The following is a 576,716-nucleotide window of genomic DNA, read 5'->3' as shown; positions in this document are numbered from 1 at the left end:
TTGCATCTTCTCTGAGCAAACATCAATGCATGACTAAGCTGAACTCTGACTTTGTGTGGGCTTCTTACTGACTGTAACTTTTAACTGAATCAGTTCTGAAACACTGGAGTTTTATTTTCACAGCAAAGATCACACAAGATGCTTCACAAAATTAATCTGGTTAATCAGACTCTTTTAAGATGAATCATAGGAATCAGCAAATGATGAGCCGGCAGGGCTTTACTAATAGGCAATTTTCAAAAAATATTTTGATAGAATGTATGGTGAATGGATGAAAGGATGGCTATCTCAAAGGAATTTTAAAGATACCTTTTAGGACATAAGATGAATCCATCCCATTACGGGACCAGAGTCAACAAAGTTGTAATTTGTTGTAACTTGAGCTAAGACATACACTACCAAGGACAGACAGAAATGTTCAAATGATTTCAAAAACTAATTTGCTCTTATGTCAATTTACTGTAACTTAAATATTATCTTTAGAATATTCAGTGTTAACCTAATAGGTTTAGTAGATTCAGGGTTCATATCAAAAAAGTGGGTAAAGAGGGGGGAGGGTATAGCTCAAGTGGCAAAGCACATGCCTAGCATGCCTGAGGCCCTGCGTTCAATCCCCTAGCACCTCCAATGAAAAATCAAATAAGTAAGTAAACCTAATTACCTCCTCCCTGCCAAAAAAAAAAAAAAAAAGGAGATAAAGTGTTCATATTAAAAAATTCAATAGCTCAAGTCATTTAAATGAATATTTGTTAAGCACTTATGTCATATAAACCATTGTTTTTGTTGTTGTTCTGTAGCTAAACAAAGATGGAAAACTTGCTGTCCATGTTCTTAAGAAATTTACAATCTAATGATAGGGTTAGAACACACAGCTTATTGGAAGATAGGCAGAAAGTGGTAAGTAGCGTAAAAGAGCAAATAAAATACTATGGAATTACAAGCAGTAGCCAAAGTAGAAGTAGGAGAGGAATTGTGAAGAAAGGTAGGGAAGAAGAGTATTTCTGCTCTGGGTCAGGCTCTATACTAGACGTCATATGCACATTATTTCATTTAATCTTAAAACTTTTATGCCACAAGTACTGCTGTTACATCTCTTTTTTTTTTAAATGAAGGATCTGAAGCCTGATCAGTTTAAGTAACAAAATCCTACAGCTGGAAAGCTCACACACTCAGATGTTTTGACTTTCAAAGGTCCTCTTAAACACTGCACCATACTGCCTCCTAGGGGAAAGTTTCACGGAGATGGTAGAACTATTAAATTCAGTTACAGGAGGTGAAGATAAGGCCGTTTTTGAAAGACACAAATATGAAAGTGAATAGAACAGTATTTATCCAGGAAATACTAAGAGTATAACAAACTCAGAGTGTCAGGTGTTTAATACTGGGTAAGACATATAACGTACATGCTTTATATACAATCTTTCGTGTAAGAAAGACTAGACCAGCAGAGCCTTGACTCCCAGGGGAGAAGCTTGGACTTGACCAAGTGCATTGAGATTATTTCATATGGAAATAACAGTATCATGATCACTTTTTTGATGATATTAAGTAAGTCAGTATCTCCCCCTTTTCTAGATCTCATATCCACATTTCCTTACGGCAGTTACAGTATTTCTGAATGTCTTAAAACAACCAGTCTTTTCAAATTTTGCAATAATGGGTTTGACAAACAGAAAGAAATGAACAAAACAAAGAAATCACCATACTATTCAACTAAGAGTCCTCAGCCAGTGATTCATACATGAAATCTGCTGAACATAGTTCATTCTATGTTTTTTAAAAAAAATCTTTCTCATACTAGACTAAGAAAAAAACCCTCAGTGCCTTTCAAAGTAGCACGATTCATCTTTTGTTTGTGCAAATGTACAACTGATGTGCTTTTCCAAGCCTATAAAATGTGTTCCTCTTTCCAAATGTGGTGGTTGAATACATCAATCATCAAGTAACTTGTTAGTTCCTCTGTAGAAATTCTATCAGCACCAGGCACTCTACCAGATGTTAGGAGCAATAATTTAATGAGGTTGGTGATGCTCCAAGTTTGATATTTGCTTTTCTTTGAGGAACTATAATGGAGAACAGAAATGTCACAGGTTTCTGGCTGATTAAGCACCAAACAGTTTGCCCATTACCTGGGTTGTAGCATTTTCAAGCATCTTCCATGCTTGCTGATTACTTCTTAACATGTCTTTTATAGGACTGAATCTTTCCTATCAGTCTGCCTTTGAGAATCACTGAATCTGAATTATTTGCGACTTTTGAACTCATCTTGGTCCAGCTCCATCATGTGAGTGATGAGCAATCTGATGGCCAGAAAGATGAAATGACGGGCAGTAACCTTTCAGTTGGTCAGTTCTCACCTGGAAGGGGAACCTGGGCTCTCCGTCACACTGTGGTACACTTCTCTTTCCACCCACTTGCCCTTCTAGAAGCTCAGGTCAAGTTCTCACTATCAAGTATTCTATGCCGTAAAGATTTGTTGTTGTTATTGAATGTATGAATTAGGTGAACTAGAAAACATAATTTATTTTGCCTTCAAAAATTTTTTTAAATGTCAGCTTACAGTAAATTTGTAAGATGTGTACAATAAATATACATACACATTTCACCTAGGATCATCAATTCTCAATATTTTGTCACATTTTCTTTTTCCCTTCTTTCAACCCTTCCTTCCTTTCCACACACACACACACACATACACACATATGAAACATATATATACACACACAATGTATATATACACACACGTGTATATATATTCACAAGTGTATATATTATATAGTTTCTCTGACACTAAGAAAAAGTTTCAGACATCATGAAAATTCACGTCAGTTACTTTATTGTGTATCTCCTCCCCTCACTCCAAATTATCCCACGTTACATAATACAATCAATTATACTCATGAAATTTAAATTGATACAATACTATTATCTCATTTACAGTCTATATTCAAATATCCACTTTTATTCTAATAAAAATCTTATAGGTATTTCTTTTTCCTTCCAATTCAGGATCAAACCAAGGATCAAAATTGCTTCAGTTCTTATTTGCTTTAGTCCTCTTGCGCCTAGCAGAGTTCTAGGTGTTTTTCTTTTTTAAAACTACTTCATGACGTTGGCATCTTTGAAGACTCTAGCTAGACCGCTTGTTTGCTGTTTAGAGTTGCCTGACTTTTCTTTATGATTAGAATTAGGTTGAACCTTTTTGGCAGGAAAGTGCCAAAGCTCCATTGTACCTTTCTCAGTGCATTAATTCACTGAACATATGTTGTCAACCTAGCCCAGCACTGTTGATGTGAAATCAATCGCCTAGTTAAGGTGATGTCTAGGTGATAAAAACTGTTAAGCAGTGAAATATTATCAGGATTCTAGGTTTGTTGTGTAAGACCTACTGAATTGTCTATACATTTCAATTTTTACGTTCTGTAAATTTTTAAAAGTAAAAATACTGGTGAAATATTTTATTTTTAGCATCATACATTGTGCCTCAAGACTAATTTTTTTCTATTTTCACCTCATTTTTCTATACCAAGGTATAATATATTTTGAAGTTTGGAATTCGTTATTTGTATGTTTCTCCTTTCTGACAACAGATTTTCAGCATTTTAAATATAGTTTTACTTGCTATTATAGTAGAAAGCATGTCCTTTACACAGTTATTTGAGTAGCATTATCATTTCTACCAACCCAATAAATCAAACATCACTCAATGACTACTATCTTGACCATAGATGTAGTCATGACACATTAAGCTTTTCAGCCTACTAGTATCTTCATAAATTTAATATGCAGAATATGCACAGTGAAGTAAGTTATAGTTCTGTTAATGTTATATTAAACATCTAGCAATTAATTACATTATGTTAAACTGTGTGATTCCAATTAACAATTAGCACAAGTGTTGAAAACACCAGTAATGATTGACTTCTTTTTATAGAGCACAGATACAAAGCACTTTGACATCTTCTGAAGTATTTGCCATAGGAAGTTATGTCTCATCAGTGTTACATTTTGATCTCTACTTAGTCTAACTGAATTATGTTCACTTAAATCTGATAACTTGAAGTTATGTATTACTTATAACCTCAATCCACTACTATGTTGCCTTGGATAACCTTGTTTGCCAGTGTTGAATTAGGAGTACCCAGTACCATTTTGACAAAGGACAGTTATTCCAAAAAAGAAGGCATGCCTAAGAGCTTTGGTGTTTCTCCTGCATCTCACTAATTCTCTTGCCAAGATGGTTATCTTTCCTTCAGGCTGCTTGCCATTGTTCGTTCCATGTGTCAGCCTGAATCCAACTCGTCACCACTGACACATTTTTCACGCCCAGAGATTGATCAAGATTTTCACATAGGAAAAGAAATTGATATTTTTCCAGAGTTCTTTTTTCTTTTTTGATTTTTGAAAAAAAAATCTCTTTTTTGAGATTCTTTTTTTCAATTCACCTTTTTTTTTTTTGGTGGGGTAGATAATTAGGTTTGTTTGTTTGTTTGTTTGTTTATATTTTTTAAGGGAGGTACCAGGGCTTGACCCGGGACCTTGTACACACTAAGCATGCGCTCTACCACTGAGCTATACCCTCCCCTCTATTTTTTCTTTTTTAGTAAAGGCTGGGACTCTAAAAAGAATTTACTTGTCATCAAATTATAATAAACTCTGTCTTTATGCTTTGACAAGAAAAAAAAAATACTATACCTGGAAAACTTTAGCCTGAGGTTTCCAAGTAAACATTGTTAATCACCTTTTTGTTCTTTCTTTTCTTTCTTTTTTTTTTTTTTAATTTTTGCTAGCTTCCTTCATCCTACTTGCTAATATACCTCACTGAAGGAAAGGACATTAAGTAAGGACATATGGGAAAGCCATTCCCTACTCCGTGCTTCTTATAATGCACCCAGGTGTCACTGCAGGTAGTGCCATCCTTAATAGTGACATTTCAACGTGGCCACCAGGGATGCTCTTCCTAAGGAGGCATCATGGTGATAACTTCTTCTCAACAATCTGGTCAGTTTCTAAAATGTAATGTTCCCATGTGGTGTAACCCCATAACAGAATTAAAACAGGCTTAGGATAATTGAATTTCATGACTTGGAAAGGTTATTTATCAGGGTCATCTGGGGGAGCTCTTTTGAAATACAGATTGTCCTACTTCAGACCTACTGAATCAAAATCTCCAGAAACCCGTGTTTAGCTTGTAAAATTTGTTCAACCTTCTAAGTAAGTTAGGGATGACATAAAGTCTAGCTCACTGGGCACAACCTTTTTTTTCCCCACATCGTACCTCACCTGGAAAGCTATCGTATTAATACAGCACACTTAGATAAAGGGCTGGGACTTCTCCAGAAGACTCCAGAGTTCAAGGAGTTGCACCGAGACTGGAAGAAGCAGTATATCAGCACATCTATAGCACATCTTTGGCTCACTGATATAGTCTGACAAATCAGATTAGCTAGAAAAGCCTAGGAGCAGAAGACACTCCAGGGTCTGCTGACTCCCAGAACAGTGTGATGGTTCAACTCTTCTGTTGTTTCTGTTTTACTCCAAGAGAGAATGATATTCACAGGCTTCAAAGAGAAATTCATAGCTTATGAAGACTGTGAGGAAAGTGTACTCCTTAGAATTATTTCCTTTAACAATGATAGCAACACAGCTCATATTTGCAAAGATATATATATATATATATCTCCAATCTCCTTTTTCATATCTGGATTCTGCTTTCCACTGAAGAGCTTCTGTTTCAGTCTCTCACCACATAACCTCAAGAAGGCCACTAGCAGCTCTCAATGGAACTGGAGCAGGGTTGTGGGAGAGAGAACAGTGATGTCCATATTAAAGAGATGCTGGGTGCACCACTGTATGTTTGTACTGAATACAGAATAAGTTATTTCTCATTATTTGATACCAGCGTAAGCATGTGGCTGATAAGGAAACAGCAAAGCTTTCCTCAAGGTTCTAGGTGCAAAATGGATTGGGATCCTAAAGCAATGGTTGCCTCAGAAAGATTTCTTGCTCAGAAGATTTAGACTCTGTTGGCTTAGCAGAAACCTCAGGATATTGGCAAGATTAGGTTAAATCTGTCATAATATTACTTTAAGTTAATCTGTGCTTTAAATTTTCACTTATTTCATATAATAATCATTGCTTTTTAAACAGAGTATTTTTGTCTTACAAAATAGATAACAAGATAGAAAGCATGCTGTATTTTTCTCTGAAGAATCTGACTTTGTAGGACACAGGTCTGTCATCAAAGCATCAATATTTCCTTGTGGTTACTCACTCTAATTCAAGGTAATTTACCAAAAAAAAAAGAATACTGAGATTTATGAGGACTACTTTTGCATACATAAATGTAAAATGGCATTCAACATTACTTGACCTGACAGAGTCTTCCATGAATAAATAATCCAGCTGCTTTTAACTGAATCATCATCCCAGGTCACTGTGCCTGGAAAACCCCACCAGGAGGAACACTCTCAGTCTCACCAGGCCCCCTTCAAGGGCTCAGCCTGTAAAAATGAGTGAGAGCAAACACTGAGACTGTTAATGAATCAGAATGGTCTGAGTTTGTTGATTTTTGCCATGGTAATTAAGGACAGGACAGTACAGAACATAATTTGTATACATTTATCAAATAAAATAGAATGTCTAAGCTGACTCATGATAAACAAACAAATCATTTGATAGATATAGACATTGTGGAATGATTACAACAATATTTTAGTTAATATCCATCATCTCACAGAAGTACAATTTTTCTTATGATGAGAACTTTTAAGATCTACCCTCTTAGCAACTTCAAAATATACAATACATTATTGATAATTATAGTAGCTATACTCAATGTAAAATTACCCCAAACATTTATCTTATAGCTGGAAATTTATATTTTTTGACCACCCTCACACATTTTGTGTACCCACTACCCTTGGCTCTGGCAACCACCAATCTGTTTTATGTTTCTATGGGTTTTATTATTTTATTTTATTTCAAAAATGTTTTTGATGTTTTATTTTTATTTATTTAGTTTTTAATGGCGATACTGAAGACTGAACCCAGGACCATATGAATGCTAAGTATGCACTCTACCACTGAGCTATACTCACACCCCAAGTTTGGTTATTTTAGATTCTACATGTAAGTGAGATCATACAGTATTTGTCTTTTTCTGAATGACTTATCTTTATGACAGAAACATACTGTTTTCATTATATCTCTGTGATATAGTTTGAAATCCAGAGTGATGCCTCTAGATTTGCTCTTCTTCCTCAGCATTGCTTTTGCTAGTTCGGGTCTTTTGAAGTTCCAAAAATCCTTCCATATTGTTTTTTTTTTTCTATTTCTGTAAAAAATGCCATTGAATTTTCATAGCAAGTTTCACTGAATCTATAGATTGCTTTGTGTCGTAGAGACATTTTAACAATATCAATTTTTCTATTCCATGTTCCATGAATACAGGGTACCTTTTCATTTATTTTCATCAACTTCAGTTTCATTCATCAATGTCTTATAGTTTTCAGTATATAGATTTTTTACCTTCTTAGGTAAATTTATTCCTAAATTTTCATTGTTTTAATGCTATTATAAGTGTAACTCTTTTCTTTATTTCTTTTTCACACAGTTCTTTTTCACTGTTCATTGTTAGTGTATAGAAATGGAACTGGTTTTTTTCTTGTATTTTGTTTTATATCCTATAACTTTATACCCACTTTTTTTGGTGGAGTTTTTAGGGTTTTCTTTATATTAAATCATGTCATCTACAAACAGAGAAAATTTTACTTCTTTCTTTACAATTCAGATGCATTTGATTTATTTTTCTTGCTTGCTTTCTCTGGCTAGGGCTTCTACCCAAATGGAAACATTTGAGAAAGACTGCCATGAATTCTCCTTTAAACGTTTGATAAAATTCATCAGCGAAACCATTAGATGCTGGGCTTTTTCTGTTGGGAGGTTTTGATTACTGATTCAATTTCTTGCTTTGTTCTGTTTAGATTTCCTATTTCTTCATGATTTATTTTTGGTAAATTGTGTGTTTCTAGAAATCTATCCATTTCTTCTAGATTGTCCAGTCTGTTGGTGTATAGTTATTCATAGTAACTCATGACAAAAACTCAGCTTTTGTTTGTTCAAAAAAGTCTTTATTTTGCCTTTATTCCTGGAGGACAGCTTTGACAGGTAGAATATTCTTAGTTGACAGTTTTTTCTTTCAATATATTTGAATATATCACCTCAATCTCTCCTGGCCTGCAAAGCGTCCAGTGAGAAACCTGCCTGTAGTCTATTGGGGGTTTTCTTGTATGTGACAAGTCACTTTTCTCTAGCTGCTTTCAAAATTCTCTCTTTGTCTTTGACTTTTGACAATTTAATTATAATGTGTCTTAGTGTAACCCTTTTCAAATTCAACCTATTTGAGATCCTTTAGTCTTCATGAATTTGGATATCTATTTCTCTTCTCAAATTCAGGAAGTTTTCAGCCATTATTGCTTTAAATAAAGGTTCTGTCCTTTTCTGATGGGCTTGATTCCCTGCCCAATTTGACAATAGGATGGGCTCCATGGTTGTCTGCATGCTCTGGTCAGACTTCCTAGTCAGGCGGAACTGGATACTATATTCAGCAGTTGGATGGGGCTGCAAATTTGCTTCTCTGCCCAGGCAAGGGCATAAAATGGGCTCCATCAGTATTATGGCACAACGCCTAAGGTTCTGAATCAGGCAGAACCACCCAGTAAGCCCCCTGACCTGATGGGGCTACCACCTCGGCTCTGCAGATGAGCTGAGACCTGGCTGGGCTCTCAGGTGATGCTGTACGCGTGGCTGTAGGACGTGGTACACAGCATCCCGTGTGTTCTGGTTGGGCTTCCTATTTATGTGGGGAAGGAGGTTAAATCCAGCCATAAGCAGAGACTTGAATTTGCATCCCAGTCTAGAAAATACTGTTGAACAGACTCTGCAGGTTGTACAGTTCATTGGATGGAGAACTCAAATCAGCCAGAACTGCCCACTGAGTTTCCTGCCAGACACGACCACCAGCTTGGCTCTAAAACAGATGGAGCCACTGGCTGGGTTTTCTGCTGGGATGCCCCTGTAAGCAGAGCTGTAGGTAAGCTACACAGCTTCCTGGGTATCCTGACTAGGCTTCCTCTTGGGGAATTGGGGGCTGTATTTAGCAGTGGGTGGGGCTAGGAGTTTGCTTCTCCACCCAGAAGGGATTATAGAACAGACTCCAAGACCTGTATGGCTCACTGACTATGAACCTGAATCAAGCAGACATGTGCACTGATCTCCTTGGCTGCACAGAGCCCTGTACATGATAGAGCCACTGGCTGGGATGTCTACTTAGAAGCTGCTGTGGGAGGAATGCAGTCTGCCAAGATCCCAGGGCTGATTGCTGCAAGCCCCGCCTCCTTCTCCATCCCAATCCAGTCACCGGTGATCAAGCCCCGCAGTTTCCCCTATGATCCCGATGAGGTGAGGTCCATGAGGGCTTCCTGGGAAGTGACCCACAAAGTTGAGGGAGCTGGATGTCCACTTGGGCTCTCTTTTTACCCCTGTAGAATCCATAAGCGCAGGTGGTCCCTCTCCATTCAGTGCTGTGCTGGCCTGAGGAGTGGTGACGTGGTCAGAGTAAGACATTCCTCTTACCCTTCTAATGCAGTCTTCCTCAGTCTTGGCATTCCAGGGCATCCTTCAGTCTCACCCCCGTATTTTAGGATTTTTCACAATGGCCTATGGATCCTTGCTAGGTGGCCTTCTGTAAGGAGATTTGAGGTCAAGAATGACCTACTTTGCTATATTGATGATGTAACTCTTCTGGAAAGCTTTAAAAACTCTTTTGAGTAGGTACAGAGTCAAATACTTCAGAATCCTTGGAATGGAACCTATTTATCAATATTTATTTATTTATTTTCTCACCCAGAACACCTAAATCTCTATATTGATTATAAAGTCTGCTCGAGCTCAGTAAGGTAACAGAAACAATAAGAGGCCAGAAATTACTAGAAAGCATGATCCCATAGCGGTATTCAGTGTTAGAATCTAATTTTGCCTGAGGCACCAGCCAACCCCAGACACTAGCGTCTGGGTTTTAAATTATCATCTACAAAGAGGGCACATGAGACAAAAATCGTTGCCTCCAGGAAGATAGGAAGCTCCGATTCATGTCCCAAATTAAAAGCTTGTATTCCCAAGACTGTGGAGCAGTAGCAGCCTTCATACACTATTGAAGAGGGTATAAATTCACGCGATCATTTTGGAAACCTCCTTGGCATTAACTAAGAAGCTGGTCACGTTCACCCTGGTGATGGAGTATAACCCCCTGCTAAAGATTTACTCCAGGGAAAATCTTGTTTGTGTGCATCATGGGGACAATGTTCATAGCTACATTGCAGGTGACAGCCCCTCACTTAAAATACAAATGTCCACCAGTAGTAAAATGTATACATAGATTTTCCTACATTTAATGTTCTGATCCTTTTTTTTTTTTTTAACTGGTGTCAAATAACCCGATGTTACAGATGTCAGCAGCAATAGCAGTCTTCCACCATACAGAAAATCATTATGAACAAATTGGGTTTTATGAAATTAAAACAAAAAAGGTAGAAGCAATCAGTTAAGTGCTATCACACTCTTCAGGTAAGTGCATATAAGGTGCCAAAATTCTTGTTAAGTCCTCTGATTCTCTTTTCACCTTCATTAAGGGGTCCACATGTTGGAAAGTGAGAATCATTGAAATCTTTTCCACCATAATCATCAACTCTCCTATTTCTCACCGTAACAGCCCTGTGAAAGTATGTTCTTTTAGTAAAAAATGACAATGTAAGAACTTGGGAAAAATATTAAAGGGATGTAGATAATTAGTAATGTAATTTTTCAGCAGAGGGCTTCGACATTTTAAAGCTAATTACAAAAAATAAAGTGAGATCTGAATCTGAATCTGAACTTTACATCTTCCTAGAGCCAAAGAGAAAATAAATGTCTCCATGTAAAATGTATTTATTTATACTTGTGATCTAATTATGTCTCCTCTTTAAGTGACAAGTTCTGTACTGTCTTTGGATATAAAATCACATATTCTTAACAATAAAATATAGCTCATTTACATAGATATGAATGATTGGGTGGTTTTTTTTTTTCACCCCATAGCCTTCCTGCCCGTTCACTAAGTCTCTTTCTCTCTACCTGTTCTTTCCCCTCACAGGCTCTCTATCCCCTGCTTTTTTTCCCCTCTGGTTATTGGTATTTTCTTGGATTCATGTCCCTCTGTAAAGAACATAGATTCAATGGCCCATTGCTTCAAACACACTCTTGGGCCAAGATACTGGGCTTCACAAACTTACCTCTCTGTACATGTATGACATTTGTCTGGCAAAATCACAAACCTACTTCAATCCAGTTCTGTGAATTTGAACACTGCTAAGGAAATCACTCAACCTGGCACGTCTGAGCCACTGGAAATGGCTGGTCACCCACTTTGACTGGGCCTTCAGGGCTCTTCATCCGTGTTTCCCTAGTAGAGTCTTCCTGTTTTCCAAACTGGCAATTTCAGGTCTCCCATTTTTCTCCAGCCTCCAACCCCATCACTTCCACTTCACTCTTAGCAGATGACCTTGCCTCTTAATTGGCTGTGACAGTAGAGGACATCACAGTAGGATTCTCTCAACTTCTTTCAATTACAGCCACAAAACTACCTGTCTACCTTCTTTCCTTCTCTTCGGCCATTTTGCAAGGAAAGCAGCATGATTCCTCTTGTCCAAACTGAACTCCATGTGCCCTGGCTCCTGACTACTCCATTTATTTTGGCAAGTTAGTTAGTTCACTCCGTCACCAACTCTGCCATCACCACCCCTCTTTTTTTTATATCTCCAGATTCTTTGTTGTGATGTACCCTTCTGTTGAGTATTTAAGGATAATCATCTGTTTTAATCTCTCTCATTTTTTCATTCTTACATTCCTCCTCCAGCTGAGGTTAATTTGCTCATCTGTTGAGAGCTGCATCTCTTGAAATAGTCTCCTACCTTCTCCAAGTCCCCAACCCTCACTCTTCATCTGACCTTTGTCATCATTCTTTGGTCTTCTACTAAGCTTCTTGGACTGCGGCTCTGGTTACTTTTCTTTCTCTCCACTCTATACACTCTGCCTATATGATCTCTTCCTTCAATAATCATTTGAACAGAGATTATTCCCCAATCCTCAACCTAAATAAAACCTGTCTCTATCTAGAAGACTTCAGATTTAGTCTGTTCAAAACTTAATATCCACTCCAGCAAGGCTGGTTTTTCTCTTTTTCCTTGGGGAATGGTATCTCACTAACCATTTATCCAGGCAAGAACAGGCTCTTCATCTCCACAACCATTTACTAGTACAAGTCATTCCAATTTTCTGCCAGCACATTGATAAAGTTTTGTCTGGCCTTTATGTATTTAATATTGTTCTTCTTAAGATGTTCCCCAGAGTGATTCTCTAAAGAGCAAATCTACTCCTCTTACTTCCCCCACTGAAACCCTTACATGTCTCTCCACCAACCCCTGATATGAACCCAACTCTTCTTCAGAGTTTGCAAAGTCCTGAATGGTGTGATCCGGGCTGTAAGGTCAGCTTCCTCTTGCATTACTTTCTGTGTATAGTCCATAAAAAACTTTAAAATTTTCATTTCTAAGGTGTATAATGTGCCCTTCTGCCTCTGAAGCTTTATAAACTGTTCTTCTGGATGGAGTTAGTTTTCCTCAGTGACCCACAGAAGACTGGCTTTCTCCTCTAAAAGTGCATACTGCATTGTGGAATGGACTGTTTTCTTGCCTGTAGCCTCTGATAAAGTTCCTGGGACAGAGGTTGGGCAAAGCTTCTTTAACTTCATATCCCTGGCACCTGGCAGAGTACTTGGCACACAGAAGGCCACTAAATATATAAAATGAAATCCCACCTGTCCAGTTCATTCTACATCACCATATTCCTGAGTTTAAATGCAAAAATTAGGTGTTAAATAAATGATTATTGAATGATGCTTATTGAAAGTTCTTTTTCTAGTTCACCCATGATTGAAATAATTTACACTTCTCCTATTTTCTTTTTTGTTTCTATTTGCTAAGAACATTAGCCTCATTTTAGGTTAGGGTTATATGTTTCTCCAGCCCCAATTCAAACCCTGCCAGATGCCTTATCTCCTTTTCTTTCTCTGTGACCAGAAAGAAAATATATATACCTTGTTATGTCTAAAACTGTGTAATCAAGTGTATCTACTCTCTTTTTTCCTGGGGTCTTTCTTTCTTAATGATTTCCATTCATTCATTCAGACTCTTTCTTCCAATTGGTTTTTTTTATGCTATTGTTAATTTACCTATATCCAAGTTCCCTGAGTTAGATAATTAGAAAATATAGTACTTGGATTAATATGAAGAAGAGAAAAGAGATCAGAGACAATACAAACTAACAGCTTCTCTTTACAATACTGTGACTTTCTTGATAACAAAATCTATGCCATATTTATCTTTATATTTTCAAGACCCAAGCCTTTATCAGGCCTACAACAGTTGTTAAATACATGTTTGTTGAGTGAATATCAATTTAGCATCCCTGAATTCAGATCACATTTTGTTCCCAGCTAGTTGGGTGATCCTAGTCAAGTCACTTCCAAATGAAAGAAGACTGATCCAACTTTAAAGTCTTTCCAATTTCCAAAATCTAAAATTCCATTTTGTAAAATTCTCTATGGTAAGGGCTTCCCTGCTTTATAATTTAACATCTTCTCTCTTTGTAGACCACCCATGGAGGAATTGTTTGTCAAACAAGCATTGCAGTAAAATTAATCTATTACAATTTTAGCACAGATTAATTTAATAATATGTTTTTGACTAAAATTTAATCTTTGTGGGATGGCATTAGTGCTTTGGAAGATGATGATGATGATTTGCACTGACTTACTGATTGCAATGAGTTCATGTGATTTTGTGATATTTGGTGAACAATTCAACACACTTAGAAATGGAAAAATTGAATATTGAAGTTTTCATATACAGCATATGTGGAAGGTTGAAACCTTCAGTAAATAGTATAACTTTTAATTTGGAACAAACTTGTTTTCCCACATCCAATATAACAACACAAAGGGTTCCGAATTCTGGCATTTATTTTAGGTAGACTTTTGCTTTGTAGTTTATTCCAAGAGTAGAAGGATGTACCCATAGAAAGCACCTTCTCTTGTTGGCAGGGAAACAAAATCACCAAGGTGCTAGTTTACAACTGTGAGCTCGAAGAAATGTTGGGGACATTCATACTCTGAGGACTCCCCAGGGTAACCATGGATATACTGAATATACAGACATCCACAGAGTTGCTAGGTGTGTTTGGTGGAAAATGCACTTCATGTTGTTTCTATGGCAACCATAAATAAATCAAGTACTCAGAAATCAACACAGGAGCTGCACATACAAATAGATATGTTCAGCAAAATCTGGAGGGCTTTGGCATACATCAGCAGTTTGACTCTAAGCCTGCCTGTTTACAGTAACAGAGTAGGTTGTTGGGTAACACTTACTTCCTATGTCAACTCCCTAAGCTTCATTTTAGATTTGACTTTGTTCATGTTCAATAAATATTTTGAAGAGAGGAGTGGTGAGCTTAATTTTCCAAGCAAAAAAACTGGCTTAATAAGGTCTCCATTTATCAATCTAAGAAATAGTTTAAAAAAATGTGTTCTTTGGGAAAAAAAGGTAATTGGTTCAGTACTCATTCTATTCAACAACAACAAAACAACTTGTTATTATTATCTTGTTAGTATAAGTGAAACATGATGCTAAATACATTATTGCTATTAACTTATTTAGTTCTCACAACAACTCTATGAATTAAGTGATACTGTTACTCCTTTTCCCAGAGAAAGGAATAGGCCCAGAGCAATTACATTATTTGTCTAGATCACACAGCTAGTTAGAGGAAAAACTAGAATTTGAACCCGAGGAAGCTTTTATTTATTTATTTATTTATTTTATTGAAGTACAGTTGATTTACAATGTATTAGGTTCCAGTAATTCAGTTATACATATATTTATATTCTTTTTCTGTATAGGTTATTATAAGCTATTAAATACAGTTCCCTGTGCTATATCGTAGGACCTTGTTGTTTATCTAGTTTGTATATAGTAGTTTGTATCTAAGTGGTATACAAGAAGCTCATGCCAGAAAAGGAAAGATTATACATTTGTTAACATAAAATGTTTCTAAAAAGTTTGTGATAAAAAAACAAAGTTAACAGAGTTACAGAAAACAATAAATTGCAAACAAATATTTGCAGCTCGTAATGAAGAATTTATTTCCCTAAAACATAGAGAGTGCTTATTGGTCACTAAGAGAAAGATCAATGGAACACATTCAGTGGAAAATAAGCAATAGATATAAATAGAGTACGTAAAAAAGGATATCCAGTTAGCTTTTAAATATATGAAATGATGCAAAGATCATTCTCAATAGGAGAAATGTGAATTAAAACACAATGCCAAAATTTTGCTCACTTATCAGATTGGCAAAGAAAAAAAAGGGATAACAAGATGGACTGACAAAGGTGTGTGAACAAAGGCACTTGTATATTGTTGGTGAGTCTATAAATAGGCACAAACCATGTGGAGGATGAATTGGCAATAACTATCAAAATTACAAATTCGCTAACACTTTGACTCAGCAGTTCTTCTCTAGGAATTTATAGCAAACACATACACATCTGAAATGAAGAGTGTATAAGTTTCTTGTTACAGTAACAGAAAAATACTGGAAGCAGCCCAAATGTCTGTCAGCAGGGGACTGGTTAGGTGAATTGCTCTATAGCCGTACAATGAGATAGTATATTTGCTAATTTGTAACCCCTAGAGAATCCTTATTCCTGGTGGTTACTGGGACACTAAGGCTGGATACTGACTTGACCTCATTCCGTTGTTTCCTTGTTAACTACCTGGTTTCCTGCTTCTCATGGGGCAAGAGCCTCCACCCACCGGACCAGGCCTTCATACTCTGTCCATTTATTTTCCTCAGAAGATACATCTTCTCCTAAGTTAAAGACACCTCCCTAAATATGGAGAAAGAGTGCACACCATCTTGAAATTGTCTTCCAGGTGCAGCCCTGACCTCAGGATCATTACTTGACATACAGGACTATAGTGTCTTTTTAGGAGACTGGGCACCATAAATCTCCAAATATTCCACTTTAATTTTTTTCTCCTGGGATGCAAAGTTTCAGTCCCTTTACATATATTATTCAGTGCTAGATCTTTTTCCTGAGAGTATTATTTTAGCTCTCACTTTAAATGTGCAGGAAATGTTGATTTTATAATCATACATTTAATAAAACATTTATTGCCTACTTGAATTTAGCACTTATAAGGCATGGTGCTAAACTGGGGACTAGAAAGAATAATAGAGAAGTTCCCAACTCAGTGACCCAACAGTCCAACAGGGAGCAGGGAGAGCACAGTATGTACTATAATCGAGGTGTTTCTAAGACAGTGGAAAAGGTGCCTAATTTAGCTTAACAGGTGGGGTACTGAAGGTTTTGGAGAAAAAGTGAAAGTTGAGCAGGGATTGGGAGCAGAAAGGTAAGTGGATAGAAAAGAGAGATTAGAGAGGACTTTTTAAAGATAATTTCATATAAATTACTTACAGGATGTTTAAAGGTCTGAGAGAATTCTTGTTACTTAAAGTTCAGTAGCTGATGACATATAGTAAATGTTACCTGTTTAGTTACTTCAGACTCTCAGAACATTCCCATTGGAGCAAAATGAAACCTTTGTTCTTTTTTAGAGCATAATACAATGTTTGTTGATTTTGTGTCTCTGTGCTTTTTTTAAAAACTGATGACAACCATGAATAAGTTCTCTTGCTGAAACTACATTATCAATTTTATGTAGACAGAAATGAAATTACTGAAGATGGATTTTAGCCAGGCCACCTGAATTAATAACCAGCCCGAATCTTCTTGTTCTGAGAGAGGGTGGAACAGAGCTGATTATTGCCCACAAATGGTCGTGACCTTTGCTATCTTCCGCACTCAAAATACCACAAGAGGAAGTCATCTAAAACACCATGACATTTAAACCAAGTGAGAAATACGTGTATAAAATTTATGAGGACAAACTAACACTTTTCTCAATCTGCACCACTATGTTTTAGGCACCATGATTAAAATATGCCTATTTAATACCTTCAGAAAAATACTACATATTTTTCCCTTTTGCTATTATTACTACTCCTTTAGTCCATTTTGCCCTACATGAAAATTTACCTCCTTTTGGTTTTTGTGACTTTTTCTGCCTGGTGGATGTAAAAGAGAAAATACCCAAATTCTCACTTTGCAGTCGTCTATATTGACTATTCAGTCTTGGCTGGAGAAGTGCATTCTCAGTAGGCACATTCAGCCAACAGTCTATTCATAGCTTTGGTTATATTTGCTATAGCCAAAGCCAAAAAGCCAAGGTGACTATCCTCTAGGACTTTTAACTCTTTTTTGATTGCAACAATAGAAATATAATTCAAAGTAACTCAAGTAATTAATAAAGTAACTTATGATTCACTTCACCAAACCATTATGAGAATAAAGAGTAGCAGACCTTGGGGGAGTAAAAACCAGAAATTCAGATGTCAGTAGGACTTTTTCTCGGTTTCTCATTTCTATTTTCCTTTGTATTTCAGCTTTGTCATTCAGCTTGGCACCGCCAAGTGGCTGAGACTCGGTGCATGAAAAGAAAAATACCTACTCCTCAGCTTCATTTAGAAATATCCCAAGAAAGGGCATTGATAAGCCCAAATTGACTCATAACTGTGCTAACATTAGGTCAGAAAACTAGGGATGAAACAGACAGGGGGATATAATTTCCAAACAGAAGGAGATGCTGTTGCCATGAGAAGCAAGACTACCGGGCAGACAAAACTGTCAACAGTCTTTATGAGTGTTAGCACATCAAACTGCACTTGTTCAAGCTGCAAAAATAATTCCCCAGGATTATTATTTTTTTCATTTTTATACACAAAAAATCACTAAGGCAGCAGAGTTGCTTGAGGACAGATGTATCATTATGGACAAAATCTGTTGATCTGCTGTTTATTGAAGAATATTAAGTCCTCTGCGAAGCATAGTCAGTGAGTATTAGTGTGAACAACAAAACATTTTAGAAAACCAAAAGTTGTACTCACATTTTTAGCCTTCTGGTGGTTATTATCCTTGAAAGCAAACAAATTCAAAAATAAATATATAAGAAAGAATAAAATCATTGGAGAAAGAACTGATTTGAAAACAAAACTCACTATGATGAGTCATTCTTTGCAAAGTCTCTTTCTACCAAAAAAAAAAAAAAAGAGAGAGAAGTTTTATAAACAAGTAAGTCAATTTGCCGGCTTATTGAAAAATCAACATCCATTAATTTATAATTGAGTATTTGTTGAGTGCCTTATTCATAGTAAATTACTGTGTTAAAGGACAGTAGGTAAACTCAAATACCTCAAATTCTCACCCTTGAAGAATATATAGTAATTTAGGGGCAGTAGAACATACTCATAAAGAGAGGTAATTTTAACAAGTAAAAATTGTCGACAAAAAGGGCCTATGAAAGATACGGGCAACTGCAATTTGTAAGAGAATGAAACATATGTCCAGAAAAAAGGATAAAGAATGACTTTCATGGATGAAGACTATCACAATTTGTTGTCCATGGTAAGTTTTATTGTTATGTGTCTTCTTTTTATATTTAATCTTGAAGGACTAGCCCACCAAAGCAGAAGGCAGAATTGTGAGCATAATTTTGGCACCCAAGCCATCTTTGACAGTCTGGTTGTTCATCTTTCTCTTTCCATTTAACTTCCATTCTTGAAGAATTGTCATTTGATGGTGAGGAGTGTGGGTGGGAATATTTTTCTAGATATACTTGAATTACATTTTTTTTAACTTTTAGATTTAATGCACACAAGCACTCATAGGAATGTAAATATGCATGAAGTCATTATGAAGAAAGTACTGTATTTATTCATTCATTCATTCATTTATTCATTCAGTAAGTATTTCATGAAGGCTAAGGATATGCCAGTAAACCAGACAAGGTTCCTGCTCTCATGAAGCTTACATGAAGTGTTGTAGAGAAGACTGGCATTAATAGTCTCGTAGAGATGACAAACAGTAAGTAAATGCCACACAATAAATAAATACAATTGGAGATAGTTAAAAGTCTTCTGAAGCAAATAAAATGCAGCAAAGGGATATAGGGTAACAGAATAGGAAAAGACTCCAGGATGAGGTGTTAATGATGAAACAGAAAAGAGAGAACACTGAGTATGTGCGGGGAATTATCGTAAGACACTATAGTTTCTAAGGTGTGTAAAAATACGTTTGGCACAATTTTTAGCAACCAGAAGTTTTACATTTAATTGGAGAAACAGGGCATATGCATGGTAAAAAAATGTGAACCTGGATAGGAATGATCAGAGTGCATACAATTACGGAGTTATAAGGCTGTGAAACATAATTCATTATTTCATGAACATATTTGAATATAAGTGAATGAGTTACTAATTAGTATCCAAGCAAATATTCCTTCCAGTTGAAACCAATATCAGTATCTTTCCCAGTGTCTTGCATATCGTTGAAGCTATACTGATGCAAATGTATTCCTCCATGGTTGTCTATCTCAGAAATCACCCAGAAGCCCCAGCTAGCACAGCAAAGCTCACTCTTAACATGTCCTCCGCACTTGCCTCTCATATTTACAGCATCATCTGAGGCCTTATACTTGATGAATTTCCCCAAAATGTTATTCTTTGCATCTTCACAAGCTTTCCTAGCAACTTCTTGTATGACCTGTTATGAAGATTAATGCAATACCCTTCCTCTTGTTCTCCTTGCATCCTCTCGCGTGATTCCATCACTTCTTTCCTAGGCAGCCAACGCGAGCTTAAAAAGCTTAAATATAATCACATCTACACCCTTTCATCACTTCCCTTTGTCGGTCTTATTGAGAGCAAAGTTTTCATCATAGACCACGAGCCCCTCGATCTGACCCTTTCTTGCTCTCACCGTATGCCTGCTGTTCTCTGCAATCCAGCCACACTGGGTTCCTCTCAGGTCCTAGAATATGTGATGCTGCCTTTTGTTGTGCCAGGCAATGCTCTCTAGATTTTTCACCCACCTCTGCTGACCACATCTGCCTCACCTTGCATGCTTCTAATGCCTGCTCATCTTTCATGTCCCAGATTCTTTTCTTCGGGAAAATCTTCTTTGATGGCCCCAAGAGTTGCAGTGTACCTTTCTCCTAAGCTATCTTACAATTTTATTTTTCTTTTTTGTGATTGTTTGATTAATAGTTATTAGAAAGTAAAATCAAACGAGGATAGGGATTTTTTGTTTTGTTAACTTAGCACAATGCCTCTCATACTGTTTGTTGAATGATTGAAAGTTTTTGAAGGTGTTTGTTGAATGATGAAAAATGACACTTTAAAGCTCTGTTCAACTTGGCCATTTCCTGCATTATAAGGAATTATAATCTAATTAAAATATAATTTAATTAAATTATAAATTAAATTATAATTTAATAGGACTAAAATGTAATTCTATATAATTGTATAATTAAGTTATAATTTAATAGAATTAGCAGATAATCCTACATTATTTTATATTGAAATACAAAATAATAAACTTTTCAGAACAATTGGGATACTGAATTAATATGATTGAGAGATCTAGATTTATCAGGAATGGGAAAATGATAACTTCAGTGCTATGGTTCTCTAATGAAGACATTTTATTTCCTTCAATGTCTTTTCATTTACTTCGAAGGAAATTTAATAAGATGTCAGATCAAAACAACAGTTTGTATTTTACTTCAAAAACATACTTTTCTACTTGCTAGAATGAATCAAAATAAGTGTTTCTGAATGATTAGACTCAAATAATCATACTGCTTTGGTTTTTGTTTTTATTTTTGTTTTTTTAATCTATGGAAACAAATGATGCCTGACTTATTGCCAAAGATATGTCATTTATCTTTAAACCTCTCAGAAGCTGGAAAAGATTCTAGAAGTGCAATATATTTATATGATTCAGACAAGTAGAATGAATTCCAGTGATTCCAGCTATTTCCAACTCTAAGGTTTCTGTCCCCTAAATTGCTGTCCCTTCCCAGGTGCTCAGTTATTGTGTTTACACTCATAAATATATGACCTCAAGGACTTGACAAAGCCCTTCTTATAAGGACCCAAGTGCTTATAAATTCTATTTTTCCTAAAGTCATGTAGAACAACTACCCCACTGTAACCTGAACAGTACAGAATCAATGATTTTTTTCCCCAAATATATCTTTTTAAGAAGATGCATTAGCAACACAAATTGGAGGTCCTGGTAATTCTTCTTTGACCGTAATAATCTGGAGATTTCTTGTCTAGAGATACATTAAAATAAGCAAACATAACTAAAAAATCTGATAACTATTTTTGAAACGTACTGACTAAATGGGCAGAGGGGCTTCTAATTCCAAGAGGGTACTATTAATCAAAGGTAGTGTTTTTATTTAATTTTTAATATATTTATATCTCACTTGGTTTCACAAAAGATTTGGAGATGTTTATGTTCAAATTATTTATTAGTGCCTAAAAAAACCCCTAAAACTTTGTGGCTTAGAACAAACCAATCTTTGTTTTGCTCATGAATCTGCAGTTCACATAACAGGGGATGGCTTGTTTTCGCTTCTTGTGGCATCAGCTGGGGATTATGTGGCTCGATTAGGGACGAGAATATCTACTTCATGTGGTTGGAAAGCTGGTACTGGCTGCTGACTAGGAAGACTGGAGACTTGGGGCTGTAGTTCCTCTCTCCACAGGCTTTGCTCTGGGTTCCTCACAGTATTGCACCTGAATTCCAAGAATAAGTATCTTAAGAGAGCAAGTCAGAAGCACGTGGCATTTTTTATAACCTAGCATCAGATGTTACACAGAGTCATTTTTGTCATATTCTGCTGGCTAATCATTAAATCCCACCCACGTTCATGGAGTGGTGACATGGATCCCACTTTTTTTATGGGAGCAGTGTCAATGTCAAATTCTAAGAATGTATGAGATGGAAAAATGTTGTGTCTATCTTAAGAAAATACACAGTTTGCTCTTTGTCCACACACTTTATATCCTTCCCACATGAAAAATACAGTTGTCCCTCTCTCAAGAGTTTCAACACATCATCCCATTATGACCTCAACTAAAAGTCCAATATCTCATTATATAAATCAGAATTAGTTACAGATGAGAATTCTTAGGTACAGCTCTTTGGATAATGTTTTCTCAATCTAAAAAAATCTATAATCTAACAAGACAAGTTGTTTGGCCATCAGACACTCTATACAACGGTGTGAAAGGATTGAATAACAACTATATATGTGTCCATTCCAAAAAGACAAAAAAAAAATTGTGCATATACAGCAAGCATTGATCCATAGCAATTCTGAAACCCGTCTGGACATATGTTGCCACCTTCTTGAATATGGCTCAGTCTTCCTGAGGCTGTTTCTCCACAACCTTTGTTTCTGCCCATTGGGTTCTTGTTGCCATCCTGAGTCATCTTTCCTTTTCCATACACAGTAGGTCTTCTCTGTGTTTCTTTTGTATGAATTTATAATTCACTCCATTAGAAAAAAAATGGATTTCATCTATCCCTTAGCTTCCCTGTGAAATTGCTGTATAAAAACACTCTCAGGATTTAAAAAATCTTATTATTAAATAGAAAGAGTCTGTGATACACACTGAAGCTTCTTAGAGAGACTTATTTATATGTGTGGAAGTTTGTGTGAGGTATTCCTTTCAAAGTTTCTGATGTCTCAGTGGAGAATTTTATAATCCAATCCTGGATTTGATCTTTGCTCTGAAACCACTTCTTAATTTGAGAATTGATTGTCATATGGTCATATATAACGGTTGAGAATGAGAAACAGTTTTTGTTTTCAGTTCCCAGTACCTTTATATTTAGCAATTTATTATTTAGTTCATCTCTTTTGTGCTTTTACCATAGGTAGTAAGATGAAGCCAGATGTTACCTTTAATATTCTTCTGGGAATTCTCTTTAGCTAGATCACTGAGTTGGTTTCCTTCATTCCACTTTGTTGCCAAACTCTCTACTTCCACATAACAAGGCACCCTTTCTTGCTAATACTAAAAGCATGCCTCTTGCTTTTCCTTTTCTCACCACCAGCTTTCTCATCTTTTTAGGCCTTCATTAACACCCTCCTCAAAGACTTTTAGGCTTTTCTTAACAATCTCTTCAAAGTCCTCCCAGCTTTCATGACTCTCTTAATCTCAAAGCCAAGACTACAAGTTCTATCTTCATATAGACTAAAAGCATACTTAAACTGTACATCTTCAAATGAGGCTATTCTTTTCTAGACCAAAGCATTAACTCTTTCTGGCTGAACACCTAAAGCTTGGATGGGGCTGGTCTTTTCTTTCCCCCTACCTTATAATCTTTATTATAAAATCTAAATCTTTATTGCTTCTTAGAAGTAAGTTTTGCTACTCAATACCAAACTAGATCTCTCTTATCAGGATTCTTCTGCTTTCAATGATTCTACCAGAAAATGTGCCTTGAGGCTTTACTATATGCTAAGCATTGTCCTAGGTACTGGGAATAAACAGGTAAATAAAGAAAATATATTAGTCGTGACTCTCCATTTAGGGCTCTCCCTCTGAGCTTTCTACTTTCCTTAGTTTTTCTGCTCAATTTCCAGCCTCTCTAGCAGGCAACCTGAAACTCTGACCTCTAACTTCTCAACCAAATAAGACTACTGACTTCTGCTTGAGCTTTACCCTCCGTGAAGTACAGAAGATGACTATCATCAGGTCAAAGCTGTTTTCATGTGGATCCCACTCACAGTGTTTGCTTCTTTCAAGGACCTTATCCATTCAGATTCCATCTATTTTTGGACTTATCTGGTTGCTTCAAGCCACTGATTATATATTTTTTAACATTTACAATTGTATTAGTACCATCATCTGATACTAGGTACTCTGCCTTTACTTGAACTCCTATTGGTATTAATTGTTTAAAGTAAACTTTCATCAGTGACAATAACAGACCCATATTAATAAGCTTAAATTTCAACTGTTTCACTTGTAGATATGATAGTGAAAGAGTTGACAATCAGCAAGTTAGCCAATTTTCCAAATGTAGGAAGGAGTAAAAAGAATTAATACAGGAGATCCTTGACCAACAAGATAGTGGTATCAATCAGTGTAGATTAATGCATTAAAACACTGACTACGAACAGTTCTTCTTGTTTATTATCTCCATTAGGGATTCCTCTTTCTCCACACACACACAAAGTGTTTCTCTGACATTTGGCTCATATTTTGGTGAGACTGTTGACAATGACAATTTTTTTCAAGTACCAGGATTTTTCAAAATTCTTACAATTCTCTAGGAAAATTTTTATATAAGTTCTGTTTCCATAAGAATAGCATATGCTTACAAACATGAGTTTGGGGTAGACCCATAATTGATAAGAAATAAAAGAGTTCTTTTGCTAACTAGTTATTAAGTTATTAACATGTTTCTTGCAGTCTAAAGTAAATATCTACACCAGAATTCACCATTACACTTAAAGAAGATTTCTATTTTATCATCTGTTGAAGTAAAATTAGCTCCCAGGTGAGAAATCTGTTGTGAGACTTCCGTGTTCAAAACTGGAACCTTAGCCCTGTAATTTAATTTTCTCTTTATGAGAGGATTAGCAACTATAGTTCGAACGCTAAATCACTAGAAAGAGAGGCCCATGAGCTATGTCTAAATGGATATTGGTGCATGCATGCATAGGCCCAAGTGAGAGGTAGAGTTGGTGGCTAAAAAGTAGCCATTAACTAAAGATATTATTTTTTCATATTTTGCATAAGACTGATGAAACTTCAGCTGTTCATACAAACATATAGTCATATAATCATATGGATGAAGGTGAATGTGGTGGCTATAACCATGTGTATTTGCCACCTTTTGATGCTATCAGTGTTGATACAAAGATCATAGTCTATCAATACAAGAAACTATCCTCTCACGGGAGGATAGAGAACTGAAATCTTCCTGGAAAATAAATACAGCATAACCTGGAAGAAAGATTATTATGGTCAAACTTAGGGGCAGGGGTTATGTTTCAGTTATAGTTCTGTCACTAACTGGTAAATCGTTCACATGGCAAATTTGAACATCTTTCAGGATTTGAGGGGATTTTTGGTTTGTTTTGTTTTGTCTAAAAGAATGAGGAATTTAGAATGGAAAGCATCTAAAACCTACCTCACCTCTGTAATTTTATAAGTGGATAAACATATAAAAGATTAGGCAAAAAAAAAAAAAAAATGTCCCAGGAACTTTACCTTAGGTTGTGAGTACTGATAGTCATTGAAGAAGGATGAAACAAAACCTGAGGTGATGAAAAGTCAACTGAGGCTTTACAGGGCCAAGCATTGCTGTTAGAGGCTTTTTAACACTTTTAAGACTGAACTAATACCCTCTAACACCTCAAACATCTAAAAAGAGACACTAAAACCTAGTTATTTTATTTTAAAAATTTTTATTGATTTATAATCATTTTACAATGTTGTATCAAATTCCAGTGTAGAGCACAAATTTTCAGTTATACATGTACATATATTTTTTTTTGTGAGCTACCATATTTTTTTCTCTGTGAGCTACCATAAGATCTTGTATATATTTCCCTCTGCTATACAGTATAATCTTGTTTATCTATTCTACAATTTTGAAATCCCAGTCTATCCCTTCCCACCCTCCACCCCCTTGGCAACCACAAGTTTGTATTCTGTGTCTATGAGTCTGTTTCTATTTTATATTTATGCTTTGTTTGTGTTTTTATGTTTTTTTTAGATTCCACATATGAGTGAGCTCATATGGTATTTTTCTTTCTCTTTCTGGCTTACTTCACTTAGAATGACATTCTCCAGGAGCATCCATGTTGCTGCAAATGGCATTATGTTGTTGGTTTTTATGGCTGAATAGTATTCCATTGTATATATATACCACATCTTCTTTATGCAGTCATCCATTGATGGACATTTAGGCTGTCTCCATGTCTTGGCTCTTGTAAATAGTGCTGCTATGAACACTGGGGTGCAGGTGTCATTCTGAAGTGGAGTTCCTTCTGGATATATACCCAGGAGCAGGATTCCTGGATCATATGGTAAGTCTATTCCTAGTCTTTTGAGGACTCTCCATACTGTTTTCCATAGTGGCTGCACCGAACTGCATTCCCACCAGCAGTGTAGGAGGGTTCCCCTTTCTCCACAGCCACTCCAGCATTTGCCATTTGTGGATTTTTGAAAGATGGCCATTCTGACTGGTGTGAAGGTGATAGCTCATTGTAGTTTTGATTTGCATTTCTCTGATAAACATAGTTATTTTAAATACATATATTATCTGGTCTAATCTAATTTTTGTTAACAATGGTAAATCCTCTATTGAGAGACACATCCCCCCCCCCATTTTAACATCTCTGAAATCAAAATGGGCCAAACAATAAATGATGTCTTAACATTGTGTCATTGTTCATTTGATGGTGTTTCTTCTTTTCTTCATGGTGTTACATAAAATAATGATGCATCTTAAAATCAATGGTATCTTAGATTAGGTGAAGTGTAGCATATGCATCTACTTTGAAATTCATTAAAAAAATTAAAACAGTATAATCTACAAAATTCACAGTAAATTCTTATTTGCATATTGATTATGAAAAGCCTGGCAGGTGGGCTCAGAAATATACTATCTTCATCTTATGCATCACACATCACTAGCCAATGTCAAATGTCAGTGATTCCATGATTCCATGATTCTGTTTGTATCATTAGGTCCTTCTTGGAGTTTAATGCTCAATGATTTACCAGATGATGTCAGATAACCTTCATAATTGAAAAGCTAAAGTTAATATTTACAATAATTATGATGATTATTATGTATAAAATCAAATAAGTTAGTACTTTTTGAGAACCTAGTAAACTGGTCAATGTGCCAGGCACAACTACTATGATTTTTTTTTTTATATTGTGCAGTAACCTTATAAAAGAAGCATTACTGATACCCCTACTTTACAAATAAATACACTGAAGCTAAAAAGTTTGAGTAATTTATCCAAAGTCTCAGAGTGATTAGTGGGGAGAGCAGAATTCAAAGCCAGACTTCCGCCCCTTAACACTGCCTGGTATTTTCTCCCAGAAACACACAGGGGAAAACACATAAATACAAGCAATAAGGGAATGGAACCAACAGAAAATAATTAACTATTAGACTGTTTATTCCACAAGGGAATTTCTAACATATGCTATTCAGCCAATAACCCTTCTTGATTTAAAAACTAAATTTAGCAGTATGGAGATTAAGGACAGATCCAAGTGACACAGTAGGGTTAATCACTGGTAAAAAACTATTCAAGTGGAAAACTGATGAAAACAAACCTGTAATCAATGAAGAAGATACGTCCCTTAGAGATGCCCAGAATGATGTCCCAACTCTGAGTGCTCTAATAGAGAAAGTAAACAAAGGCCAAGGAGCCACCAACAAAGCTCATTGCCTTATGTATGTCCTTAAACACCCTTGTTTCCTGATCTTTCAGTGACTTGAGAGAAGGAATTTTCACTGAGATGGCATGAAATTGAAGGGATGGAACTCAAAATAGACCACGTTTTCTACCTGGCAGAATGTCAAAAACAGTTTCCAATAACTTGCTTGTCTTTGTTTAAGATAGACTTCTAAAAAATCTTAATACACTAAAAGGTACAATGAGGCATCTTACATTGCTATTGGTCAAATATATATGTTAGTTTTTATTTCTTTTAAAGGTATGTTACTGTTATTCTGATTTGAAAAGAAAACCATGAAGCTCTTGATATTTGAAACTGCTAAAAATAATCAGGCTCCTTCTGCCGGATGACAGAAAGGTCATATTTGTGACGCAAACCTTATAATTGCATGCATTCAAACTTTATAAATGGAAGGATCATTGTAATCAGTGATAAATTTTTGTTTCATGCAAAAATATAAACTAATATATCAGGTAGTTTTCCCCCAATCTTTTTCAAACAAGTTGTTAAATATACTGGACCTTAACATATAAATCCTTGGGATTTTGGCAAAAAGAATATTTTGCTGTTAGTATATTTAGCCACTTTCTAGTTTAAAATAAAAAGAAATTTGATTTAAGTATGTAAAAGTTGAATTTTCTTTTTTTACTCATGAAGCCATTACTTCTTCAGAAGGACTGTCCTTTAAAACTATTAATTTATTTGATTTCCAATTTAAGGAACCACAAAGGATTGCTAAAGATTTAAGAAAAATCTAGACTCCAGCTGGCTGAATGTATATGATTCTTAGGTTGCATTCAAATGCCTGAATTTTTTCTTAAACACTTGTCATGTGAGAAATGTATTATCTTTAACAGTATATCTATTTATTTCACTAGTTTACTCACTATACCTCCATATACACCCAGTGCCATCCATATAGTGTTCCATTACAGCATTCTGCAGAATGTCAAAACAAATGAATGAATAAATGTTCTGTCATTCCCATGTAAAAGTGAACTACTTCTGATTTTCCTTATTGATATATTCTTTGAGAATTCATTTTCCACATCAATAACTGCATACAAAGTTTCATAAACTGGAGATCATTCCAATAAAGATAACTTATCTAGTACGGCAATTGCAAGTAGGGCTAGCATTATGTAGGTTTATGGTAGTCTATCATCATTCACTAATCCATCTGGTTTTTGCATATTTCAAGAAATGGTGGAAATCATCCCCTCTGCATTCCTACATTCCTTAAGACTTTAATAAACCGTCCTGCAACTTTATTTTATCTTAATTGAGGGTTAGGAGAGATCATATGTATACATATATATAAAATAAATTTATACATATATGATACATATATAAATTCCTTATCCCTTCATTTGTCTATGGACACAAGTTGTTTCCATGTGTTGGTTATTGTAAATAATGCTACAATAATAATGAGAATACAGATATTTCTTCAATATGTTGATTTTATTCCCTTTGGTTACATATCCTGAAGTAGGACTGCTGGACCTATGGTAGCTTTATTTCTAATTTCTTGAAAAACCTCTGTACTATTTCCATAGTAGCTGTACCAATGTGCATTCTCACCCGCAGTGCACCAGGGTTCCCTTTTCTCTACATCTTCATTAGCACTTGTTAACACCTGTATTTTTGATCATAATCATTCTGATAGGTGTAAAACGACATCTCATTATGGCTTTGATTTGCATTTCCCTGATAATTAGTGATATTGAGCGTTGTTTCATGTACCTATTGGCCATTTGTATGTCTATTTAGATCCTCTGCCCATTTTTAATTGGATCATTTGTTTGTTTGTTTTTGCTATTAATTTGCATGAGTTCCTTATATGTTTTAAGTATTAACCCCTTATCTTATGTATGGTTTGCAAATATTTTCTTTCATTCCATAGTTTGCCTGTTTATTCAGTTGATTGTTTCTTTTGCTATATGGAAAGTTTTTAGTTCGATGCAGTCCCAAGTTTATTTTTGCTTTTGTTGTCATATCCAAAAAAAGCTTTTTTTCCCCTACATTTTCTTTTTGGAGTTTTATGACTTCACACTTTACATTTAAGTCTTTAATCATTTCGAAATAATTTTTGTGAGTGGTGTAAGATAGAGGTATAATTTCTTTCTTTTGCATATGACTACCCAGGTTCCCCAACATCATTTATTGAAAAGACTTTAATTTCCTCTTTGAATGTTCTTGGTTCCCCTGTCAAATATTAGTTGGTCTTATTTGCATGGGCTTATTTCTAGTCTTTCTATTCTGTTCTGTTGTTTCATGTGTCTGTTTTTATGCCAGTATCATACTGTTTTGATTGCAATAGCTTTGTAATATAGTTTGAAATCAAAGTATGATGCCTCAAGCTTGGTTCTTCTTCTTCAAGATTGATTAGCTATTTGGAGTCTTTTGTGGTTTTATATCAAATTGAGAATTTTTTAATCTATTTCTGTGAAAGATGCCATCATAATTTTGATAGGGATTGTGTTGAACCTATAAATGGTTTTGAGTGGCATGGGTATTTTAACAATATCAATTCTTCCAACCCACAAACATGGATCTTACCTATTTTTTTTCTTCTTCCATTTCTCTTGTCAGTATCATAGTTTTCCATGTACAAATCTTTCACCTAATTGGTTAAATTTATTTCTAAGTGTTTTATTGTTTTTGATGCTATTGTGAATGAAATTATTTTCTATTTTCTATTTTTTTGGATAGTTTGTTGTTAGTGTACAGAAATGCAACAGATTTTTGTATGTTGATTTTATATCCTGCAACTTTACTGGATTTATTTTAGTTCCTTTTTTTCCCCTCAATGGAGCTTTATGATTTTCTATATATAAGATTATGTCATCTGCAAACAGAGACATTTTACTTCTTTCTTTTCAATTTGGATACCTTTACTTTTTTCTTGTCTAATTTCTCTGCCTAGGACTTTTAGTACTAGGTTGAATAGGAGTGGTGAGAATGGGCACTCTTAGCTTATTTCTGATTTTAGAGCAAAAATTTCAGTTTTCACCATCGAGCATGATGTTAGCTGTGGATCTACCATATATGGCCTTTATTATGTTCAGGAATGTCCCTTCTCTACTCAATTTGTAGAGAGTAGATTTTATAGAAAAATGTCATGTATGACAACAATCTAAATATTCAAAACTTGTTGAATTTATGGGTGGCATTACAAGAAAAATAGTTATTAGGACATAATTCAAAATCACAAGTGGGTCTTGAAGATAAAACATTTTGCAGAGATCATTTCCTATATGACCTTTCACCCAGAGTCAATTTCATTTGGCCCTCCGAATTCTCATTTTGACTTCCAAGTTTGTTCCTTTGCCTCTGCCTCCAGTTAAAGGTTGCTTGTTATGGTTGATCTAATAGGAAAGTTCATAAGATGAGGATCTTCTTTTACTTCTGCAATACCAGAAATCATATGTAGGCAATTCCCTGAATACTTAGCACCAAGAACATTTTCTGGAACACCACATCATTAGATAGCAACAAGAAATGTCTATTTATTTGTCAATAATAAAATCTTTTCCCCAGCCTTACAGCATGAACATGATAGTAAGTTATCTTCAGAAATGATTCAGCCTTCAAACAAACCTACTACAGAATATCTAGACCATCAAAAAACAAACAAGAAAAACCTTGAAAGTAATTTTCTAACTTCAGAAATGATATAGAATCATCTCTTACTTTTAGTTAGGAAATTACTCTTATTTAAGTGATTGTACTTTTGTTCAGTGGAAACTTTTCAGAGTTGTAACTCTCATAATAAAGTTGATTTAATACCATTATAATTACATGATTTATAATGTGAATAATATTAAGAGAATTTTTTACATGAGACATTGTGGGGACTGTTCTGTTATTAATTCTGCTTCATAAAAAAATCGCAAGCCCCTATTCCCTTAGTTATAGGGAATTAAGATGCAAAACAGGACCAACATTGCAGAAAGACCAATACAAGGAATCACATTCTGGTTATAGATCTATTTGTTTCAGTTAGAGCAGAAAAAGGATGCTTTTGATAGTTTTATCAGATAGTTTAGACTTACATTTTGTTTTACATACGTGCAAACAACCAATTTACTAGGAGGATTACTGATTTTTTTCCCAACTATAAATCAGTTGTTCTTGAAAGTTGGAGCTCAATTAAATGCTAGTGACATTTCTTTTTAAAATGCTAACTTGAAATAATGTTTTCCTCAAAATATCCCTTTTGGTGAGATTCCATTTTCCCGTTATCTTGTTCTTTAGAAGATTAGTGATATTTGAAGGTCACATTTTCAGACCATGGAGCAGATCATGGATTAAATTTGCATTTGGAGTGGTGAACTAGTTGTCTATGCAGGTGATAAAAAGACAGCAGCTTGATAAAAACATCTTCACAAACCTAAGAAAGGTAAAGGAATGGAAAAGGAAATGTAAGATTGACATTTATGTCTTAATTTTGAATACTTTAATTATCCTTCACTTCTCATAAGTATGTCATTTCACATTTCGTATCATTATACCTTGGCACAAAAAGTATGAATCTGTTCTTCCACAGTATCATACACATTCATTTTCCTTCTGAAAGCAATTTGTTTGTAAATATCTGTGTAATAGCTCCAAACTCCTGCTCAAAGGACCTACTATTTTTTTTTTATTATTATTGAAGTACAGTCAGTTATAATGTGTCAGTTTCTGCTGTACAGCACACTGTCCCAGTCATGCATATACATACATATATCCGTTTTCATATTCTTTTTCAGTAAAGGTTATTACAAGATATTGAATATAGTTCCCTATGCTATACAGAAGAAACTTAAAAAATCTGTTTTTATATATAGTAGTTTACATTTGCAAATCTCAAACTCCCAAATTTCAAAAGATCTATTATTATATTTTCTTTTTAATATACAATACATCATTTCTAACAGAAAATTCTGAATTTTAAATGTATAAAGATATAAAGACTTTATAATAGAGAAAAATATTGCATTTCAGACTTTTATTTACTTACAAGATCACTTTAAGAAACTATATTTTCCTATTGTGTTTTTTAAAGTAACAAAAATATAAATTAAAAGTGCTATTTTGCAACTATAATAGCACAGCATTTACACACTGTTTATAAGAAGTATATAAGATCAAGGTGCTTTTAATTTTTTGATATATTTTAACATTTTAATAATTTGATGATAACTTTCATAATTAACTGATGTGAGGCAAAACTGATAGAATTGCAAGGAGAAGTAGACAAATCCACTAATATAGTTGGAGCTTTTAAAACCTCTCTGTTAGTGACTGATAGATGCAGCAGAGTGAAAATCAGTTAAGGATATGAGTGACCTGCACCATCAATTAACCTGATCTAATTGACATTTACAGAATACTTCCTTCAGCAACAGCATAGTACAGATTCTTGTCAAGCTCACATGGAGTATTTACCAAGAAAGACCACATACTGGACACAAAACATATCTTAAACATTTTTAAAGAATAGAAATCAATTGTGTTTTTGTATTTCAAGGGAGTTAAACTAAAAATCTATAATAGAAAAATAGCTAGAAAATCTCCAAAAACTTGGAAATTAAACAGTGCATTTCCAAATAATGCATAAGTAAAAGAAGCAATTACAGGAAGAAGTTGAAAAATGTTTTGAATTAAATAAAAATGAAAATATAAAATAAACATTTTTAAAAAATGAAAACATAACATCAAACCGTGTAGAATGCAGTGAAATAAATTCTTACAAGGAAATTTAGAGTATAGAGTTCATATATTAGAAAATAATAAGGTTGTAAAATCAGTAACCTAAGTTCCTACCTTAGGAAAATTGAGAATGAAGAGAAAATTAAGATTGAAGCAAGAAAAAACATAACAAAAAATATAGCGGAAAACAGGGAAATTAAAAACAGGAAAACAATAGATGGAAATAAATAAAACCAAAAGTTAGTTCTTTGAGAAGATCAATAACATTGATAAATCTCTAGGCAAGCTAACCCAGGAAAAAAGATAAGACACAACTTGCCAATATCAGAAATAAAAGGGGATCATTAACACTGAACCCGTGAGCATTAAAACAATAATAAAGGAGTACTACAAACCACACTTTGCCTACAAATTTGATAAAATGGATGACAATGAATCAATTCCTTGAAAGACATAATCTATCAAAATTCTGTAAGGATAGGTAGACAACTAGAATAGCTGGAAAATACAAGACATCATGGTGTTGATTAACGAACAGACACAAAAATTTATGGAATGGAATTGAAAGACTAGAAATGGACCCATACAAATGTAGTCAACTGATATTTTTGTTTTACAAAGGCACAAAGTGAAGTTCCCATCGTCCACTGACCATGAAAATGAAAGGAACACGAAAGAGTGAACTGTCCTCCATGGAGTGTGAATACCTTCATCATTTTTCATAGAGTTTCATGATTACAAGTCCAGGTATTGGTTAGCACATGCACACAGATGATCTCTGAAGTTCACTTCAGACTACTGTATGCTCTTCTTTAGTACAATCCCTACTTCCTCTGTTACGTCTATATATGGATACTTTGTCAATTTCTTCTATTTCTGTATTTCCAAGTTGATTATATTTTCTTTACAGTACACATAATTATCCGTGCCTCTGAACTTCAGAATTTTTGACTCCTCAAAATTATCACTTTTCATCTCCCAAAGTCATCAAAAAAGTAAACCTTGTAGTTTTATTCCCTCTTTTCTGTCCCTGTTAATTTTTTTACACTAAATTCTATTTATTTATATTTGCATATTTATTTATTTTGCTCAAACACAATAATTTGCCCCTCTTTTGTTATGTTTCTCTTTCTTTTTGTAAATTAAAGTATAATTGATTTACAATATTATATTAGTTTCAGTGTACAGCATAGTGGTTCAGTATTTTTGCAGGTTATATTCCATTATAGGCTATTACAAGATAATGGCTCTAATTCCCTGTGCTATACAGTATATCCTTGTTGCTTATCTATGTTATACATAATAGTTTGTATCTCTTAACCCCTGAGTTGTCCTTCCCCCTTTTCCTCTCTCCTATGGTAACCACAGATTTGTTTCCTGTATCTGTGAATCTGTTTCTTTTCGCATATACACTTATTTGTATATATTTTTAGATTCCACATGTAAGTGTTATCATCCAGTATTCGTCTTTCTCTGTCTGCTTTATTTCACAAAGCATAATGTTCTCTAGGTCCATGTTCCTGCAAATGGCAGAATTTCATTCTTTTTAATGGCTTTAATAGGCTGAGTAATATTGCATTATATATAATCTTCTTTAATCAACTGTCTGTTGATAGGCACTTGGATTGCTTTCATGTCTTGATCATTGTATATAGTGCTTCTATGAACATTGGGGTGCATATCTCTTTTTGAATTAGTGTTTTTGTTTTTTTCCAGATGTATAACCTTTTTATATCATATCAAAAGCACAACCCTTTTGTCATAGTTCTTTCTCTCCTTTTTTAAAACATGCCATGCCCTTTAAAAAACTCTCCCAGTATTTTTAACCTCTTAGTGAAACTTGATGATGACTCTATCTCATTATATTATTGATTCAGTGCAATGGAAGTGGTGTGCTCCCACATCAGATAAACCAGAGTTGAATGGAAATTACAGAAAAATGATCTGGTCTGATTTTTCTATTTTTCTATTCAATTGATCATGTATTACTTTCAAATGAATAAGCTCAGAATATTACTATGCTCAACAGAATTTTCTAAATGCAATAGAAAAAAATTAAGAGCAAGTATTTGGGGGAAAAGATAAATTGAGTAGAGGAATATCACCAGTACCTTTAAACTGGGTCCCTGAAGGCCAATGACTCAGAAGCACAGAAGAAACTGAGATATCATTGTAAATTCATTATGAAGACTCACTGTCCCTATACCCAGAGTCCAAGTTATGGTCTGCTCTATAGACCTTATTAACAAGGTCATTTCATCCTCCAGTAACTAAATTTCCTTAGGTGATACCAAGGAGAGATCCTTCTTATGCCAAATCCTCATCAATGATGTGCAATGCTGCAATAAAGTTCCAGGGTGTTACCAAAGCGCACTACAGAGATGTGTCACATGTGCTTTAAGCATTTCAGCCATTTAATTGCACTTTACCTTTACTAAGCTGCAAAAAAATTATAAAAAAAGTCTTGAAAACTGTAGCTGGATTTTTTTTTGAAAAGGGAAATAACAGTGTGGAATGAGCTCTTTCTTAAAAGTTCATTTATATTAGGATGATAATGACTACTCTAAAATTAAGCAAAAATGGTTCTCTTTGTTAGCTAATATGATCTCAATTATGACCAAAGAGATATCGAATGTTATTTGAAGCAAAATGAATTTCACATGAGTTGCAGAAATGAAGATAGGTTCTTTTGTTCCAGGCATATTAGGGTTTACCCTGTCAGTGTTAATTAGAAAAGAAGCTTACATCAACTCTGAAAAAAATCATAAACTCCACAAAACATGTTATTATATTTCTGAAAAGATTCCAAAATGAATGCAAGTGGTAAGTCTCCCAATGATTACAATGGAAAAAGGACGTTATTATTGTAAAAGACTATTCACAGTTGGTTGAGATTTAATTGTTAGTGTGGACAAAATCATTGTTTATGAAAAGCATTTAAAAATTATTTTCTTACAGACTCACAGACGTAGAAAACAAATTCATAATTACCAGAGGGGAAAGTAGGGGACGAGGGATAAATTAGGAGTTTGGGATTAGCAATAAGTTTTTTTTAAATTATTTTCTTCTAATGTGTCTTTGAAGCTGTAATAATATACTTGAGGGATTCATTTATATAATAGAAATCAGCTTTAATTTTTATTTAGATTTAATTTTTAAAAAATCTAATTTAATCTAGGCATCTAGGGTATCCTCTGAACAAAAATCAGGGCAAATTCCAAGAAGTGTTTACTTTCTCTTAGGCCATAAAATGTCCTTAAGTGCAAGATATGATTGGTTAAAAGTTCAGATGCTCAGTTCCACTGATAATCAAAACGTGAAAATTCACTTACATACATTCTTTCTATCTCCACACCTGAAGTGAAAGAGGGACTTATTTGGCCTCTTCTTGTTTTCCTTGCTTGGGTTTCTCCCTGTTTTCTCTTCATCTTTTTTTTTTTTTTTTTTTAACTGGATTTAAACATGGATTTAATTTAATACAGTTATAACAGCTTTCAGACCATATCCTGGAGCAAACACACATTCATCTCAATGCCCTAGCCTTCGATAGCTACAAAATATACAATGAGAATAGTTATAAACACATCAAAAGTGAGCTAGTACTCGATCCCTCCAGGACCACCACGCCATTATAACATAGGGCAGGATATTGGCCTTTGAACTCACTCTTCCCACTACCTCTAATTCCCTTTTCCTCAATACCAGAATGGCTCATTCCCTCACTACATTCCAGTGTCTGTTCCAATTGCGCCTTTTCAGAGAGGCATTCCCTGACAATTTTGTCTAAAATGAGTCACTTCCTTCCCCAAACATATTTTATTTCCTTTTCCTACTTTTAAAACACTTTTTAAACTAGGTTGAGGTACAATTGATCTCCCATGAACTGCACAAGTTTAAAGTGTACAGTTTGGTGTTTGACAATGAGATATACCTCTGAAACCATCACCCCAATTATTGTTTTCATCTTATTAACTGTGGGTGACTGGGTGGAGGAGGAATGGCATCAGGAGACTCCTTATTTGACCAGCACCATCCAAGATGGCGCTGGTTCACCCACCTAGCCCTTGGCAGCTGTCTAAAGCTGCTTCTTCTTCTCATGAGTAGCTCCATGTTCTCTGAAAAGGCTCACTCTTACTGGGCATCTTTTACCTGCAAGTCCTTCTTCTGATGTGGACAAATGACTCTTCTTCAGCTCGGTGTTTATAGCTCTGTTCTCAGCCTTTGGAAATACAGAGCTCTTCTTCCAACATTAGTGTCAGCATTTCCCTCCTGATATCCTCTGGATAGCATCTCAAAATAGCATATGCCAGCAGCTGTCACACGTAGACCATGAATAGACATTGGGAAATACTCAAATTTGTTCCAACAAATTCTAGAAGCCCCCTCAGTGCAGCAACCTTTCTGTGTTCACCATCAGGGGATCCAGTTAGCCAGTCTCTGGCCCTTTCAACTTGCTAAGTGAGTCAGACTGTCTGTGTTCACTGGGTCCATAAAATCATGAGGCTCTCTATTAAACTCTCCAGTTGTTTGTACTAAGTCCCATTGAAGCCCCTTTTCCTAGGCTGATGAGGAGAGCAGCATTTCCACCCATCAGGGTGGTCGAGGTGAATGGTAGGACTGGAAAACCCAACTGTCTCCAAAATCTCCTAACCTCCAAGTCTGTTTTCATAAGAGGCTGAAGGAGGTGGTCAGCCAACCGTCACATAACTGGTTGTCTTCATCTCTCTCTTCCCAAGTCTTGCGTGATGGTCTCCCCTTCCACTGTGGTATCTATTGTCACAGGGCCAGAACTGAAAATGAGGCAATCATAGTTCCATTTTTCATCCTGTCACCCTTGCTGAGCTTATGAGAACGTAAATCAAATGTACAGAGCTCTGATTTTGGTTCATGGCTGGAATTTCACAGGATAACCTTGAGAAGACAGTGTGTTCCACCATAATTTCAGATAGCCCTGGTATGTTTTATAGGAATATCTGTGTGATACATTTTTTACCTGCTGATAGTGAATTAATTATAAAATATTATAATGTGTAACTATTTTAACATAAAAGATAAATGGATATAGCAATATACAATGAAATAACACATTTTTAACTTTTGTAATTAGAAGAGCAATATAGGGAAGTAAGATAATGTGGCTTTTAAAGCCTTTATCTGAATTCCACTCAAGTTGTTTTAGTGGGATTTAGGTAGATCGCCTATCCTTAAGAGACAAATAAGTGTATTCTGAGCACAAGTGAGAGATTGGCTTCCTACCAGTCCTTCTCCTTGACTGACGCGGATGGGATGATAAAACCATCAGCATTGCCTGTTCTTCTACAGGACAGGATGCTACCGTCACGTTTGGGTCACAGTCACCTGGAGTTTTTAATCACTGTTTCCAATTCTAGGTAAAGATTCCTGGCAGCACCAGAGTAGCTCAAACATTTTAGATGTTCCTGCTGTGAGATAAAGGATCCATGTCAGGTAAGGATACTGTTTTACAGGTACCTTAGAGATTGGCAGTTGGATATGTTTTCCTTGTAAAAAGACTGAAGTTAGAAGTACTGTAATGAAAACCACTCGGGCAGATACTGGATTGAATGTCAGAATCAGGACTTCAAAGAAATGCAAATCAGTCAGGCCTGAATCTTCATTGTTAAAATCATTGCTCCCTGGGGGGGAAAGCACAGTCCTCTCAGGAGAAGAGAATGGAGAGGGCTGCAGCACAGACCCACCGCTTAGGTTTTTCCCTCTGCCCATCCTCTTCCTAGTCCCATTTCTTGTTGATCCTCCTTACTACTCAGTGCAAAATTTCTCTCAACTTTTATACATTTCTTTTTATGACTTTAACCACATTAATGTTTTCTCTAAGCCTACCCACAAGCATTCCTAAATTTCTTCTACAAATCATACCCTGAGATATGTCTCTGAAGCTTAATAGATATGGATATACGATCCTGTCCTTTGACCAGCTTTGTCACTTCCGCATTTTATGATATGGATAAACTTGGATGGGATTCTTTACCTCTGAAATCTCCAGTAAGGAATTTAGACTGGTAAGAGTTTTTGTATGACATGCTCAGGGTTGTGCTTCGTGATGAAAAATCCAGCGATAATATGTTTGGAGTGAAAAGAAGTTGGGCAGGAGAAATGAATTATGAGTCTTCAGGAAGAGTCATGTAGGAAGTAAATAAGGATGGATTTGAAAAGCTCTGGTGAAAATAGAGATTCAATGAGTGAAGCATCGTAGAATTCTCACCTACCCATCAAGGAAACAAAATGATGTACCTAAAACATATATGTAATTTTAGCAATGAATTGCTGTTTCACGGCTTTATCCAGGAATTGTTTATTTTTCTTTGATATATTATGTTTAATAATATATGGCAAATGGTTTAATATTATTTATTGCAAAAGAGATGTACCATGTATCTAACATTTTTTGTATAGTTGTCTTTCTTAGAGATGATTAGCCCTAACTCTTATGCACTTGGTATTTAATTTTTATATTGCTTTGAGACACACTGACATTATCATTTTTAATTTAACTTGATTTTTCTTTCATTTATTTACAATGCCTCGCTAATGATGTATAAACTTTAAAGGAATTTCTGTGTGACTTATAACACTTTAGACGTTAAGAACTTGATTTTCACATATGTGAAAAAGCTTGTGTTTAATTGTCTTAACACTCATTTTTATCGAATATCTCAATTAACACCAAATCTCATTTAGAGGAGATTACATAGAATCCTTTACTTTGTCAATCGGATGTGTGTTCTACTGGCAAAGAACATTAATTGATTGGCAGTGTTCAATGAGAGTTTTCTCCAACTAAAATATCTCATCTTCTTGCTAAAATTAAGGTAAAAATAACATGTTTTGAAATTTTAAAAGTGAAATTTTGCTCTCAGGTTTTACATATACATATGAATGATTCAGTAATGAGTATCTACATTTCAATTAAAAATGATAACCCTATGTTATATAACCCTTCTGAGTTTTTATTTTATTTTATTTTAGTGGCTTTATATTGATTCTTATATCCTATTATGTGTCTCGGATTTATCTTTCTTCCTGCTACAGTATATTTTCTAGTGGTATTTTGGACAAATTCTGCATGAAGTATGTCTTCTAAATATTTATATGTTGAAAAAATCTTTACCCTTGATCTTGAAGTGATAGTATAAATATATACATAATTATTGTGTTAGGTTTTTTCTCAGCATTTCAAATATATTGCTCTATTGCCTTCTTATGTTCAAAGTTTTTAATAAAAATACACTGAAGGTCATTCCTTTGTATATAATCTGTCCCTTCCTCTGGTAGCTTTTAGATTTCTTTTTTTATCTCTCATGTTAAAGAATTTATTCAGGGTGGTCTAAGTGTGGACCGCCTTTAATCCAGATGTGTTTGTGCATCATGTCAACTTGAAGAATTATGTCTTTCTTCAAATCTGAAGAATAGATATTTTAAATGATTATTTTTTAAAAGTTCCTCCTTTGCTAGTTATCCATCCTCACTTCTTGCCGCTACTGTTGATGAATGTTAGAATTCCTAGTTTTGTTCTCCACATCTCTTCACATTTCTTTTACAGTCTTCATCGCTTTGTCCATTTGAGCAGCAATCTGAGGGAAATAGAACACTTGACTTCAATGATCAGCACCATAAAATTTTCATTGGTATCATGCCAATTTGCAATTATATATACAAGTTTTACTTTAATATTTATTTCAATAATATTTTTATTCCCAATAATGCTATTTTTCATAACCAAATATTCTTGATTAATTGACAAATGAGTCTCTCTTATCTCTCTTCAAAGAATCATTATACTTATTTTAAATACCTGTCTCTATTGCCCAAGTGTCTCTATGTCTTGAATAATATATTTGTTATATCTCCTGAATTGAACTGAGTCACTTTAAATTTTTTTTTCCTGATTTCTGATCCCTGAAATGCCCACGTCTTGTTTAGGGGGGCAGTGGTGGTAGTAGTTATTATTATGTCTTTTCCATTATGCCTATGGATTTGCTCCATGAAGAAAATACTGCCCATACCTTACCCTTGTGAAAGTTATTTATTAATCCATTGAGCACACATTAAGGGTAAGGCATTATTTACAGTTGCTTACACTATAGATAGAATAAAATCACTAGTTTCAACTGGATGAAGTATTTTACAAAGATCCTGTTTACAAAGATGTTGTCATAAGCTGTAAGACACCAGTTTTCAGATTACGTACCAAAAAAGATGTAATTCTTTCTACCAAGATAGAATATCCAGTAGTTAAGCACATGGATTCTGGAGCCAGACTACCTGGGTTCAAAAGCAGGCTCTCCTCCACAATATCTGTGGTTTTGGCTGAGTTACTTTCCCTCCGCTTAAGTTTTCTTATCTGAATAAGTGTGTTAAATCTTACCTCATAGAATTTTTGCAAGAATTTAGTGAGTTAATAACCTTCTAGTTCTGTGTAAATGTTTCCTATTGCTATGCCCAGGCACAAGACAGTACTTCTAAATTTCAGACCATCAGGATTAAGAAAATAAGAAGGTATTTCAGGGATTTTCCAAGATGACAAGAATTTGGACACCAACCACTGCAGAATGTCTTTCCATGTTAAATGTATTTATTATAAATTTTACTTTGGTTGCATTGCTGTGGCTATGACCTAGATAGTTTGTACATGTGTTTTAGTATTTCACACCAAGTAAGTAAGTGCTAGTGTGGGAATATAGGATAATGATGAACAAGTCTAAGATGATTTGTATATTAAGTTAGTACTTCCTGGATTTGATGTAAAATCACTAATGTTAGCATGCATGCACAACCTTTATTAGTAGTTAATACATGTCATCATAGTATTCATTTAATTGGTATTAATAAGTACTGGTTTCTGGAATGAAACACTCAGTGACAAAATGATGAAGCCATCTTACAATAGTTTACTTCTGGCCTTGTAAGTCCCTATTAAGAGTAATTATTATAATCAGTTGTTATGAAGAAATCAAGAATCAGAAATCTGTGCAGCAAAAATTTTTAATTTCCTTATTTAAAAATCTTTATTTCCAAGTCTAACTACTGAAACTTAGAATATGTCTTTCTCTTAATGCAATAGTCTTAAGATTTTTTCAGGCTTTTCTAAGAAAGAGAGGGTAAGTTTCTTTTGTTTTCTATCTCATCACAGCAATTAGAGCAATTATCAGTGATAGAAAACATTTAAAATACTGTTTGTGATTTCAGTCCCTCATGATTTCATGTCAGGCTTCTGATCTTAATTCATTATCTGTCTCCAATCTTGCTTCAATAGTTGTGGTTCCTCTCTTATCCAAGTTACACCCAAGAATTAATCATTTGCCTGAGTCACACATGTCCACGTATATGCAATCATTCTTTATTCATGTCTTCCATGTTTTTATCCAATTCATTGCCAAGTTCTTTTGTTTCTACCTACTATGCATGTCTTAAAGTTATCTACAATTGAAAACATGCAAGATTGGCCTCTGATTTTTCCTATGTAACATCAAGGTAGGTAGAATAGAGTCAAATAACATCAACAGATTTCTGATAAAAAGAGCTATGCCCCAAGATAGTATGCAAAAACTGAACTAAAAAATTCAAGAAAATTACTTTTCACTTATTTAAGAAAATACGGTAATGTAATGCTAATCAGCCAGAACAGAGAATTTGAGATGGAGAAAGGCAGGGAGTAATGGTAGAAAGCTTAGTAGAATCCAGACTCCATGAGGGCAAAAATATTTGTTTTATTTATAGCCAGAGTCTAGTACCTAGAACAGTCACATATAATGAGCATCCATTACTAGCTGATGAGTGAACAGATGATTAATTATGTATAGCATATTTCATTCAGTCTGTGTAATATATAATTAAACATAGATGGATAGTGCTAGACTTTCCTCATGGTGTGTAACATGAGGAATCACTGCTACAGAACAGATAATATGTAAGAAAACTTTATTCCTTAGAGTTGGATAAAATGATACTTGTAAATGTGTTCCTAAATTCTATCTAATGGGTGAAAAGAGGGGAGGAGTTATACAATGAAGATTATTCTAAAGGTTTTATTTTATTAGGATGTGAAGGAAAGCAGGAAGAAAGCTTAGTGTTAAATGAAGCGAAACAGTGGTATTTTGTCTTGATATAAAATAGAGTAAGATATGATTCATTATAAATTCAGAGGAAGGGGAAGAAAATAAACTGCTAAATTTATAATGGAAAAAGTAGAATGATTGAGCAAGTAATGGTATAAAAATATATAAACATGAAGAAAGAAAAAAATCTAACTCAAATAAATATTCCTCATACTAAAAATAAATAGATTTTACCATTAGAAGATAGGAGATGGCAAGATTTGATTGAAAAACCAATTATTTGTGTTATTTACAGAAATTCTATACAAAAATATCATTAGATAGGTGAAAATAAAGGGGTGAGCAAAGAGAAATGAGGAAATGCTCATAAAATAGAAGCAGCAGCAGTCATATTAACACCAAACAAGGTAGAATTTAAACAAGATATTGTTACATAATGGTACAATTCTATGTGAAAATTATCACAGTAAAAAAATCTGTAAAATGAATTTGCAGCTAATTATAAAAAGTAAAAACTGATATAAATGCACAGAGAATGTGCAAAATATGCAATTACATAGAAAAATTTCAATTCTCCAAATTAGATACACCTAGAAGCTAAAATAAAGTGAGGCTATTCAATAATAGTGAATAATCATTCAAAATATGTGTATGTGTAAAACATTGCATCTTTCAAAAAGAAAGAATGTGTATTTTTCTTAGATCATGGAACATAGACACACATTCAATTAGCTACTTGGCTATGAAGAAAACATTAACAGATATTATTCAGTGGGTCTTGCAGACTGTATTTTCTGGTTATAATCTAATACAATGGGAAATAAATAAAATAGGGTTGACAAAATATATATGTGCAGCAATTAAGAAACACACCACTAAACAACCCTTGAATCAGTTGGGAAGTTAAGGGAGAAAATTATGCATACCATAGGAAGTAGTGGGGATGAAGACAATTTATGTTAAAACCTAATGACTTTCAACAACTTTATCAAAAAAAAAATGTAACTTTATATGCCTTAATTATTAGAAGGAAAATTTTTAAAAGGCACAAAGTTGGTAACTAAAAAAATCAAAAATAAGACAAACAAAATAGACCAGCAGATTAATTAGGGTTACAATCTAAAAGTAATGAAATAATAACTATACATACACACACACACACACACAAACACACGGTAGATGAGATAAATAAATCCAAAAGCTGATTCTTTAAGAAGACCAGTAAAGTTAACATCTCACAATCCTTATGATGGAAAATGAAGAACACAAAACTAAGTAAATATAAACTATAAAAAATTAGTATAAAGGAAGGAGATTTAAAGCCATAAGAAATCTTTCAAGATTTTTGAGATGACTCTTACGTACTAGTCCATAGCAACACATTTGAAAACCTTTGGGAAATATATGGCTTTTCTAGGAAATATAATTACTAAAAATTTCCAAGATTAAGTGGAAATTTGAACAGTTTAATAATTATAGAAGAGATTAAAAAATTGATTAAGATTCTGTAATCAAAAAGGGCAAAGGTTAGGTGAAGGTAACAGTGGAATTTTATCCAACGTTAAAAAAATTCAATACCATTTAAAGAATGCAGGCCATGGGAAGTGATGGGAAAATCTCCAGCTGATCGTATAATAGCCTGATAATTTGCATACTAAAATCCAATTAAAGTTATATAAATAAAGAAAACTATAGGGGAATTTCATTTATGTACATAGAATCAAAAACTTTAAAGTAACTTTTTACAGTAGTAAACTAATATTAGCTGCTACTTGCTTCTCCCAACCTTGTTGACATCTACTGGAAATTATCAAGATAAATATATAAAATTAATATGTATATATACATATATATATATTTTTGGATGATACCTTCTAGGGTTGTACAGTACAAAGGTTGTGCATATTCTTAAGGCACAAACCTGTCCCATTGATACCTTCCTTATTCAAAAATCTCTTCCAGATGAATCAAGACTTATAAGTCAACATTAAACAGTACATTGTTGCAAATGAATCTAGAGATCTCAAGTGAAAATGATGTGGCAGAATTTTTAACCAAGACTAGAAATTCAAAAAGCTTAAAAAATAAAAACAACTAGAATTGAATCATTTATTATAAATTAAAACTTTAATGGTAAAAAAAAATCTTATAAACAACTTCAACAGAATAAATTAAGTTTTGGGGCAAAAACACCTTGCAACTCAAATAAAATAAAACCAAATTTATATCTAGACTATGCAAAGAGTTTCTTAGAAATTAAAAAGAATAAATAGCCAGCCCAAATAAAAATTGACAGCAAATATGTTCATATAATGTATGGAAGAGTAAATCCAAAAGCTGAAAAAAAAGTTTAAAAAGTAAATCCAAATGGCAAAAAACCCCATGAACGCTGTTTTACGTTGCATATTTCTAATTTATAATAATAAAATTAAGTTGTGACACTCCATAGTCATCAAATTAGCAACAGCTGGGAAGAACTATAATACCTATTTCATGATGGAAAAGGGGAGGGCTTGTGAAGAAAGAGTGGTTTCACACAGGCCTGATGGAAATGTAAAGCGGTAGAGCCTTTTTTGGGAAGCAGTCTGACAATATTTCTTCCTATTAAAAATATATTAAGGTCTTTGACCCAGATATCCCACTTCCAAGGAATTCATTACATGGAAACAAAAGCATTAATAAGTAAAAACAAACAAACAAACTTTACATAAGTATGCTTACCTTGTAATTGATAAAGATAAATTAGAAAGAAGTGAATGCAAATCTATATAGAAATGGATAATAAATCAAGGCACAGCTACTCCATGACATGTTTTGCATTCATTAAAAAAACTAAACTTGAGCTGTATAAGCTAACTTGAAAGGGTTTTCACAATGTATTGCTAGGAGAAGATCAGATGAAGAAAACTGTATTAAACAATCCCAATTTGTTCTCAAAGAAAAACCTCTGTATATGCTAACTTGGATTCTGAATTTGGAGGAAAATATGGAAAGAGAAAAATGAATTGTAAACATGAGTTACCCGCCTTGTGTTGGAGTGCAGAGTGGTCTGATGTAGCAAACCACAGGAGCAGAAGAAGGAGGAAGACAGAGTAATGAAAGAGGAGAAAAGAAAACTAAAGTTGAACGTATTAAATAATTAAAACACAGAGAACATAATCTCTTGAGAGGAGAAATATGCTTGCAAAATAGGTCCTAATATCTTGTAATAACCTTTAATGAAAAAGAATATGAAAATGAATGTATGTATATCTATATTCATGACTGGGACATTATGCTGCACACCAGAGACTGACACATTGTAACTGACTATACTTATAAACACACATGCACACAAAACCAGGTCCTAAAAAATTGGTTAGCTTTATCAAATTTCATAATCACAGTATATTCTTGTGGAGTATATTTACATTTTCTCAACATATACCAGCTGTTTGACTAAATCAAACTGAAATTGTTGACAGCCTAGAACTTTTTGAATTAAAATCCATGGAGACTTATTCAAGTATTGGAGAAGAATCTTCACGTATAAATGTATCTTAGGGTATTATTGTAAGACAAATGTCATGAAGCTTGACCATAAAGTTCTTTCAGTATTCTCTCAAGACTGTCCTACTGAATGGACCCTCCGTGTGGTCTGAAATTTATGTGAAGATCAACTGAATTACAGATATTCTTTGCATTTGGGGTGATGAAAACAGCTTTGTGACTGTATTTTGGAGCCCTTTTATTCCAATTAAGACATTACCATATTTTAAAGTCCTTACTTTCAAGGCAGCATCTGCTGAATGCAGTGAGCTAATAAAAATTTCTTTCTTTCTCTGTAGAGGACCTCTTGTGTCACAACTGATCACATCAGTAAGTGAGTCAAGACTGTGATATTTTCCACTAATAAGATTTTCATAATCAAATGCCTCTGGAAATGAAATTAGGCTAGATGCTACTGAGATATTACAATACCTGAAATCGTCTCCTGGTGACAGTCAGTATACAGTAGCGATGCCTCTTAACGTGTTCCCTAGAATGAATTCATTCTACCAGGGTATTCGTGTCTCATACCACAATAAGAAAAAGTGTGTTCTCTTGGTAACTCCTGGTAGGAATTCCTTGGCGGCCATTCAAGATGGGGGCGAAATTGTGAAGACGCCCTATTCAGTGAAACAAGCATCCCCACTGGGACTTAGCTCATCAATAAATAACCAGAAGGAACATTTCCCTTCTGTCACTTGGAAGCCACATACGAATCCAGCTTCTCCTTACTGCTTGTTCATGGTCAGGCCCAGACTGATGGGGGAGTAGGGAAGGCCGGGCACAATGACTCATTCAGGCCTGAACACAAGGAAGGAAGTGCTCAATGGTCAAATGCTATGCGACGTTCCACTAAAAGCACCACACATTTCCCTGAAACTTGCTTAGGAAAACATTCTAATGCTGTTTTTAGTGTGTTCTATTTGTCATTCTGAAACACAACACATTAGCTGCTTTGAACTCCTGGGCTCTAAAAATATTTAAGTTACATAAGCAGATTGAGTGAAAGACTAAATGGAGCTTTTAACTCAACACACTCAAAAGCATCTCCTTATTGCCCTAACGAATAGTGAAGCTCTTGTAAGCGACGGTGGAAAGCCCTCCAGACAGCCAGCCCATGTTGGACAGTGCAAAGGAGCAGCAAAACCAAGATAAACAGCCGTGCATAGTTTCTCCTGCTGGAATGAAAAGCAATGTTTTGCAAAAACATATATGCTTTTTTCCTATTACCATTACAATTCTTGCATGACTTTCATGTCCAATTGTTGGCTCACCAAGACTTCCAAAATGTTTGAGGGTAGAAGGAAAACAGAAGGAAGAGACGTTGCTTCTGTGCCCTATTTTGTCCGGCATGCATTTGAAAAGCAGACACTATGTAAATATAAAAGGAAACTATTCAAATTTGCTAGTCCTCTTACTTCTTTTGCCTTCATCTTTGTTTTCTTTTATATTTCTGGAGCTTTAATTTATAATCTGGTCTCTTTTAGTGTGGGTCTTTATCTTTGATTCTCCTTTCTAAGGCACCCACTGCCTCGGATTAGGACTATACTATTATCAGTGAATCTGGGAAATTTTGAGCTGGATATTGTCTCTGTGTGTGACATTATATAGGGAACATATTATATAAGAGTGATGAGGGAATCTGTGCAGGGGCTCCTGTTCTAAACAAGCTTTATTTTGCACAGAAAAATAAATCGAATAGTGAGGAAAATCAGAATAAATAGCATCATAAATATTCATAATATAATTCTTATTTAAGCATTACTGAAAAGTGACACACTTCAATACACACACATACACATACACACATCAATTAAAGAGACGTTAATAACCTGGATGACTGATTTTTTGCAGTATCTGCTCAACTGCAGTTACTGGAAAAAAAGGGAAAGCCTTGCTGGTGTCATTATAAGACTCACAAAAAGTCAAAAAAACAAAAGAAACAATGTGAAAATTAAACTCTAGTCCTTGATTTTCGATTTAGCATTTGGGTCAAATGTGTGCAAGATTGAAAAGGAAGCTCACTCTAAATGTAAACACAACTTCACTTCATACTAGCTTCTGAAAGAAAGACCTCAAAATTTTCTTACTCTAGGGAAAAGAAAAAAAGCCAGACCAAAGCAGTCAAATTAACCTGCATAGAAAAAAAATTTGTGTAACAGGTATTTCTTAGGGGGAAATATTTCCTAAAGCCTCTATATTTGAATAATAATAATAAAAGAGATGGTATTAATTAGTGACAAACAGATGTGAAATAAATGAGGAGGGGCACAGGATATAGGAAACTATTTGAACTATTTTAGCACTTGAAAATGTCAGACAATTTATTGAGGATTTATTCACTCGGTTTGGACGGTCTTAGGGACTGGTTATAAAAACATCTAAGAACTGGTGCTGTTGTAACTGAGTTGAATAGCAGTGTGAGCACAGAGGACTTTTCAGGTTACTTTATTACGCTAGTGAATGAAAGGAACACATTAATTACTGTTCTTTTAACTCTAATTCCATAGGATAAAAGACAAATCATTAAGAAAGGGTGGCAAAAAGCTAAATCAGAAAAAAGGTTCATTATGGAAAAAAAATTAGACTTTCTTCTCTTTATATGTCAGTCCCAAAGGAAGATCATACTCCAGTTAACTTCTTTCCTATATCAATTTTAATTTCAGGGAAATTTTGCATTCATTTGTAATTCTTTCGTTTTCAAAAGTAAAGCTAATCTCATAAGTACTAGCTTACTTCACAGGAATATTTTCATAATAGATAAGATAATTTATATGTAACTATTTGGAGTTCTGAGGAAACAAGGAGTTAAGGAAAATTTTTAAATTGGTATAGACAGTTTAAATATAGCATCATTTATAGGAATTGTTATTCAACTAATTAAATATATTTACATTCAACCTCAAATCTAGGCTTTATGATATATATATATTTCTTCCTACATGAAGGCAAGACAGGAATCAAATTGTCAAGTAATGAATAATCTAAAGCCTGAGTCCGTTTCTGAATTCAAACTTATTACTACTGTTGTAACATCCTTGCCTTAATAGCATTACGTTAGCTCATCCACCCAAGTCAGTTTAAAGGAGGCATATTTTAAAACAAAGGCAATCTTTGCGTCAGAAAAAAGCCTATTTTCAATGAAAATGCCTGGATTTTCCAATTCCTTTAACACTGCAGCCAAGAAGTCATTTCACATAATTGGGCAGAGAGCGCAACGTAAGTCAATATTCTTTCTCTTGTAAAATCTTGCAAATGTTTGCACAAACTCTTTATAAAATTCATTAATTAATCTTGTGGTCCTCTCTGTAGACAATGATGTCTTTCTGCCCTCATCCAATGATGAGAGGGGAGACTCAGAGAAGGAAAGAGAACCCACACTTTGAAAAACAAAAATATTATTTTAGTTTCTTTCTCCCTCACCTTGGGTACTCTTGGCTCACCACCGGGAGTTACTTGCTGCCTTTGTGTTGAATGCTTCGTGTTCGCTCTGTGTGTAGAAAGTGAATCATCTCAGGTGTTGCATGTTTCTTTAGAGCTTCACATTCAGAGCAGTAATTGTGCACCACTCAACAGGGTGTACGCGGAAAGGCTTGTTAGAGGAGTGTTCAAACAGGATGTGTTTCAAATCCCACTTAGTCTTTTCTCTTATTAACAAAATAAAATAATGGTGTTAATAATCCTTTGAAAGCTAATACTGATCCCTTTTCTTAATGAATTTAAGTTTCATAGTATCTTCCAGGCCATGAGGCTTCTCCATCCCCTTATCTGCTTTTAAATTACTGTTTTTTCACTTGGCAGTGATTTAGAGGAAAATGAATTACTGTAATCGAGTAACTGTATCCAGGTCACCAGAGGACCCTCCCTTAACTTCTTTCCTCTCCTCTGCTCTCCCACCCGCCACACACAGACTGGAATGTAGCAGTGAGCATCATTTTCCTTGTTCTAAAGACATCGTAAAAGCAACTGGATAAGTGTGATCGGTGGCCAAGTTTTCTTTCTTTTCCTTTCGGTCAACACTGTGGTTCCCAAGTCTTCAGCTTCAGAAAACCTACAGTCAGTCTTGCTATAATCACAACAGGCTGCCAGGGCAAGTACACAATCAGAGAAAAAGTGAGAAGAAGAAAAGGGATAGCTGTGCCAGACTGGAGATATCTATGAAATTGATGAGATGATGCTTCTTTCAAAATAGTCTCTATTATCTGTTACTTTTACTAGGGTTTTGTAGGGTAAAATGAGGCAAAACATGATGAAATGATGCAAAATTGCATTTTTTTTTAGGATGGACTATGGCTAGTTTTTATCACATCTGGTGAACCGTCCGATGAACCAGCTGAATTAAATTTAATTCCTTGTGTGGAGGAGGGGAAATATAGCTCAGTGGTAGAGCACATGCAGAGTATGTGCAAGGTCCTGGGTTCAACTCCCAGTACCTCCATTAAAAATTCTTTTTAACTCAATGAGAAAAAGATAAAGCTCTTTTCCATTAGAGTAATGTGGATATCTACTGATTGCATTATTATTTGAAACAGATAATCTTTTCCAACTTCCAATAAATGAACTTAATGTGATTCAGTTTGAGGCTTTCAAAGTTTGCAATAGAAATTCACAGACCTCTGTATCTGCAAAGAATATTTGTGTAAAATATTCAAAAGCCCTGTTCAAATTTACCAATATCTTTCAGTACATTTTTTTAACTACAGCCACCACTGCTTGGAGCAAACTAAGGAAATAAATGCCATTTGAACTTATAATCAATATATTCAGACTTAATGTAAAAAAAAGGAATGTGAATGCAATCTCTAAAGACAGTGAGCTACAAAGAGAACTGAAAGAGGAAAAGTGCAGAAACTGAGGACATAAATGAAGAAGAATGAATATATAGATTGAAAAGAAATTATATTGTTATGGTTGTCTCCAGATTATCATCTCAGTGGGTAATTTACAAGTTACCTTCTAAACTCTATCTAATCTAACTTTATTTTTATACACTACTTCCTGACAAGGTTTTCCAGACATATATTTGAAGCAATTCAGTGTATTCATGTTTAAACATATCATATAAATAATGACACTGAATTATTCATTTTAAGAACTATCCAGGAGACAATTTAACATCTTTCCAAAAAAGCTTTACCTCTATAAAATTTCATTTACCCTTAAATATAACTTTCTGAGATATGCTTAATTCTATTTGATTTTTAGAATTAAAAAAGAAAAGTGGACTGAGTCCTTCACATGGCCCGAGAGGTCAGCCTGTCTGTGGACAGTGCTAAATCCGTGACAGAGAGCACAATAAAAATTAGTAAAATGTGGAGGTGGCCTGATTTATATTTTTGTCCCAGTAACAGAATTAGATCAGTTGAGAGAAAGATCATTGGTAGATAGTATATGTTCAAGAAAAATGAAAAAAAAAATCTTACCTTGAAAAAGAAGTGTTTTAAAAGAATAATGAAGTCTTTAAAGGATCATATACTTTATTTATCAGAATGAATCAGGGTCCCAAATGTCACAATGTGGGGCTTTTTGTTTTGCTTTAAGCTTTCGGAGAAGATAAAATCTTTATTCCATTTTAACTGCAGCACTGAGACACCTTATATCTATTCTCTATAAAGGCTAATCTTAGAAATGATCAGAGCATTTTAGGTATCGTTAATGAATTTAATATTTGAAATAGAGATCTTGCCAGTGTGACAAATGTAGATCAGCAGTTTCTAAAATTGTGTTCTGAGGATAAGTTCTAATGTAATGTAATATTTACATATAGTATTTTACATTTTTAATTGAACATTTTAATAGATAAGCTATCCAGTTATCAGTATATGTAAAAAGCCAACTAAAATTATGTAATGCTATTAATACTAATAAAGATGACTAATTACCACCCAGATTCTTTGTGTGTCCCTTGTACTTCATTCACACATTCATATATTCATTTATGTATGTATTCAGTAGATATAATGCAATAATTATTCCTACTTTATAGATGAAGATACTGATGCTCAGAGTTACTGAGGGACTCCCAAGTCACAGGGGCACTGACTATGAGGGCTGGAGTCAGGGCTGGTCTTGTTCTATTTTATGCTGTCTAAATGAAAAGGGTTTTGAAAACTTTTGGAGTTGCATTAAGTGCAGAATCAGGATCGTAAGTATTAACCAGTCTGATCATCTGAATAGTCATCTGAATCTGAATAAATACTCGAGTTCAGAGTAATTTACCTGATTTTTCTTCCACTTTCCCCTGCTTTCAATATACCATACAAATAAATTTCAACAGTATGTTCACTTTGCTGAAATACATTTATAAACCATCTCCAAGAGAAAAAGACATAAAACATTCAAGGTTTCTGCAACCTGTAAGATTAAAAGCCTGGTAGCAGCTTTCACCCCACTCTGTACTTGAACCTGTCTGTGCCGAGCTAGCAGACTGTTTAAAGTTCCTGTGGTTTGGGCGAAAGCCAGTCTTTACAGACACAGTTTCATAGAAGAGAGACTTTTTTCCCTTATGACGGGCCAAGTTTTAAATCCTTCCTTGGTTGAGTCTGATTAGGGTAAGGTAACACTGGGGGAAGGTGGGATGGAGTGCCAGAATTCGTTTATCCAGGAGAAGGTATGTTTGATTTAAAAAGTAATAATAATAGAAAGCTATTAAAGCTGCAAAAAAAAAAAAAAGGCATAGATATTTTCAGTTAATATCAGAAACGAAAAGTGGGGTTACTCTTAAGTCACCGCTGTCCGGACATAAATAAAGCCAGGCACCACCTCCCTACCTCAGTGTCATTGTCATTTTCCTTGGCTGACTCTGAAGGGTTTTCATTTCATTCACTCGCTCACTCATCCACTCATGCATTCCTTCATTTTTCACTTGTGCCTGCAGTAAACCATGTCATTGTTCTCCAATCCTAAATTTAGTTCTCTAGGTCTGTCTTGCTCTACTCTGTAATCATTTAGTCTCAAAACTACTGAAATTTCTTTCTCTTTAATCCAGCGTAGTCTAAAATGGGACAGTCTTTTAAAGATGTTGAACATGACATTTCTTTTTTTGGCAGAGAGAAGTGTGTCACACATTCACATATCTTCAATTCAAAAATTCAAATGTAAATATTTATACTTTATCTGTGGTGATAGAATGTTCATGGAAAGACAATAATCGCCAATAAATACGACAGAGATTCTTAACCAAGGGGACTTGTATTCCCTCATTAAATGAGCCTTGATGAGTTTGTGAACACCTGAAATGATATAATAGCATTCTATATGTGTGTGTGTATATGTATATAATATACATCAAATATCCAGTAAAGACATTTGATGTTTTTATCAGATTCTCAAAGTAGTCTGTGACACATGCATACATGTGAAACTGTACCCCTGATTTGTACCTACTTTTATTAAAATCATAGTGAAATACATTTTATTGTTATTTGGCAATGATTATGCCCATCAATTCAGGAAAATGTTCTACCAAAATCACTCTTCTAAGCCTTCTTTCCCTCATGAAACTACCAGTCACAAATCTTTAGATCTGATATTACACCCTAGTATACAGGAGACAAACTTCAAAAACCAACCAAAATTAAACAAACCCTAAAATACTTCACTTGATCCTATTTTCTTAAACATATCCTGTGCTTTGCTTTCCTTCTAAATTTAAAATTCTTTGGGAAAATTCTACATTCATCCTTATATAATTCATGAATCATTACATCTTAATCTCTGAGATCTGAGTTCTACCTAAATCTAACTAAAAAAAAAAAGAAAAAAACTTTTAAGGAATTTTGCATTTATGAGAAAGCTATGGAGGTCTAAAAGACAAAGAAAGCAAAGAAAGAGAAAGAAATTGGCTTGTTGAGGTCAGAGTTTGTAAGTAATAAAAGTGGGAATTAACCTCAAGTCTCATGAATCCATTCTTTTGCTCTTTCTCCTACTCTCTCATCTTTTCATCCTTTGCTAAAATCATATTTTTCTGTATTCTTTTAACTTCCTATTTATCTTTTGCTAAGTCCTGTTTTGTGCTTTACTTCTCGATGGTATTTAGTGTCACAATTATCCTTGAACCCATCAAGCCATGATATTTATCCACTTTTCATTCACGCATCCATCATTCATTCATGCAAGCATTCTCCTTTCTTATAATTCATTGAAAGAAAACCATTTAAAGAAGGATTTCTTCATTCACAAATTAACTGTTCTTTCTCTTCCTCCAAGATTGAATTAAAATAAAGATTTTTCAACACTAGATATTATTCCTTTGAAGCTCCAAATTTAAATTTTATCTTTATGCTCCTCTAGGATAGTGATCTAGAAAGAACAATCTATTGATATGGAGGAAGAAGAAGTTGTAATCCTTTTAGAGTTTAGATATAATGACTTTTCTTGGGGATATACACTAAGTCTGTTTTTGTTTACCACTCCCTGAACATATCTTTAAATTTTTCCACTCTTCACTTTTTAAAAGGAATACCCTATGTCTCCTGTCTACTTGTCTAAACCTTGTACATCATATAATATTTAGTACCAATTTTAATTCTTCTGTGAAGTCGTTCCTTAACATCAAAACCTAAAGGCAATTCATAGTCCCCTAAAAAATTGAACTTGGGCAGCAAAAAAAGAAAAAAATGTAATCTACCTGAGATAAATATTTGCAAATAATATATCTAATAAAGGGTTAATAACCAAAATGTATAAAGAACTCATACAACTCAATATCAAAAAAACCCAAACAATCCATGAAAGGATGCTCAACATCACTAATCATCAGGAAAATGCAAATAAAAACCAGAATGAGATATCACCTCACACCTGTCAGGATTACTATCATCAAAAAGATAAGAAATAACAAGCATTGGTGAGGATGTGGAGAAAAGGGAACCGTCTTGTGCTGTTGGTGGGAATGTAAATTGGTACAAACACTATGGAAAACTATGAGGATTCCTCAAAAAATTAATAATGTAAGTACCACACGACCCCACAATTCTACTTCTGGGTATTTTTCAAAGAAAACAAAAACATTAATTTAAGAAGATATATGCACCCTAATGTTGATTGCATCATTATTTACAATAGCCAAAATATGGAAACGACCTAAATGCCATTCAACAGATTGAATGGATAAAGAAGATGTAGTATATGTATATATACAATGAAATACTATTCAATCATAAAAAATAATGAAATCTTGCTATGTGCAGCAACATGGATGGACCTATAGGGTAATATACTAAGTGAAATAAATCAGAAAGAAAAAAACAAATACTGTGTGTTATCACTTATGTGTGGAATTTAAGAAACAAAACAAATAAATATAACAAAACAGAAACAGACTCAAAGATACAGTGAAGAAACTAGTTTTGCCGGAAGAGAGGGATGTGAGGAGACAGACCAAAAAAGTGAGGGGGATTAAGAGGTACAAACTACCAGTTATAAAATACGTAAGTCACAGGGATGTAATGTACAGCACATGGAATATAGTTAGTAATAGTATGACACTTTTGTAGTGTTCACAGTCTATAAAAATATCAAATCACTATGTTAAACGCCTAAAACTCATATAAAATGTAAGTCAATTATACATCAACTAAAAAAATAAATCTAGGGATGCTTCCAGGCAATGGAAACTTTATTTCATTTTACAAAACAAAAAACTTTCATTCTAAAAGAATTTACATGTTAGAAAAAATGAATTAGGCTTTTAACAATTTAATAAAAGACAGGTAACAATAAAGAGATACAATGGAAAATTTCAGTGTTTGATGTATTTGTCTTAAAATGCATTGCTAAAGAATAGCTTGAGGTTAAGAAACCTTAGGGTGGGAATACTGGATCCGCTATACTAAATTGCTTCACAAAACCTAATATGCAGAAATACCATTGTCATGGTCATTTTAAAGGCATAAAACTAAAATATTCAAGACAGAAACAAAAACATATTAGAAAATTTAATCTTCACTCAAATTGAATTTCATCAAATTTGACAAAATCGAATTTTTGGAATATTAAGAATAGAATGAAATTTCAGATTTTTTCAGGCCTTATTCCTTTTATTTATGAACATTCCTTGCTAACTACAGGGATATTCTAAATGTATAATTAGCAATACTACAAAAGCATATAATACAGAAGACAGAAGGAGTAGAATTGAAGGAAAGTGGATAACCCCCACCCCAAAGATGAAAAATATTTTGAGGCATTTTTAGTCAGTCCTTGTTGGTTAAGCATAGCACACAGAAAATATCTGTGTGCAGAAAACCACAAATGAGGATGCAATTTAATCTAACATGAGTTATTTTCACCCATTATTTTCTAAATTCTATGGAATAAGTCTAAAGACATCAATGAAAAGACAGAGATTGGTAGAGTGGTTTAGAAAACACAAGCCAGCTATATGTTGTCTACTAGAAACTCAATTAAAATACAGCAAAATAGGTAAATTAAAAATAAAGTGATGGAAAAGGGTATTTCATGCAACTATTACTTAAAGGAAAGCAGGACTGGCTATATTAACATGACATAAAGAAGATTTCAGAACAAAGAAAATCACCAGAGACAGAGAGAGACACTGTGTTTTGATAAAAGGATCAATCCACAAAGGAGACAAAGCAATTCTAAATACTGTAAGAGGGGAGTGATGTCAGCAACAGTGGAATCAGGAGCTGCAGACCATGTGACACAGAAACTGATAGAAATGAAAGAAGTAGGTGAATCCACAGTTATAGCTGGAAATTTCAACACCCATCTCTTCAACAACTGGTAGATTTTGGATTTTTGAAATTTTAGAAAATTCCTGGCCATTGTTAACTTAAAATATTTATTTTGTTCCCTTACACCTTTTTTCTCCTTTTTGTCCTCTAATAATGCTTATGTCACATGTTCTGAAATTGCCCCACAGCTCTTGAGTAGTCTGCTTTGTATGTGTATGTTTCTTCATCCTTTTATCTCTTTTCATTATAGTTTTGGAAGTTTATATTGACATATCTTCAAGCTTGCTGATTCTCCCCTCAGACATGTCCAGTCTCTTGTTGTGCTGAACAAAGGTAGTTTTTTTTTTTTTTTATTTCTGATACTTTGTTTTTGATTCCTAACATTTCCTTTGATTCTTTCTTAGAGGTTATCTTTTTTTTTTTCCTACTGGAAGCCTTAACATATTAATCCTAGCTACTTTAAATTCTTGAATTGATAATTTTCCAACATCTCTGCCATATTTGAATCTGATTCTGGTACTGGCTTTGTCTCTTCAGCCTCTGTGGTTTTTTTTTTTTTTTTTGCCTTTTATCACGGTTTGTCATTTTTGTTGAAAGACATACATGATGTATCAGATAAGACTAGAATTAAATAGGCTTACAGTGTGAGTTTTTCATGTTAATCTGACTGGGGGTCCAGATGTGCTTAATGTTTGCTGTAGCTCTAGGTGCCGGAGGCTTCAAATTCCTCTAGTTCTTGATTTTGTCTTTCTTGTTGCTTTGGGGTTTCCTTGAGAATTACTTCTTAAATAGAAACTGGTCTTCATAATTCTTTCAGCTGTAATTGAGCCCTGCTGAGGTGGTGGGAAGGTGTATGGTGGGAGGGGAAGCAGTCTATGTTTCTGATTAAGTCTCACTCCTTAGTGAGCCTGTCCCTGTGCTGTGATCTTTACAATTGCTTCTAAGCTTCTTTTCCCTTGTTAGATAAAACAGAAAGGCAGAAGGCAGCTTGAGATGGATAATTTCCTTTCTCTTGTCAGATGTATATAAGATAATGCTATAGTAAAGTTATTTCTTTTACAATATTGGCTTTTCTTATGGTAAATGTTCTGTGCATATTTCAAAGTGGTTAGTTTTTGCCTCCCCCTGCTAGAAACACAAAGATTTTTCTTGTTTCTTTACTGTGAGGTTTCTGGAGGTACAAGACTTCAGCCCCCAGGAGTTTCTTACTCTCACACTAACGTACACTCTGCTCTCAGCAATTCATTAAAATTATCACTTAAGAGTATTTACTGGTTCATGGCTCCCACAGCTTCTGCTCCTGATAAGCTAATCTTAGCTGTGAGTTTCCGTATCCATCTTTCTCTCCACATTTGGAGAGGTGGTTTGCCCCAAGATGTCAGGTTCTCTGATGGATCCAAGAGAAGTAATTCATTTTCAGTTTGTTCAGCATTTTTTAATAACATGGAAGTAATGATTCCAAGCTCTTTACATGTCAGAGATGACACTGTAAGTCGCCAACACCAATTTATAATAAGAAATCTTTCAGAATAATAGAAATAGAGGGGAGGACTCCCTCGATTTGATAAAGAGCACTACAAAAAACCCGTAAAGTTAACATTATATTTAATAGTAAAAGACTGAGTACTTCCTAAGGGAGGAACAAAACAAGGATCTCAGCTCTCACCACTCTTATTCACAGAGTGATAGATGTTCTGGTTAGTACAATAAACCAATAAAAGGAAATGGAATGTGAACGTATCTGAAAGGAAGAAATAAAACTGTCCCTACATGCAGATGTCATGATTGTCTATGTAGATAATCCCAAGGAATCTACAAAAAAATCCCTAGAATCAGTAAATGAGTACATCAAGGTCACAGGGTATAAGATAAATATACAAACATCAAATTGTATTTCTACAGACCAGCAATGAACATACAACTACCGAAACTGAAATGGCAAGACCAGTTACAATTGTTCAAAAAATAAAGAGAAATACCTAAATGAAAATGCAATAAAACAAGACATATGCTGGTAATAATATAATGCTGATGAAAGAAATGAAAGATTAAATAAATGGAGATGCATTAGAAGACACATCATAGTAAACATTTCAAAGACTAGTCTCTAGAACAAATGCACAAGCACTCTTAGGATACAAAAATTTTTTAAAAAATCCAAAATCCAAGTCAAAAATGGGCAGACATGACCAGACATTTCACCAAAGATATACAGATGACGAACACATCAAAAGCTGTTCTACATCATTAGACATTAGGGAAATGTAAGTATACCACAATGGGTTATCCATAGACACCTACTGGAATGGCTAAAATAAAAATAGTGACAACACTACATGCTGGCAAGGATGCAGGGAAACTGGATGATTCACACATTGCTGATGGGAATGCAAAATGCTACAGCCACTCTGGAAAACCACCTGGCAGTTCCTTAAGAAGCTAAACATGAATGACCTTACAAACCAGCAACTGCATTCCTGGGTATTTATCCCAGAGGAATGAGGACTTCATGTCCACATAAAAAACCTGTACATGAATATTAAGAGCAGCTTTATTTGCAATAGCCAAAACCTGGAAACACATGCTATTCAAAGAGTGAATGATTAAACAAACTGTGCTATATCCAGACCATGGAAAGCCAGCCAGCAATAAAAATGAACAAGTTATTGACACACACACAAGCTGGCGGGATCTCCAGAGAATTATGCTGTGAAAAAAAGTCAATCTCAAAAGGTCATATACTTTATTATTCCATTTACATATCATTCCTTAAATGATGAAGTGACAGAAATGAGTACTGGTTGTCTGGAGGAAGTGTGTGTGGCTCTAAATGGACAATGGGAAGAATCCCTGCGGTGATCAAAATGTTCTGTATCTTCATTGTATCAATGTCAATATACTGGTTGTAATGTTGTGCTCTAGGTTTTTGGGTGAAGGGAACACAAGACCTCTCTGTATTATTTCTTACAACTGCATGCGAGTCCACAATTATCTCAAAGCAAAACATTTAATTTAAAAATAAAGTTAAAAATAATTCAGGCTGTTGGATGGAGAATGGACTGTAGGACAAAAAGAATATCCATCAGAAGGTAAATATAGTAATCCAGGAGAGAGACAAAGTTAACATGGACTACGGGTAGTGATGGTAGAAATGAAGGATACTGAATGGACTCAAGAGATGGTTTATTGCTGAGCCAACAGACCTGCTATATATTTGTATAGGGGAGTGGAGTGGGTAAGACAGGAATAAAGGATAACCCTTAGAAATGCAAAATGAGATCAATGAGATAATAGATAGGAAATATAATTTGGGTGAAAATAAAGAAAATAATTGAAGGGAACATGAGACAAGGAGAATGTGTAGTGGTTACCTTGCATGCCTTGAAAGTCTACTGAAAATATAGTGTGGATATAAATAACTAATGAAGATGAGAGTTATATTAATGGTGTATTTGAATTAATTAACTAATAAATGGGGAATTTCTGGACATTCAGGAGTGGGTAGCTAAAATGGCATAGAAATGAAAGGATGAGGATACTAAAGATGAGAAGGTCAAGGACTGTGAAGCCAGAGGAAGGCTAACACTCATGGATATTGGGGTCACCCAGAATGGTGGCATGGCTTGAGGTGAAGAATGACATGACACAATTGCCAAACACAGAGTTTATGACTGGGAAGTAAGAAGTTGAGAGCAAAAATGAAGGCTACAATGTATTATAAACGAGGGTGCAGGAGTTGTTGAAGGAAGATGGGGGCACATAAGTCTGTAAATGGCATTGCGGATCTTCAGACTCTGACTTCCAAAGTAAGCTGGGGGTGATAGAGTCAATAGGAATGTCAATTAGCAGTAGAATCCTCAAGGGAGCCAGGTTTTAGGGAGGGCAAAGATGGATTGCTTGGTGTAGATGATAAGAATGTTAAGAAGTGTGTTTATCAGCAAGCAAGTATTTTATAGGATGTGTGTGAAGATTGGTGAGAAAAATTCGAATCGGGGAGAGGAATTATTTAAAGCTTCCTATGGTTATAAAAATTATAAGAAAAATGATTGGATATGTTTATGTACTGTGAAAGATATCAAAATGAATACAACAGATATCCAGTCCTTAGGTAACTAAAGGGAGATAAGACAAACAGCCATTCACTATAAAGGGGTCCAGTGAGATTCCTCCCCTGTCCCACGCAGGGCACATTCGTGCATGATATACTTACATGTTCTTCACTATTAGAAGGCTCCTTGCTGGTGGGTTTTACCTTCTTTATTATGTTAATATGGTTGAAGAGCCCTTGTGTTGTCATGGGAATGGTGGGATATTTTCATTTTGACAGAGAGGGAGGTCATACTGCTGGGTAATACCTTCAGTGTATCCACAGTGAACTCCTTCTGCGATGTGAAACTATCCTTGATACTCAGCCAGAAACCACCCTTGGCAGAGGTAGAATAGTGTTCTGAGTACTGAACTACCTCAAAGCCTTTTGGAAGTAGTCTGAGTATAAATTCTTTAAACAAATTAATTAATTGAATAGTAGATAGTTTATTTCAGTGCTCTTATTTTCATTCCCAAGTTTTACAAAAAAAGATCTGTCTCAAAAAGAAATTAAGATGTATTTCATTACCAGATTCAGAGTCTATGTCAACCAGGTCTAGGTTGGAACTCTTGGTAATAAGCTGTAAGTGGGGAGGGGAAACACACTTTTGCCAAAGTCAAACTCTGCAGTGGACAGATTTCATTTGTCATACAACTCATCTGCGGCTTGCCATAGGACAAAAAAACTCTTTTGAGATCAATTTCCAAAGGCTTTGTGTTTGACAACTGAAAGCTTTGACTTAGGTCAGAATCTTACATTCTTGGGAAAAAATATAAAGACAGATGCTTTTATATGAAGTTCAACTTTGTGGAATGATCTTGTGGTGTAGGGAGTTTACTAATCTATTTCTGATGACAGTATTTCTCCCATTGTAATTTTCCTAAGATAAATATTGCTCTGTATACAGCTATTCAGAATATAGTTGCTTGAAAACTGGGTTTGATAGCCTAAAGAGGGAGAGTAGGTTATGGTCAAATACAAAGATAGTAGCAAATTCCCGGTCAATACTGCGTGAACTAAAATCTAACTTGTGTATGAGGCATAATATATTTCTAGATATCTCATAATTAAGCTGTGTTTTCATATATGAGATACCAGATTCAGACTGATTCTTTCATTTATAATTGACAGCATATTTCCTTCCAAAATGATTACCTACCTACCTTGCAGTCTTGTGTGACCATGTGATTTGATTCTGGCCAATATGATGCATATTTGGTATATGCAATTTTTGGCAAGTGTCATTAAAGGATATCATTTTTCTATTTTCTCCCTTCTGCTCTCTGATCCCTCCTGTTGTCTATGTAGACCTATGAAGATTAAAAGCAGTCATCTTGAACCACAGGTTGCCTTAAGACCATACGATGTGGAACAAAAAGATGAAGCCTGGCTTGTTGACACTGCAGAGTACTATTCCATCCCTGGGATACTTATCTGCCAAATAAATAGAAAAATCAAATACATTGTTTAAACTAATATTGTCTTGGGTCTTGCCAAAGGTGAAATTACCCTAAGAGATATTCTAGCAGGAAGTTCTGTTTGTAGGGTTCTTACCCTCTGTGGTATCCATTTCATCTTGGCACCTTTGTCCTGCCAAATTTTAAAATGCAGGCACTTCCAGTGAAGCCCTCTCAACACTTTTTCCTCCCATAGAATCTTCCAGGAAAGTCAAGTATCCATTTTCATGAAGGTCACATTCCAGGAGTTACTGTGTACAGGTCCATGATGCATTTGAATCCATGGATTTCCATGTGATGGCTTGAGGCAGTGTGAGAAGGCAACTAGATCCACTAAGCACTCTCTTCTTGACTGACAAATCCAGTGAAGAAGACTCTCACTCTCATCCTCATCAATTTCTAGACATATCTGGTCAGAAGCTGAGTGAAAGACTAAGAAAGGCAGAACTCACATTCTTATCTCTTAGCAAGTGTTGCATGAACAACAGTCAACCACCTCTCTTTGGAAGGTGTGGGTCCTTACTGCCTGTTGTTCTCGTCTCTGAGGTCTCAGCTTAAACTCTGAGATCATATGGATAGACTCCTTGAATATTCTAATATATGAGTACATGCAAACATGGTGCTGGGGTCCTATAAATTGATAGATGTATCAGTGGAGATTCACTATTAAAGATTGATCACCTGATGCCTTGGAGTTTTAAGTGCTTTAGACTTATGATACTTCACAGATTCTACTGTGTTTGTTCCTCGTATCAATACCAGGGCTTAAGAAGCACCACATTTTTAAAGTTGAGAAAACTCAGTTTGAGTAATTAAGTAGGAAAAATAAGACCAAAATCAAGACCTTTTATTGCCAGATTTAGATGACTTCCCACTCTGTTTCTGATAACAGATGATTGTCACCGAGAAAGACATTAATAGAATGATCTACAGGAGGATTAGTGTTTGAAAACCAGGCAGTTGGAGATGGAAGGCAGGAAAGTTCACTTGGATATCCAAGGTCAACTGGAACATCCAAGGACAAGGGGAAGGATACAGGCAAGTTTTCCAAGCTAACTAAATGTACTGCAGGCTGGTTTTGCGTTTTCATAATATCTGAGGAAACTTAATGATAAAACATCCTGAAAGTATATGAAGGAATGGGATCGAGATGCATGTATCATTATGAAAGGCACTGTTTAGATTGTTTCCTGGGTTTCTTCTTCTGAGTATAGCATCTCACTGATGTTCCCACAGATCTGCCATACAAGCACTCTGGCAGTTTCTAACAAAGATATCCGAAGGATTCCTGGAATATTTTCAGGGCTTCTATGATGCCCAATGGTAATTTCTCCAACTTTACATCTATGTCATAGTGGTTCACATTTTTTATCTATAAAAAAAAAGTAAGTGTTTTAATTATTTAATAATAATACTTAATATATTTTAGGTAAAACACCTCAGAGTAACAAAAATCAGAAGTAGTTATTCAGTCACTTCTGAATCATGAAAATTTGACTGGACAGAATATTTTTATGAGACTATATTCAACTATTCTCATTTTATTTTACCTCAGTAAAACAAACTACTTAAAATTTTACATGTTCCCTTTATCAGACACCAGTATACAAATTTGAGCAGAACAGAAAAGGTTCGAATTTAGTTTATTTTTATATTGAAACCCTGTAGACCAATTTCACAGCCATATTATGATTTAAATGTGGAGTTGATGTTACTAAACTTCTAGAATGTTCTGAAAGTGAAAGTGAGGTTTTTCTGCAGGAAAGGGAAAACAAAAACTGAGAGTGGATTTAAACATCAAAATGCACAAGAAGAGGCTGTTTAAGAAGCATATACAATTACTGTCAGTTTTCTATATGAATTCTGTAATGATGGCATTATGGTCAGGAATCAACTAATGCAAATAGACAGTACGCATGAACTAGAGATTATACTGCATAAAGAATGGAAGCAGTGTCTGTCATCCTGCATCCAGCAGTGTTGGAACCCCAGGCACAGATTGCTCTCTTAGACTTTGTCTGGATTCTTGCACTTCAATAGAGGGGTGATGGAAGGAGAAAGGGGAGGCTCGGGTGGTCCCCAAGCAACAGGTAGAGAGCCCAAGGGTCCCTGGTAGCAGAGGACACAGCTGGATTAAGTGGTCCTATACAAAAGCGACACTATTACAATAAAGCTTGTACCTGTTTACACTTCAGTCCATTCCAAACCAGTTAACAGCCATGTGGCCACCAGCTCAGACTGGAAAAATTGTATTGACAATGGTTGCTTAAAATCATCTTAAAATCATGTTTAAAAACATTTGTTTCTGATCTGTTCTGTCCTCATCCCTGGTTCCCAGCCATACATTAAATTTTCTCTTAACCTCTGGATCTTCCCCAAAGAGTGATTTGACTTGCATTATGCCATGCTCCTTGTTGTCTCATGATGTCTTAAATAGGAACTTTTATTTTAGTCCTGACCACATGGACCTAAACATGGACATTGGCCATTTGATAGTGCCCTGGCTGGCTCAACTTAATCCTACCTCCAACTTCCACCCTCCCACACCATAACATGCTGTACAATGACTGTCCCTGAGGACAGTCACTATTGTGATTCAAAAATAACCCAATCTTCAACTGTTTGGCATACTTGTTCATTGTTTTCTAGTGCAAATTTTGTCTAAAGACACCTGTCTTCATGTTTCTGAGAATGTGTGTTGTAAACACATACCCTCACACACATATGAAAATACTTCATGCCTTGTAAATCCAAAGGAAAACAAATTAACTCACTATAATTATAAACAAATAATTCGGGGATGGTTTGTTATGTTATAATTAGGGCTTAGTGCATCATCCCAAACTGGGACAGTTATAACATCCTGCTCTAACAGATGTCAAAATTCCAAATTTGCATTTGAAATGGTTACATTAAAGTTAGAGTCATCCTTATATGAAACGTGTATTGTCATTCTCAACAGCAAGTTCAGCATTCTCATATAGTGAGCTACAGTGCTTGTTTCTGAATTCAGTTTTCTTTATACAAACAGTAGAAGGTTCATGGTGGGCATGGGTTTGGAAAGTAACTAGTTACTACTCTCTTCCCAATACTTGGGAGTAAAATAGAATATTAGGAAAAATATATTTTAGATCACTAAACACCATTTCTTTCAAAAATGATATGTAATATATTAACGTAGTATATTAACATTTTTAACTCATTTCCCAAATGGACAGACTAAATGAAAGAAATATCCCATTACTGTTATAAAATAGCTTACTATCAAGTGAAGAGAGTAGAATAGTGTGTATAAAAATCAAGAAACCAAGGGTAACCCAGCATTTTTACATGTGAATAAGCTTAACTAAATGCTGCAAAAAGTTATGAGCTGAGTTATGTTGGGAGATTCTCAGCTATTTCAAGCCCACAATTAAGGCTTTAGATCTATTTTGAAAGACATACATTTTCATTTACAGCATAATTTCATCGCCATGGAAAGACATAACTTTAAAAAAAATTTCTAATGAGGTTAAAAATTAAGAAGAAAATAATTAATTGTTGGTGGGTTTTTCTAATAGATACTCCTTCTGAGAAACTAAATAAAAATGAAAATACACCGGCAAGAGTTGAACAAACATGAATATGCATTCTTGAATCTCTGTGACCTTGGACAAATGAGATGGTCTCTTTGACACTTAGTCTTCTAATCTGTTAAGAGAAATTAACTCTGATCTAGGAAAATTATATAAAAACATAATTATGACTTAATGAAATAATATTTTAAAAGTCCCTACATCTGTAGCTAGATACCGTATATTTCTTTTTCTCCTCCCTGCATAACCCTGTTGTGTATGCAATTGTTTACGTGCTGGTCTTCTCTGATAGACTATATGTGCTGAGAGACCAGAAGCTCTGTATTGTGTAAATATCTGAAGAGTCTGCATAATTTCTGAAACATAAGAAAAACTTACTAAGTACTATTTGATAAGTTATTGATTCATATAGCACAAAAGTTGAAATTGCTTAAAAGATAATATATGTCTTACACAGAAAAAGCCATCATTCACATTATTAAGAGTAATAAAGAAAAATCTCTATTCAGTTGCATATATAATAATTTTATGAAACAAAAACTTTTTTTAAGTTAGCTAATATAAAGCTACAGTTAGATTCTATTTTATTTTGCAATTTTCTAAGAATTAGTTCAGGAGGAATATTTTCAGTAATGGGCACATAAAAATAATAGTCTTTGGGATCTCATAATAGTTTTTATATTGTTGATCTTGGCCAATTTTATATATAATAACAAAGTCAAATGACAATAGCATTAATTAAAGGTGTGTTAGACATCTAAGTACCTAACAAATGGCCCCCCAAATAAGAAGATGCTGTGAGAGTAAGAAATAATTCACATATTTAGATAAATAATTCTTAGTTTGATATATTGTTTATATAAGATTTAAAAATATTGTGAAGAAAATGACTTGAACATTCTTGTCATGGAAACAATTTGAGCAGAAAGTAAATAGGAAGAGATACATGCAGATCTCCTGTTATCTTAACCCCTAGGATTTGAGTTGGGATTCATACCTGCATGTCACATAAACTTGTTCATGTGCAAACCCAAGAAATCAGACATATAATTATAAAAATGAATACAGGATAACCAACTCTTTAAAAAGCATGTGGTTTAAAAGAAGACAATTTAACATTCAAGAAATATGAATTCATTGCTTATTTATTAAAACCTAAGTAAAGAACTAATTCCTCAGCATACAATAGTAAATGCAATAGCTTGTGTCCCTCCAATAATTTGCCTTAGATTGTGTTAACTAAGTGCTATATCGTTGAACAAAACTTTTTTTTTTTCTGTGAGTTACGTGCTATGAGAAAAGAACAATCACAGGTTTAAAAGAGTCAGGGAGAAAAAAAGGAATGCCCAGGATTAAAAGCACACAAGTTGAGTTTAAAGCTTTGATGGTGCAGTGTGATGACTAGGGGAAACCCAACAATTATCACCCTTCTTCTATCCCTGAGTTCAAAGCCAATGGAAAGTTAAGACAAACATGCACACAGACAAGGAACCATGATACTAGCTTCATTAGAGATAAAAGCTGATTTTCAAGAACATTGCTTATATTTTCCATTTAGTAAAGTATCTCACAATTAAAAACATTAATAATCTAATTGGAGCAATTTAACCAGGGCTTTGCCTGGGACCAAAGGAGTTCCTAGGGCATAGGACATTGAGTATTGCAACTAGCATTCAACTGAGGGGGTCCATACTTTCAGTTGCATTGTCATGGATGCCCCCATGACAACCTTAGGGTTGGGGTTTGAAGGTAGTACTATTCTTCATAACGTAGCTTCCCTTTGAAGAAGACTTTCAGCTCAGCACAACCTTCCAAGGCAGGATGCTCTGGGGAAAGAGTTTAGTCTCTGATCAACTCCTCTTATTAGGTAGCCTACCCTACATCCACCCTTTCTCTATGACAATTTGTTGTTTGTTTTTAATAGAATAACTTTATATTCAAATAATATAAATTTTTTCATTTACAGTAAAACATTTACTCTTTCAAACTCTTGTGTTTTTTCCCTTCTCCCCACCAGACTGAAGCTTCCACACGGAGAGGGATCATGACTGGTCACCACTGAGTACCAGGGAATCTAGTGTTGAGTAGGTACCTAATAACTATGTGTGAAGGAATGTGTGAATGAAGCAATATGTAAAACTAAATCATGCAGGGGAGCAGTGTGGATTAAATGCACCACTTCCTCAAGACAATTTTGAACAGGCCCTAGGCTCTGGTCAGCTGGTATGTTTCTGGTTCTTCCTCATTCTCAGCCCAAACCTGGGATCGCCAAAAAGGCTTTAGCATTACTACTACTTCTGTTCTACCATTCAGGCAGGGGCAGGGTCCAATTTCTACCAGCCTTGCTCACCATGCTCTAGAAAAAGAAGAAATGATATTTGGCTTGTTAATTGTCTTCTATAAGAGATAGCTCTTAGACTTAACATGGAAATAATATCTACTTCATTGAGTTCTTGAGGATATTAAATTAGATAATACAATTAAAGCAAGGAGCCCAGTGTTGGAAAAGATAAGTGCTTGATGTTATTAACAAAAGCAGCAAATAATTTGATTTGAATGGTTTTTGTTGATGTTTCTATGGCAAAATGTGAGAGTCTTCAAGTTCCTGAAAGCTGCTTTAAACTTTCTCAGAGATGCATTTATCGATGCATTTACTTATATATTCTTTACTGAATATTTATACATGACGACCTCTTTTATTCTTCCTTGGCACAGAAAACAATGATTGAAAAAGACTGAATTGTTGCCCTCCAAGAACTATTAGTCTAATGAGTCTTGAATTAATATAGATTTAACATCTTAAATAAGAAAGAGAAGATTGCAGGAAAAGCTACAGTAATAACTGTAAATGTAACACTTTGAAGTGAAGAGGAGGAGCTAGCTAAAGAAAGTAGGCAACAACTTTCAATGAAGTGATTGATAATATGATGGAAGTTCGAGGTTCACAAAAGGAGTAGAAATTACTGAAAGGTGAGGACAATTCTATTGAAATATGCATGCAAGGTAAATTCCTTTTATACCATGTGAATGCCCCCTCTCTATCATAATTAACCATTGTGCATTCACTTTTAAGTGCTCTGTTCAAGTAAAGGGTATGAGTTTTAAAAAAATGTCATCATTGTGGAAGGGGTCATCTGAGTCCTTTTGTAGTAAATCAGATGTGTGATCTTGGCCAAGCTTCCTGAGCATCATTTTTCTCTTTTATAAAAGGAGGGAACAGAAAGGCCCAATTAAGCTATAAAATTTGGTTCCCAGGTCAGGCAAATAACGTACAACTCGACATCACTGTAATCATCTCACAGAGGAAGAAAACACCTCTGTTTCCAAAACTTGGTTCAGGTGTCCAGACTAATGAAGCCACATGTGCACCAAGAAATATTTAAAGATTCTTACTTATATAATGGGAGATTTCTAGGGAGACTGCGGTTATCTTCCGAACAGGATTGAAAATGGCTGAAAGAAAGGAGCAATTGGCTTGAGGTTGTACGGTGGTGAGACAGAGGCTACAATGAACGTTTTCAAATGCACCAACATTACGAAGTTTGAACCCCCCACCGGGGCCAAAGGAGGGAGCACCTGGACTTCCTTACTGTGCCCAGATGCGGGGCAGTCGGGGAAGGTGGAAAGGAAGCACCTGAAAGCTCTCTGCAATCACACAGCAAAAATGGAGCCAGGCTCTGCCACAGACCTGCAGACCAGAGGCTTCTCTGCATCAGCACCAAACCCAGCCACCTTCTAGGCTGGTCTTCCTGAGATGATGGAAATGCATTCATAGAGCGGTGCTGAAACTTCAGGCTCTTTTGCAATCTAATAATGATTTGTTCACTTTATGTTTTCTACTGGAAAAAAAGTCAATGCAGCTAATTCACTAAGCTATATGTTTATGTGTCCTGCCTTCAAATTTATGTGTTACATTTGAAGGATTAAAACTATAAAATGTATATACAGTTGCTTAAAAATGGGTTAGTTCAGCTGGAAATTCAGCAACTTCTCACACTGTTTAACATTGCAAAAAATTTGCCTGCCTGATGGTTAGGTCTTTCTCTGACAAAATTTGTAATTTTCTTAAAGTTAAAAACATTTCTAAGGTTTTCAAGTAAAATTCCTTGGGCAGACAGGAATCAGGGCCACTTTTTATGCTGAGACTCTCCCTTGCATGTGGCATACTCAGAGGTACATGTCCTCTAGAAAAAAAATAATCATAAACATCTGTCTTTTCAGTGGTATTTTTTCAGCATAATCCATGAAGAGAGTATTCCATGGACTTCTATGGATATAGAAATACGAATTTTTACATGGACTATTGGAATCCCTGGTTTAATAAAAGCTTAGTGAAGTGTGGAAAATATGTAAAATATGTTGATTTACTATCTCTCAGAGAATTTCTAAGGAAGCATTTATAAACTTGAGTGCCTTTAAAAACAAAATGAAATCCTTCTATAGGTTTGATGTGTTCCCAAGTTAACCATTTTTTTTAAAAGCACACCATGGCTGTGAGCCTAACTCAGTGATTAAGAGGCCCATTGGAAAGAACCTGCGGGCACTCTGATATTTTTGTTTCAAGTTCTAAAGTCTCCCCGTACAGAGATTTTAGATTTTGACTGTCAGCCCACAGAGGTGGCCTGAGTACAATCCCACCCAAAGACAGAGAGTTGGACCAGAACTTGCAAAACCTGTGAGTGTGACCCGCACAGCAGAGCACTTATCAGAATCATAGATTCAGACTCAGCGGTGTTCATGGCAACAGGGCACATGTTTCTCTGAATGATTTACAAAATCTAGAAAATACATTTTTTTTCCTCATAGGAAATCAAAAAATTGAGTTCTCATAACAGTCTCGTCATCTACATTGCCTGATGTACTCCGACAATCCATAGAATATGCTGACTACAAGCTTTCTCTAAAAACAAAAAACACATCAGTATTTAAATAAAATGATTTCCAGCTGTCTTTTTAAAAAACTGCCCAGTACCTGATTTTCCCCTTAGAATTTCTTAAATCAGTACATTACATTCATTGTCTCAGGATAATTGAATGTCCTAAGTGAGACTTGAGTTACCATGAAGGTTAATACTATTTACAAGAATTTTCATCCTACTATGTTTAAGGGTTTGAGGTGACATAATAAAGGATATATTCAAGAAAATTGTCAATATAGGAAAAATAGTATACGAAACAGAAACATATTAAACACCTAGATCAATAGTTACTGCAACTGGCATCAAATGTGGCTTTAAATTATCTGGCAGTTACAACAAAGGTGAAAATATAAGTAATAGAATAATGATAATAGAGTAATATAAATAATATAATATGTAATAAAATCATATAATATCACATGATATATGATAGAAATTATATAAACAATATTTTGTTTTAATTACCAGATAAGAAAGTTTGTTTCAGCAATCAGCATAGAAGTTAATTTACTTGAAAATGAATTTTATAAGGAAATTATTCTATTGGTTTTCAGAGAGAACTACAGAACAACAGAAATGTATATGGAAAACCTGCAAAATGTTTTGTCATAAAGCCATTTCTTATTTTGATCCTTAAGAAGGTTATACCAAAAGTAGCATGAAAGCTTATTTCCGTGAAGGCATTTCTGTGAGGATGTGCAGAAAGCAGACGGGTTACTGTCCCATATCTATTCAGGACTAGAGATCACAGTTCCCATGTTAGAGCTTGCTCCCTTGGAACAGGATCTTCTGGATGCTTTAAAAATAGAGTTTGCTGAGCCCTAACCTAGACCCATTTATCCAGAATCTCTTATGGTAGAATCAATACTCGAATTGACATTTTTGGGTCTTTTTTTTTTAAATAAAGTATAATTTACAATAAAATTAACTTTTTTAGTGGAAAGTTCTGTGACTACTGACAAACATCCAAATCCACATGTTAATCAAATACTTCAGGTAATTTTTTTATCCACTGAATATCATCACCCTTGATTACATCAGTGGTTCTCAAAATATATTGTGCATCAGATTCACCCAGAGGACCTGTTAAAATATACCCTGCTGTTCTCTACCTACTGCATTTCTGATTTGTCAGGTCTGGGGCACTGGACTAGGGCAATAGCTCCCAGCCTTCACTATATATCACAATCACGTAGGGGATTTTTCAAAAGAATGTGAGCTGCTGGGCTCCACCTTCTTAGGCATACGGACTTTAGTGGCCCACAGTGGATCCCAGACATACAGTGTTTTGAGAACTACCCAGGTAATTTTAACATCCAGCCAAGGTTGAGAACTACTGCCATCATGGAAAGGATGAATATCATTCATTTTGGTCCTTATCTCCAAAGTGTACTTTGGCTGGACTTTTGATAGGAACCAAGGAGTCAAGAATACTGATACTCCTTTGCAATAGATTTTAGTACATTTTTTCTTGAAAACAAAAAAAATCTTACTGCCTCTATTATGCTGAGGAGGAAACTGAGGCACAAGGTTATTAATTAAAATTAAAAGAACACAAAGGAAACAAGAGGGGGGAGGCAGGAAACCAAAACATTTCTCTGATTCTATAACCCAGAGTTTGTGATTCATCATTTGAATATCAGATGGGGAAAAATGATGTTTGATTATAACTATTGAGGATTTGATTTGTCTTGTTCCCCACATGTTAGTTTTACAGGGTCATGGACCACTGAAGTACCGTGAGGAAAACTTTGGGTCTATTCAAACACCAAATAAAATAGTGCTAGTTTTCACCTCACAGATACTCACCATTAAGTATGGGAGAAATTTGAGTCCGGCAAAAATGGAAGGGTAGATGTTCTAATTTGACCATCTGGGCCATAGCATTGCTCCAGTGGGACATCTGATTTTGAGTAATATTGAATTCAGATGAACAGGCCAAGAGGTAATGAATCCCTAATAGCTAAGAGCAAAGTCTAAGCTTTTCTCTAGGGGCAGCTTTAGCAAAGGAAGAATATGCTCTGAGGATATATTCTTTTCCAACAGTGTTTTTGGTGACAAGATAAAAACATTAACATATGAAAAATTCACAACCTCTTTCCCTCTCCCCAAACAAAATAAGTTTATTTATTGTCCCCACTGATTATTCTTTTAATTCATACACCCACACAAATGTTACTCCTGCAGGTAATTATACGAACCAAAGTAGGCTAGAAGGGCAAAAGTGAGGTACCCTGAAGCTCTAGCTAAAGTTGTATTGGAACGTGGGAAGATTGCAAATAGGTAAAGAAAATACACACACACACACACACAGAGACAATGAGAAAAACAGAACTATCTTTGGTAGATTGCTTGTATTAAAGGCCCTGGTTCTTCTCTACTATCTACATTGCATCGAGGTCCATTGCATTTAACTGTACCTTCTACTCTGACTTTTGGTTCTGCCACAAGACATGTTTTGGCCCTGTGTTAGCACAGGGAATGAACGCAGACTTGAAAAACAGCATGTGTGCAATTGACTTGATGGTTCTTGCCCTCTGCCAACACCATGAAAAGAACGTGCCTGGGTGACACTGCTGAAAGATGAGACATATGTGACCAACCCAAGTACCCTCGGCTATCCTGCTCAAGATCACTCCATATCACTCAAAAGGCAGATGATTTTAGCTTGTGAACAAGGCCAGCTAAATGCAGCAGAGCTGCTTAGCTGACCAATAGCCAGCCATGGATGTTGTATGACCCTGGCCCAAATCAAATAAAGCCTTCAGTTTCGTGAGCTAAAAATATTTCTTTATATGCTAAATATTTGTTTTTATGTTTTTTTGCTTTGCAACATTATTATAACAGCAGATAATTGATACCCAGCTGGAGCGTTTAAGTTTAAGATAATTTTAGAAGAGACAGACAAGAGTTGGAGAAAGATTTTAGATCTAGCTGTCATTAGAGAGAGAACAGGCCAAGAGACAGTGATTTTGAAGAAGACTCAATGTGTGTTTTGAATAGAACACTCTTTTAGCATGATTTAAGAGACTTTAGGTAAATTTTACATTTTTTCCAGTTAATTTTGGTTGTCTTATTTGAATTTCATTGAATATAATCTAGGCTGAGTTTGGTCTCAACATTATAAAAAAGCAGACTCAAACTTTTATGGGTTATATTTAATACATATTTACAGAAAAAAAAATTCAGGAAACTGCAGCCCAGGGTAAGGTCATAGTCAAACGTGCTTGGAACGTCTTAGGAACTAGACATAAAATCATCATCTCTTGGTTTCAAAAGCTCGTATAAGGTTAATCCAGAAAGATAGGCAGGGTAATATGAAAATACACTTCAGGAAAATGTATTTGTGCTTAATGGACTGAATGAATAGAATTACAAATGGCTCATGGAATTTAAGTTAATAAAATGATCTAAAATGAGAATATATCTGCCAGATCCCCAGGTCTTTAAGCCAAAAAATTTTTTATAAAGTAGTTGGGAGTGGGTTGCTGTCAATAAAGCAGGCATAACTGTTGGAATTCTACAAGTATCTGAACTCTCATTTGAATTGAGACTTGTGGATAAAATTATGCAAAATCATCCCTATGATTTTGACAGATAGAAATACTTTTCTAGGAAAAAAATGTTTTCTAAAAGTTTTCTTGAAAAATAATTAAGGAAAAGCAAGCATTGCCATTTTCACCAATAGGTGAAAGTTTTTAACAAAGATGAACTTGGCTCTGAAAGATGTAATATAAGCACCACAGCCAAACACTGATGGTTGGGAGAATAATTTGTTAAACTATTTCTTAGAGATAGTTTGGTAACTATTACATTTTAACAAGAGCTGATTTAATAAATATAGTACATCCATATTATGTAACATGCTTTAGAATTTCAAATCATGGTTTAAATTTAGTGTATAGGAAACAAAGCTAACAATATAGAATTTAGGATAAAAGCAAAATTAAAAACCATATACAATATGAGTTGTATGCTATAAATACATATAAATTTGATGTTAAAAGGTTTTTTATTAATTAAATGTTTACTTCTAATTCTCATTTCCTGTGCAAGCAACCAGTTCTATATCATTGTTCCCCTTCCTTGGCTCAAGCTCCAACACCAAACACCTTAAAACTAACAGGAAAATAAGGAGAAAGAGCTTTTTGCTATCAAAACATATTGACCATTATCAGTAGTTTTGCTAAATAATGACTCTGTCAGTTGCTATATGTGCCAGTGCTGTTCGGACAGACTGTGTAGATGATCTACACCCACCTGACCACAGGTTAGCCTTCCAACCTTCACCGTTTCTGGCAAGGCCGTGGTTTTGGTAGTGAATTTGTAATGGCATTGCTGGAACCATCTTCTTACAAGGTCTTGCCAGCTCCATGTGCCAGGGACACTGAGTTACAAAACCACAGAGGGCACTTTCACTCTATAGTCTATGTAAACAGAAATCCCTGGATTGCAGGGCTATCCACGATACTCTGCGTGGATGGGTCAGGATCTCTACTTTCTAAGAATCCAGGAAACGCAGTCTCTCTCTCAATCTTGAGGTAGTTATCCTCCAGCAATGAGTCAGCCCCTCTTCTCTCTTGAAACAAGAGCATCTAACCTTCTCTTCTTTCAGGAAATCTGACCTAATCCTTTTGTGGACTAAAGGATTTCAGAACGAAGCCATGCTCTGGGTCTATCTGTGTGTGTGTGTGTGTGTGTGTGTGTGTGGGTGGGTGTGGGTGTGGGTGTGGGTGTGTGTAGGGGCTGTCCCTAGGGCAATCTTACCCAGCTTGGCCAGAACACACCCTTAAAAAGAAATGCTTTTAGTATTACACCTAAGCAAATGTAACCCCACAACTCAAGAATGCAAAGTCTAATTTGCTTTTCTTTTAAGGGTTTAGAGGAAATAGATTTTATCTGCAGAATTATTTGTTCTAACAATATTTAAAAAAAAAAACACCTTTCTAAAAAACAGTTTGACACTAAGTCAATGGTATAGCATAAGGGTCACACACATACATATTTTATATTCAGAAGAAAACCCAAATATTCAAAGGAAAAGGCAAATCACTATGAGGAAATCTAAATCTGTTTTTTTTTTTTTTTCACAGATAATAACAATGCAGGACAGAGCAGATATTTTAGACAGAAACAGAGAAGAAAAATTCTGGGAGTCAAAGTTATCTGTTAGTAAGTTTAGAATCAATTACAGCAAATTTATTGTGATTCTGCATGTCCAGTCCAGAAATATACCTGCATATATGTAGTCAATCAATTTCTAACAAAGGCACCAAAATCTACTGAGTGGGGAAAATCTTATCAACAAATGGTTCAGTGACAAATGGATAAAGGTATGGAAAATGAATCTCAACTCCTACCTCTCACTATGCACAAAAATTAATTTGGGATGGATCATAAAACACAAAACTTATAGAAAAATTTTAAATATATTTGTGATAGGAGAGAACAAGAAGTTCTTAGAACCAAAAGGCACTAATCACACACACACACACAAAATCGAAGATGTGATAGGCATAATAATGGTCCCCAAAGATGTCTATGCTTTAATCACCAGAATAAAAATGTATAACAGCTTTTGGAAGTAGTTTGGTATTTTCTTAAAAAGTTAAATATATACCTCCCCAAGAAAATCTTTACTAGATATTTACCCAAGATAAATAAAAATATATTTTAAAAAAATACTTGTACAAGAATGTTCATAGCAACTTCAAGTATCCAGAACTTAAAACAAACCAAATGTCCACCAACAGAAAATAGACAAACAAAATGTATTGTACTCATATAATGAAATATTTTTCAACAGTAGAAAAGAATGAACAGTAGTTCAACAAGAATTAATATGGATAAATTTCTAATTATATGTTGCATTAAAGAAGACACAAAAGTGTAGAAACTTTATGATTCCATTTATATGAATCTCAAGAACAGACAACTAATATAGGGTAATAGAAATCAGAAGATGAATTTGGAAATGACTAGACGATCACATGAGGGAACTTTCTGGGTGACAGAAATGTTTTATACCTTGTTTGGAGTTGTAGCTACATGATTATTTATGTATCAAAACTCCCTGAATTCTACTCTTAAGATATACTCTGTGCATTTCGTTGTATGTAATTTTAACTCAATATTCTTTTTGGTCATTCTTTGTTTTTGCTTTTTTTGTCATTCTGGAAAGTTTAATAAGTATGTGTGTATTAGAAGTTCAATAGTTCCAGACATTTTTAAGTTAGAATTGGGTAGGAGCAAATTGTTGAAAATTATTCATTCAAGAAACTTTTGCATTAAGAAGATGCTACTTGACTGGAACTGTGTTAATTCCAATAAAAGCAATGATGGATAACCTAACCATGAACCCTTCCAATTAAACAGTGCAAAAAACAAAACAAAACAGGCTAGGTTCACAATTATTTTCTAGATATACTTTAAGGGCAATAGTTACCAAACTTAACAACAATATGAACATTGAGACTAAACTTCCTCTGTCTCGTTTTATTACTAGTTCTTTAGAAAACAAAGTAAAAAAGAGGCTGATCAGTCTTATTTACAGAATATTGTTAGCACCTACTAAACGTGTTTCACATATGACATGTTCTGAAATGTCTAATAAATGAATATATAAACAAAATATTTTAATTTTTAAAAAATATACATTTGTGAGACAACAGTGAGGTTTCACAGTGTCCTAGGAGCTGTAGTACATTTTTTCCTATATTTTACTTGCTCAAATTTTGTTGTGGAGTTATTTTTTTTAAGTTAAATTATTTATTTTAAGTTAAATTTCACTTAAAATATTTTAATTTTCATATGTTTAACATAGTTTTCTTTTTATTATATAAGTAATATAGTTGCACAAAATTTAAACATATTGGAAAGTATAAAGGGGAAAGAAAAAAATCATCTTATAGTCAATCAAGAAATAAGTACTCAATACTTTTGTTATATATTTTGTAAGGTTTTTCCTATGCATAGAAATATATATAATCATAGTAAACAACCATATATATTGATATGTTTATAACTTTCAGCATACTGTGAAATTTCATGTTAAATAAATGATAGATAAGAATGGTGATTTAAGCATTTAAAAATACTTAATGGCTATATTGCATTACCTTGTAGGGAAGTATTATAATTTTTTTAACAATTCCTTAATTATATATTAAGTTGTCCTTTTTATTGTTATATTGCTAATGTAAATGACTCTGGGATGCATTAAATACTTGTTTATATTGAAAATAAATTTATTGAGCACCCACTATGTGCTAATGTAGAGCTTCCAGGGGAGGCAGCTGTTAAAAAATTAATTGCATAATTTAATTGCAGTTGTGATAAAAAGCCATGAAGGAAAAGCACTGGGGGTTACAAATGGGTACAAGGAAGATCTAGTATAGACTACTACATTTTTAAAGGCTGAGAATAATCAAGAAACTTTTTTTGGTCAAAAGTATAGTAATAATTAAGAACATGATCAGTTGACTTCAATTGTTGAAGGATCTTGGGTGATAACTGTGTACACGTGAGAGTGTGTGTGTGTATGTGTGTGTGTGTTTGGTGGGGAAGCGGTTCTGAGAACTTACAATAAGTGCCTCCTCTTTTTATAATTGTTGCCTGTTTTTTATACTGGTGAGATCTGTTAAAAATAAACATTATAGAGACCTTCATTGGGGAAAAAGATTAATTGCAACAATATCACATAACTTCAGATGTTTGTTCATGCAACAAAATACTGGCTGAAAACACGAAGCTACATAAAAAGTGTACTACATGCAAAAGCCCCTCAGTTATCACTAAGCACTGGTTAGTAGGGCTGCTTCCTCCCAGGCAAGGATGGCTTCCTGCAGCCACTGTCCAGCAGCAGTTTCCTGAGCCTTCACAACAGAGCAGAATCGGTGGGGATACTTGTGCTAGTCAGAAGAGAAGGCTTATTAATGTTGTCAAATATATGGAGTAGTGTCCTATGGGAAACGGTAAGGAAAAATAAACCATAACAATTGTGAGGTGTTTCCATTCCTAGAGACCTTGTAAAGTATAGAGACATCCTCTCCTTCCCGTTTCTCTCATCAACTGTACAGCAGCAAAGAGCTATAGCCGTGTATTGGTTGTAGCTCTATAGAAAACCAGCTCTCTAAAAGCCACTAAGATATTAACAATAGTATAGTTTTTCTTCATTATTCGCATATATTTCATACTGATGCAATTCTCAGGAGATTCAATAATTTAAAAGAGCACTGTATCTCCATTCCTGGCTTAGTCAATTATCATCATACTGTCTTGTTACCTCATCTTACCCTAATTCAAGAAACTTAATTAAACAAAAAAAATTGTATTTCTGATATCAGTCAAAATCCTTTTAACATATAAAAGCCAGATTTTTTTCTGAGATGACTTTTCTTAGAACTACAGTTAAATCAACTTTATCAAACCAAAGTGTACTTGTTTTACAACTGAATTGTTTCCATCCGTTAATATAGTTTGCCCAAAAACCACTTAACATACTAAATATTTCTCTATTTTTTATTTCATCAAAACACTTTTTTAATTATAGTCACTATTTCTGAAAATCCTCCAGATCTTATTAGACAATTTCTAAGAATAAATTATAGACTAATACAAATCTACATTTGTCCAAGAAAACAAGCAAAGAAAATAACTATCAAATGTGGCAATATTCAGAGAAAAAATAACATTTTTTAAAACAAAGGCAAGACAATCTGGTCCACAGAACGTGATTCAGTTTAACGTTGAATAATCATTTCTGTCAAAATATTTCCTGGTCTCTTCTTATAATTCTAGGATCTTCTCTGTGTCATCTTGTTCACATTCCCCATTCCACTCTGCTACACCAAATATTCAAATATAAATAATTAAGTTTGTCCCTCAATATCTAGAATAAATACAGCTTGAAAAATGGGGGATTATAGGCACTGACCTTCTGCACAGTTGAAAAATCTTCTTGTATCATTGAGAAAATTAAGGCTATCAAGTATGAACTCCCATTAAAATTCTTAAAATGGAATAAAAGAGTCTTCATGATCTGGTCTGACTTATCTCTCCAGGATTATTTCTTTTGAAACTCACACTCCATCCTCCTACTGCTGTTCATTCAACACAGTATCTCCATGTGTTGATTATACTGTTCTCTTGTCTTATCATCTCTCTAGTAAAAACCACATGTATTTAAGCCTCAGTCCCAGAGGTTTTCCTATGCAGCCTTTCTAATGATCGAGCCAGGATGACTTATTCTTATAATATGACCCCTTTGTAATATAGACAGTGAGATTCTACCACTGAATCTATACATTTTTATTTTTTCTGTTTCCTGCTGTTTCATGAGAGCAGAGGATAGATTATTTCATGCTTATCCCGTAACTTGAATGGTACCTGGTGTATTTTCAGAATTCCATCTATATTTTTCAAAGAAGTTAATGACCTTGGTATTTTAAATTTGATGAAACACTCCATGTTTATAATCAAACTTAATTCTCAAACAATCGTTTGAACTCTTCTCACTCAACTGGGAACCCAGGGCCCTGGACTCAAGCCAGGTTCAAAAGACCTAGGTATAAGATGGACTGGGATTAGTCTGTGGGCTATAGACAGTGGCAGAGGGAGTAGGGGTCTAAAAGAGTTTTCAGGAGCAGACATACCATCGTGAACCAGGCAGAACACACAGCTACTGAATCAGTCAGCAGAAGCAGCCCAGAGGCACAACACACCAGGTGGAACATAGGGGGAGGGCTATATCCCATGTGCCTTTGACACAGCAAAGTGGCCCTGACGATGGTGAGGTTGAAGCTATTATGTACTCTGTAAAAGCTTGAGTGGAAATTCTACAAGATAGCTAGTGCACATGAAGGACTTGCAAAATTGAATTACCCAAGTTATCACAAGTAAAAAGATACAGAGTTCATGATACCGAGTCTGTGCTTTTCCTCCCACTCATTAATCATGCCTGGTTCAAGGACAGAACCCCATGTACATCTTGTATTGAAAGCAAGAAGCAAAAATGGTCGAACAATAGAAGAAGATCCAGAAAAGCATGGTTTTATATAACTAAGAAAGTTCCATGGATGATTGGACAAGGGTCAAGTGGTACAAAGAAGATGAACACATCATTGGATTACATTTTCAGCAGAGTGATGAGTGATGAGAAATATATTTCTTACATCCATGTGAAAGTGTGATACTTCCCCAGGTGCAAGCATTCATAACTCAAGTCAAAAAATGTATTTTTGTCCTTGATACACCAAACTAAAGGAGCCTTGGCAACAAGGATCTTTCTCTCTCGAGGTCCCTTTAACATCCTTTATATTTTGGATGAAGACCTATTTGTCTCTTGGTTCCTTGTGTTTCCATTTATCTGCTGAGTCACATCTCCACTTCCATGGGCTACTCCTGTGACGAACATTGCTCCTAGTGACTTTGTAGCTTATTACTGTGGTGCCTCCTTTGGTTAAAGTAGTTGTCCTCATGTGATCCTTAACTGCAGAACTGGGCCTTCTCAAGGCAAATAAAGTTTGTCTGTGAGAATTGTCAGCCACCTCATATAATTCATTTCTCTTTCACTGCTCAAAGATTATATATTGAGTTACCAGGACTCTTTTCTGATTATTTTCTGATTCTTAAAATTTGGTTGTGTCTAGGATACCACCTATGGCACACTCAAGACATAAGAGGGCTATAGTATCTCTTCAAAGAGTGTTTTTTTTTTTTTTCACTTTAGGTGATTATTTTCTGTTGATTGTGTTGGGGCATGCCAATGTAATAGATTCCATATTTAGTTGACATGACTATGTTAGATTCTTCTACATCTCGTGGAACAAAGACTCTCACTGCCATATCAAATGGACTGTTAAAGTGTCATCTTTTGCTCTGTCTTGGATGAAAACACCAGATACAACCCAGTATCAGTGCTGGTGGTACCTTGGCAACTTCAGAAGCCATCTTCCCAGTAATTTCAACCACTACATTGATCCAACCACTTTCCAATTATAAGTAGTTTTCAAGATTAAATCACATAAAATCATTGCTATTTTACTGTTTTTGAACCATAAAACCAGACATTTCCCATATTTCAGCAGAATACCTTTCCTGCAGCTGGCAGCTTCCTGTTCTCTCCTCTCTGCTTTGTGATTTCTCTTTGTTATTCTTATTGTCTTCCAATGTTGAGTTCCTTACAGCTTCCGCTTGTTGATTTCTCTGCGTCTTGTGTGACACCTAAACCACTTGTCTCTATTCGTTAATTAATGACCCATCTCAATATGACAAGATAAGTGATCTGATTGGCTTGACCAGTCACCAATCAGAGCAGAGCACGCTCTTTGGGTAAAGTTCTCATACCTGGTCCTTCAGTATCCCCTAGTATTCCCTATCCAACCTGCAGTTGACTGCTTCTGGGGCTGGTACCACATCTGTTCACAAGGTATAAAGTTTGATTATCCATGAGCCAGAAGAATGTATGAAGGGAACATTGAAAGTAGTAGGCAATAGAGACAATCAATACAGTTTTTCCCGTTTTTCTTTTTTTAGCTCTTTTTCTAGCTGGAGAAAAATATATGCTCATTCCCAAGCACTCAAACCACGTTTCTCCAGAGGCAGTCATGTTACTTAGATTCTTTTTTCCCCTCTCTATGAATCAGTGGGGCACATATTCAAATGACCCCACTCAAAACAAATGAAATAAAGGTCCCCTGACAATCTGTTAGGCCATAGACTCAATTATGGTTCATCCTTAACCTCACAAATGTAATCTACTTAAAGATGACTTATACATTTCCCTGTCATTTTCTTCTTCCAAAAAAGGAGTTTCCTTATATTTAAACCCCACCCCAATTGGTCCTTGTATATTTAAATCAATAGCATATATGTAATATAACCTTTGAAAACTTTATCCAGACTGAAGTAGTTTAGAATGGCCCTCAACTTTTCTTTGCTTTAACACAAACAAGAGGTCAAGTCTTCTCCAACTGCACCATGTGTAAGAAAGAGTGGTTCTCACCCTTATTTTACTGCTTGGCAGGCTGAAGGCCCCAAGGTCAGCTCAAGGCCCCATCTTTCCAAAGTATGATGGAGCCTGAAGTCTGACCTCTTCTGCACTCCCTTCCAGACTTTTTAGTTTTAGGGTTTTTTTTTCCCCCAATGTGGCCAGATGGACTTTTTTATATCCTGTACACAGCACTAAGTTTGGATTCCGTTTTTCAAGATTGAATCCAAGTTTAACCTCTCAGTGTTACAGGATCTTTCCAAAGGAAAAATTTTCCAACCACTCTGGTGTATTTAAAATGTTTAAATAATTGCATTTTAAAAAAATGATTGCTCCATCCAAACTTCCTTCTAGCTTCATATCTATAGCTGGTGGACATTAATACAGCACACACAGAGTTAGAATTGTGCAGGGATTCAACTCATTCTTAGTTCAAATTATAAGAAAGGCCGATGCAAATAATTTACTTTATATTAGAAACATACAGAAGCAAATGGGGGAAATGGAACAAAAGATTATATTCTCAATTATGTTTCATTTTTCTCAATTATGGCACAAAAAAAGCCTTAGCACTTTCTTATTCACTCCTAAGCAAAGAGTGACCAGATCTCATCCTTTTTCTTCCTCAAACATAGACATAGGGTATCTGATCTGGGTGACATGCTATATTTGTAAAGTAGTTCACTGGGATTGTCTTATATATTTGATAGACTGCTAGATGTATGCAAGTTCAAATGTTAATTGTCAGTAGTCCCTGTTTTGTTTCACTGTTTGTGTGCATGAAAGCTGGAATCAGGATTCATTCTATAGGCAAGGAACATAAAGGTCTTACCAACTACCAAGGGTATTCAGGGGAAGAGACTGGAGCACTGAGTCTGGAATGCAGACTTTTTGACTCGCGGCTATTTTTTCCTCCATGTAAATTCATCAACATGGACCTTGGATGGAACTATATGGACTACCTTTATTTAGGGCACACAGAGAGTTTTCACTTATTTCGTGCCCAAACAGACACGTTTGAACAAATCTCAAGTTACATCTAAGAAGGAACCATCATGTATGTTTAGCATCCTGAAGGTATCTGTTAAATTTTGGATGCCCTTCTCTCACATTTTAAAATCTGAGCTGAAGGAAGGCATCAGCTTTGGTGATTTGTGATACTTACGTTGATAGTTCCAGGAAGATGTGAACTTTAAACTTTATTTCCAATCATGGATTGAAGGCTTTGTTCCTTAATAAAATAATGAATCAGAAGCTAGGTAGTAGAAGTATCTGAAGGCACAGGATTTCCTGCCAAACCACTAAGCCGGCTAGGATCTATGCTCTCCAGAAGGACAGAACCCCTTCAGTTTTGGATTGACACACATTCATTAAAAGTAAATTAGTGGTTCCATCTGGTCTGACTCATTTGATGGGAACAAGAAGTTCCTCAAAAATTACAAATAGGCAGGGGGAAAGGATTGAAAATGAAGGGACACATGGGATTGGCCTTTTGCAATTTTCCTAGGGCTCAGGACCACAAGCATAATGATGTATACTTAAAATATTCTGAGCAGACTATCAGCAAGCCCACCTATATGTGAAGATATTTATTGCCCTGCATTAACCCACAGATCAGTTGAATTTTCAGTCTTTAACAACTTTCTCTTAATTAAATTTCAAGACTAGTTTCTGTTCTAGTATCAAATGTTAGATTATTAAGGGGTGGAAATAAAGGTGTTCTGAATTTATTCTGATTTACTATTACAAGAACTCATAATAACTTAATTAAAACATAAATTCCTTTATGTCTTGAAAAAGTAGCTCTGAACTTCTATTTTCTAAGCCTTCCATAGGTTGCTTGTCCCAGTCTATAGTCAGGGAGGGGAGAAGGGCATAGAGAAAGTAAGAAAATGTAAATATATAAATACATAAATGTATATATATACACACACACACACATTGATATGTAAAAAATATATATACATTTGTACATATATATATGTATATATCTTGAAAGCTGTCAATCACCATTGAAGACTCAAAATACTGTAAATCAAGTTTATTTATTATAGTCCTTTTGGCAGGGCAAAGATTTTTTCAATTTTTTTGTGAGCCAATCAAAATTCACTTCTTGAGTTCTTAAATTCCATTCTATTCCCATCTTAATCTCTTCAGCCTTTATAGACTGATAAAATATACTTGTCTTGGGAGAATTAGTATAAATTATTTTGTTTTTTAAAGTGCTTAATGCAGAAATTAAACTTTCAAAAACATACATAAAGATGATGAATTCAATTGACACAGAAGTCTAGTGGATTTACCTCTATACATAAAACTTCCTTGGTTATTCTCATGGACAACCTTAAACTGGTATGTAAAGTAAGTGTTTCATTGAGTCAATGCTATTAATTCTCTCTGTCATCCGATTTCAAGGGAAAAAGTTCATGAATGATAAGCCAAAGAGATCTGCCAATTCTGACAATGTATTTTTCTTCTCTCATGGATGAACTGGAAAAAAATTGTTCACTTATATTGCTTATTTTTTGGAAACCTAATAATATATTTTTCAGAGAAAGATCATGTGTAGCAACTTTAAAGACATGTGTAAGAGGAAGTGAGGGTATGTTATCAAGAAAAAAACAGTGGAAAATACAGACAAATTATCTTTCAGATGTAATTTTATCCAAACACACTGATTTTTTTTTACCCTGTTCTGAATTTGGAAAATAGACTTCAACTTGGTTTGAATTAACAGTAATTCTTGGGTGGTGGAATAAGTAAGTTCAAGATGTCTAATAATTTTTCACTCTGAGGATCAAGCATTTTATCACAAGAAATCATTGCCAAGTTACAATCTATAAAGAAAATATTCTTATTTAATTTTGGCTCCAGGCTTTCTTCACTATAGAGAGCCAAAATTTCCTTCCAAGAGACTTCTAGGATACAACAGTCCTAATGTTTTATAACATGGCTACATGTCTATACATACAGTTTAGAATCCACAAAAACATTACTGTTGGTTATTACAAGGTATTGAATATAGTCCCCTGTAGTAGAAAAGAATCTGAAAAAATATATAAATATTTATATAACTGAATCACTTTGCTGTATACCTGAAACTAACATAGCATTGTAAGTTAACTACAATTTTAACTGTAATTTGGGGGGCTATGAGAATAACACCCACAAAATTACTGCTGATTTTAAGTCAGGGTTCCTGAAATGGGCTCCAAAAAAGAATGTGTTTACAGATATTTGGCTGGCTACTTAATCAGGGTCTTCTAGGGGTAATACTTTGAGTATTACCAACCAATGTCTAGTCCTCTGCTTAAGACATTTAGAAACTAAATATCATTATAAGTACATTCCGAGATAATCTATTTCCCCAGGGCTAGTTCATGTAAATCCACTTCATGAGAGATTTATGGTTTATATTTATGGGCTATATTTAGCCTCCCTCTCTGTGCTCCAGGCACTCTGGACATCTTCCTCCAAATATAATCCTTTCCTCATCTTCTAAACTAGATCCTCCCTATGTCTGAAACACTCTATTGTCAGATCTCTGCTTCATTCCATTTCAGCAGAAATATCACTGCCTCAGAGAAGCCCTCTCTGATTGCCTTGTCTAGAGTAACTTCCCCCTGGATTTCTTTGTTCTTCTAACTTACTTTACCTATTCATGTAGCTTTTATTGCTACCTGAAATACTATTCATTTAATTTTCTACCAAATTATCCTCTCTTCCCACAAGTACATGAATCCCATGAGGACAATCTTCATCCTTTTCACTGCTACCCCACCAATAAGAACAGCAGAGAGCTGGTGCTTAACATATTTGTAGGAAAGAGGGAGAAAGAGGGCAGCAGCAATGGTAGAACTTTTGAATTTGCCTGTACCCATCCATAAAAACAACACAGCAAAACATTAACTCACACATACCAAATAGCACCTGTAGGTTCAAAATATGAGCTGCCATCTGCTGCTACCAGATCTGTGTGCTATCAACAACTGTTGAAAAAAGCAGAGACTCCTGCAGTCCTGAAAACCAGAGAACCCAGAAATCACCAACAGATACTTCTTCCCATGTGGGAGACTACTCACTTTGTGTGCAGTCTGGTGGACCTATGTGAAAACAGCATGCAAAAGTGGGAGAGGGCATTGTAGGCACTGGTGCAAGGGGCATCTCAGGAAGGCTAGATTGTTCTGAGCCAAATGAACACCAGAAAATAAGCAAAGTCCCTGCCCTGTGCTGATTAATTTGATGTGTCAATTTGATTTGGCTATGGAGTGCCAAGATATTTGGTCAAATGTTGCTCTGATTGTTTCTGTGAAGGTGTTTGGGGATGAGATTAACATTTAAATTAGTTAGACTGAGCAAAGCAGATTGACCCTCTTAATGTGGGTGGGCCTCATCTGAACATTTGAAGGCTTACATAGAACAAAAAGACTGGTCTTTCCCTGAGGAAGAGGGTGTTCCTCCTGCTCAACTATCTTCCAACTAGGACACCAGTTTTTGGATGTGAACCAAAACGACAACTCTTCCTGAGTCTCTAGCCTACCAGCCTTCAGATCAGAACTACACCATCGACTCTCTTGGGTCTTCAGCTGGTCAATTCACCCTACAGATCTTGGGACTTCTTAGTCTCCATGGTAGCATGAGCCAATTCTTTATATTAAACATCAATAGATAGATAAATAGATTGAGAGATGATAGATAGATCTCTTACTAGTTCTATTTCTCTGGAAGACTGACTAATATACTTTTTCAGAACGAAGATTTACGGAGGAGAAACTGCTGGAAATAAAATCCAAATTGAGCCTTAAGAGACACGAGAGACAAGAGAAAGAGAAGTTCTAGCGGAAACTAAATGACTAGTAAAGGTAAAATTCAAAGAGGTAGGTCTAACAACAGGAAAGACAACCCTACAACCCTGTAACTAGAGAAGCTACTCTGGTCCAGTCTCTTTTTTGAAAACACAGAAAAACATATCTTAAATGTAAGCAACATAAGGCTATAACTTATATCCTATATGAAGCTTATATGATAATAAATGCTATTATAATTATTTTTAAAAATCTGTCTCTACATAAAAAGAAGGTTGGTTAGAAAAACATGCCCACAAAACAAGGAAAGCCATAATCATATTTTAAGAGAGGCTAGAAGACAATTAAGGTGATTGTACAAGATATGAAAGAAGAGCATACATCCAAGGCAGAAAAATTAGATATAAGACAATTGGACTAAATATAGATTTGAAAAAGGAGCTTTCAGTCTCAGGAAAAAATTAGAGAGAAAATTGTAAAAAAATCCTGTCAGAAATGAAAACTCAACTAGAGAAAATACGAGTAAATACATACCATGAAAAATATTATAAATAAAGAATGAAGGTTCTATTAAAAAGAAAGAAGAAGAAGAAGGAGGAGGAGGAGGAGAAGGAAAAAGAGGGGGAGGAGGAGAAGATCAATTTTAAAAATATACCTGTGGTGGAAGGGTAATAGCTCAGTGGCAGGGCACATGCTTAGCATGCAGGAGGTCCTGTGTTCAATTCCCATGACCTCTATTTAAAAAATACACCTATAAAATAACAATCTCCAGAGAGAAAATGTAATGTCAGAAAAAATGTAAAAACTATGTATTTTTTTAAAATGACCTGAAGTGGACAAATTCCTTGATAGATCAACTACAAAAGCAAACTCAAGAAGAAATAGATAATGTGAATGACTCTATATCTTTTAAATACATTGTGTTTGTAGTTAAAATCTTCTCACAAATAAATTTTGTTGAATTGTAGCAAACAATTAAGCAATAAACACTACCAATTCTAAAGAAAATCTTCCAGAAATTTCAAAAGGAGGGAATACTTCCCCACTCATTTAGTAATATCAGGATTACTCTGAAGCAAAAACCACACAAAGACATTAGGAGAAAGAAAAACTAAAGATCAACATCCCTCATGAACAAAGATGCAAAAATTCTAAACAAAACTTCAGTCAAATTACATCTAACAATACATAAAAAGGCTAAGAGTTTATTCCAGGAATGCAAGGTGTTTTTAACATTTGAAAATCAATCAATATAATTCACCATATTAAAAAATGAAGTAAGAGTACCATATGAGAAGTTCAAAGGATGTGGAAGAAGTATTTCCTAACACATTCTTGATCAAATTCTCAGCAAATTATGGATAAAAGGAACTTTTCTCAACCTCACAGAACTGATAAGAGGCAGCTATGAAAAACCTAGAGCTGTCAGTATACTTAATGATGAGAAAATGAAGTTTTTACTCCTAAGATCAATAATGGCAAGGATATCTGCTTTGACCATTCATATACAACATGGTCCAAGAGGTTAAAAAAAGGAAAATAAGAGATGTCCATATTAAAGAAAAAAAAGAGGTAAAGTGTATATATTTACAGATGACATGCTCACTTGTATAAAACACCTGATGCAATCCACAAAAAAGGCTACTAGAACTACTGGGGAAGTTTATCTAAACTGCAGAATTTATATATATACACAAATATCAAGTATAACAAGTTGGTTGTACAAAAACTAACAATCAGAAGTTAAAATAATTAAAACATTGTTATTTTCAATTACATCACAAATATGAAGTACTCAGGGATAAATCTGGCAAAAGAAGTACAAGACATTGGCATTGAAAACTACAAGATATTGAGAAAAAAATAAAGAACTAAATAAATAGAGAGAAATAACTTGTTTATGAGTTGGAAAACTCATATTGTTAAATTATAAATTCTTCCCAAATTGATCTATAGATTCAGAACATTTGTGATCAAAATCCAGCAAGGTATTCTTGTATTAACTGATATGCCATGTCTAAAATTTCTTTGGAAATGCAAAGGACTTAGAACAGCTAAAGTAATTTTGAAAAAAATAAGGAAGGCTAAAAGTCATCAAGACACTATAGTATTGGCATAAATATAGACAAATAGATCAAAAGAGTAAACAGCACAGAAGTATATTTTGATATATATGGATAATTGGCTTTTGACAATGGTGCAAAGGCAATTCAGTGGAGAAAAAGTAGCATTTTAAACAAATAATGCTGGAAAAATTGGATATCCACATGCAGAAAAATCTAAAATAATCATAGATCTAAACATAGAATTTAAAAAAATGAAAAATATAAAACTTCTAGAAAAAAACAGAAGATAAAATTTTTATGACCTTGAGTTAGGCAAAATTTCTTAATTGTGACACTAAAAAACACAATCCATAAAAAACAAATTGATAAACTGGACCTCATCAACATTAAAAGTTTTTCCTGTTTCAACTACAGTGTTACAAACATGAAAAGATAAGCCACAGACTATAAGAACAATTTTGTAAAGCATGTGTCTAATAAAGGATGTGTATCCAGAATATACAAAGAATTATCAAACTCTATAATAAAAAAGCAAATAACCCAACAAAAAATGGGCTAAAAATTTGAATAGACACTTCAACAAAGAAGATACATAGATGACAAACAAGCTCATAGAAAGATATTCAGCGATGGCCTCAAACTGAACACAACTCAAATGCCTATCAAAAGATAAATGGATAAACACACTGTGGCATAGCCATCCAGTGGACTAATCAGAAATAAATAGCAGTAAACTATTATTAATTACCGTGCAACAACATGGAAGAATCTCAAAATCATTATGCCAAATAATAAGAATAAAATAATTATGCTCTCATGGATGACTGGAGATTGAGAGCAGGGAGGAATGGGAAGGAATGATAAAGGGGCAGGAAGAACCTTTTAAGGTTAACAGATGTTCACTGTTGCCTGCAGTCTTGCTAATGCTTTTTGTATAGTTGCAGAGAGTGGAACATTTTGCTTGATTCTACATTATTTAAGAGTGGCTGTATTCAACAATGAGCTCATAAAATTCCTGGAAATTGAACAATATGTTATTGAAAACTGCTTTGGACAAGCTTCAGCACACCACTGTCTGACCCTCTTAAAAGACCTAGGCCCAGATGGTTTGATGGTAGAATTCTAACAAAACTTCAAAGGTCCCAACACTACATAAAATTTCCCAAAGCACAGAAAATCTTTCTATGAAGCAAATGTAATATGTTGTACATACATATATATATCACTATGGGGTATATTCTGGTCAGCTCTCTGCAAAAACAGTGGGCTGCAAGCTGCTAAAACATTGCGGTTTTCCTCTTAAATCTTCCTACATAGCAAACAATAAATTAAAAAAAATACTATGTGAAATAAAAGATTGGATGTGACATCAAGTAATTAAATTAAATTGAATATAACCACTTGCTATTAACCAGAATAATCTTTTCTATGCAATAATAAGTGATAATGGTAGGCTGACAAATAGAATGCACAAGTTTTTAAAAATTTAAACACATATATAATTGTGGAGTATAGTTCAGAAAAATAGTAACGGTTTTGGGACAATGGAATGAGAGGTTAACATAATATTCATTTATAATATCTGTAATTCTATTATATTATTTATTGTAGAAAACAAAAGAAGAAAATCAAAGAAAAAATGGAATACAATCTACCCCAGTGGAAATAAAGCCATACAACATTAGTATTAGAGAACAATTTCAGTCAGTTATAAAGTGATTTTTTTATTTTAATGGCTGTTGAAGTTTTTATATGATCAGTTATTAGCTGAGATTTACACTGACTTTTCTCATTTGGGGGATTTCCATTTAACTCATGCTACCTGAAAATACATTCTCTTTACAAGAGTTAACACACTTCTGTTTACAAATAATCCAGATAGTCTCTGGCTAAGAAGAGCAGAAAAGTTGGTTCTTTGTGGGCAAATGTGCCCCTGACCCCCTCTGCCCCAGGTAGGACATTTTGAATATCCTTCCAGCTGACCCCTAATAGAAATATGCACTAGATCTTAAAGATGGAAAAATGTATACATGAAAAGTGATACTTTATTATTGAACACAAAAGCAAGCTGTGAAGAGAGGAAAGGGCGGAGACTGTAAAATCAGAGGTCCTGTCTCTGTGTCTCCCTTCTGGCATGAAGTGGTGTGACCTTGGCCAAGTCATTCACCACCTAGGAGGGACTGTAAAGAACAAATGTGACAATACACTGGAGAGTATTTGTGGAACGTGAAGTTCTATACACATATTGACTGTAGAGCACATCGTTATGACAGAAACATAAAGAAAGTACAGTAAGATGGGTCAATAGTATTGACCTGCATTTAAATAAAAACTAAGAAACAATCTACATTTAATGATAAATAAGAGAGGAGAAAAGAAACTAAATGAGATTCTTTCAGAAAATGACAAAGTTTTCTTTGGAATTATTGAGCAGAGCGATGTACATTGGCTCCAATTAACCATGCAATTATAGAAAAGATTTTCATTCTTCCCTCTTCTGTAAATAAGAATGATATTTAGCACTTCTCTTTCCCACAGTACAGTAATGACATAATAGCTCTGTGCTTTAAAATATTTTGGATTGCTTCAAAAATGAAGTGCTAAAGATATTCGCTGCCTCGTAAATCTAACACAGAACATTCCTGCAGATTCCACTATGGTTGAAAAGGTGGTAATTATAAATGGAGAGAAAAAAAATTTCAAAATGACAAAAGAATTAAAATGACACCACAAGCATTGGATTAAAAAAGAAAGAACTGGAAAGTCAGGTTATCTAGTGGCAGGAATTCAGCCCTTATTTAAAATCAGATGTGACAGTTTCGATCACTCAACTTCATGCTACAGCTGGCGGGCTGCCTAGTCCGTGAAGGAGAAGTGAAACAGGAATTCAATGTGGTAATTAGATAAGGTGTAAATCCCTAAGATATTTTTCAAAGAGAAAATATTTTCAAATACTACTAAAGTCACTTTTAATTTAAGCTAGAGAACTTCAAAGTGCCTCATTTTCAAAATAAGCCTGAAGAAATGAACTCCAAGCACAAAGTGCTGTAGTTGACTCTCTGGATAAAACAGCTCAAGGCTCATTAAAAAGAATAAAGCAATCAGGACACTCAATGCATTTCTAGAAGTTGTCAACATTCCTATTATTCCAATTATCACTTTGACCCTTAGGGGCTATTAGTCTCACTTAAAAAAAAAAAAAAAAAAAAAAGTCAGCAACTGAATGGTCCTTCACCCAAACCCATGGCACAACATCAAGCCCCTTTGCTGAAAGATTTCACCTAAATGTGTGAAATTAATCCTTGTTCTGGAGCAGTGGGTTGGGTGTCTTAAAAGCCTGCTTGTTTCCTTGAGCCGAACCTTGCAACACAGATGAGTTTAATATTTCAGGAGCAGACACTAGGGGAAGCGGTGAGCCTGCCAATTCTGTAACAGACACCAGCGTGTCGTCATGGCTCACAAAGACCACCTTTGTGGGTTGCATTCTTTTCCCATCAGGCAGTGCTGCCCTGACCCGTGGTGTGTTTTTAGTTTCCAAAGAATGCTGATCCTCTCTAAATGATCTACTGAAAACTGAGTGTTGAAGCACAAATGAAAAGTGAAAAGTGCCATTGAGCGTGCCACATAATTATTTCATGGGCTACTGCAAGTTAGCAAAGGCACGTTTCAGCTTTTGAGATGGTAAAGCCAGCCCACGCTGTATCATAATATTTTGTGTGTTTTCTGGAAGCAGCTTTAAATCCCCCTGTTCCTGGGTTGGTGGCTGTAGAAAAGGAAGGGAGAAGGGAATGATATATTTATGTGGAATAACGTTTTAAACACTGAGTAGTAATAGACCTTGATTAAAAGTGAACAAATATTGAAGTCAATACCTGCATGACCAGACTTTTTCTAAAGGAACAAGCTTTACTCTCAGAAAATAGTATGAGCAATCATAGCTATTAAATTCACTTTGTACTGAAATTTAATCCAGCCAAGTATACCATTAAAGTCAATACCATGAATAGCCATACAGTGCGAACTTGTACACACATACTGGTTTTTAATACCACATAGGTTTAACTTTACACACGTTCTATATAGTACGTGTTAAGTGGAAGAAAAAAATGAATTTATGTGACTTCCAGTTCTCACCAATACTCCTTCAATAAATTAACCTTTATTATAGCCTATTACACGTCATTTTCCTATTAACACTCTACAGTTCTATAAACTAGTGTCTCTTGTCTGAATAACTGAGAATAACTTCTAATTAGAAAAAAAGAGAAAAAGGTAAAAAAATAATTACATCTTTTCTCAGAAAAAGTCTAAACGTTTGAAATGAGACCAACTGTTCTCCATTCTATAGGTCCCTGCCCAGAGCTCTACAAGAAAGGATTTTCCTTTAGCTCTCCACCACATACCAATACATCACAAGTAAATTTGGGATAAGGTCATTTTTTTTCCTGCCCAGACAGTAGATAATAGAAGAGAAAATACTCAGCTCAGTCGTACTTTCAGTGGACCAAAGATTTCAAATTTCAAATTTTAATGATAAACATATCATTAAAAAGTGGCACTCTTGTGATTGCCTGTTTTTCCACCTGTTTCTGCAGCAGCTCCACCAGAAGCGGACACTTGGTCTACTGAGCCCAGCACAATGACTGCTGTCTAGAACCTTCTCAAAGAACCTAATTGTTGTTTGAATGAATCACGACTTCGGTGAATGTCTCAATAGCCTATTAGCTTTTATCAGTGGGAAGTATGGAGACGACAATATGGTAGAAAGAGGAGAGTATTTGCGACATTATACTCCTCAACCCAGACTTTTGCCCTACTCCAGGCTTTTCTCAGCCCTGTTTTCTCCTTCACAATTAGTGCTAAGAGATTGTCGAAAAGACTTTCATTGGGAAATTGATGAACAACATCCCTAAATATATTTAACCTGTCATTCCTTATTAGGCGTCCACCATATGCCAAGCACTGTGTCTGGGAATATGACTAAAGACTTAAAGCTAATTCTTGACTGGTGTTTGACAAATTATCCCTTGTTTATTATAATATCATGGAAATATTTAAGGATCAATTATTTATTGATTTTTCTACCATGCGTTGGACATCAATTATAACAATAACTTCATGAATTAAGCATTATAATCATTTCTCACTTTCAAATGAGGAAACTAAGGCACAGACGAATTAAGAAAGTTGTCCAAAGTCATGCACATAGGTCTTCTGGATTTGAACCAAAGTAGCTTGGCTCTGGTGAAAAGCTCTAAACCACTACATTACATAGTAGAGACTTGCTTGGAGGTGATGAAAAAAATCATGCCATGTTATGCAATTCGTATGAGAAGTATGTTTTTAGACTGTAATATAGCTCTTTCTCTTTAGCCAGAACTCTATAGCCAAGAGTTTTATGCAAAACAATCACATATTTGCTTAAACCACCCAAAAGAAATGTATCCATTTGATAAAGACTTTTTCTCTGAATTATCAGTTGAACATTATTCACTTCAAACCTTCAACAAATTGTAGCACCCATACACAGTAATTAGTTTGCATTTCCCTTGGCCAGCCTAAAAGTAAGGTAATTGATATCCCAGGACTGAGAATTTCACTCTACCTAAAAGCAAGTTAGCACTTTAGTAAACTGAAAGAGTACTTGATAATTGTCAAGAATCTCAAAATTCTGATAGCCTTTGCCTGAAGGAGTTGTTTTATGAATTGAATTTCCTGTCATGTGTTTTACAAATAGATTTTGCCTCTTAGATTTTGATGATGCTTATTTCTGTTTGGCCTTAGTCTTCGGGTCCTAAGAAGGAGATTTTAAGATTATGAACACGAAGAGGTCCACAGCTGTCTTTACCTGGAAGTGAAATGACATCTGGCTTAGTGGATTTAATAGTTTCAGAAATGCCTCGCAGTCATCAACTCTCCTCTATGTCCTAATTTGGGCTTTGCTCTGTGCCAAAATACTTGATCATAATACACTATTTTGCACTCCTTTTCATATGTATTTTGAAGTCTTTCTCCCTCCATTGTACATATTTAAAATGTGTTTTTAATTGTTCACCCTTTGGTTTATTAAACATGTATGAAGGGTCTGTTATGTGCTGGTGCTGTTTATGGGTTAGAAATATGAAAGTCAGTTACACTTTGCATGATTTTTAGAGTATTTAAATTGCATAATAATACTCACTTTATACAAAGCAAAGTGTACTATACATGGATAAGTTATGAAGTTCACAACAAAATGAAAATCTATGAACCTAACCACCCAACCTAAGAACCAGAATATCATAAAAATTACCAAAATCTATATGTTTATTCCCTATTCCATTCCCTCTGCTACCTCTCGAGATGTAACGACCATTTGTATTTGACATTTTCATTCCCTTTCTTTTCTCCTGACTTTATTATTCTTCTCCTCTTCCTTCTTTATTAGTTTTAACCTTCTTATATCTACTTTCCCTGTTCTATCATATTTTACTCTTCAAAAAGACAGTTTTATTTATCCATCTCTATTGAGGGAACTCTGGACCATTTTCAGATTTTGCTATTGTGAACAATGATGCAGTGGACATTCCTGTACATGGTCCCTAATGCATCTTCTAAAATCTCTTGTACACACAACGTAGTGAAATTGCTGTAGATTATTGGAAGACCCATGTTTTTTTAAGATGGTATCAATCTATATTCAAAATTTCCTGTGTCTTTATTGATCCAATATTGGAAATTATCGGACTTCTTAAATTTTGCCCAACTAGTGTGTGCTAAACAGTATACAATGTTATCTTTATTATTTCATTGATTCCTAACCAAGTTTAATACCTTTCAGATGTATATGGATCATTTTTATTGCCTCTTCTAAAAAATTCTGTTTCATATCATTCACTCCCTTCTTTTTTATTTTCCATTTTAACATAAGCATCAAAGTTTTTTGCACATAAAAAATAATTTTGATGTATGATATGAGGTAGATAGTCCATCTCATTTATTTATTTTTAATAATGTAAAAAAATAAGCTCCATTTACTTACTGGTCCATTCATTCCCAAGTGCTCTTCAAGGTACCTTATGTGTCAAATTTGGGTTTGTTTCTGACACTTTATTCCATTCCATTAGTACTTGTCCATTCCTGTGCCAATGCCACAAGGCCTCAACTAGCTTTATAACTTATTCATATTTTTCAAGTGTATCTGAATTGCTATGAGTTCTCAAAAATCCCACTGAGATTACATTAATTCTATTGATCGATTTGAAAAGAATGGCCTCTTTATGACACAGCACTTCTTATCAATGAAGACATTATCTATAATGTTTTAAAATAAAATTTCATCTAGATTTTTTTACATCTACTTTACTATGTTTATTTATCAGTGCCATGTTTTTATTCCTTCTTGAATCAGCTTTGGTAGGTGATTTTTTAATAAAAATATAATCTCCAATAAATCAACTTTTTAATTAGGTATTTCAAATCTTTTTAAAACTTTGCTAATTTTCTTTGGACTATCAATAATTGTGAGATGTTTTATTAAAATCTCCCACTGCAATGGATATTTGCAAATTTTCTTCTAGAATTTATGTTAACTTTTGCTTTTAATATTTTGAAGCTTTATTATTTAGTGCATTCCAATTATCTTTTTGTAAAATGAAGCTTTTGATTTCAATAATGATTATAATTAGTATTAGAAGTTGTTAATATTTTCATCATGGTTATATTACTCAGCCAGTGACACCTGAACAAGTATTGATACATGGATAAACTAGCATTTGACCTGATATAATGTTTTTATTTTGATTTGCTTGCATTAAATATTTAGACCTAATTTTTTCCAAATATGATAATTTGTTTTAATTATTATTAGAAACATTTAGTAAATAGTAAGAATTAAAGTAGTTTTCAAGGATAGAGCCTAAAATTTAAAAATAGGTTTTGTCAATACTGTTCTTTAAATTAAAAGCCTAAATACGTAGGACCAAATTGATCATGTTCACATCATGCCACTACCATTGGCTCCTACGTGAATCTGTATATTCACCTTTATCTCTGGATCCATTTTATCTGCTTCTCCCAAAAGACACTAACTTTAGTAAATTTGATACACATGTTGCAATTTATCTTCCAATCATTTATTTTCATATTTGTGTATTCCATAACAAGTAACACATTTTTTGTGTGTCTTTGGAATTTTCATAATATGTATAGCACTACAAATAACATTCTCTTTCACATTTTATTTCAATATTCTTTTTTTTTATATTTAGTCATGTTGTTCTTATTTGCATAATTCTTTGCTTTTGATTGCTTTCTGCTAGTGTATATTGCAAATTTACAACACATTAAGTATAATTTTCTTTGGTGACACTTAAGCTGTCTCCAATTCTTTGCTTTCAGAAACTGCTAAGCTTAGAATAATCTCATTCATGTTTCTTTTGAGACCAGTGTGAACAATTCTCTGAGCTATATACCCAGGATAGAATTCCTCAATCATAATATGTATTTTATATATTATATACGTATATTTATATATCATATATATCATGCACAAATTATATATTTTATATTTATGTGTTTTATATATATCACTCACATATTATATATATACGTATCCCCATATCCTTACCAGCCCTTATTGCTATTTGACTTGTAACTTTTGTACACAGGAAGGAAAGTACTATTTCATTAAATTAACTTGTGGTCTCCTGATTATCAATTAAGTTAGGTATCTTTCCAATGTGCATATTTGCCAATTTGGCTTTTCCTTTTGTGAACTGATGTCCATATGCTTTGCTAATATTTATATTAATTTTATTTTAAAAATTTTTTAACAGATTAGCAAAAGATTTTTTTCCTGTTTTTAAACTATTAATCTTTTGTAATTATTGATGCTGCAAATATCCCCTGCCAATCTGACAATTTACTTTCTTTTCGTTCTTATAGATTGGCCCTTTGGGGTTATTAAGAATCATGATAATGTTCTCCTATATTTTCTTCTATTGCTTTATTGTTTTTAATATTTTACAGCTAGATATTAAATCACTTGGGGATTTTATTTTAATATATGCATATGCAACACAGAAGTTCTTCTTAAATTTCTCCTACATGGTGAATCAACTTTCTTAACACAATCAACTAAATACAGGCACACGTTGGAGATATTGCAGGTTAAGTTTCAGACAGCCATAATAGAGTGAATATCACAATAAAGTGAGCCACACAAAACAGAAAGAGACCCACAGACATAGAAAACAAACTTGTGGTTACCAAAGGGGAAAACAGGGAGGGATAAACTGGAAGTTTGGGATTAGCAGATACAAACTATTATATACAAACAGATAAATAACAAGGTCCTACTGTATAGCATAGGGAACTATATTCAATAGCTTGTAATAACCCATAATGAAAAAGAATATATACATGCATAACTGAATCACTGTGCTGTACACCAGAAGTTAACACAACACTGTAAATCAACTATACTTTAATTTTTAAAAATTAAAAAATAAAGTGAGTCACATGAATTTTTTGGTTTCCCAGTGCATATAGAATTATGTTTACACTATACTGTAGTCTATTAAGTGTGCAATAACATTATGTCTAAAAAGAAAACCAACGTGCATACCTTAATTTAAAATACTTTATTGCTAAAAAATGCTAACCTCAAATGCTAACATCATCTGAGCCTTCAGCAATTAGTAGTAGTAACACCAAAGATCATCACACCAAATACAATGATAATGAAAAAGTTTGAAATATTGTGAGAATTACCAAAATGTAACACAGAAACACAAAGTGAACAAATGTTATTAGAAAAATAGCTCCAATAGACTTGCTGGGTGCAGGGTTCCCCCTACGCTTCTACTTATAAAAAATGCAATGTCTGCAAAGCACAATAAGGTGAAGCATAATAAAATGAGGTATACCTGTAAGCTACTCTTTAATATAAATTTCTGGTGTTACCTCTGTTGTATACTAAGTATAGTCTCACTATTCTGCTCTATTTGTCTGTCAGAGTGCTTTAGTACCAATATCACACTTTTAATAACCGTGGCTTTGTAATATATCTTGCTACATGTAAAATGTTGGTGTTCTTTTTTAATTTCCTCAAAAGAAAATTTATGTCTTCCCATTCATGAAAAGATAAAGCTGTTTATATATTTTCATCTTATATGATATTCTTTAAAGAGTTTTAAACTTCTCTCCATTGCATTGGTGGCATTTCTTGGCAATCCTCAAGTATCAAACACATAATAGACTTATTTTTTATTATTGCAATAGTTATCTTCTGTTCCATCTCCAGTTGATTATTACTAGCATAAAGAAAACTTTTTACTTTCTTTTATAAATGTATATTATGATTTGTTAACTTTACCAAATACATTATTGATTTTAACAGTTTGTTTATTTTCCTGGGTTTTCAATATAAATGATCATATTATCTTCAAAATAAACTTTACAAGTGACATATACAGTAAATATAAATAAGGCAATTAGTTATTTAGAAAATTTATGACAGGGGCTACCAATGGTCAGTGTAGAAAAAGAATTCTTTAGAAAAAAAGACTTAAACAAATAAAAATAAAAAAGTAAATATTGCTATTAGATTGGGATTTGGGATTTCATAATGCCAAAATTATTATTATAATACCTTGCATTTTTCTTTGTATATTTTTCTTATTCATATCACAACAAAAATAATTATCATCGTACCACCAGTGAATTTTTGCACTGGTTGTTTACTGTTCCAGTCTATGAGGATCTTAATTAATGCATTAGCTCCCAGTGAAGATGAAAAAGCTCTTTGGTGAAACTATCCTTACACATGTGTAAAAAATTAAATTATCAGAACTTGTTTATCATTTTCAAACACACATGAAAACACTCCCCAAACCTAATCCCATTTGGACAAATACCACGACAATTCTTCAAGCTGTCATTGCCTTATTGGAATTTATTTTATGAACATATATTAGTCCCTTTCTAAGATAGAATTGGATATTTTTCAAAAATAAAGATTTTCTCTTACCTGTAAAAGGAAAATAAGTAATGTGAGTAATATATGTTTGAATCAGCCTATATAAAATCAAGTTACTCTAGCAAATTCATCAGAGAGAAAATATTTTTAACAAAGGGAAAAACCATAATCTTCAATAACTGGAACTTTGTGAAAGATTGCCAATTGACTAACTTCTTTCTTTGCTTATGATGTCATTGATAGTAAGACTGTCCCACCCAGTAAAACTTGATATGAAAAAAATGATCATGTTTGGAATAAATACAAGACATTGAGCAATATACCCTAAATTAAAAAAAGAAAAAAGAATATGTCATTATACTGAACTAGTTATCAATTATAAATGAGATTAAATAATGTTATTAGGACAATTTGATAAGATACCTGTTAGCATTTGTGTAATAAGCATTCATCTAGGTCTTAGATATGTATGTCAAATCATAATATCAAATTGATGTCATATTTAAATGTAATGTTTCTGAATCAATTTTAATTCATCAGATTTTGTTTAGAATTGAGAGCAAGTATCAGGATACATAAACAATTTCTTGCAAAACTGTTTATGATCACATTCAGGGCAAATTCACTATTCAACATTCAATGATTCGTATATTCAATAAATACTCACTAAGCACCTATATGTGGGCACTGTTCTAGGTAAGGCAGATATAGTATTAAGAAAAGATTGACAAAGTTTTGAATGGAGATTACTATCTAGTGGGATGGATATGTAATAAAATAATTAATTTTGCAAGCAACTAAAGAAGGAATTTCAGTAAAATATAATGTGTATTATGAGGAGAAAATGCAGTGTGCAATGGGAGCACATTGAACTGGTCCCTACCTGAACCTGAAAGGTAGGTATGAGGGAGGGAGGTATAGGAAGACTTTCAAAGAAATTGGCATACAGGCTGAGACGTATGTTTGATATGGAGTTAAGCCAGTGAATGGAAAGAAGGGAGAAGGAGGCTGAAAAATATTCTGGGCATACATGGGGACTGCCTGTTGGAAGATGTGGCAGTGAGACAGAACCTGGCACAGCTGAAGAGCTGCATGAGTTCCCTAGAGCTGAAGCCTGATGGAAGGGAGGGGACTACCTAGAGAATAATATAAAAAGGAAGCCACTGGCTGAGTGCTGAAAGGTCTCGTGAATCCTGTGAGGACATCTGCAATCTTAGGCAGCCTAGTGGATCTGAAACAAAGATGTGTATTGGCCATATTTTGATTTCAAGACCATGGTGGCAGCACTCAAAGAGTAAAGTAGAGAAAGCCAAAATGGTAGGCAGAGGATCCGATAAGAGACTATTGCAATCATCAAGGTCTAGAAGGTACAGTCAACAGACTCCATGATCAGTTAGATAGGGGGAGTGGTAAAGTAGAAGGAAAAGTCAAAATTAGCCCTTAGGTTCTTGGTCTTAGAACTGGGAGTGGGTGAGATATGATACCATTCACTGAAATGAGGAATAGAAAGGGGGACAAATGAGAAGGGTTTAGTTTTGGGCAGGCAAGTTTAATATATCTAGAAGACATCCATGTGAAAATTTCCACTAGGAAGCTGCAGTCTAAAACTTATGAGAGATTGCTGAGCAGAAAATAAAACTGAGTCATCCATATATATTTGACAATTGAAGATACTTGAGAAGACAAGATATTGTGAGAACTTGAGTGAGAAATGAAACTAGGGCAGGCCTAATAGTATTTAAATACTATAAGTGTTTGAATAGTTGGTTTTTTTTTTAATGTAGTAATATGCTATAAGACACTGATGAAGGCAACTGGAGATGACACAAAGAAATGGAAAGATATCCCATGCTCTTGGATTGGAATAATTAATATTGTTAAAATGGCCATATTACCAAAAGCAATCTACAGATTTAATGCAATCTCTATTAAAACATCCATGACATTTTTTAACTGGACTAGAACAAATCATCCTAAAATCCATATGGAAGCACAAGAGACCCAAAATTGCTGAAGCAATCTTGAGAAAAAAATAACAAGGCTGGAGGTATCACCCTCCTGGACTTCAGACTATGCTACAAAGCTACAGTAATCAAAATGCATGGTATTGCACAAAAACAGACACATAGATCAATGGAACAGGGTCCAGCACCCAGTAATAAATCCACACAGCTACGGTCAATAATTGATGATAAAGGAGGAAAGAATATACAATGGAGAAAAGACAGTTTCTTCAATAAGTGGTGCTGGGTAATCTGGACAGCTACATGTAAAAGAATGAGATTAGAACCTTTTATTCATACCATATACAAAAATAAACTCCAAGACCTAAATGTAATAATGGCTATCATCAAAAAGTCTACAGATAACAAATGTTGGAGAGAACATGGAGAAAAGGGAACACTTGTACACTGTTGATGGGAATGTAAATTGGTATAGCCACTATGGATAAAATTATGGAGGTTCCTCAAAAAACTGAAAACAGGACTATCGTATGACCTAGCAATTCCACTCTTGGGTGTATGCAGAAAAACCAAAAACACTAATTTGGAAAGATGCATGCACTTCAGTTTTCATAGCAACACTGTTTACAATAGCCAACATATGGAAGCATCACAAGTGTCCATCAACAAACAAGTGGATAAAGAAGATGTGGTATATGTATAGAATGGAATATTACTCAGCCATAAAAAGAATGAAATTCTGCCATTTGTGCAATGGAGGTGAGTCTAGATTATGCTTAATGAAATAAGTTAGACAGAGAAAGACAAATACTGCATATCACTTATATGTGGAATTTTAAAAATCAAAGAAATGAGAGTACATAGCAAAACCAAAACAGATTCACAGATATAGAAAATAAACTAGTGGTTACCAGTGGGCAGAGGGAAAGGGGAGGAGCAAGATAAGGGTAGGTGAGTAAGAGATGCAAACTACTATGTGTAAAATAGACAAGCAACAAGGATCTATTTACAGCACAGGGAATTACAACAAATAGTTTGTAATGACTTTTAATGGAATATAATCTATAAAAATACTGGATCACAATACTGTACATCTGAAAGTAAAATAATATTGTAAAATAACTATACTTCAATAAAAATGAGCTATCAATATAAAAGACAAGAGTAATGAATGAACATGGTACTGAAACATATTTCAACTCTGAAAATTTGTCTTTATATATTGAAAAACCATCCAAAGTGTTATGTAGACAATTTGTGATTTGACTTTGATTTCAAGATCTTAAAAAAGAATCATTGAAAACGAAGTCCTCCATTATCGTGTTGCCATTTTCAAGCCAATTTACGAGGCAGAGCAGCGTCTTTCAGATTTATGTTCAGCGACTTTCAGTTTTATGTTAAGCATAACTGCTATGATTTTTACTAACATTAAGTTTGCTAAACAAAGCAGAGTTGTTGAATATACAAGACCGCATTAAAAATGAATGCTCAATTTTCTTATGGTTAGATTGTTTAACCTTTTATAGTTGTTTCTTAATTTAACCAAATTATTAAATAATAATCATTATCACTTGACAGAAGCCTCGTTTACAAGTACAAAAGTAAAACAGTTCCCAAGATTTGAAGTAGAAAGTGATTTAGACACTTAGTTTTGGGAAAGAAACTTAGAAAATTGACCTCTGAGATACACTTTAACACATATTCATAAAACTGAAATGGGTTTACATGTCTGTAATAAAATTCTTAGCAATAATTCATCCTGAAATTCCTTGAGAGACAGCTTACTGGTGAACATATCTTACCTCCCTTAGTAGCCTGAGGATGGAGTTGTCCTAAGTTATAATAAAAAAGAAACTGTAAACGTGCACATTTTAATCTGTTCTGAAAGCAAATGGAAATGACAATGTATGTACACATATATTGTGATGGGCTTTGAGAAAAACAGACCTGTGCAGTGGCCCATGAATTATAGCTTACTGTGTGCCTGGTAAGACAATTATTATTTAAGTAATTATTATATATTTTAATATAAAGAAATAGTATAATATTTTGCACACTTTTCATTATACCATACATTCTACTCTGTCAATTATTTTTCTATTCTATCACCCAAGGAGAAATATGGGATGAGTTATAATTAATTTTCTGATATTCTCCCTAAGAACTTCCTCCATGAATTAAATACTTAACATTTTGTCATCATGGGACAATAGTTGTTCAACAAAAGTTAATTTACTTACTTCTTTCTTACCACGGTTTAGTTACGCAAATAAATACAAAAGACTTAACAAACTAATCATTCTTAAGGTTTAAGTCATAGGATTTTGATTCCTTGTTTTAATAAAAAGAACGTGTTGTGAAAAGATCAACTGAGTAAAATAAAAGACAGCAGGTTTTGGAGAAGTCACTGCAAGCCTTAAACTGAACCAGAGGACAAACTTTCCAAGCCCAGACAGCTACTTCCACTAAAACTCGCAAAGACAGACCATATTTATATTCTTAATTAATGCCTTTTGTGTTCCCCTATAGCTGTCTAAACAGCAAACCTTTGGGGACCACTCTGTTCTTTGGCGGAAATGTAGCCTTTGTAAAGAAAGTCAACTTTCCTCTCTCTACCCTGAAGACAACACAAAGGTCAACTTCACAGGGGAGGTGTTACCAACGGAATCAAAGGCCTTAAGGGAAACTTAATCCTGATACTGACTCAGCCAATCCTCTGCACCACTCCTGTCTCAGTGAGTGCATTGATTCTCCGCAGATTCTGCACTGCTGGCCTAAATAAGGAGCAGATGAGGGTAAGAACCTATGGTCCCTCCCAACAGCCCAGTATGACTTTCACAACCTGAGGGGATAAATCCAGCCTGTTTGGTCTCATAGAAACTTTTTCTACTTTTTTTTTTAACATTTTTTATTGATTTATAATCATTTTACAGCGTTGTGTCAAATTCCATGGTAGAGTACAATTTTTCAGTTATACATGAACATATATATATATTCATTGTCACCTTTTTTTCTGCATGAGCTACCATAAGATCTTGTATATATTTCTCTGTTCTATACAGTATAATTTTGTTTATGTATTCTACAATATTGAAATCCCAGTCTATCCCTTCCCACCCTCCGCCCCCTTGGCAACCACAAGTTTGTATTCTATGTCTATGAGTCTGTTTCTGTTTTGTATTTATGCTTTGCTTGTGTTTTTTTTTTTTTTTTAAGATTTCATGGTCTCATAGAACTTTTAAAAAATAAATTAAATTTTTTTTTATTGGAGTGTAGTCGATTTACAATTTTGTGTTAGTTTCTGGTATACAGCTTGGTGATTTAGTTATACATATATATTTATATATTCCTTTTCATGTTTTTTCATTGTAGGACATTACAAGGTATTAAATATAGTCCCCTATGCTATAAAGTAGGTCCTTGTGGCTTATCTATTTTATATATAGTACTTACTATCTGCAAATCTCAAACTCCCAATTTATCCCTTCCTACCCTCTTTCTCCCCTGGTAACCATAACTGGTCTCATATAACTTGATATGGGTGCTATGTTCTCTCTACTCAGAAGGGAATTATCAAAGAGGTAGGATATATTCCATGCTTAGTAAATATGAATGCATAATTAACCTTAGCTTTAAATTGTATTCTCTAAATATAGCATAGTTTTGTGGATTTCCTGATTGTGTAAAGTTATATAGAATACCAAAGTAATGTCAGTATGTCAACACAAAACTAAAATACTTCCCTGATAGTTATAAGAAATCCTCCTAGAAATTAAATATTAATTAAAAAAAGTGTTTTGTCACTAGTTTGGCCATAATAACCAGCATTTTGGAGGAGGATCCCAACAAGCATCTTTCCTATATTTTATTCCATATGACACTGTTTCCAAATCTCAGCACCAACTGCTGGAAAGGTAGAAATTCCTTTCTGCTGGATTATAAAAATGCTACCTCTTCATATAAAAATACATTTAAAAAACAAAGAAAAAAGTCTGATTGACACCTACAGTGAGATCTAACATTGTATCAATAAATTGTGCCCCCTCCCTGTCGATACTGTATTCATCCTATGTTTCAGCAATAAGCTCCACGTTGTATCCCACATCTGGGGCTTGGAAGTGGGTTGTAAACCTTTATTAACTCCTAGGGAGCATAATATCAGATCAAACATTTCATCTGTGTGATGTTTCTTTAACTTTATTTAGTGGTGTGTGGTGCATGACAAAGAAGAATAGAATTCGTCCCAGTGTGAGAGAAACTGTGTGAGCCTCTAAGATCTGACCTCTCACATCCAACTTTTTCTTTGATCTCTTTGCTTTATTTCAGCAGAAACAATGTCCTTGGGGAATGGAAGTTGGTTTTTTGCTTAGGATTTGATACTTACCTACTACAGAAGACTTAGAAAAGATGGTAAGTCAGAGCACCTAGATTCGTAATTTGGTTTAAGTATCAGAATATAAATAGAAAAAGTTACATTTAAAAATCTTTAGAATTAAGTATTTTATAAATTTTATTAAATATGAAACTACTCACTACCATGTATAAAAATTCAAAGGCATAAACAAAAACATAAAAAATTAGGATAATAATAAATTAGGCAATTAATAGATTTCAGGAGATCAAAAATATACATGCATATTTAAGTATTTAATTAAACACTTGATATTTCACTTATAGAAACAATAATTACTCAATAATTACTTTTTCCTTTTCTCTCTATTGTTTTTGTCATCTGGTAAAAATTCACAGATATTACTAATCTTATGTCTAAAATATTATTATTTTTATGTTTTTAATATTATTTTATACTTATATACATTATACTCACTGAATAGTAGTAGTTTTTGGTCTGAATTACTCTGATGGCTCCAAATTTTATTTCCAAAAATGTGTTAGTGAACCTTGGTCCTAATCTATTATAAAATCTGTTCATTAATGCTTAGAGTTAAAAAAAAATACTCTCTTAAAATAAGTTTACTTGAATTATCAATTCTATCTTTGTGTTTGATCCTATGCTTTATATTTTAAAAGCCTTTACTCAGAAGACTATGGGACATTTTATACACAAGATTATTACTTCTTAGAGCAATTTATAGTGACTGGAAGATACAGGGTTTTAAACTAGAAAACTGAAAATGTAATTTGATAGTCCTACTCAGCTGTCCTCATATTAAATACACACCAGAGACTGGCCATTGTAGCTACTCAATTAATATTCAATAGCAATGAAACATGCTTTCTGGGCTACATATTATGTGAACTACAACATCATTGTGGGAAAATCCTTGGACATAAGCAGCTTTATATCAAGGCTTTCAAAGATGCAAAAGAAATTATCTCATGCTATGAAGATTTCGAATAATGGCTTTAAATTATAGCAGGTTGGAACAACCCTGGTCCAAATACAGAAGGAATGGAAGACCTAAAACTGCATTCCTCCTTCTAAATAGAGCAATTACTACTTGCAGTCCCCTAAGGTTCTTGATACATGAGCTCTAATGTGTCTTGATTTTGAAAAACATGTAATGTAATGTGGCAGTCCAGATGTTACATAAATGCATAATTCCACCATGGGTTATTAAGGTGTGAGTGGGCAGAGGGGATTAGTTTAAAACATTTGCTGCTTTAGGCTTACAATGATCACTGATTGCTACTGATCTGAGTAGACAGTGACATCATAATATGCTTTACTTTTCTTTATATTATAGACCTCTTTAGTAAAGCATTTCTTTTGTCTATCTTGTGAATAATTACAAGATAACATCAGATGATTCTGTTTCAATTTAACAGATAGTGTTTACACACACACAGACACACACACACACACACACAGAGATTTCATGTATTAAAACAGTTATTATCCTTTGTCCAAAATTTACTAACTTCTGCTGATTAATATGACACTTGAGATGTTTTCATTTAGATTTCAGGAAGCATCAAATTTAACTGTGATTCTTATCCAAAGTATTTCTTCTTCTTTCAGCTAAAATAAAGCAAAATAGTAAAAAGAATATGAGTATGTGTTGACAAAGGTGTGATGAAGGGGAGGAGTAAGGGAAGGAAATTGGAAAAGTTCCTCAGTTCTTCTAACCTGAACTATTAGAGGAAATTTGTAAAGGAAAAGGTACAAGGAAAAAGTAGTCTATTATCCTTAGCATTTGAAAACCATCACCCCATCCTGCAACAACTAGTCTCACTTTTTTTCCTTCATACTTCTTCTACCATCTTGGATTTCTCCAAGGATTCCGGAACTAGAGAGGGAAGATAAGACGATAGGAATTTCCAGGAGGGAGGCAGATACTGTAGTAAGTGGTCTGGTCCTTTCTGTGTGCACAGTGATAGCCATGTTATTTTTTTAGTGTAATTGAATTTTCTTTAAATATTAATTAAAGAGTAATTTAGGGGTGTTAAATTACATAGTAAAGGGTTTGATATAACATAAAAGCTCAATCAGTATTAGTTTCAAAATTCTCAAATGGCACTTTTAAAATCATTTAGTTTATCATTTTTTTTACAAAGCAAATGGAGACTGGGTCATAAGAAGTTATGTTACTTACCTAAAAGTCTACATATGATGTATTTCAATCCATTTTTCTTTTTAAAAAATTCAGCTTCATGTTATTATATGACTTAGTCACTTAATCTATAATAATGTAGTTTATATATACCAAGTATATAAATTCAATTAGTATCTTTACATTCTATATCAAAGCTCTTTGCTTAATCATGTTAAGTATTTTAAATAGGTTGCCAAAATTTTGAATAAGGAACTTTTTAAAGGTACATGATATAATAATTTAGTTATATTCATAAATACCCTCACTTTCATATAAAGGTAGTTAATCATGAATACAGGTGTCATTTTTAAGAACTTAATATGTGTGTTTTTCTCTGTTTGTACTGAGATGGCATTTAAGCCCAAGAGAACATCAGTGGTTGACATTTGTCATAGTTTAAATTGAAATTATCTATGTTAAGTACCCAACAAACAAAAACCACTTATTAAAAGATATTTGTCAAACTCAATTTTATAAACCTTTAATAAATCTTGTATTAAATTCTTTAGACACATCTGGGGATCAATACTTAAGGGATTATATGTAGTAACATTTTGTTGAATAACAGCTCTTTTTAAAAAGTTTGGGTGAGGAATGTAACAGCTCCACCATAATAATTACCAGAAATATATGCCAAATTAAAATGTATCAGTAATCACAAGTAGGATATGTTGAAATCTTAATTTCTTGATTTCAACTAACTGAATTTACTTTCAACCGTCAGCCGTTTCAGCAGCCTGTAAAAGCTTAAAAAGAAATAATGATAAACAACTACCACTACTTGCTACTTAAATCATGAACTTTTCTAAGCCTGGAATATGGCCCACCTCATTTGCTGATGTGGGGCAGGCAGAAGAAATGGTTTTCTCCACTTTGCCCTCTTGCTGCCTCTCTGAAGATTCTTTATGTTCAGCCTGACGCCAGTGGGTTATGTTAATCTTAACGGATGATGACGAGTAAATAGGTAGCTATTATTAGCTGGTACAAATTGATAAAAATGACCATTTATGATGCAGACAATGAATCATGGAAAGTTTTTAAAGTGAACTTCATGACTAAGAAGGGAGTGTCTGAAGTCAAGATTCTAAGGATTCAGATATTAGTGTTGATGATGTTTCAAACTGAACGACAAGCTTGAACATCTGAGGGAAGGATGACTTTGAAAATTTGCGATGTAGGCTGTAATGCAACATCTTCTGGAAAAGTCTTTGAAAAAATGTACATTATTCACCCCTCACCCACTTTACCCAGAATGTCTGCTAAATACAGATATTCCCTCTACAATATTTCAACATGACCTAAAACCACCTGCAGCTGTAAATCTCTGTACTGTATAAGCCTTCCATTCTTGGACACTGAATTTTAGAATATATTTCTGTATCTTTGCCTCCCTGTAAATTGTGATTCACTGTCTATTTCTCAGCACTCTGCAAATTAAATGGAACAAGCCAAATTATTCTGTCTCTGTATTTTTTTCCCTCCCAGCAATATTCAGTCTCTCAACACATTTCAAATGATGCTTTTTTTGAGTATCTGGATCCTTTAGGTAACTGCGTTTAGAAAAGAGCCTCATCTTAATTTTTGACTAAAATTTGCTACCCCAAACTCCTGGTATGGCTTGACCTGACAAGAGCAAGAGCATCATTTTGTTCCAGAAAACATTTGGTTAGGTACCACAAGCATGGCAGGCTGAGTACTGGAATGTTACTCTACTAGGCATTAAGGGAAGACAAATACAGTTTGCAAATTACTAATTATTTTAAAAAGCAGAATGATACAAAAAGTAAAGAGGTTCAAATAATATATTAATCATATAGGGAAGGGCTAGCTTTTTTTTCTTTAAGGCTTTATTTTTTAGAACATTTTTAAGTCTTAGATTTCCACAAAATTGAGAAGGTACAGAGATTTCCTATATACTTGCTGCCCCCACACATGCATAGCCTCCCCCATTAGCAACATCCCCCACCAGGATGGTATATTCATTATAGTTGATGAACCTGCACTGACACATGATAATCATCCAAAGTCCATACTTTACACTATTATTAAACACCGGTTTAATCTCGGTGTCAGCCATCCTGTGAGTTCAGACAAATTTAGGATGACATATATCCATCATTATAGTATCAGAGTGTTTTCCGGTCCTAAAAAATTTTTGTGCTCTACCTGCTCATCCTTCCTCTCTCTCCAGTCCTATCCACCACTGATCCTTTTACTGTCTCCATAGTTTGTCCTTTACTAGAATGCCCTGTAGTTTGAATCATATAATATATAGATTCTCAAATTGGCTTCTTTCACATAGTAATATGCATATGCATATGCATTTCCTCCATGTCTTATCATTGCTTGATGGCTCATGTCTTTTTAGCACTGAATAATGTCCTATTGTCTGAATGTTCCATAGTTTATCCATTCACCTATGAAGGACATCTTGGCTGTTTCCAAGTTCTGGCAGTTAGGAATAAAGCTACTATTAACATTTGTGTGCGCTTCTGTATGTACATAAGTTTTCAGTTCCTTTCGGTAAATAACAAGGAATTCCATTGCTGGATTGTCTGGAAAGAGTATGTTCACTTTTGTAAGAAACTGCCCAAGAGTATTTCAAAGTGACTGTACCATTTTGCATTCCTGCCAGCAATGAATGAGAGTTTCTGTTGCTACACATCCTTGCCAGCATTTGGCATTATCAGTGTTCTCATTTTGGCCATTCTAACTGGTGTGTAGTGGTATCTTACTTTATTTTAATTCCATTTTCCTGATGATATAGAATGTGGAGCATATTTTCATATGCTTACTCGCCATCTGTATGTTTTCATTGGTGAGGTGTCTGTTAAGGTCTATGGCTCATTTTTTAGTCAGGTTATTTTCCTCCTGTTAAATTTTAAGAGAGCTTTTTGTTATATTTTGAATAACAGTCCATTATCAGTTGTGTCTTTTGCAAATATTTCAATGCAGTCTGTGGCTTATCTTCTCATTCTCCTAACATTGTCATTCACAGAGCAGAAGACAGATAGCTTTTGAGTCAGGCCTTGAAAAATGAGAAATATCTTAAAGCAGAGTTGGAGGAAACTACACCCTCTAGCTGAGGGATTAGCAAAAAGAAACAGAATAGGATGAAAATGTATAAGCTGGTTCAGAATTGGGGGAGTGGTGATGTTAACTTAGAATGGCTGGTGATACATGGAAAATAACGAGACGGTAAAGACAACTGAATTTAAATTGTGAAGAGCCCTGAGTGTCAAAATGAAAAGCAAACATGTTCAAGCAGTGAAAGCCACATTTTGGACGAGAGGAGTAGTCCAGGTTTTGGCTGGTGTGATACATAATTCACCTATATTGAATTTACTGTTAACACGTTTGTCAGTGAATGTTGGTTTTCCAATTCCTGATTTGTATGACTGCATAAGGACCACAGATCCTGATCTAGATCAGGAGAGCAACACAACTGTGGTAAGTTCCATCTTTTTAAGGAAACCCATCATTAAAGCCTGGCTGGAAATGTAGGGATCCTAAAGCTAATGCTGGAAGCTCTTTTCCCCACATTTGGTAAGCTCCTATCCTAAGAATGTTCATAATTGTTTTCCTCGTACTTTTTAAAATTAAAAATAAAAACAATGGCATTATGCCTTTTTTGCAAGCTACATAGAAGAGACCTCTGCTACACCCAGCAGAAGAAAGCAGTGACATTGAACTGAAGCCAGGCTCTCCTCCTGAGTGAGCTATTCCTTTTGCACTCTGTGAACCTCTTGGTCTGTATTTGTAAAATAGGTGGGGATATAAAATATATATAAAGATAAAAGTGATAAAACTGATAACATTAATTTGAGGATTGTAAACAATAGTATATGTTTTATTAACTCATATTGACATAGGACTGACATTCAGTACCTAATAGCTTTTATGTACACATATATTTTATATCTATTATTAATATGGGTTATAATTTTATTTCCTTTTGAAATATTTGTATTGAATATTATTAGCTCATAATCAAAGAATATATCCACGGGAACATCACTTTCATATTAAATACTGTGTTTGATTCTCTCAACACATTGTTGGGAAGGGACACTGTTAACTCTTTCGATCAAGAAAGCAAGTTTTGTAGTGAGTGTGGTAAAATCAATCAAGCCTTACGACTTCAAATTACACTTCTTTCTTAGAGGGGTCATTAATCTGCTGAGACTTGACTTCTCTGGAGTACTCAGTTTATTTGAAATAAAGCAAACATCACTATATTAGCATGCCACAGGCTTACCCATAACATTTTTCTTTTAGTGTCTTCTCGCTTGATCAGTTAACCGGGGTCATGGGACTATTACCTACTCTTAAATCTTTAAACCTATACCTAATAGACATTATCAATATTTCCACTCTTCTTTAGAAAAAAAATTTTAAAGTTCTTTGAAGAAAAAAGGTATTTGGATGCAAAATTGTATGAAAATTTGGCTGTTTATTTGTTTCATTTTTTAAATGTAAATCATTTATTCACAATTTTCAAAGGTTAACGATGTCTGTTATTTTTCCTTTCTTCCAGCTCTGCCAGAAATGACACTTTCTTGTATGAGAAAAGGAAGAGGGCATTTTTAGAAGTGTCTCTGTATATGTTGATTTTCTATATCAAGTTGCCTTAGGAACCCATCAATTAGATCTGTTGTTAGAACCACACGTCTGAAAAGACAGAATTGTGTTCAGTATTAGGATTAATCTTGCATTGACACTAATCTGGAAGTCAAAAATATTTCCTAGTAATGATACAGCTTTTTTATGTCATCCCTCTTTTCCAGAGCCCCCTTGTACCTAGTGATCCTCAGTGTGCACGGCTGAGTCAAGATGGGCTGTCTTCTCCCACTTGCAGGTAACGCTCTTCCTCCATCTTTATTCAGTGCTTGGAAGATTTACCAAAGTTTTGACAAGACTAAAATATAAGAATTCTCCTTTGATCTTTCATGCATGTTCAAGCCAATGTGATCTCTAGAGAACCCAATTTTGTTCAAGTTGCTTCCTCACTCTATTAAAAAAAAAGATTCATATCTCCCACAAAATAAAGTCAAAATTCCTTAGCCTCACATGTGAGGCTTTGACTATCAGTACAGAAACTTCTTTCCCACTTTTATTTCCAACACCACATGAACCCTACCCTTTGGACACACTGAACTGTGCTCCATTTTCCAAAGGCACTTTCCACTTTTCTGTCCTTGAGTTCTTGTTTGTGTGATTTCTTCTGTGAGGGGTGGAATCCCCCCCTTTTCTCTTCCAGTTAGTATCCTACCTTGACCCTGCTTGGAATGCTATTTCAGATCTTGAAGTGGGTGGTGATGTTTGAGAATTTGGGAAATGCATCATTTGGAGAAATATTAAGTTTTTGACTTCTTGTATTTCAGGTTGGCAACAAGGGTTTATTTTCCAACTTGCCAACAAGATAATTCAGTCTGAGTATTCTCATTTTAAAAATGACGCATTTTCATCTGAAAGAAAGACTCAATAGAGGTAAAATCTAATGGAAATGTATTGTTTTGTTTTAAGCATGATTTGTCACTATCACATCATTTCATCTCTAATATCTTGCTGGGCTGATTATCAGGTAAATCACAAATTTGCTGAAAACATTCCACTTTTGCTTCTGGAAAATCCAACACTGTGAGTGGTGCCAGCAAGTATTTACAATTCCCACTGAAACCTGGAGACAATTCTTGTTCAATCTTGCCACTCATCGTCATCAGCTCTGTATTTATGAACAGCATTCTTACCATGGGTATCATTTCATTTTCATTTTAGTTTAACTCAACAAATTGAACTTCTCAATAAAGTCAGCAATAGAATGAGCCATCTAATGAACAGTGAATAGAAGAACAGATGCCTGGAGGCATTTAAGTCATTGGACTATTAGAATCAAGAAGTGTTTCAGGAGATGCATATTTACCACATGTTACTCTAAAGTCCTTTGAGTACTGAAAGCAACAAGTTTTATCTGGTTTTACCTAGTGCTCTAACACACTGATTGATCAATCTGAAAATAAAAGGCTATGTGGTAAAAGTTTAAGTTGTGAAACAAATAAGACCACTGCGTCTCAAATTTCTTTTAACAGTTGGGTTTCAATGATGCTTCTTTAATCTTCAATACTTACAAATATTTATCAGTACCCACTGGTATCTCACACTGTTCTAAAGGCCACACTAATGGCCACATAATTATATTATAACATATGATATTATAGTATCATGGAAATAAGTCAAGCTAGAGGACTCAATTATTCCTTCAGTTAGGAATAACTGAAGTTAGCTTTGGGCTTGGGTTAGCAATACTGAATTTATCATTTTAAATTCTGTTGATCTTATAAATATTTTATCAACCATCCATTGAATAATCAATCAGATATTTAGGGCTGTAAGTCAAAATAATTTTCTAAATTATGTACCAAGTGAGCTAGCTTTGTAATAAAACAAAATGCATTCTAAACACATGAATGTTCTATTTATGTAGTACATTTGCAAGTGTAATTTCTCAGGGTCAAAGCAGTTTATTATGTTTTATGAGTCTTAGGAAACTATTAATAGTGTATGCTGACGTGCAAAAGCTTGGACACACTGCAGTATTGTGTGTATTCAAATGAGATTACTGTTTAACCCCATCATGAAAATAATGCAATTAGCTTGTAATTTCCTTTTCCTTTTCTGCTTAAAATATTTCACACGTGTTTCAAAGCCTACCACTCTAATCTTTAACTACTACCATATATTTGTTTCAACAAGGCCTACAAATTCTGCTAACTCAATAAAATTTCACTGGGGTTCAACTTTTTGTCTTTACTGTTTTTGTCTTATTTAATGTAGTAACGCTTCATAGAGCATTTTTGAAATTTTGTCCTTGTTAATAGCTGTGTCAGCAGGAGTGATACATAAAACATTTAATAAGGGATAAGGCAAGAGCACTAAACGGTCACCCTGGATTCTTAACTAGTCCCCAGGATGCCGCAGCTAATCAGAATCAATGCTAACATGGTTGACCAGTACTCTGGTTGCTATCGGCCCTGTTCTGAAAGGGATGCTCTGCTTTGTGATTTGGGTGCTTAGAAGCACAACAGCAATAGAATAAACCCCCTCGTGTCTCTCAAAGCATGCGAAATTCTTACGTCTTGGAACCAAAGTCTAAAGGAATCATTTGCTGATTTGTTGTTTACTTCTAGTTCTTGAGATGCATTTTCAGGGCTATTTTTAGTATGAAGATATTATGCGTAATTTGGAAGACACAATTTTCCATCAGCCTTTGCCATATTTAGTCTTCCACTCTATGGCCTATGAAACTATTGTCATGTGAGGAGTCAAAAAAAGCAGGATATCTGACCCAGCTTTGCCCCTAACAAATATTGTATCCTCAGATTTAGTCATATATGTTGAACTTCTGTTTCTTTTCTTGCAAAATCTAAGATTTCAAATTACCTATCTGTAATGATTCATGTGGCTTTTTAACTTTTTGATTGGAAATATGTCAAATAAAGTCAGATATTTACAGATGTGAAATAGAAATTTTATTTCATTATGAAAAAGGGAGCATTCATTTTTAATGTTATCTGAAGGTCGTACTTCTAGAGGAATTTTTCATTATGGGCTGAAATCTCAGGCCTTTAACTAACTTCAAACTCATATCCATCTAACTCCATGCACACTGGAGATTAGCAGGCCTTACCCTTTTCTGACAGTTTAGACATTAACTTTTCAATTCTGCCAGGCAATAAAAGGCAGTAGAATAATTAAAGATTTATTAAGCAGTGTGCAGAGAATTTCTCTTCATCTTTTAATAGAATTAAACTTTATTTTTAATTTGTGATCATTTCTCTTGTGTTGATTTAAAGTTTATCTTTGTTCTAACACTGAAGATAAAATCATTAAGCATTTTCATAATATTAATATGATTATAAGAGATATTCCTGAGGAAACACATATTTGAAAATAGTTCAGTGTATAGTTATATGAAAATGATACTACAAAGGGCAGATGAGTTTTATCCGATATTTTGTTGCATCTGCTCATTCAAGTCAGTTTGAAAGGTATTCACGAGCAGTTTGTTACCAATTTGGGCCGAAGTTACCACCTTTGAAAATAAGACTAATTTGGGAAACTGCAAAGTTATACTGGTATCTGGGCTCTGCCTGAGGACAATTCATTCAGAATTTCTCGAAACATTAAGCTGGAGTAACAATGTGTACCTAAAATAAATAAAATGCCATTTATTTGAACTATTACATGATAGAGACATTAAGGCAGTGATTTCCAAACCTTATTGCGTATTGGAATCACTTGGGGAATCTTTAGAGACTATTGATACCTATGTTGCCTCCCACATATTCTGATTTAATCTGTTTGAGGTGTAGCATGGGCACTGGATTTTTTAAATCTCTGCAGTTGATACAGTGTGACACAACACGCCCATGTGAAGCAAGGTCTGGAAACCACTACATTAAAGAATGCTTCTTCCTAATCAAAATATTTTGCAATTTGATAATAATTACATATTAAAAATGTGAAAATCTAGAAAAGTATTCAGAGATCTCTAAAAAGAAATAGAATTATAAGAAGCTCAGAATGGAGTATTCCAGGTTCATTGGACTCACGTATTGCTCCAGGAATGGTGCACAAAACCTATTTCTTCATAAATCTATTTTTCCACATATATGGCATCGGGTTTTGGTTTTTTTTTTTTTGGATTTTTTACTTTTTTCATACATTTGTAGTATAAACTATTTAGAAAATTGGAAATATTAGGAGCTGTCAATGCTAAAAACAGACATACTACCTAATTTTTTATTGCCAACTCATCTGGATTATTATTTTCACTAGCTTGATTTGAAATTTTCAGGGTAGATTCAGGTTAGCTCATGCCAATGGATATCCCTTTTCAAAAAAAATGTTTTGGCTTATTTTTTTTTAACAGCTCCAATACAATTCATTAATGGACAAAACACATTTTTTTCACTTGTCTCTGTTGGTAATTTTCAATAGATAGGTAGCATAAAGTCATGCTGTATATTTTTTGAAATTTTATTGGAAGATTATTTGTACACTCAGAGGTTTTGTTTTATTTTGTTTTGTTCAGGAAAATCTATATTGTGTGTGAAAGGAGTGTAGTGATTTGACTGAGCTACACTACTCTTGGTGAAAACAGATCTCTATTATTGACATTAAAACCAAATCTTTCCAGTGATTAACAGGATGGGTGAAATTGAGAAAGATGCAATCATTAGGTGATCATTGAAGGCTGTCTAGAAAAGTGCTTGGGCAGAGAGGGACTTCAGATGGCCGTGGGCATGGTTGAGAACACACAGCAAAAAAGCAGGCTCAAGTCATCAGCCTAACAGACCCTTACACGGGCCTGGATCTTTAATACCACCAGTACTTTTAAAATAACAGTTCCTCCTAATATTTGGTGAGAATCTGAATGCTATCCCTGATGTCTTAGGATACTCTAATGATTTATCTTTGGTAGGTTCTGTAGATTAGAAAGCAAAATAAGAGTTATAAATTTGTAAACTATGGGAAGATGGCAACCTCCACAAGAGCCTGGTACCCTGTACCTGCCGCTCATCCAATCATGGCTGATGGTTAGAGCCTTAAGGATGTAGCATCATATATCACATACAGCTGTATTGCATATAGCTGAGACCTTTAGAGTGACTTTGGTCAAAATCTTTATAGATGGAACGTAGAAAAGCCCCATAGAATGAGGTGTTCATTTAGGTGAATGTTATAATAAAGGAACTTTTTCTATTTTGATAGAAAAATTTAAAAATCACATTGCACTCTCCCCACGACAAATGGATTGTGGAACACTCTGCATATTTCTAAGTAGCAAAGTCATCATTAAAAACACATTCTTGCATATTTTAAGTAGCAATATCATCATTAAAAACATGTTCTTATTGTTTTTACTGAAATAGGACGACATCCAAAAGGACAAGTAAGTTTCTAGGACATTTGGCCACTACAGTTCTTAAATTTGCTTTGCATAATTTTCCCCTATTTTTTCTCACACTTACGCAATTAACAATCATTTCTTACTGCTCTGTGTGTATCCTGTACCTACTTTTAAAATTCTCTCATCTATTAGCACCTTTGTAATAGGCTTCTTCAGTTCTTCTGTGAGCTGGAAAAGGAGACAGCTAATTTTGCTAAACCTGTTGCCAAATAAAAGGGAATGCCTGTTGATTAAAAACAAAAGAGCTGCTTGTGAACAAAGCAAGTGAGATTCAGAGCTTGACGTGTATGACATTTTTCTTAACCATTCTGATGTCTCATTCTGTAGTTTGTTTCTCAGCAGTATTCCCTATAGTTGAAAATGTTCTATATATTCAACTCAGTTTGATTCAACAATCACTGAGACCAATTTCTTTTTAGCAAAACATAACTTAGGCCCTATGAATGATGGAAATGTGACAAAGCGATCACAAAAAGAGTTTGTAATAAGGAGAGAGATATGCTTTCTTTCCCATAGAAGTTATTGAACTATTACAATGTGTAATACCTCCTTCCAGAAGGTCACAAGAAAGAAATATTTCTTAACCACAATAGAGAAATACTATAATTAAATACATAAAATATTGCTAGTATAAGGAGGAGAGATAAGAGGGAAGATAAGTAAGGATTTAAGATATGCAGCCATTTTTAATTCAAAGTGAAAGGTTTTTATTCATAAGGATTAATTCCAAAATTCACAGAAAGTCTAGTCAATGTACAGTTGAGGGATCTCTCAATTAGATGTGGATATCCCACCAGTAAAGACTAGAACTTGGCCATGTTTCATTTTCAAATTCTAGAACATTTTAAAGTATTTGATTTTCTGTTAGGGAAACAAAGGCACTCATATTCATTATAATTTTCCCGTCAACTTAATATCATCTATTATAAATTTCTTTATATTGTATTTTATCTTTTTTATTTTGTTTGAGCATTTTTTTTAGTTACTCACACTTCCTTTCTACCACCCAACATAGATATTACAGCTCTATCTATAAGATTTGCCTCTGATTTAAGACTTTTAAAAAATATGCAAAGTGTTCCACAATCTGTTTGTCGTGGGGAGAGTACAATGTGATTTTTAAATTTTTCTATCAAAATAGAAAAATTTCCTTTATTATAACATTCACCTAAATGAACACCTCATTCTATGGCAAATCCTAAATGATGCTTCATTTTAGACTATTTTATGTTCTTTTAAATATAATATGATTTGTGTATATCTCCTTCATTCTTTGAACATCACTGAAAAATAGGCAAAGAAATGATTTCTGTTGCCTAGGTGGAGATATATAAGTTTGCAAATAACACAAACTCCTACCCAGAACCAAACTGGACAGTAATTTTGAAAAAAAAAATTCTAAATGTTTTGTCCTTATCCATTTAAAAAGTTAGATCTATTTTTTGTATACTCATAGTTTGGAATATTCCCTCAAAAATACACTGTTGTTCTTTTCTTTTTTTTAATTTAATTTACTCTGTTGTTATAGATGCACAATTATAAATCGCTAAAGTTGACTAGTCAATTGAGTGCAGCCATTTTTTCAAAGAATGTGTTTTGTTTGAGCTATAACACTGGCTAGGATGTCGTTAAACCTCCCTGCAGAATCAAAAGGAAAGAATCAAGTGATGAATAGAGGTAAAGACTATACCCGGGTGGACAGATAAAGCCTATGTTTTGTAGTGGTTGAATGCTCTGGACTTTGTTCAATACCTTCCAAGATATTATTTCCCCATAAAACGGTATTCTCAAAACAGGTTCTTCAGATGTCAGAAGGGGAGAGACAGGCCAATAGCCTAGAGCTTAGAAAAGCAGTAAAATATTTTAAAAGTAAGCCTGTTTGAAATGTCTTTTGATTGCATTTCCTGATATAATGTTTTTCTCCCCATGTGTTACATTATTTAGTGAAACTGTCTGCAAAAATAAAAATGTTTTCACCTGCTGATCTCCAAAGTAAATATAATCAAATTAAGGCTCAAAAGATGGCTTTGTAGATAGTATATAACAGCAGAGTTGTTTTAAATGTTCTTTTACTTTACAACCATTGCCAAGAGGTAAAACTAAGGCTGAAAATATTCTCATTATACTGAAGTTTATAAAGACTCATTAAGGAATTATTCCTTCTAAAATGTGTCTGTTCCATTCTCTTTCTCCTCAATGCCTTCTTGAGTGGTGTAAAATGCAAACTAGAACTCAGTAAGTTGTCTATGTAGATGGATTAATTTAATTACACAATAATCTCCTAATGGGATAGCTTATTTTTATGCTCCATTACATAAATACCACATGAGAGTGACGAATGAGGATTTATCGAGATAAATGCTTTTTGTTTTTTGGTTTTTGTTTTTTTTGACACTACCCGATGTTGAAGCAAAACACTGGAACTTCTGCTTTAAGCTTGGTAAAAACATTGGGGTTTTTTTTTTTCCCACAAGCATCACAAATGGATAAAGTAGGATAGAGATAAAAGTTATTTTCTAAATAAAGATACAGTCCAGGCACCCACATAAGAAACTCCAGGTCTAACTGAGGACTAGTCAATCTTTGCAAAATGTCATAAATAATTCAGATGCACAGCTGGGATTGAGGATTGATTTAGGATGTAGGCTGTTCAGGATTAGAGATGAGAGGGACATACTTCATGATGGCTGAATGGGTATTTCATTCATTCATGTTTGTCTATAGCATATCTGAAACATGTACCATCAAAGGAGCCTGGGTTCCAGTAACATCAGGCAGAGCAAGTATATCCTCCCAAAAAGGCGTTGAGTAAATGAATAATTCCTTTTCTATTTCTTCCTGGTCATATTTAAGTTTAGCTCTAAGTATTTAGTTCTAAATTTTAATTATCATTGGTTAGTCTAATAAAGGATATGAGAATTCTTCTGAAGAAAAAGTATTAAAAGGTTCCCTAGTAAATTAAAGAAGACTTTAAAAAATGGAAAGATATCCCATACTCTTGGATTGGAAGAATCAATATTGTTAAAATGGTGACACTGCCCAAGGCAATCTACAGATTTAATGCAATCCCTATCAAATTACCCAGGACATATTTCACAGAACTAGAACAAATCATAATAAAATTTATATGGAACCATCAAAGACCTAGAATTGCCAAAGCATTACTGAAGAGAAAGAAAGAGACTGGAGGAATAACTCTCCCACACTTCAGACAATTCTATAGAGCTACAATCATCAAGACAGCATGGTATTGGTACAAAAACAGACATATAGATCAATGGAACAGAATAGAGAGCCCAGAAATGAACCCACAAACTTTTGGTCAACTAATCTTTGACAAAGAAGGCAAGAATATACAATGGAATAAAGACAGTCTCTTCAGCAAATGGTGTTGGGAAAACTGGACAGCAGCATGTAAAACAATGAAGCTAGAACACTCCCTTACACCATACACAAAAATAAACTCAAAATGGATCAAAGACTTAAACATAAGACAAGATACAATAAACTTCCTAGAAGAAAATATAGGCAAAACATTATCTGACATACATCTCAAAAATGTTCTCCTAGAACAATCTACCCAAGCAATAGAAATAAAAGCAAGAATAAACAAATGGGACCTAACAAAAATTACAAGCTTCTGCACAGCAAAGGAAACCATAAGTAAAACAAAAAGACAACCTACAGAATGGGAGAAAATTTTTGCAAATGAAACCAACAAAAGCTTGATCTCCAGAATATATAAGCAGCTCATACAACTTAATAAGAAACAAACAAACAACCCAATCCAAAAATGGGCAGAAGACCTAAACAAGCAATTCTCCAAGGAAGACATACAAATGATCAATAGGCACATGAAAAAAATGCTCAATATCACCAATTATCAGAGAAATGCAAATCAAAACTACAATGAGGTATCACCTCACACCAGTCAGAATGGCCATCATTCAAAAATCCACAAATAACAAATGCTGGAGAGGCTGTGGAGAAAGGGGAACCCTCCTACACTGCTGGTGGGAATGCAGTTTGGTGCAGCCACTGTGTAAAACAGTATGGAGATTCCTCAAAAGACTAGGAATAGACGTACCATATGATCCAGGAATTCTACTCCTGGGCTTATATCCAGAAGGAACCCTACTTCAGGATGACACCTGCACCCCAATGTTCATAGCAGTACTATTTACAATAGCCAAGACATGGAAACAGCCGTAATGTCCATCAACAGATGACTGGATAAAGAAGATTTGGTATATTTATACAATGAAATTCTATTCAGCCATAAAAACTGACAACATAACACCATTTGCAGCAACATGGATGCTCCTGGAGAATGTCATTCTAAGTGAAGTAAGCCAGAAAAAGAAAGAAAAATACCATATGAGATCGCTAATATGTGGAATCTAAAAACAAACAAACAAACAAAGCATAAATATAAAACAGAAAGACTCACAGACATACAACACAAACTTGTGGTTGCCAAGGGGGCGGGGGGTGGGAAGGGATAGACTGGGATTTCAAAATTGTAGAATAGATAAACATGATTATACTCTATAGCACAGGGAAATATACACAAGATCTTATGGTAGCCCACAGAGAAAAAAATGTGACAATGAATATATATATGTTCATGTATAACTGAAAATTTGTGCTCTACACTGGAATTTGACACAACATTGTAAAATGATTATAAATCAATAAAAAATGTTTAAAAAAAAAAAAGAAGCCAAAAAAAAAAAAAAGGGTTCCCTAGTAAACAGTCACCCAACATTGTATGCTTTGGAACGCTGTTTACATTATGAAAGCAGTAGGTCAAAAACATCCAACAATGACAAAAATACAGCTCAGAAATAATAAAGCTTCCCTACCCTACAGCACGTGGAGGTTTACTATTTAAGTTAGTTTTCCACTCATTTTTTAATGACATCACAAGTGCTCAGAGCCAATATTATTGGTTAATTGTAGCACACATATTCAAGATGCTAATTACATCTTCATTTGTAGTAATGCTTTTTAATAATATGGGATTACTCAAGAGAGAGAAACAGATCACACAGGAAAGCAATTTCCTCTTTCAATCTTTTTTAAAAAAATATTCAATATATCAATTGTTTAGTAGTAACACTTCTAATGTGCAGACATCATTTTATTAGATGACCATATCTGAAGTATAAGAAAATGGTTAAAAAAATATGTTTTCATTCTTTTGTGAGATAATATTCCAAATAGTCTCCAATAGAATGATATTATATATCTTTCTAGTATCTTTTAGTTAAATTTTGGGGTAAACAAAATGTACTAATTCACATGCAGTCTTGAGAACAAGATAGTCTGGAGACTCATTCTGACTCTTCTCATCAGAGTTTCACTGCTCAGAATATGAAGGTGATGGTTGTGTAGGTTTCAGTCACCAAATTGTTCTCAAAACAGGGTTCTATAACAATTCTATTTTTCTGTGACTAAAGATTTATTTCCATGTTTTGATTATTTACATTATGTGTAGAGAGCTGTCATCTAGCTCCAATCTATAAAAAAGCAAATAAACAGTTAAACATGTTAAGGAAACGTAAATCCAAGATTACTGCTCGGAGTCATAATATAAGTGTTCTTCGTGTGTTTAGACGGGGAAAGTCTGAAGAGTGTGTTTAATAAAGGCTATTCAGGCATCAGCCATTATTTGAACTTCCAGGAACAATTAAGGGTTAACACGAACATTCAAAAACAAATAAGGCTATCAGGCTATGCAATTGAAAAATACAACTTCATCCTTAATCCTTTTCAGTATTTAAAAATAGTAACTACAGATTTTTAATTGGGCACAAGTACTGGTAAAACCTTAAAACCTAGACCAGTGTTTCTACTTTTTATAATATAAGCCTAGATTAAGTAAATTTAAATGATACTCTAGGGTATCACAAATTAAAAAATGAGCCATTTCCATTTAATGATAATATTGGAATAATAAAGAGAAAAATTTCATGTTAACCCTTCAAAGAAAACTTTCGTGTTAACCACATCCACAGAATTTTGGTGTGGGGGAGTGAATAACTTTTCCTTACCCTTCTAGGTTCTTGACTGAGACCCCCTATAATAAAAGACAAATTAACAGAATAAAAGCAAACAGAAATGTAATAACATGTATATCTCTTGTTTACAGGGGGGATACCCAGGAAAACTGAATAACTCCCTGAAATGCCCCAAACTGTCACCTTAAATACCATCTCCAGCTAAAGATAAAAGAAGATGTTGGGGGGTGGGGAGCCAGTTATTAGAGGTTTTTAGGCAAAACACACTAAACTAGAATATGATTGTTACATAGATTGAAGTCTGTGCCTTTTCCATTGGCAAAAGTTTCTAGAGACTTAGTCATCGCCCTCTTCTTAGTATAGGGTGGGAGACACCCTTATAAATGTAGATTTCCCTTATATACGCAGATATCTCTTACAAAAAGGTAACTTCTATTCAGTTTTCAGAGCTTCTCCTGGGTCTACTGTTTCTTAAAAATGATCTACTTAAAATAATCTTTATTTCAAAGAGGCATATTTTAGGGTGACAAATTCCACTCCTCTTCTGAATAGTTCTCATTTTCAGAGTTATTAGTGCCCTATTATTTTGGTCATCTTAACTGCATAAAAATGATTTTTCCTGCCTGTGTTATTTAAGAAACAATGACCTGAAAAAGTGTAAAGTTGTGAAACTATCAAATTGAAAGAACTCTCATCTCAGGACTTATAAATGAAATTTCTTAAGATTATTTATATTCCAAAATTTTACAGAGCATGTACGTTCCATCTCACATGTCTGTTTCTCTTCTTTTTTCCCATTTTCTCTTTTAAGGAAGTTTTAAAATAAAGGAAAAAATGTACATAAAATAGAAAATTATTCCCATTGTTTAGAATATCTACTGCAGATATTTTTTCATGTTTTTCTCATTCTTTTTATTTAAATAAAATAAAACTTTAGCAATTAACTAGTCTCCTGTAATGAATCCCTCAGTACTGTTCCTCTCCAAGCTCCCCAGAGGTAACTGCCATCTGACTTTCATAAGAATCTTTCCATCCTATCTACCTTAAGAGTATTATCTTGTATGTGTTTTTTAACAACATATGGTAATGTGGTTATGTGTATCTCCTCCATCTTTCCATTTTCATTCAACATTATTTTCAGTATCTCCCATGTTGATCTGTTTGGAACCAGTACCAACATTTTGAGTATCCCACTATTAATGAATATTTAGATTCATTCAAATTTTTCAAGATTACAATAATCTCTGCAAAGAAAATCCTGACTTTGGTGTACTTTTACCTCTGGAATGTGTTTTCAGAAATGATAAATGTTTCATCTGTTTATCTGATCCCAAATAAACTTTTTTCTTATACATAGTCTTCTACAGTTCTTGCTTGAAAGAGTATATATTTAAATATAAGTATATGATAATTAGATATAATAATTGCATTAATTAAAATGCAGAATAAGTGAAATAATGTTCTATTTTCCCCATAAGACTGAAAAAGATGAGCATATAACCATGTTTGTGGAGTTGTAAATGGCACAACTATTTTGAAAAACAGTGTGGCAGTACCTAGCAGACTTGCAAATGTGCATACCCCAAAATTCAACAATTTTATTTCTGAAAACACATTCCAGAGGTACAAGAAAAATGTGTAATATTGAAAAAAATAGGAAACTTAATAGGCTAGAAAAAAATAGTAACTTCTGGGCAGCTCTACAAACTCATTTGAGGTTTGTGGTCATGAATTAAAAGTTAACATGGTTTGTGTATTTTTCTCTGGTCATCTTTACTTTGCATGTGGGGAACAGGTGAAAAGACAGGTTAAGTTGGTCATGTATCTATTCATCAAATATATGGAGCAGGAAAGGGGCAAGGAAGGTGAGGAGTTACCATGAAATGATTATAATAATTGATTACGGACGTAAAGTTGAATAAGGAGAAGAGAGGGTATGTTAGCTTGGGCTGCCACTAACAAAATACCACGGACGGGTGACTTATACAACAGAAATTTATTTTCTTGCATATCTAGAGGCTTGAAGTTCAAGATCAAGTTGCCATCAGGGTTGATTTCTGGTGAGACTTCTCTTCCTGACTTGTTCAATGCGATTTTAAAAAGACAATGCATAGATGAAGAAGTAATGCTTCCAGGACAGAAGGTCTAAAACCATCCTGGCACAAATGAGTTCTTGTTTAAAAAGTGCTTTTCTTGCCACAGGCTTCGAATTACACTGTTGAGGACTTATGAGAAATAGTTCAAGTAACCTCTGGATATGAAATGGTTGCTTCACTTTATTATTTGTCAATTCAATGACAATGTGTAGTCAAAAGAAAAGAGCTCTATCCATATCCAACAAAATCAGAGAAATGTTGGGATACATATATAGCACTGTTAGCCTAAACAATTCTGGATTTCATCCTTGACATTTATGGGTAGTTTTACCCCTCACATCTGGAGTAAATCGATGTCCCAGTTGGTCTGGGTATCTCCCAGTGTACATTTGTTATCCTGTCATCCTCAGTTTAGTGTTTCCCTTTATTCTAAAAATTACTCCAGTTTGAATAATGAATTATATCCACCAGTCACCAAGATTTGGCGATATAGGCCAATTTTTAAATTTTTAAAAAAATTTTAGTTGAATTATAGACAGTTTACAATGTTATGTCAGTTTCTGGTGTACAGCATAATGTTTCAGTCATACATATAAAATACATATAATCTTTTTCATATTCTTTTTCATTATTGGTTACTACAAGATATTGAATATAGTTCCCTGTTCTATAAACTTGTTTATCTATTTTATATAGAGTAGCTAGTATCTGAAAATCTCGCACTCTCAGTTTATCTCTTTCCACCAGCTCTCCCTGCTGGTTTGTTTCCTATGTCTGTGAGTCTGCTTCTGTTTTGTACATAAGTTCATTTATGTCTTTTTTTTTTTTAGATTCCATGTATAAGTGATATTGTATAGTATTTGTTTTTCTCTTTCACTTCACTTAGAATGACAATCTCCAAGTAGATCCATGTTGCTGCGAATGGCATTATTTCATTCTTTTTATGGTTGAGTAGTATTCCATTATATAAATATATCACATCTTTATACACTCAATCTGTCAATGCACATTTAGGTTGTTTCCATGTCTTGGCTATTGTAAATAGTGCTGCTATGAACATTGGGGTGCATGTATCTTTTTGAATTAGAGTTCCCTCTGGATATATGCCCAGGAGTGGGATTGCTGGATCATATGGTAAGTCTATTTTTAGTTTTTTAAAGGAATCTCCATACTATTTTCCATAATGGTTGCACAAAACTGCATTCCCACCAACAGTGTAGGAGGGTTCTCTTTTCTCCACATCTTCTCCAGAATTTATTGTTTGTGGACTTTTTAATGAAGGCCATTCTGACTGGTGTGAGGTGATACCTCAATGTATCAGTGTTGGTCTGCATTTCTCTGATAATTAGCGATACTGAGCATTTTTTCATGTGCCTATTGGCCATTTGCATGTCCTTATTGGAGAATTGCTTGTTTAGGTCTTCTGCCCAAAATAAAGTACTTAGGAATATACCTGACCAAGGAGGTGAAAGACTTATATACAGAGAACTACAGGCCAATTTTTAACACTAAAATTTCCTCCAACATTTATCATTTGAAACTAAAGATACAGCAATGAATTTTACATTTATTTATGCTTTTCTCATAAGAACTGTTATTGGTTATACAAGTCAGTTTAAAAAAACTAACAAAGAGGAAATGAATGGAAAATTAAATAAAGAAAATATATCACCTTTACAATAAAAAGTCATCATGACTATGTATTATTTTCATATAAAACAAATATAAGGCCACTGGGTTTTGATATTATGAAAAAAAATCCATTTAAATGAAAAAGTCTCCTTGTTAAAACTTCTACATGAAAAGATTATAATCCTTTTGCAATAGATAAAGCATTCCTCAGTAAAGTGTTTTATTTTGGTTTGTTTTAATATGTGATATCTAGTAAGCTTCACTTTAAAAATATAAAAATAATAATACATAAATACATTCATTCTTGACTTGACAGATAAATATGATTCCCTTTGCTTGGCTCAGTTTTTCCCCAAATCCATTCAAATACATGAATCACAGATGTTCCCATGACAAGTCCTTGGAGATGTGAATACAGGGTAAAAACAAATATTTAAAAATAACTTGAGTAACAGACAGAAAAAATTAAATGTGAAAAATTTTATTACAGTTTTAAGATTAGCAGCAACCCTTGGGGAAGTAGAGTTAGCATCCCATTGAAATCATACACCCAAGAGCTTAGGAATGTACAAGGTCACAGTATGTCATTTCTGAATGTGGGAGAAGAGAAGCTGTAAGGACCTTACTTGGCAGATGACAAATGTCCTCTAGGCTTTCCTAGATTAAAGCCTGCCAAACATGAAATTTCTCGTAAAGCCATCAACTGGTCTGTGGCACCATTGTATTGCTACAGAGTTCAGGAGAGATCGCCAAAAGAATAAAGCTAAAACACATGCAAAAAAAATTAAAACAAGTCTTGAATGTTTGGGAGCAAAGAAAGGAATCTACAAATAGAACTTAAAATACGTCAAGGAAGAGGAGGTAAACTTGTATCAGACATGATAATTATTTGACTCCAAGTGACTAACAAAATTCAGCTCTCTTTGTGGTCCTTTATTCATGGAAATTCAAAAACTGTTAGAGCTGAAACGGATACTGAGTAACACAGAAAGGAGGCAGAGTAGGGTTAGGATCTCGACACTCTAAGTTTGACAAAAATCATGTGCTCAGGGTCTGCTCACGTTGTATTTATTTAGCTCTCATGTTAATAACCTTACCTGTAAAATTGGTATGATACCATCTACATAGTTTTATTATAAGTTTTAAATTAAGCAATTCATTTAAAAAACTTAATACAATGCCTGGCATATAGTAAACTCCAAACAAAAGTGCTTGTTACATGATTGTCCACTTGCTTAATTTGAAGACATGGATAGTAGGCATCATAAAAATAAATGACTTTTCCAAGGTCATAAAAAATGGCCTTTTGATTTCAAGTGCCCTATTATTTTCACTATCCTCAACTTCTTGGTTTGATACAGTTGAGGGAAACTAAAACGTAGATTTGAACTTTTTAAAATTCTTTTTTAAAAAGAAAATTCTTTTTTAAAAAAATTCTTTAAAAAAACTTTTTAAAATTTAAAAAGTTGGCTTTTTAAATTTTAGTTGATAAACTCGAATGAATCCTAAATGGTTTCAACTAAACTATGTTGAACTATATGAGTACAGATTTCAAATACATTTGTGTCCAAAATATAATAATCACCAAAAGGATCCACAACAGAGGAAAATCTTAATTATCTAAAGGTGGAGAAAATGACAGATTCTGTGACAGAAAGGATGTATCACTTTCTTTACCCAACCAATCCAGTTGTTTCTCAAAGAGCCCATGAGAAAAATAGTCATGGCAAAAACTTCACAATGAGGACAACTGGCAGACACAAGGTTGACCAAATGATCAAAACTACACATTATTACCAATGAAATAAACTGATATCTTGTACCATCTGATAGAATTCAGTGAGTTGAACACACTACCACCTCTGTGACAGTTGTGCCAAAATATTTAAATGAAACACTTATGAGGAAACTTCTGAGCAACCCACTGTGGGAGCAGACTAGATAAATGATTAACTTGAAATTACATCCTCTTAACATAGAGTGAGAACTGGTCAATAGGTGGTTGTTTTATTATTAACGATATGCCTTATCCTCTTTTCCTCCCAATTCTCCTACTCTCTTTCAGATAATATGAGGATGTGAGTCCAGAAATGGGAAACATCTATTAAAAATTTAATAAAAATTGTTAAATTGGATAACATTTAAAATGTAGATGTAATTGATTTTTTTTATTAAGGTATAGGTGGCTTACAATATAATGTTAGTTTCAGATATACACCATATTTATATATATTATACTTCATTTAAAGTTATAAAATATTGGCTATATTGCCTGTGGTGTACATTACGTCCTTGTAACTTATTTATTTTATACATGGTGGTTTGTACCTCCTTGTAATCCCTTACCCCTATCTTGCCCCATCCTTTCCTCTCCCCATTGGTAACTACTAGCTTATATCAGTGAGTCTGTTTCTGTTTTGGTTATATTCATTTGATTATTTTATTTTTAGATTCTACATATAAGTAGTAGCGTGCAGTGTTTGTCTTTGTCTGTTTTATTTTACTAAGCATAATACCCTCCAGCTTCATCCATGTTATTGCAGATGGCAGAATTTCATTCTTTTTATGGCTGAGTAGTTTCCATTGTATATATATAACTCATCTTCTTTATTCACTTGTCTATTGATGGACACTTGGATTGCTTCCATATCTTGGCTATTGTAAATAATGCTGCTGTGAACATGTGCATGTATCTTTTCAAATTAGAGCTTTTGTTTTCTTCAGAAATGTAACCAGGAGGGAATTACTGGATCATACAGTAGTTCTATTTTTAGTTTTTTGAGGAACTTCCATCCTGTTTTCCGAAGTGGCTACACCAGTTTCATTCCCACGAGCACTGTACAAAAGTTACACTGTACACCAACATTTGTTATTTCTGTTACTTTTAATAATGGCCAAACATTTCCCCACCATTTGTTATTTCTGTTATTTTTGATGATAGCCATTCTGATAGGTGTTAGATGATATCTCATTGTGGTTTTGATTCACGTTTCTTTGAGTATTAACGATGATGAACTTCTTTCAGGTGCCAGTTGGCTATCTGTATGCTTCTGTGGAAAAATGTCCGTTCAGGTCTTCTGCCCATTTTTTAGTGGAGTTGTTTCTTATTTTGATATTGACTTGTATGAGCTATTTATATATTTTGGATATCAATCACTCATTGGTCATGTCATTTGCAAATATTTTCTCTTATTCAGTAGGTTGTCTTTTCATTTTGTTGATGGTTTTCTTTGGCCAGAAAAGATGCTTGATATAATTTCAATTTTCTTAAATTTAATGACACTTACTTTGTGGTCTTGTCTGTGATCTTTCCTGAAAAATGTTCTATGTGCACTTGAAAAGAATGTGTATTTGGCTGCTTGTGGCTGGAAAGTTCTATAAGTCCATTTGGGCTAATGTGTCATAATAAGGCTAGTGCTTCCATATTGATAATCTGTCTGGATGATGTGTCCACTGATGTAAGTGAGGTATTAAAGTCCTCTACGATTATTGTGTTACTGTCCATTTTTTTCCTGTACATCTGTTAATATTTGTTTTTCATATTTAGGTGCTCATATGTTGGGTGCATATATATTTATAATCATTATATCTTCTTTTTATATTAATCCCTTGATCCTTATGTAATGTCCTTGCCTTTTTTAGAGTCTTTATTTTAATATCTATTTTGTGTGATAGAAGTATTGTTACCCCAGCTTTCTTCTGATTCCCTTTTGCAAGGAATACCTTTTTCCATCTTATTACTTTCAGTCTATGTCTTTAGATTTGAGTCTCTTATTGGCAGCATATAAATGAGTCTTGTTTTTGTATTCATTCAGCCACTCTGTGTCTTTTGGTTGGAGCTTTTAGTCCATTTACATTTAAAGTAGTTATTGATAGATATGTACTTATTGCCGTTTTGTTAATTGTTTTGTGGGTGTTTTGTAGGTTCTTTTTTGTTTCTTTCTTCTTTTGTTCTCTTCTGCTGTGATTTGATGACTATCTTTAGTGCTAAGTTTTGTTTCCTTTCTCTTTATTTTGTGTATATCTATTATTGATTTTTGGTGTATGATTACCATCTTGTTCTCACCATCACCTTACACTATTAACTTGAAATTTGGTTAAAAATGTTTCTATTACTACATGGACAGTTGTTGCCCTCTCCAAATCGTAATATGGTAATGGACAGTTTTCTTACAATAATTAGATAAAACTATGCCATAATTGTTAAATTTCTATTTGAACAAAACTCTGAAATCAGTAACAAATAGGTTTACAAGTTTTAAATGTAAAAAACCATCTTTAGTTGGAAACACTTTCCTATGTATACAATTGGAATAGTATAAAAACTATTTTTTCTGAAACATTTTTCTTTGTTGTGAAATGAGCTCTTTGATCAGGACCAGCATTATGAGGACTTCCATGACAATGATTAAGTTGTTCTGTGAGTCTATGGATGATAGTGTTTACAGAACTATTACAGGCAAGGAGGGTAAATTCATATCCAGAATATGTGTGCATTTCAGCAGGGATAAATCTCTGCCCTTCCATGATGGAAGAAAACCAATGCAATTAACTAGGTAGCTCGCTGGTCACTCTGAGGAACATTGCCATACAGGGGCTCAGCCTGGGCACTGAACAGCAGCATTAGCCAGGTCAGGCTTGGTAAGGAGAATCCCATGTTGTTGAACTGATGCATAGCCACCACTCCTGTCTGCACTGTTGAACATCTCTCACTCCATACAAAGTGGACAACCAAATGTTCAGTTGGAAGTTATGCCCATGGGTAGCATTTTCTTTCACTACTGTTCTTTAGGGTCACTCTTAAGTGAGGCTACAATTATGCTGTAGCTGTCTCCTTTTAGATTACAATAGCATATTGTACAGACTTAATTGTTCACCGGACTCAAATTTTCTTCTTCCACAGTCAACTAGTTGTAAGAAACACTGCAATAGGCCATAGGCACAGACTGAGGGAGAGGGGGTAGAGTAAGATGAATCCGTGTCAAAAGAATCTGAGTCTCCTACTCATTCAACTTTCTTACACTTTTTAGATGTGCCTGAGCTCAGTCTCTTCTATACCATTTCCACTTGATGATAGATTGTTGCTGCCTATACCAAAACTATAACTAAGTGAAATAGACAACACTTGGATAATAATGGTCATCTCAGAGCTCATGGTGACCTAATCTTTGCCAAGACCCAGTAGCAAACCAGAAACAGCTTCTCAAAATGAGGTTAGTTACTTGCAGGGAAACACATTTAATTGCTCCAAAATTACAGAAGTTTGTGCTGTGATTTTCCTTTTGGTGTTGACAGAGATTTCATTCAGCATTCCCACTTGCTATAAGCATTTTGAGCATCCTTGGAGATGCTGGATCAAAATACCCAAGTATTAGAGCAATTTTTACTAAAGCCTTAACTTGCTGCAAAGCCTTTTCTTGTTCTCTTGTCTCCAGTAGAAACTGGTAGTCTAACAGACTACTGTTGATTCAATGAAGTAACACTGTTTAATGTGGTGCATGATGCCTCCAAAATCCAGGAGAGCATACCAAGCACTAGGCCTCTTTTTTTCCACATAGACTGTGTGAAATGCACCAACTTGATTTTTCACTTTGGATGGATATTTCAAAATATTCCAGACATTTGTCCCTCCCCTCCCTAACACTAGAAATGTTATTGAGTTGGAGAGCTGCTAAATTTTGTGGGCTATCTTTCACTGTCTAGCTTGGATATATCTTACTAATGCACCTAAAGTACTTGCACTTCCTGCTCACAGGATCAGATCAGAATAATGTAATCAACAACAAGGATTTGTAAAATTTTGTGGAATGTCAAAGGATCAAGACTTCTAGGGTGTTATATTATGGCAGAGAGCAGGATAATAGATGTATCTCTGAACCAAGCTTATGGAGGTATACTCTTGTCTCTGCAAAATAAAGAGCAAGCTACTTCTGGTGGTCCCCTACAATAGGTATGGCAAACAGTCCTTATCCATGTCAACAGCCTTGTGCCAAATTGCCAGAGGCATACTGATTTTTTCCCGTATGGGCACTACATCTGGGACAGAGGCTGTAATTGGAGCCATCACCTGGTTAAGTTTATGACAGTCGAAGGATATTCTCCAAGATTCATCCAATTTCTACCCAGGCCAAGTGAGTACCCTTGTGAGTTAAATGGAGATGTGATAGATATCACCACCCCTGCTTCTTTCAAGATGTTATGGTGAAATTAATCTCTGCAATTCCTGCCAGGAGTTTCTTCTGCCATAAAACTGAAAACAATCTTGATAAGGAGGGCAAGTTCTAGGCGTTTCCACTTAATCATTCCTATCAAAATAGCCTTCAACTCATGGGCCAGAAAGCAAATATAAAGATTGTCTCAGTGGCCTATTCTGTCTATTCCAATTATACATTCAGGAACTGAAAGAACAATTGGGGCCATTATGAATCAAACTTGAGCTAAGACTCTATCAGCTGACTACCTTAATCCCTTGCTTTGATTTATGAGCCACAGTGGTACTTTTAGTCCTCAGGTTTTAGCACCAATTCAGAACTAGTGTCTAGTAATACCTAAAAGATATGGGTATTTTCTTTTTCTCAGTACACAATCACTCTAGTAAATGGTCTCAGGTCTCTTTGGAGAAGGCTTGGAATATTTACTATGTGTGCTGACAGCAATGGTGCAAGGTCTTCCCTCAAAGGGACTCACTTTCCCATTCAATCAAGGGGTTTTAGAACTAAAAATGTATATGGCTGTGAGTCTGCATTACGATGGATGGCTCAAGTCAGGTTCTTGGCTACCTGATACAGATTTATTGGCATGCAATGCTCTAGTTGACTGACCGTTTACTTTGTTTCCAGAGACACCAGGATTAATTAGTCACTGTCAAAGATCCCTGAAAACCAAAGAATTCTTATTGGCATGTCCTTTTTGCTCTACATAGTCAATATTTCAATCTTACCTTTGGCAATTAATTGCTGTCATTTGGTATCTAATACTATTGGTCTCCACTAGTGGTTTGTTGGTAAATACTTAATAACTAGATTGCCAGAAAAAGAAAGAAAAAAAATAGAGAGAAAGGAAGGAAGAAAGGAAGGAAGGAAGGAAGAGCCTTATTTGTGGCATTTGCTGAATTTTGTGGCATAAATACTACCACTGTGACTTCAAGTTACCAATGTGATATTGCTGAACACAAGGTTGGGGAGAGATGCTGTATGTAGTTTTTCTGCCATATATACATAATAGACACGAACAACCTCAAGGGCTTTTCCAATTTTGATAGAAATTACTGAAGAATAAGGAAACAACCAAGAATAAAAAAAATACATCATTCAAAACAACATGAATCAAAAGTTTCTTACAATCAGTTGTAATGCTAAATCCACGTTGATACTTATATTTGATACATTTATGTAATGGTAAGATTAGTAAACCAATTTGAACGTTCATATGGAGGCCTCTCAATACTGACAGAGGCTATCAGAATGAACATTTTATCTGAGTAATTTTGTGAAATAAAATAAATACTAATTGTTTACACAATACTTCTTAAAACTGAAGTTAAGTTAGGTCCAATTTTGACTCTTGAAGCTCCAAAATTATAATGCTTCAAATGCTTTTAAACGTTTATAGCAGGCATTACTTTCTGATTGTGGTATTTTGGAAAGAATGAATGAAGATACAGGACAGAACTACTATACGTTGGAATGCTGCCTGCCTGACGGGATCTTGTCATAATGTCTGTTATTACTATCTACCTTTGGAATCCTGCTCATTATTTAAAACATTCTTCTGAATTTATCCTTGTGATTCAAAAAGCCATGATTTTAAACACAGGTTATATATTAGTTTGCTGTAATGTTGTTGCATGTTGAATTGTTAATTTCCCTCCCTACTAAAACATGAACATTAAACAAATAGTAATTTTCCCTTGGGATTTTGGTGTGAAGCATCTTTTTTAACTTCCTCAAGTTACGACACATCTTTTTCTTCCATATTTTTGTGCTGACACATCCTAATAGTTGGCTATTACTTATTTTGCCCTCTTACGAAATGAAGCAGTCTTTATTTGCCTCTTGGACTAAGCCATTTCAGTGTAATACCACTGGATTCAAAAGGTTATGAAATAGGGAGGCAGCCAGTCATAGGAAGACTATAGTAAAACAGTCCAATAACCTGAATGACATGGCAGGTATTTTGGACTAAAAAGAATTCACAGATTAGCGACTTGCTTCGGTAGGGTCATTTGGGCAGTGCAGTTTGACATTCATCGATTATTTTCAGCATCCTGCCATTCCGTTTATAAGGTCCCACTATTTTAGGGCTCCATTTATTGTCCTCACATTACTTCTGGCTGTCCTTGATTTGCCAAGCTCATATCAGATTTCTGCCTTACTGCTTCTGACACGTAATTCAATTATACATCTTCTGTGTTATGTAGCATCTCCCAGTTTTTTCTCTGGAATTCTACATTTCTGGCCTCTGACACCATCCATCTCCTAAACCAGGATATTGCTCTGCTTTTTTGCTTAAAATTTTACAGCTTCTAATCTAATCTGGGCAGCCCTTTTCCAGAAGAGCTTTTAAACAAACAAACAAAAAAAAATTACATTTCAGTGTCAAACTATTTAATTGTATTGCATGGATTTTATGTTATTTTAAAATGTTTACTATTGTTCTATTTAAAAGTAATATGTGAAAGGCAGGGACGGTGGTAGCAGTAGCAATGACTTTGAATCTCCCCAATCCTTTCTCAAAAAGAGATAAGACAACTCGGACAGGAAAAATAACGTTTGCCACAGGAGTTGCTGACAAGGTATTTCTATGAGCCTCAGAGTTTGAGCAGACAAGACCAAGTCAAATATAGCTGCACAGGAAAGAGAGGCCGTGTGTAAACAGCAGAGGAAGGACAAAGGGGGCTTCTGACAGATTTAAGATCAAGGAAACAGAAATACCTAACAAGCCCTCACTTCGAGTGAAAGAATCAACTGACAAACTGGGGGCTGCTCTGAAGTCTCCAATTCTTAGGCAAGTGCAAACAGGACTGTAGGTCAGTCAGAGCTTTGCTGGGTGCCCTGGGCCCACAGGGCTCCCCATAATACTCAGTGAAGGGGAAGCACAAAGCTTCCTGAGATACATTTTTGTCAGAACCCCTCTGCCACTTGTTTCTGAAATTTCATTCTTCTTTACTTCCAAGTTCCAGGTTAAATAAATGTATGCCCCCTTCCCAGCAGTATCTCCTCACAGTGCTCTTCCCCTCCACTGAGTAATTCCAGCCCTTGTTCCCTCAGAAAAACAATGACTTACCAGCCATATAGGAGCCAGAATATCTTTATGAAAACCCCAGAATCCAGTTGAGAAGTTGCAATAACCGAGAAGAGGACAAGATCGAGAAAAAAAAACACACTGAAACAGGAGACATAAATCGACCTTTACCTGTGTCTCTCTCTCCTCCAAGCTGACAGTGATAAGCATCAAGAAAGATCCCAGCTGCCAAGTATTTTTCCTGCAGGGAAAAGAGAAAATAAGGGATGAATCTAACATACCCAGCCTTTTGGATTGCTGTCTGAGAAATCTTCTCCTGTCTTTTACCCAGTGTGCTGAGTAATTTGGCATAGCTGGAATGCTCCCGAGCAGCTAAGAACAAAGAAGAGGCATGGGTAGGTCTGTAGCAGCAAGTGTAGCCCCCAGCAGTCAGTTCATCACCTAGCAGCCAGATTAGCTCCCAGCTAATCCAGGAACTCAGCAGACAGTGCCCATCTCACAGATGATGCAGTTCTCAGTGGAAAGCATGAATCTCAGAAGACAGTGCAGTTCTCAGATCTGCGGGACCAGAATGAGGTGAATAACCGTGAGACTTTTTTAGAAGAGAGGGAGACGGGTGGGACTTGTTCCCAGTACCTAGCGTTGCACTGCTCTAAGGAGAAACGGAGGATGACTCTTAGTACCCAGCATGGCTCAGCAAAATTGGAAGAAGATGTACAGTTCTGAGACTTCTCTCCCAGTAAGGAGGAGAGGAGTGAAATGTACACATCCATAAAAAGGTTTGAGAGACTCCCAGAATCCCTAGGCTGATGGGTTAAGGTCTTGCTGAAGCGAGTTCTTAAAACTGGACGAGGTGGCTGATTCTTCAAATGTGCAAGCATAAACAATGCTAAAAGGAACACAAAGAATTGGGGATATATGGCAATAATAAATGAGAAAAATAATGAATTCCCATAACCAACACAAAAGAAATGGAGATCTATGAAGCATGTAACAAAGAATTCAAAATAATTGTCTTTAAAAAGCTCAGTGATCTCCACAGAACACAGACATAAAAGCAAGAAAAATGAGGAAAAGAATCCATGAACAAAATGAGAATATCAACAAAAAATGGAAACCATACAAAAGAACCAAAAAAATTTGTGAAGCTGGAAAGTACAATAGTTGCACTGAAAAACTCAACAGAGAGCTTCACGGAAGACTTGATAAAGGTTATTTGAAAATATCCAGTCAGAAGAACAAAAAGGAAAAATTGAAAAAAAGCCTAAATGACTCATGGAAAACCATCAATGAACTAAAATATACATTATGGGAGTCCCAGAAGGAGGAGAGAGAGAAAAGAGTCAGAAAGCTTATTCAAAGCAATGATAGCCAAAACCTCCCCAAAACTAGGGAAGAAAATGAACATCCAGATTCATGAAGCCCAAGAAATTTCAAACATGAGAAATCCAAAGCAGTCTACAGCAAGACACATAATAGAATTGTCAAAAGACAAAAAGGAGAATTTTGAAAGCAGCAAGAAAAAATAGATTCATCATGGATGGTGGAGCCTCCATAAAACTAGTAGCACATTTCTTAGCATAAACCTTGCAGTCCAAAAGGGAGGGGGGTGATATATTCAAGGTGCTGAAAGAAAAAGAAATACGAAATCAAGAATTCAAGGTGTTTTATGTAAAACTCATGGTAACCATTAAGTGTGTGTGTGTGTATATATATATATATAAAATACATGGCATCAGCTAGCATTTTATCTGAAAGAACCACACTTCAGAGGAAATGACAGTGTTTCTTCAATGAATATGCAATTTAACTTCATTTTGTTAAATAGTACAGTGAGTGTCATTTGTGTGTGTGAAAATAGCAGTTTCTCAACCAATAGGATAAATTTCTAGAAATAAGCTTTCATTGTGAAAAATAAAGATATTTAAAGTATGCAGGTAGGCTGATATGTTTCATAGGTATTCTTAGTGGCATACTGGAGTTAAATCAAACCAGCTTACAAGAAAGGATTGTTACATTCTCAGGAATTTTATGAGTCAGTTTTGAAACATAGCTACAATTAAAACTTACAAATATATTGCATTAAAAAGGCAATAAATATACAAATCTCATCATTTCTTAGTTATTTTACTTGACTTTATCATTCTCTATGCTTTGGAGGTTCTTTACATCTGTTGTAGCTGCTGGGTGGATATACTATATAATGATACAATATTCCACATTTTTTTTCCAACTCTGTGTTCAATGACACCATATTCATCCCTTTAAATCAGCCTGGTAGGTATATTTACACCCAAGAAATAAGCATACAGTAAAAATTAAAACTTTTTATTATCTGAGAGCTTTTAACTTTTATTTCTATTTATTAATTTTTACCAAAAAGACACTAGATGATGCTTCCTGCCTTTGCCTAATCACAGTAGAAGAAACTAGTGAGACCTCTAGCTCATCCTCACACATTGATCCCTGAGTATCCTATGTCCAGCCATCGATTGCCAGATGCACAGACTTTGCAACACCTAAAGAGACAAAGCTAGGACCTCATGGAGCTTGATGACTAACAATTAATACGTGTCTTCATAGCTGCTAAAGGGAGTAAAGAAATATAGGATTCACAGGGGAAAAAAAATCTAAGAAAATTAAAATTATTTACCATCATATTTCTTAAACTGAACTTTTTTTTTTTAACAGTTTGGCATTTGTATTTGCCTTTTGAGATTATTTCAAATAAACACTTTTGAAATAAGCTTATTGTAATTGTTAGCATTTTATGTAAGTTGGGTGCCAGGAACTTAACTACATCTTTACACATATAATCTCAGTGAACAACCACAGCAGCCCCATGAGGTCTGATTTGTAATTTTTCCCATTACACAAATACAGATGAAATTTTGCAAGGTTAAGCAACTTGTCAAAGGTTATCAAGCTAGTAAGTGATTAGACCCGAAACACAGACAATCTAGTTTTAAAGATCTTCTTTTCTAACTTTCTAACTTTACTTTATAAAAAAATATTTTTATCTTTCTTAAATATTCTTGAGAAACGTTATTTAAAAGGCTGCAAGGCACCTTGTAAGATGGATATGTTTTAGTTTATATATTTTTGCAAAATGTTATATGTACTAGGTGATATTTATTTATACAGTTGATTAAATGTGATATTTGTGGTTTTTTTAATTTGCTTAAGTATCTTTGGACAGAAATGTAATCTCCAATTATAACATTAACCTTCTGGGAAAAACAAAGTCAGTTTACATCATTTAAATTTTCTGTATCTATTTAGAAATATAATCCATAGTTCAACAAGTGCTTACATATTTTTAAAGGCTTCAAACTATTTATGACAATCTAAATCAAGATGAAATATGAATGTGGCCATAAAATTAAGCAAAAGTATTTAAGCTTCAAATTAACCCCCCATAAGCAAATCTCTATATAATGGAATAAATTACTTTAATTATATTTCACAATTTTAGGCAAGTTTTCAGATTGGAAGAAAGTATTCATCTGAGATATTTTGTGCTACATATTGACATAAATTTTCAGGATCAGTTAATGATTGCTATTCATAAATAGTTAATGAACTCAATTGGATTATTAAGACTAATAAAATAGCATTATAAATTTTAAAATTCTATGACCAATACTTTAAAGTTATAAAAAATATAGTAAGTATCTTTATAAAAGATACTTTTGTATAAACTAATGTATACAAATTGAAAGTGCATGCTTCTACACAAAGCTGCAGTGTCTCTTGTTGAAAATTGTCCAAATGGCCTAACAGACCTTCACTACTTTATTATTTACAGTTTCTTTTCAAAGCAGTAGAATGTAGAGACTTCATCAGATTCACAGAAAGGAAACGGAGGTGTGTTTCTCAACACTTTTCGTCTGAGTCAAGTTGCTACTGTGGCCCACACATGATGGAGATAAATAGTTAAACATTACCATGTCTGGCCTGTTTGATCATCTGTCCCATGATGTAACATGCATTCATGAATTCTAAGTTGCAAACGAGATTTTGCCAGATAGGAGAAAGTGTCACTCAACTTGGTGACAGCAATCAAAAGCTAAGACAGTTTGTATTATTTCCACCATTAAGACACTACAGAGAGAGAGAAGTCATCCCCAGAGAGTTGGCAGCTCCCCCAAAGGAGGTAAACCAAGGATATTGAATCTATCTCGGTACTAACATTGCATGATTCAGTTCAGCAGCAAAGTAGGAACTACAGGAATGCTCCCTTGGAAAACAGAGTTGAGAAAGGCCACAGTACATTGACTTGCCTTTCCTGGAAAAAGCCTACCCTTTGATAACAGCCACAAATCTTGGCTCCACTACTAACTAGTTGTGAAATTTGTGGTGATGGACATGAACTCTAAGTGCTTCTGGTTTTTTTTTTTGTATGTTTTTGACCTCAAGCAATAGACTGCCAGATATGTCTCCAGTGAAGATGAGTTCATTAAGAATCATCAGAGAATTGCAATTCAAGGTCTGCAGACATGACAACTTCCTGCACAGTAGGGAAGGAGAATGCTTTTATAAAGGGGAAAGGGAGTTGGGAGGGCTACAGGAAACAAAGAGTACATAGCTTTTCATTGGCTGAATCCTACCAGGAAAAATGAGTCTTTCTTCTTCCTGTTGGACACTGCTATCATTGCAGGGTGTGAGAGCCCCCCCTTTCGGGTCTCCCCACTCTATTTAATTGAGGTTTCTGTTTATTAACCTTTCTGCAATGTAAAGTTTAGATAATAAAACACAATTCATGAAGCTGTGTGAATGTCGAAGAACCTAATATGTGTAAAGTGCCTGAAAGTAACTGGCACGTGGTAGACATTTACATAGATACTTCCCTTTCCCTCCACCCCACCACTTAGAGCCAGTGTGAAAGCCAGGGCGTGAAAGAAATGGTCATTCAAATGACTTGGGTACTAGATACGGAGCACCAAAAATAAACAAGAATCAGCAAGTATTGCGCAATCAGAATAACCAAAATTTTTAAAAACCAGAGACAGTAGGGGAAGACACACCTCTCTAGACATTGCTGAGAAAATGTTTAGTTAGAGTAGCCAGGGTGAATGACGTATGTGCAACAAATTTGGCTTGAGACTTGTTGAAATTTAGGTGTCGATGAGTGACTGAGACAGAACAAAGAGTTCATTGGGCACATAGGACTGGAACTCAAAAAAAAAAAAAATCTATATAGAATGAAGTAAACTGAATCTCTAGTTTACAAAATCCAAATGAGGGTAGATTAAAGATTTAAATAGGAAAAGTAAAAGTTTAATCATTTTAATAATAACTTTTAATGAGAACAAACATTATAAACTCAGAGTCAGAATAAATTTCTGAACAATGGCAAAAAAACACAACCCAACAGGAAAAAAAATTGATACATTTTACTACATTTAATCTGAAATATCCATGCATCAAAAGTCAAACTGGAAAAGATGTTTGCAAACTATTTAGCATAAAGAATCAGCAAGCACGATAGTTAACAAATTCCTACTTCTCAGTAAGAAATACAAACAGCCTAATAGAAAAGTTCACAGTGGAGGAAATAAAGATAACTGATAAACATATGAAAAGCTGTTCAACCTCACCAGAAATGAGTAAAATGCAAATAAAAACTACTGGAGATGCCATTATATACCCATTGCCCTGGCCAAAATTTAAGTCCCACAATGTCATTGTAAATAAGGTCACAGAGCAAAGAAAATCCCTCTACATTGTTGAGAGCTTGTAAATTCGCACAACCATTTTGGAAAGTAATTTAATATTATCTAATAGTTTCATTACAACAATACACCCTAGAGAAAGTTGTGTGTATGTGTTCATAGAAAAATGTACAATAATGTTCATAGCAGCACTGATTGTAATAGAAAGTCTGAAAACATCTAAATTTGCCTAACAGAAGAACAAAAATCAATGGGGATTTACTGTACAATAAATGAGGAAATGTGAGTCAAAAGATACAAACTTCCAGTTATAAGATAAATAAGTTCTGGGGGTGTAATGTGTAAAATGGTGACTGGTTAACAGTACTGTATTGCGTATTTGAAAGTTGCTAAGAGAGTAGATCTTAAACAGTCTCATCACAAGGAAAGAAATTTGTAACTATGAGAGATAGATGTTAACTAAACTTACTATGGTAATCATTTCATAATAAGAATACAGAGATCAAACCATTATGTTGTACACCCTCAACTTATACAATGTTATATGTCAGGAATATCTTAATAAACTGAGAAAAAAAAGTCTAAAAGGTATTATACTAAGAGAAAGCACAAGTTAGAAGATAGATAGATATATATACACACACATAGTGAAGTCTAATAAAATGTAAAGTTTTAAAACATATAAAACAGTATTATTCATCAATGGAAATACATGTACATAGGAAAAAAATAAGAAGTTGCATGGTAATTATGCAACTAAATGCTGGTAATAGTTGCCCCTGGTATGATATTATTGAGTGAGAATAGTCTTGGGAAAGGAATATAAAGATTTTATTTAATTTGTATAATGATTCTAAATAGGTGCACATTACATACATCTTGATACTTTTCTGAATACATAATTTAATAGTTAATATGAAAAAAATAAAGAGGAAGTAGATAAGACTTTTAAGGTACACTACCTTTAAAAACTATTATAAATAATGAGTCCAGAAGTACATAGCAAAGAAATCTCCCTGATAATGAGCTCATCGTTTAAAAAAAGTCAAACTCGTAGTAACAGAGGAGAAAAGTGGTTACCAAGGGCTCGGGCAGGAGTGGAAACTAGGAAAGATTGGTAAATAGGTATAAACTTTCAGCTATAAGATGAAGAAGTTCTGAGGCTCTGATGGAAAACATGGTGATTATAGCTGATGACATTGTATTGTATCACTGAAATTTGCTAAGAGAGTAGAACATAAATATTTTTACCAAAAAAAGATAAATATGCGAGGTGATGTGTTAATTAACTAGATGCAAAGAATGTATACCCATATCAAATGACCACAGTGGACACTTTACATACCTTAGGATTTTATGTCAATTTTATCTCAATAAAGCTGAGATTAAAAATAAATGAATGAATAAAATGGTCTCCGCACCTACATATTTCATTACAAAGCGTTACTTGATGATTCAAATAAATTACTGAGACACAGATAAACAGAAATTCACACACCCAATATGTACGTTTTTACTTTTATTCAACAGAATTGAGTTGTTTACTTTTAACTCAGAAATAATTCAGAAGTCATACTTTTTAAAATTTATAATGATATAGCATATGTGTACATATACATCAAGATGTATTTAAAATTGGTTTCTACTTTTACCAGTTTATTAGAACATTCTAGAAAACTGCAAATGTTTGGTGATCTGCAGTCTAACCCACATGGATTAAAGAAAGCGGAACTACCCTAGTGGTTCCCTTCTGAAGAGAGTATAACATTTTTCTTTTGTTCTTGTTTGCAAGTTGGAATGCCTGAAAACTGTTTAACATAATATTCTTGCTCAAGTTTGTGGTGTAATTCTCAACCATTTTAAGTGTGGTGTTACTGTGCTGGGTCAAATCCTGTGGGAGAAACAGCACAACAGCAAAGTCCAAAGTTATGACCATAGTCTAAAGAGTGTTGGAGGAGCGATTCCCCTGGTATACTGAATTCATCTCCACAAGGAAAGAGAAGTCTATTTTTATTGGAAGTCAAAAGAAAAATATGGAGAGCAATTCATACAATAATCTTATCTACTTATCTAATTAAGGACTCCAGCTGGCTAGCTTTCCACCTCTACCAATTGTCATCCATAGTCTTATCCATCTAGGTTCCTGAAAGCCCTATATTTTTGTGGGATTTACAGGGTGAGTAATTTCCAAGGTTCATTTCTATGTCTCATCTTGAGTGTTTATAGCAAATTGAGGAGGGGAGAGTCAGAATATCTCTTCTTTTCTTTTTCTATATGCCATCATTGGAAATCTATTTATCTTTTATGCAAATGGCAAAGTACAAACAAAGCAGATGGTCATGGGCTTTTAAATCAATATTTTATCATTGTTTCTTTGATGGTACCCAGATTTTTTTCCTAGAATATTCTTCCCCCTAGGCTAGGTTCTTAGGAAACAATGCACCTGATTAAGAGGCTGTTGGGTCTAACCTCTTCTGAGTATAACCTGAAACTGTCCCCACCCCCTGACCCCCACGAGGAGGTCAGGGAGAGACCTAAGAAGGCCAGGCCACTTCAGATTGGTAGATGGAATTTTAATAAGCAAGGAAATTTACTTTATGAGGCTTGTCTTGGGTGGAGGCAAAATAAATAGATTTCCACATCCACCCTCAAATCTTTAAAGTTTATATAGAGAATTTAACTGGGTTCAGTCACATACACAGTCCAGATGGTCTCAATACCACATTATTATCTCAAGGCTGTGTCCTTGGGCAGCTTTTAGCTCAGGGAAGGCTTTTGGAGTGCACATTCTAAAGTCAGGGAGTGAGTGAGCAGCCTCCGAACGCCCAGGTTCAGCTTCAAGGTCAAACTAGTGGTCACATGTTCTCGATGTGAGAACATCAGAGGCAATATGATGTAATGGTTGAGCCAAAATATGATCTAAAGACAGAAGTGAGTTCTAGTCTCAGCTGGGTAAACACGAGCAATTTATTTAATCTCTCTTAATGCCTTAGTTGTGTTTTTTTTTTCCAAAGGAGATAATCACATTAACCACCCCAGAGAGTTATTGTGTGGGTTAAATAAGAAAACTGTGCAAGGCTTAGCACAGATCCAGGCACAAAACACATTGCAGTTAGTAAGTTCAATCCCAATAATGTGAACTATGTAAATTTAAATTCTCATTTTAAAAAGCATTATATAATGAATTCTTATCAATAAGTCTTTAAAACCAGTGCTTGTATAATCAAAACCTTTTCTCTGTGACTTTTCATAAATGGATGAGCTTATATCGAACCAAAACAGATGCGATACTGAAAGTATACTAGTACAAGTCCAAAGTGCTCAGAGGAAGTTTATTCTTCCAAGACTCATTTCATGAATCACTGGATAAAACACATGTCCCTGTTCCACGATTTCATAATAATTCTTGAAGAAATTCATTATGCTTTGAAGAATACTGATAATTCATTTTAAAACAGGCAAGAAAGATTAGGGAAAAGAAACATGAAACACTTCACATTCCCTAATTTCTTACATTTTACCAGTGTTATTTAAATTAAATTGGCTCTTTTTTAAAATTAAATTGGGTGTTTTCAGTATTTTCTTGTCCTCAGATAAGATTTGAATCCTAATGAAAAAGTCACTACATTTTAAAATGTAATTCATCTTTTTAATTTACAGAGTGTGTTAGAACTTTGAAGAGTTCTGATTGTTAGTCCAGTGATTTATACTATATGACACAGTTGCCTTCTCAAGGTGTGTAGCATATAATCAGTTAATCAGTTTTCTTCTGTTTGTTTGTTCAGTGAAACTTTAATAAGGATAAGGAAAAGTGAAGCAAAGGAGAGAAAGAGAAAAAAAAGAAAGAGGGAGAGAAGTGTGTGTTTGGGGGAGTTGGAAAATCATATTTTCTTGACCTTTCATTTTTTCAACTTGCTGATGGAAAATAGAATGAATTTGATTTATATCCTTGCAGGAGTGCTGATGGTTGTTTTATCTTGGTTTTTATGCACCACTGGACTGGGAGTATCTTGAAGTTAAAGAGGTATCTACACATCCTTGGATCCTTTAATGCCTATCTCAGTGTCTGACATGCCAAAGTCAATGCCAGTTTTTGCTGAACAAATGAATAAATATTGGGTTTTATTTTCTAAGCTTATATCTGTCTAGATACTCACCTGCAGTTAAATTCAACATGTTTTTTGTTTTTTTGCTTTGTTTTGTCTTTTTTTAGCTACAGTGCAAGAGGGGAAGAAGTCATATTTCAGTGAACAAACTGAAATAGGAAAAGCAATGTAGTGCGTAAATCATTATCAGAGAGTATGGGCAACTTTACTATTAGCCTTTTATGGATAATCGGATTTCTGCCCACTGAAGCAAAACCATCGTCAACAAGAAACAGTGAATTGATTAAAGCTTTGTGCTGCTCTGGCTGACTTTCAGCATTCTTGTGTTTTATACAGAACACAGATACATTCTGGAGTGTGTAATACAGGATTACATGATATACAAAGAGGATCAGTACCACAGTCCTTTGTCTCTAGACCAGCAAAGTAATCTACCCCAGATGGTGCTGGAGAAGCCTTCGGTTTTTAACATCCGCTAAAGAACCCATGGCTAAACTCAGGGTAAAACTGAGAAATAAAATTGCAAAATTTGTAGAATAACGTTGGATAATTCTCTGTAAGTTAAATAATATTTGTACTGTTGCTCTATATTTTTTAAAGTACTCTCCCATAGTAGAGTTGAACAGGATGATAAATAAACAGGATCAGAGGGAAAGTTCTGAAAATAAAAATAAAAAACTATCTTTGTGAGAATTTTTACTACACTACTGAAACAGTTTACAATGTATATGTGTGGGTATGCATATATTTTAATCAAAAATTGATTTGCTGTGGGATAGTGTCTTAAACGTTAGGCTTCTCCCAATTTCTAACTTATATATTATTAATAGTTGGGATATTACAACTGTTGTTACTCAGGATATGATTCTGAATATCCTGAATATACCATGGATGTGAGAATAGACTTAAATATTCTGTTATCAATATATACTTGGATATGAAGTTTTCAATTACTTGATATGCTAAGACTTCCAAAGAATCAGGTACTAAAAGTATGAGAAGATTATTCTAGCAGCACTGTGTTAAATAAACCCTGTTGGACTGCGGATGGAAGCATAAACTGTATACAATGTGTCTAGCGGTTTTAAAAATGATAAAAAGATTCTGCAACATTAAGTGTTTTCACCGCATACACACACACACACAAAGCTAAGGGACACAATAAAACTTTTGGAGGTGGTGGATGTATTTATTACCTTGATTATGGTGATGATGCACATATGCCCAAATTGTATACAATATGTGGGTTTTTTAATATATCAATTATATCTCAATAAAACTGAAAAAAGGAATAAAGGCATCCCACAACCCATAGCAAACACCATACTTAAGAGTGTAATATTGAAGACTTTCCTTCCTTTTCTAGTAGTGAAAGAATAAGAATGCTCATTGCTGGAACTTTTCTTTTAATTGAAAGTTCTAGTGAGTTCAGTAAGTCAAGAAAAAGAAATAATAGTATATGTTTTGGAAAATAATTATTGATCCAAATATATAATACTATATTACATAATATACATTATATACATGGTGAAGCAAAATATATGAATAAATTATGAGAATAAGAGATTCTTAGCATGTTGCTGAATACAAAACAAACATGACTGTTATTTTTCTGTTTTCTGTCCAATTCCCACGCTTCTCTGCCTTTCCCTGGCTAGAGGGGAATTGCATTTCCCAGATTTCCTTGTTCCCATTTCCAAACAGCTGTAGTCTATGCAGGTATAGCAAAAGACTGCAAGGCAGAAGGAAAGGGGAAGGCAGGCTATCCCCACTCACCGGCTTTAAGCAGTACCAACAAAAGCCATCCTTGCCACCCCCATTGGTGCATATCTGCTGAACAACCTTGTGCTCCGTAATCCCGGTTCTTGATAGACAGATCCATTATAATTCCAGCTATGGTGTGGTGGACGTGCTTCTGGGGTTCTGATCACACCATCTTTTCCCTTTATTGCCCTAGAGGTGTCAGGGAATTTCTGCTATTTTGTTTTTTTTGAGTTGCTTATTTCTGGGCTATTTCTCTGTTCTTCCATTATACATGTAACCCATTTCTTACATTCAATTATCTCTGTTTGAAATACATGTACTAGTTTCCATTTTCTGACCAGATTCTGACTGATACAGTTTCTGGTACCAACACTCTCAATGAGATTATGGTATTGAAGAATTGATATATTTTGATGATATATTTTCTTGTGAAAATAGGATACTTGTAATGTGTGGCTTTATGTAATTATGATCTATAAATGCTGGGGGTGGAGTGTTAGTTGCCTGCAAGGCTTTAAGATGTCAAGTAGCTGTTCTCCTTGACAGTAGAGATAAAATAATGACCACAAAGTCTGAGAGGGAGGCTGACTCCTTACGACTGCACTTGAGTTTACAGAAGAGGCACTGGATTTTCAGTGCTTAGATTAAGGCATTGTCAGCTGAAGCCCCAGACCTTCTACATAACCTTAAAAAAAAAACCAAAACACTCGTTTTCTCTCATTCACGGATCAGCAACTTTTTTTTTCTGTAAAGGACCAGATAATAAATATTTCAGGATTTGTGGGGACACACAGTCTATGTTACAAAATCTTTTCTCTTCTTTTTTTTTTTAACTCTTTAAACCATTCTTAGCATGGCCTATGGACTTTCAGTTTTCAGATCCCTGTTTTATTAACCTCAGAGAATATGTAGTTTAGGATTATACCAAAAAAATGCATATTTCACAATCAAAACTCAAGTTGAAAACATAGCCTCAACAAGTCACTTTTTTGTTTAATTTAGGACATTAATTTGGAATGAGAGAGACTCTGATCTTTTCCATGGGGTTGTTTTAGATAGGCACTGATGAAACTTAGACGTCTAAATACTTCTAAGCTCCCTTTGCTGGGAGAGATAGCTTCTCTTCTGTCTAAATAGATTAGCCCTTCTATTTTTAAAGCCGCTGTGATGGCTTCACCTAGGAGGGTTGCTTCACAAGGGGCATTCTATTCTCTTCATAATTCACCCAAATGCCCTTTTTATTACTCTCAAGTCCGTAAGTGGTTAAATACCAATATGCCCAAGGAGGAAACCTGCAGACATAGCTTACCAACCAAAGATATATTACAATATATTGCTACTTTATATCAGCTGGAACCAAGGGGCTATGTCTGGGATTGAATTCTAAGAATGTTATATGAGAGAGAGAACAGATTTATTAATATGGGTGTCTTTAATCAAGATTCTTGATTTACTGTGTTACTGTGAGCAGCTGGAAGTGACTCTAACAGGTTATTAGTTTGGTTGATTGATTGAATCATGATTTTAATGGTGGCTTTTATTCAATGAAATTTAGATGACAGAATTCCCCTGGTGTAATTTGTAGGAAGCAATCAAAACAGAGAGATGGGACAGCAGATTGAACTTATTATGTAGAAATGGAACACCCTTTCCTTGACCATAACCACCAGGAGGACCCAGTGGACACTCCATTCCCCAAAACATTTTAAAAATTAAAAAATAACAAGAGAAACAGCATCCATAATATCTCCATGACAGCTCTCCTTCATAGGCTAGGAATGATGGTGAGAGATGCTGCCTTTGAAATGAGCTCCCTGAATTCAATAAAGACGATGGAATTCTGGAGTAAAGGAGTTCTGGTAAGAGTAACTAATCAGGAGAGACAATGTCAGCACCAACATAGCTATAGGCATCATGGGTAAGGTGGAGATTAGAGGATTCTGACATAAAGGAATCCATAAGAGTGGTTTATTTTTTATGGTGAGTCCAGGAATGAAATAGATGGTGAGTTTACTAATGTGCTACTTCATCTACAGGAATATTTGATTTTATTGCCCTTTGCTTTATTGAGCTTCCCAGATAATTACATTTTTTTACAAATTGAAGTTTTGTGGAAATCCAGCAGGGAGAAATTCTATCAGCACCATTTTCCCAGCAGCATTTGCTCACTTCATGTCTCTGTGTCACATTTGGTAATTCTCACAATATTTCAAACTTTTAATTATTAGTATATTTTTATGGTGATCAGTAATCTCTGAATTGACTACCATATTGTGATTGTTTTGGGGCATTGTGAACCACATCCTTATAAGATGGTGAACTTAATCAATAACTGTTGTGTGTTCTGACTTCACCAACTGTCTTGTTTCCCCATCTCTCTCCCTCTCCTCAAGCCTCCCTATTCCCTGAGACACAGTAATATTGAAATCAGACCAATTAGTAACTCTACAATGGCCTCCAAGTGTCCAAGTGAAAAGAAGGCCTGCATGTCTCTCACTTTAAGTCAAAAGCTAGAAATGATTAAGCTTAGTAAGGAAGGCATGTCCAACGCTGAGACAGACCAAAAGCCGGGTCTCCTACGCCACACAGCCAAGTTGTGAACACAAAGGAAAAGTTCTTGAAGAAAGTTAAAAGTGCTGCTCCGGTGAATACATGATGATAAGAAAGTTAAACAGCCTTATTGCTGATACAAAGAAAGTTTTAGGGTCTGAATAGAAGATCAAACCAGCCACAACATCCCTTTAAGCCAAAGCCTAATTCAGAGCAAAGCCTTACCTCTCTTCAATTCTATGAAGGCTGAGAGAGGTGAGAAAATTGCAGAAGAAAAGTTTGAAGCGAGCAGAGGTTGATTAATGAGATTTAAGGAGAGAAGCCACCTCCATGACATTAAAGTGCCAGGTGACGCAGCAAGTGCTATTGCAGAAGATGTGGCAAGTTGTCCAGAAGATCTAGCTCAGATAATTAATAAAGGTGGCTACACTAAACAACAGGTTTTCAATGCAGACAAAACCCTCTATGGGAAGAATATGTCATATAAGACTTTCATAGCTAAAGAGGAGAAGTCAATGCCTGGCTTCAAATTTTCAAAGAACAAGTTGACTCTCTTATTAGGGTCTAATGCAGCTGGTGACTCTAAGTTCACTATCTATCACTTCAAAATCCTAAATCCCTTAAGAATTATATTAAATCTACTCTGCCTGTGCTCTATAAATGGACCAACAAAGTCTGGATGAGACAGCACATCTGCTGACAACATGGTTAACTGAATATTTTAAGCCCACGGTTGAGATCGACTGATCAGAAAAAAGATCTCTTACAAAATACTACTGCTCGTTGACAGTGACTTGGTCACCCAAGAGCTCTGATAGAGACGTAGAATGAGATTAATATTGTTTTCATGCCTTCTCACATAACATCCATTCTGTAGGCTCATGGATCAAGGAGTCATTTAGGCTCTCTAGTTTTACTATTTGAGAAAATACATTTTGTAAGGCTATAGCTGATGTAGATAGTGATTCTATGATGGATCTTGGCAAAGTCAATTGAAAATATTCTGGAAAGGAGTCACCATTGTAGATGCCATGGAGATTATTGATTCATAGCAAGAGGTCACAATACCAACATTAACAGGAGTTTGGAAGAAGTTGATTCCAATCCTCATGGATGACTTTGGAGGAAGTAACCACCGATGTGGTGGAAAGAACAAAAGAACAAGAATAGAAGTGGAGCCTGACTATGTGACTGAGTTGCTACAATCTCATGATAAAACTCGGGCAGATGAGGAGTTGCTTCTTATGGATGATCAAAAAGAGTAGTTTCTTGACATAGAATCTACTTCTGGTGAAGATACTATGAATATTTTTGAAATGACAACAAAGGATTTAGAATATTACATCAATTTTTTTGATAAAGCAGGGGCAGTGTTTGAGAAAACTGATTCCAATTTTGAAAGAAGTTCTTCTGTGGCTAAAATGTTATCAAAGGGCACTGTGTGCTACAGAGAAATTGTTAGTGAAAGGAAGAGTCAATCTATGTGGCAAACTTTACCATTGTTCTATTTTAAGAAATTACCACAGACACCCCAAACTTCAGCACCCACCATTCTGCTCAGTCAGCAGCTATGAACATCAAAGCAAGATCCTCCACCAGCAAAAAGATTGACTCATTGAAGGCTCAGATGATTAGCGTTTTTTAACAATAAAGTATTTTAAAATTAAAGTATGTAGGTTATCTTTTAGATATAATACTATTGAACACTGCATAGATTATAGTAGAGTGTAAACATCATTTTTATATCCACTGGGAAACTAAAACAAATTATGTGCCTCACTTGACTGTGGTATTTGCTTTATTGCAGTGGTCTGGATCTGAACCCACAATATCTCCAAGGTATGCCTGTGTATAATCAAAAATTCCCTAGGCATGGTGAGCAGAAAGCTTATTTGAACTGTCAACATAGGAAGTCATAGCCTCTCATCCAGTTAGTAGTCTTTCTAGAAGGAGAATCCGATGTCTTTGAGGAAGTACTCTTCAATAAGATCATAGAATTGTGATAGGCAGAATAATGTAGCTCCAAAGATGTCTTTGTCCTAATCCCTGAAACCTGTCACTATGTTAGATTATATGGCAAAGCGGAATTAAGACTGTATATGGAATTAAGATTGCTAATGAACTGACCCAAAAATAGGAGGATTTTTTCTACGTTATCCAGATTAATTCATTGCCATTATAAGAATCCTTAAAAGTGGAAAAGGGAGGCTGAAAAAGAGAGTCAGAGAGTCAAAGGGAGATGTAACTAGGAAGACTGGCCAGAGAGACTGAAATGCTGCTGCCTTTGAAGATGCAGGAAGGGAGCCAGGAGCCAAAGAATGTGGGCAGCCTCTGGAGCTGGAAAAGGCAAGGAAACATTTTCCCTTAAAGCTGCCAGAAAGGAACATAGCCCTACCTTGATTTCAGCCTAGTGAGAACTAAATCAGACTTTTAACCTACGGAAATGTAAGATAATAAATGTGTGCTGTTTCAAACCACTGAATTTGTGGGAATTTGTTACATCAACAAGATAGCACTAATATAAGTATATACTGCAACTGTTTCTCCAAGATTTTGCCAAGGGTCTATGAAGCTATTTACATAGAATGGCTACAAACTCAGAAAGAGTAGCAATCAGACTTTAGGGACACTGGCTGAATTATTGCTAATTTGGAGGAATAAAATAGTACTGTAGACCCGAAGGAAGTTAGGTCAGTGATAAATGGAGCTTCAACTTGAGTCCATCTTGTACTGGTCCCAGTTAATCGATGAACACATCCTGTGGTATTCTTGCATGTTAGTTCTATATTTACAGTTGAAATAGCTGGACACAGCACATGGAAAAAAAATCCACAAGCTGGCTTTCTGACTCATGGACTAAGGGCTAAAATGATAGAAAGACCAAGTGAAAGTCCCTAAATTTACTCACCAAAATACTAAACCAAAGGCAATACCACATTTCTGAGTCAATTACAGAGATTACTTTAACCATCAACAACTTGAAAGATGCAAGGGGGATGATTCATATCCTATCCTTGTTTAAATTGCCTGTTTGGCCAATGCAAAAGCTGGATGGATCTATGACTGTGGGTGATTGTTAATGTCATCAAAGAGTGATTCTAATTGCAGCTTTCCTCCAGATGTGTATATCTACTGGAGCAAGTCAACATAGCCAGTGACATGTGGCGTGCAGCTATTAAACTGGCAAATAAACTTTTTTCCATTGGCAAGGCATAGATGAAATAATTGGATTTTTACCTGGCAGGGACATCAATACACCTTTATTGTCTTCCCTCTGGGCTAAGTTAGTTCTCCCGCTTCATGTCATGATATAGTCCACAGGGACTTGAACTGTCTAATGTCCCAAAGCGTAACTTATTGATTCACAACAGTGATGACATTATGACTGAACCTGTGAATAGGAAGTACCAGATACCAGAGGTCAAGATGCCTTCTGTTAAGTATGTCAGAGGGTAGAAGATAAACTCTCTGAAAATTTAATCCTTGGTATATCAGCAAAATTTCTAGAGATTCAGTGGTCTGTGGTATCTATGGATATCTAAAGAAAAAGCAGGTTGCTGCACCCTGTAATTTCTACCAGTTGTTGAAAAGTGCAACATATGGTGGACCTCTGTATAATTAGAAAGCAACATAAACCACATTTATTTAACGCATAAATCAGCTAGTCATGAGCGGGACCCAGAGCAAGACACTGCTCTGCAGCCAATCCAAGCTGTGGTACAATTAGTTTTTCCACTTAAGCCTTGTAATCCAGTAGAATCAATGGTAAAGTATTTGTGGCAAATAAAGATGCTCTAATGGAGCTCCTAGAATCTGTGCAAACCTCAAAAGTTTTGGATAAAGACTATTTTCTCTTGTGTGGATAACTATTCTCTGTGGAGAAGCAGTTATTTTATTTCTACTTAACTCTGGTAAACAGTGAAAGAATGACCAAAGAAAACAGAGTGACTATTATAAATTGGCTTTTTTTTTTTCATAATCAACTAGGTATTAGCTGATCCAGTAAGACATGAGATTAAGTAAATACAGCATCATGTCATTCAGTGGAAGTGATGGGTACAACATTAAGTTTTAATAGGACAGAAAACAAGTATGTCGTTTAAGCAGACAGATCAGATCCCCCTGATGCCTGCAATACACGTGGTTGCCCATTCTTAATGGGAAAATAGATTACATGATTTAGAGTTCTACACTAATCAATAGGCAAAGCTAGTTGATTGTCAGGTTGGCCTGGGACATGGAAAGAACATGATAGGAAGACTGGTGACAAAAATGGCTAGAAATGGACCTCTCAGAGTGGGTATAGAATTTGAAGATAATGTGTTCACCGTGAAAGCCTATCCAACTATCAACAAATCAGGTGGAAAATAGGACTTGTCTTAAGGCCAGTAGTCACTTTTTTCTCTTCAGCTATCACACTTATTCAATGGGTCCATGGACAAACTAGCCATGGGAGTAGGGATGGAGATGAGGAACAGCCTAAAACATGGATGTCCTCTCACCAAGGCTGATCTAGATTCAGTCACTGCTGAAAGCTCAACAAGATAAATAAAGAATGTGAATCCCTGATATGGCTACATTCACTGGCGGGAATCAGCTAACAACACAGGAACATGTAGATTACATTGACTCATTTCTATCCAGGAGAGGGGGAAAAGGGGAGTAACTTTTCTTTACCAGTACTCACACTTTTGGTGGATATATATTTGTCTTCTACATGGATTAGATTCTAAGTTCATCAGTCATTAATTAGTGGAATGCCTTTTGCACCATCATTATAGTGCAAACATCATTGATTTGACCAGAGTTCCTTCCTCATTTCACAGGAAAATAAATCCAGCAATGTGATTAACTATGGAAAATGACGTTACTTAGAGATAGAAATCAAGATGGTGACTTTGAATCTTCCCTTTAGGAGGACAAGTAAAAGCCCCCGTTTGAACAAATGATAGCTTCTCTTTAGATGAAAACATGAACTTGTCTGTGAGTTAAGTTTGTGAAATTATAAGCAAAAATATAAAATATTTCTAAAATTCAGGTGGAAAAAGAGACATGCACTGACTGCCAAAGCAAGGTGGGAAAAGATTTGAATAGGTGCTCTGCCAAAGATGAAATCCAGCTGGCAATGTATATATTTCTATCCTTTAACTATGGGCTTGGACATATGATTTATTTTGGCAATGGAAGAAGATGGAAGACTTGTACATTTTTGCCTGACTTGATTTTTACCATTGTCATGAGAAAAACATACCTAGGTGAGTCCAGTGGTCCAAAGAGGATAAGTAAATACAGGAAGCAGAGATCTCCCCCCACCTATCCTACATCTACCCCGACTCAGGTCCACTCACAAACCTGCAGCAAGAAGCAAAGCCACTTAGCTGAAAATAATATAAATCATCTGACCCTCAGTGACTAACATTTCTGTAAAAATAAATGTTATGGCTACATGCTGCTAAGATATTTTGTTGTTGCTTATTATGCAGAAATAGCTGATTGATACAAATGAATAAATTCTATTGACTAGATAATCAGCAAGTATAAAGTCAGCCAGTGAAGGTCATAGGTAAAGTGATGGTTGAAATCAGTAATCTATCACCACAACAGCAAAGAACTTGCATGCATACTACCATGCACACACAGGTACAAAATAAATACTGACAGACACAAAAGTTGAAAGAAATATTTCCACCAGTAGGCTTTGGAATTCTAGAAGAGGGCTGAGAGACAGAAACAGATATAACTGTACTCTGGAGATTTAATGAACATCTGGACATAAATCAATAACTGCTTTACAGACCAGGTGACGAATGAGGTCATTTTCCCTTCCTTGTCTAGATTCTGAAAGGTCTATGGATTTGAAAGCAAATATGGAGAATGCAATTTTGGCTGGGACATCACTGTTCTCATGATGGGCACCATCAGCAGTGACTGCAGAATGACTTCTAAACTGATTTATGGGCTCTAGTCACCAGGACCCAAAGAAGCCAGATACTGAATAGTAACTATAGTTTATAAACTGTAGAATAAGAAGCCCTTAGGAACTGTCCTGTACAACTAGGGAATGAAGTAAGAGTGTTAGCTTTCTGCTGTAGGGTGTGATTAGGCACAGAAATATATTTTGGGCATACAGTCTTAGCCCATGTTATCATTACCAATGAGATTATTTATTCTTCTGTTGTTCTGACAAACAAGATTAAAGAAATAAATATTTTATAGGTAATTTTTCAATCTCATTTTCATTTATGACCTATTTCTTCCATCTCATAGAAAAAAAAAAAAAAACCAAGCAAAATATCACTCTAACTCCTCGACTTGAAGAGAAAGCTTTTTCCTATGATAAGGGCATGTGAGTGCTCATCAGCTTTACTCAATTAAGATACAACTGTAATAGAAAGCTTTAAATTCCAAGTTTAATACCCAAGCATAACTTATATTGCTAGTAGTTATTTTTTCCTGGTACACATTTCCCTTGTTTTCATGAAAAGGAAATTTGCATTGCAGAGAAGTAAAATAAATTGTCTTTGGAAAAAATGAATCACCCTTTGAAGAAATGTAGTTACTGGTGTGCTCAAAGCAAACTCCATCTGATACACTCCCTTTGTCTCAACCCACATCAGTTATAATTGTTCCCACCAAAGGGTGATGTTTTTTAAAAGTATTATAAAGAAAGGAACATGATCATACATTTTGAAAACCCAAATTAACTATTTAAAGATCTGCAGATTTTCTACATTTTTTTCTTGAAACTTTCACTAGATATAATGCAAATGCATTATTTACTTTCAAAGCAACATCAAAATAGACCACATATGTAATGGATGAACTTAGACGGGATAATTTATATATTGGCTATATGGACTGGAAAATCAAACCAGTGTACCATGTCAGACACAAACAAAAGTGGGCAACTTGATATATATGCCATGTGGTATGAAACAGAGAAGCTTTCTGAAGATGAAGGAAAACGATCATTCAGCTAAGAAATAAAATAAACAGTGAAGAAATGAACAGTTAAGCAACAAAGGGAAGTTCTCAAGTTCAAGCAACTATTCAAGATCTTAAAGTCTCACAAAACCAGGAAAACAAGCTTCCTTTTAAGACATAGAATACAACCCATTAATTACTTATTCTTAATCTTTTCTTGTTATTACTATTATTATTACTTCTTACTCTGTTCAAAGAATAATTTTAGGTTTGTGGGTGAAAAAAATGATGAATAAGGATGAAATATAATAGGAAGACAGGACAAGAACATAACTTTTTGCAATCTGCAGCCAACCATGCTAATAAAATTTGAGAAAGGCAAAGGATTCCAAGGCAGAGTGAAACCATATCTAGCTTAGTGTCAGGAGAGGCATCTTACTGAAAGTAGCATTTGTGGTCATCATGTGCTTGGTTGATGCTACCAAACCAAAATGTAACCCGATACCAATAAAAATTCCAATTCAGAATTATCAGCAAAATCCATTAACAGTAAATGTGTTGCAATCCTCAATTTTTTAAAGCTCTAAGTTATCTGAAGAAAAATAAAAATATCAAATACTTTCAGAGTTAGTTGAAATTTCAAAATTAGTTGCATACGAGGTCCACAAAAGAAATCAAGCCAAATATGCATTTGCAAGTCCTCCTGCCAAGGATTCTAATACACCTCTTCCGATTTCTGTTTTCTAGTTCTATTTCTTCCCATTTTGAATTGTAATGGGGTATGGGAGTTCATGATGAACTGTGTGTTACTATTATCTATCCATTAAATATTTACTGAACAGTTATATTGCCTTTTGTAAGGCAATATGAAATCAAGCCACACTCAGAATACATATATATGTATAAATATATGAAAAAGATACAGAGATATGAGTGTGATGAGTGCAAGTAAGCTATGGCATAGTAAATGAAGACAACATTTTCAAATGGAGTGTTATGAAGAATCTTGAGGATGTATTGCTATTTGAGCTGAACCTAAAAGTATGGATGTATGGATGTGATTTGGTGTACAGAAATCTGGGGAGATGTAGTTGAAAAGACATGTCCGAAAACTGTCTCAGAAATAAGAAAAATCTAGGTACATCATAGAGAACTCCATGGAGGACAGTTGCTGGAACATAAACTGTGTAATGAATAATGAGAATTATTTTTGGAAAATAATATTTGAGCCAAATTATAACGGTAAATGGAGCTTGGGTTAACTCTGGTTTTAGCAGGAATTTACCCTTGGTCTTATTTAGATTTTCTTATAGGAGAGTGACATGAATCTTATAGGAGATTTTGTATCAAGAATTTTCACCTGGAAGAAAGCTGTAAAATTTATTAGAATTGTGACAGACTGAAATTTAGAGACTGGCTGGATGGTTATTGCTATTGTCTGGGTGAGTGATTAAGGAAACAGCAGAAGTGGTGGGAATGAAGAGGAGCATGAAAGGGTCATTCCAGGCAGTTGGCCGGATACACAGTCAAGGACAAGGGAAGGAAGAATACAGTGATGACAGAGATTGCAAGACAAGTATAAAACATGAAGGAATGGCCAGTTCACCCCCTGTTTCTTAGAGCGCCACTTCAAAAGGACCCTGTTTTGATAGTTTGCTCCCCCAGTTCTGCTTTCACCACCAAATGAAGGCCTACAAAGCTTGTAAGCCGCTAAAGTTTTGATGGGAAATCATTGCTGTTTCTCTGCCATTTGTCAGTAGAATTACCGAACATCAGAGCTGAAAGGTGTCTCATCTGTCAATTAGGTGAGTCTCCTATTTTTAGATAACACGAAGGCTCCAAGAAATAATCTCATTCAAGATTACACAAGTAATTATCGTCAACTGTAATGAAAATCTGAGTCTCCAGCCCGGCCAGTTGAGTGTTCCTATTCATCTTTATGTGTCTTGCCTGTAGCCCGCCCCGTTCTGCATCTGGAATGATTGAGGGACCTGTGAAGAGGGAAACAGAAACAGTGTTTGGAAGGGTGATGCCAATGGAGAAAGTCCTTTTAACTACGACAGTCAAGATGCAGCTGATATGCAGATATTAATTTTAAGGATGATCGTCAGTTTCCACCCACTTGATGGAATTGATATAAACATTGATAAATCGACTCTATTTATAAGCTCATATTTTTGGAAGAGGTTATATGCAGGCACACACATTATGTTCATGAGGCGGCTATGTTTCACGGTCCTTTTAATTATCCCCCCAATCATTCTTTAACAAAACTAGGAGCACAGCAGCCATGAGGAGCAAGCCCGTACCACTTGGAAAGAGACGCCATATTTGCAGAGGATCCACAGACCCAGTAGACACGAGGACATGAGTTATAGGTAAGAACAGAACCCTGGAGCACATAAGCTTAAATTACATCCAACAAAGAAAAGTCTGTTTATATAAACTCAAACAATGGTTGGCTCTCATGCAAACTTAGTGGTCTCTGTGTTTGCCAGGATTATTTAGCTTTTTGGATTCTGCCATATCCAAGCTAAACAGAGTGTAGGCCATGGGTAACCCCCTCTCTACTTTGAACAGAAAGGCAGACAGGCTGCCAGAGCACCACATGTAAAGGGGCTAATTGAGGGGGAGGGCTGATTGAGTCATCCGTGCCTAGAGACTTTCTGTACTTAATGAGAGTGCAAACCTACTACATGACTATGCAGCTGAGTCAGAAAGACTTTGCGGTTCACGGTGTCTACAAATGCTACTTCACTCAGAATTCACAAAGGTGAAGTGTTTGTTGAAAGAGGACTCATGTACAAACCCCAAATTAGCTACTAGCAATCAATGAATGGTCTCTTTCGACTCATTCTCCCTTAACCCAGGCTGAGTGTACCTTTTGCAAGAATATGAAAGACCCAGACAAACCAAAATACCCCAGAATCTGACTGCCTTGAGTTTAAATTCTGGGCTTCTGTCATTTACAAGTTTTTTTTCTCTATGATGCCAGGAAAATTACTAAGTTTAGTTTCTTCTTCTGTAAAAGGGGCTACAAGTAAGTATCTTGCAGACTTGGTATAAACATTACATGTAAACCATCTAGCAAAGAGCCTCCTTCACATAGACACTCAGGAAACGGTAGTAAATTATAGCTGCTTTTATCACTCAGGATTTTTATTGCTGCATAGTCCCTAGGCTCTGAAATATTATTTGGTCTTCCATTCACATAATCTATATATAATTGATTAGAATAAATTGTATCCAGAAATGATAATAAATCATCTTATTTTATTTCCTTCTTTCTGGGAGGTAGACATTGTTAAATTACTGGAATTAGACCTACCTTCCTCAGTTATCACAATTTATTATTTTATAATTTGAGAGAAGGTGAATGAGTCCAGATATTGAGAAAGAAAAATAAAGCCACCTGTGGAACTGACAGTAAATTATTCAAATTCATAGATTCATTTAATCCACATTTTTTAAATTTTTTTTTTTATTGAAGTGTAGTTGATTTACAATGCTGTGTTATTTTCTGGTGTACAGCATAGTGATTCAGTTATAATACATATATATATTCTTTTTCATTATAGGTTATTACAGGATATTGAATTTAGTTCCCTGTGCTATACAGTAGGTCCTTGTTGTTTATCTATTTTATATATAGTAGTGTGTATCTGCTAATCTCAATCTTCTAATTTATCCCTCCACCCCTTTCCCCTTTTGTAACCATAAGTTTGTTTTCTATGTCTGTGAGTCTGTTTCTGTTTTGTAAATAAGTTCATTTGTATCATTTTTAGATTTTACATATAAGTGATATCATATGATATTGTCTTTCTCTGTCTGACTTACTTCATGATATGTATGATAATAACTAGGTCCATCCATAGTGCTGCAAATGACATTATTTAATTCTTTTTAATGGCTGAGTGGTATTCCATTGTAGATATATAATACATTTTTTGTTTAATTAAGAGAATTAGAGTTAAATAAAGAGGCCACAGCTCCTGCCTTCAGGAAATCGCACTTTAGCAGTGTAAGCAAAGTTAAACAAATAAACTCTGTGTGTGTGTATGCATGTGTGTGTAAGTGAGAGAGAGAGTGGTGTACAAACTTTTATGAAAATATTCAAAATGAAACAAGTCTCAGTACAGGCACCATTTCTGTAAACCACCCTTGTTAGTATACTATTTTTTAAAGAACTTTGCCTGATAGAATGTTACTATAGAATCTCCAAATAATTAACTGTGCTCACCCAAATTCAACTATTTCTGTTTTATAAAATCTCAGATTATTCATAACTGGGAAACTCAGTGAACAATTAAAGAACATAGTGGAAAATAATTCAAAAATATACAGGGTTAACTGCACACAGATTTACTCAGCAATCAACATAGATATATTACCAGCTTAGTAACCTTGTCTTGTACAACAAAAGATGCTCTTGTTATAACTGTCTTTTCAGGGCACTTGATAGATTTCATCTAATCAAATCCCTCTAGAATCAGTGTCATGGCCCTGCTTCTCTGATTCTCTGAGCCACTAGGAGACCTCGCCATGACTGAAGATTGTTTCTCTGGAATCACGCTGGCGATGCTGGCCACAGTGGCTGCACACTCTACCTCACTTCAGAGGTCTCTAAGGGATTTATTTCTCTGGCTCCTCTAAGCCCTCTAGAGGTCTATTTGTCTATTCCCGGAAGGAAGGATCCTTTTTCCAGTAAAACCTAAGAAAGTCTTTTAGAAAACATGTCTTCCCAAGAAAATCAGTTAACTGTCTGTCATTGGTCCTGTTCACCACTTCAAAACTTCCTGCCCACTGCCCAAAACTGGTAGCCTTAAGTTGTGTTTTACAACCATATACTGGTGGTTGGAATTAGAAATCTTCAAATGCTTTCCTGCCCACTAAAGGTGGGTTACAGATTCTGAAATATAGAAAGTCCTTATTATCTGAGGGTCATTTGTAGTGGGGAAAACTATGTAAATTATTTAAAATAAGGATAAATTAATACATTTTTAAGAATCAAGTGACAATATCTTTAACATGTAACCAAATTTAGATGATGTTTGATTTTATATTCAATAACATTCAAAATGTAACTGAAATTCTACCCAGTCCCTACAATGGAGAACATTTTTTAAAAAAATCAATCATATGTTCTATGAAAGCTCTCAATGACAACTTCATTCTTCATTTTATATTCGATCTTTACAATAGGATTATAAAGAGTACAAAAATATTTTAGACCTTTAACAATTTCCCCAAGGGCTTCTGTTAATCATTTGATAATCAAATCATTCTCTTTAGAAGCATCAATCTTATCATTATCCTTGCTATTTTCTCTTCATCAGTATTAAGTAGCCTAACTCTGCTAATTCTAATTTGTCAATGATTTGCCTGTGGTTTGATCAACTCTCTAACACAGTACTGGAAAATTAGCTTCTTCATCTTAACTGATGTTCATGCTATTTGCATTGTATTATTTAGTATTAACAACATCCAGAAATCAGTAGATGATAAGTAGCGCAGAGTGTTAGTTATCAATTGGGAAATTACTTTTATAAAGGGTCAGTTTGTTTGAAAATATGTTCCTATTATAAAGCCCTTTCACCTCATTAATTATAACTTTTCTAATTCATAGGACACAGATAATGAATATTCAGGTAATGTAGACCCTTATGCTATTTTTGCATTGTTCTTCACAATTATCAGCCCAACATTTTGTCCACAATTGGTCTAGGGGATTGTCTACATATCACCTCACAAAAACAAAAGTTGCTTAGGTGCTCAAATTCTTATTAAGGGAGTGTGCCAGCCATGAGAACTTGTCAAACCATTTCGTGACCCTCACAATTCTGACCCAAAGGCATGCAAATTATTGTTAATATTGTAATTGTTTCAGGAGTGGAGGTGCCCAGTTCAAACCTCTTGACTTTGAGGAACATCTAACTATGAAGAATTGAGTTTTAGGTATTGTTAACCAAGTAACCACCTGGTTTACCTGGGTAGAAATGTAATCAGAGTGGAAATACCCACTTGGCACAGACCAGTCCAAGGGACTCCATTTGGTTCAGAGAGAACTCTCTCTATCTAAGAGTCCAGAGCTCTGGTCCTAGCCCTAGCTCTTCCTCTATGGATAGAACTTCATAAAATCCTCTGTGACCCCCATTATTTCAGTTTCTGTATTTGTCAAATTGGATAATAATCTGTTCCCTCCTAATCCCTGTAATAGACTGAATAATGACCCCCTGCAGATGTCCATGCCTTAAATCCCCCAGAAACTGTGATTATGTGACATGCTGAAAGGGATGTTGTAGATGTGATTAAGGATTTGGGATCTGGAGATGATCCTGGATTATCCAACTGGGTCCAATGTGAGCACAAGGGTCCTTATAAGGGAGGCAGGGGCAGCAGAGTGATCAGCAGGAGATGAGAGCATGGAAGCAAGAGGTTGAAGTGATGTGAAAAAGGGGTCACAAGCCAAGGAAAGCAGGTGGCCTCTAGAAACTGAAAAGAGTAAAGAAACGGATGCACTCCTGAAGCTTCCAAATGGAACACAGCCCTGCTGATGTCTTGATTTTAGACTTCTAACCTCCAGAATTATGAGAAAAATAAATTTATATTGTTTTAAGCCATCAAGTTTTTGGTGATTTGCCTAGTAGCAATAGGAAATTAATACAATGTCTAAAGGACTCTGAAGATCAAAGAACAGTTAAGAATGAGATCCCTCAGTAAAGTCAAAAGAAGCGTTTCAAAGCAAGATGATATGGTAGGTCATTTACTCTGCCCACAGATAATTAGAAAAAATTCCATAAATTATAAGCACTTACGAACCAGGATTGGATTGTTGCTTGGGTTTTATGTGCATTAAAATAAGTGGAGAAAGTGTAATTTGAGGTGGCACTGTTGACTAAAATACACAACCTAAAAGCTGAGAATCATGTTTTATTTGGCCAACTTTCTGAGGACTTCAAGCCTGGGAGACAACCTCTCATATAGTTAGGAACTGCTCTGCACAGGTAAGGGAGGAGCCAGAATATATAGGAATTTTTGCAACAAAGACCAGGTAGTTGGAACATCAAAATATTACTGTTAGTTAGAGAAAACCAGATATCCCAAGTTAAGGAATTTAGCACTTTTCTAGGTATGAGAAGATGCACAAGTCAGGTCTTATTGAAATCATTCCTTTGATATGAATCTGTCTAGGATCAGTATCCTGTGTTTCCCATCCCAAGTTCCCTCGAGGTGCACTGTTGAGGGTGGCAGGCATCCTGTTTCCATCCTGGACATCCTATTCCATTCTGAGTTCCCTTCTGGTTCACTGTCTGGGGCGGCTGTAATGACTGATGGTTTAATGGCTGCAACATCCTTTGTTTACTGATTTGGCAGGCAATATTTTTCATTCACAGCATGAATGTCTCAGCTTTCTTGATTATGCCACAAGGGCCTCCAGGTTCAGTCTGTCTTATCCCTCTTCTGACCATCAATCATCAACTCTGCTGTCCCATTTGACCTTCTGCATTTTCCTCTTTTTGCTCTTCTACTCTCACACCTCTTCCTGCTTTATAAAAATGGAGGCTGTGGCACTTTGTCAGAGAGGAAAACAATCACTAAAAAGAACCTGAAATTGTAACATCAAGGTCAATTTTCTCAGCATTTAAGCAGCTAGTCCCAGGTGCAGAAAGAAAGAAAGAAAGAATAGAGTGAGAGTAAGGAAGGGGTAGCTGGAAACATACCATAAATATTCAGACTCCAACTTGGGAGTCAACAAAAGTCATCTCCCAGGTTATTCATTTGCTGGTTATCATTTCTTTGGTTACAAAGAAACTGCTTCTAAAGCCAACTCATCTAATGTTTGAAAGTTTAAATGCGATGTAGAAACATTTACAGGGACAGGAATTACTTTGAGTATTGTGTATAGTCCTTGGACTTACTAAGTGTGATACTGTGATTTATAATGAGAAATATGTATTTGGTCTTCATCCCATTCCTAGCACAGAACTCCTAAACTATTGGGATTTCCCGAGTGTTGAGAGCAATCAATTGTCTTTTGTTATGTTAATGAAGTGACTTTTGGAAAGCTTTCTGAGAGAACCTAAGGGTGAGGGCTGGTTACAAGTACAGCCAAAATTGTGATTAGAGTTTGGAAATTTCAGTCTCACTCCTCGCCTTCAATCTCTAGGGAGTGGAGTGAGACTGAAGATTATATTTAATCACCAAAGGCCAATGACTTAATCAACCATGCCTATGCAGTGAAGCCTCCATAAAACCCCAGAAGGACAGGGTCTGGATAACTTCCAGGCTGGTGAACATGTGGAGATTCAGGGAGAGTGGCAGTGCCCATAATGAGAATGGAAGCTTCAAGCCCCTTCCCTGTATTGCTTCTTCTGGCTGTTCATCTATATTCCTTATCATATCCTTTAACAAACCGATATGTGTATGTGTTTCCCTGAGTTCTATAAGCAGTTCCAGCAAATAAATCCCAGAGGGAGGAAGTTATGGGAACCTCCAGTTTGTTGTCAAGTCAGACAGAAGTTGTGGGTAATCTGGTGTCTACTGAAAAAAAAAAAAATGCACAACCTAAAAATTAAGTGTTATGTTTTATTTGGTGGACATTTCTGAGGACTTACAAGCCTAGGATTCTGACTCTCAGATTGCTCCAAGAGACAAGACTGCTCCAAAGAGGCAGGGCAGGAGTCAGGCTATATAAGAGTTTTCAACAAAGACCAGGTAGTTGGAACATCAGAAGATTACTATTAGCTAAAGGAAACCAGATATCTTAAGTTAAGGAATTTAGTGCTTTACTCTGTATGGGAAGGTGCAAGAGTCTGGGCTCACTGAGATTATTCCTTTGATGTGCACCTTAGCTCTCTAGGGCCAATAGCCTGTTCTTTACTATTCTGAGTTTCCTCGGGGGGTGGCTGCAGTGGCTGAGAGCTTGGCAGTGGCTGGTCTGCTGCTCTCCATCTTGAGTTCCTTCCAGCTCACCGCTGGGGGCAGTGGTAGTGGCTGATGGCTGATGGCTGATGGCTGTAGCATCCTTCATTTACAGACATGGCAGGCAATAGTTTTCATTTACACTGGTGACCTACTGCTTGTGATTGGCATCTGAAGTGGGGAACAGTCTTGTGGGACCCAAACCTTCACCTGTGGGATCTGATGCTGTCTCCAGGTAGAAACTGTCAAAACTGAGTTAGATCATAGTACACCCAGCCGGTTCCCAGAATTGCCTGGTTCAGGGAAAAAAACCCCACACATCTGGTGTCAGAAGTGTTGTGAGTCTGGTCATAGTGTAGGAGTAAAGGAGAAACACAGAAGAACTGGGTTTTCCACATCTTAAGTGAATGCTTCTTATTTAGAATCTTCACGTAGAAAACTCCACTCAACAGTGATCCCTTTAAATTCTTCATTTAGACTAGAAATAGATACGTACATTTCACTATAATTTAAACATGATAACAGTCAACAAATAAAACTGAATATTGATATTTATGTTTATATTCTTTTCTTAGTAGCTCCTAACTTTCTTAGAGATAACTCCAACATTTGCTGCTTGTGATAATGACTAAAGAATGTCATTAAACATGACTATCACCTTTACTGTCATATCACACATTTTAACACAATTCAAAGAAAGTCTGAGAAAGGAGTAGCTGATTAATATGTGATATAGCATTTTATGACTAATCAAGTATTATTGGAACCATTAATAATTATAATCAATTACCTGCACACCCTAAATGGTAAAATACTTAGGTAGCATGCAAGAAGGAAATAAAAATGCAATTCTAAATCTTATTGTTTTGAAATGGTTTTATATATATTATAGTAAAATGAGTGGAAGTTGATCAAGCAGTTATCTCAACTTTGTAGTGTATTGGTCTGAGGTTAGGCCAAAATGTAATGTCAGGCCTATTTTAAACGTATGTGAATAAACACACATGGACATACAGAAGTAAGTTGTTTTTTGAGCAAGTGGATTTGTCTCTTCATCAAATACCCTTCATTCAGCTATTCTTCTGTAGAGGCCATTTCATTTCACCATTTGATGGCCATCAGGGTTAATTTCACGTGTCAATTTGGCGAGGCTACAGCACCCAGATTTTGATCAAACACTAGTTGCTATGAAGGTTATCTCTTAGATGAGATTAACATTTAAATCAGTAGACTTTGATTAAAGCAGAGTACGTTCCATCATGGTGGAACTCATCCAATCAACTGAAGGCTTTCTCTGGGTAAAGACTGAGGTCTTCCAAGAATGAAGGAATTCCCTCTCCAGACTGCCTTCCAACTCAAGCTATAGCATCAACTCTTCCCTGGATCGCCAGCCTGCTGATCCATCCTGCAGATTTTGTACTTGCCACACTCCACCACAATCATGTAAAACAATTTCTTAAAATAAATAACTCTCTCCCCATTGATATATAGTGTATGTGTTACTTTTCTGTTAATTTTGTTTTTCTGGAGAACCCTAAAACACTGGCTAAACTAGAGTTCTTGAATTAACAGTTAAAAAAAAAAGCAAATCATAACATCATCATATTCTAATATTCCCAGGTTCTGTACCACTTTCTGAGCAATCTCAGATTTCTTTAAGACATCACTAATGATATCATGAAAGAAAAGGTAGTAAAACTAAAAGGTTTGGTCAGCTGCCTCACCATCCCCACGTGGTATTTTGAAGCCCAATGTATAAAATCAAACTCAGGAAAACTGCAAAAATGAGAGTGGTTCTACATTATTTTCTGTTGTAGTATTCTCTGATATTACAACTATCAACCCAGGATTACCCTACAACAATAATTATATACCTCACTGCTCTTAACAGGCAGCAATAATTGCTGGGTTGTAGCAGGTAAACTGAGATAGTAAAAAGAATTTAAGACTCCAACAGCCTCATTGCTCTAAGAAAAAGCTTTGCCAATCATTTCCAATGCATATCATTAATGTTAACTTTATAAACATCTAAAATGAATGAAACTGGAAGTATCTTGATAGTCCCCAAAGACGGACTTAACTTTCTCACTGTTAGAAAAAGAAAAAGTGAACCATATGTTTTCTCATTACAAAAATAACTACCACTTTTATGCTGAAGTCGGTTCCCTTTTCTGCTTATTACCTGAATTCAGTTACCTGATAAGCATGAATTCCAATGAAACATTTCTCCTGTCTCTTGGAACACTGGTCCCTGTGCTACCTTTGGGATGCTGTTTTATTTTGTTTTGTTTTTCATTCCTGAGGCAGGAAATGTTTATTCCTTCAGGTTTGAGTTTGATTTGGCCAAGTAAGCTCTCTTGTCCAACATCAAAGCATAACAACTTCCAGCAGTTACACAGCAAAACAAAACCTGCTTTTTCATTAAAATCCGCTATCATCACGATTAGAAAAAATGATTCAGGCTGACTCTTACATGCTTACCTCAAAACATGATTGTTTCAGTTAACATGCTGACTAAAATTTAAATTTATAAACAACACAGTTTCCTGGAAAACATCTGTAAAATGTAAGAGTTGCTTATGTTGTTTAAACAACCAAAAAGAGTAAGGGAAGTTTGTTCCAAATGACAAAGGATTGTCCCAAAAGTTCTTATCTCTAAATATTGTTGTTTTTCTTGTTTATCCATGTGCTAAAATTTATGGGTATGAACAATAGAATTTTTTGGAGAACGTCATGATAATGCAAAAGCTGCTATGTAATTTAAGCCGACAGACAGTACACAATGAGTTTGTTCCAAAGTCAAAGCACTATACTTGTTACAATATTACTGAATAGGAAAGGTGAAGAAAGAGAAAACAAAAGAGGTGTGAAAGAACTGGGGCCTGCTCTCCCTTCAAGAAACATGAAGATTGGGCATTTGGAAGTGAAAATTTTTGAGCATGTCAATAGGTGAAAATGTATAGCAGTGTGTTAAAAATATGATATAAGTTCTAAGTTTATTTTTTCTCACTTAATATAAGTATAGCCACAAGAGTGAGAGGTACAGTGAGTATTCCCATTTTATGGGTGATGCAACTGAGGTGGTTAAGTTGCTCAAGGACATTCAGCAACTTTGATTCAGACATTCTGTCCTCAGAGCCTCGCTCTAGATAAGACTCCTAACACTCAGTAATGCACAAACAGAGGAAAAGGTGAAGACACAAGCTTCTTTATTCAAATTCAGATGCATAATAGGTTTCTTATTTTCTTAAAACTAAGTGAGACAATAAATTAAGTAAGTTCTAGGCCTTCAAGTCATAAATGTTACCCTATCACCAACTAGACTGCACATAGTTAACAGCAGCCTCTGGGCAGCACCTCCGCGAACTGGGTTTTTCCTGGAAGCCACCTGCTTAGCAGCTGGAATAACTTCCACTGTTAAGAGACCTTTGGGGTTCAAGGCAGATACAACCGATACAACCTGCTGGGGATGATGGCAAAGGGGGTGTCATCTTAAAGGAAAATGGAAAACTTTTTAACAGAGATGTGTGGGTAGTTAATGGCAGAAGTCTTGCAGAAGTCTTGCAGAATTAAAACGTTTTCTTAAAGCATCACCCATGATTAACCTTTCTCTCAGTTGGCTGGCTTTCTCCACTGTCTCCTGTAAAAAGTATGCATATTCCTATTCTTCTTAGCCTTCTATCTTATTGTTGATTAATTCATTTCCAGGATCTATAACAGTCTTGATTTTTATAATGAAATGATGTTCTTTTGTTACCTCAATAATAAATTTCCTTGGCTAGAGTGGAAAATAAAAATCCAATGTTAAATAGGGAATATAGAATTCCATGCTAAAGTAGGCCACGTTAGAATAAAATTCTGGAAAAGAATTCCATATGGAATAAGTATGTATTAGCCTGAGTCATATTCTTTCTATCTTAATAATTGTTTTATCACACACTCCTTATGTAACTACACTCACACATTCATTGCATCTCATTCTTGTTCAAGATTTACAAATAACATATTTTTTTAAGAACTACCATGGCAGCACTCGAGTGATTTCCTACAATTTTTAGAAGTCTTTTCTCTTGAAAGGGCTGAACCACAAACTCAACACCTTCACTCCAAATAATGAAATGTGGTGAAAGTGATGAGAAAGGGATAAAAAAGAATATTTAAAGTGGAAACGAAATGTCTCCCTCCCTGTCGATGGCCTGCAATGGGCTGGGGCTTTTTGTGGGTTTGGATGTTTACTTACTATCTAGGTCCCCACTAGAGCATGATCCATCTGAGAGCCTGACCGCCCACTCTTCTGTGACTTCTGCATGGAGCACAAAGTCTGAAGCATAAAAGTTGCTCAGCAAAGTTTCATTAAATTAAGTGAATGATAATGTTTTTGCCTCAAATATAGGGCTTCACTTGAATTCACTGACAAAGTATGTAAATTTTACCCACATGGAAAGTGAGATCATAGCATCATAGAATTTTAGAAGTAAAAAGAAGCTCATGAGGTTTCTTTCTCGGTGCCTAAGATAATTTTAGGTTGTAGGAGAAAAGTACACACTGAGAGAATCTGAATCCAGTTCTCAAGTTGTTTTTTTTCCCCCCTAGTGATGTGCATTTTTCTGATATTTTGAAATTCAAAGTTTCCTTTCCATTCATATTGAAATGACTGCCCAGTCTGCTTACCAGATGCCTCTTAGACTAGCCCTTGTCAGGGCTCAGTGCAGAAGGATCATCCACTGGATCAGGCCACTTTCTGTTCCTCCCTTCCCACTTAAATTAAAAATTCAATGTCTCAATTATAAGGAAATTATAGCTCAGGCACAAAGAATAATACAAATTCAGAGAGTAATATTTAAATCACAGGTGGAAACTAATTTTCTAGAGTTTTTAAAATAGAGAATACACATCCAGAGAGCTAATCTAACTCAAAGATATACTACTGTTACCTTTAAATATAATAGACGTATATGTGAAATCTGAAAAAAAAAAAGACACAAATGAATTTATTTACAAAACAGAAATAGACTCACAGACATAGAGAACAAAATTATGGTTACCAGAGGGGAAAGAGGGTGGGAAAGGATAAATTGGGAGTTCTAGATTTGCAGATACTAACTACTATGTATAAAATAGATAAACAACAAGTTTCTACTGTACAGCACAGGGAACTATATTCAATATCTTGTAGTAACCTATAATGAGAAAGAATATATGTATGTGTATGCATGACAGAAACATTATGCTGTACACCAGAAGCTGATGAAACATTGTAAATGGACTATCCTTCAATTAAAAAAAAAAAAAAAGAAAGAAATAGTTGAACTGAAGTACGTTAGATGACAGTCAAGGGCTTACAGCAAATACACCAACCCTTCTGCATGTGATTATATTAAGCATTTCATTCCTCTGGATTCTTATAGCTTTAAAATGCACACACACTTGAAACAGGTCACATCTGCAAAGACCTTAATTATCATTTAAAACCTTATCAGGGTTACTAATCACTTGACACCAAGTCTGAGACTCAGTGCAGGCGCCCCAGGGTGTAAAGAAGAGACCAGTATCAGAAGTAGTTTAAGTACATCACAGATAAAGTCTATCAAGCTCAACTAGATTTAAGCTCTTTTTCGTCAGACTCCATAAACCTTCGGCACAATTTTATGAGACTTACGCGTCTTGCAGTTACATGGCTGTTTTATTCTTCCCTGTAGCCTGTGTCTTCTGTGTGGGTAGGAGCTGTGTGATGCTTCCATTTGTTTCCTCAGTTCCTATTCAGTGCTTCCCATGAAGAAAGTTTTTTTTTTATGTTTGCACATTAAATTTTGCTTTGAGCCGTCATTACATTTGGTAACTACACTCTCTGGTCATATTTAGGATATAAAAGGAGCAAGCAGCAGTCCATAGACTTGGGCTAATTAATTGCAGAAGCACTAATATTCTGAAATAAATCTGCTTCATGGTAGAGCAGCATCTATTTTGTTGCCTTTCTACTTCTAGACACAATTAAACAAGAAAAGGACAATTAAGTCTGGCTTTTGTGTGTGTGTGCTGCAGTTCTGACCTATGAAGCTCCACTCTTTCACCAGAAACCTTTGCAAACCACTAGTTTCTGGTTTTATTTAGTATGTCCAAATCAGATTTAACAGAACCAGACCCATTCCAGTACATCAGGCACAAGAAGTCCCTTTGATCTTTTTGCCACTTTTAAGAAACAGCTGCATCTTTGTCAAAGACCTAGCAGGAAGAGCCAAAAGTTTGAGAACAGATACAGCCACGTGCGAGAAGATAGAAAGAATTGTTAGAGGAATCGACTCCTTGTTAGAATCCCAGAGACCTGAAGGGAGGTCTAGGGCTTTAAACACGGAGTAATTTCCAAGAGTTGGGCCTCAGAGGTGACCCGTTCCATCATCCTATTGAATAAGACAGCCTGATATCACCATCAAAGAAGGACGGGATGGTAAGATTGGTTTTAAGGTTATCCAAACATTCGCTTCGTAATAAGGAAATTACAACCAAAAATAAGGAAATTACAACCCAAAAAGTTCATACTTGAACTTTGCCCTTCTCTAATTTTTTCAGATAAAATTGAAGCCTTTCTTTGTTAAAATTCCTCTGTTGTGTTTTCTTCCATCTGCGTTTCATTTCAGGGAGAAAAGAATATCCTGCATAAACACTCAACGTATATTTCCGTGCACGGGGTAAAAATGGCCATCTACTGCATCTGTATCTACTGCATATGTCTCCCCTGCGAGGCTCTAATCCCACTAAGGGCGTAGTACCCCTCAGCATAGCCCACAGCTCCTGTCACATGTTTGAACTGAACTGAACTTTATTTGTTGTTCCAGATAAATGCTGGAGTTTGCCATGCACAACGATGTCCAAACACTTCTTTTGAGCAGAGCGTTGCAAACGACAAAATGAAGATTCCGAAGCTAGCTCAGATATGCTGGGTGAGAGAGAGGCTCTGAGGGCTGGCTCCAAGACCTGGGAAGGGTTAACCTTTACCTCTGGTTCTGCCACTGCTCCAAGGTTTACTTTTCCACGCGGGTGGAAACGGACCACTGAGTGAAAGAAAAAGCAAAGCGGCAGATGACAGACAGCAGAAGTTTTCGATCATAGCCTCATCCAGGTTCCCAGCACATGTTGTAGATTGAGTGTTCTGTGAAGCCCAAGAGGCATGAACTGAACAGGAGGCTGAGCCAGAACTCCTCATGGTTTATTGAAAACATTTCCAGGTCTTGGAAATGTACCCTAATAGGAATTCCTAACATTTCTGGAAAAGCCAGGGAAACCAATATGTTCTGAGAACCCAGTGGCCTTCCCTCTCCTCTTTGGGAAGAAAGATGAAGTAGGCAGTCCAGGCAGTACATACTTGAGTGTAAGTTGCTTTCAGAATTTAAACAAGAAGATACAACATCTTATAAATATCTTATACTATTCTGAATGTTTGTTTATATATCCATACATATGCATATTTATGTAGTTAATACAACACACAATGGGAAGCAAAAAAATCTAGATTCTAAACCAAGCTCTCTTCTCAAGGAAGGACACCAAATGATCTCTGAGGTGTCTCCAAATTCTAACTTACATTATTTAATTTTTTATTGAAGTATAGTTGATTCACAATGTTGTGTTAGTTTCAGGTGTATAGCAAAATGTTTCAGTTATACATACATATATATATATATATATATAGCCTTTTTCAGATTCTTTTTCAGTATAGGTTATTATAAGATGCTGAGTATAATTCCCTGTGTATTTCATTTTATTTTTTATCAGATTTAAAGAAGTATATTTTAGGAACAGTAAACTGCATACATTTAAACTGTACCATTAAATCAATTTTGACAGATGTACACACCCATGAAACCACCAACACAATTGAAAAGCAGAATATTTCCATGATCCCCCCCAAAAGATTCCCTGTACCCCTGTACCCCTTCCTCTACCTCCAACTGAGCCAACCACTGATCTGTTTTCTGTCAATATAAAAGAGTTTGTATTTATGTAAATAGAATTATCTAGTAAGTACTCTTTTATGTCTGGCTCTGTTCACTCAGCAAATGATTTTTGAGAGTCACCGATGTGATTGCATGCACCAGTAATGTCTTCTTGACCATTTTGAAGATAGCTCATTGGTTATTTGTGTTTGTCTAATGTTATTTCATGATTTTAGATTGAAATTATGTATTTTGGGAAAAAATACACAGAAGCAATATTCTCTTCTCAGTACAATAATAAAGAGATACATGATGTCAATATGTCTTACTACTTTTGATGTTAACTATAATAATTTGATTAAAGTGGTGTCTGTTGTATTTCTCTACTGTAAAGTTACTCTTTTTGCATTTGTAGGTGATCAATACCTTGGGGCAGATACTCTGTGACTATGCAAATATCCAGTTTCTCCTCAAACTTCCATCCACTAATTTTGGCATCCATCAGTGATCTTTCTCGCAAAGATTATTACTGTGGCCTTCCAGTGGGGATCGTCTATTTCTTTTATTCCTTACACATTTATTAATTGAAATTCTTCTGTAAGGAAGAACTATTCCTTCTCCCCTAATTAATATTAATTTATATTCTATGGATTATACAACAATGCTATTATTATTTATTTTGTTGTCAGACTAGTCTAGATTTGGCCATTGGGAACTCTTTCTTTCCTTTTAACATGGTCCCATCTTTTTTAAAGCACTTCCTTACTTTCCAGCACCAAAATGTTGCTTATGCCTATCTTGTTTTTCTCCTGTTCCAGATGGAGAATCAGCCACATTCCCTTGGTTTTATTTATGCTAATCCTAAGAGGAGGGTCTCTGCTTCTATCCCTTCTGTTGAGAAAGCTAGGAGATACATGTATTTATACTAACCCAAGCATACACAGAAATTTACATTTATTACTGTAAATGTAATCCAGCTATTTCTGCAGACTTCTGACTCCAATCCAATATATGCCTATTTACCACCCTCTCCCTGTATTTATTTTATAGTTGTCATATGCATTCCAAAACAATGCATCCCAGAACCTCACAAGATAATGCTGTGATTTTTGCTTTAAACCGTTATGTTCATTTTTTGATTGAGTGTCTTTTATGCACACTTAACTATTTGCTATTTCTGATGCTTTCCATTCATTTCTTAAGCTTTGTGTCTCCCCCGGTATCACTTCCTTTTAGCTTGAAGAATTGCTTTTCTTGAAATACAGATCTGCTGGTAATCTTTTGTTGTTATAGTTTTTTGGATTTTTGTTTGTTTGTTAACCTGGAATGTCTGTATTTCACTTTCTTTCTTAAAACATATTTTTGTCTGGACTAGAATTTTGGCTTAGTAATTCTTCTCCTTTCCATACTTCAAAGATTTGACCCATGGTGTTCTGGACTTCTTTGCATCTGATGTGAAAACCATAATCTTTCAAATCATTTTTTTTTTCCTAACTACTTTCAAGATTATCACTTTCTCTTTGGTGCTCAAGCAGATTCACTTAGATGTGGCTAGGCATTTTATTAGTACTTATTCTACTCGTGGTGCATTAACCTTCTTAAAGTTGTAAAATTAAGTCTTTCACCAAATTTGGTATGGTTTTGACCATTTTTCTTGGTATGTTTATTTTAATAGACAGTTAAATTAATTAGAGCTAAACTGCACATTCTGTGTCACGTGCAGTGGGTGATATTGCAAATCTCAGTTCAATCCTTTTATCCTTAGGGTTAACAGCTAACTTTGATTATGCTCCATGAAAGAATGGTCCTAGGTCAATCAGAGATTTGGGGAGAGTTGATACAGAATTTAAGGCTCCACTTCTTTGGCTTCTTCCTCTTCAGGACTTCTTCTCCACTCTCTAGAGGCCGTGGTCACCCTGGGCGCTATCTTCTGGTTCTGTAGATGCTCTTCACAGCTTTGTACTGTGACTGTGGCTAGTCTCAAGCTCGGGTTATCAAAATAAGCTCAACCCATGACAGCCCTTTCTTCCAAATTTCACCTCACCTCCAACAGATGTCTGCTTTTATTCACTCTTCAGGAGCCATTAAGTAAAATTGTCTACGTGTGTATGTATCTGTATGATTATGCATTTTCTCCAGAGTATGTAGTTGTTATCTGCCAAAGGGTCAATCTATTGTGTTCTTATTCTACCATACTAAAGGCAGAAATGCCTCAAATTCTATTATTTAATAAAGCAATAAATGTGTGTGTGTACTTTTGACTAAACTATTGCAAATGCTACTTATTGCTTCCCTTTATTCATTTTTCCCATGTTGCTATTTAATTACTAAAAGTTATTCTTTTAATTGCTAATATGTAGAGTACTCACAACCTATCAGGTATTTTCACCTACACCATTTTTGCTGTTTTCAAAGAACCTACGAAAAAAGAGTAGATATTATTTTCAACAAGCTAGAGAAAAGGAAATTGGAATTCCAAAGATTAGAAGATAACAGAAGATCACACATGGTATGGATTCATATGTGTGTGGAGAGAGAAAACTGTCCATTTCTAGAGCAGAGACAGCCTAAAGAAAACTTAAGGATAACCGAATCCAAGCATTTCCTATGAAAGACTGGAGTTGGATCATTTAGGTGACTTTCAAAGCTTGCACTAACTAGTTAATGACTGAGCCAGAATATCTTCTCTGGGAAAAGACTTAAGTGGTCATAAAAAAAGCCAATGTTCGTTCTATAGAAGGAAGGACTTCTAGCAAAAGGGCTGTATAAAAATGACAAACTAAAAAATTGTACATTGTCTACTAATTTAGAGGCATTTAAGCAGAAATAGAACTTGTCAGGGAAGCAGAAGAATATGTTTAAGCATTTGATGGTTTATTGAACTAGGTGACCATTAAGGTTCCTTCCAGACCAGAGCATTCATGACTTGACAATTCAGTGGCCATTACGTTGCATCTAAAAGTGACATTCTTTCCTTGTGACTCTATCACCTTGACACGTTTGTGTGTATGCCCCGAAGAAATAATTTTTTAAACTGTGGAATTAATGTTCTTAACATGTGGTGCTTGTAGAGCTATTGGTGCTGCCTAGGAAAATACTTTAGAATTCCAAACAGTAGCAGACATAGATTTCACATGATGAAATCACTTCCATAATATTGTCATTTAATCTTCTCTATAAAAACATAAAGTGATGTTCTTATTATAGTTGAAATCAATTGTTATGTTTAAAAATCAGAACAATTTTTTTCTTATAAATCAAACACAGAGACATACACTTGTATATAGAAATAGAGATATATGGAATGACATTTTTCCTTGGAAAAATATTTCTACGAATGTAGTTTGACTTTAAAATTTTTAGGTCAAAGAGGAAATGTGACAATTGTAACTTTTTTATATTATTCTGTAATTCAGATTAATGTACTCATGAGCCTCTCCTTTTTTTCCAGTAGGACAATGGTTATCAAATGTGGTCGAGGGACCCCTAGAAGTTCCCAAAACCAATTCAAGGATTCTGACAGGTAGGCCCAACTACTTCCATAATAATAGGAAGACATTTTTGCCCTTTCTGCTTTAATTCTTGTACAAGTATACAGTATAATTTTCCAGAAACTATATGCCATACAGGACATCATTACTTTTACCACTAATGGAATATGTGCTTGTGTATTCTTACATTTTCTATAATCTAATAATAGCATATAATTATGTGCATTTTTGTATATAGTAACTCAATTTTTAATTAGGACTTACATTATTCTATTACTATCACCAATAATACCTCTTTTAATCTTTGTAAACTCATTATCATCCAATAAATCCTACTATGAAATCCTGAAATTCTCCTTGTACCTACGTGGAAGCAAAAAAAGAAGTAGAATTTGTCTGGATTTGGATAATTTTAAATTGTGAAACATGTTCTAAACCTTTAAGCATTATCCAAAGATAAACTGTTATTATTTTATATGTAAGAATTTACTTTGAAATAGAGGAAATACATATTTCTTATATTTGATGAATGATTATTGGGCTTACAATAAGATAAGAAGATTTTCTTTTCTCAATCCACAGATGTATCATCTACATCTAAAAATGCTGAAAAAATGAAGCTGATTAATATGAGGGTTTTTTTCATAATATAGAGGGTTATTTGACTAACGGAAGAGAGGAAAATCTCTAAAGAACCTGGGTGAAACTGTAATCAAAAAACAAAACTATGACAAAATGCTAATTTCTTCACCTTGTAAACGCTAATGATATTTTTTATTGTGTCTTTTGAAACAGAATATTTTAAAATAGTTTTCTAGTGCCATTTCAGCTGCAATGTCATTTGGAGACCAAACATTTGAAATTAAAAATAAATAATTAAATATTTAAAACACAGTTAGGCTGAAGTCTTTAACAGACAAAACTGTTTGTTAACAGCTTTTCAACCTAGACTTGTGGAAGCCACTGAAACTGTCTTACAGGGGATGTTATCATATTCCATTGACTGGAGAAGAACACAGAATACCTGGGCCGTTTGGACCACTGACATCGCTCAATGCTTGCTGCTGAAAAATACGTAAAAGCATTCACATCTGTGCCAATCTTCAGTGTTATAGTATCTTGTCAAATTGAAAAATTTCCTTGCAAACATGGAGATGAGATAATATCTGCAGAACTGTACTTTGTCCTTACAAATGGATACATCTACAACATGGCTGGACTTGCTCATTTGCTTGTAGTCATCTGTTATGGGTACCAAATAAGCAGCCAGGGAGAGCTTGTTTTATGTGAATTTTTGGCACCAAGCACAAGTGGCACTGAAATATTCACAGTGTTGAGTAATATTTCTTAATTGTATCATTTGAGGGGCCTCTTGTTGACCGTGTTGACTTTTGCAATGGTGGTACAAAAGCTGTAATAGGTAAAACTGCTAGTGCCTTACCATAAATCAAGGTAGTGACACCCAACTGGACTACTGGTCATTGTATTCTTCGCTGATAAGCACTTGCATGTAAAAAATAATAATAATAATGTCAGTTTTAATTAGGAATATCTGGTTCCTTGGCTCTCCCTGAGCACTTAGGATAATGGAATCTGGTGCTTTCTTTCTCCCCTGGAACATGCAGGGAGGCTTGAGAGATTTCACTTGACAGTGGTTTTAAGTTAGGAAGGAGAAGGATTCAGGAGTGAGACAACATGCTCCCATCTTTCCAGAATTCCTCTTCATAGTTAACTGGTAAAAATATGAATAAAAATATGAATGACTAAATCCATTCTTCTTTTCTTGAATTTATTAAATAATTTTGACACAAAAGTTCATTTTTCTTCGCAAGTACAGTTCTAGGTTCTTGTTTGTTGTTTTATTGATTTTAAATTAATTTACTGTCAAAAATATTTTATCTATTGTTGTCTCTGTTCTGTTATAATGTAAGGCCCATAAGGATGGAGCTGGTGTTTATGTTCTATTTGTTACCCAGTATCTAGAACGATGACAGGTACATAGTAGGTACTCAACAGAAAAGTGTAAAATGAATTCTTTTTATTTTTATGTTCAACTTAACTTGCCTGAATTTTGTGTGTGTGTGTGTGTGAACTATGCTTCAAATGAATCACCCTTAACAACAACAACAGAAAAGTCTATCCAATTATGTTTACCATTATTTACAAAATAAACAAAAGTTCTTTTCTATATATAGCAGGGATCTTTTTACCTTTTTTGCTGCTTTATCATTCTCTTTTCTGACTTGAAATTAATTGCATTTAATTTGTGATAGCCCATTGCTTCTTCTCTTCAGATTGCTCTTTAATATTTTTGCTTTTTTAAGTCTTCCAGACTTATTTAATAATACATATGTTTTTATTTTTATTTTATTTTTTAAATTTAATTTTATTTTTTAATAGCAGTACTGGGGATTGAACCCAGGACCTTGTGCATGCTAAGTATGCACTCTACCACTGAGCTATACCCTCCCTCCAATATATGTTTTTAAATATAGCTCCATCTAATGGGTTATAATCATGTAAATCCATGTTTATAGGATACATGAATAACCCAAAGAATTAGCAACTGGAAATGTCACTATATTTGCTAATCACTGATATTTTCTAGTGGCTAATGCCTTGCTCCCTTCTACTCAAGATTTTAAAACTAGATCCAGCCTCACCCTGATGAGTCTACACAACTGTGAGTCAGAGAGTCAGCCTGTACTTAATTAAAAGCTCTTTCCCTTTTAGTTGAAGACTTTGAAAAGTCTCCCAGTTCACAATTAGTTATCCTTGTCTTCACATACATCTTCTCCTCGCTGAAGCACATCCACAGGAACATCAGACAAGAGTTAATCTGCTCCCTGTTGTGTCTGACTAGCCACCTTACCAGCCTTCTGGCTGTCTTGCTGATTCCTAGTTAACAGAATCTCTTGATGGGTTTGAAGACTGGTTTAAAATAACTTCATTATCGATGGAAAATCATTCCTCTCCTTGTCTTGTTTCAACTGACTCTTCCTGCCTTGTTTTATATATACACCCCGCTGGTCCGCAGTTTGGAGAAGTATTATATATACACCATATATATATATATAAATATATAAATATACTAACATTCACCTGTGCTTGCACAGTCATACAAATACTGAATGATACCACCGCTACAATCACCAAGATCAATCATGAGTGCTCAGGTTAGCTTCTTGTAGAGTGATGCCAGTTTAGATGGCACTGGAGAGGACAAATTTGGCTAGATGGCTATGATTCTGAAGGGGACAGATGAGGCATAAATATGGCTACACTGTCTGATGTAATTGCCTACATAGTTGTTTATTTTTTACTACTATCATCATCCCACCATCATCATCACTATTTACAATGATATCTATTTGCTATTTCTTTGCCTTATAAGCACAGCATGAATTTCATTAAATCTCATTAAATTGAATGCTCTAGAATATTAAGTGTACCTATATTTACCAAATCCAACATATTCTCCTAGCCACCAAATTTATTTCTATTTTAAAGAAGGGAATTCTGATGTTCAGAACAGAAAAGGCCATTTTTTCCTAATGGCCCATATATGTCAGTGATGGAGCTGGTAATAAAACTCTAGTTGTCTGACTCTCCAATTCAGTGCTCATTTGAAACTGCATTCTTCATTCAATGAAAGCTAAATGAGAAAATAAAAGTTACATGCTGATTCCACAGGATATGTCCTGCCAGACTAATGTTACCCATTTCACTCTTTGTGACCCAAGCATACTTCAAGCACTATTTGCTAAATGACCTGTGAAGGTCATTTCATGCAACAGTGCAATATTTGATGTTTCTGAGTCACCCATATTTTGAAATATTAACAAAATATAATTTGTGAGCCTTCTTCTCTTTTCATAAAATTAATAGACTACTTACCCACGCCAGTCTCCTAGTAAGGTTATGAGGACTTATTCATTCAAACTAATAGTAATAATGATAAGTACTGCAATAAGTAGTAAAAAAAAGTTTTTTAAAAGGTTCCCTGCCATTTGCCAAGCAACACCGTAATAATTTAACATATACTATTTCTCTGGAACTCTCTTAAAAACACCTGAGATTGGTATTATTATCATTATTATTATTATTACTTTACTATAAATAAAGATAAAGCTTTGAGCATTCAATTAACAGACTAATGTTTCAAATTCCATTCTTCAGATCCACATCTCTTACACTGAGAATAAGGTATTATTCTAAAGCCTCTCAATTTCAAATCTAAAAATAAATATGAAGCTGAATTGAAGAAAGAGAAACTGTTATCATCAATGTCTTCTGTGTGATCCAGAATACTTTACTAGATATGCAATAAAGCACGCATAAGTTGTAGTCTACATTCTAAACAGGTCTATTTATCATCACAATAAAAAGGCATATATATTTTTTATTATTTAAGAGAAGCATAACCACTTTCAAAGAGCTTAATAGATGCTTTTTAAAATTTGTGTTTATTTTTAGACATAATATTTAACTACCAAAAAATAAAAGGTGCCTTATGAATTGCCACATAAAACAGATATTAAACTAGGCAGATAATTGCCTTGGTTTATTACTTTTCTTTCATTAAATATTTATGAAGACAGTCTATCTATAGAAAGTGTCATAAAAAAGAGTAAGAGTAACACTACTATTGAAATATTTAAAAGTAACTCAAAAAGCTTTCATGCTCAGGGGTCAGGAATCTTAAGAACAGAGAAGAAGACATATCAAATAAAACTCAAAATGAGATATTCTAAAAGAAAACGGGTAGGAAATGAACATGAAAAATGTATCCCGGTAATTCCCAGACTAAAGTAGCAGGGAAAGAGGTCTACTACTAATGTACACGGTTTGAAACCACTCACACTAAGTACACACAGTGGTTCTCGTCCTTGGATCTTTTTGAGACTCTGCTGCAGAACTTTTAAAAATCACCTACAGCGGGACCTCTCCATTTAATATTCTGATTCAGTGAGCAACTCTGAAGTAGAACTCTTGCATCTATACTTTTAAAACAAACAGTAAAGCAAACAAACAGCCTCCTCAAAAGCTTTTGCTGGGTATTCAGCAGTGGAGAACCACAAATGCATCAACTAGATAACTACTCAATCTTAATTCCAGGCGGTAGATTTTTTTTTTCATATTCTATCATACTTTGGGGTATCGGGGTTATAAATGGTGCTACCCAGTTCAAAAGGAATAGATAATTAAAAGAGGAAACAGGAGAAAAAATATGGCAAGAACCTATTTACCTGATGGGGAAAAAACACAAAATAAATAAATGATAGGATTACACATATAATGGTGACATCTCATGTATTTTTTAACCTAAAGATCCTAGTATTGTGTCTCATATTTGGCATAAGCATATAATAACTACTTAATGAATCAATTAATTATAATAGAAAACATTTGGCTATAATAAAAGAATTTTATTAAAAAAAGAATAAAAGTTTGGTGAAGGAAAGTATGTATAATTGCTATGTTAAACATTACTAATATGGAAATCTTTCGACTGAAGTGTACCAAAGATAAATACACAGAGAAACCCATCCTGTTGACATTATCCTTCATAATGTTGAATTAAAATTTGGGATATCAAGCATAAAATTTAGACTCTAGTAATATAGATGTAAATTTGTATTTGTATTCCAAGTTTTGAAAATTGAGATGTAAATATAAATACGATCGAACCCTCAGGACTATGGGAAAGAAAGTGATATTATGAAGTTCTTCCTTCATTCCTAGTACAATGTTTTGCAAATAAAGAGCTTTTAATATTATCTCAGATGGCCTTAGAGAAATGTGAGCTTCTAAAAAATAAAAAACTTTGACTAGTGACAAGATTATACTGCATAGTACAGGGAAAATATATACAAGATCTTGTGGTAGCTCACAGCAAAACAGAACGCAACAATGAATATAAGTATGTTCATGTATAACTGAAAAATTGTGCTCTACACTGGAAATTGACACAACATTGTAAACTGACTATAACTCAAAAAAATGTTAAAAAAAAAACTTTGACTAGTGAACTGGAGGTATTAAAAAAAAACAAAGATGCACAAACTACAGAGAATAACATGGCTGCTAAGGAAACTGTTTTAGGAGTTTTGGCTTTTAAAGAAACAAGATTATGTTCAAAATATTAAACAATCAACATTGTAGGGACACTTACCAATTGGAGCAGAAGCTGTAACCAACCAATCCAGCTGACCATCGTGCTACAGTTTCACATCAGCCCTACAAGTAGAAATGCCCTGATCAATAAAAACACACAAAAATTCCTTTATGGACTACTGCATTCTGTTGATTCTTATTTTGTGGTTGGCTTTATTCCTTTGACAACTATATAAGTTTAAAAAGCTAAAGCTCTAATCTGTTCTTAGAAACAATGATCAGGACATATATGTAAACTAAAAAAAATGTACAGTATATTGTATATATGTATTGACATGCAATATAATGTATATGTGCAGTTATGCTGTAATAATTCTACCTAATAAAACTGGAAAAGGGAAAAAAGCTTGTAAAAATTCCCTAGTGTATTAGGAAAGTTAGGACTCAGGATAAGTTGAATTTCATAAGCAAATTAGGATCATCATGAAGTCTCACAGAACTTCCTAGAGCATAAGAACAACAAGCAAGAAGCAGTGTCAGTGTCTGAAACGCTCATTGTAGTGGTCACAGGAGAGAGTGTTCTTCAACTTCTCGTTGGCTTCTCATCCTAGACAAGAAGAGACAGAGCTAAAAGAGTGAAGAGGAACTTGAAATTTTATAGAGAAACAAGTCACTTTAGTAAGCTCAGTTGTTAGGGTCCAGATCAATTATCTCCTTGTAAAAAATTACTGTGAACGTGATTGTAAATTCTAATTTTCAACAAAGGATGAAGATTTGGAGAGGATCCTGGAACTCCAGAGACTGGCATCCATAAAAACGTCTTGTTAAGCCTTTCAAAAAACATCATTAAGGATAACTCATGACACTCAAACTAATATCCATATCCACTCAATCAGTAAACATACACTGAGCACTTATTAAATGTAAAGCCTTGGGCTCTAGAGTGGGGAGAAAGATGAATTTCGGCTCTCTACGAAATTCTCTGGCAGGGATTGTAATATTACATAGGCTGGCAGTTAAGGAAATACTATATACATGGTGGGATTTAAGTTCTAAAAGTTCGTCATATTAATTTGGAGAGACTTGAGTGATACAAGTTTGATGAGCCTAAATTCAATAGGCTGATATTCCAAATCCAAAAACGATAGTAAAAGTGAATAGAGGTTAACCTAGAACATGGTGTGTATGGATATTCCACACAGGGATTGGTCCTTCATTCTTTCCTATAAAAGATTTTTATATAACAACATAGATGACAAATATATATATCTATGTAAAGCTGAAATGAATAGCTAAAATATTAAATGACAAAATTGAGACTCAGGTGTACTCTGATAGTTGATGAGTTCAAATAACATAACAGAATAAGAAGAAAGGTAAAGTCTTGATTTGGGAGCAAAATAAACCAATCGTGCAAGGATGACACAGAGTAGACCTGGCTTGACAACAGTTTCAGTGAAGAGATTCAGATTTATCTGGCCATAATTCTATATAAATTAAAAAAATGATCTGCAATTAAAAATGTTCTATTTACATGTATTATCTGATGTTTATTTTAGCATTCTTCACAACAAAAAATGAATGCAACATGAAAGCAGAAGTTTAGGGGAAAAATTATTATACATCAAGAGCCAGTGGACATATAACACAGCCCAAAAAAAGACTTTTTAATCACAAGAAAATGTTATATAAACAGAAGGATATGTGTTTGATATTCAGCATAATTTTACCTTATGTAGAAACTTTTATAGAAATCATACTGAAATGATATACGTCAAACATTTAAAAGAGGTCTCTCCACAGTATCTGAGCTCAAGGAGATTTTTTTTAAATTTCTTTTTAATTTTTTAACTTTCGTAAGGGTTTCCAAAAGCCATACTTTTGGAATCAAAATATTGTTTTAAATAAACTAACCAATTAGCCTCCTCACTGACAACTTTGAACTGGTTTTGTCTTATTACTATTTAATAGAATCTATCGATGATTGTGGGAAGATAAATTAGATTTAAAATCTCTGCAGAAAAAACTCATTATGCAAATAATTTGCCCTGAGATAAGAAGCAACTCTCTGCATTATTGTAAAATGCCTGTGCACACTGCACTCTTTTTCTCTCATCTTCTTTTATCATCTATCCATTTTCAAATCACTCAGATCTTTTTTGCAAACAATATCTAGACAATAGTTTGCTAACTGTCCATCCCTCCTTTTGTGGGAGTGATCCATTATCAGCCAGGCAGTGGGAGAGTCCCCACTGGGCCTGCTGAGTGAAAGGTGCAGAGGACAGGCTGCACTGCCTCTGGGGTGGGGACTAGGTCCAGCTGAGATGGTCAAGAGGGAACTTTGAGCAGCCTGCAGTAACACTGAAACTTTGGATGTCAGAATTAGACACTAAGGAGAATCCAAAATAAAAATGAAGGAAGAGGATCAAAGACATGTCTCTTTTATATCATAATTTTGTCTTAGGTCAGCTTTTGAAGTGCTGAATATGTGCACTAAGATGGGGCCAACATATAAACAAACTTTGACTATTACTTCCAGTCCTCAGATCGATAAAACAGTGTTTATTGACTGATAGTACAATAGTTGCAGAGCAGAAAAACATTTCTGAGGAGTGGTAGGTAAGCTCAAGGGACAAAGGAGCATTATATATTGCATTTGTGGACATATGGATGCTATCAATAAATTAGATTAAATGTATTTTTGGAATTATATAAATGAGGAAGAATTTCAGTTGATTTGATGCCATGGATATTTCTAAGACTCACACAAATTTAAAATTAATATAAAATTACAATAGCAGGAAATTTTAACTTTATGGGGTTTAGAAGTTATGAAGTATGGAATAAATCCAACCATCTGGCAACATTAAGGACGAAATTTAATTTTTTGAATTATCAACATACAGCTTAAAGATTTATGTCCAGACATAAAATAAAATCCCAAAACTTTTGAAGTATGCCTGTTAAACCAAGTAGACATTTAGAATTGGAGGAAAGAAATCATCATTTAAATAATTACATTTTAAAATGATAGCTTATTTTATCATATGCTAAAAATTAGTTTCTGAATTATTTAAAAGTATGCTCAGCAGATTTTTATATATCCCTTAAGTATTTTCCACATCTAATAGAAATGGCTGTTTTTCATAAAATCATGAGGCTCAGAGCTTTTCTATATACATTCAGTCTTTCTTTCTAAACCCAAATAAATTTGTTCAAGTTCTTTAAATGTTTCCTAGTATAAAATTTCTATATGTATACACATATATATGGAAAAGTCTAAATAGCATATAGTATAGGCTAATTTATTTCTACTTTTTTCTATGGGGCCTATGTCAGTTACATTTTAATAACTATTGAAAGATTTATTCTATTAATTTCTTGCTTATTTCAAAAAAAAATTATCAACCACGACTTAGGTGTTCATTATAGAACAATAAACAGAGCCTCTAGCGAGACTCATAGAAATGATATAAAAATGACAGGAGATTGGGGTAAAAGGATCTGAAATCCATGACATTCTCAAACTCACTGATCCCATTTTAGCTTTCACATATGAAGTATGACATAACAGCTAGACAATATGCCCTAGAATTATCATAGAAGTAAATGAAAGTCTCAGATTCTCTCGGCATAGACTTGTTCTGGGTCTTAATCTAGAAGAAAAAGAAAAATAAATAAATAAAAACATCTTTCTGGCCTTCTATTTCATCATGTCATCTAAGCCACTTTTTTGGCTGGTGACCAACTCAGAAAGGTTAATCACCCATGGTAGTGTCATATTAGAAGTAAAAAAGTGGATTCTGAAGTCAAACTGGCCAGGTTCACAACTCAGCTCTGCCATCTCTTAGTTACATCCCTTGGGTAAGTTGCTTGGCTACTCTGTGATATAGTTCTCTTTAAAATGTAGGTAATAATATTACTCACCTCATAGGGCTAATGTGAGAATAATCAAAAAATTACTACAGGTTTAAACATTGCCTGATACAGAGTAGATGGCTAGATGTGTGTTTGCTATTATTACTATCATTTTGCCCTTTGATTAACTTATCTGAAAATAGAAAAACTGGGTAGAGTTAGCATAAACTTATAACTCACAGCCTTCCCTTCTCTCTTCATCTCTCCTCACTAAAGATAGACCTTTAGTAGTATTATAACAGAATGTAAACGTTAAACTAAAGTTAATCTCACCTACTTCTTTTAGCATTTTAAGGACTCGTTCTGCTGATTTTGATGAAAAGGGCATAGTTTTCCAGTACTGAGTAAAAATAAATTTCCTCTTTTCCAAGAAGAAAAGATTAGACAATTGTGGTTTACAAAAACTGGTTCCTGTCTCTTTCAGAAAAGGAAAACAGAGTTTTCTTTACATAATGGTGTGGAGTCCAGTTTATAGTGTGTCACTGAGATTATACCTGATAGACCACCAAATGCTTCAGTGTGGGTAAATAAAAGAATACAGGTTTGATGTACATCTTAAAGTGGGTAGAGGCTGGGAGTCTGGAGAGGCTGTGTAGACATAGGAAGTAGCAGATTGAAGAGAAGGAATACGGAAAACTCAGGTGGATAATAGAAGAAGCCTTTCTGGGAAGCACCATGCAAGTAGGCAAGAGAGAGAACATTACAAGGACATTACAAGAACATTACAAAATGATTTCACTGTCCACGAGACATGTTGGAAGAGACTATTTGACAGCTAAACTGTCTTTGTATAAATTGCATGGGAACTTTTAGTGGTTGCCTCTAGATTTAGAATGTGAAATATGTATTTCCTCCTTCTTCAGTCAAAAGTAGCCTGATTTACCCTTGGAGAGTGAGTTTACTTCTCCCAAAAGTATAGTGGCAAGGCTGTTCAAGCGGACCTGAACAGATTTAATCCGGTTAATTCATCTCATTACTGTGGCCTTGGAATTTAATTTAAGGTTGATCCATAACACGGTTCAAGCCAGGGAGACCACAGGGAAGTACATTTTTCTTCCTTTGCATGAATCTGTGAGATAACATGAGGTATAGGACTGTAGTCATCATAAACAAAGATCCAGAGGCCACCACACAGAACTGAAAAAGTACACTAGTACCATGGAGGATGGAGCAAAAAGACAAGAACAAAAATTAGATGACCGATGACTTATTCACTGTGCCAAGTCACATTAGCATCCTTTATCTAGACTGCTGAGTTATAAAAGTCAAGTAAATTCATTTGTGCTTGTTTGTTATACCAGTTCATGTTGAGTCTTGTTATTTGCAATTAAAATAGACCTAACCAATACAAAGTTCACATCTATATCCCTGGTTTACATCACTTGACTAACAAGTGTTTAAGCATGCAGGAATTTTGTTTATTGTGAACCATGAATCTAGTTAGTTGACACCTCTGCTGAAGTATATCACAAAAGTTCAATCTAACCCTCTCTGGTGACCCTCAAGAATCTCTATGAGGTTAAAGGATGCTCAATTAACCAACACTGGGCTAGGAGAACTGAAAAACATTACTAAAAAACATTTTTTCAGTCATTTGTAAGCATTGTAAGTTCCACCCTAATAGTCATGGGAAGAACATAACAGCTCTAACTGTATATAATCACTTAAAGATAGCACTCTACAGGTCAAATGCACACACACACACACACACACACACACACACACACACACACACGGAGGCACATTAAACTATTCTATTGTGTCAAAAGAAAGGCATAGAAGTGGCATATGCTCCAATCACCATCCACAAATCTTAGATGTGGCCATATCAGCTTTTCTCCTGTATTACTTGGAATAGGAATCACTTTTTGTTTCCCAGAATGATAGGAAAAACTGATGTCAGTACAAAAATTCCATCTGCATTGCCATGTGAGGGCTATTAGCTCACAAGATAAGGTCTCCCAAAAGACTCATCTTCGTATTCTAAAATATGAATTTGAAATTCACTATCTAATTTTGTAAAATACTCTTTGAAATTCAGAATAACAAAAATGGCTTCCTAAAATGCCAAATTGTTTTTATAGTAGCTAGTATAAGAGCCTTGTAGATATACATGCTCTTTCCTTCTTAACAGCTTGAGTATATTGAAATAATAGATTAGACCACTTCATAACATTTGAAACAATATTTTCACAACCATGATAAAAAAAATCTCAAGTCTTTAAAGAGTTTTAGGACTTTTAAAAGATGGTAAAGAGCAAAAATAGTAATTACAGTCTACACCTACTTTACATTCTTTAATATCACACAAGACTTTCCACAGTTTAAATTGTGTGTGTTGTTGTCATTGCTTTTGTTGTTTTTTTGGTTCATTGCTATTTCTTCCTCTAGTCTATAAACTACTAAAGGGCAGGGACAAAGTCTGTTAGGCTGACAAATGGGAAGTTCTCAATATCTATTTGTTGAATGTATAGGTGAATAAATTAATGAATCATAAGTGAATGGGTAAGTGAACAAGGGTCATCCTAGACTGTGCATTGATCTGACAATGAAGGCAAATGCCTCAGTGGCATTAGTGTGTTCATATCCTTGTTGAGTAATCTCCATTTACTTACTGGACAAATATTTATTGAGCACATACTCTGACCAGCAGAATAACGACGTGTAGACCACCACACAGAGCAGCATGGTAGTTGGCAACTCATGCTCTTCTGAGAGAATATCAGCTTCAGAACCATCTATAAGTGGACTTAAGGGTCCTGCTAAAAACAAGCAAGCCTAACTGTTCCAGTTTGCCTGTGTCTGAGATGGTTCTTGGGCCTTGGATTTTTAATATACTAATTCTGGGAAAGTCCTGTCAAAGGAAAAAATGCATCAAATGGTGTTAAACAAGCAAAGGACATTTTATTCAAGACTACTGCAATAGGAGAGAGAAACTGAACTCAACTCCACTGAAACAAAGGTGAAAATGGTTTTAAGTTCTGGGGAGAGCTAGTGGGAAAAGTACTGGAGGATACTGGGAGGACTGATTAATAGGATTAGACCATTTGTGCTTGCTAATTGTTGTTTATTAAAATTAAACTCCTGCCCTTCCACAGAAACTGGGAAATAGCATGCCATCTTTCTTGATAATTACATATCAAAGGATGACTACCAGGCCCCTCAGAAAGACATCCCTGGGCTGTGAAGCCTGGCAAGCGGCTACAAGAAGATGTACATCTCAAAGGGGCAGAAAAAAGTTACAATTGAAAACTTCCTAAAGTAAATGCTCTAAGGAAAGGGAGCTCAGAGGCCTACAGTCAGGGAAAAAAATTCTGAAGTTCAGGCAAGCTGAGGAGAATGTTAAGGCCCTCATGACCAGTCTCGAGCAGACTGGGAGAGCTGATCACCTGCTAGATGTTAGGTGTTGCACAGAACTTCACCAAAATTTTTCTATAGCTGAAATTTGGAATATTCACATTTAGCAAATTCTCATATAAATCTATAACTTCATCAGCTTTTGCAGGCCTATCAAGAAAGTGACCCCCCCCCCACCTTGGAAGATAACTATCTCAAAATGCAACAATGATTTTTGTTTTCATGAAATAGTTCATGAATAGTTGAAATAGTTTTTCATTTTCATGAAATAGTTTTTAGAAACACATATTTTTGGATCTTTTGCTAGACTGTACTAAAATGAAGATTTCATATGCAGTAAAAAGCTTTAAACAAATCACACACAAAAAAGCATTCAAAGAATGAATCTCTATTTCATGATGCTTCTGCTGTACCAGAATCCCTAGAACATCCCATAAAGGACTTTAATTTATATTCACATATCCCACCAACTTATCTTAAGACTTATGATTATTTTCGACACTGAGTAAAATCAAAGACTTGAGATCTGCTTCTTTTGAAACCTTGAATTATAAGAATTCTGCCATATGGTCAACTTTGATCATTTAAACTCTGATGATAAGGACATGATAATTTGTATGTGGCTTGAAATAGCAGATCTGTTGAAATAAGTATTTTTGCCGTAATGAAAAATAAATCTCACAAGTTTCCAAGTTAAAGTGAGTTCGGGTTTTATGTAATAATACACTGTATGGTTGAACTGTATTGTTCATTTCCTGTAGTTTTAGTTTTTAGGAAAGTTCTGAGCCCAAACAGTGAAGGTGTTAGACTCTAGAAACTGCACTGAATCAAACACAGTATTAGAGACAAAAAGGACATCTTTTTCCAATGCCTGGGGCCAATTCATTGTTGGCTTGAGCAAAAAAAAAGAGTGAAATGAGAAAGTCTAGATATTTTTGTAAAGAAACAAATAAATTATTGAAGTCAAAATGAGGTCAACAATTTTCAATGTTTATCATATTAAAAGAAAGAACATCACTTCATCAGTAGCCTAACACTACATTAATTTTCTTCAGTGGGCAGAAAAGTGAATTGGTAATTCCAGGAGAGTTTTTATTTTTCTGCTAGTTTCAGGAATTCTGCTTCTCTGTGATGTGTGTGTGTGTGTGTTTGTGTTGTGTGTGTGTGTGTGTGTGTGTGTGTGTGTGTGTCGGTGAGAAACACTTCTGAGAAACTATCCAGACTAAATAAAATTAGGAAAATGTCATAACTTAGGTTTATGATTTAGTAGGTTTATTAAAAACTTAGGTTTTTGGGATTTGAGAGAAAAACATAAACCCAACTGAGCATACATAACAATTAAAAAATGTTTGGGTGGGTAAGAATACACCTAAATTGTGAATCAACTTTGGTAAAATTTTAGGAATGGAAATGTTGTGTTGAAGGTCAAGACTAAAATGAGAGCTTGTTTTTTTTTTTTAATTATGTTTTATTTTACTCATTCTAAAATTATTTACTGACCATCTTCTATGTAATCAGGCATTAAGATAGGTATTATATGGATGGGAATGGTCTCTGAGGAAGTAATATTTAAGAAATAGACTCACATGTATATCACTCCAATACAGTAGAAACCTAGTTCTTCTTGCAACATGGGATAGGTGAGTTTGTCAGCAGAACAGCCCTCTTCCATATTATCTTTCTGAAGCAAATTGCAAAAGACTATGTCATCTTCAATATGTGGATTCTAAGATTATCCTGGGAGTTGCTTCCATTATAGCTAACTGAAATGGAGAAATACTAGTGGTAGGGGTGAGGGACAAGTGCAGGGATATTTAACAGTCCAGGGTTGGAAGTGACCCAATTCTCATCTGTTCACCTTACATTGAATACAACTGGTCACAGGATTTCAGCTCAATGCAAGAGAGCCTGTAAAATTTTGTCTTATGCTTCCCATATAAACTTCACAATATGAAAAAGGAAACATGTGTTCTTGGTGGACAGTTTGCCATTTCTTCCACAATCTATTTCTCTCACCACTAAATATTGCTCTGTACTCCATCACCAAGAAGGCAACTCAAAATCCAATCCACTTGTTGCATACAGTACAAAGTCCAGGGTGTATAGATGCTGCACTGTCTTCTCCATCATTTCCAGAGGTGGCTTCTCATAATTTAATGACCCACACATCAAAAAGGCCAATTATTTGCATTTTCCAACCTCATATGCCCATTTTATACACAGGAGAAAGAGAGCAATAAAAACTACCATTTCAAAAATTTTTGTTGTTGTTTCTATTTACTTTTCTTTTTTTAAATTGAAGTATAGTCAGTTACAATGTGTCAATTTCTGGTGTACAGCATAATGTTCCAGTCATGCATATATATACCTATACTCATTTTCATATTCTTTTTCATTAAAGGTTAATATAAGATATTGAATATAGTTCCCTGTGCTATACAGAAGAAATTTATTTTTTATCTATTTTTATATATAGTGGTTAACATTTGCAAATCTCAAACTCCCAAAATTAATCCCTTCTCACCCCCTTATGCCCAGTAAGCATAAATTTGTTTCTTATGTCTGAGAGTCTGTTTCTGTCTTGCAGATGAGTTCATTAGTGTCTTTTTTTTTTTCCTTTTTTTTCTTTTTTAGATTCCATGTATAAGTGATATCATATGGTATTTTTCTTTCTCTTTCTGGCTTACTTCACTTAGAATGACAGTCTCCAGGTCCATCCATGTTGCTGCAAATGGCATTATTTTATTCTTTTTATGGCTGAGTAGTATTCCAATATATAAATATACTACAACTTCTTTATTCAGTCATTGTCAATGGACATTTAGGTTGCTTCCATGTCTTGGCTATTAAATATAGTGCTGCTATAAACATTGGGGTGCTTATATCTTTTTGAATTAGCGCTCCCCCTGTATATATGCCCAGGAATGGGATTGCTGGATCATATGGTTAGTCTATTTTTAGGTTTTTTAGGAGTCTCCATACTGTTTTCCATAACAGCTGCACCAAACTACATTTCCACTAGCTGTGTAGGAGAGTTCCCTTTTCTCCACACCCTCTCCAGCATTAACTATTTGTGGACTTTTTAACTGATGGCTATTCTAACTCATTGTAGTTTTGATTTGCATTTCTTTGATAATTAGTGATATTGAGGATTTTTTCATGTGCCTATTGACCATTTGTATGTGTTCATTGGAGAACTGCTTGTTTAGGTCTTCTCATTTTTGGATTGGGTTGTTTGTTCAAAATGTTGAAGAATACAATATATACAGCAGTCACTCATCTATAACAATCATAGCTTCTTAATTGGCAATGATCACGGAAGTCTCCACCCTGACAGTAAGGGAAAGTCTTTAGTTGACCTAGATACTATTACCTGGAAGAAATTATTATTCTTCTGTTGTTCATCTATTATTGTCCAGAGCCACATCTAAAGGGGGTTGTTGGAGAGTACGTCCTCCTTGAGGGCTGCACAGATTTCACCACTCCCTACTTGTTACATACAGAAATTTGATGGCTAAGAAGCTGCTACAAGGCTTGAATAGTCAAAGGCTCCTTCAGTGCAGGCTCACATTTCTTTGGAATTACAAGCTTTCAAAAACAGTACACTTCTGATATACTTGCTTACAGTCAGTACCAGGTGCCAGTAACCACAACTTAAATTTTCTCCTAGGCATAATTCTCAAATCTGATTTATTTCCTTTCTTCCATGCCCCTAGGTCTCTCTCGATAGCAGCTACCTTGAGGCCATGTGAAGTGACACACTTGAGTGGAAAGGAAGAACTTTTAATTTAAACCTTTCAAAGCTGAGTTCTTCTGTTTAATGAGAATGGGGATGAACCTTTGTTACTTATGTTCTTTTAAAATCTTGGTTTCTCTTGTTTAAGTTTCAAAACTCTTAACCCTTTTGTTTCTGCTCCCGAATCAGTAAATTCTAGACCAACATGCTTGCTTTTGTGTAACATCTTCCTACCCACAGTAAGTAACAAGCTATCCAAGCTACGAACATTCTGCTCTCCAACCTCTTCCAGGGCTACAAATTTTGTAGGCAGTTACTCTACTTTCTTCGCTGTTGAAGGCAACACTTCTCCTTATCAGCAAGGTTAGACTAACTGCTATAAAAGCTAGAAGCCAAAATGTACATTGGTGTAAATATAATAGAGGATTACTTTTATTCATGTAAAAGTATTGGGTAGGTGAACAAATTAATGCGATCGTACTTTGTCCACACAATTGTTCAAGAACCTATTTTGATGGAGCCACTGACATTGTCAATATGTGTTCAAGGGCATCTGAGAGTTACCTCTAATACAAGTCATACCAAAGTTCATAAAAATGGGGGAATGCGGGGAAGATTTTAGCAGCTAAACCTCAATGTATCACATGGCATGTCGGCTTATATTCCCTTGGTCAGAACTAGTCGCATGGCTCTAACTAGCTGTAAGGGAAGTGGGAAAGGCACTGTTTCCCTTTGAAATCTATGTTTTGGAAGGGGGAATACATTTTTTTCTTGGTGGATAATTAATCAAATTTGCTACAAGCTGTGATTTAATAAATGAGAAGTAAAAGACATTTTGGGGTGGTTGGATTGGCCTGGCTTTTCCAAACTAAGTGATATAAGATGTCTTAAAGTGGAAAGATCTTGTTCTGCTGTTGTTTTAAACGTCTCAGTGTAGGCCACTGTGACTAAAGTACAGTGAAGAAAGTGGAAAAGGTGATGCTAAAAAGTGGAAAGGTACTAGGGAAGAACAAATCTGACTCCATATTAGATCTGTTTATTTGGCTCTAAACCTATGCTTTGCTCCCTGTGCTTAGGCATGCTGGCTCTGCACCTTTTGTAAAAGAAAGTTGCCTATAGCCTGAAATATACAGGATAGCACTGACCTTTAACAGTGTAACACTTTTCCATGCATACAAAGATAAAAAGCTGTAGAATCGAAAATAACATTGTCTTGTTAGAGGTTTACAGGGACACCATGACCTGACCTATGTGGACAGTTGCAAGAACAAAAGATTCTGACACCAAAAAGTTTGCAACAACCAATCACAGTGCTCCCTCAATTTAGCATAAAATAAGCCTGAATTCTGACTTGGGTAAGATGGTTCTCCAGGACATGCCATCTTCTCTGTCTGCTGGCTTTCCAAATAAAGTCAGTCTTCCTTGCCCCAACACCCCGTCTCCCAATTCACTGGCCTGTCATGTGTCAAGCAGAATGAGTTTAGACTTGGTAACACTAAAGGGGTAGGCTGGAGACAAATCAAGCAAGGAGAATTAACACATTTAAATTGCATTCTAGATGCAATCATTTACAATGTCTTTTAAGTAAACAAAAATGAATTAGTAAATATTTCAAAGGCCACATCATAGTTAAAAAAAAATTCTCTGCTTGCTGTATGGAGAACAGTGGGAGATGTAATGGTAGAATGAAAAGACAGTCACAGTAATCTTGATAAGACACTAAGGGATGCCCAGTAGAGACCTAGAGAAGGGCCCTATGCAATATATATCACTAAGCCATTAACTAGGCCCAACATGGATCACTGGGATGGTCATATCTCCGGGAAATGTGGGAAGCTGCTATCTAAAAACACAGGATCTTCACTAACATCAGTGAAAAACTTGGAAGCAAGGATCTCATTCGGACTATAACTAGTGTGCTTTCTTACCCTTTCCACATATGGCCAAGATATTTATTCCCTTCAATTATCCTTCATGTCTTCACCCTAATGATTTAAACATTTTACAATGAAAAGGGATATGTATATATATTTTTTCCACTGGAACTTCCCTCCACAAGGATTAGAGTTCTCATGCAGAGTGGAGAGAAACAAATATTTTTAGGTTTCTGCATGGTTAGAGTGTTCAGAAATAAGAAAACTGGAAGCTAGATTAAAGGATAAGCCTTAAAAGTTAAAAGATGGCTGAAAAGTGAGAGATCGCAGAGAGACTGAAAGGATTTCCCTCTTTGGTGTTTGTTTACATTTCAAAGGATGAAACCCAGAGCTATCCTTTCAACATTCCGGAGGTTTTTAAGCCATTAGGGAGCAAAGATTTCTCTCCCTCTCTCAGGAAAAGAGAAGTATTGTGTAGGCCACTCCTGCATTCAAAGCTTTGAGCTTCCTCTCCTATAGTACAAAAATATCCTTTGCCTGTGTATGGTCCATCTGGCCCTGACTTCATCATCCCGAAGAGAGAATAATAGGACATAGAGAAGTGATGTTGTTATTGCTATCAGTGATAATACACTGTCTCTGATCCAGAATCCTGGTATTGGCTTTCAGGATAATATAAATAAATATAGATATTGAAAATGTATCGGCTTGATCAAAGGTAATCCTTTCAAAGAGTGTGTACCACAGATGGATGGAAAAATCACTGAAGAAGAAATAAGCACACAAGAGCGGCATGAACCTCTAAGAACAGTAGCCAGGAGAATAAAGCTCAGAACAAACAGAGACTTGTAAAAAAATAACAGGAGCACTATAAAAGGATTTGTAGATATTTCTTAAGCAAGAAGATGAGCAGTGAAGGGGAAGAAGCTGTAATATTAAGACAGAAAGAGAGTAGTCTGTTAATAAGGAAAATAATTTTTTTTTCACTAAAACAAATCATAGTAAACCAAATTCATTCACTACTTGATTAGGGCAATAAATCAGCTATAATGGAATTTATTAAAGCCAGGCATTTTAACTATTAGTTATAATACCTTTGTAGAATTATTTGAAGAGGCTAGAATTATGGAGTTAGTACCAGATTCTAAAACTTTGCATTGTGTTCATGATTAATTTAACAGTGTCTTATAGATCAGGAGAATATTAGCCACTGACCTGCCACAAGATTTGATCCTGTTTCACATTTTAATCAGTCTTGGCTAAAAGGCACATGCACTCCTTTGAACAATGGAATTATAGTTCAAAATTAACTTAGCTAGGGAAGCCAAAAAGCAGAAAATTAAGTGGAACTGGTACGTTCACATTTTGATTCAGACTGCTAGTTATAGATTGGGAACCCCTGAATTAGCAGCAATTTAATTTGAATCTATTTTTGGAATTGGAACCCCACATTTGTCATGAAATCTAGACTCTTAGTTAAATCACTGGGCCATAGGTTTTCGTCCTGGCATCATCACTCCACAGCTGACAGAAGTGGAGGAAGCCACATCGTTGCCTAAGCCTGTAAATTTGCCATTCCCTGAAAGGTATCAGATTTAGGAGAATTTCAGAAGTGTGTTCTGTTATTATCATTCCAGCTTTACGACACTGCATCTGGTTCCAGAAGGTTCACTTTGGGAGAGACACTGACCAACATGAGCATATCCTGAGAACAGGAGCCAGAAGGCGGCCGAACCCAAAAGCTAAGTAATAGGACCCATTTCAGAACTAAGGACTTTTGGTTCAGAACGCAGAACACTGGGAAGGGGGATCATCTACAGAGAGCAGTATTACATTGACATGAAAAGGGCATGTGTGCGGGGAAACCTAAAAATGAAACGCAAAATTCTAATAATATGTACTCGTTAATTGAATTAATGGAATATTTACAAAAATAGCATAGATTAGAAAAAAACAGTGACAAACACTTCAAATCCATTATTTGAATTGCTTGAATAATTAAAAAAATTAAAAGTATTGCCTATGGACAGCCAGTTTTTGCTACAGGAGAAAATTCTAGATGTTAGGACATCTAGATATTAGTAACACAGAAGCACATTTTGGAATAATAAGAGAACAGCCTTTTCAATTCTGAAAAGAATTTCCTTAGATAACAGAGTGCCAAGTCCCTGAAAGTGTTCAAGCTAAGGCTGGAAAGTCATGTAACTAGAGATGGGCTTGTTCTAAGATAACCCCCAAGACCTTTTCCAGACACAATTCATTATTCTATTAAGTCAGGCGAGCCCATGTGAAGAAGAGATCAGAAATACAGAAATATCCAAATATTATGAAAATATCTAGTAAAATTTGCAAAGAATAATTTTAGAGTAGAATCTGGAAATCGTGTCCCTGGGAAGATTTTCAGGAATGCAAGAATCAATGGATACTAAATAAATTTGCAAGAAAAGCACTGGAGCTTGAAAAAGAAAAACTATTTGAAAAAGAAAGTAAAATTCCAACTTTAGTGCTTTCCCAGCGTTACTGTTGATTTATGCATTGAAATTTTCAAATCACTAATATACTCAAAATTTTTTGGATCTTATATCACTGTGAATATGACATAATACACAGAAATGAAACAGATTGTGTATATCTGTCCATACAAAGGTTTCTATGCCCACTTAGAGGTAAACAAAATAGAATTTTCCCAGTTGCAGAGAGCTTTATAGATTTTAACATTTAGGATCATTCAGAATCACTTCAGTGGTGACCTACAATCTGAATTAAATAAAATTCTCACCCTGTTTATCTGAAGGCCACATTTATTTACTATTAGCCTTTTTTTCCTCAGCCTTTTTGCATGTTACATATCATTTGTCTTCATAAGAGATTTCCACTGGGACAAGGTGGACATTACTGTAATTTCTAATTTACAGATCCAGAGGGTTTCATTTATTTATTCATTTGGTTAATATTTAGTAGTCACCCAGAATAATCATTCAGGTCAAGTACTGGCAAAATCATGGTGAGTTACTACTGACGGCAAATGATTAAAATAACTGGTGGAAAGTGTGAAGTGTACAATAAGGGATGTACTGAATGTCACTGGGGTAGGTAGCAGAGGAACTCGTCCTGGTATAGCCAGCGCTGGGGCAGGAGGCGGTCAATTAAAGAGATGTGGTCTCAGTTAGACCTGAGGTTTGAGGAGGAATTACGGAGGATAAGGAAGGAACGGTATTCCAGGCAAAAGAAAAAGCCCTTATGAAAGGAGAGGTGAGTAAGAATTGGCAGGCACTAGGACCCGACAGAACAATAGACTCATGCGGGAGCATACAATGCGTGGGGGCAAAGAGGGTGTGGGAAAGCCAAGACTACCGACAGCCCTCCCCATCGCAAGCTCCAGACGCGGGGTTCACCCAACCTGATCGTGGTGGGCTGAATCCACGGATGGGGAACCGGGATAGGGACAGCCTACTGTAATTTGCCATTTTACATAAGGGAATTGAGCACTTGCAGAGTCTGGTATCTGCTGGGGTCTTGGAACCAATCCCCTACAGATTCCAAGGGGCGACTGTACATAGTTGAGCAGGGACTAGACTTTTTAAGGCATGTCAATAAATTTGATCTTTATCCTGAAAGCAGTGGGAAGCTGTGGAAGACTCTTGCCTTCCTAAAGGTAGTATCAGAACTTGCCCTTTTGTGAAGAATGGATTTGCCTGGCTGAGACTGGATCAAAGAGACCATCTGGGGGTTAACTACAGCCAGTTATATAAATGATGGTGTCTTCCATGCGCATGAAGATCATGGGAATGAAGGTAAGTACATGGTCTCCAAACATATGTTTTACACACATATATGCATGTGTGAGTGTGTGGTGGGGGGGTAATGGAATATTATTCTGCCATGAGAAAGTAAGAAATTTTGCCATGTGTGACAACATGAATGGACCTTGAGGCATTATACTGAGTAAAATAAGCCAGACATAGAAAGACAAATATTGCATGATATCACTTATATGTGGTGTCTAAAAATAGTCAAACTCATAGAAACAGAGTAGAAAAGTGGTTGCCAGGGGTAGAGGGTGGAGAAATATAAGGAGAGATTAGTCAAAGGGTACAAACTTTCAGCTATAAGGAGAATGAGGTCTGAGGGTCTAATAAATAACATGGTGGCTATAGTCGATAACACCATATTATACAATTGAAATTTGCTAAAGAAAAAAAAGCAGAGCTGAAATGTTCTCAAAAACAGAAAAAGATAAATACATGAGTTGATGGATGTGTTAATTAACTAAGTGGGGGAATCCTTTCACAATGTATATGTGTATCAGACTGCCACATTTTAAATTTCTTACAATTTCGTATGCCAATTATCCCTTAATGAAGCTGACATTTAAAAGAAAAAAAGAAAATTCTAGGCTAGAAACCTGGGTATAGAGAGCTATCAGCCGATGGAATGGTTACTTACTAAAGCCACAGGAGGGTGCAAGGTCCTCCAAGACCATATAAAGACTGAAGAGAGAAGAGCTGGAGCCGATCCCTGCCTGCCTCCAGCAATTTAAGAGGCAGGCAGAGGAAACGTTGCCTGGAAAATAGGTCAAGAGAAAATGACCAAGAATTCTCAGAGCATATGAAGACAGAGTGTTTCAGGCGGTGGCTGTGGTTGAAAAGTCTAAATGATTTGCTTAAAGGCCCTGTGCTAGTTCTCTAGGACTGCCAGAACACACTACTACAGATCAGACGCCTTAGACAAGGAGAGTTTACCTTTGCACGGTTCTGGAGGCTGGGAGCTCAAGATCATGGTGCCGGCAGGGCTGTTTGTCCTGAGACCTCTCCCTCCTCGTCTTGCAGGTGGCTGCCTTGCTGCTGTGTCTTCACATGGTCTTTCTTTTGTGCACATGTAGTCCCGTCGCTTCTTCCTGTCAGGACGTAAGTCATATTGGATTAGGGGCCCATCTCTATGACTTCTTTTAACCTTCATTAACTCTTTTTTAAAAAAGTTTTTATACATTCTTTTTATTGAAATATAGTCAGTTTACAATGCTGTGTCAATTTCTGGTGTACAGCATCCTGTTTCAGTTGCATATATACATACATATATTCCTTTTTGTATTCTTTTTCATTATAGGTTAATACAAGATATTGACTTCATTAACTCTTCAAAGACCCCACCTCCACATACAGTTACATCGGGGGTTAAGGCTTCAACATACCAATTTGTGAGGAGCCCAGTTCAATCCACAACAGGTCCCTGTTGGGAAATGGTGACATTGGGGTTTGATCTGACTGGTCACCTTGTCCAGTGTTCTTTCCATTACAACACACTACTCCCCTGTATATTTGAATTGGAATTTATTATTAAGTCCATCTAGAAAACTGTAAGCTCTTTGGGTAACATGTCCTTTTTATGTTTATATCTCAGAGTAATTACCACAGCATCTAGTAAATTGATGTATGGAAGGATATAAATGAAGAAAAATCTGTGTCCATCCATTTCAATCTAAGTTAGCATTTCAACGAGTTATGAATGGCCCTCGCTAGTTATCGTCACTGCAGTGCATACCCTTTATAAACTATAAGTGGATACAAACTAGGAGTTTCCTAGGAAAAATAAAGCTAAAGTGTTTAAGAGGAGAGAAGTCAAATACTAAAAACACAGCTGGTAAAGGAAAGAGGGAGAGAGAAGATATAGCTCAGGTATCATCTCTGTTTTATCCATTCTCCTCTCCTTTATTCAATTTCTCAGTCTCTTAATGTTACAGAAAAGCAATGCTGGAAATTTTATGGAGAAATGGTAGGCTAACCTATAAAAGACTTTTGGCAGGAAAAGGAGGAGTGGTCCCACTGTGGGATGCTACAGACTGTAAACTAAAAAGCATTGACAGTTGACACCTTCTGAGCACAGAGACTGACGTCAGAACCCCGAGCAAAATTAAAGTCTTACAGATGTCTTTCAGTTTCCTTAGGGGAAATTTCCTTTCTCATTAGCTCTCCCATTTCCTACATCCTCCATTCCCTTTCAACAATCATTTTGATCAAAAATGGGAGAAACGAACTGAATTCATTGATGGAGGAAAGAGGTTAAGTGATGGTTTCTAATGCAGATGGAGACACAGAGACAAAGGCCAGAGGTATCAATGCAGTCAGTGTATCAGATAATAATAGAAAGCCACGTATAAGGCACGGCCAGGAAATGGCTTGATGTGTTACAGTGTTCAAACAGTCATCTTCTTATTAAGAAACATGGTCTTTACTAGCCACAGGAAAAGCTCCTTGCTACTTTGGCCTGCTGGAATGTAGGCTACACATTTCACTGGTCTCTGTTCCTGAAATCTGTGGCTTGAAACTTGGAGAGCAGAAAGGTCATTAGATTTAGCTGGCCTAAAATAATACTCCGTGAACCAATTTCAATTGTCAAGTAAAAGCACTGGCGTGGGATCTAAAAACCTGTAATTCATTGGAAGGAATTAATTGACATCTCTTCAAATGTTAAATTTATCTGCCACATTTAGGAAAATGTGTAGTCTGCATGAACACAGGACTGTTTTAAGGGAAAGATTTTATTTTCAGCCTGACATGGAATGTTCAAAGACACTTTGCGTTTTGTGTTATTTGATAAATGTGACATATTTATCAGAAATTATACCTCACCCTTTACTTTTGTCAAGGCATGAGATTTTAATTTCTGATTCACCAAGCAAAGTTTTCACAAATGGAATTGTTGAAACTTTAAAATTTCCCAACCCCAATGCGGGGGTGCTTCTGCCTGCTTCCTTATTTCTGGTGTGTTCCTGGATATGTATGGCTGTAACTCCTCCACTTTACCAGTCAACTGAAGAGATCAGTACTTATTTTACAATTCTAAATTGAAGGGTAGTTGATTTACAGTGTTGTGTTAACATCTGGTGTACAGCATAGTGATTCAGTTATACATAGATGCATATATATTCCTTTTCATATTCTTTTTCATTATAGGTTATTACAAGATATTGAATATAGTTCCCTGTGCTATACAGTAGGATCTTGTTGTTTATCTATTTTATGTATAGTAGTATCTGCAAATCCTGAACTCCCAATTTGTCCCTCCCCACCCCCTTTCCCCCTGGTAACCACAACTTTGTTTTCCATGTCTGTGAGTCTGTTTCTGTTCTGTAAATAAGTTCATTTGTGTGTTTGTTTGTTTTTTTTTAAGATCCCACACATGAGTGATATCATACAGTACTGTTCTTTCTCTTTCTGGCTAACTTCACTTAGAATTACGATCTCCAGTTCCATCCATGTTGCAGCAAATGGCATCATTTCATTCTTTTTTATGACTGAACAGTATTTCACTATATGTATATACCACATGGATTGTTAATGATGTTCAGGACAGATTTTTTTTTTTTTATATGTGATCTCTTGTATATGTGTTTGAACTTTTTTCTCAAGCTTATGTAACCTGTGTCTCTGAGCCACGTGCTGAGGAAAGGTACTGGGATGGCCTGGTGGGAAGTTCCGTGTTCGTTTAAAGGCCCCTCTGCTGGTCTTAGGTCTTCCCTTCCCCATATTCCAAATGAAGTGGTCATTCATTCTACTTAATAAACAATATTTTCAATAACTTATAGATACAACATGGAGTACAGATGTAAAAATTTCTGTCAGACAGACTTGGGGCAAGGAAGACATAGATCTTTTGAATTCTTGGAGCACTTGGGTGAAGGTCCTAATTTGTTTAAATGGTGTAGACTTTGCCTCCTGTAGGACAATTCATAGCAGCCAGGGCTGTGAGATTTCTCAGGGCAGATTTCAGCTCTCAGAATGTACTCATGGATGTATATATGAATTCTGAGCTTAACTATAAAAGTTACATATATTATATAATGTAATTATTATATTATAATATATGTTTATTTGTTTTTAGGATATTTGTTTTTCTCCTCTGCTTAGGCAGAGACCTAAGATTTGTTCTCGAGCCTGGCTGGCTGTAGGATCACCTGGGGAGCCTTTAGAAATTCTGATGGCTGAGATTCACCCCTAAAAATTTCGATTATATTGGATTAAAATAATGGTATTTTTAAGCTCCTCGGGTATTTTTAATGTGCACAAGAGGTTCAGAACCATTGCCTTTGGCCATCGTGCAAAGCCAGACCTCCATGGCAATACCTACTTCTTAAATTTTGATTTTAGACTTAGAGTTGCCTGAGTGTGAGTTCACGCTCAGCTACCTACTACCTGGGAAGGGCCTTGCTAGTTTCTAAGGCTCAGATTGCTTTATGTGAAAATCATAGTAGCTCATGGGACTGTCTCATGGGATTGTCGGGAAGATTCAATGAGATTCTGCAATTTAAAATTGTTAACTAAGGGCTCGACATAGAGTAAGTCCTGAATGCCTAGTGGCTGTTACTCCTGCTACTGCGGCCGCTGTTCTGCTTTTCTGAACACCTGACCATGTTATTCAGACACTTCCAGTGGGGAGACAGCCACGGCTGCTGGCTTTTTGCATACTCTTCCTCACAGAATGACGCCACATCTCTACCCAAGTCCTTACATGGTTTCTCCACCTGCCAGCACAGTGGATTAAAATCTCTTTTCTCATACAGCACACGTGGCTTTGCATTGTTCTCTTAGGTTGCTTCCTGAAATGTAAGCCAGGTAAAAACGGAGCAGTCATTTTCTACTTTGCACTATATATTTTCAGTATACTTGTCTACACTAGATGGAAATCTTGAAGTCAGGGTCCAAGTCCAATTCTTCTTTATATTTACATAAATATCTAGCCTAACTTTTTGCCACAGAGGGATCACTTAAGACAAATAAATGATTCAATGAATCAACAAGCTATCAGTCTAACAGCCTAGGCAGATTACATCTGGCTTTGCTGACTTTCAGTATCAGGAGAAGCATCCCAGAATGAAAAATTTTAGTAGCTCCTGTCATACTCTATCGTGATTCTTTATTTCTTGTCAGCTGAAAGCTTGGTGATAATATGAGCTCTGTCTGTTACTCTCTTCCCTAGAAGAATTTCACATACAAGCGATGCTCATTAAATACCCGTAACAGGATTGTATGAATTTATGAATAAATGCTTGGGATATAAGCTCTTCCTCGGCTGCCAAATCTTTTCTGAACTTTATGATCCACATGGATATTCTTCACTTTCCGGAAAATTCCATCCTGCATTTCACAAGTGTATCTATGTATAGTGTCACTGCTTCAGAAGTGTATGTGCATATATTTGTATGTGTGGATGATTTCTTTTCTAAACTAGATTATATCTTCCTCAGGGGAGGGAACCAAGATCTGCCCCCCTTTACATCCTCACGCTACTTAGCCAAGATCTGGACATGTGTTGAGTTGTTACCAAGTCCAAGCTCATACTGCTCACTGCACAACAGGCCCATAAATCGAGAGACAACTTGGGCAAGGAATAACAACTATTCAGAAAGCCAGCAGACCGAAAAAATGGTGGACTGGTTTCCCAAAGAACCATCTGGCTGGAGTTTGGATGCCAGTTTCTTTTATAGAGCGAAGAGGGGGAGGTAAGGAGGTAATGTAAAACAGGCACTAAGCTGTTGCAAGTATTTCCTGGTTGCGGCAGACTCGGAGGGGATGTGTCAATTTCTTCCCTGCAGCCATTCACAGGTGGGGGCCTGATCAGGATGTCTCTGGTGAGCTTAAACAAAAGCATTTTAGCTTAACACTCAGGCCTGGGAGGCAGAGTTCCCAGAGATGGGCCATTATCTATACTTTAAGCTATAGGCAACATCCCTTTAGTGATTTACTTGTAGCAAAAGCACCAGAATACAAAGGGTGAAGTGAAAGAAACAGATCCAATATGGAGTCAGATCTGTTCTTCCCTATTACAGAACGATGGTTAATAAAAAAAGAGTGTTGATTGCACTTTTCCCAGGCAACAAAGGCAAACACGTTGTTATTATCCTTCTCATTTTCCACTTGTTTTGTGTTATATGGAAGCCTAAGAGAGCCCCTTCCACAGGGGAATCTTGTAGCAGATTAAATCCTCCTTTCTGTGGGCCGCTGTGGGTGGATGTGATGAGGGCTGCGTGGAGGAGACAGAGGGCACACACTGCCTCCAGCCTGGTCCTGCTCTGCAGCTCAGAGACCTCAGCAAGGAAGTAAACAGGGTCTAAATGAATTCTGCAGATGATACTAAAATGGGAAATGTTGGACTAATAAAATGGGCCCTAGCAAGGAAAATAAAATAAGGTTCAACTTGGAAAAAAGAACTAACACATCTAGGGGAAAAATAATTCAAAACACAGATTCAGCAGGAGGGATGAAATTGGAAAGCAGTGCCCACAGCAGGCTCTCCTTACACGGTCCAAAGTCAGGGTCGACATTTCGTGCACTCACTCCTCTTCCTCCCCGCCCCCTCATCACTGAAAGAGTGACACTTTCCCCGGTTCCAATCAAATTTGAGGCTGAAATTTTCATATCCTAAGCTGAACCCTTCTGACATAGACAGGCAAGTGTAACCAAAAGAGTTCAGACATAAATCATGAAATGGACAAAGGAAAAAAATTCAAGTATTTATTCACAACGATAGTTTCTCAGAGCAGAACAGGACACATCAGCAGAACAGAAACCGTGTGGCAAAACACACTCTGCAAAATAAAATATTTATGTTAACACTCCACCACATCTTCTACTACATTTGTTTTATGACCATAGCACAGGGACACTTCAGAAAGCAGTGATTTTAGGATGCCGTTCAGTGGTTCAGATGTGTTACCATTTTGATTTCTTCCCCGTCTCCACAGTGTATCTTATTTGTAGCATCATTACTGGCCTCTTGATGGCCTTCTGCCCTCGAAAGCCAGCCACATCACTTTTACTTCTACCAAGGCAGCGAGAGAACCGGCATTTGCAGTGCTGGGACATGATGGTCTTATTGTTGCCGGTGATTCAGTTCTTGTCTTGTGCCAGAAAGAATTCAGAGATAAGACATGGAGGTTAAGAAAGTAAAGTGGGGATTTATTAAGGGATGGATGGTACACTCTCAAGGCGAGAGCAGGCAGGCTTGGGTGGGGTGAGCGGCAAGCTGGTGACATAGGGTGTAAAAATGAGTGGCTGGAATATTCATCAGGGAGGGAAGGGTTTGGGGTAGTATTTGATTTTCATCTCGGTTCCACTTTCCCGAGGGGAGGAGGGGTTTTTGTCCTTATTTAGTCTGAATCAGAAGTGTCATCATGGCCTCAGGACTCGATGGGTACTTCTAATACGCAAGGCTAACTTAACTGAAATGAGGGCACAATGAGCAAAAGGGTACATCTGGACACTGAAGATTCCTGCCTTTTCCCACTTTACTTTGTTGGCCTCCAGGCCACTTGTCATCCCAAAGTGTGTGATCTCTTATCAGTCTGGATGTTCCTGCTTTTCTCTGTCTGCCCAAGGACCTTCGTTGTTCACATGGTATTTGGGTTTCCTGCCATTTGGCCCGTGCCCCTCCTTTTTGCCCAATTCCTGCCATTTGATGTGTGTCCCCTTTCTCTGCTCATACCTAGCTATCTGCTTGCTCTAATATTATTAATAATTAAAACATTCTGTAGCATCTAGTTGTTTTAATGCAATCTCAAAAATAATTCTCAAAAAAACTGATTATGGCTTGAAGCAGTCTATTTGAGCCATGTCATTTTTTTATCATTTCAGGTCATCTTTATGAGATTTCCCTACTCTAGATCTCATCTATAGCAAGAGTTAAAAGGAGCAGAGGAATCTCTCTCTCCCAAATAGATTTGGAATCTTGCATAAGTTCAGATTAGCATGAAAACCAGACAAAAAGAAGAGACAGACTAAATATATTAAGATTTTCATCATTAGCCTGTTCCCTGACTCTCATTTGCTCCACCCTGATTTCTTTTAGGCCAAGGATTTGAGACTGCAATTATTTTTAAGGTTTCTAGGAAATAAAATTGTTTACCATCATTATTTTAATAAGCAAGAACCCTGGTATTTTTGAGGTGTGAGTAAATTTCAGACAGAACGATAACAATGCATATTTTCATTCTTGTAAAGGATATTTAGACAGGAACTTATGTGCCAATTAAAAAGCTATCTGGACTTCGACTTCTCACCAAGATGAAGTAAAAGAGACGAAATTTGCCCCATTGCCAGAAACCACCAAAAATAGACAAAATATGTGAGAAAAGGGTTATAAGACACTACACACCAGGCAATGAAGAACACCAGTCTCTGAGAGACGGGGAAAAACAAATGAAGCCTACAATTGCCCCAGCATTTTAATTTGGGAGACTTTCCAGGTCACAATGCAGGGAGAAAGAACCCTTAACAGAGATTGGCAAACTACTTAAAATGAGAAGGCAGCTGAAATTCAGCAGAGAACAAGGCAGCTAGAATTCACAGGAAACGGCACCCCCGATGAGAGAGTCAGAGATCTCTAGTTTTCGAGAAAGTCTACCTTGAGTATCCTTTGGGTACTGACCAGCAAATCTGTCTGACGAAACTACCCAAGCCAGGGGAGAAACTACCTGAAAAAAACAGAGATAACATTGTTCAGCCTCACATGAAGGTGGGAATCGTATCTGTTCCCACTAAGAAGATTGGAAAGACCTCCGTATCCGTGGGGCATTGGGTAGAATTCACAAAATGATCTTGTCTTAGTGGGGAATAATTAGCCACAGGCTGACAACTGCTCCAGTCCTGCCTAGCAGATCGTAAAAGCAAAGCAAGAAAATCAACTTTTTTCATGTAACTTAACTTCATTCTAGAACCAAGTTCAACGTTTGTGGCAATACAAAAAAATTCAGCACCCAGCAGAGTACAAATTGCCATGTTTCACATCTAATAAAAAAGTTGCCAGGTAATGACAAAGCAGTAACATATGACCCATCATGAGGGCTGATTCATCAAAACTAACCCAGAACTGACACAGATGTTAAATAGCAAATAAGAATATTAAGCAGGTTTTATAAATGTATTGTACATATTCAAAAGTTAAATAGAGATATGGAATATATAAAAAAATTAAACTGCTAGAGATGAAAACTACATGTATGAGAAAAAATATACTGGCTAGGATTGTTACCGAGTCCAAACTTGTTCTGCTCACACCACATGACAGGCCAATAAATCGGGTAATGAGGTGCTGGGGCAAGGAATAATGACTTTATTCAGAAAGCCAGCAGACTGAGAAGATGGGGCACTAATGTCCTAGAGAACGATCTTCCCCACGTCAGAATTCAGGCTCCTCTTATACTGAAAAAGGGGAGGGTGTGTGGCTGGTTGCTGCAGACGTCTTGGTGTCCGGAATCCTTCGCTCTTGCAGCCGTCCACTGAAGTCAGGTCATCCTGTCTCTGTAAACCTCCAAAGAGACAAATAATATTCTCTGTTCTGAAACTTTTTATCTCTATATGAACAGAAAAGTGTTAAACCCTTAAAGGTCAGAGCCTTGAGAATGGGCTACCCTGTATAGTTCAGGCTATAGGCAATAGTCTCTTACAAAAGGTGCAGAACCAGCATGACTGAGCACAGGAAACAGGGCACAGGGTTAGAGCCAAATGAACAGACCTAATATGAAGTCAGATTTATCCTTCCTATTACAGGATTAATGGCAGATTATACATTAGATGTTGCAGAAGAAAAGATAAGTGTATTTGGTAGCATAGCAACAGAACTACCTAAGATGAAAGACAGAGAGATGAAGAAAGCATCAGTGAACTGAGGGAAAAATTCAAATAGATTGACATGTATGTAACTTGCATTTTGCAAGGAGAGAGCGGATGGAGGGGGGGCAAAAAAATTGAAAAACCAATGGACCCAGTTTTTTCAATTTGGAAAAAAATCTACAAATACACAAATCCAAGAAGCTGAATAAACCCCACACACAAGAAATCTGCAGAAAACTATACCAGAGCACATCATAACTAAATTACTTAAAACCAGTGAGAAGCAGAAAGTCTTAAATTCAGTGAGTGAATAAAGACAAACAATATACATAAGAATAAAGATAAGGATGAAAGCACGCTTCCTGGTGTAAACAACAGAACTGCGAAGACAGTGAAGCAACATTTTTAAAATACTGAACAACAAAACTGCCACCCAGAACCAGAGGGAAATCAGTGAAAATTGTTATCAAAAGAAAAATAATGGAGAAACTAAATAAAAACCTAAATCTAGTTCTTTCAGAAAATCAATGAAATTAATAAACCTTTAGCTCAAAATATCAGGAAAAAAGAAAGAAGATACTAATCAGCCATACCAGGAATGAGAAAGGTGACATCAGTACAGGTTACACAGAAGGTAAAGTAGGAGACTAAGGACAACTTTATGCCAATAACTACAACAAGTTACATGAAATGGACAGATTCCTTGAAAGACACAAACTTAACTGAGTTCACTTAAGCTAACTGAGGAAGAAATAGATAACCTTAATTATATCTATTAGATAATCTGAAATTTAGTTTAAAAAAAATTTATAAAAAGAAACTTCAAGAGTGCATGCTTCACTGGTACATCCTATAAAACAATTAAGGAAATTGGAATATTAATTTTACACAAACTCTTCCAGAAAACTGAAGAACAAGTAATAATTTTTAACTGATTCTATGAGATCAGAATTACCCTGAAACCCAAACCAGAAAACTACAGAACAACGTTCCTCATAAATATAGGTGCAAAATTTCTAAACAAAATTTTAGCAGATCAAATACAATAATATATAAAAAGCATGACCAGGTGGTGTTTATCCTAGGAATACAATGTTGATTTAAGATTTGGAGATCTATCAATGTAATTTACCATATTAACAAACTAAACAAATTTTTTAAATCGAAGATATAATCACCTCAACAAGTGCAGAAAATTATTTGACAAAATCTAAAAACTATTTCAGATAAAAACTTGCAGCAAAGCAGAAACAGAAAGGAACTTTTCAACCTAAAAAAGGACACCTATGAGGACACTTTACAGCTTACAATATACTTCATGGTGAAAGACTGAATGTTTTCTCAGTTTAGGAATAAGACAGGGATGTTCACTCTCTTCTACATAATGTGTTTATAATGTGGTACTGGAGTGTCTAACAAGTGAAAGAAAGCAAGAAAAAGAAATAAAAATACATCCATATGGGGAAGGAAGAAATACAACTGTCCCATTCACAGATAACATGAATGCCTGTGTAGAATATCCAAAGCAATCTATAAAATGCCTTAGACTAACATGCGAGTTTATCCAGGTTTATCAAGTAAGGCACAAGATCAATAAGCAAAAATCAATTGTATTTCTTTACACTAGCCACAAACAATTTTAAATTGAAATTAATAACTAATGCCACTTACAATAGGATCAAAAATATGAAAGTAGGGATGATTTTTGACAAAGACATGAAAAATTTGTCCAGTGAAAATTACAAAACATTGCTGAGAGAAATTAGTCAGGTCATAAATAAAGAAATATATGAGGCTCAGGGATCAGAAGACTCAATATTATTAAAATATCAATTCTCCTGAAATTGGTCTATAGATTTAATACAATCTCAGTCAAAATCCCAGCTTTTTTTTTTTTAATATATGTTGACAAACTCTTTCTAAAATTCATATCGAAGTACAAAGGAAGAGTCAAGACAACCTTGAGAAATAGGAACAAAATTAAAGGACCCAAACTAGCTGACTTCAATGGTTATTTAAGCTACTATAATCTAAGTAGAGTGGTATTTACCAAGATATACAGATTAATGAAATAAAATATAGAGTCCAAAAGTAGATACACACTTTTATAGGAAGCTAATTTTCAACAAAGATGCCAAGTAGTTTAGTGAAGAAAGAATAGTCTTATAAATAAATTGTATTGGAAAAATTAGACATTAAGGTGAAAAAAAATAAGCTTCAGTTTTAACAGCAAATTTACCTCAAAATGAATTATAAAACTAAAAGTAAAATCAAGGAAACAATGGGAGAAATATTTGTGATGTTTGGTCAGGCACAAATTTCTAAGATAAGAGAAATATCTTAGAAATATTTCTAAGAGAAAATGTGACAATGAGTGTGTATATGTCCATGAATGAATGAAAAATTGTGCTGAACACTGCAGTTTGACACAACATCGTAAAATGATTATAAATCAATAAAAAAAAGTTAAAAAAAAAGAAAAAAAAAGACACCGAGAAACATGATTCATTAAAAAAGTTGATTATTCAGATTCTATCAGTTAAGACACAAACTTAACTGAGTTCACTTAAGCTAACTGAGGAAGAAATAGATAACCTTAATTATATCTATTAGATAATCTGAAAATTATCTAATTTAAATTAAATTAGAATTAAATTAGAATTAAAAATTTCTCCTCAAAAAACCTTGTTCAGAGACTAAAAATAAATCATTCTATAATTTATTGTTTTTAAAGTAGTATTTGTAGCATACATAGTCACCATCATGAACTGACAGTGTAAAGAGAGAAAAATTGAATATATTCTAAGATGCAAAATAGTATTAGGAAGATTGATAAATATTAAATTATATAAGAAATAAATGTTATTAATTCTGAATGGGAAGAGAAAATTTTGAACTGTGTTGAGCACAAAAGAATTTCAGAGAAGATGAGATGTGAGCTGGCCCTTGAATAATTACAAAATTAAAATTTTTTAAATGCTGTCTGCTTACTTAGGTAAGAAGGAAGCTGAAGAAGTGCACTACTAAGAGATCATTCAAGACGTTGAATGCCAGGGTTAATTTTTTTTTCAATGGAGGAACTGAGGATTGAACCTAGGACCTCATTCATGCTAAGCACATGCTATACCACTGGGCTATACTCACCCCCTGGATGAATTGTCTAGGTTTTATTCTATGTCCATTGGAGAACCAGTGGAGAGCTCAGGCTGCATGTGGTTAAATCAGTTAGAAGAAAAATTATTTAGACTGTGGTATGGTTTGGAAGGTTTCATAACGATAGATATGGAGACTTGAAGGACTTTTGCAAGAATGGTAACCAACATTGTCCTGCCACTACTCAGGAATTGGGTAAATTATACAGTGTAATTTTATTCAGCTAGTTTATTTAGCTAGTACATTTCATACCAAAACTATCTTCAGAGTTAAGAAAGTTTAAACTGTGAGGAAGTCTCCTCATCTCTTAAGAAATATAAATGCCTTCCACTGTTATTTCTGCCAGAATTAAGTATTATATAAAACCCATGCTACAGCATCTATATCCTAAGAAGTGTTCAAAAAGTGTAAGTGGAATCTGGTTATTTTTTAAAATTTAGGCTACTTTAGGGGTTGGTCTAATTTCATAGTTCTGGTATAAATTCCCTAAAAATCCAAGTCTCAGTGATAGTATTGAGTGGGTCCTTAATCAAAATTAAGATAAAATGTCCATCAACAGATGACTAGATAAAGGAGATGTGGTATATTTATACAATGGAATACTATTCAGCCATAAAACCGACAACATAACGCCATTTGCAGCAACATGGATGCTCCTGGAGAATGTCATTCTAAGTGAAGTAAGCCAGAAAGAGAAAGAAAAATACCATATGAGATCGCTCATATGTGGAATCTAAAAAAGAAAAAAACAAACAAAGCATAAATACAAAACAGAAATTGACTCATAGACATAGAATACAAACTTGTGGTTGCCAAGAGGGCGGAGGGTGGGAAGGGATAGACGGGATTTCAAAATCGTAGAATAGATAAACAAGATTATACTGTATAGCACAGGGAAATATACACAAGGCCTTATGGTAGCTCACAGAGAAAAAAATGTGACAATGCATATATATATGTTCATGTATAACTGAAAAATTGTGCTCTACACTGGAATTTGACACAACGTTGTAAAATGATTATAAATCAATAAAAAATGTTAAAAAAATTAAGATAAGTGAAAAAACCCCGCACTCCTTCACTTACCTTCTCAGTAGACATCTGGGACCAGCTATACTTTGTTAATGCAGCCTCCCTTTTGTTACAGAGGCATAGACAGCACTAAAAATGCTTACCCAGTACAAACTCATATTCTTTTTCTGTTAAACAGAGTCACTTGACGATAAACTGTAGACTCTTTTTTTTGTTTAGAATACTTCAGCTTCACCTTTATTGTAGTTTTTAATGTAGGATTTTTGTGTTCCTAATATTTGGGAACTGTTTACCAAGAGAAGATACGTTTTCAAAGAACAAAAATTGAGAGAGAAGATAAGATGTTAAAAAATAACTCATATTTTCTACTGAAGAGGTTTAGTAAGAATAAACGTGTGATACAAAGGCCAGAGAATTAGCTGTAGATATACACATACATGTCACATATTTATATATATTTAAGAAGACCTGGAGGATAGACTTTCAAAGTGCAGGTAGGGGGGTGGACAGGAATTGTATCCTTTGTCTTCACAAATATAGGAACCAAGACTAAACTAAAGGGACAAAGACTAGAGGAAAATGTAAGTAAGAATGTTTTAAAACATTTATTGAAAGAAATGGTAAAGAGAAAGTGAAGATGGAAGTAACGTTTATTGAGGGCCTATTATGTCTGAACAATGTGCTGAACCTTGTGCTACAGAATGATTATTAATGAGAGGATGTTTCTTCCAAGAATAACCCCAGGGGCAACAGAACCATCCTAAACTGACTCAGAAGAGATATTAGTGGAGAAACTGGCTCAAGATGGAAGAGCCAATTTTTCACTACAGGTGAGAATGTCCAAAGTCCAATTACTACAGACCATAAAATATTTCATCCAAGTTCTTAGGTTTATTTAAAACAGTGAATGAAAGTAACAAGCCATCATAACTTACTAGTAGAGTTTTGAGGCAGAATGATTTCATGGCAACATGCAAGAAATGTGCATTGAATTCTAGATCAGAGTTCAAAGTCCATCTCCACTGCTTACAACTCTGGACTACCATGATCAGTTCTCTGAGTTTCAGTTTATTCTTATAAAAACATGAGACTTATGATAGAAAGTAGCTATATTATATTTTTTATGATCATGACATTGAATAACTTTACAAAATGGAACACAGAAATCAACCTAAAGTTAAAGCTTGAAAACAATGAACTTGAAGCAAATCGTGTCATACAGACCAAAGCACATCATGTTATGTCATATAGGACAGCAGTTAGCCCCAAATTAAGTCATTATTTTCACATATAAATGCTTCCTACAAGCCTTTGAACTGACAGATAAGACCTGGTGATGTTAAACACATACCTTGGAGGTTTTATCATCAAAGTTCAAGCACATTCAAGTGACATAATAGAATGACTTCCATAATGGGAGACCAAAAACAATGTCCTAAATTAAATAAGGCACTAGGCACAGTTGTCACTCATAAGGTAAAAACGAATACATCACAATTTGACTACATTCCACTGGAGACATTAAGCTAAGGGTGGCAGTTGAACAAGGTTATCAAAGTCTGCAGGGGCAATGAGTAGCATTAGGATTTTGCTTTTTACAGTGGCTCATTTTATAAAAAGAAATTGCACGTTGGTAGAATTCCACTTGAGGATACAAAATTGAGACAGTTAACGCCTTACGTCAAAACGAAAAGAAAAGATTCAAACTGGCAACTGTAAAGCTAACGATGAGAGGTTTACTCTCGAGTTTGATCTCTGCCTTGTGTACTCTGGCCTCACAAACATTACAGTAGCACCTCCTGGGTAAAATAAAGAAACTTGATTTAGAGTCCACACATTCTTTTCCCACTTAGCCGCACATTCAATTGCTCCTAGGAGGATATTGCATGACATCGAGTGTTCGTTGCCGTATAATAAATGGGAGAAAAGCGAAAGAGAGGAAAAGCGAACTAAAACAAGAAATTTTATCTGTGCTTAAAGTTCAGATTTAGTGCCTCAGTAACCATAGTTCTAGCTCTGAAAACAAATCTTCAAAGGTCTTTTAAGAAGCATAGCTAAACGACTTTAGGTATTTTTGTCCTAGACTTTAACAATCTGCACACACACACACACACACACACACACACACACACACACACACACATTGAATTAACCGGGAACCGCTAGAATAAAAACCCGAGAAACCATTGTTCTATGGAACGCACACAGGCACTAAATTATAAAGACCACAGCTATTACTACGTATTCACAAAGAGACACGCACTTGCTGTGCCACGCGTTCTTTCCCCTTCTGGTGTCCAAAGGCTAGGCATATATCTAAATTTAGTTATATGCTAAATCCACTGAAAAATCCACTGACAGTACGAAATCTTCCACTGTCAGCAAAAGACATTTATATTTCCAAGTAGTTTGTGGAGGAGCAATGAATCTATGCCGACCACCGACGCACCAAGGAGGGAAAAAAATGCATGTTTTCTCCACATGTAAACTTCAGGCACAAAGTTTCACAGATTAATTTGCAAAATGTAATGTGCTAGACAGTTGGCTCTAAGAAACCCCTATGAAGATTATATTTTTACTAACCTAGCCATATAGGTTGTTTAAGAGTTTTATGATTTAATACCATCTGTTTGGGCAACTTCTTATGAGGCTGAGGTAGGCTATCTCAGATTATGCCTGGTACTACAAGACTTCCTCATAAAGTGCTGGAAATGTAAATAATTTCTAATGAGGTTGAAAATGAATATAAGATTAAAACGTGTGATGACCTGTGTTTGTTCTCTAGGGCTGCCATAACAAAGCACCACAAACTGAGTGGCTTAAACAATAGAAATGTACTGTTTCACAGTTCTAGAGGCTGGAAGTCCAAGACGGAGCTATTGGCAGGAGAGGATGCTTCGGAGGGCAGTAGCCACAGGCATCCTTTGACTTGTAAATGATGTTCTCTTGTGTCTTCACTCTGCCCGTGTCCCCGTGTCTAAATTCCCTCTGCTAATATGGACACCAGCCATATTGGATGAGAGGCTCACCCTAGTCCATGCTGACCTCATCTTAACTAATTACATCTGCAAGGGTTCTATTTCCAAATAAAACTATATTTTGAGGTACTGAGGATGAGGACTTTGAGATACCAGTTTTGAGGAAGACACAATTCAACCCAACATACAACCATCACCATGAAGTTAAAGAGCACTGGAAACTAGGCAGCATTTCTCATTACCCAATTCTTCTAGGCCGACCACAATCATAATTTGTAGGTTCCTAGATTTATATGTTGTCTGTGGAAATTATTAAATCCACAGAAAGATTTTTAATGTTAAAAAGAACAGAACAAGAGCAGGAGAACTCATCAAAGATATTAAAAACAAACTGCCAGGATAAGATGTGTTAGGGTGAGTTTTTATTTCATGGCTCCCAAAGGCATGTTAACAATTACTCATGGAAAGCCTTTACCAACATTTGGGAAGTCTGTAGATAACTAATGGGTGTGTAGACCTGGGTTTGGCTCAGACTTGAAACAAGACATGATCATCACTTTTCAGCTCTCGATAGCACTAGCTAACTTCACTGAGGCTTAGCAAATACCAAAAATTAGTATAACTCCTTTACATGGACTTGTTTCTCACTTAATACAACTCTACAAAAGATGTTGCCACTTCCCCTATCTCCATGTAAGGAAACATGTCTTGGGGAGGTTAAATAATTCAGCCAGGGACACATAGCCTGTTCAGAGGCACTTAAAACTGAAATGCTTCAGATGTTAGAGATGACAGTATTTTTGAGAAAACTAGGAATGTACATATCTTCTTCTAACTATCTCTTGATTGAGAAAATGAGGCATGTAATTTTTCGGATTACAGTATTTCATAAACTTTCCAAATGTAACAGGCAAAAAATAGGGCAGATCAATTTCCCCAAAGTGGTCAATTTCATTTCCCTTTCAAAGTAAATTACTAAGCAACTCAAACCTACGCAGTCATCTAGGTGGTAAATCAGATTATGTAATCTGCAACGTCAAAAAGACTAGACTATTGGGAGATAAATCTTTTGAATTATGAGGGTTGGCAGCTGTGGTAGAGGTTACCGGTGCTCTCCAGTATCCAGTTATTCTCTCTCACTCTGTGTTTCCTGCTTTCCTATATTAAGTGGGACCTTGTGACCAATTTTTTTTTTAATTGAAGTATGGTCAGTTTACAATGTTGCATTAATTTCTGGTGTACAGCATGTTTCAGTCATATGTATACAAAGATATATTTGTTTTCATATTCTTTTTCATTATAGACTACTATAAGATAGTTCCCTGCGCTATATGGAAGAAATTTGTTTTTTATCCATTTTATATATAGTATTTAATGTTTGCAAATCTCGAACTCCCTTGTGACCAATTTTAATCGGAGGACTGTGAGGAGAAATGGCCTACATCACTCCTGGACTAAGGCATGAAAAGCTCCTGCTTAACCCTCTGGAGTTCACATTCCCTGGGAGTTCTATGCTCTGTTATTCTGGACTGTGAGGTGATGTTTGAAAGAAGCTGCCCTGGTGTGGCACCTGTAACAGAACTTGTATGTCCAAGCATCTAGGGTGTATTCCTCACCAGAGCAATACAGAAAACCCCAACTAATACAAAAGACCAGAATTTAGATTTTACTTACTTATGTGTCTGTCTTAAAATTGTAAGTTTCCTGAAGATAGGTCAAAAAAATTTAACAGTTCCACCTGGGCAGACACAGAAGCCCAACACAGGTGACTTCTTAGAGAAATCAGATTGGCAACACAAAAAAGGAAAGGCCTGCTTGCATGGGATGAAATCCATTCTTCACTTCACAACTGCTCTAAATGTATGGGACAGATGGAGAAACCAAGTACCATCAAAAGGTTGCCAGCTTTGACATTCCTGGGACAAAAATGCTTCCAAAAGGGCATAACTCCATAAGCCTTCAAAATCTGGAGGACTAATTCACTTCATCACTCTCATCAAGTCGTTAGGAATAGTACAATGTTCACTGGGATAAAACTAACGGAGAAAACAGGGAATGTGCTGGTGCTTTTGTGCAAATTAGGCATTTTATTTGAACTTCAGAATTTTGTGCAAAGCCATGACAAAAAAAAAAAATCTTTTGAATTTAAGGAACTGATAGTTGACCAATCCAATTGCTCTAAAACACCATTGTGTCTAAATTACATAATCTTCTATTCAGACTATAAAAGTTCAGACATTATAATCTTGGAAAGAATACATTTGTTGCAACCTAGATATTTGCTGAAATAGTTGAACTGAATTCTCAACTAATATGGCAGGGTCTGGAGGCTGACTGCCTTTAACTCCTAGCTATTTTGCTTAATAGGAATGTGACTTTGGACAAATGAAAATGTTTTGCTTCTTATAAAATGAGGATTATTTCCACAGTATAGTGTAGTGAGGCTTAAAGGAGGCTTACATATGACAACCCATTTACCACAGGGCCTGACACATAAAAATGTACATGATGCCTTTTAATTAATAGTATTATTGTGAGAAATATACATAAATAGAATTAAATTAAAATCCATTTACAAATGACCTGTAGTCTTTAATTTGAGCAGGAGTAGGTAGACTGTATTGGGGTTTGTCTACTGGGCTCCAATCTCTGTAATATAACTTTCTCATCATTGTGTGAGAAATTGAGTCAACTTGGGTAAATTATTTAATTGCCCAATTCTTCAGTTTCTTCTTCTGTAAACTGAGGTAAACAATATGGCCCAACTTAGTGGAATGTGAGAAATAAATGTGAAAAACCGGAAAAAAATATCCTTTTGTCACCAAATTACTATTTCCAAAAGTCAAGAGGGATATTGCACATATATATCATTTATATTTAGAAAATTGCTATTGAAAAAGAATCACTTTGCTGTACACCAGAAACCAGCACATTGTAAATCAACTATACTTCAATAAAAAAGAAAATTGTTATTAAATCTAAGTACAAGAATGTTTATTTGGTATTACATTATACTTATTCTCCCAAATAATTAAGATTTAGCATTTGAAATATGTGAAGCCAGTACTCAAAACAGCAATATTTAGAACTATTATGGAAAATTCCTAGATGCTTCAAGAAATACTTAAAGATAAAATATAAAAAGAAAGTTAATACTTTATATCCAACAGCTGCAATATTTTGCATGGCTCCTAATTGGATGTAGTGAAATCTGTTCACAATACAAGCCTTATTGAATACATTACACAAAAGCCATGAAATAACAATAAAAAGCAATTTTGCATTGTTCAGCATGCCAGATAGTTCCAGAATGGTGTTGCAACAATACATACAGCTAAAATAAACTACATTTTATTTGGGGAAGGAATTTAAAAAACACCAAAACGGAGTAGAGTGGAGAACACAGAGCAGGAGTGAATGCAACACAGCTTGCCATGAGTTTTTCTTTGCTCAGGCAAGGTACTGTTAAAGAAGCGATATATGTATATATATGCATGACTGATATTTTATGCTGTACACCAGAAATTGACAAATTGTAACTGTACTTCAATTAAAAAAAAAGTGGGAAATCACATTTCTACTTTGTTACTCATCTTTTTACTAATACTCTTACAGTGCCCAGGAGAATGTGTACATGCCACATGTGCCCCTACTGCTTCCATTCAACACAAAGTTCATAAACATAGAGCTGTCTTTGTCCGTGACCTCAGCTAAGTATCCCTCCACAGCCTCAGCCCAGGAAGAAAGAAGCATCACCAGGGCTCAAAGTTTCCGAAGTGTCCTCCTGTTCACTGTGATCCCCAAAGTGTCTCCCTTCCACGCATCTTAAATAAAACAGTAGGTTTTTTGAATTGTGGATACCAAGAAAATTAATGGACTTCTTAAAAGAGGTTTCATAGCTGACTTAATTAACAACAATAGGCCAAGAATAAACATGCATGTGCTAAGATCAAGCCTCCCTTGCCTTTCCACACTCAGTGCCAAGTGCCCACCTATGAGTAACAACTGGTTTTCCCAGGAGTCCACAGCTGCACCTTGGGGAAAACATGGGAGTTCAGTAGCTGTCGGTGAACTTGACCCCACCCCAAAGGAGGAAACAAGTGCCGTCCTTTCTAGATTTCTTAACTTTTCTCACCTTCAGGCAGAAGCAGGTCAACCCATGGGACTAACTGCAAATCCATCTCCCTCAACTTCTTCAACTCCATCACCAGGAATAACAGAGGCATCTCATATGTACTTTTTTAAAAATTGAAGTATAGTCAGTTACAATGTGTCAATTTCTGGTGTGCAGCATAATGTCCCAGTCATGCATATATATACATATTCATTTTCACATTCTTTTTCATTAAAGGTTATTACAAGATATTGAATATAGTTCCCTGTGATATACAAAATAAATTTGTTCCCAAATTTATCCCTTTCCACCCCTTTTCCCCCAGTAACCATAAAATTGTTTACTATCTGTGAGTCTGTTTCTGTTTTGTAGATGAGTTCATTAGTGTCCTCTTTTTTCTTTTTTAGATTCCACATATAAGTGATATCATATGGTATTTTTCTTTCTCTTTCCGGCTTACTTCACTTAGAATGACAGTCTCCATGTCCATCCATGTTGCTGTAAATGGCATTATTTTATTCTTTTTTATGGCTCAGTAGTATTCCATTGTAGAAATATACCACAACTTCTTTATCCAGTCATCTATTGATGGACATTTAGGTTGCTTCCATGTCTTGGCTATTGTATATAGTGCTGCTATGAACACTGGGGTGCATGTGTCTTTTTGAATTAGAGTTCCCTCCAGATATATGCTCAGGAGTGAGATTGCCAGATCATATGGTAAGTCTGTTTTCGGACTTATCACATGTATTTTTCATTCTTTTTTATCTATGGGCCAACCCCACCCAAATCATGGCCTGGCCAATACCAGCACTAATCCATTCAAACTTTTAGGCCTTTTGTAAGCTCAGTCCAGGGGCCAGGCAGCTCTCATTCTCTGCATGCTAGCCTCTCCTTCCCCTTCTCCTACCCCTTGGGTCCCCTAAATCCCTTCTACTGCCTCCTCTGGAACACACAGTGCAGCATCACAGGAATCCTCTTTATCCTCCACTTCTTCCCAGAATGTTCTCTGCACATTCTGGCTCTAATATAAATCTAGCTATTCCTTTAAGCTCCTAGTTCCCCTACAGCTTCCTCCAGTGGGGTCTTTTGTTACTCCCTCAGTGCTTGTCTCATGAGGCCTGGAAGCGGGTTGACATCCTTGCCCTTCAGTGCTGCTCTTAGACCATCCTGCCTCCTTTCTCCCTAAAAATGAAGCCTGCTTTCAATCCATTTATATCACCCATATACCTTAATTATTGCTGCTTGTGGTTTTCCCACATTTTTATTAGTTTCTCCTTTATGTTTTTCTACAGTTGTATCTTGCAGCTCATTCTTACTCTCTCCAACATTGCTCTTGTGTATATTTTTATGGGATCAAGATTTAATCTGTTGTTCCTTCTAACACCTAGCCTCTCGTTTCCATGAATGCCTCTCCTACAATGATCATGTCTTCTACATTTTCACAATGACCAATTTCCAAGGCTATGTTACTGGAGAGTAGGTTCTTGTCTCGTCACAGAAAGAATTCAGAGATGAAACACGAGGTCAAGAAAGTAAAGTGAGGATTTATTATTAGGTGATAGTACACTCTCAAGGGGAGAATGGGCAGATTCAGGTGAGTAGCTGCACTGAGTTTCTTTGGCAAACTGATTATATGGGGTGTAAAAATGAATGGGTGGAATATTCATTGGAGAGAGAGGGGTTTGGTGTCTTATTTCCTAATTTTCATCCCAGCTCCACCTTCCTGAGGGGAGGAGAGATTTTTGTCCTTATTCAGTCTTGATTGGAAGTGTCAATGGCACTGGTGCATGATGGATACTTCTAATCTGCGAAGCTAATTTTACCGTAATGAAGGCATAATGAGCAAAAGCTTACTTTTGGAGGCCAGAGATTCCTGCCTTATCCCATCTTTCATCTTTCTTTGTCTGCCTCTTGGACAGTTGTCAACCCAAAATGTGTGGATTCTTACCAGTCTGGAAGTTCCTGCTTTTCTCTGTCTGCCCAAGGACCCCTGTTGTTTGCAAGAAGTGTGGTTTCCTGCCATTTGACCCTTGATCTCCTTTCTCAGCCATCTTCCTGACCTAACAGTCACACTCTAGTTCTTGTCATGCCAATACCTGTAATTCCTTTATCATCTCAGTTGTATGGTTCCCATTCACTGACCACCAATTTCTATCATTTGATCTCATTTTCTCTAATACACTGACTCCAAAATAATTAGAACACACTAGGATCTTCAGCCCATCAATTCTACTGCTTTTTCAATATCCCTCATCTTGATTTCTTCTCTCTCCTTTTCATTCAGCCCAAATTCTATGGTTTAACATGATCATCACCTTGCTGATGCCTTTGACTTCCTCCTCCTCTTTCTCTCACTTCATTGTACTTGATTAGCATAAGCACAACCCTTGTTACATCCAAGTCTCTACCTATTCTCACACTACATCCATGGTTAGGAGACAATCTCCCAACTGTGCTGACTGATCTCATTTTAATGTGGTGACTGTGAATCTCATGTGCACACTTCCTGCTGCAGGTTAACTTACGATATGATATGTCCCTAATCAATTCATGCTATCACATTCTGCTTAATTAGCCTGTTTGCTCTTGCTCTCCCCTAGATGACTGTATCATACCTTATTTTTCCCCTCAAGTCTCCAATAACCCCATCCAAAAACTCACTCTGAGCCAGTGACATTCCTTCATATCTCTTTGACAAAAATGTAAGCATTGGAAGAGAACTTCCATAGACTTTAACATGCACCCACCTACCTCCCCTACCATCTATCTGCACTTACATAATCTACCTTTCCACCTGGTACCACAGGTAAAGTATCTGGTCATCTCTCAAAAATCCCTTTCCTTTCCTCCACTTGTTCTTCAGATCTATTCTTTCCTGCCTACTTAAGGATATCACTGTGGTAATTTCAGACTTTTTTCTACTATACTTTATATTATTCTTTCTCTCTCTGTCTCTGTCTCTCTCTTTCCTCCTTTCCTTCTCTCTCCTCATGAATATAAAATCATACTGATATTTCTACCATTTTAAAATAAACTTCATGACCCACCAGTTTGCCAGCACTTATAGTTCCATTTCGTTTTTTCCCCCTTGCAGCAAAACTCCTCACAAATGCCTATATTTCCTTTCCCCCATTCCTCCCTTCCATTCTGCCTTAGGCCTGCTCCAGTTTCAGTTTTGCCCCAACTGTTGCATCAAATCTGTTTTTTCATCAGATCGTAAATGACGTATCTATCACTAAATGATTAATTCTTCGTCTTCATCTCACTTGATCTATCAGCAGCAGTTCACAAAATTGATTGCTATCTACATCTGGACTTCTCAGACACCATGCTCACTAGCTTTATGTCCTTTCTCATTGTTCATTCCTTCTCAGTGTCCTCTGCTTGCTCCTCCCTTATCTTGGATCTCTGATTTTAGAAGTGTAAATTCAGTAGACATTTTACCTGGAGCTAACCATTGTATAACCATTCAAATGATCTGTGTAAATTTCTCTCATCTTCAATGATAATACTTTCCATCTGAAATCCTGGATCAAATTTTATAGCACTGTGTTCCAAGTAAGCCTTAATTAAACACATGTATTAAAAATGACCAAAAGAAATAAGTGCAAATTCTATATACAAGGTACTGAATCTCTAATCATATATTACCTAAACATGAGAGGCTACATCACTACCAACTGACATTAAAATTGATATTCTCTCCCTTTTGCAAAAAGCTTCTGGTGCCTTGTCAAAATTATTAACTCATGAGTTTTAAAGGCTAATCTCAATTATGATAAAGATATAATTCCTAACAAGTTAGAATCTTCTAATACATAAAAAATAAAATGCATAACTAATTTGAATTGAACTCTGCAATGCAAAGTTAGTTTAACATTAGAAAATTAATTATCAAGCCATACATATTAGCACATTTAATGAGACAAAAACTTATGATTATCTCAATAGATACAGATAAAAGGTGCAACAAACACTCGTGAGCTTTTTAAAGTGCTTTTCAAACAAGGAATAAAAAGGAACCAACTTAGGCTGATAAAAGATCACTGTATAAAAACATGTTAAAATAATGTTCTTTATATAAAAAACAAATTAGTGGCACCCGCTACCAGCATGTCTACTCAACATTGTACTAGAATTCTTAGCCATTCAATAAGATGATAAAATGGAATAAAAGGTATAAAGATGAAAAAATAAAACTATCATAATTTGCACGTTTGTTAACATGAGAACCCCAAAGAATCTAAAAAGTAATTATAAAAATTAATACAAGTGAGAAAGGTAGTTGAGTATAGAATAAACATATAAAAGTTTTTGTCAGCAATAAACAGAAAGATTCATATTTAAAGGTATTAATAAAAGGAACAAGAGTTTAATGTATCTGAGAATAAAATAAATATAATTATAAAATATCAAATATCTAAAATATTAAGTTATTGAGTAAAACTTAACTAAATGGAGAGATATACATAATCACTTATAGAAAGATTCAATATGTTAAGGCATCAGTTCTCTTCTGAATAATCAACAGATTTAATACAATTTCAATTAATATCTCACAGATAATGTATATATTTGTGTGTGAGTATATAACTTAACAAGCTAATTCTAATATTTTTATGATAAAATAAAGGGCCAAATCACAGTGAAAGAAGAGAAAGTTGGAGTGACTTTTCCTTCCAGATAATAAGATTTTTTTTTTATAAAAGTCTGGTATTTGCAAGAGACTAGAACTAGTACCTTATTTTGTAGTCAACAAATCAAACAGTTAGGACAGAATAGAAAGTTCAGATATAGGCAAACACATCTTTGCAAGTGTGATTTCTCACATAGTTTACATTACAGATCATCTGGAAAAGAATGGACACAATTAAATAGTGAGGTAATCATTTGCTATCCACAAATATGCAAGATATACAAAATCCAATACCAGCTGGGTTAAACCAATACATGAAAAATTCAAGTATTTAAAATTATTAGATGAAATAAGAGAAATATTTTTATCATGAGGAGAAGATTTCTTATAAGATGTAAAAGTACAAACCATAAGGAAAGTTTTGATAAAATCAGCTACATTAAAATTTAAAACTCTTTCTTATTAAATAAATTGCATGGAAAATTAAAAGACAAGCTCTAAGCTAGAAGACATTTGTAACACAAGGATTATTATCTACAATACATAAAGAATACTCACAAAGCAACAAAAATAGAAAAAGGACCAAGTTTATTTCACAGAAGAAGGCTAAATGGCCAAAAAAATATAAAAGTATCATCTTCGGCATTGGCAGCTAGCAAAATGTAAATTGATTCTCAACCTCATTGATATTTATCAAGATGTAAATTAAAACCACGATATAGTACCATTTTGCCTAGTAGTTTGGAAATTTTTTAAAAATCACCATAGCATGTCTGGATGAAGACATGGCACAAGGTCAACTCAGGACATGAATAGGAACCAATCCTTGGAAAACAATGTAACAGTGTTTGGTAAATGGAAAATGTGAATCTTAATGACCCAGAAATTATATTCCTACAGTTCTTGACTGACGTGTATAACAACATGCAAGCAATATTGTTTTAATAAGGGAAGAAAACTAGAAACAATGTAAGTATATATCAAGAAGAAAATGGCTTACTCTACAATAGGAAAATAAATGAGCCATAACCACTCACATCAATACCACTTGCACTTATTTAGTAGAATAAGCAAGTTCATAGAATAATAAGTACACAGTGATTATTTGGACATAAAATTCAAAACAAGAACAGTAAATACAATAGGAAAGCAAGAATGTAATAAATCCCAGACTTTGGTTATTGGATGACTCAGTAGAGCAGAAAAGGAATAGGATCAGGGAACACTCACAAGGGGACATCAAAAGTATTCATAGAGTTTTCCTTTTTCAGTCTAAGCCATGTGTTCATAGCTTTCACATTATGTCATTATTTACATACATGTATATAAATATTATTTTATATAAAATAAATATTTAGTTTAAACATATATGAATAATGTTATTGTGATTTCCAATCAAGGTACTGCAGTAAACTCACCTTCAAACACTATCTTTATTTGAAATACACAGGTGTCAGTTTAACGACAAAAAGCAAAAATCTAAAGGCCGTATCAGTGCTCAAAATCAAAAGGCAGAGATAAATGAGGCATAAAAAGGGTGAGCGAGGATGAGATACTGTGCCTATTGTATTTCCCACTTCTGAAAGCTTTGACCCCAACGGAAGTGGGAGGATATGACATTGCCTCTTGACCAATTTCTAGATCAAGCTCACAGGTTGCCTGGAATTGCAATAGACATGATACTATTGTGAAAAAGGAACACTGGACCATCTCTGCAAAGCCTAATGAGTAGTGTAAAGAGAGAGGAACACTACAACTTAAAACTTCCCACTGCAATTAAGGTTGGAACTTAAAAATCACAATACAAATGAATAATTCAAATATTAAGACAATCCAAACAGAGGAAAAACATTAAAGTAATTGTGTAAGATATTCAAAGAGATAAATAAAAAGAATTATTTTCATGGAAAATGAACAATAAACTGAAAGTGAAATGTGTGAAAAGGGGAGAAATAAGATAAGAACAAGTGGAAATACTCACTAAATTTCTTTTTTTAAAAGAATATTCAACAGAGGGAGATGTTAAATCAATAATTGGAAGAAATTCTCCCACAAGGTAGCATAGAGGGAAAAACAGATTTTTTAAAAATCAAAAATCAAAAAACATTTATCATCTAATAAGAGTTCCAGAAGAAAATTGAGGGAAAAATCATAAAAGAGGATTTGCTTGAAATTCCCAGAATTGAAAAAGCATCTTGATTCAAGAGATTGAGAAGGTACTGTGAGTAATAAGCAGGTTTCTTTAAAATTAACCCATACCTAAACTTCTTCCATTATAGTAAAACTTCAGCACATCAAGAATAAAAAGATAGCCTTTAGTTATCAAACTACACAAACCAACTACAGTAATTCCATAGTATATTTATCTATAAATACCAGAAAACAATGGAGAAGTATCTTCAAAGGCCTTTAGACAAATATCCATCAATTTAGAATTCAAAAGTGACATCCAGATATATTGTTGGACATGCATAGACTGAGTTATTTCATGACGAGAGAACTCATAAAAGCAGCCTAGAGTCGTGATTGCCAGGGGCTAGGCAGTAGAGGAAATGGGGAGATGTTTACCAAGGGGTACAAACTCCCAGTTAGATAAGTCCGTCCTTCCTTCCTTCTTTCCTTCCTTCCTCCCGCCCTCACCTCTTTCTTCCTCCCTCCCGCCCTCTTGTCTTCCTCCACGCCCTCAACTCCTTCTCTTCTCCCTTTCTTTTCCTTTCTTCCGTTCTTTCTTTCTTCTTCTTTCTTTCTTCTTCTTTCTTTCTTTCTTTCTTTTCTTTCTCTTTTTCTTTCTTTGGGGGAGGGAGGGAGGGATTCTTTTGGGAGGGAGGGGTCTTGGTTCTTTCTTCCTTTCTTCTTTCTCTTTGTTCTGTCTTTATTCTTTTCTTTCTTTCGTTCTTTCTATTCTTTTTGGGGGGCTTTTCTTTCTTTCTTTCTTTCCTTTCTTCCTCTTCCTTCCTTCCTCTTCCTTCCTTTCTCTTCTTCTTCCTTTCTTTCTTTCTTTCTTTCTTTCTTTCTTTCTTTCTTTCTTTCTTTCTTTCTTTCTTTCTTTCCTTTCTTTCCTTTCTTCCTTACTCCCTCCCTTCTTTCTTTGGAAGATGGAATTATATCTTATGTAATGAATGCTAGGAAGGTAGAGTGGTTTCATCGGACAGTCCGTGACAATAGATGATTAGTCATGTAACAGTGAGCTGTTACTCTATCTGAGCAGGTACAGGAGATGTCCTCAGGCATAGCATTCAGCCTCAGCAGTCACGCAGACCTTTGTTTCCCTTGTTGTCTTAGTTCACAAGATGCTGTGTAACTCCAGACATCAAGTTCTTATTACATAACAAAGCAAAAAAGCAAGCTGTGAGGAAGCCATTGCTTATACATCTTTTTTATCATGGGAAAAAAAATCATCCTCAAAATGTCCCACAGCAAAATTTCTCTAATTTAATTGGCCAGAGCTGGGTCACATAACCACCTCAGACTAACTGCCAACAAAAAGAAAAGGAATCCACCATGACTCATCCCTGGCGCTGTTCAAGGGGATTCCTGAACAAAACTCGGGTTCTTTTAGCAAAGAGGAAGGACTACTGAGTAGAAACCAACAATTCATGCCATTGCGGGTAATTCTGTAAAATGGCACACGTGTAGAGACACCATATGACATAAAACTAGAACAGATTTGAATTGGAGAATGAAAAATATTGGCCATCAATCTAAGAAGCTGATTTTTAGTTTGATTGCCAACTGGAAGACTTTTAAATTGAAAGCCTTGTTGGTTGGTTTCTTTATTTTTTCCTTTAGTTTTCTTTTGGTTTGGTTTCATTCCACTAGTAGAAAAATTACTCAAGCAGCAGTGTGTAAACTGGATCAGAACTGAGACTCTGGTAGTTAAAAGAAACTTAGGAGATTTTCTAATTACCAGTAATGACTAGTGGGACATGAAAATAGAAAATTGATTCAAATGGCATTTCAGAAGTTCAGTTGAAGAACATGGAAATTCACTGAAAAAGGGAATGAGTAGGATGATTAAAAAAATGACTGTAAGACTTCAAGATTAGGTTTTAAGGAACATAGTGAGTCCATGAATATAAGAAGGGAGTCAAAGAGATGATTCCAGGAGGAGTATAATGAAAGAATGAAGTAAGCTTAACCATCCTTTAGCCAGTTATTTAACCAAAATTACAACCATATACAATACACAGCAATATGACATTAGATGCCTGAATTATTATTTCAGACCAATTAAGCAATCTAGTAACCAGGAAGTAAATAATAGTAAGGAAAAGCCAGAAAAAAAATCCTGTTTATATTTAAGTTATTTTGTATTATTTCATATTATATATATATATATATATATATATAATTTATACAATATTACTTATTCATTTATTTTATATCATATATTAAATTGTTACTAAAATGTATTAGCGCAAAAGGTTAAAGAATATTACATATAAAATATTTGCTGTGTTAACATATACTCTGGTGATGGAATATAAATTGTGAGTTGCCTTGAGGGAGAGAAAATTAAAAATGAAATATTTACAGCAGCCACATTCTGACAATGAATTTGAAGATGTTTATTTTTAGTATTGCATTTATAAATCTGTTTTGAATTTAACACTAAAAAGGAAAAAAATATTTTAAGTGTGCTTTTGAACAACTCATATAAAAATCTGATGTTGGTAAGATGAAATTTTTAGGCTTAAAATACCAAGAAATATGTCAATATTTCAAAAATTTTTCATTACTCTTCTGTTACGTCAATGTTTGTGCTAAAAATGTTATTACATGTATCTTAAAATACATACAAATATAAATTATGTTAAAGAATCAGATAGAAAAGATATGGGAGAATGACTAAAAATAGTTTAATAGAGGAGGAGAGGTTGTTCTAAAGTAAATATTAAGCTTAATTATTAAGCCAACTACTTCACATTGGCTATAGACTACCTTTCCCACATGTTCTCTTACACGTGAATTAGGAAAAGTGGTATTATTTCATCTCCCCAAGATCACAGAGCTAGGTAATGGAAGAAGGACTCCACAGCCCATTCTCTTTTGTCATTCTGTGCACATATGCTGTGTGTGCTTTTACAATTGATTCCATTACAACACCGGTATAGATGTGCAGATATACTGACACTTAGACCTGGTATTCATCTGTTACAATACCAGTGGTCAACTGAGAATAGCTGTTAGGCTGGAAAAACTGCTCAAAGAGCAAAGGTTCATGGAAATCATATCACAGCTGAATTTTAAACCATGCTTGGCCACACAGAGGCCCAAAACACCAATACTGTTTGACCTTATACCTTGAGCTCCTAGGGTGATTTCAAAGTAACTCTGTTTTTTGTGTTTCGTTTAGTAAGCTATGTCCTTATATAAATAAGCATAAAGCTCTTATATAACCCATGTTGTTTATTTATAATCTTTGACATACATTCTCAATGACTAACAGATACTCAAGATAATCAATCACTAATCAATAAATATTTGTTGATTTTCACTTTAATAATGTAAAAGGTTTTGATTGTACATATTATTCATGTACACTTGGCTCTTATTCAGAATTATGTTCCATTAGTCACTTTTATTACTAAAAACTAATAGTTTCAATTCATGGAAAGACTTTAACATTTGTTAAACTGAAATGAACTGCACCATCTATGAGAAATGTCTCCTAAACTCCACACTCCTGGGGAGAGCATCAATATCACTTGTTCTCAAATTTCACATCAAGGAATTGATCATAAGTTTAAATTCTTACCTAAAACAAGTATACATATACATAGTATAATAATTAATATGTGATTAATTATCAGTCAATAGTTTACCTTCCTAAATAAAAGTCCTAAAATGTTTCCAATGAAAATTTTCTTTTCCTTTTTTCTCCCTGCTCTAACACTCCTAAGGGATATGAGAGGCACTCGGGGGCTCCTTAATTGTACTAGTTGAGTTTATCTACAGTAGATTCTAAAAAAGCAGTGAAAGAAAGTAGAAAAAAAGTAATGAAATATCTATCCCCTCTTCCTTGCCATTCCAATATCCACTGCCATCACTACCTTATACATATATACAGCTCACCTTTATCTGTATTAACTTAAAGTTGCTGTATTTATTGTGTGAACAGCCAACAAAAGAAAATAGCTCAATTTTGGGGTGCTAATGTTAATTATTCCCCTCAAATTGTCCTTCTCTGAAATGGTTGTAGTCAAAATAATTCAAGAGAGATGTCTAGATTTTCATAAACTATTTATAATGTTAATAAGAATATTCCACATTTGATGTTCAAGCAATGTATGTTATAACTTGGGTATAAAAAAGTATGTAATTTTCTCTTTATATATGGTTGACCTTTAACAGGGTCATTATACAGCTTAGGTCATCTGTTAAAGCTAGCTCCTTTACCAATATTAACTACTATATATAAAATAGATTAAAAACACAACTATCTTCTCTGTAGCACAGGGAACTATATTCAGTATATGGTAGTAACCTATAATGAAAAAGAATATGAAAACAAATATATGTTTGTATATGTATGACTGAAACATTATGCTGTACACCAGAAACTGACAAATTGTAACTGACTCTACCTCAATTAAAAAATAATAAAATTAAATTTTGAAAACTAGAATAAAGCTAGCTCCATTAACAAATGCAGATGTAACCAACCAATGTTCTTGCATCCTCTGTATGTTCCGGCTTCTTCCTCAATGTATTGGTGCTCTACCCTATATTTTAATTACAGCATTTTCTCCCTCCAAATTGGAGCCTTTTATGACTTTTTTGAGTACCTGGGCTGTCTGTTGATGTGCTCAGGGCTGAGCATATGTGATTTCCAGCTCAGGTCACAAGCCCATCTATTTCAATTCTACTTGGCAGTGGTAACCAGGAAAGAACAGCTGAGATGCTATTTCTTTGTATCCTACTGCCAACAATTTAGAACACTGGAGCCAAGCACATTCAGGTTTGGGGCTTTTTGGTTGTCATTAAAGGGTGAGAAAAGACTGGAAGAGGAAGAAAAATCAATGTTTAGAAAAGAAGGAATGGGTACTTACATATTCGTTCCTGGCAATAAAAACAATCTTATAAATTTTTCAATAGAACAGAGATGAGCCATTTACCCTTCACCATGTTAACAGCATTCACTGTTAAATTAATCAGAAGTGAATTATCACAAAGCAATAAATACCCCTTGGTTTGACCTGAGGAAATAATGCTAGAGATCAGTTTAGGGAAATGTGCATTTTGATTCTTACTGGTCACAGACTCCATAAATAACAAACTGAAAAAAGAGTACTTCAGGAAATCTTATTCCAACACAGAGGAGATAGGTCCTTGGAAGAGCACAAGCAGGCAACTGTTTCTATAAAGGCTGAGCTTTTAGATCCAATGAAAGTTCTTTCTTTATATGGGACACTTTCCCTCACATGTGATCTGCATCCTGCTCACCTGGGAAGGGGTAAAGACTGTAAAACCACTCAGTTCTGAAAATGAGAGCTCCACTTTCTAAACTTTGCCCTAAATTCTCCACCTGGTAGCATTCTCCCACAATGGCTTTATTAACAATTTTCAATGGGATACAGGAATAAAATCATGCTATTTTGGTAGGTAAACTAATAATTATTATAATGTATGCCTATTGATGTTATTCTCATATTTAAGAAGCATCTCACAATAAGATAATCTTGTCATAAGTATAACCTATTTTAATTATTCAAGTAGGATTTAAATAGGATCAAAACAGCATATAGAATAAAATAAAATTTGGGCATATTCCAAAGTGTCATATGATTTACTAAGACAAACAGCAGAATAAGTGAAATTGTGGGTTATTATACATATATTGATGAAACATATTAGAGTAAAATGTGCGTCCTTATCCAGATAGTTTATGTGTATCAATAAATATGATCTTTTTCCTCTAAAATGTTCAGTAAATGTGCACTGTCATACAAGGTCAGTGATTGAGATATGGTTGAAAATGCCAGACAGAAGCAGTGGTCTGCTTGTAAAACCAGTCATCTGGGGGTAAAAGCCCTGCTTTGCAATATTGACTGACTTCTATGGTGTGATACTCCCACAACAGCCAATTTCAAGCTACTAATGTGACGTCACGGAACATGGCGTTGGGAAGAGATGTGCAATAGCTCACCACTACATCGTATATTTTTAGTATACAGATACAATATGTGTAAATAACCTCAAGATCATAGATAACAGTAAAATATAGTAAAAGTATTAAGAAGCAACCAGTTTTGAGTATCACCTTTGTTTTCAATATAATTTATTTAATTATAAGTTATATAAGGTACTATTTAACAACAAGCGCATAGAAAGTCTCAAAAATTTAATAATTGGTTCTTGCAGGCTTACAGAACCAGCTCCAGCACACCACTGAATAGAGTATATGTATTCATCTCCCTTGACACCCTAAATAGCACAAAAATGATAGCAAAAATTCAAACAAGAAAAGAAGTACAGAGCAACACTATGAAAAACCCGGCAGACAATGAACTAGACTTTTGGGGAAATCTGGGAGAATGGAAGAATGATAAAATTAATTGATAATAAACCACATGAATGAAGAAAGTGGCCAGAATGTCAATGGAAAAAAGAAGTAACACAAACAGGCAAATCAAGATGTCTGCAATCCACTGGGAGGGAGGGCAGCTCTGCCTACAAGGGAAAACTCAGACATTTCATCCCTAAAATAAAACCTGCCTCCCTCCTTCCTACCCACATAACCTACAGTAAAGACTCCCTCCAACTTACACAGGTCTGCAGTGGGTCTCCTACTAAAATGAGATGACTGCAGAAAACTGGACCTGCTCATTAGCTGAGGAAACTAATTAAATGTATTAATTAGTTGTTATTCACAAACAGGAATAAAAAGGCATTCGAGTAAAATCAATAATATGAAAGCAAAGGGATAAGAAAAACAGAATAATTAATCCCAAACTAAACAGAGAAAAAGGAAGGAACAGAAAAAAATCTTTTAAAAAATTAAATCAATCAACTACACTTCAATCAAAACAAATAAAAAATAAATCAGAGTCATTTAATTCAAATCCATAATATAAAAACAAACTGCAAGGAAAGAAAAGTAAAAAGTCAAGTTCTTGGAAAGTACCAACATTAGTATCACCAGTTGGGGGAAAAATGACAAAAAGGGACAGCTTAAATAGGATGAAAATGGTTAAAGAGTGAAATTTTTATTTCAAAATAAAGTTGAGGAAATATTCCAAAATTTTTACAAAATAACTTAGAGACGGTAAAGATATATGCATACAGTCTGATTTCCATCTGATTCCAGAGTTGTATAAAAGAGACAGAGAAAATGGAAGGAATAAAGTAATCAAATAAATAAATGATTAAAATTTTCTTGAGACAAAGAAAGGCACAACTTTTCATATTAAAAGTACTCAACTTTTCTCAGCATGAGAAAAGATGAATGGGTAAAATCCATACCTGCACCTAACATATTCTCATAATTTTTAATACTAAAGGAAAATTCTAAAAGCTCCCAAGAGAAGGATAGTTTATTTAAAAGAAGCAAGAATCAAACTGACATCATCATCTTTGCGTGTGATACCAGAGAAATGCATCAAAGTGGTGAGAGCAAGTTACATATTAAATCTAAAATTCCATATTCATTGGAATACTTAATTATGTAGGAAAAATATTTTTTTCACATATGTAGACAAAAATAAGATCCCACCAACTAGACATTCTTTCTAGGAAAAAAATTATATTTAGTCAGATACACTGCAGTAAAAAGTAAAAGAGGTTAGGAAAAAATTTGAATCCAAGAAACAGTAGAATTAGTTGGAGGTGAGTCAGATTTGGGTGGGAAAAGAATACTCTGATGTGCAACCCATTAGAACTCACTCCACAGAATAGGAGAGAGTGCCCTGAATAAAAGTGGGAACCAAAGAGTGAGCAGACAAAAGCATTCAATTATTTAAAGTTATAAAGGCAACCACTAGACTAACAATAATTGGAGGAGTGAGGAGGGAAGCAAGCACTAGCGTAGGTCTTACATTAATTGCTTATAACGGAGTAAAAATGGGTCTTAGGTGGTTAACACTTCTTGTTGTTTTTGTTTTGATTTTCCTGGAATAAGCCATTTTTATTTGCTTAGTTGATTTTATTTATTTGTTTGCCTAAATTCTATGCCATATGTTATTGTATCAAACACCACTGCACCAAGGCGTCTTGATGCACTGCAGCTAACTCCAGGGGTGCTGTGGAAAATTTCACATCCTTGAGGGAGACAGAAATATGCCACATCTTCCAGACACTGAGCCAAACATCAACTCAACGCAGACAACACTTCCGGTATTAGATGAAGCTCCATTCTTTCTGATGATGTCATATCTACATTCCTTTCATTAGCATATCTTTCTTGGCAAAGCCATATTTTTAAGGTTGCCGTGATAAAAAATCAAAAATTGCAGGAAAACCAATGTGAAACAGGAATTGAGGGTGTCATTGTTCAATCTCATTCCCAAGTTATGTGGTGCCCAACAGCAACCTATATTCTATTAGTAAATAATTATGTGTATTTAATAATGATACAATTTTTTCCACTTACATGTATTTTTATTACAAACACTTTCTAAGACATTAGGATAGAAATAGTTATTAACTTGTTTGAACTTTGGAGCCATCAGAGAGAGCATGGCCCAGCCAACATCTTGATTTCAGATTTCTGGCTTTCAGAACTGGGGGACGATACATTTCTGCCTTAAGTTGCTCAGTTCTTGGTATATCGTTACGGCAGTCCTGGGTAGGTGACACACTGTCCTTTCACAAAGCTTCCTGCTTTTTAGTCTATATTCTCTGTAATCTATCTTTCCCTTCTCTCGTATAATATTTTGATCCTTCCAAACCATGGGAAAAGCTCGTTTCACTTTTGTTTAATTTGGCTCATTACTTAAGCCAATTAAGATATTTCATGTACTGTTTCCATTGAGTGGGTATTTGCTATCTGTCTCAGTCTAGAGCCTCTTAGAGCTGTTGGGAGTCCTTACAAACCGCTGGTAAAAGCACTGAATGAGATACAATAGATGCGCTTGGAATTCCCTTTTGGTCAACACTGACTTTTTTTTTCTTTTACCACAGTTGTTCAACCTGCTTTAAACCCATCTAACTTCCTTGATTCAATTTATAATTCTCTGTTTTGAATACAAAACAAAATACTATAAAAGACAACGTCTAGCATCTTGTTGAAATCATGATATGCCATTTTATATAATTCTTTCTTGCCAATTTAGTAGCTCTATCAACAATTAGTTTAATCTGGGATTATTTATTCCTTATTATCCCTACTTTCTGTTCATTTTGAACTTGATTTTCTAATTCAACTCAAATCAAGTTTTTAATAATTCAGTTAAGAATCTTGCCTGAAACACATATCAAATCTTTTGGTTTATGTTTTGTGGAATCTGTCTCTCCTCTTTGGGAATGTGACTACAGTGGTTCCTCTTCTGTTTTCTCTGGCTTTTCAAAGATTCAATTCAGAGAACTCATTTGCATCCCCCAAGCCTTCCCCTGCCCTCCGGCAATATTCATATGTATTTTGTCCAGATCATGAGACTTACGTTCTTTTACAGTTACACTCTTAGAATCTCTACACTCACCTTGGTTTTGGTTACCTTTTATTGTTATTTCTTCCAACCTTTTCAGGCTGAAGACTGTTCTTTTTGACAGAGAAGATGAAAAACATGCGTTTAAAGTCCTATGCATATATAAATATCTGATAATAATTACATCTTAAAGTCCTTACACTGTGAAATAGTAAAAGCATTCTGATACATACTCCATTCTGTTGGTGGGTAGCTATCATTATCATATACTTTTTTTAAGTTTTTACTTGACACAAGGATCAGTCACTGAATATTTTCTCTAAGCATCTTTTTCTCAGAGCTGACTACAATTTTTTTTTACCAAAGAATAAAGATTTGTTTCTACTTGAAAAAAAATAGACTTTATAAGTCAAACTCTAACGTATTTCTTTTGTTGCAGGGGCACACTGAAAAAAATGCTGATATGCAAATAGCATCATGAACTGAGAAGATGTGGGGATCTCCAGTCTACAGAAAACCTTTTTGTGTTCAAATTTATGATGTCCATATTTTTTCTGACATGTTTCCTCCCAGCGTAGAGTCCTCCAGCTTTGGCTCCAGTGTCCTCTGATGACTTTCTAAACTTACTGCTCAGGTCTGGCAATGGAATGTCTCTTTAACCTTCATTCTGGGGATTCCCTTCACTTCTTGGCTGTGTTAGATCACACACTTTCTGGTTTCCATGTTTACTCATCTTTGTTTATTTCTTTATTTTTCTGGAGGGCATCTCCAGCAATTTCCTGGGAAAGGTCATTCATTTTTAACAGTTTTAACTTCTGGAGATATGGCTTTCTTATCTTCCCAACAATGTTTAAGTCAGTTGTCCCTCTTCCACCCTCTTTTCTTCTTAATATAAATGTTTTGAAGTTACAGATATGCTGTAGTTTCAGTAAAACTTATATAATTTATATACTACATGTAATTATAATTATATTTCTGTTCTTATCCTCCATTTTCCTTTGAAGCGATTTCAAGAAAGGAAGATGACAAGACATCTTTCTTCAAGAGTTATTTAACTTTCATTCATACACTTCTGTATCATTTTAACTGTTAAAAATGATGTACATGTATTACACTTATATTAAAGAATTAATTTTTTCATGAAAGAAAAATTTACACTGATTATTGGCAACCAAATGAAATTTAAAATTCAAAACTGCATTAACACTAGAATGATGAGATGATTTTGGATGACAAGGAGACAGTAAAAACATATCACTCTATAATATTCCTCATACCTTATCTCTAGAAAGTCTCCTTCATTATCTCTCTCTTTCTCTCTCCCTCTTCCTTTCTCTTTCTCTCTCTCTCTCTGTCCCCCGCCCTCTCTCTCACACACACACACTTATATATATATATATATATATATACACACACACACACACACACATATATATATATGTTTAAGGGTGTATATATACACACACACACACTCTATGTGAGTGTGTGTGTGTATATATATATATATATATATACACCCTTAAACATGCATCTTCATTCTCAACCAAGGAGAAGAGTCCAAGAAGCTTTTGACCTTGGCTACATTGCTAGTGGGAGTGTAAAATAGCACAGCCACTTTAAAAACACTCCAGTAGTTCCTCAAAAAGTTAGGCATAGAGTTACTACATAACCTAGAAATTCTACTCCTAGGTACATACCCAAGAAAATTGATGATACATGCCCACATAAAACCTTTTACATGAATATTTATAGTGGCATTATTCATAATATCCAAAAAGTAGAAACAAGTTAAATGACCATCAAAAAGTGATGAATGGAAAAACACAATGAGATATATATAATACAACATATGTATATATTTATACAATAGAATATTATTCAACAATTAATAAGGTATTAATATATGCTATAACAAGGATAAACTTTTTAAACATTTTGCTGTGTTAAATAAGCTAGATGCAAAAAGTCATATATTACAGGATTCCATTGATGTGAAATGTCCAGAATAGGAAAATCCATAGAAAGAGAAATTATACTAGTGGTTGTCAAGGACTGAGGAGAGAAGAAAGGAAGGTGATTACTAGTATATTTGAGACTTCATTCTGGGGTGATGAAAATGTTCTGGAATTAGATAATGATGACAGTTTCATGACACTGTGTATATACTAAAAACCACCAAATTGTGTACTTTAAAAGTGTAGATGTCATAGTATGGGAATTGTATTTTAATAAATAAATTATATGAGAAAAGAGAATATTAAATCAGTGCTCTGTGTTTTTCCCAATTTATCCCTTGAAAATAGTTTGATATCTAGCACCTCCTTTTGACTGCAACTGGAATTTGTTCACTTGACTTGAATATTCAAGAGATCCTTTTCTTCCATGTCCAAGTTTTCAGATTCTGTGGAGAATCCCCAGGACACTTTTGGGCAGGAGGATGGATTCCTTAGCTTCAGTGTATAAGCTGAGTCTCCCTTTTAGTTTTCCAGCCCAAGAATACCTGTTCTAATTACTTTAAAAATCAAGTAAAGAAAAAAGAAAGCAGAAGAATGTTACCTCTGTAAAAAAATAAATACTTTCATTCCTGAGGGAAGACAATTTATATAGACATTTTTATTTCTGCTAGAGAGTGCTTTGGCATATCTATCCAATTCCCCCAGTATTATTTTCTACCATTTTTTTCTATTTTCAGGCATAAATGAAAAGAATAAATTCATCCTTTCCCAAAGTTAATGTAATCAAGTATTAGAATCTGCTATTTGGGACAAGACTGAAATGTGGGTGTAAAATTTGATGTATTTTTAACAGAGAGTAGTAACTTTTTATGTAAAGAGATAGTGAATTTTTAGGCTTTGCAAGCATATGGTCATGCAACTATTCAACTCTGATACTGTAGCATCAAAGCAGCCATAGACTATACTTAGGAATTAGCATGTCTGTGTTGTAATAAAACTTTATTTACAACATAGGTGGTAGCCTGAATTTGGCCCCTAGTTTATAGTTTGCTGAACCCTGAACTTGACAAAAATACTTTTAAAAACTTAAATAAGTTAAGAACGTTATAATGAGAGAAATGTTCACACTTATAGGAAAAAGTAGTAATTAGTTTATATTCATAGTATGTATTGACGCGTTTAATATAATTTACTTACTGTTTTATTTTTATAATTTATAGGTCTAAGAATTATTATTTAAACTTGTACTCAGAGAAGTTATTAATTTATTAGCCTGTTTAAAGAGTCAGACTGTTTTTTTTTTTATTTTCACAGTGTTTTATTCTATTTTTTTAATTGACTTCATGCTAAGACGTATTCTTGTGAGAAGTATGTTGGCAGTGACTGTGGCTTCCATTTGATTTCTATATCAGGTTTTAATGACCTTGTGTGTAATCTGAGAACAACAAAAGGCTGTGTAATGCCCACTTTGCCCACTTCAATCACCAACGCTTCAGAAAGGAGATGTTTGCACGTAGTCCAATGGCACAACCAGATCAAGTAGAGGGGAGAAAACCTCAGTGGTTTTCATTTCTTATTTCTTTCCATTAAAATTCTCTGAGCTGATGATCAAAAACAAAAATTATGATGACAGGGTGGTTTAGGAAATTGGCAGCCATCACGTGTTTTTGCCAGCATTTTGAAATTTTGAGACATCATCAGGTCCACCAAGGTAGTGATAAATAATAGTTCTTCTACAAGGGGAACACATATAAAATTTAATGGTTGTTCTGTACTTGCCCCTATCGTGTTCTCACATAACTTGAAAAATGAATTTTGGTTGAAAACATATTCTGTGGAATCAAGCAAAGACTAAGTCAGAAGAAGTATAAATAGAGTATTGGAAATTGAATCCAGTTTCACCCCAGACTTTTCCAATGGTTTCTTTGCCCTTGTTCTCCTACAGGTTTTAGCTAAGAAATTGAATTTTTGACCTCATACCAAAGAACATGGCTTTAAAAAGTAAGGCTATTAATTTTCCATCAGAACTTTAAGAAAATATTTTTTTCTTCAGGATACTTAACATTTCCTTGAAACAATATAACCAAGAATGAGACAAAGCATAATATTTTATAAGCTAAATGGATGTCTAAAATTGATATAAAATGCCTAAAATATTTCAAAATCTGCAGGAGTGTCTTCATTTTTTTTCTCTTTATCCTGACCCCTTGAAAAACTTTTGTTAATTTGGAAAAAATATCATTTAATATGGAATCTAACATTCTGTTTAACATTAAGATTCAATGACATGAAAATTAGAATATATATGCATAAAAATGCAGCATCTCAAAATGTACATTTTAGGAAACCCAAATTAAACTCAAATATTTCAAGCAGAGCTATAATTTTAGAAGTTACGTCTCAGTATATTCAACATTTGTAAAAATACATCTTCCCATACTCATTGTAAAGTAGCTGCAGTTTCCCCTGGTGAATGACACTTTAAAGGGATTCCCTGATTGACTAAGACGTAAGATTTTGCGTCAGGCATCCTATCTTGGCCAACATCTTCTTCAATAAGACTTGCCTGCAAAATTCTTGGAAAACCAAGCCAAAGTTGAACACCAAGAACAAAATGTTAACTGTCACTAGCACTAGGAATTTTTAGCATTATTGTTGCAATTTAAAAAAATTTTGGGAAAGTCAGCCTAGATTTGTTTTGCTTATTTTTCCCCAAAACTGCAGTTTGTTTTTTTTAACCTCTTGCTCTTTCTCATATTAAAGAAGCAACATATAGAAAAGAAGTAAGTTATTCACACTATAAAGTGAATACTCTCTAGATAAGCTTGTTGAATTTGGAAGAAAGAGCTGGGAAAAAGGGAATACAATTTAACTCTTTCAATCTGAAACAAAAGTTTGATTCATTTTTACAAAGAAATGATAAAAACACTGAAAAATAATATTAAACAGATTTCCACAAAATTAAATACAGATGGCTTGTGCTTTTAATTACATTTCTATAGCTTTCATATGTTGCAGCATATATTTTGCATACATTACACACTATTCTAATAAAACTTATTCCGTTTTGTTTTTTTTTTTAATTTTGGCTTCTTTTTATTTTTTTCATTTTGCTTCTATTATAAATAGTACATAAATGAACATACCAGTTCAGTTTTTCCTTTTTATAGATTAATTTCCTTTACAAAAATTCAGTAATTTAATATTTTGTAAGAAATCTGAATTTTGAAATTTTGCAAATATTTTGCTAAATTGCATTTCAAAACTATGATAACTTACACTGTCACTACTTTGGATCTTCTAGTTTCATAGATTTGGCAAGCATTATGTTCTAATATTTCTTCCCTTTTATTTTTGCATAGACAGTTTAAAATCACTCATTATTTTATTTAATAAATACTTTCTGAGCACTACTTTGTGTCAGACATTGTTCTAAGTTCAGAGAAACGAGATATGAAGGGACATAAAAAGTTATTACTTTCATGGAGCAATTCTTGATTTTGGAATCTACACCAGTGTACATTTTGGTTTTGATTTGTTTTTAAGAAAACACGTAACATTTGTTTAGGCTAGAAACTATTATAAGTGCTCTGTTTAGATTAAATCATTTAATCTTCAGAATATCCTTGTGAGATTGAATAGATAGATCGATAGAGTCCCATTTTTCAAAGAATTAGAGAACAAAGAGATTAAGCCTATGTTTCCAAGTCCACACAGCCAGAATATGACAGATAAGTTTGCGACTAGCAAGTCTCAACTCCAGAGATTTTGCACCTAATAATTACGTCCTGTGTCTCCTTCACGGTTATTAGCAGAGATAGATATTTCTCAGTATATTTCGTCAATTGTTTTCACATATCCTCTCACCTGCATATACTCAGATGTTGATACTGTCCTTATAAATATCTAATAACAACTAATATAATATTAAAAGGAATTGGTTAACAGTATTAGCTTTGGAATCACACAGACTTTAGTTTGAGTTCAGCCACTGCACCTTACTCTGTTATCGTGGACAAAATACTCAGTCCCTCTAACGCTCTCTTTCCCCATCTATGGGTATGATGTTAGGCCTACCTGAAGGCTTCCTGTAAGGATCAAGTGGGATAAGAAATGTGAGCTTTTAGCTCAGTGCCTAGCACCTAGGGATGGTACATGACATTTGGTCTCTTAATAGAAATATCACCTCAAATACTTGATAGTAAGAGTTTTACTATAGAAGGCATGAGGCATGGAAAACTTTGGCATGGCACAGATATTGGGGCATCAGAAAGTGTGGGACTTTGGCCAGTCACAGCCTAACATGGGGATTCAGGAACATCAAAGGCAAACTTCATAAATTTCAAAACTGTTCATTGACAGAGGGATTCCTTAGAGCGCTAAAATCTAAGACAGGCCTTCTGGGCCATTGCTATCTGGCTTCTGGCTTCTGATTGGACCATACCTGTGACGGACAAGTCACGAAATGATAGCTTTGGTGTACTGCCTTTTAACAAGAAGCTCTGTCCAACTACACGTGGGTTTATAAAGCACTTGCACTACTTTGCTGAATTCAGTGACAGTATTTAGAGTTTTACAGTACACCTATATAGTATCAATGTATATGCACCTCTATCTATAAGTGATTATATCATAGCAATTCATGATAACTTGATATCATTTAGGTATTTGATGAAGAGGTAGAAATATGCTGACAGTCTCTTTGGGGCTCAATGGCTTTTCCATTATCTCAGTGGTCATTTAAAGATCATTGCTTGAAGAATAAATGTTTCCGGGTCTTGGGGTTTCCTCAGGTACAAGCTCCTTCTTGATGCACACATCTTATCTTTTTTTCTCCCTATCCACAAAAATGTCTGATTACAAGAAGTGACTGGGGCATGACAAATTCATTTTAAATTCATACCAAATTGTGGGTGCATTCAATTCAGTCAAACAGGACATGAAGTTTGCGAGAGAGTCTCTTCCAGTTTCAAGTCTTCTAATGAGCCTGGTCCCCATCCTTATTTCGGTCGACTTGGCTGGATGATGTACAGTTTATGACTTCCTAACTGGAAAAGCTTTAAGGCAAACCTCCTCTACTTTTACCTCCCATAGAACCAATATGCACATTGAATAAAGTGAAGAGAGTATCTACAACAGAGTTTTACAGAAACTACATTAGTTTGGCCAGGGTCCGGGGTTGGAAGAGAATGAGAGAGGAGCTGATAAGTGTATGTACTAACAGGACCCAGATCTCCGTGATTTTGAGCAGTTTGAAAGCAAGTGATCCTTCCTTGAAACTTCAGAGCTAGCAGCATGAATAAAATGCATGCCGACATTGTAAATCATCCTCCTCTTATTAACCTTGAATGCTATGCAAAACTTTAGTTTTCCAAGATTATGAAACTGATTAAGTGTTAGTGGCCATATGAACTTATTTAGCACCTTTATTCCTATTTCAGGATGAGAAAACTGTCACGTAGGGAAGCCAAGTCACTTTCCTAAGCCCAGAGTGTCAATTAATGGTCAGCCCCACAAATCTTGATCTTTTCCATCTGCTGCTGCTCTCATGTTGCTGCCGGTCCCTTTTCCTCCCTCTTTCTCTGAAATTAAAATCAAGAAAGCTCTTTTTACAGCCCTGTGTTGATGCTCAGTAGTTAACAGCAATGCTAAGACTTCCCAAATCCTTTTCTTGAAGTGAGAATGAGGTAAATAAAATCTAAATGAATGAACACCATTTCAAACTCATGGGCGTTTTAAGAATGAACTCACACCAATGCAAAGACCAGGGGGAGCTGTAATTGCGCTGAGAGAATGACACGGTTGCAGGTGTCTTTTAACAGTTCAACAGGGAATCTCAGACATTCATGGAACTGTGCTGTTGCAACAGAAACTAAAATGGATTCTAAAAGTCCTCAGAGCTAAAAGTAACTGTAGAGATGCAAAACAGATAATGATACTCGGAGGCTCCATACACTGGGAATGTCTTCATCTGTCTCTGATGTACAGAAAACAAGCGGCGGTTTTTTGGTTAGTGTCTTCAGTTCCTAACAATATAGATGAGCTTATAGGAGAAGGTGGGGATATGCAGGATAGGGGGAGAGGGAGGAGGGGAGAATAGACTGTCATTTCAGGGGAACAGAAGGAGAGGATAGATGGAAAAATATGTTTCATTCCCTCTTCTTATTTTATTATAGACCTGAACTGTAAATCTCAGAATGTCATCACGCAGAGATCCTTTGAAAGTATTTCACGTATTTTTTACATTTATTGTCTCCTTTTATTGGTCGACCTAAACAATGAGTGTGTATACACATATACGTATGCATGTATGTGTACATACACAGATACCTGCCACTGTGTGTGTATGTGTGCAAGAATGCTAAAATCTAAAACAGGCCTTCTGGGCCATTGCTGTCTGGCTTCTGGCTTCTGATTGGACCATACTTGTGATGGACAAGTCATGAACTGATAGCTTTGGTGTACTGCCTTTAACAAGCAGCTCCATCCAACTACACGTGGGTTTATAAAGCACTACGTATAGGCGTATCTACACTTAGTGTTCTTGTACACATACACCCCCCCTCCACCACACTCACACATATACAAACATGTATTTGTAAACACATTTATCTTGAGTTCAACCACTCTGGTTCAACCATGTGTGATATCAGAAAACAGTAAAGACACGATCCTTGCCTTCATGAAGCTTACAGTCTGGTGAAGGACAGGCAATAAAAAAATACTAAAATTTTATGAATGTAGCATCTAGAAGAAATACAAAGATGGTTCAATTCTAGATAATCTACCACATAAATCTAGGTAATCTATCACATAAATATGATAAAAATATGCATAAATCTGTTGAATCTTTACTCATAATTTTTAAGCTATTGATTTGTTATAAAATGATTCAGATTCTTCATGGCACCCAGTAATAAATGAAATATTAATTTAACTACCAAAAACAAAGTCATAAGCTAAAAGAAATTCATGCAATATGGGTGGCAGAGGAGTCTGCAATTTTATGAAGAGTTTAAGATGTAAGAAAGAGAAATATCAATATCTGGGGCTACATGAATTTTGAAATGCTTACAAATTAAAGAAGAAAAGTAAAAAACTAAGAAAAGTATTTATAGGTATATGATATATAAAATGGTCATGTTTTTAATAGATGTAGAGCTCAGGCAAATAAGTAAGAAAATCCCCGTATTTGAAATGTGTAACTGACAGAGAGACATAGAAAAGATGAGTTTTTTCTAAAAAGAAAATAATAACGAATATATAACAAAAAAGATTCAAACTCACTAATACTCTAAAGTATGCATTTTAGAATGTAATAATGACATTTTACATAATAGTTACATATGATTTAACATATATAAAAATAATATTTGATAATGTTATGAGAAAACCCAAACCCTAAATAGGCAAAAAAGTGTAAATTACTACAACTTATTTGGGAAAAAAATAGAACTTGTATCCTGAATCTTGAAACATTTTTCATTGCCACTTCTGGTAATCTTTCTTCAGAAAACAATTTTTCGATTAATGTAAGAAAAACAAATAAGTACAAAGATTTTTGTTTCAGCACAAAGAAAGAAAGAAAGAAAGAAAGAAAGAAAGAAAGAAAGAAAGAAGGGAGGAAAGGAAAAATGGAGAGAGAAGAAGTACTAAAGGTTTCAGAACAGTGGGAATTTTCACATATTGCTGGTGGGAATACAAAACAATAAGCTCACTTTGGAAATCAGTTTGGCAATTTCTTACAAGGCTAAACATATACTTACCATCAAATTCAGAAATCCTACTCTTAGGTAGTTACACAAGAGAAATATAAACCTTGGTTCACACAAAAAACTGTTCATGAAGGTTCTATCAGCCTTACTCGTAATCACCCAAATCTGGAAACAATTCAAATATCCCTCATGTGGGGAATGGTCCCACACTGCTGCACATCCAGAAAGTGGAAGCCTGCCTAACAATTCAACAATGGCAACAACCAAAAACCCAACTAGTAGACACTCCACAGAAGGGTGAATCTCAGATACATCATGCCCAGTTAAAGAAGTCAGTCTCAAAAGGCTACATACTATATGATTCTAGTTTAGTAAACACAAAAGTATAGTGACAGAGGAGATATCAATGATTTGCAGCAGTTAAGACTGGGGAAGCTACAAGGCACAGCATGAAGAAAATTTGGGGAATTTGATGGAACTGTTCAGCATTTTGATAGTCATTGTGGTTACATAATTCTATATATTTTTGTCAAAATTCAAAAAAGAGTAAAAATGATAAAGAAAGAAAGAAAGTGACCTGAGTTTTCTGTTCTTCCAAACTCCCAGTACGTTTGAGGGATTGCTAATCAGAGTAAGGTTTAACAGCTTTTACTTTTAATTATTTTCTCAATTTACACTTTTCCATCAGGTAGTTGTCATTTTGAATTTAAAAAGCATGGGATTTTTCCACATTAGATAAGTGACTAGCAATATCATTTTGAGGAAGTTCTGTAATTTTTCTGAAGCTTAATTTTCTCACCTATATAATAGATACAAGATGTCGCTAATGGTACAGACTGAAAAAACTATATACACACTATGAAAATGACTATAAAAATATAAGGCAATGTTAATAATTTTTAATATAGTCAGCCAATACTAATAAAGACTGCATTCCCCAGAGAAAGATATCTGTGTCAATTCACAAATAAATAAGGAAAATAAGGAATGTTTGTTAAATTCTATTAGTGAATCATGTAACAAGTCTAAAAAAACAGACCAATGGACTTAAGGGAATTATCCAGTATTGGCAGAAGGATGAATTAGATAATTTAATATGTATTTTCCATGTCTGATTCACATGGTTATGTAAGCAATAAACTTATTTCTTCTGTGATTAGGCCAAGAACATGCCAGATAAAAATATGGTTCTTTGAAATACTGGGAGAATTTAATTTGAGAGAAAATTGTATGACACACACTGGAATATGTTTTGCAAAATAAATAAAAGTGCTTTTTTGAAAAATTTTCCTAGTCTAATATTAGCAGAGGTTAGATTTACAAAGCAAGGCTATCTAATGAACTGACTGGTGCTGTCGTTTAAAGGACTAAAGCAAAATCATAAAAGTAAAATTCACAATTGGTCCTAAAAGGTACTCCCCTCAGCCTCTGGGGTCCTCTTATTAAGGTCAAGCAACCACAAGAAACTGCACTGTCTCCAAATCTGCAAATCATGGAGCTGAAAAGATGCACCTGATAAACATTCAGCCCCACAAACCGAAAGGTGATTTGGGGCGTATGCCTGTGGTCAAGCTAACAGAAGGCATTTTGTTTTGTAATTATCTCCCTCTTCATTTTGGATGTAGGGAAGGATTTAACATTGGAAACTGCATAACATTATGCTACAGAGAAAGGAAGGAAAGAGGGGAGGGACGGAGGAAGGAAAGAAGGAAAAAACATACTAGAGGCAACATCTTTCTCCTGTTTCCATCTCCACAGGAAAATGTTTTAAAAATTGAGACTTTGGACAAATATCATATATCAGTTACATGTGGAATCTAAAAAAAAAAAAATACAGATGAACTTATTTACCAACTAGTAATAGACTCAAAGACACAGAAGATAAACTATGGTTACCAAAGGGGAAAAGGGGGATAGGGGTAAACTAGGAATTTTGAATTGGCAGATATAAACTACTATAATTAAAATAGATAAATAACAAGGACCTAAGGTATAGCACTGGGAACTACATTCAATATCATGTAATAACCTATAATAAAAAAATCTGAAAAATAATAAATATATGCATAACTGAATCACTATGCTGTACACCTGAAACTGACCCAACGTTGTAAATCAACTGTAATTCAATTTTTAAAAAATTGAGAACTTAGGAGACTATTTCTTAAAATTGTACTCATCAGGGAAAAAAAGGCTGCTAGAGAAATGTTCAAAGCCTGTGTACAACTGCGTCTCAGATGTTCCCTCAGGCCTGAGTCCCATATTAGAGTTCAAAATGATGAATTCAAGACACATCTCCCACCCCTCTTTCCTTCCCAGCCCTCTTTCCTCCCTCAGACACTACTTCTGCGCCCCTCTGTTTAGAAACACACTTCCTCTGGATGAACCCACGGCAGGCAACCCCGGCAAGAGGGGCGAAGTGTGTCCTGGAAGAGACTGGGTCCTGCCCGCAGACCTGGGGACTGGGCTGTGCTCCAGCTTTCCTGGCGGGGCTGGTGCGGTCGCGCGGCTTAGGGATTTTACAAGGCAACAGTTCAAGAAAGGGAAAAGTAACAAGACCATTGAGGCGTGTGTGTGTCTGTGTGCGTGCGCGCGTGCATGTGTGTGTGTAAAAGAGAAAGGTCCACATCTGGCCAAAAAATAATTCAAAACATGAAACTCTAATATTTGTCTTACTCAGTCTTCTATAGTGCCCGGCCGCGTGGTGACCTTAGATTCAAAAGACAAATGTTTATTCCAACTCTTTGGAGATTTTTCCCTCATAAAGAAATATTTGAGCATCAAAGAAATGTTGAGCAACATATATTATTAAGATTTAATGCATGAGAGAATTTTAATTTTCTTTTCCTTTCTAATCAGTGTCTTCTTTTGCTAACTATTCCACTTCGGGGAACTTGAGGATTTTATTTTAGTTCAACTTCAACACTTTCTGATTTTACTTTATACGACAGTGTGATAAACTGGCCTATAATATGTTCCAAAAATTAATGCCCCATATATAATCTTAAGACTGGGAGAGGCATTTCCGAACTTGAAAGGAAAATTCTTAAAAAGAGCATAATTTTTTTTTCCTGGTTGGCAAAGTCTTACTTTGTGTATTTACATGCAGCTTATCCCGCAGATAAGCCACGCTGTCACTCTTAAACTAGTTTCGGTTGACCATAATTAAAGGGAGCATGATTGATAGGCTACAGTTTGAATTACCAAAAATAAATAAAAGTAGAAGTTAAAAATTACCCTGGAACAATTATCTGAATATATATGATAAACAAAAGTTAATCTAAAAAATAAAGAGTTTTAAAAAAATAAATAAGAAAAAGACCAATATACCAACAGAAAATCGACACAGCTATAAACTCTAATTAGCTAGGTAAAATTCAACCTCACCATCTAAGATGGAAATAATTCAACACGGAATAAAGTATTCTTTTTTAATCTATCAGACAGTTAAATATGAAAAAGTTGAGTGATTAACATTCCTGAGGACATGGAGATATTAATGCATTATACATACATACATGCACACTTAGTAATACTATAATGATTTCTAGAAAAACCATTTAGAAGTGTACACTTTAAACTCATGACTGCATTTGCATTTAAAAGATGAGGCAGAGACAGAAAATTTAATCAAAGCAGACTTTAGACTTGTATGCAATGTGTTAATTTTGTTCTTTCTTCTTGCTTTGTTCTATTTTAAGACACTCTCTTATGGTACTGATATAATTAAAAATTGACACAATAAAACCATGCAAAAATTTTCATTCACTATGATGGTATGTGTAACTCAGAACTAATACACCTGCCAGTTACAGCAGAAATAAAATACACTTGTCAGTTACAGCAGCCTGAAACAGGGAGAGACCCATGCACTAGGAGTAGGGGAAGCTGACCAACCTATGGGAGCCAGCCAGGTGCCCGGACACTGTCCACAGACACCCCAGCTTCAGCTTACTTTGGATTTACGCAGCTTTTGGTTGACATGGCATTCATTCAAATGAAGAACACAGTGGTGGAATTCCCAGCCAGTATCAGTCAAAATTTAGGAGTCAGTCAGGAAGACAGCCGTCTCTGCAGAACAATTGCAAAATCCCAAGTCAGGGGAAGAACAAGCGCCTGAATCAATGCAGAGTAGCAAAGATCCTGAGAACAATGGCAGGATAACTCTACCTGAGGTATGGGCCAGTGCGCAAAACTGAAGAAGAAGGCCTGGTCCCACAGTCTAGGACCAAGGCATTCAGAGAAATGGAAAGTTGATACCTACAGACAACTCAGACAGCTTGGAATTGTCCCTGGGTTACTTGAGTACAGGTGTCATGAGGGCAAGATGATCTGGGGAGCAAATTCAGAGCTATGGCTTCAGTACTGGGCCAGTCCATCACAGGTGATTTATTCTTTGCCTCCATTAGATAGTAAGACAGTGATGAGGACTTGAGTATATGGATGGAGAACCTCATGGATAAATCCATGAGGGACCAGAGAAGTAGTAAGCAGAGGCTGGAGAAACATGTCTGGTCATGTCCATATTCTTTTTGTTTTTAAAAAAAATGCATGTACCCCACTTCAGAAAAGAACACTTAAAAAGCCAGTTTTCTTCCTTCCTCTGCCCCATCCCACTTCTTTTTCTTTAACTTCACAACATTTGATTTTTTTTCTTTTCTTTTTCTTTTTTTAATGGAGGTACTAGGGATTGAACCCAAGACCTCATGCATACTAAGCACGTGCTCACCACTGAGCTATACCAGCCCCCACCAATCCCACTTCTGATGGGTAGTAACCTCTTTCATTCACTTTTGGATTTAAATATTGTTATTGTTACTATACCTAAATTCCAAATTATTCAGTTTTGTCTTGATTTGTTGCTTTATAAACTCTGGGACACATACATGTCTTTTTTGAAAAGAAAAATGAGGAATTTAGCTTACGCTATTCCTACCCACCTTCCTGTATGAGTTCTGTAATGTCATTTTTAAAATATTCTACTGACTATTTTTTATAAAGGTATTTCATAATCTTAAATTGCTATGACTTTTTACCAATTTTGAGCACATGTGGTGAGTCTCTATAATTTAACATGTATTTGACCGTCGTAGTAACTACCTAACCAACAAACCCACAATCCAAAAGGCTTAAGATACAAAGTATAACTTCTCATCGGCATCACAGTTTCTCACACAGTTCCTCACTTCAAGTTCCTGACTGTTGGAGCTGTCTGGCATTTTGAAACTTGCTAGTTGATGTGACAGTGGAAAGGGAGTTTGGAGAGTTTCAAATCAGCAATGAAACGCTCTGGCCCAGAGGTAGCGCTTGTCACGGCTGACTGAAGTAAATGCACAGCCTAGAAGCTGAGAGTTATGTTTTATTCGGCGGACACTTCTGAGGACTCGAACCCCTTCCAGCCCGGGATGACAGCCTCCCAGATGGCTGTGAGGGACTGCACTGAAGAGGAAGGGGAGGAGCCAAGATATATAGGAGTTTTACAACAAAGACCAGGTCATTGGAACATTAAAGATTACTGTTAAAGAAAACCAGACATCTCAAGTTAAAAAATTTAGCACTCTTCTATGTACGTGAAGGGGCAAACATCTGGGCTCACTGAAATCATTCCTTTGACAAGCACCTAGCCATCTAGGGCCAGTGTCTTGTCCTCTCCCATCCTGAGTCCCCTCAGGCTGCAGAGGCCAGGCTGCTTGCTTGTCTCCACCGTGGAGGGTGGTGACAGCAGGTGATGACTTGATGGCTTCAGCATTCTTTGTTTACTGATATGGTTTACATTCTTTTTTCTTCACACACCTTTGTTCAAAACTCACAGGCCAAAATTGCGAAACGGATTCATATTTTTACATTCCTCTTAGATCTCATAAATATACACACTTCCATCTGTTGGGAATTTTCATTTGCCTTTACAACAACAACAAAATGAGATCCAACTACACATTTTGGGAACTGTAGTTTGAAACCTTATAACTCTCCAAGTAAAAATATATAGCCATATCTGACTTTTTAAAGCCAAATAATATTCTATAGTTGTGTTGCCCAAAATGATACTAGCCACAAGTAGCTATTTAAAATTTAATAATAATTAAATTTAATAATTAAAATGAAATAAAATTTAAAATATAGTTCGTGAGTGATAATAGCCACATTTCAATTGCTCAAAAGCCCAATATATCTAGTGCCTGTCAAATAGACAATTAAGTTATAGAACATTTACATAACTGTAGAAAGATCTTTTGGTCAGTGTTAATCTATTGTATGAATATACAATAACCCATTCAATCATCCCCCTATTAATTAATTAGTAGATTGTATCCTATACCACACCATTATGAACATTCCTGAATACACATATAATTGATTTCTATTGGATAGAACCCCAAAATGAGACTACCAGACAAAAAAGCAGGTATATTTTAAATTTTACTAGATATTGTGGATTTTATGTTCTGCAAAGTCATTACAACATATTCTTCTGCCAACAGTATAGTAGAGGACTACTTTATCTGATGCTTTTCAAGCTCTAAGCAATATACTTCTTTTTAATTTTTTTCAGTCTGGTGGATTAAAAAAAAACTTTTAATTGATATTTTAATTGGCATTTCCCTTACTTCTAGTAAGGATAAAAGTCTTTTCATATGTTTAATGGTAATTTGTTGCATTTTCTCTGCCAAGGAATTGGCTACCTATAGCCTTTGTCTACTTTACTATTAATATGTTTGTCTAATTGCTTAGCAATTAGCTGAACTGTTTTTTAAAAATACATTAACTCATTTTCCTATATGTGTTTGCTTTTTCACTTTGCTTATTGTAAACTTGTTTGAGTGTTTATGAAGTCAAATTATCTTTTCATTAGATCTTTTTATCTAGCTTCTAAAGCCTCCACATGCTGGAATTTGGCATCCATGCCCACCACTTCACGAACTTTTCCTGTAATGTCACCATTGTCTACTCGACAAATGCAGACATTAAACTGTCTCTTCCTGGCTATTACCCATTGCTACTCCTTTTGTTCAGGCCCTGATAGTTTCTGTTCTGATTATTGCCAGTATCTCTCAATAGTCTTCCTACCCTCAACTTTGTTTTCTTTCCAGTTTTCTTTCTCCACCACCTGTGGAATGATTTTCAAGTACAATATGACACTATCATCTTTAAATGAAACATACTTAAATAATCCTTTGGAATACCCGAAATCAAAATTCAAACTTCTCACGGTACACTAAGAGGCTTATCATTTTGGGATATAAATGCCTCTTCTCACTCACCTCTCATAGTTTTTCCTTCTCCATTTCCAGCAGTAAAGATCTGTTTACACTCTCCTGAGTGTGTCATGTGTTTCTTCCTTGGCACATGCCTAGTTTCTGATTTTCTTACGTCATACTCCAAAAACCTATGACTTAATAGTCAATCATGTTCAGTGCTACCAAGAGATCCAGTGAGGTAAGGGCAGGGACAATATCCATTGGTTTGGCAATGGAGAGCAATTTCAATTGGGAATGGATGGTAACCAGCCACAGTTTAGAGCCCATAATTAAGTGGAAGGAGAGAACTAGAAGGTAGATGAATGAGGATACTGGGTTGAGAGCACGATGTTTTCAAGATCATGAAGATTAAAGAACTTTTATATACTGACGGGATAAAATGAGTTAGGAAAATTAAGGAAAATGAGAAAATAATTGAAGCACTAAGACTCTCTAAGGTAGAAGAGGACGGGACTCAAACACAGGTGGTAAAACTGGCTTTGGGCAGGAGAGAAATAGAAGCTCAATTGAGACACAAACAGCTGTGTGATTCTGGTTCAGAACCCAACAGAGTGTCTTTCCAATGAATTCTAATTTCTATGCGTCATAAGAAACAGAATCTCTGTTTAAAAGGTAGTGTCTTCTACTAGAAAAGCAAGTATTTTGCCAGAAAAGAGAGAGATGAAGAGACAATGGGAAGGTCAAGAATTTGAAAGTACAAATCTTTAGAAACAGTTATTATTACTAATGATATTTGACTAAAAAATAGCAACAGAATATATTGGCATCGTCAAGGCCCCACTGGGTTGGTTACCACCATTGTGTAGACATATCAGTATATCTAGTTGTGGAGTTATCTTCAAGCAAGAACAAAGCAATTACTGAGATTCTTCTATGAATGTGCAAAAGAAATGTCACTGAGCAAATGAGTTTAGAATATGAACAGGAGGATACTGAGTGACAGCCCAGTCTCAGAAGGGAGGAAATGAAGTAGACAGAAGGAGGATAAATGGAAGTTCCAGAGTAGTGAAAGAACATGTTCTTGGGTTGTAATTTAGTTCCAGTTGAACTAGGAAGAATATTTGAGTTGTAATTTCAAAGGTAACTTCAAGGATGGGGCTATGTGAATGATGGCTCAAAAAAAGGAGTAGAAGGTTGCTGGAGATGTGGAGATAAAGGTGTCCAGAAAAGTGGATAATTAATCTTGCAGATGTTGGTTTGGCTTGGGACAGTGTTAATGTTTGGAATGTTACGAAGTTAAGAACACGAGACAAAGACTTCAAAAATCAGGAGACAAATCAAGAAATGAATAGAATTTAGTAACAAGACAAATAGATAATTATAGTCTAATGCATAAGACTCAGAACAGCAGGAATATATTCATGAGAAAGGAGAGAAAAATTCTGAAAAGAACATGAAAACAAAGAGAGAGGTGAAGTAAATTCACAGGACATTGACCCCAGATCTGCTGAGTACAGTATTGCCTGAATAATGGGCTTATTATTTGATATCTTTATATACCTTGAGGGTAGAGACATAACTTTATCATGTTTTGTAACATAGAAGATGTTCCCTAAATACTTTTGTGTTTATATGTAAATAAATATCGACTTTTTCTAGAAAAAGTAGAAAACTAATTTCCAAAAGATCTATTCTTGCTGACCTCAACACTTCCTGCCACCACTGCAGGCCAGTCAATCATGAGTATCTTAACCAGGAAAAGCAAGGCATAGATCTTGCCTACTCTGAGATTCTAAATTCAGATAATGCAATTCTACTGTCTTTCTTCAGCTTCAGGATGCAGCCCAAAGTGTGGGGCAAAAGAACTCACCTACTTTTTCTAATAACTTTCAACCAGACTGTATTTCTTTTACAACTTTTTTTAACCTTATTCCTGAATCAGTGTTTTAGAAAGCCGATCATTCAATGTTTCTGTCCTTCATCTTAGAGGAGAGAAAGGAAAGTGGTCCTGCATCACATGACCAAAATGATCAGATCAAGGGGATAGGTGAGACACGGCTGCTGGTAAAGAATATTTTGGTTGTGTCAACTAACAAGTTATAAGAGCATAAAGAGAGAAAGCTCTGAAATGAGAGTTAGCAGACTTGATGTCAACATGTTTCCTGCATCTTCCATGATGCAGTTATTTAGAAAGTCATTAACATCTTTGAGCTACGTTTTCTACAATTATCTGATCACAAAGTTCCCTTTTAAGTCCATCAGAAAAATTTATTTTCTGCTTTCTAGACTCTAAATCAATCCATGTTATCTGTCTAATATAGTTGATGGTATCTAGCTTTCTGCCTCAGCTTTTCAATACATTCTCTCCTTTGCTTTGTTCTGGGACATCTCAATTCTCTCAAATTCTGGTTCAAAGCACTCTACTTGGCAAAATTGAGGCCAAAGGAACTATAAGACTGCACCCAAACTAGTGAATTAACCTCTGATCATTACTAGCTAAAGGACTCTAAACTAAGCAACTGCCTCCTTTGACTAGAGAATGAGATGCCTTCTTGTGTGATGGAAATTGCCCTAGTACAGTATTGGCATGTGGTAAGTACCAGTTAAATATTAGTTTCCTTATTTCTGGGTCATATAGGTCTTTGGCTAAAGCCTAATTATATGCCTGCTTTTAGTCAGGTGAAACAGAAGCATTCAAAGGTTCAAACTAAAATTGACTTAAGCTCAAGTCAAGAACAGAGAGAACCTTGCCCTGATCCTGTTCCAATGATTCCTCTTTTTCACTAAGAGGTAGTGCTTGGTTTGAGATCGAGGTGGGAGTGCCTTTCCCTCCTCTAGTTACAGTTACCAAAGTACAAATAGGAAAAATTAAACTGCTCCCTTGAAGCCTTAGCATCTGCTCAATTATAAACACAGTCTTCTTGTTTTCAGCATGGAAGCATCATGTGGCTGCTACTGACAACAATACAATCATTGCACAAAAGAAAAAAAAATTTATACCATTTGAACAATGTGCCAATGACTAATGACTAATGCACAGATACGTATATTACACACACACACACACACACACACACACACATCTTCAGTGTCCTTGACAGCTCTGCCTGACCCTTCTCTTAAAATGGAAGGACAGCACAGTATCCTAAGTACTGTGTTAATGCTCAAGAGCTTAACGGCATTATTCAACATAAACTAGGATTACCTTATATTGATAACATTTTTAATAATAGGTATTGAAATAGTACTTAACTCTGTAAATTACTCAAGCACTAGATGATAATTGAGATTTTCAATATGTAGATTTCCCTACAATCATTTTTTCACATGAAGAAATACACCACAGACTCTGAGAAGAAAAGAGACGCGACGAAAATACGTAGAGTGGGTTCTGTGTATGCGTGTGTGTATCTAGTTATTTTACATTTGCACACAATGAAATAAGTGAGGGTTCAAATAAGTTTTACTTTGGGGGTATGTTGGAAGATACATAAGGAGAAGAGGGAGGCACAGAGAAATAATTCCTGAATAGCAATCTTAGAAACATCACAGCAGCCAGAGAAGACACATTTTCCTGAACATTTTGTCTCAAAGTTATCCTGCACTGACTGCCCAGTTGCTACAGATGGACACTGGCACAAAAAGACAACAAAGAGTGGATCGATTTAACTTTAGAGGGAAATTCACAGCTTCTCACTGTATCTTCTTCACAATAGGTAGAATACACAACAGTAATATTTTATTACTCATTTAACTACTGGGCTAACTCTTTTAAAATATGGTTAGACTATCTTTTTCCTATGGCCTTTAAAGTTCTTATGGTTGGTGAAATGATAGCGAATTTCCCTAATAAATAGCCATACTCAATTCCCCTATATAGTGCACTCTGTTTACACAAACACAGGAAATCATTTTCTACAAAAAAACTACTGTAAAAATCCCTTTACAATTGGCGCAGCCACTGTGGAAAAGGTTTCTTAAAAAATTAAAAATAAAACTACCATATGACCTAGGAATTCCACTCCTGGGTATTTATTTGAAAAAAAAATACAAACACTAATTCAAAAAGATACATTCATACCAATATTCATAGCAGAATTATTTACAATTGTCAAGATATGGAAACAACCTAAGTATCCATCATCAGATGACTGGATAAAGCAGGTGTGGTATATAAATGCAATGGAATACTACTCAGCCATAAAAAAGAATGAAATGTTGCCATCAGCAGCAACATGGATGGACTTTCAGGGCATTATGCTAAGTGAAGTAAGTCAGACAGAGAAAGACAAATACTGTATGATATCCATTATATGTGGAATCTAGAAAAATACAACAAACTAGTGAATATAACAAAAAAGAAGCAGACTCAAAGATACAGAGAACAAACTAGTGGTTAACAGTGTATGTGTGGGGGGTGGGACGTACAAACTGTTGGGTGGATGATAAGCTCAAGGACATATTGTACAGCACAGGGAACACAGCCAATATTTTTTAACTGTAAATGAAAAGTAATCTTTCAAAAAATTAAAAAAAAAATTGGGGGGGTAATTAGTTTTACTTAGTTATTTACTTTTGGAAGGGGTACTGGGGATTGAACCCAGGACCTTATGTATGCTGAGCAAGCACTCTACCACTTGAGCTATAACATGCCACCCCCTAACCTTTCAAAATTTTATAAAAAATTAAATATATATAAATAAATAAAATCTCTTTACATAAATACAACATAAAAGGATTTAAGTTCCTTTTTTAAAAGATTTTTATTTTTAAATTAGAATTTTTTATATCTGTCTCATAAAGGAAAATACGAGAAATTTCTGAAGACTCAATCTCACCATTAAAATGATCCTGGAACCCTGGAGGCCCTCTATAAGTATTAAATACTAGTCTCTTTCAAAGCAATGCTACCCAAATTATGAAAGAAAACATGGTCCTCTGGGTGTCTCCTGTTTGATACAAACTAAAAGTGAGATACAATGTTACACTGTCCAAACTGATCATGGTTCTGTATAAAATATGACTCTGACTTCTTTTTGCTCAAATGGAATACATTAAGGGAACAGAGTCAAATTATTTCCCATTTGAACATGTTAAGAGCATGAAAAATCCACTCAACAAAAGGATGTGTTAAACATAGGGTACCAATAACTCTGGGCCTAATGGCGAGAGATCTAACTTACTACCTACTGAAAGTAAAGTAACTGTTGTATCTGACAAAGGTCTCATTCCCCGTATGTTAGCAGCTATCCTACAGGACAAACAAGATGGATCTGGTCTGGACTCAACCTGGCTCAGCCTCATAGGTGCCAGTCTTGTAAGAAAACTAACATTCCAGTGACACCACTGAGTTTGTGGGTACAGAGTCTGACTTCTGCAGCTTCTCTCCTTGGACTTTATTCTCTAGAATTCTGGGATGAACCACACATGTTCTCATTTTGCAATATTTCAGCTCTTAGATTTTTTTTTTCTTCAAGAATTTCATCTAGCTTGGTTGATATCTCTGGGATATTTGGGGCAAATCTCTCACACTAACCCTTATGGCCACAGACCATGACTGGATGTAGAGTGCTTAAAAGACATGCTCTGGAGTCTGGCTGTACAGGTTGAAATTCTGCCTTTATCACTCACTGGCTGTGTCATCATAGGGAAGTTACTAACACATGTGTCTTGGTTTCCTCATTTGTTAAATAGGAATAATAGTACATTATCTCAAAAATGTGTGATAAATAACATCTATAAAGTGTTGGAGGACTGCCTAGCACACAGTAGGGACCCAAAACATACTAGCTATTACTAATTTGCAGGTGTGGAGGTGCAGCAGACAGAAAGGGGTTGTGGGGGAGTTAATGTTCCCTCTTTGGGTTCTGATATATTTTCTGATTATCCTCTGCTTCCTCAGCATACAGCCAATGACTTCCAAAAATAGTCTAGTACAGAGGACCTATAGATTCTTAGATTATTATGTGATGGATCACTCAAATCTAATAAACAACGATTTATTCCTAAATTCTCAGTCTTACAAATGCTTCACAACACTTCAGAGACCCAGACACTCTGCACTTGTTTATACAGAAGAGATGAATGTCTTTTCAAACATTAGAGCTTTGCTGTCCCTGCGAACGTACAAAGGGCTTAATAAATTCCTTCCGTAGGGGTATTACTTCATGTAGTTGGCCGTTCAGAAAAGTTACATTTTACCTCTACATTTTTACTATCACTAAAGATTTCCCCCAGTCCCTTATACATCATTTTAAATAACATTTGGCAATAGCAGTTTGGCAAAGAAACTTTAAAATCTTTTTCTCTTTTCCCAAACTGAAATAACATCCCATATTTTTCCTCTTTTCCATATGTTCCCATGCTCAATTATTTCTGAATGTTTTCATTATAGAGAAACAGACCAAAGGGTTAAGATTAAAGTGAGTGAAACCACAAATGTAACGAAGAAGATAAACTCAGATTTCTTGACCAAATCCTGGGAGACACGAGCACATCTGTGGAATTTCTCTTGAGTACCATAGAGTGAATTTTTTAGACTCAGGAAATAAAGTATGCAGCAACTACATTTCAATAATTTTTTTAAATTAAAAAAAATCATTTCACATAATAAAATGGAAGCAAAAAAGAAAAGAAAAGAAAAGAAAAGCCTGGATAATTATTTCTTCCCACAAGATTAAATATGCATATATTTTTTTCTCTAATATGATAGCCAAAGCATCTGAATAAGTTGAGATGCAATACTTTTAGTTGCAGTACCAAGTGACCACTCCCCCGCCACCCACCACATCTCTTGGGCATAAACCTAGAGGTTTTGACGTAAAGACACTCTAGCTGCTACAAATTTTGAAAAATGAAAAAATTAAGTATTCTATTACTTTAATCAACAAGGAATGTAAATGAAAGAAATATGCCACCTCAAAGAAATAGAGCATGGTAATAATAAATCAGCATATAAATCAAATACTTCCCAGGAAAATTCCATGCTGAGATACTGGAGACACTTAAAGTTTGGTGATACTTAACCTTAATGGCAATTTTTTGACATTTCAGATAGGATGATTCTCCCCTTTATAATTTGCCTAAGCATCATCAGGTTTAGTCTTATCAAACACTGGAGGGAAATTCATTTTCAGTCAGCCCTTTGTCAGTCTTTTTAAAGAGCTCCACATTTCTTTTTCTTGAGTTTTCTATTCAATAGTAATTGCCAAAGCCCTTTGGATGTTTAGTGTCTGGCAGGAGAATCTTAAGAATCTGGTTATTTAAGTTACAATGGGTACTAGGGCAGGGAAGTGATTCTAGATAGGCAAATCACATGAGCTTAGAGATACAGATCAGATGTAAACCTTTGCATATTGGAGTTCATTTGCCTTTGGCAAAACAAGTCCTCCTGTTCTTAAAAGGGAAAAGTACCGAAACATACCTTATGGGAAGGCAGCTAAAGTTGGTTGCACATCAAAAAGTTCATAAAACCAGTATTTGGTGATACAAGTGGAAATGAATTAAAAGCACATGGCTGAAAATCCCCTCAAAATACACAAAGTTACAGGAAAGATGTATTTTTTTTTTCTGAGCCTGGCACAGTAGAAAATTAATTTAAGAGCATTGCAACATTACAAATGTGACCAGTTCACTGGTTGCTCAGACATAATGCTGAAAGAATGGCGTTCTATTTCAAGGCAGAATTCTTGTTGCCTGAGAATGTATCTATTTCTTTTTATGGGTCCTCCCACTATAAAGTGCCTCTGGGAGACTTCAAAGATTATATAAGAAGTATCAGGATCTATGGCATACTTGATACAACCAAGACTTAAAAAAAGAAAAATCTACCTCTGAATGACCCATGCCAAACCTGTACGTAGCTCTCTACTTATGATCCATTAAATTCATAAAAAGTTACCATGGTTCATGGATCATTGGCTCACAGCATGCACATTTTATTTGGAGTTTCTCTTATTTCCACAAAACTCTGATGTTATCTTTGTGCAGTGCAAGTTGGTTATTGTTGATGAAACAATCAAGAGTCACTCAAAACTGTACACTTTATGTTGATCTTAATCTTCATTTCCCTTTTCCTAGCTAAAAAGCCATAGTCACAGAGATGGTGTTGCCAATGGATGCAACTTTATAGAAAAATACCCACCAACGTCAGGATTGACTTTTTTTTTTAATGGTCATAAGTACAATACACCACTCCCCCCAACAACCACCAAGTTTCTATGAAACCTGCAGCTCTACAGCTAAGATATGCTAAGGGTGACCTGGGTTTGCTAAACATTCTCTCCTGTAGATTAGTGCACACTTCATTCCCTCTCTCTGTCACCCCCTCACATTTGCTTCTAACTCTGTTTCCTCCAGTTTCTTCCCACCCTTCCACTCTCTAAAGCCCATTTACCCTCCATGACCTCATTCAAAGTATTCTGTTTCCATGAAGACATCCTAAGGACAGTACCCTAAACTGATTACTCCCTTTCCAAACTTGTATTATTTTATGTTTTCTTGTGTTCTATTTCCCCTCCATACCCGTTTGTTTGACCTGTGGACAAGGCCATCTCAACAACCCAGTTGGAAACTGGTACAGAGCAGGACAGCATGCTCTCTCTGCCTTCTCTCTTCTTCAGAGCACAGGATGGGAAGATGTGTGGTATTTTCTGTAATTAGAAACTGCCTTATCTGTTGCCAGATCAGTGACATCAGTTTTTGTTTTTTGTGAGCTATACCCTCCTCTTCCACAGGTAGATTGTTACTGAATCCAAATGGGTACTGTTTCGCCACACGACAGGCCAATAAATCAAGAGACGAGTTGCTGGGGCAAGGAATAGAGACTTTATTCGGAAAGCCAGCAGACTAAGAAGATGGTGGACTAGTGCCGCAAAGAGCGATCTTGTGTGATTTAGTAGTCAGGCTTCTTTAAAACTACAAGGAGAGGAATAAAGTCAAATATTCCCTGGTTCTTTTGGAGGGGATGTGTTCATTTCTTCCTTCCTGCAGGATGGGCCTGGTCAGGATGTTTCCTGTGAGCTAAACAAATGTATTTCAGCTTAATGCTCACTACCTGGGAGACAGAGTTCCCAGAGACAGGCCATTATGTATAATTTAAGCTTATAGACAACATCTCTTTAGTGATTAACTTGTAGCAAAAGCAACAGATTCAAAGGTTAAAGTAAAAGAAATAGTTGGAAGATCCATTATGGAGTCAGACTTGTTCTTCCCTATTATGAGATGAAAATGCCCCATCTTAGCAAAGTACACACTGAAGTACACACATGTGGGTATGAAAAAGAAAAAAAAAGATCAGGAGGTCCTTGACGATGCAAGACTGTCAGGATTCGTTGCTCCTGAAGACTGAACAGCTGCTAGTGCACTGGGGCTATTCCTTAAGAAAGTCAGGCCAACTCAGCTTGGACATCCTGACAGCCTTTGTGGATGAACTTTGATTACAGTCCCTCTTTCTCTCCACCATTTTCTGTTAATGGTCTAAACATAGTGTCTATTTTATTCATTTGCATTTTCTCAGATGGCATAATGAAAAATAAACAAATCTGTTACACTCAGTTCAAAGCATTTCCCTGGTTATATTGTGCATATTTACACAGGAGTGGAAAACCTGACTCACAGCTTCATCTGATACGTTTGCTCTTACAGCTTCCATCTTCTGTTACTCTTTCCGTTCTGTGTCCTTTTGTATTTCCTTTCTATCTGGCTTTTTAAAATGTGGATTATGTTAATTTTACTTTTATTTTCTACAGAGTTTTTGATGATACTTGTGCCCAACTTCTAATTCTACCATACTTTAGGTTTAAAACCTACAAGTTAGGTTTTAAAGAGCACAAAGATGTTAAGATCGTATCAGAGGCATGATCTGATATTTTAGTGTCCTTTCTATTTAAGACGAAAATATAATCCACCTTTCCTCCATACAGTTATTCCCACCTATTCACTCATCCCCTTCTTGGTCTTTTAAAATATGGGTAGTGTGTGATTTAATTCTAGATTATGGAATTCTTGGCTTTACATAACACATCATTGTCATTTTTGACACTGGCATGCACTTTTGTAAGTGATTCATGTCACTGATCGAAGTCAGGTGCAGGCCACATTTCATCTTATTGTTGGCAAGGTTGGTTGGTTGGTTTGTTTTAATTTTAGCCTCTCAACCCCCTTGTGCAGTGGAACAGACATTTTACAGAGAAGTAACTAACCTGTACCTAACAGACATCAAGCGGAAGGCGCCTGGACAGAGAGTATCTAAACCAAGAGTCCCAGCTCTTGACATTCAGAGATCTCTATTTTTTTAAAGAGTGTCAGGGTTCTCCAATCAGAAGTGCCACCATCGAGGTCTGTTTCTTCATCACAGACGTGCTTAATGATTAGGTGTGAGCTCCTAGCTCCCACAGTCTCCAGTGACTTCTGGGCTTGCTCATCAAATGCCTGTTTGCACACCCCTAGAACTTAGAGTTTACATTTGGGAGATCTCACAACTTCAATTTTCTTTTTTTTTTTTTTTTCAGTAATAAGAGTTTTTCTTCAAATAAAAATTTTATTTGAGGGAAAATGAAAAGCATGCTGTATTTTTGTTAAGCTTATTAGAAAAGTTTCTTATGGAAAATTTAACTTTATATTCGTGTGTCTGTAAATGACATTTTTAAAACATTTCAATCTTTTTTATTGTGGTAACATTTACATAAAATAATAGCACTTATCTTAAGTAGATAAGTTTTGACAAAATTCAAAACAGTCCTAAGATCACAATCAGGATATTACTCCTAAAGGTCTGCAGTGAAGCCCACCCTTCTTTTGGTTCCAGTCAACCACTGGTTTTGCCTGTTCTGGAATTTCATAGAAATGGAATAACATAGTAGAGTGCATCCTTTTATGCCTGTCTTCTTTTATTCAGCATGTTTTCAAGATTCATCTGGTTCTATATGTTAGGAGCTTGTTCCTATTTTCTGCTGAGTAACATTCTGTTACATAGACATCCCATATTGTGTAACAGTTCACCTAGTTGATAAGCACTGAGTTGTTTCCATTTTGGGGGGATAATAAAAATATATATATATAAATACAAAATAAAGCCACTAAGCATTTATACGCAAGACTTTGTATCAATATACATTTCATTACATTAAAGTGAATTCCTGGGTTATGTGGTAATTCAATGTTTAACTTTAAAATAAACTCGCTAAATGTTTTCCAAAGGGTTGTACCATCATACATTCCTGCCAGCAACATATGTAAGTTCTACTTGTTCTGCTGATTCAACGCAGTAGTTTTGTTTTAGTTTCAAATTTCAGCCATTCTAGTGGGTACATAATGGTACTTCATTATGATTTAATTTGCATTTCTTGATGATTATGTGGAGTAACTTTTTATGTTTATTGGCCATTCACATATCCATCTTTTGTGAAGTGTGTATTCTAATCTTTTGCTCATTTTTACTGGGCTGTTTGAGTTATTATTTTAAGGGTTCTTCATATAGTCCAGATGTAAACTATTTGTCAAATATATGAATTGCACACATTTTCACTTGGTATTTAGTTTGCTTTTCTATTTTTTTTAATGGAGTCTTTTAAAGAGCATTAACTTTTAGTTTACATGAAATCCAAATTACTGAATTTTTCTTCTACATCTAGTGCTTTTTTAACACAAACATCACCTACTACAAGGTCGTGAAGTTTTTCTTCTACATCTTTTATTACTTTTATCTTCACATAAAATACTTAATTTTCTGCCAGTGTTCCTTATAATGAATTTTTAGATTTTTTGCAATTCTTTTCTATTATTAAAACCAGTGTTCATCAAATGCTTGTAATGTAGCACACATTTGTAAATAATCTTACATAAATTTTAAAACAATCCAAATAATTCAGTATTATTGTTATTCTCACTTTAGAGAAGAGGAATGTGAAAACATGGTTAGTTTAAGTCAAAGGGCCAGATTTCAAACCCAGGCAATCTGCTCGCAGGTCCATGCTATGAGAATCTTTATTCCATTGTATTCATTACAGCTTTCCAACTCATTCTATGATCTTTCATCTTATATTTTATCTTCATCGGACTCACAGACATAGAAAACAAACTTATGGTTACTGGTGGGGGAGGGAAGGAGTTGGGAAAGGCTAAATTGAGAGTTTGAGATTTGCAGATACTAAATACTATATATAAAATTGATAAACAGCACATTTATACTGTACAGCACAGGAAACTATATTCAATATCTTGTAGTAATCCATAATGAAAAAGAATATGAAAACAAATTATGTATATGTATAACTGAAACATTATTCTGTACACCAGAAATTGACACAACAGTGTAAACTGACTGTACTGCAATTAAAAATTAATTAATTAATTACAAAATAGATATACAGTGGGAACTGGAACCAAAACCCCAAGGTCAACAAAGTACTAAGGGGTTTCATCACATTCAAGCATTTGTTGATAAAGAAGGAAAGAGGACTATATCACTGACTAAAAGATTCTAAGGAATGTTCCCTATCCAGGGCTCATCAATACCGTTCTATGATCACCCCCTCATGACCCCTGTTCAGCAGGAAGTAGCCAGAACACTCATCGCCCCTTTTCCCACAAGATTGTGGAATGGATATTGACAGCAGGGAATTGTAATAGGGAAGAACAAATCTGACTCCATATTACATCTGTTCCTTTAGCTCCTAACTCTGTGCTCTGTTTCCTGTGCTTAGTCATGCTGGTTCTGCACCTTTGGTAAAAGTGTGTTGCCTATAGACTGAAATACACAGGAGAGCCCATTTTCAAGGCTCTGACCTTTAAAGGCATAACATTTTTCCCATCCTTATAGAGATGAAAAAGTTGCAGAACAGAGAATTACATTTGCTTGTTGGAGGTTTACAGGAACATCCTGACGTGACCTACATGGACAAATGCAAGAACAAAGGATTCTGACATCAACAAGTCTGTAACAACAAACTACATCCCCTCCCCTTTTAGTATAAAAGGAGCCTGAATTCTGACTTGGGGAAGATGGTTCTCCAGGACATTAGTCCCCCATCTTCTCCACCTGCTGACCTTCCAAATAAAGTCATTATTCCTTGCCCCAACACCTTGTCTCCCTTTATTGGCCTGTTGTTTAGTGAGTAGAATGAATTTGGACTTGGTAACAGCAATTATGCTAATAAGGTTGCATAAAGCACTATTCATGATGATTTCTATAATCTATTTCTCTCAATTCTTTGTCTATATTAATTAATCTCTATATTTTATATATCAATCTCTTTATTTATATTAAATTTTTATAACAAATGGTAAAGGTTTTTCTTTAGGACATTGTAAAAGATGGCATAAATTTTTGTTACTGAAGGCAAGTTCATACGCCAGATGCACTGTGAGGCCAAACTGAAACATCGGAGTTTGAAGCAGAGAAAGGTTTATTGCAGGGCCAAGCAAGGAGGATCGAGTGGCACATGCCCAGGAAAACCCCAAACTCCCTCAAGGGTTTCAGCAAAGCATATTTAAAGGCCAGGTGATGGGGGGGTGGTCTTAGGGTACCTGAACAGCTCATGCACAATTCTCTGATTCGCTGATGTTGAGGTAACAGGGTGGTCAACACTATCAACCCCTAGGTGCCAGAAGATCTGGGGGCCATGTGTTCTCAATCATCAAATAGTTCATTTCTCCCCTTTGGTGGAGATTTTAAGCATCTGAAAAGCTCAGGTAATATACATGGGATACTATTATCTGGGTACTTCAGAGAGGAGTTATAGCAGAGGATATGGGGAGGAGTCTAACCCTGGAAGGCCCCATCGGGTCCTGCTTCATTATGGTTTTATAAATTAAATTTTTCTCCATTTTTTTCTCTCTCTACTTATGACAAGTATGTTTTACAATTTCAGATTTGACTGTTTTCCCTAAGAAATCACATTCAATGATGGCAGTTAATGATTGCCAAATTAGAAACAAGAAATTTAATTTGCCCTCTGTAGATCAAAAAATTAAAGTGAAATGGATTTTATGGTTTAATGTTTATTAAACTAGTATTTAATATTCAATTAATATTGAATATATTAATATGAAATTAATGCATGCAACAATTCAATATTAAATTAACACCTAAAATTAGGGACCATTCCTTCAATAAATAGCATTTTTCCCTATTTTTCTTGTAGCTCTACATTTACTGCTAAAATAAATTTAGTTTAATTTAGCATGAAACACAGTGTGTATCTAACACTTGCATAGTCTATATAATTTATGATCCTTTGGAACATTTTAAGAGTAGCAGCTGCAGCAACTCAGCCCAGAGAAGAAACACTAGTTAGCAAACAGCTGTGAGAAAAGTTTATGATAAAGCAAGAAAATAAACTGATTTCCAACACAGACGGTTATGCTTACATAAAAATATCTCTCTTAGCAATGGACTGGTTATGTGTATAAGAATTGACATAAGTACATATTAATAAAAATAGGCATCACATATAATACTCAGTAAGTCTAAAGTATCTATGAGACGAGTTTAACAAAGACAGGAGTTATTATACTGTTTTCCTAGTGGGAGCTAGACCTCCTAAGTATCAGTGGGGTACAATTAACATAAAGATTCTAGCTATTGGGGTAATGGCTTTCACAAGGCAGGAACAAGAAACACTTCTTATCTGAAACATTCTCTGGTGCTGAGTTACTTCAGCTGTAAACTTCATAGGTAGCTGACTCTACGTGATGAACTGGAGATGCCTTAATGATGGCCACCCAAGGTAACTGAAGGAGCATAGGTAAAGACTAATTAACAAAGCAGCTCCAGTGATTGACACGTAAAAAGCTGTACATATTTAATGTATACAACTCAATGAGTTTGAGGATAATTACACACCCATGAAACCATCACCATCATCAAGGCCATAAACATACACATCTCCTGCCAAACTTCCCTCCCATTCCTTTATTATTATTGTGTATGCATGCGGTGAAAACAGTTAACATAAATCTACCCTCTTAGCAACTTTACTTTAAGGGTACAATACAGAATTGTTAGTTGTAGGCACTATAAACTTTTTATTTTACATAACTAAAACTTTGTATACAACCTCCACATTTCTCTGCTCGCCAAACCTTGGCAACAACATACAATGGAATGTCATTCAACCTTATTTAAAAAAAAAAAAAGTTCTACCATTTAAAAAAACATGGATAGATCTTGAAGACCTTATGTTGATGAAACAAGCTAGACACAGAAAGACAAATACTGTATGATATCACTTATATGTGAAATCTCACATTTTATTTTTATTTCCATCTGAAACTGATTTTATATAGATATTTGATACTTTTATTTTTTGTCTCCACTTCCACTTATGTAATGTTTTCTATCACTATTTTTTTTTTGTATTTCTTTTTTTTATACCTCTACCTGATTTCTATGTGGATAATTTATTCCTCAGCTAACGTATCCTCTTATTTCATTGTTCGAGTTACTTCTGTCAAGCATTTTATTCTTCATATCCTAAATTTCTGCTTGGTTCTTTATCATTGCATCCTGCTTCATGTTAAGACATTTCTTGTACATAGTTTAAATGACTAATTTGTCTATTTCATTAACTTTTATTTGTTTAGTGTGATTGTCTTTTTGTCCTTATTTTAATCTATGAAAAAAATTCCTCAATTCTAGTGCAACTGAAAAAAATAAAATAATCATGGTTAACACAAAAACTGGTACCAGTAGTGAAATGCACTGAAAATAATGACCCGGCTCACCTCACACCCATTAGAATAACCACTATACTGGGGGGAAAAAAGTAAGTATTGTTGAGGATGCAGAGACATTGGAGCCCTTGTGCACTACCAGTGGGACTATAAAACTATGCAGCTGCTATGGAAAACAGTATAGTTCTTCCTCAAAAAAGAAAAACATTAAAACCATCATATGCTCCAGCAATTTCACTTCTGGGTATATATTCAAAAAACTGAAGTTCAAGCTCCTGAATATGTATTTGTCTACTCATGTTCATAGCAGCATCATTCACAACAGCCACAAGGTAGAATCAACCTAAATGTCCATTGACAGATAAAGGCATGAAAACAGTGATACGATGGAAATCCTAAAAAGGAAAGAAATCCTGTCACATGCTACAACATGATGGAACCTTGAGGACATTATGCTAAATGAAATAAGCCAGTCACAAAACGGCAAATACTGTATGATTCCACTTATATCCAGAATAGCCAAATTTGTAGAAACAGGTGGTTGCTAGGTTCCTGGGAGGACGGGGAACTGGTGAGTTATTATTTAGTGGGCATACAGTTCCAGTTTTGCAAAATGAAAATGTTCTGGAGATTAGTTACTCAACAGTGTGACTATACTTAACACTATTGAACTATATGCTTAAAAATGGTCAAGATAAGAGAAAAATTTTGGTGGATATTTTTCAGGCTTTGGGTCATGAAGCGCTTTTAAAAATTCTTCTCATATTTGGAGCATTTCTCATATTCCAAGTCCATGCCAAGAACCCATTTTTCCCGTTTACCCTGGAGCCAGGGTCTAGGAGTATAACTTGGGTATGACATTCAGAATCACCCTGGTAAATCTTCATTTCAAATGCAATGTGAAGAAAGAGGCATCTCACAGGATTTGTTCCAGTAAGGGTGAAGACAGACAAACCCAGTTATCAAAAGCAGCACTGATAAGCCCATACTCTTAATTTATCCCTCCTCCAGTACTATACAGATGAATAAGCAACAAGGATTTCCTATATAGCACAGGGAGCTATCTTTAATATCTTGTAATAACTTACAATGGAAAATAATCTGAAAAAACATATAATGGAATCACTTTGCTGTACACCTGAAATTAACACAAAATTGTAAATCAAATATACTTCAATTTAAAATATAAAAGTAGCACTGAGAGGGGCCCAGTTGGATAATTCAGATGACTAGATAAAGAAGATGTGGTTGATATGCACAATGAAATATTACTCAGCCATAAAAAAGAATGAAGTAATGCCAAGCAACATGGATGGACCTAGAGATTATCATATTAAGTGAAGTAAGTCACACAGAGAAAGACAAGTATCATATGATATCACTTACATGTGGAATCTAAAAAAATGATACAAATCTTATTAACCAAAAATAGACTCAAGGACATAGAAAACAAACTATGGTTACCAAAGGAGAAAGGGCTGGGAAGGGATAAACTAGGAGTTTGGGATTAACAGACACACATTGCTATATATAAAATAGATGAACAACAAGGTCTTACTGCATAGCACAGGGAACTATATTCAATATCATATAATAACCTATAATGGAAAAGAATCTGAAAAAATGTATATATGTATAACTGAATTGCTTTGCTGTATACCTGAAACTAACATTGTAAATCAACTACACCTCAATAAAAAATAATAATAAAATAAGCACTGAAAGGGGTCCTCTGGGATGCTTTGCACTCTGACTGGTGCTAGTGATAAGGTCTCTGAGAGAGCAGCCCTGAGTATGATATAGGTGTTGTTCCTGACACGTGGCATCCAAATCTGAGTCTCTGTCACTCCAAGATATTCTGTGAGCTCCCTAATATCTCTAACAAATTATTCTTCTGCTTAAATCAGCTGTAGGTCCTCATACAGGCTTTCTAAAAATACAGTCTGAGGCAAAAGCTAATGTGCTATTTGTTATTTATGCCTATACAAACTTACTATGATTGTTACTTTTATAATGATTAAATAAAAAAGAGACAAAAAATTACAGAACTGGCTGAGTTAAGGTGGGGTAAAGAGTATATCTCCTTTATTTTAGGGAAAATTGGAAATCGTTGTTAGATAATAATGAAGCAGATAAGGAACCTTGCTTTTGATGACTTGGGATTCAATGTGCCTAACAAGGCTTGAGCTTTAAAAAAAAATTCAAGTTATTTGAGGGTATTGGCTATTTCTTGCATCATTCAAGTCCTATAGGAAATAACACATTTTCAACTTTTCAAGAAATTCCCATTAGACTTGTATTAATATGCATATTTCTATGTGATCTAGTTCTTCATAACATTTATCACTATCAATAATTATATCTCTAATATATTTTCCTTTACTTTTATTGTTAGATTCTCCTCTAGAATATAAAGCCCCTTTGTCTTGCTAATAGCTACATCCTCTGAGCCAAAACTGTCTCTGATAGAGTAGGTTCTCAACAACTGTGTTGAATTAATATTAAATTTCCATCAGTATAATAAGTCAATTAGATACATCTGCATCTGGACTTTTCATTACTACATGAGTCTGACTTTTTATGAGTCATTTTTGAAAAACAAATCCTGTAATTCCAGGTCAGCACTGACTATACATTGACATTTACAATTGTTTTTTTCATTTCCATTATGTGGGGAAAAAAATACATTATTTTTTCTTTACTTGTAGGTAAGAAAAATACAGTTCATAGTTTTAGGATGTGCCTAATGTCACACAATCAAAAACTCACAAAGAATTGATATGAGGTCTGTCTGATTCCAAAGCTTTCTCTCTATAGATCATTTTGGTTTTATGAAAGTTCAAATTTAGCGTGCGGCTAAAAACATCACTGTTTCATACCACAGTTTCTCTCTATTTCCTGTCATAGGAATATTATGTAAAATGTTTTAGGAGAGTACCAGTTATAGAGATAGTATTCAACTAAGCTTTTTAAAATTCTTGATGCTTTTTACCACATGCAGTTCTAGCATCTTATCTTTTTCTTTTTCTCTTTGAATCCCAGATAATCATTTACCATCCTCACTCAGTCATTTCCATTTAAAGAAACATACAAACTCTGAAACAATGAAAAAAATAAAAAGAGTATCCCTTTTTTTATTACTGTGGATTTGCTCATTATAAACTTTCCCCAAACTGTTTCTCCTTAATGGTGAAATAGTATTGTAATCCCAATAAATATTACTATTACCACAACTCTTAGGGCTTTGCAAATGCAGAACCAAACAAGTTTCTCTGAAACACTTTTTAAATGTCTCCAGCTGTGTTTCTCAGAATCAGACCAGACAATGTTTGATGGTCACATCAAAGTGGCATCTTATACGCAGAGGAGGCATCCTCCTCCAGCAGCCCCTCACAGAGGGTCTCCGAGAATGAGATCATGCTGGTGAATGCTGTTTGCCTTGTTTTTTTCTTTATTTTCTTAACCGGGAAAGTGTTTGTCCATGAAATGGTTTAGCAAGGTCTATTTTCTCAGAGGATTTCTTAAACTAATAGTCCCATTTCAAGGCTCAGAGGAGAAGCAATTTATATTTGAATGTAGAATATTCTTTATTGTGAATTAACAAATTACTTTTTAAGATTTCTAAAGTTGTCTTTTTCTCCCTATTCCTACTTAGGTCCAAATATGATACTATCAGTGCAAACCCTATTTAATTGGTTATTTTTGATCAAAAGCAAAATATTATTTGGGGTTGGATGGGTGCCTCCATTCTCTGAAAAGCTCTGATGCAGCCTTGCACGCACTTGTTTCCCTCTTTCCCTAGTGCAAAAGTAAATGATTTTATCAGGAAACATCCTGGAAATGAAAATCAACAGTGGCCTTGTCTTCCTAGGCACTACCTGTTAGGATCTGTCAAACTTGCTTGTTTTCTCCACAAGCACATTTGGAATTTTCACTTCCAAAAGAACCGGACTGAAATTAGGAAGAAATGTGCCCATCCTATTTCATCCATTTTCTCCCCATCCAACTCTCCCTGCAAAGTGACTAGGCTCTGTGCCTAAGAAAACAGTAACAGACTCACAGGCTGTGAAGGGTAAAGAAAATTACTACTCAAAATGTAATTTACTTGCTAACCACAATTTGCTACCTGAACAACCAGCCACTGATTCATCTAATTTTATTCTCACATTCATGAGAACATTTTTCAAAAGCCTGAAGGCTTTTGAGCAGATTATTCTTCAACTACTATTTGCAATTAGCAGACAGACCAGCACAGTTTTTAGCCTATACATTGTACACGCTGCTCGTTTTCTCTGGAATACCCACTTTTGTTCACCTGGTTAATTTCTATTGGGCCATAAACTTTCATCTCACGGGCATCTTTCCCGGAAAACTTTCTTGCTCACTCTTCAGTTTGGTCCATCCTGGTAGAAGCCTTCTGGTTGTTCTCAGGTGGTTGTTACATGAGTACCTACAATGCCTGCATTTCAGTCAATTCATCAGTCTCCCATCAGGCTCTCCTTTTTTTTTGCCCATGCAGTCAACCCCTAACAGTGTCTAACACGTTTTATGGTCAATACATTTTTGCCGCATGAGTAAATTAACACAGAAATTATTAATACATGAGTCAGTTAATGCAAGAATTATTCACTCCAGATGACATATTCATTACTGGTTGACCTTTAAACATTCATCCTCTACCCATCTCCCTGACAGCAATTTTCCTCATGCCAGCAGAGAATTAACCCCTCTTACATTTTCAGCCATGGGGATTTGTGGGAATTTATCCATGAGCCCTTCGAGCAAAGGCTAAAAACAATGGAACTCTACCCACAGTCAGAGGAATTGCTTCAGGGATATGCATGCGACCTAATCAGAGCTAGCGAGAGTCTGCAGCACTTTGAGGGAAGAGGAAGGAGATCCTTTTCTTTCACAGAACCTATTAAAAGAGATCATTTCTGTTCTGATGCACATGATCAAGGAAAAATGAATGCAATTACAAGAGCTATTGGTGACCACTGTGTGATGAAAACAGGAGAACACCCCAAAGAATAGAATGTAAAAGGAGAAAGTAGAGTCAGGAAATGGCAGAATAAACCGTACCCTGCTCACATTATTTGAGCTTGGGGAGAAAGACATGCCTAAAGTCAGTCCCTGGGCTATTCCATTAGGAGAGTGGATATTACATTTTTAATTGTTTGAGTTGTTTTCTGTCCTTGCAACTTAAATAGCTCTTTTTTACATAAGTATCACATTTTTTTCCATCCAAATTTTACTTTAACTCAATCTCCCAATTCAACGGTCAACTATACATATTTTAGAAGTTGCTGGAGGATTTAATCAGATATTCAATATATCTAACTTCATGTCTATGATTCAAAAGGTCATAAGATAACCTAAATCTTTGCTTCTTCGCTTGTTAGTAAGTTTATCTCCACAAACTTGAATTGCTTCATGGGAATTCTGACATCTTGTTCTGACCCTTCAAATTTCTCAAACACCAACCGCTTCTTCATGCTATGTCTACCAGTTACTATATTAGAACATCCTGAACTCATCATTACGTGAAACAGTGCATCCTATCATGTCTTCCTTATTCCAACATCTTTGCCTCTCCTACTGTTCACCTTCACACTACAGGTTTGCCTTCATCCTAAGTGTCAGATTATCAATCCACGTCCACACTCCACATTCATTGTTCGTGATCACATGTCTCTGTTTAGGTCCACTTGCATTTATTGAGCACCTACTATATGCCAACTTTAGACAGACACAGCAGAGTAAGATATGGATTCCTGTCCTCAGGATCCTTACCATGTAGAAACACAGACAGGTTCTAAATTAGATAAAGTTAACCGACAGTCAAAAATAGTGAAAGATGTATGCATGGGATGATTGCCCTGAAAAAGAAACTCATATGGAAGCAGACAATTGAAATAGGAGACAATTGTAATAATCCAGGGGAGAGGTGACTGTGCTTGACCCAAGGTAGTGCCAATGGAGGGGGTGAGAAACTGACAGAACCAATAATCGTGCCTTATTGGAAATTCTGCGTCTTTCTCTATTCTTACAGGTCTCCTTTTCCTCATCACCTGGTAGTAGGCTGCACCTGAAGGTGCTTTATTCCCCAAATAAAACAAGTAGTCAGACTATGTTCTCATTTGCTTTAACCTAATGGACTATTCTCCTGAAATACTTCTTTATTTTGACCAAACGTTTGCTTTCTAATTTTCCTGAAATCAGACGGCTGATTTATAAAGATAAAGGTCAGAAAGATCAAAGTTATACATACATAAAGGTAGTATTTGAATTATCAACTTGTTTATAACAACACTGCTAAAAATTGCTACAACAATTTTCTTTGCAACCTATTTTTATCAAACATTGTCACTCACAGTGAAAATGCTTCGTGAACAGATTTATCTTAGAAGAATGCAAATATGCTTTTACATAGAAACAGGATTGTTTATTGCTATTGTTAATGAAACATGCTGGAAGTTATGTATGTTCTGGAGTGGTGGACATGTTTTTTTATCCCATATGCAATGAAACAGCGTATGGAGACCACTTATAGTATATTTGAAGAACATGTATTTTAGAAATTACATTTTGGAGTATATTTTCTCCTCTTTTAAAAAAGTTCTTGTGGGTGGGGAGGTAATTAGGCTTATTTATTTATTTTTTTTTAATGGAAGTACTGGGGATTGAACCCAGGACCTCGTGCATGCTAAGCATGGCCTCTACCACTGAGCTACACCCTCCCCTCTTAGACTCTTAAATAATGTTAGGTGATGTCCTGCTTAGTTTGATGCTTGTACTTTACCAAAATGATTCACTTTATTCAGATTCCATTATGTACCAGGCAAGGCATGGAGAATTAAAATCACAGAGCCCTTCCCGCATGTTGTTTACAGACTGAAGCATAAAATAAACTCTAAATTCTATTAATTACAAAGAATCAAATGCTTTATAGTAGTTGATAAATGGAAAAAAATAATTTTCTTAGTTTTTATGACTTCCCAAGTCCCACACTGAGTTGACAATTGAGCACTTTATTTTTTCATTTGAATTTCTCAACCCATGGCCCTTCTGATAGGGACAAAAAAAGTATGGGGCGACTGAACAGGTGCAGAACAATAGATCAGCACTATTGACCCCTTCCACCTCTGCAAGGTTTAAGTGCTTGATGAGTCACCAATTATCTGAATCTTTATGACGTGCCCATTGCAGGAAAACTTGCCTTGACAAATCCCGTCTACTAAGGTGTAAGTATCTTATAAAAGTCAACATCATTCATTTGTTAAATAGAGCTTTACTGGAAAAGTGATTCTTAAAGGAAGTGAGATGGTATGCCCTCTTTAGGGGAGTGGGGCTGGAGTTTGCCTGGCGTGTTTGGGGAGTCTAAGGAGAGTAGTGTGGCCAGAGCAAGGTCAGCATAGGGGAAGGAATAAGAGGTAGAGCAGAGATGAGCCTAGAGAGGGGCCTTGTGGGCCATGGGGAAAGACTGGGTTTACTTGGAGTGAATTAGGGAAATATGAGAAAGTTCAGCTGTCAAGCAGGAGCATTACGGGATTTGACCCATGTTTTAAACTTCTAAAGGATCTCTTTGGCTGATGTGTTGAGAAAAGGGAAATAATACTGATGGGCAATAAGGAGACCACTGCAATGATCCCCGGGGAAATGGTGGCCGCGGTAGAAAGGGTGAGAATGGCCATTTTCCGAATACATTTGGAATACATTCCGACAAGATTTGCTGATGGATTGGGTATAGGGTTAAAAGGAAACCAGAAGAAAGGAATAATTTCAAGATTTACACCAGCAGCCACCACCCCCACCCAGTTCTCAGGTCTTCAGTCTTGGACTGGGTGTTACACCATCAGCTCCCCTGGTTCTCAGTCCTTTGGACTCAAATTTAATTATACCACTGGCTTTCCTGGGTCTCCAGCTTACAGACAGCAGACTGTGTGATTTCTCAGCTTCCATAACCATGTATGTATATTATATATAGAAAAAATATATATATATTTAAAATGTTGCTATATATACATACACATATATACATATATGCTTCTGCTATTATATATATTATATATAATATATATGTATTGGTTCTGTTTCTCTGAAGAACAGTAGCTAATACAGTACTCAAAGCTATGGGATTAAGTGAATTCATTAGAGAAGGGAATGCAAGTAGAGAAGGTGATTTCTGAGGCAGGACATTAGGAGATCAGGCCGATTAGGTGTCAGTCAAAGGAACTGAAAACAAATGATCAGGGTGATGGGTGGGAACCAGGGGAGCACAATGTCATTATTACCATCTGTATCAACATCATCACCATCAGTACTAACCAGATGCATATCTGTTACTCATGAATTGTCTCAACAAACTGCCTTATGAAGGAGATACTATTACAATCCACCTAGAAGTTAAGTAACTTTTCCAAGGTCAACACAGATAAAGGATAGAAAAGTCAAAATTTGAACTCAGGTCATTTGCCTCCAGAGTGCATGTTCTACACTGCCACAAGTGACAATCGAAGCTTAGAGGACAAGGTTTTAAAAAGGATGAGAGTAATAGCAGAAGCACATCCATCAAGACCTTCTTCTCATTATAAAAGTATGTACCCAAACATCATAATCAATCACTAAAAGAGCTTACAGAGGATGTTAACGAATGCACGCTCTGTTTTAGTCTTCACATTCATGTACACACGCTGAGCTGAGAAGAGGAAATGCCCACGTCCGGACTCCAAACCAAGTCTGGGCACGATACTAAAGACGTGATGCATGTGGCCTTGTTCAAAGCCTGCTGGGATGTCAACAAAGAGCCTGAGATCTGACTGTTGCTGCCCTGAGGCAGTCACCAATGAGATGCTGAGCAGGTCACCTGGTCTCTCAGAGTCTCCCTTGTTGAAGTTAAAAGAGAAGTTATACCAGAAGGTTAAGTCTAAAATTCTGTCTATAATTTTTATCTTCTCTAAAAAAATGACTATTCATTTTAAGCACTGAAAAACGTCATGCTGTGTATTAAAATATTTCATTAGGTCCCATAACGAGATGTTTACTATGTGATATTTTCAAGGTTGCATAGAAGACCATGAGCCCCATATACAAAATGGTATATACTTTTTAAACAAGCATGTAGAGTCTAATATGACCTTTGTAAAACCTTATCAAAACGTACAATTTTTCTGAAAATAACTAAGAAAAACATTAGTGAAGTTTTATTTGATATCATTATCTTCTCAAAGCATCAGATCTTTTAACTTTATCATGGCAATCAATGAATGTTATAGCCATCACCATCTCACTCTCATTAAGACTTCTGGAATAGAATAAGGAATTCATATCTTGGACTAAGAAACCAATAGAATGTTCTCCCACTGTTTAATAATATTTAGTAAGATTGCTTTTTTACATCTAATTATGTTTGTGGAAATTTAGTAAATACTATTTAAAGAATGCCAACTCTGTGCAAAACACTGTCCTAAACTTATCCACTTATTTATTTCATTATTATCAAGCCCCATGCTTAAGTACAGTTTATTAAAAACAGATCTTACGCTTGCCATGGATAATATGAACCTTTGTAATTTAACCCAGAAATAAAATTATAGAGGCAGACTTCCCAGTTTCTGTAATTGTTCTGGGGGTCTCTAAGGATTTATTCAGTAGCTGCAACTCAGACTTTTTTTTATTAACTTCATACCGTTAAGAGAATTTTTTAATTTATCTGAAGCTAACAGTTATTCACAAAAGAATAAAAAATTTATTCAGTAGGCAAGTCCTTCCTCTCAAATAACAATTAAGTAATATTCAAGGAGATAAACGAGAATGATCCCAGGTCTTCTGGGTTATCCTCGGGCCAGTTGAGCAAAGTTCATCCTCAGTGAATATTTTCTTTCAGGCTGGAGTCACCCTTTCCACCTTTATCCAGGTTTGAATAAACCCTGTTTATTTAAACATTCTACTCTACTCAAAACTCCCCTTTCCTGCAAAAATTTGAAAAACAATTTCTGAAGTTTAGTTCATTTGTTTGCCAACCCATTATCCTATTTTAAAAGTCTCTAAGAACAACATTTATAGCACTGTCTCATAAGCCTATCATACTTGAATAAGTGACTCATAAGATCACAGAAAGCTTGTGGCAGGCTCAGACTGGGATGGAACACAAGGAGTGGGTGCAGGGTAGGGGCATTAAGGCTGGCAGCCCAAACAGGAGCTTTGTCAATGAGTCTGCTAGAGTCAACAGCAGTGAAGCTGACAATACACTTCATGTGTACATACGGGAACTGACTAGAATTCAAGGACACACATTAAGAAACAGAGGACTAGACATGATAGGGAAAATGCTTGGAATCAAGAATCAAGTTTATATATCTTAGGATCATAAAATATGTTTATTATTCAATCAACCTATTATTAGCTATTTTATTGAGGGATGAGTGCTAAGACTAAAATGATGCTTGAGGATATCATAAAACCTCTTTCCAGCTTCAACTTTCTTCCTCTACCTTTATCAGTTTATTTAACTGATAATGAAATGGAATCATTTCTGCCTTCCCTCCACTGAAGAGAAAGACTAAGAAATGGTAAGATTTCAGAAGTGTACTCAGAAGGGGCAAGGGAAAAACATCAGGACCATCTGAGATATTTGGTAAATGTTTAAAACAAGTCATCAAAGACAGTGAGCATTCAAAAAGTGAAGAAATCTCAAAAGCATGATCTACAGAGGAAATAAATGGTAAGTTGGACTTCATTAAAATTAAAAACTTCTCTGTGAAAAACTGTTAAGAGAATGGAAAGGCAAGCAACAGTTTGGGAGAAAATCTTTGCAAACTTTATCTAATAAAGGAGTGGGGTGCAAAATATACAAAGAACTCTCACAATTCAACAATAAGAAAGTAAACAACCAACTAAACATGGATAGAAGAGCTAAACTGACAACTCACCAGAGAAAGTATACATATAGAAAACAAGCACATGGAATGATGTTCAACATCATATGTCACTGGGGAATGCGAATTAAAACAATGTGTTACCACTACACACCTGTTAGAATGCCTAACATCCAAACAGTGACAAAACTAAACCCTGGCGAGGATGCGGAGCAGTAAGAGCTCTCATCATTGCTGGTGGGAATGCAAATGGCATAGCTGCTGTGGAAGATGGTTTACCAGTTTCTTACAAAACTAACCATACTCTTACCATATGATCTATCCATTGTGCTCCTTGGCATTTTTCCAAAGGAGCTGAAAACTTCCACACAAAAGTCTGTACAGGAATTTCAAAATTTGGAAGGAAACAAGGTGCCCTTCAATACATTAATAAACTGTGGTACATTCATTGTTCAATATCAAAACAAATGAGCCATCAAGTCATGAAAAGATATGGAGAAAACTTAAATGCATATTGTTAAGTAAAAAAAAAAAAAAGCCAACCTGAAAAAGCTACATGCTATATGATTCCAATTATATGACATTCTGGAAAAGGTAAAACTATGGAGACAGTAAAAAGATCAGTGGTTATCTGCATTACAGGAAATTTTTTTAGGACAATAAAATTATTCTGTATGATACTGTTCTGGTGGAAACATGTTATACATTTGTCAAACCCATAGAATATGCAAAGCCAAGAGTGAATCTTAATTTAAACTATGGAATTTAGTTAATAGTAATGTGTCAATAATAGCACATCAATTATAACAAATGTGTCACACTATTGCAAGATATTAATAATAGAGAAATTTGGGGATGAGGGTGAGGGGGTACGTGGGAACCTTCTGTGTTTTAAGCTCAATTATTCTGTAAACCTAATACTGATCAATTTTTTTTAAGCAAAGAGATGACCAGGATGCTACAAGCATCCATGAAAACAAATATATGCAGACTAACCACGTTTATGTTTTGTTTTGTTTGCTTTAGTGCTTGTGTGAAATACTTGGGTTAGTGAGAGATAAGAGGGCAAAAAAACAAACAAAAGAGATAAATAAATTGGTTTAATATGTCACCCATAAAACTACAAAAATAGAAAATTGGGAGAATTTTCCTCATATCTGTTTTGTGTGCCTACTGGGGCTAGATACACACTGATCAATAAATACACATTAAATTAATCATCCAAGTTTTTGTAAAAAAAAATCAGAGAAATAAATTAACAGGTGAGTAATACTGTTTATAAGATAAGAGTTGCTAGAAGTAGAAGCTATCTTTGGATCTAAAATCCTTTTAGATTATCATAATTTACCTTCAAAATATGAGAGTTCTGAAAATGAGTTGGCTTCTGAAATGTATTCACATGGAAAAAATTAAAATTTCTACAAACTCTTTCATAGTGTAGTATGACTTCATTCCAGATTTAACACTAAGCTTAGGCCAAATGTAATTCTAATGGTGAAGATAGTTCATCAACATTTCCAAAAGTTATCATCCATTCTGTTAATAACAAAAGCAAGGCCTTGGGCATCTTTTCATCATTATTGGAATTCAGTGAAATAAATCAATGTAACAAAGTCTTAACAACTACATCCAGCTTTTAATGGGAGTAGGGAAATACATCATAAAAAAGAAACCACAGAGAGGATTTAAAACTATACCTCAAAAGGTAAAATTCTATTCTTTTCACCCATAGGAATAGGGAAAGAAATTACAAGTGTATCTATATATCTAAATGGTTTAGAATTCTTTCCCAGCTATCCCACTTCAATAGTTCGTCCCTGGAAAAGAGCCCGTTGGCAGGTCAGAGCACTGTTTCTTCCACAGTAGGATATGTAGTGGAAAGGTCCTCAGTACCCTCCGATACACTCATTCAAGTCCATACATTTAATTTCGAATTTACATAACTTGCGAATCAAATAAGCGACAAATTTTGTTCTTAAGGAACTATGGCATTCATATTGTTGGAAGTGTATCTTCAGGGCAGATTCCTAAAAGAAGAATTATTGGATCAAAAGACAAGTGTGTACATACAGTTTTTGTTAAGCATTGCCGAATTTCCTTCCAGAAGGACTGCACATTCCATTCTTACTAGCAGTGTATGGAAGCGGGAAAACAGACACTTTCATACACGGCCGGGTAGAACAAATCAGTATGATTTCAATATTCTTAAATTGGTTAAGACTTGTTTAGTAATCTAGCAGGTTTTGTATACTGGAGAATGTTAAATGCGCACTTAAGAAGAATGCGTGTTCAGCTCCTGCTGGGTGGAATGTTCCATATATACAGATCTTAGGTTCATTTGATCTATAGTGTTCAGGCACACTGTTTTTTCGGGAGTAATCTCTTGCTCCTTCTGGTGTCTGACTCTGTTAGTTTCATCAGTGCTCTATGTGAGGCAATAAGGAAACCAGTCCTCCAGGTAGCACACTGAAAGCTTAGGGCCATTGGAGGCATGTGCCACTCCTCTCCTTCCTTCCCGAAGGAGAAAGTCTCAAGACCCATGCCTTTTCCCAGCCTTATAGAGCACTGCCTGCTGCAGCAAGCAGCCCTCGCCCTTTACTCTTACTAGCTTTCCCAGGAATCCAAACTGTACTGGTTCCTTCAGCACTCCATGTGCAGAGAGACAGAAACTGATCCCCAGGGGAGCACTAAAAGGCTCAGGATGTTGGAGCCATGGTCTACTCCCCTCTTCTTGCCAGAGGAGAAACTTATCCCAATCTCACAGAGCCATGCCAACCACAGCAAACTGTCCAACCCCTTCCTTTGTTCCCAGATGCCCCAGGCTTCCAAACTATACACCTTTCCTCAGCATTATGCATGGCAAGATAGGATCTGAAGCCCAGGCAACACACGGAGAGATTGGGTCGTTGGACACTCACTCAACTCTGTTCTCCTCCCCACCAAGAAGTCATAGGCAAGGGTGATCTCTCTCAGCGCCAAGCTCTTCTGGATTCAGGGAGTGCTGCGGTGAGTTAAGTGAGATTCTCCTTACCGATTTCAATGCAGCTGTCTTCAGTTTTGTACTTAACTGAACAGCAACTTCTTAACTGGAATCTGGACCTCTTATAGAGTTGTTCTAGTCTATATATCATTACTAAGCTGGTGCTTCTGTGGGGAGATGATGGCTGAGCCTTCCTATTCTGCCACCTCATTGACATGTCTCCTTGTATTGACAGCATAATCACCTCACTAATTTGGGGCTGAGTACAGTTGCTAAACAATAAGAAGCCTGTAAAAATGAATATGACATTGTCACTATCTTACCTAAATCTAGTAAGTGAGAGAGACAAATATAGTCATAGGTAATTAAAATTCTAGATTATAGGATTATTTGTATGATGAAAGGGATATAAAAAGAGGGAAGTGGGAGCACTGATGAGGATAAAAGTTAATTAGGCTTTGTTGTGATCAATATGAGTCGGTGTCATGAAGGGGAAAACATGCATTGAAATTAAATCAGAATCCAAAAGAAGGAAAAAGCCAAAACTCCATGATGCTCACGGTTCTTTATGTGCCTCATGGTACCTTATATGCCACTCTGGGTTATAGAATGGTCCATTCATCATTCCGATAAAGAAACAAGAAGTTTATTTTATATTTTATAACAGGTCATGACATGGCATTTCCCTCAATATTTATATTGTACACTGAAAAGCCTTACTTCTCCTTTAATAACTCACTATAAGTATCACAAATGGATCTGAAACATATTGCAATACAGTATATACTACAAGTTCTACCATTAACTATCTGCTGCCTATGAAGTAAGATTTTTTTAAGCTTCAAGGTAATTCTGATAGTAGAAAAGACTGTTGAAAAAATGTTCTTTTTATCCAAGAAAAGGGGTGGAGTATACATTGTGGAGGTTACTGACTAACAATGCAAGAGCTTTACTGTAAATCCTACTTTTTCTAAGCCCATCTGCTCCTCTGCAACATCTTTTCTTTATAGTCCTAATGTCACCACAGTGGAAGCATTTTACAGTATCTGCTAAATACATTTCAATTGAACGGCTACTACAGTTCCGATTTGGGGATTTTCTTACATTTTAGCAAGATTCTTGCCTTGGATTCATCACCGTCCAGAAATCTTGCCATGTGTATAAAGCCATGGGGACAATAAGTTCAAAGAAACAGCTTTCTTGGCTATATTTAAAAGAAAATTCTCATGTAATGCATTTCAAATGTCTTATGATCTAAAATAGCATTATTGTCATCTTCTATATCTATACCCGTATCTCTATCTATTTCTCTCTCTATATATTACACTGGGTACTATAAAAATGATTAAAAACAACTTATATTTTGGGAGTTTAATATCAAATGTGTATCTGTGTCTAACATTAGCTTAATTTATATTGTTTTCAAGTAAAATCTATACAGGTATACTTTCTATTTTTAATGATATAATGGCTTGACCTAACATTTTAATCATAGTAGATTACATAGCTAGAAGGCATTTATGTAGAGAAGAAAGAGCACATTAAGATGTCAAAGTGTGTAACTAAAATACAGCTGTCCTTATGCTTTTTCTGTTAAATTTTCTGAATTGTATCTCAAATACTGGGCAAACAGTTCAGTATTTAAAAAGCATATCTTAATAATAGATTTTATTTTAAAACTTACTGCTCTTAAACTACAGTAGAACCAACATTAAGATAGCTCTATCTTCAATTTTCTCCTAATTAAATAGTTATAGGTTATAAATGACTGTGAGTAGTTAATAAAAAAGATCTGCAGCAATTTTTCCTAAGGACTCATTTTTCAGATCAGTTTTTCATGAAGTTGTTTCATTTGTATTTCCATTATCAATCAAAATTTTCTAGTAACTCTTTAAATTTTTCCATTATTTTTGCCATTAGCCCATTCGGGATACATTCCAGAAAATTAACGCTGTTATTTGCCATTGCTGGGTCTCTGAGGAATCCCAGTAAATAGCATCCCCATCTCCACTCAAGGTCTAAACCAGCTGGGAAATAAGACAACAGAGTAAAGCACCTGGGGCTGAAGCATCACCAATCATTAAGCTGACATTGGAGAATGAGACATTTCCAAGGGCAAATGGACTTCCTAACCCCAAGCACCAGAATTAGACCAATTTACTCTCTCAGTCATGGCAGTACTGGGCAGAATAGGCAGAATCATAGTAATAATGGTATAGAGAAGGCTGCCCTGGGGACCATGTCCAGGTCCCAGAATAAAGGGGGAGGAAAGGGCTGAGCCATACATGCCCAGTTAATACTTGCAAACTCAGTACTGGTTTGTCCTTCCATCCCATCTCTTCACCCCTCAGCTCTCCATCCCAGGGAAAGGTTGCCTGAAGATAGGGGGAAGCCAGGATTGTTTTGTTAATAGTGCTCCCTCCAGTGGAAGGAAACATCAGAAAAGAAATCACTGCTTCAGCTTTGTGTAATATATTTTTAAATTTGAAATTCTAAATTATGACCAGTTTAAAAAAGCAAACAAACCAATAACCTATATTCGATAAGCCACAGAAAATACGAGAAACTAGTTGGAAAAGTTAAAGATGATAAAGACATTCAAAGTGTTTTTAATTGTGGTGTAACACAGGAAGTAGAAATATAAGCTAAGAGAAACTAACTTTTTTCTTTTTTATAATGGCTCCACATATGAACACAGAGGCAAGGCTGGCATATTTGATAAATGGAACATCTCATTTTTAAAGATCCCCCTCTTGTATACAACAAAAATATTGTCAGTAATAAGTCATAATATGAATTAAATAATAACAATGAAAGAAAATAAATGCAGACTTGAAAAATTTATTTTTATTTCATCTTGTATATCTATATTTATCTATCTATATCACCATGTATACTTGTATCTTCTATACATACATAAAATCATTCCAGTAAAAAAGTAAAATTAAATATTATAGTAAAAAAGTATTAGATTAATTAGATTAATACTTTTAATTAGATTAATGTATTTTTGACAAAATAGGGAAAAATCTTATACCTCTATATTAAGCTGTCACAGTAATAAATACTTATGATTATTACTGACTTCATGAATATGGATTATCTTTACATATTCATGTTTAATAGGCAATATAGCCAGATTTTTGCCAATCTATCTTCACTCATAGCTGACTGAAAAAAACTGTATTATTAATCTTTATTTAATTAATTAATGAAAAGTTTCTATGAAGCACCAGATATACAAATAGGTTAGAAAGATATTTTTTAAAAAGTTAGGTAGAAATTAATGAAAACCCCATTTCACACTAAATTTCAAAATTTGCAATATTATTGAAGGCCTTATTTCATCAGGATTGATTCTAGCAACTTTCAAATGTCGTTGAACTTGAAAAAATTTCACTAAAATATTTCACCAGAAAAAATCATCATAAATATTGATTACAATCTGTAAAAACTTCTAAATTTTTTCTCCTTCTGCAAAAATCAGAGGGAAAGCCTGAAGGATGACAAACACTGTCATTATTTGATGCATTTCTTTAGAAAAAAGCATTCCATTTTTGGTAAAAACAATGACTATAATCAACGTAGTATTCAGTAGTTCTTCTGGCAATGTAAGAACATCTTTTGTCATTTCTACTGGTATTCTTTAATATTTGTGTCCTTTTTCCATGTAGATATCAATTTTCTTACATTTTATTGTTGTATTGGCTAACATTCTGCAGAGTTTTGTTGTGTGTGTGTGTGTTTTGTGTGGTTTTTTTTCCCAGCTGGCGCCAGAAGCGAGGGCCCGTTACCACTAGAGGACCAGGAATATTCTTCAGAGTTTTTGTCCAGGCAAATCTTCGGGTAATAATTTTTAGAGTTTGTATTTCCTTCTTCGAGGTTAACTTGCTGTTTGCAAATACTTTTGTGGTCGCAGAGAATGTCAGAATTGAAGTAATTAAATTCTGTTTCTTACTATTACAATCAGCGTGCTATCACTGATTATTTCAAATGTTTAAAAGTAAGAATACCACGGGACTGCAGGTGCTGGCAGGACTCAAAGGTATTTCAAGTGGTTCTGAACCATTATGAACCTACCCTGGAAATTAATACAAGCTTGGGGCCTTCTTTGTAATTCCTTCCCAAAGTAACAATGCTATTAAAAGATAAGTAGTGAAAAATATGCTGATTTCAAGCTTATAAATGTGAAGTTTATTATATATTGCATATATAAAGATAAGACATTAATCACAGTAATTGTTTAAAATAAGGGCTAACAAACTGTTTCTTTCAAGAGCCAGAAAGCAAAACTTTTAGACTTTTTGCAGGCAAAAAGCAAAACTGAATATTTTGTAGTTAGTTATATAACAAGAGGAAAAAATTTCCACAATTTTTTGTCAACCACTTAAAAAATGTACTTATGTTATATTCTGGATGCGGCCAATAGATCATAGTTTGCCAACACCTCTCTGGTTTAGAGATTACTCAAATAAAAAACTGAGAGTGAGGAATATTTTAATCATTGACATTGTTTAATAATGCCAGCACAGTGTAATTTTTTAAAATACAGAGTCAGTTTTATTATTTTTTTTAATTACCTACAGAAAATGTAATCCCTGTTTTTGTTTGCAAATTAAACAACTTCTACTGGGCTACCAGGAAAAGGGCAGTGGAAATTGGCTCTTTTAAAACATTAACCCCAGAGAGTATGGTCTCTCTTCCTCTCTTTCTCTTTCTGTCTCTTGGTGGGTCATCGTTTTGTTTCATTTTATTTTCATTATTAGAGTACATAGTAAACTGTTAATGAAAGATGGCAAAGCACATTGAAAAGGTCAGAAAAACCATAGCTTAAAAAATGACGGCGCTCTCTCTCTTTTTTTTTTTTTTTTGCCTCTTAGTTAACATTCTCTTAGTAGAAAAATCTTTAAGCTGTGCTTGAATGCAAAGAACTCAGAATGCGTGTGCAAATGTCACTGAATAAGCCATATCACTATACAAAAAGAAAGGAGGTAAAATTTCCTGTAGTCATATAGATAGCTTACTTTTAGTAAATAATCTCATTAAATTGCTTTATTGTAGGATTTAATATGTGCTAAATCTATTATTTCTCTGACCATTATTTCCTGACAATAATATGAATGCAAAATACCTGTGAGTCTCCAATAGAAAAAAATGTTTAAAACTGTAGGGAATATTCACAACCTGCTTTTAAACGAAGAGAGAAAAATAGATGTCTTTTAAGTTCTTTTTACCTCTGAGGTTCTATGGCCTTGTTATGTAACATGATCAATGGGAAAGTTAAAAAACAAGTTCTCTCCATAGAATTTGATTACAAAGTATTTATATTGTAATGGAAAAACAAATGAGTGAAAATTAAAAGCAGAGTAAATAACAAAGTCCGACAGACTAAATCAAGAAAGCTCACTGGTCTACTTGCCTTTTTGAGTATCTGAAAAAACAAAGATGACAAATATGCACTTTTAGGGGCAAAGCAAATGGTCTGGTTTATTTCGTATAACAGCATCCTGATACTGAAAGGTATGAGAGTAGAGGATGAATGGCCCAGGCTATCACTCCTGCCAAGTTTCTCCTCTTAGCCTATGAAAATTCCTAATTATCTGTTGTTAAGAAATTTTCCTCATTGTGATTCAGGGCATTAGACTTTATCAATAATTCAAACTTCATGTGAATATGTTCAGTTAGAAACACAGCTATGTTCAATATCTTGTAATTCTTTAATGAAAAAGAATATGAAAACGAATATATGTATATGCATAACTAGGACATTGTGCTGCACACCAGAAACTGACACATTGTAACTGACCATACTTCAATTCAATAAAAAAAAGAAACAGCTTTCTATATGAAACAGGTTTATAGCAAAGAGAACATGTGAAAGTGTTTAGAATATTCGCAGGACACAGAGACACACTAATAAATCAATTGTTTGTCAAATTATTTGTATGTTAAGCAAAACCAGAACTGAGATTTAAAACACCTCAAAAACTGCATAATCAGACTATTTTTAAATTCATCTATTGCAAGTTTTAAGTAGATGATTCCATTCCTTAAGAAAACATAATTCTAAGAGCTTTGGATATTTTTGAGAATATAACAAAGATCAAGAACCTAAGAGAACTGATCTCTGGTTTTTTGCCTCAGCTGGCAATAACCCTAAACCAGGGGTGTAAAGCAGGCCACACTCACCCACCTCCTGTCTTTGGAAATGAAAACTGGGGAAACACAAGCACATCCATTCATTTACACATTGTCTCTGGCTGCTTTTAACCTACCACAGCAAAGTTGAATTTTTGCAACCGAGATTGTAAGGCCAAAAACATTTAAAATATTTACTGCTTGGCCCTTTACAGGAAAAGCTGATTGATTCCTGCCCTATACTAACAAATTCAACTTTAAAATAAGAAAGAAAGAATACAATGACATCAAACATGAAGTAGGAAATGTTACTTTACAACTTGAAATCTTCATACTATGAGTATAGGCCATTCCTGACATACGTATTAACTATCAGCATGTTTGAGTCCTAATGTGAAAAAGAAACTGGAATCTCTAACCCATATGAAGGTGGGGTTCCCTTTTCTATATTCTTAGATCCTAACTATTTTGTTCTCCTCGAAGATCAACTTTCCCAATCAAAAAATAATCAAGACCTCAAGTACAACTCTTTGACATAGTTCCTTCCCAGTAAAAGCAGAGATGGTTATGCCACTGTTTTAAGGTTTTCCATTTTATAAGACATTGGAAATTTCCTAAATCTGAAGCTCCCTTTCTGTGGTGAATCATAATAATAATATGCTCTGAATAATTTGTTTGCTGCAGTATAGCAATGTGGTAGCCAGGGTCTAAACTGTTCCAAAGGGTTGAGAAAATATAACCCAAGTCTGAGAGTACCCAGAGGGACAGATATGTTAGCTGCAGCTGTCTTCAAAACAATTGAGAGATATCATTTTGGTTTTATAAGGTAAGTAAATATGACTAATAAACTTTCAACTCTTGCATAAGATCCTACTTTACACTCACAAGCACCCTCATGGGGTCCTGAGAGGTGAAATCCTGCCAAATTCATTGGATATTAACAAACCTTACTCATAGCACAACTTTGCTATTTAGATCCCTTCTGGATCACACCAAAAAGATATTTCTCCTTGGTTGAGCATTCAAATGAGATTTATTTTCATCCATGTGTGGGACTGGATTCAGCCCAGGAACTAAAGTGATTGGGTTAAGAGGCAGATTGCTTGGCTGGCTTTAGATTTGATGGCCAGAAAATGATAGCAAATAACTGGAAAGCAAGGAATGACTACAGCAATGCCAAACCGATCAATTCTTAGTTGGTGCCAAAGTTTATTGGATCGTCTAATAAATCAGAAACAACAACAAGTAGACACCAAGGGAGAGTATGACCTATTTTTCTGGGTGGGAGTGGAAGTCATATTAATTTTTACCTAGTACCGGAAAATAACATAAACTAACATTAGCTTTAAAGGTATAACAGAATAACTGAGAATGAGGAAATTGAACGTTCTTTATTTACCAGTAGTTACCAATTGCCTATCAATTTAGAGCAGTGAGTAAAAAATGCACTGGGTTTCAATAACCACATGCTCCTCTGAGCTCCAATTTTGACTGTTTCATTCTATATCATCATCTTTTTCCTGCTTCTGTTGTTTAGTTTCAAGAGACGCTTCATGAAAGAAGAGCTGTGCAGGTTGACAGAGCTACTGTAATACAACACATATTTATACTGTAATTATCAGTGAAATAACTTTGTGCTATTTATGTTTTCTCTCTTATGAATTTACACTGACTTATTATAACACAATCGTCCCTCAGTGGGGGATTGGTTCCAGAACTCACCACGATACCAAAATCCACAGATGCTCAAGTCCCATAATCTGAATCTGCAGATTCTTCATCCACAGATTCAGCTAACCTCAGGTCATAAACATACTACCTGATCTAAACCTGGTTGAATCTGCAGCTACAGAACCCATATAATAAGATGGATCTGGAAGATGAAAACGACTTTCCAGGTGAAGACACCACATTATTGTAATCATATTGTATTATAACAGCACAGATAAGTCACCAACTTGTCTTCTGGTGTGAAATGGTAAGATCTACATTTACTCAGAGCAACACGAAAAGGAGTACAGGGATAGACAAAAAAGTGAGTCACCATCTGTTTGGCATGAAGAGGCAGGGTGACAGAGAGTGAGCGAGCACAAAGTCTTTTACCTCCTTGCATATCTCTCTCTTCCATCTCTTGTTTTCTGATTCACTTGTCTTGCAGGAATATAGTCTTCCTAACCTCTCAAGCTCTTCTAGATGTTTACTGCAGCCTGGACCAAAAGGAGTAACCAATCCTATTTCCACAAGCCCATGGTGTTTCAATCCCAACCAGCATTTGAATAGGAATGAAGAAACTTAACTCGTTTTCTTGGATCTGCAAGCAATTACCCTTTGTTTCTTCTTCTTAAATAAAGGATTTATTAGGGGAGAGGCTTATTAACTGACCTCTCAGTTTCCTTTCAGTCCTAATTTTCTGTGATTTTTTCAGAAGAGGGATGAGAAAAAGATTAAAACATACAACACTATTATTCTGCAAATTATCTGAATTTTTTCTCACCCTTTTATGATAGTTTCTAATAAAAATGGAAATTATTAAGATTCTACCATGTGATATAAGAAATTTGTGTATAAAGTTGAAGTACAGATTTCCCCCCAGTATCAAAGCATAGGTTAAATAATGAGATGAATTAAAACCATACAGCCTCTGTTTCTAGAAATAATTTACTTTTATTCTCTCAGTTCCTGCATATTATTTTTTCCAACTCCCAAAAAAGTATAGGCAACATATTAGTTCTGCAAAATATACCTTTTGAATAATATGTGGATTCCCAGAATGAAGTCTAGCAATATATGAAAACTTAACAAATTTTCCATCAAGGCATATGATTTCATTGATGAAAATGATAATCATTAAAAATTATAAAACTATCTGAAAAGCTGCTGTTGTAAGAACATAGTTTTTATCAGCCACTATCATACAGTCTACAAAGTGCCTCTTGATTTTATTTCCTTATACTAAAAGATAAAATGTACTAAATATTTCACCTTTATATACAAACATTAGGAAAGTTATTTTTCTAGAAGCATGCTTGAAATTATTTTTCTTGATTTGCAAGTTGTTATTCCCATTTTGACATCATGCATTTTAACCCAAAGACAGATTTTTTTCCTTATTTTTCATCAACTACACCTGTTTCTTTCTTTAAAATAGTCGACATAGGAGTGACGTCATCCCAAAGTTAGTCCTCCCAAGTTGAAGATGAACTAGCAACTATCCATAGAAGACAAAACACCAGTGTGAAAATCCCAGAACCTGAAGGTAATGCTGAAGCACCCCTGTGACATCAGAGACCAAGAAGGACCACACTAGAAAGGTAGAAGGAGCGGCTACACTTTGACCTCATCACCTCTCCTCCAGGCCAACATAGCCGCTGCACCAAGAGGGCCGATAGTTTCTTCAGTTAAAAAAAAAAATTGGCCATCCAGCTTCAACACTGTGAGATGCTTTCTGGAAGTCCCACTTTGGGTCTCATCTCAGAGTGATCACTGGGAGAATCTGCAGAAGTCAGCTTATGGGACTCAGATACAGAGAAGGGAGAAGGGGTACAGGTAGAGGTCCTATGTAACTAGATTAAGAACAAATTAAGCCCAAAGTTAGTAAAAGGAAGGAACTAATAAAGATGTAAGCAAAAAAAAAAAAAAAAAGAAGAAGAGAGAATAGAAAAATAATGGAAGATACTAACAAAACTAAGAGTTGGTTCTTTGAGAAGATTTTTAAAAATTGAAAAACCTTTACCTAGACTAACCAAAAAAAAATGAGAAAAGACTCAAATAAATAATATTGTAAATGAAAGAGTAGAAATTACAAATGATACCACATAAATACAAAGGGTCATAAGAGACTACCATGAAGAGTCATACACCAACAAATTGGATAATCTAGAAGAAATGAAAAAATTCCTATAAACATACAACCTACCAAGACCAAATCATAAAAGATAGAAGATATGTCAACCAGAGACAGTTTTTTCATAATCGTGCTACAAGCCATATAATGGGAAGAGAATTTGGGGGGGTCAATTTTAGTTTAATATTACATCTAAGAAATGCAAAAATCAATTACATCATTTGAACTTTAGTTATACTTATAAAAGATGGAAATAATATTTATTTTACAGGCTTGCCATGGAGATTAAATAAAATGAAATGAAAGCAATTTGAAAATAAATACCGTAAAAATGACATAATTTGGGTCTTACATTCCATTACTTACTCAAAAGTAGTTACTTATTTCCAAGAATACAAGTAAAAAAGGCAATTCATCTAAATTAAGAAAATAATAATAAACAGACTAAGCCCAAAATTCTTCATAGCAACATACAAAACCAAAAGGCAAGTAGGAATGCCTACATTACAAGCAAAAAAAAAAAAAATTATGACTCAAGATATTACAACTAGCCACTATGGCCATTAGTCATAGAAGTAAAGAAGCGATAACAGGCATGCCTTGAAGATATTGTGGCTTGGTGTCAGACCACCAAAAATAGTGAACACTGCAACAAAGTGAGTCACACAAAATGTTCTGGCTTCCCAATGCATATAAAAGTTATATTTATACTGTACAGTAGTCTATTATGTGTGCAATAGAATTGTCCATAAAAATATATATGCCTTAATTTAAAAATACTTTATTGATATAAAACGCTAACCTTGATCTAAGCCTTCAAGCAGTCATAATGCTTTTGCAGGTTCTGGAGCTTGTCTCAGTAATGATGGCTGGTGACTGATCGGGGTGATGGTTGCTGAAGGTTGGGGTGACAGTGGCAATTTCCTAAAATAAAAGAGCAATGGATTTTGCCGCATCAACTGACTCTTCCTTTCTTTACTGAATTCTCTGTAGCATGCAATGCTGCTTGACAGCATTTTACCTAAAGTAGAACTTTCAAAATTAGAGTCAATCCTCTCCAACCCTGCTGCTGCTTTATCAACTAAGTTTATGTAATACCTTAAATCCTTTATTTTTATTTCAATAATTTTTATAGCATCTTTACCAGGAGTACATTCTATCGTAAAAAGCCACTTTCTGTGCTCATTCATTAAGAAGCAACTCCTTATCCATTTAAGCTTTATTATAAGATGAATGCATTTCAGTCACATCTTCAGGCTGCACTTCTAATTCTAGTTCTCCTGCTATTTCCACCACATCTGCAATTACTTCCTTCACTGATGCCTTGAACCTCAAAAGTCATCTATGAAGGTTGGTATCAACTTCTCCTAAACTCTTGTTAATGTTAATATTGTGACCTCTTTCCATGAATCATAAATGTTCTTAATGGCATCTAGAATGGCAAATATTATCGAGAAGATTCCCAATTTACTTAGCCTGAATCCATCAGAGGAATCAATATCTATGGCAGTTACAGCATTACCAAATATGTTTTGTTTTGTTTTGTTTTGTTTTTAAGAATAAGACATGAAAGTCAAAATGGCTCCTTGATCCATGGGCTGCAGAACAAAGTCACGTTTACCAGGCATGAAAACAGCATGAATCTCACTGTCCATCTCCATTAGAGCTCTCGGGTGACCAAGCACATGTCAATGAGTAGTAAGACTTGGAAAGAAATCTTTTTTTTCTAAGCCATAGGTCTCAAGAGTGGGCTTACAGTATTCAGTAAACCATGCTGTATACAGATGTGCTGTCATCCAGGCTTTGGTGTTCTGTTGATAGAGCACAGTCAGAGTAGATTTAACTAATTCTTAAGGACCCTAGATTCTCAGAACGGTAAGTGAGCATTGGCTTCAACTTGAAGTCACTAGCTACATTAGCCCCTAACAAGGGTCAATCTGTTCTTTGAAGCTTTGAAGCCAGGCTTTTTCCTCTCTAGCTAGGAAAATCGTAGATGGCATCTTCTTCTGATAGAAAGCTGTTTCACTTACATTGAACATCTGCTGTTTAGTGTAGTCACCTTCATGAATTCTCTGAGCTAGATCTGAACAACTTGCTGCAGCTTCTACATCAGCACCTGCTATGTCACCTTGCACTTTGATCTTAATGGAGGTGGCTTCTTTCCTTATATTTCATGAATCAACCTCTGCTAGCTTCAAATTTTTCTTCTTCAGTTTCCTCACCTCTCTCAGCCTTCATAGAATTGAAGAGAGGTAAGGCTTTACTCCGGATTAGACTTTGTCTTAAGGAAATGTTGTGGCTGGTTTGATCTTCTATCCAGACCACTAAAACTTCCTCCATATCAGCAATAAGGCTGTTTTGCTTTCTTATCATTTGTGTGTTCAACAGAGTAGCATTTTTAATTTTTCTTCAAGAATTTCCCCTTTGCATTCACAATGTAGCTAACTGTTTAGTGCAAGAGGCCTAGCTTTCAGCCTTCTTGGCTTTGGACATGACTTCCTAAGTTTAATCATTTCTAGCTTTCAACCAAAAATAAGAGATGTGGGGCTCTTCCTTTCACTGGAACATGTAGAGGTCATTGTAGAGTTTTTAATCGGCCTAATTTCAATATTGTTGTGTCTCAGAGAATAGGGATGCCCGAGGAGAGGGAGAGAGATGGAGAGTGGCTGGTCGGTGAAGAGTCAGAACACACGCAATATTTACTGCTTAAGTTTGCCATCTTGTATGGGCTCGGTTCACGGTACCCCAAAATAATGACAATAGTAACATCAAAGACCAGTGATCACAGATGACTATCACAAATATAATAATAATAATGAAAAAGTCTGCACTATTACAGGAATTATCAGAACATGACACAGAGACACAAAGTGAGCAAGCAAACGCTGTTGGAAAACTTACACCAATAGAGTTGCTCAACGTATGGTTGTCATAAACCTTCAATTTGTAAAAAAACAAAATACCTGAAAAGCATGATAAAGTGAGGCATGATAAAATGATGTATGCCTATCTTCTCAAAGGCTAAGTAACTCAGAGGATTCATCATCTAAGAATATTTCTTTTTTAAAAGTTCCATCAAATAATCAAGGTGATTCAGAGTCAAAGAGAAATAAATGTGAGGGAAAAGCTTCCATACAATAATGACGGAATAAATCACTGATCAATTTGGACATGCAACTATGGGAATTATAGTTACAAAAAGAATGTAAGTGTTCAATATCTTAACAATGTAAAACTGTCAATATAAATTTAAAGGTCGAGAAACATAAACTTCTGCTAATTTTCTTTTTATATCAAAAGTTACTCAATTCAGTAAAAATTTAAATATAGTGTTTATAAAATATAGTGATTTAAACTTGTTGACAATTTTCATTGACTTTTTCTAACCCTACAAGAATGTTTTAATAACTATGTTAATGAGAAATATTTATGAGAAGTTCAGTATTTCCTTGAATGTTACTCTGGGTTTTTCCTTCTATAAAACTCAATTTAAAATATCTTATTTTAAAATATCCAGATTAAATATGATTTACTTTTTATGAATTTTATAAAAAAAATATATTTCTCCCTTAACACCTTTTCTTATAAAAGGCTGCAAGCTTATTTCTCACTTTTCAGCTCCATTTCCACCTAGAAATGGAATTGTAGTATAGTTTTGGTCCATGAGCCATAAGTAGAAACCTGCTGGAGGTGAGAATTGCCTGGAAAAATGTTTGCTTCTTTGGTCACAAAGGAGAAGCACATCTCTGGCCAGCACTCCCTTTTGTTCATGCCTTAAATATAGACGCCTGGATGTAAAGTAGCCATCTTACCACCATGGGGCAAAAAAAGGACATACTAACAATGACACAGCAAAAAGATAGCTACTTTATTTCATCACTGAATTTCTATACCATCTCTAACTTCTTGTTATGTGGGGGGAAAAAAAACTTTATTTACCTAAACCACTATTGAATTAGTTTTCAGTGACTTGCAGTTGAAAGCAATCTTAGCAGAAACACTATCCATCCATATAAAGCAGCAAGTATGCACACAGAGAGAAAAATGTAGCATGATGTACTACTAACTATATATCGTATCTGGGTAATGAGATTCTGAGTGTAATTTTCCCTTTTTGTACTTTGATGAATTGCTTGAATTTTTCCAAATGAGAATATATCAATTTTTAAAAATGATTATTTTCTGAAGTGTTTGAATGCTTTTGAGGCTTGACAAAGTTATTAACACAGAATCTTTATATTTATTAATATTTGATGGAAGATAATTTAAGAGACAATATTTTAAGACAGCTATTTTGTAATGAATAAAACTCTTGGATAGGTTTAGATTGACAAAAAATATTGCATGTAATGAATCTAATTGAGTGAGCAAAACTACAGCTGTGTTAGTTTTAAAACTAATATGCACAGAGCTAACTTTCTTTTATATAATTGTTCTTGATCAGTAGCAATGATCAGTTTCAGCAAGAACCTTAAACCATGGTAATATAGAGGTGTGTTTCAGTGACTTTTATATCTTTTCAAGATTAAAAATGTTTTAAATTGGGTATAGTTGAATTAAAATATTACACTAGTTTCAGATATATAAAATAATGATTCAAAATGTTTATAGACTACACTCCACTTATAGTTATTATAAAATATTAGCAATATTCCCTGTGCTGTTCAATGTATCTTCGTAGCTTATTTATTTTATGCATAGTAGTTTATACACCTAAATCCCCTACCTTTGCCTTCCCCCTCCCCCATTCCCTCTCCCCTCTGGTAACCACTAGTTTGTTCTCTATATCTGTGAGTCTGTTACATTTTTGTGATACTCACTAGTTTGTTTGACTTTTTAGATCCCATGTATAAGTGATCACACAGCATTTGTCTTTCTCTGTCTGACTTATTTCACTAAGCATGGATGGACCCTCCAGGTCCATCTACATTGTTGCAAATGGCAAAATTTATTTATTTTTTAAGGCTGAGTAGTATTCCTGTGTGTGTGTGTGTGTGTGTGTGTGTGTGTGTGTGTGTGTGTGTGTGTGACATCTTTATCCATTCATCTGTTGATGGACACTAAGGTTGCTTCCATATGTTGCTATTATAAATAAGGCTGCTATAAATATTGGGGAGATGTACCTTTTTGAATTAGTGTTTTTACTCTTCTTTCCATATATATCCAGAAATGGAATTGCTGGATCATATGGTAGTTCTATTATCAGTTTTATAGAGAAATCTCTATGCTTTTACTCTGTATTTTCCATAGTGGCTGCACCAATTTACATTTACAACACCAGTGTACGAGGGCTCCCTTTTCTCCGCATCCTCACCAACATTTGTTACTTGGGGTCATTTTGATAATAGCCATTCTGATATGTGTGAGGTGATATCCCATTGCTGTTTTGATTTGTATTTCTCTAAAAATTAGCAATATTGAGCATATTTTTGGGTGCCTGTTAGCCATCTTCTTTGGAAAAATGTCTATTTGAGTCTTCTGCTCATTTTTTAATTGAGGTGTTTGTTTTTTTGATATTGAATTATATGAGTTATTGATATATTTTGGATATTAACCCCTTATCCATCATATCATTTGTAAATATTTTTTCCCATTCAGTAGGTTGTCTTTTTCTTTTGTTGATGGTTTCCTTGGCTGTGCAAAAGCTTTTAAGTTTAATTAGATTGTAGATATATGGTTATTACTATTTTAAGTTGCTAATCTCATTTTAAACACATTTTAATAACTTTGCACTTTTATTCTCCTCACGATTTTATTTTTGATGTCATAATTTACATCTATTCCTTTTGTGTATTCCCTTTACTACTGATTGTGGATATAGATGATTTTACTACTTTTGTCTTTTAACCCTCCTACTAGCTTCGTACGTAGCTGATTTCCTACCTTTACTGTATGTTTGCCTTTACCAATGAGCTTCTTCCTTTCACACTTTTCATGTTTCTAACTGTGGCCTTTTCTTTTTCATTTCTTATAAAGCTGTTTTGGTGGTGCTGAACTCTTTAGCTTTTGTTTGTCTGCAAAACATTTGATCTCCCCATCAAATCTGAATGGGAGCCTTGTTGTGTAGAATATTTTTGGTTTTAGGTTTATCCCTTTCAACACTTCAAGTATATTGCGCCACTCCCTTCTGGCCTGCAGAATTTCTGCTGAAAAGTCAGCTAATAACCTTATGGGAGTGCCTTCGTATGTATCTTGTTGCTCTTCTGTTTCTGATTATAATATTCTCTCTTTATCATTAATTTTTGACACTTTAATTACAATGTGTCTTGGTGTGGTCCTCCTTGGATTGATCCTGTTTGAGACTCTGTGCTTCCTGGATTTAGACGTCTGCTTCCTTTCCCAGGTTAGAGAAGTTTTCAGTATTATGTCCTCACATATGTTCTCTGACTCTTTTGCTCTCTCTTCTCCTTCTGGGACCTCCTATAATGCAAATGTTAGTATGCTTGATGTTGTCTGAGAGCTCTTGAAAACTGTCTTAATTTCTTTTTATTCTTTTTTTCTGTTCAACTTCAGTGATTTCTACTACTCTGTCTTCCAGATCACTGATCCATTCCTCTGTATTATTTAGTCTACTGTTAATTCTGTCTAGTGTATCTTTCATTCTATTTGCTGAATACTTCATTTTTGGAAGGCAGCTATGTTCACCACTATACCAACAACGCTGCACTGAATTCTTCATCTCTGGTTGGTTGTTCTTAATGTTTTCTAACTCTTTGTTAAAAACGTTTAACTTTTATCCATTCTTTCTCTGAGTTCTGTGATCATCTTTATCATCATTACCTTGAACTCTTTCTCATGTAGATTGCTTATCTCCACTTCACTTACTTTTTCTGGAGTTTTATCTTGTTCCTTCATTTTGAACATATTCCTCTGTCACCTCATTTTTTTTTCTAACTTGCTGTTTTTATTTCTATATGTCTGGTAAGTCGCTTTCATTTCCTGACCTTGGAGAAATGGCCTTTTGTAGGATTCATCCTGAGCATCCCAACAGGGTGCTCCCCTCTGGTCACCAGAGTTATATGCTCTAGGGGTGCCCCCTATGTGGGTTGCATGGGTCCGTCTACTGTGGCAGGCTGACTGCTGTGGGCAGCATGATAGGTGTGGCTAGCTCTCGATCTGTTTGGTTGCCAGGCTCTGCCATGTATGGAGGGTGCCTGTCACTGATTGGTGGGGCCACATCACAAGGTGAATGGCTACAGGACCCCTGGGAGCCCAGGGGTAGTCATGAGTCATTGACGGTTGGAGTCAGGGTCCAAGAGATCCCAGGGCTGGCACCTGCCTATTAGTGAGGGAAGCCAGGTCCTAGGGCTAGTGCCAGCCCAGTGGCAGGCAGAACCATGTCTTGGGTTCTGGTTTCAGGGCCCAGGGGTCCCAGAGCTTGTGTCGGACCCCTCATGGATAGGGCCCCTCATGACACAGCTGGTTTTGTGGACCAACGTGTCCCGAAACATGTGTTGTCCAGCTGGTGGCTGGGGCTGGGGCCCAGCCAGTCCCAGGGCTGGCTCTGGCCTGCTGTGGATTGGCTGGGTCTTGCCATAGTAGGCTGTGGAGCTGCAGTTCTTTGGGGCTGGTGTCTGCCCGCTGGTGGGTGAGGCTGGTCCTGAGGCTAGAGCAGGACTCCTGCTATTTGAGGAAAGGGCCCAGAGAATTCTGGGGCTGGTGCCTACCCACTGGTGGGTAGACCTGTGTACTAGGGTGTCTGGCTATGGGGCCCTGGGGTTCCTAAGTCTAGTGCCTGCACACTAGCATGTGGGTCAGTTCCTGGGCCCTCTGATTGACAGGGCAATGACCAGGGGCAGCTGTGGGCTCAAAGATCTCAATGCAGTCTATCTGCTGGTGGGTGGGGCTGTGTGCCCATCCAGTTATTTGCTTGGCCTGAGGCATTCAAGTATTGGTGCATACAGGCTGGTGGGCAGGGGCAGGGCTGAGTCCCAGGGTTAAAAAGCTAGAGGGAGGACATCAAAATGGTCCATGATAGCACAAGGAGCTACCAAAGGAGCTGCCATCAGTGTCTTCATCGCCAGGGTGAGCTCCAGTTGCCTCTTGCCTCTCTGGAAGACTTTCCAAGATCAAGAGGCATGTCTGACCCAGGTTCCTTTCAAATTATTGCTTCTGCTTTGGGTCTGGGATCATATGGGATTTTGTGTGCCTTCTTTAAGAGTGGAGTCTCCATTTCCCACTGGCCCCTGGCTCCCCCAAAATAAACCTCACTAGTCTTCAAAGCCAGATGTTCTGGGGGCTTATCTTCTCAGTGCAGGACCGCCAGGCTAAGGAGCCCAATGTGAGGAACAGACCTCTTGTTCCTTGGGGAGAACCTCTGAAATTATAATTATTCTCTCCTTTGTGGGTTGCCTACCCGAGGGTATGGTCCTTGACTACACTGTGACTCTACACTTCCCACCTATCACGTTTTGCTTTCTTCTTTGTATCCTTTGCTGTAGAACATCTTTTCTGGTAGGTTCTGGTCTTTTTCATCAGCAGTTTTTCTGTAAATAGTTGTAATTTTTTGTGCCCATGAGAGGAGGTGAGCTCATCGTCTTTCTACTCTGCCATCTTGGGAATTTCTCCAACTTTTTAATCTTAATTTAGGCTTCATAATCTGGTCATAAACATTTTTGCACTATTATGTGAATAGGTGTGCTAAAACAAATTCATGCTATAAGACACTTTAGAAACTGTTCTTTTTATAAGAACATGTGGCACACAGGAATGTTAGAAATGTCCATTTACTTAATAACAATTGACTATAAATTATCCATGGTATTTATGATAGAAATACATCTTTTAATAAATAATGTTTCTAATTTAGTTCTTACTAATGTAATTTTTTCTTTTTTCTATAATTCAATAAGACTATTAATCCACATTAGCCTGAATTTTTTAATTTAGTTCTATAGAAGGTGGCACATTATATTCAACTCTGAGCATTTTTAGAATCATATAATTCAATCAACCTCAGACACTTGAATATTTAACGCTGATTTTTGGTTTGGTTATTGTTTTTGCCTCATAATTTAATTCACGATATTCTACTTCATGTTTAAAAATAAATTTAGTTTTATTATATATGAAGAATATTAGTAAAGTAGAAATAGCTTAGAAAGGAAGTCAGAATACTTAACCTCACCTGCCTTAAATGAATCTGTATTCTATGAGCATCAGCTAACACATCTGTAAATTAGGCCAATAATATCCTCTCTCTTGCAAGGATCAAATGAAGTAGAGCAGATTGGTTTTATTAGTACTATTGCCCAATTGTAGTAAAAATCCAAAATTAAAATCAAGATATTTTAGAAACTACTCAAAATGTGTGGAATTTTCTGTTTTTTTCTTTAAAGTGCTGTTTCATGAGATTCTTGATCTGTTTTTGTTGTTTTCTCCACTGTTTGAAAGTTGTTTCATGGAATTCCTCCCAGAGAATGATAAGGAACAGATACAAGAGTGTGTCAATCGGATTATAGAACAGAATAAAGCTTGTGATAGATAGCACACATCTGGTTTAGCAGTGACCTCAAAGAAGAGAGAGTCTGAAGTCCATGAGTTATTGTTAACTTGTTAGAGTCATGTTTGCTATTCCTCTCTTGTGTCAGTCTTTGCAAAGAATACATATACAGAAATGTAATCAATTGAGGGGAAATTCTGAAGCAGAACAACTACTATGTGCACATGAAAAATAACAAACAAACTGGCAGCATTCTTCCCCTGTGGGGGAAAAAATAGACCAGGCATTTTTTCCTCATTATTCCTGCTCATGGATAAAGTAATGGAATGAAGGTATTTTTCCCTTAATAACCAGAAGGTCATAATCAGGCTTGTTCATAAATAAATTTTATGTGTGTGTGTGTGTGTGTGTGTGTGTATATAATTATATAGTATATATATGGCTAGATTGTTCACTGCAGTTCTGTGAAGAAAAGCAAAATGTATTTTAGAGAAAATGTATGATTGCATGATATTTTTGGCTGAATGGAGCAAAGCGCAAAAGAAACCAATTATACCCCATGTTGTGAAATTACTTTAAATTTCTACTTTTAATCTTTGTTGGTTAAACTCCTGATTAACTGTTCAAAGTGTGTTATTACAAGTCTGCCAGAGCTCCTGGGGTCATTAAATATCTGTATAGTACTTTACTAATGAAAGAGTTCTGTCTTTCTCTTCTAATGGATGATGTGTGTATTGGAGGGAGGGAGGTATTGGAGGAAAATGAGTAGAAAGTATCCTCATCACAGATCCTATACTGGCATATTTGCCCCTATATGTACCCCTTCCACCCTTCCAGTGCAGTGTTTTATTAAATACATGTTGATGAATGAATTACTAAATGAAGCCGGCTGAGCCTTTTTAATGTTCAGAGACCCATTGAAGGGGGAAAGGTAGAAAGCATATTCCACCAGATAGCTGGGAAGCTCTGAGAATAAAAGACCCAGTGAGGCCTTGAACTTCATCTGGGAACTGTGCCCTGGGAGCTATCCAAGGTACTAACCAGCCATAGCTTAAACGTTGTTTCAATTCTCATTAGTCTGTCCTCTGGAAGCAGTGTAGGGCAAAGGGAGTAGAAAGAAGGGAGAAATGTTCTACCTACTATAGAGGTCTGCCTTTGTTCCAAGTCATGCATACTTGGGAAAATTATTTAATCTTTTTAAGTCTCAATTTTTTTTCACCTGGAAATGAACATAAAAACACTACCTATCTCATAGGATCATAAAACATTGTGAGGATTAAATTGCTTAACCCATGTAAAGCATTTAACACAGTGTCTGGCACAGAATATTTTATAAGTGTTAACTTGTTATTATTCATACATTCAAAATATAACAAGCACCCAAGAACCTACTTCCAAAACTACTAAATGTTACATTTTGTTACACCAGCCCCAGATTTAATGCCTATCACTCCTACTAGAATTTTATACTCCAGAGGTACAGAAAGCATGTCTGCTTTTATTCACTGCTTTCCCAGTACCTGGTCTAAAATAGGCTCTCAGTGAACATGTGCTGAGAATGAATAAATGAAGCGAGGAAATAATAGAGTAACCATAAAGGAGAGAGAGTGGGCTGCACTGCTGAAGCTATTTGAAAGAGGGGGAAAGATACACAGCATGCCAACTTAGGAAAAAACTGGCCCAGGGACTTAACCCCCAAAATGGTCCTGCATCTGTTTCTAAGTATTAGAAGTCCTTTTAAGGCATTCTTGACGTATTAAGTAATATTATAAATACCTGGGTCAATTTTCACAATAAAATGTTTTGGGAACTAAGGTATTTTTCAGCTTTGTCTTAAGGCTGTGTGACCCTACAAGTTCCTCTATGTTTACAGAGTCACCCAGCACCAGATAGGCAGCATAGCATAAAAAATAAGCCACTTACATCCTCCTAATGTTATAGTCTTCATCCTAGCCTCTGACTGTGGCCTATGTAGAATTTGGAATCCAGATCTGCTCCTGGATTCTCCTGTCTTCAAACCTAAAAAGTCATCGTCCAGTAGATTGTGCTTCCTCACATTCTGTGCCTGACATCCATCATACTTTTCCAGTTCTAATATCTATTTTCTTTTAAGACTACAATTTTACTTTTTCTCCTGCTAATTCCTTCTTGATCCAATCTGGAATCAACATGCCAGATAGTCAATCTTCCCTGGAAAAGACCTCACCTCTGCGGAACCAGATACAAGTTAACTCTCCAGCTCTCATTCAACATGAAAGCAAAGGAACTCTGGAAAGTGTGTGACTGGAAGAAGTGAAGTATATAGGTAGCTTGACTTACAAATCATTACAACCTCACCAAATACCAGAGCAACAAAGAAAATTTGATGAGAATGGAATTCATAAAATCTATCTTTCCATATTTCCTAAAAACTACCTGGATTTTGTGCAGTTACATGTATTTCATTGTATTCAAAATACCATGCTTTAAGAACAGTAAAGTTCATACTGAAAAACTAAATCTACTTTTTTTCAATCAAAAAGGTTTTGTTCCTATGGAATGAGCCCCTAAGTGAAGCAATGAAAGGATAATTACTGTAAAATCAAGCACACTGAATACAGACTAATCCAATATATTTTAAATGATAGGCAGGTTGATCTGCTAGGTTTATCTCCTTACAGTTTTTATGATTCTGTGAGCTTGCATAGGCTGCATAAATGTTTGCTCTTTTCTCTGCAATTGTCATATCATTTATTCTTTTCTTCTTTTAGGATGTCAGCCAAAAGAAACAATAGCTCATTTATGATAATAAAGATGAAAACTCTGCTTGCAAATAAATACATACACAGTAATAATTGCAGGCTGTTGATTCTGAAGTCCTTCAGAGACCATATACTTTCCTACTAATGACTGTAAAAACCACACAGAACTAGTACAGAGAGAATAAAGAATTCTCTCTATACATGAAATAATTGCATAACTATGTTGATTTTCATTTAGTGGCTGGGAAATTTCCACTGCTGGAAAAAGAGTTTAAGTTTTTAACTTAAGTTTTTAAAAGTTTATTGAACTGGTTGTAGGGGTCAGTGGGAAGGGAAGTATGGATGCTATAAGTTATCAAAGCCATTAGGAATAATTTCCAAAGTCTTCATTCAAATCAAGAATCAGTCATATTGTAAAAACCAATGTTATTAGAGATCACATTCATGTTCTGTGACTTGCCTCTGATTCTTCATGCCCATTTCAAGGAAAATACAGATAAAATAAATGTACCATTTTACAAAGTCATTTGGAAAACTTTGTCCTACTTACTGGCTTCATAGGACTTTTAGGAAAAGTACCTTCTTAAGATCTCATTTAATTAGAAATATTCCACCCTTCTCAATAAAGAGTGTAGAGTTAATTGGCTTCTGGAGTATTGAGAATTTGAATATTAAAACAATAGTATGAACTAAGAGATGAGATATATTCAAAATCATCTTAAAGAGATAGAATGGCTTTCAGGTACAAAGAAAGATCTTATGATAATACAATTAATTGCATTGGGATATTTTGAGAATGCTAGCATCTCTCAAAATTTGGGGATCAGCCTAGAACAGAAAAAGTATCTACAGTGAAACAAAATTTATAGTGCTTCCCTAGTACCATGTAGGGAAGAAGTAATCAGCTGATCAATTTCCATTTTTTATACTGTGAGAGGCTCATGCCTCTTATGGGAACAGATAATTAGCTTATAACAGCCTAATTTTATAAGCCATCAATTTGATTAAATCAATCAAGTAACTCTTGTTCCAATTTCATGGTGTCTGAAAAACATGACTTCTTGAGTAGAGACTTCTGAACAGAGATGACAAGCAGAGCAGCCAACATGAGCATCTTAGTTCATACTATGTTATAAATCACTATGAATTAATAAGTAGGCAATTTATTTAATATATCAGTCTATTAGATGTTTATTATAAAGAATCCCTTAAAGACATTCACTTCTGTGGCACTGAATGGATCAATTTGGGGTCTCCCAAGCCATTGATAGTTGACACAAAACCAAAGCACAGCTTTTGAGTTACCTTTGCCAGACAACCAAGTTTTTCTTAGATGTTATCTAACCTCACAATTGCCACCTAAACTCTGCAACAAGAAACAACATAAAAGAGCCTTTTGAAGCAAATCATGGCCACTCTCCTGGATGTCACCTTAAGGAATAGAAATACGACTCTTGTTAAAGATTTTGCTACTCCTAAATAAACCATTCTTCCTGGTATAGAACAAAACACATGTCATGTCCCCAGATTCTGTAGGTCAGGAATTGAGGGAGCATAGTAGGGATGTCTTATTCTTTTTTTCTGAAGCCTCAGATGGGACGACTCGAATGGCCAGGAGTAACTTGCATCCCTAGGCACCAAGTTCTTTGGAGGCATTTTCACTGACATGTTGGGCACTTCGGATGAAAAGATTCAAAGGACTGAGGTAACTGGGACTGTTAATCAGAGCACCTACATTTGACTTCTTCTTGTGGCTTAGGACTTCCAGAGCATGGGTTCCCAGAGGAAACATCCTATAAGTAACCAGAAAGTGGCCATACCAAGAGAATCCAAGAAAGGAGCATGGCCTTTTATGACCTAGCTTCAGAAATCATACAGTTTCACTTCTACTAAGTTCTATTATTAAACTTATTTATAACAAATCTCTAAAGCTAATCCAGAATCTCTTTATTTTTCCCTGTGACACATATTTACATGTTATTAGTTGCTTACTTGTTTATTATCTATCCCTTATACTAAAATCTAAGCTTCATGAGAGGAGAAATTTTGTTGTTGACATTTATTCATTGACATACTTTCAACACTTGGCACTATCCTGGCACATAAAATGTGCTAAAATTCTTATTTACTGAGTTAATGGATGAAAAAAATATTCATACTTCCCTTAACAGATTAAAATAAGCAGGGATATTTATAAAACACAGACATAACACATTAAATTTTCAAAGCTGGAAGCCATAATATTGTGCTTTAAATTTGTGATTATTGTAAATTGTTTCATGGAAGACTAGATCTATGATATGTTGTACAAAATGGGTTTCATGGTCAAGTATGTTTGGAAAATAGTTAATGCCAGTTAGCTCCTGAAAAATCACTCTGCTCTTTAGTACATTAAAGTCTCTGGGAAATCTTAGCATTAAATAAAGAGCTTAACTTTGTTCTACTCACTTTATTCAACTTATACAAAACACCTTAGAATAGTTACTTACCTCTTGTGGACCTAGTTTTGCACAGAACACAACTGAATCCAACCTCTCATCCTAATTTAGAATTGACTTCTTAACATCTAGGTGCTAGAAGGGTATAAAGATGAAGGCCAGCTCTCTGGAGATGACATGATATGGTAACAGAATTCAAGCTGCTCACTAAAGTCACAAGGAGAGATACTGGAAAGCTGAGAACCAAAGCCTAGGTCTCCTTTCTGTTAGTGAAATGTTTCTTTTACAACGCAATGGCCTTTGCAGATTCACAGACACAACCCTACCTTGCAGTCATCATAGACAGATGGTTCTTCTTTTTTTCAAACCCTTTGAGAGATGTAATTTGTAATCCCTCTCAGTAGCCTGTCCTGTTATTTATCAAGTCAAACTCAGATTGCAATAGGGTGGGATTCCATTCCAGAGAGAAAGCATTTTCTTTGTCTGATTTAAAATGTTCCATTAAAAAATAATTTATGATAAATTCACAAGCATGGTTTGCATTTGTGCCTTGGCCAATAGGGTGGTGGAGCTTGGAGCAGTGTCTCCAGCATGTACTCAGTCCTTGGCACCGGGCCCCAGTTAATGACAGTCTGAGTCCCTCACACTCACAGGCCCCGCCCAGTGAGGCTGCCAAGCGTTTGTCATAGTCATGCACATCAGTCAGTCACAGGAACGGAATGTGAAATGGTCCAGTGTGTGGCAGACCCTGAGGAAGAGGGTTTTCCAGCTCCAAAATGCTGAACATGAAAACTACAACCTCAATATGGTCCATTGAAATAATAAAATATGTATTTAAATATTCAGATTCTCTCTCCAATTCTCAAAGATTTTAATCACTTGATTCATTTAGAGACATAACTTCATTTATTAAAAAAAAAACTTTTCTATAAGCAGATATTTATCCATTGGTTCCATTATGATATGTTATAAGTAGAATCTTAGGAAGCTGCAGGTAAAATATTACGTAAGAAAAAGCATAGACTTTGCATTCTCACAGATACAGTTTGGGATCAAGATCAGCTTCATCAGTTGCTGTGTAACCCTTAGCAGGTTACTCAACAAAGCCAGAAGAGCCATACTCCAGAAATGAGAACATACAAAGATATTCCCATACAAACAGAAGCTGAGGGTGTTCATCATCACTAGACATACCTTATAAAAGTGCTAAACAAATTTCAAATTGAAATGGAAGGACATTAAATAACAACATAAAACATAAACATATAAAGCTCACTGGTAAAGGTAAATATATAGTCAAACCCAGAATATTCTAATACTGTTACTGTGATGTGTAAATCACTTTTAATGTGGTACATTAATCACTAGTATAAAGTTAAAAGACAAAAGCATTTAGAATTACTATAGCTACAATAATTTTGCTAGTGGATAAACAATATAAAAAGATGTCAAGTAGGACATCAGTAGTATAAAACGTAGGGAAAGAGTAAAAGAGTTTTTGTACGCAATTGAAATTAAGTTGCTATCAACCTAAAATAGACTGTTATGAGATGTTTTATGTAAACCTTATGGCAACCACAAAGAGAAAACCTTGAGTAGATACAAAAAGACAAAGAGTAAAGAATCAAAGCATACTTCTACAAAAAAAATCAACAAACCACAGAGGAAAAAAAGAGAGACAAAAGAACTACAAAACAGACAGAAAACATTAGCAAAATGACAAAAGTATGTCCTTCACTAAAATAATTAGTGTAAACGTAAATGGATTAAATTTTCTAATCAAAAGGCACAGAGTGAATTAATACACACACACACACAAAATCCGACTCTATGGTGTCTATAAGAGACTCACTTTAGATTTAAGGACACATAGGTTGAAAGTGAAGGGACAGAAAAAGATATTCTATGTAATTAGTAAGCAAAAGAAAACATGAGTGGCTAAATTTATGTCAGAAGAAATGGAATTTCTGTTAAAATTAGTCACAAGAAAAAAATATAATGATAAAAAGATCTATTCATCAAGAGGATATAATCATTATAAATATATATGCACCTAACATTGAAACATCTAAATATTTAAAGCAAATATTTACAGAAGTAAAGAAAGAAGTGAACAACAATACAATAATAGTAGGAAACTTCTGTACTCCAGTTTCAAATATGGATAGATCACTCAGAGAGAGAAATTAATAAGGCAGCAGACTTAAATAAAACTATAGACTAAAAGAACCTAAAAGACATATATAGAATACTCCATCCAGCAATAGCAGAATGCACATTGTTTTTAGGTACACAAAGAAAATTACCCAGGATAGATCATATGTTAGGCCACAAAACAAGTCTTACCAAATTTAAGATTAAGATATAGCTCAGTGAACCTGGATTCAAGCCCTAGCACCTCCATTAAAACATAAATAAAAATAAATAAACCTAATTACCTCCCCCAAAATTTTAAAATAAACAAACAAAAAAATCATATCAAGTATTTTTTGACTATAATGGTATGAAACTAGAAATCAATAACTGAAGGAAAACTGGAAAATTCACAGATATGAGAATGTTAAATGATACATTACTGATTAACCAATAAGTCAAAGAAGAAATCAAAGAGAAATCAAAAATATCTTGCAACAAAAATGAAAAGCAACATACCAAAACTTATGAGATGCAGCAAAAGCAATTTTCTTATTAAAAAGAAAGATTTTAGTGATAACTGCCTACATAAAGAAAAAAGAAAAATCCTAAAATAAACTATCTAACTTTACACTTCACGGAACTATAAAAAGAGGGATAAAGAAGCCCAAAGTAAGCAAAAGAAAATGACAACGACTTGAACAGAAATAAATAAGAGACTAGGAGACAACATAAAAGATCAACAAAACTGAGTTGATTTCTTGAAAAAATAAACAAAATTGACAAACCTTTAGGTAGACCAACCAAGAAAAGAGAAGACTAACAAAAAATAGTATTATAAATGAAAGAAGAGACATACAATTGATATTACAGAAACACAAAGGCTCATAAGAGACTGCTATCAATTATATATTGACAAATTGGATAACAAAGAATAAATGGGTGAGTTCCTATAAATATCAAACCTACCAAGACTAAATCATGAATAGAAAATCTGAATAGACCAGTAATGAGAATGAAGCAGTAATAATAATAACAAAAAAAATCCCAACAAAGAACAGCCTAGAGCCAGATGGCTTCATGTGTAAATTTCAGTTAACATTTAAAACAGAATTAATGCCAACTCTTCTCAAACTCTTTCAAAAAAACTGAACAGGAAGAAATGCTTCCAAACTCATTTATGAGGTCAGTATTCCCCTCATACCAATGCCAGACAAGAACGTTACAAGAAAAGAAAACCACAGACCAATATATTTGACGAACACACATCCGAAAATTTTAAAAATAAAATTCTAGCAAATTGAATTCAACAAGACATTAAAATAAATATACACTTTCATCAAGTTAGGTTTATTTTTGGGCTGTAAGGATGGTTCAAAATACACAAATCAGTGTGAAAAACCACATTAACAGAATAATGGATAAAACCCATGGGAATCTCTCAATAGATTTAGAAAAAGCACTTGACAAAATTGAATATCCTTTCATTAAAAAAAGATCAACAAATTAGGTATAGAAGTTATAGAAGAAATGTACCTCAACATAATGAAGGCTATACATGACAAGCCTACAGCTAACATCATACTCAGTGGTTAAGAGCTGGAAAGTTTTTCTCCAAGATCAGAAACAAAACAAGGGTGCTCACCCTTGCTACTCTTATTTAACATACTAATAGAAGTTCTGGCTAGAAAAATCAGGTAAGAAGAAATAAAAGGCATCCAAGTAGGAAAGAAAGAAGTAAAATTGTCTCTGTTGCAGCTAGCAAGCTTTTATTTATATAAAACCCTAAAAATTCCATCAACAAACTGTTAGGACTAATAAATTCAGTAGAGTTGCATGATGTAAAATCAATACACAAAATCAGCTGCATTTCTACACACTAACAACAAGCTATGCAAAAAGAAATTAGAAAAAAAAATTGCATTTGGTATGGCATCAAAAAGAATGCAATACTTAGAAATAAATTTAATCAGGGAGGTGAAAGATCTGCACAGCAAAATCTATAAAACACTGATAAAAGAAACTGAAGACACAAATAAGTGAAAACACATGCCATGTTCATGAATTGAAACAATCAGTATTGTTAAATATTTGTATTACCCTATGTGATCAACAGATTCGATGCAATCTCTATCAAAATCGTAATATCATTTTTCATAGAAAAAGAAAAAAAATTACAAAATTCAAGTGGGTCCACAAAAGATCCTGAATAGCCAAACAATACTGAGAGAGAAGAACAAAGCTTGAGGCATCACACTTCCTGACTTCAAATTATACCACAAAGCTATAGTAATCAGAACAGGATTGCACTGGTATAAAAACAGACACACAGACCAATGTAACAGAATAGAAAGCCCCCCAAAAAACTCACACATATACGGTTAACTAATTTTGACTGGATTGTGGGAAACAAAGGACTTTACTTAAAATCTATGAAAATCAGAATAAACTATACCCTTTAGTTAATAATAATGTGTAAGTATCAGTTTATTAATTGTGACAAGTGTTCCCTACATATAGAACATTAATAATAGGAGAAACTGTGTGGAGGATATACAAGAACTCTCTGTACTATCCTCTCAATTTTTAGGTAAATCTAAAATTATTCTAAAAATAAGTTTGTTTTAAAAAACATTTTTATTGATTCAAGTTGATCTGCTAGTCAAGCAAGATAGAATTTTAATGTGGATAAATACCCATATATTTACTTGTTCTGAAATGTCAGTTTTTAGCATGGTCAACTTTTAAAAAGGAGAGCACCTTACATTATGGTAATATTTCTTCTCTGTCATTTGTGGATAAAATCTAAAAACTAAATAGACTGATTTATGAATTTTTTAAACTACAAAAAGAGCTGTTGTATTCTTTATCTCATCATAAAATTACAGGACTTATACTTCAATGTAGAAGTATATTATACTCATAATTTGGAAAATTATAAATCTATAATAGAGGAAAGAAGCACATAATTAAACCTCATGTGTGAAAATTTTGGCAAAAAGTAGGCCAATAGACTAGTAGGCTGGGCACAGCAAGGCTAAGACAGATCTGTAATATATTTACAATGATAGAAAATCTTTGGAATTGGCTAACTGATCAAATTACAAACTTTAAAAGACATTTAAAATTTCACTGATGCAAACCCACTGATTTCACTCTACAGTATCCACAGAAATGTGTACATATGTTTACTAAAGACATTACTAGAATATTCACTGCAACACTACATGGAACAGCACCAATAAAAGATAACACCTAAACGCTCACCAAAAGTACTAAAAGAAATAATTTGTTTATACAATGAAATATAGCATAGCAATGATAATAAATGATCTATGACTAAGAGCAACATTGAGAAATCTCACAAGCATAATATTGAGCAAAAGAAACCATATACAAAAGAATATATATTACCCGATTCATTTCACATAAAGTAGAGAAACTTAGCTATTATCAGGAAAGTTGTTAATCTTTGGGAGTTAGTAACTAGAAGGGGAAACTTACGGGGCTTCTGGAGGTGCTGACCTGGGTGTATTCAGTCTGATGAACACTGATGAGTTGTACACTTACAATATGTACACTTTCCTCATGATACTTTATAGTTAAATTAAAAATTCCAAAAATTTTACTTGAAATCAGTTTGGGAATGACCTCAGTGTTTAAAAATCTGCGTAACATCGGGCAGGATCTACTGTGTAGTTCTAAGCATATCAGATGGGAAAGGATTTAAAATTCAGCTTGTCAGAGCTCAAGATCACATAGAAAAATAAAATACCGTGTACTTCAGATTGTGTCCATACAGTCCTAAAGCAAAGGATTAATTCAACCAATTAAACAAACCAGTGAAAAACTGTGAAACCAATCAGCTGACTGAGATGAAAATACTTGTTCTAGATGTCTCATGTGATTCCATTTCTGCTTATTCATCACAAATCACTGAGGATCTTCAAGCACAGGCTCGACTCCTTGGTCCTCAAGCCAGTGAGAATCACAATGAGAGATCATCTCGTAGGTAGTAAGTGGGGTCCAGAGTTAGCTAGAATCCTCATAACTGAATCACTAAAACCCAACATTTGTTTGTGTTTCCTCCATCTGTGCAAATTCTGTATATTTGGGTTTTGCCCCTCTTCCTAGTTTGTGTTCCAAATACCTCTGGTAGCAGTATCCTGAAGTCCAGCCAACTTGGCTGGAGGATCCTGAAAGCCTGCCTAGCTCCAGCCAGCTCTCTCTCCTTTGGGAGTTAGGTCTTGTCCCTGACCTATTGGATACTGGCTGAGATGTATTTAAAACTGTTTCAGTTCCCCTTGGAGCCAAGAGAGTGTCACCAGCCTAATTTTAAGGATTTCATTTGCTGCAAAATACCCACCCACTGGGCAGGGCCTTTTTTGCGAACACCACCACTGATCAGCCTGAGATTGCACTGTGCTCGCACATACTGTAACTTTGCTTCCTGACCTCCCTCCTTGAGCAACAGCCCTAAGCCAGGTCATTTTTCCAGAATGGTTATTCCCCTTTTCCTGACAAAAATCTCTTGTCTTCCAAGAGCCACAGGCAAAGCCCATGCAAAATAAGATATCGTGAATAAAACTCCTAGTCACTGCCTTTTTGGCTACAGAATCAACCAAATAAAAATGTACCAGTTTACATTATTTTGACTCTTAGTAACCTAAAGGCATGGAAAATTCTCTAAATAAAAAGGCATTTAAGCCTGGCAAAGCCTGGAAAACACAGACAATGATTGCAGTTCTACATTTCAACTCATTTTCCATAAACACGCATAATCATTACAAGGTTAAAATTGAAGTTCATTTTTGCCTCAAACTATAGAAATCACTTTATATCAAATGTCAACCAAATCTGCAAGCTATTATCAAGCAAAGGAGAAAAACATATTTTGACATTTCACACCAAAAATACCCTTTCTGGACACATTGAAATCAAAATAAAATTATTCAGCTTAACAATTCAAACAAAAAGTAAATTAAGATCATTACCTAACTTAATTTGAAAATACTATAAAATTTTAAAGCAAAAATTCAAAATGGCTGAATTCCTAAACTACTTATCAAAGGGAGTTCCTAGAACCACAACACCTTTCAAATGATTCTATTTCAAGAAAGTCAGACTTAACAGTTCAACTAGTCTATTTCCCTGAAATAATTATTTTTCACTGTTTTGTGGTTGCCCAATTTTTCAGATCTCCGTATACTGTGGGTTCACTGGCTCCAGTTGGTCTGAGGTCTCCACTGCATCATGGTCTACCTGGCCTAACCACCAGAATATGAAAGGTGATCAAATCCACTTACTGTAAGGTGATAAAAGGCACTGTTCACTGGTTAGACAAGGTAACAGTCTGTAAAGTGGTTGGTGCAGGAATAGATACTGATATACCAGTTGGGGAAAACTCCAGACAATGTCAAAATGAATACATGACCAAAGATTAAGAGAACTAAGCTGCTTCAGGGCTACTTCAGGGTGTAAGTAGTTGTAGGACTGAATAAATGGTATAGACAATAGATTTTGGCCAATGAGTTGCTATCAGCAAGTTCCGTAATATAGGATAACTTTGATAAGTTGTCCTGGTCAATTCAGGCTGCTATAACAGAATGCCAAAGACTGGCTGGATTAATTGATGAACATTTATTTCTGACAGTTCTGGAGACTGGGAAGTCCAAGATCAAGGTGCTGGAGTCAGTGTCTGGGGAGAGCACTCTTCCTGGTTCGCAGATTACTGGCTTTTCACTGTATCCTCACATGCAGAGAGAGACGGAGGAAGCAAGTGCTTTCCTGTCTTTTCTTAAAAGAGCGCTAATTCTCTTCATGAGGGTTCCACTCTCATGACCTAATTACCTCCCAAAGGCCCCACCTCCTAACACCATCACACTGAGATTAAAATGTTTCAAAGTAAAATGAATTTTGAAGAGACATAAACATTCCATCCAGCACAGCTACCATTCCGAGAGCATGAAATTGGAAAAAAGAAAATTCCTCAGTGCAGTGAACACAGTTTCTGTGACAGAAATTTAGAGAAACTTACATGACTTTGTTTACATTGTCAATATTTGCAGTGGACACACCGGATCATGTTTCTGCTTCATTCTGCTGAACAGAAAAACTTAGTAAGAGATGTCTGCTCTAAACTCTCTGTTTTTCAAAATTCAGTACTAACCAATTTTAATGGTGGTTTGTGTTAATTTTAAAAGACAAGGCATACATTTTCTTGATCTGTTTATATGAATCACTTTATATAGTGCACAATGCATAATGAATTCAAGCTTTTAATGATTTAAAACTAGTTTAGCTGCAATCTAATATACTGTTTTAGTATTTTTATCTTAATTCCAGGTATGATATTTATTTCCTAGTTTCCCATTTACTCATTTAGGTATCTTAGGTAATTTATTTACTTTTTAATTTTAATTTTCATATGTGTGCAGGCAGTAGAAAATATTTCTTACCTGCTTCACAAGATTATTAGATCAGCTATATTACTCTTTCTATCCAAAAAAAAAGAATAAGTGATATTAGCATGAAGTTACAGTTTTTCCAAATGTTCAATGACTATTGTTTTACTTAGTTACACTCTCTATAACCATCATCATATATGTTCCAATATTCTTTAAAGAATATATATGCATGAAAAAACTTACAATTAATTCAAAAATGTTATTAAAAATCTCAAGTAGGTAGCAGAGCAGATGAGGTAGTATATTAAACAATTTCAAGGAGGACAGTGAGTGAGAAGAGTTTCTAGAATGAAGACTAGTCTTTCCTTTGATCTTATTCTCTTTAAGAATAGGGAACGCAAAACTGATCATAGCCATCACACCCACTTGGATTAGGAAATCAAAGGGATACCAAAAGGCAAAAATAATTCTCAAGAAGTGTAATGTTTAGAAAGACGCTGAGACGAGATTCTTTGATTTTTTTTCTCTCTCTGTGAATATAAGCTTTAAGTACAGTAGTTGGATAAGTTAAGATTTGATCACAACTCCTTATATCCTATTGGTCAATGATGGCCTGAGTTTTAAGTGTAAACATAGAAAATTAAGACATCTTATACCCTCATTTTGCAGATGAAGATCTCTAGTTCATGAAGATAAATTTACTTGTCCTAAAATAAATAAATTCCAGTCAGATCAAGAATTAGATTACAGAGTTCTCATTCTTTGTCTAAGATCCTTTCCATTAACCCAAATTATCCCTAAAAGTTATCTTAGTTGGACCTGATAGTCATTGAAATTATTAAATTATTATTTAATTTGTATTTTTAATTTTATATATATGTATGATGCCATTTTTTATCAAAGGATTATTACTAAATTATGAATAGTTTAAAGGAATTAGGTTCCATCTGAGTTTATAGCAATTCTTCTGTTACGTTAATGAATACTTACCATCAAAGCTGAATTTTCTGTTGCTCTAAATAAAATAGACTCTTTCTTAAACATCAATATTTATATTTAAAAATTATCCAAGTTCAAGATTTTCTAGCAAGCCAAGCTAATCCTAAAACATCATAATCAGAATTAATTGAGATAATATTATTCATATAATAAATTTGTGTAAGACTATGTTGCACTGATTCCATTAAAAATAATTTTCTACCTGCTTAATAAAAAAAGCTCCCCATTTAAAATTTCTTTTCTAAATAACAGAAATTTTGTGCTACCTCCTCTCATTTCTGCTCCATTTGGAGTTTGTTTTGGATATTTCAGTTTTGTGGGATTTTTTAAAAATATGAATGCAGTAAAAATGAGCCTTGTCTAGTTTTCCTACTAATAATTTATATATTTATACATAATTTTCAGAAAACTATTCAAAATATATCTCAAATCTCTGTGACTTTTAATATACTTTCTGTTAAGCTTTCCAAGAAATGTGAGATTGTATTAAACTTTTAATTAGGGATTTTTCAGTGTTTTCAGTTGAGAAAAAGTTATCCAGTGCAATTCAACTCCTGTAACTATTAAAATAAACTCAAATAAAACTTATGAATATGGTTATCAGACAGCCAAAAAAAGCAAAGTTATCCCTCTGTTGGGAAAGTTTCTGGTTGGAGAGAAAGCATGTGTAAAGTAGCATGTGTTCCATAATCAAATGGACAAGGCTATTTATTAATTGAGAAGAAAGGAAAAGAATCATAACTTTATAGATGCATTGAATTTGAGATATTAAGTCTGAGTCAAAAACTAGTCATTAAAATAAGTGACTTAGGGACTAAAAGTCGTACAACTATCTGCCGTTTCCTGCCTACTCCTCTGTTACCCACATCTAGTCATCCCTCATCTCCAGACTCTGCACTGTGCCAGAATTTGGTATCCATCTGGCCTCAAATACTGGAGCTATAAACTGGCCAGGGGCAGTAGAGTGGCAGCGAAGTATCTGTTCTGACCTTGGGACTCTATTACTTCATTCACTCACTAATGTATTTTTAAAATATTTATTGAGTGCCTACTATGCACCAGGCATGATACCAGCCCTAAGAAGGCGGTAATGAGTAAACATTACATCACAAGTTACATTTCATCTTCTGTAGCAGAGAGATCAAGGTAGGTATTTATAACATACTATACCAGAATTAGAAGATTAATATTTATTCAGTCACTTTTTAAAAATATATTCAGTATCTGTTATGATCCAAGGTGTATCCTGGATTCTGAGAAGATGATGAAAAGGGCAGGCAAGTCCCTGTCTCCCTGGTGTATCACATTCTACGGAGGAAGAGGAGAGGGGAGAAGGCAGAGTTGGGTAGATGTAAACAAATAAAATCGGTTTTAAAAATTCAGAAATAGATACATAACAGGGTCCTACTGTAGAGCATAGGGGATGATAGCTAATACCCTGTAATGGCCTATCATGAAAAAGAATATGAAAAGGAATATATATATATATATATATATAGCTAATATATATATGAATAACTATGCTATACACTAGTAATTAACACAACATTGTAAATCAAATGTACTTCAATAAAAAAATAAAATAAAAAATTCAAAGAAAGATACTGTGGTCTGTGGTAAATGTGAAGGAGAAAGGCTACGTGGTAAGATAGAAAATAAGGAGAGAAGAAGCTATTTTAGTCAGGGTAAGGTGAGGCCTCTTTGAGGAAGGTGATTTGAAATCCAAAAATGCTTTTTTTCAGATTTAAGTTTCATAAGTTTCACAGTGAAACGTATGAAAATTCAGATAGAGTATGTTCTACATAGAAGAAAGGAAGTATAAAGTCCCAGAAACAGAAATGTTTTATGACGATTCAAGGAAAAGAAACAAGTCCTCTAGAGCTGGAGCATAAAAGTGAGGCAGCTATTCCTAAGTGATTTGGGGAGATAAAGGAATTTGTAAGCCATAGTAAGGAATTTGAATTTTATTCCAAATGAAATTGGAAGATATTAAAAGGTCTTCAGTGTTAAAGTGAGATCATCTGATGTATGTTTTAAAAGATCAGTCTCATTGCTTGGTAGCAAATGGAATACAGAAGGGCAAGAATAGAAGTGGTGAGCAAGACAAACCAGAGAGCCATCACAATGGTCCAAGCAAGATATGATGTGGTGGTGACTGCAAAAGTAAAGACAAGTAACAAATTTGAGAATACTTTAGAGTAGAAGAGACAGAGATTATTGACAAATAAAATACATAGAGTTTTGAGTTTCTTGCTTGAGCAATTGACTATTAACATTTATTGAAATGTGGAAGACTGGGAGAAGAATAAATCTGTTTTTTGATGGATTGCTTATTATTGTTGTTCTTCTTTTATGGAAGGAGAGAATAGGAATGAAGAAGTCCATTGTTTTCTTGTAAAATGTGAGTTATCAATAAAACCTAGCCCTCCAATAAGGAATTGGATATATGATTCTGGATCTCAGGTGAGAGGTTAAGGCTACAGATAAATATTTGAAAGTAATCAGCATAAAGATATCACTGAAAGCTGGGGTTACCCAAATTATATTAATTATAGAGAAAATAGAGGAAAAGCTAACCATCAGTAGAAGTAGAAGTGAACCAATGAGACGGAGAAACAGTGGTTAGTCAGATCAAGGAGAAATGCTAGAAAAAATTTTGGGGGGGATGTAAAAACCGTTAACGCTCATACAGACATACAATGAATATGTGTCCAAATTTAACACAAGTCATTAATTAAGGGAACCAGATATATTTCACAACTAATTCAAAGGAGAAATCAAAGACTCACAACCTTATATGGAGTAAAGAAATAACAAAATAAATTTACAAATGGACCACAAACTAGATTAATCAGAAGAAAGTGGAAAATGTAAGAATTGTTTCTTCCACCAGATAAAATGTACTTTCATGTATGTAGACAAGAATTATTTCCACTGCTTTCAGTTACCTATAACTCCCAGTTGTAAAAAGCTCAAAGGCAAGGCTCAGAGTTCCCATAGAATCAGACAATCCCAGAGGCTCCAGCATGGCATTAAAAAATACTCAGTGATCTCTTTTGCTTATTTCTAAGTCAGATTGTTCCTTACATGGATAACCAAAGGAATACAGTGTCCGGGAAGCCAAGAAATAAAAACTGTTTCAATCCAAAGTGAGTGGTCATCTATGTTGAATGCTACTAAGAAATACAGGGAAATGAGGACAGTGAAGCATCCTTTGGATTTGATAACACGGAAATCATGAAATAACAATTTCAGAGGGGAATGGAGATGGAAACCAGACTACTGGAAAGTAAGTGAAAAGTTGAGAAGTGAAGACTGGAAATGTAAACAAAGTCTTGAGAGGCTGGGTTTTTGGTTATTTGTTGTTTATTTGTTTACCCTACTAAGGAAAACATTGACCTGTGGTAGAATCTTGGAAGCCAACCTGCAAGGAACGAAATTGTTTGCTTTTTTGACTATACAGAAAGATCCTGGATTATGTTTGAATTTCTTAATGCTGCTAAGAATATCCACGAAAGGTGGAGGAACTGCTAAAGTAGAAGAGAGAGAAAAATAAATATAGATGAAAAGTGCCTATGAAGGCAAAATTTGTAAGAGCCAGTGTATAAGTAGAAAGGTACATACCACAGAAAGACAAGGATAATACAAAATGGATAGTACATGGAACTTCTCTCCCTCTCTCTCTCTCTCTCTCTCTCACACACACACACACACACACACACACACACACATCCAGTAAAAGAATCCCCCTGTGATGCAATCTGAATTCTGAGGTTGTTTTTCAATATTCTACCCAATTACCAACTTTCCTAAGAGCCAGTTTCTCCATTAGCTGGGCATTCCATTCCTGCACCACCCCCTCTCCATGTCAGAGGCCTTACGTTTTATCTGCCTTTCCGTTTCTGACTGTCAAGATTGCAATCAAATTCTTGGTCTAGAGCTATCTACCAATTGCCAGCCTTATGCCAGCTTAAATGAACATCAAATCTCCCTTTATTCACTTTAAACTTTAACTCATTGTGATCATTTTCTGTTTGTTCTTTACCTCTTAAAGGATATCCCACTTTCGAACTTTTCTTGGCCCCAAAGTCTTCATGTCTCCATGCCTAGAATCACTGGTGTCTGATGCTGTGCTGGTGCTGATGTCTTCGTTGGACATCCTTCTTTCTAAGAGTCACCATCAATTGTATCCTGACATCTCCTTACCAAATGATTATGACAAGTAGCTTGAATGTGAACTGTTGAGAAGAACTTATATACTCACTAAATTAAAGAGACTTAGGAACAGTATAATCAAATTACAGAATAAAATCAAAATGCATCTTTCTTATTTAGAAAATTTACACAGAAATACAAAGCATTATGTTTTATGAAATCCCACTAATGTGGTCATAGAGAGATTAAGTATATCTGCTATAAGCATGTTAGACTGGGTATATGAGAGAGAAACTAGCTAGACATTTCTAGATATTTTCAAATTTCAAAATAATGGGTAGAAAATTTCCTCCCCCTTTCTCTGAAGACAGTGGTCCTGATAATTTTTAGAAGCAGTCAGTATAAATGATACAGTAAAGTATCTTATCAAATTATCAAAAGAAGCCAATTTTTGATAAACTATCTTCTCTCAGCCCCAAAGAAATACACATACACACACACACACACACACACACACACACACACACACACACACAAATATTTCCTATGATACCGCGGACTTAGAAGTGTCCAGCTTCTTAAAATCCTTAATAAAATTGTGAATGTCTATTCATAAATTTTAAAAATCATAACTCTAGTTGGTAGGTTTGAAATAGATAATACAAAGCAACTGTGGGTATAGTCTATATATTCCCAAATCCTCACTTACACAAGTCAGTATACTCTATATAGAAAAAAAGAGAACACTGGTTAATCTGCTGACTCCTCTCAATGAGGTTTTTAAAAAGATCTTCTGATGTATTTTATCCTTTATTTACCTTTCCCTATGGCAGCAATAAGCCAATGTTAGTATAAATTTTGTATTAAGGCTATATGATAAGATTAGTATTATTATTCCCAGAACAAGCTTAAATGAAAAGAACATTTGAAATCAGATCTTAAGTCGTACAGGACTAGGCTTGAACACCACCACCACGGTGGAGATCTCAGGCCATCCTGTATATCTATCCTTCATCTTTATGTTTGAAATAAAGGTAATAAGCCATTCCCCATAGGATGAGGGGATTAAATAAGATATTATTTATAAATAGCCCAGTGACTGGGATACACTAGATGGTGGATAAGTGTTGGCTCTTTCCCTCCCATTCAAAAATAGAAAACAGATGCAAAGAAGATGTAATCAAGTACTCAGCATCTCACAAACAATTAACTAAAGAAAAAGGGTCCAAATCAAGTTCCTTTGTCTTCACTTACAATACCAACCAATTAATCATTGGAACATGAAAAGTCCAGTCAACCAGTATGTTGCTGTCTCTAAATATTAGCACAGTTGGTTACACACAATAATAACAGCTCCTTGTTAAGAACCTCAGCTGACCCTTAACCCCAGTTAGCTCTCCAGAAATAGAAACTATCTGGGGACCATAGATGGTTTAATGTTTATCCACAGCCAGCAATGAAAACAGAACCGTCTCTGTGATGGTGTGTCAGTAGCGCCATCTATGTATGGGAAGAGTAACACATGTTCCTTGGTGAACTTTTTCAATATAATGACTGGTTGTTTTGGTAATGGAGAAAGGAAACAGAGCCACAGTCTACTGCTCAGGTTCTGAGCTATCCAGCTTCTGCAGAGGCCCTGATTGATTCTTTAACTTCAATTTTCTAAGCCAGTGGTTTAGGTTACAGATATCAACAGTTAGACTAGGAAGGTATATGAAATTGTTGAAAAGACCTATATCATGCTGAATAACATTTTATGAAGAAAGAATAAAAATCTTTGGATGGACATCAGTTGGTATAGACAGATAACCAAGCTCTACCTAAAGTACTAGTAAATCATGCCTACATAAAAAAACTAAATATTTCTATCTTATATTAGTATAGAAAAGAGACTTAATGTCCACTGTATTTTGAGCCGCATGATAGATAACAAGGAGTAAGGAAGAACACCAATTGATATACTTCCTACTTTGTGGGAAAACAAAATTCCCTCTAATTATGCTTATTTTAAGTTAAAATAGAGCAAAAACACTAAGATGTCTCACCAGTTATGGACATAATTAGTTAATATTATTTGCAATTATTTTTAACATTATATTTAACATTTTCATTTCTAGGAAAAAAGTAATTTCAGGCTTTCCTGAAAATTATCTATGTCAATTTGCCCTCCATAACTAAACCCTTTTTTTCAAAAAGAAGTATTTTTCAGAACATATTTTGAATTAGATAAATTTATCTCATTTGATCATTTTCAAGCATTAATTTTCAGTATGAACACAATAATAAATTCAGTTTTCAGGTTAAATATAATTATATCCTATTTTTAATAGAGTGATGTCTGAGAGAGAAACACATTCCATTAAAACTTAGACTGAAACACTATCTGAGAATCCATCATTAGCCAACTGGGAAGAAGAGAGGAAAGAAATCACCTCCAGGAGGTGGAGTTTTAAATTCACTGCAATTAGCACAAGTCGTAGGGCATTTGACATTTCCTTGGGCATCTAGTTAAACCTGAAGTCTTCCTAGTGTTATACCAGTAGGACTGCAACATATTTAATTTGCTGGCATTTAAAGGAAGAAAAAAAAATATGATCATTTAAAAATTCTAGCAAAGATTTCTGCATTCCTTTAAACAACACATGGATCTCCCATGACAAAAATCTTTTTTTAGCTCACAAGTGGACCAATAACTTTGGTTTTTTTCACCAGTATATTTAAATAGAAAAGGTGGCAGGGTGAAGGACAGCGGGGTGAAGAGACTAGCAATTATTAAGCTTCTACCATTTCCCAAGTACTTTAAATATAGTATCTCATTTAATTCTGCCAGTAGTCTCTTAAGGAAGTATTAATATTTCCATTTTACAGGCGAAGAAACTGTCCAGAGGGGTTAGGTACCTTAAAGAAGGCTAATACAGTTAGCATAGTTAGTAAATGGCAGACTAAAGATCTGTATTCCAGTTTCCCCAACTCAAATAAGTATGTTCACTCTATTACTATACACAGCATATATATATAAGCAAAAATTAATATTAAAACATCTACACTAATTTAAAAAGCCAGGCACAAAAGTGTACGTTATGTATCGTTCTTTTAAGAAAGGGTTCAAATAACAGTAACAACAAATTTGTGGCATTAGAAGTCAGAAGAGTGGTTTTCCTTGGGGAGGGGTAGAGACTAAAAGGGCGCAATACAATGAGGTCTTCTAGGGTACAGATAATGTTTAATTTTTTAACCTGTGTACTCATTAAATCATTAATCATTAATCATTAAATCATTATTATTTTAAATAATGCATAAGTGGTTTTTGTGATAATTCACCAAGTTGTACATTCATGATTTCTGCACTTTCTCTTTGTATATATATAAAATGTACTTCAATTTTTTTTTAAAATACTCATTTTTCAGTTGGATGAGATATCTATTCCATGACATTTAGGCTTGAATTGATCCCATCAAAATATTTCTCTTTAGCTTATACAAAGTCCAAACATCTTGGATTTGAAGAGCTAAGCAGAACATCTTTCCAAAATGACTTTCATCTGAGACATCTGTATTTATATTTCTGATCCCATCAAATCCTCAAAGGTCAGAGGTAAATACTTAAAAATAAAAGTATGAATTTTTTATATACTGCCAGCCGCTTCAAAGGTGACTCAGATCAAGAATTGGCTCCAGTCTTAAAGATGATGTATTTTTTCTCTTGCTATATCAGACTGCTTGGCCCAACCATATGTAGAAAATATGCTACAGTACTGAGTTTTATTTTTATATTTAATATAAATGCTGTAACAAAAAGAAAGCATTTAAAGTAAATTTAAGTCAAGAAGTCTCAGTATTCATTACTTCCTTCTGGACTGATTGGTCTTATTACCTAAAGTCTTTGCATGACTAGCAGTTTTCATGAGACAATTTATAACCTCTGTGTTGAAAGGAAAGAAAGAAGGAAGGAAACAAGGGAAGAAGTTAGAAGTGCGTTCTGGTTTTAGAGATGGAGTCTCAAGTTTTTTGATATGTTATGAAATTTTTTCTTTTGTCCATATTTTAGAGATAATACCTATAAAATTATAAATTTACACATCAGAAAATACTATAAAGTATTCTACAAACATTTCAATAGGACAATTTGAGAATGACCTTTAAAAAGTAGGTACCTTTACCAAATCTCACCCCAAATACTTCACCTGAATCATAATCAAGCCTTTACACCTTATTTCTGGGCTACATGAAAGACAGGACAGAGAGGAACAAACTAAATGACACTCCTCCCTTTGAATAATCAGAAGAAATCTCAAAGGTAGGATATTTCACAGGACAGCTGATTCACTTCAGTCAAAAATTCAGCATCATAAGTAAAGATGCAATTGGAGAATCAGAGACTTAAGGGACACATCAACCAGTATGACATGTGGTACTGGATAGGATTCTGATTTGCACAGATCACCTGTGAAGAACATTGAGGGGACCAACCAGGGACATTTAAATATGGACTGGGTATTAGTTGGCACTGTCACTAATTCTGTGAAGTGTGATAATATTATTTTATTATCTAAAAATATGGCCTTGATTTTATAAAATGCACAATGCAATAGTTAGTGGTGAAATGTCATGATAACTATAATCTACTTTAAAATATATCATATTGCAAAATAGAAAGCTGTGAAACTATTTTTACTATTTATATGAGAGCTCACAGTGCCCCATTTACACTTACTTCAATGATACCAGGTATCTTTCCAAAAAAATTATAGAAGTCATCTTCTTTTAATAAAATTATGAAATCCACTCATTATTTATAGAATCAGCTTAATAAATGATTGGTTCCCAAATTGGCCCTGGTACACAGAGGGCAAGGAGAGACTGAAGAAAGAGGCAGACCTTCAGATTGGTAGGGACAGGTTTAATAAGGAAGAGCACTTACTTACAAGGCTTGTCTTTAGCAGCCATAAGATGAGTAGGTCTCTGAACCTACCCCACAGAATCTCAGAGTTGACAGAGAGGCTTTCCTGGGTTCAGTCACATATTTAGTCTCAACATCACAGTGCTCTCTCAAGGCTGCATCCTTGAAAAAGATTCTCAGTGTGGGAACTGTAGGCAGAATATACATCTGAAGGACAGGGGAGGGGATAAAGAGCTGCCCACTGACTGGGTCCAGCTTGGGGGTCAATCTGTGGTCACATACTCTCAGTGACTTCCTCCAACATAAGCTAACAGAAAAAAAAAATGGGCTTTTACTTGAGAGTTACACTTTTTAATTTGAGAAAGAAGATAACTTCAGATATTGCCTACCCTAATTGCCCTCTTATTTACCTGATATTTCTTACAAAAACCTCTGACTGTTTAAAAAGCCCAAATCTCCCTCAAAGGAGGGAGACACTGCAGCTCAGATTCAAAATGAGTTCCAAGAGAGTAGTTCAACGTTTCTATGTAGCAGACACGATCATTTCATTTACTGAGTGCCTATTACATGGCAGTCACTATGTTTTGCATTTCACGTCATTTCTAAAAGGCAATTAGTACCATCTTAATTTTACCTGTGGAGGGAACTCAGGACTCGTTTGTATAAACATAGAGAAATTGTGGAAAATACACTAAATCCTTGCTACTCAGTGTGGTCCTCAGATCAGCACCATCTTGGGATCATTTTAGAACCGAAGAGTCTCAGGTCCTACTCTGGACTTGTCCAATATGAATCTTCATTTTAACAAATTCCCCGAGTGATTTGTATGCCCATTAATGTTATGAAGCCCTGTTCTGAGCAATTAATATTTGTTATAACCAAAAGATGAATTTGGAATGGAAAAAGAGATTATTAAAATTTCCTGTATAGTTCTCTGTTTTCTTTGCTAGTTTATAAACAAGTAAATATTACTCTTATAATTAAAAAATAAAAAAGAAAAGTTTTGGAATATATGCATGCATTAGTCTATGCAGGCTGTCATAATAAAACACCATGGGTTGGGTGGTGGGCGGTAAAAAGAAGAAAAATTTATTTCTCACAGTTCTGGAGTATAGGATGACCAAGATTAAGGTACTGGCAAGGTAGTTTTCATTCTGAAGCCTCTTCTCTTCAACTGCAGGCAGCAGCCATCTCACCATATGCTCACATGACCTCTTTTTTTGTGAGCTCCTAGAAACTGAATGAGTTCTCCGGTGTCTCTCCTTAAAAGGGCACTAGTCCCATCAGATCAGGACCCCATCCTCATGATTTCATCTAACTGTAATTATCCTTCAAAGACCCATCTCCAAATACCATCATATTGGTGGTTAGGGCTTCAACATTTGAATTTTCAAGGGACAAGAGCATTCAGTCCATAACAATGCACACACGCATACAATCCCAAATTATTATCTACGAATAACTATGAGACAGTCATTCTGCGTATTTGTTCCTGGGCAGTGATATTTTATTCACTTAAAATTGAGCAATAAGACTAGAACTTTACCTGCTTGTATTTCATAGAAAGGTGTCCCCTAAGTTGTTTTTTCACCTTTATAGCTTCATTAGACTTAATATTGTATTAATTCAGTACTGCTCCCCTAGGAAGAGTATGAAAGTCCTTTTTGTTGCTCAGATGTTCAGAATTACCCATGAAGTAGGAGTTTCTTTATAAAATATGTTACATGTAAATGAAACGGCCCTTCAGGCATTGCCTGCTGTTACCATGGTACACTGATCTAAAACTGTTCACCACATGCTGGCATATAAAGTGTTTAATGTAGGCAGTCCTATGAATGTCTGAAAGACTAACTAACCATAGAAATCTCAGAGCTATTTTATTATAGCTCAGTATGAAGACAGTGGTATACACAGGAGATTAAATTAAATAATCCAACAACTCTGCAAAATTTATATTCTTGCTCATATATCATTTTCATAAATTGTTTCTGAAAACCTGTCTGTTTTGATCCTTTAAAATTTTTTGCAAAAATCTAAATATATACAGGAACTTCCTTAACCCTTTAAAGAATATACATGTGAAACCTATACTAACATCATCCTGATGAGAGATTGAACACTTTCCCCCTAAGACTGGGAAGAAGGCAAGGATGTCCTCTCACCACTGCTATTCAACACTATACTGGGAGTTCTAGCTAGTGTGATTAGGTAAGAAAAAGAAATTTAATATGCAAACTGAAAAGGAAGAAAGAACAAGTTTTGAGTAGGGATGAGCTCTGCTCACAAGCTCTGAAATACCTGGTGAGTGACCTTAACAACATTAAGTTTTACCACTTACAAGATAATCTATAGGATAATCTATGGGACCTTCATTTTACAAAACACATCCGCTGCCTTTCTCAAGACTTGCTTTCATAGTAGTGTGGAACACATGAAGGTTTCTTTTCAGGGCCAATAACAAAAGACATACCTCATCTCAGGGTTTTGCTGTAATGTGAACATTTGCTATTCAACATAAAAGTGGAAAGATATAAAGTATGATAAATAAGAAACAGTCTTTGGCATCAGGCTCTCCTGGGTTTGAGGACCAGGTCTACCTCTCACCAGCTAAGTGGCCTTGGACATGAGGTTTAACTTCTTTAAACTTCAGATTTCTCACCTGTGTAGTATGTTGTTGGGAGGAATATATTCAATAATTTATATGCATTTAGCATATAACAAATATTCTATACAGCTAGTTATTATAATTATCATAATTTCTATGTCCTACTTCCTTAACTCTATGATGCATATTTTTTTTCTCATTTTGACATTTCTCTAACCTAGATGTATCTTTCAAGTGAGTTAAAAAGAAACTTGTTAATGGGATTATGGGGGGGTACAACATATAAATAATTGATATTCTCTTGTATGATTTTTTAAAGCCATAGGTTAAAAGTTATCTGTTCACTCAATTTAAACCACATTTCAGTTACTTGCATTAGCAGTGCCTCACTAACTGAATTTTACTTTAAATTCAGATCCCTAATTGTTGAATAACAGACCTTCAAAACTTACAACATGATTTATGCTTGAACTAAAACATTATGATGCCTGATACTTACTAGCCGATGCAATGAAAGGCAACAGAAATCACCATATTTTTATCAGTGGTCTTAAGCTTCCCCGTCTATTAGAATCACTTGGACTTTCTTAATTAAGTACTAGTGCCCCATATTCTGCCTCAGACCAACTAAATCAGATTTGTGAAGGAGTGTAGAGAAGGCTAAAGTATTTGAAGTTTTTAAAAAGTACCCCTAGGTGACTCTAACATGCAGCCAGGTTTGGAAACTACTAATTAGCAATGTAATTTTCAAAGTTAGAAGAGGTTGGTAAGACTCCTGGCTGAATTTCATGTTTAACTTCCAGCAATAGATATTCAATATAAGTGTAATGTTCAATGTAAGCGTAATATTTCAGTTAAGATGATTGAAAATCAGCAAAACTTGGGGGTATAAAGATGGAGGTTTGCCATTTTCATTTAAAATTTTCTGTATCCAAAATTAACTCTCATGAGCCAGTTTTTGTTGGTAGCAAAGATGTTAAATTAACTAATGAAAACATGCATTTGAAAGGTTTGAAAAGCCAGTTCAGGGCTATCTTCTCAACCACCTTGCTGAGCATGGGCACCACATAAGCTTTCTCTACTTCTTCCATTCCTGGCTCTATTGGCCATTTTCAAACAGAGGGAAGGATGGGGAAAAGCCCCTTATGAAACTGAGCATGCGTTCATTGTGAGGAGGTCAGAGGTTATCATGGCATCCCTTCCCAAGGTCCACCTATTGAAACTTACACAGTCCATTTTCTCAGTGGGGGTGATATCTGATGCTGGTTCTATCAGGTGGCACACTGGGTACTGCGTGGACGTTCATCCGGCCTCTGTACTGTTCCTTGGTGTGAGTAATTTCCTGAAGCTCAGCTGTACTCTGTATCAGGTAGATTCTAGCTAGGGTTCCATACTCGGGCCTCTCAAAAGGTCAATTTTCCCTTCACTGAGTCACCAATTTGCTCCTTGTGATGATTAATCTTATGTGTCAACTTGGTTAGGCTATGGTACCCAGTTGCTGTGTCAAACACCAGTCTAGATGCTGCTGTGAAAGTATTTCTTTAGATGTGGTTATCATTTAAATCAGACTTTAAGCAAAGCAGATTACCCTCAATAATGTGAGTGGGACTCATCCAATCAGTTGAAGACTTTAAGAGCAAAGACTGAGGTTTCCTGAAGAAGCAGTTCTGCCTCAAGACTGCAAGGCAGATACCCCACCTGAGTTCCCAGCCTGCAGATTCTGAACTCAAGACTGCAACGTCAACTCTGACCTGACCTTTCAGACTACTAATCTGCAGTATAAGCCCCCATAATCACATGAGCCAATTTCTTAAAGTAAACGTGTGTGTGTGTGTGTGTGTGTGTGTGTGTGATCTTCTATTGGTTTCAACTTTCTGGAGAACCCTGCCTAATACACCACTCAAACACTTTGTGTTCTACCACATAGTCCTATGGGAATGAACCATTTTAACATTTTTGATCTGTACCCCAGGCAGGATGCTTGCTTGCTTTCTCTTCCATTGCTCTTTCATTGCACCACTATGTTAACTTCTCTTGCTTTCTTCAAGCCCTCATAGGGTGGAACTCAACTGCCAGGATTTCATATATTGGAAATATAGGCAAAATAGGGTATGGTACACATCCACACTCTCAAATTCCCCCAAAAAATAGTTTATGAGAATAATCTAATTGTTATTCTCTGTCTCAGAATTACTTTGGATAACAGAAACCCTCATTGCCCTCACTTCAGTTTCTTTAACCTTCCCTGACCCCTCAGCCTCCTCCAAAAGGCAAAATACAGTATGGGGGTAAGCAGCATGACCAACTGTCCCAGTCTGCCTAGGACTTTCCCAATTTTAGCACTGAAATCCCAATCCTACCGAACTGGAAGAGTTGACCACACTAGAGAGAGGATCAGGTTAACCTATCAGATTTTCTCATTTTAATATTACTATGAAACCTTCTCTATCCATCACCCTTATAGTAGGCTTTTAATCTCAGAAGTCAAGAATCTCACAGTTTTGGAGTCTTGATGAATCTCCCATCAAACAGAAACTTCATGTCTCCATTCTTAATTGTGGGACGGGTTGTTGCAGAAGAACTTACATAGTATATGACATCTCGGAGCAGTAGTCTGTCACAAAGCAATATTTCATACATTAAGCTAAAAGTAGACTTTGTTAACTTTCCAAATAACTTATTAATGCTCAGAAATAATGAATCTGACATGGGTTATGAAAAAAGGCATAGACTATGGCACTAGCAAAGTGGCTTTCTGAAAATGAAAATATGTATATTAGTGCAGGTTTATAATAAAACTATTACATATATTTAATATAAAGATTCTGCATTGAAGATATATCTTAAAATCAATAGTTTCTTGGAGGCTAATAAATTCATTGTTATTTTTATGGATTTAGTAGAAACAGTGTGGAAATGGCACCATCAGTCCACAAAGTTCCTCAGTCACATCTAGGACATGAGCAAACCGACCAAGCAAGAATGGAAGAATGAGAGTCCAAATAAACATGAATGACCTTTCAGCTGTCACAGAGTACATAAGGTAGCAAGTTCAGGGAAATTAACCGAGAAGGGCTGTAGCAGATCCTGCAGATGCAGGAAAGCAACTCAGAGTCAGGTGTATGAGAAGCATTGGTTTCAGAGGTATGGTGTATATTATGAAACCAGTCCTAAGGGCATGTAAATTATGCCTTTAATTTATGCAGGGGCAGGAAGGTCAAAACACAAGGAACAGAAGTGAAAGGGCATGTGGGCTGACATCTTGCTAACATACCTCTGCCCTAGATAGATTTTCAAAGTTAAAGTGAGAGCAAACTAGTGCAATGAAAAAGTGCCACATAGGCAATATCATTCTAAAGATCTACCATTATAATTGTATTATATGTATTCATTCAAGTGTTTATTGTGCTTTCAGCAGATTAAATAAATGCTATTCTGATTTACATGCAGTTTATTTTCTATGTGAGATCTGAGATTGTTAGAAAAACAAATTCTTATCTTTTTTATTGTGATGTACTTTTCAAAAACTTTACAACTGTTTGTGCTACCCTGGCTAAGGTTTTATTATGAAATAGATTGACTAGGGGAAGTACTTTAGAATAAATGTCAAGATGTAATTTAAGAAATGATATTATATGCTAATAATTAATGTTTGCCATTTTAGACAAAGCAAATACTAATATATATGAGCCAAAAGATATAAACAGAGTCCACAGAAGAAATCATAGGGAAATACAATATGTACTTTGGGTTTAGTACAGATGGCATTTTCATCTTACTGATTCACAAAGATTAAAAAAAACTGAACTTCCTTGTCGGTGATACTTTTCTTTGTTGGGAAAACTTCTATCATAAAAAAGAGAGGGCTTTATTTTTTCACTCTTCTTAATATTTTTTCAAGGGTTCAATACAGATTGAAAAATGCTACTCACCTCCATCTACACCTGAAATCTTTGTTATGCATGTGGGTCAAAATGTTCTTGGCGAGGGAAAAAATCATAATTATTGAGAAATGATATTAAGAAAATGATATGACACTAGTATCATACCTTAGATGCTCCTTGAGAGAGAAAATTTTATCTTATTTCCTTCTCCACAGCCCTGAGCTCAGTCTAGATACAGGGAAGGTGCCCAATAACATATTTGCTCATTGAGTTCGTTTGCTTATCCTGTCGGAGGGAGGTGTTGCATCACAGTAATGCTAAACTGCGCACCTCATTACACCTCTGACAAAATGTGAATGCTTATGCTTCAACTTATACTCACATCCCTTGAGCTATATGTACTAAAATACTATTATTTTGGTCCTAATAAAGTTTTTTCTTCTCCTTGTTGCCATCTAATTGAGATCCTTAAACCACATGATAACAAAACCTGCAAGCTACATATTCTTAGTTCTATGTTAGGACTTCTGTGTAACTTAGGCTCACAAAATTTCTCAAATAAATTATTATGAACATTTAAAATAATGTTTTAAAATTGCAGTTTAAACTAATTTGAAAACTGATACCAAATGTCAGCATACAACAGGGCTGAGCATATGAAGACTGTGGCAGTAGGATATTTCACAAAAAGGCAATAAAAATCCCCTAAAATGTTAGGAGATTTTTGTGCATTTAAATCTATAATCCCAAAAAGGATTCTGTCCTCATCCCCATATGGTGTGTGTTGAGAGACATTAGCTTCTCTGAAAAAATAAGAATATTTTCTTCCATTTTTTCATAAAACTGAAATTAGAGAAAACCTACAGTTTGTCCATACCAATTGATTTCTCCAATTTATTATCAAATCTTTATTGGGTTGAACAATAAACTTGGGTCCTTAAACTACCTGTTTACCACATAAAAATAATCCAAGATGGAATTATGGAGTCAACAAGGTTGCCCTGGATATTATTTTTGGAAACTAAAGTATTTACCACTTAAAAGTGATAACTCTTCTTGTGCTCAAATGTAACAAATAAGAATACCAGCAAGTCAAGTTGCTGCCTACTTCTGTTAACTTTTGTAGATTTAATATTCCTCTGAATTTTACCTTGTTGCATGTAGTAAAGTCCTGAGAAAAAAAAAATTACTCACATTTTCAAAATTGTTTCTCTCATTTAAACAACACCCACATGGTAGGAACAAGTCATTAAATCTTTCACAAAATGCTACCTGACGTTCTCTAAAATACCTAGCAGGAATGGACACTCATTTTGGTTAACCATTATAGTCCTTTTTTACATTTTTATATCTTTTTCCAAAGGGGAGAAATATGGCCCTATATAAACCTAATGCCAAGAAAAATGTAAGCTAGTACTCATTAAAATACCCACTCTTTGCCAAAGCTAAATTCTGCCTCAGAATTGTGAGGGCAACGCCCATTCACAATGTCCTTGACACCACAGCAAATTGTTTCAACCATCTTCATGCTATTTAAAGTGTGAAAAAAATACAGACGATCTTCTGGAATGCATTCATTACCTTGAAAGTGCTTGACATGCTGGTCATGCCGCAATGAATAGGACTGCAGCTTTTGTGGTACAAAAGCACTTTTGCTTCATTATAGTCTCGGGACAACTTATGTTATAATCCCATTTTCAGTTACAATTGCTCTCAAAATTCCCCATTGAGAAACTTTCATACTACAAGCAGATTTAAATTTACCTTTTACATTTTTTTAAAAGGGGAAAAAAAAACCCTCTCTCCTTCAAAAAAAATCCTTAAGAACATCAGAAATTAGTTATAAGATTTGAAGATTCCAGACTACCATGATCATTTCAATGAATCATGTGTGCAAAACTTTTGAAAATTGTAAAGCACTACAGAATTTAAAGAATCTTTCATTTAATTAAAAAAAAAAAAAACAGAATCACATCTGCAGAGCACAAGGAGAAGAGAATTATAAAATAAATTCTGAGTTAATCAATGTTAATGTTTAATTAGCACCTGGATTGTTAGACTGCAATTTGAGATTAAGGTGTGAAAGATATTTTAATTATATTTAAATGATCTAAGCCCTCCCTGAACTATATTACTTGCCACAGATAGTGAAGTTGAATGATTTTCTTGCCAAAGTCAATGCTATTCATTAGTAAATATATATATACTTAAAGAACTTTAATGATTTGGAGAAATTAAAATGTTATATATTATAAAAAGTTAGGAATCTAATATTTAAATGAATGGTATTCCAAACTGATTGAGCTATGACTCAATAATGAGTTTAAAAGATTTCCTATTAATGGAAAAATTTACTAATTTCCCCAAACTACAATTATGCTGTCTTCTTCCAGGTAATAAATCTCCCCGTATCCTGCCAGGTAAAAGCGAGACTCCTCAGCGTGACTAGCAGCGCCTGACCCTGCCCTGGCTCTTGCCATGTCTGCTCTTACTCATCACCCTGCTGTCCTTCTGATGCCTTCACTCAGGCTACTGCATCTGTCCAAATTACCCTTCCTCTGCTCTACACGTTTCCTGCCTGCCTGTGAACACAAACTCATCTGAGAGACTTAGCCCAAGCACTACCGTCTCCTTTTAAGCCTTTCCTGGTGCTCCACACACTCAGGATTCTCCACATTTTTCACCTGGGCCATTTTTAGCATTACACCTGTAACACTTTGCTGTATATAGCAATTTACAAATCCCATCCATCAGCAAGCCCCATCAGTTCTACTTCTGAAATCTGTCTTCAATTACCCACTTCTCTTCATCTTCTTTACCAGCACTCAACTCAATCCATGGCATCATTTCTGATCTTGTTGATTACTATACTCTCCTAATTTATCTCTTTTTCCACCCTGGCACCTTCCACTCTTTTCCACCCCATATTCCAGGCAGCCTCAGTGACCTTTTAAAATGCCATCAGATCAGCAATCTGTTTTACGTCTGTTAATATGTTTGCTGTTGCAAACCTAAAGTTCCCATGCCCGATGACCTGCAAGGACCTGTAAGATCTGGCTCCTCCTGCCTCTCCAGCCTCATCTCAGATCACTCCCCATCCCAAAGCCTCATCCTCCAACGACACTGGAATCATTCTGCTCTTCAAACACGCTGAATTCCCCCTGTGTTCATCTCTAACTTCTCCTAGTTTTCACATGGCATTCTCACTGCCATTCTTCAGGTCTCTGCTTGATATCACCAGCAGAAGGGTCCCTCATCACTTTGGGTAAAGTAGTCCCTCAATGACTCTAGATCATACTACCCTCCCCCATTTCTCCGTACATACTGAATGCTGGGTGTTGCTTTGTTTACTTGCTCACTCTTACCTTTGTTCCTAGAACGAAGGGCTTCGTGAGGGCAAACTTTTGTCTGATTAGATGCTGCTCTACCATAATCCCAGTCCCAGCTCACTGACCCATGGTGGATACTCATTAAATATTTGTTTAATCAATCAATTAATTAATGACTTAGAGTTCTCTCCCTGTTACACTATAAACTCTCTGAAGGCAAGTGTCATGCCTTATTTATCTTTGTGATCCAGAATCTAGAAAAGTGTTTGGCATAAGATAAATTGTCCATTAATGATTGTGAAATAAATAAATGAATAAACATATTTTAAAACTTTGGTTAGTGTCTATATACACAAAATGTATAATTCAAACCCTAGAACAGTATCTGGACCTCTGAAGGTATTCAATAAATGTTTGTTAAGTAAAGGAATGAACAGAGTATGCACATAGATAACTTATTCCTCTTGCTGCACATGTATCTTAAAACATCCACAATAAACCAGGGCTTTAAAAATTCATTATCTAAAGAACAAGTCAGAACATGTCAGGACTTAAAGTTTTAGTTTTGTGCTGGGAGTTATAATCTCTCATTCAAAGCCCAGTGTCTTTCAGGTGTTCATGTTTTCTCTTCTTCCCAATTATAGCAAAGTCAGAAAACATCTGGAACTTCATACAACTATGCTCTATGATTTCAGAAAAATGTTAGTCAAAAAGTCTGGCCTTGAAAGCACTTTTAAAGTCAAACAGACTAATTTGGTAAGCACTGTTGCTAAAGAGTGCATGTTCTTTAATCATAAAAACTTCTAAATCGTTTCAGTTGTCTTTCAGAGCAATGAAAAGAATCTCTTTGAACCGAGCTGTTGATAACAAGCTCATGAGCTGAAAGTGAAGTCTGAGGCTGGGAGGGGTGTGAAGGCAGGAAAAAATCATTCTTTATAAATAGTTTATTTTTTAAAGTAAAACATGTGTTTGGATTAAAAGCAATCATCTTTCCGTGCTTATACTTTGGAAAAGAATCTTATGTAGCAATCACTAGATTAGGACCATAAGTGATAGACTTAATAAAAGATCAGTCCATGAAAAAAAAAGCTGCAATGAAAATCTAGTATTTTCCTATTAACCTTGACTCTACCTGGAAAACACACTGATTCCATGCTCATTTCACAGGAAAAATAGCCACTCATTTTCTTCCCTTCAGATTCTGCTGTCAAATAACTACATATACCTTAACCGTGGTGTTTGTGAATCTACCTGTCACAACAAATAATAGCCTACACAAGATGCATTTGAACAAAATAATTCTTAAAAATATTAAGCTTCTAAGAAGTCAGAGAGGACTAGCAAGACGTTTTATGAAGCCTCAGAAATGCCAGAAGTGATTGAAATTTCAATGTTGCAAGTTGGATCCTTTCAGCTGCACCCTGTAATTGTACCACTCTTTCTACCCCACCATATGACCATATTTTGAATTCCTAATATGAACCAGGCACTATGTTAGGCACTTGACATTTGTTATCATTAATCTTTACTCCAGATGGTCAAGGTAGACATTATTTTCCTTTTGTCAATGAGCAAAGGGAGGCAAGGAAAAATCTGACCACTTGCCAGGCGGCATACAGTACCCCATACTCTGCACGTAAGTCTCCAAGCCCTTGACAAGGACATGCTCTCTGTTAGTGGTTCTCAGAACAGCAAGAGAATTCTTACTAAAGACTTTGAAATGCAAATTCTTAGCCCTCCAATGGAACCCTCTGAATTAGAAAGGCTGGGGTTGAGGGGTGGAAGTCAGCAATCTGTGTTTTAAGAAGCCCTTCAAGTGATTTCGCTGAGTGTTCAAGTTTAAAACGACTCCTCTAGTTGACATCATTTGCTTTGAAATGTAACTTTAAAGCACGTCCCTGGCTCCTTTTCATGTGAGGACGGCTTCTGCTAAGCCCTGCCTGTTGAAGAATCCCAGCACTCCTGCCCCCTGACGGCTGATCTCACTGTCTGCCCTTTCCTCCACACTCCTGGCCTCTGGCCCTTCTTCTTCGCCTGAATATCTTTTTCTTTGTGATTTGTTCCTCTACTGATCAACCTTGCCACTCCTGAATCAGCAGTTGCTACGTTGCAGTCCTGTGATCACTCAACTACTCCCCCGAGGTCTTTTTCATACAGGAGACTTCCAACTCTGGGTGTGGCAATTAAAAAGCTACAGGGTGCCTCCAAGGTTTATCAGAAAACAACAGCAAAAAAATCCTTTCCATCAAAGGCTACTCTGTAATTGCAGGCCCGGCCTGGCTGTATCTATTGTTTGCTGATTTCCACTGTTATCTGCCTGGGGCCTCAATTGCTGGAGTTGGCCAGAAATGGTTAAATTCAAGGTAAGGTTGGGCCTAGGCTCAAAAATATGACACAAATATCATGACTTATCCAGATATTTTAATCTAACATTTGTCAACTTATATGAAATTAACATCAGCTAGTAACTACCTGTACTCTTTAGGCAGAGTTAATGAAATCATGAATAATCTCAATATTATATCAGCTTTGTAACCAGAAACACAGGCCCTTCAAAGATAAATATCAGTGGAGGAAAAGGCAAAGTTTTAGATTGTTAATCCAACACCAAAATAGCCAAAGTAGTAGGGTAATCCATCAAATCATATACGTAGGCATTTAACAGGAAAAATAATAATAAATTGATTCATGACTGATCAGTTGAATATTTCTCCAATTAGTTATACTGCTCCCTGGAAGCCATAATAATTGTTGGAATGCTATGCAAAATGGGCTGATTATCAGAGAAAATGTCTATGTAATAGTTCCCTAATTTATTTAAAAAAAAAAGAAGAGAAGAAAAATAACTAATCATAAAAACCTTAAAAAACAGATCCTTTTTGATCTTCATAGGCTCAAAAAATTTTTAACTTTTTTTATTGATTTATAATCATTTTACAATGTTGTGTCAAATTCCAAGGTAGAGCACAATTTTTCAGTTATACATGAACATATATATATTCATTGTCACATATTTTTCTCTGTGAGCTACCATAAGATCTTGTATATATTTCCCTCTGCTATACAGTATAATCTTGTTTATCTATTCTACATTTTGAAATCCCAGTCTATCCCTTCCCACCCCTCTGGCCCCTTGGAAACCACAAGTTTATATTCTATGTCTTATGTGTCTGTTTCTGTTTTGTATTTATGTTTTGTTTGTTTGTTTTAGATTCCCACATAAGTGATCTCATATGGTATTTTTCTTTCTCTTTCTGGCTTACTTCACTTAGAATGACATTCTCCAGGAGCATCCATGTTGCTGCAAATGTCATTGTTGTCAGTTTTTATGGCTGAATAGTATTCCATTGTATAAATATACCACTTCTTCTTTATCCAGTCATCTGTTGATGGACATTTAGGCTGTTTCCATGTCTTGGCTATTGTAAATAGTACTGCTATGAACATTGGAGTGCAGGTGTCATTTTGAAATAGCGTTCCTTCTGGATATATGCCCAGGAGTGGGATTCCTGGGTCATACGGTAAGTTTATTCCTAGTCTTTTGAGGAATCTCCATACTGTTTTCCACAGTGGCTATACCAAACTACATTCCCACCTGCAGTGTAGGAGGGTTCCCCTTTCTCCACAGCCTCTCCAGCATTTGTCATTTGTGGATTTTTGAATGATGGCCATTCTGACTGGTGTGAGGTAATACCTCATTGTACTTTTAATTTTCATTTCTCTGTTAATTAGTGATATTGAGCATTTTTTCATGTGCCTATTGATCATTTGTATGTCTTCCTTGGAGAGTTGCTTGTTTAGGTCCTCTGCCCATTTTTGGATTGCGTTACTTGCTTTTTTCTTATTAAGTCGTATGAGCTGCTTATATATTCTGGAGATCAAGCCTTTGTCAGTTTCATTTCCAAAATGTTCTCCCAATCCATAGGTTGTGTTTTTGTTTCACATATGGTTTCCTTTGCTGTGCAGAAGCTTGTAAGTTTCATTAGGTCCCATTTGTTTATTCTTGCTTTTATTTCTATTGCTTGAGTGGACTGTTCTAGGAGAACATCTTTGAGATGTATGTCAGATAATGTTTTGCCTATATTTTCTTCTAAGAGGTTTACTGTATCTTGTCTTATGTTGAAGTCTTTGATTCATTTTGAGTTTATTTTTGTGTATGGTGTAAGGGAGTGTCCTAGCTTCATTACTTTACATGCTGCTGTCCAGTTTTCCCAACACCATTTGCTGAAGAGACTGTCTTTATTCCATTGTATATTCTTCATAGGCTCAAAATTTTGATGGAACAGTATGACAATGTGAAGCTGTTTATATAGTCCAATTGTATGATCCCAGTTTAAAAAAAAAACTAGAATTTGACTAACCACGACTGACCCTATGACTGCCATGGGAAGAAAAACTAATTATAAAAATCCCAAGACAAGGAATCTCTGTTGATTACATCACAATTTAGTAGGAATGGGGACAGGAAAAATGGATATTCACCACCACTCATAACTGTATTAAAAAAAGCAAAGGCATAATCCACCCTGTAGCCCACATTATTTTTTTTCTTGCAAAAGCTACATGAAAACACTGTGACCAACCACCCTACAGATGAATGGATACACAAGAAGTGGTAGATATATGCAATGGAATACTACTCAGCCATAAAAAAGAATGAAATTTTGCCATCTACAACAACATAGGTGAAACTAGAAGTTATTATGCTTAGTGAAATAAGACAAAGAAAGACAAATATTATATGTTATCACTTACATGCAAAATTTAAAAAATAAAACAAACAAGTTCAATATGACAGAACTCATGGATATAGAGAACAAACTAGTGGTTACCAGTGGGGAAAGGGAAGGGAGGAGGAGCAAGGTAGGGTTAAGGGGTTAAAAGGTACCAGCTACTGTGTATAAAATAAATAAGCCACAAGGATACATTGTACAGTACAGAGAATATAGCCAATATTTTATAACTTTAAAAGAATATAATCTATAAAAATATTGAATCACTATGTTGTACACCTGAAACTAATATAGTATTGTAAATCAACTATATTTCAATTAAAAAATAAGTGGGACCAAAATTTTAAGATGTAATCTCATAAATGTACTAAGTCCAATTCATCTCTAATTTATTTTAGGGTAAAAACAGCAGTACCCTGCCACAGCCTAGTTTTGCCATACTTTTTCTCAGCATATGATGGAATCTTTTTGAGGCAGAGAAAGTACTCCTGAGAATTTACAAATAATTCCACAATATTTCATGAAGTACTGAATCCTGGATGTCAGGTCTAACTTTGGGTCATCAATACATAAACAAATACCTATCAACCACTCAACTTCTCAGGCAATTAGTACCAAGGATAATATTGATGCTTAGTTTCTATATAATCCCTAGAGAAACCAGGGATGGAATACATAAAAAAAAAATTCATTGCCAAGTACTGACAAAGCAGAAGAGCAAACAAAAAGAAGTCATCAAATTTTATTTTCAATATGAACCACAGAGCTTGCTAAGGAAATTTCAACTTCAAAAAAATCGTTTAAAGGAAATTGCTCCACTTTTTATATCCAAATATGTACAGCTGCTTAGCTCTTGGCAAAAAGACTGATAAATGAGAAAGTGTGTAAGAATATTAGGAGGAAAAAATATCTACTCATAACATTTAGTGAAATGAATTATCAGTTTCCTATCAGCTGAAAAAAGTCATTTCAATAAAGTGTTTTGAAAAGTGTTGTGAAACTAAGATATTTTATTCACTTCTACTTTGTGACATAATTATTGTAATTAATCAAATAAAATAAACATAACATGAAATATGCTTAAGAGTTTGGTGCCATCCAAAGAAATGGCAAATTGAACAGTGTTTTTTACCCAGCTATAAAAAAGAATGAAATAACATCACTTGTAGCAACATGGATGGACCTAGGGATTATCATATTAAGTGAAGTGAGTCAGACAAAGACAAGTATCATACGATATCACTTACACATGGAATCTAAAAAAACAAAAAGATACAAATTTTATTTACAAACCAAAAACAGACTCACAGACATAGAAAACAAACTATGGTTATCAAAGGGAAAAGGGCACGGAGGGATAAATTAGGAGTTTGGGATTAACAGACACATGACTATATGTAAAACAGATAAATAACAAGGACCTACTGTATAGCACAGGGAACTATATTCAATTTCTTTCAATAGCATACAATGGAAGAGAATCTGAAAAAAAAATAGATGTATGTATATATATAACTGAATTGCTTTGCTGTATACCTAAAACTAACACTGTAAATCAACTACACTTCAATAAGAAATAAAATTTAAAAAAACACCGTGTTTATTTATCTAGATAAAACAGAACTATCAGATTAATAATTCCACAAAAGATAAGTTTCCTTTCATTTACATGTTTATTTGCTTCTTTGCTTCTGTTTTATTGTGACATGTTGTGTTGTTAAGGAAATATTTGTAGCTCTATCTTTCAGTTGTCTAAATATAATCTTCTTGTGACACTGAACACATTATAATCCACCCAAAGGAGAACGCCACTAAATTCGTACTATTTAATACAATCCACTTACAGACTATTTGAGAACATGTATGACTTTAGCACGTTACCAGATGTTTGGAGAAAGAGCATGTAGTAGTATTTTGGGGGGTGAAATAAAATGGAAAATAATTAAGAGTTACATTTTAGCTATCAATTTTTGCTCCTGAAAAAAAATTATTTCAAATTGTTTTAAATAACTCATGTTCCTTAGCAGCTAATAAAACTGATAGAATATAAACACCACAAGCACAGAGATCATTGTCTGTTTTTTCACTGATACATTCCAAACATGGAGAAAACTGCTTATTGTAGAATAGGGACTCGATAAATATTTGTTAAATGAATAAGTAAATCAATGCCATAGTATCGAACTTTCTTTCTTTAACAAATCCTGACCTCATTGATTCCAGGAAACAATAGCTATGGCTTAAGGTTTTCAACAGTTTGCATGCTATTTTGTTACTTTGTTAGTATAAAAATATATAAAGTATAGTTACTTTGTTACTTATGTTTAATAAGCATAACATAGAATATCACCAAGCTGATGTATAGAAATTTTGTTTTCAAGGTACTATCATATCTCAAACATTCTCCCTTTCAATATTTACAAAGCTCTCTGAAGAAGTAGGAAATGTGTTAATATTCTTTCAATAAATGAAACTTGCTTTCTAAGTGGTCAAATATCCCAAATCACTCATCATCATTCAATGAAACTATTTAAGCTATGATTTACCTATTATAATTTCTCATCCAATGATTCTTTAATTGTAAGAAAAATCATTTTTATTCTCAGCCTACACTCATATATGTCAGATATACTTGAAGTAAGAGGGTTTTAAGCCTAAAACCCTGAGGAGAAGGGTTCTGAGTCACAGAGGGAAAACTGCCTGAAGAAAGATCAAACGTTTCAAGTCAGACTTTTAGGTTACTGGGATTGAGAACAGGAACCACTGTTCCAGGTGGGACACGCCAATACTGTGAATGATAAATTTCAAACTTGACAGTAAATACAGATCTTGGAGATCATCTACTCCAAACTTTCATTTTACAGATATGAACAACTAAAGTCAAGAAGATAAATTAATTGCCTAATATAATACATCTAACAGTGAAACTAAATTAGAACTCCAGATTTCTGACTCTTTCCAGTTCAATTTTCACTTCATCCATACAAAGAAACACAAAAATGGAAAATATATTTTTGATGATCTCCACCTTGGAAAAAATGATGGAAGCCTGAGAGAATCAACTACTGCAACAGCACCAGATTTTGAACAGACACGACACTACATGAACAACTAAAATGGTGACAGCTGCCCATTCTTATGCAATAGCTGCCCCCATACAATTGACAGTATCAGCTCTGTACTATTTTCTATATTTCATCATTTATTCATACCTCCCTGTGTCCCCTCACCTCTGCCATCCCGCCTTACGTCTTCTCTTAGAAGATAATACTTCCCATGTTGTGAGACGCTTATTTCTGCTCTAACAACAGAAACCCAGCTCCGTGCAAGAATAGCAGCCCATATTTCTGCTATAGACCTGGAATCTGCCAACTGGCTGGCTTCACAAGCTGCCGGAGAAGGGAGATCGAAGCCATGTGTCAAGTCATCTCCTCCAGAAACAGCTCAAACGTAAGCCCTGCTGTTAACAGGAAGACTGGCTCAGAAACACAGCATCAGCATATTATGTACAACCATAAAATAAGGCAATGGTAAATGGTGAGCAATGTACTAAGTTTAAGAATAACCTACTTGGGCAAACAGTTGTTTAAAATGAGTCATCGGTTCTCCCTAACAGACTTCAGAGGGATGATATCACACTGATACCCACTAAAATTAACAAAATAAGTCCAAGTAATTCCATTTGTGTCATCCTTTGAAGGTTTCATTGTCCAGAGGACACTGACAGAAGAATGCAATCTGGATGCATTATCTGTGTGCCTTTCTGAGATCTTTTCAATCATTTGTCATTATTACAGGAATGCAGACCACACACAATGTTAGCTCTACTTAGCGCCACCCCAGGAATGCCAAAAGGAAGAACTTCAGCATTGTCACTAAGAACTGGACTCAAAATACTTCACCCAGAATAGATGCCTCTTCCTACTTGTAGAATGCTTTTTGGGTGGCTGGAAGGTTGTGGTTCCCCATAACCTCAAGAAACTTTCTATTTTAAGAATCATTACAGTTTGGTTTAGGAGCATTTTCATTTGATTTGGGACTGAACAGATTCGTGGGGAACTACTTGGTCTCTGTCAACAAAGTAAAATGGTTGAATTTTGCTTTTAGATAGTTTGCATTAAGTTACAAGTTACAGTGACGTTCATCTTAGATTACTTCCACTTTTTCAAGTGATTTTTTTCAACAGGTCAGAATATAACCTAAAAGCTATTTTTGCAAAGTATTTTTGCCTCTAAGTTTTAAATCTATATTTTGAGTTCCTTTATACACAAGTCATCAAACGTTATTTAAAGAGCAATTTTTAGGTCCAAAAAATTTTCCCAGCATTTTAAAGAGCCTTTTAAATATAGCTTTAAAAACTGAAGGTTATTTTTTTTAAAGGATCAGATGAACCCAAGCTTAAATCAACCCTAAAAATGTGAAAATTTTAGGTGAGCTCCTAGTTTTGAAGAACTAAGTTCTTTCCTGCTTTCAGTTTTTTAAAACACCAAGCAAATGATTTTTTAATAGGCTTTCCCCTCCACCACCAATGTTGAGATTTAAAGGCATGCAATGCTAATTTTATTTGAATTGTTGTTTCTTAAATAGCATATTTTTTAATTTCAAAGGCAACACACAATATTTGTAGTAAATTGGAAAATAAAAGTAGGAAGAAAATAAGAACCAATTATAATCTTGTGTGGATAATGACTTAACATTTTGCTACATCTTCTAGTTTTTCAATGAATATTTCTGTTTTTTTAATTTAGCTTTTATATTTTAAGAAATACTTTTCAAGATCTTATATTCTGGAGTTTTCCCTATTATAAAACGATAGTGTAGACTTAAATGCCACATGGTTCTTCAGTTTTACAGATGCTCTGTCTTTTCCACTATCTTGTTTACTATTCAATCAAGTTTATATCTCTACCACTCTACTTAAAATATCCTTTTGCAAAACACTATTATCTTACCTATTTCTTTTTTCACTTGATTTTTTCTTAGCTGTTTCATAATCCTTTTCCTAGTCTTTCTGAAATTGTGTAGACTTTTAGCCTCCATCCTCATAAGACACTTTCTTTTGATTTAGTGCCTTTTACCATTTTTCATTGACCTAATCTGACCACATTTTCTCACTCTAATTTCTCACCCAGTGTGGTTTTTTGATCTCAGTATTCTTGGGGCAGTATCCTGGCTCCTCTTTTCAGTATTTTCCTTCCTTGAATGATCCCTTCCACTTCCATGCCTTGGAGGTATCATTAAAAGAAGGAAAATATGCATATACTATTCTCAGGAAAATTACAAAAATACTGTGGGTTTAATATTTTATAACTGCTTGATTTAATATTGTGAACCTTTCCCTAAGTCATTTACTATTCAGTATGCTAAAGTTGAGATAAAATTCTATTATATGTTTGAGCTGGCCTTGAGATGAGTTAAAGCCGTGGGACCCAAGGCCATGACTGAAGAGCATGTTTGTAGTATGCAGTAAATAATTGCTCCACATATGTGTCAATTATGTAAGATTTAGAACAAAGAAAATAGAAGTACGCATGTGCTAGACATATTCTGTAAACCTAATGAACAAGGAAACTCAGACTGCGCGTGTGTTGACAGAAAACAGATAAAAGCAGGACAGGTGCATCATAGGTGAGCACCTCCCTGTGGCAATAAAGTGTTGTTAACCCCATGGTGTCTCTGGTTGAAGTCTGTCTGGCGGTATGGCAACTCCACGTGCATTTTTTCGTTTGGGCCGCTCACCTCCTGGAACCCCACGTCAGCCTCCCTCGGCTGACAATATGGAAGTATATAATTATTTAACTAATTTGCTGATAACAGGCGTTAAAAATGTTTCTAATTATTTATTCTAAACAATACTGCTATGAACATCTTTATCTAAACATCTTTGTATATGTTCTGATTATGTTCTTAATTTAATTTTTTAAATGAGTATTGCTAGGTTATGGGCATGTTTTTAATACATTTAATAAATTTTGCCAAAATGTCCTCCAGAAAGGCTATATAAATAAATGACAACATTCCATGTCCCTACTCTTCAGTTATATTAGGCATTAACATTTCATTTAATCATCAGGTTTTGAGGGGGGTTGTGAAGAACAGACAGTTGTGTGGACACTATTCTCCCCAAGTCACGATAGTCACTCTCCGGTTACATAAATCTATTAAGTGCATCTTTTATTTCAGTCACACAGGTTAGTGGCACCTAATCTCAAGAGATCTCCTTTTGTCTTTTTTTCCCTCTCATTGTACATCTTTATTTTCCTTTTAATATCTGTAGAAACTGTAGTGATGTTACCTACCTCATTCTTCCTACTGGTAATTAGCATCTTCTTTTTGTCTTGACCAGCTTGCCTAGAGGTTTACAAACTTTACTGATCTTCTGAAAGAACCAGGTCTTGGTTTCACTGACTTCCTCTCTCTCTTTCTATAGTTTTCCATTTCACTGACTGCTGCTCTTTCTTTCTTTTTCTTATCTTTTGCTTACTTTTTTAAATTGAAGTATACTCAGGTGCAGTGTGTCCATTTTTGCTTACTTTGAACTTAATTTTTCTGATTGTTGTTCTTAAGGCAGAAGTTGAGGTCATTTCATTTATTTGAGATCCTTTCTTTTCTGATACAGATGTTAGTCTTATATGCTTCTAAGTACTGCTTTATCTGTGCTTCACAAGTTTTGATATATTGTGTTTTCATTTTCATTCAGTTCAATATACTACCTAATTCCCTTTCATTTCTTCTATGACCTTTGGGTTATTTAGAATTTTGTTATTTATTTCCAAATATTTGGGGATTACACAGATAATTTCCTTTTTTATGTTTTAGTTCTTTTTTATTGAAGTATAGTTGATTTATAATGTGTTAATTTCTGGTGTACAGTATAATGATTCAGTTGTACATATACGTATATTCCTTTTCATATTCATTTTCATTATAGGCTATTACAAGATATTAAATACAGTTCCCTGTGATATACAGTAGGACCTTGCTGTTTATCTATTATATATAGTTGTTTGTATCTGCAATCTTTTTGTTTTACAGGGGCACATTCTTTACTGAGCTCTGAGGAGTATTTTTCATGCTTTTTTGAAATAATAATCCTAGTTGTCACAACTCAGATACCTTCTAGAGACATTCTTATTTAAAACCCCTGTTTATTTCAGTTAATGTAGAAAAAGGATCAGGGCTGGTGAGGTGTAGGGGATAAACAGGAAAAATACATCAAACCAACCTTTGTGGTCTGTGTTTTTCCAAGTATTTAAGAAAAAAAAAAAGAAAGGATTCTTTTCTAAAGCAACTGTAATCAAATTCTCAATAATATATTAAAAGGTAAAACCTTGGGAATGGGCCAGTGTTTAATAAGTTACCTGATAATCACCTCCAACTCAATGTCCTGCTGGAATTTTTTAAATTTTATTTTTGTTTTTGTTTTGAGAGGGAGGTAATTAGGTTTATTTATTTTTTTAGTGGAGGTGCATGGGGATTGAACCCAGGACCTTGTGCATGCTAAGCAGGCGCTTTACCACTGAGATATTTCCCTACCCCCTGCTGCTGGCATTTTTAAATGACCCTGTTTCCTGATTTTCCTGTCACTCAGTGGCATAGCCATTGTCCTGTATACCTAGAATGAAAATTTTGAGGCAAACTTGAATCTCTACTCTCTCGACTCTGTATCCAAAGTATTTCTTACCTGTTTCCTCTTTCCCATTCCCCTTCTAACCACTCTAGGTCAGGAACTCAATGCCTTTCACTTGGACCAGCGGTTTTTGAACTCTTATTGAGGACCTATAAGCAACAAGGGAGACTTGCAAGTGGACCAAAGAGGGCATGTTAACCAGGACTTTGAGACCCATCTCCATTTCAGTCTGATGCAGCTGGTGGGGTTGTGGGTATGGTTATCAGACTGAGAAAATAAAAATATAGGATAGCCAGTTAAACTTAAATTTCACAAGAAAAACAAATACCATTTTAGTATAAGTGTGCATCAAGTAGTGGATGGGGCATACTTCTACTAAAAAAGTATCTGTTTTTTATCTGAAATTCAACTTAAGCTGAGCATCCTGTATTCTTTCTAGGCAGCCTTAGTTGTGGGTGGCAGAAGGGGGACAGGAGATAGTACCTGAGTCAAGGATCAAGGTGCCTCACCTGTGTCTTCTTTATTACATCTAACACATGTCCACATGTCTTGGAACCAAGGCTCTAGGCAATTGTATGCCATGAGAAACAAATAAATGTTTGAAACCAGGCTTGAAGGCCTGTAGATAATTCAGATCACTTAATCTGCTTAATGCGGAATAGCAGGAATTAAACTTTATTTTTAAAAACAGGGTAGGCTCAAGCCAAAAAAAAAGAGTTTGGAAATATAGATTTTTAAGGTATTTTACAATGTGAAGTTCACTGAAAAAGTAGGATACAAAACTGTATGTGTGTAGATAATATGTACCATACATACATAACAAGATAGAACAGATATATTGATATATAATTGTCATTATTTATTTTATACAAGCACACAAATAACATTTTATACAAGCACACAAATATACACATGTAGAAATAGTAAAAGACTAGAAGAAAAGACACCACAATATTAACTGGTTATTTCTGGGTGGTGGGATCATGACTGAATATTTTTAGATGTTTTGGCATTTCCCACTTTTTCTCTATAACCTTCAAGCAGATGGCTAATACTGCTCAGTTTCAATGTGGGATTTTCCTCAAATACAGAGCATGACTTTTAAAAAATCCTGTTTTCCCAGGTACTCTCAAACACTCAACATATCTCCCAAAGTCCTTTCCCCCCATACTCCAAAATCTCCTCAAATCTGTTGTATGAGTCAAAGCACTTTCTATTCCAAGTCACAGACAACCAACTGAGAGTAACTTACACTTAAATATATATATATATGTATATCTGACAACTCCAGGGATGGTGTTGACTTTAAGCATAGCTTTATTGTCAAGTTGAGTGTTTTTGATATCGTAGAGGGTGGATTTTTGAGCCAAAACAATAATTCACTGGGAACCTTGGTATATTAATATTTCATTTCTTTAATTACCATCTTTTAGTTCACTTTATAAATCTCACTATTCTACATAGTAATTGAACCTACTTTAATAATAATTTGTAATAGAGATTTTACAGTGTAATTATTCATATTCCCTTCAATATTTTTAAATTGTAAAAATGTAATTTGATTTCCTTTTGAAGTACATCCAGATGATTAGAGAAGCCTTCCTATACTCAGTAATTTTCATAAAGACATGCCAATAAATATAAGGTTTGAGATTTCCTACATATTCTAATATCATTTTATAATGTTAAGACTTCAACTCAAGATCACAACTTTAAGCAAATTATGCAATGCATTACCCAGTACTCATTTGTTACTGTAACAGGATAAAATTTCCATACTTTTTTTAAAACTTAATTTTTAATTGAAATATAGTCAGTTACAATGTATCAATTTCTGGAGCACAGCATAATGTCCCAGTCATACATATATATACATATATTCATTTTCATATTCATTTTCATTAAAGGTTATTATAAGATATTTAATATAGTTTCCTGTGCTATACAGAAGAAATTTGTTTTTTATCCATTTTTATATATAGTGGTTATCATAAGCTTTTCTAAAGCTTAAGATGCTGAAATCTGCACAGATTCTATTTCACCACAAAAAAACTGTAGTCCTGTAGGTTTAGATGCTTCATCTCTCTATGCCCAATTCTCAGTGCTAGAGTTTTAATTCTCCTTGGAGTTAAAGACATTTACCTCCTAGGAGATAACCACCTTCTTAGCTAGTGAGGCTGAGGTGGCTTGAAGACCAGGGGGTTTCTCTTGGGTGTGAAATCTTGATTGTAGTTGTCCAAGGAAATTTTTGTTATGACCCTAAAAATTAAGCTAAACTTATTTTTATGATTAACGTGTCATGGGTTCTGCTTAGAATTTCAGAGAGTCCACATCTTTGGGTTAAATCCTATCATTTCCTAACTCTTCCACCTTATCCCAGAAAATTAAAACTTTTCAGATAAACTGCTGTCTCTCTAAGTGAACAACGGATGTGTATACATATATGATGCACAACAGTACAGTGTGTATGTGTGTGTGTGTATTGGATATGTATGTAACTGCGTGTATGTGTATACGCACATTCACACCACACAACTAACTTCCTTAAATGATCTGATGGTCTCGCGTTCTTCAGCTCTCTAGAGATATTTATGTGTCTCCGTTGCAGCTCTAAGACTAGATGCCACATAGCATATGCACAACTCCAGGAGGCACCAGAGACCATAATGTGAACCGGACCTTCTGAAATTGAGCACCTCTACAGAGACATTTAGAGCTACTGCATGGGACCTTGACATTTTTTTAATTTAAAGAAATCCTGCATTACTTTATACTATTCTCATCAGCTAGGTTTACAACCCTTAGAAAACATTTAAAAACACATCGGATTAGATTCTGTTATGTGTCTTAACCTTCAGTGACAATTTCTAAGGTCATTCCAAGGACAACCACAGAGGAAATCCAAAATCCAGGAGAGACCAGTCTTCAGATAAAACCTGATCTGGTACAATCAGGGCTGTCTCTTTCCATCTCTCAATTATGGTTTCCCGCCCCCCCCCCCCCAATCTCTCTCTGCTTCGTTCTAAGGCAATCTCTTCAGAAATGTCAGAAAAGATAAACACCAGCAGAGCAACTCTAGGGAAAGGCTAACTCCTTTGAGTTAGATTCTGAATTAGAATCTCAATATCATCACTAAGCAACTGTGGGGTTTGGGGCAAGATATTTAACCTCTCTATGTCTCGAGTTCCTTTCCCATAAATGAGGATACTAAGGATAATTCTAGCACATAATTTTTCTGATAATTAATAAGGTGTATGTAAGGTTTTTAGCACAATAGCTGAATATAAATGAGTTCACTACAGAACCAAGAATCTTGCATTTACTCCACTCTCTCTATGTTCTGAATTGTCTTTTGTTCTACCAGTTTCTTTCTTCTCTTTCTCAAAGAAATCCCCCATCCACTTTGATTTTTTAATATATTTATTATTCTAGCTAACATAACAGCATCCCTGAGACTTCTGAGACAACCCAGAACTAGCCAACTTTCATATTCAGAAAATATCAATTTAATATCTTTTAGTAACCTATAATGGAAAAGAATATGAAAAGGAATATATGTATGTATATGTGTGACTGAAACATTATGCTGTACACCAGAAATTGACACAACATTGTAAACGGACTATACTTCAATTAAAAAAAATCAATGCTATCATTTTTGGAGAACACAAAACTTTTCTTAGAAAATATCTTTAAAATTCTCTCCATAAGAAGAAACTAAATCAAAACCCAGTAAAAGTAAAAGCAAAGTGAGTACCATTTTCTGATTTCATTTATAATTAGAGGAAATTTATAACTTTTGTTTTGGGATTAGTTGACTTATGATTGGATAATTTTAATCTTGTTTCATATAAAATTACTATTGTCTCTGAACTATTACAGTATACCATCTCTCTTCCTGGTAGACAATAAGGCATTTAAATGGCAGTCAGTTACCATGATTTTGACTTATCTTTATATCCTCCTCAAGGCATAGCACAGGGCCTAGCATATGCTAGCATGCATTTAATCTCCTATAAAATGCAATAAAAACATAGGTAATATGCTTAACAAATTCAAAAATGACCCAGGATCAAGAGGACCACTCATTTTGATTAATTAACTAAAATAAGATGCAAAGTGGGTCTAGGATACTACAGAAAGATAGGGAAATCTAACAAGACCATATGTAACAAAACAAAGCATCTTCATTTAAGAAGTACTGAGAAAGTATGGAGAAATGGTTCTAGAAATCAAAATTACAACCAGTTCTGGAAAGAAGAAAAACTTCTACTCACTACAAGAAAAAATATCCTACCAGAAATTGACACATTGTAACTGACTATACTTCAGTACAAAATATTTAAAAATAAAGAAAAACTATCCTAATAAATTTTTGGAGATTGATCAGAACACCTTATTCTAGAATTGTTCATGCTGAGAACATTCCATCAGTCTCTTCCCAGTCTCAGTTCCCACCCCAGACCTTCTGAGCTCAGCCTAAAGTTGAGAATGACTAATCTTAGCTGCAACATCATATTCTGAGAAGTTCTCTACTAGGGGCCAGGTTTTCCACTGAAAATAGAAGAAAAGAGATGACTTAAATAATATATTTACACAGCATTTCATAGATTAAAATTATTTTACAAACATCATTTTACTTTATCTTCACAGTAACCCTTTGAAGTATTCAATGGAGACATTGTTATTTTATTCTCAGTTTTAGATGAGAACTTTGAAATTCAGAGAGAATAGAATCTGCCCAAGGGCAGAGTAAGAGACAGAGCCAAGGTTAAAACCGAAAGGGACAATAAAAATAAAGTTGGTATTAGATTCCAAATATGGGTGTTTCCTAATAACAAGGGAGTGAAAATATATGCTCTCTTGTGGAAATACAGATGGAATTCATTGACAGAAGCACAGAGAAAAACTGCCCAGGAAAATATCAGACTTTGCCTGGCTCTGAAAATGACCTTGAGTGAATTCTTTATCTTTCAAATGACCCTTCTTGCTTTCTTGTCTGTCCATAAAACTTAACTATTAGATTACTAATAAAAGCTGGCAGTCAAATTCCAGAAATCAGTCAATAAAGGAGTTAATGAAAAAAATAATAACCCAAAACATGCCCTTTTGAATATTCATGTTTTCCTACAGAGAAAGTATTTCATAGGATATATAATAATATATTATACATTAATATATAATAGTACTTGCAGACAAATTCAGCCCTATAAATAACTCCATTAAACTAAAAGGATATTTTGCTTTAGTAATGGTGATCAGTCAACACATAAATAGCTACTGTTGAATTTTAGAGAATTTCAGTATGTAATTTGAGGGCATGGTTTGGCTCGTATGGCTGGGTTGTCCTACCACAAGCGTGACCAGACCATAGGGACTGAGAAACACATTTATCAAAACTGAAATGTTCAATGAGTCCTTTTACTATGTACAAATACACTGTGTACCTATCATGATTATGAGGTTGTGACTGAACATTCAGTCTCCTGGTTTTGAACATAAAAGGTCTTCATTTAGATGCCAGATGACATTTCTCAGGTGATACATGAGATTTTTCCAAGGCAAGTAAATTGAGAATATATAGAAGCCTGTAATTCCACACCATAACTGATTAAAAAAAAAAACTCCATCCATTTTTGCAGAAGTCATTTTTATGGAAACTGGGGGGACATTACAAAGTTGTTAAGTAGCAGACTAGAGAGATACGGATCGTAAGTGAATTAATCTTCACTTATTATTTACTGCAGTTTTTTTATCCTATGATTCAAAATATTAAATCCAGCCAGGGTAGGTGGGGCTGATTCACTTCTTGCTTTTAATGTTAGGTACCGTGCGTGAAGGAATTGTTTTTGCAACATCTATGCGAACTTCATTAGCGCTCACTGTACTCTTCCCTCATGTCATTTAGCATGGCATGAACTTTGTATTTGTGTGATGATTTCATTGAAACTTATACCTCCTATCCATCAACCAGATCCTATAACGACAGGGACTGTGTGTCTGATTTCCATAGCACTGCATTCTAGAACCTAGCAGAGGCAGTAAGTTGGTGGATGACCAGAGAACAGAAGGTGTGGCTTTCTTCACTGCACTGGATGCAATAATGATGTATATAAGATGGCCCACTTGTCTTTGGAAGATGTGGTGGCCAGACCCACAGAATATACTTGCAATGTCATGACACTTCAGCACTCCTAGCCATAATTCTCTAACCTTCTTTTTCTCTTTGCTACATTTTTGTTTTAAATATTTTACACTCACAAATAATGTCTATTCCAGAATATCTATAAATGTCCGTGTGAAAGGTGATGTTGAGGACACTTGGAAACTACAGCAATGCTCATGGAAGAAGAGTAATTTGGGACTTCATGGGAATTTAAAAAAAAAAAATGAATGGGTCAACAGAGTGCTGTGGCTAGAGGAAGACCAGGGTGGAGTTTTATAAAAGAACTGAAGCACTGTGTAGGGAATAAAAAGAAGCCCAGTATGAACTGTCCCTAACACTGACAGACGTGGCCTCTGGTCTACACCCCTTCTCTCATAAAGCACATGGTACACCAAAGGAAACCTTCTAGCTTCTGTGGACCTCAGTCGAAAAACAACTGCAAGAGGGCACATTGTATTCTTTACAGAAAGAGACAGCCTGTCATTTTAACCCAGCTTGTTTCTTCACAACTTTGAAAACCTCAACATTGAGGACAATGAGCCCTCCTCTATGGTGGACTGTTCTACTTGTTCTCAATTTACAAATAGGAATTTTAAAATTAACAATAAAATTCATCCCCAAGGGTACACAAGGGTAGTTGGACATGCTTTCATACACAGCTTCTCCAACCCTGTATTTTTTTTTCCTCTTTTGAATTTCCCATTTAGAGGAATCCTCAACTACATCAGAATCACAGTGGCTCAGAGGCAGGGACTGACACGTGCCTGTGCAGACATTCCTATATAGAAGCTCACAACCCGTTTCCTTTACTCTCATATTATATTTCTTAATTCCCTTCTATTTTCTGCATTTTGCATTTCTTCAGTACTATGTAAGTTCTATTTAATGGGAAAAAATCAAAATCAAGATAGAATAAGTCTCTGCTTAATGTGAAAGTATCTGACCAGGTTCAGTGCCTCTATCAGTCATCTCCTTGCTAGGGCTCCTGCTGCAAATGCTCCTCAAAGGTTTTCTCTCTCCTATGGCATGGCCAATATTGCCAATTTTGAACTCCACCATTATTTTCCATTTACATTGATGGTAAACCTCCACTGTGGATCCAGTTCTTGCTCTGGAATTAATGTTTTGAACGGCTTTCCAAATGCTGGATTCCCCCCTCAGTATCTTGTAAGAAACTCAAATCTTATTTTTATCTTGCTTGTGCCTGCAGCCATAGGTTAGCCCAACCCCATCTAGCCCCAGATTCCAGGAATCCTTGCATGGGTCACAGCTCAACCCCAACAGGGACATTTATAACTGCAGGACCTTGGAGGGGTCCTAAAATTCTAAGAAAGCCTCTGCAAGTTTAAGGTCTGAAAGTTGGAATCAACACACTAATAAAAAACAAAGAAAGTAAAAAATCAAATTTTAAGGTTGTCACTGGGTAAACCCAAGAAAATGCTCAAAGGAACTTTTGTAATCACAGTGTTTTAAATTGATATTTTAGAACTTCAAATTTTGTATAAAGAAATCAGTCTGAATCAACTTACCTCCTACTCTCATATGTATTCTAATGACAAGGAATCCAGTTATGGCCCAATACACTTCACAGGTTCAATCACAAGCTTAAGAATAAAGCTAAATAGGTTCCCACAGCATTTCTCCACCTAAAGTATTTTTAGTGGATAATCCTAAAACCTGCCTTGACATTCTCTTGAGTTTATTATTTCCTGAAACTTAAAATATAAATACATTGCCCAGAACCAGCAGAGCACCAAGCCACTAATCACCATTGATGTATTACCAAAGGATGCATACTGGAGAACCCTGAAATGGGTAGAAACAAGACAGTTTTTCGATTCTGTAAGAAGTTGGAAGCGTATGGTACATCATGGCATGGGAGGCTGGGCAAAAGAGGTCGCTAAGGGTCCAAGGCTATAGAAATAAGGAAAGAAAGAAAGAAGAAAGAGAAGGAGGAGGGGGAGAAGGAAAAGAGGAAGGAGGAAGTGGAGGAGGGGAAGGAGAAGAGGAAGAAGGAGGAGAAGGAGAAGAAGGAGAAGCAGGAGAAGAAGAGGAGAAGGAGGAAGAGGAAGAGGAAGAAGAAGAGCAAAGGCAAAGGCAGCTCCAGAAGGAAGAGTGCGGATCTATGACCATCAAGTGGGCTGTGTTTCCCTCTTCATTAGCAGGGAGATGCATCAGGCATGAAGGCATCATGAGTAGCCTGAAAAGAAAGAGGTTCCATGACCTCACTGCGCAGTAAGAGAACCTGCACAACAGCCACCTGAATCAGAGTCATAAGTGTTTTATGTTTGGTGGGATCTGTCAGCTGATTTTCAAGGGCTGGAGTGATTTTCTCAGTGACACAAAATGCAAATGACAGTTCTGAGACTAGAACTCAGGTCTTCTGACTCCTACTTCAGAAGTATTTCAAGCTAACCATGGCCTGGTAAGGGACACATCTCCAACAGCAGACACCAACCTGAGATGCCTTGAACCTACAGTCCTCTGCAATAGACACTATGAAGGTATCATCTCCCTCGGTTCCAAATTCAGTATCTTTCAGTGTAAGTTAACAACAAAACAAAATCCAGAAGAACCTGTTGGGTTTACAATAGGGAGAATAAAGATCTAGGATATAGAGTGTAAAAACTCTAATGAATATTTTTAAAGGCACTGTGTAATCTGATTAGATTCAATGGTTTCATTATTTTACCTTAACCATCTGGAACGCCTCTGAAAAGTTCCAAAATACATCACACTTGAACAATTTACAATTGCATGGATTAGTCATAATCAAACTTATGTAGAGAAGAAGATTAAAGGGTGACAAAAAAAAGTTACTATTTAATTGAACTGTACTCTTACACACTTTAGAAATTTAAATTTAAAAGCAAGGACCATGGCCATATAATTCCCTTATTTACTTTAAGAAGGAAATTCTACAGATGAAATTATATCAATGGAAAAGAAATCATGATATTAGTCATTTATTGCTTTAGCTCCTCATCTGACTTGTGTATTATTTGAAAAATAAAACATATATATGCTTTGTTAGGCATAATTTTAACTAATTAATACGTTATTAATTTGAATAAGCTTGTTATTTATGTCTGTAAAAACCTAAAAGAAAAGCATACATTCTATAAGTAAAGTAACTAGAAGTGAGACAATATTCTGTAGAGATTTTTTTTCCCTTACTCTCATTTTGATTTATATGTTACTGGTTTATGATCAGAGTCGGAGTATAACATCAGCTGTTTAGTGTTAACTGCCTGATGCTACCTCACAGTACTTCCAAGTGTTTTTAACTTTCAAGTGCCAAATTCTTTTTTTATACTGAAGTATAGTTGATTTAAAGTGTTAATTTCTGGTGTACAGCATGGTGATTCAGTTATATATATATATATATTCCTTTTCATATTCTTTTTCATTACAGGCTATTACAAGATATTGAATATAATTCCTCATGCTATACAGTAGGACTTTGTTCATCCATTTTACGTATAGTAGTTTGTATCTGCTAATACAAAACTCCTAATTTATCCCTCCCCACCTCTTTACTCTTTGGTGACCATAAGTTTGTTTTCTATGTCTATGAGTCTCGTTTTTTTAGATTGCATATAAAAGTGACATCATATGATACTTGCCTTTCTCTTTCTGACTTACTTCAACTTAGTATGATAATCTCCAGGTCCACCCAAGTTGCTGCAAATGGCATCATTTCATTCCTTTTTATGGCTGAGTAATATTCCATTGTGTGTGTGTGTGTGTGTGTGGTGTGTGTGTGTGTGTGTACACCACATCTTATTTATCCAGTCATCTGTTGATGGACATTTAGGTTGCTTCCAATGTCTTGGCTATTGTAAATAATGCTGCTATGAATGTTGGGTTACATATCTTTTCGATTGCTGGATCATACGGTAACTCTATTTTTAGCTTTTTGAGGAATCTCCATACCATTTTCCATAATGGCTGCACCAAATTACATTCCTACCGACAGTGTGGAAAGGTTCCCTTTTCTCCATACCCTCTCCAGCTTTTATTGCTTGTGTACTTTTTAATGATTCAAGTGCCAAATTCTTGAAATTATAGATGAAACAGAGGTAGGACATACAAGGAGAGTCCTGGAGTATGGCAAGGAGAAAGACCCAAAGGGATAGATCAACTCATAACAACATACTCAGCAAAGGGTGCAGCTTGCCTGATAGGTCATTACCATCATTACCACAACACTTCAGACCTTGTATCACTCACTTGCTAATACTTCAAAATGGAGATAGCATTATCATAATACAACTTTATCTAAGGATCACCCCCCAAATCTCTTGAGGGCTGAAACAGCAAATTTTACTTACTTAGTTATTCTACCTCTAACACACATACACACAATGAATTAGCAAGAAGTCAAAGGGAAATTACCATTTGAAAAGGTGTGACATTAACAGAACTACATATGCTCACCAGTATTGTTTCCTTTTGATCTACAGGTGTGAAGAACAGCTAGAAAAATTCTGGGTAATCTGGGGGAGGGAGCAGAAAAACAATTTATACTATACCTCTCAAATGGCAAGAGATCAAACAAGATTTTTTTTTCAATTCAAAATTGTTTTCTGCAAGAGGTCTGCATAAACTGGAAGTTTGAGATTTGCAGGTACTAACTATTATATATAAAATAAATAAAGTTTCTGCTGTATAGCACAGGGAACTATATTCAATATCTTATAGTAACCTATAATGAAAAAGAATATGAAAACAAATACATGTATGTATATGTATGACTGAAACATTATGCTGTACACCAGAAATTGACACAACATTGAAAACAGACTATACTTGAATAAAAAAAAAATACACAGCAGCGCATTCTCATACCAGAGCCTCTGGAGGGGGTGGGGCAGTCAAGAGTCACATCTTGAAACAATCTGTTCATGGATGTTTAGTTATAGATTTCATGTTTTTACCCAGAAAAAAGGGCTTAACAGTATTTCCATGTTACAGAACATGTTGGGTATAATTTATAGTCTTGCATATGCTATGTTCTATTCATAATGAAAAAGAATTTGTCAGATGCTTCTAAAACACGTTATTTGCCAGATTATATTCCCGTTCTTATTTAATGAAACCCAATCACCTAAGCCAGAAATCTGGAAGTCATTCCATTTTCTTGCCTCTCTCTCATCATCCATGTCACATTAGATCATAAAGTCCTGCCTACTTTTCCCCTTAGCATCTCTAAAATCCCTCCTCTCCTCCATCATCACTGCTCAGAATCACATCGGTTTCTCCCTTGGACCACTGGAGAGCCTCCTAAGCCTTCATCCTGTCGCTTCTCTTTTCCCCATCCCTTCCATACTGTACATTCTAGCCCAGCAGATGAGCTCTAGAGCTCAAACATGATTATTTTATTTCCTTCAGGAATAAGAGCTCTGCTTGACTCAGTCATCATTGCAGTTCTCCACCCTGTATGCACTGCACGCGTATCTACTGAAATCTCTGTCATTCGTTGAACCCAGCCTGTTTTCTCACATTTGATTCTTCCCTCTATTTATAATATCCTTGCCTCCATTGCTCATCTTTACCTTTAAACTCTTGCTTATCCTTCAAAATTCAACAGCTCTCTCTCCTCTATAAAATCTTTTTTGTTCTCTCCTTCTTTTTCCTGAATTCACATCCTTCCTCATGTCCTCCCAAACCCCTAGATGTCTCTTATATAGCATTTAAAATACTTTCCCCTGAGAACTATGAGAAGGTAGGGTCTCATTTACCTATAAGCTCCCATGGCCCAACTAACACAGCACAGAATAGACATTCAGTAAGTGGTTGCAAAATTGAAACTGAATAAACCAAGTTAAATATTTATCAAGATTGTTCTTAAGGAACATCTAGTAAGGGAAACAGACAAGGATAAACTGAAAAAATAATCAAATGACTAACACTGCACTCAACTAAAAGTTTATCTTCGAAGTATTTTGACAACCATGAACTAATTAATCTAAACTATACACAACATCCACCTATACAGTATGTCTGTACAATACAAATATAATAAATCAGGCCCTTTCAATGACAACATGTCTAACTGGTTGGATGTCCCTCTGAATTACCATTGGTCCTAGTAACCTGAATCTTGCTCAAATTCACGCAGGATCATAAAAGAGTTCCTGAAAGCCCAAACTATTTTCTTCAGTCTGTGAGAGCCAAGGTGTGGAAGAGGCCAAGAAGATCTCAAATGCAAGCCCTAAATTTTAAGTCCAGGTGCATTATTCCATAGGAAAGCTATGGTCTACTCCCTAACTCCAGCTAATCCCTTTATCCGAGGTTTCCTAAAGTCTTTAAAACTACTACAATCATTCACTAAGTTCCTTACAATCACTCCTTTAAAATACTGCCAAAAGCAATGTTTTCCAGACCTGCTCCATGATAAATGCAAGTGGAAGAAGAGCAATCCTCTTTCTTTCTCATCAATTTTGTGCTCAGCATCTTGAATGCCTTTTTAGTACTTTTTCCTTATATACTGGACACAAATAATAGAGTTAGAGATGTTGCAAAGTTCTAAACTTCCAAATATCTTAACCATTTAGCTCCAGGTCAGTTTCTCTGCTTCCCATCTTCATGCAAATCCATTGAGCTCCTGCTTTCCTTTGTTTCAGAGGATAAAATTCATGGAAAGAGCCATCTCATATATACACACTACTGAAATACATAACACTGTAGAAGGTCCTTTACTGTCTGAATAGCTCCAAAATATTGTTCAATATTGTATAATTCACATTTTGTGGAATTCTTTTTTATTGACATACAGTTGGTTTATAAGTTTCAGATGTACAACATCATGATTCATAATTTTTAAAGATTATACTCCATTTATAGTTATTATAAAATATTGGCTACCTTCCCTGTGCTATACAATATATACTTGTAGTGCATTTATTTCATACATAGTAGTGAAACCTCTTAACCCCCTACTCCTTTCTTGCCCTTCCCCTCTTCCCTCTCCCCTCTGGTAACCACTAGTTGATTCTCTATACCTATGAGTATGTTTCTATTTTGTTATATTCTCTAGTTTGCTTTACTTTTGGATTCCATAAACAAGTGATATCATACAGTATTTGCCGTTCTTTATCTGACTTATTTCATGAAACATAATACCCTCCAAGTCCAACCATGTTGCTGCAAATGGCAAAATGTCATTCTCTTTTATGGCTGAGTAGTATTCCATTGTGTATGTATGTATATATACCACAGCTTCTTTATTCATTCCTCTGTTGATGGACACATAGGTAACTTCCACATCTTGGCTATTAAAAATAATGCTGCTATGAACATTAGGGTGCACGTAGTTCTATTTTCAGTTTTTTGAGTACCCTCTATATTGTTTTCCACAATGGCTGTACCAAGTTACATACCCATCAACAATGTACAAGTTTTCCCTTTTCTCCACATCCTCGCCAACATTTGTTATTCACTGCCTTTTAAATTAAATAGCCATTCTGACAGGTATGAGATGCTACCTCATTGTGGTTTCAATTTGCATTTCTCTGATGATTACTGGTGTTGAGCATCTTTTTATATGCCTGTCGGCAAACTATATGTCTTCTCTGGAAAAAAAGTCTATTCAGTTCCTCTGCCCATTGTTCGACTGGGTTGTTTTTTTGTTTTTTGGGATTTTTTTTTTGATACTGAGTTGTATGAGCTGTTTATATATTTTGGTTATTAACACTTTAGTAGTCATATAATTTGCAAATGTTTTCTCCTATTCAGTAGATTGTCTTTTTGTTTTGTCAATGGTTTCCTTGGCTGTGTGAAAACTTTTAAGTTTAATTAGGTCCCATTTGTTTACTTTTGCTTCTTTTTCTTTTGCATTAGGAGACAGATCAAAAAAATATTGCTACAATTTATGTCAAGGAGTGTTCTGCCTGTATTTTCAACTAGGAGTTTTATAGTATGCAGTCTTACATTTAGGTCTTTAATCTACTTTGAGTTTATTTTCATACATGGTATTAGAGAATGTTCTAATTTCATTCTTTTACATGTAGATGTCCAATTTTTCCAGCACAACTTATTGAAGAGATGTCTTTTCTCCCTTGTACGTTCTTGCCTCCTTTGTCATAGATTAATTGACCATATGTGTATGGGTTATTTTGGGGCCTTCCATCCTATTCCACTGATCTGTGTGTCTGTTTTGTGCCAGTACCATACTGACTTGATAATTGTAGCTTGTAGTATAGTCTGAAGTCAGGGAGTGTGATACCTCCAGCTCTGTTTTTCTTTCTCAAGTTTGTTTTGGTTACTTTGAGTCTTTTGTGTTTCCATACAAATTTTTAAAATTTTTGTTCTAGTTCTGTGAAAAAAATGCTATTTGTATTTTGATAGGGGTTTTATTGAAGTGTAGATAGTCTTGGGTAGTATGGTCATATAAACAATACTAATTTTTCCAATCCATGAACATGGTATCTCTTTCCATCTGCTTGTGTTGTCTTCAGTTTCTTTTATCAGCATCTTATAGTTTTCTGAGTACAAGACTTTTACTTTCTTAGGTAGGTTTATTCCTAGGTATTTTATTTTATTTTTTGATGCAGTTGTAAACGGGATTATTTCCTTATTCTCTCTCTCTGATAGTTCACTGTTAGGGTATAGAAACGCAACAGATTTCTGTATGTTAATTTTGTATTTTGCAACTTTAACATATTCATTGACAAGCTCTAGCAGTTTTTTGGTGGTTTTTAAGGATTTTCTATGTATAGTATCATGTCATCTGCAAACAGTGACAGTTTTACTTCTTACTTTTCAATTTAGATTCCTTTCATTTCCTTCTGACTGATGTAGCTAGGACTTCCAACACTATGTTGAATAAAAGTGACAAAGAGTGGTCATCCTGGTCTTGGTTCTGATCTTGCAAGAAATGCTTTCAACTTTTCATTGCTGAAGATGATGTTAGTCATGGGTTCATCTTATATGGACTTTATTACATTGATGTATGTTCCCTCTATACCACTTTGTTGAGAGTTTTTTTTTTATCATAAATGAATATTGAATTTTGTTGAAAGCTTTTTCTTCATCTATTTAGATGATCATATGGCTTTCATTCTTCAATTTGTTAACGTGGTGTATTGCACTGATTGATTTGTGGATATTGAGCCATCCTTTCATCCCTGGGGTAAATCCCACTTGATCATGGTGTATGATCCTTTTTAATGCATTGTTGGATTCCATTTGCTAATATTTTGTTGAAGATTTCTGCATCTATGTTCTTTAATGATATTGGCTGTAATTTTCTCTTTTTTTGTGATATCTTTGTCTGGTTTTAGTATCACTGGTAATGCTGACCTCTTAGAATACATTTGGAAGTGCTCCTACTCTTGCAATTTTTTTGGAATAGTTTGAGGATAGGTGTTAATTAAATAGCATGTGTGAATATTCATTTATTAGATGAATTAAAGCCAGTGACTTGCTTGCTTTGATGTTCATTAATTTTCTGAAAATTTAATGACTTCCCAAAAAGCATGTCCATTTACACAAAAATCTCATGTGTAATTAATTTCAAGTGCTTCAAGGAGCCCCTGGAGCTTGAGCACATTGCTATCTAAAACTGTTTCTCAAAGTATTAACATCCATGATCCATCCATGGGTTTCGTTCTCCTATAGAAGAATCCACAACAATTCAGAAAAAATAAAATAATATTTAATTTGAAATTATTGTTAATAACTGTTTCATATCTGTGAGAAAGCTGCAAAGCATTTGGTGTCTCTGTCTAATCGTTTTGCATAATTGGATAGATATGGACCCAGGAAAAGCAGAACAATGTCTTACTGAAGAGTATTTTCAAAGTTCCATTAGTTGATAAATAGATGACTATTTCCTGCTCAAATGCTGGAAGGCTGACTATCTTAACTTGGAATGTACACAGATTCCTTGTCTACTTTCTGGTTGTGTTTGGCTCTAGAAAATCATTACTTCATATTCTGTGAAAACATTTGGATATGATTCTAAGTTATGACCAGGCATATGACCTCAATTTATCTTTCACATGAATGAAGAAATGTATCAAGCTGTGGGCACATGCCTGTAGCAGAAGCTGTAACACTAACCAAATAAGCCCACCAATTATTCCCTTACATTTCCCAATCTCCCCACAATTAAGTAGAACCATGCATCTCATTCTGGCTAATAAGATGAAAATAACACTTATGCACATCATTTCCAAGCTGAAGCAGTGAGAAAGGATGTCCCCAATGTTTTCACCTGTCCAATACTGCTAGGAGAATAAGAAAAAAATCTATTACAACCTATGATAATTAAATATTATACATATTTGGGTCTATTTATTAGAGAAGTTAACCTCTTCTAGCATCCTTTGTTGAATACATAAATGGTGCCCAATGAATAATAATTATACCTTTCCAAGTGTGTACTAAAGGCATCGTTCATCTTAAACTAATTTTTTAATATTTTTTCTTACACCATGAGTTTTCAGTGATTAATAGAACAAAAAAATTGGGAAGTAACTCTCCCTCACATATGCACCAACCTATTCCCAGAATGGACTCATATTCAGCAGACTGTCGCTCTTGTTCACTCCATATTCTCACTAGCATTCTCTTATTGCTAGCTCAAATAATTTTATAAATTGTGGCATTTAGAATACTATGTCTATCATAGTAATGACGATGATTTTGCTGTAACTAACTATTTAGTGGTCAGTACCATTTAAGGCATTAGAAACACAAAGATGAACAGGATATAGTTTCTCATTTGGACTTGCTCGCAATCTAGCCCAACAGTTCTTAAATGTCTTTCCACACACACACTTCCTCTTAGAAACGTTACTGATTTTTTTTTTTATGTGGACAAAATGCTGCTGGTCAAATAAACTTGGGGAGCTATTAAGTAAGAGCATCAGTTCTGGAGTCAGATTGCAGACTCTACCCCCATTCTAATCTATGACTTTGGAAAAGCTGTTTAACCTCTCTGTTTTTCTGTTTCTTTATTTGTTAAATGGAGACAAAATTTTATCCCTTATTTTAGGGATAAAATCAAATAATGAATTTAAAGGGCTTGACACATAGAAAGGGCTCAACAAAAGTAGTTTTGACCATTACTCTCTTCCATCTCCATCTCAGAGCACATAATAGCACAACACAGTCTGAGAAATCCTGCAATAAACCAAATCAAACCCAACTACAACAGTAATTTTTTAAAAATCCTGCTTACCATGGATTTTATAGTCACCTGGTTATATTAAGTTATAGTTATGGGGAAACTATATAAATACATATAGTTAAAAGGAAAGATTTTATTTTCTTTATCATTACACTTAATAATACTCAATAGAACAGTTTTCTATTGTTCTAACAAAAATTTCTATTGTTCTAAACAAAAATTCGGGTTGTGCCAGTCAGTTTTTATATACTCCAACACAGAAACAGTCCTCTTCAAGGAGAATGTCTTCTAAGCTAACTGCATCTTGGAAGGTTTCACTGTACTTGAGATAAGTTAGTTGGGCATTGAGTGACAGTTTAGTTAACAAACTATATAATGCTATTTTCTGCTTCATCAAAGATCTGTACCTTCCTTCACAGACTGAACCTTTCCTTGCATATTTTCCCAGGCTGGGCCCAATACGAACTTGGCACAGTTGCTCAGATTTGACATTTTATTCAGTTTCACTTGATCAGCTCACTGCTCCTCCCTGGTGAGAGCTGCTAGATGCCTCACTGCTCAAGAACTTTTGAGCGTATATTTCATGACATGTGTCTCTAGTTTACTTTCTAATTTTCTTTTGCAAATTTCCTGGGAAAATACCAAAAAAAGATTTTTATTAAATAAGGTAATATATTTAAGGCTAGCAGAGGAACAGGTCCAAAGTAGATATTCAATAAACGATGGTTCCTTTTCTGTTTTTGGCCCCCTTCATATTAATAGTCACTCTAATGTGGTTTCATAATTGTAGGAAATCCTCAAGATTAGATTTTGGCTGATTAAGAATTCCAGAGTTTCTGTCTGACTCCTTTATGCAGCAACATTACTTGTTATTTAAATAATAAATTGGTAAAACCATTGGAATATATTTAATTTATTTATACTTCATTTAAGTCATGTTTAACATCTTGTATCATTATTATAATACATGCAGGAACTTTGCCCCTGAACTAAATGATCCTAAGTTACTTTTCTGTGGTTCTGTTTGTTGTTATTGTTTCTTTCATTGTCGCTGCATTGCTTGGTTTGGTTTGTGAGAGGATTATCCTTGATTTGCATTTTGCTTTGCATTTCTCTATCCTGTTTCTCAGATCTGACATCACTGTTATCTGTGTGCCCGGCTACAGCTGCTCTTGTTTCCACTTTCAACATTATTTCTAATTTTTTATCATGGAAAATAAATAACCAAGTTATTAAACTTGAGGTTAAAATTACATAAATAAGGTAAGAGTGCAGACCTGAAATATCTCACACACAAAGGACATGAACTTGGGGACATCTAATAGGACTACCAGAGATCTTGTTCATAGATTCTCAGTGGAATTCCAGACAATTATGTTGTTAGACTTGAATTTTGGATAGGAGCTATTTACTGTAATATTAATGAAACAGAAAACACAAGAAAGCAAAGAGTTGTAAAAATAGAGGGATTAAAATGAAGATATGAGAAGATCATTTTTTTTTTGTATAGCCTGTCTTACTATTTTGCAGCTAAAACACTGTAGGTACTATAACAGATGTGTTTAACTCTGTAAGTTTGAAGATTTCTTCTGCAAGGTATTGAGTAACGTTATCACTGAGAAATCATTTTCCATTTGTTGAACATAAACCATGAATATATGCCTTGAAAGTTTTTGAAAATTGTTTATTTTAGTGCTTTTTCAAGGCAGTTTTATTGGTGAACAGAAGCAGTCTTTTTCCTAATGTGCATAAAACAATTTCTTTTGAACATGAAATTTTCCAATATGAAACAGCAGGATATAAAAACATCAATATAGTTATCTCATAACATTAAAAAATATATTTGTATATCAAAATAAATGGTAATTAATGTTGAATATAATTATTCCAATATGTAAATTCATTAAAACATGAGCCAATGGATTCACTATTGAAATTGCCTGTGATAGTATGTAATAAACTCATTCTAATGAAGTGGAAGAGAGTCAGTGATTCCTAAGATAGCTAAATTTGAAGTCTGCCTGATTACAAATTTATTACAACCAAAGTACAAATTTACAAAAGAATTTAATTATAAAGCAAATTGTAAAATAATTTTTATACCTTGTATTTAGAAATCTTCATTGCCAATTTAGACTCCTACTAAAAGCAGACCTCTTTTTACTGCACTTTGCTTTATTGTGCTTCGCAAATCTTGTGTTTTTTTGGAAATTGAAGGTTTGTGACAACCCTGTGTCCAGCAAGTTTATCAGCACCATTTTCCCAACAGCATTTGCTCACTTCATGTCTCTGTGTCACATTTTGGTAATTCTCGCAATAGTTCAAAGTTTTGCATTATTATTATACTTATAATGGTGATCTATGATCAGTGATCTTTGATGTTACTATTGTAATTGTTTTAGGGCACCACAAACCATGCCTATTTAAGGTGGCAAACTTAATCAATAAATGTTGTGTGTTCTCTGACTGCTCCACCAACTGGCTGTTCCCTCAACTCTCTCCCTCTCCTCAGGTCTCCCTATTCCCTGAGACACAGCAATATTGAAATTAGGCCAATCAATAGCTCTACAATGGCTTCTAAGTGTTCAACTGAAAGGAATAGTTGCATGTCTCTTACTTTAAATCAAAAGCTAGAAATAATTAAGCTTGGTGAGGAAGGCATGTAGAAAGCTGAGACAGGCCAAAAACTAGACCAAAGAGCCAAGTTGTGAATGCAAAGGAAAAGTTCTTGAAGGAAATTAAAAGAGCTCCTCTAGTGAACACACAAATGATAAGAAAGTGCAACAGCCTCATTGCTGATATGGAGAAAGTCTTATGGTCTGGATAGAAGATCAAATAGCCACAACATTCTCTTAAGCCAAAGCCTAGTCCAGAGCAAAGTCCTAGCTCTCTTTAAGTCTATGAAGGCTAAGAGAGGTGAGGAAGCTGTAGAAGAAAAGTTTGAAGCTAGCAGAGTTTGGTCATGAAGTTTATGGAAAGGAGCCATCTCTGTAACATAAAAGTACAAGGTAAAGCAGCAAATGCTGATGTAGAAGCTGCAGCAAATTATCTAGAAGATCTAGCTGAGAGAATTCATGTAGGTATCTACACTAAATAACAGATTTTCAATATAGATGAAACAGCCTTCTCCTGGAAGAAGATGCCAACTAGGGACTTTCATAGCTAGAGAGGAGAAGTCAACACCTGGCTTCAAAGCTTCAAATGACAAGCTGACTCTCTTGTTAGAGGCTAATGCAGCTGGTGGCCTTAAGTTGAAGCCAATAATCACTTACCATTCTGAGAACTCTAGAAGCCTTAACAATTATGCTTAAGCTATTCTGCCTCTGCTCTATAAACGGAACAAGGAAGCCTGGATGACAGCACATCTGTTTACAACATGGTTTACTGAATATTTTCACTCCACTGTTGAGATATACTACTAAGAACAAAAAAGTTTCTTCCCAAATGTTACTGCTTGGGTGACAATGAACCTTATCACCCAAGAACTCTGATTAAAATGTACAACAAAATTAACATTGTTTTCATGCCTCCTAACATAACTTCCATTCTGCAGCCCATGGATCAAGGAATAATTTTGATTTTTAAGTCTTGCTATTTGAGAAATACATTTTGTAAGGTGATAGCTTCCATAGATGTTGATTCCTTGACAGATCTAGGCTAAGTAAACTGAAAATCTGCTGGAAAGGATCCACCATTTTAGATGCCATTAAGAACATTCATGATTCATGAGGTCAAATCAACATTAATTGGAGTTCGGAGGAGGTTGTTTCCAACTCTCATGGATGACTTTGACTGGTTCAAGACTTCAGTGGAGGAAGTAACTACAGATAAGGTAGAAATAGCAGTGGAACTACAATTAAAAGATGGAGCCTGAAGATGTGACTAAATTGCTGCAATCTCATGATAAAATTTTTACGAATGAGGAGTTGCTTCTTATGGTTGAACAAAGAAAGTGGCTTCTTGAGGTGGAAACTACTCCCGGTGATGATGTTATAAAGACTGTTGAAATGAAAGCAAAGGATTGATAATAGTGCATAAACTTAGAGGACTGACTCCAATTTTAAAAGAAGTTCTACCGTGGGTAAAATGTTATCAAACCATATAGCATGCTACAGAGAAATTAAGTACGAAAGGAAGAGTCAACTGATGCAACAAACTTCATTGTTGTCTTATTTTAAGAAACTGCCCCAGTCACCCCAACCTTCAGTAACCACCACCCTGATCAGTACAACCATCAAATTGAGGAAAGATCTTTCATCAGCAAAAGATATTGTGCTTCACTGAAGGTTCAGATGATGGTTAGCATTTTTATCAATAAAGTACTTTAAACTAATTACTTTTTAGACATAGTGCAACTGCACACTTAATAAACTACGGTATATTGTAAACATAACTTATATGCACTGAAAAACGAAAAAAATTATATCACTTCCTTTATTGCAATATTTGTTTTATAATAGTGGTCTGGAACCAAACCCACAGTATCTCCAAGGTGTGCCGGTTTGCCTTTTGCCAGATACCTTTATAATGGATTTTTAACAACATATGTAAGGAAAACATAATTACTTATCTCAGGTGGAAACATGGTAGGGGTAATTAAAATAGCAGATAATCTTAGAGATGACTAGCCTAGCTTCTTAGAACTTTGGAGTACTGGGTAGTGAATTTCCCATTTGACTATAACTTGAAAAAATAAATCAGCCTGCTTTCTCTCAACATGCATGAGGTCCAGAAGCAATTATTCCAACTGAGTAAAGCCTATGATCCACACGCATACACATACGAATTCCTGATATCAAACAGTGGCTTCCCCACTTTACTTACTTCTTTCACAAATAAGTGTGAAGATCTTATTACATGTCAAGCATAATTCTAAAGTTGCAGGTATGTTCATGGGCCATACTGTTATGAATCATCTAGTAATAAAATAGATGCTCAAACAAGTAGAGAAGCATGATGCTGTGAGAGGACTGGGTATCTGGGGAAGCCTTGCCCCAAATAAGGTTGGAAAAGGCTTCCTAAAGAGATGAGATCTGAAGAATGAGAAGAAGTTAAACCCTACTTTGTTGTGTGGCTTCGGGAAAGTTACTTATATTAAGTAAGCCTCAGTTTTTATTTATCTGAAACATAATTGTACCAGTGTCACAAGCTACTGGCAGAATTAAATTGTATCATGCTTATAAATCACTTCATATAGTGCCTGCCAAATAGTAAACACTCAAAACGTTTAAGAAGGCTATACCTCAGACTCTTTGTTAGCAATTGTAATTACTTCAATAGTAATATTTAATAATAATAATAATAAATAATAATTTAACAATAACTATTTTAAATAACTACAATTTAGCAGACATTATCTTCTAGACACCTCATTGATGTTTTTTTAAAAAATTGTTGTCAACACTCAAAATAGATGAAAAATAATATCTGATTATTTAGAAAGTGGCTGATTAATATGAAGTTGCCATTTTTGTATGTCAAAAATGGTGAAATATTAGCAACTCACAAGGTTCAATGTAAATATGTACATCATAGTAATTCTCAATACGAATATTAAGTTTTATCATTATTTGCATGAACCTCAGGAAAGTATTAATTAATACATACTAGTACATCTCAACTATTTTGTGCAAAAAACTTCACTTTCCCCAAAAGAGGTCAGAGATTTTCTAGTAGTACATTTTTCTTAGACTTTATAGAGACCAACATTACAATATTTCACTTCAAAGTGTGACAAAAGTGATAAATCACTTGTGACAAGATAATGTTTTTAAAAGAGCTTGCATTTTCCTTGTAAATATGGCTTAGACTGGCAAAGTCACTTTCTTGAAAAGAAAATTAGAGACAACCTAAACTTAGAGAAATACCTGTGATCAAGTAACTAAAGGAAATTGTTGTACCCTCACTGTTCTGACCCCAACAAGTTCACCTATTTTTGTGATTCTGGGCTTGAAAAAGGAAGCTCCACATAAAACTCTCCAAGATACACAGTGAGAATGAGAAGGTGGGAGATATATATTCAGTTAAAGATAAATTTGTTCCATGATATGTGATCAAGGAAACATTTCCATGAACACAAAAAGCAAGGGCCCCTTAGCCACAGAGACAAAATCACTAATGTGTGTCACTTCAGTTGCAGACTTAATTAGCTTCAAGTCATCATCAGTCAAAAACATATATAAATCTTTCTTGTCATAACCGAGTGAAATATTTTGAGGTCCATCTCATCTTTTGAGTAACTGATTACCATTTGAGAGGAAATATTACGCCAAAAGACCCACTCAGGATTATGCTTTAGTCCCTCTTGCTACCAGTTCAAGAAGCGTCACTTTCACATCAACATGTATCCAGTGTAAAGTTTAAAACCTATTGCTTTATTTGGAGAAGGTGGCTTTATAGTAATCAAAACCATGTTGGATTATGCAGCAGAATTTTCAGAGATGGGGCAGTTAGTGGTGATATCAAAATCTAGCACATGGAGTGATACCTGTGAAAAAGGCAAAGTCAGAAACTCCAAATTCTACCACTCCATTAAAGCAATGAAAAAAGAGGTAAAAACTACCAGAATCAACTTATTTGGAACTCTGGAAATGAACTAAAGATTTGAAGCAACATGGGAAGCACTTATTCAAGGAAAATAACTGATTTTCAGTAAAAATGGCAAACTTTGTGCCTGTTTCAACTTATCCCCCTTTTATTTCCCTCTCAGTTCAGTGGTAGCCATGAAAATCACAGTCTGCATTTCCAATACTGGAGAGAGAAGAATGAATCTCATTCACAAAGAATTGCAATTATTTGTTTTCACTTTTCTGATGGCTCCCTGGAGGAACAGTCCAAAAGATTTGTCTTTGCCTAGTTTGAAACTGACCCAGTGCTGCTTGAGGCACTGGGTGACAGTTGGGACTATGAGGGACTGTCATTCACTATCTAAGGATCTTGAAAGATAAGGCTGGGGAATGAGATGTGCATGGGGGCTTTGAAATGCTCCAACACTCCACTGGGGATACAGAAGGCTGTACACATGCCCAGACCTTTGCATACACTCAGGAAAGACCTAAGAAGATCCAAAACTCTCATTTCCTGCTGACTTTGAAGTTCTGTGAAAACAGGAAGGGAAGGCTGAGGCTGAGTTGTAAATGCTTTGGCTAAGCATTGAGGGTAAGAAGGAATTTCCCACCAGAGAACCAGATTGCAAAAGCCGGGAAATTTTTTGTTTGCTTTTGGTGACAGTCATTTAAGGAAGTCTCTGTAAAATCACTAGCTAACAGAAAAGAGATTTCAGAGGAGACTTCCACAGATCATATAACAAATAATACAGAATTTACAAAATTCGTTTAGAAAAAATCACCAAACAAAAATAAGCAGCAGCAACAATAAATCTGGGTAGAGTTGAGAATCTGATTTCTAGAGCTACCACATTCTAACATTCAAAATACCCAGTTTTCAAAAAATTTACATGGCACGCAATGAAACAAGAGAGTATGGCTCATACACAAGAAAAAGGAAATCATATAAACTGCCTGAGGAAGCCCAGACATTACTAGACAAAGACTTCAATCAGCTTTTCTAAATATGTTTAGATGCTAAAGGAAGCCAGTACTAAAGAACTAAAGGAAGTATGAGAATGATGTCTTATCAAACACCGAACACCAGTAAGAAGATAGAAATTATAAAAAAGAACTAAATAAAAATGTAGGTGCTAATAATACAATAACTGAAATGAAAAATTCACTAGAGGGACCCAGCAGATTTGAGCCAACAGAAGGAAGAATTAATGAACTTTGAAATAAGCCAATTGAGATTATCCAGTCCGAGGGACAGAAAGAAAAACAAAAAGGGATGAATAGAGCCTCGGAGACCTGTGGATCACCAACAGTTGCAAAAACATGTACAACATGGGAATTTTAGAAGGAGAGGAGCTACAGAAAGTGGCAGAAGAAATATTTTTAGACAAATAAAGACTGAAAACTACCAATGCTTGATGAAAAACATTTTTTCTACACATCCAAGAAGCTCAAAAGATTCGAAGTAGAAAAAACTCAGAGATCCACATCAAGCACATTGATATCAAACATTGAAACCCAAGATAAACAGAGAATCTTGAAAGCAGCAAAAGAGTGCCAACCCACCACACACACAAGGGATGCCTAATAAGATTAACATCTGATTTCTCCTCAGAAACCACAGAGGTCTGAAAGGCAACATACTTACATATTTAAAGCGCTAAAAGAAAAAATAACTGTCAAATGAGAATTCTATATCTGGTAAAACTAGCCTTCAAGAATGAGAGAGAAATTAAAACATTCTCAGATAAACAAAAACTGTAAGAAGCCTTTGCTAGAACATATGCCCTATGACAGATTTTTAAAGGCAGTCCTTCAGGCTGAAATGAAAGAACACTAATCAGCAACTCAACTCCATGTGAAGAAATATGCAACACTAGGAAAGGTAACTACATAGATAGAGACAAAAGACAATACAAATGTATTTTTTGTTTTTAACTCATTTTTTCTTATCTAATTTAAAGATAACTGCATAAAGAAACCATTTTGAATCAAGGCTGATGGTCACACAATGTATAAATTGTAATTTGCAACATTAACAGCATAAAAGTTGAGGGGCAAGTGATATAGAAATAAAAATTTTTACTATTGAAATCAATTGGGTATTAATCTGAATTTGACTGTTATAAATTAAGATGTTAACTGTAATCCCCAGAGCAACCAGGAAGAAATCAACAAAAAACATATAGTCAAAGAGATGACAAAGAAATTTTAAAGGTACAGTAGAAAATATCTATATAACACAAAATAAGGCAGTAATGGAGAAAGTGAGGAACAAAAAAAGGCATCAAAAAGAAAATCTACAGGGAGGGTATAGTTCAAGTGCTAGAGCACATGCTAAGCATGCATGAGGTCCTGGATTCAATTCCCAGCACCTCCTCTAAAAATAAATAAACCCAATTACCTCCCCAACTCCTGCCAAAATAAAATAATTAAATAATACAGTGATAAATAAATAAATAAAATATTAAGGAAAGAAAAGAAAATCTAGCATATGACCATGGGAGTGGATGGAAAAGTCATATGGAGAAAACAGTTACTGGAAATGAAAGGTCAAATGATGAACAATTTGGAGGTGTTAGAATTTTTATCCCCATGGGTATTAAAGCAGCAGGAAGGATAAGAGGTATGAAAGAGGAGATGAAAGTTCAGGAGCAAAAGTCTCCCCTGGGTGTGGAAGAGAGGAGGTGAAACAGAGAAGGAGTGAAAATGTTCAGGAGTTCAGGTACCAAAGTTATAGTTTGTGGTCAGTGAAATGAAGTGAGAAGACACCACCACTGAAGGTGGCTTGTGAGATGAAAGAGAAATGAAATAAGCTGCTGAGAAGGCAACTGGAAAGCAGAGTCCTCTGGGATGGAGGAGTGTGGGTTTCAGCTAAAGTTAGAAGATGACAGAAATATTCACACACATACACACACACATATTGACCTAAGTCTATTTTCCTCCTCTTTTAGCACTATTCCTACAATGTTTCCTTTTCAATATGTAGCACTGTTAGGACTTGGGTTCTCTGGGCAATGACCATTAAGCATAATAACATGAACTTTGAAGGAATACAAAAACAATGAAATATCATGGGCTCAATTCATTAGCACAATGTTCTAAGTAGCAAAACTAAAAAAAAAAAAAAATTAGCTGTTTTAAAACAGACAAAATATTCTCAAGCATACCTATATTAAGAAATTAGCTGTTGTAGTAAAAACTAAACAAAACTATTTGGCAACAAATAAATATTCCATATCCAAAAGACAATCATATCACTTGCAATTGAAAAAAGAAATCTGAACAGCAAAATAGTTTGGTAGGATGAGTAATCATGCAGAGAAATCTACAGTTAAATAAGCAAAGGCATTCACTAAAGATGCTAATAATTACATACTACTATTAACTTTCAAAGAGCTAATCTGCTGAAATGAGCTTACAAAGCTAAAATTGTGCAAGAAAAAAGATAGGAATATTCAAATGAAAGGTCTCTGCTTTGGTACTGAAGCATTTAAATGTTGTCTGCTTCATTCTTGTTCCAGGCAGCTCTTACACAAAAATAACATCAAATCAGAAAGGAGTTTTGTTTATTTTCCCAAAGAATTATTCAAATTTCAGAACAATCACCAGACCCTAATGTATTCTATTAGTATTTTGAATGTGCCCGTGTCAGGCTCCTCAGCCCAGAGGTCCAGCACCAGGAAGAGGAGCCCCCAGAGAATATGGCTTTGAAGACGCCAGCAGGGCTTAATTGCAGGAGCTCCACAGAACTGGGGAAAATGAAGACTTCACTCTTAAAGGAGGCACACAAAATCTCACACACACACACCAGGACCAAGGGCAAAAGCAGTAATTTCATAGGAGGCTGGGCCAGACCTACCTGGGGTCTGGGAGGGTCTTCTGGGCAATGGGTGGGTGTGGTTCGCCCTGGGGATATAGACACTGGTGGCGGACATACAGGGAGTATTCATCTCCCTGAACTCTCCTTCCAGGAGGCAGACGCTTTGCTTGGGTCATTAGCACCAAGACCTGGTGCCACCCAACAGCCTGTAGGCTTCAGTGCTGGAATGCCTCAGGCCAAATAAATAACTGGGTGGGGACACATTCCACCCATCAGCAAACAGGCTACCTAAAGACTTCTTGAGCCCACAGCCACCTCTAGACACGCCCCTAGACATGGCCCTGCCAACCAGAGGGCCAGAACACAGCTCCAACCACCAGTGAGCAGGTACTGGCCCCTCCCACCAGGAAGCCTACACAAGCCTCTCATCCAGCCTCCTGCACCAGGGGGCAGATGCCAGAAGCAAGAAACCTATGATCCCACAGCCTGAGGAATGAGTCTGCAACCACAGGCCAGGCCCTACCCTGGGACCAGTTGGTTGCTGGCCCTTGGGTGATGAGAGAGGAGTACAGTGCTCAAATGCATAGGATGTCTCCCACAGAGGGCTATGTTTCCAAGGTCACAGAACATAACTAATCTACCACATACATAAAAACACAAAAATTTAGACAAAATAAGGCAGCAGAGGAGTATATTCCAAACAAAGAAACAAGGTAAAATCCCATAAGAAGAACTAACTGATATGGAGATAGGCAGTCTACCTGAAAAAGAGTTCAGGGTAATGATCGTAAAGATGATCAGTGAACATGGGGGAGAATGGATGGACAGAGTGAGAAGTTAGAAGTTTTTAACAAAGAGTTAGAAAACATAAAGTACAACCAAACAGAGCCAAAGAATACAAATGAAATGAAAACTAAACTAGAAGGAATCAATAGTAGACTAATGCAGAAGAACAAATCAGTGAGCTGGAAGACAGAGTAGTGGAAATCACTATCTCAGAACAGAAAAAAGAATGAAAAGAAACGAAGATAGTTTAAAATACCTCTGGGACAACATCAAGTGCACTAACATTTACATTACAGGGGTCCCAGGAGAAGAGAGAAAGAAAGGGCCTGAGAAAATATTTGAAGAGATAATAGCTGAAAACTTCCTAACCTGGGAAAGGAAACAGTGACCCAAGTCCAGGAAGCACAGAGAGTCTCATGCAGGATTAACCCAAAGAGGAACACATCAAGACACACTGTAATCAAAATGACAAAAATCAAAGATAAAGAGGGGATATTAAAAGCAACAAGGGAAAAGCAACAAAATAGCATACAAAGGAACTCCCATAAGACTATCAGCTGATTTTTCAGCAGAAACTGCTGGCCAGAAGACAGAGGCACAATATATTTAAAGCGATGAAAGGAAAAACCTACAACCAAGAATATTCTACCCAGCAAGGCTCTCATTCAGATTTCATGGAGAAATCAAGAGCTTTACCGACAAGAAAAAGCTAAAAGAATTCAGCACCACCAAATCAACTGTACAAGAAATGCTAAGATAACTTCCCTAGATGGAAAAGAAAAGGCCACACTAGAAACAAGAAAATTATGAAATAGAAACCTCACTGGTAAAGGCAAACATTCAGTAAAGGTAGGAAATCATCCACACACAAACTAGTAGGAAGGTAAAGTCGTCTGTATGCACAATAAGCAGCTAAGGAACACACAAAACTATGTAAAATATGACATCAAAAACAGTAATCATGAGAGGAGAAGAGTACATACGCAGGGTATTTAAAATGTGTTTGAAATTAAGAGATCAGCAACTTAAAGCAATCACATATATAAATAGACTGCTATACAGAAATCTCTTGGTAACCACAAACCAAAAATCTATAATAAATATACACACACACAAAAAAAGAAAAAGGAATCCAAACATAGCACTAAAGATAGTCATCAAATCACAAGAGAGGAGAACAAAAGAAAAAAAAAAAAAGACTTATAGAAACAAACCCAAAACAATTAACAAAATGGCAATAGGAATTTACATATTGATAATTACCTAAATGCAAATGAACTAAATGCTCCAACCAAAGACACAGACTGGCTGAATGGATATGAAAACAAGATCTGCATACATGTTGGCTACAAAAGACTCACTTCAGATCTATAGACACATACAGTCTGAATTTGAGGGAATGGAAAAAGTTTCCACACAGTGGAAATCAAAAGAAAGCTGAAGTAGCAATACTTTCATCAGAAAAATAGACATTAAAATAAACACCGCTAAGGCCCCCCGCATTTCGGGCAGGAACACAGCCCCTGACCGAGGTGCTGGGAGGGGGCACAACCCGCCCTCCTACCCGGCGAGTCTGCAACATCTGACTGCGGCATCCGGAGGGGCAGTGACCCGCCCGCCCACAGCAGAGAGCTGCACCTGACCCAGTGTTAGGAGGAGGCGCGATCCGCTTACCGACAGGTGCTGGGAGCAGCACAGAAGAGGGCGCCAACGGAGGACCTCTGAAAACAGCAAGCTGAGCTTCCAAAACAGGACGAACACAGAAAGACTTCACATTAAAAGCACACAGACTCCAGGAGAACACCGACAAACCCACCCCCCCCCCTTTTTTTTTTAATCTGTTTTTACCTGTTCTACTTTCTATTACTCTCTTAATTTTTACTTCTTAATTCATTTCTATTTCTCTTGGGTTTTGATGTCCTGCTATTGATTAGACACAGGTTTCAAATACATCTATTCATCTCCTCGCCCCCTTTTTTTTGGTAAAGGTTTTAAAAGGACATCTCAACCCGATTAATACTCTGCTTCAACTCGCTCTTCTATTATTCACTATACAGTTTTCAAACCCTCTTTCTCCCTTCTTTTAAAATTCTTTCTCTCTCTCTTATTTTTTTTTTCTTTTTTTCCTAAGTTCTATTCCTAAATAGGTATTAGATAGATAAAATCCTTAAGGATCAAAATAAACAACTGATACTTCATAAACCACAGTGCCAGAGAGGTATGAGAAAGATGAAGAAGCAGAAAAACCTTTCCCAATTAAAAGAACAAGAGAAATCCCCTGAAAGAAAGATCAACGAAATAGACATCGATAGCCTACTAGATCAAGATTTCAAAAAAGGAGTGATCGAATTGCTGAAGGAATTAAAAGAGAAAGTGTTTAGAGATATAAAATATGCCAAAAACGAAATTGAAGCTATAAAGAAGAGCCAAGTAGAATGGGTAAACTCATTGACAGAGATGAAGAATGATCTAATAGCTGTGCAAAGCCGACTAGATAATGCAGAGGAACGAATTAGTGATCTAGAAGACAGGGCAATAGAAAGCACCCATTCAGAAGAACTACAAGAGAAGCAAATAAAAAATAATGAAAATAGCATAAGGGACCTATGGGATAACATAAAGGGTCCCAATCTTCGCATAATAGGGGTCCCAGAAGGAGAAGAAAGATCAAAGGGGATTGAAAAGGTTTTTGAAGAAATCATGACTGAAAACTTCCCAAACTTAAAGAAGGAATCAGATATCCAAGTACAGGAAGCTCAGAGGGTCCCAAACAGGAAGAACCCAAATAGACCCACACCAAGACATCATAATCAAGATGGCCAGAGTCAAGGATAAAGAAATGATTCTAAAGGCAGCAAAAGAAAAGCAAAGAGTAAGTTACAAGGGAACCCCCATAAGGCTCTCAGCTGATTTCTCTACACAAACACTACAGGCCAGAAGGGAGTGGCAAGATATATTCAAAGCCCTGAATGAAAAAAAGAGGCAGCCTAGGATCCTTTATCCAGCAAGGCTATCCTTTAGGATAGAAGGAGAAATAAAGAGTTTCACAGACAAAAAAAAAGCTGCAGGAGTTTAGCAACACTAAACTCATGCTAAAAGAAATACTGAAAGGGCTATTCTAAATAGAAAAGCAGCAGGATGCTACAGAAATGAGAAGCTCACAACTGGAAAGGTGATAACTCATGAATTACAAATAAAGTAAACATGAAATTATAAAAGAAGACATACAAATCACTGAGAGTGGGAGAGGGAGGCAGGGAAATAGAGAATATCCTTCTCTTTCTTTTTTAAATTTTTTTAACAGTAGGATGGGTTTGAGATCATGTTACTATCAGTTTAATGAAAACAGTTATAGTAATGGGTTAATAGATTTACAAAAAGGGTAACCACAAGCCACAAATTTACAAAGGAGTCACAAAAATTAAATAAAATCCATGAAAATACAAAGGAAAATTACCAAACCACAAAAGGAAGAAGAAAGGAACAAACAGGATATACCAATTCAACTGCAAAGATAAGTTCAAAATGGCAATAAACACACATCTATCATTAATTACTGTAAATGTTAATGGACTAAATGCTCCAGTCAAAAGACATAGAGTGGCAGACTGGATAATAAAGCAAGAACTTTCAATACGCTGCATACAAGAGACCCACTTTAGGGAGAAGGACACATATAGATTGAGAGTGAAAGGATGGAAAAGGATATTCCATGCCAATGGAAAAGCCAAAAAAGCAGGTGTTGCAGTACTGATTTCAGACAAAATAGACTTTAAAACAAAGGCCATCAAGAAAGATAAAGAAGGACATTTTATAATGATTAAAGGAGTGATACAAGATGAGGATATTAAACTCGTTAATATATATGCACCCAATATAGGAGCACCTACGTACATACAAGAATTACTAACAGAGATAAAGGGGGATATTGATGGGAATACAATCATAGTTGGAGATTTTAACACTGCATTAACATCACTAGACAGATCTTCCAGACAGAAAATAAACAAGGCAACAGAGAAATTAAATACTACAATAGAAAAACTAGATTTGGTGGATATTTTCAGAGCATTACACCCCCCAAAAATAGGATATACATTCTTTTCAAGTGCACATGGAACATTTTCCAGGATCGATCATGTACTTGGGCACAAAAGAAACCTCAACAATTTTAAGAAGATAGAAATTATCTCAAGCATCTTTACTGACCACAATGCCATGAAACTGGAAATCAACAACAGAGAAACAAAGGAGAAAAAAAGGAAAGCATGGAGATTAAACAATATGTTATTGAAAAAACAATGGATCAATGAGGAAATCAAAGCTGAAATTAAAAAATACCTTGAGACAAATGATAATGAAAGCACAACCACTCAAAACCTATGGGACACAGCAAAGGCAGTGCTAAGAGGGAAGTTTATAGCGATACAGGCCTTCCTCAAAAAAGAAGAACTATCTCAAATAAACAATTTAACCCACCACCTGAATGAATTAGAAAAAGAAGAACAAAAAGCCCCAAAAAGCAGCAGAAGGAAGGAAATAATAAAGATCAGAGGGGAATTAAATACAATAGAGATTAACAAGACCATAGAAAAAATCAACCAAACCAAAAGCTGCTTTTTGGAAAAAGTAAATAAAATCGACAAACCTCTGGCCAAACTCACAAAGAAGAAAAAAGAGAGAGCACAAATCAGCAAAATAAGAAAGGAAAATGGAGAAATTACAACAAACAAAATAGAAATACAGAATATCATACGAGAATATTATGAAAAACTATATGGAACCAAACTGGATAACCTAGAGGAGATGGACAAGTTTCTGGAAACATACTGTCCACCAAAACTGAATCAAGAAGAATCTGAACACTTGAACAATCCGATCACTAGAAAGGAAATAGAAATAGCAATTAAAAACCTCCCTACAAATAAAAGTCCAGGGCCGGACGGCTTCACCGGGGAATTCTACCAAACATACAAAGAAGAACTCATACCAGTCCTTCTCAAACCCTTCCAGACGATTGAAAAGGAGGGAATACTCCCAAACTCATTCTATGAAGCCACCATCACCCTGATACCAAAACCAGGCAAAGACACTACAAAAAAAGAGAATTATAGGCCAATATCACTGATGAACATAGACGCCAAAATCCTCACCAAAATTTTAGCAAATAGAATCCAACAACACATAAAAAAGATTATACATCATGACCAAGTGGGGTTCATCCCAGGGACACAAGGCTGGTTCAACATACGCAAATCAATCAGTGTAATACATCACATCAACAAGAGAAAGGACAAAAACCACATGATCATCTCAATCGATGCAGAAAAAGCATTTGATAAAATTCAACACCCATTTATGATAAAAACTCTCGCCAAAGTGGGTATAGAGGGAACATATCTCAACATAATAAAAGCTATATATGACAAACCTACAGCCAGCATAGTACTCAACGGTGAAAAACTCAAAAGCTTCCCACTAAAATCTGGGACAAGACAAGGATGCCCACTATCACCACTCCTATTCAACATAGTCCTGGAAGTCCTAGCCACAGCAGTCAGGCAAGAGAAAGAAATAAAAGGGATCCAAATTGGAAAAGAAGAGGTAAAAGTGTCATTATATGCTGATGACATGTTACTATATATAGAAAACCCTAAAAGGTCCACACTAAAGCTACTAGAGCTGATTGAAGAATTCAGCAAGGTAGCAGGTTACAAAATTAACGTTCAAAAATCAGTTGCATTTCTTTACACTAACGATAAATCAACAGAAGAAGAAAGTAAAGAAACAATCCCCTTTAAAATAGTACCCAAAGTAATAAAATATCTGGGAATAAATCTAACCAAGGAGGTGAAAGAATTATACACAGAAAACTATAAGCCATTGATGAAGGAAATTAAAGAAGACTTTAAAAAATGGAAAGCTATTCCATGCTCTTGGATTGGAAGAATCAATATTGTTAAAATGGTCACACTGCCCAAGGCAATCTACAGATTTAATGCAATCCCTATCCAATTACCCAGGACATATTTCACAGAGCTAGAACAAATCATAATAAAATTCATATGGAACCATCAAAGACCTAGAATTGCCAAAGCATTACTGAAGAGAAAGAAAGAGGCTGGAGGAATAACTCTCCCAGACTTCACACAATACTATAGAGCTACAGTCATCAAGACAGCATGGTATTGGTACCAAAACAGACATATAGACCAATGGAACAGAATAGAGAGCCCAGAAATGAACCCACAAACTTTTGGTCAACTCATCTTTGACAAAGGAGGCAAGAATATACATTGGAATAAAGACAGTCTCTTCAGCAAATGGTGTTGGGAAAACTGGACAGCAGCATGTAAAACAACTGAAGCTAGAACACTCCCTTACACCATATACAAAAATCAACTCAAAATGGATTAAAGACTTAAACATAAGACAAGATACAATAAACCTCCTAGAGGAAAACATAGGCAAAACATTATCTGACATACATCTCAAAAATTTTCTCCTAGAAGAAATAAAAGCAAGAATAAACAAATGGGACCTAATGAAACTTACAAGCTTCTGCACAGCAAAGGAAACCAGAAATAAAACAAGAAGAAAACCTACGGAATGGGAGAAAATCTTTGCAAGTGAAACCGACAAAGGCTTGATCTCCAGAATATATAAGCAGCTCATACGACTCAATAAGAAAAAAATAAACAACCCAATCCAAAAATGGGCAGAAGACCTAAACAAGCAATTCTCCAAGGAAGACATACAAATGATCAAAAAGCACATGAAAAAATGCTCAATATCACTAATTATCAGAGAAATGCAAATCAAAACTACAATGAGGTATCACCTCACACCAGTCAGAATGGCCGTCATTCAAAAATCCACAAATGACAAATGCTGGAGAGGCTGTGGAGAAAGGGGAACCCTCCTACACTGCTGGTGGGAATGCAGTTTGGTGAAGCCACTATGGAAAACAGTGTGGAGATTCCTCAAAAGACTAGGAATAGACTTACCATATGACCCAGGAATCCCGCTCCTGGGCTTGTATCCAGAAGGAACCCTACTTCAGGATGACACCTGCACCCCAGTGTTCATAGCAGCACTATTTACAATAGCCGAAACATGGAAACAGCCTAAATGTCCATCAACAGGTGACTGGATAAAGAAGATGTGGTATATTTACACAATGGAATACTACTCAGCCATAAAAACCGACAACATAATGCCATTTGCAGCAACATGGATGCTCCTGGAGAATGTCATTCTAAGTGAAGTAAGCCAGAAAGAGAAAGAAAAATACCATATGAGATCGCTCATATGTGGAATCTAAAAAACAAAAACAAAAACAAACAAACAAACAAAAACAAAGTGTAAATACAGGACAGAAATAGACTCATAGACAGAGAATACAGACTTGTGGTTACCGGGGAGTGGAGGGTGGGAAGGGATAGCCTGGGATTTCAAAATTGTAGAATAGATAAACAAGATTATACTGTATAGCACAGGAAATATACACAAAATGTTATGATAACTCACAGAGAAAAAAATGTGACAATGAGTGTGTATATGTCCATGAATGACTGAAAAATTGTGCTGAACACTGGAATTTGACACATTGTAAAATGATTATAAATCAATAAAAAATGTTAAAAAAAAAAAAAAGACCGCTACAAGAGACAAAGAAGGACACTATATAATAATCAAGGGATCAATCTAAGAAGAAGATATAACAATTGTAAGTATATATGCATGCAACATAGGAGCACCTCAATATGTAAAGCAAATATTAACAGACATAAAAGAAGAAATTAACAGTTCACAATAACAGTGAAATCCCCACTTACCTCAGTAGATAGATCATCCAGACAGAAAATCAATAAAGAAATAAAGGTCTTAAATGACGCATTAGACCAGATGGACTTAATTGATATTTATAGAGCATTTCATCCAAAAGCAGCATAATACACATTCTTCTCAAGTGTGCATGGAACATTCTCCAGGACAGATCACATGCTGGCCCACAAAGCAAGCCTCAGCAAATTTAAGAAACTTGAAAGTATATCAAGCATTTTTTCCAACCACAATGCTGTGAGATTAGAAATCAACTACAAGAAAAAACCTGCAAAACTCACAAACACGTGGAGGCTAAACAATATGCTACTAGACAAGCAATGGATCACTGAAGAAGTCAAAGAAGAAATCAACAATACCTAGAGACAACTGAAAACAAAAACAGGATAATCCAAAATCTATGAAGTGCAGCAAAAGCAGTTCTAAGAGGGAAGGTTATAGTGATAAAAGCTTACCACAGAAAAGAAGGAAAATCTCAAATAAACAACCTAACCTTACACCTAAAGTAACTAGACAAAGAAAAACAAACAAAACCCCAAATTAGTAGAAGGAAGGAAATCATAAAGATCAGAGCAGAAATAAATGAAGTAGAGACTTTAAAAAAAAATAGAACAGATGAATGAAACTAAACACTGGTTCTTTGAAAAGATAAACAAAATTATAAATTTTTAGCTAGACTGATCAAGAAAAAAAGGGAGAAGGCCCAAATCAATAAATCAGAAAAGAAAAAAGAGAAGTTACAACTGACACCACAGAAATAAAACAATAATAAGAGGCTATTATGAGCAACTATATGTCAATAAAATGAACAACCTAGAAGAAATGGATAAATTCCTAGAAAGGTACAATTTGCTAAGATGAAACAAGAAGGAATAGAAAATATGAATACCCTAATTACCAGCATTGAAATCAAATCAGTAATTTAAAAACTCCCAACAAACAAAAGTCCAGGACCAGATGGCTTCATAGGTGAATTCTACCAAATATTTAGCAAAGAGTTAACACCTATGCTTCAGAAACTATTCCAAAAAACTGCAGAGGATGGAACACTTCCAAAGTCATTCTATGGGGCCACCATCACCCTGATACCAAAACAAGACAAAGATATCACCAAAAACAGAGAAAATTAGAAGCCAATGTCACTGGTAAACATAGACACAAAAACCCTCAACAAAATACTAGCAAACTGAATCCAACAATACATTAAAAGGATCATACACAATGATCAAGGGGGATTTATCTCAGGGATGAAAGGTGGATCAAAATCCACATACCAATCAATATTATGATACACCACATTAACAAATTGAAGAATAAAAACCATATGATGACCTCAACAGATGAAGGAAAAGCTTTTGATAAAATTCAACATCCATTTATGATTAAAAAAACTTTCCAGAAAGTGGGCATAGAAGGAACATATCTCAACATAGTAAAAGCCATATATGACAAACCCACAGTTAACATCATACTCAAACTCCACTCTCCTGGGTTTAAATTGACCTGTCTGGTCTTAGCCCAGGAATCCCAAAGCACTCTACCCAGGCACCCTAATAAAGGCTTGTGGCCCAGGTCCTGCCACGTTCTCCACCTGCACCCCGCCTTGACCTCACCACATGGCCCCCTGGAGATATGCCCTGTACTTGCTCCAGGACTTGTGAGTAATCAAGTTCTCTGTTTTAATATCTTTGTGGTCTTTAGTTGAATCAGCTCACTATCTGACTCCCTGGGGATCTACTTAACAAATGTTAATCTAACAAAGTCACAATCACCTTGTGTAAGATTTTTTAAAAATATTTTAAGTATTATGATACATCTCCAGGCTAGGACTATACAGCCTTCCTAGGAATTACTCAAAAGAAATAAAGACATATGTCTATACAAAGACTTGTACTCAAGTGTTCAAGGCAGCTATATTTATAACAGCCCAACTGGAAATATCCCAAACGTCCATCGAGACATGAATGGAATGCATGCTTTTAGTAGACAAAATACAGCCTGGATACAGCCTCATCAAGAAACAGTGAATTTACTGAATGAATCTGAGGGAACAAAAGTTTCACCACTTATGAGTAAAGACTATAGCAATAAAATGGCACTTATCAGTCCAAATACGAATAACAGCCTAAGGCTCATTATTTTATCTCAGACATAAGTTCCCACGGGAATTTCTTATCAGTAGACCAAATTATGGCAATAACCGATGAAGAGAAAAATGCCATAAATTATGATCAATAAGGGCTTATGTGAAGGCAGTGCTGATGGGTAGAAAAATCCACGGAAGTCCAGGAATTATAAAAAAAAAGCTACCCAATCTAGTATAGACATCTTTGTAAGGATTTCGACCATCATGGATTTGATCATACAATTAACAGCTTCTTTTGTTGATTCTCAAGCATCTTTCTTCAGTGTAAGTGTCCATAAATATGCCATGAGATCACAAAAAGACAAAAACAAAGATGTTTGGAACCTCATTAAGGAATAAAAAATAGTTTACTATTTTGAACTCTAAATACAAGTAATTGTCTCCTCAGGAAATACCCATATAATTTTCACCTGTTCAAAACAGTTACTATCTATCATACATTTTCTAAAACTACTTCTTTTACTAATTGATTTTCACAAAAAGGAGAATAATTGCTGGGGAAATGCCACGTTCCCAGAAATGACAGATAAAAGAAGGGAATCCAAGTGAGTTGAATTATTCTTGTTTCTCTGAGCTATACTCAGGCTTAGTCTCGGTCTCTTCACCACAGTCAGGATAAACTAGTTCATCTAACATCACTCTATTAAATGATTTCTTCACTAAAATAAATTTGCCAGGCATAGCCCAGTGTGATGCCTCCAACACAGAAAGGAAATGCTGATTCAGAAACAGCTAGTAGTAAGAATAAACACAGCCAGGCAATACTTGCAGTCCTTTGTCCTCATAGTCATGGTGATTAATGAAGGTGGGGGACTAAAAATAACTGCACAACAGATGGTAAGAAACAAAGAAACAGCACCTGATTTTCGGCAACGCTTTCTGTGGATGCTAAGCTGGATAGGACTGACCCAACTAAAAACGTGAGGCAGTGTTTGTAAAAGTCTAGATATTAAAGAGGAGCGTAATAAGCATGGACGACTTGCCCCTAGCTGCTGGCTAAGATTTTAAATTCCAGGAGCTTAGAAAATCCAGCCAAAGGATGTAGTCTTTCTTCAGTGTCTGTGACAGAATCATGCAGCTGCTCCAAACACAGCACACACCACGTGACAAATGTGTAGAATCACGTCTTGGCACCACACCATGGTGTGAAATGTTACAACTTTGACACTGCAGCCAAGAAAAATATGAAATTAAATGAAATGTATGAAAACAAGCTTGTGCAAGCATGAGAACAGTTTCTGAAAAAAATTAAGACTCTTACTCCATAGCCTCCTTGGGCCAAAAAAAAAAAAGAGTCAAATCATTTGAAGTCGGTTCCATTGTGAGCACAACTTCAGTGACGGCCCCTACTCACTAAACTATCTACTTGTTGCTTCCTTTCTCCTGCTCTTGTTTGGCCAGAACTTATACCGTCAGGATGACAGGACGGTCTTGCTCTTTTTTTTCTTTTAATCAAGTATTTCTTTAACATTCAACTTTTAATTTTATTACATTGTTTTTGGTTTGTGGGGTTTCTTGGGGGGTTGGGTAATTAGGTTTTTTATTGATTTATTTGAATGGAGGTACTGGGGATCGAACCCAGGCCCTTGAGCATGCTAAGCACATACTCTACCACTGAGATAACCCTCCCCGAGGATGATCTTGTTCTTTAGGGGGAAAAAAGAAAGATCTTAAGGGCATTTTTTGATTCATGATTAAAAAAAAAAAAAACCTTGCTAATTCAAATAAAGGTTGAAACAAATGCAGCTATTGCTTGAGGGTCTGTTATTAGTTATATAACTGCCAGATATTATGAGCAGGTTTGTTGTACAGAGTTGTGTAGTTGGGCATGTGGGTGCCCAGTCAGAGTGCAAGTGGGGGCTGAAACCTTCCCCCAGGATGAAGAATCTCCTTCTTCTAATCTGCCTGTCTGCCCGTGGTACCTATTTGCAATTTGTCTGCTGAAGCGGGAGTCTTTTATTGTGAAACAAACATAGTGGTATGGAAGCAAGGATCCCACATACGAAAAGAAACTAATCAAGTAAAAAAACACAACAAAACAAAAGAACAAAAACTTGACAGGTCTAATGAGGGCCCAGGAAATAAAAAAGGGAACTGAAAGTGAAGGTTTCAGGTTTTATAAAAGGCCCAGAAGACTGGACCTTGAAGACAGGGCAGGATTGGGCATCTGGAGAGAAGACTGTAGGTAGATATCACGGGGCACTGGAGTTAGCTGGGACCACAATCAGCATATCCCCAAGAGCTACATCATTCATTCAAACCACTATGAGATGAGATCTGTGCTCAACGACTGAGAGCACACATGTTGCTATTCATGTACTTTTATTGCTACAGGAAACACTTTAAAAATTTTAAGAAAAATATCCCCCCAAAAAGGAAGAATTTGTATTTGCTTAACTGAAAATATATTTCTGCTCTGAATTTTGCCCCACAATAGTACAACAAGTCAGGGTTTTATAAAAATAAAAATTGTCCAAGAAAAGACTGAGTTGATTGGTTGTTTGGGGAGGAAAGTACAGATTCCACTGAATAGTCTCATGTATTTGTTCTAGAAAAACAGATTAAGTAAGGTGATCACAGAGTATGGAGAAAATGATAAAAGACATTTGCAATGTACCAATGTGAATGATTTTTAATGTGAAAAAATCAAAAGGAAATGCACCTATTTTTTTTCTTTACATAGATGTAGTAGTTTAGAATAGCTTTTAAATAACAAATCTCACAATGACAAGGTTTTCTACATTTCTTCTACGTTAACACTCAAAGTCATGATTATCACACCAGCTATGTTTATCCACATAAGAGGAACCATATTCACTTTCTTCCATGTTTTTATCCTTTTAATGACAATTACCCACTCCCTTTCTTTTTAGCATTTTCATTTTCTGCTTGCCCATCACTGTATTTCTCCTCCCTAATGTCCTAACTCACTTCCTAACAACCCACACTGTTAAAATTCAACCCAGTACAATGTCTTTATTATACTCAAATATGTGTAGAAATGAGCTCAACTACTTCTGTGCTCATGGGATTTCTTTTCTATAAACCTATACATCAAAAGTCCTAAAGTGTAGCCAGATTGGAACAGACACAAAGGAAGCAGTCAGAAGGAAAGCGACAATATAAATGAAGACTCTTGAGGAACAGAAGGGTTCCTCCAGGGCCAGGCATATGCTGCTTTCTCTACTTAGAACACCATGGCCCGTGGCACCTCCCTATTGGCAGGCTTTCTGACTCATTCTCTAACTTGCTGTCATCCTCTCTGCAAAGCCTGACTTCTCACTTCTCACTAACTGTTAAAGCATTTACCACGATTCCTTGTTAGAAGAGGATCACGTCTATCTCCCCATATACCAAGAAAACATGGTAGAAACAGGGAGGAAGGAAGGAAGGAGGGAAGAAGGGAAAGAAGGAAGATGAGAGGATAAGAGGAAAGGAGAGAGATAAAGAAGACAAAGGGAAAATGAAAAAGGAAGGAAAAAAGAAAAAAACCTTTAATTCTGAAGAAGAGAAGCTATTAAAAACATAATAGTTTTACTGAGACATTTGAAGAACTGTCAAATAAAAAAGAAGCCTCATTCTACATGGTTTAGAGATCAGAAGAGTGGCCAATGATAAAAAGATTCAGAGAGGCAGTTTTCGACTCATACTGTAAGAAAGAACTTTATGAAACTGTAGTTGTCTGAAATAGGATAAAGCACTATGTTCTTTGTCTCTGGGAATGTCCATATAAAGCCTGGAACTTTACTTTCAAGAGATGTTGGTATGAGATTTATACAGTAGATAATAGTTGGACCAGATTGATACTGAAGATACTCTCATGCTTGGATTATATTCTTTTATTGAACTTCAACATCTTCAGGCGAGGCAATACATTGATTAAGGCTATATATATATTTTCTCTCTCTCTCTTTTTTTAAGTCATTGAGTCCTGCACAGAGGGTGATTTTTTTCAGCCAATATTTATCTTATAAATCTGCATTGGTCTTCTGAAAGAACAAAAAACATTTCATAAAATCCTTATGGTAAGTTATCACATTACACAGATTGACATCTGAAAATAGCTTTAAGAAGTACAAGGCAATGAGACATACCACAAGCAAATATTTTTATGCCTACCGTACATGAGAGAAAAAGAAATTTAAAATATATAAACCACATTCCACAGAAAAGTGTGATGTGAAACAAAAGCAATGAGTAGACTACATACAAATAATTGTAATAATTTCTAAATATAGTCATTACAGATTTATATCACATTTTTAGCTTGTTCCATGTGGATATATCTCCACTGTTCTGTGTTGATCAAAAGTTGTGACTTTTTGCCAACATTTGGAATTTGGCAAAACATAAAGTGAATTTTTCCATTATTTATTAAGCCCATATGAATTTCAAGGATAACTTATGAGAATGGTTTGATTCATTTAGAAGGTTTTTTAGTGATGGATTTGTTTATAAAAGCATGTTAATGCCTAGAAAATGTACTCAATTAAACAAACTTTTCATATGAACTTTCCATCAAAAGGAACACTAATTCTGAATTTATCCTAAGGACTTGGATTCCAGTCCCTCTATGGCCAAGTTTCCTTAGTGGATTAGCCATTTCCTGAGCACTCGCTCCATGCCAGGGATTTTACATGTGTACCAAGGAAGCCCTGGCTGAGTTGTTTCCTATGAAATTTCTTGTTCAATTGAGAGTAGACTAATTAGGAACTGGACTGAACTTGATTTAGCCCCATGTGAACTAGACATCTGATGTCCCACATATGGTCTTACTTAAGATTAAATAACCTCTATTTTAGGAAAAGAAAAGTTCAACTACTGTGGGAACTGGGCACAGCATTATTGATGCCACAAGTCTAAACAGGGAGTCTTACCCCGCCCCCCACAAAAAAAAAGATAATCAAAATCCAGCATTTTCTATAGACCTTGAAACTAAGGTTTTCATCCTAAAAGTGCCAGAGTTCAAAATCACAAAACATACTTTATTAAAAATCACCTAAGACATGAATCCAAAAAACCGCTAATTCCTGCAAGCTTCTGAACATAAAGGAGATTTAGATCTATAATCCTTAATTGTCCTGTAGAAAAAAAGATTATACATAATTTTACGAAGAAATGCAAAGAAATGTTGAGTAGCTTTTAAAAAGACATTTCTCTTCCATGAAAATGTTATATTAAATCGATTATTCAACTTTCAGTAGAAGCCATCTTAAAATTTTTTTAATTTTTTGGAAGCTAATTCAACCAAATATTGTGGTCCAGAATATTTTTGACCATTTCCTTCCTCTTCCCAGGCCCAGATTTCTTAAACACATTAGTGGTATTTTATTAAATTGTGGAACACACATCAGCCGCAGTGCTGACTATTACACCACACTTGGTATCAGCTGCAAACTCTGAGCAAGCAATGGGAGTAGTTCTAAATAATAAGGTATATGAAAGGAGTCATTATGCATAGCCATCATCACTGAAGATGTGGAAACCTTGGTAGATTAAGATGAGGGCCAGGAGGTTGAAGATTTAAAAAATCAAAGATGATATGGAAGATGAAAATAAATATATGTATGTATATGCATGACTGGGACACTGTGCTATACACCAGAAATTGACACACTGTAACTGATGGTACTTCAATATAAATAAATAAATAAATAAACAAACAAACAAACAAAAAACAAACAAAAAGATGATATGATTTTGAATGATCTAATTTTGAATATGATTTTATGATTTTGAATCTTTCCATTCCAAAGATTATTTTTCACTTCCTTAACTACTAAGTTACTAGCCTCCACATCTCTCTTGTTTACTTTTTCTCTCATGGTTTTCTTTTTCCAATTTCAAATGTTACAGGATTTTCCCGGGAACATAACCTTTATAATAGGAGTAATATTTTAGAACCAGATCTGATTCAGTGACCATGGGAAGAGAGCCATTCTTTATTCTCTGTGTAACATAATAGAACGAAACAGGAAGACAAACAAAACACCTTTTCAACTTGCAAGCTACATACAACATAATGGGCAAAGATCTTGAAAGTTTTACTTAACTATTTTTCAGTCTATGAAATGATTCAACAGCAGGACCATTGTTCCACTGAATTTATACCTATCCTAATTTGCTAGATTGATGGCAGGGAATGGATCAAGGAAATAGTATATAATAGTATATAAGCCATTACCACTATCAGTAATGCCAGTAAGCCTGGCATTCTAGGAATAAGGAATATGTCTGAGCCAGATTTGAGTCTTTACCTGATTTACTTCCTTCCCTATAAATTGCTCATCCTTGTGCATGATAACTTGGCTCTACCCTGGCCCTCCTTTCCTTATTTCCATTAGATGGCAAGCTTCTCGAAGACATAATGGTGTCTTCTTTTCCCTCTGAGAGTCCCTCAGGTTGCCCATTACCATGCCTTGTACATAAGTCCTTACTGAATTCTTGGATTATAAAGCTTGCACTAACAAAAAGGAAACCATAAAATATTACTGTCAAAGGAGTAAAAGAAAATTTTCAGAAGGATACTAGATTTTAACAGTATCTCTATCAAAAACTAAGGTATGTATATGGAATTTCCTATAATGTCATGTGCACAGTCAGCCGACTCAGTGTTGAATTTTTCCACTGGTCAGGCAATGCTTGTGTAGGGGCATTAAAACAAATGAGGAAGGGAGAGAAAGAGAAGCACTTTGAACACATTAAGTAAAAATCACTCCTCAGAAAATCTGTAAGATGAAATCTATTCAGCATATGTAGCAGATACATGAAGTTGCTGAACAAAAGTCACTTCCCTCCTCCTGCTCCATTGGTCTCCCCTCCCTCCATGATACTATGAAAATGCCAGCTATTCAAGTTTCCAGCTTCACTTGCCAGTAGATGAGACATAGAAGGATTCCACAGAGAGGCTCTTGGTGATGATATTCACACCTGATTAAAAGAGCAAGACCTGTGAGGACATTTCTCTCACCCTGTCCCCTTCCACTGTCTTTCCGTGGGTCCTGCAGTGGCAGCCATCTTGCAACCAGAGAAAACATGTGGAGAATGAAAGACCACACACAGAGCCTAGGAAAGAGTGAGGGAGGACGGCTTCCCAATTCTGGACTTCTGAAATGAGACAGTGTAAAACCTCATTGTTTAAGTGACATTTGTCTGAGTGTTCTGTCCTATGTGTGAGGTGCTCTGCTATCAATTTGATATACATCACCTCACTGTATTCTTAAAACAACTCTATGAGTAGATGTCTGCAGTCTGTTTCGATCAATAAGGAAATTGGGGCTTGGGAAGTGCAGGTCCTTCCCAATGCCATATTCAAGGGCAGGCTTGGGGTTCAAAGCCACAACTATGTGAGATAGGACAGTCTATATTTGAGCGATACTTTGAAACTTCATGATTGGCTCAGTTCTCATTGTTTCTCAATTTCATAAAGAAAGCATGCACAAAAACTAGTTCCATGCAATTCAGCTTTACTTTAACAAGGTGGCAGAAGACGGCAATATTGCAGAAAGGTCCCGGGAGATGCCTGATAAATCAGGACTCATCATGATGAAGAGTTTTCTGATTTCACACCCTATAACTTGGGCAGGTAACATAATTCCCCAAGAGACTTAGATCTGGGACTGTGCTTTTCTAGTATTCAATAAGGGCGTTTGCATAGGAGGCAGTCAGTAAATATTGAGTAAGAATGAATGCTGACTATTGGGATAAGTGAGGAAGTACACACATGAGGATCAGGTCAGATTAATTCTTTGAGTATCCACAGGAAGTTCAAGGATCATACAGTATGTCAACTGTTTATTGAATGAAGGTAGAGGGAGAAGGAGAGGGAGGGAGGGAGGAACCTAAGGGAAGTCATTATCATAATTTAATTGCAGCCACATCTGAATATTGTAGCACTAGTCCAGGTCCCTCCCATCACTCTCACTGATTTTTAGGTCCCAGCTATTACACAGACAGTACTTCAGTCCTACAGTGTCTGCCAGTGGCTTCCCTGATCTTGCCTTCTGATCTTCCTGATCTCCAACGGCTGGAGACCTGCCCTGTGTCTGGATCTCTTTGATGCTGGTTCCAGGTGAGTTTCCACAGATGGTGTTAGTTGGTCTTTGACCTGCGTGCTCAGCCTTACTTTCATTTTCTGATTCTTGGATCTCTGTCATAACTTTAGTGCAATATACTCCTGCCCTTTTTACCTTTTTCCTTCAATTTCTTTCCCCTGAGAGTTGCTTCTGGACCTGTCGCCCAACATGTTCCTAGATATTCTATCTCATTCCCATTTGCTATGGTCTGAATGCGTGTCCTCCAAAATTCATGTTGGAATCCTTATGCCTGATGTGGTGATGTTAGAAGGCAGGGCCTTTGAGGATGATTAGGTCATGAGGGTGGGGCCCTCATGAATGGAAATTATGCTTTTATAAAAGAGATCCCACCGAGTTCCCTAGCCCTTTCTACCATGTAATGATACAACAAGAAGTCTGCACCCTAGAAGAGGGCTCTTCTCTAACCATGATCTTGGACTTGCAGCCTCCAGAACTGTAAGCAGTAAATTCCTGCCATGTGTATGCCACTCAGTCTGTGGTATTTTGTTATAATCGCCCTAACTGATTAAGATGCCACTCATTCTCATTCAGGGTGTTGCTTCAACCTTAGGTGTGTTTAGCTAAAGCACACTAATGCAGTGGGTCTCGGAGTGTGATCCCGGAACCAGCAGAATAAGCAGCATCTGGAAACTGGCTAGAAATGTACATTCTTAAGCTCTACCCCAGACCTCCAACCCCAAGACATACTGAATCATAGGAATGGGGTCCAGCAATCTGTGTTTTAACGAGTCCTCCAACAGAGTCTCATGAGTCCTAAAGTTTGAGAACCACTACACAAATGAAACCGACAGATATTTATTTTGAAGAAAACACGTTTGTCATTATCTTTTAGGTTCAGAAACTATGAGAAACACTTTTATTAAATCACTGCAAAGGGGAGATAATAGACTGAGTTACTGGGCTTAGTTTGGGCTTGAAAGCAAAGTGTGAGACAAGAATCGAAATACAGGTGGTTTTCTGGGAAGCAACACCAGGAAACAGAAGTTGGGAAGCATCAAGGTCATTATCATTAGCAGCAGAAACTCAGCTTCACCAGGACCTCTCAGATGAGTGCAGAAAAAAATTCAGAATATTTCACCCAAAGTCTAGGAGTTTGGAACACTTACGTACCAATTTCTATCCCTCAGTCTTTGAGGGTTTGCCCAAGAACTACCAATGTCCTTGCACCATGGCTGTACCTGTGGAACTGTGGTTGACAGGTCTGACTGGGAAAAGTCCTCCTGAGGCATAAAGTCCCCTGAGGCAGGACCCTTCCTGTGCACAGACTTGCCCACCACAGCTGGGACTCTTCTAACTCCAAGCAGGCTGAGAGGATGGAGCAAAGTGGGGAACCAAATACTTCCACTACAGTTCCTGTCATAAAACTACACTGAAGTGCTTTTAGGGTTGCAAAAGGGCAGGCCTTAGTAATAGAAGAGAAAAGATTGGTGAATTGCTTTTTCTAGTAATTGAAGGGTTTTTTTCACTGCATCAAAAATATAGTGTATTTACAAATACAGAGTAGAGATTTTATGCATGGAATTCTTAGAAAAAAAAACCTTTGGGTCAAATAATTTGTTTTTATAGTTTCCTTTAAAGTTTTCCACTTCTAAAGGAAGATTCATATTTCTGATTCTTATTTTCCTTTTTCAAAGGGAAATCTTATAGTATACTATTTTCAAAGTGAGCATTTCCCTTCTCTGTAATTAATAAAATAGGATTTAGTGACACAGTAAGCATGTCTAATTACACAGTCGGTAAACCCAGTTCTTTGGCTTCTCCACCTCCACACTCTACACACTAGATGCCAGAGCCTGCGAGTTGTCCTGCAGTGTTATTTCCCCTTCCTCCACAGAGAAAGAACCCCCAGTTTTCAGCCAGGCAGTTGACTGATCAGCATAAAGCCTGCTAATCTCAGCTTCCCTTGCAGCTAGGTGTTACCATGTGATTTAACCTGGCCAATGAGATACCAGGGAAAATGCCACCTGGCAGCTTTTGGAAGCCTTTCCTAAAATCCAGCTTGACCATGCCTTTTGCTCCCTGTTTATTCTTCCTCTCCTTTTTCCACTGACTGATACGGCTGTGATGTTTTAGCAACCATTTGACCCTTCAGATGATCTGGGTCAGAAGTCAGCAAACTGCAGCCCAGGCGACAAATTCCACCAGTTTCCTATTTTTATACAGGTAACAATGGATTTTTACATGTTTAGATGTTGAAAAAACTCAAAGAATAGTATTTCATGACATATGAAAATCATTTGAAATTTAAATATTAGCATCCACTTAAAAAATCTATTGGAAGACAGCCACATTCACTAATTTACTTACTGTCTATGGCTGCTTTCACACCACCATGGCAGCATGGAGTGGTTACAGCAGAGACCATATGACCCACAAAGACTACATATTTGGTACCTGGTCCTTTATAGAAAAAGGTTGTTGACTCCTAATCTTGGCAATGGAGGCCATGCTAGGCCTAGCCGTTAGATAGAAAATAGGAGACTGGGTCCTTTAGTACTTCATGGAATGAAACTGCCATGCAGTCCTGGATCAAGTAACTTTAGACCTTCATGCGATAGTAAAACAAACCCCGTATCTTTTTAAGCCACTGTTCCATAACATAGTACCCTGAATATTGGCCCCAATTCCTCACCCCTCCCTATCTCCCCCATGCTATGTGTCTTCACAGTTCCTCCCACAAAAAGGCAGAGTATTCTTCCCCTACCCTTAACTTGGGCCTTGGCCAACTGGACATTAGCAGCCAATATACAAGCAGAAGCTGGAAATGTATTTGTGCAGTCAAGCTTGTCCTATTGTAATACTGTCATTGTCATTAGAAGAAATTGGCCTAGTAGCCTGCCGGTCCCTGAGGAATGAGACATAGAAGATTTGAAGCTCACCTTCAAGTCTACAGTTGAAGCAGAACCACCCCAGCTGACCCACAGGCCTTCAGCTTTGCTGGACCCACCCCAGCTGACCTGTGAGCATGATAAATGCTTGACTGCTGCATGCCACTGAGTTTTGGGGTGGTCTGTTTTGCAGCAACAATTGACTGATACAGATGGCAATTTTTACTGTTGTTTTAATGTTATTTGCAACCAAATTCAAACCTACATTGTTGTCTCTGGCAATTATCCCATAACTAAGAAGAGAAAAAATTTTAAGCTTTCTGATAGGTATCATGCTATGAATTCTAGCAGACCTAGGTAGCAGTAATAGTAATAATAATAACAATAAACCCCAGCTCTACCAAATAACATTTGTGTAATCACAGACATGCTATTTAACCTCTCTGAACCTTAAGTTTCCTCATGTGAAATATAACAATTATTCTATCTACATCATGGTGCTGTCTCAGAATTTAATTACAGACCCTTGGAAATCTTACTGTAGAATCTATTATCTTAATTTCTAACATTTAGCTTCTTTATCCTCATTCTTTTCTTATATTCCTTGTATTCCTTGTAGCCTAATTAATATTTACTTTCAGGAGAAAGTCATTCTTCTGTATCTGGTAAGCTAAATGCACCAACCAAATGTCTACTCTGAAAGCAAAGATTCAATCCCCCCCCTTTTAAGAACAGACTTGGTAGCACCCAGGTATACCCTCAAACCTGTGGTGTCCTGGTAAATGTTTAAGAACTAACTCACCTCCCCACCCTCCACCATTTATAGCAGCTGCAGATTTCCATGGTGTACATATCACCAGGGCTGATTTCAAGCTATGAAACTTAAGAGTCCCTGATCATGTCTTGAGAGGATACATGCATAACGGGCTGTCAGGAGCCCCTTTGGTGTACCACTGCCTTCAAATCCGCCACTTAAAGAGACTATTCACTTCTACAAAAAGTCAAAGGAATGAGTGTAAGCAACTCAATTTCACTTCAGATGCCAGAGGAGGAATTAGCCTGATGGGTTACAAATCTGCAGATACGAATGGCCTCAACACCCAGACAATTAATATTTCCATAGTATTAATAGTAATGCAAGGCCAAAGTGTTAAGATAGGAGAAATGGTGGGGCCAGTGATGAGCCAACAGATAATACAGGCTACTGTAAAAAGGCATTCAACATTAGATTTTTTTTTTAAACGTGTGCTGACTCTACACATTTACACACACACACACACACACACACACACACACACACACACACTAAAAATCTATATACTGGAATGAATAAGGTTTTTTCAAGTTTTCAAGTTCTGCTTCTCTGTGACTCAAAAATTGAGTAATTAAACTGTGTTTGAAGGTTGTGTGCAAAACAATTATTCAGGAATCTGCCAAATTAATTCTGCTCATGTAGCCTTTATCACGATCCTGTTAAACAATATTATCTTCTCTGTAACAAAACAAACCCTTAAGTGACAAAAATCTATTGATACCTTCACTCCCTGTTATCCTTAATTAACCCAGTATAATAAGCCAAATGTCTGCTTTGAATTTCAAGCTGGTTTTTTTTTTTTTTTTGGTAGATTCTATATTCCTTATGAACAAAGGTGCCCTGCTTGAAAATGTTAATCTCCAAAGCAGTGTTAGTTACTAAGCTACCAGCTCTATTTCCATGGTTTTAAAAAATACCTCAGACAGAGATTTGGAATAAAGATCTCTGAAATCTGGTATCAATCAAGAAATCACTCCCTAAAAATCTTGTTAGCTCCATTAAGTGTTTCCATCTAAAAACTGAGTTTTACTTTAGAACAATTCCAAATCCTCTGAATTAATTTTCCACTTTCCCTTTTCACTGTTCCAGCACTTCTTTTCATATATGTCTTGGTTTTTCCCAGCATGGCAGATGTTTAAAATTTTTAATGAGTAAATTCAGGTTCTTAAATTAATTCAGTAGGATAGGATTATACCAGTCTATTCTGGCCAGTAATTATCAATTTAAATTAAATCACTAAGCAACCAGAGTCCATATTACTATAAAAATCATCAAAATGCAACAATGACTGCCTAGGTATTTCACAATTTTTTTGGAATTTGCTGTTGCCAAGCTTCCTAATCTACCTAAATGCATGGGGTTTTGAATGTTCTGCTGCCCAAATCTTATCAAAGCCCATCTGAAGAAAAGTGATATTAATGGCATATGGTTTGAAGCAGAAGCAGACACCCATTCCTTAAAACAAGGACCTCCACATTGTGTTCTAGAATTCTATGGCTGGATTTTAAGAACAAGGGCAGGCCAGGGTGGCAGATTTCAGAGTCTCTCACTCCCACAAAGATCAAGGGAGTTTGGTTTTATATACTGAGCTTCTGCCAAAGATTTCACTTGAAAATAGAGAAAGGATTCTGAGACTTGAAACCTATGAAGACCAGTACTCTAATAATGTTCAACTTTATACTTAAATCAATCCCAAGTATCATAAATCTATGCTGCATCAATTCCAGGATGGTGATGATCTTGATTACTGTCATTAAGGAGCACACCAAGGAACTGTGAAACCTTTCATACAATTGCTGTGACTAGTTACTGAGGTTCACTGTATATCTCATTGCCCTCATATGTAGCAATAAAATTGAAAAAAAAATTTTAATTGAACTATAGTCAGTTTACAATGTTGTGTTAATTTCTGGTATATTTTAGAGCTAAGGCATAAGCCAAGCTCTACCTGATGATATTGGAGAAAGTATACTAACCATACCTACCTTTTTACTCCTATCTCACAGAAACTTGGAGCCAAATGTATGTCTCAGAGATAATCAATGTATATATAAATAATTATGACTTAAGGTTCTGATTTCTATTTTTAGCTTCATATATTCATTTATATTTTCACCAGGCTACATGCTTTATTTTATGTTTTACTATTTTATCAAATGTTACATTATTTAAGATATAGTTTGATGATATGAAACAGAGATCTGAAATAGCTAGATAGAAATGTCTATTTCTCTCTCGTGTGAAAGGGCAAGAATGTTGAGAGACTCAGGCTCTGCCTGTCTTGCTGCCCCCTCACACCACAGTGTGGTCCTCATCTGCGTGGCCCATGATAGTGCGCCCACTATGCTCATCTCCCACGCAGCAAGATGAAGGCAGGGCTGGGAGAGCAGCACAGCCTTTCTCCCTAAGGAGGATGTACATGTCACTTTCACACATGTCACATCGGCCATATCTAGTCACACATACAACTTTTATGACTGTGTCTTCTTCTGTGGGTTCTACTGATATAAAAAGGAAGCAGAGAAGAGCTATTGGAAGAAGAAATGAAACATCATTTTCTTAGTATTATAGCCTCAATCATTGATTCTCAAACATTGGCATGCACCAGATTCACCAGGAGTTTGTTTGTTTAAACCACAAATTCCTAGACAACCAACACTGGCTTTCTGAACTGGAATTTCAAGGAAAGAAGCCTGGCAATCTGTATATTTAACAATCATGCCAGATGATTTTGATCCCCAGATATATTTGAGAAACCATAAAGTAAATTATCTTTCATGTTTTCAATAAGATATCTATGCTGAACTAGGTAATTCAGGTATCATTATCCCTTTAAATCATGTTGGAGGGTAAAAAGTAACGTGATAGATAATATCACCCCCAGTTTTATCTGCAACAACCAACACACACCCTTCAAAGGGTCTCTTCTCTTCAATCAGTCTCTTTTTTTTTAATGCATGGCTGTCATTGCCTACTAAATTAGGCTTTTTCATCACAGTCCTACTTGAGTTCACCTCTTTATTCCTAAAAAAGCCCCACTGTAACTTCAACATTACCCTTGGCAGTACATGGAGTCCTGAAGAAACAGCCATATTAACAAAATTACATTGCAATATGACAGTTGCTATTTTGGAGGCGAGTGCAAATTGCTCAAGATGATGAATAAAGTGGTGGCATCGTACAAGTCTCAAAATAAGCCTCCATATGAAGTCTAGTTGGAGTAAATGGAAAGAAGAAGGAAGAACAAAAAAGGCCAGGCTATTTGGACAGCAGAGTCACAGCAGACCAAAGGTGTACAAAGGCTTCTTGCAACTCACAAGGGTACATCAAAACCCTGATCAGAAACCTATGGGGATATATATAGTATATACACCCATCTTCATTCCTTCCAATATCATGTTCCTGCTGCTGTCAGGGTGACTCACAGACTGACATCCCTCTAGGAAGCCTCTGCATCAGTTCCCTGTGATGCTGCCCTGGTCATCAGCAGAGTGGATCATCTTCCCTGTCTGAATTCTTAAGCCAGACAGTTCAGAGAGTCAAAGGGAAAGTTCTCACTGGCTCTCTCTGGGCTCACAAATCCTGTGGGTTATATACAAGTAGACATCACGGCCAGAATAAGCAGGGCTCCCTCCCAGTACCTTACCAGCCAATTCCTGATTTGCTCCAATAAGTTTGTACTTAATCACAATGATTGTGTGTTTAAAACTCTACAGTATTCTAAAGTATGTTTATTTCCAATTGAAAATGATCTTATTTCTAACTTTACAAGGAAATGATGAGAAATCTGAATAGCACTATAGAAATACATTCAGTGTCACAGTTTTAGGCTCACACATACTCCAGAAAGATCTACTTATCTTCTATCATCAGACTAAAAAACATGCACTCTTAAAACCACACTTACCAGGAGGTGAACAATATATAGGCTGATACACATAGTCAGTAAGGGGTTAAAGCTGTGCCACTAAACAAGTGATATAAAGAAAAAAAGATTCCCACTGTAGGTCTTCTAATAGACCTTAGCATTATAAGGTGTCACTGAAAGAGGAAAATCTTCTGAGAAATGGAGCCACAGAAAGGATAAAGAGGCTTTGGGAGATGATGCCCAGGTATAAACATTCAAAATCCTGTCCTTGGTATTCAAAATAATGACATTTGTTTTGCATCCTTATTTTATGTGCAACTGTAACACTAAAGAAGGTGAGGGGGGAGGGCATAGCTCAAGCGGTAGAGAATGTGCTTAGCATGCATGAGGTCCTGGGTTCAACCCCTAGTACTTCCTCTAAAAATAAATAAATAAACCTAATTACCCTTCCCCAGAAAAAATTAAAAAGAAAAAAACCCTGAAGGTGATATTTTATATATAACTGAAATTAATTTGTGATACACAATTTAAAAACACCTAGGACTTTGAAGTAATTAACGCTTTATCTCATTTTGCACTGTGAATCTGGTAGATAATATACTCACTAAAGCTAAAATAATTCCAAAATATTTTACCATTACTATTTCTGAAATAAAATACAATGATTTTTTAAATATTAGAAATAGGGAATTAAAAGCATCATATTTTTAAGATGATAGAACTATTTAACAAAAAGTTCCAAAGACTCAACATAAAACTTATCAGACTTAATAAGAAAGTTGACAGAGTGACTGGATACCAGAAAATTTTTTAAAAATAAAGAATTTTCCCATTACTATTTAGAAAATTAAAAATAAAACACCAATTTAAATACAAAGAAAATATAAAATAATTATATAAAATGCCTGGGAATAAAAAAAAAATTAATGTTAAGAAATCTATAAAAAGTCTAATATTTTATTAAAGGATGTAAAAAACATTTGAGTAAATATTGAACCAAACTATATTGATAATTTGAAACACTCAATATTATGAAAATATTAGTTTTCTATGTATTGTTTTATATAGTTATCTAATATATATAGTTATCTAATATAAAACCAATACATAGATACAATAACATAAAGTCAAAATGAAATTTTCTGGCATATATTGAATTGATTCTAAAGTTTCTTAGGAAAAAATAGACAATGTAGAGAAAAAATTTGGGGGTGGAAATAAGCAGGAAGGTATTAATTAGCATGTTCAGATTTTAAAATGTAGTATAAAATTAAAATATTATCATATATTATGGACAATAATATACAATGAAGTAAAAAAGATGCTGAAAATATAAGTAAATATAAAAGCACATATCCTTAGAAATTAATCAGACTATTCAATAAACTGGTTACAATACAGAAAACTGGTACCAGGTAACTGGTTATAATATAGAAAAGTATTGTCTTCACATTACTTTTCTTTTTTCAGCCTTGCCATGTGTTGTGGTTTGTTTTCCTTCCAGTTTTATTGAGATATAATTGACATACAGCATTGTATAAGTTTAAGGTTTATAGCATGATATTTGACTTACATACATCATGAAATCATTGTTACAGTAAATTTAGTGATAATCTAACTCATATTATATAGTTACAAAACTAAAGAAATAGTAAAGAATTTTTTCTTGTGATGAGAAATCTTAGGATTTACTGTCCTAACAACTTTCAAGCATAACATTCAGCAATGCTAATTATATTTATCATGTTGTACCTTACATCCATAGTACTTACTGATCTTCTAACTGGAAATTTGTACATTTTGACTGCCTTCATCTAATTCCCACATCTCCACCACTCGGGCTCTGGTAACCACAAATGTGATCTCTTTTTCTATGAGTTTATTTGTTTGTTTGGTTGGTTTTAAAGTAATTGACCTACAACACTATGTTAGTTCCTGTTACATAACATAGAGATTCAATATTTCTCTACATTTCAAAATGATTATGGTGATAAGTCTAGTTATATGTCACCATAGAAATATTACATAGTTATTGAATATATTCCCTACACTGTACATTTCATATCCATGACTCATTTAGTTTGCAACTGGAAATTTGTACCTCTTAATCTCTCTCACCTATTTCTTTCTTCCCCCAGTCACCTCCCTCCCCTCTGGCAACCACCTGTTTGATCTCTGTATCTATGACTGTGTTCATTTGCTTTGTTTTTTATATTCCACATATAAGTGAAAACATACAGTATTTGTTTTTCTCTGTCCAAATTACTTCACTTAGCATAACACTCCTTAGGTCCATCCATATTGTCACAAATGGCAAGATTTCATTCTTTTTTATGGCTGAGTAAAACTATATATTTATATATATATACACACACATATATACTATATAAATACACACACACACACACACACACGTACACATACCACTTCTATCTCCATTCATCTATTGATGGGCACTTGGGTTGCTCTGACATCTTTGTTACTGTAAATAATGCTGCTACGTACACTGGGGTGCATGTATCTTTCTGAATTAGTGTTTTCATTTTCTATGGATATATACCCCGGAGTGGAATTGCTGGGTCATATGGCAGTTCTATTTTTAGCTTTGTGAGGACACTCCATACTGTTTTGCACAGTGGCTGCACCACTTTACATTCCCACCAATCCTGCACAAGAGCTCCCGTTTCTCCACATCCTCACCAACATTTGTTATTTGTGATCTTTTCGATGATAGCCATTCTGACAGGTGTGAGGTGCGAGCTCATTGTGGTTTTAATTTGCATTTCTCTGATGATTATTAATATTGAGTATTTTTCACGTGCCTGTTGGCCATCTGTATGTCTTCTTTGGAAAAATGTCTATTCAGATCCTCTGCCCATTTTTTATTCAGTTTCTTTTTGACACTGAATTGTATAAGTTCTTAGCATATTTTGGATATCAACCGCTTATCAGATATATCATTTGCAAATAACTTATCCTATTCAGTAGGTGGCCTTTTCTTTTTGTTGGTAGTTTCCTTTGTTGTGCAAAAGCTTTTTGGTCTGATACAGCCCTATTTATTTTTGCTTTTATTTCCTTTGCCTGAGGAAACTTATCCAAAAAAATAATACATATATATTACTAAGATCAATATCACAGAGCATACTATGGTTCCTCTAGAAGTTTTATGGTTTCAGATCTTAACATTTAAGACTTTAATGCATTTTGAATTTATTTTTGTGCATAAAGTGAGAGAGTAATCCAGGTTAATCCTTTTGCTTGTAACTGTCCAGTTTTCCCAACACCACTTATTGAAGAGGCTGTCTTTTCCCCATTGTATATTCTTGCCTCCTTTGTCATGGATTAATTGACCATATAAGTATTGGTTTATTTCTGGGCTCTCTAATCTGTTCCATTGATCTATGTGTCTGCTTTTGTGCCAGTACCATACTGTTTTCATGACTGTAGCTTTGTAGTATCAGGGCATGTGATAACTCTGGCTTTGTTCTTGTTTCTCAAGATTCTTTTGGCTATTTAAGATCTTTTGTGGTCTCATACAAATTTCAGAACTATTTTTTTCTGTAGTTCTGCAAAAAGTGCCATTGATATTTTGATAGGGATTGCACTGAATCTGTAGAGTCCCTTGGGTGGTATGATCATGTTAACAATATTAATTCTTCCAATTCAAAAATATGGTATATCTTCCCATCTGTTTTGTATCATCTTCAGTTTCTTTCATCAATGTCTTACAGTTTTCTAAGTTTAGGTCTTTTATTTCCTTAGGTAGGTTTAATCCTAGGTATCTTATTGTAACCCTTCAGCCACTCCATGACTTTTGATTAGAGCATTTAAACAGTAAAATGAAAATGATGAGCTGAGGACAAAGATTCAAAAAATATATAGTTGGGATGCGGGAGGCTGTTATTCTTGATACATTGTTTAGAAAAATTAAAATACTCTAAAAGAAAAATGCCCCATTGTAATTTTTTTTAAAAAGACAGAATGTGTCCAAGTCCCACTGACCATGTGACTAGATCCAAACATGAAACAAAACAATTAGAGCAGCTAACGCTTTCCTCATAACCCTGTTGTGCCTTGAGAGATCTCATAAATCATTTCACCACAATGGAAGTGGCAGCCATTCACAGCAGGCAGGCCTCTGCTACTGCTGGGGGAGCCCAGGGAGGTGCTGAGTTATCCACTGAGCCGCAAACTGGAAAGTGAGAAATCAAATTGCTGGAGCCAGAAAAGAATGAAACAGTAACACACTGCTCCAAATCAAGTGGAAAGTTTACATTTTATGAATTCTGGAGCTTTTGGAGATATGCCTTTTGTGCTATAGCTGCACATAGTTTCTTCTGTGTTAGCGGAAGTTTATGTCTAAGAGTGCTAAGTTTTTTAAATTCTATCTTCTGTATAACTCCACTTTTGCTGCCTTCATTCAGGAAATTTAAGAGTTCTAGGGGTTTGTTTTTGTTTTTTAAAATTTTTATTGAAATGTAACTGATTTACAATGATAGTTTCAGGTGTAAAGCAAAGTGATTCAGTTAAACATATATATACTCATACATATTTTCTTTTCATAAAATGGAAAAGAATCTAAAAAGGAGATTTGTTTTCTACCTGTCTCCTGTTATGACCTTCCAATCCACCCCCTTTCCTCATTCTAAAATGCATCTCTAATTTAGGAGTCTCCAAAGTTTGGCCCACAGACGCCAGGGACAATGAAGTCAATATCCTGGACTATATTAGAAATATACAGATAATATATATTAGAAATATTAGATCTTCTGTTTACATTTATTTTTACCCCCACAATTTAATGAACATAAAATAAGAAATGATACATTACTTTATTTGTAATAGGAAGATCATACTAGTACTTTCTTGTGAGAATTGATTCATGTAGAACAGGCCTGGAAAAAAAATTAGTTGTAAATAAAGATTCCTATAATTACTAGTACGTAAGTCAATGTTACTGGCACCCTCCACTGTTATATGTCAGCTACTTCCTCTGATGTGGTCATTCTCCTGAGGGAGAGAAAGGCATTCCACCAGGGAAGGACTTGACAGTGACGGTCCTTTTAGCATAGTGCTTCACAAAGCCGCTATAGTAGGGTTTTGGTGATACTCAGTTTTAATCAAACTGGTCGTCACTGAATAGTGATTTAAAATTTTCTACATCAAAGATAAATGAAATGAAAAAAAAAAAAAACCCTCAGTAAATTGAAGATAGCACCAGTCAAGTCCAAGCCCAGAGAAGAAAATCAGAGCATTGATGTATTTAAGTAGCCACATTCTGAGGTAGAAGCATGATGAACTAAACAAATTTAATGTGGTTATGTCATTTTCCCCCAAATAGTAATACCAGCAACCATAAAAATTCTTAACCACACATTTAAAACCTCAGGATTATATTTTGCTCACTTATTAGAAATTTTTACAAATAGTATCAGTGAGTATAGAGCTGATTTATTAAAAATTTAAAGTCCTACAACTTCCAGATAGTTTGTAACAATTGCTTGATATCAGGGAAATGGAAATTTCCTAGCCAGATTTTAATACAAAACTTTAATTCTTAATTGGAAGACAGAATTTAAAAATGAATGAATATCACAAAATTAAATAAAATCATGAAAACTGAATGAATATTACAAAAACTATGGCAGCAATGGAATTAAAGCATTAAAACAAACTAAGATCATCACTTCATATAGCTCTATGACAAAGTGTAAACTATAGAGTTGTTGGCTTTTTTTTTAATAAATATATTACCAGAAATTAGCACAATATTATAAATCGACTATACTTCAACTTTTTTAAAAAGCTTAAAATTAATGGCAGAGGGAGAAAAAAAGTATGCAAACTTTGAAAAAAAGATGTGAGTTAAATTGGTGTGCACATTTATCAAAAGTCAGCAAAATGTACACTTAAGATCTGTGTATTTCACTGTATATAAATTATGCCTTAGTAAATTTAAATATGTAAAACCTATATGAATAAAACAAAATAAAACTAAAAACAATCTATTCAATCACATTGTTCTCAGTATAAACACACATAAATTATATACAGTAGCAAAATGTTATCACTATCTTAATTTTATATTAAGAAGCAAAAGGATTTTACTGTTAATACTAAAATTTAAAAGAATTAATTTCTCTGTTGCATAATTTTATAATATACATAATTTCAGTATTATAATACAGTAATATAATTTATAAATAATAAATATGTAGTGGATTCATGAGCAATCAAAAAAGTCAGAAAAATAAACACTGCTCTAGTCTTTAATTCTCACAGCTGCTAAAGTTATTCTCTTTATACACACTTGAACCATGCCTTATGTTTCTTTAAAAATCTGTTAATGGCTCCCCATGGCCTAATGAACAGAATGCAAACTCCTTAGCAAAATATATGAGTGACCAGGTCAAACATTTTCAGCCTAATATCTATCTGGCCTTTCCCACTCCCTTACACATGATTAATTCCTTGCATTTCCATAGCACTTGACCTGGAACTTCAGCAAAGCACTCACATTACTCTGCAGTATTACTAGAAGTTTCTATGGAGTAGTGAATAGAAACTGGACTGAGTCGGGGAACCTCTGGTTGCACGCTGAAAGTTCTATGATTGCCTAACTATGAGACGTGAAACGGCACTTTGCCTGTCTGAGCTTCAATTCCTCATCTTTAAAATGGGATAATGAGAGGCTGTTAGCAATAATATATATACATTTTCTAATTAAATTGTCTGTCTGCAGCAGTCACTCAATACATACTAGTTGAATCAATACACCAATGAGTAAATGATTCATTCTGAGAGGTGGATTTATATGTAGAATTTGGCCCAAAGTGAATTACATTATATTCTTATTTAGATCTCTAAGGGACACAGGGATTCTGATTAATAAAACATACACATTAATAGAGGTACTATATGTTATGCAGGAAAATAATTAATTTTCAAGGAATGTAAATGTAACAAACTCATAACATTCGTAATCTCATTTAATCACCTTTAATCATTTCCAAGACACATTCAAGTCGTGTTGCCATTTAAAACCTAGAGCATTTGATTTTTTTCCATTTTCTGACAATTTTATTTTAGGATTAACAGAAGCTGTCTCTTTGGTTTTCGAAAATATTCATCACTTCTCACCACATATCCCAGAAAAAGGGGGTTTGGATTTTCAGTGGCCTAGAAGTCTCATTCTAGTGTAGGACTTCTCTCTAATGCTCTTCAACACATGGTAGAAATCACTATGGGTGTTGGGACTAACAGATACACATTACTATACATAAAATAGATAAACAAGGACCTACTGTATAACACAGGAAGCTATATTCAATTTCTTGTAATGAGGAGTAATGGAAAAGAAACTGAAAATATATATATGTATGTATATATATAACTGAATCACTATGCTGTACACCTGAAACTAACATTGTAAAGCTACTACATTTCAATAAAAAATAAGAATTAAAAAAATCACTATGGGTGAAATTTATCTCAGACCCTCTCCTAGGAAATATAGGTAACCAACCAATTAAAACAAGTGTAACTAAATTTTTACTAAATATGTGACCACACAGCCTGGTGGACGGTGTAAGGTTCTGAGAACTAGTCAGCTTTTTCACTGACGCATATCACCAAAGATTGCCCACAGTGGACCAGGTTCATTGGCGATGCTTTGAGCCTCTGGTAACCATAAACACCAATGAAAGGGAGTTGTTTCTGATTTAAATCATTGTGGCCTTTCTCTACACTCCACATTAAAGAGCAGAAAGCAATTCATAACTACACAACTCTTCCCAAGTGCACACATATATTAGAAATAAGGAAAAATACACAATGAGCACATGCATGATTTAAAGGACAAATAAAAATTTCAAACTAGGCTGGGCTCATGTTGATAAGCCCAAAAACCATGTTTATGACATGCTACAAAGGCATCTACTTATATATATTTATGTATTAAATAAATGTAGTATGATTCATATTTTGAGTAAAAATAAAATGTGAATATATGTCTGTTAAGTATTCCAGAAGCATTTCTCTAGGTGTATTACACGGATGTGTTTCGCAGCAAGTGTCACAGAAATTCATGGGCAGGTGAAGTCAATGCAAAGAGAAAAGCAGTAACTCGGTCCCTATAGATACTGAATAGTTTTAATGCCCCTGCTTGAATTCAAGCCAGGAATATACTAAAATCCTTTGGTTAAAAATATTAGTAATAAAATTATTTATTTTCAAATTTTCTTGTTTCTAAAAATGCTGTAAGACTCTGGCAAGCCCACCACTAACTTTACTAGCATGCTTCAGATTTCTGCAAACAGAGAAAAAGGATGTGGAGAAAGGACAGTAGACAATGAGGCTCTAATATCATTTACAGACTTTAACCTTCAACTTTCGTTTCAGTAGGTGGACAGAAGAATTCTCGACTGTTAGAGCAGACAGGTAGCTAGATATAAGCAGAGAAAGGGGGCACAGGCCAAACAGCAGGAAATCACACATCTTGTGAACAACGAGGTCTCTGGGCAGACCAAGAAAAGCAAGAAGCTCCAGACTGATAAGAGACCATACATTTTGGGTTGACACTGTCCTGGAGGCAGACAAAGAAAGGTGGGACAAGACAGGAATCTCCACAATCTGAATGTAACCTTTCACTCATTATACCCTCATCTGAATGTAGCCTTTGTTCATTCTGCCCTCATCTAACCTCCAGATCAAGACTAAATAAGAACAAAAAAAAAAAAAAAAATCCCTCCTCCCCTTGGGAAGGTGGAGCTGGGATGAAGATCAGGAAGGATGACCCCAAACCCCTCCCCACCAATAAACATTCTGCCCATTCATTCTTACACTCCACATAATCAGATTGCCAAAAATACTTAGGGCAGTTACCCACCTGGGTCTGTCCGCCCTCCCCTTGAAAGCATACTATCACTTAATAAATCTTTGCTTTGCTTTCTTCTTTCTTTTTTTTATAGAAGTATAGTCAATTTGCAATGTTGTGTTAATTTCTGGTGTACAGCATAGTGATTCATGCTTTGCTTTCTTGTTTCTGAATCTTTCTGCAATGAGACAAGAACCTGCTCTTAGATAACTCGACCACAGATTGAAGATACCCTATATGAAACTTTGCTATTAAGGTAGACAAGACTTTTTCAAAATCACAATACTAATCTGGAGTAAAAAACAATTTAACAAGTTTCAGCACGTAAGCTTTTCTAATTTTGAATTTTCAAATGGTCTTGAACCTGCTGATATTGGAAATGATCTTTGGGAAAACCAAGTTTTGTTCATAAGAAACAATATTTAAAAGATATGCCATGACCACTCCCTGCCTTGTTCACCACCTGTAAAACTATCCTTAAATGAGTAATTAATTTAATGAACAGTTAACTTTTTTCCTAAAATTTATACGGATTTAAACAGTGAGGAGAATATATCATGAAATTCATTTTGAAACCTTTGGACTCACTTTCTGTGAACCTGTGTTAATTATTTGATAAATCTATCAAAATAAGTATGTTGTATTGGGGTGCAATGGGTAAGGTGGCAGTAAGAGCATTATTTGGCATATCCCAGGTTGAAACAATTTTTGAAACTGAAAATAGAGTTCTTCTCAGAGTTCATTTTTATTTCTAAAATATATCCCAGGTATATGCTCAAAAGTATACAAAATCTTATAGAGCAAGATTCTTTATGTTTAGAGGTATATACCAAAATATTTATTGATGAAATGATATGCTGTCTGGGATTATCTTCAAAGTAACCCAGAGATGACAGTTAAAGTTGGAGTGGGCGATAGAAGAAACAGGAATGACCATGGGTTAATAAACACTGAAGTGAGATAATAGGTATATATTGGTATGTTACACTATTCTGTCTCAATTTTAAATGTAAATACTAATTGTTTAAATATTATGCAGATATTAAATAGAGCACTGTTTGTTGAAAAAAAGAATGGTAGTAAGGTAAATAAATATTCATCAATAGAATAGAAAACTGGTTATATAAATGTATTACAACCTTATATCAAAATCGTACACAGCTCTTAAAAAAATAAGAGTATATCTATTTGAGCTGACATGACTATTTATAAAGCAAAATGGAAGGAGAGTAAGTAAGTATAATATGTTCTTATTTGTGGAAAAGGCAGAAATGGTGATCTTTATATCAATAGACAGATAAATAGATTTATAAGTTTTCTAATGCTGCTGTAACAAATTGCCCCAAACTTAGTGACTTAAAACAACACAAACATATTCTGGAGATCAGAAATCCAAAAGGGTCTAACTGGGCTAAACTCAAGGTGTTGGATGGATTATGTTTCTTCTGTATGTTATAGGCGAGAACTAATTTCCTTATTTTTTCTAACTTCTGGAGGCCACCTGCATTTCTTGGCTCATGGCCCCTCCACCATCTTTAAAGCCAGCAGCATAGTATCTTCAAATGTTTTCCAACTCTGGCCCTCCTACCCCTCTCTTATAAGATAAGGACTTTTGTAATTACAGTGGACACACCTAGAGAATCCAAACTACTACCCCTGTCTCACGATCCTTAAATTAATTATATCTTCAAAGTCCCATTTCCCATATAAAACAATATATTCTTAGGATTTGGAGATGAGGATGTGAAGATCTTTGAGATGGGGACATTATTCTACCTACCACAGATATACACGTGTATCTTTCTAGAGATACATTAAAACTGGTAATACTGGATTCATCTGAGGAGACAGACTATGGTACTGGAAGTCTACATTAGGAATGAGATTTACTACTTGCTGTATATTATTTTGCACTTTGAATCCTTCTCTCATGTATGCATTATTTTAAAGCATTATGTTTAAAAGGTCCTCAAAACAATTGATCATGAGTAAAAAGTTATATTTTTTAAAAATAAAATGACTTTAATACAAAGAAGATCCTTAGGAGGTTGGATATTAATTTTAAATATTCCTGTAATTCTGAGTTTTGTCTCCATTTATTTTAAGATGACTACAGTCTGCTTTAAGCATGAATGTGCATTTAGAAAATCTAGCCACAAGCTTAAAATAATCACCATGAGGTGAGGTTAGGATGTACTTCTTCATGGGATTATTTATTGTCTAATTAATTCAAATGAGTATATCTTTCTTGGAAACATGAAAAAGGAAAATCTGAGTGATAATATAAAGGAGTTTATTATGGCCTTCGCAGATATCCCCTAGGCTCTCAGGTACCAGAAGTGGTGTGTGAGGTGGTGTAGGAGAGCAGAAATGTGCTCTCATTTGTGGTTAAGGGAACGACGTGGTGCTAACAGCCACTCTCTTCCATGAAGATGGAGAGCATTTGTGGAAGTAGTCAGGGTAGTTGAGGAGAGAATTTTAAAGGCTCAAAATTATAGAGAAAAGGGTCAAAACCATGAGCAGTAGTGGATGGGCAGGTGGCAATACTAACATATGACATGTGTACAAGCATGGTTTTCTAACTCCTAATAGAAAAGTAATCAGGAGTCATGGACCTGACTTACCGCACTTCAGTTCTTAGTATCTTTATTTTTTTTCCAATGGCCACGGAATTGCAACAACCAAATCTCCTTTCCGTTGTTTTATTCCCATTTCCCTAGATGTTGAATGTTGCAATAAAACATCCGTTTTAAAGGTTGTTCTATCTCTGTTGTTGATCATTAACATTCTACACAGCATGTCTCAGGAAGCATAAAATGAGATGTTCCCATTCTAATTCTTATGAATGAATTAACAAGGAAGCCAGAAAAAGGTGGTAGCTTAGATACCAGATTCATGAATGAAGAATGTCGTGTCTCATTGTGAGACTGATACTCAGCTGCAATTCCTCCTGCTAACTTCATTCTTCAATCTTACTAAAATAGTTCCCATGTTTTATAAAAAGATAAAAATTCATTCATGGATTTAAGTCAAGTTCAGACGTATGACAAGTTTGCATTCCACCCCAAATGTGGAGAAAAGCAAATCTTGATTACATTTTTAAAAATCACCAGCATTTCTGAGACTTTATAAGATAGCACATACATAAATCTAAGTATTCAACTGAAAATACTTTCATTTTAAGTGTTTCATCCTCTAAGATAGATATGGGCAGATAGGCTATTTCTCAGTGGTGCATAGTTATTTTTCATTGCTACACTTTTCTTCCTACTCCCTACTAATAAATTCAGGCTATAAGGGATTTTTTTCCTAGAGAAGAAAATGGAAAATAATATTTGGGTCCTTTATCGTGCCAGCACTACATTCTTCTATGTATGTCATTTAATCCTCATGAAAACCTTGTGACGACAGTGGCATCCTCAATTTACAGATGACCAATACAGGACATAAAAATTAACTAATTTGCTTGAGAATGCTCAGCTGATGATTTAAACCCCAACGAATGAATTCCAAATCCACACATGCCATGTTCATGAGCCGCACAGTCACTATCATAGTATTTTTCGTGTGGAACTAGGAGTACGTCTACTAGAAATTATTTTTCTCATTTATTCAAGGTTAAAACACACACCCACACACCTATACAGGTAGTCCTCAAGAGCATTCTGTCCTATTAAAATTTTAGAATCTTAATCACCTTAAAAGTTTGTATTAATAAAAAGAATAGGAAGACGTAACAATGATTCCATCTGGATATCCCTTTGATATATTACAATTATAACCGTGGTTTAAGTTGTATCTAGAGTGAGCCTGAGAGTACATGACTAGCTAAACATAGACTAAAATTTGATGGCAGAGGGTTAAGGTTGAAAAGCTCAGTAAACTGATGTATTGTCTAGAGCTTCTTGGTTTAAGAGGCAGAAATTGCTGGCTTCCACCAGAATAAACATGCTGTCAGTAAGGTTGCTCTTATCTCTACAGAAGCTACTTGGGCTAATTCCTTTTATCCGCGTGGGAGGCTGAGCCAATCAAGAACCACACATGCAGCACTTCCGCAAGGACTGAGCAAGTAGCATCCACCGTGAGATGACTCACAGCATGCCAAAAACTTGTTTCAATGAACAGTTCCCTGCTATTTCTATTGTGTTTCGATTATTACCTTTCACTGCTCCCTTTCCTATTGGTTTCTTACAGCCTTTGAGATGACTTGCACTCAAAGCCTGCTGAGAGAGGCAGGCTGGGAAAACCACAGGCATTTCCCACAACCAGTATGCCCAGAGTGCAGTGCATCGGACGGCTGAGATCTGAGTGAAGGGCCTAATGTGTCTGCTGGCAAACAGGAGTCAGTGTTTTACCCTTTCTCATCCCTTCTCTCCTGGCCCCAGCCACGCTGGGGCATTCCAAGAGTGTCTCATAACACTATTCAATTCGCAATCAGTCTTCATAAATCTCTTTCACAGCTTCATCTGCTTTCATCAGCAATTTGACTGCCCTTTCAAAAACCTTTTGACACAGTTCTTCTTCATAGCTGTCCTTGAATAGCAATTTTCCCTGACAACGAGATGAAGTCTGTTGAACCTCTGAATGCCAGCCCTTCCACCAAGTTCTTCTGTCATGAGAGTTATAAACTCATCTTCCCAGCGCACATTCTCTGTGGGCAGGCAAAGGAAACTAAGATTTCCAAGTGGTGTTTGAGTTGTATGTGAAAATGATATGCATGCCATTATTTGAGCTGTATTTTTGTCCCAGCAAGCTCTCCATAAAAACTATGGTCTGCTTTACATTTGGAAGAGGTAGTGAGCCCTTAAGTAATCATACTAACCAGTGTGTGAATAACAGTAGTAAAAACTTAAGAGAACTTACCTTCCAACATCATCTAATGATTGAGGCCAGCACTGATTGTCATTATCTAAGCAGCCTTAAATGTTCCGAACCATCCCTGCAGATGCTCCTGTAAAACAGATGTAGAGGAGGAGGAGATGAAAAGAGGTTCCTCATCCATCTCCCCTATCAGCCCAGCCCAGAGGCTTGGTTCTTCTCACCATCAACACAAATCAGTTCTAATCAGCTTTATTACCCAGTCAAGTTCTCACAGCAAGAATGAAGCCAGATAACCCAGGATGACAGAGAGTTGACTTTCATTTTGTTTTAAAATCCATTTGGGATTAACTCTCACTTTTCCCCTCCATTCTACCTTGATGCCACCATTTACCCTGGTTCATCAAGATTTATTTATTTTGCTCTTTGGGGTGGTTATAATGATAACAAATGTTATCCTAACCACAGAATCCACTGATTCTTAATGTGAATCTCGATTTGAAATAACCTAGTTCAATAGCTCCTAAATGTGGTAATAATGTTTTACAATCTTCTAATATCCTTAATTAATAGTGATTGTTTAAGTTCTGTTCAAAATGCTTAAATGACCTGCCAATAGATTAGAAAGCTAAGTATTCCTAAGCCTATAATACTGAACACAAAATCTGCAAATCTGTTCTGAAGACTCATGACTCCTCAGGAGAATACACAGAGCACACAAACTGCTTACTTTTCTCAAAGAACTTAGATCTCATACTTGAACTTGGTCGTTGAGACATTAGGAGAACTTCACATAGAAGACAAAGGAAGAAACTAAATCTGGCAGTTGATTGTGGCACTTTTATAAAATCTTGGTGACTCAAAGCCAACATAAAAAAATTATACCCTAGAAAACAAAGCAAGGACTTATGACACTACTGTGTTGTTAATGAAATGGAAAAGACATTTATTGAACACATATTATATAGACACTCATAAAATTAGTATAAATATTCATAACCCTAACAGATGGGGTTATCCTAATTTCAAAGGATTTGAAGAGATTTCCAATAGTCTTATAAAGTGTTAATGGCAAATCTCTAATTAACACATAGGTCACAAATGAACTTATTTACAAACCAGAAATAGAGTCACAGACATAGAAAACAAACTATGGTTACTGAAGGTGAAAGCGGTGGGAGGAGGGATAAATTAGGAGTTTGGCATTAACAGATACACACTACTGTATATAAAATAGATAAACAACAAGGGCCTACTGTATAGCACAGGGAACTATATTCAATATCTTGTAATAAACTATAAGGGAAAAGAATCTGAAAAAGAATATATATAGTATATGGATAACTGAATCACTTTACTGTACACCTGAAACTAACACAACATTGTAAACCAACTATACTTCAATAAAAAAAGAACCACACACACACACGGGTCTAACAGATAAAAAACTCTATGCTCTTTTACTGAGTGCCTTCAGTCATTGTGCTAACACTGTTTTCTTCAAATATTTAGTGTTTTACACTCTGCAAGTGAAAATAATTTCCACAAAGCAGCAACGTTTTTCTTTATTGGTCCCCTCTTTCTTCTGGTGTGCCTCTGGCTCCCATCAGCACCTCCACGTCTACCCCTTCCTTCCTGATGTCTACTGACGTCATCAGCACAGTGACTCTTTGATATGGTCTCCTCAGTTTATTTTTAGAGTTCCAGATAAATTTTATCTTCCCAACACCTTAGCCCATAAACTTTGTTCAAGCTAAGCGACAGTTGAATGGTGGCTATTTTATGTACCACACCAGTCTAAGTGGACAATTTGTTTTCCCTAAATTGGGTTATAACTGGAATTTCTCCTGGAGAAGGGACGGAGCTATTTTGGTCTCACCTTCACAAACACAGGCATCCTGAGTGCAAAAGCCAGCAAGTCAGGACCCGAGTTAGTGGGTCTCACAGACTATTTTCCAAAGGCATTGCTGGGTCTTAGCCATGTCGGAGGGTAAGTGACGTTTTTACTTTTCTGTTTCTCTCCAGAGAGGCAAGATGGAGTGATACATATTTGGGGTTAAATTCCAGCTTCACCTCTGATCAGCCAGGTGATTGTGACATAAGCATTAGCATTCACACTTTCTATTTCTCTTTCTCTCTCCCTCCCCATCTCTCCCTCTTTGTCTCTATCTTTTTGTCTCTCTTTCTTTCTCTCTTTTTAAAACTCTATTTCACTTCCATCTGTAGAATGATGATAAGACTACCTACCTTGGGTTGAAGTTTAAGCAAGGTCATGTATGCAAAGCTCCTAGTACAATACTTTATTTACAGAAGATGTTTAGAAAATGGCCAGTCTTCATATCTGAGTTTGTAAATAAATATTCTGGCCATTCACTGACAAAATGTGGCCTGATGTCTTATTTTCATGAAGCTTAGCCTACACATTGGAGTGATTTTTTGTGATTTCTCCAATACCAAATTTGTTGCAATCAACATCATCATTAATAGCAACCTCTTAGATTTATAAAGCACCTTCCTCCTAACAGTATCTCTTAGAGAGTGTCTCATTTATCCTCACAGATCCCAAGAAATGAGGAGGAGGCAATATTATCATTTTTACAATTATGGATGGCTATACTCAAGAAGTGTTTACTGCAGTACCAATTTTTATGTGGAACTGTGTTAGGTACTACATAAAGATATTCCATTAATTTATCAGTATTCTTTGAGTGCCTTCTTTGTGCCAAAATAACCATGAGATTTTGATATTCTATTATCCCATTTTACAGGTAAGGAAATGAAGCCTAGCAAGGTTAAGTGACTTATCAGCATACATGGATAAATGAAATGAATAAAATATGGTCCCTGCCCTCACCAAGAAGACAGTATTATAAATAATACATGGCCATTGTTGAGCATTTACTATGTGCCAGGGGCTGTGCTGAGAAAGTGACAGGAGTTATCTTTGTTTATCCTTTTAATGGCTCTACAAGTTTGTTACACTTTAGTGATCTACAATTATCTCCATTCAGCAAATGGGGCACAGAGATGTCGAGGACCTTGCCCAAAGCCACACAGCTGCTAAGTGGTCGACCTTGAGAGGGAGAAGCACAGAGTGGAGCCAGGCTGTCTGAGTTGGATTCTAGCTCCAATACTTTCTGTGTGATCCTGGACAAGTTGTTTAACCTTTTAACCTTTCTATGCTTCAGCTTCCTCAACTATAAAATGGGAATAATACAAGTATCTACTTGAAAGAGTTGTCATGAGGCTCAAATACAAACATACGTGTGTGTGTGTGTGTGTGTGTGTGTGTGTGTGTGTGTGTTTGTCTGTGTAGTTTAAAATTCTGCCTTGCATATGTTACCTACAAGTATCTGGGTGGGATTCAAATCTAGGCACTCTGACTCTAGAACTATTATATTATTCTGCTCCAAAAAGAATTCATCCAGATGCAGAAGCAGTAACATTTGAGCTGATTTTCCAAAGGACACACAAGGCTTGGTTCTAGCAATCTAGCTCTAGTTCAGTGATGGAGAGCTGCATGTAAAGAGTCAGATGTCAGGAGGCAGAGAAGCCTTTTTTATCAGTTTGTAATTCCCCGTAAGAACTGGGGGCTTTGAGATCTAAATGTCTTTGTATTTCCTCTGTCTAGAGGTTATTTCTTTAGATACATGGAAATTCTGCCAGCCATGAAGGTTGTCATCTACCCTCTAGTTAATAAATTTTTTTTCTTGAGATTCCCAAATTGCACTTAACCATGTGTTGACAAACTGGTTTGTCTATGAAGGTTCAGCGTTATGAACATGGGCCAATCTCCTCATACAAACAAACAAAAAAATCCCAGAGAATGCTGTATTACCTTCAGATAATATAAGAGAACAATTTGAATATGAAAACAATAAACTTTGTGGAAGGCCACCATTTTAAACAATTAGTTTAACTTTAGCAATGAGTAGTAATTTTTTTCCACTAACCAAGATGATTTAAGTTACGATGCATAAATGGAAAGTTAAAAGACCGAGGTCTGGGAGAGAAGGCCGTGTAGGCTTGTGAAGAGGGAAGTGATGTGATTAACAGTATTGGCAATCAAAATGATCCGGGCAGTTACAGATCAATAAAGGAAGAGTCTCTTGCCTCAGCAAATATCCTCTAACTGAAAGATACTTGTGTATTTGCAGATCGTGTTTAAGCCACCATGGATTTTGAAACTGATGGAAGACCTTAAAAGCAAAGTAATCACTCAACTGCTGTCATTTTAGTACGAGACTTACACAGGAGCTATAATGGAAGAATCCATGTTTGATTATATTACAATTAAAAACGCTGGGAGACATCTATGCCCTTTTACACAAGACACAGCAAAAGCGCAAGAGTAACTATCAGTACATGTACGTCAGCATGGATATAGCAAAGGAAGCGTCACATGCAATGAACTATAAACACCATCTCTCAGAACATTCATTTGCCAATTTTTTGGTCTTGAATAAAAAAATAAGTGAAGTCATCAAAGCCTGTAAGTTTTTCTTTGTGAGTTTAATATATTAGGGAAGTGGAAAAAATTATCCCTCCTGCATAACTAGCAAACAAGTCTTCCAGTGGATGCTAACAGGCCAGGACCTAACAAGTGCGTTCAGTACATGAGAAGAGACACGAAAGAGCAGAACTCTTGAGTTCACTACCCAAACCCACAAAGGACTTCAGCAGACTTCCCATGCTCTCTGGGTCACACGGATGCCCACAGAGCACCGACAGAGGAAATGACTTCATGAAACCCCACGCCACGTCTGAATGGAATGAATCCTCACAGCTGGATTTCAGAGGTTAGAACCACATTCTAGAAAGCAGTCGTGTTTCCGGTCACTGACAACTTTCACTTTCATAATCCGAGAGCAGGCCAAGCGAACTGATCTGGGCTCCTCTGGAGATATCTGGGCCAAGAGAAGGTCAATCAAGCCCTTGGTCTAAAAGCTAAAGATCTGCCACAGCCCCTACTGATTGTGCTGTGATTACCTCCACAGCAGAGAACGTGCTACTGCCAGAAACACACATCAAGATAATGGGCCCAGGGCCTGGCTTAAGCTTCAGTCACCTCATTCCCCCACCTTCATAAACGTTCCCTTTGGCAAATGTGGGTGAGCAGAGCTGGCACCCAGAGTTGGCCGTAGGCTAATCCGTAAAGCTGTGAAGTCTGACTGCAAACACTCAACCCTGTCTTTCCAGCATCTTTGACTCCTAGTTTCCACAAACCCCTGTGGAGCTTTATGAGCTTTCTGAGTCCCCTCCTGTGTACCCAAGAACAGTCTAACTCTCCTGGGTTTCACTGTGTAAGCAACGGGGTAAATTGGTTTTATCAACAACTCGTTTCGAAGGACTTAATGCGTTCCATGTAGGAAACATTAGGAACTCCATTGTTAAGATCTCATATCTACCCTAAATAACTTTAACAGTTAGCTTGGAGAAGACAGACACATGAAATGATTGACCAACAACAGTACATGATAAAATGCTAATGTGAGTCACGCCCTGTGTGCGAACTAAAGGACTTAGAGAAGCAGGAGATCGGGATGAGACTGCAAAGTGAAATGATTTTCAAAGGAGGTGAGACTAGAACTGAACTTTGAAGCAAGAGAATAATATGTGGAGAAAGCATTGCAGATGGAAGACAAATCATGATAAGAATAAAATGGAAGCTAGTGGCTTTGATACCATCCTGCTTAAACAAAAATGTGACTCTGTGTTGAAGTTTCAGTTCTTCAACTCATGCAGACACTAAATGGCTCTCAGACTATTTTGGTGGTGAATGGCCTTGGAAATCCTTGAATTCATGCCTTGTTAAAGGTCGTCCAACAACCCCTGCACACAAGGACAAGTCTTGGACAGTTCTGAAAACAGAACCAACTTTGGAAGTTCTCATCTGGACCCCACAGAAGGTAACATGGCTTTTCAGGATCAAGATCTAATTCTATTTACTTTTGTTGCTTAACCAGGACAAAGTTTTCTCCTTTAAATCAGTAAATGCTCGCGTGAGCGAAAACACGTAACACACACACACAGTTTTTTTTGTTTTGTATGTTTTGTTAAAGATCATGTCCTAAGTATCTGGACAGGGTGAAAAACTAAAACAAAAACCTTTGAATCACATGACATAATCACCTGCAAAAATATTAATGTCTTGCTATGTACTAGCCACGTTTATATGATGCTGAAACAATGAGTTGAAAAGTGAAAACTTCAGTCAAAAGATGTTTTGACAGAGGGTAAAGAAAAAAATTAAAAATCCAATTGCTTTTGTGAATTCAGAACCAATTCAGAGGTTGCTTTATTTTTAAAACTGAATTTGATCAAACAGGTATTTATGTGAAAACTCTTTCCACATGGAACTACATGCAGGACTAAAAAGCAGCTTTGTTATGTGGAACTTGGGAAAAGTTCAGTACATCTGAGAGTCTACATCTCGTTCAAGCTCCCAGGTGGTGTCAGTGCTGCTGGTTCACGGGCCACCCCTGGTGCAGCGAGGCTGTCGAATATAGAGCATGGTTTTAACGCCCTGTACTGACGTTCACTTTGCATGCTGTTTATATGTTAATCATACAGCAATATATTCAATTATACAATTACAATAATGCATATTCTTTGTCAAAGTACACCTCCCTCAAAATATTTTTTTTTTAAATTTATTGGAGTATAGTTAGTTACAATGTGTCGATTTCTGGTGGGCAGCATCATGGTTCAGTTATACATGTACATACATATATTCCTTTCCATGTTCTTTCCCATTATAGCTTACTACAAGATACTGAATATAGTTCCCTGTGCCTCAAAATATCTCTACTGCCTCCTCCTGTGTGAGGAAAGCAGAGAGACCCCCCCTAAGTAGATAATACTCCTCCAAGAGGAGATGCCCCACAGGTACCTTTAGGCCCAATTCAACTCCACCTGCTGAACTTCCAGAAAGTATCACAGTAAATACTATGAAATATTTCACTCTTTTCTCCTGCTAGCTCCATGCAACATAAGCTCCATAGGGCAGAAATATTGTTTGTGACTTTCTCCCAGCATAGAAAACACAGCTGGATATATAGTTGGAGCTGAATGTTTGTTAAGGGTTGACCAAATGAATAAAAGGAAAGGAAAACTAGTAACATGACGCCTTCACTCCACTAATATTCCTTCCACACTTCTGATTCTTAGGCCTTCTCTAAAGGGTTGTATTTAAATCCAAACTTTACAAAAACATCTGCAATGGCGACAGCTTGGGTTCCCTCAAGGGCTGGAAATCAGTGACGTCCTCTCCACATTTCTCTCAAGCAGAGTGAAAACTGAAACATAACCTAGAGTCTGTTTTTCCATGGATATCTCAGCACAATGCCTGGAGCCAGACTCACTGTTCAATTTCCCTAACATTTCTTAATTAACTTATAAAAGTACAGAAGCAGGTGAAAGCAAGTTTAATTGACCATGGAATTCAGAATTCACACACGTCTAATACTTAGAGCAACTGCTGTGCCCACACTTTGCTGCTGTCTCCTACTTGTCATGGTTGGTGTTAACAGTGGGAGAATACAGGATTCTTCCCACCTGGAAAGAAAAAAGGAGATATTTAAATAACTCTTTCTTTCTATTCAACCATGTTTTTCATTCTAATGAGGCGGGAAGCCCCATAAAAAGACTGGTAGGACCCCCAAGCAGGGCCACCACTCCCCTGCCAGCGACATCCGGTTCCCTGGCCCAGAGGCTCTGTCTCATTTTTTGCCTCTGAAACGGCAAAAACAAAATGCTTTGTATTCAACTTCTTTTTTTCTTTTCGCCAAAACTCCAAGGCAACAATGAACCGATTTTCCCATTTTGAAATCTTTGGTCAACTTTAAAGAGTTGGGGTTTTTTGCTTGTTTGTTTCTTCTCACTCCACATTTCTGGTGAGCAGAACTAGCCTGTGGGAAGAGATTTAAAAATGTTTGCCAATGGCCATGTCTGACCCAGGAGAAGGAATGAAACGTATGGAATGGTATAAAGGCTTCTTTCCCCCTCAACTTAGTATCGCCTCCATTATTAGTATGAAATGATGTTGGTAAAAGCAGTAAAACATCTTGGTTAAGAACATGAGTTATGGTATCAGACAGATTTGAAACTCTGGTTCAATTCACTAACCAGTTGTGTACCTTTAGGTAACCTCGTTATCCTCTCCTCCCGGCTCAGCCTCCTCACGATTTAATGTGAGAGAAATAGGACCACCACCCTCAGCGGGGCTGTTGTGAAAATCAAATGTGATGATGCCCACAGAACACTAAGCTCCATGCCTGGCACGTGATGGTGGGAAGCGCTCGACAAATGTTAGCTCATTTTAGTAGTTTCGATAGTAGTATAATAATTCTATAAAAACAGGATAAACCAGCAAAACAGTTGTAAAATATTAAACAACACATAAACCAGTAAGCATTGATAAGTGAGATGCTAGTGCTGTTTGTTAGCATAAAGCTCAGGTGTGAAAACCACTATTACCTTATTTAAAAGAAAAATGGCTTGCTGGAAAATACCGGTGTCTCTTAAGTAGTAAAATCACAATTTCAATTTCAAGGAAGAAATACATCTTGACACAGGTACTTATAGTCTATTGATAATGTTGACATCTAGCTGCCCGTGTATCGTTTGTCCTCAAAATGTTGAGCCTTCTCAGAGGTTAGTCAGTAGACACCAGGCTCAGTGAGAGAGTCAATACAGGGCCTGCTTCTAAGGGGACAGTTAATTGGGTTTGGGTAGATATAGGTGTTGACTATGACCAAAGGACTCCAAGCCCATTGCATTATACGTAAGTTACACGACTGCTCCCACAGAAATCTGGGTATGCCAATAGGATCATATATATATCTCAGGTACTCTCCCTACATGTTACCACAGACAGCCCATCTGCCTGTACCTCTGACTCGACTGTTCATACACCAGTCAGTAGAGCCAGCACAATCCTTTTGATTACCTGATAATTAATTGTTCACCTAGACTGATAGGGCAATTAGTTTAAATGATCGGTGTGATAACCCCAACCAGGTGTTAGGAGAAACTCCATAGGAAAGACTCCCATGGAAAGCTCTAATGCTGGAGGTTATGATCTGGTCATTTCATTTTACTGAGGAGGAAACTGAGAGCCAGAGCTGAGGAGTGACCAGTTCAAGGTCATCCAGCCAGTAAGTGCAGAGCTGGAATGATGTCTTGGCTTCCTGGTTTCCAGTCTCAGAGAAGGATTCCCCTCACTTGCTACTACATCCTCTATGAATCAAGTAAAATATATCTATTTTATCCATTAAGTAAAATAGGTATTATTTCAGTAGACTCTATTCAATATTAAACTGTGCAATGATATAAAAAAATCTCTCTGGCTTAATAATGAGTATTAAAGATTTTCCAGCCTTATTAAGGTATAACTGACAAATAAAATCGTAAGACATTTAAAGTGTACATAGTGATGATCTGATATACAAATACATTCGTGAAAGGATTCCTCCCACCTAGTTTGTTAACACACCCATCACCTCACATATTATGTATATGTCTATGCTTTTTCCCAAGTGGAGGGACAGAAACAAAAAGAGAGACGGGAGAGAGAAGGCTCTTGCTTAGACTGTGAAATAAAGAGTCTGGAGGATAAATTGAGAGTTTGGGATTAACAGATATGCACGACTATATATAAAGCAGATAAACAACAAGGTCCTACTGTATAGCACAGGGAACCATATTCAATATATTGCAATAACCTATAATGAAAAAGAATATAAAAAGGAACATATATATATATGTATAACTAAATCACTATGCTGTATACCAGAAATTAACACAACATTGTAAACTGACTATACTTCAATGAAAAAAAAAAGAGTCTGCCTTAACTGTTGATGTTTGACTGCCAGCGTTGGTCAAGCCCATCACTCTCAAGCTGATACAAAAGCCCAAGTGCTTCCTTCTTTGGTACCAAGAGGAAGTTCAAACAAAGTAAGTCCCTATCCTCAAGGGCACCCTCATTCCAGCTCCCCTCCCTAACCACAATCAAAACCCCAAGCCACTCTCCTTTCCCTGCTCTCTTAGGCCATTTTTGGACATGCCTGGTAGCTTCCCTGCTGTCCCTTTAAAGCCTCATCACGGGAGTAATTCACCTTTCCTGCTCTTTCGGTGGGCATGTGGTATCATCAGCCTGGCCATCTAAACCAGATTTTGGGTGGAGATGCCTTGGCCTCTGCAGAGTGTCCTAACAGACTGCCTTCAGGCATTTGTGGAGCCAATAGCAAAGAGGAAGAAAATCTGTGATGGCATTTGAAATCGAAATTTGAACTATAGTGAATGTATTCCTATGATTCAAAAGTAATAAAAATAATTCATGAAATCCACTCATTATCTCATTAAAGAATTAGAAGTAAATAATTTACCAGAGCATAGTTGGAGGCAAGAATAGAGAAAAAAATATATATTTTTTACCCCCTCTGTGTTATGAATCCTTGATTAAAAAGTTCTATTTATATTAGGAAGGAAAGCAATTTCAGTTCAAGTGATTTGATGTGTGTGCTTTTAGGATGACAAATGCTTTGTATAACTTAATAAACATTATGAGAGAAGTGTCTCACAGAAGACCTACATGTTCAGTAATACCAGAATCATTATGTGATCAAGAAGGAACAATTATGCTTTTGGATGACCTATCACAATTATGCAACCTAAATTGTCCACAAACAAAGTTTCCTAGAATTTTTAGGTTTCTCTATAAAGACCCCTCATACTCATCCACTTATCACACATAAGCTGTAAGAAGGAGTTTGTTGTCTTCAACTTTCTAACTTATCCTGAAAACCTAATAAAGTGCTTGGTAAATAAGACTTACTCAATAAATATTTGTTGAGTGAAACAAATCCAGCTAGATTTATCAAATACCTAAATGCCAGGCACTTTTCCAATTCCAGCTGCTGGATATTTTGGATTGTTTAGACACAGACTATTATAAATAAAAATTATCTGGATGCATTTGGTTACAGTGATTTTCCTTTTACTAAGAATATTCCAGAAACACAACGGGAGATGGGTGACCAGAATCATGACTTATTCCCTGACCTCAAATCCCTGGCCAAAATGTTGAAAGCAGGGGGTAGAGAAAGATGGCCGAGTAGAATCATTCCCAGGCAGAATCATTCCCCAGAGATTCTCCCAGCAGGAACCAAAGGAAGGTCGCCAACCTAACTCTGATGTGGAGGATGCAGGATGTAAAGCTCAAGAACTAGAGCCAGCCGTGTCCTTTATCCTGTGGAGGAAGCCAGCCTAGGGTGGGAGAGGATAAAATCAGCCACAGAGAGAAGAGCACTTTGATAGACTGCCTCCATAGCACCATTCCTTACCCGCCTCTGTATCGATACCCTTTACCTTGTGACTTTCCAGTTTTCACTAAAGAGGTCAGAGTCTGCTTATCCATCCCCTGAATCTGCACTTGGCTACACAGTTGTTATCAGTAGTCCATACAATGAACAGGTTGCGGGGCACTAGTCCCAAAGCCTTGTGTGTTTCTGCTCCTGCTCTTGTGCCTCTGCCATTGTCGTAAGAACAGGTCCAGACTAGTCAGCTACGGGGCAGAGTCAGGTACCCCGGCAGCCTCAGCTGACAGCCAGAAACCCTCAGACGTACGTGAGCCCAGGAAAGAAGAACAGAGCTGCCTCGCCATGCTGTAGCTGATCCCAGGCACAAGATCAGTCAAACCTGATTGTGATGTGTCACTGAGCTGGTACAGGACAGCAATACTGCACAGCACCCTTGTGGGCATAACCAAGACAGTGTCCTTTCCGTGTTTATCGGCCATTTCGACATCCTCCTTTATGAAGTGTCTATCTAGTCAAGCTCTCTGATGGGGTCAAGAAAAACTAAAAACTTACGATTTGTTGGGATTTTCATTGTTGTAAGGGTCGGAGCTAAGTTTTTTCTAGTTCTCTGCTTTCCTGGGTCAAATGCACACCTCCTGACTTTTCGTTCTCTCATAAATTGAATATTTGGATGACTGGTGAGTCCATTTATATCAGCTGTGTCTTTTTCTTGATTATCACTCATATATTCTTGTCTTTTTATATGTCTAATAATTGTGTGTTGCATGCAGGACATAGTATAAATAAAAGAACTGTATGGGATCCAGATGATAGTATCTACCACCAGACAGAATTCCCCCACTCCTGTTAGATAAACAGGAAAAAGGGCTGATGGACTCAATTCAAATCAGACACTGAGCGTGCTTGGGACTGAGTTTTAACTGTAGTAGATCTCTGTCTATATCTAGCCTTCCCTCTTTCTAAGATGGAACCCTTCCAGGATTTTGATTAAGAGTTTAGTAGAGATCCTTCTCCTCCACCCTGAGATCTAGCTCCCCCCCCCATCAGGGTCTCACAGTGTGGCTCGCTCCCCTCCTACCCTCACCTACCTTCAAAATCTAGTCAATGTCTTGAAAAGTATATGGCCTATGTCCCAGCTCCAGACACCACTTGGGCTAAGTCTTGTTTCCAAAAAGCACTGAGACTGCGGAGGTTCCATTCTACCTCGTGATGGTTGTAGCCTGGCCCCTCAGAGCACTAGAACTAAGCAAATATCCAGTGGGAAAAGCCACCTGTGCTGCCTCGGTCTCTCTTGTTTCCAGTTTGTGACACCAGTCCTGAATGATCAGTGAAAGCTTGGCTGGTTCCTCTTTCCTCCAGCAAGTCCCAGGAGGAAAACCGATGGACGTGGTCAGCTCCCCACAGAGCAAACTGGCAGAGATAAAGATGAAGACGGCCTCACAAACAGGCAGGCCCTTTCTATTTCAAATGAGAAGTTAAATTAGAAAGAGAGGAGTTCTGTGAAGACAGCTGTGGTTCAGGGTCTCTTTGCTTTCATTCTTCTGAGAGCCCACGGTTACAACTGCCAGGGAGATTTTGTGATAATAAAAGACCTGTTTCTACAGCCTACCTGACTTCTCAGTATTGAGTAGTTTTTACCACTACTCAGTTTAGACTGGTGTCAGTTTACAACCATAGAATTAGAAGGTTCCTTCCCATTAATTTTGTTAAACATTGAAAATGTCTTTGATGTCACTTGTATGTGGAATCTAATAAAAAATACAAGCTGGTGAACATGGCAAAAAAGAAGCGGACTCACAGATCTAGAGAACTAGTGATTAGCAGTGAGGAGAGGGAAGGGAGGAGGGGCAAGACAGGGGTGAGGGAGTAAGGGGCACGAGCTATTAGGTGTAAAGTAAGCTCCAAGGATGTACTGTGCAACACAGGGCATATGGCCAATATTTCATAAGAACTATAAATAGTGTGTAACCTTTAGAAGCTGTGAATTGCTACCATATAATATTGTAAGCAACTGCACTTATAAAATAAAATAAAATAAAGTAAAATAAAATGCTTTCCATTTAGATTTACTCCTATTGTTTTGGTAGGCATTTTAAGTATAACTTCTGACACTTTTAGTACTGAAATGTTAATTGTTGCATTTTTTAATGTAATGTCCCTTAAGAAATCAATTAAAGGCGATGTCCATCAGACTCAAATACTTAGTACTCAGTGTCCCTCCCAACTGGTAAATGTTTACTGACCTTTTCAGTCAGATTTTTTCTTACTGCTCAGTGTACTAATAGCAGGGCTTCGCCTGAGCAACTGATTTGTTTTTATCCTACAGATACTGAAAGGATCATTCATCATATTGTCCTCTCTACCTTGATTTCCTGAAAGCTCAAACAAAGCTCACTCCACGGCCCACTTCAGGTGCACGTAAGGGCAGCCTCAATCATGTGCGCCAGCCTCTCCTCATGTTTGTTATTTTTTCATCTTTATTTTCCCTTTTGCTCAGTTTGCTTACTTGGTTGTGTCACATATCCTTTCACAGAGTGGCTTAAGTAATTTCTGAAACCAAGTAGAATATAAACAAATAAATTAAACTCGAGCACTGCAAAGTTTTTCCTCATTATGCTCACCCCCTCCTGTTGACAGAGATCACTCTTAAAAATAAAAACGTCCTTCAGTACATGCTCAGCCACTCTTCAAGGCTTCAGCATCATTTGTTCAGTAACACAAATGTGAACTTACCATTTGTTTCCATTAGTACCCCACATACACAAAATGTGTCACCGCCTTCCCAGAGGCTAATCAGAAATCTTTCTTTGTTCAATCTGCCACTTGTTTACTATTCGATGCTCTGAAGCCCTCTTAGGAAAGCCCTAAAACCACAAATGTCTCCTCCCTTTCTTCCATTTGCAGCATTCGCGATTTGGAAGGCACAAAACAAAAATAAACTAACAAACAAAATCCCACGGAGCAAGGCTCTCTTGGGGCGGCATGTACTGTTTCCCTCCTCTTGGCTCTTTGGTGGCTCTTGGCCTTCCCTGCCTCACCATGCCACATTTCTTTATATTTGTACAGAAAAAGCAGGCTTGCCCTCAATTCTATTTGTTTGGCTTTATGTTCTTGATAAAGCAATGCATTTTAAAGGGGGTCTGTGCTCTTAGCTTAATATTATTAATTTAAGAGCATTTCAACCTGGATGTAAATCCCAACATGGGGAGGTACGTGTGCGGGATGATTTCACCAGAACAAATCAGTGCATCCTTTTCAGGGAGAACCTTCAGATCAGCCATCTCCCAGCGATGTACCACTGTGGACTGTGACTTTTGCCCGAGCCGGGAGGGAACAAGTGTCTGGTGACGCAGGAGGCCGAGCAGGCTAAGTGTACTGGTGACTCACATCCATTTGCGCTCCAGCTCGCTTGCAGTTTGCTCATTAGCTTCAGTGCTGGGGGCTAATGGATACACAGGAGGAAGTAATTTTTCTCTGCAAATGTCTGGTGAAAAAATGGAAATGAAAACCCAGTGAGGGCTCTGTTTCCTGACAAAGATCTACCAGGTTGATAGGGACTGTGTTTGGGGAGGTCTGGTTACATGGTTCAGTGGTGAATTTTGTGCTCTTAGGACTATCTTCCTTCTGAGATAAGTTTTCAGTCACAAAAGAATTGTATGAAAAAGAAGTAAAGCTAAGTCATAGAGGTTGTATTTATCTCAGCTGTCTATCTGTTTATTTCTTTGAAAGTTATTAGAGGGAAAATTTTAACTACTGGGCATTCATTCTGTATCCAGGCACCCAGGGGTGTTTTCATAAATGTTCAACAACTGTCTCTGGGGAAAAAGGAAAGGCCCTGATTTCCACTGTAAATACTCTCACTGTGGCCAATTTCAAGCTACAACACAACTCACTGAGTGTAGAATGGGGAAAAATTGCAAACGTTCAGCACTCTTGCGAGCTAGTAAGCACCAGCTCCAACACCACTGGCCCTCTAAATAAGTGGGGTCCCATCTTTCTGCAGAGAAAAGATCACCATCCCTATTCATAGATGTCCCAAAAAATCAAACTATGATTCTTTTTGATTAAAGGACACATATATATATATATATGCACAATTTTTCAAGTTTCTATTTTTTTATTCTCATTTCTGGCTCATTAAGCTCTCTTGGGTCCCTCTAGTTGCCCTAAGAGTAATATTTGAAAGATTATAGATATGGTCATTTCATTAAAGATTAGAAACTATGGTGTCCTCTGATATTAGGAAGGTTTTAAAAGAATTTTTTTTTTTGCACAATAAGACAAGACTTATGTGACAAAACCACTGACACACTAACCATTAGAGTAGCCTGTTGCCTGTCACTACAAGATTTTCTTTGATTTTTGTTTTTGTATCCAAATGTTTAATGCTTTTTGGGTAGTGATTATTTTTATGGAAGTTTTAAGAGGAGATGATATAACTCTGGGACTATGTGGAGACTCTATGTCTTCATTTACCTTTGGAAAATGAAGTGAAAATACTGCTACTTAAATAAAATCAGATAGCTGATCAATTTGATGTCACGGTTGTGGATCTACTGTGCAGAAAACCAGATGGGCTGTAAGTAAGTTAAGTACTATCCACATATTCTGTGTTATAATTCCAGAATTCAGATGATTTAAAAACAAAAGACAACTCAGAAGAAAGACTGTAAATCAGTCTGACTTAGTGTTCCTCAAAGCCTACAACAATGGCTTAGAGCTTGGGTTCTGGAGCCAGACTGTGTGGTCCAAATGCTGGCTCTCTCGTTGGCTGGCTGTGTGATCTTGGACAAGTTGTTCATCCTCTCTCTGCCTCATTTTCCTCCACTTGTTAAGAGATGATCATAATATAACCTAACTCACTGGGCTATAATAAGGATTAAATCTGTCAAAATTTTAAATGCCTACAAAAGCATTTTATAAATACCACAAACTGCTTGCTAAATAAACATAAGAAAGAATTTTCAAGGACTATAAAAAACAAATGGATTAGAGAACTAATCTAAATCTTTCAAGGGAACTGATTTATAGAAGGAAGTGCAGTTTAGTCTAATAAATTACACGACCACTCAATATTGTTCCTGCTCCCCTGACCATGCAAATTAATGCTAATGCAGCACACTGGATTGCAAGTTTTTAACAGTTTAGGTGAAAAAAGCTACCTTTCTATTTCAATCAACCTGGGGAAATGTCTTAAATGGGAAAATTCAGACAGTCTGCAGGGTACCATTCTGATGATCACAAAGACAAGAATGGAACCATGAAACATTCCCATCTCCACAGTGTTTAATGGCAGTGGTGTGAGGTCAGGGAGGGCGTGGATAAGGCTCTAAGGAGTTCTGAGGTATTGCTAAGCGTATCTGGAATGGCACTCTAAGTATTTCATGGAGCTATGAGTCATAATTCCTGTCAAATATCAAAGTCCTTGAGCTGGATTTAAGTCAAGCATTCTTTCTCCTTCATGAACCCTATGTGATGATAATAAAGTATTTCAGTGTTAGTACTGCACAGGGATGCATTGACGGAAGAGACAGGCTTATGTCTTCTAGGTCTTTGACCTTTCTAATCCTCGTCTGGCCTCTTTTGGTTCCTTCTAATCTCCTCATACTACTGACCTCCCCCTCAGATTCAAATCTTCCCTTCCCCAACCGAAAAAAAAAAAAAAAAAAGGGCTTTAACTCTACTAAGTTTCACAGCAGTCTGTTCACCACGATTGCTAAGATTTTTAAAAATAGATACATATTGCTAATGTCTCAGAACTTCCTTCCAATAACACATTTTAGAAGGACATCTGTGGAAATATATTCTCATAATGACGCTAACCATGGGCATATCAGGTATGTGGCAGACTAACAAAAGGAGTCAGGGAAATCATTTTGGGCAAGGAGGCATTTCCAAAGAAAATATGTCCTCCAATTTGCTCTGGAATCACACTACATAATGGGTAACTTTCTCTGACAGGGTTTTCACCCATATTAGGACTCCCAAAAGTATTAAAAATTTCCCCAAGTTAATCTGGCTTTACTGTTCATTTAGATGTTTCACTTTTACAAGAGTTAAGTACATATTTTTTGCAATTTATTTACTCTTTTTATTTTTAATATCTAACAGAGTAAATGAAAATGAGATACCTGATACTTAAGCCACATTGGATAACAAAACAGAACTTACGCAAAATAGCTGGGAAATGGACACTTTTTTACATTTTTTAGTCATGTGTATTTTTTCAGTGTAACAATAATTAAATCATTGAAGCATCATTTTCATGGATATTGCAAATAGTCACTTCAGCATAAAATAGTAATAACCACAAATCAGGAAGTGGTCATTTTCTGAGTGCCCACTATGTACTCCGTATCTCACATGGGTCATCTCACATGACCTCCCAACAAAGTAAGTTAAGTTTTTCCAGTTGCAGATGTTGATGTTGCCTATACATTAACTATTCCCACCTTCTTTCTTACTAGCCAAACTTGGATTTTATTCAGGATGCTAATATGGTCAGCAAAAATATAACGTTCCAGATTCCCCCAAGCTGGGGATAACCTTATGTCATAGCTCTGATCAGTGAGGTGGAAGTGGAAGATTACTGGGTGGGGAGGCTTGTTTTCTTGTGAAAATTCACCTTGCATGCCCCTTTCGAACTTCACCCTTCCCTTCTTCTTGACTAGAATATGGATGCTGTGCTTGGTGGTGCCATCATGAAGATGAAAGCCACACACTAAGGATGGTGGAGCAGACAAGCAGAAGCAGCTCAGGATAATAATTACACGAAGGAGCAGACACACCAGCTTTGGACTGCCTATTTCCAGACTCCTTGATAAATGGTTAAATAAACCCCTTGTTTGCTCAAGCCATTGTAGTCAGAGTTCTATAACATGTAGCCAAACACAAAAAAAGTCTATATTCCCTTTTTACCTATAGGAAAATATAAGTTTGGGGAGTTCTGATCCAAGATGGCAAACTTGAAGCCTCCGAAATTCACCTCCTCCCACAGACACACTGAACCTATAGCTACACATGGAACAATTCCCTCTGAAAGAAATCCAGAAACTCATTAAGTAACTCTTACACACTGGATGAACAAGAAAAAAACCCACATGGAAATGGGTAGGAAAAGTTGAGACAGACTCTTGCCAGAAATCCCATTCCTGGCACAGCAACATACAATGGGAAGGGAACTCACAGCTCCCAGTTTCTCTCCTAGGAGTGAAGGATCTGGAATCAACATCTAGCATCCCTACTTTTAAGACTTCCACCTCAGGGACAGGATCCCAAAACATCCAACTCTGAAAGCCAACGGGCTTGCATCCATAAGACCCACAAAACTATAACAAACAAAGAAATAGCTCTTAACAGACTCTAGAGGACTTACCATGGCTGTCTCCCTGGGAATCAGCACAGGGAGAAGAGAAAAAATTGCCCATCCCAGTCTTTCCCTGAAAAGGGGCTGTTTGTATACATTAAAAACTGCTGCCTGTGGGTAAGGCTTCCAGCACACATCTAGGATCTGACTGCCATCCTCCTAAAAGACCAGAGACTGGTGAGGCCAGTGGACGCCATCTCTGTGATCCATCTGCCCCATCCCAGGTCACCAGTATCTCCCTGAAAAAAACCTGTGCACATGCTGGTGCCCCAACTTTTGCAGATGCCACCCAAAGATGTACTTTTTGATTATCTGGCTCTGGTGGCCACTGGGACTTGTGTTTCCAAATCCCACAGGATTATAGCAAACAAAGAATGATTTCTTAACTAGCTATCTCCCTCAGCGCTGAGCACAGAGGGAGCAGACATAAACTCCAAGCTCCCAGTGTTCCCTGAAAGAGGTCTATTTGCATACTTTTAAAGCTGTTGCCTGAAGGTCCAGCTTCCAATCAGCCTGCATCTAGGTGCTGACTGAGATCCCCCACTTTGGGATAATGAAGGGTCTTGGCACACTCTCAGCTAACAAGGAAAGTGGCTTGGACAATCACAAAGGTTTGAGAGACAACCAAACATTAAGATCAGGCTGAAAGATAAGGTTTATCCTCTACACAATATCATGCCATCAAAACTAGGAGAGGTAGCTGTTTTATCTAAGGCACAGAAACCAACAGAGAGAGTAAAGAAAAACGAAGAAACAGAAGAATATGTTCCAAACAAAAGAACAAGATAAAACCCCAGAAACAGAACTTAATGAAATGGGGATAAACAATTTACTTGATAAATAGTTCAAAATAATGGTCCCAAGGATGCTCACAAGGTCAGGAGAACAATGCATAAACAAAATGAGAATTTCAACAAAAGAAAATACGTAAGAAAGTACCAAACAGAAAACACAGAACTGAAGAAAACAAGAAAGGAATGGAACAATTTCAAAGAGACATTCAATAGCAGACTAGATGAAGCAAAGAAAGGATCAGCAAACTCGAAGACAGGGCAGTGGAATTCATTCAATCAGAGGATCAAAAAGAAAAATGAATGAAAAGAAAATACATGTCTGAAAACAGTAAGCAGCAAAGCCAAAGTCACGGAGTTCCAAGATTAGCACTCAAGCGTTCTTTGATGCAGAGCCCGTGTTCTTTCCACTCTTTCATACTGCTTTTACAGACATACAGACATTCCACATTAGCTCTGGAAAAGACCTCAGGGAGCATAGAATCAGAATCCTCAGTTTAATCATAAGGAAGCGGAGGCCCAAAACAGTTAAGTAATCTGTCCTTCTAAAGTGTGATCAAGGATGAAACAGAACAATCCAGTGCACTCATCACTGAATATACTCAGAAATCACTGCGATAAAACAGATGGAAAATTAACCTGAAGCCAAAATCAAATGCCTTTGATTCCAGAAAAACCGAGTGAGATTAAGAATTCTAAAGAACACAAGAAAAAAAAATACAAGTTCATTACAACAGATTGTGTTGGCAATGGTGAGGTGTGGTTGTTGCAAGCAGCAGATATTCTGGTATCACAGAGGAGGCTCTGAGGATTCCCAGGAAATAGAAGAGCTGTAACTGAGGAGCACAGCCTCTCAGTGACCCAGGATGGGTCTTTCCAGGCAGGCCCTGCGATGAATTTCACTTGTATATTCTTACACAGGCAAGGCCAAATAAAAATTAGTTTCTAAAACTTAAAAAGTTAGCATTTACGATGTATGTTTTGAATACGTCCATAGACCAAGGCCTCTTTCTTACTTTACAATCATATCACTATACATATCCTATAGGGGGAAAAGCAGATTGTAAAGTAGTGTACACAGTAACACACTCACATATGCATGTATACACGTGAGTACATAGAGGTAAACATAGGAAAAAACTGAAAAGCAATATGTAAAATGTCAATAGTGGTTATTTCTGAAAAGCAGGATCATGAGATTTTTTTAATATGCCTCATTTGCTTTTCTGTATTTTCTAAATTGCTACATTACATATATACTACTTTTATAATATAAAAGTGAATGAAAACACACTTAAAAATCCATTTGATGACTATATTGTACTGAAGTTACAACACAAATAACTAAGTAGAACTTGGGACTTTTAAATATATTTCACATTAAATATCAATTTAATTCTCACAATGAACTATTCTCACAAAGAAACATTATTCTCCTTTTAAGAAAATCATAAGCTGTTTCAATAAGACCATTCAACAATCAGTTGTAGCATAATTGTTCACCACCATTTGTGATGTATAAGGAGTGAAAAACGTTTCAGATGTGGTAAAAGATGCTTTCTTTAAAAATAAGGTCATTATTATTTTGTTTAATTTTCCAAGACTGTGAGCTAAATTACAACCTTATGTTAACTGAACATACATACGCCACACAAAATTTAATAAGCCATCAACTCTTGCTTAACATAAATGATCATCAATGTAATTTATTAAGCATTAAAATCATTTATTGCTAGATGTTTGTTTTAGGAAAGTGCATTTGAACTTAAAACCTCTAACCTAATGTGTAGGAAGTGATCATGGCATATGCTAAACGGAATTTTGTCTCAAAATGTTGAAATAATTCTTTTCATATAATAGTGTGAATGTTTATTTTGAATATTAACTACTGAGAAAGTAACTAGGCAAATGTCAGTGCAAATACTATTTAAATACAAAAAATTACATTTAACTCATAGATTCACAGATTCAGAAATATTTTATTTTCAACAAAATGGCATAAAATATAAGGAAAAGACAATAATAAACCTTTAGAGGACGGAGAAGATGGCGGAGTAGAAGGACGCTCACAGGTCACCCTCTCCCACAAATACACCAAGACCCACATCTACAGACCCACTCAGCCAACCAGAGCACCTGTGGAACTCCGACAGAACACCGCCCTCTTCAAAAGATAAAGACGCCAAAAATCTGGTAGGAGAAAAGGAAAAAAGAAAGAACAAAAGGCAAAGCAGCGCGGGACGGGTCCCGCGGGGAGGGAGCGGCAAAGGAGGACTGGCGCTCGCTCGCTGGGTCTCCCCTCTCCAACTGAGAGGCCAGCGGGACAGAGGGGGAGCCTCCGAGGCTCGGATCTGTACAGAGCAGCCCTTGACTAACAGTACTAAGTTAAACGGACACAGAGCGTCCCCCCGACACCCAGCCTGAGACGCGGGCCGGCAGCGGCGGGCAGGGCCAGGCTGCACAAGCCGGGCGGAGGACGGAAGTGGCTGCACGGAGGCAGCCCCGGGGGAACGCAAGGGGCTGCGCGCCGTGGCTGTGGGTGCACAGGGCAGAACAACCTGGGCCCTCCATAAAACAGCAAGGTTGATGTGCTCTCGGGGGAAGGGTGCACACCCCCATTTCTGAAAACCCGCAGAAAATTTTCGGGGGAAGAGAGGCGGGGCTCAGGCACAGCCGCCATATCCTCCGCGCTGAGCACTCAGGCGGGGGCGGGGGCGAAACCTGCATCCGCACCAAAGGGCTTAGCAGCCTCAAAGGCCAGACTGAGACTGGCCTGCAGCCCGGGGCAGATAAGATCCTTCCATCCTGGTGCCTCAGAGAACTTGCTCCATAAAGACAAACAAGGAGCTGGGTTCTAGCTCGGAGCAGGGACAGGGCTGTCCCTCGGTCTTCCCCGAGCCCACCCGCGGAGCGCCGACCAGGGCGGAGCGCGCAGCCGCACAGAGCAGCGGAACTACCGGCGGCGGCGCAGGTCGAGCGAGAGCGGCCCCCCGCCTTTCGGGCAGGAACACAGCCCCTGACCGAGGTGCTGGGAGGGGGCACGACCCGCCCTCCTACCGGGCCAGTCTGCAACATCTGACTGCGGCATCCCGAGGGGCAGCGACCCGCCCGCCCACAGCAGAGAGCTGCACCTGACCCAGTGTTAGAAGGAGGCGCGATCTGCTTGCCGACAGGTGCTGGGAGCAGCACAGAAGAGGGCGCCAACGGAGGGCCTCTAAAAACAGCAAGCTGAGCTTCCATAACAGGACGAAGACAGAAAGACTTCACATTAAAAGCACACAGACTCCAGGAGAACACCGACAAACCACCCCCCCCTTTTTTTTTAAAATCTGTTTTTACCTGTTCTATTTTGTATTACTCTCTTAATCTTTACTTCTTAATTCATTTCTATTTCTCTTGGGTTTTGATGTCCTGCTATTGATTAGACACAGGTTTCAAATACATCTATTCATCTCCTCCCCCCCTTTTTTTGTAAAGGTTTCAAAAGGACATCTCAACCCGATTAATACTCTGCTTCAACTCACTCTTCTATTATTCATTATACACTGTTTTCAAACCCTCTTTCTCCCTTCTTTTAAAATTCTTTGTCTCTCTATTTTTTTTTCTCTTTTTCCTAAGTTCTATTCCTAAATAGGCATCAGAGATAAAATCCTTAAAGACCAACATAAACAACTGATACTCCATAAACCACAGTGCCAAAGAGGTATGAGCAAGATAAAGAAGCAGAAAAAGTTTTCCCAATTAAAAGAACAAGAGAAAGCCCCTGAAAGAAAGATCAACGAAATAGACATTGATAGCCTACTAGATCAAGATTTCAAAAAAGGAGTGATCGAATTGCTGAAGGAATTAAAAGAGATAGTGTTTAGAGATATAAAATATGTCAAAAATGAAATTGAAGCTATAAAGAAGAACCAAGTAGAATGGGTAAACTCATTGACAGAGATGAGGAATGATCTAATAGCTGTGCAAAGCCGACTAGATAATGCAGAGGAACAAATTAGTGATCTAGAAGACAGGGCAATAGAAAGCACCCATTCAGAAGAACTACAAGAGAAGCAAATAAAAAATAATGAAAATAGCATAAGGGACTTTTGGGATAATATAAAGCATCCCAATCTTCGCATAATAGGGGTCCCAGAAGGAGAAGAAAGATCAAAGGGGATTGAAAAGGTTTTTGAAGAAATCATGACTGAAAACTTCCCAAACTTAAAGAAGGAATCAGATATCCAAGTACAGGAAGCTCAGAGGGTCCCAAACAGGAAGAACCCAAATAGACCCACACCAAGACATCATAATCAAGATGGCCAGAGTCAAGGATAAAGAAATGATTCTAAAGGCAGCAAGAGAAAAGCAAAGAGTAAGTTACAAGGGAACCCCCATAAGGCTCTCAGCTGATTTCTCTACACAAACACTACAGGCCAGAAGGGAGTGGCAAGATATATTCAAAGCCCTGAATGAAAAAAAAGATGCAGCCTAGGATCCTTTATCCAGCAAGGCTATCCTTTAGGATAGAAGGAGAAATACAGAGTTTCACAGACAAAAAAAAGCTGCAGGAGTTTAGCAACACTAAACCCATGCTAAAAGAAATATTGAAAGGGCTATTCTAAATAGAAAAGCAGCAGGATGCTACAGAAATGAGAAACTCACAACTGGAAAGGTGATAACTCATGAATTACAAATAAAGTAAACATGAAATCATAAAAGAAGACATACAAATCACTGAGACTGGGAGAGGGAGGCAGGGAAATATAGAATATTTTTTTCTTTCTTTTTTAAATTTTTTTAACAGTAGGATGGGTTTGAGATCATGTTACTATCAGTTTAATAAAAACAGTTATAGTAATGGGTTAATAGATTTACAAAAAGGGTAACCACAAGCCAAAAATTTACAAAGGAGTCACAAAAATTAAATAAAATCCATGAAAATACAAAGGAAAATTACCAAACCACAAAAGGAAGAAGAAAGGAACAAAGAGGATATACCAATTCAACTGCAAAGATAAGTTCAAAATGGCAATAAACACACATCTATCATTAATTACTGTAAATGTTAATGGACTAAATGCTCCAGTCAAAAGACACAGAGTGGCAGACTGGATAATAAAGCAAGAACCTTCAATATGCTGCATACAAGAGACCCACTTTAGGGAGAAGGACACATATAGATTGAGAGTGAAAGGATGGAAAAGGATATTCCATGCAAATGGAAAAGCCAAAAAAGCAGGTGTTGCAGTACTGATTTCAGACAAAATAGACTTTAAAACAAAGGCCATCAAGAAAGATAAAGAAGGACATTTTATAATGATTAAAGGAGTGATACAACATGAGGATATTACACTCGTTAATATATATGCACCCAATATAGGAGCACCTACGTACATACAAGAATTACTAACAGAGATAAAGGGGGATATTGATGGGAATACAATCATAGTTGGAGATTTTAACACTGCATTAACATCACTAGACAGATCTTCCAGACAGAAAATAAACAAGGCAACAGAGAAATTAAATACTACAATAGAAAAACTAGATTTGGTGGATATTTTCAGAGCATTACACCCCCCAAAAATAGGATATACATTCTTTTCAAGTGCACATGGAACATTTTCCAGGATCGATCATGTACTTGGGCACAAAAGAAACCTCAACAATTTTAAGAAGATAGAAATTATCTCAAGCATCTTTACTGACCACAATGCCATGAAACTGGAAATCAACAACAGAGAAACAAAGGAGAAAAAAAGGAAAGCATGGAGATTAAACAATATGTTATTGAAAAAACAATGGATCAATGAGGAAATCAAAGCTGAAATTAAAAAATACCTTGAGACAAATGATAATGAAAGCACAACCACTCAAAACCTATGGGACACAGCAAAGGCAGTGCTAAGAGGGAAGTTTATAGCGATACAGGCCTTCCTCAAAAAAGAAGAACTATCTCAAATAAACAATTTAACCCACCACCTGAATGAATTAGGAAAAGAAGAACAAAAAGCCCCAAAAAGCAGCAGAAGGAAGGAAATAATAAAGATCAGAGGGGAATTAAATACAATAGAGATTAACAAGACCATAGAAAAAATCAACCAAACCAAAAGCTGGTTTTTTGAAAAAGTAAATAAAATCGACAAACCTCTGGCCAAACTCACAAAGAAGAAAAAAGAGAGAGCACAAATCAGCAAAATAAGAAAGGAAAATGGAGAAATTACAACAAACAAAATAGAAATAAGAATATCATATGAGAATATTATGAAAAACTATATGGAACCAAACTGGATAACCTAGAGGAGATGGACAAGTTTCTGGAAACATACTGTCCACCAAAACTGAATCAAGAAGAATCTGAACACTTGAACAATCCGATCACTAGAAAGGAAATAGAAATAGCAATTAAAAACCTCCCTACAAATAAAAGTCCAGGGCCGGACGGCTTCACCGGGGAATTCTACCAAACATACAAAGAAGAACTCATATCAGTCCTTCTCAAACTCTTCCAGACGATTGAAAAGGAGGGAATACTCCCAAACTCATTCTATGAAGCCACCATCACCCTGATACCAAAACCAGGCAAAGACACTACAAAAAAAGAGAATTATAGGCCAATATCACTGATGAACATAGACGCCAAAATCCTCACCAAAATTTTAGCAAATAGAATCCAACAACACATAAAAAAGATTATACATCATGACCAAGTGGGGTTCATCCCAGGGACACAAAGGCTGGTTCAACATACGCAAATCAATCAGTGTAATACATCACATCAACAAGAGAAAGGACAAAAACCACATGATCATCTCAATCGATGCAGAGAAAGCATTTGATAAAATTCAACACCCATTTATGATAAAAACTCTCGCCAAAGTGCGTATAGAGGGAACATATCTCAACATAATAAAAGCTATATATGACAAACCTACAGCCAGCATAGTACTCAACAGTCAAAAACTCAAAAGCTTCCCACTAAAATCTGGGACAAGACAAGGATGCCCACTATCACCACTCCTATTCAACATAGTCCTGGAAGTCCTAGCCACAGCAGTCAGGCAAGAGAAAGAAATAAAAGGGATCCAAATTGGAAAAGAAGAGGTAAAAGTGTCATTATATGCTGATGACATGTTACTATATATAGAAAACCCTAAAAGGTCCACACAAAAGCTACTAGAGCTGATTGAAGAATTCAGCAAGGTAGCAGGTTACAAAATTAACGTTCAAAAATCAGTTGCATTTCTTTACACTAACGATAAATCAACAGAAGAAGAAAGCAAAGAAACAATCCCCTTTAAAATAGCACCCAAAGTAATAAAATATCTGGGAATAAATCTAACCAAGGAGGTGAAAGAATTATACACAGAAAACTATAAGCCATTGATGAAGGAAATTAAAGAAGACTTTAAAAAATGGAAAGATATTCCATGCTCTTGGATTGGAAGAATCAATATTGTTAAAATGGTCACACTGCCCAAGGCAATCTACAGATTTAATGCAATCCCTATCCAATTACCCAGGACATATTTCACAGAACTAGAACAAATCATAATAAAATTCATATGGAACCATCAAAGACCTAGAATTGCCAAAGCATTACTGAAGAGAAAGAAAGAGGCTGGAGGAATAACTCTCCCAGACTTCACACAATACTATAGAGCTACAGTCATCAAGACAGCATGGTATTGGTACCAAAACAGACATATAGACCAATGGAACAGAATAGAGAGCCCAGAAATGAACCCACAAACTTTTGGTCAACTCATCTTTGACAAAGGAGGCAAGAATATACATTGGAATAAAGACAGTCTCTTCAGCAAATGGTGTTGGGAAAACTGGACAGCAGCATGTAAAACAACGAAGCTAGAACACTCCCTTACACCATATACAAAAATCAACTCAAAATGGATTAAAGACTTAAACATAAGACAAGATACAATAAACCTCCTAGAGGAAAACATAGACAAAACATTATCTGACATACATCTCAAAAATTTTCTCCTAGAAGAAATAAAAGCAAGAATAAACAAATGGGACCTAATGAAACTTACAAGCTTCTGCACAGCAAAGGAAACCAGAAATAAAACAAGAAGAAAACCTACGGAATGGGAGAAAATTTTTGCAAATAAAACCGACAAAGGCTTGATCTCCAGAATATATAAGCAGCTCATACGACTCAATAAGAAAAAAATAAACAACCCAATCCAAAAATGGGCAGAAGACCTAAACAAGCAATTCTCCAAGGAAGACATACAAATGATCAAAAAGCACATGAAAAAATGCTCAATATCACTAATTATCAGAGAAATGCAAATCAAAACTACAATGAGGTATCACTTCACACCAGTCAGAATGGCCGTCATTCAAAAATCCACAAATGACAAATGCTGGAGAGGCTGTGGAGAAAGGGGAACCCTCCTACACTGCTGGTGGGAATGCAGTTTGGTGCAGCCACTATGGAAAACAGTGTGGAGATTCCTCAAAAGACTAGGAATAGACTTACCATATGACCCAGGAATCCCACTCCTGGGCTTGTATCCAGAAGGAACCCTACTTCAGGATGACACCTGCACCCCAATGTTCATAGCAGCACTATTTACAATAGCCGAAACATGGAAACAGCCTAAATGTCCATCAACAGGTGACTGGATAAAGAAGATGTGGTATATTTATACAATGGAATACTACTCAGCCATAAAAACCGACAACATAATGCCATTTGCAGCAACATGGATGCTCCTGGAGAATGTCATTCTAAGTGAAGTAAGCCAGAAAGAGAAAGAAAAATACCATATGAGATCGCTCATATGTGGAATCTAAAAAACAAAAACAAAAACAAACAAACAAACAAAAACAAAGTGTAAATACAGGACAGAAATAGACTCATAGACAGAGAATACAGACTTGTGGTTGCCAGGGGGGTGGAGGGTGGGAAGGGATAGACTGGGATTTCAAAATTGTAGAATAGATAAACAAGATTATACTGTATAGCACATGGAAATATACACAAAATGTTATGATAACTCACAGAGAAAAAAATGTGACAATGAGTGTGTATATGTCCATGAATAACTGAAAAATTGAGCTGAACACTGGAATTTGATACAACATTGTAAAATGATTATAAATCAGTAAAAAATGTTAAAAAAAAAAAAAACCTTTAGAAACTCTTTTAAGTATTGATACAAGGGAAAATATGCTATAGTACACATTTGGCATTGTGAATTGCCCAGATGTCCTCCTATTTGAAGGAATTCCAAACTGACTAAAGAAGCTAAAGGAGGTAAAATATTCCCTTTCTCAACTCCTAGGCTTGACAAGTCAGATACTCAAGCTTCATACTCTACTCTGCTCTAAGTGACTCACAGCCTTGACACAGTCTGCATTATTTGTAGTGCCTGTTGCTGAATTCAGAATCTTGTGCCATGATGGTGAGTTTCTCTGGGGAGCAGCGTCCAGAGGGGGCTCCGGTAAGTGGTTATTAGTGATGGCACAAGTATTGGTATCACCTACAGGCTACTCCTATGGCCACAGCCTTGCCTGATTTTGAATTCATTAATTTCCACCATTTTCCAAACCTAGCTCTTGAAGGTTCCCATCAATTTTGTAAACTAGGCAACAAATATTATTCCCCTTTTAAGAAAATGCTCATGCATTTTAACTGGCCTGGGCAAGACTAATACTTAACCATGAGATATATAGGACCATATAACCCAAATTGTGTTGGATTAGGCAAAGACTTTTGGGCGGGATGGAAGAGGTTATAAGCAAAAAATGTGTATATTAACTGGAATAGCCAAGGCAGTGGATTGTGGTGACTATTTGTCATGTTGGAAGCCCAGCAAACAACATTCTTTTTATTTGGTGTCAATCTCTAAACAAATAGGAATCAAGGCCTCAGTTCCCAATGGCTTCTTACAGATTCCAGACAACAGTATGTAGGCTCAGCCATTCAGATACTTCCAGCCAGGACTTGGAATTTGGAAGTCATGACCTAAAGCCTCAGAAAAAGTCATAGCTTACTCAGTATGAGTTTAGCAGAGTTAAAGTACATCGACAGAGCAGCAAGTATCCAGGAATAGCAGCGTTGGGTCATAGCTGCTTTTCAATGCAAGCACAAGAGGTGGTGTCCTGAGCATTGCTGTGGAATGATGTTGAGTGCTGTGGCCTCCCTTGGTGCCTGCTCATTTTCTAAGCTTGGTGCTCCCATGTCCCACTGCTTTCATGAGCTACCAAATTTCCTTACAACAGAATTCCTTTCCATCTACCTAGAGAGCTGTTTTCGTTGCTTGCAATGCTTATCCTTTACTTTTTATCAGATCACTTACCCATTAGTGAGTTTCTTCCTCATTCTCTTCCTTCTACCCAGAGTGCTCTTCCCTCTCTTTATCCCCTGGTTAATGCTTACTCATTCTCTATTCTTAGCTCAATATTCACTTCTCAGTAAGATTTCCTGATTTTCCCAGACCAGGTCAAATATATCTATTTATATATGAACTTATACCACTAAATTTCTCTTAAGCATAGAGCTTAATTCTTCTTTCATTTAGCAAGCACCTAATATACACCAAATATTATTCTGGAGCTGTACTGGTCAATAAAATACTTAAGATCTCAGCTACCACATATCACGCATTCTAGAAGGTGATGGGCCATAAGTAAGTAAACAAATTTCATCCAGGAACAAACATAAAAAATATTTTAAAGGAGATGAGATTAAGAATGAACAGATCTTTAGTTGGCATGGTTAGCAAATGCTTACCTTAGAAGTGACATTTGAGCTAAGACATGAAGAACAGACAGAGGAAGGGGAAATTCTTAGAGAACAGCATTTCAGGAAGTGAGAATAAAAAATACAAAGACCCTGAGACAGGAAGGAGCCTGGCAAGTTCAAGGATCTCGAAGAAACCCAGTGTGCCTGGAAGGAAGTGAACAAGGAGAACAGTCTGAGATAAAGTCAGATAAAGAGAATGTAGAACCCCTCTGTCCAACAGAAATATAATGTGAGCCAAAAATTCCAGCTACATTTGTCATTTTAAATGCCTTAGCAGTCATGTTTCTAAAATTGTATAAAGAAACTGGTGAAATTGATATCAATACTACATTCTGACTATAATTCCAAGATATTATCCTTATGGTCTATAATCACTATTTGAAAAATTATTAGTAACATATTTTATATTCTTATTCTCTTCCCAAGATTTTAAATCTGTTGTACATTTGTATATAAAACATATCTCATTTTGGACTAGTCTTATTCCAACTGCTCAATAGCCACCTATGGCTAGTAGCTACCACACTGGACAGCTCAGTAGATCAGGTTGGCCTTCTAAGTCATTGTAAGGTTTGGAATTTAGTCAAAATAGAGTGAGAACCCATTGGATGCTTTTCTGTGAGGGGATAATACAACATGAACCATCTCCTGGTAATTTATGGATTTTTTTTCTAACATTCAAACATAATAAAAAAAAAACGCTAGAAAATATTTTGGTATGGTATATGAACACATTTTAGGCCCCAAATACAATCAATGATACTGTACCACTTGTTGAGAATAACAGAATATATATAGAAAACAACCAATTCTCACCACCCCCACTACTGCAATTCTGGTCCAACCCACCATCATCTCTTGTTTGGATCAGAAAAATTCTTCCCTGCTCCTCTCTTACCTTCCGCAGTCTATTCCCAATGCAGAAGCCAGAATGATCTTATTAAAATCTAAATCAGATCATAAGACCCTCAGTGGCTCTCCATCTCCCCGCTCCCCGCCTTGGCCTCCTGTTATGTCCATGACTTCATCTCATACTAGTTGCCACTTTGCTCACTCTTCCTCGGCCTCTCTGGCCTTCCCGATGCTCTAAGAACACAGCGGGCATCCTCCTGCCTCAGGACTTTACCCTGTTCTTCTCTCTTCCCTGAGAAATATGGCTCTTGTCCTCACTTCTTTCTGTTCTTAGCTCAAATGTCAGTTTCATTACCTTACCCTTATTTAAACTGCACCCACATATCCCACTACTCTCCATACCACACTCCTGTTTTGTTTTCCCCATCCCCTTACTATCATCTGACATCTTAGCTTTTACTTTTTTTTTTTTTTACTGTTTTTCATTTGTTTCTAGACTCTTTCTTCTCATAGGAATATAAGCTCAAAGAGCCAAGGGATTTTTGTAGGTCTTTTTTATCTCTGTATCATCAGGGCACGGCACATAAACGTACTCAATAAATATCTGTTTAATAAGTTATGACTCGGCCAATGTCTATCATTCCACTACATTCTAAGCCTCCACAGGAAAGGATTATATCTTCTCTGGCTCACAATTCTATCTCCAGAAATTAGTACCCACCAAATTTGTATTTATTTTGGCAAATTTCAATAAATTTGTATGAAACAAACAAAACACTCATCCCCCCATATTAGATAATATCACAAAGAAAAGAATAATTCTGTCATGATAGGTGGATGGAGTGACAATATAAAAGCAACAGGCTGGAAACAGGAATTAATCACCTTTTAGTTACGGCATCTCAAAGATGGTGCTGGTCCATTCATGTGGGCTGTTTATTAACTTTAGTTGGAAAGGAAGAAAAAGAGTCTGAAGACTATTAACCTGAGTTTCCTTTATTCTTCTCCAATTACAACAGCCCTAATTCAAGTATATGAAAATGCACCTAGTGTCACAGATGATCATTAGCCTCTGATGAAAAGAATCTGAGAAACAGAAATATGGAAACACCTCAAGTAAAAATGCTCAAGTAGTTCTCAACCATTCCTATCCAGATCCATTCATGTATTTTCCTTGTAAAGCTGAGGTTATCAGTATAGTTTCCATTCGATTTTCACCTAAATATGTTCTATCACTTAAGGTTTAATTTGTTAAAATGCAGTTAAAGCACTTTTACAAGGGGGATTCAACTTTGTATATGATTCAGACATTTTGTCACATAATGAACTTTTCAGGAGAACTGAAAACAATCAAAGATTTAATGACTTGCGCTGCTTCCCTGCCAGTGTCAATAGGACATGCTTGTTGGGTAATTTTTTCCAAGTGTGAGGAGAGATTTGCTCTTTTCCATTCACACTGTACTTTGCTTTCAGCGAATAGTATGCATTAGTAAGGAGGTGGGCTGAGGTTAAGGGTGAAGCATGACTAAATAAACTGGCCCACACAGGAACTGAATCCATAAATGTGACTTCATTCATATGGTGCTTTAATCAACTGAACTGAGCAACCACAGTTAATTAAAGATCTAACCTCTCCACCACTCACACACCTCTAACCTACAAATCAATCCAAGTATTGTCTCTGCATCACTGAAACGCTTGGTTTAGGGATAGGCTTGATTAATAGTGAATAGCAGAAGACAGCCATAAAAAAAACCACGTCACATAGTTTTCCCTCACTGTTTTACTCAGCAGAACAAGAGCATGCTAAGAAAGTTGTTGCCTTCCCAAGATGACAACTTCATGAGTGATAGAAACATCAAAATTAACACAGACTATAACGTGATCTGATAGGCCTGAAGAAGCAGCATGCATAACAGTCAGAAAAGCAAACTGGGCTCCAGATCCTTGAGGGTTCAGCTCTAGCTCTGCCTGGCTCTTCCTGCTGTGTGACTGTCAGGCAACTCGTTTCCTCTCAGGCACAATGTCCTTATCTAACAAAATGGACTAACAACATTACTATGAGAATTAAATGGCTTGACGGACGTGAAGTGCCTGGCATAGAATAACCAGTCAATGCATTTTATTATTAAAGACACATTCCTTTGGTAGCTGTTTCAAGAACAGATTAAATAACTCAAGAATGGAGGAAGGGGAACTCAAGGGGGTTGTTGCAAGAATCCTGGTCTCAAAAACAGATTCAAGAGACACTGAGCAGACGGAATCAATTGCTGTCTGGCATATGGTGGCAGAGAGTGGTGGAAACAGTGAAAATCAGGGAAGCGGTGGCTAAGGAAAAAAAGTCTTAAATAGCTTTCATGGGGAGGATCGTCTATAGAGTTCTGGAAGACGGGGAGGTGCTAAAGCCAGCAAGTTACATGAAGTATTGTCTCTATTCTAAAATCCAGTCTTCCCAGACTCCGGGGCTCTGAATCCATGGGAACTAGATTTATCGTTAAGTGATAGACTATAAATCTACAAGAACTCCAAGCTATCCTTGTCAATGAAATAAATACTATTCCCCTCCGGTAACTTACCACTATTTTTCTAATTCATGCCAATGCTGTATTGAACAATAAATTATAATTTCTTACATAGACATTCTTAAAAAATAATTTTTGTTCTTATTTACATCTTTAATTGTCAAATATCCTGTCCTGTTTTGGTTAGGGGGCCAGAATATAATTCTTCTTATTTTCTTTAAGAAGAACATCCTTGTCTTGAAAATAATGGTAACTTTAAGTTACCACTCTTTCTTTAAGAAGAGTCCTTGTCTTGAAAATAATAGTAAATATGTCTACCCAGTTCTTGGGAACCACTTTTCAACTTCAGAATTTTTCCTGATTATTTGAGATTTAATAAATACAACCAAACTGGAGAGGAACTGAGAGGGAAGACAGGGAACACTCCGCTGTATCCAAACAATGTCATATTTGTTTCATAATTGTTTTTCTTTGCATCAGTTATCTCAGTAACTGTTACTGTTCCCATAAATACTTGTACACAGCTGGACACAATTCTGCCGTGCTTATTTCCCTGTTAAAACCTCTCCTCAACCCAAAGGACTTCCAACAAATACTTGAGTGGAGATTCCTCCAGGTATTTTGCAATAGAATCTGTATCTGTCTGTGAAAGGACTTAGATAGATGGACTTAGATTGATGGGTTAAGGGGAAACGAACATTAATCAAGAAACAGAGGGAAATGCAAAATAGAGATGAGTTGCAAACACTACCCTCCTGCCATTCTGACACACCCAGGACATTAGTCATTGGATCTGCGTCTCCAGCTTGGTTCTACACAACAAAGAAAAGTTAGCATTATCCAAGTCAGTAAGGATATGGGGAAATAATAGGTACCAACTCATCTTTCACCACCAACCTATTTCATAGCCTATTTAGTAGCTCTCTAGAAGAGAAATTGAGTAAGGAAAAATACTCAACAGTCATTCGAATAGGATGCCGGTTTTACTTATTTTATTTTTCTCCTGGAAGCGCAGAACAAATGTATTCTTCATCTACTTAAGCCAACTAGAGTGTGCATTCTCCTGTCCTGCCCACCACATCACCTTCACCACCACCTACACATACACACACAGAGACAACACACACACAGGCAAAATACACACTTGTTTACAAATATTTTGATGGAGTTTAACATTTGGAAGAAATTTTTACCACAGGGTATGCACTGTCAGCTCCACAGCTGTGCTTTTCAAAGCCAAGGGCAACAGTTATGGGCTTTTGCTCTTGGTAAAAACAGCAGAGGTGAGTTTGAGATAAGATCCAACTACTCTTCCAAAGGTCCAAGAGGACTCAAATTTAGCAGAAAAGTTAAAGGACTAAGAGTCAGAAAGCCAGGTTTAAATCCAGCTTGGTTGCACCTGCTGCCTAACCTGAGACCAGTCTCCTTGGTAATCTGGGCCTGTGATTACTGGCACAAGATGGAAGACTGACACTGGATGGTCCCTAGTCTCTTGCAGCTGCTGAGTTCACTGCTTCTCTGAGCTACCTGTCTTGCACATTTTGTGTTTTGCCAGACAAAAGACAGCTGGGCTCAGCACCATTCTGGTATTAAGAAAATGCCAAGGCCTCACCGAAGGAACACAAGTCTAAATTGTTTTGCGTTTGTCTTACCCTGTGATGAGAACCTGATTCAGACACTTATTTTACCAAAGATGTGTGAAAAATACACATGAAAATGTGAGCAGAATGAGGTTATATGTATAGGCCACATCAAGACTCCTGTTGACTCAGTAAAACCAGTAAAATACCCGAAATTTTTGTTGAAGGGAAAATTTGAATTACCCATTCAGTCCAAAGAGTTAGTCGGAGAGGTTGAAACAGCAATATGACCAAAGTGTGTTCCACAAGATGTTAAATGTATTCCTGTTAAAAATAAAAATGGAGGGTGTGGCTATTGTGGTCAAATTTGTTTCGGACTAGATGGGTTAAATTAATTAAGCCGATTTATTTTTGCTGCAGGACCTCTGAGAATATGGTATGAAGCCTTTCCCAAACTCACTGACCATGGAACCCTTCTTTTCCAGAACGCCTCATGGAACCACTATGAAAGACTATACCAAGATAAATTAGGGGGAAAGTATATTGACAAAACATGTCAATCTGCTTTCTGATATTCACTAATGAACTGACATACCATCTTTAAGAGACACATCCAAATTTGATGTCTACTCGAGATTTTATTCAGCCAGGAATAAAATCATTTGTTTCAAACTGACATTTGTCAAATGTCTAAATGGTTCTCAAAATCCCTGGTATGATATTCCAATACAAATATGTTATGTGTACCTTTCGAAAGTGGGCTTGGATATTTATGGACTGAAGAGCCAAACAGAAATGGAAGAAAAATGATTTTTAAAGGGATCTATGTTTGTCTTCCATGGAATTTTTTCCATCTTTTTAAAAAGGAGTTCCTTGGCCAATTCTGGCATCTCTCGGGAAACTACAAGCCAGGGTAAACCAGGAGCCTGCTATAACACTTCATTCTTATGCATCATTTAAAAGGCATGCACACTTCGTGTGATTCCAATAACACTAAAGCATACTGAGAATGGGGGTTATGTTAGGACCCCATAAATAATGCTTCATCTCACCGTGTAGACTTGATGAACAAAGAAACTTTGTGGAAGACAGAAGTTACATTTTAGAATGAGGTGTCCTACTTTGAGTATGTTGAAGAAGACTTCAAGCTTTACAACCATAAAGACGAATAAAAGTCTATAAAACAACACACTAAAAAAAAAAATTTAGATGGATTTCTTTCGCCAAAATAATGACTGAGAAGGCTGCCCGTGACCTATAAGTGTATGAAGTATTAATATAAAAATGAGAGTCCTCACTAAGACTCAAACTAAAGGAAAAGGCTCAAAGTTAGTATGATCAAGAGATTTTATTCGGGTATTTTGGGGACAGTAAGTGTATCAGTTTAAGCCTGAACAATCCTCACCTGTGTCTGGCAGGGCTACAGTGTTCCTGCTAGGATACTGAAACCTCTCCAGGGTAAAACATACAGAAAAAAGGGACTGAGATGAGGCATGACTGATTCAAGGGTGATGTGCAGAATCAAAAGATACAACTACAAGGACAACACAATGTCAGCCAATCCTATATCCCTCACCCTAGAGCTGGTACTCACGGTCAAATATCAAAATGTGGAAGCATCCACTGAAGAACAAGTGAGAACAAGAATGGCCGGGACAGCTATGCAGCCCAGGAGGCAGCCTTGGGGCTAGACTCACCGTCCAAAGAGGAGATACTGGTGGCTGACTCTATAACAGATCCACCCACACACTTAGCAACAGGCACAGGGAGCCTGGACACAGACACCACTGTTTCTAGAACCAGCCCCATAGGGTAGCATTGGCAACAAAGCTGCTGTTTTCAATCCCAGAAAGCAGTGAGCCTGCTATAAGGGTTTGGGGTAAGAGAAAAAGAAAATAGAACACAGGCTGCCACTGGCTGGTTAAAAGGCTAAATCTGCTATTGTAGATGACATACATCTTAAGAAAACTACAATTATTTAGTAGACATGTAAGGGTGGTCTAGAGTTCTCACATAGTGAATAGGAACAGAGCCAGAGAAATACCAATTTGCAACAATCATAATATTCTATTTTTATCTCCATGCTAGTGTGGCTTGAGACTCAATAATTACATAAGAAAGGATTGCATAATATTGAAACTGCTTGTATTGGAATGGAGTCCTGGCTGGCTGTGGTCGTCTTTGTAAACAATGGAAAATCTCATTTAACTGAATTGGCTTAAACTTGGGTCCACTGTAAGAGGTTGTGAATTTGATAACCTATGAAGGTCATCTCCTTAACCACTACAAATATCCTCACAAATACTGCATTTTTTCACCTTTTTCCCAAAGATCAGAGCACTTTGTCATAGTCCTAGTTTTATTTTCAAGTTATATATTCTAAAGGATAACAAAAAAATGCATTTAAAAAAACCAATAATGACCATCTACTTGAGTATTTTTAATATCAACAAGTATTTTTATGAAAATAACTTGTATTTTTATAGTACGCTAAATATTTAGAAAGTTCCTCCATCTGATCATGTTATCCTATAAGAAGAGGTAAAGTGTTTGGCAGGTGAGGAAATAAATGTGTTCAACTTGCCAAGGACAATCAATTACTAAGTGATAAAGTTGGGTCTGCAACTGACATCTCTACAACTGCTAATCCAAGCCAACTCACTGAACCACACCAGACCACCTACTTTCTGGTAACTTCTCCCAATCTTTAAGTCATTTCAACAAGTTCAGATGTTATCCGTGTTGACTGAAATAAATGCACAACCTAAAAGTAGAGAGTTATTTTTTATTCGGTAGACAATTCTGAGGACTCAGCCCGGGATGACAGCCTCTCAGAAAACTCTGAGGAACTACTCTGAAGAGGTAGGGGAGGAGCTAGGATATATAGGAGATTTACAGCAAAGATCAGGTAGCTGGAACATTAAAAGATTACTTGTTAACTAAAGAAAACCAGGGGTGGGTGGCAGCAGCCACTGATGACTTGATGGTTTCAGCATTCTTTGTTGACTGATATGGCTTGCAGTATTTTTCATTCACATCCAGCCCACTCCACCAGAAAACCTAAAACAATGGGCTTCTTTAAGCTACATTAACCAAGAAGTACCAGGCAGTTAAATCTTCATAGGAGTTTAAGTTCTTTTAAAGTCAAAGATGCTTTTTGACTTTGGGTTTTCAAACTTTGCTTTATTAGTGTCTTTAATGAAATGAATGCCAACATTAGTTTGTTTCTGTTCTGGATGTTCTCACAAAACACTCAGTGGAGTGCTCTTCTCAAGCCGTAACGCTGCTCTTTCCATGAGTGCACAATCCAACTAGCCAGCCAGAAGACAGACAAGGTATCCCCTATAGAGGTCCAGTTACCCTGAGATTTTATGCCTCCAGCACATGGAATAACCACATTCTAATAAAAACTAATTCACTACAGGACAGAAAGAGACAGAGAGGGGGAAAAAGACTTTTACACTACTTAGAATGTTTGTTTCCTCCTTGAGGAAGAAAATATTAAAGTTATTTCTGTTGCTGATCAGTCATACACAGATATTTGTGTGTGTACACACATACACACACACACACTTACCCAATCTACTTCCTCATAAAAATAATCCCATTAGTCTCAGTCAGGGTAATCTCCATATCACTTGTTTTTTGAAGATCAACTCAAATAACTAACTCTAACATAATTCTACCTAAAGTAAAAAATTGTAAGAATAATGAAAATGTCCACCATGCCATGGTATCTGGAAATTCTTGAGTTTGTTATATTTTGTTGGTTGTAAGAATTTATACAAGTGGGGAGGGTATAGCTCAGTGGTAGAGGGCATGCCTAGCATGTATGAGGTCCTGGATTCAAGCCCCAGTATCTCCATTAAGATAAACAAACAAACAAACAAACAAACAAACAAACCTAACTATCCACCCCCCAAAAAATAAAAATAAATAAATTAAAATAATTTTAAAAATAAGAGTTTATACATCCCCAACATAAAAGAAACTACAGAGATGTTATTATTTTTAATTATCTTCTCTTTAGAAATGAAATGCTTCCCTATCTTTCAACAGATGAATAAAATGATCCATATTAAACTCATATTAGCTTTGCATTATCACAGATTTTTCTTCCTTTTTGCTTCTTCACTTGCCTTGTGGCTGTACTTTAATAAAACTTTATTAAATTCAAGGAACAGTTTGGGAAATTAGATCTTATACATCCAAGGAGCCCTCATATTGAACCCATGCAAAGAATTTAAGAAATGACATTCCTAAGGTTTTGCAAGTCTTTGGCCATCTTCATGATTACACTTGACAGCACTATGTAAACCAAAATGCTCAGGATAATGAGAAGCTCTTTGGGCTTGTAATGTTTTAACAGATATTTTAAATGGGAATGTGACACATATTATGTATAGTACAGGTACTATATCAGTATACATATATACTTCTCTCTCTATACATATATCTAAATATGCATATTTTAAAGATTCTTTTCAGAGGGACCTTCTCTTTATTTCCTTGATCATACAGAAAATACAATTTTATTGTGAACATAATAAAATCTCCAACATAGTATATCTGTGAAAATATTTTGAAAGGTTTTAGATAACATAGAACATATCAAAAATTTATTAATATCATTTCTCCTAAGTAACAGCTAGAAAGTTAATTTTCTTTCTATTCATTCAAAATCCCTTTGCCTTAGTTTCTAACCTACCTAGAGTTTTGAAGGTCTAAAATTTTAGTCCTGGGTTTTCACCTAGCAACTTTTGAGGTTTTCATGGGCTCAAGATTGTAAAGAGAAAAACTATAGGTAGATTCTCCAAGAACTGACTTCACAGGTGCATGATAATTATACAGCAGAATTTCTGCCATGGGATAAGGAAGAATATATATTAAAAGCATAGCCTAGCTCTAGACAGCAACCATTGTGGAAAGTCCGCAAGCAGAAACAGGGACACTTAAACATCTCTTTTGCTCCCTCTGCTGGTTGGTTTCATAAAATAAAAGAATGGGTACTTTGATTTCTTTCCAGAAATGGTGATGCATTATAAATTTCCCAGGCTTTCAGAATCTGGGTGTCAAGACTTGTCTGTTTGGTTTGCTATGAGTGATTTTTTGTGATTGAGTTGTTATGACTGAGTTGAGTCTTTGCTTGTCTCAATTATAAATGAACGTGAAATATTGGATAAAAAGAGGTATTATGAAAACAGAAGTTCCATTAGATTAACAGTTCAGAGGTTATTAAGCATGGCACAAAAAGGAATGTACGACACCCTCATTTTAAAACAGTATGATATTAAGGAGGGTAAAGGCACTTATATATAAAATTACTTAAGGATAAGACAGTATGTAATTACAGACTAAATTGTATGGTATTGACTGCAGGATGTAGACTACAGTGAGTGGTAACATTTCATAAACAAGAAACAAGAGTTACACTGAGACTCAAAAATGACTGATACAGAAAACAAGCTAGAGCATGATGGAGTGGTTGCTGAGGGAGCAAGATACATTACCATCAGTAATTCAATCTATTCTCCACTCAGAGACAACTTTTATTCCTATATATATAATTGCAAACAACAGCGATAGCAATGGCAACGTGCTCATACCTGACCTAAAGAAATTATATATATTCCAAATTACAGCATGTGCATTCTCTCCCCAAAAGTGAATACCCACAATCATTCAGTCACCGCAGCCATCTCTGAGGGACTCTCAGCCTTTCTTCATCAAGCTCAGTCACAAGCCCGTTTTGATACCCTGCTATCTACAGATCAAATAATAAAGTTAACTGCCAGAGATACACTCTTTATAAAAAGCTAGAAAATGACTGGAAGGAAGATAGACTTAAGATTACCACATGGTTCTTCCTCAATGAGACAAATCTAGCACTTCATTTAAGGAGCTCTGAGTCTCTGATCTGATTCAGGTCAGGCAAGTGTGGGAGTGTCCATGAATTTCCCACCACAATTGGTGGGTCACTCAGGTGACTGCCAATTTAGAGAAGTTTTTAAAGTAGGACCTTAGTAGGATATCATCAATTTCAGTTCTAGAATTCCCTCTGATCAATTAGCCACGTTCAAAGTTTTCTGCATGTCAAACTTTATTAATATCACCCTGGTGACTATTACAGGAACCGCACCACCTTGCATGGCTAAGTAAGTGGTACTATTTGTCCTCAGTCAATACAGGCTGCCCATGTGGGTGGTACTTCCATCCCCACGTAGAGATGACAGCCACTGCAGCCTTCTACAAAGCTGCTGCATGCCCCTCGCCAGCGAATTTCCTAATTGTCTTGAAGGATGTGTTTTCTATATGCTCTTAAGAAACGAAGTTGGGAAATACTAAATCTCCTTAAATTCTTCGGATTTATCTTTCTACAAGATACCAATTTATTTTGGGCATTTTAACTACTTCAGGCACACTTCATTGATGAGTCCAGGTCTAAGGCAATCAACCAAATAATCAATTAGAACCATTTCCAGGTGCGCAGGCTAGTACACTGAATCTATCTGTTTATTTATTAATACATATATTTATTCTTGCATTCAACAAATATTTATTCAGTTTTCACTAGGTATCTGACCATATTCTAGGCACTGGAAAGACAGCATTGGATAAAGCAAATAAAACTCCTTGGCTTCCAAGAGTCTACGTTTGATGGGAGAGAGGGGAAAACAATAAACAAATAACTATTTTAAAATACACAGTGCATCAAAGGTGATTAGATTAGCACTCAACAAAAAAAGCAGGGCAGACTAACTAAGGGACACTGGGAGCACTGGGTGTATAATTTTAAGTAGGGGGATCAGAGGAGGTAACTCTGAGAAAATGACATTGAGTAGACTTGAAGGACATGAAGAAATAAGCAATGCAAATATCAGTGAGGAGAGCATGCCAGTTGACGGCTACAGCAAGTGCAAAGGCTCTGAGGCTTGTTTAAGAACAGAGAGGAGGCCAGTGGTGCCAGAACAGAGTGCACAGGCAGAAGAATAATTCTTAGCATTATACTTCAGATAAATGCAGAGTTTTGGAAATAAAAGTGAATACAAGTCAAATTTTCCTCACACTCCCAACTCAGCTGCAGGTTTGTTAACACCATGTGCTAAAATTTATCATTTTATATTAGCAAATACTTCATAGCAACCAGCTTGTCACCAGTTGTGTAAAGTACATGGGTTAAATAAACAAGAATAATTCAAAGCAGTGATTTCCATCTTGGTCATCTCACAGCAAGTATATCAATTGTCTGTTGTGATTCTCCCTAATCTCCACAACTGTGGGGGAATTATCATTGTGAGTAAGGTGTGTATTACAAAGTAGGAACATAATGCTAAGACTTAAGCATCTTGATCAAGGGTAATTAAAAATCTCCTTCCAAATAAAGCAATAATCTTCAGAGAGCTTCAAAAAACCTTGCAATATCTTCTGTCTTGTCAATAAACATACACTTTTTTGGCTTTTCTATTTTTAACTGGCATGCTTTAAGGGAAACACTCAAGTCATAGCTTTTGAGTGGGGAAATTAATTATTGATTTGCCTCTAGGCAAATAATGTAATTAAAGCTGCATGCTAAGTGCTTGGTTAGTTTAAGAAATTGAATGGAGAAACTCATTTCCTGTTTAAAAATTTTGTGATTCTCTTCAGCTATCAAAACAGATTACATTTTGTAGAATCGATATATAGGTTATAATATAGAAAAAGCATACACTAACAATCAATAACACCAAGAATTCCTTTTTTTTTACAGAGCAAAGCCTCATTGGAAAAGCCAGAACTGCAGCCTCATGTTAATGCATGATGTCACAGAGAAATGACTTTTCCATTGATGGTTTTCACTGAGGCCACTGGTAAGCTGCTGATTTAGGACTAATCATTTATATAAAGAGGTCCCGCCACTTGCTGTGTGTATGATCTTGGGAAGGTCTGACTACCTTGGAGCCTCAATTTCCTCATGTCTTAGAGTGAGGATAATAATACCTACGTCATAGGGTTGTTATGATGCTATCATACTGCATTTGTAAATAATTTAATACAGTGATAAGGACAGGTACACACAGTAGATTCAACCAATAAAGTGAAAAATAACTTTTTATTTAATTAATTCTCAAACCCACTGAAATAGGGTGTAAGAAGCTCTATTATTTCCATCTTGATTTATTTAATCTCTTTATATAAATGTGCATCCTCTCCCCAAAAGTGAATACCCACAATCATTCAGCTTTGTAATTATATTTGCTTTAAATAATTGACAGTGTTTTAAAAAATATTTTAGTCTTCTTTATTTACCACATATTTATCTCTTCCGGCATACTTTATTCTTTCTTACAGATCTGACACATATGACAGACTGTTTGATTTTGTCCTACAACTCAGATGCTTTTCTGTTGTTTTTTAAATTCTTTTTTTTCTGTCTGCACTTCATTTTGAATAATTTCTACTGATGTGATTTTTTTAGTTCACGAATTCTTTGTTCTGCTCTGTCCCCAGTCTGCTATTAAACCCACTGAATATTTTTTCATTTCAGATATTGTAATTTTCAGTTCTAAAATTTGCATTTGATTCTTTTTTAAAGTTTCCTTTTCTCTATTGACATCCTTCATATTTTCATTTATTTTGTCCTTCTTTCCCTCTGAATTTTTAAACATATTTAAAAGAGTTATTTTAAAGTCTGCTTCTACTAATTCCGACATCTCTTGAGTGTGCTTGTATTTTTATTTTTATTATGAGCCATATTTTTCTACCTCTTTTCATGTTCCTTAGTGTTTACTGTGACATCAATCACAATAGTTGAGACTGAAATTTGGTGGTATTTTCCATAGAAACAGCTCTGCTTTTCTTTGCCAGACATCTAGATTGATCTCATCAATTTAATAAGGAGTTGAACAGGATTGGGGCTGTTTTTAGTGCACGTTTAGTTTCAAGTGTCTTAAGGGTAAAATCAAGTCTGTCCTTCCACAGGGGTTTGGGATATAAGTACCTCATGAAATCTCCTTTTTCCCAGCCTAGCTCCTAGGTTCCCATGCAAATATTTATCCAGCATATGCCCTGTAGAGGATTACTGGAAGGTGGGCGGATAAACTCTGTATTTGTATGGGCACCAGATTCTAATCTGCCACGACACCACATGCAATGCCATTAAAAGTTCAATTGGATTAACAGCTCCTTGATGGCTTTAAAGAAATACATTCCTTTTTAGTTCACCCAGTTTAGTTTTCTCCTCATTGTTACGTCAAAAGCAGTGATCTTTTGTGACCTCCTACATTTTAACCGGCAGCAGAACCTCTAGGAAGAAATGTAAAGGACATTCAGCCAGGCCTGAGTCAACTGCAAAAGATTTATAACTTCCGTAGGAATTGTTATACAGCTAAGAGTAAGCACTTTCCTTTTAAATGAATTGATTGAACAAAGAGTAACCTAGTCTACACATAAAGAATATCTTACATATTACCAAAAGAGTTCATAACTATTCTATTCTTCAAATTATGCAAAGTGAAAAACCCCTTTAGTCTTCAATCTTCCAGATATTTTGTTGTTTTGAAACAGAGATGGATTCAATGGCCAATTAATGTCTTTTTCTGTCCTGTGGCTCTATAAATAAGAAATCTGTTTCATCCAAAGCCCTGCTAAATGGTATGTGAAAGACAAGAAAGAGGTCTCAAGAGAAGCAGAATGAAAAAGTGAAAGATGAGAATTACTAATTATTTTTAAATAACAGAAGAGGAAAAACACAGGATGATAATAGTTACCATAATATAAACATTAATAAACAGTTACCATACAGATGGAACTGTGTATGCTTCACAAACATTATATACTTTTTACTGATAGGAAATGAATGTTCAAGGAAATTAAGTAATGGGCCGAAAGTTACACAGATATAGAATGACTAAATCAGAATTTGAACTGAAGCCTGTCTGATGCCGAATTATATACTTTTACCACTGCAATGTACTTACTGCCTTCCTAAAACTGTAATGAATCCTTATAGATAGCCTTAGCTCTACCAGTTACAATCAATGGTGTAGATTTAGAAGGCAGTGTACACACATGATATCATTTCAGTAAAAGCAAAGAGCCAGCTGATGTCTGGTACATGTATTTACACTAGCTTTACAATGGTAGATTACATTTTTATATTTGGGGAAAAAACTATCAACTTGTCTAAGATGTCATAACAGTTTGTTTCATTATTTATTTTTTATCAATAACTAAACACTTTAAAGGAAGTGTTGTATAAAGTTCAAGCTTTATACAGAAAACATAACCTAGATTATATGAATTTTCCATACAAATGAAGGATAATTTTTCTAAAGAAAAAAAAAGAAAAAACTTTGGTCTAAATATCAGGGTGAAAAAGCCCATAAGAAGTCAAACTTCACTATTACTAACACCAAGGACCAGTTTAGGCCAATTAGGCAACTAAGGTAAGAGAAACTCTCTTTCTCTCCTTATCCTTCACCTCCATCCACCCATGCAATTTCTTTGCATCTCACCCTTCCTGCAATTCTCTCTTTCTCTCTGTACATGGTAACAATATTTCTTCAGTCTGATGTCTCTCCCTCTTATCTATTCTTCATTTCAAGTTCATTATTTTTGCATGACTTTATGATTTCCTAAGTCTCCTCCAAGTCATGCTCACTTCTTGTTCAGACCTTCGATCTTTGAGATGTCTGTTAATCTCTGTGTTTGGCAATATGCAGCTCTTAGATCAAGAAAGACTTGGTAACCATACACCTTTGAAATCTGTGCATGCCATCAGGTGAACTGGAGACAGAAAGAAATAGATGTGTAGAAATCTAGGAGGAGGTGTGACCCTGGGGAAAATGAAATGTTCATGTGCCAATCTGTTACTCATAGCAACTTCTCCACACAACCTGGAAATTACTGCCAAAGGGTTTTACTTTATTTTCCTTGGAGATAACACTTTCGGAATTGTTCAGACATGATTTAGACTACTTATAAGTTTTATCTGACACCATATAAATGAAGAACTAATGAGTCAAATCATCATTATCATTTCTTTCCATCATCATCAAAATGAGAGCTGGTAGTTTCCTGGATAAGAGGGTGGAGGTTAGGAACAAAATATCAGGCAGTATTAGCCTGACAACAGTGCAGAGTAAAACAAAATAGCTTTATTATATTAATGATACTTAAATACTTTCCTTAAATCACTTCTTAGCACCACTTTTCTTCAGGAAAAAAAAAAATGAACCTTCCCAAAACTGACTATATAGACATCAGCAACTATCCATAGTCAAGTATTCAAAGAGGCAGTGGAACAAGACAGCCAAGATAAACAGTAGTACTTACATAAATGACCGGTTTACATCTAAGTAAGGAAAGAGAAAGGTGTTTGTATTCCATTTTAATGTGGTAGTTACAAGTAAGCACAAAGATAGGAAAATGCATTACCCTAAGCCCCAAAGTAACATTTATCACAACTTAGACACATCTTAGGTAGATGTGAGGGGAGCCAGTGGTTAAAAGGTGAGAATAACTCTTCTATTAGATCTGGCAAGTGGGTTGTTAATTTAAGAGTGCAACCTAGGATCTGTAATTGCTTCTGAAAAGAACAGGTAGCAACTGAGTATGTTAACCATCAACAAACGTCTGCCAGAAGTGGTAATGAACATCATAAGACTCATGGAACTCAAAACAGACATCAGACCGGCCATGTAGCATCACAGCAAATGTTTGCTGGGACATCAGATCATCTGAGCCTTGTCTAAAAGTTTATCTAATTAAATTCCCCTGGTTTATGAATTGACTGCTTCATAAAAGTATGAGGTGTCAAAAGTCCACCCTAGTGGCTGTTTTTAAAAACTAAGGTCATTGGAATATTTGCAATCAATACCAGATGTCATGTGTCCAAAAATAACGTAGTAACAAAAAGAGTGAAATAACTGAACAGGCAGAACAGCCATAGCATAATCCATCTCCAAAAGCCCTAGTGTAATTTTACCAAGGAAACCACTCAGCATCTATTTGCTATTATTTTAAACACCTTTTCAACAGATTTTTAGAACACAGCTTCAGGGCTTGTACGTGAAAGTGAACAGTTACACTCAGAACAGAAAGAAAAGTCAGGTGACAGTCGATACTCAATCAGGAACAGAAGAAAGAGAAAAACCATAAAGAGAAGACAAAGAATACAAGTATAGGAGTTGGAGTCCACTTGGTACAAGCAGCAAACTAAACGATTTCACTAAGCCTGGTGTTTTTGTTCTTGTTTCAATTACAACACATTGGATTACATTCACATTAACATGGAGAGAATAGTAATAAGATTCTTTTAAAAGAGTGAATTTGGAAAGAAGAAACCTAGAGAAACCAGGGACACTAGATGCCGGAGGATCAGAAGGGGGAGAAGGGAGCCCTGCAGAGGAGAAAAGTGGCTCATGATCACAAGGGAGTGACTGAAGGCAATCATCCATCCCACTCCCTATGTATAGGACACATCTTATGTTTTGTACTCTGATGGCTTCTAACAATTCCTGAAAAATCTACTTCTTCTCAGAAAGTCACTCAGCTCTGTGTCACCGTCACCTGAGAATCTCAGAAACTAAGGCCCTATGCAACTTCCATGAGACTGTTTTCACATGTGCCTGTGCACATATGTAATAGAAGGTCTATAGGAAACACACAAACAAGTGTTACAGACTAGAAACTGCAGCACGTTACATGACGGCTGCATCATAATGTTCATTTATATATATACACTGCTTGAGTTCTCTGTTCAATTACATTTGTTACTTCATTTAGCATAATGTGTAGATTAAAAATTAGTAAAAACTCAACATCATTAGTAATTAGGGAAGTGACATCTAAACTACAATGAGGGGAGAGTATAGCTCAAGAGGTAGAGAGCATGCTTAGCATGCATGGGGTCCTGGGTTCAATCCCCAGTATCTCCTCCAAAAATAAGTAAATAAACCTAATGACCTCCCCCGCCAAAAAAAAAATTAAAAAATTTTTAAAAACTACAATGAAGTGTTCTCCAGGATGGCTATAATTTAACTAAAATAAAATAAAGTAAAACAAAATAAGTGTCGGGGAGAAATTGGAACCTTCATCCTCATACATCGCTGGTGAGGATGTAAAATGGTTTTGCTACTGTGGACTTTGACAGTTCCTCAAAAAGTTAAAAATAGAATTATCATATGACTCAGCAATTCTACTCCTAAGTATATATCCAAGAGAGCTGAAAACATATGTTCATACAAAAACTTGTATGTGAATGTTCACAGTAACATTAATCATAATAGCAAAAAGTAGAAACAACTCAAATGTTCATCAACTGATGAATGAATAAATGAAATGTATATACAACAGAATATTATTCAGCCATAAAAAAGTACTGAAAGTATTGATACATGCTACACATGGATAAATCTTGAAAACATTTTGCTAAGTTAAAGAAGCCAGACACAAAAGGCTACATATTGTATGATTCTATTTATATGAAATGTCCAGATCAGGCAAATCCACAGAGACAGAAAGTAAATTGTGGTTGCCAGGGGCGGGGGAGGGAAGCACAGGGTACAGGGTTTATTTTTCAGGTGATAGAAGTGTTCTAGAATTAGTGGCAATAGTTATACAATATTGTGAACATACTAAAAACCACAGTAGTGTACACTTTAAAATGGTGAATTTTATGTTATGTGAATTTCATCTCAATAAAAAAAAGAAGAAATCAGTACATGTCCATTTTGTTCCCATGCTATCATTTTCTAAGTCCACTGTGTTTAAATGCTTCCACAGATAATTAAATGCATTCAAAAAGTGAATAAATGTTCAACCCTCTCATCTGACCAGCAAGATTTCTTCTGGATACTTCAGAGTGTTTCAATTCCCAAATGAATAGATTTTACTTTACTGAACCTTACAAAGCATTTAAAGGGATATAAACCTTTAATGTTGAATGTGTTACCTACACTATAATCTACTATGTCATTTAGATTCCTTTTGGCAGAAAGCAAACTTCTCTAATATTCCATATAGTCTTAAAAATAGAGGAGAAGAAGGTAAAAATTGTGGTCTGTTTTCACACTGGTCTAATATAGTTGGTCCTTCTGTGCAATATGTTTTCAGGGAGAACAACACAGAGTTGCCAAGAATTTTCTAAGCAGGACACTCCAGTTCCCCTTCATTAAACAGGCATTTTGTTTCCTTTAAATTTTAAATTGTCTTCAAATTTTTTTAAAAAAGGATTTTATCATTAGATTTTCTAAATCTTACTAAGACAAAGAATTAAGCATTAAAACACATCACCTTAAGGTTAATAGGTATGTTTTGCTAAGAGTTTAAATTTTAGTGAAACAAAAATAGTGATCATTTAACAATTCACCAACAAGGGCCAAAACATTACCTTAGTCTGTGCTTTTGAGAGTCATGGATGAATAGTTATTCATTTCATCAAATGTATAGGAATCCACTGTTACAAGTTTATCACACACTGGTAGTGTTTCTTCAGGATCACGAAGCTAAGTAACTTGTCCCCGTCATTGAAGCCTAACCTGCCTACATGACCCACGGGTCTACTGGGGATGCGCTGTGCACCCATCACTTAAGCGATGTCTCTTTTTGCTGTACACTTTCAAAATTGCTCCTCAACTCAAGTGGCAACAGAGTGACAAAAGAGTCCCTGTGTCTGACTCTCCATGTGCTATTCTGAAGGGTCTGAACAAAGAGAGAGGCAGGGGAAGAGGAGGGGACGCAGGCACTCAACAAGGCAGGAATCTACGGAGGCCAGCCCATCACTGTGCTTTTCACTTTTAAAAGAATAACCCATACTTGCCCAGGACACATCCCCGACCCTCCTCTTCAACCACCTTCTATAGGATGCACTGTATGGGTAATGCAGGAAGGAGAGGGGGCACCTTGCTCTGTATCCACAGAGTCTGAGGAGGACGAGTGAGGAGGAGCAGGGTGGAGAAGGGAAGGGAAGGAAGGAGCAGAAGAGAGGGCCACCACAGGGTGCTGTGGCCTAGAAGCCATCTCCCTCAGGGTCCCCTCCAACGCCACATGTCTAAGTGTCAGCAGGACACAGTTCTTCGTTCAATCCACCCAGCGTTCCTTCCTCACCTTTGGGCACCAGCAGAGAGTCCCTCACTCCAACCCTCATCCAGCCAAAAATGATCCTCCCCCGTGTCACATGGTTCTGGTGGGGTTGTCAATTCTAGAAAATCACATTCTTCACACTCAAAAAATAAAAGTACAATGTTCTCTTTCTCTCCTATACAAACACACATGTGGAGGTGGGCACGTGAGCTGAGCTAATCAGATGCTCTTCGGACATTTCATCTCTAAAGAGGACACCCACAAGAGCGAAAAGCAGCACCCAGAGGTTTGGGCTTCAAACCTCTGAGGCTGGAGTCCCTGCAGCCTCTGAAGGTTTGTTTCTCCTAAGGCCTGAGTTTTCAAATCTTCACTTAATTCTCTAAGTAATCCATTACATCCCCCAGATATGTCTCTTCCCTTGTTTGTTTTAGAGTCATTTTCTTTGCTTACTGCAAAGAACCTTAACTGATGGGGCAGGGCTCACCACCGTTCAGAGCATTTTGAGACAGTACACCTTGAAGAAATGGCCTTGGCCTTGGTTGGCATTGGGGTTAGGAGACGTGGGGGTGGTTAAAAGCTTCTAGCCTTGGTCGAACCCCGATTCATTATGTAACACCAAGCAATCAGGACACCTCTCTGAGGCCCACGTTTCACGGCTACAAAAGAAGGACTTGCACTTAGAGATGGTTTTACTCCAGCTCAAAAATTGGACAGTTTTATGAATGAAGGGGAATTGAGCAGGAGGACAGCAGTGTAGTATGCAGCATAGACTTGCTTTGCCAATACGGCTTCAGAGGACTTGGAGGAATTTTTGCAGGAATTGTGGGGCACTTAGCACTGGAGCCTCCTACCACTGAGAGATTCAGCTATGAGCTAAACTGTTGAAAGCAGCTGCCAAAAGGAGCTTCTGCCAATAGGACCAGCTGCCATAGTTCAAGGCCACATCCATGCTGACTGAAGTTGCTGCCAACAAGGGGCTGCTGCCTCCAATCCTTGCTGGGGTCTTGCCAACAGTTACCATTTCAAGAAAGGTGTCAGCCCATGGTGACCTTATCCAGCCCTCGCCACCACAGTATGAATAACTCTTAAAATCTGAGGGAGAGAAGAGACGGCCAGCTTTTGCATATATTTCTTGAGGAGAATGAACAGAAGTTTCCCACCAGTAATACTTTGTGGGTTTTATTCCCAGAAAATATGTGCAAGGGAAAGCAGAGGGATCTGTGGAAGTCTCCCCAGGTCCTAAGATCCCAGGCTGTACTCAGGTGTCTCTTCTCAGGTGGCTCACAATGTGGGACCATGGGACACTATGCCACGGGAGCACAAGAGAAAAACCAGGGATGGTATAGAAGCTGTCACACTCCCTAAAGAAGAGCCTGGAGAAATGGAAGGAGAAGTCTTCCCAGCAACTTGCTCCAACAAATAGTAAGGAACTCTTCTTGAAAATGTGTAACAGAATGGAAATAAATGGAGCAATAATTCAGGGCACCATCTTATGTTCTGCTGACCTTGTAGCTGGAGAAACTCTGCAAGGTGAAAAGATGTTTTTGAATCTAAGAATTCTCAAGCTAACTGGGACCTCCAGAAAGTAGGTACCCAAGAAAAGGATGTAGCAAATTTTGGAAATTTCTCCTGTACATTCCTCTCTTCCACTGTTAAATTACACCAAAGACCCAACTAGGTACCACCAATGAACAGAAGGCTTATTTACAAGTCACAGATGCAGGTGTTTGTTCTCAAAGTACAGTGGGATGTTCATGTGGAATCAGGGGAATAGCCACACTTGAAGACTATCGAATCAGGTAGAAAAGACCAACTGCACAAAAAGAGACAAGGAATAATTAAACAGCAAACAACAAAGAAGAACATGAGCAGATTTTTCTCTCTTCTTTATTCCCAGCTACTGAAAATGGGTGCGAAGGAATAAAAGAGAGGGATATTTGTAAATATAACCTATACATCAACACTAAGGGATGTCTAAATGTTGGGGGGAAAGCTAGATGTCATTCACCCTGGATATTCTATTTTACCACCTCAATTCAAGTTACAGGAGTTCCTTCAAATTGAGGCAGCACAGGAAAAAAGGTATTCTGCTGTAAGCAATAACCAGAATGCCATCTCACTGAGGCATAGTAAACCCCCTGCTTTGAATGCACCTAGCAAGGAGCTCATAGGAACTGAAATAGCTAAAGCGTCACTTGGAAAGCTGTGCTCTATATAAACTAGCTCACTGAGACATGAATAGCTTGTTTCACAACAACCACTCCATGATACAATAATTTGAAGACATTCACTTTCTGGAGCTGTTCAATGCACATTAGCATTTTAAAGGCTTTAAGAAGCCCTGCATTCAAATGGCTTATTTATCTTTATATAAACTAGTGTTTCTATAAGTTATTTGGCCATGGGACTAGCTTTTCATATAAAAATTATTTAAAAACTCTGGAATAGTTTTCCAAAGAATATAATTCAGAAAACATATACCTACAGAAAATAACAAAGTTTATCTAAAGGCTAATTTTTTAACAACTGTAGACATGAAGGTATCTTTTTTAGTTTGTACATGATACTAACTACAAGAAAATTACAAGTTCAGTCTGAGCTTTAGTGAATTTGTTTGCAAAGTGGCATCACTCAAGAAACAGAGTTCTAATTCTGTTTTAGCCACTCATTGGCTTTTACTGGACAACTTAACCTTGATGAATCTCAGCCTTTAAGACTGAAAAAAACATTAAGTAAGATACGTGTACACGTAACTTAGCACTATATTCAGTACATAATAAGTCCTCAAAAACAGTTCGCGTTATAAGAAAATCAGTGGGTAACAAAGAACTAGGCCCATGAATAAATAAGACCTATATAGAACCAGGGCAAAGTTTCTCCAAGAAAGCCCATTTCTCTAGTGCCCTAATAAAGAAGAATTCATGTTTAACCACAGGCCTATAGGAAGGCATGCCTGTGCATAATGTATGCATGTTCATTAATTTATGTCACATTCCATGCATCAAAGATTTTTGAAATGACTACGTTTTCCTTAAACAGGCCATGTTTTTTCTTGACAAAGTCTTCATACCCCAGCAACACCATGCCACGGATGGACTTGAGGACACTATGCTAAGTAAGAAAAGTAAGATAGAGAAAGACAAATACTATATGATATCACTTATATGGGGGATCTAAAAAAGCCAAACTCTTATAAAAACAGAGTAAAGTAGTGGTTACTGGAGGATGGGAGGTGGAGTATATGACAGATATGGTTTAAGGGTACAAACTTGCAACAAGTAGTAAATAAGTCCAAGAGAGCTAGTACACAACACAGTGACACAGACAACAATATTATACTATAGTCATCAAACTGCTAAGAGAGTAGAACTTAATTATTCCAACCACTGAAAAGAAATGATATTTATGTAATGTGACTGAAGTGCTAATTATGACCACAATGACAAAATAAAATTAAAACTAAAATTAAAAACACAATGACAATCATCTTACAAAACATAGATGTATCAAGTTGTTTTGAATTCCAATGTGGCACACTCACTTCCCTTTGTACAGAATGGCTTCTCCTGCCTGTGCATTTGGTTTGTGCCCTCAGCTGCTTCAGAACCCTCATCTGTGAGGCACCTAACCTCTGAGGTCTTCCATGATCACCTTATATAAAATGGCAATAGTCCCTACCCACCTACCCACCCAAAACGGCAATGTCTGCTATTCTTCTCCACAAACATCTAACACCATCTGACATACTCCATACGTACCTGCCATTTGCTTATTGTTGGTTTCCCCCACAAAAATATAAGATCTATGGGGGCCTTGTCTGTTTTGCTCATTCTTATGTCTTCATCTCCTTGAATAGCTCCCAACCCAGAGAAGTGTCTTTCTCTTCACCCCCTGTTGTTAGCCTTCCAGGGGCCAAAGTAAAACTAGATGTCATTTTTAAAGTCATCATTATTATTCCTACGTTGCCTTTTTTTCTAAAAACATTCTCAAGTGTCAAGATTAAATTTAAAACCTTAACTTTAAAATTTCAACCTACAACATTAATATAGCATTTATGCCTTATAAATCACAAATTTATCCTCTATGCTTTTTCTCCATACATTGCACAAAGGACATACTATTAGTTAACTCAGAAACAGTTTCCTGGATCAACATACTTACCCTCACAAATTCCCCTAAATTCCTTAAACTTTAAACAGAAGAGTGGCGTGGGGCTTTGTCTTTAAAATCACTAAGCTCTTCATTCCATATAAATTCTTAATCCTGTGAATTAAGCAAGTGAATATCTATAAACAAAATGCCCAATGGACACGTTTTATTACATTTCCCTTATCTATAGAACAGTTTGGCCTTCAACCAGGTTAATGTCTCATCTGACCTTCCTCCAACATTTCTACCCAGCTGCATCTCGCTTGGAATTTCCCTTTTATATTCTCACATCCATTGCTCACAAAACCCCACAGTGCTGGGCGCCCCAGCTCATCTCTCCAAAACTACAGCCCCAGAGGCAATAAACACAGGAAACAACCTAGATTTCCACTGTCCCTTGCAAACATAAAGGCAACTTTTTCACGATGCTGGTTTTAGAATGTATACATTTATGATGGTATAGTTCATCTGTATCTACCTTGGCACACAAGGCAATTCTATTTCACGTTTCTGCAACCTAAATCAGAATTTCCTCTAAAAAAAGACCATGTTCTGTGTGTGTGTGTAGCAAAGGGATTCTTAAAATAGCTTCAGCCTTCATAACATCTATAACACTCACTTATCTTCCAGTCTTGAGGCTAAACCTCTGTGATCCATGCACTCATGTGATCAATAGCTTCAACAGCTACTTTTATTAAAAGAATATTTTTGTTTGTGCATTTACCAAGTGTGGATTTTAATGTTTGCCTTACTGGCAAGAAGGAAGACTTATCCAATGTATTCAGAAAAATGCAAGTGTTGGATCAGTTTCTGCTCTTGATTTTCTTGAGTAAATATTCATTGAACACTTATTAGGTATATATGTAGGATACAGCAAAACACTCATTTCTGGTACATGAAATTACTATGTCCATAGAATTCTGCTATTAAGGAATGTTACTGTTCTTTATGACACATTAATAATCCTGCTTTATTAAAAATGCCCCTCTGCTATGGCTGAAAGGTAGAGTTTATGTGTGACACAGGAAATTCACACACAATGAGTGCAATTGGTGTGAGTCCTTAGTTACCCACTCCACAGCCAATCCCGACTCCCACGTCAGAGAGTCTATGAAATGACAAAAATTCTTCCCCGAGCTCTTTGCAGCTCCAGGTGGCCATGAGACATAATTCTGGAAAAAACAACATAAAAAAATCTGAGCTGCTTCTGGGAAATATTTCGGCCTTAAAAAAAGAGACATGCACGTGGAATGATCCCTTTTCACCTCTTCTCCCTCTTTCTCCTCTAGATGTCATCACATTCAGACTGATGCCAGCAGCTACAGCAGCCCCCTGTGACATAAATGAGGCAAAGGACAAGGCCAACATCCTAGGCAAAAACCAAAGTGCCTGGTTTCCTGTTGGCATCACCAAGTCAGTGAACCACCTCCTACTGTCTACCTCTGAGCTTCTTATTCATCAAATTAAATATCCTAATGGTATCAGACAGCCTTGGTTTTTCTGTTACCTGTGATCAAAAGCAGTCCTTCTGATTTATTGGGTATTCATTTTCAGCTTGGAGGTCAAACAAAAATCCTTTTTGCCACGAAGGAGAATGAATTATAAACTCTACCTTCACATAATGGACTACGGAAAGCAGACAACAAAAAATACATAGACATAGATATATAAACCAAAATAGTGTTCAGAGAACTACCAGGTCAAAAAAGATATAGAAAATGATTCATTAGGTTAAGCAGTCAGGGTTTCTACAGAGTATACAGGACTGAAGCAAAGTGCCCATATAAACCAAGCGACAAAGACTGTAATTTGATTAAGCTTATAACCACCACCAAAACCTTAGAATAAAGACCTGAAACTGAAAAGGGGCAATCCCAAGGTAGATTCCCAAGGGACTCCCAGGAAAAGATCAGTAGGACTGGGACAACAGAAAGAAAATGCGAGTCCTAACTGATCAGAACAGTCTCCCTCTTGACCTCTCTAGCTAAGGGTTGCTTCCGGTCCCTAGTAATATCATTGGTCTATGGAGAAGTATTTACAAAAAAAAAAAATTTATCTTTAAGTTCATTTATAGTAAAATTAATGTAGTTATTATTCAGCTTTCAGACTCAGGGATATTAAATCCCTTAACTAACCCCAAATTCAAGAACCACTGGTTACTGTTTCACATGGCATGGATTATATTCTACATAATAGAGGCTGCCCAAATTTTGCTGAATGTAGCAAATATCCTCCCTCTATTTAAATTAATGCATAAATATTAAATATGTACCTCTGTTATAAATATATTTAAAATATATAAATAAGGCTAGGTTATTTCTCTTACATGTGACCACTTAGAATATCTCTACCTGGACCAAAAAGTAGGTAGTTCTCACATAACTAATTGGGAACTTCATGAAATGTCTGTTAAGTGAAGTTTGAGTAACTGCTCTCATCCCATAAAACTATATAGTTCTAGTCCTTTACCACTAGACTCAGAAAAAAAAATGGAGAAGCCATTTTAGAAATATTCCATGTGATAGAGAGAGAACTGCTAATATTCAATGCTCTAACCTGTAGTGTGTCTACCTCCTTAGTGTACCAAAGCCTTAAAAAAGGGCAATTCTAGACTTTGTCAAATGAAGCTAGCTAGCTCTTCTGTGGTATTAGCCTTGTGTGCCAGTGTCCCCAATGTCCTCTCGCTCTCTTTCCCACTGCATCTCTTGAGTTTGAATGTTCACATGGCAAAGCCCAGTCCACACAATCACTGTATGCACACTGGAGAATATTAGAGAGACCAAGAAAGGGTCTGACTTCTAAAATGTATTACTGACATTTTTAACTGGAAATGAATAGTGTCTATTCAGTTAGAGACTATACAATATCCTACCCTGGGCATAATGGGCTAATTGATAACACATACTAGCCTGGTCGAGAGAAACAAGACTACAGACAAAATTTCATTCTTTCAGAGGTCTGAGGGTTTTCCATGCCAAATGCAAAATATCTTGTAAGTTCAGGGCATTGTGCATGATGTTTCATTTCTTACATGCTCAATTTCAATATGTAATTTTGAAGTCTGAAAAATAGGCTAGGGTCTTTTGTTCTGACTCTTTTGGGTTCAGAGTAATTCAAGTTATTGAAGTCCTATTTGCCACTGCTTGGTGAATTGTCCATTGTTAAAGGCGGGTTATCTTTTCCTTCTCTAGGTTCTTCTGGTCTACAATTGATGTACTAAGGAAATAAAATGTAAGCATTTTTACTAGTAAATTTGATCAAATCTAAGTTCTAAATATGTAAATTTGAGAGTATTTGATTGAATGACAAACCACAGTACATGACTACTCCGCACACCAATAATAAATAGCACGTATTGTAACTGGCCTAGTGCCAGGCACTTGCCAGACCACCTCACATAAAATAAACTTATATTTTATACAGGGCCTTTCCCTCCAGACATGTCTGCAAATATTCACTTCATTTGTATTTCCACATGATAACTAGAAGACAAATATTACTTCTCTTTCATACTTATAGAAAAATGGTGACAAAGTTCATGTTTTATTTAGATGAAAATTAAAGTAAAACTAATTACAAAAATTAAAGTAAAATTAAGTAAAAATTAGAGCTTAATGTTTCAAGGAAGTCAGGAGACAGAAGGATATCCAGTGTCTTTATATACTTCTAATTTTTCCTCCTAAAATATTTTCTCTAAAATGACAATATATTTGCCGAGCATTAGACTTCTCAAGTGCTTTTTCATAGTTTCCCATTTGAACCTCACAATCACTCTCTGATGTGTGTACCAGTATGGTTTTCACTTTGGACAGCGATATTTTGGCCCATCTTCCAAAAGTAAACATAACCCCATTTTTAAGATAGAAAACAGATACTAAAAGATGTTTAGTGACTGATCCAAGTTCACAGCCTCAACGTTGGCTTTCTGACAGGTATCATAGTCTTTTCTCTACAGCACACCACACAAAAACTTGACTATCTTTCTATATACAGTTCCCATGTCTTAAAATCACCAAGAAATTTTCACTAGACATCAGTACCCCTTTACTTCTCTCTCTTTGTAAGTTAAAACTATAAACACCATGACTGGCTTTTTAGCCAGAATACTGGAACTCATTCCAAAATTATCCTGCAAAACAGTCACCTTGAGAATCTTTTCCCTGTTACAACTATACCTCACCGATCAAAATATTTTCAAAATGCTTTGGGAATTACTTTGAAAACCAGGTTACAAACCACAAAAGAATATCACTTTCTTTACTTAATAGTTACACCTCATTTTTTTTAAAAAATTAGTAACAGTTTAATCACTCACTTTCTTTACCAGATGAGACTCTGATTTCCTTGGACTTTTCCCAAATACAATATTTTCACTCAAAGTATGAAAATTTTTCACTGTTAAATGTAAGTTTTAAAGTTTGCCATGGTCTTGCAGGACGATTCCACAAGAGAAATTCCAGGAATGACATGTCCAAGGCAGCATTCCTGAAATGAGCACGGAGCTTGTCAAGGCGATGTCTTTGATGGGACTAACTTTCCCTTAATTTTAAAATTTTATTTAAAAACAAGTTTTTGAAACTTTGTCGCACATCACGTATATATAAGTCTGCTGCATATACACACAGCGCTTATGGAGGGATTTAAATAGATGTCTGGTGGGGCAGGGGGTTGTTCCCATTACTGCCAAAATAAAGTACTCTAGAGACAGACAGTGATGTTCTGAACTAGCAATGCTCCAATTGACAAATAACTTCTATTTCTTCCAATTTAGCAAGTTTCAGTTCAATCTACCAATTCTCCCATTACGCCACTTTTAAGACAAGGGATCATTTTAACCCCAGTAAAGCATTTCGATAAATTGCTCACTATCAAAATGCAAAAGGATGTGTTATAACACCTCTTTCCTTCCGCAGAAATCATACCTTTCTGACATTTTTGACAAGTTAATGAAGCATCTCTTTCCCGCCTGAAAAAGTCAGTTGGCCTTCTTTCATCAAGCAAGTAAGCTTCCAAGTGTTTTTTCATTTGACCCTCAAAACACCTTTTAACACTTTCCTTATGAGTGATGTCAACTGGTATGCAAGCCACTTGGTACATTCCCAGACCCTTTAAAAATAGTTCCATCATACTGGCTAATCCTAGGGGGGTCTCTCCAGAACTAAGTGCACTTGTAAAACTATTCATAAAAAGGTTCTCTTATTTCTATCTCCACTTCCTTTAACACCCTGGTTTTATTTTACTTGGACTGAGAAACACATCAAATCTCAAAGCTTAGAATATTGGTCCATTTTTCAACTGCTTCAAGGAGTCTGTTCTCTGTACCCTCATCCTTCTTACTAATAAATTTGATTAAAGCAAATTCCCCTTTGTGAAACCAGACACCAAATTTTTCTGCTATACTCCCAATGCTTGCATTTGGCTTCAGTCTTCATTAATTAACCACTTGGATCTTTAAAAGTCCTCACTTCTTTTTCCCAGGATGTATATATTCTTCAAAAGTATCTCAGCAGTTGGTTGAAATGTTTAGTCTTGCTTGAAATTAATTTTCCACTTTTATTGTTGCAATTATTTGGCAGGTTTTATGTCTTTATAATAATTCCCCAGAACTCTTTGAACCTGTTATGCTTTTAATGTTTGTGCTTGATATGTTTCCTTAGCAACACATTAATTCTGCCAACTCTGTTCCATGAGCTTTAGAGAGTGAACATGTCCGAGATACGAACAGGAAGATGACTGTCATAGGTTTTGATGATCCTGAAAATAGTTTCTAAATAATGGTTTTGCAATCAGAACAGATACCTTTTATTTCAATCCTAGTCTTTTCAACCAATGTGCTTCCTGTATTTCTTTGATTCATTTCTACTTCCATTACTAAAACAAGTTTTTAAGACTTGGTTAATTAATAAGGTCATGGAAACATTACAATAGAAAGATTTAATCAATTCCAGGAAAACCAATAGTTTCCACAAATCCCACTACTTTAGTCAACAAGCTTTTGATACACGTAAATTAATCACTCTAAAACCTCATTATATTACCATTTAACTACAGAAATACCATCCATCCATTTATTTAACAAATACTAACGTGGAAGTGTTGAATACATATTTTTGAAATTACAGAGTATGCTTTACAGAAAATGTTTCATAATTTCTTGTAGGTCTTTATACTATGCTAGTATTTGTGGCTCCTATAGAATGGGCACTTCACTAAAAATAAATGGGATCATTTTTAGTAGTTCTCTAAGGCAAAGTGGTTAACCAGCAAATGGCTTTCCCTTCCTATACAACCTCTTTGCTGATTTAGAGGATGACTACCACTTACACTGAGACCAAAATCACTGTTAGTTTAAAAAAAAAATTATTTCAAGCCCCCAGGTGGTAGAAATATCATGAGCTCAGTGGCAAAAAGACCTGAGTTCAAATTTTGGCCATGCTTCTTACTGTGTGACCTTGGGCAAGTGTGTAATCTCATTGAGTCTCGGTTTTCTTATGTGCAGTCTGGATGGTTATGCTAATTAAATAACATATATAAAGTGCTCAGTGTGTAGTTAGTATTTCTTAAGTAAATATTTTAATTAATGCTTCTTAATATATTAATGTTGGAAATTGGAGTTTTAGCTTCACAAAAATAGTACATATGTTAATGTTTAAAATATTATACAGTAAATCCTTCTCACCCATGAAATTTAGATGCTTGAAAATTCTAGTAGTAAGAGAATCACTGTTAAGGAGCTTACAAGCTGACAGTAAAAAAGTGTTCAGTTTTATCCATTTTTGCTTTATGTTGAAGCTGAGCTGTTAGTTGCATAAATATTTAGTGTTATATTCTTTTGGTAAATCAATCTCATTATCAATATGTAAATATCTCTATTCCCAATAATATTTCCTATTCCAACATCAACTCTGACACTAAAATAAAGTCTTCTGGTTTCTTCTGATTAGTGTTTTCATGATATGTCTTTTCTCATCCTTTTACTTTAATTCATCTGTGACTTTATATTTAAAGTGGTCCTCTTGTAAGTGGGATAGGGTTGGGTCTTACTTTTCATTTTTTTAGTCATTCTGACTAAAAACAGATTTGTTTTTAGATGTGATACAATTATATATACATTTATATGTTAACATATAAATATCAGTATGATTTGGTTTTTAAAAATCTACCATCTTTCTAATAGTTTTCTATGTCCCATCTGTTCTTTGCACCTTGTTCCTCTATTTTTATTCCATTTTGTCTTTTCTGTTGGCTTATTGGCCACACCTCTTTGTTTTATCCTTTTTGATGGTTGATCAGGGTTTACATCAGGCCTCTTTAACCTTTCACATGCTAACCTTACATCATTCATCACTATACGTCCTGTAGAAAAGCTTAGGGCAGTACACTGGCATTTCTCCCTCCCTCCTATTTTCATGTTGTTACTGTCATGCGTTTTACTTCTACATGTGTCATAAAACCCACAATTCACTGTTATTATTTTGACTTTGAATAATTAATTATTTTTAAGGATTTTTTAAATAAAAAAAGTCTTTTGCATTTATCAACATTTTACCACTTCTAAAACTCTCAATTCTTTTTGCCCTTCCATACACAATCCTATGAACAAAAATTAAAATTATAGAATTTGTATTCAGACTCAGAATAAGTCAAAATCTCATCAAATAATCAGATGTACAAAATATAATAAGGTATAACATTGACAGTTGTTTGAAATTTTCAGGATATTTCCAGCCTTTAAAATAAAATCAGTCAAAACAAGAAATTTGCTCACTTTAAGTTTAAATTACTTCAAAACAAGCAACCATGTATTTAGGACTATTTGGTCAAATCTCGCATTACAGGATCGCTCATCTACTTTATCTCTGAAAGAGCAATGGGAAGCAGGGCCCTTTTCATCTCCAAGGGAATTCAGTTTGCTTATTCATTTCTACTGTTTAGAACAGCATTACACCCCATAATTTCTAATTCTAAACTCACAGCTCATTGACATTTTTTTTATTATCTTCATAGAGGGACAAGGATGAGTCTGACTTCCTGTGTCCATCCTCTTTTCTAAAGTTTAAGAAGTCAAAAATAAAAGAAAAATTTTTTTGGTTTTTCTTTGGTTAGCCAAACTATGAAATGAAGCAGAGCTTTCTGGGAAATAGTATCTTGATCGGCCAAATATATTGACAAAATTAACATCTGTTAATTGGTCAGAGATTAATGTATAATATACATTTTCATTCAAGTCCAGATATTATTTAAACATTCACTGCCAAGACCAATTTTGCTTTCCGCCCAGAACTTAGGGTGTTAAAAATAGTCACACAGATTTTGCTAAATAATCAATGAAATAATAGTGACTTAGTTATATCCTGGTGAATTCTGATCATGTTATGGTAGAAAATAAGTTGGAGGTTCGGGTGAGGAGAATCAGTTGATAAGTACAGAAACAGGGCACAGTATTTCTGGTGCCTAATTCTACTGCAAAGACAAGACATATGGTGTCTGATGGTTTTCAGTCAATAATTATTGACTCAGAGCCCACAGTGTTCTGGGTGCTGACCTACACCAGTGAACAAAACAGACCAAATCCCTGCCCTTAAGGAGATTTTAATTCTAATTTTTGTAAAACACAAATGCAAATCCTTCTCTCTTTGCCATCTCACAATGTGTAATGGAATATCACCAGGGTAACCATGTCCTAGTCTGAAATTTCATTTGGTGTCACTTAGGAATCTTGACATAATGAAGAGGAATAAATCTTTTTAGACCAGTGCTTAGATACATGGACAAACTAGATACTCAACATAGTAACCCCCTTTTTAAACCATTCACAAATCATAGGCCCAATTAATGTTATTTTTTTCTATTCCACTGCATGGGAAAATAATAGGAAAGCTGTTTCCATTACTGAAAGCTCAGCACATGGATTAGATTTAGGGCCAATGGGAGTGTGTAAGTGTATAGAAGTGTGCTAGGGGGTTGGTATCTGAACAGGTGGGCATCTAATATTTTGATGTGGTGAAATGGAAATATCATGGTACTGGGAACCAGAAGATCTGACACATCTCAGGAAAGTCTCAAATCTTTGAGTTTGCATTAACTCATTCCTTTAAAAAAAAGTCCCGACCTATAGTCACATTTCAGCTCTAAAACTGTTCCTCCGTGATTCCCCAGGCAAAGCCTAAAGCTACAGCTCCTGAACTTTACCTACAGTGTCCAGTCTTATACGCTAAGAAAGGAGTAAACAGTGAAGTATAAAGATCTACAGTCTCAGACATACTTTTCTTTCCACCACTTAGTTCTGGGGTCTGTTCAAAAAACACATTGTAGGAATAGAATGTGTAGGGAGGATGAAATGAGGAAGTAAGGGAATTAATGAAGGGGACGTCATGACAGGGAATCCTTAGAAATTTGGTGACCTAACTGGAAGACTGCAGGGTACAATGAGGGTGGGGACAGTGAAACTATGAGAACGACAGACAGAGCAATGATATGAAATAAGAAAATGATTGCTCTTATCACAGCTTCCTCACCTCGCTCCTTTCTTATTCTCCACCATAGGCCTCCTGTTGAGGCTCTGTAAGCCCTCTTGCTATGCTTCCGGGCTCCAAGGCTTCCTTCCAGTGACTATTCACTTGTTGTCTTCCAACTGCTATTAATTCTAGTACCTGCCCTTCCCTAAAAGGTTTATCTGGGGAAGAACCTAATTAGTTAATTCTCACTAGGTATTACATATTAATTTTATTATCAATCCTAAGAGGTTGTGCATTTTAACAGGCATTATCTTCACACAAGGGATTGTCAGAGATGGGAAGGACCTTAATTTACAAAGAGCTGAAACCAGACCCATCTTCCTCCCTCTCCACCTCATTGGCCAACATGCTACCCCCAGCCACATTGGTGCTGATGCTGTCTGTATCAGTCCCCTTGTACTACATTGCCTCCAGTGGACAAGTTCCCAGCACCAGGAGAGGTGTTATAGAGATATTTTTGAAGCAATAAAGTCTTTCCAGTGCCCTGAAACAGCCCTGTAGGTCATCATCTTCTTGATTCACACGTTAGGCTTCTCTGAGAAAGCAAACAGCAATATTTTTAGCCCTAGACATAATCAAAGAACTAAATAAATGGAGAGAGATTCCATGTTCATGGACAGAGGGACTCAATATTGTTAACATGCCCATTCTTCCCAACTTGCCCTATAGATTCAGTGCAATGCCTGCAGATGAAGAGAAAGGACACAGAAAGGACAGATAAAGGGCTCAGGGCACTGTGGGGCATAATAAATATGCTCACCACCATCACTGTACTGATGATTTCACAGGCGTATACATATTGCAAAACCTATCAAATTTTACACTTTACGTGCAGTTTGTTATATATCAGAGATACATAAAGCTTTTTTAAAAGAAATTTACATAATCAATCTTTTCAGGGTCTAGTTACAAGCTAATAGAAACACCACCTAGCCTGTTTCCTATGATAATATATGCAACTTTATTAATAATAATTTGATACCAATAGGAAGTAATCTTTGGGAATTTTAGAAATAGTCATGTTACAATACCTACTAAGAAAATGTGTTTGAAAATTGACTCAGATGAAAAAGAGACCAAGGTTAGAAAGAGAATGACTGGACACATGACAAATTTCTAGCCAAAATTCTGCAGCATAAAGCTTAGTTACGACAGGATAGCAAAATCAAAACAGCCCCCTAAGTCGCTGAGGTCTTGGAGCATAGAACTTCTCTAGACATAAATATCTAAGACCTTTGGTATGCATTACAGTGATCATTATAATTCTGTGATTGGGGAAAACCACCTCACTTTCACATCTCCACAGCCTTCTGGGAAATAGTTAATTAGCAAATATGTGGGAAATGCATCCTTAAATGGAATTCTTACTAAACAATTTTAGTGTAATTACTTTAAAAAGTAAGAAAAGCCAAAAAATAAGTATTTAATTCAAAAGCATAGCTTTTATTTCTTTCCTTGGCCTTACCCCTATGAAGAAAGTTAGGATGTCAGAATCAACTCCAAACACAGTTCACAGAAAAGATCTATTACCTTAAGTGGTCATTTCTAGAGACTGACAAGTAAAGTCCTGAAGATTTATGATTGATATTGTTGATCTTGGTGATTTCTTACTCAAGACATTAATCACTTAAAATATTTCCAGTCAATGGATAGGTTATATGAACATTTCTGAGTGTATCAACATCTGGTGATTAATTTCTCTTCATTTAATCCATTAGGAGAACTTTATAAAATATTTTACATTCCTATCTATGAAGGTGATTCTAGTTTCAAGTACATGCTCCAAAATAATTTTATACAAATACATAGGAAATAAAGCACATTCGTCGGAATCATGGCAGTCTTTGTGAGTACGATCTAATTAACAAAAATTCCGATGTGTTAAACAACGTATCTCTGTAATTGAGCTTAGTTGCTGGATGACTGAAACTTCAGAGTTTTCTTAGTCAAGTGAGGCATAAACTCAGTCAATCATGCCACATGGGGTGTCTAGTCATGGAAAAGGGATGAAGGTGTCTGGAATGAAGTCGGTGATCGGCCTCTTGCTGGATCATCCTTCCACTCCAGCAACCTCTGAGGTGCCTTCTGTGTCCACCTGTTCTGCAGCCACCCAGCCTGACCCACTTCCTCCCAGGCATCCTCTCATCACAACTGATGGAACTCTTCAGGGACTACTGGCTTCTAAGTAAACCTTGCCTCCTTTTGAGGGCCCAATAGTCTGGTACCTTGATTATATGACAATGTCATCAGGCAGAGTTCACAGTCATTAATTTTCCCAGACCCCAAGAAAGACGCAAGTGAAGTCCTCCAGCTTCTCATATTCCCAAATATCTTTTTATCTGGTGGGAGTACAAAGAGGCCTGGGGGATTTTATTGTCCCTCTGAGATTCCTAGCATCTGAGAACTTCTAAGAACTACTCTCATGCTTTTGAAACTTCCTCCTCCTACCCCCTTCCCTCGGCACTGAGAGTTCCCATCTAACCCATTAGATGTGATTTATAACCAAAGTTGTTTTTCTGACGTCATCTATAGGAAAGGGGTTCAATAAACGATACTTGTAAACAAAATGTGCACAGTCAGAATGATTAATGCCTTAATCAAAATACATTCAGAGCAAATAGCTGACTCATTCTGCCATCAGTCTTGAAAAGCACAGTCAAAATGACTAATTGCCATTATATTTTTCTGAAAGAGTTATTACTTCTCAGTAAATTCCATCAGTTTTAACTTTCCTAGATAAAAGTATAAACACACTATGTTCCTCTCTTTTCACACAGTGCCTCACACAAGGTAACTCCTCCACAAATGATTCCTAGACAAATAGCTTTCTCTTGAAGAAATTCTTTTGAAATAATTTATCATGATGTTCCACTCAGAACTTAAACAAATGATAAAGTAATTTCTGACAGTGTGGCCACTACAACATGTAACTATTTTGGTTTGTAGTCATATTGGATCCAAAACAATTTGGTCCCCCAGGTAAACAATGCCTTTGGTTCTGAGGTGTGGACTCATTTTGTTTAGACCTGGAATAGAAATGAAAGACTGAGCATTTCCAAAACTTCCAGGTGTTGCCAAAAGAGGGCAAATGGAGAAGATTCTGCTGTTATCCTAAAAATATAAGTCCTTTAGGAAGCACTTTTTTTTTTCATTTTACTGTAATACAAGCTATTTTGCCACATTACTCACACAGCCAAAAATTACAGGCAACATGAATTGGAATCAGCTGGGCGCCAAATGAGGCACTTATGCCCACACTCCTATTCACGGAGGTCTTGGGAACTATAATCCTTTCATTAGCTGTTTAATTGTCCTGGGAACATCCCGAGTCAATATTTTTATTTCCTGTTTTCACCTGCCAGTGGTGGGTATTCTTCTCCATTTTCTGAACATATAACTAAATTTAGCATGGCAGTTATAACAAGACATGCAGGAAGCTGCCCAGGCCAGATGAACTGAAAAAACCCAAACAATTTAAAATATGCTTCTCTATTTTGAAGGAAGTCTTAAAGTTCTGAAGATCCTTCCCCCACCATGCCCTAATTTCACTGTGATGTCACAATTTATCTGTAAATATTTCCAAACATCTACAAAGTTAAAAGCTAAATCATTTTAATTGTGTATTATATGATTAAGGCAAAACATTTTATGGATTTATTTATTTATAAACTATTATAAAATATCTGTGGTCCTTTTTGTGTTAGCTTACTGAAAGCAACACAGGCCAGCTAAACTTTAAATGAAATCATTTTGTTATGCAATCCTGAAATTTATTTTTATATAAAGAATCTTTGAAACTTTTAGTTTGTTTCAGCATCTTTTTATGACCTAAAGCTCATTATATTCAGGAAGAGATATTATGCCATTATACATATATTATCTCTTAGAAAATTATTTTTATCAATTCAACAACACTTGATTCTTTTTATCTGAAAATAAAACTTTGTTAATATAAGAACGACATGAAATATATTGGTTTTCATAATCCATTTTACATTTCTTTATTCTTCTTTTCAAACAAATAGATTTCATAAAATGCATGCACAAAAGTGAGTCAGAATATCAACCAGAAAGTGTACCTGCTGCAGACTGAAGACCGAAGCTTGTCAGAACTGAGTGTAATGTAAGAGTAAAGAGGTCTCCATTTTAATGCTTTTAAAAACATCCATAATGTAAATGAGCTTGCTGCCCCAGTCTGAGTAGATAGAAGAAAAGAAATAGCAATGAAGAGCTGGTTCAAGAGGAGATGGAGGTTTGGGAGGGATGATGTCTGAGGGTTCCTCTGGGAATAGACAAGCACATGGCAGTGAAGGAGAAAATACAGGTGTAACTTGGGCAGATCCAGGGCCAAGATGGCAGAGTATGAAGACCTTGAGCTCACCTCCTCCCAGGGCCACACCAAAATTACAACCACTTACAGAGCAACTACCTATGAGAACAATATAAAGACTAGCAGAAAAGATTTCCCACAACTAAAGATGTAAAGGAACCACAATGAGATGGGTAGCAGGAGTGGAGACGCTGTATAGACAAGACCCAGACCCCTGGATTGGTGACTCACAAGTGGGAGGAATATCATAATCGCAGATGTTCTCCCCAAGCAGTAAGGGGTAAAACCCCATGTTGGGCTCCCCAGCCCAGGGGGTCTTACATCGAAAACCTGTAGGGCTTATGTTCAGGAGAGTCAGAGGGCTTTGGGAAACAAGACTCCACTCTAAAGGGTACTCACAGAAGCTCACAAGCTCCAAGTCCCAGTACAGAAGCAGTGGTTTGAAAGGGGCCTGGATCAGACCTATTTGCTGATCAGGGAGAGCCTCCCAGAGAGGCAGGAGGAAACTGGGATTCCCCTGAGGATGGAGACGCTGGCAGCAGCCATTTGGAGTTCATTCTACCATAGTAACAATGTGCCAGCAAGTGTCATTTTGGAATCCTCCTTTTAGCCTATTACTGCTGGGGTATTACTGCCCACCAGTGGGCCAGCAGAACACCTAAGCTACCCCAGGTTCTGCAGATAGCCACACTGGGACCTGGCCCTGCCCTCCAGTGGGCCCAGAGCCACCTCACAAAGCAGGACCTCACAGCCAACCACGCCTACCAATGCACCACAGTAGTCAGTCCTGCCACACCAGAAGGGTACATGCAGCCCACAGAGGGGGTACCCCTAGAACAAACAGCTTAAGACTTAAGGGGCACATTCTGCTGGACCCCATATGACCTCTCCTACAAAAAGTCACTTCTCCAAGATTGTGAAATGTAACTAACCTACCTAACACATAGAAATAAACACAGAGAGTTCAGCAAAATGAGGCAATAAATAAATGTGTTCCAAATGAAGGAACAAGACAAAACCCCCAAAAAAGAAGTAAATAAAGTGAAGATAAGCAAGCAACCCAAAAAGAGGTCAAGGTAATAATCATAAAGACACTCACGAAACTCAGGAAAAGAATGGATGAACACTGTGAGAGTTTCAACAAAAAGTTAGAAAATATAAAGAAGAATTAAACTGAGCTGAAGAATGCAATAATTGAAAAAAATACACTAGAATAAATCAACATTAGATTATATGATACAGAGGAATGGATCAACAAACTGGAAGACAGTGGTGGAAATCACCCAAACTACACAGAAAAAAGAAAAGAAAAGAATTTTTAGAAGTCAGAAGAGTTTAAGAGACCTCTGAGACAACATCAAGCATACTAATATTTGCATTGTAGGGGTCCCAGAAAGGAATGAGAGAGAGAAGGGGGCACAGAACTTATTTGAGGATATACATAGCTGAAACCTTTCCTAACCTGGGAAAGGAAACAGACATCCAGGTCCAGGAAGCAGAGAGAGTCAAACAAGAGGAATTCATAGAGGGTCATAACAAGACATATTATAATTAAAGTGACAAAAATTAAAGAGAGACTCTTAAAAGCAGCAAGAGAAAAACAACCAGTTATGTACAAGGGAACTCCCATAAGACTGTGAGATGACTTTTGAGCAGAATCTAAAAAAATAAGGAAAACAAAATGAAAACAGACTTGGTGGTTGCCAGAGGGGAGAGGTGTGAGGATGAGGACAGGTAGGTGAAGAGGATTACAAGGTTCAGACCTCCAATGAAATAAGGACTAAGCCATGTGGATGTAATATACAGTATAAGGAATACAGTCAGTAATACTGTAATCATTGGGGACAGAGGGTTACTATTGTGGTGGTTTTTCATAACATCTGCAGAGGCCAAACCACTATGTAGTATACTTGAAATTAACATAATATTGTACATCAACTATATTTCAATTTAATTAACTCATTAATTAATTAATCAAGTGTAACTTTCCAATTGTGTAGCAGATAATCTGGAGTCATTGTAGTTAACAGACCTTAAGTAACAAGGGTGTCTAGAACAAGGGCTTCTGACACTCTTGAGTTGTGAAAGGTTCTCTTGCATTGCTTGATTTCATTAGACCTAATTCCCGTCTACATCCGTCATAAAGCGCATGGATGAGTGTGTGTGTACCCTTTTCTTAAACTTTACTCATTTTGAAGAACAATGCCAAACACGTTGTTCTAGTTTTATAAATGGTCATGTAGGTATCTGAAATAACTTCTCAACACAGTGGAAAACTGAGAAATTAGCCAGATTATGCAATATTTTAGGGCTTTCAAAAGCGTTTCTATGTAGTATATGTAAAAGCTATGCAGGTATGTAATGAACACATGCTCATAAAAAGATTTCTCTGCTATAGAGAAGTATTTTCACCCTCACAGTAATAATTTAGCCAACAGTCATTAAGCACTACAAGATCCCAGGATTGTTCTACATGTTCTAGACATATGGTCTCAATATGGACAACAACTCTCTAAGCTGATCCTATTACTATCTCCACAGAGCACAGAAACGTGAAGCACTGTGTTCTAGGTTAGCCAGCTAGTAAATGGCGGAGCCGGCATTCAACACGAAGAGTCCGGCTCTAGGGTACCGACTCTCACCACAACACAACACAGCACCTGATCTGATCTAGTTATATAGGCACTATTATATCAGGAAATTGAGACTCAGTGGGGTTAAATAACTGGCAAGTTTATTCTGCTAACGTGATGGACACTTTCTGATTCCAAAGTCTATGCTTATAACCATGTATGAGCTCATAATACCACTACAGCCTCCTAAATACAGGACCCCTGTGTAAAATGTGGAAGTTACTGTGACCATCAAATACCACAGAAGCAGAAGTGAACAAATTGTAGCAGTGGCCTGATTTACACCATCTCATTAAGGTGGTTCACTCTTAGATGGGACTAATTAGATGTCCACTAATCACAGGACAACAGTCCCAGGCCAAACCTCCCATCTGGCCCAAAGCTACTATTATCATTATACTATTAGCATTAGAGATGGCCTTTGTTTTCCTCATCTTTATAAATCCACAGTGCAGTTTCTCTGCTTCCAGGAATGGCCACAAGGCTATCCAGAAGGAAATTCAACCCAGGGAACCAAAACTGGATTCAAAGCAGAAACCACCCACAAGCCTGAGTCAGGAATGGTGTTCCCACAGAGCTCTTTGGTCTCCCCCAAAAGGGGGAGCCCAGTGACACAAAGGAAGAGAGAAGTGGATCACAGATGAGAAGCCCTTTGCCACCGGAGGTGTTTTCCTTCTGGATGAGCCTTCTGGACTTCAGAGTGGCTGCTTCCTGCTGAGCCTAGATGGGCCTGGCCCCTGTCCTTGGACAAACGTGAAGGAGAATTTGGAACTCGAACATAAAAGCACAGCATCAGGCCACAGACAGAGTCCACAGCTCAGGCCTGCTGGGAGGCCCAGCCAGTTCACACGCCACATGTGCCCTGCTCATCCATCCGGTTTAACGGACAAGGCCAAACAAAACGGTCTTGAAGTGCACACTGACCTCACCTTGCAGAGTTCTTCTGTGAATCATCTGGGCTGTAAGCAGTGTGATTAAAAGTATTAAGAGCCCAAGCTATGCCAAGCCTTAAAAAGGGAAGAAAGGTTCCGAAGTTACAGCTGATTAGCAGGCCAACACTTGACGTCAGTCTTTCCATTTACCAATATCACTCCATAAAGTAGAACCTGAAATTCAGTGAGACCATGGGAACATGCAGTTTAGCCACATGTGAACCCAAACCAAAACAATCACAACTTATTTGACCACCACAAAAGCCTCTGCATTATTAAATTATTTCTTAGACTGAGGATTGGGCTCACTAATTTAAGCAAAACTCAAACCAGTATGTTTCAATGTAATAAGGATCTAAAATCTCTGAAAGGTCATTATTCTACATCTTAATTATGCTTTATGTAATTTCTACTTTGATTAACTTTAGGTAACTTTCCAAAACTAATATATCTCTATGGCTGACTCTTTCATTAAAAAAAAAAATATATATATATATAAGTATACATATATATACACACACATAAATATATATATACACACACACACCATATATATAATGTATATATAATACATATTTATGTATGCTAGATTATACATATTACATATTTATATGTTATATTTTTAACATTTTATATATATGTATAAAGTCAATTTCAATAGATCAAACATTAGCCTTGGTCTATATCCAGTTTCTTAGATTTGGCATTACTGACATTTTGAACCCAGATAATCTGTGTTGTGGGGGACCATCCTGTGCATTGCAGGTTATTTGGCAGTACCTCTGGCCTTTGTAAAAACCCAAAATGTCTCCAAACATTGTTAGATATCCCTCAAAGTCACATCAAAATCATTCCTGGTTGACAGCCACTGACCTATATGATACTGAGAGTAAGTTCTGAATATTGATCAACCCCTTCTCATTTACAGGCAATCACTGAGTAATTGCTATTACTCTAGACTCACAGTTCAAGGTAATGAGTAGACCTATTATTGAATTGTTTAATCCAAGTCAATCATTTTTCTTAATTCACAAAATGATTTTATCACGGTTTTGCCTTTCTGAATATCATGAAAATCCAATCATACACAAAAGGCTTTGTATTATGTAAGAGAATGAATATTCAGCTGTCTTTTGAACAACGTGGAGGTTAGGAGCACCAACCCTCTGTGCGGTTGAAAATCCACATATAATTTATAGTCAGGCCTCCATATATCCAGTTCCTCCATATCTATAGTACCACATGCACAGATTCAACCAAGGATCATGTAGTACTGTAGTATTTACTACTGAAAAAAATCCACATGTAAACAGACCTGCACTGTTTAAACCGGTGTTGTTCAAGGGTAACTGTACAACAGACATACATATGCTATGCAGCCAAATCTTAAAATTCTTAAAAACCAAGATTTTCCAAATTGTACTTAAGCCCACTGATAAGACTTCAGAGTTCACTAAAGAAGAATACGTTTTTTTCTCAAATCAAATAAAGTCTACAGAAACTAAAACAGTGTGTAAATTAGGTAATTTTTAAAATACATGTAATGTCAAAAAAAAAGGTCAATAATCTAAGTCTTTAAAAAGCTGTGATTTTGTCTTTCTCACTATATTGGGCTTGATGAGAAATATTAAGATGAGTCATGCCAACATAAGCCTTTGCTTGAAAAGCCATGTAATGGCAAAAGTGAAAAAAAAAAAAAAAAGAAAGAAAGAAAGAAAGAATTACTGCCAGCATGTGGTATTTAGAAATCATTTCTACATAATGGGTAAATATGAAGCAGAAAGTTTTGAGAAAAGCATCAAACTAGTAACATATAGGGTGCGTTAAGACAAAGAATACTATTTAATTAGTCTGGATTATGGAATTAGAGGCTGTATGCAAAGCAAGCAGGTGTAGGAGATGGAAGAAGACACAATAAGGAAAAGTGAGAAAATAAGTTTTAAAAAAAACAGTAGAAACCAGATTATAGAAGGCTTACATGTCAGATTAACGAGACTGGTTTGTTTCATAATCAATAGGAAACAACTGAAGAAAATGGATCTGAGTTAGGTGTTAAGAAGATTCATTTTTTCCTTTATCTCAAACATTGCACCCATCTTCTACCTACATCAAAACTACTTGACCATCATCACCAATAGGTAACACTCAGTCCCTTAAGGAACTCTGGTCTGATTCTGAGACCTAGGATCAAGTCACTGTTGTGACTTAACTTGCCTTCTCAGTTTGGGCCCAAGGGCTAAAGACTGTTTATCTTATTTTAAGACCACATCCACCTTATTCTGAATTCTAATAATTAGGCCCTTGTTTATTCCCTTTATTACAGTCCCTACTGGCACCTCAGGACTTATAGGGTAGAGACTGACTGCTGAAACAACCCCATCCACCATGGGAAGCAAGATCCCACCTGCTGTGACTATGGCCTGCTGTGGCAGACATGACTTCTGCCATCTGCGTGCATCGTCCAGGATGATTGCCTGATCTGGCTTCCATGTGGCCATGCTCTTCCAGTTTCCTGACCATCAGAGTTACCCTGGGTTGGCTCTCATTGATATCCAATAGCTGCTGTCAAATGGCTCCCTGTTTCCTTGCTCCGTGGACACTGAATTTTGTGAGATTCTTCCCCTAGTTCCCTGTACCTACCCAAGTGAGCATGTTTTTTCCAGACTCAGTACCAAGTCCGCCTTGCCTCACTGAGGTTAACCCTCCATGCACAGCTAGGGTATGTGATGACAGATAACTGGCAGGCAGGAAGGATGGACAGAGGGAGAGAGAAAAGAATCAAGAAGATTACTAAGGAAACTGTGAGCAGTAGTGAGGGTGGCCTGAACCATGCTAGTAATGTTCCTTAAGAAAACTACAAAAATATGTTTTAGTGCAAAAGCAAACTATTTTCATAATGTGTTTTATATGAAAAGAGTCTTTTCACAATTAAATAGGGTACCTGAAATCCCCCTTTGTCTGTTCTAAACTTACTATTTTAACCTAGGACCATTTTTAGTAAAAAACCTCTTATAATATCACTTTACTTTAATCCTCACAGTCTCTTTTTTTCCAGATGTTATATTTCTTTTAAATAACTGCAAAGACGTCAAATCAAATTAGCCCTTTCATTTCAAAAGTGAAAAGCTCCAGTGAGCAAAGACAAACTTTTATGGCAAATTGGTTAACAAAGTGCTGTCTCATGAGAATTGGACCTTAAACTAGAAAAGTGACTCTAAATGTTTAACATCTCCTTGGCAATCTGAATTCTTCCTGCAGCCACTGAATTTTTTTTTTTCATCTAACCACAACTCTTCACACTGTACGCATTGGAATTGTTTCTTTACACCCCTATTAATTAAAAACTAAACAAACAAACAAAAAATACAGGCTCTACTAAAAGAATCCAGCTTAGTTCTATCATTATGTGACGTTATTTTACTTTAACCTCAGTGATTATATTTTCTTGCTATTTAGCCAGACTGTAGTGGTTCTCAACATGGGCTTTCAAAAAAAAAAAAAAGTTTAGAAATTAATACAAAGTGCTTAAAACAGTGTCTGAAACAGTGCCTTATACAGTAAAAGCTATGTAAATGCTAACTATTATTATTATTATTAACAGCCCTTGGACTCCTCTTAAAATCAACTAAATCCAAACCCATGAAGATTAGGTGCAGTCATCAACGTTCCTGGGCTCACACACTGGAATGTTTTCCAAAGCTCTCCATGTGATTCCAATGAGCAACAAGTGTTTCTCAACACTGAGGTCTAACCACGTGCCAATGAAACAAATTCTATGGCTTAAATCTCAGAAAAGCTAACCAGTCCCATTCTATGCTGTACTGATAAGAAAAAAATCTACTATTTACCAAGCACTGTGAGTGTCAAGGAAGACATAAAAAATGAGTAAAACAATCTCTACACTCAAGCAACTAGCAATAACCAAATAAATACAGAGCAATTCTTTAAGGGTAACAATAGTAATATTAACTAAGAGTGTGAGTCAGACAAAGAAAGGATTAGCCAATTCTACTTGGATAAAGCAAGAAGACTCCCACAGAAACAGGAACTTGAACCGGCCCTTTAGGGATGAATGGGATTAAGTTGGGTAGAAACTAGGGAAAGACATATGTCTAAAATGTACACAGGGGAGAATGGCATGAAGTGTTCAAGGACCTATGAAGAAGTGAAAAGTTAAAGGAGAAAATGCACTGAAGGCAAAGCTGAACAGATTGGAAGGGCCTATAGAACCTGGGCAAACAACTGTGACTTTTCCCTGTAGGTGAAAGGAATCCAAGGAGGCATCTTAAGAAAAAGAGTAACAGTTATATCTACAACTTCTGTCTCTCCTGTCTTCATACATCATGAGTAGCAGTAAACCTTCACATTCGACTTGGGTTCTCACACGGTCATGCTGATATGTTCAGCTGAAACCAGCCTCTCCATTATGCCCTCGCTCAGTTCGCTTGAGAGAGAAAGACAAGATGTTTTTGAAGTTAAAATTTTAATCATCATCAGCCAGACTAAGCTCAGAAAGTTGTTCTACGAGTCTCCTTTTCCCCATTTCTTTCCATGGAAACAAATAAAGGAAATGTTTTTGTTTTTGTTTTTGTCTTTGAATATAAGCTTCTATACTAGATCCAACCAAGATTTTATATAAAATGGAAACAGCCTAAATGTCCATCAACAGGTCACTGGATAAAGAAGATGTAGTATATTTATACAATGGAATACTACTCAGCCATAAAAACCGACAACATGATGCCATTTGCAGCAACATGGATGCTCCTGGAGAATGTCATTCTAAGTGAAGTAAGCCAGAAAGAGAAAGAAAAATACCATATGAGATCGCTCATATGTGGAATCTAAAAAACAAAAACAAAAACAAACAAACAAAAACAAAGCGTAAATACAGGACAGAAATAGACTCACAGACAGAGAATACAGACTTGTGGTTACCGGGGGGTGGAGGGTGGGAAGGGATAGCCTGGGATTTCAAAATTGTAGAATAGATAAACAAGATTACACTGTATAGCACAGGGAAATATACACAAAATGTTATGATAACTCACAGAGAAAAAAATGTGACAATGAGTGTGTATATGTCCATGAATGACTGAAAAATTGTGCTGAACACTGGAATTTGACACATTGTAAAATGATTATAAATCAATAAAAAAATGTTAAAAAAATAAATAAATAAAATTGGACTACAAAAAAAAAAATGAGAAGAGGAAAATACAGACCTCTCAGATGAAAGAAAATGACTCCAAAGGAGTCCACATTTGAGGAGGGCTATCTTGAAGTTATACATTTCTTAACAGAATCTATTAACAGAATTTTTCTTTCAAAATAAGACTACATATTCACAGAGTGAATATACCACTTAAATAACAACAGCAAGTATTTATTGAGGGCTTAATATATGATTAGAATTAGGCTTACTGTCCTCACTACAAATAGGTCTGTACTGTTTTTAAAGTCTGCTTTACAGATGAGGAAACTGAGGGTTAATACTGTTAAATAAGTGTCCAAAACTGCCAAGGGTCTGATATTTTACCATACTTGAGAGCTAACAAGTCAACCTGCTCCAGTCTCATTAAAGCTTGCAGAAGGCAGGAGACTTCTGGGTCAGAGACAAAGGAACTTCATTACTCCGAGCACTAGCAGTAGACAGAGTATCAGCATTTTCTTTTGCTGATTTCCTCAATCCCAGTTCCCATAAGGCAACTCAAAGAGGGCCAGGTGAGACCTGTACACACATAGATTGAGTTACAGAATATGTATAATGGGTTCCAGGAATTTTTATAAAGGACAGTAATATGCCTGCCTTTTGCTCTAGGAGACACTGTGTTTGTCTTCAAAGGTTAGCTGCCAAACAAACATGATAGAAACAAAGTCTAAAACAAAGGTAGTCAGTGCCTCTGCTTGAAAGATGTGAAGACACACCAAGAAAACCATGGAGAACTGTCTCCCAGCAACAAGTTGCCCACACTCACATAATTAGTAAAGGCAGAACCAGGATTTGAACCTATGCCCATGTCACCCACACAGCAGAGCTCTATACAAAGGTATCAGAAAGCAACTCATGAAGGACACCCCGAGCTTTGTAAAACTTGAGAATCTAGATCCTCTCATCATTTCAGAAGAGGATGAACCAAAAAAGACTTTCAAGGAGCCTCGATTGTCAACACTGGTTAAGATTTTCTCCTTTTAAAGGTAGAAACATGAAAAAACACATCCTCTGGAAGATCTTAGATCTCTTTATGCAGAGAGGAAAGTTAAAGATGTAGCAAGCATAATAATGCCAGAAAAAAAATAATAACCTAGGATATTCTTGGATGTTGTCTCCAGATGCTGAGTTTTAATTTAATTCCAGCCTGACTTAAAGAGTAGATGAAAGATATTTAAATACTAAGTCAGTAGTGTAGTTGAATATGCTCTTTTCCTACCATTCACTATTTTAGACCATTAGGCACTCTGTTGAGGAGATATAAAAGTATGATTATGATTTGTGTCTTCTTCAATCTTAGGGCTCAGAGAATTTTATTCTGCTATTCAGAGGGGAACAAAACTATTGGCTTAAATAACAAAAGCTGACTGTGGAGGAGACTGTTGCTGCAGTTTGGGATCTAAGTCAATGGAAACACTTACTACCTACCAAGGTCCACATGTATGGACACGCAGACTGTTAGATAACAATAGATGGATCTTCACCTGTTCGATACCCAGACCTAATTTTTGATGATTGCAATATCCACTGCTAAAAGTAAATACTGTTTACTGACCTCTTAGAATAGCAGTGCTGACTTGGAAAAGGGAAGTAGTTTCATCTGGTCTTAACGTGTAAACAGGGTAAGTCTCAGCGGGAATGCTGGCTTTGAGAGATTTGGACAAGGGGACACCAAAGCCAAAGATTCATTTCTGCACATTGCAAAGGCTAGTTTCCTGCTTCGTGCCCTGTACACAGCTGTCCTGCTGGAGAGCTCTCTCTGTTTCAGAGAAACAAACTGTAAAGTCTGCCATGGGTCAGTGAAATCATTGTTTGCTGTAGAGTGTGCCCAAGGGGGAGATTGAGTCTCTCTTCCAGGATTTGAAATCTGTCCCGAATCCATGGCCCATACAGATGCTGGTATGCTGCTTGGCATTTGGGGATTTCTTGCTGATGAATATAATACAGCCAAAGCCTTGCTTGGCTGCAAAGAGAAACCAGAGAAAAATAAAGATGTGCTTTCGTTGGTAACATATTGTGGGGTCGGGATGTTGTTCTAGTGACTCACTTGAAAAAAAAGATGTGGTAGGAAAACTAAACTCAACCCCATGACAAAGCGCTATGGCTTTTGTTGAATAATAATTCCAGCCAGCTCACTGGCCAGGATTCTTTTTATATAGGCTGGGTCTACATGATTCCAAAATATCCAGTACATTTAATTCTAAAATCTGCTCTAGTAGCCTGGCTATTTTGCTTGTGAAATGTTAAACTTGAACACTTTTGACCAATAATATATACAATGCATACACTAGTGAGTGACTAATTATTTGATTAATTAATAGCATCCTGAAAGTTTTGGATGCTTTGGTGTTTTATAGACAGATTCACAGAGCTCACTGCTCTTGGAACCCACCATCCTATTATCATCTCTGCTTTTTTGGCTTCTAGGTTAGACAGTATACTTCTCAACTAGAACAGCCCCTCTGTCACTGGAGTGGAAGGGGAGATGGGCAGGAGAGTGTGACTGACCACCTCGGGTCTATGCCTTCCATCTCTGAGGCACTCTGCCAAGAACTCAGCCTTCCATCTCTGAGGCACTCTGCCAAGCACTCAGCCTTTTTGTTTCTTTAACCCCTTTATTACAGTCTTTGTTATAGTCTGAGTTTTTTCTTTATATTAATGATTCTTCCATAACCATAATTCATAACATACACATTCCTGTCTAAGCCATGTTACATTGTTACCTTCAAGTGGAAGAGAATTTCTTCCTGTCTTCACCTTTCAAATATTGTCTATACTTTAAGGTGGAGTTCAAAGCTATCCCTTCTATAAAAACAAGTGTGAATCCCTCCTGTACCATGCATTGATGCCATAAAACTACATCTATAGTTTTATTGCAGGACACTCTACCTTGGGTTATAACTCTGTGTGTCCATGTCTGTGTCACACTAACTTGTTAGCTCCTTGAGTTCTACACTCCTATTTACCCTCAAGATCCATTCTTCTTCCATTTCATTTCTTTATACCCAGCTCAGTTATTCACCCATACTAGACAAGTGGCAAATGATTTTTGAATTGAATGATGCCCATATCCTCCAAGTAAATACACCAGATGACAAAGTGGTAGGAGGGATGGGGTGAGGGGAGAGGGAGAAAGCGGGAGGCACAACATCAAATTGGAAATCCAGCCTGATTTAACATCTAATATATAATTATTCATACTGACAAATACCATAAGGAAAAACTCAAACACGATTGCTCTGCATTTTGAAGTTTTCATTTATTTTTTCCTTTAGTATATTTACTCACACACAAACAATATTTATTTTTCTCCTGATTGAAACATGAATGTTTCTACTTGGCTTCCTTTTGGACAAACTGCTTCAAGACAAACCAATTTTGACAATAAAGTAAATTTTCTCGCTGCCCTTGACCAACAACCCCATTCTTTGTTTTAAAACAATAATTTGATGCCTGGATGCCGCCTTTCCCTCAAGGCAATGAAGGGAGAAGACAAAAGCCAGTGAAAGTTAATATAAAACAGCATCACCAGTTAGAATACAATTCACATCAGGGTGGCAATGGCTGTGAGTGGCTGGTTACTTCTACAGAAGAAAAGGACATATTCAGAAATGAACTACCTATAACAGAGAAGTATATTCTTTTCATAATAAATTGAAAGAGGTAATCCTATCTTAAATTCACTCCTTAATAAGATTTAGTATTTGTGGGGAATTCATGAAACAGATTGTTTTTCAGTCAGTCATTGACCCCCTGGGAATTTTATTTTCAATTTTTATTTTCAGTGTTCACGATTCATGCTTTCTCATCTATATTGATAGCTGACATTCTTTCAAATGGATGACCCTGGAGGGTTGATGGTCCTGGTTTGTTTTTTTTTGTTTTGTTTTGTGTTTTCTTTGTTGTTGTTGACACATAGTCAGTTTACAATGTTGTCAATTTCTGGTGTACAGCACATTGCTTCAGTCAAACATGAATATATATATATATATATATATATTCGCTGTCATATCCTTTTTCAGCATAAGCTACTACAAGATATTGAATATAGCTCCCTGGGCTATAGATTGTCTTGCTTTTTGAATAGAGATTTAAATGGCCCCACCATTTTCATTTGATTTTATTATTAAAAACAGAGTCTAGGGATTTTACACTATGCATCACAAATCGTGAACCTTTGCTCTCTGCCAATCCTGTAGTTGAAATTTCTAACACTTAGCAATTTTCTAACATTGTGGTTGAAGTCATCTTAGAAAGACCTACCTTTATATTTTCCCCTTGTGATGCAAAATCAATACTCCACTGCCTGAGAAAAAGTGAGGCACCCCATTCATGCTAGACTGCTGAGTGAAAATTTAATGGGTAGGCAGCAAATCTCTGCATGTTAGGGAAACACAGAAACTAATAAAAGCCCTGCTGATTGCTGACTTTCTTGTTGGAAATATTAAATTTGTTCAGGTTTCAGGGTTTTTTAATGTCATCTTTCTGCACTCTTTTTTTTGAGGAATTTCATGAAGAGCATGCAGAATGACTGAAAGAAACCTACACTGTTCTTGCAACATTTCACATAAAAATTTCCATTTAACTTTCCACATGCTCTCTGCAGTCATTATCTTTTTCCTTTCTTTCTTCCTTTCTTCCCTCCTTCCTTCTTTCCTTCTTTCTTTGTTTATACAATCAAATAACATTCAGCATATATCAATGAAAATACTTGTGATGTCTTAGAAAACCAATAAACTGAGATAATGTGGCAAAGAAGACTAAAAATAAAGTGAAATCTCTAGGCTCTAGGATTCTCCTGCAAAGTTGCTCACAAGGTGAAAATATTTAACTTTGGGTGAAGTGTAGAGAAAATTAGCTGCAACTTACACAGGAGAGCTGGAAGATTCAATCATGTGCTGGAGTGCAGTATGTCTGTCATAAAGAACAGTCGCACTCTTACCCACAGGGAACTCTTCCTCTCGCTGCCCGCCATTGGACACCACCTTCTTAAAGTGCTTCCTTTTCCAGAAGTGGTTCTCAGACTTGAGCAAGCACCCTAGTTCCCTGGAGGGCTTGTGAAAATGCAGACACTGGGGTTCCCCCCACAGCTTTCTGACTCACTAGGCCTAGGGTCTGGCCAGAGAATTTGCATTTCTAACAAGTCCCCAGGGGCCACTGACCCTGCTGCTTTGATGACCACACTTTGGATACCAGCCCTAGGAGGGAGTAGCCTGGAGCAGCTGCGAGGCCAGCATGGGGGTGGATGGAGTGAGTAGAAGAGCTGGGAGAGATCTGTGGAAAGGACCAAAGGGCTACCCTGACAGCCAACCTGTGAAGGAGAATTACGGTCTTAAAAATGTTCCATGTGGTCACACTGAACCAAGGGACACGTGAATCATGAAGACGTTAGAAAAACAAAAGAACTGCAAGAAAAACGTACAAGGGAAAAGGAGAGGTCACAGACAGACCAAGCTCTTCATAAAACGACAGTAACTAAAGCAGATTACAAGGAAAAATATATTCATCTTTCAGAACTCCCTTCATCCACTCAAATGGAACGCGGTGGAACTTTCCTTCTACAAGAAAGCAGAACAGGTGTGAATCTCAGTCCACTGACTGAAGTATACAGAAACACCATCTTCCCGATCTTCCGGTACTCAGATGAATTGCCAAATCCAAGTTCTATGCCATCTGGGTAAATGCAGCCTCGGTCATATGTGATCTGTCCCCCTGACTTCTGGGTTCTGATACTGAAAGTTCAAGGATGGTAGGCTAAGCCCAGGCAGGGCACAGAGTTCAGTGCTTTGTGGTCTTCAAATATTGGTCCTCAATCCACGTAAGTCATAGTCATGATGTCACGGACCTTGCTCCACAGCCCTATTTGCTACGCCATGCAGTGCAATGCTGTGAGGAACTTCAGCGGCCTTTTTCCTGCAGACCAGTCTGATGGAAGGCCCCACAGAGCCACTCTCCTCCACATTCCTGTCACCCTCTCCCAGCTGCGGAGCTGCCATTGCTCTGAGGCCCACAGACTGTTAGCTCCTCTCCTTCCCTCAGGCAGGAGGGGAATCTCTCTCCAGTTTGTGGTTGGGAAACAAGTCCCTGAACTCCCCGCCATTCACACCTACACTTCTCTGGGGCCCATTCCCTCACTTTTACTTCCTTCACAGCTTTTTCTGTTTTCAGGATTGAAGTCCAACTGTCTGAGAGTTCATAACCTCCAGGAGCCAGAAGTGTAATCAGAGAAGCAGATCAGGCATACACAACAAAGAATGATGGAGAGGGCTATGCACTGGACAGGGAGCCAACCTTGAAAATCATTAATATTAATTTTTTCAACTCTACTGGCCAAACAGCACACATATTTGGGCCGATGGTACAGCAGCCTTCTCGTGTGTAAGAATGGCTCCATTTTACAGAAAACAGAAATGTGATGTCTATTTCTTCTTTCCTCTTGGCTCTTCCTGAAACACTGAATACAGAACAGGCACTGTTTTCTTGAAGGCAGAGACTCTTGCCTGTCTTAGTCACTGCTGTCTCTCCAGCAGATGGAACAGTGCCTGGCACACTATAGACGCACCCAGTAAGTATCTGCTGAATGACTGACTGCGGGAAGAAATAAATGAATGCATAACGGAAACAAGTACAGTATTGTCTTAAAGTATTATGCAGCTCTGTTGTCCTTAGTCTGTACAAATCACACTACTGGTTAAATGTCACCTTGTACAGAAGAGTAAATGGCATAGGGATCAAATATAAGGGACGCTGACAAGTCTGTATATTTCCATGAGAGCCGAGACCTTTTCTTTGCACTGCCCACCATTCCACTGCCTGGACATGGTAGGAAAATTATAAATACCTGATGAAAATAAACAACAAGGTCCTACTGTAGAGCACAGAGAACTATATTCAATATCTTGTAGTAGCCAATAATGAAAACAAATACGAAAAGGAAGTTATATATATATATACACATAACTGAATCACGATGCTGTACACAGAAATTAACGCAACATTATAAACCAACCATATTTCATTAACTAAATAAATAAATACCTGATGAATGTATTGGGTTAAAGCTAAAATTAGGTAAAAACATCTGACTGTGGCCTGCGCGGTGGCTAAAATAAAACAGAAGTTTGAATTATATGAAGTATTGTTATAGATTCTGGTGATTTCAAAGAAAGTCAAGAAACAATCTGAGGAACCTAAGTTCAGAAGCTGAAAACCTGATCTAAACTAATCTGTGCTGTGCATCTCACATTCTCTCAAAAGCTGCCTGACTTGATTCGCCTTTGGGAAAAATGATCATTGACTTGCTACCATCTATTTGCCTGTCTGCTTCCGGCAGTCTCTGGAGTTCACGGTTTTCTGCCACAGCTCCCTATTTGAGCTCTAAGGCCAGTCTATGAGAACCTGATCCACTGGAAAGAAGGTTAGTCATCTCTGATCTGCATGGCAGCTTCCACCCATGGGCCACTCCCCTTGGTGAAGCATTTAGCACTAAGCCAGGAGCGCACGAGCTCTGACGGAACACTCCACAGGAAGAAAGGATTTGCTACTGTAGTTGTTCGTTATTTGTAAACCTCTGTGATGCTTGTCCTGTTTGTGTTGCCCAGTTTGAGGAATACTTTGGAGGAAAAAAGACTATTTTGGAGTCCATGTGTCCTTAAGCATGGATATCTGGGAACCCTTGTTCATTCCTACTTTGTGGTGAGGATCCTCTCCACCTGTTTGGGTCCCCCGGTCTCTATTTCAATTAGGTGCACATTACAGGCTACTTTCTCATGGACCCACGAATCCAGGACTTGTCATCACCTGACTGCTGCTACTGAGGGGCCGTGCATAAGAGCTGCCACTTACAGAACAGTGTGGTAGAAAAGTCATGAGATGCAGGGTTAGGAGATCCGGGTTGGAGTTACAGTTCCACCATTGAGCCCTATGGATCTATGGAATCACTAACCTCTAAAACATATATCTTAGTGAAGATTTGTGAGAAAAGGTTGCAGGATGGTTGTGAGGTGCACATGTAAGACAAGTAGGAGGAATCATGTTGTAAGTAAATGACAATAAAAATTAGTTAGACATGGCTGTTGATGGTATTAAAACTATTACTAAGAATGGAGTGGGAAGCGAAAAGGAGGATGTGACTGGGGAATTAGCCGTGGTGGCAGCAGGAGAGAGAAGAGTGGGAACTCCGGGGTCTGTGATGAATGGCAGTGAGGTGTGGACGGATGTTGTAAGATCAGGGAACCAGAGCTGACTAACTGTGCATGAATAACCTGCTAGTCATTGCCCCATAAAGAAGACAATAAACAACCTGGCCTTCAGAAGGGAGGGGGGATGGAAAAATGAGGCACACACTATGAAACCTTAACAGTCTGTGTCATCCTTCTAACACAGCAGACTCCATGAAATCACTAGAGGTGGAGGAAGAAAGAAGTCTGAACATAATGTAAGGAAGATAAATAAGCCTGAGGAAAAAAATGAATTCAACTATGCTGGCTTTTCTTATAATTTATGGTTGATAACAGGGAACACTGTTCAATCCCTTCTAGTCAGCTCAGACTCAGAGAGACCTAGGCTGGGACAAAGACTGTCAGGAGCCCACATGAACTTCTGTCCCCTCACACTGCCCCCTACAACCCATCTCAGTACCCTCACTTTTCTGCTGGGTATACTGCAACTCAAAGTAGCTGGGAATAAAGCTACCTTGACACCTGGGTGTGCAGATGAGATGAACTTCTGTCGGTGACATCATTTAAATGGAGCTCAGATGGGAAGGTTCCTTTCATGCTGTTGTGCCATTCTTCCTTTCTCCAGCCAGCTACAATGGCATGATGCTGGACACCCGATCCTCCAGTAGGCATGTGCTATTTCTTATGTCAGTCATAGCTGAGTTTCCATCAGTCTATCTACCTTTGCTCAAACAGCATCCCCCAGAAGACAAGAGTTCAATGATGATAACCATAGTGCCAAAACCAAGGGAAACATGACCAGAGGAAGCCTTAATGACAATGTATATTCTGAAAAATAGAGCTCTTTCAAAGATTTACGCTGTAAAGCTAAGAGAAGATGGAATCTACAGGAGACAGATTACTCTACAAGAGAATTTTCTAGAATCTAGACATTAGACTAGGCATCACGCCTAACAAACATATTTGTAGACCTACAAAGCAATACTGCAGGAAAAAAAGAAATGGATCTTAAGTCTAAAAACATGGGAGACCTCACCCCTGACAGTTATCTACTATAGGGCACAGAAAAAAATATCTGAGAAAATGAACCAAATTCATCTTTCTTTTTTTCTTTGCTGTTGTATTGTATTGCTATTGCTGTTGGTGCTATTGTTTTTGTGATGGCATCCTCTAGAAAATACAAAGAAAATAGGCTCTATGATACAGAAAGTTATAAGAAGTGCAAAAGCTAAGCTATAAAAACCTCAAGATGAGCTAAAGATAAAGGAGAGAAATTTCAAAAAAATTAAAAGTAATCCACTGGAAAATTTAAACCACATCAGTAGCAGTAAACAGTAAAATAAATATTAAGTATTGGAAATAATGTGGAGGACAAATTTAAGAAGCAATGTAGTATGTAGAAGCTGAGGAAAAGACCATGAGAACTAATAAATGAACTCAATGGAGTTGCGGAATACAAGATTCATACACAGAAATCAGTTGCTTTTCTATACACTAATAATGAACTACAAGTAAGAAAGCAAGAAAACAATCCCTTTTAAAATTTTATCAAAAAAATAAAATACCTAGGAATAACCTTAACCAAGGAGGCGAAAGACCTATACTCTGAAAACTATAGACACTGATGAAGGAAACTGAAGATGGTACAAAGAAATGGAAAGATATCCTGATTTCTTGGATTGGAATTAATGTTGTTGAAATATCCATACTACCCCCCCAAAATTTACAAATTTAATGCAATTCTTATTAAAATATCCATGACATCTTTCACAGAACTAGAAAAAATAATCCTAAAATTTATATGAAACCACAAAACATCCTGAGTTGCCAAAACAATCTTGAGAAAAAAGACGAAAGTTGGAGGCATCGCATTCCAACTTCAGACTGTCCTACAAAACTACAGTAATCAAGACAGCATGGTACTGGCACAAAAACAGACACAGATCAATGGAACAGAATAGAGAGACCAGAAATAAACCCAAACACTTACGATCAACTAACTTATGAAAAAGCAGGCAAGAATATACAATGGCAAAAAGACAGTTTCTCTCTTCAATTAGTGGTCCTGGCAAAACTGGACAGTTACACATGAAAGAATGAAATCAGAACATTTCCTCACACCATATACAAAAATAAACTCAAAATGGATTAAAGACTTAAATGTAAGATTGGAAAACTTAAAACTCTTAGAAGAGAACATAGGCAGAACATGTTTTGACATAAACCATAGCAATATTTTTTTAGCTCTGCCTCCTAAGGCAAAGGAAACAAAAGCAAAAATAAACAAATGGGATCTAATTAAACTTAAAAGCTTTTGCACGGCAAAGGAAACCATCAACAAAACAAAAAGACAACCTATTGAGTGGGAAAAAATTTTGCAAGTCATTTGACCGATAAGTGGTTAATATTCAAAATATATAAACAGCTCATACAACTCAATTTCAAAAGTAACAATCTGATTTAAAAATGGGTGAAATAGACTTGAATAAACATTTTTCCAAAGAAGATATACAGATGGCCAACAGACACATGAAAAGATGCTCAACATCGCTAATCATCAGAGAAATGCAAATCAAAACCACAATGAGACATCACTTCAGCTCCGTCAAAATGGCTATCTAAAAAAGCCTAAAATAACAAATGTTGGCAAGGATATGGAGAAAAGGGACTCCTAGTGCAATGTTGGTGGGAATGTAAATTGGAACAACCACTATGGGAAACAGTATGGCGACTCCTCAAAAAGCTAAAAATAGAACTACTGTATGATCCAGCAATTCTACCACTGGTTTTATATCCAAAGAGAATGAAAACACTAATTTGAAAAGACACATGCAGGGGTAGGGTATAGCTCAGTGGTAGAGCTGCTGCTTAGCATATACAAGATCCTGGGTTCAATCCTCAGTGCCTCCATCAATAAATTAATTAATTAATTAACTAAACCTAATTACCTCCCCCCACAAAAAAGTGAAAAGACACATGCATCCCAGTGTTCACAGCATTATTCACTATAGCCAACAAATGAATGGACAAAGATGTGAGATAGATACACATACATACACACACACACACACACACACACACACATATACACACACACAAGAATATTACTCAGCCATAAACAAGAATGCAATTATGCCATTTGCAACAATGTGGACAGACCTACTGGTACTATGATTAGTGAAGTAAGTCAGACAGAGAAAGACAACAACTCAGTTATCACTTATGTGTGGAATCTAAACTAAACTAAACTAAACCAAATGTATATAACAAAACAGAAACCGACTCACAGATATAGAGAACAAACTAGTAATTACCACTGGGGAGAAGGAAAGAGATGGAGCATGATTCGGGTAGGGGATTAAGAGCTACAAACTAGTATGTATAAAATAAATAAGCATAAAGTATATATTGTAGAAGCAAAGTGAAATAAAGGAATTATTTCATAATAACTTTAAATGGAATATAATCTATAAAAATACTGAATCACTATATTATAAACCTGAAAATAATAAAATATTGTAAATCAACTATACTTTAATAAAAAAAAAGAGACCAATAATGATACATCATGTCTCCCCTTTTTTTCATTTTAGAAAAACAAGAGGATGTAAAAGAATCTAGGTAGAAAATATACATGTCACATACAAAAGCACAAAAATGAGACTGACCTTTTATTTCCCTCTAAAATATCAAAAGCTAAAAGATAATGGTAAAAATCTATAGATTTAAGGGGGGGGTAAAAAGATATAATCCAATAAAATATTTACCCACCTAAAATGTAGGGAAAGATATTCTGCTATATAAAATTCAAATCAATAAATAAAGAAGGAAATTAATGTATTAGAAAATAGGGACCCTAGACTTGATAAAGAAATCTAAGCTTTTGTTATTTGGAAAGGTCAGAAAAGAAACAAAATTCTAGAACAAGTAATAATTTAAAAGATGAAATACAAATGCACACACAAGAAATGAGAAATGCCTTATAAACACAGACAGAAAAACTACAAAAATTTGAGATGCCAATATGGAAAACCTGGTTGAATTGTGTAATTTTCTAGATAATTACCAAAATTAATTCAGAAAGGAAAAAATAGACTGATATCCATGAAAAACAATCAGTTATCAAAATGTACCCCTGAAATGGCCACTGGGACCAGACAGATCCATGAGTAAATTCAACAAAATCTTCAAGAAATAAATAATTTCCAAAAGTTTAAATTTTTTCAGAACGCATAAAAATATTTCAACTTCCGTGTCTTTTATATATAACCAGCACAATTCTGGTAGTGAAACTGACATCAGTAGCTCAAAAAGAAACTGTGGCCTAATATGTTAGAAACATAGTTATACAACTCTAAGTAAACAATATAAAATCTATTTCAATAGAATATTTTTAATTTTTAAAATAATTAACCAAAGAAATATATGCCCGTGGTAGAAAAAATTTTAAATAAATAAACCTATATTGGCCCACCTAATAGAAAAAAGAAAAGAAAAAGAAAGAAAAAATGGCAAAATAGTTCAGACTTCCCAGTTAAGACAGTAAACAATGAGAGAATCTGCCTCGTCCAACACCTGATGAAAGGAACAAAAATACATGACATAGATTTTAGAAAGAGATGGCCAAGCAAATAAATAAAAGATGCTTATTTGGTTCAGGAAGTCCTTTAATCTTATCTGCATCTCTCAGAAGAGATGATAGGGAAAGTAGATGATTCAGCCAAGTCCTCAAAAGTGTACTAAGATTCCAAAAAATAGAGAGAAGCTGGGAAAACAGGTTGCTGGCAAGAAAGTCCAGGGAACATCTTTGCAAACATCTCCACCAAAGGAACTCATGGAGAAGAAAACTGCCAGGGAAAGCCACCCACCCTCTCGCAGCTGGAGAGGAAAAGAGAGAGGGCACGGAAGAGCTCCAGCAATAAACTACAGAAGTGAAGACAAACAAGCAGATAAATAAGAAAAAACAAAAACTGCAAGAGCCCAAAGTTGAGAGATTAAGAAGAAGGTGAAACCCTTCTGGGTCCCCAGTTAACATTAGAGCGGGGCTAAAACCCACAAGAAGTGTTATTTCTTCCTATTCTGACTGAGGAGGAGGGGGGAATACACAGAAGACTGTTGGGAGAAATGTGTGAGTGAAACAAGGAAAACGAAAAACTCAAAGGAACTCTCTACGGGCCGAATCAGGGCTCCACCCACAAACCAGAAACTGAAGAGCTTTGGAAGAGAAGGCATCCCCAGTGAGATGGAGCAGATTGTGAAATGAGAAATTTACCCAAATCAGAGAAGGAAAAACAGAAGTTTTCCACCTTCCTCACTCTCATGACCTGAGGCTAGAGAAAGACTAAGTGATGACCACACCCCGGCCAAAGAGTATAGCTCAGAGAAAGGCGACGTGGAGACTGACCTGGAGAATTCACACGGTGAAAGTGCACGAGACAGTAGGAGTGGATGTAGAGGAAGTCTGCGGAGACAGACTGAGAGGGCAACACCAGCATGGGAACATTACACATCTTCTGATAAATTAGAGCAAGAAAGAAGAGTTAAAAGTCGTATTAATGGGGTAGAGGATAGGCTTGAGATCATATTAATATCAAAAACAAGTTAGAAAGAAGCTGGCAGAGGGCAAAGCCAGTGTAAGGGGAGGATATTTTATGCTCCTGTACCTGTGATCAGAAAAAATGAATCAGAAGAAATATTCAGAAATATTAAAAAGTCCTTGAGAGGAAAAAGAAGCACAGATTAAAGGACAGACCTTCCCTACTAGGATAAAGACACAGAAAGATGAACGTTGTAAGATACTCTGGTGTTACCAAGATTCAAGAACAAAGAAAGATTTTTTTCTGCCATCCAGATACAGCACGCAAATCAACTAAAAGGAGAGAATCAGGCTGGTTGCAGATTTCTCCACAGCAACATACTAAGCCTCTGATACCCTGAAGGAAAAAAATTATAATATATCAAAATATATTACAGCCAGACATATTTCAGAATATGGGCAACAGGCAGACATTCTGAAACATGAAAGAACTTAGGAAATATAATACATGAGACCTTCCTAAACCCAACAAGAAATGAATGGGGAAGTCATAGTGAAACGACTAGTTCAATACTCAGTGCCATGAAATAACAGAGCAATGTCAAAAACAATTCTAAGGCTGAAGTTGCAAACTTCTAATGCCCACAAGAATGGGGTAGGACATATAAAAGTGATTGGATTCAGTAATTGGAGAGCACACACAATCAAAACAAGATAGCTACAGCCAATTTTGCCTTAAGGGAGTAAGAAACAGTCAACAGGATATTGTATTGCCAGATCTTTGGTATTTTTAAGAAAATCCAGAAATCCAAACTTTTGTCTTCATTCTCCCAACATTTAAATTTCTGCAACAAAATCAATTGTATTAACTATTACTGAGGAAAACAGATGTCTGTTAGGGTTGGTTTGTAAACTGGATCCCATACATGAAGAGATAGACCACTCTAGATTGGTAGGTGGCAGGTTTAATAAGCAAGGAAACTTACTTACGAGGCTTGTCTTGGGCGGCTGCAAGATGAGTAGATTTCCATTCCCGCCCACTGGAATCCTGAAAGTTTATATGGAGGCCCCTTAACTGGGGTCAGTCACACACTTGGTCCAGATGGTCTCAACAACACCTTACTCACTCAAGGCCCCTTCCTTCAAAAGGCTGCGAGCACCAGGACAGTAGGCCGAATATACATTCCAAGGACTGTAAGAGGGTAAGGACTCTCTGATCGCCTGGGTCCAACTTGAGGGTCAACCAACCAGAGGCCATATCCTCTCAATGACCTCCTCCAATAGTTAGCTGGACTGGCTAGTAAGTGACCAGTTTATCACCTGTGGAAAAGAAATAAAATAAGACCTAAGAACAGTGCACCCAGTCATTGTGATCTTGGAGACAGGCTGACAGCCTTCCCTGTGAAAGAATTCATGAAATAGTAGTACTTATGGACCTTCCTTGAATATACTACTTGATGATAGAAAGGGAACAATAAATAAAATAGAGAAACTGTTAAGACTGGTAATGGCCACTGAACCAATTTAAATATAAAACTAATAACTGACTATAGGAATTATACTTACCAAGTAACATAACGTAAATAATATAAATCTTGACAATTCAAAAGCAATATATAAAACAGGTGAAGGAAAGGAAGGTGGGGAGAAGTATAAGACATATAATGTATAAGTTTTAGAAAGATAACCCAACACTCTGATGTTTTTACAATCCTTTTTTCCTAACCTCTGACTGATTGTTTAGGAATTAGAGTATCTTTCAGTAAAGAACCTGTCATGGGCTGAATTGTGTTCCCTCACCCCAATATTCACATGTTGAAGTTAAGTCATAACCCCCAGTACCTTTGAATTTGACAGTATTTGGAGACAAGGACTTTAAAGAGGTAGTTAAGTTTAAAGACGCCATTAGGATGAGCACTAGTTCAATATGACTGGTGCCCTTACAAGAAGAGATTAGTACACAGAAATGAAAGAGAGGACAACCATGTGAGGACACAGGAAGAAAGTGGCCATCTACAAGCCAAGAACAGAGGCTTTAGAAAACATCAAACCTACTGACACCTTGATCTTGGACTTCCAGCCTCCAGAACTGTGAGAAAATAAATTTCTGTTGTGTAAGCCACCCAGCCTGTGGGATTTTGTTATGACAGCCATAGCAAACTAATACACACCATATTGTGATATTGAACAATCTATTTAGTTTCAATTTATTCTCTTTTCATAAATGTAAAAATATTTTTTTAATTTTAAATGGCTTATAACATATGATTACAGCTTTAAAAGTATTTTTGGCCACATATTCTTGTATTTATATGTATGTAAGAGATATCTGCAATGACATTCATTTACTGCTAGCAATGGTTGCTTCTGTATTAGGATATTAACTGTACTCTTGTTCAATTGATATAAGATATTTATGAGAATTTTTATTAAAAAATCTATAATGTCATTTTTCTAAAAATAATAATAATAAAACAAAAATATAATCTCCATTCAGGTGAGGAAACCTCATTGATAAACTCCAATACAGATCATTCTAAGTATATACACACAGACAGATACATACACACAAACACAGTCACATACTCAAATACACACACACACACAAACACAATTTTTTAGTGGGCTTATCCCATACTTACTACTTTTTCACCAAATTACATAAATATATAAACATATTCAGAAATACAGTTTTATAACATCTTTATATTGTCTGCCTAGTCTCAACTGGAGATACATGCTTTTATTTATTTAACCAATATCCTAGTTTTAAACATTAAGGTTGTTTGTAACTCTTTGCTTTCTTATATACTGATGCAATAAACAACCTTGTAGCTACATCTCTGTCTACATTATTGTTTAGGAGAAAGTTCAGCGGAATATTAAAAGAATAAAAAACCAGAAACAAAAAGGATTTATTTAGAAACATATTTATGACTTAATATAAAGAAATACTTTAATCAAATTTATCATATAATTAGATTTAAAGAATATGATTAAATATGATTATTTTATATGAGCCCAAAAACCACTGGCTTAACACTGATATCTAAACCCTTAGTAAACAAACAAACAAACAAACAAACAAAAACACTTCCTCAAAAAGTATCTATCTTAACTATTATAATTAACAAGTCAAAATAACCAATAAATAACTAATAAATAAAAACACAAAAAGTAATAACTTTTCTGTATGCCAGCAATGAATATATAAACAATCCAGGAGAAAAAAGATGCTCTTCACAATAGCAACAAAGTATGAAATAGCCAGGAAAATTTTAATAAGAATGTGTAAGAATAGAGAGAGAAAATATTAAAATTTTGCTTACACATTTAAAGATGAGTTGAATAATGAAAAAACATATACCACGATCCCAACTGGCAAAAGAAACATGTGAATCATCTATGGAGAAGCAACCTGAAATGCATAGAACCAGAAGCTAATCTGCAGAAAACTCTTCCAATCACCAGGCCTGTAACATTGCCCACAGAGGAACTGGTACTTTAGTGGGACTCAAACAGAAGTCCTCTCCTAACAGAAACACACTTGATGGCAAAGAGCAAATAACCACACAACTTTTTTTTCCCTTTTGTTGGCAACCATGAGAAACAGAACTTACCAGACACAAACCTATAACACAACTATAAGCAGGAAGCACACCTGCATACGAAATAGCCTGTTTTATGCATCTCAACTCTCAGTGATAAAATACAAATTTCATTCACCCATGTTAGAGGAAAGACTGAATTACCCTTTCTACAGAAAATGCCATTAGAAAATTGTTGTCATGTAAAGAGGCGATCAGATCTTTAGAAACTAAACATACCCTTATCATACAATCCAGCAATTGTGCTCCTTGGTATTTTTCCAAAAAAGTTGATAATTTATATCCACATGAAAACCTGCACACAGATATCTATAGCAGCTTTATTCGTAACTGCCAAATACTGGAAGCCACCAAGATGTCCTTCAGTAGGTGAATGGATAAATAAACTGTGGTAGTTCCAGACCATACTACTAGGCGCTAAAGGAAATGAGCTATCAAGTCAAGAAAAGACACGGAAGAACCTAAAATTCATATTAATAAGTGAAAGAGGTCAACCTGAGAAGGCTACACACTGTATTATTCCAATTGTATGATTTTCTGTAAAGACAAAACTATGGACACAGTGAAGTGATCAGTGGTTGCCAGGGGATGGGAGAAAGAGACGACTGGGCAGAGAACAGAGGCTTTGAAAAGGGCAGTGAAAAGAATCTGTATGATATTATAATTATGGATATGTTCTTACACTTTTGTCCAAACCAATCAAATGGACAACACCAAGAGTGAACCCTAAAGTAAATTATGGACTTCAGGTGATTATAATGTGTCAATGTAGGTTCATCCTTGGTAAAAAACATACCACCCTGATGAGTGATGCTGATAACAGAGGAGGCTGTGAATGTGTGGGGGCAGGAGGTACATGAGAAATCTCTGTACCCTTCTCTCAATTTTTACTATAAACTTAAAACTGCTCTAAAAACTTAAGTCTTAAAAAAGGGGGGCAATCAGAGATTATGCAGCCAAAAAATAATAAAGGGGAAAAAAGCATTATAGAAATGTATCAGGCAGTTTATCAATACAAATATTGTTATTTTTCTGAATTTTATTATGTTTGTGGTAACTGTCAGCTCTTCCGATGTGGTTTCCTTTCCTCACTCTAAATGAGTAGTCAATTTTGTACTTTATATTTGTAATTTTGCATTAGTTCCTTAAAGAGGGCTCCAAACATTACAAGCAGTGAGTTTCACAAAACCTGTATCTGTCTTTCTTTGTTCAGGAGAGGCAGTTTTGGGCAAAAAAATGATCTTATTAAAACAATGCATAATATTATTGAGGACCACCATCAATTCACCAACATCTCTACATAAAAAGTGCTTAGAAGTAAAGAACTTCAGTAACCTAGGGTTACTTGAGATCCAGGTGTCAGCAGGGGCTTGTATCTGCATAGCCTAAGAGAGGTTGAATCCCAGGTTTGGCCTTTGCCCCCAAATAGTTCATGGATTCCTCTTCTAGCCACCTACTCAACATAGACAGATCACTAACCTCTGAACCACCTCCTTTCCTGACAGTGTTTGTGAAGATTTCTCTTAAGCACAGAACAACAGAGACATCAGGACACAACCCAGCTTGTGTACTGAGTTCCATGCATATTATCTACTCTTAATCATCTTGTCCTCTTATCTTTGTCCCTCTTTCCCCAAAACATAGCAGAGTAGCATAGCACGTTTCTTCCATTTGCTACCCCTGTGACTGCCTCTTTATCATTGCTCCCCCAGCTTCACAAACCTTTAGCAAAAGCCTGGAATGTCTGGGTTGGCTTTCTGTCATGGGAGTTGTATTTAGAGGAAATCAGAGGCAAAGCAAGCAAAGTAAGCCATAAACATTTGCCAGTACCCTGCAGTCTGAAGCAAATGTGAATGGATTCCTAGCCTTCACGCTTTTCCAGGTTCTTAGAGTCAGTCTTGGGACATAAGTACAAACTTGGGCAGATCTAACTCTAATTCCTGATACCGAAGCCAATAAGCTCAACTTGTGATACCCATTCCCTAATTCTACCTCCTGAAACGACCATCCAAGTGGTAAATGACATACTGCTGCACAATATATATTGTATATATAGATTTCCACAGAGAAGCATTTTGTTCTCAATTGTATTTCTTACCACTGTTCCTTTCAGCATTCAGGCAAGGATTTTGCCCAATTCATTATTCAAGGAGTAGGAATTTCAAGAAAGAAACATAGTTACACAGCAATAGAATTATGAAAAGTCTCTCACCTGTCATTTTCGTTTCTATTTTTGATTTTTTAATCCAGGCGTACAACCAACAACCAAGGCAAGAAGAATGTGATAAAGGATTCAGTATGTTCAAGAACCCCAAGCCCGGTAACTTCCTCAATGTATGCCACTATTTCCACAAACACTGGAAAATTAAAGGGATTTAAGATTTGAACTAATAATAGAAATGGCCAATGATAAACTAAACTGATCAAGTTTTTAAAAATAAAGATAGCATTTGTTGAAAGGTTTTTGGCTTCAAGACATAACAGGAAGTCAGTCGAGAACTTTCTAATATAGATACTGTTATAATGCCAAACTAAATATCAGACATAAGAATGTTGCTTTGACTATGCACTGATACAGGAAAGCTGGTTGCAATTACTTTAATGTTTTCCAGGATTTTAAAAAAATCACCATTAGAGGGAAAAAAGTATTAGTGTATTTCTAAAATGTCAACATATAATATTTCCTAATTCTTCAATGTATCTCTAGCAAAATATTCTTGGGATTCTCTTATACCAGGCTATATAAATGTCTCAGCTATTCTTTTTTCCTTTGGTGTATTTTTAAAACTATTTTCTATTATTCGATTAAAAGCCATGTTATTATCTAAAAGACATACATGGACATCTTAAATTATTGTATCTACAATTTTGAAGAATGTTTATTGGTGAGGAAGCCAGTCAATTATACAGGTTCCAGGACATGAAGTTTCTATTTGGGGTTGTCGAGTCCACCCCTCTAATTCAAAGAGCCCCACCGCTCATCACCAGTTCAGAGCAGAGGACGATGAGCAGCAGTATGCCTGGCTAGATACCGCATCAGGAAGCTAGCGCAGTTCTGAAGGTAGCTCTATCCTTCAAACAACATTCAAATATTGATCGGGCACCTTGCTGAGAGTTGAAGCTAAAGATATATAAAGGGGATGTAGACGTGCAGTTAGTTGGACCTGGCTCTGCCCTTACAACCTTAGTCGCTGGGACAATTTGCTCAGCCCCTTAGGGTCCCAATTTACACTTCATAAAACGCAGTTAACAGTATCTAGGGGAGAATGTTGTTGTCACAGTGAAATGAATGATGTAAGCATTGGCCAAAGAAACCCTCACAAATGGCTTCATTTATATAAAAACTTTCCTCAGCTGTGACCCTAATAAGAATCAGACTCAGCCTCACTTTTAGGGTGTCTCCAAGAATCCTCCAGAACAACACCCTGAGTAGGACCCAGACTAAAATTGACTTCAGAAGCTGAGAAGAGAAAATGACCACAGAGAAGCACAGAGAAAAGCAAAAGGTGGTCGGGGAAGAGGGAGAGGGGAGAGGCCAAACATTTTCTTTTGTTCCTTCCAATGCAATTTCACAGCAGAATACACCTCCAAATATAGAACGTTATTATGATCTGAAAAATCTGGAAGGGGAATTTGTAGCCACCCTCTGAAGTCTATTCACATCCTGTGGTAAAGTGTATCTATCTGTATGGAAATTACCGCAACTTTTTTGAATGTGCTCAGATTTCTCCTTGGAGTAAATGCTTATTAATACATAAAAACCTGTTGAAAGCTCGTGAATATCCACATATAGCTTGCATAGACTTTGTACACCATCCACAGCATATATTAAATTCAAGCTGGCTTTCCCCCAGCAACTTACCACAAATATGGCAAACCAACAACTAGCTTGTTCTCGAGAAACAGAAGTTTCAACATTAGCACAAAGCCAACGACACTAAAAGAAGTGTTACAAGATCAGAGAGAAATGATTTGAGAATTCCATCGTTTTGTTTTATCTGGGCCACCATGATCTTCCCTTATTTGGATAACAAGAGTTGTCACTAAGTGCCCTACTTCCCTCTAATGCCGCAGCACAGATGACAAAGATTACTGCAAAGACCAAAACCGAGAGACCACCTATTGGGACACGGAAAGCCCTGAAGTAGTCCTTTTGCCTTTGAATCTCTTGAGACTACATGTAAGTGTATGTGGATACAAATACCTGATGTTGTAAGAGGGTTTCCAAAGCTCCTCTGAAACTTTCTAAGGTCTGTGATTCAAAAGAGGGTTAAAAACTGTGACTTTTTATGGATCCTGAGGTTTTAGCTCTTCCTTTTTTGATTCTTGATTACCATAACCAATTTGATGCAGCTTTTTAATTTTGTTTTACTAGTTGTCCTATAAGGCTATTATCTTTTCAGAACTAGATTTTTCAAATTGTAAAACAAGAATTTAAAATATCACATAATTCAGAATAACACAGAAAGTATTTATTGCCTACAAAGGAAATCAATGTACTTTTTCCTGGAATACCTTGAGAAGTTATTTGAGCTTGCAGCAGTTCATGTGTCTTGTTCATAGCACCAAAAGCCCTCAAACTTTTATTAAAGGAGCAAAAGCTTACCCGTGTGATAGCACGAATTTTATAACTAAAAATCATCCAGAAATGTGGTACTATTTCTAGCCAAATCTGATTAGAAAGCAGAGGACAGACCTGAAGCAATGGTGAAAATAGCTCCAATTTGCCTGGAGGGGGAATCTTCGGGCCAGAAAGTCAGAAAGCATCCTAAGTAGGCATTACAATTTTCATCTTTGGTAAACTGACGCCCCTATAATTTAAATGAATTTCCCCCAAATCACGATTACTTGCTTGTGACAAAATTATTGTAACTATAACTCAATTTCCTTTCTTCTAGCTCAGTAATTGTAATTTAAAATATTAAAATAAAATATAGCCAAATATAGTGCATCATTTATTAATGACAAAGGCTAATAACTGTTAAATTCACTTCTAATCAAGCTTGCCAAAATCTATTTCCTGAAATTACACTCGTAAGTACATACTCTATTCCAAACCACCCAACTCAGAAAACGTAATATCTGAACACCCATCTTAAGTTTTTCTAAACCAAGAAATTTAAGCCTACCAGCTACTGAGTCTATTCTTGTGACCTACTGCATGGATTTTCTTTGGCAGCCCAATAAAAACCTCACATGTTGAAATAATTTATTTCTGAACCTAATATGCCTCCACAAATTCTTCCCTTTGATTAATTTTTTTTCTCTTTATCATCTCATAGACATTCTAGCAGAATAGGAAAATGGCTCATTTAGCCAATTATGAGAATAAATCAAATGATGGAATTTGAGAAGGAGGGGTGGGGGAGATGGAGAATGAATTTTTGTAAATTTCTTAGACATAATACATGAAGTAATTTAAAGATAGCTTCTTGGAGATTTTACTTATAATCTAGTTATAATCTATTTAAGAATATGTTAGGTTCTGAAAAGCTGTTCCTCAATCTATTTGCTTAAACTTTCAAAGTAACCCCCCACAGGAATCCCCGATGCCACTGGGTGGTGGGTGCTGGCAGAGTTGAGGTCCTTTTTGCTGGGCTCTGCAGGGTTTTTCATATGTATAAACTTTGCAGGTTACACATTTGTAAGAGAGAAGCTTTTTTCTGAGTGCAAACAAGGGACAGAGTACAGAGGCTGCTTGGGTTGAAATTACGTGAGTTACCCAGGAGCAGACACAGGCATGGCTCTCCCTCTGTCCTTGACTTCCAGAGGTACTTTTCTACCTTGGGATAAGCTGGCAATGCCTTGCACAGGAGCTGCTGATTTATCTTATCTTCATGGTAGCCACTCTAGAAAAAGAAGCGAAAAGAAATCTTCTGCAAACTGTCCCCCATTTCTCTATCTCTCAACACTACCAGCAGTCAGGTAGGAAGTGACTAGCAACAGAGGCATTGATGAGACCCAGATCTGAGCATTCCATCTCTCCCAGGGCACCAACAGAAGAACTGGGTACTTAGCACCAAGTGATTAAGTATTGAATGGAATCAACTGACAGTTCTGAAAAGGGATGAAGTGGGTCATAAATATTCGATGATGTTAATGGAAAACTCACAGAAAGAGAAGCAAACAGTGTTGCAGTATGCACTGGTAGACACATGTGCCTCCGGAGGCATTTTCCACTTAGTTTTGCCTCTTAGTACCTTGGGTGCTAGGCATCAGGTCATTTTTTTTTCTGATTACCATCAGTAGAAGGTCTGTGTCACTGTTTACATTTCTAGCATCCACAAGCTTGCCTTTACCTTTTTATGAGGAACCAAGAAGACATTTTTTCTACGTCCCCAACCCAGGATATATCTATGGAGATTTTAAAATCCGTGTTTACAAAGGTACATAGTCTGCATAGGATATCACCTAAGCAACTATCATGTAATCTGATCCTGGAAAAGAACAGATAATGACTATTTACTCTGCCACATCCCACTTGCATTTTTGAAAGTCCGAATGGAAAGCTCTATTAAAAACAGCACTGAACCCCAGTAGGTAGCTTGGTGGTGGTGATGACTTACTGTGTTGCTCAAATTTAAGGAGAACTTAAAAGTATTTTAACACATTTCCTTTACGCAAGAGAACTTTAAGCTTTATAAAGTCTGCAGCAATTATTTTCTATCATTCATCTAATTGTACACATAAGAAATATTATGCTGACACAGGGTTTACTGTTCCTTGCAAATCTAAAAACCCAGGATCTATTCCATCAAGCACATTCAAAGGGCAAAGCCAGGAGAATATAATACATGGGAGGCCTGTTCAGACATCCAAGTTTTGGGTAATATTGACAAGACTCATAAATTTGGAGGGGAAATCCAGAATATTCCCTGAAAACTAAATAAGTTATTTCCAAAGACCTCTTTGGAAATGACTGAAAACAATATTAGTACAAACTACGATCTAATATCAAGAATTAATCAACCAAAAGAAAATAAGAAGTTCAGCCAAAATAAGCAAACTAACCTAGTCTGAAATTCAGACAACCCCATTTAAGAAGAAAATAAAGAAAACAGACCTAAATTCAGGTCCAATCTCTTTATCCAACTTCCATTTTTTATTTACACATTGAAAGCTCTTCAACTGTAAAACAGTAAAAGCCCAGCAAAAAGATGAAATTGCCATAAGAATGCTGGGAGGAACAGTCAGCAAGGGGCCTTTTGTACCAGTCATGGGCAATCTGGAGTTCTAGAAAACAGACAAGTTCTGACCAAAGCTCAGCCTCTGAATCCCTTTGGTGCCTTGCTGACACTTCTTGAGGAACAAATCCAATTGTGTTGCATGGGGTTTTGCCAGATGAACAACAGCTCCACACTAAGATCACATATGCTGTGCTTCAGGCGCCAAGTGTCCTGGAGTTTTTATTAAGTACTTCAAATAGCCCAGAAATAACTCTCAGTTGCCACAGTCTCTAACAGCACTGTGCTCTTTCTAAGTTACAATGCCCTGGGACATTTCCAACTTCTCTGGAGAAAGTTCTAAAGGGTAGAAATAAAGGTAACTCAATGGATAGCTGATGCTTCAGCTAAGGAATTTCAAGGTGAGAATGAAAGTGTCTACATGGAAAATATTGGCAGTTCCATTGTTGAGTTTATTTTGAGTGATTTTGAGACAAGAGGGAAGGGAGCAGAATACAACCATTAAAAGAACGACACAGCCACTGAGGATACAACATCAATTAGTTAGAACCCACTAGACCCAAGATGACAGAAGATTTGACTCCCACTAGACCTTGAGCCTCGTATGTTCACTGTAATACATAAGCTGTTAAATGACACACCCACGGGTGCCATGACAGTTCCCAGGCTGGCCATACAAGGCAAAAAAGTGGGCAGGGGCCCAATTCCTGGAAATCCCCACCCCTTCCCCAAAATAGTTGGAATAATGCTCTCACTTGTTAGCATATGAAATTACCCAGCTCATAAAAACTCACCACCCTCACATCCCCAGGCCGCTCTCCCTTTTGAGAGGGACTGTAGTCTGTCTATGAAATGTGTATCTCTCTGAATAAACTTGCTTTCACTTTACTATGGCTCGTTTTTTAATTCTTTTCTGAGCAAGACAAGAACATATTCTCCCGTAACAATTTCAGAGCAAAGCAAACAATTCATTGCCAAAATAATTACACCATTACCTTCTTTCCCCATGAGGAGATACCGAAGCCATGAAAACCTGGGCAAATGCCCTTTTTTTCCAGGACCCAGTCATCCATACTTCTTACATGGTGGGCAGTAGCTATCTTCCAAAGCCTGTCTGCCCTGGCTCCCAGCATATCACAAGCCATGCTATGGGAGCTCCAGAAAGAACATACTTGGAGAAGAGCCTCGTGTGCCCATGGACAGTTTTAAAAGCGAGTTCCTCACCACCCAGCTCTAGTCAGAAAATTCACTGTTACATATGACAGTGAGAATTTTCAAATATGTGAACATCCACCATTAGAAAAGCTGTCATATCTGCTGCCCCTTGCTCCATATCACTCTTTAGCTCCTTATTCTGCTTTATATTCCTATGGCACTTTTTAATCACTGAATGTATAAGATGCCTTTTGTATCTATTTATTGGCACAGCAAAGGCTTGCTTTATCCACACTGCGTTCAAATAAATTGAGTTCACTGAACTCAATGTGAATAAAACACATCCAGAAACTAGATTATGCAAGATACATATTAGTTACTCAATATATTGCCTTTGAATAAATGAATATAATAAATTCATATTCTCATTCCTATTTTATAAGAAGATGAAAAAAAAATTAAACCCTGAGGCTCAGAGAGGTGAAGTAACCTACTCAAGGACACACACACACCACATGCTTTTCCCCAACTGTGCCAACTTTAGCTACTGGTAGAAAAACCTATTAAGGTTATATTCTGGGAGAATGCATAGTTTAGATAGCTAATATTCACCACATATTTTATATTCATTGAGCACTTCCTCAACAAGAATGATTTGCAGGAAAATTCTAGAACTGATTTTTAAACCTTTATTTTGTGTGCTCCCTGAAGTAAACGCAGGTTAAATACCAACAGGTTATGACAGGCTCACCATTTGTTTGGGGATGATGGATGGATGGTGATGACAATGACAAGGATGACAGCAAACACTTGGACAGCACTGACTATGGACTCAACACTGTTCTAGGAATACACACTTGTCACAAACTCATCCACACAGAAACCCTACAAGGAATACACTATCACCTTTACTTTACTTATAAGGAAACTAAGGCACAGAGAAGTTAAGTAACTTGCTAAAGGTCATACAGCAGATAGTATGTAGTTGAGCCCAGATTCAAACCCAGGCAGGCTAGCTTGAAAGTCTGTGCTTAAACATTGTACTCTGCTGCCTTGGAAAAAAACAGAAGGCAAAGTGTATCATTATTCAGCCAGTCTTGGTCTCATAGGTAACATAAGAAATGTAAGTTGAATCAAAGCAATTAGCAAGCCTTATATTTTGTATGTCAAGGACTACTGATTGATGAAACAGTATCACCCCAGAGGAAGATTCCTCGACACATACCAACAGGTCCCTTTCTGTTTTAATACTTACATCACTTGAATGAATACACAGAAGACTCACTCATTCAGTTTGCTAATGACAATTGAGGGTCTCTGCAAATGCGTGGGATGAAATAACTTTAAAGTCATTTATGGCGCACACCCATTGGAAGGAGAGTGACAGGGAATTCTGAGAGCAACACAGCCCTTCTCAAATTCTCTACCAGCCTCACTCCTATTCTCCTCTTTCCTCCTTGAGCCCGGCTTCCTTTCCTTTACTTCAGGCTACAGCCTGCATCACGGCTTATTGACAAATTGCCACTTGCAATGGGTTTGCTGTAATTCAGGGTTACCGATGGTGTAATGATGATGGTGAACTTTGTGCCCCCTGCTGCCTTCTGAATACGGAACAGTCCCCTTATTACCTAGGTGGATAAAAATGAAACAATTGGGGCAAAATATCTTTCTAATTCCCCACTTTCTCATGAGACTTTTGAAAATCACTCTATTATAGTTACTTGGTAAGCAGCATACTGTTCCTATGTCATCCTCTGAACGCATTAACATTCAATGCTTGGTCAATATAAATGCATGAAGTTGCAATGAGCACGTATGAATTCTTGGTAGTTCCCATTTAAAAACAAAAGATGACTCACCAGGCTTTCCTGTTCCTGTAAACACTGCTCGGGGCAAAACACTTGAGCCTTGTGTGTTTTCATTGTCTCTGACTTCCAGATGTTCCTACCTGACAGGAGCATCCGGCTGAGACTCAGGCCAGCATCCGGAAGCCGAGTTTACACTTCCGGTGAGCCGGTGGCCGCCCCCTTGGCTTCCGGCCGCCGGGGCACGAGCCCTCTGCTAGGGCTGGGCCTGCTCCGCCCACCTTCAGGGCTTCCGCATCCACAAAGGGAGCTGGAGGGCGCATGAAGTAGCAAGTAAACGAAGGAGAGGCACCAGTTAATGAGTTCGGAAATTCTGCCCTTTCCCTAAAAGAGGTCAGCATATATAATAGTACTTTCTCTCCCTACATCTACTCAGCCCGCCTGACCCAGGTCCTGCAACGTTAGGAAAATCACACCCGCGAGTTCCCACGTGAGCCGCAGAGAAATTTGCTAGAATTGGTTTTTCACTAGGTTTGACACTGACTTGAGGGAGTGGAGCTACTAAGATACCTTTAACAAACAATATCACTTAATGAATGCTTCTTCGTGCCTAAAGGAGTTCGTTTTGTTACAGCGCCTGGGAACACCGCCCTTGAGCTCATTTCTACAGAAAAAAAAATGAAGAAGGAGGAGGAGGCCACTGGAAAATGCTTCCTCCTGGACAGACACGCTGATGAAAAGTTGTTTGGTGCACGTCCAGATTTCTGTCTCCTGCCGAATTTTTAATCTTGTTTCTTTTGGGTTTGACCTTTGATAGATGCACAGGACTCATTCTCTTCCGAAACTGTAGATTTTGCTTGCGAGGGGCTGACGCTGCACCTGGAAAAACTTGCTGGAGAAACAGCGGTATTGTTTTATGAACTCCCTAAGCACAGTTTCTATTCTGTACAGCTTGCTTGAGAAATTGTGCTAATAATCAAACACGTTTTCAGTGAGCAATTACAGTTCACAGCCTTTTCCTTGCTTTGCTGAAAAGGTATTACCTCAAATGGATGCCAAATAGCAATGGTGTGCATTCAAATAGGAAAGGAAAGCTACATGTTTTAGAACTATCTCAATCACTCTTGTAATTTGCAACGCCAAAGAGGGAGTAAATGTCCTCATGTAAAATTCAAAAGAAATACCGGGACAATATCCCCCATGGCAACAGCTGTTTTAGAAGTTCCAGCATGATTAACAAGCGTCAGTTTCATCTTTTCCTTTGTTTAAAATCAGACCACAGCATACTCAATCTGCAGGTCAAAAGAGTGCCAAGACTGTCACTGAAGAAAAATGTGATTAGATTTGTTTTCTTTTTCTGATGAGTTCAATTATCTGCCATATTATTTATCTGCTAACCCTGATGAAATGATGAAGCTGACTGTTTTGGAGATTCAGAAAATATTAGTAATATCAAAATGCTCTATCTTCATTAATATTGACATCGATTAATTGACCAGAATAAATGTCAATGTAGTGATAGCTGCTAGAACGTACGTACTGTCAGTATTCAATGCCATGGAGACATTTGACCTCTGAGTCAATGGGCAGATTTCACAGCTCGAGTTCCCAGGCAGCACCCTCTGAGATTGGAGGGTTTCTTTGGGATCAAGGCCCTTGGGAGGGAGGAGTGAGCAGGAGAAAAACTGAGCTGCACTGCAATCCCAGCACCCCCAGCACCCTGAACTGACCCCCCAGGAGCTCCAGAGCCATAAGGCCCTGCAGAGATGCTTGGGCCTTCACACCCCATGCTGCTCAGCGATGGGATGGCAGCTGCTCAGGGCAGGAGTTTGACATAGCCCCCAAAGAGGCTGATAGTTGATGGCCTTCTTCCACCATCACTCCTAGTCATTAAGAGAAATCCTGTAATCCAGACAAGGGAACTGTGTGGCATTTCACATAGTCTGTCAAGCATATATGAATAAAGTGTAGCACTCATGATCTTTTCAATAAGAGATACAGAAATTTAAAAATTTAACCGCAAAACCAAGAGCCCAGACCATCAGTGTTTTACAAAAATGATTAATTATGTCTCAGCTAGTAATAAATATAGCTCAATTACAGTATATACAAGTTCCTTAATAGATCTAGAAAAAGAACAAATTTAAATTTATTGAAATCTCTTAAAAAATAAGTTACCACTTCTGAGAAGGAAAAGATATTAAAATATAATTACTCAAAGCATATGGAAATTAAAATATTTCCCTGTGTCAGTTTCTAAAGTAAACTCCCATGCAAAGGTTATTTTTCATTACCTAAAATGCTGTAATTGTGCTTAACTTGATAAATGTACCTTCTATAATTGTCCTGTGTTGATGCAAATGCCAGCTACATTAATTATCATTTTAGAGTCTGGCTCTGATTAAAGTGTATGTGTTTAAAACACAATTTGGAAATAGAAACATTCTTTCTCATTATGAATATTTATAGACAGTATTATTTGGCAATTATTTGTATCTTTGCCCGCAATAAAATGTAAACATTCAAAACTACTAGGAACTAATATACAGATTTCTTTCTATAAAGAAGCATTTCATAAAAGCTAAGCATATTTTGAATCACTACATACTGCAATCAATCATTTATGTGATATCATTAGGAACATATATATACAAATATTATATTGAAAAGTCAATTATATGCAATTAGTGTATAAATTGTGTTGCAAGATTGAAAAAAAAAAAGACATGAAGGAAATACTTGACTCTCTTTCCTAAGCTCTGCTCATCAGTGAGTCTTTGGGCCTTAAAAGCATCTGGCATATAGCAGGCCCTCAGTAAAGATTTGGTGTATGTTGAAAGGGTTATAAATCTCAGTTTTCAAAAAGGTAAATTGATTCTCCTTCCCAAACATGAAGGAGCCTGTTTATTGGTTGTTTTCAAATTCAGATGAAAATAAATATTTTTAAATAGTAAGTTTCAGCTTACATATTCAGGTTGATAATAGTCTATTTATTTTTTTATTTTTTTGTATTATTTCACAGGCCAGGACAAATTCTACTTTCCCTTAAATAAAAAAGATTTATTTCCATTTGCAAGAATATAAGAATATAAATATTAAACCCAGTTCCAATCTTTTACCATGTTACCTAGTAAACATACTAGACACAAAAAGCTAAAATGTTTTGGATAAAGAGGTATGGACTGTGGTCAGCAAATTTAACAAAAACAACATCTAGAAGTTGTACATATTTGCTCTACACCTGTTCATTTCCAAATTTCCCTGAATGTTTTTAGAACACAAATGAATCTCTCCCAGAAAAGTAGGAATAATTTAAAGGAAAAAATATAAAATGTGTATTCAAACAGAATTGCCAAAGTCCAGCCATGTTATGACAAAGCTCCAAGGTAAACACAGAATATGAACATGACCCTGAAAAGTTGCAAATGAGTATGTTTTGCTGATTTGGAAGTACCAAAATCCAACCGCCCCCAGGACCTCAGTACTATAGTTACTACACTTTTCTCTAGAAATAGAAACATAGCCACTCTATATTTATGTTCTATTAGTGGCTGAGTTTTGGAAGTCATGCCAAGAGGATTCCAGAAATTTAAAAAAAAATTTTCTCCCATTCCGTAGGTTTTCAAAAAAAAAAAAAGATTTTGTATGAATCATCTGTTATAATCCTCCATAAATCTACATCATTACCAAAATATGACCAAAATTGCTATATAAATACCCAAGAATTGGAACAGAGGAGAGGAATGGGGTATTATGTCAGAATTTAATTAGTTCTAATATGGTAGGAAAGCCACATTCATCTGAGAGTCCACGAAAAATGAAAAAGTTTTTTGTTTGTTTGTTTGTTTAATGGTATGCTGACTTGTGCATAAGGCTGATTTAGGAAAAGATCCATGACTCTGGTTTGCACCCCATATTGTGACCACATCAGTGTGTGACAATGCGTTTCATCTTTCCCCTAACCTGCATCTCCAGGCTTAATTTAAAATGGTCAGTACTTTTAGGATATATGTAGGCAAGAATATCATTCATTCCCATCATAATCCTCAAAAGAATAACTGTATTAATTTTTAATATGTGTTGGTCTAATTTTCCCCTAGGAATTTTTCAGCCAAATTATATACTCATTACTACCCTTTTAGATACAAATAAATATGTCATTTCCTCGAGTTTGAAAGTGGTTAAAAGTAACTCAGAAAAAGACATAGCTTGGTATTTTTTCTCATATTTTACTTCTAATTTTATTAGTTTCAAAGGTTTTACCAAAAGAAACCTTTTAGAAGAAACTGCTCTAAATATTCAGATAGTGATATTTTATATCATGCCCCTAAGTTGTGACCCAGGACTTAGATCATCTACTGAAAAACTTATTCTGCACAAACACCTACCACAGCATTGGCGACTGTTAGGAGCCCAGTAAATTCTATGTCAGAATATAAGCAATTCCTGCTAGTAGCCTGGATGAAAACTTAAGTGGGAAAGAAAATTATTTCTGTAACTAATTATCTAAAGATGTGTCACTCTGAGACAATTTTCTGAGGGACAGGCATTTCAACAGAACTCACTAACTCAATTCTAAGACCAGAACAGTTAATGAAAATCTGATAGAACCACATATAAAAGAATGGTTTCACAATAGATAAGATTGCATAAGATTGAAAATTCTAGTCAAGATCAAAAAAAAAAAATGCTGAGCACTGTATATCCATATATAAATTCTGCCAAGAACTCCATTTTAAGGATGGTAAAATCAAGATTTAAAAGAGTCAGGTAATTCCTTATGAGCCCACTGCTTTTACGTGGTCACCCCACCCACACTCAGGCTGTTTGAGTGTCCCAGAGCCCACCTTCCTAAACGATAATTTTGTAACAAAGAGAACAACACACTCACCTGCATCGTATCACCCATTTTTATTCAATTTATTCTGGGATTTTAAAAAAATAGCAGGCAAAACTGTCTTTTCATTGGCACATGCAATTTTTTAGAAGGAAGACTCTACAAATATGTGGAACAGTTAAATAATACAAAGTGCTGTATGATTAACGTCCATGCTAAGTATTATGGACTAAGAACTACATGGAGGTTGGAAAACAAGGCAATAAAATGAACCGGAATAGCTGTTAAAAGCTTCACAGAGACAGTGGACTTGAACAGGATCCTGAGATTGAGTGAGAATTGGACAGTCCTGTATGAATAAGGGAGGTTATTCCCACTTGGAAGAAAATTACCCAAGAAGCTTTCAGCACGATAAATGAAACACCTTAGTTACATAAAACACAAAGAGCACATAAAGTTGCATAACACCACATCATTATTTTGAATAACACCAATGCATAAGTTAAATAATAATGTTTTGAATACTGTATGATTCCATGCTTATGAAGTTCAAAAATAGGCAAATGTAATCTATTGAAATAAACGACAGATTAGATGACTACCATTAGGCAAGAGGGCATGGACTGGGAAGGGGCACATGGAGACCTGGAGTGCTGGAAATATTCTATGTCTTGATTTGGGTGGTGATTACAGATGCATATACAAATTCATAGAGCTTTACATCTAAGATTTGTGCATGTGCTAAATTACTATGTGCGAGTTATACCTCATTAAATAAGTAAATAAGGGTAGTATCTGTGGTAGAACACAGGGTTACTTAGTAGAATGTAAATTTAACATTAGAAAAATCTTTCAAGATTACCTATCTCAACTCTGTCCTTCAGAGATGAGGAAACTGGCACCAAACAGATTCAGAGATGGGCTCTGAGTCACCAAGACATTCCGGGGCTGTGATGGTACCTGTTGTTGAAAGCTTTTCCATTCTTTGATAATGCCTCCAAAATATATTTCATGTGCCCTGCATACCTAAAAAGAAGACCCAGATGTACCGTGGAATTCTTCATAATATTTATTTACCATTTTCCATGTTATTTCTCCCATTGGTCACACTTATTTTCACTCATTATTCTTGCCATCTCTAAACTGGATTATTCAAATCTTTCCTCTATTCTTCTTCTTACCTTTCACACTTAGAGTCAATCTAAGAAGGTGCTGTCTTACACATACAAATCTGATCTTCTCCGCTTCATAGAGATACAGTAACTGTACCTGTCCTTAGACTTCAAAGAAATCCCCTCCATTCCCAAGGAAGATCCTTTACCAGGAGTCATTTTATATTTATCATATCTCTATTTTTCAATAGTTACAATCTTTGCTCTTCCACTCTACAGATAGAGAAGGAGATAATGTAGATAACAATGTGGACAACTTGCTTTAAGTAGAAGCGTCCTCTCTGATCCTTTCACCTAATTTACTTGCCACTGGTCTTTTCCTGAAAAGCTATTCACATTGGTATTTCTCCCCCTACCCCCAATAAACCCCTTCCCCCTGTTCTCCACTACTTCTGAGACCTTGACAGTGAAATTTGCCAATGAGAAAACTGCTACGTGTTTTTTTCTTCAGCTGTTTTCCATTCAAATAGCTCTCCATTCAAAACTGCTCCTCTAAATCCTATACATCATGCACAAGTGTATTTTTTACAGAGAACTTGATTCTACAAAGATATGTTAAGTTTCATTGAAAATCTTTAGACAAGTACACCTGCTTTGACACAAGACCTCAGAACAATCCTTTGGAATATTCATAAATCACCAGAAAATTACCCATGTACAGATATTCCTGAGATAACCAGACAGAAGGCATGGGTGCACTTGTGGTCATGTTCACAGATGACTACAATCTTGGTTTCTGTTTTTATTTTACCTGTAATTAGAGACAGCATAATCTGGAAAAAGCTATTTCAGTAATCTTCAGAAGAATAGTTCAAGGTCAAAACCTGCAGGTGCCAGAACACTGCTATCCACAGCAAACCTTTCCCTGAGCCAATTTAGTTCATGTTCCTTGGTGTTAACATAAGCGTGACAATTCAGATGCAAGCAAACTCAATGACCTCTTGATGGGCTGTGCCAGATTCATTCCATCTGCCCCTGCAAATCCACTGTCCACCTGGTCCACCCTGCTCTTTGTCTCCTCAGGCTGACTTGAATGGACCTGATCTAAGAGCTCCCTTGCCCTCTGCCTTCTTGATGTATTTACCAATGGGAACACCTGTAAGATACTGGAGGATAGAATAATAAAGTCTGGACATTTTTCCTCTGGCTTCATCAGAGGAAGATCACCCCAGCATGAAGGCCACTTTCATATGTCACCCTTTCCACAGTCTGCTGTGTCTCTAGATTCTGTGAACATGCCCTCCTCTGACTCCTTCAGGCCTAGGAATCATTACTTAAGTCTCCACTAGCACTGCGTCCTCGACTGCCCATATGGTTTCCTTGTATCCTGTCCACAGCTTTTAAAATGACCTCTTTATCACCCTTTCTTGAAATTATCCAATTTGAATGCATCATCTGCTTTGTGCAGGAAAGTCTGAAAAATTGACTGATAATTGAGTTCCATTGAGTGAGTAAGCCACTTCGGAAATTTGGTCCATCTTGAAAGAATATACATTTGCCTTGCTCCTTCTCCCTCCTTCCCACACTCCAAGCAAGCAGAGAGGTAGCATGTTAAGTCAGTACCCAGCTGTTGCATTAACCAAACTCAATCCCAACCCTGTGCCCCAAATGTCTTGATAGTAACCACCTAATACAAATTGGGGTATTTTATCTGCACCCAGTAAAGTCACTGTGACATATTACAAGCTTGTCTGCAACTCTGTTTTAGGGGAAATTACTGTAAACCATAAACCCCTGAAATTAAGTACCAACACATTAGCTGTTCAATCTTCCCTATGTAGTAGGATTTATGGACTAACTCATGATGGTGATAATTAGTGAGAAAGTGAAAATCAGCCCTGCTGATAACTAAACTGTGATGTTTCTAACAGAGTATTACCAATGTTTCCATTTAGTCATGGACAAGGTCAGCAGAGATCTATTGGCTTCTTCATATTGCTGGAGCGTCAGTAAGGAGAGTGAGTGTTCAGTCAGTGCCAGATCGTGAAAGGCTTTCTGTGTCACCTCAAGTGTTTGGACTTTATCCCATAGCTGGAAGAAAAACGATCAGACTTATATTTCAGACCCACCACTCTGGTGGCTTATGTGGAGGATAGATCTAGTTACAAGTCTGCTGCAAAAATTGCACACATGAAAAATAAATAATAATAATCTAACATGATGAAGTAAGATACAAAATGGAAGAGACAGATTCAAGAAATAAATTAGAAGTAAAATTGTCAGATTTCAGTGGATGTAGTTGCTGAGGGAAGGAAGGACTCACAGATTTTTCCTGATTTCTCAACCAGCTAAAAGATGGTCAGTATTAAGATAGAAAATTTACCAGTGACAGGGGGAGGAGCAGGTTGAGTTGGTTCCACAAAGGTTTTACTCTGACATGCACTGAGATGAGCAGCCCACAATATTCACAGAGGAAAATATCCAACAGACAGTTGGAACTAAGATTATGAGTGTCAGGAGAAATGTCTGAGAGGAGGGTCTAAGTGTTACTCAAGATCCAAGAGTAACTGTATGACTCGGCAATTCTACTCCTGGGTATATATCTGAAAAAAACAAAAACACTAATAAAAAAGATACATGCACTCCATCGTTCATAGCAGCACTACTTACAATTGCCAAGATATGGCAGCAACCTAAGTGTCCATCAACAGATGAATGAATAAAGAAGATGTGGAATTTTTATATATATGGGGGGAGGAATACTACTCAGCCATGTAAAAGAACAAAATTTTGCCATTTGCAGCAACATGGATGGACTTGGAGGGCATTATGCTAAATGAAATAAGTAAGACAGAGAAAGACAAATACTATATGATATCACTCAAATGTGGAATCTAAAAAATACAACCAACTGTTGAATATAACAAAAAAACAAGCAGATTCACAGATATAGAGAACAAACTAGTGGTTACCAGTGCAAGGGAGGAGCAATATAGGGATGTGGAGTGAGAAGTACAAACTGTTGTGTATAAGACAGGCTGAAGGATGTATTGTACAACATGGGGGATATAGTGAATATTTTGTAATACCTAAAAATGGAAAGTAACCTTTAAAAATCATATAAAAATAAATAAAATAGATAAAAATAAATTTTAAAATAAAGAAAAAGATCCCAAGCATAGATGAGGTCACTCCAGAGTGTGCAGTAAAAAGGGCACTAGTGTGAGGAAGTCCCCCCAGAAACCCCAGTGTTTGAGGTACAAGGACCAGAACAGGCCTGTAACGGAGAAGGAGCCCTAAGAGCCAGAGAGGTTTGAAGAGAACCAGGAAACACCTTCTTTCCACTTTTCCAGCCACCAGTCTGCCCATTTACTACTGTGACGCACTGTCCAGAAATTTATGGGACATTGGCTCAGGATAATGGCAAAGTTTCTTTAATATCTTTTTGCCTTGAAATTTTCTCATGACCTGCAAACTGAGTGTCCCTCTAAATTGGACAAAGCATAGTCCTCTGCTTCAAGAATAGCTGGGTCGACAAATTAAGAGGACTGCCCACCGATTTCTATATAGATGGCATCCAAGCAGTGCCATTTATCTACTGGTATGCATGCACTACTGCTAATCCAGCTTCTAACATTTTCCTACTTGCTTGTCAAAATCCAGCTTTCCCTTTAATATCCCTTGAAAACAAAGTGGGGACCAATTCTGCAGAAGACGCATGCATTCTGGAAGGACTTAGAAACAGCCTTCTCCCCAGCCATCATCAAATTAGTTACTCGTCATATTGCGTCTTGGAAGAAATACATCAGAAGCCTGGAGAAATAAATATAGAAAGGGACAAGTAGGGCAGTGCTAGAGTGGTTCTGACCACAACAGATGTCAATCATATAAATAAGAACAATACGGCTACTGAGCCAGGTGACTTGTACATGGCAAAGAACTATTTGAAATTGAAGGCTTGCTCTATGCCAGTCATTATGCCTGGTGTGTTACCCATAATTTCTTATTTAATATTGAAAAGAATACTTTGAGTAGGAGATTATATAATCCCATTTTTTAAAAGAAGGCAACCGAGGGTAAATAAGAATCCAAGGGTCACGTAGCTAAGGAGTGAAAGAACGTGGATTTGAACTAATGCTCTGTCCAGCACTACAGCCCATGCCCTTAACCACCAAGCCACACTGCTCTTTCCCCGCCTCTACCCTGCAGGTCTCAGAACCAGGGGAAGATTGGAGATTGAGACAAAGAGCACAGGTCCCAACACTAGAGCCCTCAGAGCTGGACCTCTGCCTCAGTCTTGCACAAGTCCAGGTAATAATTACAAAGCACCAGAAGACTGTATAGGGAAGCCTCCTGTCTAGTTTTATTTTTCATGCTGCTGGAATAGATATACTCTACATCTCTACCATAGTTCTGCGGTAAAACTTACTAAAATGCAGACTTGTTTTAAGTGGATATAAAAACTTAAAATATATGATGAAGTGTCAGGTTAAAACAACAAATGGCTATCGCATCAAGGAGAAAATCAGAATTTATTTTAAAGTTAATGGAGTTAAGGAAATTTCAATTTTAAGCTTCAGTGGTATGATCATGAAAAAAATGTAATAATGTGAACTCTACACGAAGGAGGTGTTTAATAAAGGGTTATCAGAATACTAAAGAGGAAAAATAATCAAGGGCATTTAAAAGGAGACTGATGATTTTTTTAAGCAATTAGTCACGAACTTTGAAGAAGTCAAGGATGAAAGAAAAGGAAGCCAACACATTCGCTGCCCAACCAGACCAAATTAATCCATTTGGAGACTAAAGTTCCAGCTTTAATGGTGAGCCCTGTGCTTTCAATGTCTTTATCCAAATTACACACCTTTGCAAGACAGAGATTTTTGCAACTAAAGAGCAATCACATTTATACTCCAGGAAGTTCCCTCCGTGAGAACATATTCTTCATCCTCACTACTTTGGAGAGATTTCTGTTCCCATAAAACTTGAGGATGCATTTTTACAGCCTACAAGCCAAGCCCTCAAGGGAAGAGAGGTGCTTCTGAAGCAACACATCAGCAGTCTGTTGTTTGCCTCTTGCGTGCTGACCCTTCTTGGGTTTAAGATGACCATTTTCCGAGAATAGAAAATTTGGTCTAAATGAGAAATACTCTTTAAAATTGCTTTATTGCTATGTGGGTTTTTCTTTGTAATTATGGTTAAGTTATTCCATAAAATTTACTGCTATGATAGCCTTATAATGGCAAGACAGTCCAACCAATTTTTTATTCACTGGAGAAGATGGTAAATGGGCCACAGAACTGAAAATTTCTTTTGCTAAAGACACTGGTTAGGTTTTCCAGAAGCTTTTGGTTGGGTTTTCCATAGGGATTGGCCTAAAGGCCAAGCTGAATTTGAGGTGTCTTAGAATAGCATGAGAAAATGCCTTTCTAGCCTTATTTCCATCTTAAATAATGAGGAACAACTGTGTGTTGAAAGGGAACCGTTTGTGTTGGACTCTAGTAGTGAAGAAGGGGGAAAGAAAAAAAAATGGAAAGACCAGAACAAAAGTAGGCAGAGTGCCTGGAAATAAATATGAATATATATAATATTTGCAAAAACTTTAAAACTATAGACTTGAAAAATACAGAGCTCCTAGACTCTGAAAACAGGCATAATTTTGCCTCTCCAGGTGATATTGCAGAAAGTATGGGTCCATTGCTACTGAATTTGAATTATAATACATTAGCAGATTAAGAATCCTAAAATTCTCCTTAGTTCATTAAAGAGTTCATTCTTCATAAAGAATAATTTTGCTTACGAAGCCTTCCCCTAATATAGTCTCCCAGTTTCCCTCTGTCCTCAATGAAAGCAAGTGAAATAATAGGCTTAATAAAGTGTCCAGCTTGGGTTATTTAATTAACATAAATAAAAGTTCACTCACTTCCACCCTTTAAATTTCTTTTGCTTCAACCTCTGAAATTCAAGTCCATAGCTGGTAATAAAGAGAGTGTGGTAATAACTGAACAGGTGATACTCAGCCAAATGCCACTGTGTCTAAAATAAGTAATAAAAATGTCATCCACACCCTCTCTGAAACTAGGATTCTGTCTGTTATTATATGTTGTAGACTTTTTCAACTCAAAGACAGCATTTCATTCATGAATGAAGTAAGAGCGAAAATGCCTGGGTCAGACATAAATATAGCACCTGCTGTAAATAATGGAAGAAACACTCTGCAGATCAGAACTCCACCTTCAGAAGTAAAGCACCAGAAAATGCAATGTTAGGAGAATACCAGGCATCGCAGAAGGGAATCCCAGAAAACTGGTACCAGAACAGAATTCCCTTTTGTTCTTTCGTGTCATATCATGTGGGTGAGCTTGTGTGACCTCTTTCATCCTCTGAGCTTCAGTGTCTACTAGTATAAGAGGAGACTAGTAATATCTATTGGTCAGGTTGTGGTGAAGATTAGGTAACATTATGGATGGGGAATCACTCAGATCAGTGGTTCTCAAAGTGCTGTTCTGTCCCAGCAGCTTGGGCAACATCTTGTTAGAAATGCAGACTCTCAGGCCCCACCCCAGATTTACTGAATCAGAAACTCTAGGGGATGGGGTCCAGCAATCTGTGCTTGAGAAAGTCCTCCAGGTGTAAAAACCACTGCTTTTTTTTTTTTTTTAATAAATACGATCCTGTTATTTCCATCACAGTGAATTCATATGTGGAGCGCGTTCACATATGTATCCATATAATTCAGTTATAAAACTATTCAAATATGTGAAGATTTACATCGTTTTATAAATATGAGAACTAAAATGGTCAAGTAAGTTACCCAAGTTTATACAATTTTTTAGAACAGATCATACCATAAGATTACACACACATGTAAACACACACACACATACGTAATTTTCTCGAGTTGCTTTGTAAATTTAAAGATGGAGACCCAAAAGAAGTAAAACATTCTTCAGTGTACTGGATTGAAAAACCTGTGGCCAGTGTCAAAGTCTGCTGGGCACTATGCCCCTAAGCTCACAGGTGCCGTCTGGAAGACGTAGATCTATCTAGTTCACATTTTGTTGTGCTGGAGTTTCCAAATTCTAGATTCGCTCCTCCTTCAACCCTCCCACTTTCTGTCAATCAATCAAATTTCTTTCCTGTTCTCAGTGATCTCTGCGTTTTACTTCTTAACCTCTATTTGCATGTCATATAGAGAGAGACTAGAGAACCAAAATAAAGGTGTCATCTTTTAATCCAGGCTGAATATTACTAGGAAGAAAGCTTCAGTTTAAACACATAACATCTGCACTACTCAGTGCCGTAGGTTTATCAAACTAATTTCTCGCTCAGCAAAGATGTATTCACTGAATGTTGGATAGGTACATGTTTCCATATAATGACCTTTCCCATCTACTTTTCCTCATTCCTTTCAACAAGCATATAAGCAAATTTAAGGTTCTTTTTAATGTAATTTAGCAATTATAACATAGACTTGAAAAATAATCTAAGTTTCAAATGCAGGTATTGAAGTTACATAGAGTTGAATTCCATCCCCAAATCAAGCAAGGAGCAAAAAGAACATGAATAGCAAAGGGAAAAATCAGAATCCGGATTCATTTTCCAGTTTATGCTTATTCTCTAACGTCATACTAGAAAGAGCTACCAAATCCCTATAGATGCAAGTGACGAAGAAGGTGAGAAAATAAAAGGTAATTTCAGAATCACTCTGTTGCATCAGGGCTTCTCAACCTCAGCACTGTTGTCATTTTGAGGCAGATGATTATTTCTTGCAGGAGTTATTCTGTGTACTGTACGTTGTTTAGCAGCTCCCTTGTTCTCTACCCACCAGATGCCACTAACATCCCCCTCTGTTGTGAAAACCAGAAATAAGAATGTCTCTAGACATTGCCGAATGCCCCCACAGGGAACAGAATTGCCCCTAGTTGAGAACCACTCTATTATATCAAATGATTATTTCTTCCCCTGGAAAATAAAGGTCAAGAAGTTAAAGAAAGTTTATCAAAAGCTAACACAGAAAACATACCACACATTTTTGACTTTATTCTATATAATGCAAGTTATATGAAATGCATCAGGAATAAGCAGTCGAATATAAATCTGTCATTTGTTTCATAGGACTAGTTGTAACTCAAGTGGATGAAAAATGTGGTTTCAGTGCTTTGTCTATAATCAATATCTCAGAAGCACAGCTGAGGAATGTATTAACCATATCTTTCAATTTTCTGTAGTCCTGATGCTTTGACATATGGAGTCTTGCTGACCCTGGAAGGACTGTCCCATCAGGGTTAGCCAATTCCAAGAGATAGTAAACAACTCGCCCATGAGTGTACTTTTCAAATACTAACCAATCCAGAGCTCACACGTAAATCATCTCTTTTATTGGATTTTCACACTCTGGGCCACTATCCATCTTCTGTAATTAGCAGACACTTAGGGAAGGCCTCTATCCAACAGAGCCTGCTTATCCTAAGCCTACGTATCCTGCCTTGCTCACGCTTCCCACAGAAACCATAATAAAGGTTCTTGTCCACAGTTCCTCCCTCTCCCTCTGCCTTGTCACCAACCCCAGCACTTCCCTGTGTGGCTCCCACTGGAATGGCATGCCCCCTCCTCTTGGGAACTGTGAGTAAACAACTATCTTTTCAATAGGCATCATCTCCTGATCTGTTTACTATACCTCAATTGTTCTATGAATACACTCATTTCTGAAACAAGGAACCTAAGTTACAAGATAGTGCCGATCACTGGTTTTTTTTTTTTTTTTTAACATTTTTTATTGATTTATAATCATTTTACAATGTTGTGTCAAATTCCAGTGTTCAGCACAATTTTTCAGTCATTCATGGACATATACACACTCATTGTCACATTTCTTTCTCTGTGAGTTATCATACCATTTTGTGTATATTTCCCTGTGCTATACAGTGTAATCTTGTTTATCTATTCTACAATTTTGAAATCCCAGTCTATCCCTTCCCACCCTCCACCCCCCTGGCAACCACAAGTCTGTATTCTCTGTCTATGAGTCTATTTCTGTCCTGTATTTACACTTTGTGTTTGTTTGTTTGTTTTTTTGTTTTTGTTTTTGTTTTTTAGATTCCACATATGAGCGATCTCATATGGTATTTTTCTTTCTCTTTCTGGCTTACTTCACTTAGAATGACATTCTCCAGGAGCATCCATGTTGCTGCAAATGGCATTATGTTGTCGGTTTTTATGGCTGAGTAGTATTCCATTGTGTAAATATACCACATCTTCTTTATCCAGTCACCTGTTGATGGACATTTAGGCTGTTTCCATGTTTCAGCTATTGTAAATAGTGCTGCTATGAACATTGGGGTGCAGGTGTCATCCTGAAGTAGGGTTCCTTCTGGATACAAGCCCAGGAGCGGGATTCCTGGGTCATATGGTAAGTCTATTCCTAGTCTTTTGAGGAATCTCCACACTGTTTTCCATAGTGGCTGCACCAAACTGCATTCCCACCAGCAGTGTAGGAGGGTTCCCCTTTCTCCACAGCCTCTCCAGCATTTGTCATTTGTGGATTTTTGAATGACGGCCATTCTGACTGGTGTGAGGTGATACCTCATTGTAGTTTTGATTTGCATTTCTCTGATAATTAGTGATATTGAGCATTTTTTCATGTGCCTTTTGATCATTTGTATGTCTTCCTTGGACAGGTCCAAAGGAACAAGACTGATCTGATACGCAAAGAGAAATGACACTTTTAAAAAGTGCCTTTCTGCTTTCTCCAAGTTTGAACTGATTCTAAAAACTTTCGGTTTTATCCTCCTTATTTGCAAGCATTGTATATTATCAGCTTAATTTCAAGGGTGTTTCTGGGGAGAGACCATTAGTATGGATATAGGAAAGGAAATGCGCTTTGGGTAAAAATAAATCTTGCTTGAATCCAAAGTTTATATTATGTCCTTGGGTCTTCTATGTTCATCTACCTGTTCCTGTCTCCATGTTTGTAAAAGAAGAAAATACTAAAATAATGATTATGATATAGGATTATATGAAGTAGTAGTAAACATTTATTCATTTAATAAAATGTAGCCTATCGGGTGCCAGGCACCGTACTGTTCCTTTGTGAGATACAGAATCATATCAGGGAGACAAAAGTAACTAAACAAATGAATAAATAAGTGAGAACCTCCAATGAAGTATACAGAACAGGACAAAGTGTTATAGAGAGATGCCTGATTAGGGTGTGCTTTAGATACGGTGTCAGGTAGACCCCTCTGAGCCCACTGACTGGCCACCTGACGCCTGACAAACTCCTTCTCCTTTCTAAGCTTCCATGTGATACCTGTAAAATGAAATAAACTTATAGAATTGTTACCAACACACAACAATTGTAAGTATTTAGCACACAATAAAGTATTAGCTATTATGGTGGCAATATTAAAGTTTGTATCATTCTTAGTGTAGAATTTGAGGTTTATCACTCTCAACAACTTCTGTTGTAGATTTCATAAGGTCCTTACTCTGAAGAACTCCTATTTTTAATCCTGTCTTTAGCAAGACTTATTTCTGATAGAATGCGCTAGATGCCACGGCAACATTTATCACGAGTTGTTATTTCAGCAACAGACACCTTGAGGACAGAAAGTAGTGTTTGCAACTCATTTCCTAAACAGCATTTTAAAAAGCACTGGTCAAATGAACAAAGAAGGAACTAGTTAGATTTTCAGCTATATTTTCTTCAAGACCCACCACCTTCCCTTTCCAACTTTCTCTCTTTCTCTCTTACTTTTTTCACTTTGCTAGTTCTTGTGGGTGAAAATAGTCTCTTTCCTTAAGTGGATTAAATAACTCTCTTAAATTTAAAAAAGACTTTAGTAACAAAACACTTATTTGTTAAGAGTTTCCAGATACTCCCAGATAAAGGTGCTGTGTAATGAAAATAGGAAAAAGAAATGTAAACAGTATAGAAATTATTAAACAGATATTTGTTTGGGGTAGACAATTTAATTTTTAATATCATTCTTATGAAAGAAAAAAAGTAATCCTCTAGGTAAACCATCCTCTGCATCTGTATATGGGATGAGGGGCATTCTAGGAAAACCCTAATTTTAAAAATAGTAAGTTAAAAATTAATAATATTGACAGCATTTAACTTAGAAGGAACTCTTCTAAATGCTTTAATTAACCATGAAGTGGGTACTATTATTACCTTCATTTTATTAACTGAGAAAACAAATACAGAATAATAAATAACTGGTTCAAGTTCACACAGCTAGAAAGTGGCAGAGGAGAGACTGATTCAAGCCCAGGCAATTTGGGTCCTGAGTCCATCAGTTTAACTCCCATACTTCTGCCTTTTAAAAACAAATAACCTCAATATAAATTTCAAGTCTCAGGGTTATACCAATCACAGGACTTCTACAACTGGTAATAATACATAGGATTTGGGTCTGTAAAACTCCAAAAACAACTGGTATCAATTTATTACTTTCATGGACAATAAAGCAAACACTTAAAAAAAAAATGCTTCTGGTCCCTCAAAAAGACCTTCATATGTTGCTTCAGTTTTGCTTTTTTGTTTTTGTCTTCACATGTCACATGTGTAAACAAACTGCACAGCAAAATAAATAAATTGTCTCAGGATTGTTTGAATGTGGACTTTATTAAAAGCATCAAGTAACTTAGTGTTTCTGTTAGCTGCTTGTTCTCGGAATTACTAGGTTGGGGGCGGGGAGAAAGAAAGATGATGTGAGGTCAAGAGAAATACAACAGAGGAGAAATTTAATATTTACCAGTAAAGTACAAAACCAGACACTTCCTTGAAGGCACATAAAAAGGAGAAAAAGCTATTCATGGCAAAGATAATATGAGGGAAGAAATACATAGAAAGAATTCACAGAAATAATAGAAACTGATCTCTTATAGAAAAAAGGTTCAGAAAATATGGTTTGCTTTTTATTCCAGAATTTACTGTTTAATCATATACAGCTTCAAGGCACTATGATCCTCACAGAGGACTAAGCAATGCTGCAGACCTCCACCCAGTCATTATGTTTTACAAACCTTTGGGATATGAAATAGAACTGGAGTGACAGTACAATGTTTTGACAAATCCTTTTCAGCATTTCTGGGAAAAGCAGATACTGCTGGCATACTTTGTTAAAATGATAAATTCTTTCTATAAGTATTTTGGGAAAAGGAATACAAACTGGTCCATTTGAAAAAATATTTCTGCATAAAGCAGCACATTTTTATGTTATGTAAATATCACTGGAAGGAAAGATTTCTGCTGCATGTAGAGCAATTCTGATGACTTTGGAGAAATTACCTTTGAGAAAGTTATTAGGAAGTTAACTATTGAGAATCTCACTGTTATTTGAGATGTTAGCATCCAAGGGGTTGGAAGAAATTACAAAGTTGAAGGAAACTACAGTGAAAGTTCCAATTCAGTTAGAAGAGAAAAAAAAATGAAGCATGGAAGGGGAAAATAGCAAATATTTCAAAAGAAGAACATTTTCTTCCAAGCTTAGTGGCCAAAGCTAACTTGGCTCCCAAGATCGCTCAGGCATGTGACCCATGGGCTGTGGCCTGTGGCACACCTATACTACTTAACTCTTTTACAGGGCGATCAAAGACGTTTCAATGCTATAACCATCTTGGACATTCTACAGATGTCTGGTGGCCTAAAATGAACCCCAAATTAAGTTTGAAGGCTTCAAACCCTACCAGTCTCCATTTTCTTAATCTTTACAGAATTCTTGTATGTTTATTGTGAAATGTTTATAAAGAATGGAAAATATATGACAAAGCAGACAGATATCCATAATCCTCTCTCCCCAGACATAACTAAAATGATCCATTTCCCTCTCCAAAAAAAGGCTCAATGCATTTGTTCTACATAATTGAGATCACACAAAATGAAAACTGTGAAATGATTTTTCTATATCACTTAATTCCTTTTATTGATCATTTTAATGACTGGATGACATCTCATGGACTTCTAATAGGGAATCTTTGGTTATTTCCAATTTTTGACTGTAACATATAATGTTGTGGAGAATATATTTTGACATATATTATTTTCTGCTTTGTGATTTATTTCCTTTGAGTAGATTTCTAAAAGGGAGGGAAAAATGCATGTCTTCAAGTAACTTTTCATGAAGGTGTAGGTAGTATATTTTTGGAGCCTATAAGTATCTGACAGTGTTTCTTTGCTGCCTTTACACATGAATGACTCTGTAGATTGTTACATGATTCTCCAATAGTTACTGTTGGAGTAGTGAATTTTGATGTCAGTCTGAGTTTCACATCAAGATGCTTGTAGGAGTTGTTGTTTTTAAATGTTTGTCAACTCCGAACGTTACAAGGCTGGAATAAGGTCTACTTTCATTGTTCTCCTGCTTGCCGGCCCAGCCCCGCCCCACCTGGAATTCAGCAAGCACTTTTGATTTACATCTCTAGGGCTTTTACACTTAAAAAAAAAAAAAAAGAAAAGAAAAATTCTGCTTTAAGTAAATCTTTCATGCTGCTCTCTCTCTCTCTCAGTCATGACTACTTCCCCAGAAGTACATGTAATTCTCAGGCTGGATCTCCATTCTTTGTCTTCTGCATCTATCTTCATGTCCCTTAATATTTTATCTTTTTGTTTTGTGGTAATGGTTTCAAGGAGTCTCCACATCACAGATTCAGATTTTTAACATTATCAATTCTGCCTTTATTGCCTCGATTGCAAGTGTTAATTCACATAATTAATTCCATTCTTGTTTTTTTTCCAATTTTCTGGGATTCTTCCTTACATGACAAAGTGCATTATAATGTAGCAGGTATGCATACTGGTTCCGTAATTACACTACATGTATTCTAATCCAAACTCTACAACTTTCTCACTGTATAAACATAGGAAACGTTTTTTTTTTAATTTCTAAAATTCATTGAAAAGGGGATAATAATGATACCTCGCTAACAAATTTGTTGTGAAGATTGGAAAGTGCTATGGAAAGTGCTTAATCTAGTGTCTGGTACATCGTAAGCAATTAGCAAATACTAGATCCTATTGTTTTGTCATTATTATCATTAGCTCTTGGTGCCTTTACATCTCAGAGGATTCTCCTTTTAAAGATTTCTTCTATTTCTGCTCAAGAGTACACATCACGACACAGTGATTCTACAATGCTCTTATTCTTCTTGTTTTAAACTTATTTTAGTTGCAGAATCTGAACAGAGATTGGTTTATAGACTTTAAACCTGAAGTGTCTCCACCTCTCCATCTTCGTTTGCCAGAATTTGAGTAAAATGAATCTACCTCACTTGTTTCACATCTCAGGAGTTAATTTTGGAGGAAACATGTTCCTGTGGCCACCATCACAAATGCTATGAACACAAAACTCTGAATAAAGTAAAACCACACCCTTCTACCAAAATGTATTCAACAGAGTCACAAGCAATGTATAGAATTTTTTAAAGTTTGCGTTGACAATCAGAGAGTGGATTTTTAAAATGTGTATAATGTGTTATTTATTTCATACAACTAGTACTTTTTGTTTGTTTGTTTTTTAATGGGGGTAAATTACATTTATTTAATTGTTTGTTTAACTGGAAGTACTGGGAATTAAACCCAGGACTTGTGAATGCTAAGCACACACTCTATGTCTGAGCTACACCCTCTCCCCTCATTCAGCCAGTACTTATGAGCACTTACTGTCTGCCAACCTGTTAAATGAGGCTTTCTGCTTTCACTAATGTTCTAAGAGACATCCCTCTTTTGTTCTCAATCCTTTCTGGAATGTAAACTCCCTGAGAGGCTTTCAATCATGTGATTGGTCACCGTGATACTGAGTCAATTATGTTTTTCTAAACTTTGCTTCACCTAATTCAATCAGTGATATGCACTACTTTTTAGAGAGGGAAGAACCTCACCATTTAGTTGATTTATCAATGATAACACTTCAAAGAAAAGCCGTAACCAGAGACTAATAAGATAAACTAGACTTCTGAAGCTAAGCAAGTGTATATATCCTCACTTTTGAATGACAGAGAAACAGATTTGAAAAGTGATGATGTAAGGGAGAAATAGACAAAGCAGACAGAGTACAGTCTTCTAGTGATATTTAAGGCATTGACAAAGTGATGACATGATCAAAACATGATGACATGAGAGATAAAATGGATGATGACAGTAAATAAAGGGGGCCCAGGATTTCTAGCAGCCTTAGAGACCCCAATAACTATATCTTCTCAGGAGCCCTGAGTACAACTAACAGTGGAGTCTCAGTTAGTGGATTTCTTAGTGGACAGTGAGGCCATCTACTGTGTTCTAAATTGTAAATTAACTTCTTCAAGCAAGACCACCATTCCTATAGTGGGGTAACTGGGCAATCACAGCACCAAAGTCTCTTTAATGTGAAAGGCTTTAAATGACAGCCAACAGAGCCTGTCTCTGCTGAATTCTAAGGTCTCTTTAGGGAGGAAAGCAGTATCATGGCCTTAGAGATTTTACTTGCCTCACAAGGGGAAACGTGTGCTATGATTCACACTGCCTATTGTACTTTTATACCTGATGAATCTAGAAATGTAACCTTGGTTTTAAATGATATGAGATCTCAAATTCAGGATGAAGGAGACGCAGAAGCCTATGCATCAGAAGTGAATACCAAGTCTCCAACTGGTTTTCAGGTATCCTGGGAAAGACGCCCCAATTCAGCAGGCAGTAGCTAGAAGAGAATGACGCCCATTTCCGTATTTCCATAGAAATGGAAGAAATGAGCTAACAGTGGAGATTTGAAAGGGTAAAAAACTAACAAGCTGGCTATTGAGTTGTTCAGGCCTGTACTTTTAGCTAAACTGATCTTATGACTAACACGCTCCCCTCCCTGTGAGTGCTTTTATTAGAATAACTTACCCTTTTTACCATAGAGGTCTTGAAAAAAGGTCATGGACTGAACCTCAAGAAAATGGGCAGGCCCTCCTAAATTCCTCCAAAACAACAGAAAGTTCTTATCAAGCTGAAGAGAATGTAATACCCCCTAAAACGCTGATTGTTATCACTTTTTCTGTTCCATCAGCTTATTTGTACAATACAGAGATAGCCAAAAATGAAATTAATTTACTAGAATGTTTATCTGAAAGTGTCTAGAATGTAACACAAATAAATAGACAAATGGGAAATATGATAAAGTGGCTAAGAGTTGTGGACAATAAACTAGGAAGATCCAATATCTATTTACATATAAACATGAAAGGAGAAAGAAACTTAAACAGAAGAAATATTTGAAAGGATAATGGATAAGTTCACACAATTAATAATTAGTTAATAGCTACAAAAAGGTTAATGAATCTCAAGTAGGATAAATAAAATGAGAGCCATATCGAGGCACACCATGGCAAAACCATATAAAGACAAGTTGGTTTCTCAAAGCAATAGTGAAAGTTGGAAGAGAATAAAATAATGACTGCATTGTGCAGACAGAAAATAAATGTCAACTTAGAATCCTTAGTGTTTACATGTTATATCTTTTTCCATCCTTTCATCTTCAACCTTTCTGTTTTCATATTTAAGGCATAGTATCTTTTTAAAAGAACAAAAAGTTAAGTTTTGTTCGTCTATCAAGTGTAATATTATTCATCTATTAATGGAATATTTAATGTAAACAATGATATATTTTATTTTAAATCTATCATGTTACTATTTACTTTCAATTGTTCCACCTGTTTTGTGTTCCTCTTTTACTTCTTTCTTGCCTTCCTTGGATTAACAAAATATTGTTCCCTCTCTTTCCTCCAGTAGCTTCTTACTGACATATTTATTTACTATTCTTTTAGTGAATACCTGAAAGTATACAATTTTTGTATCCCCAGAGATTAACAAAACTCTAATCAAAGTCTTAGCCTGACAGAACAAAGAATCAGCAAAAGCTTTGGGATGAAAAGCAATGAGTCATGTTAGGCTGACCTTTTTTCAATTACCTTCTCTTCAGGATCTTGACCACATACATTATAGCTGCCTCAGGACCTTGCCAAGGTCTTCAGACAGGTATTTCACATTTATCCAGCTTCTTTAGTTATTCTCAGAGAGATTGGTCTATTACAATCTAATCCATAATTTATAGAAGCAAAAACAGAAGCAAAAGCTTTAATCTAGAATTGTATCCTCAATGAAAGTATACTTTTAAAACAATGATAAGATTAAGAGAACTAACAAAAATAAACGAAAATAATAAACAAGCAAAGCTTGAGAGCACTTACTCCTAAGAGACCTTCTTTAAAGAAAATTCTAAAACATGTATTACAGGCAGAAGAAAAGTCATATTCTTTCCAAATTCACAGAAATTAAAAGAAATTAAATGAGAAGAAACATTTAATCTATCTTTAAGGAAAATAAAGAATTTTTTAAACTAACAAAAAGAGAAATTCGTAAAAGAAAAAATACGATATTATAAAGAAACACAAATTTTTCTAAAATGATAGTAAACATAAATAAATTAAATGTACCATTTAGATAAAAATAGTTAAGTAGATGTATTTAAATGCATCTATATGCTTAAGAGACACACCTAAAAGATATGGATACAAAGTGAATAAAAGTTAATGAAAAAAGATATCATAGCCAAATACTAACCAAACAAAGTGGAATAGTTATATTTAAATGAAACAAAATAGACTCTAAGGCAAATAGCATTATTGGAAAACACAGCAATACAAACAAATTCACAAAATCCACGATTAGAGTGAAATGTTTTACTGTATTTTTTCAGCAATTTCTGGATTAAACAGATAAAATTGCATTGATGACCTAGAGCACTTGAATAGCACTGTATTAATTGGGCTATGCTAGGTTACAGTGCCAAAACAGGTAAACCTTGAAGACTCAGTGACTTAACATAATAGAAGTTTATTTCTTTTTATATCACAGGCACCAAGAACTTGGGGATATTGACTCTATCCATTTTGTGGCATTGTCATCTTCTAAAGCTCATTGGAATTCTATTGAGCCTACTGGATCCTCTACATTTAATGACCAAAAAGAGATGAGAGAGAAGGAAGGACTTTCATGACATTGTAAGGACCAAGACAGAAGTGCTTTATATGACTTCTGTCCATTTTCTTCATACTTAATCAGGATACACCTTAAGACTTTAGGAAAAAACAAAACAAAAACAGAACTGCTTCCCTCAGGGGAGGGGAGGAGGGATGTAATAAAGAAAATAAACAAACATATGTGTAGAAATTAATGTATTAACAAACACAACATAAAGATTCAACAAAATTAAAAGTTGTTTCTTCAAAAAGACTAATAAAACCAATAAGTTCCTGGCAAGATTGAAAAAGAAATGGAAAGACACCAAAAAGTATGGCCCTTCCATGCCACACAGAGGGGTCCATACCACATTGTCCTGGGTTCCGGTCATAACTTAAGAGAAAAGTTTCACAATGTCTGAAGTACTTGATGTCCTATACTTGCAAGAGGAGAAGTTCCTCACATTCCTGGTGGCAGGAATCCACTCACATGGCAACAACTTTGACTTCCAAATGGAACAGAACATCTACCAAAGGAAAAGAATGGCACCTACATCATAGTTGATTTATATATTGCAAGCAGTTTTTTTTTTACAATAAAAAAAAAGCTGCTTGCAATATATAAATCAATTATTTAAGAAGATAAACAAAATTGATCAATCTTTAGCCAAAATTTTCAAAGACAGAGAGAGCCTAAATCAACAAAATCAGAAATGAGAAAGGAAAAGATACAACAGACATTACAAAAATACAAAGAATCATAAGAAGTTACAATGGACAAGAATATGCCAACAAATCAAACTAGAAGAAATGGATAAATTCCTGGGAACATACAGTCTTCTAAGACTGAATCAAGAAATCTGAACAGACTGATTACTAGTAATAAAATTGAATCAGTAATCAAAAGCTACCAGCAAACAGGTAAATTCTACCAAAAATTTAAAGGATTAAAACTTATCCTCCATAAACTATTTTTTAAAAATTGAGGAGGAAGGAAAACTTCTAACTTTGTTCTATAATGCTAGTATTACCTTGACACCAAAATCAGACAAAAACACTAAGAAGAAAAAAAATTAAAGGTCAATATCCATGGTGAATATAGATGCAAAAACATCAACAAAATACTAGCAAACCAAATAAAACAATACATTAAAAGGGTCATACACCATGCTTAGGTGGGATTTACCCCACAGATGCAAGGAAGGTTCAATATCCACAAATCAGTCAATGTGATATACTGTATTAACAAAATAAGAAATAAAAATCATATGATCATCTCAATAGATAAAAAAATTTGATAAAATTCAACATTCATTTATGATCAAAACCCTCAACAAAGTGGATATAAAGGGACTTATCTCAACATAATAAAGGCCATATATGACAGACCCACAGCTAACATCATACTCAATGGAGAAAAGCTGAAGGCTTTTGCTCTAAGACCTGGAACAAGACAAGGGTGCCCACTTTTACTGCTTTTATTCAACATGGTATTGGAAGTCCTAGTCACAGCAATTAGATCAGAAAAAAGAGATAAATGTCATCCAAATTGGAAAGGAAGAAGTAAAACTGTCAATATTTGCAGATGACATGATTCTATATATATATAAAACCCTAAAAACTCCATCAAAAAACTACTAGAAATATTAATTCAGTGAAGTTGCAGGATACAAAAATAACATGCTGAAATTATTCTGCTTCTATACACTAATAACAAAATGTCAGAAGGAGAAATTAAGAAAACAATCCTGTTTGCAACTGTGTCAAAAAAGTTATATACTTAGGAATAAATTTAACCAAGGAGGTAAAAATCTGTACTTTGATATTGATGAAGACAACGTAAATAAATGGAAAGCTACATTGTGCTCATGTATTGAAAGAATTAATATTGTTAAAATGTCCATATAATCCAAAGCAATCTACAAATTTAATGCAATCCTTATCAAAATATCAATGGTATTTTTCATAGAACTAGAACAAAGGATTCTAAAATTTGCGTGGAAACACAAAATACTCCAAATCACCAAGTAAACGTGAATAAGAAGCTGATTATCACACTTCCTGATTTTAAACTATACAACAAAGTTATAGTTATCAAAACAGTATGGTACTGGGACAAAAGCAGACTCATTGATCAATGGAGGAGAATAGAAAGCTTAGAAATGAACCCTTACATATATTAGTCAATTAATCTATGACAAAGGAGGCAAGAATACCAAGTGGGGAAAAGACAGTCTCTTCAATAAGTGGTACCGAGAAAACTGGACAGCTACTTGTAAAAGAATCAAACTATACTACCTTCCTACACAAAGTGTAAAAATAAACTCAAAATGGATTAAAGACTTCAATGTAAGACTTGAAACCACATAATTCCTAGAAGTAAATACAGGCAGTAACGTCTTTGACATCAGTCCTAGTGATATCTTTTTGGATCTGTCTCTTCAGGCAAGGGAAACAGAAGCAAAAATAAACAAATTGAACTACATTAAACCAAAAACCCTTTGCACAGTGAAGGAAACTATCAACAACAAAAAAGGCCGCCTATTGAATGGGAGAAGATATTTGCAAACGATATATCCAATAAGGAGTTTATATCCAAAATATTAAAAACAGAAACACAAAAGATACATACAACTCAAGATCAAAAAAAAAAAAAAAACCACAATTAAAAAATAGGCAAAGAATCTGAATAAACATTTTTCCAAAGAATGCATATAGATGGCCAATAGACACATGAAAAAATGCTCAATATCACTAATTTTCAGCACAATGCAAATTAAAACCACAAGGAGATATCACCTCGTATCTGTCAGAATGGCTATTATCAAAAAGACAGCAATAACAGATATACACTATACATGAGACAGATAGACAACAAGGACCTACTGTATAGCACAGGGAACTACTTTCAACTTCTTGTAATAACCTATAATGGAAAAAAATTTGAAAATGTATGTGTGTGTGTGTATATATATATGTATATGTACAACTGAATTGTTTTGCCGTACACCTGAAACTAACAGTGTAAATCAGCTACACTTCAATAAAAAATAAAATTTAAAAAAAAGACAAAAAATAACAAGTGTTGGTGAGGCTGTGGAGGAAAGGGAACCCGCGTACACTGTTGGTGAGAATGTAAATTGGTACGGCCACTATGGAAAATGGTATGGAGGGGTCTTAAAAATAAAACTACCATACAATCCAGCAATTCTACTTCTATTTTCCCAAAGAAAACAAAAACATTAATTCAAAAAGATATATGTACCCCTACGTTCATCACAAGATTATTTACAATAGCCAAGGTATAGAAGCAGTCTAAGTATCCATCAATAGATGAGTGGAAAAAGAAGACATAGTATATATATATATATATATATATATATATGCAATGGAACAGTATTCAGCTATAAAAAAGAATAACATATTGCCATTTACGAAAACATGGATAGGTCTAGAGGGAAATATGTTTCATGAAATAAGTTAGAGAAAGACAAATATTATACGATCTCACTCATATGTGGCATCTAAAAAACAAAACAAATGAACAAACACAATGAAACAGAACAGACTCACAGATCCAGAGAACAAATTGGTGGTTGCCAGAGGGGAGAGGGGTGGGAGATAGGATTAAATAGGTGAAGGTAATTAAGGGGTACAAACTCAAGCCACACAATAAATAAAGCATGGATGGAATATACAGCATAGGGAATATCGTCAGCAATGTTAAACTCACTTTGTATGGTGAACGACGGTTACTAGACTTACTGTAAAAATCATTTACTAATATACATAAATGTCAAACTATGTTGTATGCCTGAAAAGAGTATTGTATGTCAACTATACTTCAATTAAAACAAAAAAAGAAAGAGAAAAATGCTCAAGATATGTTTCAGGAGAATTTTAAAATTACAATTGTATTACAATGTTATGCCATTTAGATTCCTTTATAGTATGAAGCAATAAAACAATAAACTTCCAAAATTCAACAGAGTGGTGGTAGCTCTGTATGGAGGCCAAGGATAAGCAGAAGAAAGGTATCTGTTCATTGCAGGATTAAAGTATCCTTGATTTCTAAGTATTCTCAAGTAAACAAAGTTATCCTGATCCTCAAAAGAGACGTTGGGCAAGACTAAGCAGGATTTGTCAATTCCCCTTGGCAGATTCCCACAGGCCTAACTGGAAATAAGAGAGGAAAAATACATAAACCGCCTATTTTGTCAGAGCCCTGGGGGAACATTTACTCTCTGAACCTATTCTCTGAAATTTGAGGCTTTAGAGAAAAAGCTTCGGATCTGTGCTACCTCTGCTCAACCTCAGCCAACAGTTGTGTTCTCCCTACCTACGTAAGACTGTATGATTCTATTTTAAAAATTAGATAATATCCTATTGGCCTCAAAGAGGTGACAGTCTATCTGAGGAGGCGATATTGATGCAAATTTAACTCTGCATAAAGTGATGTGTTTAAATCAGGAAATCACAGGTCATTTTGTATCCTAGTTGATTAAAGTACCTAGATAGTAAATTAGGACAACTGAAATAAACAGAATTGAAGGCAATTGGAAAATGCAAACAAAAATATCATTGTTGGCTACTGAGTTAGGCGTCCCATTTCAGATTCTGTCTCGGAACTTTCTGATAATGGAGACTAACCTTCTTCCTGAAAAATGTGTGCAGTAAAAAGTAGATTTTATTTCATCCAGTTCTCTGCGAAAGGCTTCCAGAGTTCAAGTCTCTGAACGTAGAATATAAGTCTATGAGTATTTAGCCAGTAAGTGGGAGGAAATTTTGTTGAAAAAATATGGCCTAACATGACATGGTAACTTATGGTACGTTATGGTAAGTTAAGGTGTCTTAGAGTCCTGGGGGTTGATCTTCTCTGAGGTTCTTTTGACTGCTTGGTGGAGAACATATACCCCTGACCTAGTCTGCCATGATTCTGAGGGGCCATAGGATTTCTATCATGCAAGGATTTGTACCATATGTCTTTGTATCTCCAGAGACGATATCAGTAGACAAAACATGCTCAGAATGTGTTTGTTGAATGAACAAATAAACCATGGGCATGTCTCAGTATCCTTAAGAGCAAACTCCATGGCACAGTGATCTTTGTAAATGTAGAGTTTGTGGACTTGACCCAAGTGTTGAAAAAATGAATTGAGTCCAACTACTCTCATTTTGATTCTGAAGAAACAACTGGGCGTAGCCTAAAATCTCAGCATCAGATGCTGCAGGATGGTTGTGCTCAGTTCTAATGCCTGTAATTGTCATATATTTTTTATTCCCCTTATTCCCTCCTAATTCCACTAACAAGACCTGCCTGCATAAGTAACCAGTTAGGCATCTTGCTACAAAAGGAAAAAAATTAAGGCATCAAGTCCACTTGATGACAGGTTCATTGGGAACATACATTTGGATGAAGTAATGCTCATGCAAAGTACAATTTCCATGAGAGATCAGAAGCCTAATACCTTCTTGATAGAAAAAAATTAGATTTTAATGGGAAGTGAATACACTGCATAGAAAACTTGTGGAGCAAATTTGACCCTAAATTGCTCTAATCTTTAAAGTTTGAGCAAGACATATCTAAACATATCCAAAATTTTTTTTTAAAAAAATCATTTCTTGGTTCATTAGTTGATAAGTCCATTTGAAGCACATAAGCACATTTCTGAAGCTGACCCAAGATAGGAAGCTAGAATTTCCACAGCTCAGTGGGTTCATCAGGGAGATGAAAAGGCCATTAGAGATGTTGCTGGCAAACTATCACTACTGGATTCTAATTTTCTTTTTTACTAAAGGCAGTTTTCTACAGAGGGGAGACTCAACAACAATGCAAAAGAATGGTGACTCCCTCAGACTGGATCTTTGATAAGTAGTTCTTGACTGTTGGAATGAAGAGCCCTTTATCTTATGTTCAAGGAGACAGTTTTCACTCACCATTTTTGTTAACGTGTCCAAAACTTCCAAACTCCCAAATCTGACAAGCTCCTTCTCATTAAATTCCAGATGCCTATCTATCTTGCTCCTACAATCTTCTATAATTCATTCACTAGTAATATACATAAAGGGGAGAATCAGATGAGCCTTGTTGGAAACATACTTGACTTCCTCCTAGAACTTATCTCCTGCCTTACTGGAAAAGGTAGAAATTACCCAGCAAGAACTTGAGAAATTTTGCAAGACCTTGGCCCTGGACTGAAGGTCTGAGATCATCAAGTCAAGTACCTTTGAGATTCGTCCATCAAAAGCAGGTAATTATAACTAGTAATATATCTATTATCCTTTTTATAAAACCCTCTTTCCACACATTACTGTATATAAATAGGTAAACAACAGGGACCTACTTTAGAGCACAGGGAAATATATTCAATTTCTTGTAATAACATATAATGAAAAAGAACCTGAAAAAATACATATGTATGTGTATAACTGAATCACTTTGCTGTACACCTGAAACTAACATTGTAAATCAACTACACTTTAATAAAAACTTAAAAAAACTTTAAAAAAGAATGAGAAAAAAACCCCACAAAACCCTTTTTTGATGTCCTGATGGTTCATTTCCATATATGCCTACAGTCCAAACCACAGTGACTGGTGATGGCCTGATGGCATCCAGAAGTGATGGAGACCTGAAGCACCTAAACCTCCCAGTCTCCCACCAAAAGCTTCTAACTGTGTTGAATGTGGCTGGTTTGTTGCAAAACTGTACCTGGTTTACTGATTTCTCTATTTCCCCTCCTCTTTCCCCATCAGTAAACAGCATTTCCTGTACAAGTACAGCAGCCAACTGAAAAGCAAAGATAACCATTTATTTTATTCATACACTTGCTGAATGTGTAACCTGTGCCTTACAGTGTCCTTGTCACTGCTGGGGAATTGCTGGTATGTTTACACAATGGACTTTGCCTATATGAGGAAGGAGGGATGGAATCAGAGACAATGATGAAGTTTCAACCTGAATGACTCTAAGTATTAGTGTTTCCATGAAAAAATGGGAAAAATCAGGAAAAGAAAATGCTTTGATAGAAAAGTATTACATGAATTTGGTTTTAGATGGATTGTGCTGAACTTGAGTTGCCAGCATGTTGTCCAGGTAGAAGACGTGTGGACCAGCTGTACCATACTTTGGGAAGGTGGTAAAATTCATGATAGAAAATAGTGCAAGGAGAGAACTGAACTGGATGTACAAGATGAAGATGCACTGTATACCACTATGTGCCTCTTCTGAGTCTCTCACCCTTACCAGTTCTGAGATCTTCAGCTGGTTACCCAACTTCCATCACCAATGCAGCGTATGTATCCATGCAGGCCCATGAAGTCAGTCTTTTAAAAGTAACCACTCCATGCCTGCCATCTCCACTCCTTCCATCTCTTCTCGATTTGGGGAAACTTCACCACGTGGATTAAACCCAGCTTGCCAAGAGTCTGCCAAAGGAGCTCAATGACCCAACTTGGTATGCAAGGGATTTAACTCCTCATAGCGCCATCTTGGCTAAACAGAGACAGGAGACAATGGACAGATCAATCTCCTCTCCCTTTCTCCCTTCAATCAGCCTGCCTGAAGATGTCCTGTGTGACCAAGTATGAGCACCTGCTGAACAACAGGAAGTGTTTCTTTGTAGGTCCCTGTGAAGAAGTAACTGGAGGGGTCATGCTTCACCTTTCCTGCCTCCCCAGTCTTCCCTGCATTACTTCCCTTTCCTCTTAATCTCACTGTCCTGGGATTTAACTCCCAAACCAACTACTAACACTAAATCCCTATCTGACGTTCTCTTTCCTCTGTCCTGCAATATGAAACCCAGACATAATGCAAACGTGAAGGGGCAGCATGACAAACAGCATCGCCTTTCTTCTGAAGTGTAATTTTGTGATCATTTTTGGAATAGTGTGAAAGCAATTTAGTGATTATTTTGAAGAGTAATAGGAAAGCAGTGTGGAAGTAAGAAGCAAACGATCTCCTTTTACTCTTTCAATGAATGGCCTTCATTGAGCAGGGCTGGGAGAGGAATTTTTATTAGCTATTAGGGTCTTTTTTTAAGGTAAGGCAGTGGAGTGTTTATTTTTAGAAATCCTAATGGAGTTACTAATTTATTTACTTATGTTTCAATTCCACAAACACAGATTGTTTATGAGGATTAAGTTCATCACCTAAGATATACAGATGACATAATTCCACCTGTGAACTGGAGTTGACAGTCCAGATGATTGAGACTGACCAAAGAGAGTCTCAATATACTTGTAATAAATGCTTGATGAAGGCAGGTTCACGCTGGCAGAACCCAGGAGGGCACCTATCTAAGGCTGAGGTGGTGGGTAGCAAACCAGAGAAGGTTCCTTAACAAGCTGAGCTTTGAAAGACATTGGAGTTATCCAGATAAAGTAGGGAAGGTAAAACATTCCTAGGAGGGGGTGAACCCAAAGGTGTACTGAGCAGAGACTTCCAGGTACAGAGAATAACGGCCAGAAAGCACCTGCGACCTACTGGGAGGGGGGTGGGGGGCACGTCGCTTCACCTGTTTGAGCCTCACTGTTCCCCACTATAAAGTGGGGGAAATAGCACTGTTGTGCAGGGAAGATGTGAATTTTAAATAAGACACTATGTGTTTAATTTATGGCATATAATAGGTGCTTATGGGTAGCAGTTGTTTTTCTTTCAAGCCTTGAGAATGGCCAAACCACTTTCTTTCAATTACTTATGGAGAAGAACCTGAAACAAGCAGCAAGGGTGGAGAAAATCCAGTAAACTTCAGAATTAAAAAAAAATGGAAATCAAAATATATGAAGCTCAAAATCTCAAAGCTTTTGATGGAAGACAATTCCTGTCTTTTAAAATCTTCATTGGTTTGCTTCATTCTGAGGCAAATTTTGCCCTCATCCATAGGTTTCCTCCACATTCATCTACATCATGAGGACTATGGCTCCTGTGGGAGCCTGTTTGAGGTCTACCAAGTCATAAGAATCACACATTCTTTTCCTTGCCAAAGAAAAAAAATATGTTGCCAAACCCAAACACAGCTTGAATTCAGACAGAATATTCTTTAAATTCTGAGCAATTTTTCAATTTGGCTAAGAAGACTCATATCCCCTCAAAAGTCAATACTTACCAAAGGGAAACAGCCAGCAAAGCAAGTCTCTTTTTACTTCACACATAAGGACAAAGCAAAATGGCTGTTTAATAACAAAACCATAATTCATACCAGATCATCCAAAATATGTTTGCACATATTTAAGTCTTACAGATAAATCTAATTTAGAAAAATATGTGATTCTCAGTTCCTCACTTACTCATCCCTCTTTTCTGTTTTAGCTGTGGGTGTGTGTCATTCCAAGTTCTCTGGACAGTCTTGTAGAATTCAGAGTTCAGCTCTGCTACATGTTTCATCAGTTCCATTTCTCATGCAACAGCAGCAAGATGGAGACCTGAGAATACGTTTGTGGTGCTTGTGCCCAACGAATCACAGTCTGGAGAGGCCTCTGGCAGAACAATAGACAAATCCCAAGGTTCGTTTGGAAAGAGAAAACTCTATGGAAATATCAAGCCCTCTTGGCAGTCTGTAACTACTGACAACCTTTATTTGATTCCCACAAACTCATGGAACATCAGGTCCAACATTCTGGATTCCACATGAGTTCCCAAAAGCCATGAGTGTGGAGTTAAATATTTCCCTGGTTTCAGAAACCATAGGGCACATAATGGCTTCAAGAACAGTGAAACGTCTCACAAATTAGAAGGACATAGAGAAGACTCCTGGAATTCTGGTTGTGGACTTTCAGAAATCACTTTGAAGCTACTATAGCCTCAGTTTAGTTGTCAGCTATCTCTCTACTGCTCTCGTGTCTAGAATGTGAGTGGAGGGTACACCAGCTCTGGAAATCTGCCCAGAGAGACTTATCTGATGCTTGCTGATTCCAAAATAAGGCAAGATCTTTGAATCACATTCTTTTCCTTGAGTTGTAATTCAATAATTAAGTAGTTAATTCTCAAACATATGTATTGAGTACCTACTATGTACCAAATACTGAGAAAAGCATTCAGGATACAGTGTCGAAAAGATATAGCTCCTGATCTCAAATGGCTCTTGAAGGAGACAGATAAGTAAATGGGCACTGACGATATTTTTGGTAAGTACCATGAAATGTAAATGCGTCAGGTATTGTAAGAGATAACGAGGAGCATCTAACCCAGATCTGGAATTGGAAAGAGGCTCAGAGAAGGCTTCCCAGATGAAATGCCCTCTCAGCTGAAAGGATGGGTGGGTTGAAGCCAGACAAACAAGGAGAGATTGTTCCAGGCAGAGAGGAAAACATAGTAAATGCCCAGAGGAAAGACAGAAAATGGCCCATTCAGTAACTTCAAGTACTTCAATATGGCTGGACTGTACAGTTCAAGAGGAGAAATCTCAAGAGCTGAAATTAAGCAGGTTTTTAAAAAAGGAGATAGAGCATATATTTTATGCCAATGCTTACACATTTGAACTTTATCAAAAGGATGATGGTGTAATAGGGAAGAACAAATCTGACTCCATGTTAGATCTGTTCCTTTAGCTCTAACCCTATTCTCTGTCTCCTGTGCTTAGTCATGCTGCTTCTGCACCTTTTGTAAAGGAATGTTGCCTAGAGCCTGAAATATACAGGAGAGCCCATTCTCAAGGCTCTGACCTTAAGGGTATACCACTTTTCCATTCATATAGAGATAAAAAGTTGCAGAACAGAGAAAAACATTTATTTTGCTGGAGTTTTGCAGGAACATTTTGACCTGACCTACTTGGACAGCTGCAAAAACAAAGGATTCTGACATCAAGAAGTTTGCAACAATCAACCACACCAGCCCCACTTTAGTATAAAAGGAGCTTAAATTCTGACTTGGGGAAGATGGTTCTCTAGAACATTAGTCAGCCATCTTCCTGGTCTACTGTCTTTCTGAATAAAGTCGTTATTCCTTGCACCAACAACTTGTTTCCTGATGTACTGGCCTGTTGTGTGGCGAGCAGAATGAGTTTGGATACAGTAATGATGGTAGATTTTATCAGGCAAGAGAAATGATTAAATGTCTAATTTGTAACACCTTATAAAAATCTGCAGCATGGAGGAAGGAGTCAGGGAAAACCAGGAAAGAGTCTGAGGCAGTGATCAAGGAACCTGGACTGAGACACTGGCTGTGACTATAGACAGAAATGGATAAACATGAGTGAGGAGTAGAATGTGGATACAGCACGTCTTGGAGATCAATTATTTGTGGAGAGCAATGGAGGTAGGTAGAGCAGTCAAAGATGACACCTAGATTTTTGAATCAGGCAATTAGGTGATAGTTTTCACTGAGGAAGAAAGACTAGGAGAAGCGGGGCAGAAAATACTGAGTTCAGTTTGGACATGTTAAGTTTGGGGTCCCAGGAAGAACATTCAAGGGAAAAAAATTCTAGTAAGAAGGTGGAAATAGAGATTTTGATTCTTCACCGCTATGTGTCATAGGTGATGTCAGAAAGGAATGACTTCAGCAGGGACTGTGTGTGTGGTGTGGGATGCAACAAGATCATAAAAAACATCACAGGAAGACCAACCATTAAGGGATCTGCCAAGAAAGAGGAGCCATCACCAGGCAGAGAGGAGAATCTCCCTGAGAATGGAGAATCACGGAAGCCAAGGAAGCGTTTCACGGAGAAGTGTTCAAATCAACGATATCAAATGTTATAGACCGGTCATGTGAGATAAAGCCCCAAAAGTGTCCATCTGACTCTGTAATTTTAAGCCAAGAGGAGAAGTCTTAGTCCAAAAGTAGCATCGCAGCAGAGTTTGGACTCACCGTGGACTAGAACTCGCCAGCTTTTTTACAACAGCTACCCATTTTTCATATTTCTTATTATTCACAGCTGAAATATACCACTAAGCCACAGACCTGCAAGTCCCTTCAGCTCCAGTGTATTGAGGATAAGCCTGAAAACTGAACTTTTCCTAAACAAAAGGGGCTTGGAGTATTTTTCTTTTTCCTCCTCAATCAAGGAGTGAGCCAATACTTGTGCAGTCTTTACTCCGGGATGCAGTACTTTCATCCTCTGTTTGGGGTGGGGTTATTCCAGACAGCTTTCCTGCTGTGTGTCCTGGAAGTGAAGTTCAAACAGAGTTCATGGGAAATATAAATTAAGCAAGTGCTTCTACACGAACATTTATTTTGTCCCAGAAATATCCATTTCTAATGAAGAAACTTCTCTCCAAGTTTGCTTTTAAGGGATATTGTGAGCAATTTTACTATTCGTTAAATTATGTGGCCTTTGATTTAGAGTTGTGTAAGACGTATTCAGTATTATTTGTAATAGCTCAATTGGAAAAATGTGATTTTTTTCCCAGAAATTTCAAAGCTTCTTGCTATAAATATCTCCCCATTATTTAGCAAATTCTGAAGACTTAAAATGTATAAGCAGTGAGTGTATTTCTTGCCTCTACTTTCATATGGAAGCCATTGGGGTAAAATCAATACTCAGATAGCTCAGAATGAACAGCCCCCACTGATGGAGGACATGAAAAATACATCTTCTGCCAATTTTTTAAAACTTAAAGCTCAGTTCTATTGACAGTAGATGATCTTTATCTATTTGGGATGGCTAAGGAAATGGCTAATGGATCCAAGTTGTCACGACGAATTGGAATCTCTCAAATCACCCAGTAATCCCATGCAGTTACATGAGCTTGAAATTTAACCTTTGAAAGATCTGGTAAGAGAACTAGTTACATATTTGGGGATAAAAGTGGTGGAACAATTCTGTCTTCCACAAAGTCCTCATGTAGCCAGCTTTCCAAAAGGTGAAGCATTAACAATAGGCCAATGAGAGTGCACCAAACACTTCTGTTTAGTTTTCTTTGGTTTTTCATGTGGGTTTGGTCATTTTTCCCTTTTCACTCAGAGCTCACTGCTCAGAAATTCAGGTTAACATTAGGAACAAACCAAAACCTGGATATCAGCCTACACCGTCCCACCCCTCAAGTCCTGCCTGTAGTCAAACACCATTAATAGTAACAGCTGTTGTTTACAGGGTGTTTATTATATCAGCTACCTGGCTAGGCACCTGGTGTTAAAAATCTCATTTAATGCCAACCACAGCTTTATGAGGGGATTTCTATTATGCCCATTTGATAAAGGAAATACTCGAGGTTTAAAGACTCTACGTGATGTCCCACACAGTTACTCAGCTAGTATGTGGCCTCGCCAGGATTCAGCCCTGACTCAATAGCTCAAGATCTTAACCACTGGGCTCACTGCCTGTATTTATGGAGGCCCTGCTGCCTCTTCCATCTACAAGACATCAGTTAGGAAGCCTAGGCATTCGTGCACATGGACAAATTCACAAAAAGCACCCAGCCTCCGTTGTGTGCCCACACTGCCTACAAACTCTTTTTCTTCAAAACTTCATTCTGGCTATCTGCTTGACCCACGAGGTGAAATTAGGTTACTGCAGACTGATTTATTATGCGTGTTTTCCAAGCCAAGAATAAGAGACGTTTTCCTTTGATGGTGTAGAAAAGTGTGTGGAAAAAATTAATATGACTGGCAAGCCAGCCCTTCCTTCAACACTCTTGGCTTTTCCATGGGAGTTTGCCCCATTCATTCTTTCAGCAAGCCTCATTTCTAAGGCTGCATTGAACTCAACCATAAAGGGGCTCTGGGGCAGGCACAAAAGAGATTGGACACTGGAGTCCTGCTCTCAGTGAAGACAGTAGCTTATGTGGGAAGATAATTAACTTACAAGAGATCTATGTCCGTATACAAGTTCCAGTTAATGCACTCCAAATGGACCAGCAGAGAAAGGAGGAAAATTGTCCATATTTTGAGACACACAAGCCCGTCATTCTTCATCATAAGACACAGACGAGAAGGGACACATTTGCCTTTGATTTCCTGACCACTGGTACTCTCGTGTCTTTACAGTTTGTGAGGTTTCTGTACACTGGGAAACCATAAGAGCGCCACACATAGGATTCATAAGGAGCAAGAGGTCGACAGCCATAAGGATCCAGGTCTGACGTTCCGATAGGTGTGACGGCTCCCAGCCTTCATCCTCATGGTAAAGACAGTTTTCTGCTTTTCTGCAGGACTCGGTACAATTGCACATCAGTTCAGGCAGCTGCATTAAGCACTGGAGCGCTGAGTCGTTCCAAAGAGGGAGTAAGTGAGCCAATAGCTACAGCTGGCAGCCAGGGAAGGGAAAATGTGCTCTGAACACTCAGTGAGTCACTCGAACAGACAGGAGGGAGTGCGTGCCAATCGAGCCTGGACCTGGAGCCAGAGCTCACACACTCAGCAGGGTCAGGATTTGCATCGGAGGTGAGTTCTTGAGAATCAGGCAGTAGTTGTAGGTGAATGGGTGGGATATTTCCCACTGGTGCCAACACTAATTTCCCTGAGGGTCCAGGGGCTTATTTCCAAAGAAGGCATAGAGCTGAAGTCCAGCAGAGATGGCCGGCCATTGGAGGCCCCACCTGCATGTCCCAAGTTCACATCAGGTATCATATGCATAGTCAGTATTTCTGGTTGCAAGCCACATTCCAGCTGAGGTTACTTCCCACTGGCTCATTTCCTTCTGTGGTTTAAAATACCACCAAATTCATCCATATGCTTCACATGGGCTCTCAAGCTACTTATTTGAAAGAAGAGAGGGTAAGTTTGTAATACAAGAAGTTGTGTCCAGTAATCTGTTTAAGATGGCTAAGTCTAACTGAATTATTCTCAAAGAAAAATAAAACAGTTTATTGTGGCCAACACGGAAACAAAAATAGGAAAGTGTGTGGCTGTCAACACTGTATAATGAATACATCGTTTCCCCCGTGAGAAGGCAGGTGGGTCATGATAAGAAGATACACTTGTCCCAAGAAGGGGAGAATTCTCTTCTGTTCAACACATAGATTAAAAAAAGAAGAAGAAGAAGGCGTTTACACAACACACATTTTTAAGCATAAGAATCCCCCAGGGAACTTATTAAGAAAGCAACAAGAACCTTCCTAGATTCTAATTCAATAAGATTCTCTATTTCTAACAAGTACCTAAAGTGACTTTGATACAGGCCTAAGAACTCACTTGGAAAAAATGGTGTCTTACGGTCTATTGGGACAGTAAGGAAGTGGCATTTCAGGGACACTTGCCAGGACCTGCCTAACTATTATCTTCATACCTAAGTGCTTAGCTGCTTTCGCTTCAGATCTTGAAGACTTTTCTGTTTTTTTGTGAGCAATGGAGAAGTGGAAGGGAGTGGTAGACGAGCTTCAAAACAGATTTTTGTATTGTAAACATAAAATATTATATTTCATACATCTTTAAGAGATTAACTCTTTTAATCTTTTAAATAGGAAGATTAAAATGACAACCAGCGAACAGTCTGCAGACAGGAATCTGGAGGCTGGGAAAGGAAGTGGGGATAATGAGGCAGGTGAAAGGAACTGGAAACTGTCAGAAACACAGCCCTGTCCTGAGCAGGGAAGTATCGTAGGTTTTCTTGCGGTTTCAGCTCTTCCTTCGTTCAGCACATAGATGTTGATTACCTGCTTTGTGAAAAGCACTGTGTTTGGTGCGCTTAAAAAAAAATCAAAACAAAAAAATGGATATAAATATTTCAGAATGAATAGAAAGTGTGCCATTTAAAATAACAGCTTGGGCAGACAGCCTTCTCTTTAGCTTGCCACCTTGACCGGCTACTTCGCTTTGGGTGTGACAGGTGAGGTACCCAGCGTGTGGTTGGAAATGTGCTGGTGAGGTAAGAGACAGCTGCATTTGTTTGAAAAGAAATTAAGGAGAATCTGGGGAATAGGGATTTACGTGCCAGTGGGGACACATGGAGAGGAAAGGGATGTAGAGGTGTAGGGCCCGTCCCACGGCATAAGGCAGGTCTTGTGGAGAGATGTTAGCTCGTGAAAATTCCTCAGTTGAAAGTGCTGACATGACCCTGAAGGAAAGCTGTATCAAATCTCCTATCTGTACTACATGCAGCCAAAAGGCACCTAAGTGCTAAACCAACGTAGTCTCCTCCTGCAAGTGCTCCATATGAGCGATGGTACGAGGGAAATCAACAAAACAGAGCAGAGCTGAGATCAGGTGAACCCTTGAGGACATGTGTGAGATTCTGATGAACTGGAAATGGGGATGAGGGTAACTAATTATGGGAATGAGGCCATAAAGCCCTCAGAGTTTGTAGAAATCTTAGAGGAGGCCCTGAACGTCCCGGAGGATGTAAGACAATTTCACTGATGTTTCAGTCCGCAGAGTAACCTCAGCTGACAACCAAGGTACATAAAAGAATGTAAGATGTCTTTGCCTCTCTCCGTTTCCCCCTCACTTCCCACACATACAACTCTGATCTTTAAGGATATTATTCTTGGGAATATGAGATGCATTCATAATGTTCAATGCAAGATGGCTCCATGTGCGAGAGATAAATTGGGAGTGGGGAGAATGAGACTTCTGATCTATGGGTAAAATAGGAAATGAGGCAAGATATCTTCCAGCAGGAATGATTAAGGCAGATTCATGGGTGAAGTAAGGTCTGAGTTCAAGAACCGTTCGAATCAGGATGGTCCGTTGAAATTGAGGGGATGATGTATGAGCAATGTGGGAAAACTCAAACCACAATGGAGGGTCCTTACAGAGGACAGTTTGGGGCACAAAGGAAGGATAAGCCAGGGCCAGACTGCAAAATAGACTTCGGATGCCTCAGAAAAGCATGGAAAGGTCTGTGGCAACCTTGGAGGACCTGGCTGGACAGGGCTGGAGATGTCCAGAGTGAGGCTGCTGACACCGTGTGTGGTCTCACAGACAAATCCACACGCACACTTTAAGGGTCTTCTGGGCATGAGTCTCCTGAGGACACATCTGGAAAGATAGTTATGCGGCCAGTGTCTTGCAAACAATACTCAGCTCCGTGCAGGTCTCTAGGGGAGATGAGGGGCCATGAGGTCGGCATCCTGACTTGTATTATTTAAGAGATTTACCAACACACAGTCCACTCTCCCACAAGTGTTCCATGCCTGAGCTTCCCACAGCCTCGTTGCCTCATTAAACAGCAAGTGTAGCGCCCAAGAGTGGAGCGGGTCTGCATGTGAGCAGCAGTGCCTTCCAACTCTGCAAGGTCACATACCACAGTGGTGTATGGCCAATCCTCCCATCAGGCCACCAAGGGAAAAAGTGTGACTAATTGCAGTTGGAAAGAACAATGATCCAGAAACACCCTTTGCGGGAGGACGAGTGCTGATCATGAGGCTGTGTTCTCAGGAGACAGCACATTTCCTGTCCCCTCTCCAGGCTATGCCATTGGGGAGCCCTGGGCTTCTTACTACGGGCTCTGCTTCTCGAATTCTCTCCTTTCCTGTGTCCACAGTCTTGGCCTCTTGGATACTCGTGAGCCCACTTCTGATTTCAAAGCCCCTCTTCTCCAAGTTAAAGGGAAATGGTGGAGTGTAGGAAGCAGATTCCTTAAGGCATCTGGGCCAAATTAATTCACCTTTATCCAATGGAATGCTCCTCACATCCAGGAGCTCAACAGATACCAAAGATAAAATGCTAAGAGGATCCTTTCACAGACTGGTGCTTATGATAAAACAAGGCAGTGGGGCGCAGGAGAGACGGCAAGGAGCCTCTGACCCAGACAGAATTGAAGGAAGAGGATGGAAATGGGGGGCAAGATGGGGATGGAATGGGGACCATGGGGCACTCATCGAGTATCGAGCTCTCTAGGTGAAGCAGGAAGAACAGGAAGAGATTTAGAAAAGGTTGCAATATGCCAAAACCTTTGGGGCTTTGGGGACTGTCTCCCTCCTCAAGCTGAGGATGTCTTTGGGCTTCCACTTTGTATCACTCAGGCTACAACCTTTTTTCTGCCCTGTCCCATCAAACCTTACCAACCCAGCATCCCAGTTCCTTGGGACTTCACATCTTTCCCAGTTCCAGGCAGACTGTTCAGCTAAATTGTTCTGTGTTTCCAGGAGACCCAGACACACAGGATCTCAGGATGGAACATGAGCAGATGTGATATAAACCACCCCTGAAAGATTTAAGAGACTTCTTCATTTTCCTCCAGCTCTCCTTTTTCCAGATCCACCCTCAGACTGTACCAGATAGTGACCCCCTCCTGCAGACTGGGTCCCAGAAGGAGAAGACACATGGAGCTGAGCCCATGTCCAGTCACCATAACCAACTCATAGCCAAAGACCGTACTATGAGAAGGAATAAATGTTTGTTGTCTCAGTCCACTGAGATTTGGGGATTGTTTGCTATCACAGCAAAAGCTGATTAATATCCATGCTAAGCAGGATGTTACTGGAGAGTAATGTGCCTAACTTTTAAAGTACTTTCACATTTCACTTTAGAAAGAGCTGGGAGTAACGGGAGCACCATGGGCTTTGGTATCAAGTAGACCTGCTGCTTTATGGACTGCTTCACCCTGGCAGGTTTGAAACACCCCCTCAAGTACATTTTTTTTTCCTGCAGTTCTTTCTCTCAGAGACAATTTTTCCCTTACACTCTACTCAGACTCCTGTTAACCAACTTGAACTCAAGAAGACTACTTGACCACAATAGTTCAAAATACGTTATTATATTAAAATCCATGAGTTCATTATAATATTCAAAGAAAGGAAAGCCAAAAATAAACTTATTAGTCACCACTGAGATTGCTTGGGAACCAACTCTTTATTGGAAACTAATGGGAAAAATTAAATGCTTAAGTATTTCAATATGAACTGTATGAAACTGTTTTTCAGTAAAACAAATAGTTGATGAAGGAAAGTTCTTTACAGAAGAATTCTAGGTACTGAATATTTAATACATGATTATTTATTAATATTATGCAATCATAATTTTACAACCTCTCATAAAATAATGGTTTCAGGAAATAGTTATCAATAAATTCTAAAACCATTTGGTAAGAGATTGGTGGGCACCTGGGTATTTGCAGCGTGACAAATTCTTACTCTCTGGTTTGGAGCCTAGTTTTAGAGAGGGAATACACTCTTACATGGAAGGGGTCAGACAATCCGTATCAACGTCTCTAAAAGTGGGACACCCAGACGTGTGATGTGTGTTGAAGTTCATAGAACATCTATGAAGGATTTTTGTTACAAAAGATGAACCTGTATCTAATCAACTCTTCAGATCTAACTTTAAACGTATAAGTAATACGGGGAATAGAGAACAAGTGGAATCCATTTGCTAGAGCCTGGTATTATTTTTCTGTATTAATTAATATTATGAAGTTTTATTTCTTTGTTTACTTTTACTCTCCATCTGCCCTGGTGGAATATAAACTCCAACAGCACAGGGACCTCATCTAGCCAATCCACCACTCCATTCCCAGCGTCTGCTACTATGTTTGGCGCATATAAGGTGTTCAATACAAATCTGTTAAACTCACAAATGAATGAACAAATAATTTTAATCTTCTCAAACTTGTTCCCACATCTGTGAAAAGGACATGACAATCCTTGCCTTAGTGGGTTCTTGCAAGGGTTAAATGAGGTACTAAACAGAGTGCCTGGCCAGGTTCATGGGGCGCTACAGATGTTCAATAAATGCCACCTATTTCTTTCACATACTTCATACGTCTGATCCTCACAGTAACAGTACGTCACTGGGTGGGAATTACTGTCCCCATTTGGCAGATGAGAAAAATGAGGCACAGAAAGATAGGTCAGAAAGAGGATTCTCATCTTGACTTTCATCCGGACCACACAGCCAACCATGCCCAGAAAAACCTGACTGTTATTCAAGAACACCTGCCATGATCCTCAGCCGAGTTTGCAAGCTTCATCACCCCCTCCTCCACCCGACTCTGGACCTGCTCACTCCTGGGGTGGGAGGTGCTGGGCCTGCCGACACCCAGCAGGCTGCTCCTCTGTATGGAGTTGGTGTCCCACGTTCCTGGGGCCCACGTGAGAGCCGCCTATCCTAAGCAGAGCAGGTCTGTTGTCCTGGTGCCAATATGCTGCTTTGCAAACATAGGAAACCATGTCCAGTGTGCTCTGGACCTTTTCAGGAAGGGCAGTGGTGGCACAGCCCAGTTATCCCACCACATCAGACAATGCCCAGGAGCCGGGCTGTGGAGCTGGTGCCCTCACACACACAGTTTCAAAGCTGAGTGACTAAGCCAACGTCTCACGCAGTTGTGCAGCTAATGATCCATCTAAGATGCCTTAATCTATACAGACAGAGGTCCCTTCACTTACATTGGATTCAGGGGGAAAGAGTTAATGTTTGCTTGCTTTGACACAGTCACTTTTTTTTTTAATTGAAGTATAGCCATTTATAATGTGTCAATTTCTCGTGTACAGCATAATGTCCCAGTCATGCATATATACATATATTCATTTTCATATTCTTTTTCATTAAAGGTCATTACAAGATATTGAATATAGTTCCCTATGCCATCCAGAACAAATTTGTTTTTAATCTATTTTTATATATAGTGGCAAACCTTTGCAAATCTCAAACTCCCAAATTTATCCCTTCCCACCTCCTTTCCCCCAGAAAACATAAAATTGTTTACTATATCGTCGCAGTCACTTTTTATGCCACAAATTCCAGAGATGATTTTCACTCCTAGTGCCTCCCTGACTCTTTGGTGCAACCATAGCCAATCAGCCTTGCAGTCACTGAAATTCTACAAAATCCGTCTTTCCCAACAAATCTCACTTTTCTGCTCTCTCTGCACCTTACATTCCAGCCAGGCTGCTCCTCTCACTGTTTCCTAAACATTCTTTGGGCCATTCCCTTTTCCAAACCCTTGCTCTCTTGGATAATACAGCACAGAGATGGCCCATGGTATGCATTTATTCACTTATAAACCCCACCTCAGACCTAAAGTTTTGATGAGGCTGATTTGCCGAAGAAGGCAATAAAATAAATGTGAGCAGAATTTTAAAGAGCATATTTTGTCAAAGGGAAGGGAAATGTTGGGATGTTTCCTTTTGTGGGTCTCATCTCCAAGTTTCAGAAAATGGGATCCATGAGGCTGAAGCTTTGGTCTCTACTATTAGGACATGTCTGCCGCCAGCCCTCATGGTCTTTTGATCCTTAAGATGTGGTCTCTTTAAAATCAGCCACACTGGGTCATGCATTCCATGGAGTGTTAAAATATCGTATGTTGCCTTGAAACATATAGACTTGGAAATATTTCTCCAGCAAAGATAGGTTTATTTGGGATCTGCAGGCAGGGAATTACAATCTGGGGCAAGCCACATGCAAGTCCCAACCCAGCAAGGAAAGGAGAACGCTTTTATAGAGGGGAAAGGAAGCGTGTGTGTGTGTGTGTGTGTGTGTGTGTGTGTGTGGCAGGGGTGTGGAGGGGGTTGGCTCTCAGAAACATGAGTCTGTGGCTCCCCAATGGCTGAGTCCTTCTTCTTCCTGTTGGGCCTTGCCATCATTTCAGGGCGTGAGAGCGTCCCCTTTCGGTCTCCCAACTCTGTTTAATTGAGCTTTCTCTTTATTGGGGGGTTTTTTACACTTTATAATAACTGTAGCTGCAGATGCGTTTATAGCTGGGCTTGCTTCCTCTCTCCACTGCCGTAAAGCCATTCTCCCCACTTCCTTCACGTGAGTCCCCCTCCACTGTGGGACCCAGACCTCTCCCACAGTCTTACCACCTTTATGAATGAATCTTCATGGGTCTTCTCTAGGAAAGCAAACCAGCAACAACAAACACAGATCTATTTGAGGCAATGGTTTGATACATTTTTTATGAACTACAGGTAGATAAAGTTTAATCTTGGCAATTAGAGATCAAAACAATAGGCAAGGGGGTACTTGAAGGTGGTTATGGCTTGAAAATGAAACCTTATCATTTAAAAGGATTCAAAGGATTGTTTTAGGATCTCACTTCTACGTGTAACTACAACACTGAGAGTTGGAGGGTCCTCTTGTATCAAGAAATCCTAAAGCAAAAAGTCAAGGAACATGTAAGCAATATGATAACTCGTCATATTTCTCAGGTTTATTAAAATTTAAGAATGCCAACTAGCACTTCTGAAACAAAAATTGAAACACCTGATTTGACAAGGATAAGTATGTATGCGAGGACAACAGGAACACAACACGGGAGGCTAATATCTGCCTTAGAAAAGCTGGGGTTTATGGTGACCGAATTCATAGGACAATATATAAGAAAAATTGTTTGCAAATGCAACTTATGTAGTAAAAAGTTGTTGAATTCAGTTCAGCCTGTCAGTCGTTAAGCAGTTCCTGTGTACCTGGCAGGATGAAGATAAGACATACAAGTCCACATAACTTACCATTTTAAAATCTAACAGATGTGTGGTTTTATTTAGTCATGAAAAAGAAAGCATTATTAGCCAACACTTTGATTACATTAAAATAATTTTAAACAAAGACTTAAATCTTAGATTTTGTCGTCTATACCTGATACATATTTTTTCACATTAGTCCAGATTTTATTAGCTCAAAACTACCAGGGAAGCAGTAGGATTTTGTTTAAATGCTGCCAAAAAGCAGGAATTCACTGAAGTTTTCATTCTTTTTTTTTTTTTTTTTTAGTGGTTTTTGTTTGTTTGGTTTTGGTTTTGTTTTGTTTTGGGGGGAAGGTAATTAGGTTTTTTAAAAATTTATTTTTAATGGAGGTACTGGGGATTGAACCCTGGACCTCATGCATGCTAGTCATGCACTCTACCACTGAGCTGTACCCTCCCCACTGAAGTTTTAATTCTGAAGTAATCCTGTTGTTAATGTTGTAGGTGAGGTTGGGGAGCCTACATCTGATATTTCATATTTATTAACATGTTGACAATTTTAGGCAAATCCAGAACTAATGGTTAAATTCTTTCAATAAGTTTCAGTAATTCCATGGATGGAGTAACATGTAAGTACATTAGCTCCTTTATAGTTCTATTTCCCCTCCATTCTTCCTTCTGCATAGTTACCAAAACAATCTTCCCAAAATACTAATTTGGTACTAATCTCCTATTTTAAACTCTTCCATGGTTCCCAATGATCTCCAAGTCCACTGTAAAACTGCAGTATGCAGGTTTCTTTACAATCTGCCTGCCACTTAACTTTCCTGTTTCATTGTCCTTCATTCCAACCCCTCGCGACAAAAAAATCTATTTTTCCAGCTCAAAAAAACTCATAATTCCTAAACATTTTATGTTGAGGTTATCAATTTACTCATATTACAATCTGTAGAGCAGTGGAAAATATAATTTCTTTACTTTGGCTTTTAACACTACATAGAGGAAAGAATATGTTTTAAATCTTCAGCTTGACTCAATCATTCCTAGATAATGGAGCTTTGGCTTTGATGACTCCAGTAGAGACATCCATCTTCCAGACATCTAAGTATGTGAGATTAGAGTCGGAGCTTCCACATTATCCATTAGACAGACTTGCAATAAACTTACATGACTAGACAGTCAAAGTTCTGATGAACTTTTGATTAAAAAAATGGTTGAAAATTATAGATCAGATGACTTAACTGTGGCCTAAATAAATAGGAGTTTGTTTATTTTTACATGACAAAAAAAAAATCCAAAGTTAAGTAAGTGCTATTGTTACTTTATCTGCTCATAATGCAAATGAGAATGGTTTTACTCCACACCCTGAGCATATTGGCTTTGTCCTCAGATTTCTAGGTTCATGGACAAACAAAGGAGGCTTTGGACACATGCTCACATTCAAAGAAAGAGGAGGTGCTCCCAGCCATATCCTTATTTTATCAAGTTAGGAAATCATTACACAAAAGCACCCCACCCCCGAATTCCACTTTATATCTCATGAATATTGGGTTAAATATTCACCCCAGTCTGGAAGGGAGGAATAGCTCAATTTTTCAGCCTCACTAATGGCAAAGGAAAAGGGGGTTGGCATTGGATGTTGGTGTCTTTCTCAGCACTCTTTAGGAGTTGGGAAAAGTGACCGTTAGATCCATGAGGTCGCCTCACCAAAGCTCGTTATCTGCCTGATCTCTGCTGCCTTTATAACATTTCCTGGAGGACTCAGGTTCCTCTGAGCACTCGCTGGACCCCAACCAGACACTGAGGTCTGACTTGCATTATCCATTCAGTCCCTTCCCGGATGGCACAATCCAGTGCATTTGCTGGAACGTTCCTCGTTCCTGCTACAACAGCTTCCTCCATCCACATTACACAGGAGTCAAGAATGTTCTGTAAAGAAGGATAACACAGCCCCTTCTACCTAATCACACTCTGCTACCATGTTTATTTGTAATATGGAAATGTCCCTCAATTGACCTGGAGACAGCCTTCAAGCTATCTCCTTCTAGAACAGAGCAAAAGCTCTCTGGAGCTTGGAGTTCCATACCTTCTCCAGTATTTCAAAGACATTCTCTCCCCATCAACTCAGCCCTGAGTGTGTACTGGGGAGGAGGGGAAGGACCCTAGTATCTTTCGACCTTTGTCTTTGTTCTCAGTCTTCTGACTCTCAAAGTGCCTCCTGGTAATCCAAAAAAATTAAGATAGCTTTTACTTTCCTCCAGGCCATACCTTTCATCTTCCAAACTCCATTCTCCTGGCTAAGCTTAAATAAAGGTCACAGTCATCTTGTTTATACAATCAGAGAAACAATTACAGTAGTCATCAGGCTCAGTCCTAGATGTTAAATGAGAATTAAAATAATTTTAAAAGTCCATAGTCACTCAACCTATCGCCTGTTGGCAAAATCCTCTTTTGCATGTCTAAAGTTGAATATTAACTTTTTTTTGACCTTTTTCTATAACAATCTAATTTTTCAAAATGCTACCCTGTTATGATTTCACATTCTTACCTCCAGTGTGTATTTAAGACCTGCTATGTACACATGCTGCTGCCTTTGCTTCACTGGTCTCTTTCTATACCTGGAGATAATCCTGGGCATCCTGGAAGACTCTCCTAAATGTCACCTCCTCCGTGAAACCATTAACAACTTAGAGGGGTTTTTCTACTCTTGCTTAAAATTTCAAAGGTTTTTTTTTTTTTTTTATAAATAGTGTTATTTATAGTGCTTTCACATTATGAGTATTTGATTAATACTCTCTCTCCCTTTGAGGGAAATCTATAACTTATTTAAAATTTCTTTCCCTAAATCCATGTAGGGATTCATGAACCTGTGTTGAGTGAATGTCTGATAGCACGCTTGCCACCTATTTTACTTTTAAGTACTGGGACAATCCAGACAGCAGGTAGATCATCACTATTCTACTAAATGCTTTGGCAGAACAGTCCAGAACCACTCATGCCAAGCACTGGTATTTTCCAGAGTAGTCTGTGGAATAACCTTTGGATGCAAGCTTCATTTTAACTTATTTAAATTATTTTAACATACCCACCCATAATATTGTCAGATAAGAAAAGGAAGATTCGGAGATTGTTTTATTTTCCTTAGTGGTTAAGAGCATTTGAAATAATATTTGATTTGATTTAACTGAGTTTGAATTTCTAAACTTCTAAAAATCCTACTGTCTCAGAAGTTGAGACCTATCCATTCACATTATAGCCGGCCCTGAATAAAATGTTTAAACCACCACAAAGTTCAGTTTAAAAAATTATATATGTGTATATCTAAATTATTACATATTATCAAAATTTTATATATGCATATTATATATATACACACACACATATATATACACATACACACACACACACACACAAATCTCTAAACAGTTAAAACAGTAGTGCAAGGTGTTGTTACACTTTAATTTTTGTTTCTAGAAAGGAAGCTTCAAAGCATTATTATTAATCCTAAAGAATATTCATTTATCTCTTCTTTGAAAACCTAATCTACCTCATTTTTTTGCAAAGGGCCTGCTTGCAAAAGCACACTTAGATGGTCTGCCTGCTTGTTAAACTGGTGTTGTCTTCAATTCTCCTTGGAACAATCTCCCAGCTGTAGTTAAGCAGTTAGCCTAGAAGCTCACAGCCCACGAGACTTTCTCCATGATTCCCAAGCTCACCAACAGGGAAGTTGCAGCGTTCTCACAGAAAAAGCCAGAAGTTGCTTGGAGAGTTCCAGGATAAGTCATATTTTCCATTTTTATTTTAATTTCTTTCTGATCCAGAGCCTTAGATCAAGACTAATTTCTTTGAAGCCCATGGTTTTGAGATATTAAATCCCACCACAGCAGTAGTATCTGACAGTCTTAAAAAGCTCCTACGGTGCATACATTTTCACCAAACACTTTAAATATTTTGTGGCTCTTAATGTTACACTAGATTTGAGTCGAGGAGCCGTGGGACACATTTAAAAAGTCAAAGGATAGAGAAATATATATAATGGAAAAGTGATAGTCCCCCTTTGTGTTCCAGTACGTGCCTCAAATCCCCCTCGCCTGGACGGAAGTAACCGTGATACATTGTCTTCCTATGCTTTTCCTGTGCAAGTCACAAATGTGTATTTCATGTGGATGCAGATTTTTCACACTTTGGATGATAGGAAGGATGAAGCTCATTATATCTGGGTCAACATCTGGCTTCTATTACACGTTAGATACGGCAGAAAATGAAAGATCACAAAAGCAAACTGCACTCTTATCTCAGTCTCAGTTTCTTCCTCTGATCATATACGCGCTCGGAAACACACACACACACACAAGCATTTTTACTTAAGTGGTGTCCGTAATATGCACTGTGTTCTGTTTCACATTTATCTGACTACTTCCTACTAATCTTTCCATGTCAGATCATGTGACCATCCCTCATCTTTCTTCTTGAGGATCTCATAGCATGGATTTTCCCATAATTTATGTAATCTTTTCTGTATTGACCAATACTTGGGTTGTTTACAGTTCTTCCTATTATAAAATAAAACCTCTGAAATTCTTATCTCTTCACATGTGCACACATTTCTGGAAGGCAGGTTTCAAGAAGTAAAACCCAAAGGTGATGCAGCTTTTTGTTTTTGATAATAACTCCCAAGTAGCTTCAAAAAGACTGGCGTCATTACATTCCACACTCTGTAAAAGTCCAAGAGTCCTCACCCTCTCATCAACACTGGATAATAAAGGAGAAAGCTATATATTATATATGTATGAAAAAATAAATTATGAAAATGTACACTGGTGTTTCTATCTCTAATCAGAGAAGAAAGATTTGCAAAGCCTATTTGTTTCTTAAATGTTAAAACCACATGTAAACTTTAACATCAGCAACAACTTCCCTATTAAATGAAGTCATAACTGGGTTAGTTATATGAAAGGTCCTCTAACAAAGGGGATTCAAAATTCAGTGGCCCACGGAATATAGAAATTTCTTCTTTCTCATGGAACAGCATTGAAATGAGCAGTTCAGATGGATAGGACAGCTACATGCAGTCATTCAGAGACCCAGGTTCCTGCCTACATTATTGCTCTTCCATTCCCTGGACCACAAAAGAAGTTAGACACCTTCCATATCCAGAAAGAGTCTGGAAGAATTTTGCCCAATGTTTTAATTTCCAGATACATCACTTCTACTCACATTCTGTTAACAAGAACTTGGCCATCTAACTGCAAGGGATGCTGGGAAATGTGGTCTAGTGAAGAGCCTTGGACTCGACCACAACCCTATTTACCTGACAGAAGTGGAGAACAGATTTGGTGGGATGATCAGTCTCACCACATTTATTAAACCCTCAGATATCATAGTAGTGATTTGAGTAATTAAAATAAATTAAGGAGATGGCATTTCCTAAAGTCAAATCCAGGAGAAGATAGAATTGTTACATTCAAAAGGCAATGTTTTTACACACATGTAGCTTAAATTACACAGACATGTTCTCCCAATGAGTTTTGTTTGTTTGTTTAAATATTTACTACTATTTGGCCCATCTTACACCATCTAAAGTAACTAGTCATTTCTCCTTCTCTGCAAAAATGTCCTATAAATATTGCAATGACTTAGAATGAAGTCCCAAGACACCCCACTTGTCACACTTTTTTCTTCAGTTTGTGGCAGTTTCATCTCACAACCATTCAACTCTGGGCCACTTTTCAAAAGGCTAAACAAAAACAAATTTCTAATCATTCTACATTTTGAAAGCATACACTAGTAAGCCTAAAAAGAATTTGGTGTCTAGAATAAAAGTCCCCAGATGTGTGTTCTACAGCAAGAAGTCAATTCCAGAACTGCGCCAGCGAGAGAGGAAGCCGTAATCCCCTCTGGTTGGACTTAAGCCTGCACTGGGAGACATGCCTCACTCCTGTCTCGCTGGCACGTTGAACACATTTCACTAAAGACGTACAAAAGGCCCTTTATTGTTTTCTGGAAGATGATAAGACCAGCTGAATAGTTTAATGCCTTTTTTGGCAGTGAGAGATGGAGTCAGGGAACTTTGGCAACTCAAAAGGAGCAATAAAATGGCCATGTGA

At 36.1% G+C, this 576,716-nt stretch overlaps 4 long non-coding RNA genes across 5 annotated transcripts; 2 read left to right on the top strand and 2 right to left on the bottom strand.

Annotated features, from left to right (window-relative positions):
• Positions 1-108,139: 108,139 nt before the first annotated feature.
• On the bottom strand, positions 108,140-524,636 carry LOC116665280. Of its 2 annotated transcripts, none has more exons than XR_004321816.1 (7): positions 524,518-524,636; positions 511,698-512,031; positions 420,007-420,094; positions 204,049-204,203; positions 186,480-186,544; positions 139,113-139,182; positions 108,140-109,400 (listed from the first exon to the last, which is right to left on the bottom strand). It is a non-coding gene; the product is annotated as an uncharacterized LOC116665280 (long non-coding RNA). The 2 variants fall into 2 exon arrangements; XR_004321815.1 differs by having other exon boundaries at positions 511,702-512,031.
• Positions 129,398-132,786, top strand: LOC116665282. Its single transcript, XR_004321818.1, has 2 exons — positions 129,398-129,436; positions 132,724-132,786. It is a non-coding gene; the product is annotated as an uncharacterized LOC116665282 (long non-coding RNA).
• On the top strand, positions 142,178-167,081 carry LOC116665283. The gene is made up of 3 exons (XR_004321819.1): positions 142,178-142,189; positions 160,038-160,046; positions 167,007-167,081. It is a non-coding gene; the product is annotated as an uncharacterized LOC116665283 (long non-coding RNA).
• A 22,676-nt stretch (positions 524,637-547,312) lies between the features above and the next one.
• Positions 547,313-551,343, bottom strand: LOC116665281. The gene is made up of 3 exons (XR_004321817.1): positions 551,229-551,343; positions 550,451-550,455; positions 547,313-547,325 (listed from the first exon to the last, which is right to left on the bottom strand). It is a non-coding gene; the product is annotated as an uncharacterized LOC116665281 (long non-coding RNA).
• Positions 551,344-576,716: the final 25,373 nt, after the last annotated feature.

The sequence above is a fragment of the Camelus ferus genome, chromosome 8 (assembly GCF_009834535.1).
Source record: "Camelus ferus isolate YT-003-E chromosome 8, BCGSAC_Cfer_1.0, whole genome shotgun sequence".
Classification (NCBI taxonomy): Eukaryota; Metazoa; Chordata; class Mammalia; order Artiodactyla; family Camelidae; genus Camelus; species Camelus ferus.
The sequence above is the reverse complement of the archived record's forward strand: the minus strand, read 5'-3'. Positions and strand labels throughout refer to the sequence as shown.